General features: G+C 39.8%; 23 protein-coding genes and 2 long non-coding RNA genes across 83 annotated transcripts in view; 13 read left to right on the top strand and 12 right to left on the bottom strand.

Annotated features, from left to right (window-relative positions):
• Positions 1–1,578: 1,578 nt before the first annotated feature.
• LOC126911573 (tRNA pseudouridine synthase Pus10) lies at positions 1,579–4,705 on the bottom strand (the record flags this gene model as incomplete). The annotated part of the gene is given in 8 exon segments (XM_050699366.1): positions 1,579–1,779; positions 1,781–1,950; positions 2,024–2,123; positions 2,191–2,297; positions 2,395–2,975; positions 3,061–3,170; positions 3,745–3,965; positions 4,440–4,705. Coding segments are annotated over 8 exon segments (1,616 nt in total), but the record flags the coding sequence as incomplete, so codon positions are not given.
• A 7,232-nt stretch (positions 4,706–11,937) lies between these two features.
• LOC126911566 (Na(+)/H(+) exchange regulatory cofactor NHE-RF1) lies at positions 11,938–12,994 on the bottom strand. The gene has a single exon (XM_050699282.1). The coding sequence runs from the start codon at positions 12,905–12,907 to the stop codon at positions 12,410–12,412; it is 498 nt and encodes a 165-aa protein (XP_050555239.1). The 5' UTR covers positions 12,908–12,994; the 3' UTR covers positions 11,938–12,409.
• A 58-nt stretch (positions 12,995–13,052) lies between these two features.
• On the top strand, positions 13,053–29,514 carry LOC126911560 (epidermal growth factor receptor kinase substrate 8-like protein 1). Of its 8 annotated transcripts, none has more exons than XM_050699240.1 (18): positions 13,053–13,214; positions 21,141–21,413; positions 21,498–21,568; positions 21,670–21,902; positions 22,373–22,475; positions 24,459–24,681; positions 24,926–25,268; positions 25,769–25,861; positions 26,124–26,371; positions 26,522–26,546; positions 26,819–26,904; positions 26,976–27,100; positions 27,177–27,320; positions 27,537–27,588; positions 28,462–28,578; positions 28,675–28,799; positions 28,882–29,070; positions 29,172–29,514. In XM_050699240.1, exons 2-18 carry the CDS (start codon positions 21,182–21,184, stop codon positions 29,241–29,243), a joined length of 2,481 nt encoding a protein of 826 aa, XP_050555197.1. In that variant the 5' UTR covers positions 13,053–13,214; positions 21,141–21,181; the 3' UTR covers positions 29,244–29,514. The 8 variants fall into 8 exon arrangements, with proteins under 8 accessions (XP_050555197.1, XP_050555196.1, XP_050555195.1 ...); XM_050699239.1 differs by lacking the exon at positions 26,522–26,546 and adding an exon at positions 26,497–26,521; XM_050699238.1 differs by lacking the exon at positions 26,522–26,546 and adding an exon at positions 26,472–26,496.
• A 173-nt stretch (positions 29,515–29,687) lies between these two features.
• On the bottom strand, positions 29,688–44,852 carry LOC126911562 (hexokinase-1-like). 2 transcript variants are annotated; one of them, XM_050699259.1, is made up of 11 exons: positions 44,654–44,852; positions 35,546–35,686; positions 33,725–33,878; positions 33,539–33,650; positions 33,364–33,470; positions 32,992–33,212; positions 32,688–32,896; positions 32,463–32,600; positions 32,133–32,278; positions 31,685–31,818; positions 29,688–31,364 (listed from the first exon to the last, which is right to left on the bottom strand). In XM_050699259.1, exons 2-11 carry the CDS (start codon positions 35,675–35,677, stop codon positions 31,275–31,277), a joined length of 1,443 nt encoding a protein of 480 aa, XP_050555216.1. In that variant the 5' UTR covers positions 35,678–35,686; positions 44,654–44,852; the 3' UTR covers positions 29,688–31,274. The 2 variants fall into 2 exon arrangements, with proteins under 2 accessions (XP_050555216.1, XP_050555217.1); XM_050699260.1 differs by lacking the exons at positions 35,546–35,686; positions 44,654–44,852 and adding an exon at positions 34,333–34,353.
• A 1,891-nt stretch (positions 44,853–46,743) lies between these two features.
• On the bottom strand, positions 46,744–60,636 carry LOC126911561 (zinc finger protein ZFP2-like). Of its 9 annotated transcripts, XM_050699247.1 has the most exons (10): positions 60,450–60,634; positions 60,265–60,368; positions 59,429–59,965; positions 58,613–58,703; positions 58,148–58,268; positions 57,788–57,881; positions 53,871–54,107; positions 51,455–51,589; positions 51,274–51,387; positions 46,744–48,744 (listed from the first exon to the last, which is right to left on the bottom strand). In XM_050699247.1, the coding sequence occupies exons 1-9, from the start codon at positions 60,561–60,563 to the stop codon at positions 51,288–51,290; spliced, it is 1,533 nt and encodes a 510-aa protein (XP_050555204.1). In that variant the 5' UTR covers positions 60,564–60,634; the 3' UTR covers positions 46,744–48,744; positions 51,274–51,287. The 9 variants fall into 9 exon arrangements, 8 of the variants coding, with proteins under 8 accessions (XP_050555204.1, XP_050555211.1, XP_050555210.1 ...); XR_007706105.1 differs by lacking the exon at positions 46,744–48,744 and having other exon boundaries at positions 53,871–54,199; XM_050699254.1 differs by lacking the exons at positions 46,744–48,744; positions 51,274–51,387; positions 51,455–51,589 and having other exon boundaries at positions 53,995–54,291.
• A 4,980-nt stretch (positions 60,637–65,616) lies between these two features.
• LOC126911569 (uncharacterized) lies at positions 65,617–69,042 on the top strand. The gene is made up of 2 exons (XR_007706112.1): positions 65,617–68,013; positions 68,516–69,042. It is a non-coding gene; the product is annotated as an uncharacterized LOC126911569 (long non-coding RNA).
• Positions 69,043–69,288: 246 nt separating this feature from the next.
• LOC126911559 (AT-rich interactive domain-containing protein 1A) lies at positions 69,289–95,299 on the top strand. 8 transcript variants are annotated; one of them, XM_050699231.1, is made up of 17 exons: positions 69,673–70,107; positions 71,195–71,384; positions 82,027–82,605; positions 84,727–84,883; positions 85,180–85,311; positions 85,397–85,627; positions 85,704–85,897; positions 87,675–88,099; positions 88,217–88,410; positions 88,585–88,758; positions 88,835–88,915; positions 89,014–89,653; positions 89,738–89,816; positions 89,964–90,064; positions 90,136–90,397; positions 90,621–90,810; positions 90,882–95,299. In XM_050699231.1, the coding sequence occupies exons 2-17, from the start codon at positions 71,320–71,322 to the stop codon at positions 91,002–91,004; spliced, it is 3,627 nt and encodes a 1,208-aa protein (XP_050555188.1). In that variant the 5' UTR covers positions 69,673–70,107; positions 71,195–71,319; the 3' UTR covers positions 91,005–95,299. The 8 variants fall into 8 exon arrangements, with proteins under 8 accessions (XP_050555190.1, XP_050555188.1, XP_050555191.1 ...); XM_050699230.1 differs by lacking the exon at positions 69,673–70,107 and adding an exon at positions 70,132–70,311; XM_050699235.1 differs by lacking the exon at positions 69,673–70,107 and having other exon boundaries at positions 70,446–71,384; positions 89,014–89,448; positions 89,512–89,653.
• Positions 95,300–98,070: 2,771 nt separating this feature from the next.
• On the top strand, positions 98,071–122,444 carry LOC126911564 (transcriptional activator protein Pur-alpha). Of its 5 annotated transcripts, none has more exons than XM_050699262.1 (9): positions 98,071–98,227; positions 106,460–106,507; positions 109,598–109,716; positions 113,295–113,459; positions 113,828–114,006; positions 115,705–115,810; positions 116,335–116,457; positions 116,586–116,699; positions 117,104–122,444. In XM_050699262.1, exons 1-9 carry the CDS (start codon positions 98,185–98,187, stop codon positions 117,131–117,133), a joined length of 927 nt encoding a protein of 308 aa, XP_050555219.1. In that variant the 5' UTR covers positions 98,071–98,184; the 3' UTR covers positions 117,134–122,444. The 5 variants fall into 5 exon arrangements, with proteins under 5 accessions (XP_050555219.1, XP_050555220.1, XP_050555223.1 ...); XM_050699263.1 differs by having other exon boundaries at positions 98,072–98,227; positions 109,598–109,710; XM_050699265.1 differs by lacking the exon at positions 98,071–98,227 and adding an exon at positions 98,260–98,331.
• A 17,319-nt stretch (positions 122,445–139,763) lies between these two features.
• On the bottom strand, positions 139,764–155,861 carry LOC126911563 (fez family zinc finger protein erm-like). Its single transcript, XM_050699261.1, has 2 exons — positions 155,600–155,861; positions 139,764–141,633 (listed from the first exon to the last, which is right to left on the bottom strand). Exon 2 carries the CDS (start codon positions 141,601–141,603, stop codon positions 140,479–140,481), a length of 1,125 nt encoding a protein of 374 aa, XP_050555218.1. The 5' UTR covers positions 141,604–141,633; positions 155,600–155,861; the 3' UTR covers positions 139,764–140,478.
• Positions 155,862–159,292: 3,431 nt separating this feature from the next.
• Positions 159,293–321,409, bottom strand: LOC118280741 (calsyntenin-1). Its single transcript, XM_050699237.1, has 20 exons — positions 321,179–321,409; positions 179,744–179,904; positions 172,609–172,730; positions 172,051–172,262; positions 171,254–171,400; positions 169,397–169,597; positions 168,982–169,062; positions 168,491–168,673; positions 167,979–168,106; positions 167,327–167,507; positions 166,788–166,925; positions 166,342–166,474; positions 165,654–165,850; positions 165,019–165,197; positions 164,413–164,529; positions 163,425–163,535; positions 163,086–163,215; positions 162,597–162,811; positions 162,052–162,157; positions 159,293–161,763 (listed from the first exon to the last, which is right to left on the bottom strand). The coding sequence occupies exons 1-20, from the start codon at positions 321,261–321,263 to the stop codon at positions 161,696–161,698; spliced, it is 2,895 nt and encodes a 964-aa protein (XP_050555194.1). The 5' UTR covers positions 321,264–321,409; the 3' UTR covers positions 159,293–161,695.
• LOC126911567 (eukaryotic translation initiation factor eIF1-like) lies at positions 196,405–197,578 on the top strand. The gene has a single exon (XM_050699284.1). The coding sequence runs from the start codon at positions 197,159–197,161 to the stop codon at positions 197,525–197,527; it is 369 nt and encodes a 122-aa protein (XP_050555241.1). The 5' UTR covers positions 196,405–197,158; the 3' UTR covers positions 197,528–197,578.
• On the top strand, positions 252,522–266,875 carry LOC126911565 (uncharacterized). Of its 10 annotated transcripts, none has more exons than XM_050699275.1 (5): positions 252,523–253,179; positions 256,139–256,283; positions 260,363–260,374; positions 266,021–266,244; positions 266,675–266,875. In XM_050699275.1, exons 1-5 carry the CDS (start codon positions 253,168–253,170, stop codon positions 266,822–266,824), a joined length of 543 nt encoding a protein of 180 aa, XP_050555232.1. In that variant the 5' UTR covers positions 252,523–253,167; the 3' UTR covers positions 266,825–266,875. The 10 variants fall into 10 exon arrangements, with proteins under 10 accessions (XP_050555238.1, XP_050555232.1, XP_050555233.1 ...); XM_050699276.1 differs by lacking the exons at positions 256,139–256,283; positions 260,363–260,374 and adding exons at positions 263,722–263,796; positions 263,906–264,062 and having other exon boundaries at positions 252,525–253,103; XM_050699274.1 differs by lacking the exons at positions 256,139–256,283; positions 260,363–260,374 and adding exons at positions 260,034–260,108; positions 263,906–264,062 and having other exon boundaries at positions 252,526–253,103.
• LOC126911568 (uncharacterized) lies at positions 253,186–253,819 on the top strand. The gene is made up of 2 exons (XR_007706111.1): positions 253,186–253,445; positions 253,711–253,819. It is a non-coding gene; the product is annotated as an uncharacterized LOC126911568 (long non-coding RNA).
• On the bottom strand, positions 273,491–295,231 carry LOC118280763 (uncharacterized). 7 transcript variants are annotated; one of them, XM_050699268.1, is made up of 5 exons: positions 287,100–295,231; positions 286,969–287,026; positions 286,675–286,900; positions 286,372–286,590; positions 275,899–278,428 (listed from the first exon to the last, which is right to left on the bottom strand). In XM_050699268.1, exons 1-5 carry the CDS (start codon positions 287,163–287,165, stop codon positions 278,350–278,352), a joined length of 648 nt encoding a protein of 215 aa, XP_050555225.1. In that variant the 5' UTR covers positions 287,166–295,231; the 3' UTR covers positions 275,899–278,349. The 7 variants fall into 7 exon arrangements, 4 of the variants coding, with proteins under 4 accessions (XP_050555226.1, XP_050555227.1, XP_050555225.1 ...); XR_007706107.1 differs by having other exon boundaries at positions 275,901–276,886; positions 276,920–278,428; positions 286,969–295,231; XR_007706106.1 differs by lacking the exon at positions 275,899–278,428 and adding an exon at positions 273,491–274,336 and having other exon boundaries at positions 283,423–286,590; positions 286,969–295,231.
• On the top strand, positions 279,396–283,321 carry LOC118280693 (uncharacterized). Its single transcript, XM_035600999.2, has 4 exons — positions 279,396–279,534; positions 279,608–279,728; positions 279,978–280,215; positions 281,356–283,321. Exons 1-4 carry the CDS (start codon positions 279,469–279,471, stop codon positions 281,660–281,662), a joined length of 732 nt encoding a protein of 243 aa, XP_035456892.2. The 5' UTR covers positions 279,396–279,468; the 3' UTR covers positions 281,663–283,321.
• A 1,056-nt stretch (positions 321,410–322,465) lies between the features above and the next one.
• Positions 322,466–351,698, top strand: LOC118280611 (lysine-specific demethylase lid). Of its 2 annotated transcripts, XM_050699227.1 has the most exons (31): positions 322,466–322,896; positions 326,062–326,139; positions 328,042–328,180; positions 328,635–328,801; positions 329,017–329,248; positions 329,526–329,683; positions 330,531–330,692; positions 331,020–331,136; positions 331,307–331,418; positions 331,621–331,757; positions 331,853–331,959; positions 332,181–332,333; positions 332,542–332,653; positions 332,904–333,098; positions 333,465–333,643; positions 334,083–334,254; positions 334,445–334,643; positions 335,043–335,158; positions 335,425–335,644; positions 335,877–336,079; positions 336,638–336,808; positions 337,194–337,426; positions 337,670–337,791; positions 342,770–342,915; positions 343,424–343,647; positions 344,305–344,422; positions 344,777–344,939; positions 345,121–345,191; positions 345,549–345,666; positions 346,011–346,148; positions 346,506–351,698. In XM_050699227.1, exons 1-31 carry the CDS (start codon positions 322,687–322,689, stop codon positions 346,640–346,642), a joined length of 4,809 nt encoding a protein of 1,602 aa, XP_050555184.1. In that variant the 5' UTR covers positions 322,466–322,686; the 3' UTR covers positions 346,643–351,698. The 2 variants fall into 2 exon arrangements, with proteins under 2 accessions (XP_050555184.1, XP_050555185.1); XM_050699228.1 differs by lacking the exon at positions 330,531–330,692.
• A 1,679-nt stretch (positions 351,699–353,377) lies between these two features.
• LOC118280785 (facilitated trehalose transporter Tret1) lies at positions 353,378–356,335 on the bottom strand. Its single transcript, XM_035601161.2, has 4 exons — positions 355,938–356,335; positions 355,355–355,490; positions 354,869–355,014; positions 353,378–354,755 (listed from the first exon to the last, which is right to left on the bottom strand). The coding sequence occupies exons 1-4, from the start codon at positions 355,971–355,973 to the stop codon at positions 353,568–353,570; spliced, it is 1,506 nt and encodes a 501-aa protein (XP_035457054.2). The 5' UTR covers positions 355,974–356,335; the 3' UTR covers positions 353,378–353,567.
• A 2,822-nt stretch (positions 356,336–359,157) lies between these two features.
• Positions 359,158–363,651, bottom strand: LOC118280788 (facilitated trehalose transporter Tret1-like). Of its 4 annotated transcripts, XM_050699257.1 has the most exons (6): positions 363,475–363,650; positions 363,216–363,269; positions 362,845–363,030; positions 361,637–361,772; positions 360,490–360,635; positions 359,158–360,356 (listed from the first exon to the last, which is right to left on the bottom strand). In XM_050699257.1, exons 3-6 carry the CDS (start codon positions 362,884–362,886, stop codon positions 359,211–359,213), a joined length of 1,470 nt encoding a protein of 489 aa, XP_050555214.1. In that variant the 5' UTR covers positions 362,887–363,030; positions 363,216–363,269; positions 363,475–363,650; the 3' UTR covers positions 359,158–359,210. The 4 variants fall into 4 exon arrangements, with proteins under 4 accessions (XP_050555214.1, XP_050555215.1, XP_035457056.2 ...); XM_050699258.1 differs by lacking the exon at positions 363,216–363,269 and having other exon boundaries at positions 361,637–361,753; positions 363,475–363,651; XM_035601163.2 differs by lacking the exon at positions 363,216–363,269 and having other exon boundaries at positions 363,464–363,650.
• A 355-nt stretch (positions 363,652–364,006) lies between these two features.
• LOC118280744 (facilitated trehalose transporter Tret1) lies at positions 364,007–375,740 on the bottom strand. Its single transcript, XM_035601101.2, has 4 exons — positions 375,267–375,740; positions 367,489–367,624; positions 365,470–365,615; positions 364,007–365,379 (listed from the first exon to the last, which is right to left on the bottom strand). The coding sequence occupies exons 1-4, from the start codon at positions 375,300–375,302 to the stop codon at positions 364,246–364,248; spliced, it is 1,452 nt and encodes a 483-aa protein (XP_035456994.1). The 5' UTR covers positions 375,303–375,740; the 3' UTR covers positions 364,007–364,245.
• A 10,508-nt stretch (positions 375,741–386,248) lies between these two features.
• LOC118280672 (uncharacterized) lies at positions 386,249–391,772 on the top strand. 4 transcript variants are annotated; one of them, XM_035600962.2, is made up of 5 exons: positions 386,249–386,434; positions 389,405–389,704; positions 390,006–390,183; positions 390,678–390,915; positions 391,182–391,772. In XM_035600962.2, the coding sequence occupies exons 1-5, from the start codon at positions 386,321–386,323 to the stop codon at positions 391,312–391,314; spliced, it is 963 nt and encodes a 320-aa protein (XP_035456855.2). In that variant the 5' UTR covers positions 386,249–386,320; the 3' UTR covers positions 391,315–391,772. The 4 variants fall into 4 exon arrangements, with proteins under 4 accessions (XP_035456855.2, XP_035456856.2, XP_035456857.2 ...); XM_035600963.2 differs by having other exon boundaries at positions 386,252–386,434; positions 391,197–391,772; XM_035600964.2 differs by having other exon boundaries at positions 386,254–386,434; positions 390,006–390,168.
• LOC118280671 (facilitated trehalose transporter Tret1) lies at positions 391,548–415,100 on the bottom strand. Of its 2 annotated transcripts, none has more exons than XM_035600961.2 (4): positions 414,889–415,100; positions 399,351–399,810; positions 398,840–398,975; positions 391,548–393,659 (listed from the first exon to the last, which is right to left on the bottom strand). In XM_035600961.2, exons 2-4 carry the CDS (start codon positions 399,801–399,803, stop codon positions 392,443–392,445), a joined length of 1,806 nt encoding a protein of 601 aa, XP_035456854.2. In that variant the 5' UTR covers positions 399,804–399,810; positions 414,889–415,100; the 3' UTR covers positions 391,548–392,442. The 2 variants fall into 2 exon arrangements, with proteins under 2 accessions (XP_035456854.2, XP_050555203.1); XM_050699246.1 differs by having other exon boundaries at positions 414,784–415,052.
• Positions 415,101–438,418: 23,318 nt separating this feature from the next.
• Positions 438,419–440,702, top strand: LOC118268274 (uncharacterized). 3 transcript variants are annotated; one of them, XR_007706109.1, is made up of 3 exons: positions 438,419–438,677; positions 438,892–439,099; positions 439,249–440,702. XR_007706109.1 is itself a non-coding variant. In XM_050699283.1 (3 exons), the coding sequence occupies exons 1-3, from the start codon at positions 438,558–438,560 to the stop codon at positions 439,856–439,858; spliced, it is 408 nt and encodes a 135-aa protein (XP_050555240.1). In that variant the 5' UTR covers positions 438,419–438,557; the 3' UTR covers positions 439,859–440,702. The 3 variants fall into 3 exon arrangements, 1 of the variants encoding a protein (XP_050555240.1); XM_050699283.1 differs by lacking the exon at positions 438,892–439,099 and having other exon boundaries at positions 439,249–439,437; positions 439,760–440,702; XR_007706110.1 differs by having other exon boundaries at positions 438,419–439,099.
• Positions 440,703–460,150: 19,448 nt separating this feature from the next.
• LOC118280807 (facilitated trehalose transporter Tret1-like) lies at positions 460,151–466,769 on the top strand. Of its 5 annotated transcripts, none has more exons than XM_050699367.1 (5): positions 460,151–460,276; positions 463,370–463,535; positions 463,929–464,064; positions 464,647–464,792; positions 465,339–466,769. In XM_050699367.1, the coding sequence occupies exons 2-5, from the start codon at positions 463,491–463,493 to the stop codon at positions 466,518–466,520; spliced, it is 1,509 nt and encodes a 502-aa protein (XP_050555324.1). In that variant the 5' UTR covers positions 460,151–460,276; positions 463,370–463,490; the 3' UTR covers positions 466,521–466,769. The 5 variants fall into 5 exon arrangements, with proteins under 5 accessions (XP_050555324.1, XP_050555326.1, XP_050555327.1 ...); XM_050699369.1 differs by having other exon boundaries at positions 460,169–460,276; positions 463,380–463,535; XM_050699370.1 differs by having other exon boundaries at positions 460,206–460,263.
• A 3,251-nt stretch (positions 466,770–470,020) lies between these two features.
• Positions 470,021–487,725, bottom strand: LOC118280724 (facilitated trehalose transporter Tret1). Of its 2 annotated transcripts, none has more exons than XM_050699299.1 (4): positions 487,427–487,725; positions 483,056–483,227; positions 472,023–472,158; positions 470,021–471,586 (listed from the first exon to the last, which is right to left on the bottom strand). In XM_050699299.1, the coding sequence occupies exons 2-4, from the start codon at positions 483,098–483,100 to the stop codon at positions 470,250–470,252; spliced, it is 1,518 nt and encodes a 505-aa protein (XP_050555256.1). In that variant the 5' UTR covers positions 483,101–483,227; positions 487,427–487,725; the 3' UTR covers positions 470,021–470,249. The 2 variants fall into 2 exon arrangements, with proteins under 2 accessions (XP_050555256.1, XP_050555255.1); XM_050699298.1 differs by having other exon boundaries at positions 483,056–483,284; positions 487,427–487,715.
• An 8,262-nt stretch (positions 487,726–495,987) lies between these two features.
• Positions 495,988–499,980, top strand: part of LOC118280795 (facilitated trehalose transporter Tret1) — a 22,649-nt gene continuing 18,656 nt past the window's right edge. The window contains exon 1 of one of the 2 annotated variants that reach the window (XM_035601169.2): positions 495,988–496,131. The gene's annotated coding sequence lies outside the window, so the exon portion shown is untranslated. Of the gene's footprint in view, positions 496,136–499,980 lie in introns of both variants that reach the window. The other variant, XM_035601170.2, reaches the window with a different exon arrangement.

The raw sequence follows: 499,980 nt of genomic DNA, 5'->3' as shown, positions 1-499,980 counted from the left end.
GATTACTTCGGTAATTAACAGTCGTTAATTGTAATATTGTTGTTCAATAATAACAACTATATCTATTAAAATCGCATCAAAATCCGCTACGTAGTCTTAGGCCTCGGCCTCGAATTTTGCGGGCAGCGGGGCGGCAGCGGCGGCGGCGCGGCAGCGGCAGGATCTTTTGCGTATAATCAAATGGACCGGTTTTCGAAAACAGCGGCGCGGGAGCGGCGCGGGAGCGGGTAACGAGCGGTGCACTCCAGTCAAGCGGTGACCGCCCGCGTTGCGCGTCTGCATTGTAGTATAGTGTTGTGTACCTACATTTTTTTTTGTGACGTATCAAAATGTCCTCGGACGTGCAAGAGCAAATGATTTCGGCAATCTTTGAGAGGACACCCATACGGAACAGCAAAGATGTGAACCATAAAAATAGAAGAAAAATTAACCAATTATGGGAAGAAATAAAAAACGAACTGAATATGGAAGACTAAAGCAAAAACTGAAATCACTCTTGATAGTTTCAAGAATATAGTCAAAAGTTTCTACACTCATTCTAGTGTAGTCGTAGAATTTGTCGGAATTTTGTCTTTGTTCTTCATAATTTCGATAAAACTCGCCATTTATTTTCCTTGCCCTATAGTAGGTCTTCTTCTTTTGCCCACAGTAAATCGAGCGTTAGGAATAAATTTGAATCAAAAGATTTCGTTCGCTAATAAAAACAAATATCTCGACAACACAACGACGAACACAACACTACACCGCTGTAGTGCCGCGCGATCTGCCCGCTAGTTTCGAGAACGGGTCCGCCGCCGCCGCCCCGCTCCCGCTCCCGCGCCGCCGCCGCCCCGCTGCCCGCAAAATTCGAGGCTGAGGCCTTAAAGATTGTATTGATCAACCCCTCGTGTGCCGGAACGCAGATCCGCGCGAAAATCCACGTTTCTACTGTTGTCTTATACACCGACATACAAGAGGTTAATCTTACCAAGGGAAATAGGGACAGAAAAGGCGATTTTGTGTCCAACTACGTAGTGATATGTTGCTGTGTACTACTCTTTATTGCTGTAACCGTACTGACATGTGCGCGGCAACAGAATGTAACGTGCACGTGCGGGTGTGGCGGACGAAATAACAGAATAAAAATCTATAACTAGGTTTCAATTTAAGAAAGAGACTGCCATGTTGATTGTATCCTCGCTAGCGCGGCTGCCGAGCAACCAGTAGAGAGTTGGATCCCCGAGTCAAGCAGAGAATTATTGAGGTTTTTCAATAATTTACAGCAGTAAAGGAGCCGGGAAATGTATTTGGTAAGGTAATAGGCTCACCTTCTGTTAAATGAGACGTACGTCTCAAGTATTTATTTGGTTTATTTTATTCAGGAAATTGTCAATTCATATAAATATATTTTGACACTGCTCTTTGAAGTTTAGATAGATACAGTACAGCGAGTGTGTACGACGGCTGTATACTGCAGAGGTGGGAGCTGGCAGTGTCTGTGGCCGGCCCGGGGCAGGGTGTAACTACAGGGGACGAAATAATAGACGTGCTTGCAGGTGATTGGTTTATTTGTCGTCGACGCACGGCGCGGGGGGCGCGGGGGGCGCGGGGGGCGCGGCGGGCGGCCACGGCAGCTCCACGGCGGCCACGTCCAGCGCCAGGATGTCGACGCGCGCGCCCAGCGCGTCCGCCAGCGACGGCCGCGTGCGGCCCAGCTCGCCGTGCGCCCACTCCTTGACGTAGGTGCCCGCCTCCGTGCGCAGGCGCAGCGCCAGCAGCGCGGGGTGCGCGGGCACGGCGCGCGCGCAGCTCCAGGATGCGGCGCGCGCGCGCCAGCAGCGGCCGGCGGTGCAGCACGCGGATGGGCGTGCGCTGCGTCAGCTGCACGCGCGCGCTGTCGCCCGGCGCCGTGTTGCGGTAGGCGTTGAGCGCGGCGATGTCGCGCGGCGTCACGCGCACGTCGCCGCCGCCCTGCAACACACGGGCGCTCACTGCCTGCCGCCGGGGCCGGGCGGGGCTGGCGGCCGCGGCGTGTCTCGCTCACCTCGGCCAGGTCGTCGCGGGAGTGCGACAGTTTGATGCACAACGCTTCGTACGTCTTGCACTTGGTCTCCTCGCCCTTCTTGAGCAGCGCTAGTTGTTCCCTGTAACAAGGCCGGTGTGGGTGGTGGCTGTGACGGGCTGGGTCCCAGCGGAGGCTAGCTCGGCTACCTGTGTATGGGCACGAGGCTGCGGACCACGACCTGTCCTCCCGCTGAGATCTGCTCACACAGTTCCTTCAGCTCCGCCTCGCTCGGCTGCCGTGTTGGATCCGTAACCTACAATGTAACATTCAATAATTGACTCAAAATCTTCACATTATTCCACACATGTATTACAGTAATAAATACCAAACAAGCGAGCGAGACTGCGCACCTCGACTGCGAAGGGCCGGCCGTCGCCGAGACATCGCACGTCCACGTCCTCACGGCCCGCCGACATGAACTTCAGCCGGTGCTCCGCGGCCTCCGGGCTCAGGCGGTACAACGCCGCGATGGGCTCGAAGATGATCTCCTGCACCGACGAGTGCATCATGCGGCGCCCGTTCACCAGCCACGGTGTCTGCGGGAGCGCGCGGCTCAGCTTCACGTAGCGGCCCGCCAGGTACAGCGGCGCGTGCGCACACGCCACGCTGACGCAGCGCGCGCGCCCCGGCGGCGGCCCGCCCGCCACGCCGGCGCCCGCCAGCGCCGCGCGCGTGGCGCCCGCCAGCGCCTGCTCCGCGGCGCGCCGCGTGAACTCCACCCCGAAGCGACGGCCGGCGGCGCGCCGAGCCTCGAACAGCGCCGGCGCCAGCGCCTTCAGCGCCTCCAGCTCCTGCAGTTCGTCCGGATACTCCATGTGCAGTGTGATCAGCAGCGGAGACACGGCGCCAGAGTCCAGCGTCTTGCCGATGTGCTCTGCCAGCCGGACACCGAATGACCACTTCCACGCCTCTTTCAGGGGAGTCACCGACGCTATAAGAGAGAATGGTGATCCGAGTGAGACTCAGCCAGCAGATGGGTGGCGGGCGGTACAATAGGCCACCAGGCCGTCACTCACAGTCGTCGTACTCGGGCAAGTCGTGCTTCAGCTGCAGCGCCACGAGTCGCTCGCGTACGAGCGCGGCGATGGGCGCGGACAGCGCGCACGCGAATGTCTCGCACTCGTACCTGTGGAATTATGAACTTCTGTACGTGTCCGTGGGACACTGCACATGATAATATTGTTGTTTGTTTTTATGCGAGCAGTGACACAAACTGCTGTGTGGCAATGTATAAACGTTCAATATGCATGTACCCAATGTTATAACGCGCCTAACACATTTGCTCATAGTCGGTGACTGATCGCAAATGAACACAGAGGAAAAATTACCCAATGCACTATCAGAAAAGCAGATATTAAACACTAGCTACTTCCGCGCGGTTTCACTCGCTCTGCTTGGCTTCTATCGGTCATAGTGTGATGTTTTATAGCCTATAGCCTTCCTCGATACATGCACTACTCAACACAAAATAATTATTCAAATCGGACCAATAGTTCCGGAGATTAGCGCGTTCAAACAAACAAACAATCAAACAAACAAACTCTTCAGCTTTATAATATTAGTATAGATTAGTATAGATTATTTAAATTCTCCTTTTCATTACAAAAAGCTCGTAAAAATTGCCACAACTGGTTTTCAGATGAGACATATTCAAACACAAATCAGCCTCAGCCTGCAGTGGTGCAAAATAATGTACTGACCCTTTCTTGTCTAACACTTGTTTGACCATGTCACAACACGGTTGCCAGTTTTCCTCCTGAAGCACTCCCAAGCAGCTCACGCAGATACCACCAACTTTGATTCGCTTAGTGGGTGGCTCCAAACATTGATCTGTTGAGTTCTGCTCAGCCATTGGTTCACTCAGCGGTGCAGGCGGGTCTCTTGTCTCCGTGTCTTGCGTCCGTCTGCCACTTTCTTCACACTTACAAAATTAAACAAAATTGTTATTCTGCCAACCACCACGGCACAGTTAGTATGTACAAGTGTAGGGACATGGTGGGTCCGTCAGTAGCAGTACTGAAGTTAACTGACATCCACAGATTATGAATTCTATCGCACAATAACTTAACTCTACATTCCACTTCTGCAAGTTACTTGAAAAACGAATATTTTATTTATTTATGAGATTAAATCGCTAGTTACTATGGACAGCTGCATAACTATTATGTAACAAATTAATACGAAAGCAGAGAGAGACGTAATTAAAGCAGAATTAATAATCAAAACATCAGCAGAATAAGAGCATGCGACCATTTTAAGGTTACCTAGTTCATAGTTATATGGAACCACTGTTAAACAGTTACCAGGAAGTAAGTTAGGGACGCCTGGTTGTTTATCCACTGGAAATGTTTCTATTGAGTAATGTTATTAGTGGAATAATTTAAACAAAACTTACGATTTTGTGTACAAATTGTTCAACATTTTCATATGCTGTTGGATTCTTCAGTCCTAAATACCTAAGACAGCACGCGTCACAGCATCCTAAATCTTTACACAACTTTATAATAGCTTTTTGGTTCATTTTACTGAGTGTTTGTCTCTTAATACTATAATAATAACATGACACAGGAGTCAGGTTTACACTAAACACACGCTTGTTTTGAATTTGTTTGATAGTTTGGTAGAACTTTTGTTTGACAGAATTCAAGTTCAGAATTGACAATGACATTGACAGCTGACAGTTCATTCGTTTTTGTGCTGGACCCATAGATTTAGCATTGATACCATGTCTTTCTAAAACATTAAAATATTATTTCATTATAAATGCTGTTGTTTCTCTTCGTCTAAGCGTGGACCCAATAACAACGTGACATAGCTCGAAAGAATGATAAAAAAGTGGCATATTTCCTAACTTTATTTTTTACACCTCAAAAAACTACTATGAACATTGTTCAGGCGCTATTAACAAAATATCGTTCGTATGAGTATAATATGAATCGATTTAAAAATCCTTTTTTACTTGAAAGGTTACCTCTAAGATAATTCCATGGCCGTAAAGTCAAGTTTCCGGTCTTAAGGTAAAACATAAGCCGATTTTTTTTGGGTTCCGTAGCCAAATGGCAAAAGTGTCTGTCTGTCTGTCCGTCCGCCCGTATGTCACAGCCATTTATTGACGAAACTATTGGGCTTACATAATTGAAACTTTGTAGGTTCATGTATTCTGGTAACCGCTATTCGAATTAAAAATTTTTTTTTTTAATTATTAAAGGTGCGACGCGTCGCGTTCTGCGCCTCAAAGAGCCATCAGACCACCACAGATGAGACCCAGTAGGGCTGATGTCCGGAGCTGCGGACTACCTAGCAGGTTTATCAGGGCTCCGGCTTGAAAAGCAGGAGTAGGAACGGGGTAGTTTTTAGTCAGTAAGAGTCTGACGCTCCCTCTCGCCTCGCCTAGGACGGGAGAAGCGATGGGATGATTTTCACCCAAAAAAAATATGTAAGTATATAATAATAATCCAAAAAAAGTGTTTTTTTATTTAACTGATGACATTCAATGTTATTAACGTAGTGTATTCATAGTTAGTACTGAATATTATTAGTTGTTCAAACATTATTTACATGAATGAATAGACAAGCTGTAAATCGTATGTCCATACAACTATATTGTAAGCTGCTTGGCAAAATAGATTATGATGCGGTGACGGCTGGTACTAAAAATCAGTGACTGTGATAACAATGCTTCATGCATGTACTAGCATGTTGTGTCCACTGTACGTTACCTAGGCGTTTCTCCGAAGCGGTGGACTGTCTAACGCGTTACAGTACCGGGGCACACCGGGGTTCTGGCTCAATGCAGGAGTAGGAACGATGTGATTTTTAGTCAGTCTTTTCGAGTCTGACACCCCCTAAGGCGGGAGAAGCCAATACATGATGTTCGTCCCTTACAAAAAAAAATCGAAGCCGTTTTTCACAGATGGAATAATTTAGTAAACATTAACAACTTGAGTTCGTGCTATACTAGCGACCTCAATTATTCCATATACAATATACTCTTTTAGCCAAGTTGTAACTGTAGTTAAACTGTGCATTAAATCGTAAGGTGTGTCGCATACTATTTATAATATTTATGTGATATGTAACTCGCATTATATGTACAAATACTAAGATGTATTTAAATAAATACTAAGAGTTTTTGACGAAACCTTAAATTGATCCAGAGATTTAAAGTAAGTATATACCTAGTGTTGCATAATAACAAGTAATATAATTCATCATCTAACTATATCATCCTCCTAACTAACTGACTGGCCAAGCATGTAGCGTGTACAGTTTATCTAGAACAAAATACAAATTCAATGTTCCAATCTGGTGAAACGTTTGTGAAGCTACACCTGATACCACTGCTAATTGCAATGCAGAATAAATAAAGTACCTCTAGGTACATTAAATTAAAAAAAAGACTTTAAAACACAATTACTTCCTCCTTTAGAGATAATCAGATAAAGGTCAAACGTCGACCCATCGAATATATAAAAAAATACTTTTATTCATTCGTACAGGTCCTACACTCTTCCTTTTTTTAAGTCGGTTAACATAATATGCAAGTAAGATACATTATGAACCACGTAGGAAGCGTGAGAGGCGACGCGTCGCATCGGTGCGATTTTCCCAGCGTCAGGCTGCGGGCGGCGCGCGCGGCCTAGTGTGTCAAGGTGATGATGATTCAATGTGCTCGTGCTGGCGCTGACAATGACGCCGTCCGTGCGACCCGCGCTCGTGACGCGGACACAACCGTGCCACTACTCACTGTGTAATGGCAATTAACATCGGCGCACATACACTTACATACAACATTGTCAGTCATCTATCACAGTCCTTACAGATAAGTGGCCGACTCTGATTGCCATAGTAACTATGACTTTAAAACAAAAAAAAAAAAAATAATTGCAAAGGGGTAATAGGATGCCGTCATCTCCTGCTGCGAAGCAGTCATGATAGCTAAGGAGGAGACCAAGGGTAGCTCGCCCCCCGACTAGAACGAGACCCGCAGATGGGGCCTAGTAGGGCTGATGCCCAATCCGGAGCTACGGACTATCAAACGCTCACCCGCCTTAGACTGGAACCCCACGTTCCAGCTTAAGGCGAGAGAAGACATTGGATGACATGCGCCCCAAAAAAAAAGGTCGCCAAGGCCGGTCCAATCAAGTGTAACCAGTATACACTGCTGCCATAATTACTGTCGACTCACCATCTACCTACCTACTAATATTTACCTTCAAGCCTAACCAAACCAAGTTAATCACCGGGGTTGGCGCTTAAGGGTTGAACTTCGGGTGTGTGTATACTATGAAATGACGGTATACTAATTTAAGTTTGGACTATACTGAACTGTAGGTGGAGCTAGTAGTAGTAGTTCCACTGAAGGCGTCGGTTTTGTAGTTATATTGGCATGTAAATTGGCGGACCCTAACTTAATCGATGAAACCGTAGCGCGATCTATCTCGACTCCAACGCCATCTATCGAGCGTGAGGGGTTTTTAATTTTCATAAGGTTTCGTGCATTCCTTAATGCATCACTACTCCAACAGCTCGTCCCATCCGACAAGAGCTACACAAAGAAGGAGGTACTTATATGATGAAGTGGTTTGCGAGTACGCGAGTGGTCCCAGATCTCGAATCGCTGCCTCATGTATGTAGGTAGAGGTAGAGGGGTACAGCAAAACGCTTCATGCGAATAGATGGAATATCAGCCATATACGGGTGGCGCCTTGTACTGAGCGCAATCAGATTGTTGTTGGTACCTGCACTATCTAATAAAATCTCGCTGCTGCGTTGTGAGTTGTTCAAAGGTCATAAAAATCAATGTAAGCATATCGCGGTTATCTCTGTGATACCTACCGCCCGTATCATATTATTGTTAATTGTTCATATTTTATTATTATAAATTGAAGGCGACTTTTTATCGTCCTAAATACGTACCTATTGTATATATTTGTCTTTCAATGGCATACGTCACCAACAGTCACCACAATGCTGTTCTCACTCTCAGTGTGTTACTCGCTACTAGCTTTCTTTTAAGGGGGTGAAATCATCCATTGACTTGGGCGAGGCTAGAAGGAGTGCCAGACTCTTACTGACTAAAAAACCTCCCGTCCCTAGTTCCCTACTCTTGCTTTTCGAGCCGGACGGAGCCCCGGTAACCTGCAAAGCAGTCCGCAGCATGTCATCAGCCCTACTGGGCCCCATCTGTGGTAGTCTGATGGCTCTTTGAGGCGCGCGCGGAACGAGCTACTAGCCGGGGTAAGATATAAAGGTCACCGTTGTATTCGTAAAAATCTAAACTGTAAATATTACATTTGTAAGTGTGGGAGAGCCAAGCTTTAACACGAATGGACCGAACACGCATCCCCATTAATTCTCAAATACCTCAAAAGACCGGAAGCGCAGAGAGAGAACATGGTTGGAGGATCACTGTTGTCCAATTTCTGATCATGCCAACTTTAAAAGCAAAATTTTCTCATTTAAACTTGTTGATTCACCATGGGGATGAATAGATACAGGAACGGGGTGAACAGAATTATTATAAATAATTTCCCAATATCTACTCACCCACCTTCTGCAATTATTCACCCATCGGATTCTTTTCACCCCGTTTAACGCTTTGTAGATAATGTACCCCTTTCTATCACATTTACAGCGTTTTCCATTTGTTATGAAATCCATTGAGCCGGTTTTTTCTTGTGGCCCGTCTTCTATGATATTACTGAAAAACCTTAGTTTCCTACATTGATTACTGTAATCTTTTCTAACTGTGCCGTAATAAGGCCTTCACATTTTTTTTGTAAGCTGTATTAGGGCATGGCGCATGGGAAAGCAAAACAACGACTATAAGAAATACGCCGATATTACAACTATTTCACTAATGTGAGGAGATGACTAAATGTACAATTGTCCTATAGACAAAACACGGCACATCGGACCACACATAGGACCCATTTAGTTTAAGTTTAATTTCCGTGCTTGGCGACTGGGCTTCTCCCAGTTGTGCAGTCTCTTTTGTGCCTTTATCTCTTGTATTAAATTCACCGAGGGAAGTGGAAATTATCGTTTTCTTTAATAAATAATATCATCTCATTTATTGCGTTGCGGGATCCAGACAGTCATTCATGTCCCTGGGACGCGCCGGACTTCAAGGTTCCGGTGTTTTCATGTTTGTATCTACTGTAGATCCTGGCTTACAGGAGTTGCAGCGGTATGGGAGGTTGTGGCGGGCTTGTCCCAATAAAAAAGTTCGGGAACACACTTATAACGCCTCTGGTGTTTCGGGTGTCTGCCGTCTGTGTCTGCGTCTGTCATCCCATAAAAAATAAATGTATCTTTTCTCTCTGTTATGTTGGTTTTATGGAAAGAAGAAATCGTAACACTCGTTTGGAAAATAAAGCAAGACATGCAACCAGTGCTGTATCGTCGCAGCAACCATTAGGCTCTCCTACAGCAGTAAGTAGCAGTGTGGTGGCGGCGCGGGCGCAGCACATGAATGAGTTTGCAGATGCAGAGACCTTACAGAGTGTTACTGATGTTTTGTGCCAGTGGAGCAATCAAAATTAACTCCAGTTTAATACAAACCTACATAAAGTCCAATGAGATGACTCTAGTCGAGGACCTGGCTGTAGTATAGTTATTCCATTCATTGAGGTTACTTCCAACTGACTCCTGTCGCAGGTTAGGTTTAGTCATCCGTTTTGTAGACACGGAATGTGATAACCATCAACTAGTGCACACGGCAGCACACTGCGCGGACAATCTGACTGTCCCGAGCTGGTGGCGCGGGTGGAGCGGTTGTGTGTGCCTGCTGCACTAAAGCATCAGCCCAGGCCGCGCCAGCACCCATTACTGGCAGTCCCGGCAGCCCCGACAGTTGCGGATGGGAAATCACTGACGCTCTCCTGACGTCCGCACCAGAGTGTGATTTGTTCGCAGCGAGATGGAAGGATGTATGTCGTGAATGTTTAAGGTTTTGTGTTAGTTTTAATGATTAAAATTATTGAACTTTTTTCTAAAATAGATAATTACAGAATGTGAAGTAGTCTAGTCTCACTTGACTGTATTGGCTATAATGAAGCATGTTTTTTACTAATAAATAAGAGATAGCGGCGCGAAGACATTTAACGTTAATTAGATTCCTGGCCAGATTGTCGATAGTGCCGCACTATCTGCGGGCGAGGTGATAATGATATCAGCGTCACCGCCTCACCGACTGACCAGTTACTGGCTCCAATAATAATAATATGTAGTTGACTGACTAGCGGAGCGGTAAACAACGTCGTCCAGAATACGTGTGACGGTGTGAATCAGCGGCCGGCGCTGCAGCAACAATGGCCGCCGCGGTGACTTCACGTTGCCAACTGCTTACCTCAACTATCTACAAGTACATGACGTCTAGTAAAATGATTAAAATATGATTCTCTTTCGGTTTACTTCGTGTCAAATTGAAACCTCGCACTCTCCAGCTGTGTGCACCGCCAGCCGCGCGCCGTCTCCTCGCGAACCAGTCGCCCACACGCCACACGCATTATATAATAAACTGTATACTGACTGGTATCTACAATGTAAGATTTACAATTTTTAAACTCTTCAATGGCTCTTCAAATACTTATCGTTAAAGTGAAGTACCGGAGTGCCTCGGAGGACAGCCGCGAGGGTGCCGGGCGCACCGGGCGATGTGACACGCTGAGGTCACGCAGCATTGTGCGGAGAACAATGCCATACACCGCTACTGAGGGTCGCCCTCGCCTCTTCTAATGTCCGTAATATTATATCATTACACTCCCGCCGTACTCAGAGTTATTTAATGGTTACTTAACAAAATTGTTACTAAGGAATTGTTTAAGTTATCATTAAATGTCTCTGAGTGCGGCAGTTAGTCTCATTGAGCGACTGCAGGCACTACTTACCTACCATCAAGCAAATGGGTTTTGGTTCAATTCCCGTCAAAATTATTATTAGCTTTATTTTCAGTGTTCCCGCGCAGTACCCAGTAATACATGTTTGGGAATAATGACGGACAGAAGTGGTACCTGGCAGCGTGCACTCCCTGGCTGGCGACGTCCAGGTCGCAGTACCCGCCACAAGCTGCATGCGTCCCTAGTTCACTACTCCATTCATATTCCCCGGACATAACTTTGTGTGATCTCCGGGATTGGCTCATATTTCCATAACCGTAATTAGTCTGATCTGGGCATCGAACCCAAGATCTCACATAGTATCTATATAGTTTAAAGTAAGTTCTAGTCCTATCTAGATATGTCAACAGCGAGTTAGTGGTGCGACGCCGGAGTCCCGGAGCGCCGAGCGCAGGCGCGGGCTGCGAGTGTCATGGAGGTTCTAACGCGAACTAATTCGTGGCCACAGATAAGATAACGCAGTACACGTCAGCGCGAGTGCGGCCACTGATTGCTGGCACCGACTCACCTGTAGGACGAGCGCCGCCTCGCGACTCCGCGCGCGGCTGGTTCATTACCTACTCGATGTACTCGGCGGAGGGAGACGGCCTTCATTTACGAATTTGTCATCGTTTGTAAATTGAATCATAAACTTCTTTATATCAGTCACAGCGTGCAATATGTGGGGACACAATATGAATGTTTGTCTTTCAGATATGTCTGATTATCTCGTCGGGGAGCAGCAGGCGAGCTGTTATTGCTGTAACAAAATATATCAGAATATTGCGGACGGCGGCCGTATCTAGCACATCACAATAACGAGGTGAGCAAACACGCCGCGCACACCGTGCCTGGCAGTGGCCAGTCACCGGCAGGTTAAATACTTTAAATAGGACCTCTGCGGTTTGTTTGGTCGCTTCGCGCGGAATGTACAATGAGCAAACAGTGAGCAGAGCACTGTGGGAGGCAGGCAGCGCCGCGTGGCGACACTGAGGCAGGATGACACATCGGTTTGCTTTCAATTCATTTATTGATAATAAAATTAAACAATATTCACACTCGAGTACGTGAGTAACTCTGGCTACACATTTAGATAATCAATTACTAAAAATCAAAATAGTTTGGATTCATAAAATAAATTACACGCTGTGGTTCATTCCTATGTACTATAAACGTATGTATAGCAGCTAGGCAACTAGGCTAGTATATATATACAACAACTCTTTATTCAATTCAATGGCAATTTTTATAGAACGCTATAAATTATATAACATAATTTACTGGTAAATAAATTTACATTAATTGTACAACACGGGGTGGTGGCCGGTGCACGAACAACCTGCGCTTGCGTCGCCATCGATGTCATTGTTCCAATTCATGCGCTCGCGGGCGCGGGCTGGCAACAGCGCGCCGCGGAGCGGCAGCGGCGCCGCGCCCTCCGCACTGCACCACAACACCGGCACGCGACCTCACAACACACACATCACAGTTTCTTGACGATGTCAAACTTGGACTTGAGGTCCATGGGCACTTTCTTAGGGTCAAACTTCTTCTTGGCAGCGAGGTGCGCGCGCATCTCCGCCGCCGTCATCTGCAGGTTCAGCCGCGGGGGCTCGGCGGGCTGCGCGCCGTCCGCGGCCGCGGCCTCGGGCGCCTCGGGCGCGGGCGCGTCCAGGTCGGGCACGGGGTCGCCCGGCGCGGGCGCCACCACCAGCAGCTCGGCGTCGTCGGGCCGCTCCTTGATGCGCGCCACCACCTGCTTGTGGCTCTCGCCGGCGATGCTGTGCCCGTTCACCTCGAGGATGCGGTCGCCCCGCTTCAGGCCCGCGTGCTCCGCCGGCGAGCCCTCGTCCACCTTGCCGATGAACTGGCCGGGCTTGCCCTTCTCGGCGTGCAGGTTGAACCCATAGCCGTCAAAGTCAGGCGTCTTCCGCACGTGGCAGAGTCGCGGCTCTGTGGCCGCCGACCCGTTCGCGGACATGTTGCACAATTCGAGCGACGCGCGGACCGCGTCGCGCCCAGGCAGAGACTGGCGCCCGCACCGCGCGCTCCCCGCGCTCCGTCCGCGAAGGCTCTCAGCACCCCGCGCCCCCGCGCCCCCGCGCCCCCGCACACTCGCGAAGCCTCGGCTCAGGTGTGACGGCGGAGTGGGGGAGGCGGGCGACCGCAGCGCCGCACTCTCCAGTACACACCGAATCGCCGCTGAGTCGCCAAGTACCGCCGCGAGTGATAAGCACGGACTCACGTTGTTTGTGGACTGTGTCTGGTTCCGAGTGCCGCAGACTGAGGTGAGTACCGGCTGCCACCGGGTGGATGCTACCCCCCGGCACGGGAGGCGCGGGTCGGCGAGGTGCTCGCGACACGTCACGACCGGCGCCCGCGCACGTAGCTCGGGAACGAGGCCGAGTCGCTTTCCCGCAGCCGTCGGTGTGTGTGTGAGTGTGTGTCGCCGCGACCAGTACAGCTAATGTGGCGGTGGCTGGCTCGCCGTGTCAATGGATCCGGTGCTCGGCAGATTATTTATACTTAGCATACATTCCTGCGATAGGGACGCTACGTAGACAATTAGTGCCGCGAGTGCAGGCGCTGCGCAGTAGTGACTCGGAGGCAGCTGCCACCCTGGCCGGAGTACGGCACGAGTAGTACGCGAGGTACAGTGGGAGGTGGTCCGGTCCCGCGACCCGGGGAGGAACATCACAAGTTGTGTGAACCATTGTTGGATTGCGGTGTCGAGAGTATCCGATAGATGGCGGTGCGCGGGAGCATCTGGCGGTGCGCGGTCGTTGCTCCGCGGGCGCTCGGCCGCTGGCGCGGCGCTGATAACGGCTGGAGACGAGCTGCAGTGGCCACAGGAAGCGAGGGCGCGCTGTACAAGGAGACACTACAGTTACCTGTGTCGGTCTGTCTGGGACTTCCTGTGTGTCTGCACGTCCACGCAATACGCGCCGCGCACTGCATACTCGATACGATAGGGACCTGGGGCGGTAGTTGGTGATTATTTACGAACATAGTCAGCAATCATCGACGTACCGTAGTAATTACATCAAAAATATAGTTTATGTACGAAACGAATGTGCATTATATGAATGACGTGCAGAAGTGAGCAATACCCGCCGATGCGGATTATATTGTGTTATGGCGGAGAATTAATACAAAATATGCATTGCAAATAAGTTTTGTTTCCTAAAAGTTGGTCCACCTAGAAAGGGTTTGCACCCGGAGTAGGCCGTGGGGTCCCGGATTGTATGTGCTCCATAGTAAAACAATATCTACTGAATAGCTGGATGTATATTTTTATAAATTGTGTTTACGTGTTCTAGAATATTGTCACGCTCACGTTTACATGAGACATGTCTCTAATACGGCCAAAGTGACTTCCTGGATATAACCAATGTCAAATGGACTTCAGTCCAAAATCGTTGGTTATGCGGATAGTGAGTAACGGTCAATAGCTGGCGACACATTGCCCTGACAGTGCGACACAGACAATGAGCCTGGCACCAGCCACAGCTGCACACAAGTATTAGCACGCAGCTCCCTGGCGCCTCGTACTGTGTCCTGTCCGTGGAGGTACGAGGTGCACGTGCAGCACTGTACTACTGCCAGGAGTATACTTCACTTTGTCTGATAACGTGCACATGTACGTCATGTCTGTGTGTGTGTGTGCAATTGTACACGAGTGCTCGTATGTGACATGTGTTGCACTGAGCTCTGTGTGAGTGTCACAGTACAGTGCAGCAGGCCCAGCTGTCGGTGCCTGTGTGTCTGTGTACCTGTGTACGCACTGCCAGACACTCCACATGGGCTTGTTGCCACAAACCAATCCTCAGGATGAACACGAAACTATTAATTTATTAGTTACGTGTATGAGTATTGTTTCACATCTATAACTACTTATATTTTAAGCTGAAGTGTTTTTGTATGTTTGTTTGCACATACTAATCTCCGAAACTACTGGTCCGATTTGAACAAGTCTTTTTATGTTGGATAGTACATTTATCGAGGAAGGGTATAAGCTATAGAACATGCTATGACCAATAGCGAAATTATCTATATTTACGCCTACACCACTACACTACACCGATTTGAATAATTATTTTTGTGTTGAATATTCTATTTGTTGATTCCTCAACCAATTAAACCATTTGGTTGGAAAAAGAGAGTGTTTCAATCCCACAATAAAGAATACTGAAGTATCTACTATACTACTGCATGGTTCTGATGTAACTTGATACAGCTGTAACTAGATGTTGGAGAAGGCAATATGTCATAAATCCCAAATTCTGCCTGAAGTCATTTTATACGCAGACGAAGTTGCGGGTAGAAGCTACACTAGTAATCTCCATATATGTACATACAGGGAATGTTTACGTTTCTGTTAGTTTAGCTGACACATGTATGTGGATAAGATAAGATGCCCCATATACAGTAGGTAGCTACGTGCAGACGCGGCGTGCTATCACCCGGCGCCGGCGCAGGTGGACACAACTTTACATAACATCGCAGGCCCGTGTCCACTCGGGCCATTCTGTAACTCTCAAGTCGAAACATCGCAGGCCCGTGTCCACTCGGGCCATTCTGTAACTCTCAAGTCGAAACATCGAAGGGAACTCGATCGCGGTGCACTATGTGATAATCTCAATCAAAGTCGGGCGGGAATGCGATCGAGCTCATTTCGATTGATTGGAATTGACGCTTACAGAATAGCCTACCTGCCGTGGACGTCTTCATTTAAGACAGCGATGTATAAACAGCTGCGTGTGTGTGTGTGTGTGTGGCGGCAGCTGTCGGCCATTCGTCGCTGCAGTGCAACAGTTGCAGTAACTACACCGACGTACGGGACACAGTCCTGCCGCTACACGTCGCCGGCGCACGGTGTGATGGTATTCAACCATTCCGCTTGCGTCACTGTCCGGGTCTGCCTCAGTACTGGTGTAGTACATACGTTGGTACAATGCCTGAGGGTTCTGGCGCTGCATGTACATGTGGTGAGGCTGCCGGGCTGCTGCAGCGTACTCCGAGCGACTGCGCTGTTATATTGTGCGCTGCACCGGCTGCACGGCGCACGGAGAGGCACACACACATATGTACATTACATATGTATATATGTATGCAGACGTAGGTAGTTTGTGACCCGATATCGTGCTATCGCTGCACAATGTGCAATGAATGGCGCGTCGAACAAATGTTCCGGTAGATGTCTGATGTCACAGCCGCCACACACGGTCCCTGCACGCGCTGGGTCCGCGTGACGTCACGCGCCCGCACGTGCTCGCAGCGCGCCGCGTCCCCAAATGTATTAGCTTTCTCTTCACAATGAGGTGCCGGTGAGAGTGCCACACGGCAGTACTGCGCCAGTGATACTAGGCGCGGCCCCCGGCACTGCCCGCCACACGTCACGCGGGTCACGCTGCACGCTGTGCATGGCGTCACGTTATGCTTCCGGAAGTACGTGACGCGTGACTCGTGTCTCGAGGCTTATACTTGCACAGCTTACAGGAATGCACCATAAAGTACACGAATACATGGCATATGCACTATGAAAGCAGTCCACATGTTTATGAGGTTGGCTGTAGAGGTCTAGGTGACCCAGACATGTAACTCCCAATATCTAACACGCACCGCCCGTGCACAGCGCGCACGACGTAGTAGCTCACTACGTGCACATGTACATACACGGTGCCTACTGCAGTCTCATTCAGTTTACAGTTGCACAGTGCACACAACTACACCACTGTGTATGTGTGCGTGTTGCGAATTGAGCTGATGGTTAGACGGCAGGCGACTACAGCACATGTAGCGAGCGACCACTGGGCGATGCCGCGACGCCAGGCGACATTCCGGAGGCGACACGGAGCGCGTGACGTAATTACCACAGTGCATGCTCATCGTATAGGACCAGTAGCGATGCAGCGCCTGGACTGCATTCGCGAACATGCATTCAGACTCGAGTACAGGACATAACAAATAAATAAATATATATCTGTATATACATGACTGATTGAGTAGTACAGTACGGAATGCGACATTGGCGCGACTCGAAGATTTAGTTTCGTACAAAACATTTGATTACGTAAGCAGCCAAGTATGCGAGGACCGCGCGCCGCCAGCTGTACGTACATACACACACACACATACAGCTGTACGTACATACTTACACACACACTCACACACACATACACACCGATGCCTTCCGGACAAAAGAGGGTAAGCGACGGTTTTTGCGATATTAAGTTATCACATACATTCGATGGGAAAAATCAGCTGATTCCGAATATGTATCGAGAACTCAAAATCGCAAAAATAATTTCATTTTATCCTCTTTTGGCCCAAAGGCTTCGATACACACGTACATACATACACACACATGCACACGGCTGTATCTGAGGAACAACCTCTGTATGTTGCCTTCGAGAGCAGAACAGGAACCGGAAACGAGTCAACACTCGATGCATATGATAGGCACGTGAGATCAGAGTAGAAGCAGGCAGAGACTAGACTAGCCGCGCGCCGCGGCGAGCCCTGCGGCGCGCGGCATGTCGCGCTCGTCTCCGCATTACTCTCTCACGCGGAATTCCTATTAGTGTGGAACGAGTTATGGCCGCGCCCCGCGCCCCCGCCCGCGCCCCGCCCCGCCCCGGCCCTCGGCTCGGGCCACATACTCATTAATATTCACCTGAACGTGTTTACCACGAGCGCCTCACCGAGACTGCTACTCCCGACCTCCTCCGCCAGCACTCCACGCTTATCACACCGTACGGAGCTCTCGACCTGTCACCCTCGGAATGTTTCACTTTGTACGGTGCGTGGCCATACAGGAGCAAGTCCTAGCGCCGCCCACGGCTGCAGCAGCTCCTCCACAGGCTGCACACACGTAGCCGCGGCTACGCCTCGAGCGTCCCTACTAAAGACATCAACGCGCGGCGCCCTGCGCTGCTCCTGATCTGATACTATACGTGCGCCCCCACACACGAACACTGCTATGACGCGAAGTTCGCAGTAATCTTTATTGTAAAATGATATCTATTGATTTAGCACAAGGTTATCGCAAAGTAAATTACGCAATTATTCAAAAAAGCTATTTACGCGATAAGATGTCAATAAATATTTTAGAAGATACATACATAATAAACCGACCCCACCTGCCTCCGCTTGCTACCCCCGTGGCCCCAGTGGTCCACAATAGTCAACAACTGTATCTAGTCGAACTAAAAGTGATCAGACTGTAGTGACTAGAAGTATTAAGTTTCAAATGAATTTTGTAAAAATGTTGATTATAATATGTGTTGTAGGTTAGTCGACGTACAACGTACTATAAAACTTGTTTGAAAAGTAAAAGTGGAATAAAATAACGCCTCGGTGTTTATTCACGGACAGTGGGTAGGCAGGCATGTGTATAAATATTGAAGGTACCAACAACGAGCACATGTGCCCAGCCTCGGGTCCCACGTTACAGGCAGAGAGCTACCTCTACTACCTCTTTGTTTTGTTGGAGAAATCGCAAAAATTACCCATTTACTGTCTCGGGAATCGTACCGGAGACACCACGCTCGGTATCTCCACTTGCTATTACTCAACAGACGAGCACTCACATAAGCCAGATTCAAACTCGCTTACCTTTGCAGTAGGATGCAAGTTATTGGTACAGTATAAAAATTACTATAAATAATTTTTATCTGTAAGTCTGTACCAAATTTCATCCAAATCCGTCAAGTAGTTTTATCATGAAAGAGTAACAAACATACATACATAGACCAACATACATACATTCTCACAAACTTTCGCGATTATAATAATTAATAGTAGGAAGTAGGATTATTGATAGGATTAGTAGGATCAGTAGGATAATGACAATAATTAATGGAAAAATAATTTAATTTTATTAAAATCAAAAAAACATTTTGAACTATACATATTGTATTCCTAGTTCAATGGGTTCCCAGACTTATGTATTGAATACACTTGTAGTTGTACCGTCGTAGAGGGCATTGCAACCGTCACAGGTCTGGAGCAAACATATGTATACGTAAGTAATATATGTATATGTAAGTAAGTAATTAATATTCTGCTGCGAGTAGTTCCAGTGTACACCATTTTAGAATCATTACTGAATATCTGTTCATGGCATTTGTATATGTATAGGTACCGGCAGGCAGGCACTGATTCGTGAATAGAGTAGATGACTAATTTTAATATCCGTCTTGTAGATTATTTTAAAATATTAGATTCGTATTTTTTATTTTCTTACGGAAACAAATACTTTCGGAAATATATCGATCGATTCGAAATATCGCGTGACTTCACTTCTAGGTACATTTTACACATAGAAATGACGTATTTGCTCCCACTCCTAAACTTTGATTCGTTTTATCTAAGTATTATTATCTTATATGACAAAATAAAAAAAAAAACGTGTCTAATATTTATTTGCTAATTTATTGCCTAACTGGCGGACCAAATAGATGTTTAATATGAAAGTAACTTTTATTAGGACATTTAACAGTGTACAAGTAGAAACTTTGACTCGTACGTACTTATTTACAAGTGCGGAGTGTGTGTACGTAGCACACGTGTATGCAAAACGTTGTGCCTTCGGTGAAACTGAGCAGTTTCCCGCGCCGCGCGCCGCGTACTAATGTAGCTCGGGACTTAGAAACGTTGCTACGGCTACAGAGGATCTGTAAATGGAAAAGCAATACAATTTTATATTTCCCTAAACCGAGTGCCGCATTCTTTATTGTTATGTAGTGTGTGACAATGTCTCGCAGTCTGTGCGTGTTGTTGTTGCGCAGCGGTGGCCGCGGGGCGAGCTAGTGTTGCTAGTGTTGCGCTGGATTACTGCGCGCTGTCCGCGGCTTATCGCCGCGCCGCGATACAGCGCGCGTCCGCATACCTGCCGCGATTACGATATCGCACGCACACACGCGCACCGTGTCGCAGTGTGGGTGCAAACATTCGCGAAGCTCGCGTCACATACTCCGCTCAGCTCGATAATCAATTATTTGTTGTTCACATTCTTAACAATAAGACGCTAATACAAACCTTCGACAAAAGTAAAGTGGACTGTCCAAAAACGTTTGGAGGTCTCGTGTGATTATAAATATCTACAGGACAGGCAGCATAACACGGTGCAGTGCAGGGTTAGAATTGTAATAGTAAAAGTGTAGCAGTGCCTCCACTTGTTCAACACAAGGAGATTCGTCGCTCCGATACAATAAGTACAGTAAGTACGCGCGCTGGCTGCGGTGTGTGGAGTGTTCCAGTACGATGTGTCCAGTGCCTACACTACACTGTGTCGTTGTGGTCGTTCTAGTCCCAATGCAGTTTCAAACTAAAATCTAACGGAATCTCTAACCAAGAAGTATCAACTCGCAAACCAAAACAATACTTTCCGACACGGGCATCGAACGTGGGAACCCCTCCCCGCACTTTATGTGATATTAATACAATCATTGGATGTACGAACCGTGTGCCGGCGGAGTAGTACAACAACAACTTCAACAGTCTATAACTGCTGAGCAAAGGCCTTTTCTCACACGCAGAAGGTTTGAGCATTAATCACCACACTTGCTTAATGCGGGTTGGCGATTTCAAACTTATAATTAGAAATTATAATCCCAGGTTTCCTGGCGATGTCTTCCTTCACCGTTTGTCGGTGGTGTCTAAATTATCTTAACATAACTCGGAAAATGTCGTATTGGTCCTTACCGTTGTTAGGTTTCGATCCCACACTCTCATGTATAAGAAGCGGGCGTCTGAAACCTCCGGGCCACCTCGACATCAGAGCAGATACATCTGTCACCAACCCTACTCTTCCCGCGGGTGTCGCAAGGGACTACTTACATGTATTGTAACCGAGACCTGGCAGCAGCGTCCTTTGATAAACCTGATCCTTTATCACTGCGATCTCCAACCGTGGAGATGGAGATTATGGCTCCTCTTTTGTCGACCCGTCCATTTTTTTTGTCCAATTCTTACGGGTTGTTGATTTGATAATGATGTATAAGTATAAATAAGTAACTATAGTACTAAGTTATGGCCATAGTACCACTCCTGGCTGTGCTAACCCTGGCAGTGCGCGCTGCGAGGTGGTCACTATTGGCCGAGCGACGCAGCTCGTTAACATGCTGAGCGCGTGCGCATGCGCGGTGCGCTCGTGCTCTCTCTCGGAGAAATGCTGACCCGGCGAGCAATACAAGTGTGACGTGTTGCAGGTGCCGGGTATAGAGCGGAGTGGCGTGATGTGCGCCTGAGCATGGGGTCGCGAGGCGGAGGCACGGCGCGGTCGCGCGGCGACACGCAGCGCGCGCTCGACGAGTTCGACGAGCTGGCGGGGCTGCGCGGCGCGGCCGGCGACAGCGGCAGCCAGGCGGAGCGCAGCGTGTACGTGCTGGAGCACCTGGCCACCTTCACCGTCACGCGGGAGACCGGCATCGTGTACCCCGCCGACGGCATGCGGAGGCTGCTGCAGCTAGAGAAAACCAACGGTGAGTACTTATATACTGCTGACTGCCCGCGGGGGCTGCCTGGCAGTGCCTGGCCTCACACTGACGCTAGTACTTTGCTTACAGGAATATGGAGCCAAAAAATGCAATTGTGTCTGGAGGGTTCGTGGGTACTGGTCATGGACTACGAAACCGGAGTAAGTTCTATCTGTTTGTTTGGCTCATTCATTGACTCCATTGCCGTTACTAACTTCCACGGAATGTATACTGAGCGGTCCCGTGTCTTCTACCATTCCAGTCGATAATGGAGCGCTTCCCCGCGTCGTGGGTGCACTCCCCGACCGCGTTCACGTCGCCGGAGCCCGCCGAGCTGTACAACAACGTGCTCGCGTTCGTGGTGGGCGCGGCGGAGGGCGCGGGCGGGGCGGGCACGCCGGGCGGGGCGGGGGGCGCGCCGCGTCGCGAGCTGCACATCTTCCAGTGCCACGACGTGAGCGCGCAGGCGCTCGTGGAGGAGCTGAACGCGCTCAAGTAAGTGTCGGCCCTGACACTGGCTGCTTACTCTCCGACACAAGCAGCTGCCGCGGAGATAACGCGCGTTATCTCCGCGCGCCGGTATCTCGAGCGGCGGAGAGCGCAGCCTCCGCTCAGTCCGCGCCGCTCCTCGAATGATCTACATCAAGCACAAGATCGCGCTGCCTGTGGCCGCCTACTCCTGGTAGTGTGTGTGTGTGTGTGTGTAGTGCCGTCTGTGTGTGTTACTGTCACTACACTCACCACTCATCACCTACTGTCCCTACCACTCGACCTTGACATAAGGTCACGCTGCAGGTTTCAGTGCAGATGTGTCTAGTGTTGTGAATAATTCCGAGTAATATGACCCCCACGTGCTGGGTCTTCTAGTGGACCTAGTATTGCGGCGGGCCGACAGCGGGCAGCGTGCCCTATGTCGGCGTATGTAAACTGATGGAGTATTAACGTGTGTGTGTGTGTGTGTGCAGGGGCGTGACGGGAGGAGGGCCCGGCGACGGCGGGCGAGACTTCATCATCGAGAGGGAGCGCGAGCGGGAGCGGGAGAATGATGGCGAGCGGCCGCGGAGACAGGTTGGTACCGCCAGGCACTACGCGAGACAGGTTGGTACTGCCAGGCACTACGCGAGACAGGTTGGTACTGCCAGACACTACGCGAGACAGGTTGGTACCGCCAGACACTACGCGGACGCAGCTGGCGCAGAGTGACACTTCTTAATATACGAAGCAGTAGTTGGCTCCGTCTAGCTGATCCACGACATCATCCCAGCAACCAGTACAGGAGGCGGTGCGATGTTGCTGCCGTTACGTTTCGACTTTCGCCCGACGTAATCATCGCTCAGCCTCTTACTACTATCGATCTTATGTATTTTATTTGCCAGCGTGTATTGCGTTACATGTGTGCACCGCTAACATTCCATCGGCACGCACCCTCGTACATGTGTGAGTGGCAAACTATAGCAGCCAGTAAGCCTGGCGACACTGCCGGGGCCGGGGCCGGGGCTGATGCCTCCCCATAGTCGTGCTGCCCTCGTGTCGGGAACCGACGGTGGAGGGCGCGAGGGAAAGGGATTAGTTTTTGATTTCGATACACAGTTGTCCGCGTAGTGTGTTGTGATGCGTGTATGCTGGAGTGACATGACAGTCCGGTGTGTGTGTGTGTGTGTGCGTCACCGGGTAACAATGCCGGTTCTAGAAATAGTCGGCGATTACATCGGCAGCGCGTATCGCGCGGGCTATCGCATCGATCCGAGATAACCAAGCCGATAGCTGGAGCTGGCCGTGCACTGCGCAAGCGCACGGTGACGTCACGCTCACTGCCTGCCATGTAAGCAGGACACGTTCCTCCTAAGATTGGACACCAGCCATTATGGAGTCAGCTTCAGTAAAAAAATCTTAAAACACGAACCGTAACACATTTTATAAAGTGTTCATTGCAAGTTGCAATATGGAGTGCAGTCAATGTAAATGTTATGCATTCCACGTGGACGGCCGCACGCTCACACACTCACAGTGTCGCACGGTGCCGGCAGTAGTACTCCGAGTTTAACAAGTTGAATAGTGGAATATATAAGTACCACACAGTGTACATATGTACACGATAGGTATCTATTGGAGGGATGAGAAGCAACGAAGTGCCTGTATAATGTTACTGCACGGCTGGCGCGTGGGCTGGACAACCGGCATTCAACGCGTAGCGGGTTCGGTACCCACGACACAGGAGAAAGTCCTAGAGTAGTTAACGTTTAAAAAAATATGTGGCGACGGTGGCGACACCTGCCACCTGGATTCGGTGCGACAGCTCCACTCTCTACAACATGTCGTGCTTTCATGTCATGCCCCAGCAGGCGCCGGGGCATGCAGCTTGTATGTAGGTGTCGCCACTCGCTGGTATCTCGGCCTTGTTACGTTTCAATAATTCAACATTTCCAGATATTACCATTCCAATATTCACAATATGCTTCCGATAAGTATTGCCTGACGCTACAGTTTGGCAAGCTACACAATATGTTGTCGCCTACACCTGTGTGTGTCCACGTTGTATGTTGTATGTTATATGTTGAGTCACACGAACCTCCACATCGGCATGTTTATCTTATCACAGCTCATTACGACATTACAGCGGTACAGGTACAAGCTGAAAATATTTATTTCAATGATAAACATTTCAATATGATGCCGGTTTCTAATTTAACTGAAAGTGGCCACAGGCGAGATTTACCTGTAACTTTCTTCTTCTTAAACAGGCAGTGTATATGTATAAAGAGAGGAGTGAGTGAGTGTGAGTGTCGCGCAGAAGGCACAGGTTGTTGTTGTTGTGGCCGAATGTTGATTAGCGGATTAGTAGTGAGCGAGTTATCAGCGCGATAAGTCGGAGTGGCGCGGGGCGCATTCGGCGCGCGGCGGCCGCGACGGCAGCATGGAGCCACGTCTGTACACCACGTACACGCAGCAGCAGTGGGAGGCCGTGCTGACCGTGAGTACCGCCGCCAGCTGTCTGCTGCAGCAAGCTGGTCACGGTACTGTAACGTGTGACGTGGACTGGTTGTGTTGCAGCAAATGTCGGCGCAGCTCGGGCGCGGCGAGCGCGGCGGCAGCGGCGGCGAGCGCGACGACGCGTCGTCCACGGGCTCGGAGCGGCTGTACGAGCAGGACATCGCCATCCTCAACCGCTGCTTCGACGACATCGAGAAGTTCATCGCGCGGCTGCAGCACGCGGCGGCGGCGCAGCGCGAGCTGGAGCGGCGGCGGCGGTCGCGCGGCGGCCGCCGGGGCACAGGTGCGTGCTACTGTAACATATACACATGCGGGGCTTACAGGCACTGTTTGAAATGTAACGTAGTATTGTATATCTGTAAGACTGTCAGTATGTCAGTGAAGTTGCTTTTTCTTGAGTCGTATGGAGAGAAACCTAAAGTTTTATACAAAAACATGTGTTTAGCAACCTCGTAAAAAAATGTTTATCATATCAAGCTTGCTTGATGCTTGCAATGCATTGAATACGAGCGCCGCTCGGTCCGCAGGCAGCGGCGCCAACGCGGGCGAGGGCATGCTGGCGCTGCGCACGCGGCCGCCGCCGGAGCGCGACTTCGTGGACGTGCTGCAGAAGTTCAAGCTGTCGTTCAACCTGCTGGCGCGGCTGCGCGCGCACATCCACGACCCCAACGCGCCGGAGCTGGTGCACTTCCTGTTCACGCCGCTGGCGCTGATCGTGGACGCGGCGCAGGACACGGCGGACGGCCGCCTGCCGGCGCGCGTCGTGCAGCCGCTGCTCACGCGCGACGCGCTCAACCTGCTCGCCAACTGCGTCACCAGCAAGGAGACGGAGCTGTGGCACTCGCTGGGCGACGCCTGGCTCATCCCCAGGTACCACAGCGTTGTACGATGTTATTGAGGCGAGCTGTAATCCGTGGCCGTCGTTATTATTAGCCAGCAGATAATCCGCGCGGTGTACAATTCCGGTGAGCGCCGATAAAGAGGCTCTGTACGTAAAATAACCAGATAACATATCAGTATCATTTAAATTATTGTGATATTATGCAAATTATGAACCACAAAAAAGCAACACCTGGTTGCAATCCACGCGGTTGTGCAGGTGGTCCAGTACATGCACATGCACAGCCTGCACAGATACAGCCAGTGCAGTTAGGAAGGGTTTCATAGTTACCTATCGGCCAGCATATGTCGAAGGAGACATATTTATTGATGAACTAGGAATGTTAATCTTTACTAATCTCTAGTTAGGTAGCCGTATCTTATCTCTGAGTTAAAGCATTAGTAGGGACTGTGTTCAACAGTGGAGTGGCGCACCACCACAACCACTCGGTGTCGTCCCACTCCCTGTACCGTACTCTGTCTGCCTCCAGGGAACAGTGGAAGACCACCATCCCGCCGTACCAGCCCGTGTTCATGGACGGCTGGAGCCCCGACTACCAGGTGGACGACCAGCCGCTGCGCAGGTACGTCACGTCACTGTACAATCTGTACATTAGTATACATGTTCATGTTGTCTGTGTGTGAGTACACATCTATGTACACATGGTGTGTCGGCGCAATCCCCGACTGTATTCCCATCGGTGTGTGTTACCAGTTGGATCATAACCAGCAGCAGCCAACATAAGCGTCGCGGTGGCGGTTTTGTGTTACCTGGTACATTACCATGTAGACAATAGTTTTGTGTTGTCGCTTTGTGTCGTGACGTGTCGTGTCGTGTCGTGGCAGGTCGTCCCCGCGCCGCAGCTCGGGCGGGCGCGCCGAGCTGGCCGCCGCCGAGCCCGCCGCGTACGAGCGCTACGAGCGCGACGAGCCCGACATGTACGCCGAGCAATACGCACCCTACCCCAGGTATGCAATACGCACCCTACCCCAGGTATGCAATACGCACCCTACCCCAGGTATGCAATACGCACCCTACCCCAGGTATGCAATACGCACCCTACCCCAGGTATGCAATACGCACCCTACCCCAGGTATGCAATACGCACCCTACCCCAGGTATGCAATACGCTCCCTACCCCAGGTATGCAATACGCACCCTACCCCAGGTATGCAATACGCACCCTACCCCAGGTATGCAATACGCACCCTACCCCAGGTATGCAATACGCACCCTACCCCAGGTATGCAATACGCACCCTACCCCAGGTATGCAATACGCACCCTACCCCAGGTATGCAATACGCACCCTACCCCAGGTATGCAATACGCACCCTGCCCCAGGTATGCAATACGCACCCTACCCCAGATGCTCCCTACCTCCTCAGATCTGCAGTCCACCCAGGGTAGTATACAATAAAATAATATCACTGCCGATTTACATTTACTATTTAACTTTTAATTGTTTAGGAAACAATTTCATACACTAAGACTTGTCTACCAAGTGTGAGAGTAAACACCGTCCCGTGATATGTGTACAGGAACATGCGCGGCGTGGGGCGCGACGACTCGGGCAGCGCGGCCTCCTCGCCCGACCGGGAGCCCTACCGCGGAGACAGGGACGACGGTAAGTGCAGGCCGTGCTGTTGCAGTGCTGCAGCAGGTCGGGCGGGGGCTCATAGTAGTGCGTGCTTGCAGATGACCTGGGCGAGGCGTGGGCGCGCGGCGTGATGGCGCGCGGCGGCCGCGTCGTGCGCGTCACGTACCCGCGCACCGCCAACAACGACAAGGAGCTCACCGTCGTGCGCGGCGAGTACCTCGAGGTGAGTACCACACACACACACTGACATCTCGCTCGCTCCGAGTGCAGTGTACTGTACTGTACGTGGTGGTCCACAGGTGCTGGACGACTCCCGCAAGTGGTGGAAGGCCCGCAACCGGCGCGGCGTGACGGCGCACGTGCCGCACACCATCGTGGCGCCGGCGAGCTCGCCGCCCGCCTCGCCGCACCTCTACCCCAACCCCATCTACACACACTACCAGGTCAGTCTCGCTCGGCCCCATCTAACCAATACTCAGTCAATACAGAGAATATTGGAGAGTTATCAGACGTATCGTGTAACTGCTCGGAAGTTGACTGGTTGTTGGTACATGTATTGTGTACATTGTTGGTTTTTATATCCACGTACGACAAATTATAAAGTCCGTATAATAATTGACCGAACCGGAGTTGTTCATCGACACATGTTCGTGTTGCAGGAGAACGCAGGCGGGCGCGGCTCCGGCGGCAGCAGTCCCACAGGGCCCACGGGTAGGGGCGCAGGGGGGCAGGCCGGGGGCGCAGGGGGCGCAGGCGCGGGGGGCGCGGGCGCCGCCGACTGGGTGCGCCGCGAAAGGCTCGGCAAGAAGGGCGAGTTCCGCTACTTCTAGCGCGCGCCGCTAGAGGGAGCCGGCGGCGCCCAGTCGGCCGCGTGCTTGAGTGTGTGCGCTTACCTCGTGTTGTCGCGTCCGAGTGACTGTGTCGTGTGTGTACATGTGTCATAAAGTCTGATTTAAATTATTAACTTTGTCAATGTATACGTAGTACAGCGCCGCTCCGCTCGTACCGAGCGCCGAGCGAGCGACAGCGCGCGACGCGCAGTGTCCGATACTTATTATTATAATGGTTTAAATTATTACATTGTGATTAATCACGAATATATACAAAAGAATAATATATCTGTAGCTAGACGTTATGTAAATGAAACAAATAATATGGGTATATTTTCATACAATTAATATATTGTGAGCGGAGGGGGCCGGAGTGGCAGGAGTGGCCCTCTCCGCCGTCATCTAAGTAATGCTCCCTATATGTACCTACTTTATAATTAAATACATTTCTATCAAAGTCGGTGTTGGTCTGTCTGTGTGTGTCACTCCCCCCCTCCACCCCGTCCCCCGTCCCCCATGATACAGTTCCCAGCTGGGCTACTTCTGCCTCGTCTGTCACACAAGCTGTTTGTGTGTGTTTGTGCTTCGCTTACATAAATGTTGTTTTCGTGTGTGTCTGTGTGTGCAACCATGTCACGGTAAGTCAGCTTATTATTTGTTTTGAAGTTAAACTTGGATCGGTTTGATTACTGCAGCTGATATATGATGCAGTTTGTAAGTTGACGCGACGAGTACAAGTGACGCCACGTTACAGAGCGAGCGATGCCGCCGCCCCCGCCGCCCCCGCCGCCGCCGCCTCCCGGGCCCGCCGCCCCCGCCGCGGTGTTCGCCGCGCCACCACCGCCCCGCACCACCTCCGACACCATCAAGTGTAAGTTCCACTCCATCATCACGTCACCTTAGAGTTACGCCCGTAAGTACTCGAGTCCAGGCAGGGGAACTAACCAAACTCTGGAACTGTTTGCAGCGACCAAGTCGATGATGAGCCAGAACGACGGGCTGCAGGAGGAACTGAAGCTGGTGCTGCCAGCCATCCAGCAGCGGAAGAACAAACTGGACATCAAGAAGACGCCAGACATCTTCATCGACCAGGTACATACGTCACACACCCGGCGGCGCCAGTGAGGTCACATACTGCTGAACATCCGTCGTCACAACCATTTCTCATCCGCAGAAATCAAACCCCGACGAGGTGGCAGAATGGCTGGAAGCGAAGGGTTTCAACGCGGCCACACAGCGCGCACTGCGCATGCCCGGCCACCAGCTGTTCGCGCTGACGCGTGCGCAGCTGGAGAAGGCGCTGGGCGCGGACGAGGGCAAGCGGCTCTACAGCCAGATCCTCGTGCAGCGCAACATCTCGGGGGTGAGTCGCCGGCTCTACGGTGAGGCACCGGCACTCACACGTACACACACACACACAGTCACGCACTGCAGTTGCTATACAGCGCTGACTCCCTGTTGCAGTACAAGACGACCTCCGCGTCGGAGCTGCAGAGCATCCTCCGCAAGGTGCGCGAGAAGGTGGAGGTCTCGTGAGCAGAGCGCGCAGGGTGGGCGGAGCGAGCAGAGTGGGCGGGGCGAGCACGCCGCGCGCGCTGCACGTGCTGCCCGCGCGCGCGCTGCACCCAGAGGACGACGACGCGTCCGTATGCTGACACGTTATAGGTTTATAGTCTACGATGTAAGATGATTTTTTAAACATTTTGTAAGGTAAGGTAAGTGATAACTTGTTTAGGATAAATCTTCAATGTTTTGTATTAATTATTTGTAAATTATCATTAAATTAAATTATCTTTTATTTTTTAAATGTTTTTTTCATTTATAACCGGCACTTTAAAATATAGCTAATTAGCCTCATTTTACCTCAGAGTTGCATTGCGCCGTCAACATATTCATGTGTCAATTTGCCGTTTGAGAGAATCGCAAATTGTTTACAATTATAATATCATTGCATAGCAAGGTGTGAAAATAAAAGCAACATTATACAGAAATTGAGTTTATTTCATTCTTAACATAAAATGTAGAAACAAGACAACAAGTGTACACAGTATACAGCATGTCCCACGGGGCGGCCCGGGCAGCGGAACACACGACGTAACATATAATATATAATAATATAAAACAACCTGTCCGCCCCCGCGCCGGTACTAAGCAGTATTTTCGAAAACAAAGTAACATTATCGGATGCACCTCGAGTATGGCACGATATGTTTCCCGAGTGCCCGCAGCCGCCACGCAACCGCCCCGCAGCCATCAATATTGTTAACAATTTAACCAACGTCATCTACTGCATTGAACTAATCAAAAGGAAATAGTTTCAATTCAAATAAAATTGTAATATATTATGGATACAGAGGGTGAAACTAAACGAGCCACCTACTAAAGCTGACAATTTGATTAAAGTAAGGCATTCGACTCTAGTCCATATAGCAGTGTAGCGTGTAGCGTGTAGCATGTAGCGTGTAGCGGGTCACTGCAGCGGACGTGGCGGCCCTGGCTGCCTACTGCCTATCTAACGTTTATATATTAAATATCTCTCAGTCCTTGTCACAACTAACATACACACTAACCTAGGCGCTCTCTCTCTCTCTCTCTCACACACACACACACACGCACGGGCATGCATGTCTTTCTATACCATTATTTATTTTATAATTTTGCTCACAATCTCAGCACTGAATATCACCTGATTGCTATTGGAAGTAATCAGAGCTGCCGCGTCAAACGTGAGTCATCGTTATAAGAATATATTAATTATAATTAATATGAAATTATATCATGAAACTAATATAAAACATTGCACAAACTGTGTCTACTTGTACTCGACCAGCGAGTATCACACAATCAAGCACCGGGTAGGCTGCAGCGTACTACACGCGAATCGTAACCGTGTAGCTGACAGCACGTAGTCCGTAGCGCATAGTCTACGAGTATGTAGACCGTAGCGCGTAGTCTAGAGTTCGTAGACCGTAGCGCGTAGTCTACGAGGATGTAGACCGTAGCGCGTAGTCTAGAGTTCGTAGTCCGTAGCGCGTAGTCTACGAGCATGTAGTCCGTAGCGCGTAGTCTAGATTTCGTAGTCCGTAGCGCGTAGTCTACGAGCATGTAGTCCGTAGCGCGTAGTCTAGATTTCGTAGACCATAGCCCGTAGTCTACGAGCATGTAGTCCGTAGCGCGTAGTCTAGATTTCGTAGACCATAGCCCGTAGCCTAGAGCTTGCTACGCGTAGTCTATCGGTCGTAAGCTCGTAGCCTACTACGCATGGTCTGTAGTACACGCGCGTAGTACACTCGTTTCTACCGGGCTCACACACACATATTCATACTCACACACAGTCACACAGTCTATAACTACTTAAACGTCTAAAATGAGCGTAACAACATCACATATTAGGTAACAACATTATTATAGTGACGTCACTCGGCACGGGACGCCGTCGGCGCGAGTATTGAGTACAGCGCTCTACGCACTTTTGTGGCATTCTAGTACATACAACTACTATTGAGAAATGAACGCAGCTAATATGTTGGAGTGTGTGTCGGAATGGGTCCGCGGGGTGGCCGGGGACTAGGAGTCGCGCGTCGCCAGGCGGGCCGCGATGGCCGCCGTCAGCGCCGAGCCCTTGCCGCTGCCGTCCTCGGCGCCCAGCAACGAGAACTGCAACCAATATACATGTGATGTGTCTACTTTTATACATTCCGACGTTTTACAAACAGAATATTAGCTCCATGAATTACATGAGGCTGTTTAAGCTGCTTGTCCCTCTTTGTAGGATATCATGTTACTGAGAGCTAACTAATCGGTTAAAATGTAATTACTTATCCCACATTTAATGTACGTGGCTATAACTGAGACTGGGTGACTCCCGGTTAGTCCAGAGTCCAGAAGAGGTTTAATCTCTCGTAATGTTGTTGTATGTTTGTGTGTGTGTGTGTCTGTGCACTGAGTAAGTAACGGAGTAAGGGAGCGAGGGTTACCGAGTGGTGCGGCGCCAGTAGCGCGATGTAGGTGCGCATGAGTCGCGCGATGCGCGGGTGGTGCTTGAACACGGAGCCGTCCACCGCCACCGCCACGTGCGGCCGCGCCATGCGACGCACCAACGTCGAGATACCTGCACATAACACACGCTCGTACATACATACATATACTATACACACTGTTACACAACTGTAAAAGAGTATGGTAAAGTTTTAAACATCAGATTGTACTGCATCTAAGTTATGTAAATTACTGCAAATAAATACAAAAAAAAATCTAATCGACAGCTGAAAATCAAAAGCTCCGTATTCCATAATCGAAAATAATTCTGAATACAGATACACTATGTACTCTATGGGGTTCGATGGAAGTAGTGAGTAACAAGATGAACTTTGTGCAACAAGTGTAAATAAATATTCAGTCGATGCACTGGCACTGGCTACTCACACACTGACACAAGCTGCGCGGCGCGGTTGGAGATGACGTGCGCGACATGTTGCGCGACGCGCGCGTCCTCCGCCGTGATCGTTGCGCCGGCGCACACCTCGCGCAGCGCCGTCATAGTGCGGGACACCTCTCCTGCGCAGTTCTCTCTGGAGAGGGAAACAACGTGTTTATAACATACGTACAATATACTTCTGAAATTCTTTATTAAAATAAAAAAACTAACTCGGGTGTGTTATAATAATAATAATTTGTGAGATAAATCTAGCTACTTAAACCAAATCCCACTACATAAACTGAGCTAAACGATAAGAAGATCAATATTATACTAACTCTTCAAAGAGGCTGAGGTGAGCAGTCTGCAGCGCGTCGGGCGCGGGCTCGGCCGGGAACAGTCCCGCCCGCGCCAGCGCGCTCAGCACACACGACAGAATCGAACCCAGGTACTTGCCACCGATGTACTTCTCGAACCTGCAACACGCAGCGACCATCCTATATAGCAGTGACAGCCACCACCACGCCAGTACTGAGCACACTGCCGCCGGCTCCGGGACTCACGTGAAGGAGGTGGCGAGCAGCGAGGCGGCGTCCACCTCGCGGTCGAAGTCCGTCTTGATGAAGTCGAGGCAGCCGTTGTCCCCGAAGGCCCCCCACTCGATGTCGACGCACACGTCCTGCACGCGCTCGTGCGCCGCCTCCCAGTGCTGCACGCGCGACGCGCGCTCCATGTAGCAGCCGTTGGAGCCCGTGCCCAGGATCACGCCGATCTGTGGCCGACAGAGCACACACTCACATATACCGCGACACACACACACACACATGGAGTAGCCCGACCTCCTGTTATGTCTACACATGTACGTACCCCTACGTTCTTGTGCATGTGTGCGCCAGCGATGAGTGTGCCGGTGGTGTCGTTGAGCAAGACGCGCACTGTGATCTGTAGGTTGCGCGCGCGCAGACAGCGCTCCAGCAGCGCTGCGACATCCACGCCCTCTAGTCCCGAGCACTTGAAGCTCTTGGTCCACGTGATGAGCTCGCCGGACGAGATCGAGTGCTGCTTCATCGGGAAGGAGAATGTGAACCCTGCACACATACACGGACATAATTATAATGCTGAACTAACTGACAGTGATACTTGTGCCATACTGTTATCTACTTACTAAACACAAGCACAATATACAACAAGCGACATTGTCCAATGTGTAGTATTTCACCAACGACAGCCAGCACTCACCGAGCGAGAAGGTCTGGTCCTCCATGCCCAGCTGCTGCACGAAGTCCAGCACGCAGTCCGCCAGGAAGTTGAACAGCTCCTCGCCGGTGCCGAGCCGCAGCGCGTTGCTGTAAGCACACACCATGAGCTACCGCACGGAACGAACTATTGACTAGTGACACAGTGCACGCCGTACCTGATGTGGTAGTGCTTGACCTGCTGGCGCACCAGCTGGCCGGCCGCCAGCTCCAGCAGCAGCACGCGGAAGTTGGTGCCGCCCAGGTCCAGCGCCAGGAACACGCCCTCCTCTGTACCAAGTAACGTCTATTAGCAACGCTAGCGCGGGGCCGCGTACCTATTACCGAGGAGTTGCGGTTCGTACCGGTCCCGTCAGGCAGCTCCGGCACGTAGGTGTTCTCCATCTGCAGGCTGGAGGGCTGCTCGCTGAGCCCGCGCTCCAGCTCCTGCTCGAACACGTCGGCCACGCGCCGCAGCACCTCCCCGCCCAGCACCAGCTCCTTCAGCCGCGCCTCCACCTGCAACACCACGCGCACCATTGGTTAACTAAATGAAAGGCTTTGCAAGTAGTTAAAAGGTTATTCCTGGTCTCTGTTAAACATGTAATCCCTTAGCCAGACGAATAAGGGTACAAAAGAAATTCTCCCTCCCCGTGACCACGCGCCACTCGACGGATGCACTGAAACCAATTACAAGTACATCATCGCTCATACTTGTTCGCAAGTATTAAGTGAGTGTGAAGTTTAAACAGACAACGATACAGGAGGCGCTCATCGATCACATCCACTTTGACAGTTGTGCAGACCCACACCCGGGGAGGGGTGGGGGGAGACATCAGCGTTCATTAGGAGTGATAGTGTGTGGGACACGGTGTGCTGCCTCCGAACAATGCCGTTATCGAACATAATCTTAAGACAAGATTACATTAAGACGCGCAGTCGCCATGAATTAGCACGTGCGATAACTAATTACCTCATTACAGCTTTACTCGGAGAGCCACGAGCTGTGGACGCCAGCCCTGGCGGATACTGACTTCATCTTCAGCACTACAGTGCAGCGCGGTAGCTCTTGTATTATTTTATTGTTTTTCCAGACATTTCAGAGCCTCCACCATAATTAGAACTAGTACTGAAAGGCTGCGTGTCCGCAGTCGTACATGATAATACAATAATGCGACTGATAGACACATCAGCTGTAGGCTCAGTATCTAAATACATGCGACCGCCTACTGTTATAATTAACTAATTATCAGATAAGACCCTCACATCGCCAGCCAAAGCAATGTTTGTGCCTCACATGTGTCTACAAATATTCGGTAGTCATTCTCTATGCGATGAACTCGGTACTATAACAGTTCTTTAACAAAAGGAACTTCTTTTTCTTTTTTTACAAACGTTCAAACTTCAAGCAAGCCCCTTTTAATACGAACACTAGATCCAAGTAGCCGCGAGTGTCGGCACAGTGCACACTGCGCGTTAGACCCGCTTCAGTTTAAGGAATAAGTTTTTAATCGGTTTTATTTAGCTTGCCTTTGGCAAACAAACATGTTTGTTTGTGTCAAATCTAGTAATTGAAATAACGCCTTCTTCGAGTCATTTTATTTTCTTTTGTTTTGTAAAACGTTGCCCCACGCTAGGATTTTCTCCTGTGTCGTGGGTGCGTTTACAAACATACAATTTCACATGATATCCAAACCCAAAACAACAATTTGTGGATCACACAAAGAGTTGCTCCGGGCGGGAATCGAACCCACTACACGTTGCACGGCAGCCAGTTGCCCAGCCATCTGTCTGATATTTGGCACACACTTACTCTCGATGACAATTCAATATAAACTCATTCAAACCGTTAACTTAAAAAAAAAAACATTTTTCAACTACATATAAATCTGTATAATGTACGCAGGCTGTAATAACCAGAATATTGGAAAAGTAGACACTAGACATACTCATGGAATGCAACGGGAAAGTTGTTCTCCTAATCTACCCAAGTACAATAGTATTACATGCAAGGAGTGAGGCAGGCGGCAGACGGCGGTGGGTGGCACAGTGTGGCACAGCCGCCTGCTGTGTCGGTATCATCACCAACTGCGAGGTCGCGGTAGCTGACACCAGGGTCGATGCTGTCCACACCGGCCGAGAGGATGTATTGCGTCGCATGTACAAATAATATTATTATAATGTACCTTCTGTGCGCGCGCGCTGTCCTCGAGGTGCAGCGGCGTGGGCAGGAACTGCTGGCTCCAGGGCCGCGGGTCGTGGTGCCCGTTGGTGGCCGGCTCCGCGCAGTGCACGCGCCCGTTCAGCGCCGCCGACATCGTGGGGACCTGCCGACAACCACACTATCACACGACGAACCAGTACTTGCGTAACGCCACTACAAGATTGTTATCCAAACTAAATATTATTTACGTTGCGTCGCCGATAACCTGACGGACGTACTTGACATCTTGACACAAACAATAAAACGATTGCCGTGACCTACGCTTCGCTAATCGCAAACTGTTCCGTCCATCCAGTAGATAAAGTGTCAATGTTACCTAATGTCGGGGGCTGGTGGCGCGCTGGCTGCGAGACTGTGGCAATCATAACGATTACTGCGGGTCGCGGCGCGAGGAGAGAGAGAGCCCTATTATGTGTATCGTAAGTAACAGTGACGCTGGAGAGGCCCTTTTTTGAGGGGAGAATATCATCCAATGACTTCTCCCGCCTTGGGTGAGGTGAGAGGGAGGAGGTTCGATGACTCGCTTGTAACAAGGTGACTAAGGTTGTAGCATGTACCAGTAGCTTCACTGTCACTCGTGTACATTTTATCATTTATGTAAACCAATTGGCTGATAGAAAGCGTAACTTCTTAGCTTAATGGGGAGTATAGCACAGGGACGCACGCTCTACAATGCACTCTGCGGTAGCAAGCAGCAGTATGGCGGCGGCGGGCAGTGGCCTTTGTGTGGGGTGTGAATCTTCTACTTACCCGACTGCGCCAGAAGGAGGGTTATGTTTTTCGAGAGTATGTATGTATGTATGTATGTAGGTATGTATGTATGTATGTATGTATGTATGTATAATTGTTTGGCACGCTCTGTAGCCTAAACGGCTTGATGGATTTTGGCTTGAGAGGTGTCGTTAGATTCGTATTTACTGTGAGAGTGACACTGGATATATCAAAATAATAAAAAAAAACAAAATGGTGGATTTTTGGCGCCAAATTCAAATATTGCTCACTCTCTAGCCTGAACAATTCGATGGATTTCAGTTTGATAGGGGTCATTTGATTCGTATAGTGACACTAGATACATCAAAATATAAAAATAATAAAACTAAAAGAAAATAAAATAAAAAAATGTAATTTAAAAAACTAAAAAACCCGACTGCGTTTCTTTAAAATATGAAAATGAAAAATCCCTAAAACAAGAAAGTCATCGTAAAATTGAAGCAGTCGGGACCCACTAAAAAGCCAGCCGTATGTGTGCCCTCACTAAGTCTTCATATTTAAAATGGGTCCCGCCTGCTTCAATTTTACGATGACTTTCTTGTTTTAGGGATTTTTCATTTTCATATTTTAAAGAAACGCAGTCGGGTTTTTTAGTTTTTTAAATTACATTTTTTTATTTTAATTTGTGTAACCTTTATTTGAAACGTATTATGTTAAGAACCTTGCAACGATAACGAACACTGAAAAATAAATTCGATGTACGATGCAATTTGATGCAGTCGTTTTAATACGTGCAGACATATTCAACTTTTGATAAGAGATTAACATTTTTATAATTTCCAACAATTTGCATATTGACGTGTGAAGTATATCGTTATCGCGGCCCGCGCCGACTCCAACCGGTTCTGATTACACATCATCATATCATTCACAAAAACAATAATCTCGGCTGCTATCATCGTCTGCACTATTACATTGCAGATATGTACAGCTTACAGACAATTGTAGATCTTAACGTAATCGCTGTAAGGACGACTTTATCTTTCCAAGTCCGGGCAGATTATGCTAAATTCCGATGGATGCAGAAGAGCGATATCTCCGCCGCCCGGCAGGCTGCGAGGCCGCACGGTGCACTCGCTGCACGTGATGCCGTGGCCAGCATCTATTGTCGCGGCAGCACAACAATGGCGCTCGCGTAGTGTTTATCTTATTTCATACACGGCTTCATTACTCTTCATCATTAGACGCAGTAAACACCGACGTGTTGCTGACACACGTGCGCGTGTAGGAACACTCCTGTCTCTGCCCGCGCAGCGTGCAGCGTGCAGCGTGAGGCGTGCAGTGTGGCGGGACCGACGTGACGTGACGTGACGCGGCGCCGCGCCTCCCGCCTCCCGGCGTCAACATAGTCTGGCGCCGTCCTTCACGAGCTGGCAGTACTTTACTCCCGAAATGCTAACATCGGCAGGATCCAATGTCTGGCTAATTGTTTAATACTTCTCCCAAACGCTCTGATCGCTTACAGTAGTCAACAGGGTGGTTATATGTGTACCTACACAACATACAGCACGTTAAATATATGTTCGCTCTCGTAATGTATGGCTCTAAAGCGATTATATTCAATACATTGCATGGATTGTAATCAAGCATAATGACCCACCTGATGGCAGTCTAATGAAACTATGGATGTGACACCTCAAGTTTTAATGCCATACTGCTGACCACAATGTAGTCCGTTATTTTTATTCTATCTTCCACGGTTCATGTCCAGGGTAGACGCCTTAAGGTATAAATCTAAACTTATGGTTCTATGAAAAACTGGGGAAGTCAAGTAACTCGACACACTTGGGCCAGTTTCCGTTTGTTAAGTAAATCAAACAAGTGATCGATAATGAGATGTCCTAAATACGGACCGTGTAGTCACATTCAGTAACGGCACAGACATCAACAGGTGTTTACTCAGCCCGCCCTGGTGTGGGGCGCAGACACTAGTGTTGATATTAATGATTCAGGTAAATATAATAAATGTGAGTATATACACATTGGCTGTCCTGTACAGTAGGCAGTGTGGACAGTCGCCGCCACGTCATGTTATGGTGCGTAGCGCGCTGTCAAACTTTGTTGACAATAAATCACTGTCACGGCACCAGACACGTGTGTGTATGTTTCTATTGATCTAGTCTTTTTGTTTTTTTTTTTTGAGGGGGGAAGAGGGACGGTATATCATCCAGTGACTTCTCCCGCCTTGGGCGAGGCGAGAGGGAGTGTCAGACTCTTACTGACTAAAAACCACCCCGTTCCTTCTCCTGCTTTTCGAGCCGGAGCCCCGGTAAACCCGCTAGGTAGTCCGCAGCTCCGGATTCAGCAGGCTATTAAACGATGTATGATGTATGAGTATGTATATGAGTTTGGTTCTATTGATCTAGTCTGGAGCAACGAAGGCTTTCCGTGCATGCAGGACAGACGTAGTGTCGTGCTAACCAGATTGCTTTAGTTAGTTCTGTAGTTAGAAAAACTAATATCGGATGAGGTAGCTAAGCAGGCGGGAGCCACCGCAGCTTCGAGCTGCGGAGTGGTGCGGAATTGTGCCGCGTGCCGGTGGATTGCCGCGAAGTGGTGCCGCGTGCCGGAATGCTGCGTGCTGCGATAAGGAGCGCCGTCCTTCAGCGGTATCTGTCCGCAGGCAACGCTCGATAAGTGCGAGGTGGGCCGCGGATTAACCACATTAGCCGAACGGCGATAGCAGTAATTAGCGGAGCGATAGTTGCCTGACGGTACTGACTGCTGACTGCTGGCAGTACACACGTTGCTGTGAACACTACCCTCAGCCCTTGCTGTGGCCTGGTCTCTTCTAGTGACGCCGGTACAGCAAGCAATGAGTAAGGGAGAGCTATGCTTCGGCACGAACGGGCCGACTCGATTGGAGTAAAACCACGGCCTTGCAGAAAACCAACGTGAAACAACGTCTGCGTTGTATTTCATTATGTGTGAGGTTACCGAAGGCCCAATTACTCCCTCTCCAATCTTCCCTATCCCCGATTCCCCAAAAACACACAAAAGGCCGGCAACACACTTGTAACGCCTCTGGTGTTTCGGGTGTTCATGAGCAGAGGCGATTGCTTACCATCAGGATCCGTCTGCTCGTTTACCGGCTATATGATAAAAACACGACTAGTCGTTAACAGAAATTACATCATTTTCGTAAATAAATACAACACGTGTTATTGGATTTCTAATTCGCATTCAATATAAAGTACTACGTGTATGTATGTATATGTATGTTGTAGACGTGTATACAGCGCGACAGATACAAACAGTAATTGCGTACGACATTGTTGTTTGATGGAAATAAAGTTTCATTCAAGAAACGTGGCAGCGAGCAGCGAGGAGCAGGGCGGCCGCGTGCCGTCCTTACTACTTACATGCTACATAGGTAGTGTGTGTAATTAACATGTATATTGTACTACGGTGCACCACATATACAATACATGTAGCTCACGCCGCCGGCTACACAGACAGAGCCGTCAATTGCTTTTTAATAAGTAATCATGTGCTGCACGTACGTCACGGTATCCGTGTGAGTGCAACAATTGACCACAAAACACACACACACTGACACAGTACACACGTAGGACATACAGACCACGTGTGCGGTGTATTAGAGAATAAGCACCAGTACACAACAACAGTATACCTTCGTTTAAGACTAAACAAGGTAATTACTACGTACGGACATTTCACAAGAAACTAATTAATTGTTTTCTGAATCATTACTATTTTAAGAAACGTTTGAAAACGTTGTATGTAATCATCATCTTTGATAATATAATGAACAATTATTTGAGGCTTCCCTCGACTAGCGCCTCCCCCCCCCCCCCTCCACCCTCAGCACGGGCTACTAGCTTGGGATGGCGATGTCTGTCGCGACGGAGAGTTGGAGCGTGGAGGAGATCGCGCTCGGCCGCGTGTCGCTGCAACAATTGGGCACTTGGACGTTGGACCAACGCTAACTGAACCAAGTCCCGATGAATACACCACACAGCCACACAGACACAAATTGCTCCCAATACATTGCTCTCACGTGAGGACGGGATTGTCCCACTGACTGCCAGTGCGCCTAATGACTAGCGTCTTATAGCTGCCTGCCTCGACTCCCCGTGTCCAACGAATGTCTAAAAATATACTCGACTGAGTATTATGTTAAGAACCTTGGAATAATAGAGATCGAATTGAGTCACAAAAGCCTTCACTTGTGTAGCGGCTGTAAGGAGTCTGCATGAGGTCGGTAGTCAATGGTGTCCTGAGGTGTTGTGACACGATACGGTATATGGTCAGTATGGTCTTCACGTAGAGGGTAGACAACTGAGCAATACTGATCATTGCAGGCATTTTGCAAAGCGAAAGAAGGTCAATTTCTTCTTCCATTTTCTTCTAATATTTTAGGAGAAGCAAGAAGAAGTCAATGAGTAGATAGTATACACGACACTCGTCTAGCCCGCCTGCATCGTTGGCTCGTTGTGCAATATATGCAAGTGTGCAGTGCACGGAGCGACCGCGCGCCGCGCCGGTCGGTGGCCCTCAATCTATGAGCGAAGACTCCCACAGCGCCATACTGATTTATTGGCTTAAATGGGTAATTTGCGACGGCGCCGCTCTCACACTCATCGAATGATCTGGAGCAGTTGTATCTATCAATGTCTGACCTGCCGGTCACTCGGCATCTTACCAAGTAGTCGCCTACTTGGTAAGTTTCACTGTGGGAGTATCTATGCATAGTTAAGTCAATGTCGAAGGAACCTATAAAAATGGCAAAAACGTAGCACCCATACTTCGAGAGTAATTTATTGAACTAATAATTAATCTATGGGGCGTGATTGTTGTCACATGCTAGCGGGTTCTGGTCGTTCTCTGTAAACAGTGAATCCTGCCTCCTGTAGAGTTGCAGTGGACAAGAGTGACGGGAAAACACTGATGGCAAATGAAATAATATTTTTACGGCCCAGATTTGATTTGACTATCCAACTTCAAACACGTTAACCTCAATCTAGCAGAAAGCAAACTCATCCATCATAAAGTAAATTACTTGTTTATGAGACGGAGATCTAGCGCTACTGTGATGGCGGCAAACGAAGCTGTGCCTGAATGTTAATAAACCAGAAGACAAACCAAAGCCGACAGATACAACATGTCGATGTAATACGCGTGATTGTCTGCCGGAGGTCGCGCACTACGGCGGAGTAGTCAACTAGGGAATAATTGAACGAGTGTAACAAGTGGCTCTCTAATTAATCAAGTAGTCTATGGTTCCCGGTGCGCGCGGCCAGCGGCGAGCGGCGAGCTGCGAGCGGCGAGCAGGCGAGCATGCCTGCGTGTAGGCGAGCAGGAGGTTTGGGCGCGCCTTCCGAGTGTTTTCATTACAACCAGTGACGCACATTGTCAACCTCTAACAAGTTAGACGCGGGCGCGCGACGCCTCGACATCGCAGATTTTGTTAATCACGGATCACACTTGACTGAGCTTTAATTACGGAACACTGATAGCTCCTCGCACCAGTCGCACCTACCTATAAGTATACAAAGTATACATTCTTAGACTGGCCGAGTGACGTCACGACGGGGCGCAACTAATTGACCAACACTTCGTAGTACCGAATACAAACATGTATAATGTACAGCGCGGCACAATACAGGCACTTACTGGCCAACTCTTGGTCAATTAGGTAGAGGTTTTATTCGTTCATTAGTTACGTTACTAGATGTGTACAGACTCCTGGAGGAACGCAAACGCGACTAGCGAGGAAAACATATAGAGGGCTAAATGTTATTGAATATTTTTTGAATTTAAGAAATTCTTAGTAATAAAAAGCTGTGCGTCTATAACTGTGCTAAGTGCATCGCAATCTGGACTTACCCCAATCAGGTTTATATGACACTTGACATGTTCGTGCACGGACTCCTATTGTAATAAATTGTAAATAAATGAAGTTGTAGAAACCCGCGCGGGCGCTAGTCTGTAGTAAATAAAGAAATCATCAATCATAACATATCATTGAGTTATTTCTAAGATCCGGTCATATTATACGTACTTTGGTTTTATAGAGCAATTATTGGATATTTAATGTATCCCAACATTTCTGCGGGGATTAGAGTGAACCGTTGTTCATGTGTTTCCGTGTTCGAGACGGTTGCGAGTATTCTGACCAACTGACGTGCACTGGGTAATGCTAGCCCCGCAGAGACGGCAGCGCGCCCTGGTGGTGGCCCCGGGAAGTGGCCGCGGTCTGCTGTCTCCAATGAATATTTAGTGCAGGACGCGGCCGCGGTCCTCCGCCAGTTCCCGGCCGCTGCAGTTAGTGTGATGTATCCGGTTATTTATAAATTGTTACACAATCGCCCCCTGTCCCGCGGACAATGCGCGGATACTGTGCACCACCACTACACTGTCACACTATCTCTCGACAATAGACATCACCACGCCATCATCGCGACTTCTAGATGGTAAGTTGTTATAGTGTCCTACTTTGAAATTATTGGACTTACGAACTAAAACATTAAAGCGTGTTACAGTTACTAGTATTTGTTTCTTCCTTTCTGATTAAGCGCGACGTTTTGGTTCAGTATTAATCTACTGAAGTAGGTATGTAATGTGTGTTATCGATAATAAATTTATTAATAAATTTAATTATCTATCTCAAAGATTAACTGTGACTTTTTGTTAAGTTACCAACTGGAGTCTTCCTCAGGGGACACACATGGGACCGACGTGTTTAAAAACATAGATTCTTCAAATATTCCAATATGTAGTAAGGTGTGCAGTTGGTAAACTATACCTGCGTGTATACATCGGGGACGCGGGTGTTTCATAATTACGACTATTTTCAGTCAACTGGCAGTATTAACCTTCCATCAAAATTTACTTCTGACACAATATGATTATAATTAATTTTGGAAAATATCTACGCTGTACCAAATGAAAATATTTATTGGTTTGACAAAGTACTAACCAATGAATGAAATTCCTGCTCGTAACTCATACTCAGCTTGAAACAAACCATGCATCCTAGCCGGTGCAGCATCTCTATTTATGTTCCAGTAATGTTTGATGTATGGACATGTCATGTATCTACCCTTTGTACTAGCTGGAGGACGACAATGTCAAGTGCAGTTCAGTGCAGTATGAGAGCTACGTCGTAGAAGGTGTGTCCCGACCTGCAGTCACGAGTGTGGGATGGTGCGCGGCGCGGAGCGCGTGTAGTTCAAGAGCGCGCATCAATGGTTTGGGTAAACAAAGCGTGCTGGCGAGCGCACCGCCGCGCGCCGGTCGCTAACATTACAGTATTTTGTATCTATTTACGCAATCAGCTAAGCTAGGCCGCGCGCGTATCGCGAATTCCTTCAGATAAACTTTATTGTAACGCAATTCGGCAGCAGACGTAGCAGCCGCCATGTTCCGCGCGAGATGGCGGCGAGTCAACAAATTAGCAACCAACAACATGGCCACGCAGCCAGAGCTGCCTTACTCCCCGAGGAGCTGGTGACTCCAGCTCCGATCCTAGTCGTTGCAATCTGTTTTCAGTGCGTGAGATGTGTTCAGTAGACTTCAGTGGCAAGTGTAGATAACACTATCGTGTTTACGAGTCGCGGGTTCCTTCTCCGCAGAGGTCGCGAGGGGGTCACGCGGGGGTCAGCGGCAGGGGCCTGCACGTTTCAGCGCGGACTGAGATTGAGACCCCGTGTATCTAATAGAGCGTGTGTTTGAACGCAGATAACGTTTATCAACACATGCTAATGAAATATAGAGTGGGCCCGGCAGGAGGCGCCGGCGGAGACGCGGCACCACTACTTGTTGCTGCGAGCTTGTTTGTCACTCAAACTGACTGATGAATATTCATTGAATACTTTGCTAATAGCGCCGCTTCGGTAGTACACACCGATTCGCACATTTATGAATATCAATGAAATACGACGTGCGGCGCGCGCGCATCAATGGCAGCATGTTGACGTGTAGCCACACACCGCGGCACCGGCCCCACCACCCACCTGTTGTTGTACACAGGTGGTGGTGGTGGTGGTGGTGGTGTGCTGGTGCTACTCCAGCCCTCCCTAGTGGCAAGTGTACACATGTGTAGTAGTACGGCAGGTGCCTGCGTCCGTGCGACCTGTCCGTGTTTACATTGGAGTCTTGATCACCTTGATTGATCGTGTTGTCACAAAATGCGTACATTGAATATTTACCTAAACACTTTTTGTTAATGTACTTACTTCATTCTTATAGAGTTTCATTTTCCGCTTTTCATAATGAACTTTGGCTGAAACATGTAATAGTGTAGGAGTATTGTAGTAAATCGAGAGATACTCACGAATGGATCCGGAGATTGGTCGTGCGTATACCGGCGTCAAAATAGCGCCAAGGTCGACTGATATAATTGTAGAAAAATACGATGGCGTGGTGCGTGCGACGCGACGTGCACTCGGCGCGACACTGTCGGCGACTGATGGCGGCTGGCGACTGGCGAGTGTTCCTGGCCGCGCGCGGTCGCTCACTGAGCACTCCGCCGTACTTCGCGGCAGCTACACGACAACAGCACGCGACCAAATGTAGAGGTCGCGCGCTGTACTAGCACTCCACGGCCGAGCCGACCTCCCGGCCGCGGTCGGGTAACACAGGCGCCACGCCGCCAGTGCCGCCACACACCACGCTGGCCGACCAACTCTCCCAACTTTGCAGAATTACTAGTGGTGACATAAGTCTTGTGCTGGGTGGGTAACATCTAAGTGTCGCTTGATCTGTTATAACTTATGAGTCCCGTGTATAGGAACACGTCTGTTGCCATACCTAGGAATGAACTCCAAACTAGTATTCTGTGTCCAAACTCCGTGCTGTTATTGATAAAAAATAAAATCTAAACTCTCGCTACTTATCACCTTACTCGAAAGCTGAAGACGAAAGAGCACAATACATTTGTGGCCACGGCCACCACTTCTCTTCCCGTGGGTGTCGTACGAGTCGACCAAGAGAGCGCTCTCTAATAAACCGACCTGTCCAGCGTGAATATAGCACACTACTTTTCGTAGAGGAGGCCCACAGTTCAGCAGTGGACTCTCATGTCATGGAATGATATGATCGAAGTATTTGAGTGAGTAGATAAAGAAGAGAAGAACAGTGGAGTTACATAGCTCCACTAATTACACGCTCGTAATGTCTCGTACCTACATGTTGTACAACGACCAGGCGACCGATGCTTGAGCCGCGGCGCGCGACATTTATTGATCATTTCTAATGTTTCCTTATTTTGGAATCCCTTCGCGATATCAGTGCGGTTGTTATTTTGTAGATCTGATAGCCGCTTCACAATTATAATGATGTTGATAACGGCTACGGTTCATTACGGCCGGCTAACGACTGCCCCGACCTCGGGTCTGTCACACCCCGCGCACACGTGACGAGCCCTCAACCCCAACACATGACACAGCACTATTAGGATGCGCTATCAGAGATGTGCTATGTAATATGAAGATGTAATAGTCAAGCTGTGAATAGCTGTGAAATGCTGTGCGAGGAAGATGCGCAGCTCTAGTATGTATCGATAGTAAGGAAGCCATCCATAGCATGCATCTTTCCATGTAAAAAACATACTTTAGCTGAGTCCGTTTCCACCAGTGCTAAGCTATGTGTACCAATGAATATAATTGGTGGAAGCTGAACGCATCCACAGCAACGAAGCATAGCATATCTCTGGTACAAAAGCACCCTTAGGGGAATCTCATAGTACAGAGTGGCATAACATAACATCACGCCTTATCTCCGGACAGAGGTGCAATAATTTGAATGTAACACTAATTAATTATTTGCCGGTTATGTCACCCGTGTATTAACGGGCACCCGCCTTTTACCAAGTAGAGGGCGGAAATTCAGTTTCTGAATTGAAAGTTCTCAAAAAATTAACAAAAGACAAACGAATCCAAGCCTTTCGGGCAGCAGTATCTAGCGGTTGCAATCACTCAACCAATTAGTCGCAGTAATTACGCAGAGAACCTACAATGCTACAATGCTACATATATTTACTATACGTTATCGAGCGTATATTTATATCAGCCGGCAGCTAACTCGTCGGATTACTGAAGATCCCGATGTTAGGTATCCAACGTACCTACTGATTAGTTATTACCACCAGACCGGTATTATCTGTAAGGCAAACGAGTCGAGTGCCTACAGAGCGCTAAGTTACATAGGGTGCTTGCCTAGTGCGCTCTCTCGATTAAAGCCGCCCCTGATTACTAACATTAGCTTCTATAACTACCTGCTAGTCCCAACATGGAGCAGGGTACATGGTTTCTGTTCAAGAACTCCATAGGTATCACATGTCACGTACTTACGTATGAAATAGAAGTTCATAAAATGATCGCGAGTAGTCTGCCGGTGAAGGGAGGGTGTGAAATGAAAAGCCCATTAGTTAATAACTCCATGTTCTGTTATCTTAACATCAACACATAGTTTGTCGAGTCATCGAGTCACAAACAATACATTTTATTATTTATTACGTTATTGTGTTGCGCTAACATTTCCATTCGATGCTGAGCATAATTACAAGGAATTAATTGATAACAGGAGCTGCGCCGCAATCCGCCCGACTCTGAGCTGTGTGAACAACTAACCAAATACTACAAGACACAAGTGAGCGACCAGCGACATCTAGCGACCCGTCGCTGCACATCTTATGCACAAACATGTACAAATTTTTAACTATTTTATTTTGGTTTTAAAGCATAATCCAATCAGAAAATATGTTTCCCTACAGGCTGTCCACAATACAACGCCGGACAGTGGCCGCAGCTCCAGCACCAGAGAACAAACACAACATCTCAACAAACTATATTAAATGCAGTTTATTATCAATAATTACAAAAATATAACATTGGAAGTCATTCTGTTAATACTAAGTAAAGTAATATTTAGTACTTTGTGTGGACATAAATTAGGAATAATTGGTTATCTCCTGAAGTGTATATTATCTTACGTTGGAACTAGAGACTGGCCCTGCAGAGAGCGCCGCGTCCCTCACTCCGCTACATATCACAAGGGCAGGCACTTGTCGCTACTCCATACTCCGTACTCCGCACTCCCAGCCTAGGCGGGGACTACACTGTACACTGTACACTACGGTACATAGTTATTGTTACAGCATTAGTTCCCAACCGGTGGTCCGTGGAGCACCATTGGTCCGCAGAACACAAAACACTACATATGGTCCGTGAAAATAAAAAAAGAATTCATTAGACAACACCTTTGTCGAATAAATAGCACGGATAAAGCAAGAATTAAACATATGTCGAAGGAGACAACTGAGAGGAGCAGTAGTTTCAAAAGTTACTATTTTATGAGAACGAATCCTATGAGTCTGGATAAAATCTTAGTGTGAGACCAAAATAATAATAATGGTCTTTGACCAATGAAAAGGTTGGGAACCCCTGATGTAGTCAGTGTAGTCCCCGCGATACACCGCGCCGGCCGTACTGTAGCAGCCGGGACCGGACGGCGCGGACTCGAGGAACAACACCCATATATTTATCTATTAGTTTATACTATTAGTAACTACTACCCAGTAGAATTGACTCGCCAAAGGTCGCCGGTTGCTACAGTAAGACGTTACATAGATACATATATACCTAGGCGCGTTGTATTGCACCGGTAAGTAGGTACGTCTCAACCGAGTCGTTATCAAAATATAATTACACTACTTATCATTAGTGAGGACTGTTGAGTCTTAAAATTATGCAAATTACATTTATACACAAGTGATAATATTTGATGATCCTTGCTATCGCGCCCACGGTCCCCCGTCCCACCCAGTGGGTGTCTGTAGTACTAGGCCATTATTTGTCGCATAGAACATTGCTTTTACCTGTAGTAAGTTAGTAACTGCGAGTTGATCCGCATCGCATGCATTAACTAAACATGTTTCCGTGAAGATAACAAAATATATTTGTGTGATGAAAATATTTACAGTCGCAGTTATCGCCTTCATTGTTTCTATCGTCATTAAGTACGGCTTCGTAAACACGTAGTAAACAAACACAAACCATTACTTTACACTAACTATATGTATAATGGTATATCACCATGCCCACCACGGGAGTGGGGTGTCAGCTTGTGCGACAGTGGCGCCGCCGGTGGCGGAGTCCCGGCGGTGAGTGGAACATTCCGCGCGTTATGGCGACCCCGCGCCCCCAGCGATGACATCTCGCGAATTACTGATACACATCCATACTGATACAGTACTTATCTCACAAACTCCCAGTGAATAAAAACAATTTGCTCAAATATAGACAACCCGATACAAAATAATTTGCGCTTGTAGAGTAAAGTATAAGTAATGTGGTGGAGATCACGCGACGCGGGGCGGTGGCTGTAATACTGGGCGCTCAGTACACTGGCGGGCGGGGGGCCGACCTGCAACAGGACATGTATATTAACACCAAAAATACAAGCACACATTATTACAGGAGAACCTTACTTACAAACTTTGTAATAACTAATGTTGTGTAAATAAACTCGTCATGAGTTTTATTTGCTGTTGTTTTGATCTAACCCAAGGAGCAGCGGACGGCGGGGCAGAGGGTATGGGTCGGGCAAACATTAAGGTACTACGTCTAATGGGTCGGCTAACAATTAGTGTTAAGGAGACGACAGGTCTCTCAATAAATGCGGTATACAGTGTACCTACTGACTACTATCCAATATCGGTCCTATGAATGACTTGCCCGAGCGGTACACGAGCACGCCCTCTGGTGTCTAAGTTGATCTAAATAGAAACTCCTACAATCACCTATTTCGATTCAGTTAAAGAGTTCCCCTCGTGCCGCCAACAGCGCGAGTCCCGCTATCGGCGCTAAAGTAACTATTCTCCCAAATTATGAGGCGTTATAATAATCAGTTGTAATCGTTATCGCAGTAGTTGGATTTGTAGATAACGGAGACTCAGTCTGTACCTACGCGGAGTGAACTTGGCCCGAGCTGGTGTTACATCACGCGGCGCTGAAATATTTGCCCGCGTTAGGTACAGTACTACAACTCCGCATTATCGGACACTATCGCTGGATACTGAATCTGCTCGTTCTGGATATTTCTCGTTTCCTCGCAGATATTTACATAATACTTATGTTGTGAATTTGATAACTAATATGTTTTTTTCCGCCAATCAAGACAAAATGGATAAACAAATTTGGAGCGAATGAGATTCAAAAAACTCAAGTTAATCACTTTGTATGTAAAAAACCAAAATAAACATTGTGCCGCGCCTACATATACCGGCACTACTCCTGAGTCCGTGCTACTATTCAGATATTTTCAAAAGATGTAAATATGCACCAAAAACGGTGCATGTAGCAAGAAACATGTGCAGAAGACTGTAGTTGCACTAAAATATTCACAATATGCTTTTTGACTGCAGAAGAACTTTATGAATGAACGCACAACTATTTGACAGTATGGAACATTAAGTATTGGTAGTATGAAACATTATAAAAATAAATGAACTTATTAATTTAAATTATGGATAAAAATACGCTATGGACCAAAATAATTTGTACTTAAAGTAATTTATTGTTAACTCCGTAAATAAAAATTGTTGTTTTTAGACATCAGTCACCTGACCTCAGATCATGCAGATCTTGCAATGTCTTGTGACATTGCAAGATCTGCTGATAATCCAGCATACTTGTAATAAAATAGCTTACCGCTTTACATTTTCTTTAACACCTTTTTAAGTCAGGTAATATCCCAAAAACCTTCTCCTAAATCTGAAAAATACTGTTTGAAAGCCGCATCAAAATCGGTTCAGCCAAACGCAAGTTAATCGCGCCCAAACAAAAAAACATACACACATAAGATGATAAAGAGAATCTCCTATTTTTTAAATCACTTAAAAAAACGTCTTCGCCTCTCATAATCTTCCTACCGTGTTGGTGTTTATTTTGATGGGAGACTGGTTAATGGCGTTATTTGTATAGATATCAATGATAATTTGTAAAGATAACTATAATTAGTTGATTCAAATTGCAGAATGATATATTGTGCTTAGAAAACTTGACGTTTGTTTACTTAGCGATAAGGTCGTGACGTCACCAACTACTGCGACATCTTCTCAAATGAACAAGCAATCAATCATCAATGTAATAATGTAATAAATACTTTGATTTAAGTCCATTTTTGCATTAAAATGATTTGATTACCCGACTGCGCCAGAAGGAGGGTTATGTTTTTCAAGCTATGTATGTATGTATGTATGTATGTATGTATAATTATTTGGCACTGTCTGCAGCCTAAACGGCTTGATAGATTTTGGCTTGAGAGGTGTCGTTAGATTCGTATATATCACAGATGTGAAAGTGACACTGGATATATCAAAGACTAATCTGTAGTCAAAAAATTAATGGCAAGATTTTTGGCGCGATTAATTCAATATATTGCTCAATCTAATAGCCTGTAAAACGACTGCGTCTAATAGGCATGTTTCAGCTTGAGTAGGGGTCGTTTGACTATTCAATACTTTTTCGAAACGTGAGAAACGATATTTTCTATGAATTTACTATGAAATACTCTATAATCACGTCATAAGTTTAAAACGTCAAATAGCAGACTTAAAAGAAAAGCTAAAATAAAAAATTTACTGTAATTCTATAAAGTCTCTGTAGTATCTAAATCTAAATTACTCTAAGTACTCGTCTAACTTAATTAATATACCGTACTTATCGTAATAGAAAACGAGTGCGTCTAATTATGTGGCCGGACTATAGCTGTATATTAGAGAATGTCTTAGCAGTTACTTTACATCATAACATTTATGTTTTCAGACCATAATGCACCCCTGTTCCAAATGTCATCCCGATCCCTTCGACCGTTTTGACATGAATGAGTGACAAAAATATACACGTGCATACAAAGTTCCGCATTTACAATATGAGTGGATGTGTGACGTACCAGGCGTGCAGGCGCTATATGCAGGTGGTCTTGAGATGCATGGACAGCAGCCCCTTGGCCACGAACCCGCGCCCGCACAGCGCGCACACGTACGGCCGCGCGCCGCTGTGGTACCTGCGCATACACACTCGTCAGTCGGACATCGGGAGGTGGGTGTATGGTGCCCAGGTGCAGTACTGACCGCTCGTGTATGACGAGGGTAGAGCGCTGGCTGAAGGCCTTCCCGCAGTGCGAGCACACGTGCGGCTTCTCCCCGGAGTGCACGCGCTCGTGCAGCGTCAGGTTGCACTTCTTCACGAACCCCTTCCCGCACGTCCTGGAACACGGACATGCTGCTGTTACAACCTAGATCTGACTAGATGTCCTGACTTATTAAAGTCGACTTCCATAAAAGTGTATTTGCTCAGGACCTCAGCGAAAATACAAGCAAACACCTAAATCAAATCTCCCTAAAACTTACGAAGTTGGGGATTTTAACGTTCTTTAGTCACCTGAGGGCTTAGTACGAGTTTGTTTTACGCTAAACCAACCGATCAGAGCGCGATCTCGTTAAACGAAAACAAATTCGTACTAAGCCCCTGGCTGCTACCGATTAACAGGTAATACTCGTCACGCCGTTGATATCAATAACGCAAGTTTTATGAATCATCAAAGAGGTCAGTCGACAGTACACACTGAAGCGCTTTAGTTTAAGCAAACTGAACAAATGACTTGACATGACTTTGACTTTGACAAACTCAAGCTAAGTTCAGATGGCAAGCAGTCATCGCGCGTTGAATTTTTGTATAGTGTTCACATGGTGCGTACCTATCAGGTATTGGACCCGGGTTGTCGCAGCCGCTTTTTTCAGTTTCGTTCTACATTTATTGGTAGTCGTAGAAACAATTTTTCGGAGATTTTATACTGAGGATATGTTAATTCCGAAATAAAAGCTTCGATTTCCATTTCAAACGAACTTGATGGACATTTAATGCTGGGGCCACACTAACGGGAAATGCCATTATACCCTTTGCGCCGTAACAAGGTGCGGCTGACAGATTCAGCAACGTTTCGTATCACTCTTGAAAGTTGCTGCGATTTAAAAATTATGCCTTAGTATTTTAACTGTATCACATTCGTATTATGTTAAATCATTCGAAAGTGTAGTTAATTAAATTAAAACCAACCGGAATGTTCTAGTCTTTAAATAAAATCTAATGAAATGAAAAATAAAGTAAAGTGTTATGCGTATAACGTAAAGCCATAGTCGTGTTTAGTGATGGGATGTACTGCTACGATGGATAGGCAGTCGATGTTTTTTTAGAATAAAAAACGTCGTTCAATTATCACTCTTAAAAAACCTTTAATTATGTGGGTAAATCTACTGTAGACGCGGCTCTCTCTGCCCGAACCACAGTGACTTTATCTGAGCACAAATATGTGGTAGACATTTCCGGCGCCTTTGATAATGCGTGGTGGTACTTAATCTGAAAGATCGTGGTTGCTTTAGTAACATATACAAACTAATATATACTTATATTCTTCATGGTTCTGTAAAACTGAAACCCTGAAACACCTCAGGGCTCGGTCATAAAATATTTATTTTGACAAGTATATACACGTAGTTACACTGCACAACTAAATAACACACACATTTAATAAAAAAATTAAAGAGAATTAAATGTATGCTGCGAGTATCGATAGCGATAAAAAAAGATTTTTCTAATGTCCATCCCTAAAGAGAGACGTCAACGTCATACTGGCATCTGTCAGCCGCACCTTGTTACAGCGCATTAGGTATAATTACCGCGATAATGGAAGTTAACCCTAGGTGTAGCCACCACTTAACGGGATAATTTGACAATGGCATTAACAATGGCGTTCGGCGTTAGGCGAGAGCTCAAGTGGCGGTACATCAAAGAGATTATCGCGAGAATAGGCATGTTTCCTACTAGTCAAATTCAATACTTTTTTCGAAACGTCAAAAACGATATTTTCTATGAACTTTGTATGAAATACTCTATTATGACGTCATAAGTTTTTGACGTCAAATAGCAGACTTATTTCTAGAAATTTAGCTAGAAAAAATTTATGAATGAGAGTGTGATTATTTTTTAATATTTTATTGTATTGAAAAGTTGTAATAATTTATTTTTGACCCAGTCATCATCCCTATTGATGCGATAAAGTGGTACATACTGACAGTGTGCGTCGAGAACGCAACGGGAGCAGACGTGTTTCTTTTTTATAGGATGGATTCCAATGTACGATTCCTGTGTTTTTATCGCCAATAATGAGCATTCATGTTGATCGTTGAAGTGTAGCCACCTAGTTTAATGTGGTTAAAAATATTGCAATATATCGCGATATTGGGCATAGACGTTAAACGTTAGTGTGGCCCCAGCATAATATGTCTATTTTGTTTGTTGTTAGCGCGGATTCAATTGTGTTCAGTTAAACACGCGCTTTCAAAGCTGATATACAGGAAGTTAATGATCTCAAAAAGCGTGTTGACGGGCGCTGTATGTAGCTGTAGACGCGTGTTATCAAAGCGTGCGCTTAACGCTTGCCATCTGAATTAAGCGTTGACCGATGTATTCAGTTAGGCAGTGACTTACTTGCAGACGTTGGGCTTGTAGCCGGTGTGTATGCGGATGTGGAACTTGAGGTGCTCGCGCGAGGACAGCGCCTTGCCGCAGACGTTGCAGAGGAAGTTGCGCTCCCCCGAGTGGGAGCGCAGGTGGCGCCGCAGCGAGTTGATGTGCGCGAAGTGGCGCGCGCACACACTGCAGCGCAGCGCCACCGCGCGCCCCGCCGCCTCGGGGTGCGCGCGGGTACGGTGCGACAGTAGGTAGCTGCGGGTACGTTTATATACACACTGCAGCGCAGCGCCACCGCGCGCCCCGCCGCCTCGGGGTGCGCGCGGGTACGGTGCGACAGTAGGTAGCTGCGGGTACGTTTATATACACACTGCAGCGCAGCGCCACCGCGCGCCCCGCCGCCTCGGGGTGCGCGCGGGTACGGTGCGACAGTAGGTAGCTGCGGGTACGTTTATATACACACTGCAGCGCAGCGCCACCGCGCGCCCCGCCGCCTCGGGGTGCGCGCGGGTACGGTGCGACAGTAGGTAGCTGCGGGTACGTTTATATACACACTGCAGCGCAGCGCCACCGCGCGCCCCGCCGCCTCGGGGTGCGCGCGGGTACGGTGCGACAGTAGGTAGCTGCGGGTACGTTTATATACACACTGCAGCGCAGCGCCACCGCGCGCCCCGCCGCCTCGGGGTGCGCGCGGGTACGGTGCGACAGTAGGTAGCTGCGGGTACGTTTATATACACACTGCAGCGCAGCGCCACCGCGCGCCCCGCCGCCTCGGGGTGCGCGCGGGTACGGTGCGACAGTAGGTAGCTGCGGGTACGTTTATATACACACTGCAGCGCAGCGCCACCGCGCGCCCCGCCGCCTCGGGGTGCGCGCGGGTACGGTGCGACAGTAGGTAGCTGCGGGTACGTTTATATACACACTGCAGCGCAGCGCCACCGCGCGCCCCGCCGTCTCGGGGTGCGCGCGGGTACGGTGCGACAGTAGGTAGCTACGGGTACGTTTATATACACACTGCAGCGCAGCGCCACCGCGCGCCCCGCCGCCTCGGGGTGCGCGCGGGTACGGTGCGACAGTAGGTAGCTGCGGGTACGTTTATATACACACTGCAGCGCAGCGCCACCGCGCGCCCCGCCGCCTCGGGGTGCGCGCGGGTACGGTGCGACAGTAGGTAGCTGCGGGGGACGTTTATATACACACTGATAGTTAGGACCCTGAGGAACCCAGGCGTTCATACCGAATTGATCGAACGAGCAGCCATCGAGGTCTACTCGAATTGTCCGGTCACTCAGGAAGTTTAAAGCTACCAGATGAAGCTGTAGTATGAGACCCTTAGATTAGTACAAATTACTATCAAAGGCGTTAGGCCCGTATTAATAAACGTAACTCAAGTCAAGATACCTCACTTGATACCAATACTGAGTTGCCCACCGTATTAATTAACATGATTCTTTATGCTCTAAGTTACGGATTAGGTTTATGTCATCAGCCGGAGCCGAGTAACGGACTGTTAATAAACGTAACTCAACTCATGAATAGACGGTAGGTGCGTACTCAACATGCTTTAGCTCGAGTGTAGTCGGTTCGTGACTTGAGATGTCAAATTATCGTGTCGCGAAACATGGTGTTTCAAAGCATTGTAAGTGAAATTAATAATGATGATATATGATTTTATTGTAACTTTCGTGAGACATACTAAATTAATTATTATGTTATCGGCTTACTCACGTAATGTTTTGACTAGCAGCGCGACAATCGCCGCGTCGTGTGTCGCGGAATGCTGCTCATGAATATGAGCCTCTAGCATGGCTTGAAACTAGTCGAGTTCCTCGTCAAAACATTACGTGAGTAAGCCGATAATATTGTGTTCGCCTCGTTTTTGTTTCGAACCGCGCGCACCGTCGGTCTTCTTATTCTCCACTACAGACGCAACCTCGTCAAAACATTCGCGGAATGAAGGAACGGCACCCGGGTTCACAACGAGGTCCTCTAGCTAGAGGGAACTAAGTCTATGGGAGCTAAGCTCTCTTCTCTATATAGTTAACTTTTGACTAATGTCAATATAGATTGACTTGAGTGTGGAAGTTTGTTGTGTTGTACATACTAGTGATTGGTTGAATGATTTGCATATGCATAGTAGAGTCCTAGTGAGATTCATTTTTTTTTAACTATGCCCCATGCTAGGATTTTCTCCTGTGTCGTGGGTGCGTTTACAAACATACCTATAATTTCACATGCACATGACACCCAGACCCAAAACAACAAATGATGGATCACACAAAGAGTTGCTCCGTGCGGGAATCGAATCCGCGACACGTTGCACGGCAGCCAGTTGCCCAGCCACCGCGCCAACCGTGTAGTCATTTCATCAGCACAGATTCCGGTGTATAGGTGCTTCGAAAATATAATGTGAGACTACATTAGTAAAACTATTTTTCAAAGTTTTAGAGAAAATAACCCTGAGGACAACAAAAGGCAGCCTGGAGCTTTTTGAGGAGAAAGACTAGGGAGTGTCACGGGACACGTTTTACCTTAATAAAACCACCCCGGTGGTCACGGGAATCAGCACCGATAAGGTGGCATTGAGACCTCTAACTGAGTGACTTGCTCCCAAGCTGACACAAGTGCATTCTATAGTCTAATAACGCTTGTTACGGCACATCCCTAGGGAACATTAGCACTATCTACGGAACATAATCACAAATAACCCTGCTGTTTATCTAGTGAATTACTTTATTTTTGGTTAGCCTATGGAGACAACGAGCCTGCACTCCAAGTGTTACTCTAAACGCAATCAGTTCACAATTATGTCGTGAGTGCGTCAATCTACAAGCTATGTAGTATAATTTAGTATGGCTGGACTCACCGCATGTTTTATTTCACTGAATGCCTCCGGACAGAGGTCGCACATGAACGACTTACCGCTTGTCGGCGGGCTCGGCCGATCCGCCCGCCTCGTAGTTGTGCGTCACTCCTGCAACAAGTGCGCCGACCGGTTGACATGTACATAATGTTGTATCATTTATAAATTGACATTGGTGCAGTAGTACTTGGCGACTAGGGAGAACTACCAGGTCGCCGATTTTCCGGGAAGGTAAATTGTAGATAGCTACTGACGGCGCGATTTAAAAAAAAAAAAATACCAATGTTTAGCCCTGAGCAAGAATATTCAGTGGTGGTACAGCACAGTTCAACTACACCTGAGCTTAAGTAGGTATATAAGATTGTCGGTTCAGTGCTTAACCCCTCTCTGATTGTGGTGAAGCAGGCGGACTGAATGTACCATAGCATCAGATTTAGAGAGAGTGCCCCATTGCAATTTGTCGTCTACGGTGATTCCCAGGAAAGTAGTCTCTTTTACAAATTCTAATTTGTTACACTACATTAGCACTATCTACTGAACACTACAACGAGAACCCTGCTTGTTCCTCTAGTGACAGTTTTGGAGCTAGGTACATATATTGGACCTAAACATATTAAGTTTCCAGGATGGAAGAGTCAGTTCAGTCGTCACGCAAGTTATATTTCATTAGTGTCCGACCGATGCTCGGCTTCGGCTTCGGCCACCTTCGGCCAAAAAATGCACCTTCGGCCAAACCTTCGGCTTCAGCCAAAGATTAGCCGAAGCTTTGGCCGAAGCCGAAGGTTTGCAAGTTGTCAAAATTTGAATTTTACTGAACGATGCTAGAGTGAGACGGAGAGTGCGCAGAGCAGCACAGCGTTTCGTCGCACCACCGCACCGGCCCGAACGCATCGCAGTTAGTCAACAAAACAAGTCACGACTGAAATTAAAATAACTATCACATTTCTCACGGTCATCCATTACCTTCGGCTTCGGCCGAAGTTTTTGGTGAATACCGATTAATCGGCTTCGGTTTCGGCCAGAATTGCACCTTCGGTCGGACACAAATTTTATGTAATGTGGTTGGACTCACCGCATGTGCACGAATGCCTCCGGACAGAGGTCGCACAGGAACCGCTTGTCGGCGGGCTCGGCCGACGCGCCCGCCTCGTAGTTGTGCGTCTCTCCTGTAACAGTACACCGTCCGGTTGAGTATATATTTATAAATGTTGGTGCAGTAGTACTTGGCGACTAGGGAGAACACTACCAGGTCGTTGATTTCCCGGGAAGGTAAAAAGAGCTAATAGATTTTTTTTGTTTGTGCACACGATAATATCTCTTATGTAGTAGCACAGTGGACCTAGTCTAGACAAGTTAAACCATGATCGAATCGATCGGGAGAGAGTATACATATTTGTAGACGTTGTTAGAATGCAGAGTGTGGAGTACTGACCGTGTTTGAGTATCTGGTGCGGGTCGCGGAACGTCTTCTCGCAGAGCTTGCAGCGGTAGGGGCGGCGGTCGCGCTCCCAGTGCCGCTGCCAGTGCTTGCCCCACTCCGCGCGGACCACCACCTGCAACACCAACGTAAATTATTTATTATTTGGTGGTCAAACGGCCAATTACGTAGATCATCACGATCAAAGTAAGGTTTGTCGTTGTCGTGATATCCACTAACGATTAAACCCGTTTGCGCAAAAAAAAATTAAGTACAAAAATTGCTGCATCTTTCCTTTTCCAATAAATCAATAACGAGGGCAGATGAGAACAGTATATTATACAGTGTACGATGTACTAGAAGAGGTGTTTTAAAGTATACCTTATTAATTAGCCCATCAGAAACAAAGTAAAAGTATACTTGTTCATGTTCAACAAGATTTATTTCCAATATTTAGAAGTACATAGTGTGGGTACAGACCTTCCTGCAGCGGGTGCAGCGCAGCGGCTCGAGCTCGGGCGCGGGCGGCGGCTGCGGCGCCTCCACCGCCGACACCTCCGCGCCGTGCTGTCTGCAACACACACACATACTCTAATGCCACTACTTATTATAAAACACTCACAAGAATAGTTGTCACTACAAGATCTTTATCCCATTCAGTCAAAAGAGACAGATTGTAGTAACAAAACAGAACAAAAATAAAATCCATTCTTTATTCCAAATATCATAGAGTGATATTTAATGTTACAACTTAAAATTGGCTAGCATTTCAGTATTGGGGTGTAAGTCCAGTACCAGGTCTCACTTAAACATTCAACATTTATCTATTACTGGTTGTTGTATTTTATACAGATATATTGTTCTCTGTAATTATACATTATACCTAAAACAGTACTATCATATTACAGCGACTAGTAGGTTATGTTATTATGTATAATGTAATATTATTTTTGTTATTTGGCCACTATACCACCTGGTGGTAAGCAACAATGCAGCTTATGATGGAGCATGCCTGCCCATAAGCAACCTATTCACTTGAGACTTGAAGACACCCAGGTTGTCCCCATCAGAAAGACTCAGGCAAAGCATTCTATTAATATTTGTTATACATATACCTATTTCATATAAATTACAGATATATACATCACCCAATTGTGACTAACTATGGCGTGCTAAACACATTTTGATTTCTTATTTATACAGACAATCCAATGTTCATTAGTCAATAGAGTGGATTAGTACAACAAGTACTACACTGAGTGAATGTGTGGCAGTTGGCCTGCTGCAGCAAGTTACCTGTAGTGCTTCATCATCTCCGACCTACTGAAACACTGAGCAAAACAAATGCAGCAGTTGTACAGATCCATCTCCTTCCCCTGCCGGTCCTTGTCCAGCACCTCCTCCTTGATGGTGGCCAGTGGCATGTCCACCTCCTCCTTACTGACTACTGCTAGCGCACCATCAGGCAGGTAGTTCATCAGTTCCCCCCAATCTTTGATATCATTTGTCTTCTTTTTTCTACCTCTTTTCTGGGTAGTCTTTTTTGTTTTTAATTTAATTAATGAGATATCCTCACTCCCGGAGGAGCCTCCCCCGTATGGATCCGACTCTATGTTATAATAATCATCTTCTTCTTGTTTGACAGGTGATAGTGGCTTTGGTTCATCTTTGACCTGAACAGCAACATTGCAGTCAGAGCTTGCATCTGTGTTGTCTGTCTGGGTACTTCTCTCACAATGCTCTGCTGCGGCAGGAGGCGGCGGCGATCTGCTGTCTTTTACTAGTGTGAGGTCCACAGAACCTGCTTCAGACGGCAAAAATAAACTCCGCAACCTGAAATCAGCATCACATCTAGCGTTATATCATAAACATGACTGTCGATTGTTTATATATAATGTTAACAGCTCCAGTATTTAATTCGAATTTGTTTGTTTACTCATAAGTAGGTGGCAGAAACAAAACAATGTAGTTTTTATTTACTGAGCAAAACTTCTCCTCTTACTCTGAATTGCACATACAAAACTATAATATAAACTTATTCTCTCTTTTTTAATGAACACAAGAATTAAATATAAGCACCGGTGTAGCTTCCATCAATGATATTATTAACATTTATCAAACACAACACTCACCTGTTTTGTACTTCAATGGTTTCGTTACAAAACTGATAAAAGTCGTTCACTTTGCAGCTACATTTATCGCAGACCTTCTGAGGAAGCTTGTCGTTTCTGAAAACCTATCAATAAACATTAATATCATTAATCATACAGGTTAAAACATTACACAAAAAACGTAACATCACAATAACTAATTTTACCTTTATTGGCAAGTATAGTGATAATTTTATATATAACGCATTTTCTTCATCAAAAATATCATTGTTGACAAACTTCGTTGAACAACATAACCGACAAATTTCATCAATGTCCATTATTATTTAAAACAAAATAAATAAGCGATCCGTCCGTACTGTTTATTCCGCAGGAAAGTGACAGATGGCAGCCATTTGTCAAATATTGACCTTTCTCAGGAATGGGTTGCCAATTATTTAATGAAGCGAGTATTATGTGAGACCCAAACTGAAAATATTGCTGTACGTAGATAGATAGTTATGTATAGAAGCAGGGGTGGGCGGTGGCGGAGATGGAGGATGTGAGGCGCTGCGCCAAACTTTTGATTAATGAACACAATGTTTGTAAAGTTAACTTACTTCAGTTAAATTGCTAATATTCACAACATTGAAAACTTTCGTAATGTGCTGCTAACTTTGTGTTGGACATTTTCGATGTCCGTATGTTTAAATCTATGTTAGTAGAAAGAATTAAAAATTATAATTATGTATACCTATGTAATGGATGCATCATGAAATTAAAGTACGAATCATAGCTTTTCATCAATGTTAAATAGTAGGTAGCTAGGTACCTACAGTGGGTAGGTACCTAAAAATATTAACTCAAATAAATGTGTATGTATTCGAGGAATATATTCGATATAAACTAAGTACAAAACAAAATAAAAACAAAGACAAGTATATTAAATGTGTATGTAGTTATTTACATTATCCATTTGGGTACCTTCATAGTACAAACACTTGTTTAGGTACTACTTGTTCAAAAGGTAGGAAAATCGACAGTCTGTTCATGTAAGTAAGTACCTACTTATTATTATGAACAAATAAAAATATAAATAAAAGAAAATAATATTATAATATGTGTGATTGAATAGTCGTCAGTAAGAACACAGGGCCACAGAATAAGAAATGTCTTGGTAACTTAACTAGAGTAGGCATAGTACAGGTAAACACTTATTTCAAAATTGATAATCTTGTGCTCTGCAGGTTAATGGACAAGCAGACACACGTGGATTACTTGTATTTGCTGCTTTTACTATTGTTCAGCTCATCAATAATAGAAGGCACGGATTGCAAGACTTGCATATAGATACCTACCTAGAGGGAGGTATTGTAATAATAGAGAGCAATGATGTCGTCACATAATAATATATGTTGTAGTAATTACATTAGCATGAGCAAGGTATAACTTCCTGAAGCGAGTAGTTTTCGCGCGATAGCTCGCGATAAAAGCGTTGACTGCCACTTATCTTTATCTTTATCGTGCGCCTTCAGCAAATAAAGTGTAAAAAACGAGATAAAGCCGAGGTACCATTGTGGCTCAAGTAACGGCGCATGCTCGTGTATACCTACGTTCTCTCACTACTCCACAGCCACACGCTCTCAGCCAGGAACACGCTCAATGTTTCCCAAAACCTACTTAACCTAACCAACGGTTTAAAGTAACAATGTGCTCTTCATTACTTAAGCATAAATGTAATGAAAGCCCATTTTCCTAAATATTATTTGCCTGACAACACAATGTGAATAGTTTGCTTGAATTATTACAACTTTCTTTATCATAGTTACGTATATTTTATATTATGGGAACGTGCCAAAAACATGTTCATGATAAATGCCACACGAGCAATCTCCACAGCACCCCTGCCTACCCCTTCGGGAAATATCCCGCGTGCTTAGTGCTCAATGACAAAACATAGTTAGCCAGACTTGCTTTCCAGTGCGGCACACGAACACAAACACATTCATTTGTAATTCAAAGTCCACCGATTACATATCAGCACATCTTTCCTGAAACTCAGCCATACTTTACCCTGTAGTGTGCAGTGAACAGTCAGGATCACCATCTCGTTGCAGTCCCAATCCAACCAAATTGATTACTACTTACTTGTAATAACATGTAGGTAATGTACATGACATGTGGTCATCAATCATCGCCGAGTTATTTTCGTCGATGTAAGAGTAATTAGCTGCTGGTCGTATAAACTATAAAGTACAGAGTGTACCTTCATTGTCCATATAAAGAACTCCAATTATACTTTGCCAGATCCAGGAATCGAATCTGAACCTTTTCATCAGCAATTGCAGTTCTATTACGATCACTCATGTAACGAAACAGTTTGAATTTGTGCTGTATGTGTAAGTATACCGCGAACTCAAACTTAAGTATGACACTTATTTTGATTTCATGGCTGGATGCAGTTTGATAAAAGTGAATAAACTTACTTAAAATTTTTATGCTACCCAACCTTGAGGCCTAATTAAATCTACAACGCCTGCAAAGACACCTAGGGTAACTTGAATTGGTTGCCAAAATAATTTGTATATTAATTTTATTGAAGAACCTCACAGTGCTGCAGGTTGTGAAACTGAACGGGTACCAGTTTTTATATAGTATATATTTATATGGTGGCAAACGCGCAGACAGTTTCCCTAATGGTCAGTAATTTGCGCTGTCTATTAATTGACATTGGATACCCGTAACACCAGAGAAATCACGACTGCATTGTCGGACTTTTGGAGAGTACGAAATAGGGATTTGAGGATGAGAAGTGGTAATCTGATTTCCCGATCACTGTCATTGATCAAATAGTCACGAATGTAACTTTTGAATCTTTCTTGAGTTCGATTCTTGGCCGAACAAACTGATATTGAAATTTTAATTTTGTAATAGATTGCGAGGCGAAGGAGAGAACGTGGTTTTAAGAGTCCACAGTAATAAGCGCAGATAAGTTTATGACATAGAGTCGTCCGTTATACTGCACATTCCTCAGTCTACCCCTTCGGAGAATAAGAAGTATTATATTAAATTAATAAGTTGTTAAGCCTCATCTAGTTATTTGAAAGATTGACGTGTAAAAGTGTTATTTTGTAACCTACTTGCAGAAATAAATATCATTTATCATTTGTCGTTAGTTAGCAGTTTACCAGAGCAGTAGTCCCAATAGAGCTCAGCCTCAGCACACAGGCCCAGCAGTGTAGCAGTTCAGCCACTGCCAGCAGAGCCCAGTCACTACAGTCACTGCTGTCCCTTATCGTATTGTTAACTTACCTCGTGAATACATATATATCTTTTACACAACACAACTTAAAACCACTGTAATTGTTTCCCGAGTATACTACTACTACTTACTACTCCCTACTCCTAAAGTATACCTATAGATCTGATAAAACTCCTTATTCTCAAGTTTTGGCGAACCTAAATGAGTTTCGACCATTTCGAATTCTGAAAAACACATAAAAGGTTAAGAACCCGTTAGCAGCCGCGTCTGTGTCTAACGATACGACGCAGCCTGTTGACTGAGCTCAGCGTGAGCGTTTTAATTATTGTGAATTCTACATTATTAGGTTATTGAAGTCCATTATCCTCGGCAAAAAGTAATTTAGAGAAAGTTTATCTGGAACCTGTGGAATGATAACGAAAAATAGGTTCAGGTGTGGCTGTTATCAGATAAGGCGGCGGGCGGCGACCGAGCGCACACCCGCGCCCTAATCTCATGCGTGTTCCATTCCCAGGGACTCGGCGACAAACACTTCTTGTAGATACGAATGTATGTGCTTATCACTTGTTTTGCAATCCTATTTGAAGTAATATGTGAGGAGTAAGAAAACGAGGAAATATCAGTTGTCTGGATGTGACAGCAACCGCGACTAGATAGGTAGTACCTATATTACTTAAAGATGCACTTCTTGCATGTCACAATGATCAGTGATGTCAAACTTAATTAGATCTTTTTTAGTTGCAACAGTAGATACTTTGCAGAAAATGTGGTATCTGCTTATCCCTTTGGGAATTTCGTAACATGCGGTACAGGAAACCTGGAGTTGTAATTTCAGTCTACAAGTTCTAAAATTCCTTTCCAACGTTGGGTAATAAGGTAATTAATGCTCATAATTCACCATGTGTAAAGAAGCAGCAGTTGGACAATTAGAGGCTGATGATTGATACCTTTTTTACTCTTACACGTCATTATTTATACTGTGTTTTGACATACTTACGTAATTAAAATAGTCATGAGCCCATGATTACTACAACACCTTCAATCGAAAGTGATCAGTAGACTCTGGACAAGCATAAATTAACCAGTTGTGCAGACTTTCCTCATCTAATGAATGAATTTCCGGTTCTGGTAAACTTTAATAAAAATATGGAACAGTGAAGCATCATTTTACTTTATACACGTGATTTCTACGACGAACTTAGTCTTAATCCTAATGTTCTTGGAGACGCTGTGCAGCACAGAGTATGTTAGTGTAGGTACCCGCGTGACTGTCACCAACGTAGGAGATGTCACGCAGCGTGTCGTCGCATTGAATCCCTTCATATATCGTGTCATATATCTATCAGAATATGTCTGCAACCTTGAAACATTTGGTAAACACGAGATGAAAATCGATACGACAAACTTGAGAGTGAACTTTGCAATCGAGTAAAGCGGGCGGCACACACGTTGTGAACTCTGGCTTAACTTTAACCCACATAACAAAGTTCAATGTAAACACAATACGACAGAAGTTTCCAAAGTTCCAGTTCACGGCCGCCGCCAGCGGGGCGCGCCCCACCCCCACGCGCCGCTTTCACTGGGCCCCCGCCGGCGCCAGCCGCGGCCGGAGGGCGGGCGGCCCGCGATATTCATGCTGCTCGCGATTTTATTTCTTATTTTGTATAGGTTTGATTCATCGGCTGCACTCGGACGTTTCACCGATTGATTTTACCTCGTAACATAGTTGTTTTGTTTATGTCGCGCCCGCGTCCGTGTCATCAGTCGCGCACTCGCGCCCATTCAGTAAGAGTGCCACGTGTGCCAATACAAAATTTGAAACCTGATCAAACTGTCCTACGTTATTTTAAGTTAATGAATACATTATTTATTAGTGACAATACTTCACATAATAAAAAATCTGTAAAACAATTGGGCATAATGTTTCTGGATCTTGATTCGATTAGTTTGTTTCCTGATTCGTGCAAAGTCTCTCTGCTTATACAAACAAATGAAATGGCATACATTACTTCTATAGCTAATATGGTCAATTGTCAGGTAGGGTTAGGACAGGACTACTTACTTACATTGTAGCTGCTACATGCGTTTTGTTAAGGAATCGTTATCTCAGCGTGCACTGGCTGAAGTATTATCTGTCAATTCACACTGAGTACTTTATTCGTTTACAAGGAAAAGACACTTGACACCCGAATACAGCTTCTAGTACTTTCTTAACCATGTTCTTAACCTTTCAGGTTTTCTTTGCTAAACAAATGTAGGGATTTGCAGTGGTTGCGACTTAGTGTGTGGTAGTGACTGGGCTAATTTCACTACTAAAACCAACTAGCTGGATCTTAGTAAGCAACCGCTGCTGGCCTCTTTGAAAATAATTATTTATCATCACCACAATCAACTGAAGGGCACCCTACAGGGTTACAGCCAACGTCTGCCAAGGAATTGTCCACTGTAGCAGCAATTGATTACTTTCTATAACCCAAACACAATACAAAAGAACTCATGTTAAACATAGTCCCTCCGAGGGCTGGTGTTCTTGTTTTCTTCCTTTTAGTTTTTCCCCGCTATAGCTTGGGGTCAGTACAAGTTATAAGCATTTAGGAACGATTTTTAGTTTATTTTGTTGTAATATTTCCACAGGCAATAGAAATCACATATTATGTTATTAGAAACCTAATATTTGGACGGTAGAGTAAGAATTACAGCACCTTACGGGTACAGATATTACTGAAATAGAATCTTATCAATTCCACTAGCAAAGCCACTTATCTAACAAAATTTAATAAATACAAGCTTTGAACAGGCATGTACTCGTAGAAAACAAGATAGTGCTACTAAAGTTATTATTATTATTTACGTATTTTAAACACATAGCATGGATACTTCCTATGCCTAATGTAATCCAAAATAGAAGAAGTCTGCACCTAAAGACTCATAGTGCTGTAGTTGTTACTTTGTATGAGTAATTTTTATCCCGTCAAAGTATAAAGAATAAGCTGATCTGTTAGAAATGAAACTGAAACTGAAAGTAATGGCAGGACACCTGCAGGTAGAGATACCTTGGAACATAACATACTATTGCAGCAAATGACAAATTATAACATCACCTCGCTACACGTAATGCCGTAAAAAATGTCTGAGTCACATTTATCGAGGATAAAATTGAAAAATATATTCCTAATCACAGAGCGGTGCGCATTGGACGGCCAGGTAATCTAGAGGCAGATAATTCCAATAACAGCACTTCGGATGACCTCGCACACGCTGATAGTTGTAACATGCTTGTTACGTGTGTCCAACTCACACGATTACATCGCTACATCGCCCCGGCCAACTGCTACTTTATTACTACACGTCATGATATCAGAACACTCAATCGTTACTCATTCAGGTCCAAAACAGGCACACGTGGGACCTTCCAACTACAATCCCACAGGGTAGTCTTCAACAACGGTGTAGAATCTATAGATGTGTGCGCAGTGACATGATTATAATTATTTGAAACAGTAAAATATATACGATGGAGATCTCTCACCGACACTCGTACAGATATCCAGATTACTTCATATCTACAGGTACCTGCGTGTAGGTACCTATTTACAAAATACCTACGAATTCGTGTGATAGTTGTGTATGTACTCGCACAGGTGTATGATATGCTCCAGAAAGCACACACCTTGGCTGTTATCAAATGACACCGTTTGATATGCGCCTTTACCAGCTTATCTATCATGTCGAAATTCTTCCACGTACCTATCACATATCCTAGTAAAGTAAGTCCGTATCGACCATGTTTTATTCGCCAATATTATTTAGTTGAATTATTCCACCACTACTTAATATTATGCTATTGAGGCAAGTATGAAGAAGATTCTTTGTCTTACTTCTATGACTTATTTCTGTGTTCCCGTTGTAGCGACGCGCCTGTCTATACTGTTATCATAATGAATCATTAAGTCAAGCTCCAGCAGCAGTCGCATCCGCTACCGGAATTGTCTATTTTGAAATAATGAGAAAGTAATGAAATTATCAGAGAGCAGCAGCTAGATAATTATAATGTAATAAAGGTGTATCTCAACTGTAAACAAGGCAGCTAGTCGAGGTGGTGGCGTCGTCGCCAGCAGATGCCGGCGCGCGGGCGCGCGGGCGCGTGGGGCGCCGGAGCACCGGCCGCAGCGCTGCGCACCGCCACCGCTGCTTATCACCGATACCTTGCCGATTGGCTGAGTGGAGTGTTTGCGCGCCTGATATGGCTGACGGGGGCCAATCGATTCCCCGTTCCGTCGAATCTTATCACGATCATGGTGGACGTTTGTGCCTCGTGTCGGTTCACCGATATCATATCTGAAGATATCGACGAAAGTATAAATATGAGCCCATCGATCGATCGGGTCTCTATCCGAGTGTGAGCTGTGATTACGATTGACTGTGCAGCGAGCTGCGCGTGTTATACTAGTGCCGGAGCTGCTGTCTCAGGGACCTGGGACTCCTCCCCTGTTCACGGTTGATGGTGTCGTTCCTTTTCATGGATCTTGGTGATTCTAACCCTTTATATTATCTTACTCTTGTGCTGCAACCAGAACTGTCGACGTGGCGGTCGCGCTTGCTTATCGACCTGTTGCGAAATAGTTAGATCGGTATTGTGCTCACCCGGCAGTCATCTGCCGTGCCGACAGTTCTGCGGTGTAGTTAGAGTCGCTGCTAGTACAAAACAACGGCGATTACGTAATAACATATGGTGGTCCAATGGCACATGTGTGAGCTCGCTTCAAACTGATTACTCGCTCGGAGTATTTTAAATTCGTCTTTTTAATTTGATAATAATTTAGTTGCGGCTACATTCGCTATATAGCTCTGCAGGGTCGCTGACGCGACGGGGAAAAGCGTTGCTCTTATCAGAAAACATTAGCCGCACCTTTTCAAGCGGTGATAGCGAGTCGGCCGACTGTATATCGAGCGCGCGCGCTACGATTGTCACACTGAACAAACAAGCACCAGACAACGTTCATGTCGTATAAATATTCGTTTTGGTTTCAGACTCGACACCAGCGCCACCACGTGCTAGACCTCACGTCTGAGTTGGACAGGGGATCTTGACAGTTTGAGCTATGTGCTGCCAGATCTATCTTTCCAGCTCACGCGTGAAGTCGCTACTTCTGGACGGTGCTACCTTCCGCTACGGGAGTCCGAGCCAGCATGGAAGCATCACTAACTCACCCAGATGAACGACCTGATTAGCGACGCGTGAAGGATCAAGTGGAGGTGTGATCTCTTCACTTTTTATGTTTAAAGTGAGATTCAACTCCTCCAACTTAATTCCGAAACGCTTTTTCTACGCTCAAAAACCATGAACAAGAAGACAATGGAAATTTTAGAACATACAGCTTAATATTTTTATATGTAAATTATTTAATTTATCAAACTAATCATGAAAACATCTGTGTACACTTGAATCTCTAATCAAATGAACTCTGTAAATAGGTATAATCTTAATTTAATAATAATTAAATAGGATCATAACTTAGTTATATTAAACATTGGTAAATAAAAATTAATTTCATTTATTTGCTTGTCATAATTTCAAAACTTACTCCTTGAACATGAACACGAATACAAAATCATGTATACCAAACAATTTCAAACACTGGCGCCACTGTACACGGTACGCGAGCATTATGGAAGACCCAACGCTACGCGACTGCTCTGAAGTACGCTGCAAATCAGTAGAAAAAAATCACAACACCCAAAACAAAAAATGGGCAAAAAAATGTTGGTAACACCGGTGCGCTAAAAAAGCTTGCAAACTTCACGCACCTAACCTGCGCTGGACATCGACTCGTCCGTATCTCTAAACTCTGGGAAAATGTATATTGATTTTTCAAAGAAAAGTCAACCGATGTAACAAAACACCATTCGCGGAGTGTTTATACGCGTAGTAAAGTGCCGCGGTCGATGTGCTGTGTCGTCAAGATGATGCGACGGTGTTCGTCGTCGCGTTCCGAGTGAGATCGGAGAGAGTGTTGCGTCGCTCGGCCGTCGGCCCGGAGCCCGGCCGCGGCCAGGGCCTGGGCGCGCCATGGACGCCGGCGCTGCTGACCCGCTGCGAGTGGCCAGGCCGTGAGTATCATGTCTCGTTGCCCGCACCCATCGCTTACAGCGTGCTGTGGACGTTCCGCCCGCGTTCTTACGTCGTGGATTATTTCGGTCCCCGCGAGCCCATCCGAGGTTGCGAAACGGCCCGTCCGCGCTCGTTTCTCGCTCGCGCCGAGCGGACATTCTCTCGCTCGTGCGGTCGCGGCGTCACGGCCTCCGCGTTGCGCCATTTCGAAACGGTCGCATCGTCCGCTCGCGCTAGTGCTGCAAGGCGAGGACACCGCGGCCAGCGCTGATAGCGATCGAGCTGCGAGCGCGGCGACCGAGCGTGACCGCCTCCGCCCGCTCAGCCTCGGTGCCACCCGTATGAATGACTCGGCCAGCCGGGATCGTAAATCAGAATCGTGTTTACAGTTTTTGCGGGGCGCACGAAACCTGTCGCGCCGCCCCCGAGACAAAGGGCGGCGCGAGAGGCGCTCGGCCTCGGCGCGGCTCGACCGTGGCGCTCACCAAACGCCCGAGTGAATTATGGCTAGGTGCATATAACCCGTGTACTACACATACCTAACATACGCGCCTACCTATCTATAGCTATATGCAGCGAAGGCTGCGAGTATGTACCTACCTACTCAAACAAAGCATTTTGCCCACAAATCCATACTGCTAGCCTCGTACGGGCTGCGTTCGCGTTCTTTGTAAAATTTCGTGCGAGTCCGCGACTGGGGTGATGTCATGTGTGTGTATGTCGTCTTAGCTAACATCTGGGCGTTTGTCAATTGTTAATATTAGTGTGCATTTTGAGGTTAGGTTGTGACTGTGTCTCTGAGTGCAGCACTGCTGGTGCAGGCTGTGTGTCTGTGAGTGTGTATTTATCTCTGTGGACATTGATAGTGTGGCATTGTGAGAGCTGGCTGGATGTTGTGTGTTGTCTCAGCTTTAAATGCAGCAATTACAGTTAATGGCTCATTAAACAGTTCCAATTAGTGTTTGATGTGATTGTGATAGTGAGTGTGAGGACATAGCTCAGCATGTGTGCTCAGTGCACCTGGGCAGTAGCGGGCCCGAGCTCAGGTGATGAGCACTAGTGTGTTGGCATTGTGTTCCATGTGTACCTACTCTCAGGTCATTTACCTGCTTAGCAAACTATTAACAAACTGGTAGGAGTGATAAAACTAGAAGGACTACAGGTTTTCAAGTGACTGAGTTACATCATGCTCATGATTGCACACAAAGTTGTTTTATCTCTGCATTCTTTGTTGAACAGCGTTCAAACTGGATAGTTGTATCTGCCAGGCTAGTTTTTAAATTATTTGAATTTGCCTTTAAATTTAATGGTTCCTGTGTCACAGTCACTTTGCATATTTTACACATTTGGAACATGTTTGTTTCCACTCACCTGCAGCCTTAGAATCTATCAGTTTTATGAACAACTTCAACTAGACTGGTTCTCAGCAAGAGTACAATAAGTGTGGCCTTTGTTTATATGCTGATAAACAAATAATGTGCAAGTAATTCATAACTTACAGTGATGTTTATTAGAAGCTTTGATTTATAGATACTGTGAATTAATGTAATGATGTAATAAACATCAATCTGTAGTTCATTTTGATTTACAATTTGTAGCACAGCTGATAAATTAATGGCTGAATGAGGCACATATTGACAATATAAACAAACAGTGGTGGAGTGAGTGACTCTCAGTGTTAATGATGCTCAGACATTCCCCGCGGTGAGTGACTAGTGTAGTGATGCTGTGTCTCAGTGGATATGACTTCATGTCAGACATCCCAGCCAGTGGCGCACCCAGTGCTGGGTAAGTGATGCACTGCTTTGTGTACTCATTACTATAAACATTGTTTACTTTCAGCTTATTTAGCTCACTGTATATTACACAAAAGCTTATCTTTTGTGTTGACATAATATTTTAATATAATTTGAATTTTATTTGCAGATGATTAGCTTAAATACAACATAAACAGTGTAAATCATTGGTACACATAACTTTTCACAAATAATTAACAATATTTATGTTATAGTCAAATTAATGTGTGTTATTGAGGATTAATGGAAGTCACCAATAAATAATTATTTAATGTGGTAGTACTTATGCCTGTGCTCTTATTCAGATACTATATTTATATATCTGTGAAGCACAGCAGGGCATTGTTAGTAACACAAGAATTAATATTTGAAGTGTTGTTGCTAAGTGTTGACTCTGTAGCCACCTAATCTAGTGGAGTATGACACACAAAGTACCTTCCCATATAAATATAGCTTGGTGCACAGTGTACCTACAGCTAGTGGCCGTACAATACATTGGACACTTGTACAGGAGGATGTGATGTTTCACCTCTTGATAACTTGACCTCAAAAATAACATTAAACATGATTTTCCTTCATGAATTCTTACTGTCCTGGGAATATTTCTCTTTACCTTGTATCAATTAAATACATAATTGCTTATTTTATTGTAGTATATCAATCAATATTTGTTTCTCTTGTGTAATATTTAAGTGGGTATTATACCTAATAAAATATAATGTCATTGTTTTTCTATTAATAAATAAATAAATTATATTACCTAGTAATGTAACAATTAAATCAACTATTTAGGTATGTACTTAGGTGTCTTATAATAATGGAATAAAGTTTAATTTTTTCTAATTGTTGTTCTTGTCTCAAAATCTACCATTTATTTTTTTTCTTTTCAACATAATAGATAGTTCTGTCAGTCAGTGAAGTTTCGAGCTTCCTTCAAAGTATGTTTTCCTATAACTAGTCTTTTTGGAAAGAGTGTAGAGCAAGGAACATAACTCTTAGTAGTATTTTATTAAACCTAGAATAAATTATTATAATGTAGTTAGTACTATGTTGTATTACCTGTCCAGTATAATAAGACTTAAGCAAATCATTGATTGCATTGGCCATGCAGTCTTGACATTCAATATATGCATGCTTACAACGGGTAATATAACAGTTGCATATATTTGTTAACAGAAAGTTGTGTTTGTTACAAAGTGTTATGAAGCAGTTAGAGCTAGCTCCTTTGTTTGGGCTAGTTCTAGTGCCTAGTTCTACTATTACATAATACAACTAAGTAAAAGAAAAATGCTTGAAACTTGTAACTTACATAAGTATTGCACAGTTATGAACTCTCACCTGGGTTTGTTCAGCACTGGTCAGTTTCACTCCACGAGACACCACTTGTGTACACCTCACAGAATTATGATGCTACACAGAGTTATATTATATGCGGGATATACAGGAAAGGTTGGACATACACTCAATTGTCTCCCATTCAAATTATAATTGTTTACACCATGTTGCCTTTTATCTGTGAAGCGATATATAGAGGTGCACATTATGACACAATGCTACTGTACAAGGTACACCCATTTTTCACTATTTATGTTTTGTGTCCCATGTAAAACTGTTCATTGAAGAAATGTAAATAAATGTAAGCATTAAAGTTTTAACTGCAATTAGGTGCTTAGTTAAAAACTATAGAAATTGTTTCGTGGAGTAAGTTACTCTTGAAGTAATTTTGGTTTATGTTGTTCATAGAAAACATTATTGTAAGCATTACTTGCCACCCAGTCTCTGTGATGACATTTTCGTTAAGTATAGCCAGTGCTATGCACAACAAAAATACTTTTTGTACAGTATTTGGTACTCACTTGTACCTCTGGTATTGCGAGTCTTCATAGGCGGCGCTAATCACTTACCACTAGGCGATTCGTATGCTTGTTAGCTCCCTGTACGGTAAAATGGAAACATCAATAGGTATTTGGGAATTAGGTAGGAGAGATTCACGCACAAAAGAAACAGAAATACAGTTTGCAACTTCAGTTATTGAACTAACAAGTGTTTCACGTGAGTAGAACTATACCTACAACGTACATGCAAAACATAAATATATGGATATACATTTGTACGCGGCCACAGCTGTGATTGTTAATTAATGTTATTTTGTCAATAAGAAGGCATTGTATTACAGACATTTTGTCATTGCCCTCGTCTAGGTACCTACAACATCGCACCTTGGTTTTATCACATTGGAGATACATAACCAATCCTGAAAGTGTATTGCTAAAAGCGTGTAAACAGCAGTAGACAAAACTGTTGTGAAACTGGTCCCCGTCACCGGGGCATGTAAAAAATCTATTGTATTGCTAAATATAAGTAGATATAGATAGGTATAAAGTAACACGGTTGAAGACTGTCCTCTGGGAAATAATATAATAATTATACAAAAGTCTCAGCGTACATAATATAGTAATTATACTTAATTAGATATATTCAAGATCACAGTTGTGCGCGCGTGATAGCGCTCTGAAGACTGTTGCTACTCGATCATAAACAACGAGCGAGAGGAAGTCCTGAGATAAACTGCCGCGTTATCAGATAAAGCAGAAACAAAATATTAACCAAAACTAGTGTTTGGCCATGTTTACTATTTGCACGAGCGTGAGCGAGCTTATCTTAGCAGGGAGTTAACACACAGACCTCGAACCTCTGCCTTGACCGACATACGTATTGTCCGGGATGTCGTCTACCACCCAAGACAGTGCAAGTAGCCCTATACCAAACTATTTCGCGTTTGGTAGGTACCTATGACAGATGCTGACAAGTTGCACCAAGACATAGTTACCTAGCCTCCTTCAGTTCAATGACTAGAGAACTTCAGTCGGCCTTTGTGGAATGCAGTAATTATGCAATATTATTTCAAACAAGTGATTGAGCTCAGCTATTGTGTGAGAATAACTAGCGATATGTTCCGTGGATGTTCTACCTCTACCTAGGCTCAAGGGCTACAACATGCAACCGTTAATGTGAGTTAAAATTAATCTGAGTAGTTAGCACGCTAAGGTACAAACACAGGACAAAATCCCATGTACAAAGTCGAGTGCCGACCCAGACCACGTCATCTAGTTCTTTAGTTAGAACCACAAAAAGAACAAGTATTACTTTTAGGAGTCACGTAATATAGGAAGCAGGTCTGCTAAGCTTTGCGTTTTACTAAGGAATTGAAAAAAAAAAGACAGGCTATTGTGACGACGGAGCGTGCAACTCGCTACTCAATATTAATGTGAAATTAAACGAATAATTATGTAAATAGCAATTTTGTATAACATTGACATGGCGCTGAAAACATCTGAGCGTAGCGTCAAGGCTGCAAGCAATCATATCGGATGACTTGGGTAGTTAGCCACCGACTTGACAGTGCACGGGTCTGCGAAGAATTCATCGACGTAAAGTATCGCCAATTTATATAAACTTTGTGCTGTATACTATGAATGAGCAAGAAATAGTAACATTTTGGCCGGGTCGACAAAGCGTTTGGAAACTGATACTTGGTCGTACAGAGAGCGACGTCGCTCCCTCCGCGCGCCTCACCCGGCCTGCAACGCAGACGCACTGCCCATTCGGTGCACCTGCGCTTTGTTCGGCTGTCTTTACGGCAGCCACATACACGTAAATGTATATACGTGTGCTATGTAAGCACATAACAACACCAGCCGGTACCACGTCATTTGCTTTGGGCTATTGAGGACTCTAATTTCGCAGGCTATCCTATTTTATCATCAGTGTATGCAATTATTACGTGAATGGCTTGACTGAAATGTCAATTGTTTCAATGCTCCCGATAATGCCGTGTGAAGAACGTCAGCTCAAAGCCCTATCATAAAAAGCTTGACTTAAATATAAAAAGTGAAATCGAAATCTATGCCCACCATTAGGTACTTTAGAGCTGCTGAAATTAGTTTACAAAGTAACAATAACATATAGTTCTCCATTAAATCTTCAAAAAAACATAATTGTACTTAATTATACCGTGAAACATGGATAGTTTTCCACGCGAGAAGAATGCTACGAGCGTGCGTGGAATGTGTGTAACCACATAACCTAAGCAGAGCCTGGCTGCTGCCTGCGAACCACTACAGGCGTCGCTGAAATACCTGAATGTTGTTTCAATGCTCAAATTGGTCCTAGTTAAATATATACCTATAGTAGTCGCCTATTACTGTGAATAAAAATCTACCTCGACCGTGTTTATAATACTTAAGACCGATCACAGCACATTCAATAGTATTTTTTGTTCCGTAACTCTGAAAGAAAGATCACTTCGATGTTCATCCGTCTATTACCAGTTACCTTAGAATGCATGGAGGTATTGAGTTGAAATTACACCATACACTCGGGTCTCTATGGTCCCTTGCAGCTGCGAAAGATTCAAAATGTAGGTAGGTAAGTTAAAGCAAAAAAAAAAAAATGCGGTCGTTTGCCACAAAAGACTCAATACGTATTATGGTGCTTCTCATTGATCGGCAACTACTTATATTGAACTAGTAATTTTCGGGATATGTGCCAATTATTACTCTTAGGCCCTAGTTACTGCCACTTCTAATGAAATCACCAAAAATACTAACTTTGTACTAGAAGTAGTTACTGGGTTCATAGTTATTTTGTCCATAGTTCATGTCATGTGGCATGAATTGCCACAAGTTAAAACAGATTTTATAATGAGTATCAAATGTTTGAAGTTTCTATTTATGACGAAGAATGTGAAAAATAAAAAAAAAAAATCCTTTTACGGACTACGGACCTCTCGTTTGGGAGTTTGACCACAGGTTTGACTCGCCATTTTCAGTATTTGTTGTGTTAGTTGACAGGTTTTTAAATGAGAAAAATGAATAAGAATGTATTTTCGGGAACTGGCAGTTACATACAATTACACCTAGGTTATTAGTTATGCTACGCTTTCCAATTCATCTGTAATCTATAGCTATAATGCATTCCTACAAATCCTTATGTTACTTAACAGTCCTGAATCTAGTTTTTGGAACTAAAACGTAGTGTAAGACTGGCTCGTTCTGGCTATAAGCAATCGGGCTGACACCGTTCAGTTCATCCCATGATGGGTAAAGAGAAAGAAGATGTAACTCGACAGTTAGATGACGCAATTATTGAGCGTCGTAACCTCTGTACTCCGTTGCATCAAATTCAGTAAGTCATGACGTAGCAAACACGTTACGTGATTAATCTGTATAAAAAAATCTCGCGTTGATAGTAACCGCTTGCTATGATTAGCCCATAACCAAGACTTGCTTTACGCAGAGTATGAGTCAAATAATTTGATGAACTGCAATACGTACATGTTGTAACGTGAATACAAGCAGAGGCGGATTAAACCCAGAGAGCGCCCTGGGCAAGAACCTCATAGGCGCTCTTAATTTTTTTGGGCGCCACCGCCTACTATGGGCAGTTGGGGCTCTCTGCAATCTGTGCCCAGTTTGCTGTAGGGACTAGGGATAATACGACTCTGAATACAACGAGTTAAGAACTCGTGACTGTTTTTAATGCACCCACCGCAGATATTATGTATTCGTTGATAATAATTTCTTCTACTTTCTGCCATGAACATAATAATATTTAACTGATGCGACAAATGAATTAAAAACGCTGTTCTTGATTGCGCTCTGTAGCGCGTGTTCATACATACCCTGGCGCGGTTGCCGCTTTTCAAATCCCATTCGCTTTGCTGTGCGAACTTGCCTGTCTCTCAGAGCCCCGTCTCGGAACGCAATTACCTAAGTATTTAAGCGTCTACACGAGGTAGGCAAGGATAGATAAAAAACGCATAATTCCGCAGCGCGCTCTCGACGCAAATTCGTATTAGACATTGGCCTATGACCCAGGGTTGCTAGACGAAAATGCAAATTTAAAACGTTTGCGGCAGCAATTGGCATTGAAAGCAAGAACTAGGAATAGAGGAGAAATGGGGAACTTGCACTAAGCTAGTAGTTTTGCGCAATATTTGGCTGGTTGTTTCTTTTGGCAACTTTTTATTGATTGACAAAACCTGGGATCGTACTACAAGGCGCAGAGCCGTGTCGTGTTCTCAGACAGACGAATACACTTAACAAGTACTCCAGAGGCAAAAACCTGTGACCTCGATCCTTTTTGGGGCGGAAAAATAAATTTGTCTGTTTGTCCAAATGGTATTAGTATACAGTGTAAATGAAAGGGAGCTAGTGCTAAGGCAATTAGATACCTAGGTTTGCAATTGCGCCGCTCGTACATCCTGCACGGGGCTACAGTGAATTAGGGCAGTGTGTGTGACTCCAAGAGTCATGGAAGATAAATGACAATAAGGAAAGACCGCAAGCTACGCACTAATGCCAGCCCTACCCTTGACACTTGACATTACTCTATCAAGCACGATTGTGCCAAACACGCTCAACTCACTTATAAAAACTTTTTCCGTTGTGAACGGAAACCGTACAGTCGCGCAAATTTATTCGTCCGTACTCGGATCTCGTGGGCAGGCGTCTGTCTACCTACGTGCTGTAGTACGGCCGACTTGAAGACTTGTTACTTCGGCCACCTGATGTACTGTATATGTATATGAAACGTATACTTACCGCCAACTACAAGTGTTTATAACTTGCTAATGAGCTCAAAACGAGTTTTTGAAGCAAAACTAAGCGGAGCTTGGCAATCTGTCTCCTTAGCTTACTGCAGTCCAAAGGTCCAAGGCTGGTTACGGAACACACCGCTCTCGGTTAAAAAAGCATCATCGTCCCTGTGACGTTTAATTACTTAGATATCAAATAATTTTATGATATCAAGAAAAGTTTGTCAATCTCACCAAACAAAGTAATATAGCAAAAAAAAATAAGAATACATTTCGAAAAATAGTCGATATAACTAAATGAACTAAATACATCTTTTAGAGTAAAATAATAATTTGTACTGAAGCCAATTTACTAACTATAGTTTGTTTGTCTGTTTATCATCATCATACTTACGTCTATCATTACAGGTTTAACCTAATACGATAGTGAAGTTGTAATGTAAGAGGAGCATTACCGCACGTATTGTAGCTGGTACCAAGCTATCGAAACATAGCAGGAGCTCAGCTGTAGCTGTAGGCTGTAGCATTGTTCGGTACAAAGTGTTGGCCACGCATGCCTCGTTGACAAGCTCTAATTTATAAGTAAGGAGGGACAGGACAGCGTTTATCGCATACAATATTCAGTAGCAAGGTATAAAGATACTGAGTACTTAATAAGTGTGTGCCGTCAGATCGGGCGACCGCCATCGATCCGAACCATAGCAACGGCAGCGTCGAAACAAGACACATTGCCTCTCCCAGCCTGCTCGCCTGCTCGCTGTACTACATACTACATAGCTACCCACTTAGTTACTTACATAACTACTCTTTGCAAAAACTCATTTATGAAACGCAGTATCGTTTCGAATACTTGCTTAATTAACTATTCAGAGATAGGTACGTGTACGTACCGTATGCTCTTTCCTTTTGTTGCCAACCCGACGTTTTGAATTTGTTTAATCCGATAAGTGTTCGCTTAGGTGTGCGATCGTGGGATCATTTGTATATCGGCAGCTGGGTTCGAGGTTCGAGTTGTTAAACTCTTTCATTTTTAAACAGTATTCGGTGTCTATAGCTGTACTACAGTACAGTAGAATTGATGAAATGCATAAAATATGCTAGCAAATGATGTTGAGACGTCCTCACGTGGCGGCAGCGAATCGATGGAACCCAGGGGGCTAGGCTTGTATATCGCGTCCGGCCGCAGAGCTCACTCCCACACTCCCAGTTGTGTGCGGGCTGTGAGCACATAGCGCTGTACGCTGTACATACATACGTAGGTAGCTGTGTATAGTGTCGGTTGGCGTGACGCGGCCGGGTTCGTTTTTACGGGCGGCCGGTCACCTCCCAGTGCGTCTCCCTGTCACTTGTAGGACGAAACCTTTTCATAGCATCGCCCGACTCCACTCAATGACATCCACGCATCCGCCCGAGCTCGCACTCCGGCCACTAATTCGTGGTGGACTCCTGAGCTGAGCCTGCTTCGTATTTGCTCGGCAAACACATCGCTTGTGTGCGTTCTTAGGTAACGACGAATATCATTTTGTGCCGAGAGGCTAACTTCGGACATGTGCATACGAATTCTTGATGAACTAAAGAGGTTAACGGTACTTAGGCATAACGTTAACTTGACTTTACAGCAACGTTCAGAAAAATACTTAATACTGTGGAATCTATGTGAACGACTCGGTCGGCCTGTGTACAAGTACATGAGCGCGGTACAATAGAGCGCGCAGCAGTATAGCACACATAAATATGTATTCGTTATATCTACAGGAGGAAGTGTCCTCCCTCGGTGACGGTGACGTGTCGCGCGGACGACACAACTGCGTTGCAATTTAATTGTACACCATTTCTACTTCTAAATACCTACACCGTTTTCAAAGCGGGTCAATAAGAGTTTGGAAACGAAGCTCAACTACACCTAGTCCCTCATTTGCACTGTGTGATAACCAGCCGTAGTTGAGCTGCTAGCAACGAGCGTCGAGATAAAGAGCTCGTTCGTCAAGCGCCGACGCCTCGGTAGGAAATATATCCATAGTATGTATAGATGTAGTGTACTCGGCTCGTACATAGGTCGTAGCTGTACGTAGTATAAGTAATGTTGTAGGAGAGCACTGCACGCCTTTCGAGTTATCAGAACGCGCGGCATGTGGCTTAATCATCGAGTCAATATCTGCCGCGTTATCTGCACAGAAGTGGGTCGTTGACTGCGTCGCCTGGTCTCCCGGGCTGCAGCGCTGCCCGCGGCCGCGGCCGACACGTACTGCCTCCACTATTGGAACGCTGCGCCGAGGTTCACACGTTACACGGCGCATTGTGTCTTGACCTTGTAGGTCACAGCACATTGAAGTAAACAAATTTAAAACCTAAATGAAGTATTTTTCAGATGTCTATATTTCATACAACTAAGAGGAAACTGGAAATTGTAATGGAATGGCGAAACACTAACATCTGCTTACCTAAGCTTGTTGAAACACGGGTTGGTGGCCAACACGTGAGATATTCACACTTACAACTGCGAAGGTTACTTTGCTTTACTATCTCATGACATTCGGTCGTGGTCACTATTCGTTAAAAGCGTAGATCACCTAATTTGTTAACCATTTTTATATTGATAGTTAATATGCCCAGTGTTCGTGTTATGGGTAACAGACATTGATGGTGATCCCATCCTATAGAGATGGAGAGAACTAAGGCGGTAGGGATCTTCAGAGTTGTGAACTTGCTCACTGGTAAGTAGTGTGCGATGTGCCACGAGCCCGTCTGCTGGGCCGGGATCACGGCGGGCTGCCATCGCGCCGAGGTATTCGAAGCGCTCCTGCCTCGTCTCTCGCGTAACATGTATAAATACATTACCGACGCACCCCACCTGCCGCCACATTCTCAGATTCCACCCCTCTGCCGACACTGACAACCTAACAACCGCAATCACATTTTATACGTGTACGTATAAGTAAAGGAGGCACGTCTGTTTTGTTTATACCCGTGTGCAGTGCACGCTACACGCTACAGCTGTTGATATCGCCATAAATATACTTTTAATAACATGATTATACAATGAATTAGCTTTAACATTTCAATAATCAATTCATTTTAGTAAATAGCGGTCATAAATAGTAACGTAGCGCAATACTAACATCGGCTACTATATGTTTACTACATCAATTCCAATAATAAGTAAGTAGCGAGCTGGTAATAATTCAAGAGAACACTTTTATGAATGGAGCTCGCAGCGAGTGCGCCGGTTATGTTTATTACATGTGGCATAATGTCCGCCGCGACATGATCAGCTGATCTCAATATTCCAGTGGGCTTTGTGAATCACTCGCGAGACTTTATACTGACTGTAGTTGCACAGAGTCGCGACCGTCGCGAGCGTGCACGGGGCTGGGGCCTGGCAGGAATTTGCGTGAGAGTGATGTGAAAAATGTGCGTGACGAAAGACGTTAGGCCGCCGCTGCGCTGGCCGGCACGGCGCTCGTACATTTATCAAAGGAACGATGATCCGTCGCCACAAATCAGCTGAACAGCCAGCACGGCCGCCTGCTTGATGCTTTACTACGATATAATAATACAGTGTGTTTTGTTTGAGTCCCTCATACCTATCCAACCTTCCATGCGCCCTACTGCGTTGGATGGACTTAAGTGTGTCTAGACAAAGTCAGGTACCTAAGTTATGAATGGTATGAATGAGTATCAGAGCCCTTTGTTGTATGAATGAAATCTTGCAGATTGTATTTAATAACAATTGCTGCATAGTAGTAGGGTATCGGATTCGGTTTCGAGGTCAAGCAAAAGAATGTTATTTGGAAGAGTTGTTCGATTATAGGAATTTTCGTTAAATAATATAAATTGATATTTATTATGAAATATGTATTTGTTATTGAGTGATTACTGACTATAATTCAACATTTTATTTTTTCTGCAATATGCGAAAGTTTTTTTTCTTAACCATTATAGTAAGCAATGCATCAATCTGACTGGTTGATCGAACAAGCATATTTGTTTCTAGAAGTAGGTGGATTGAAGGTAACGGGTAACTGTTGTGTTTCAGGGAGGAGGGCGAAGAGAAGCCGAAGCCGACAGAGAACCAAGACGACGGGTACGAGACGAGTAACAGCGGCGAGGCGGCGCGTCGCAAGCCCTCCAGCGCTGAGGGCTCGCCGGCGCCGCCTGCCGAACCCTCGCCCCCGCCAGACCCGCCCTACGAGCCGCTCATGCGGCACTACGAGCCCGAGCCGGAGCCCTACCGGCACTTCGAGCCGCCCGCGCCGCCTCCCCCGCAGCCCGAGCCGCAGTACCAGCACTTCCCCTTCCCCAAGTATGGCGGAGACCCGTACGCGTTCAAGCGCGAGCCCGAGGTGCCGTACGACATGAGCCAGCACCACCAGTACGCGGCGGCGGGCAAGCGCGACGAGGACATGTACAACGGCATCAAGCGCGAGTGCGAGGACCCGTACTCGTTCGTGGAGGAGGAGGCCATGTGTGCCATGCTGGCGCAGCCGCAGCACCACGCCGTGCCGCCGCACCTGCAGCACCACGACCACCACGCGCACATGATGCACCCGCAGCAGATGATGCTCAACCAGCCCAAGAAGCGCGGCCGCAAGAAAAAGATCAAGGACGAGAACGGGTCAGTACTTGTATCTGTTCGCCGTAGCCGCTCTGTTCCTAGCACCAACCACTACTTTGTTCCCTGTACTGAAGTCACAGGTAGTGGCTGCCGGAGGAGACAGCGCCGTAGTATAGGTGTAGCAGCGCGCAGCGGTCGTAGCGTGGGGGCGCATGGCGGTGCAGCATGGTGACACAATTAGTGCGCGCGGCCGCTGACCCCGCCCGAATTAGCGATCCGCGCGCGTCCTACTTCCACAGCGGCGGAACCCGCGGTTGCGACCCACGCCTGAGCCCACCATGATACACACTAATTCATAGCTAGCCTAGTTTATGTACAGTATGTATGGTTACACATATTCGGGGTTCCCATGCAAATGCGCTATTGACAATTACACTCTGCTAAAACTTTGATAACGTCGCGAGTAGCCTCTGATAACATTCGAAAAAAAAAAAGCCCGGAGCAGGCCGGCGTGTTAGTTTCTTTGAAGGCAGTACCGCTAGTTCATCGCAAAAATAATACAAACATATCATCTTCGTTAATTCTGTGTAAAATTAGTGCCGCGGCTGAATGAGGCCACAACTGCTATCAAATAGATTTTTATAGCTCAAAATGAAACTAGCTGTGCAAATGACAAGTAAGTCGTGCGCACGCATCTTGAAATGTTGATGTGAAGCGCGCGGCCGGCGGGGGGCCGGTACCGGCGGCGTCGGCACCGCGCGGTAATTAGCGGCGTGTTGTGTTGTGGAGCTGCGCGGGCAGGACACGGAGCCGCGCGCGTGCGCGCACGCCGCGATGTGTTTACGTCGCGGGGGTATTTCGGTACCGGAACCGATGCCGCACTATCGCTAGCCAAAAATCCGAGCGAAATAATCAGATCAAGGTAGAATCGTTGAAACGGAAAGCTGACGAATCTCGCTTTCTATCCGAATTTATTTGTTTAGGGGCGCGGGCCGAGCAACCGATTGTTCACGGAGATACCGCGTCATTGATTCGATATGAAACAATATCACATCAGTAGCCATCACCTCGGAGTCGGAAGTAGTGCAGTAACGTTATGTACACTCGACTAAATAGCAGCTGTACGCTGGAAAAATCCGTTCCAATAGCCGATAGCAAAAGGGGGCCACGCCACTGCAGCAAAGCTCCTAGAAAGTAAAATACGATAGAAAAACGAAAGAAAAACATGAATGGGCCAGACAGTGAGGCAATACTTTCACGGCACAATATAATGTAAATGTGTCGCGCTGTTGTTGCACTCCGTTGTGCGCACAATGGTGTGTTGTCCGCGGCGCGGTGCTGCCCGCTGCAGCTACTGTTTACATCTAGCCACGGCCTCTACCAGTCACGAGGAGTTAATTACTTAATTAGTTAATCATTAAAGCACTGCACGTGACGTTATTCTATATGACAGAACATGTCGGTGTTCACCGTCCCCAGTAGTGGTTATGAGTCCTATCGAAATGTAGACGAACCTGGTGATCAATCCCATGCATTTAAGCCTAAGAATTTTGAAATCGAAAATCCCAGTAATAGTTTTGTACCAGCTGGTGGTGACAATTGCACTGGTTTCCAGTACTCAGGGAACAGGACATTCGTTATTCTAAAGAGTATTGAAATATAAAATATGCTGTTGTTTTCCGGAAACACGGTATTAGCAATAACATTATTATTTTACTTGCGTCTCACTGTAGAATGGGTCGTTAAATTTTTCGAGGTAAAAGGAAAATTACCTTCCTTAATCTACCGCTAATCACCAGCAGGCAACCTGCCGCTACATAGTCGCAGTCAATAAATAATATGGAAGTCATTGTTATTTAATGTTGCTACAATCTCATGGTGGTCCTCGTCGGAGGAGCCCTCAGCTCTTGGTACACTTACGTTACTTACCAGTGACCATAATATCTCAGTGAAATGATATTTTTATCTATGGAACTGAATGATCGTCATTTGAATTATAATCCCTGCCTAACATTGCAAGCCCGCCTAGCGGAGTCAACTTCATGTGGTGAGTGGCAACTCTTACAACTTGTCTCACACGTCAATATGTTGAACATGAAAGATTAATTAATGAATTTGTGATATTGTGTCGCGGCGAGTGTGGTGGCGAGTAGTGACGGACGTTGTGTGCTTGTGTGGCAGCATGGAGCTGAAGGCGGAGCCCGGCATGGAGGGCGCGCTGGTGCCGCGGCCCGTCAAGGAGCGCAAGAAGCACGACCGGTTCAACGGCATGAGCGAGGAGGAGGTCTCGCGCCGCACTCTGCCGGACCACCTCGCGGAGAACCTCGACATCATCATTGTGAGTATGATCGCCGTTTACATCTCTCGTATCTTAGTAGTTTAGTAGAGCGCTATTTTGTCTTGCAAACATTACTTAGACTTACTGCCCTTTACGACTAGACAAAATATTGTGATCTAACGGATCTAATCCTCAATAACTAGTAGATTTGTGACGATACGATTGAATGTGGAAAGTCAATGAGAACAAAAATCATGCATGTATTTATTCTAACAATATAATATATGGTGCCACATTAGTTAGTAGAATATACTAGCGTAATGAGCATAATATCTACAAATGCGTGTGTATGACAGATCGGCATCAACCCGGGACTGTTCGCGGCGTACAAGGGACACCACTACGCGGGCCCCGGGAACCACTTCTGGAAGTGTCTGTACCTGTCCGGCCTCACGCGGGAACAAATGAGCGCCGACGAAGACTACAAGGTTAGTACCGACGTACCAACGACCGGAGTACCCGCACTCTGCCGGAGCGAGCAGTGGCCACTGCGACGTATACACTGTGTTGCAGCTGCTGAACTTTGGCATCGGCTTCACGAACATGGTGGCGCGGCCGACGAAGGGCAGCGCGGACCTCACGCGGCGCGAGATCAAGGAGGGCTCCGCCATCCTGCTGGAGAAGCTGCAGACGTTCCGGCCCAAGGTGGCGGTCTTCAACGGCAAGCTCATCTACGAGGTGTTCTCCGGGAAGAAGGACTTCTGCTTCGGCAAGCAGCCCGACACCATCGCCGGGACTAACACCGTGAGTGACCTAGTAGTGAGGCGGCGGCCCGGCGGCGACGCTGCGGGGCCGCCGCGTGACCGCTGGCTTGTCGCAGTACATGTGGGTGATGCCGTCGTCGTCGGCGCGCTGCGCGCAGCTGCCGCGCGCGGCCGACAAGGTGCCGTTCTACGCGGCGCTGAAGAAGTTCCGCGACTACCTCAACGGCCTGGTGGCGCACGTGGACGAGGCCGAGCTCGTGTTCCCCGACAACACCAGCCGCCGGCCGCAGGAGGAGATGGAGATCCGACGGTATGTCCCCCCCACTCCCCCACTTACCGCGGCGCTAGTTCGGACGCCGGCTCTCTGCGTGTGTTCGTCCATATGTGATCCGCTTCTGTCCGAGTCACTTATCCTCGCTCGCAAACTGCAGAGCTACGGTAATGTATTTACCTTGAATCATGTTCTCTTCTCTTTGCTGCTCTTCATCATGATATTGATGCCAATGGGTGTAACATACATTATGTGGAAGTTTGCTTCTGTTTCTTTCATATGCTTTACTTCTCATTGTTTTGCTTTCTTAACTCTATCAGGTAAGCCTGCAAACTCTGTATCTTATAAAATGAGAGGACACGAGCTGTCACTCTGCCCGACGCGACATTTGTCGTTGAAAGCTGTTTAAGTGATATTGCAGTGGCTACTCACGCGGAGACATCAGGGCACATGCTTTGTTGCAATATATTGATGCACTCGTGTCTTACTAGATTACTAGAGTCCAATATGAACGGCAAGCGAGCTAGTTGACTAGTTAGGAACAATTCCGTAAGAAAACCGTTCGAAATAGAATTATTCTTACGAAGTACCCTTTCTTCTTGAAAAAGTTGTCCAGTTGTCCAGTCCAGTGTAGTGTATCTTTGTGTTATTCGAGCGCTAGCGTATGTTCGTCTGGTATAGTGAAACTAGATTCGCTTTTTTGTCGATATCGTCGTCACAAAGTAGCGAAAGTTTGATTGTTTACTTCTTTGTCGGTAGCCTCAAGTCGACCGCCGTGATAATTCTTCTACTGTTTATTGGTATAATATCATTCTATTGATACTTTGGTTTCTAGGAAGTCAGGCACGCGTCGTTAACGTTTTTCTCAGTTTTCATTAATAAAATACAACATAGATAGTATTCAGGTAGTACGACAAAAAATTGTCTGTGCGCTGCATTCATCTTGTTCTTCGTGGATACTGTTTGTATCCAGATCCCTCTGTTCTGTGGGGTGCAGGGTGTTTGTGTGTGCTCGTACGTACATGTTTGATATCGTCACGTCCGCCATAGTGAGTGTCCGCCATCGCCTCAACAATGTAATCAATTTGTCACCAAACTGGATCAAACGTGTGTCTGTTGTTGTCCTACTGTGCTTCGTTTACTATGAGTTGATGATATAGTACCGTCTAGTGATACATGTGCGCTGTAGCGCTGACGTACCGGCAGCAGTAGACGTCCCGTAGTACAATGTGCAGCTGAGTGAGTCAGTATGCGCGTCCCTTTGTTACTGACCTGTAGCTGTCGCCACCTCTCGATTGTTACAAGATGTGTAGTTTGTACTCATTGAACTTAGCCCATTTATTTCAAATTCTTCGATTGTTTCAGCCAAGCCAGCAGGTAATATAACTCGCTGCCAAAGCATAACTTTTGATAGATTTACGTAGAGAGATCGACCGGTAGACGTTTAGACACGACACGCGTAACGTGCGAGGCGAGTCTAGCTGTACGAGCCACAGTGGTAACTAGGCAGGATGGGAGGCGGGGAACTATTGGCGCCCCGCGCGCGTCCGCTACGCCCTGTCGTAGTGCGCCGCCGCCGCGCTGCTGTCTGCTGGCGCTGGCATATTACTGACCGTATAGGCCGAGCCTGGTCTGATTCTAACCTTTCGTAACTGCTCGTAATTTATTCTGACATCAAGTTTTGTGACAAATGTATTCACAATACAGCGTCAGGCCACCGCCGTAGACAGTAGCGCGGAGGCGAGGGTAGGACGTAGGGCCGTAGGGCAGTAGAGTAAGGCACGACAGACGTCGCAGTGAGCGCGCCACGTTGCAGACTGACGATGGAGCCGGAGCCGGGGGACACCATCATCCTGGAGGACGGGACCGAGGTGCCGCTGAAGAAGAAGCGAGGCCGGCCCAAGAAGGTGAAGCTGGAGAACGGCGAGGTGGCGCCCGCCGCGCCCCGCCAGCCGCGCGCCCCGCGCCCCCCGCCCTCGCTGGAGCCGCACGACCAGCCGCCCAAGAAGAAGCGCGGCCGGCCCAAGAAGATCCGGCCCGACGACCAGCAGTTCCTGCTGCAGCACCCCGCGCCGCCGCTGCAGGCGCTGCACTCGCACGACGCGCCCTACATGGCGGCCGGCGACTTCCCCGCGCAGCTCCCGTCGCCGGGCCTGCTGTACCCGCACCAGCACCACCAGCACCACCAGCAGCTCGCGCCCGACTCCAACAACTACTTCCAGCAACAGCCGCCCAACTCAGGTCTGTACCTCTCCCGTTACTGACACCGCTACAGTCTTAATATTGGTTCTTTGTGTAAATATTCGGAATATTGTGAGCTATGAACGGTGTCCTGACCAAATGTTGCCCCCTTGACAGAGGGCGGTCTGGGCGGCATGGAGTCGTCCGGGCTGGACGTGAGCGGCGGCGGCGGCGGCATGCTGGGCGGCATGGCGCGCGGGTACGGGTCGCCGGGCGGGTACGCGGCGTCCCCGCGCGGCGTGTACGCCAGCCCGCGCTCGCAGGGCTACTCGCCCAGCCCCGCGCGCCCCGCCGGCACGCCGCAACCACAGGTACGCCGCGCTACCACTCTTACTTCTTTTCACTTTAACTCTAGTAAGGGTTTCCCGATGACTTTGAAATTATATTATATTGTTTCTCCTTCGAATTCTATTTATTTATGATTAACATTCCAAACCTGTAATATACATAGAATTCTAAAGCATGAACATGTGCACGGTCCGCAGGAGTCTGGCGTGATGCACGGGTTCCCCGCGAGCCCCGCGTTCTCGGCGGTGTCCCCGCCGCGCGCGGGGTCTGGCGGCGGGTACTCGTCCCCCGCGGCGCGCGCCGCGCCCTTCTCCGCGCGCTCCCCGCTGTACGCGCACAGCCCCGCGCCCTACGCGCACCAACAGGCACAGGTACGCACTGCCCACTACTACAGCTCGCAGCTAGCGGCCCATGTGACGCATTTAGTAACACGCTGTCCCCCCGCAGAGCCCGGCCCCGCAGGCGCGGTTCTCGCAGTCCCCGCACCCGCACCACCCGCACCCCTACTCACACTCGCCCGCGCCACAGGTCAGTACCGACTACGTGTACATTTTTGTTTCATCAAATGACTAATTTAGGACTACGAAATAATAATATATTTTATTCTATGTAACATGTGTGTTCAGTCGCAGGGTCGTCCGTTCTCGCGGTCGCCGGCGCCGGTGGGCGGGGTGGGCGGAGTGGGAGGGGTGGGCACGACCCCGTTCCCGCAGGCGTCCCCCGCGGGCGCGCTGCACAGCTACACGCCCAGCCCGGCGCACACGCCGTACTCGCAGCACTCGTCGCCCGCGCCCTCGCGCACCCCCACCTACACCGAGTCGCACCACTACCCGGCCGGGGGCGCGGGGGGCGCGGGCGGCGCGGGCCCGGCCGGCTTCGGCGGCGAGCTGTCGCACGAGATCGGCGCCGCCATCTCGTCGCCGGCGCCCGTGTCGCCCGGCATGGCGGCGCTCGACTTCGAGCCGCCGCGCGACGAGCCCGAGCGCGACCACAGCCCCATGGGCAGCACCGACATGCACCCCGGGTCCAACTCCAACTCGTCGCTGTCCGACTACAACAAGGTGAGTGGCGCGGTGGGCGGCGGGAGCCCCGCGCCGCCGCGCTACAGCGCCGTGTGCCCGCAGGCGTCGGCGGGCAGCGACATGTCGCCGGCCGGCGCCGGCTTCGCCGGCCTCTACGACGACTCGCGCCTGCAGTACGCGCATCTGCAGCACACGCACAGCCCCGCGCCCGACAAGCAGGACCACTACTACCGCCAGGACCAGGGTACGTACCGCTCCCCCCGCTCCCCCCGCCCCGTCCCCCACTGCTACCCCCCCGCACTAACCAGCCTCGTGTGCTGCTGTACAGGTGGAGGCGTCGGAGACAGCCCGCGGTTAGACCAGTTACATCAGCATCCTTCGTCCATGTATCCCAGTAATTACAATAGGTAAGGGGACAAATTAAATAATCACTTCTTAGTTTCATACACTTTGTTCTGATTTGTGAAAAAGTATCGAAACTTAACTGAAATAATGTAACATGACTACCAGTATAGCAACGTGAGACCATTACCATTCGTACTGTACGTGTCCAGGTCGAGTCCCCCGGGCGGTGAGGGTGCGTTCTCCCCGCTGGGCGCGGCCTTCCGCCCCCCCTCGCACCCCCACCCCGCGCACACGCCGCACGACGCGCCAGGTGACTATACTATACACTGATCGAAGGTTTAACAAATGCATATATTGTTACTGATAATAATGTCATGTCAGGTTCTCCAGGCGAGTACGCGGGCGCGGTGAAGCCAAAGGCGCAGGACGTGGCGTCCAAGTCGCTGTCGGGGCTGGAGTCGCTGGTGGACCAGATCCCCAGCATCGCCGAGGGGCCCGGCGGCGCGGGCGCGGGCGGTGCGGGCCCCGCGGCCCCGGCGCCCCCGGACCAGGCCCCGGCCGCCGTGGCCGCGCTGCCCGACTACGCGCCCGCGCTGTACCCGCCCTACGGCGCCTACGGCGGGGCTGCCTACGGGAACAACGGGTTAGTTTACTCCTTACGTCTCTCTTCAAATCGACACTGACAGACACAATTAATGTCACTTCAATTTAGAAATAATGACACTGACTTTTGTACGACGAAGGTTATACCTTCATTATAGCAACTATGACCAAATATAACCAATGCATCAAATGCATTGAGCCTCGTTTTTATCGTGATCGTGAAGTTGCGACTGTAGGGTGAGCAGTACGAATGAATGTTCCAGGTACGGCGGTCCGTTCGTGGGCTACGGCGGCGGGTGGGGCACGGCCGTGATGCGGCCCACGCCCGGGTACCTGTCGGAGTGGCAGTACGGGTACCCGGCGGGGGTGGCGGGCGTGGCGGCGGGGTACGCGCCCTACAACGCGCCCTACTACAACGGGTACGCCGGGCCGCCGCCCGCGCACCACCAGCAGGTGGGTGTCGAGTACCCGAGGGTCCATGGCCCGGTATGACAGGTTGTGTATAACCCGTGGGTCGGTTGCAGGCGCACTACCTGTCGGCGCCGCCGCTGATCGACCTGCACAAGAACGGCGAGCACTCGGGCGGCGTGCCGGCCGTGCCGTCCGTGCCGTCCGTGCCGTCCGTCGGCTTCGGCGGCTTCTGTTAGTGTACATAGACTATCTCACTGCGGGGAACGAGTACTTCCTAGAGTAAGTAGTAAATTGGACTGAGTATCGAGGCGAGGGAAATGTTTTGTAAAGCAATCGTTAGTGATGTAATTTAATCTTTTTCAACTGAGGAGCTTAATTTGTAGGATTTATTTGTAAATATTGTATGTATTTTTATTTCGGTCCATCACATGTTACTTTACCGATCGCTAGTTGATGACAGTGCCGTTGTGTTGGTTCTGTTGGTCGTCGTTTAGTTTAGTAGGGCACGTCTGTGATGTGACTGGGAGGCGGGGGCGTGCGACAATATCGTACTTAATGTATTCGGAATGTCTGTGATCTTTAGTGATGTCTAACTAATAATTATGGCCATCGTTATTGCCATACTGAAAAGTAACTAGTGTTCGGAATTAGCGGCCGCGTGCTCGTAATACGAAGTCTTGCCAATGATGTGTTTCGCGTTCTAGTCACTTACTAATTCGTGTCGGCTAGTCAAATTGATGTCATGTACCCTCGCCGCACTCTCTCGCTCCCAACCGATTGCTCCAACAAATATTGTATCTAAGTCACAACAACGGCCTATGAGATAAATAATGTATACCTTTATTTAGATTTTAATTTACTCTATTTATAATTCAAGTTTAGCATTTGATAACTATATTTTTATAGTCGCAGGAGGCGGCCATTTATTGTAAGCGGTCATTGACCTTTACCAGTGCACAATGGGGGCGCGGGGAGGGGTGCCCCGGACGCCGTGCATTTTACATAACGTTACCCGAACAGTTACATTAGCTTCGGATCGCTAGTGAATAGCATAATTTTACATAATGTTGTAACTTATATTTTATTACGCGCGCCCCGTGGCCGGTGGGGCCGGCCCGGTCCGCGGTAGGATTACTTTAACGTTAACGCGATGCATAATGTCTACTAGGTGCTGATGGGTTCGATGGTTTCCTTACGTGACGCGAGTACTTGCGTCCGAGTCTTATACTATGTTGTTGAAGTTTTACTTTGTTTCTCGGTGTATTTGGTATCGGGTCGTGTAGAGAGTAGGTGTAGGCCCTACAAGTCCCGCCACAGTCCGCGGGGCCGCAGGCGAGTCGTCCGTGCACTGTACATACGAGGGGAGGGTACGTCGGGAAGTAAACAATCTTGTACAAAATTTTAAATTAGTAAAACTCTTTCCTTTGCACAAAATGATAAAGTGTTAAATATAAGCTAAAAACGAAATAACATACGTAACAAAGACATATACGTTAATGATAGGTTTACTCGGAAGAATTTATATGATAGTTAGTGGATGGATAGTTGGACAGTCACCGGAGGCAGTCTCGTGGAGTCCCGCGACAGCGCGGCTCGACATGTGACGTCACTATGCACATGATCTCCATTATGTTCTGGTCTGGCTTAGGTTAGGTTACGTACGACCTCGTACACCACCACTATTGCAATGCGTTTTTTTATATTATTATTTTTCGTATTTCAAAAGGGGAAACATGATTATTTAAAAATGAAATCAACAGGGTATTTAAGATTGCTTAAGATATATTATTTTACATATATTTATTGTGACTTATGGGCGATGCGCGGTTGCGGCGCATCGCGTTAGTGTAACTGATGTTTGTTTCGTTGTGTCGGCGCGCCGCGCGGGGAACTGTTCACAATAACAACGCCTTGTACATAATGAGTGCTTTATTACGCTTTTTTGATATTATTATATTTTTATTTAAAAAATAATTATTACAATAACACTATTTCTATATTTTTGCTTTTATTTTGTACATTAACGATCATGTATGTGATTGGGAGGTTCTGTTAGCGCCCCGTGCCGGGTACCGTGGACACTAATGCGGGGCGCACGTCCCGGCATTACTGGCGCGGCCCCCGGCGGGGCGGGTGCGGCGGCGCCGCGGCGGGCGCCCGCGGTGGCGCGACGTTAGCGCACAGCTCGCGGCGCCGAGCTGTGCTCCAACGCGACTGACACTCGGATACGATCTGTGATCTGTTTAAGCGATAATCTAGTACTTAAATCAGTTTTTATAAATCTCATTTTTTCACAATCGCTAGTACTCGGTATAGATTTTATCTAAACGTCGCCAGTCGTGGCGCCTCCGCTGTGAACGAAATAAAGGCCTACACTCGCTGCCACCAGTGGCGGCCGCCGGCGGACCGGCGCGGGCCGGTACTAGACAGTGGCTCGGCCGAGGGCTGGTCCGCCGGCCTGCGCGCCACTTGTATTTCTAAGTTTTCTTGTCTCGAATAAGACTTATCGGCCAATATTCCTTCCTGCAACAGAGTGCAATGTCGGGAGATACATGTTCTGTCTCGTAATCATTATCTGTATTGTTATTATTATATTTTCATTTACATTGTAGTTGTCGTGTATTATAGTGTCGTTAAGGGCCGCTTGCACTTAACCGTTCGGCTGACACGAGTGACTTTCGACTTTCCTATCAGGTGCATAAAGATTAGATTTGTACGATAGCATAGAGGCGAGCGGTGAGGTCGGTCGTGCTGGACTAAACTGTAGCTTAATATAATAAGTCTCTATCAACGAGTTAGTGTTAGTGTTGTACCAGCGCGGCGGCGCGGCGGGCCGGCCCGGGCGCGGCCTGCCTGCATGGCCTGCCTGCCCGGGCGCGGCCTGCCTGCATGGACTGCCTGCCCGGGCGCGGCCTGCCTGCATGGCCTGCCTGCCCGGGCACGCGCGGACTGCCCGGGCCGGCCCGCGGCGCCGCGCTCGCTGCCTCTTATCTGAGTAGTGGTTAGGGTTGACCAGTGTATGCATTGAGTCGCTCAACTATTTGTACAATATGTATATTTTTGTAAAATTCACTCTAACTCGAGGCAATATTTTAAAATTTATCTACATATAATATTAAAAATTAGTACAATTCATTGTTATACAGTAACGTGTTTCCTTGGGTTCGCTCAGCACGTACTGTAGCATCCTGCCAGTGGGCGCCTATAGTTGCACGACTCACGAGCTCGCACTGCCGTCGCCTGGGTAGTAGGTTCGCGCCCCGGCGCCGCTTGGTTGTGAATAGAATCGCTTACCCACTCCGTCTGCTGTCGTCGCGTTCATCCGTTGCTTCACTCAGTATTGTCGTGCCAAAACATACGTAAATGCAGGAGTAACAAAGCAATATCGTAACTAGATAGTCTCGAACGAAAGCAATAATATCTGGGCGAGTGGACACTGCACTTGACTCTGTACTTCGCCTCTGTATCGAAATATATTTTGGAACGTCTCGTCACTTGCAGTAGTTTGGTACAAATAGCATTTATCGTTGGTGGCACAGCCCCCGCAGCACCCACCGCCAGCTGAATGAACTTTATTTATTTGGTATCAGTGAGGTCGGTCGCGTATTGCGGCCGCTCGTGGCTGCTGCGGGGGCTCGGCTCCGGCCAGAAGGCGGAGGTCTTATCCTAGCTCAATTTTATTAATTATTATATTATACTTGCTTGTTATTCATCGTTGAAATATAGTTATTTTGAACCTTGGCTGCCTCGTGGCTCCATTTTACTAAACCGTTGAAAATTATAAGTACATAGAAATAAATGTTATCGCATATCATAGTGGTCTCGTAATCCCAGTGTGAAGACAGCCAAGGGTTTGTTCCAGAAGCCTGCATTACTCAAACAACTCGCATTTGATTACGGTGCTTGTTTATCATAGTCGTGCGAGCGAGGCGGCGCGCCCGACGTTTGGTTGCACTCGTTTCGTCAATTATTTACTGTGAGAGGCGCGCGCCGCCTCGCCTCGCATTATAAAGTACAATTTACCTTAACCTGTGTCGTATGACGTATATTGACGAATGTTTCCAGTATCGTGACTGTTGAGCGATGTCGCATGTTCACATCTGATCGTGATTGGTTCGTGTGTCCGTTTATAATATTTACGCTAGCGGTAACACTAAAGTTGATATGTTTGTACAGTTTTTAACGATAAAACTACTTCTCGTAGTGACTAAGCAAGAAATATTTTTAGTATATTAAGATCTAATCGAATTACATGATAGTGTAACATAATAAATATTCGAGGTGGATTTTTCAAAATTTCGTTAAACTTTGTATGGTCCTTCGGAATATTTGGTTCAATTGCATTATGGATAACTCTCATCTGAAACTGACTCCGTGGAATGTAATTAGAGTTTAAACTGGAAGAATTTTAAATATTGAAATACAACATTTAATAAATAAGTAATGTATTATAAATAGTTTTAAGGTAAAAAGTTATTATTAACATTGTATGGAAAAATTGTGACAAAAATTATAGTCATTTGTAATATTACAGTGTTGTTTTATTGCCTTCTTTCCAGTGCTGCAGCCTTCTCGATGAATAAAATAAATGAGGTGCTTTGAAATTTTTTGGCCTTCCTAACTCCTTGAGATTTCGTGATTCAATTCCCTCGCCATCTCCCAATCCCAATAAAGTATGATTAAAATGTAAGTTTATAAGTAGTATTGTACTACCACCTGCATAGTGCATTTGTTTTGTAATTGTTTCATCAAACACGCAAAATAAATGTTGACATGTTTGAGCTGGCTAGTTTATTCTACTTATTACGGGTTATGGGGCAAACTAACAGACGAATCACCTGATGGTAAGCGATCAGCGTAACCCATGGACACCCGTAACACCAGAGTTACGGCTGTGTTAGCTATGATTGCACGGTTGGCGCGATGGCTGGAAACTGGCTGCCGTGCAACGTGTCGCAGGTTCGATTTCCCCACGGAACAACTCTGTGACATATTGTTGTTTCGGGTCTGGGTGTCATGTGTATGTTAACTTGTTTGTTTGTAAACGCACCCACGACACAGGAGAAAATCCTAACGTAAGGCAACGTTTTTCTTTTCACATATTCAGTATTTCAAGTTTCCAAGTTCTGTCGCTCTAGAATTTTCTGAGATTACTTGCATCTGTCGGGGACGTAGCAAGTAGTGTGATGTGAAAACTGAAAAGTAATGAAGTGGCTCTGTGGAGGGGATACGTATTTCTTAGCATTAGTGTAGTTTATGAATCTGCAGTAGGTAAGTATATCTTTTCCTTTTTTATTATATTATTCTACTATAATTACTTTTGGACGTTATTTGAAACAATTTTCTACTACTACTACTACTACTGTGACACTATCTCATTTATAAAACTTAACGATTCGATTGACAGCATAGGTAGTGTACTCTCCTTTTTATTGCCTTACTCTCCACATTTCTGTGCCTATCAATATATCGGGATGAAAATATACCAAGAGTGTTATTTACTCCAAAGAACATAATTTATGAAAGTTTAGAGAACAATGAGTAAAGTTCCCTAAGAAAAGAGTATCTTCCGACTAGGCAAGGTGATCGTATTTGGCGGGCTTTCTGCCCAACTACAGTTCGTACCAGAGCGCTACAGTCGCAAAACACAGTACGCCAGGACGTAGATAAGTTTTTCATTGTATAAAAATCAATTGCCAAAGGCTCGTGTTTCAAACTTCTAAGGAAAATAAATGTCATTGACCTTTAGATGTTACCAAGGGAATAAAGATAATTTTTCAGTGGATGTTACCATACCAAAAATCCCCGTATTGTCTCGGTAAGGTCTCGGTCATGGAGTACACCAAAGAGTAGAATAAGTATAAGGAAATCAGTATAGTATACCGTATTATTCTTATCACGTGTATGGAATTATGTAAAACGTGTAGGTACATAAAAATAAACAAAACAATTTATATAATATTCACGTTGAACTATTGTAGTACAGTGGCGCCATCTTTGTTAAGTGCATTTTGAATCGTTGACACTTTCGACGTTGAAGTTCTATTGGAGCTGTCAATTTTACTACTGTACAAAGATAACAAAGTTCTATATGTACTAGTAGACACTGGATGGAACAAAAATGCATAGAGCCACTCTATGCAAAAATGTTTACATCGATGTTACTGGAGGGAATAGATTATTGCGATCTCTAGCGCCTACTTCCATACCCTTTCTCCGGCTTAATTGACTGGCTGGAGTGAAAGACGAGGAGGTCTCCCACCTCTGACTTGCCTTCATTGGCCGTCTAGAGTGGAATCACAAGAGCAGTGATCCTACTCGGTGGATGAAAATTATTTTAAAGCGGCGAGTGGGCCAGTGATGCAGGATGCTTTGACATATGCAAATGATCTGAGTTGAAAACTGGTGGTAGCTTCAGCCACTCACATATCCGTTGTACCTCTGTTGCTTTTACTAGCCTCTCTCCGCCTACCATTTTACGCGTAATATTATTTCGGCAGATGCCATAGTCATAATTCCCATTTTACCAGTCTACAGAAACCCATCCTATTTTCCACTAACTTCAATAGTTTTACTCTAAGCGGGCTTCTGTACTTAGGTGCATTTCCATAGTGCATACAGGTATAGTCGCCGATTAGTGTCCCATTGCATTCAGATTAAAGTTGTCTAAAAGGCATCGGCACAGTTGACTTCGGCCCCTCGTAAGTCGCCCAAATGATTGGGACACTGTGATCCCGTGATTGGTAAAAACTAAGTTATTTTAATGTTTAAAAGTATGTCTCAAACATGAAGTTACAGGTAAACTATAAGTTCACGGTTTAGAAGTATTTGTATACAGGCAGGTACATTCCTACAAAAACTTTATATACGTTATTCTTTGTTCTACGTTAGACAGCGCACGCGCACTTCATTCTGTCACAGATAAAACTCCATAAAGCATTTTTTGCTACTCTAGCGCCATTGTGAAAGGATTTGGAACTGTTATTTATTGCTTACGGCTAGACAGGTCAGCTCATGTAGGTACCTACTATGTATGTATACAAGCTATACACCAACTATATACAAGCCAGTAGGTATCGTAGCGATTTGACAATATATGTCAAAACCATAGACACATACAACTGCGTCAAATTTGCAAAAGGCTGTTTAGATGTCTTGATCGATGATTTGCTGTTTATTAATTTGAATATGTACGAATTAAAAGATGAGATGAACTCTAATGCTTAGAATAACGTGATTTTTAATTATTTTTACAAAAAATTACGATAAATTTTACAAGTTTTTTCATAAGTTATGGAAGATGACATCATAAAAACTAAATTTTGATGGCTTCGAAACCATAGACAATTTGTACTGTCCGAGAGTCTCCGAAAAGAAAGATCGGTGGATCGCCTGTAGATATCGGTGTGGATTGCGATGTCGGATATTGGCAGCGGTGACGAAGGGATTTCTAGTCAGAGTACGTATTTATTTACAGCGGTGTAGCGTCTGGTATATCTCGCGTTTCGCGCCGCGTCTGTTAACCGTCACTGACGTCGTCCCCGACCGTCCTAACGATCAAAAGTAAATATCTCATTGTTCCCGTTTCAAAATGGCGAATTTAGGTCTGTTATATCTCGAACGTTAAGGCTTCTGAGGGATCTTCGCGCGTGACAGTCCCTAGGCTAACGGGTAGCGGCGCGACGGCCCGCCCGGGACCGGCTCCTGCCGACCGCCGGCGGAGGTTGACGACCTATCGATTTTTTTGTCTGCGACCTCTCGTCGTCGGGCGGGCCGGTGTCGGCGGCCGAGGTGGCCGAGACGCTCCGGGCTCGGCGGAGGCGGGCTGGTGTCGGGAGCCGCACGTCGCCGCGCCGCTCTGCGCCGCATCGTGCCGCGCTTTGTCTCGGCCGTAGTCAGCTGAGCGGCGCGCCACCATGGCAGGTCAGTGGCCGCGCCTCCCCTGGCCCTTGCCTCTCCATGCTTACCCACTGACCTCGCTAATTTTATTAGAACCGGTGTGCTGGAACCGCTGTCGCCAAGCAGATGCGGCATTGCGATACTCGTCGTCGGCAAGTTCTTTGTTCTCGTACGGTTCGGCCGCGGTGTTGATGAGTGCTCCACTCGCGAACTTCTCTCGTTCTCCAGTGCAGTAGTGGAAGTGTGATATGTGTGCTCTGTGGACTACTTTTATTCAAGAAGTTACATGAACAAAGACTTGCTTCTTTGTTACACTGAACAACTGAACAAAGAAAACTGCTAAGAAGATTGGATTTGACATTGTGTTCCACTGGAAGAGTGTACCCTGGGTGGCAGCCAGCTCAGCAAACATCAATTTGTGCAGTGACAGGAGTGTGGTGTGTGGTGAGGTCTCAGACTGTGTAAGTCGTTGTTGTTCTTTATGGCAGAGCATGCGTAAGCTCTGTCAGTACCCACAGAGTGATTTCATCATCAATTGAGCTAGCACCAGGAGTAGTACCAGTGCGTAGTGATGATGTAGTATCTGCAGAATGTTCCAAGTTGTACCAAATGTAATTTGTGCTTAATTTGCACCTGTACTAAACACCACTTGAAAGATGCTCCAATAAGAATAGTCTTATAAGAACTTAACATTATTGAAAATGGCAATATATGGGCAAATTATATTATATTGTTCATGTAGTACATTAGCTTCAGCACAATTATTGTGTGTGTATGACATAATCAGCTGTTCTTACACAATCTGATAACATTGATTACAAATCATTGGGACTATCTTTGCCTGAAGTAATTGTTGTATTTCATAGAATTAACTACAGTGATTGCATGTTGCACTTTTTTAAGTTTGCAGTGAAATTGTCTGGCAATGTGCATAAAGAGGAAATTTAGGATTCATACATGAGTGCAGTCATGCGAGAATAAACTGCATAATGTTTGACGCAACCTTCAGTGTATTCCACAATAGCAAGTTTGTATAACATTTACCTAAATGCTAAAGCATACATCAATAAATTGCTCCTGTACTGTATGTAAGCTGTGGTCCAATTAGATGTTCCATATTATGAGGCACAGGATTGTAGATACAGTTTGCAAATTGAAATAGTGAAGTTTTGTGTGGTCTATCCTACATAATGCCATAAGGCGGGAACGCAATAAGTAGTCTGCTACATGCACTGATATCACGGAACATAATATTGTTTTAACAAATCATGATTTGAAAGTGTAAGGCATGTTGGGAATCTGTTTAAACGGGCTAGTTAAGTTTACATTGGAAATTGGCATCCTTTCAATTTGCTTTGACACACATTTCTTTAATACTAAATGTTTTCTGTTGTTAAGGTAATACTTTACTACTAGCTCCACATCCCTAGCCTGAAAAGAAATGTGAATATAATCAGGAGTCATTGTACCACTTCAGCTCCGTGTTTGACTTTTATCTGATGATATGTTGAAATTTCATTCTCGCTACTGTCTTCCAACATTGCAGCGTTGAATCTTGCTTACTTAGTGACTATTAACCTCTCATATGCCGTAAATAAGACAACAATAGAAAATACATTGTGTCTCATGTGGATCTGCGGATATGGCACACAACAGTTTAAAGGACAAGCAGGTGTTATACTGATGTAACAGTTCCTCGTGCCATGGCTTTACAGCTTACTAAATTAGGTATTGAATCAATACTATGCTATTACTTTTTGTTTCCATCGCCCATCAGCATCCTATGGCCAGTGATTTGAAAAATAAGTTTTACAAAATGCGGTGACTGCGAACATCTACAAGAGTAGAGGTGTCGCAGCAAATCTGTCATCCATCGGAAGCCTATTTGCACAACAAGCAGAAAGACAATGTTCTGTGATCCACTGGTTCAGTATTGCCATTGTAGTTAACACATTAGAAGCCATGTCGGACAATGTTGTCCGATACTAGTGGAGGAATAGGCTTTAACAGTTTTTTGTTGGCAGTGAAAGGCTTAAACTACTAAAGTCAAAGCATTTATTTTAATTTGATTAATCCATTATGAAATGCACTACACACTACACACTTTGAAAAAACATAACATTTATTGTTACCTCTATCTTTTGTAACATACTCGTGGTACAGTGGGGTAGTTCCGTTTGCATGAACTCAGATTGACTGGCAAATGGCTTTCTACACTATACATAAATCAGTGATGCGTGTTCATTTTGATTTTTCTCCTCTTTCTCATTTTACTGTAGTTACTAAATGATGAGATGAACTCTGCTTGTATTGTGCGTTAAACAAGCAAGAAGAGAATAAATTGTTTGAATGTATTTTCATTGATTTATTTGTTGTAACTCGTTTAGCTTATTACTGAAATTGAGCCAATCCAATGGATATCAATTCCATAAATATACAAACAAACCAATATTATTGAATAACAACAAATGATGACTAGTTTAGTCTGACCCGTTGTAGTATGTAAATGAGCATTAGTTCTATTTTTGAGACCTTTCATTGTTCAAATATACACAAAAATAAAAGCTTGTAAATATATGTATTCGGAGTACTACCTGCTACTCTTTTATACTTTGTATTGATTGTAAGTTGTGACACAATTTCCTGACAGTACCTTTGAATGACTAGATACCAACTCTGTTTTGCATTAGTTTCATGGGGTACAAAGTGTCACACCCAAGACAGACAGTGGGCACCCTGGTAGTCCAGATCTCCTCTTATGCTTGTAAACTAAAAAAGCTCAAATAGTTATTTGACATTAAGACGAAAATACAAATATGATGAAATTCTCCAGAGAATACTTATGCTGCTTAGCATAAGCAAATTACCGCAAAGTATAGTTCAACCGACGAATCCACTAGGTACCTATATTCAGTTAGGCCACGCCTGCAACTCGCGAGTGGCGGTACTGAAGTGAAATCTATGAAGCCGAATACAAAACGGGCGACATTGTTGTTTGAATATCGAATAGGTAGATGAGATTTTCAAAATTACAATTTGATAATACCGACATAGAGCATGTGAAGCAGACCACAATTCTCAGGGATTTCGCCTGAAGTTGCCAAAATGCTAGCGATTACGTCAGCCAATTCTCAAGCAACATGATTATGTGAACAGGACGAGTCTGTCTCTGTTTCTCTAATATTATTATTTTATTCATTGACAAAGTCGTATGTTGCTTGTGCTCCAATAAACGTGATTGCCAAATGAGCCGCACAACAATTACACGACTTTTGATCAAAGTCGGTGGCAGATACGTTGTGTATGACACAGCTCCTATAGGTACCACAAACTTCGCTCACAACGTGTCAGCCATTTCGTTTCTTCATTCATTACCAACCGTGCCGCGGCTGTGGTTTTTTTTTTATGAAAAACACAGGTTTCACTTTTTTGCCCGTCTGGCTTATGTCTGCAACAATATCGTCTGCTGCCAATGACCCGCCTTGAACTACTTACATAACTACTTTAAGTGTCTCTTGGCACACACTCTTACACCTTATTGGTTGTTTAACTTTGTGATAGACACCCTAGATCGGGCCCCGCGGTGCCGCTCGAATTGTTTAACCGACTTTTAAAATGGAAGAGTTATCTTTTTATTAGAGCTTTTACGACTTTGCAATTAATTGTCTGTTGATTTTTATAGTGCGCGTACGTTGCCGGCGACATGTCGGAACGTTGGAACACTGCGTCACTGTTTGCTATTATTCAGGTCATGCGCAACGCTTAGAAGATTTGCAAAAAATGAGTAAATATGACGCCTGGTGCGAACATGGCGGTGCGGTGTCTGCGTAAAGAGGTCATTAGTATGTTGTACCGAATGAGCTTCGCGAAATCGCGCAAAAGAACGTATTGGGCACTAATAAAGGACAAAATTCAATGCAAAAAAATCGCTATCGCGGCGCCGGCGGTACACTCTCAGTTTTATGACGGTGGCCTAGATTCTGATCCTCAATTCTTTTAAACATATCTAAGTTTAGCCGTCACATTATCACGCCAGAATATGGGACGAATGCGAAATGATAAAGTTGCTTGACATCACAAGCTTAACAAACGATTTCATTGTTAGCTAATACGTAATTGGACAGCAACTACTGGATCACAAAGCGTATGTATCTTGATATGTCTCGACTCAGAGAGTGGTCAGAAAACGATTTTCAGTCATTTGTAATACTGAAAGACAGTAGTTAGTCGAATCACCCTCAACCTTGCCAAAAAACGGTTTTTGGGGACATTGTCAAAGACAATCATTGAAATTGAAAATTCAAGAAAACATTTTTGTCAAATAAATGGATTTTTGAAAAGTAGCAAGTGCATTGAATTTGTATTTATTAACAAACTTTTATACAGTGCGTCAGATCTTCTTAAGGAGCTTTCAAATGAAGCCTGACTGAGAGCATTGATATACAAATATTTTCGCAACAACAGCAACATACATGAAGATAAGTCTGCCCATGTTTGTATTGCCGATATCAGTGTTACACCATCTAATCATACACGATTACTTATGCAACTTGGAAAATATGATGGGTACAACATTTCGAAAATTTAGCGTAGTACGAATGGATTTGAAGGTTACAAGACTTATTTTATGTTCGTGTGAACTCGGATAAATTAACTTTGTGTTTGATTTGAAATGATTCGGTTCTTGACCAACTGCTTTTGTGACAGTCAGTGGTTTCAAAATACATTTTTTTTTATATAACTGTCTACAGTATGCAGCAGTTAGACTCTGTAGAGCAGGAATTGAATTAGGTACAAAAATTTTTTCGTTTTTAGTATTTTAACTATTGAATGTCTAATTTTACTATGAATCGTAACTATTAAGGAGGTCATATAAGGCATAGTTTAGAGGTCTGAACAGTTCAATTCTCACTTGAATCTGTTTGAACCGAAGTGAAGTTGCGGACGCCACTCTATTTCAATAACAAGATGTTTTGTTTTGTTACTACTAGGTATTGTATTGTTTAGAAGATCTTTGAATAAACATAGAGTGTATTTAGATGATTGGTGAAAGAAACAGTAAATAGTACTTTAATGTACAATAAGTATTGCAGTACAGTTGAGTTGAATATGTCTCGAGATTTATCAGATACATTAAGAGCCAGGTATGTAAAGTGAGGCACAATCGGTGCGGGTGTCAGTGGGTGCAGCACCACGTCGGCGTGTTATGTTGGTGTACAGCACGCAGTCGCAGTCTTCATTGATCGCTTTCATTGCATCGCCCAAGGTTACGCGCTGACGTATCACTCAGCTTCGCCCTAATACTGCACTCCTGTACTACGACACAATAATATTGTCTTCCCGAGCCGAACATTTCACACATTGATAGTTTTGCTGCTAATCAGTGCATATTTAGCACTTGCTGGTCGAGTGCGGCTTGACTAACACCGTCGTGGTGTCGGCGGTGGGAAACTCTATACGGCGACCTCTACCCATTCGGCTGTGACTGGCACGGATACTTTGCTTTCTGTAATATATTTACACTGATATCTCCGGTTTGCCTAGCGGAGGGTAATATCAATATTTCATCGAGAAGCTTCATGATAACGTAGCGATTTTCGCATCTGTCCCGAAGAAGTTGATCTCATCGGTAACTGCTCCAAATAGTGATGTAATTCAGGATGGTGTAGTATAGTGATACTGCTGCTGAACTGTTTCATGCATCGAGCTCTACTTTGGGTACATTTCGTAGCGGATTTCTAAAGAACGAAGTTGGTTCTTTCGTGTAGGTCGCTTCCCGGACACGTTTTGTGCAGATGTCCGGTGATCATTTACCAGTTACAAGTGGGAGAAATACATCGTTACATTAATATGTCGGATATGTCAGCATTATCTAGACTAGATATATTACGTAAAAATATGTTCACGTATGAATGATTAGTGCACGAACTTTTTATGTTGATTATTTATAGCAGGGCTTGTCGTACGGCAGCTGAGCTAGTAGACATTGATGTAGACGTTGATGTGAACCATTTTCACATGAATACATGAATCCTCCTACTATATCGTCGTTTATTGTCTAGAATTTAATTATCATAGACGTAGGCTTCTTGGAATATATCGTTCGTTACAGTAACAAGACGAGACAGGTCATGTCATACATCAGGCGGGGAGATGCTACACGTTGAACGTGTCTGTTGATCTGTCTGTACCGTTGTGCCGAGCAGGTACACATTAATGAAACCTGATCATTTTAGAGTTAAATCATGGATAACAGTAGTGTAATCTTTGCCAATAAAAATACCATGTTCTAAGTTTCTAATGCTTGCGTGCTGTAGAATTTGTAGTTTTCTCGAATTTTCTCGTCAGTTTGACATACAGCTACACCGCGGCTGCATTCAAGCTGCACGTATACTACATAAATAACGTAGAATGTCATGCTTTTTTACCAGGAGAGACTGCATAAATACTGATACACGATAATTCTTCAGTATTCTAGTCAGGTGGCTTTACATGCTTAGCTACATTTGGTCTTTTCTTACTTTCTCCAAACATCGCATAGGCTCAAAGATGTTACGCAATTCAGTATCCAATAAGTAGGTGCCTTAACGCGTCAGAAAGTACATTATTATGCAAAGCCAAAATCGTTTGTAAGGATGTTTCGGACAGCACCTGCAATTATTATATCAACTAATGGAGCGGTGTAATTAAACGGCGCGTGCGTTGCGTGTTGCCCCGGGCTCCGGCCGGGTAGCTGCAACAGCGGTAATTGCTTCACGAATTTATTAGGCGAACATAACTCGTCCTAGTTTCCTGACCTCTCCTGAAATTCGCTTGAATTTCGAACCGAGAGCACATACATCGAAACTAGGTACCTACTCTTATATTATGCTTCAACAACACTCTCATTATCATTTAGTACTCATGCGTATTTTTACAAGCTTTTATTGACTGAAGTAGGGACAGTTTTATTATAATTCTCATAGAAACTTAAATACTTTTACATTCTTATAAGGACTGCCCTTACATCAAATATAGAAAAGTACAGTATCCATGCTATGCACCGGCTCTTAGTACCCACGTATTGAGATCGTCTCGCCACTGCTTTTGGCGTTGGCCTCGGCGTCGCCGCCCGTCCTAAGCTTGCATTGTGTAAACTTGTAAAGAGTTAGACCTTCGCCCAGCGGCCTTCATGCATGCGTCTAGCGTGACCTGGCCAGCCCTAGTCTGCCACTTTTTTGCAATAAAACTACATCATTATCCTAATTTTTGATCACATTTCTGTTAATGCGTGGTGATTGCTCTATTATCATGACACACAGTTTGTGAAATATGTTTCATGTTTGTAGACTTCTTAAAATATTTGTCATTTGCAATATGACACGTTTTAATTAGCTTATTTTGTTATGTAAGACACATTATACCTTACTTTATAGTCCCCCTTTAATCATCGTGCACATGCCTTACCTTGTGATGTAGAAGGTATTGTAAAATATTGTAAACTTTGCAAATAAATTGTTTGAGAACATAATCCGTGTTTAATTTATTGATGAATCCTGTTTGAAGTATGAGGAGGTCACTGAGGTGTCAACTTGATGCAATATTTGAAGTTCTGCCGATGGATTCGATTGGAATCTCTCCTGTTCTTGGTCGAGAGTTAATTGTTGTCAATCTTTGTTATAAAGGTGTATACTACCTGGTGACGTCCTCGGTTAGAAGAATTTTAAAGATAATATGAATAAATATGAATTTTCTTTGATTTTGTTGTAAATAGGTATAAGATTATTAACGTGTTTCTGTGAACATGTTACAGAATATCATGGGCAAAGTATGGACGCTGGCGGGAATAATTTTGACTCCGGTAAGTTGATTCAACTTCTTATTTCCGTATAATAGGTACAGTATAAACTTTCCCTTTGAAAAGAAAAACGTAAATAGGTATTTGGACTAAACTTACGAAGACTGAGCGAACTGACATTGTATCGACAGTGTAGGCAAGCGAGGCTGGAATTCGTATTCTATAATGTATATGTCCAAGAAATTATTAGTTTATTAACCTCATCGTCATTTCTTTATGTCCGTTGTTGAACAAAGGCTTAACACGTAACGGGATTTGCCATAAAACCATACTTTTACAACAAGATAAATTAAAGAAATGTTAGAATCGTCCAATAAGTTGGCGAATGTAGGAAAAGCTGTAGTATCACAAGTTGGTCGTGTCGGCGGGAACTGCACGCACATGACTGCAGTCTGACGTCACGCGGCACACCGACACCGCGGCCGCGGTTACTCCCGCACTACTTCAACGACTTTATTTTCAAAAACGACAAAAAAATATTATAATGCAGAGTTTGTCGCCAAATGAATATAATTTATTAAGTTATATTAATCCATGCGGTCATGAATGTATGCATTGTGCATTCGGTGATGAAGGTGTTATTTTCAACAGTCATTGAGCTGTTTCAGCTAATTGGGCTAAATGAGTCTAAAATCCTTTGTAGGAATGTAATTTCTACCGTTTCCCAGGATAAAACAAGACTATGTCTCTGAGACAACGTTTAATAAAGCTATATTTATCGTGTTTTGTTAAGAATGTCTGCACAAGTTGGGGCGAGTTACAACCCCTGCAGACAAGTCTTTTATGTAATAATATTTCACAATGGGTGTCTCGCCGGCTGGCTGCGAGCGCTGAGCACCCAAACCCGGTCCGGATTATACTCGGCTTGGGATTGTAACGGACTGCTTATGACTTGAGACTTGGGCTGTATAATATAGGGTCGTTATCGCCATGTACTTGTATTAAATCTGTATGGCGCAACTCCTCGGTAACGACCAATTGCTTGTCCCGATCGTGACACGGTCTACCAGTTTATGCAAATGAAACTAAAACTTCTTTATTATCTCACACATGTTTGTGAACATTCCGAAATAAAAGTAACCGGGTTACAGTGGTATTGTATGGCAGCTCGCGGCGTACAAAGGAGGCGCACGTTGCGCGGCGTCTAGACACGGGCACACCACTGAACATTGAACAAACCGGTTGGCAGGCCTTCCTAGTTTCCCGACTGCGAGTGTCCTGAAAGGCGCCGTATCTGCAAGCCCATTAATCACACGGTTGCTATGCAACCAAACGAACGGTTTTTTTTTGCGAAGGTTGCCGAAGGGCAGACGGTCGCCCGCGGGCGCCTCGCTTTACACAATATTCTCGATTAATTAATCTGTTGTTTGTTATTCTGGACATCCGAATATATGGCCAGTGCGGCCACCTGGACCACGAGGAATAATTCTCAGAAAAAATATCTTTTTTGTGACCTCAAATATGATACTACTCATTAATTAGAAACAACAAACGCTGTGTTACTATTGTTCTCAATATTAATTAATGGGTGTGTCGATTATGTCGGGTAGCGAAATTCCAGACTATGCGTTTTCCAAAAAAGTTATATTATATTATTATTTTTGTACAAGTAAGCATCATTGTGACGTCATCAGTAACTTGAAGATCCTTTATTAAACGTTATCAAACTAATTAACGTAATTAAAGCTACATTAGTAGCATGTAATAGGTGAAATGATAACGCCGCTGAATGCTGGGCACGGTCTGTGTCTGACTAGAGTGGTTAGTAATTAGCCGCCGAAATGTTGGGCGTAGTCGATGCTCGGCAGAGTCGGGCCCTGTGCACGGGCCGGAACGAGTCGCGTGCACCGGAATCGATCACACGTCGATTTCTACCGAGCAAGCAGTTTTGTTTCATTACGCCGCGCCGCTGTTTCGCTTCAGTGTTCACTTGTGTTCAGATAATGCAACGTATTTCTGCTGCCTATATGTTGCTATGCGCCCAAGGACGTATCTACCTTGATTTGATTCGATACATGTAATAAGCTGTAATGAACTTTTTATTACCTTCGTTAACTTGAAATCATTGATACTTGAATGTGTAGTTTCTTTTAATTATTATGACCGGTTCTTTTAATTAGAATTATATTTTGCCACTTATACCACTGAGAGGTAGACTGGTAGAAGTGCACATATATTGTGCAGGAAGGTGGTCAGTCGTCTTCTTTCGTCGTTGATGAGGATATGATTTTGATGAAAAGACTGGCATATACAATGTAACACACATTTCTCGGCAATAGATACATCGGATACAATCCCAGCCTTCGCTCTGTCACTGAGAACTTCGAAAATACAATGTGATAGGCGTGGGACTTCTAACCCGTTAAGGCTGAGTACTACATCTAATTTTATCGACAAAAATAATAATATGGGGGGTTGAACCCCCAATTGAAAATATTGAAAAATAGTGATTTTTTTCGGTAAAAATAATTGACAAATGATTTTTTTTCTCACCAAAACATTATCAAACATAATATGAAAGAAGTAATGAATTAGTTAGCCAAGGTTATTAGCTACCGTTTGTCGTTTTTTTTTGTTTCTACGACGCATACAACCTTTGATATCAAAAAAAGTAAAAAAAATATTAAAATAGCCATAACTTTTAGGGGGAGGGGATTCGACCACTTCGACCCCCGACTTTTGTCGATAAAATTAGGTGTAGAACTCAGCCTTAACGGGTTAGAAGTCTCGCCCCTATCACATTGTATAAAATCCAATAACACTGTCCGCATCGGGAATAGAACACGAGACTTCTTGCTATAGATGATGCAGGTCCAAATGTATTAAGTAAGACGTCTCCTTGTCGTTGAATGTTATCTGGTATTGGACAATATGAATATACAAGTCTATGCACAAATTAACCGTAATCGATATTTGGCGCTAGTTATGCCACATTATTTACGATCTAAGTAAAAAGGTTATAATGGATTCCCATTTGCTGAACTTCCTGTTTTCATAACTTCAATTCTTTACTTACACTTATACTGCAACTAGCGATTGCAATATGACGGACAGAATAATAATTGGTGCTGATCCTCGGCTCCCCACATGCAGGTCAGCAGCCACAGGAGCAGGAGTTGGCGACGAAAATGCTGCAGATCCAGTCGAAGCGGTTCTACCTGGACGTGAAGCAGAACCGGCGCGGCAGGTTCATCAAAGTGGCAGAGGTGAGCGTACGTCATCACTTGTCCATACTCCGTGTTGTGCCGTGTGCTGCATGCCTTGTGTAGTCAGCATGTCCTGTCCCGCACCGCCTGGCGAGGCTTGTGCCGTCCAGTGTCTTCATGGAGGAATTGTTCCCTTGGCCTATTAAAGCATCACTAGTATTAAATCCTCTTATGGTCGTATTTTATCCAGAAGCCAGTTGCCAGAACATCCACAATGGCTAACTTTAGAAACATGTTATTTTAAACGTAAACTTATTTTAAAGTATAAAGCACCGAAGTTTATTTAAAACTTGTTCTATATGGAGCTAGCTCCGCTGGCGCGACGTAAGGGTTTGATGACGTAATGTTGCCACACAATACCTGATTATGTGGAGGGGTTGCCATAAATTCCCCTGACCTTTGCCGCCCACGGTCGCGGCCGGCAGCCGCAGCCGACGGTCGCCACGTCTGCTGCGTATAAGTTCCTTGTATGAAGCGAAACATGCTTAGGATCTTCGTCATGGTGGATCTAAGTAACATACTGATAAACTCAGTTGATTATTTTATCCAGTAGTGTTGGTCGATGGAGTATTCAAGTAGGATATAGGTATGGCTCAAAGCTTTGTTCCTTGTTTCTGAATTCTATTTGTAACTAACATGTCGACATAGGTACCAACTGGCATGACATATTAACTTCACAAAAGTCAGAACGACAAGGATTTAGGTTCCTAGCTGTTATAACCTCTTAATAAGGACAACTCTAGCACAACAAATCATGCAACCACCAATAGCCAGTCCATTTTCTATTCAAGAAGGAAGTGCTCGCCTAGTGTTAATGAAGTTACGCCGATGGAAGCAGTGTTGATATAGGAAGAGTCATATATTTGCGTTGCGTAAGCGCAGCCTGTGTGTACGATAATGCATTGCGTAACTGATAGCGTCAGCTGATGATACTGCGCTGATAATGTGGCACTGTACTCAAACTCTCTCCGAAATCATTATCATTTACTGATTACATCAATATTCTGAGGTGCTTTGGGGGTGGGGGGGGGGGTTAGCTGGGAATAATCCTCCTTATGTTGCTGTTCGTTCCTCTCCATACGAATTTAACTTCGTTTTGTTACGTGCAGCTACTTTCACCAATGGATTAACAGACAATTTCTGTTTGATTCAATATTTTGACTTTGACAATCGCTTATCTAAGATCGTTAAGATTATCCCACCCAAAACATAAATGTGAAAGGCTGCCAAGTTCGATAATATTGGAATGCTTCGCCTATAAAAGAAGTGAGATCTAAATATACCAAGTTCCATACACAGACCTCAGTTAAAAATGATATAACAAGTTGGCAAGTTTTCACACACTTTGTTATAAACCTACTAAACGCAATGAGTCAAGTATATAATTTCCTATTAAAACTTGCCAAGTTATATCATTTTTAACTGAGGTCTGTGTATGGAACTTGTTACTCATTCCAATATTATCGAACTTGGCAGCCTTTCACATTTATGTTTTGGGTGGGATTTCATTTATTTTTGTAAGGTTTATTTTCTTTTTTTCTTATTTTACTTTACTTTGACTAAATACAAACCTTCGTAACGAATTTTAGGTCGGTACGACCATTGGAAGATATAGATAATTTTTTTGTTTTAGTTCCTTAGGGGTATGAATTTACACCTTCATTATTTTTAAAACCGACTCACACTTGGCCATTTTCAGATTTTTTCCTTTACCTTGACCTAAAGACCTACCTCCATGCCAAATTTCAAGTCAATACGACCATTGGAAGTGGTCTAGGTTTTTGATGAGTGAGTGAGTCAGTCAGTCAGTGAGTGTATAGTAAAAATAGCGATTTTCTGACGTCAATATCTCAAGACCTACAATAGGTACATTAATGAAATTTTGTATTTTAGATAAGTAAGTAGATCTCTACAGATACTAGAAATTTCATATGCGTAGATAAAATAGATTTTGAGTTATAGGTGGGTCGAACTTGGCCCGAAATGGTTCGTGTAATATAACCCACGGCCGGTGTGTCGGTTTTTTTGCTCGAACTTGGCGGACACACTGCCGTGTGTCTAGATACAGGGCTGTGTAGTTTTGTCATGTGGTGATCCTTATTTTGAGAGCTGTAGGGGTTATATTATGTTGTGGTAGGACTCTAAGTTAGCAAATTCTTGTAAGTATTCCATTCGTGAACTTAAAAACTTAATTTTGTAGACAAGACAACATTTCTTTCGAAATGTTCAGTAGGGTTATTGCGATATGTTGGTTCTATACTGAGATAACTGCAACCATCGCGCATTATATCATTAAGTTTGGTAGTGATTTATCTTCAAAATAAAAGAGAAAATAACTTTGTCCGTGCTATCTTTCCAAATGAGTTAATTTTGAAGAATGACCGAGTGCTGTAGATTTCCTCAACAAGATAACATTTCGTATTACACTTGGGAAATTTATTTCCATGTTCTGGCAACATCATTGTAATATTTTAGTCTGCTTCGTCGCTTTAGTAGCCGTAGTGATAGAATATATTAGAGTCATAGGACTTGACTTCCTAGTTTCAATTCTCAATTAGTGTAAAATATCGATTAAAAAGTAATTCTCTACAGTGTTACTTTTGTTGTTGATTTGATGCTTGATGTCAGGTAATAGGTTCACTTCCAGATCACTACCTGGTCTGGAGGAAAGAAGGAACGTTATATTTTGGAGTTTTGGATGGTTTGTCAATGACTAAACATGATCTATATATGAAAATGCGTAGTGTGTATGTGTGTGTGTGTGTGTGTACAATAATTATACATCGCTCTGCAGTCGTCATGTAAATACGATTACGATTGCGTTCTGATGAACATTACAACTTTACAAGTGTTGATCGTCCTTCGCGCGTGAGAAGCGACAGCGAGCCTCCGTTCACTGCCATATTGCCATATTGATTACTGCCTCCCTAACACTTGCGACACACACTACACTTACACACCTATTCGTACTAGCTGCGCATTCATCTTTAGCCGACATGTTATTGTTCCTGACCTCATAATTCAGGCCTTCACTGAGCATGTTCGAGAGAACCGCATAAAATTCCCAGTATAATATTAATGTTCATGATTTTACAGACATGCAACCAATAATATAAGAATCACATTAAATGCCACGAACAGCAATACTGGTAATAAAGCGTGCCTTCATGAGAACTACACGGTTACTGTAGCTGCATGTAGCTTACATAGTAACTGATTGTGTACATACAGTCCTATTTTACTTACTTATTTATTTATGTTTGATCTCTGATTCCATCCCCGATGAACCTTTCGATAGTTAGCATTTTGAAGTTAAACTCGAAAGCTGTTTTGCAATATGTAATAATTACAGACTTTGAAAGTATGTGTACTGGAAAGAAAGCACAGTTCTGTTGATTCCTTTAGGGAATAACGGGCTTGGTATTGCGGTATTTTAAAACTTTCACTTTCTACTTACCCAGTACCAAAACCACAAATTGACTCCTACTGCCTGTAGCTATCGTTGTCCCTGAATGACGGGGCATACAAAGACTGACGCTTGTTCATTAGTACAGTAGACTAACAGTTGGCATATTGTGGCTCAGATCGGCGCGGACGGGCGGCGCAGTCAAATCTTCCTGGCGATGTCGACGGCGGCGGAGTTCCGCGACCACCTGTCCAGCTTCAGCGACTTCTACTCGTCGCTGGGCCCGCCCAACCCCGACAACGTGCCCGACGACGGCAAGCTCAAGTCAGAGATGATGCTGAAGGTGAGCCATACGAACACATAATATGTTACCATATGCCATTACATGCCATACCATAAGCCATATGAACAATTAATGGTCATGTTATTGAGTTTTACCTTTCCGTACTTTATTCAGCTCATATTGAGAACTATGCATTCTATGTACAAAAGATATCTTAAAGTTCAAAAGAAATATCAGAAGTTAAAGAATTTGCATAATATGTTACACTATAACTTGTTTGATGGTCTGAACGAGGATCGCGCTGCTACTGCTAATGCACGGTCTTCGTTCATTCTGTTACACCTTATTGACAACGTTTACGTTAAGAAAGGTGGAACTAAGCTAGCTGGCGATGGTTGCGAGTTACGCCATGTGTGTGTGTGTGGCAGGACAACCGGCGGTACTACCTGGACCTGAAGGAGAACTCGCGCGGGCGCTTCCTGCGCGTGTCGCAGACCATCACGCGCGGCGGCCCGCGCTCGCAGGTGGCGCTGCCGGCGCAGGGCATGATCGAGTTCCGCGACGCGCTCACCGACCTACTCGACGACTTCGGCATCGATGACGGAGGGTACGTACCACCCACCGCTACCACGCCACCTTCCACCTACTACATCAGCCGCGTAGTATCCTAGCTGTCGTATTGTTAGCGTCGGTTGGCCCAACAATAGGACCCTACTACAGTTGATTGTGTTCCAACAAACTTCAGTTTTATAATGAGTCAGTTGTATAAGTTAGAAACGTTGGTGCTCCAGATACATGTAATGTGACGCGTGGGTTCGATGACCCGCGACTGCAATTTAGTTTGAACACATTTTGTACAATCGCGGAATTAAATATACTACCGGCCGGTAACGCGCCACGATTATAGATATAGATATAGGTCACCGGCAATCTTATCCAGGCGACTGCGATACATTGCCAAACTATTCCTCTTTGCCGCGACGTACTGCTGGGAAACTTACTTCGCACAATTATTTGTCCATTGTATGAAAATAATAATTTGAAACAGTTTGCCATATCATGATGGAAACCCAATCCGTTCCTTATGTGTGCGGTCGAAATGTCAACATTAATAGTTAACAATTTCCTTTAGTCAAGGCTAGTCGTAGTTGTGTTACTTTATAAATACAGAAACGCAAGAAAGTAATAGTTGTAGCATTATATGACATCAGTACAGGTTGGTCACGGGGCTGCTCTTGAAACAGTTTACATAATTAAATTTGCCTGAGAACAAACTGCTGGGAGTATCGATCGCGCAGCGGTTGTAACGCTCGATAGTCGATACACTCCTCGCTGATGCACTTATTATGTATTTATGTGGCCTTATTATAGCTGTCTTTGTGGCCGGCTAAATATATTGCAGGTCGATACACCTGCTCGTTCTACACATGACACCATTTTAATTTATTTCATTATAAATGTACATATTCAGTATTCGTTTTTAATTACGTTATGTTCAGCAACTAAAGCCTCCCTATTTCTGCGTCTCCAAACGAAATAACGCCTCAAAAAGTCCCACCCAGTGGTGTTACCGTAGTGCGGCAGTGAGGCGAGCGCGGTGTAAGATGATAGGTTGGCGGCCGTTATCGCACGCGTTCGATTAAATCGCGTAAAGCAGGCGACCTAGTTCCTGCTATCGGGCGACTGATTGCAGAAATCATTAATGGAGCTGTTCGTTCAACTTATTGATTGTTATCAAGTGTTGCTCCCATCTCTGTTTACTAGCGGTTATCTCTTGTAAACTGCACGTTACCGGGCAGCGGGCGCGCCTTGTGCGAGTGCTCGCGTCCTGCCGCGCTGTTGTAAAGATCGTCTACGATGGCTAAATAATAGTAAGCTCATGGCAAAAGGAGGTTATCGAACACATCCGCTCCGTCGCAGGAGCTAGGGCAAGCTCGGGGCCCGGGCCCACACTCACATTGGATAGGCTCAGTGTCGCCCCCTATATGTGACTATTATTATAATTTGTTTATGTTGTATGTTATGTACCAGTTTTATGTTTAACGGGGTCTTTTCTTTTTCTGATTCTTGCCACTGTCGCCGTTAGCGATCACCCGGCTGAGGCTTGGTTTGAACCGGAATGGTATGATTTTCATTATTGGGGAATGGTGGCCTAGTTAATATTGTTGTTGTACCGACGTTGAGTCCGTTTGATGCTTAAAGTACTAGATTGTGCTGCAAGTGTAGTAGGTCCGGCACCGCGGTATGCCTCGTAGTGCATGCGTGGCTCGTGCCGCGGGTACCCTGTGACGCGCTGTGCTTGCAGGTTCAAGGGCGAGCTGCCCGAGGGCCGCCACCTGCGCGTCGACAACAAGAACTTCTACTTCGACATCGGCCAGAACAACCGCGGCATCTACATGAAAGTCAGCGAGGTGAACCCCCCCTCTACTCAACTCATTCGCCACCCCTACCCCGACTCAGTAACCACTCACTGCATGCTGTACCCGTCCTGTTGTCTCACCTATTTGATATTTTGATCACGAAATGTTTTAATGTCAATATTCGATTGTCAAACTTGCAATTTGAAAACCAATCCCAGCTGTTATATTGATGTAACTCTTTGTACCAACACGTAAACTAAGGGAAGTAATGGCCGGCGCAGAGCTGGCGCAGTGCGGGGCGCAGTGCGGCCTCCACCGGCACTGTACCGGGCTGTAGTGTCGCGTAGTGTTCTGTACTGTACTGTAGTGGGCTGTAGTACCGGTAGTCTGTGCCAGTGGGGACCGCACGCAGTCGCCAGCTCGGCGCCGGCCAACAAATAAAATCAGTTTTAATTTTCCCCCAAAGCAATCAGGAGGCAGAAAAGAAGTTAGTAATAATTAACATCATACATAGCATCTGTTAGGTTAGCGCGTGGCGGGTGAGTGAATAACGCGCGGTGTGCACTGCATTGCAGGTGAAAAGCAACTTCCGCACCGCCATCACAGTGCCGGAGAAGTGTTGGACGCGGTTCCGCGACATCCTGGCCGACTACTGCGACAAGATGTGCCGGGCGCACCAACCCGCCGACTCGCATCAGGTAACTATACACCCACACTGTACACTGTACACTGTACACTGTACACTAGTACACAGTACACGGTACCGGCACTAGTACAGGCACGCTCTGGCACACAGTGTACTGAGGTCGGCTTGTGGCACACACAGGGCGGGCCCAGCGCACCGGCCGGCGGGAGCGCGGGCGGGGGCGCGGCCGCGGGGGCGGGCGCCGGGGGCGCGGGGGCGGGGGGCGCGCACCCGCCCGCGCCGCTGGCCAGCACAGTACGTAGCCAACTCCTCACGCTCCACCGCCTCAACTTGCCTGCTCTCTCACTCTTGTAGCCGCCTGTACTTTCTACAACAAACATTATTATACCGCCTTTATTACTAACTAACTGCATTTACTTCGCTGGGTTGCCGTGGATATCTCAACAAACTCGCTGTGTGGCTCCTACACAATAAGCTATTTGACAGCCTGTAAAAAATATTGTCATGTACGTCAAATAGCGTTACGAGTATTCAACTTGACTTGACAGCTGTCAACCGTGACAGCTGTCACATCTGTCAAATGGCTCATGACGTTTCATGTGGTTGTGTACACTGTCAAATGGCTTGTTGTAACAACATTGCTTTCTGCTAGTACTAGTGATGTAGTGTGAGCGTACTGACGAGTGTTGTGGTTGCAGGAGACGGTGGGAGCGCCGCACCGGATTTGATGCGCGCGGCAGTGAGGGGCCGGGGGGCGCGGGGGACGGACGGGGGGGGGGAGCGGGGGCGGGCGCGCGGTCAGTGACCGGCCGGGCCGCCGCCACACAAACTGATGCTTTATTATTATGTGTATATAGTATTGATATGATTATGTAGTATGTTATATATTTGGCGCTACGAGACCACCCGGGCCTCGGCCCGGCCGCGGCGCGAGCTCGGCTCCGCCATCACAAGGTACTAATGTTGCTACTGTTGCACTCCGACGGTTCATTTGTTGTTGACATTGTAGGAGGCGCTCGTTCGTGGCCTTTTAATCTAAATTATTACTTGCGCCGCTCGCCGAGGGCGGCCTTATTTTATTATTTCTCTGAAAGGAACTAACTTTAGACGGCTTTGAGCTTTATTTTTAAATTATCACTTTATTTTATTCTCTTTTTTAATTTGTGTAAATAGTTTTCGGCACATGATATCGAGAATATGAAGTGGAACGAATGTTGATACACTGTAGCGAGCGGAGATGTATTCCGAGATGTAAGTCATATTATTTCGTTAAGTTATATGATATTAGGGCCGGTCCCGGCCCGGCACGTGACAACATAATAAGATTCGATAACATTGCGATGCCCACTTGTCTAGTTTGTAGGTGTATGTGTTTTCTTTCTATGATTATTGAATGATAGTGTTTATGTCTGTTACACTGGCAGCGCGGAGTAGGCAGGGCTCGTGCCGGCCGCGGTGTACTCGAATCATTAGATTTACGACGCACTGCTGTGATATACATAGGCGTACGATCCGACGGATTTAAAATGTTATTACGTATGGGACGGACGCGGCCGCGGTCACGTCCTTGTTATTTGGTAGGTTTGTACTCTATTCTAAATTGAACGAAAATATTGGCTTCGATTCAAAACGTTTGGTGTCAAAATTATGGGTAATTGGCGATTCATTAATGTTAGGACGGATCCCCCACTACATCCGTACATCGCAGTGGGGGCAGTGCGGCGCTACAAGGCGGCGGCGGGGCCTTGGAACTTACTCTACTCATATTTACGCATTTTGTTTCATTATTATGTTTTATTATGACTACATCACTCCGATTCACCCTTTATTGGTAGCTTTAGGCGTATCGCAACGCGGTCGCAACATCCGCAGTACACTAGTGTACCAGTGTACCAGTGCCGCGACGCCGGGTATCAAATACCCGGCGCCCGGCGCGGCTCCATGTGAATAATGCAATAACGAGATCGTTGTGTATCTATTATGGCCTGATATCATTTGTTTGTGTGTGTGTAAGTGCATTAGTTTTACTTAGTTTTGTTTCACACGCACCAGAGTGCGCCACTGGTATCGCTCAGTATTGTTTGTGTTCTCTCAGGGCGCCCTCGGACTCTCTCAGCTGTTGAATACGTTACATTTTGTGTGAAACGAATTTAAGTATACATTTATCTGTGAAATATTCATAAAGTTAATTGACTGCGAAATTATTGTAAATTGGACTGCGAGATCTATTATATTATAAATATTGTATCTTTCGATATATGCGACGGGCGGCGCACGCGCCGTCCGTGTGTGTATGTATGTAACGTGCTCTATACGTAACTACTCGCGGGAGCGACTCTGTAGTTATGTGCTGTTATGTTGTTCCATGGACTTATGAAGTAAATACAAGCAAGTATGTGGTTAGTGCTAGACACATAGACTACTTCACCGTAAGGTTACATAGACATAGGCCCGCGCGGCTACGTAGGTTAATTTACAGTACATTTTCCTCTGGAGACCATTCTATATAGAGTGACATAAGTTGGTGACGTCCGATAAAGTGTTACATAATATAGAAAAAATATAAAATACCTATATAAAACATTTCTCTATACGAATAAATAAAAGATAGAAATATATACAAAGCGGGGGCGGGCGAGCGCGTCGCCGTAAGTAAGTTAGGATAGTTCGCGACCCGCGGGGCGAGCGGGGGCCCGGCGCGCCCGACGCCAGGCGCGGGGCCCCGCAGTACGTCGTACTCCACCGGGCCCCGCCTCGCGACTTGGGCTTCATTTTAAACTAAACTATTTATGGTACAAAAGTAATTTTACTTCCATAGACGTTTAAGATCTACAGAGTTTATATTTAGACTTGAAATAAAAGAGGTTATATTCGCTCGGTCGTGGGCCGGCCTGGCACTCGGTCGATAAAGTATAAATAAATTAAAGCTATATGTATAATGAGATGTATAATAGTCTATACGTGGAGCTAGGTCCGCGTGGGCCCAGCGCCCGCGCGGCCATACCGCGGCCAGTCAGTGCTGCCCCTGTGATAGCGCGCCCCGCCCCGCCCCGCCCCGCCACCCCGCCCCGCCCTCACCCGCTTGCCGACTTCGCGTTCCTTCACTTAGGTTTATGATGCCCACTGGGCCATACGTTCGCGTTGCACTGTCCACTGTATCCCACCTCCCTCTCTTCCACCCTCTCCTCGCTCGCTATAGGCCAGCGAGCCGCTCTGTCCGTAACGCATGCCCCACTACTCCACTTGTCTCCCTCGTTCAACGACTCCTACTGACCAAATGTGTTCAACACTTGGGTTGTGACTCTCACTGTGATGTTTGGTCAGCTATTGCCTGCAGCAGCCCCTGCAACTCCACCGTCCTCCTCTCGCAGGAAGAGTCCCCGTAGTAGACAGCGACGAACGTATGTCACTAGTGCAGCGCTGTGTTTGTCTAGTTGGTGTGCAGTCTGATGCCTGGTGGTGATAGTCAATTATTATAATATTCATTATCCGCGACGCATCGCCGCTGTGACTGCGGCCCAGCGCGCCCGGGGCCCGGCCGGCCCGGCGCGGGGCCCGGGCGGCAGTAGTCAGGCAGCCAGTGACAGCGGCGAGGCAGCCGCACGCCGCCCCCGCTTCCTAAGTGTTAAATAGGTCACTATAGTTACGAATCGAATCAACTGCTAAAATAAAAAGTAAAAAAAAATCAGAGTTATAATAGTACGTTAGTTTTAATTATATTTCTGATATTAATTGATGTTTTGCTAAAAGATAATTTATCTGTACGTTAGGCGCGAGGCCGCGGCCCGCCACATTGTTTCTGTGAGGGCCGAGTGCCACCATTCATTGTTAGACTTGCTACTCGCCGTCGACAGGTACTATATATACCAGTCGACGCTCACACTCGTCCAGTATGGCGCGGTTTTATTTTTCTGGTCAGCTTGTAAATTCATACCGCCCTTGTACAAAATATAAACTTGTGAAAAATCATTTTATAATTACATGTAAGCAATACCACAGTACCTGAGATTGAAATAAAAATTATTAAAATGTAATAGTATGAAAATAGCGGTTGGACACAATACAAGACAAGTACTCGGCGGTTTTCGATGAGCAGTAACTAAACAGGATAGGTTTGCAACTCTACTTTGTGGATTTAGTTAGGTTTGTGTTTTATTTAGTACGTGTGCGGCCGATCGTCGGCTGAGGGTCGAGAGGTCGGAAGGTCGGAGGGCTGCAGCTCGAGGGAGGGCAGGCGAGCGACACGAGGAGCTGCGGCCCCTAGGGTATAAACGGTTGAAGGGATCACATGCGAGGTGATAGGAGTTGTTCTTAGCCATAGGGAGTACGCGGGCCCGCCCGCCGCCCGGGCCCCGAGCGGCCGGCGGGCCCCTTAAGGTATGCTTAGGACGTGCCATAACACGTTGCGATCATGTCATCACATCTATGTATAGGTACCTTTGTATTTACGTCCACGAGGAGGAGGAGATGGCTTCAGTTTCACGCCGGCGTCTATATGCGCCGGCCGCGTTTGTTTTGATTTCAGTTTCTCGTACGATAAGTGAGGCCCGGCTCCGGCGCGGGCCGGCGCCCGGCGCCGACCCGGTCCGGCTGCGGGACGGTATGATAAGTGCTAACGTTTCGTTCGTGGGTATTAGTGAAGGTCTCGTGTGGCCTCATGCCGCGAGTCACGTCACGATGATATCATGAGTCAGACGGAGGTGAATAAATGATACTGCCAATCGATTGTAGTTTATATTTAATAATGGTAAATGATTTGTAGACTTAAAACTAACAATTTCGAGATATTGTGTCCTAAATATTTATGTATAGTATCGATACATTTGGAGGCCCGGCACCGGCCGCGCGTGCACTCGGCGGGACGCGCGGCCGGGGCCGGGCTGTGTGTAAATGTTTTCCTTAGGGTGAGGACGATGGATACAAACTGTGTTCTGTAGAGTACCGACCGACAGGGCGTTGTCTAGATAGGATTGCACGCATCGCGGGCGCGGGCACAGCTCAGCAGGGCTGCGCCCGCGCACGCGGTGTTATTAAACGTGGACTACGTTCGCGAATGATGCTAAGGTGTAAAAAAAAAAAATAGATTGCAATATAAATGTGGTTGTTAGGTATAATGGTGACGGCATATTGGGTGTTGTGTATGGAGAGGAGGCGACTGGGGGAGGGATACGAAGGGAACGTTTTGATAAATATGCGTCGGCAAGGACGGTCGAAGTTTTTATAATTTAATTTGCGTATTAGTATTCATTTCTAAACACATAGAGCATCCAATGCGCGAAGTGGATTACGAGTCAGTTTTCTGAATAAAAGACACCCAATATGCAACGGATTAGTTGGTAATGCGATATCGTAATGTTTGGAACTCTGGGACTGACATGGCTCATGTGATGAGGATAAATTTTTTTTGAATATTTTTTTTGTCTAAATTGTCTAAATTTCTCAATTCGTGTATGACACGGCTCGCTAGTATTGAGACTGGTTCGGTGTGGGCGCGCGGTGCCGCGCCCGGCCGCGCGTCGCCGCCGCGCGCGGCACTCGTGCGCCAGTGAGATTTTGTATCCAAAGATTGTATAGTGTGATGTATAACTTCCTATAGGTTTATTATTATACTAGTATTTTATATACTTGTTGTTTTCTATTGTTTGACACTTGGTGGTGTTTGGAACATTGTCAGATCTCCCGATCGAATTTTATTGAATAAAATTTGCTTGTAATGTTTTGTAAGTCAGTTACTGACGCCCTTAGTGGTCTGTCTTAGAATTATATTCAAAATTCGATGGATTATAGCAGTGTCTGTAACTTTTTTGTATGTATAATATGTATTAACTGAGGGAAAGGAATGGAACTCTGCGCTACGACCGGGCCCGAGATAAGTTGTGTAGGATCGATCTCGAGAGGTGCGGGCCGCGGTGGTAGCGCGGGGCGGTCGTGTGAGGGGGCAGTCAAACTGCAAGTAGATGGTGCTTGAGTGTACTTACGATGGATATCATATTATTTCTATTTTATAACTGAAATTAAACGCCTATTTATTTTGTGTAAGTTGAAGTGAAATTGTTATTTTTAATCAAAATTAATTTGGTCAAACTGTCCATGTCTTAGTTCTTTGTAAGCGCAACACGTTCATGTATAGAATATTGTAATTGGCGCCATCTATCGGTCGCCACCGAGTACTAATAAGTAGCGGTTAGTTAGAGAGGACGTGTTGCGTACGACCGAACGTCGTGACGTGAGTGGCATGCGCACGCGGCGACGCGGCTTGCGCGCGGGCCCCGACTGTGGGCCCCTTCCGGGCCCCGGACCTGTTACAGGGCCCCGAGTGCGGCCCGCGCGCACGCCGCGCCTCCGCGCGTTGGTGGATCGCTCGACATACACAAGGCGGAATATTGGTGCGCGACTGCGACGCGCGGTGTGCCGTAGGAAAGTTTTACGATAAATGGTGAAAAAATAAAGAAATTACAAAAAAATCTACTTTTTATTTTGGCCTTCCCTTCCTTCACAGATTCAAGCTGATGTTGTACCTGGTCACTGTTAGTAAATAATGTATCTCTATGACTTTCCAAGATACAATCTCACTGGCCTAGTAGTAGTGTAAACGATTGCTAAGTACGAAGTTTTAGGTTCGATCCCTATTGTGGAAGGCCGACGATAGAAAAGATATATTGTCTGTAAGTATGTGACGGGCTGTATCGTTTTACACACGTTCTGTTGTGAAACTTCATTCAAATATCAATTGCAATCAAAATCTTTTCTGGGCAAGTGCCTACGCCTAGGGCGGCAGGTTAGAATGGCAGTGCGTCGCGAGATGCACATAGGCAGTAGGCCCAACTGTACATCGCTTCTGACTACAACTGCATAGAGTCGTAGTTAGGAGTAGGTTGATGTGCTGCACCACTGCACTTTATTGCTGCACCATAAAGTTGTAGCTACTAACGCCATCTGTACCTACTCGTATTATATTGAAGAGGAAGTTACGTCGGTAGTGTAGGGTTGATCCAACTGAGTGAACTCAGGTACGTTACCTTGCGTAGGTACAGCAGCGCCCTTTTGTACGTCATGGCAGCTTTATGAAGCTAGATGGCGTTAGTGTTGTGTGCGAGAGTTAGGTGGCTTGTGGATTGTGGAGAACAGATGGCATTAGTATCTAGTTTATGAAAATGAAACTGCTAGTGCTAAGTGCTACGGGTATGAAACTGGAACCTTTTGACATTATGCCTTATGCTAAGAAGAATTTTCCAGTGAGACATGAGTAAACCGTATTGAGAATTTCCATTGGTTATATGTTACATATTTACAAGCCGACGGATCACCTGATGGTAAGTAATCACCGCTACACATGTACACCCGAAACACCAGAGGCGTTACAAGTGCGTTGCCGGTCTTTTGGGGGTTAGGAATTTAAGGGTTGTTGGGGAAACGAGGATTGGAAAGGGGGATAATTATAGGTTTCTAGGGTAGGGAACTTCTCTCACGCAACTAAACAAACCGTTGTTTCATGTCGGTTTTCTGTGAGGCCGTGAAATCACTCCGAGTCCGGTCAAGCCAGCCCATTCGTGCCGAAGCATGGCTCTCCCATACCTACTCACCTACTTGTTAGCTTAGTAACTGAAGGATTTTGTCTGGAAAATTTCTTGTAGATTGTCCGAGTGACTAACAGCATCTTTATGAGACTTTTTTGTATGGTACAAGTTCACTAAAATCTCTGGTACCCAGCCACTGCTACTACTGCACCTGCAAGTCAGGATCTGCAATAAATATAAATATCAGACATTGTGAAACAGCCCCTAAATCCTCTAGTTTATGAATATTATTACAAGATGTTACGTAAATCACAGTGCTTACAGCGAGCACCCTGAGTGCCGCCTCCCCGTGCAGTCACAGGTACCTCTCTATTAAAACAATATAATCGAGGGCTCGCATTAGCATGTCAAAGCGGCCGCTAACTGCAGCGCCCGACTGCGGCCCGCCGTTGTAATGCAATGCATTATGTATGCACAGGCCCGCGCTCTCTATGTAGCGCGTCGAGTAAACGGTGGTTATGTGCTCATTGACAGATAATCATTGTCTTTCTCCATATGTCACATTAGGTAGGCACCTGAAACTCACAAAAATAGGTGTGTAATCTCTAAAGTGAAGTTGAAGAGTTCTATTCTATAGAGTTCAAGAAACTACACGCAGCCCTTATATTAAATACCATTATTGACCCCTACATACGTCTATATGTTGTATGTAAGTATGCCCAGAGAACAATAAGAAACTGTAATCTAAAAGGGTATTTTATGTGTTTAACTACTTATTGATTCGCGAAGCCAATATACCAATACCCAGCTACATGTTTACTACCAAAGGATCTGTTCCCCTCAGCTTCAGTCCTCCAGCTAGGTGAGTAATTAGAGTAGATATAGAAAGTCCTAGCACCGTAGCACTCACAAAGAAATCACAGAGATGAAGGGTGACAGGCGCGCGGCGGCTCTTGCAATCTGTCCGACACTCGTCGCGGCAATAAAATAAAAATAATGGCTTCCTGTCCGCCGAGGAGGATTCAATTAAGTAAATCCTTTAATAAGCAAATAAGCAGAAGTCGATGGCGGAGATCAAAGCCCTCTCGATGCCACTCCGCCGACCCTCGCGACACCGCCCGCGTGTAATTCGACGACACAGGACAGGGCGCGTCTACGTTGTACCTATATGTTCAACAACACATTTTATTAAGGAAATACAATTTGAAAACTGTAACCTATACGTTTGTTACTTAATATAATTAATGCAGTCTGGTCACAGGTACAAGCACGCAATGCCGGGTGAAATGGTTCTTTCATTTGTTTATTGTTGATCTTTGGCTAGAGGCTCCGATTAGGTCAGCTGATCCGCATAATATTTCTTCGTAGGGGACTCTTAAACACTAATAGCGTTACCATCCACGACCTTTTTTTGTAAATATCTTTAATATAGACTATACGACCAAAGCGGAATAATAAAAAAAAAGTAAAATGTGTCGAGATCGCGAGTGTCCATTTCCTCCTAGTCGAGTTACAGCGCGAGTAGAGGGCGCGGTATCTCCGTCAGATGTCTTGCTATCAGCTTCTAGACCCCCTCCCTCCTCCTATGATGCAGCGCCCCCTACCCGTCCCCCGCTCGGCGTAGTTTCAAGTAATGACGATCTGATCGCACCTTCAAAGCGATATGTCGACTAATGGGAATGGTGTTAAATAACGGGAATCGTAAGCAATTATTCGATATTGATTGCAATGTTTTTAATTTTTGGAGATGCGTAATGCACTTATATTGTTTACTTCTTGTTAGTTATAATATTAAAAGTTTCATTACAGTACCAATTCATTAAGAATCTCTCTAGAGTTTCTTTTACAGCAGTTGCAGTTGGTTCATGTTTTGAGGTTTAAGTAAAGCTTAACAGATTAATATTCATCTTGTATATCTTGTATGAGCCATAAACCTATGCATAGGATAGGAAGCTCTTGTGAGTCCTGTCCATATTCAGTGCACACACGGCACGTGACGTCTGCAGATTGCTCCCACCATCGACGACTCATATGAATTGTGATCGATTTGCACAACTAACGCCCGATGCACTATGAACCTAACTCGAAGCATGTAGTGCTTCTCTACCTCGTGAATATTAACACAACTAACATATCTACTACGGAACTACAGACTGATTCCATTTTTCCATTAACTACATCGATAGACAAGTAAGAAGCTACTGTTGGGACTACTTTTCTTTGCTGCTAACTCTTTTATGTTCGTTAACAAGCTGTTGAGAGAGATGTCTTTCTGAAGTTTCTTTACTGAATAGTAGATAGGTAAGTATCTATAGGTACCTAACAATATTTCGCAATACATACAACATATTAATAGATTCCGCTTAAACATTTCTTATATTCATCAATATTATACAATAGGTAAGAAATATTTCAACAACAACATCAATGTAACGCAGTACTAATGACATACAATAATTTGAATGCAGCGCTTTCCGTACAAAACGCTGTTTATTCATATGTTCACGACGCGGCTGCGAGGGGGAGGTGAGCACTCTCGAAGCCCTCGTTACCAGCCACTCGCTTTGACATCCTACTATTTTTATATCGAGTGCTCAAGTACCGGCGTTGCGTCTAGCCTCGACGGCGGCGAGCTCAAAGCCTGGCCGGCCGGGCCCCGGCGAGGGCCCCGCGAGGGCCCCGCCCGACATATTTAGCAATTGCTTTGATTGATGATATAACAATCATGTCGGCAAACACTTTCATAATAATAAATGTTTACTATAATGTAAGTACGGTTGTGTGTGTGTATGTTAGCCTTTTATATCGATATGCGTATTATGTGTAAGTAGAATTTGGTTTTAATTTGTCTAGAAGTCTAGTATCAATTTGATCTGGATGTCCTGATGGTATGGGTATTATGGATATTACATACAGACTTAGGTACAATATGAACATTGTTGATCACTGAAGAGATTAAAAAAATTACCAAACGTTGATTTAAAAGGATTTATTACATTTTTATTAATAAATTAGAATTAATTTGTATAAAAACCAAATACATATGATATGCACTAATTGATTTATTTACTAAAACATACCTAACTCTCGATTCGTAACCCTACGCTCGTAGCCAGCCGTAGCATTCGAATATGTTGACGACTTTGTAGTCAGTTGCAAAGCTTCTATAAGCTGTCAAAATACAAATACTTATTGCTAATAGTAAGAACTCGATATCGTCATCATTATAATATCAGGTGGAAAACGTCTACTACTGAACGTAGCTCGGCGATTAGTTTACCCGATTGAAAGGACATTAATTCACGTTCACAACAGAATATTACCTGAACGTGACCTCAACATACTGAAAGTATTGAAAAGGATAACTTTGTCTAAGCTTACGGACATACAACATATAATTAGGTAACTACAATGGATGCTCCATCCGTATAGTCCACAGCACAGTCTCTGGTCCCTCGCCTACTCTGTGCAGCGCCGTACAAAGTGCGACTGGCAAGCGTCGAGCAAACATCTGGCAGACTAACCTAATGAGAGCGAACGAGACAGACAGACGCGCCCACCCTATGTTAGACAGAGACGATTGTATGTGGCGGCCGAAAGCGCAATACCTACTATACAAAGCGAGAGCAAGACAGCGATTCACAGATAGCATGAGATAGAGTGAGAAAGGTAGAGATGCTCAGTGTTGCTTGGTTAGTGAATAATTTAGCCGCGACCGCCCTTTCGTGCGCGCTGAAGCCTCCGTACAGCGTACACATCGATTTGAAACAAGTTTGCTCTTTATGTAGCCGCTCTATGTACGAGTACATAGTACATACATCAAGTATATATTGAACTCCAGTCTATAGCTATGTGTAGAAACATATACATAGCTCTATGTACATATAACTAGATACCAGTCTTCAATATAATATGTTAAAGAATATTTAGTAACATAGGTATTAAGTTTATTGTTAAAAATAGTAATACTTGACGAGGGTTTCTATCGAATTTACTTAGGCCTGATGTAGTAATTTTGTATTTTTTTCATTGTGAGTGTAAACTGAATTGATTAAATTGTATTCTTTTTGGTCCTTATGAAGTCCATATTTTACCTATTGTTTTAATTAACACCTAATGTCTATTTATAGTTATGCCTTTCCATTCAATAGATAGGGTATGAACAGTATGAATATTAGACACGTGTTTTTTTATTTTGTCATATAAGGTAACAATACAATTAAAATGCAACAAAGTTTAGGAGTGGGAGCAAATACGACATTTCTACATATAAGATGTGCCTAGAAGTGACGTCACGCGAAATTTCAAATCGATATATCTTCGGAAGTATTTCTTTCCATAAGAAAATAAAAAATACGTGTCTAATGTTTTAAAATAATCTTTTAGTCATCTTCCCTATTGGTAATACTTGTCCTACCGTTACAAAGTAACATTCAGTAGAAACGCTCGAAGCATTGCATTACATCTCGGCATTACTCTAGAGACTGGATGTCGCGGGTTTGATTCCCGGGCTCCCAAACCGATTACTGCGTGTAAATATTGACTAGCCGACTTGTTGACACTGGGCTGGGGTGCTGCCGGTACCCCTGGGGTCGGGGATTGATTGATACGCACTCATTATAACTATTTATATTTCATAATATACATTTAAACATAATTTTGTACTTGAGTTGTACCATCTGTTCGTATTTTAAGATATAGAGATGGACAGGAGGTAACAGAACCGAGAAGCGTAGCGGAATAAGTTTATACCTAAGTATATTCAGCAGTAAGTGACCTAGGGCTAAAGTAGATAATGATCATTGCGTATATCTACGCATATTATGCAAATCATTTATCTTCGCTTCCAAAAGGTATAAAATTAAAAGTCATATCGACGGCGAAGTACCAATATCTCCTTATTGACAAAAGTCCATATTTTACAGAAATTAAAAAAAAAAACAGTTTAATTTCTTGGGCTTTTACACATTAGTTACTATTCCAAATAATTTCTAAAAACGTTTACTTAGGAGGTATTGGTACTTCACCGTTGATATACGAAATACATAGTGAATTTCTTAAAATGTCTCATTATTGGTATACTCACCTTTGGGACGGCTCGGCTAAATGCCAGCTAGATGCGCTCGAACACATTGAAAGGCGTGCCAAGAAGCTCATCAACGATGATGCGCTTGTGGAGGCCCGGCTTCAAAGCCTTGAACACAGGCGCAAGGTCGCAAGCCTTTCCGTTTTTTACCGGATACATTTCGGAGAGTGTGCGGGGGAATTGCACAACTTGATTCCCCCTAGTCCTTTTCATCATCGAACCACAAGACAATCGCGCTATCGCTTTATGGTAGATATCCCACCAACTCGCACGAAGCGCTTCGCTTCAAGCTTCCTTGTGCGAACTGCTAGGGAGTGGAGCTCCTTGCCGGAGTCTGTGTTTCCTGATGGGTATAACCTGGGTGTCTTCAAGGCCCGAGTGAATAGGTTGCTTATGGGCAGACGTGCTCCACCGTAGGCCGCATCATCACTTACCATCAGGTGAGATAGCGGTCAAACGTCGACCCATAAAATGTAAAAAAAAAAAAAAATACAAGTTCTTTAAAACGATTTATTTTAAAAATGGAAAATAAACCGATTCATTAAGTACCTCCGTGCTCTCGTAATAACTGCTAGAGTGAGCGTGTCCGGGGTATAAAGTAGTAATAAACAGTAATAACCGTTTAACGCACCCTCGCGAACTCCAACACGAGGTAATCACGGACAGGTACAATATCATGCTTCCGATCAGGAGCCGCACACGTCGCCGGTCCGGGCCGGAACGTCCAAATTAAATACGTTCCGAGTAATATCGCCACGTAATTAGTTGATCCGTGGCGGACGCGTGCCGGACACGTGCCGGACGCGCCCCGGATGCGCTAACGTGGCGAGAGCTACATATTTATCTTTATTGACTTCGATTTAGATTTGTTTGTTTTGTATCTGCTCATGGTTGATACAATTATTGGTGAAGGCAGCGTTTTTATACATTTTGTGATAAAATACGTCATATGAAATCCAAAGTAAGGCGTACTTTGGTTTAGCATGATGTAGCAAGGCGTAGTCAGCTGTAACTTGTTGTAGCAACACGTAGCACTTGATAACAAGGTGTAGTCAGGCGTAGCTTTATGTGGTTTCACGTAGCACTCCGTAGCATGGCGTAGTCAGGCGTAGCTTCGTGTAGTATGACGTAGCCCTCCGTAGCATGGCGTAGTTAGGCATAGCATGGTGTAGCAACACGTAGCACTCCGTAGCATGGCGTAGACAGGTGTAGCATGGTGTAGCAATACGTAGCACTCCGTAGCATGGTGTAGCAATACGTAGCACTCCGTAGCATGGCGTAGTCAGGCGTAGCATGGTGTAGCAACACGTAGCACTCCGTAGCATGGCGTAGTCAGGTGTAGCATGGTGTAGCAACATGTAGCACTCCGTAGCATGGCGTAGTCAGGTGTAGCATGGTGTAGCAACACGTAGCACTCCGTAGCATGGCGGAGTTAGACGTAGCATGGTGTAGCAATAAGCACGTAGCATGGCGTAGTCAGGCGCCCGTAGCAACACGTAGTGCAGCGTACTAAGTTGTAACTGGGTTTAGCATTACGTAGGACTCGCAAAAATCATGTGATCTAATATTTTTTATTGTTGGCTGACTGACAGAATAAGCAGTGTTTTTTCATAGCTCTGTCGTCATACGTATTGCATTAAATTTAGGATTTGTGAGATTCCCATTTAGTAAGTTTCATCATAATTCTAGAGAAATATACCTAATTATTTCATTATTCATATTTTGTGAAATTTATTAAATATTATAATGACTACTTTTAATAAATCACTGTGCTTGTGCGTCTATTAAGTGCTGTACCACAGTACAATAATAATATAATTGTTTAAGTGATGTGGAAATTGTATTCAATGTTAACAAGTGTTATTACTCGTTATTTAATTGAGAGACATCAACAACCGCCACTTGTGCAGACTGTGTGTAACTAGATCAGTGAGTAATGAAACTATAACTCGCGGCTCACTGCACACCAGACGCGGGCACTCAATCACCAAACAATCAATTGATTCCGTGCACAGGGCTGTGCCCGCGCACCATACACTCACAACATATTTTTTTTAAATCAAGGAATCAAGATATAAGCCTCCATTAGATTCTTAGCTGAGAATTAAAATTAGATTTGTTTTTTTAACAAAATCGTCACATGCGATGTGCAATTGAAATACTTAAAATTTTGCAAATAACTAGTGAACGACTAGTTGCGACCTAAGCGAATAAACGATTGTAAACAATCGTTTATTACTACAGTACTGCATATACCACATATACTAATTACTACATATAAACGGCGTCAGGGAAACTATTTACATAATGTGTAAATAACAAGGACTTATGTTTGCAATTTTAAGTCACATAATATCATGCGCGTACGCAGTGTTTACAATCTTGGTACCAACGACTGCGTGTGAGTGCGCGATGCGGGCGCGGGCGGCTGCATCAAATGGAGACAATTGCAACAAGTGCACTCCACAGCCGTGGAGGTGCTGCGGCCGAACTACTGCATCCTGCTTCACTGATCATGGTCATTGGAGATAAGCACCGACTCGTCTACCTACTGATGCAACTCGAATTACACTGTAAAGTTACATACACAACCGCACTGAGGTTACAACAAATTTCGCAGATTCTTAATTTTAAATCGTAAATTCAATTTTTTTTTGATTTAAGTTCCTATAGTAGTTCTGTTTCGTGGTTGAGTGAGAAATAAGGAAACCAGATCTTGAATACAAATAGTGATGGAAATATCGACGCAGTACTAAATTATAAGAGACCCGATAAAAGGTTGAGTTTAAAACAACGTACCTACACTACACTAAAGTCCTTTAGTTGCTACCTGTTTTACACGATTTCAAAGTATTGGCATCAATAAGTTATTAAAAGTCAACAATAATCATAATCCATCCTTATATATAATATTTTCTCACAGTAATTTATATGAGAGCTTGTACGGTAATGTTCCGGGTGAGTGCCGCCCGCCGCCAAGCAGGCAGCGCGGCGCGCGGCGTGTGGCGGGAAATTACTTTCCTATCTCGTTACCTGAACTATATTGTGAGACTGTTGTTTTATATTTATAATCTAAGTATTTATATCTATATCACTTAATATGCACAACTGAAGAGTTCGTTTGTTTATTTATTTGAACGCGCTATCTCAGGAACTACTGATTGGACTTGAAACAATATTTTTGTTTGGAATACTTTATTTATCGAGAAAGGCTATAAAACATCACGCTTCGTTCAATAGGAGCCGAGTATTGGATGAAGCCGCGTGAGAGAAACTAGTGAAGCTATAACCTTCCCTTTTCGTGGTCAGATTCCAGCTTGAGGTCAGCGTAACCTTACTTACATTAATTTATGTATAAAAAAATTAAAACTACTGTATGCGGTGATTTAATTAAACGGACTTACATAAAAAATAGTGAACGCTCGACTACAAAACTACAAATAAATAAATAAATAATCGGTTGCGCCGAGAATGGGAAAGCTACTTCATTAAATAAAGTGTAATTTTCCTTTATTTTCGCGTAGAGCACGTGTTTATCTCCCCCATAGTTCAGTGGATGCTAATCTCCGAGTGTAGTGAGTTAGGGAAGGCGCAGAGAATCAATATATTAGCATGTGTTAGTAGACTGCCTCGTTAGTCGAGTGGTCGCAAGTGCGACAATGGGTCTCGGGTTAGATTCTCAGGCAGGGCAAAGTATTACTGGACTTTTTTCGGATTTTCGTCTCAGTAGTAGCACGGAGTTTGGAATTGTACCCAGTACTAGGCTCACCCCCTATTACACGGGACTTACAACAAACATTGTAAAAAGTGGGTCTACATTATATAGCAGCACGGTAATGTGCACCTCTGCCAACCCCTTCGGAGATAAAAGACTTTGCAATGTTAATAGATGTCACTATAATCTCATCTTTTTCAGTTAGTTCAAAGTTATTCCAGAATTCCTGGCGGCGGCAATTGCTTACCATCAGGTGATCCGTCTGCTCGTTCACCGGCTTATATCGTTAAATTGAAAATTATATATAATAGAAGAATTATATTTTTTCATAATTCATCATTATCATTATAGATAATAATCTATTTTAGTATGTATGTTACAAATGAAATCGCTCGGTGTAACAGCTGCGGTGCCGGCGGCTGTGTGCGCATCATGTCGGGTTGTATCAATACACATTTATGATCTGATACATCATACATGATTGCTTACTGAAGGGTTAACTAGGTAGTTAGCTATTAATATCGTCGTAACATTACGTTGTTACTTCGGCAGATTACAGGTATCTCTTTACATATCTATGTTCTTTAGGTTATTTTATATAGAAATTCTGTAGATATCTTCGCTTCTAGGATTTTTTTTGTGGGTCGAAAGGGAGGGAGTGTCAGACTCTTACTGAGTAATAAACAAAAAAAAAACAAACATCCGAATTGAGTAGGTCCTCCTCCTGCTCTCGTTCTCGTTGCTACTTGAAGAGCAGGAGCTTTTTGCAAGCAGGTATCCTGCTAGGTAGTCCGAGGTAGTCCGTAGCTCCGGATCGGTCATCTGTGGTGGTATAGATGGTGTGGACTATCAAACTATAACAAAGTCATAATATCAATCTGTATGTTCAGTTTCGAGAAGTAGGTACCTATTGTAGGCATATTGTACTTATCGTTCATCAGTAGCATTGATTTAATTCAACATATAAAAAAATACTCTCGCCTTTCTTCGATACTGTCTCCATTCCCCACAAAAAATATTCAAAGGCAACACGGAACTACACGTACCGGGCACACTATACACTCGACAACAATAACCCTACTTCCACGTCCAGCGCATTCACACCGCCATCAATGAGGTGAAGCAACAACGTGGTGCAGTCGAACGCGTCGCCCAATTCACCGATAGATTTGTGCCGACACCCACAAACATTGTCCTGTTATAGGGGGACAATGGCTGCGTTGCCGGCAATGCGGCGTAATGCTTCCATTACCCAACGCTTGACCGCAGACGGATCTTAATCCTCGTTGATGCGGAATTAGGTTCCGACGCAGCACGGTAGAAGCTTCCGTGGCTATTGTGTACGAAATATAATAAAATTTGTGCAATAATAAATACTTACGTGGAACTGAAGTGTGACATAATGGAGTTATTGATGTATTCTCTGCGGATTTATGTTAGATAGTCGCCATTGAATCGTTTTTGCTTCGCGTGCAGGATTGCGTGCGAGAATTAGTTGGAAGTATAAGAGTTTAGTTCCGTCCGCCGCGGGGTTGTGATTGTTGTTCGTCAACTATAGGTAGATAGCAAATGTGGAAGGATGTCAATGAATCGAACAATAACGATAGAAATATAAGTAAGTATGTACTTACGTAAACTCCGTTTAATTATTTAATAAAAAGAAGCAATTGTTAAACACTTCATTATTAAGATATACGTTGGGTGAACTAACATATTATTATACCTATATAGGTTCCTATTTGATTAGTAGGTTCAGACAAAAATATTTCTAGTTCAATTGTAAATTGAATCTAGACAACTCTAGAGTCTAGAATTTTTCTTTGTAAAGACAGTTTTGTGTTAAAACCTTTTTTTATTCTATGAGAATTCTAGTTTCTGTACCAATACATTTTGCTGTGATTTAGAAAAGAAGTAACACGTGTGTGATGCCGTGTGAAGTTGTACACATGTTGCTGTAGTCGGGAGACTCGTGGACCTATTCTGGACACTTGTTTATTGATAGGCTTTTAGAATTTAAACAAATTTCTTACTAATCTAATTCTTATCAAGCTGATGACAATGTTTATAATTTATTGCACCTAGTTAGATAATCGTGCTTACTGAAACAAAACACAAAAATTATAATTAAGCTTCAAATAAAATAAATTTTCGCACATAACGTATATGCTTTGTCTCATGATGATCACGTACATACTATTGCCACATACTCCGGAACTGCTCTCTAGTGCAACATAACAGAACAATGCAAAACACGAATAATTCCCATCCGAACAGAATACGTCGCGTAATCTCCTCAAAATTGTACAAAATATACGTTTTCTGAGTAAAGCGATACAATGGGAGTAATCCGCGATTTGTTGGGACAATGCGGGGCTATGTGAGATGGCGGGCGAGGTCGGGTAAGCCTATTAGTGAATGGATGATAACAGGATGATTTGGATGTGGGTGGATGATTCCGTAATGTCTTTGGACGTGTTTATTGGGCGTGGGGTGTGGGAGTAGGGGGGTGTGACAGGGTGTACTGAATGTGTAAACTAACAGTTGACGCGAATGTCACGTTGCATTGATGCTAAGAATGTAAGATGTGGTGAATGGGATTTGTAATGATTCAATGATTCCACAATCATTGTTTAAATCATTATGTAAACGTTTTGTTTTTTAAATTTTGCATCATAGTTTGTGACATATAAATCTTTAGCAAAGCTCTAAGTGTGCTCGTTTTGACAAACGTGTTAAATTTTACGCAACCCTTAAGCTAAGATAGGTGACACTTAACGACATCTTGGTTTTTATTAACATGTATATATGTTGTTTTTATGGAATAGGAGGCAAACGAGTTGCCGGGTCACGCGACTACCTGTAAGTGACACCTAACAGTTTCAGTAAGTTTATTTGCTCGCTCACGATAAGAACTTACTTCTTAGGTAAGGGATGGTAGTTCGTGAAAACAGCCACAAGTATCTCAATGTTGTGCTGCTGTAACACGGTACGGTACCAAAATTGGTCTTGTTTTTTTTTTCCGAACATAAACATTGCACTCATCAATGATTAATAGCTTTTAATATTCAGATACTTATTACAACATAATATTACAATGCCTCTCTTATAAACCCTTGCTCAATCTTCCAAAATATCAATAACCCGGCCCTCACAACTAAATAGTTCCCGTTTGTACCTAACTAGTTTGTGTAGCGTTTGACCCTCGGAACAGTAAAGTTAATAAACATTAGTTAATGAACCGACGTACCAATAAACTCGCGGTAACTGCACTCCAGTGAACAAATCGTAAACAACTCGAGAGCCCGGGAACAATCGTAATCATGGACATACATAGAGTATGTAGCGAGGGAGTGGCGCAGAGAGGGCGTCGAGTAGATGCGTTGTGTAATGTCCTCACAGAGGAAAAAATGCAGCTATTAAACTATTTGCGTGTGTATTATTTTTCATTTATTCGGTCGTTAAGAAAGGTTTTCTAGATGGGTGTGTGGCTAGTTTTATAGTATCGTGGCACATACTGAAGTAACCGAAAGTCACGGTTTCCTAACGAACATTAATGGAGAAAAGCACTTCTAGTTTCGAGTTACAGAGGGACTCTTCATCGTGAGCAACGTGCGCAGACGCGGCGACATCGCGCTGGCTATTCTGTTGCATTCTGCGTACTTATTATTTGGTACTGAGAGCTATAAAATCTGTCTGTTTGATAGTAGATATATTCCTAGTTCAAAAACTAGAACCTTAATTTATTTTACCTTCAAAAAGTCCAGTCTGCGTCCCAATCTATGTGCTGCCCGCGGCATCGTCAAGATTCGTTTTCATTGTGGGCCCCCGCGCGGCGCAATAAAAAATCAGCGCAATATGCTCCTCATAAGCGGGAGTGAGGGGCCCGGGGACTGGGGCCCGGGGCCCCGTGCTCGCTGCGTCACCTCGGATCAGTGTCGTCGCCTGATCTCCGCGATATTGTTTAGACAACTCACTCAGCGAGGGGATGTGGCGCTGTTTGATATTTTAAATGTGTTTTATCTGTTTTGGGGTTGCATAGTTTAATGTATCTCTGTTTGTAACGAGGTCTATGGTACGTCGATGTAATTGAACAATCCCATTAAGAAATGTACTTACTAATAGATTCCTAAACTTATGATGATCGGTAGATTATTTCACAAACAGAATTGGACATTTTCAAAGAAACCTTAGACTATCTAACAAATAGACACAATCATATATTATGTACATCGATGACAAAACATCACCCGCTACTATAATCATTCCCGTGTTCTTATTGAAAATGAGTATATTGTTCTAATTACTAGTAATTAATAAAGGCTAGCCTTTATAAGAATATTGATAATTCGAAGATTGATTTACAATAGCTCAGCAGCTCTTCAACGACTAGATCGATACTGATGACATCTCACCTCTCCTTGAAGTCAAACCACCTACTTAGCTGTCTTACGTCGCTTCAGGAAGGCGAGGTAATAATGTAGCTACTCCACGCCCTATAGAACATTATTTACTGAGATTGTCATTTGTCACGTAGCTAATATAACGCGTGGAGTGCCACGGTGACGTCACGCCCGCCCCCGGCCGCCCGCTAACAAGCCTCGTTACCCGCTGTCACGCGCCGCGCTGGGGATGTCGCACTTTTGGATATTAGCTGTCGTTCGCAGCTTGCACTCCACGCCGACATATTCCGTGATACATACCTCTGCTTATACATAGATGTTACATCCCCATTTGGTCGCCAATAGTACGGTTGTACGGTTGCGTTTTATTTATTGTCAATCTTTTACATTTAGCTTATAAGAGGACACATTTTTTAAGAAAAGAATGTACTCCATTTTTAAAATCGCCAACTTTTTATTTACTTTTCAGGTGGTGCGGAGTTCCATGGGTAGAATTATCGCTTACCATCAATCAGGAGCTTCGTGTACTCGTTTGGCCCTTAACCCTTATTCCATAACAACACACATAACACATGTAGGTGCGTCTACGTTCAGCCGGATGAAACGCTTTGCATACGTGAAGACGGTGGTATAGTTAGAAGGTTTTACCATTTTTCGTTAGGTTTGTTATTATTTTAACTTTCGATGACAGTGAATCACTAAATCTTCATGTGTGTTGGAGTGTTGTGATTGCTATGAAAATGGCAATGTTCATTCAATTATGTTATCAACCGACTTATTTGTGTACCACGCAGTTTGTGGTTCGAAAATATTGTTGAGAATTTGCACTTATCTAGAAATCAATCCTAAGGCCCACTTGCTCAGCAGTCTCTCTAGCAGTCACTCGACCAACGCAGCAGCTTGACATTAAAGTTCCAAATAATTAGATTGCCCAGTAAAATCTCAACCGCAATCAGCATCAGCAGAGAACAAACAACGATTACAAAGCGAAGACCGTTTTAATTAATATCTCGGCTGAGTATTGTGGCGAGAACAATATGGCGCGGGGCGGTTGCGCGCGCACCCGCCACGGCACTTCCGGCCGCGACAATGCGCGTGCGCACAAAAGCGCAGCGCGATATTGTTCCAAGTATTATTATAGTAAATAACACGCGATTATGGCGGACTGCCTGGTACCCGGCGAGGTCGGGTTACTCCTGTAACTGCACGGCCTCACCTTGACTTCGCAATCATTGCCGTTAACTATACAGCGGCTCTCAAAGTTTACAATTGTGTCCGATTTTCTAGATATTCTTCGAATGCCGAAATGCGTTTGCATTCGATGTTCCACTCCGTTGAAGTTTGGTTTTAAGTTTTAGAATTCCATAGATTGTCGTTCGGTTTAATTTTAGCAATCACGCACATGACAATTACTACGACTACACTGAGTGTGTACACACACACTAACACTAAGTGTGTGTGTGTGTAACATGCACTACCCATTTCCAGATGTTGATATGATAAATTCCATCCAAAGGTTGTCTGGAAGAAATCGCCGTGTGTGATAAGACCGCCCATTGTACTATAATTACTATTAATTACAATGTAAATGTGTTTAATGTATGTGTGCAATAAAGTATAAATAAATAAATATGCAGTGCAGTAAGGTTATATGACCCCGTTCTGTGAAAATATATTTCATATTCTGTGAAAATATATTTCTATATTTTCACAGAACGCATACTTGTAGATTAAAAATTCACTTCCAGAACTTGTAAGTTGACACTCTTCAACATACAGAAGTAACACTGAAGACAGTGAAAACCTAAGCATATTCAGAGAATTATTTAAAACAATTTTAACTAAGTTTTACAATGTTGGTCGATCACATGTCCACAAGTTTGAGAACCTCTGTCCCAGTCCAAGGTCTGTAATTTGGCTTGTAGTGCGCGGAGCCCGCCTTCAACTGTTCACTTACAATAATTGAGACTGAACACTATTGTTAGAGCTCTGCTTACCCCACGAGCCGCGGCGTGAAGCGGCAGCTGCCGTACTTCCTACGTGAGACATTTCTCTTTACTCATTTTGTTAGTAATTTTAAGTAAGGGTCATAATAATTTAAAGTTTTAAGCTTTGACGTAAGTTAAGTGAGATCCAATGATTCGTCAACAGAATCTAAATAAATCTCATATAGAAAGAAAGAAAGTGATTACGGACGTGATATTAAGTTATCATAATTGAACAAATAAGAGATTTGTTTCTGCTTTCAATCTCAAAAATCTACACATGATTTGTCTTGATAGGCAGACAAATCGCTACCTACAGATTATGTTTCAAAAATGCAATTACTAAGTAATCAATAAATTATTGGTTCCATTAATTCAATTTAAACAAATGATGTGACTCTGACCACTCATTATTTAATGTTAGGTTGGCGGACGCGAGATCATTTTAAAGTTCTCGAAATCAGCGTAGCTGTAACCGTCGGGACGGGTGCCGTCGGACCCGGTTATCATACGGTTTACCTGATTTCAGTGAAGTTTGAATTAGTTTCTTAAGTGTACAATAAGTCCTGATAAACAGTTTTCAAGATATAATTATTACAGAATTATTATATTTTACATTTATTTCCATTATGAAATTTAAAATGAAACCACCGCGTAATATTTCACAGCGCATATATTTATTAAATTATAGTTTACACTCAATATTGCATTTGGTAAATTGTCTATACTTTATGATTCACTACATAACACTATTATTTACAGCTAATATCATCACTCCATATATTCATAAATCGACTATACATTTATCATTATATCTAAACAATTTTATTATCGCCATATTTAATGCCTAAATATTCCGAGGTTCAAATAACGTAAGTACATGATGCCAGGATAATTTTAAGACAAATTTTGTTTTTTTTTTTACCTACCTCTATATTATTTAGACTTAGAGATTTCATTATTATTTTTTACCCATTACTCGCGAGAGTAGACGCAAACTTGTGCAATTGTACATTGGCATAAAAACCATATTTCACGGAATCTATTTACAATATCAATATTTACACAACAATTCCCTATTTAATTACAAATTCCACATTTGCTAAATATTATAATATCTTTTTTTTCGGAATGTAATCATAAAATACACATTGATGAAATGGAAAGCGTACAGAACTTGTCTATAAACTGGTGCCGAAGAGCGCCAGGCAGCGGCGCGAACCAAGGGACGGCTGAACACGACAACTAGATATAACTTGGATAGTATAACTCTACTTGTTCACAAACATCACGAGTAGCAGTGGCTAATCAAATCCTTCATCAATTCACTCCTTGTTGTCTCCGTAAGTATTGAAGTACGCAGCCCCGGGTCACAACAGCTTCGAGAAGAAAGTGTTCGGCGCAGTCATCCGGGACGGGTCCAGGATACGAGGGTACGAGGCGCCCAGGAACGGCCTGAAGGCCACGCGGCTGGCGTCCTCCACGGGGCTGCTGGTGGCCTCCTGCGTGGACTCGTCCTGCGTGTCCAGCGAGGAGTCTCCGTTGTTGGAGCTGCCGGCGCCCAGGTGCAACTTGCGAGTGTGCTTCTTCAGGTCGAAGTTCCTGCAGAACCCTTTGGCGCAGATGCTGCAGGTGAAGGGCTTGCGCTCGTTGTGCGTGTGCATGTGGAAGGTGAGGTTGTAGATCTGGTGGAAGGCCTTGTTGCAGATGCTGCACTTGTACGCCTTCTCCCCGCTGTGCGTCAGGCGGTGGTTCTTGTAGTTGCCTTTCTGGTGGAAGCCCTTGCCACAGAACTCGCAGACGAAGGGCTTGTACCCCGCGTGGATCCTGGCGTGGGTGTTCAGGGTCGAGGACCTGTTGAACGCTTTGCCGCAAGTCAGGCACTTGTGTGGCTTCTCCGAGGTGTGTATGATCTTGTGTCGGCACAGTGTGGACGCCTGCCGGAACCCCTTCCCACATATTTTACACACGAAGGGCCTGGCGCCCGTGTGTACTGGCATGTGTCTGGTGAGGTTGTAGTGCGCGTTGAACACTTTGCCGCAGTCTCCGCAGGCGAAGCTCTTGTTCTTCGCGGGGGAAGGTGTAGGGCCTGTGGTGGATGACACGGCATGGTCTGCTGCAGGAGGACGGGGGCTGGGCGGGCGCTGGACTGGCGACGTCGGTGGAGGTGGCCGGGGTAGCTGCAGTTGATGAGCGTATGTGAGAGAAACCAAGTCAGGACCATAGTATAGGAGAGGGTAGTGCGACACCAGCTGTCTCCTCGCTGCCGGGATATATTGCTTGAACGCTGAATCCAGCAGTTGCGCCCCGTATGACAGGAACCCTGGCGGTGGTGGTGGTGGTTCAGGGGATACTGACTTCTTTCTATCAGGTTCCATCAACCGTGCGATGGAGAAATTGAGAACAGGAGCAATCGGCGTGTCCGGAGACTTGGCACGTTCCGGAGATGACTCCCGGGGACCCTCGGGCCGCGCAGTGGATTGGAACGGCTGCATCTTGGTAGCTTGGAGACAGGTTTGTTATATCTGTAACAAAGAGAAATAGAAACGTTAATTATACGGAATGTAATGGTTCAAGGTGTGTTATCCATCCCTCATCAATGATAAGGAAAGTGAAATGATCAGATTGGATGTAGTCGTTTCGTTAATATGGTATTTATTTGGTATTCAAGATATGTCACCCTAGCGCCAATTCAACAAATCGAGCTCGATTGTCGCACTGAGACATTTGTGCGTGGGTGTGTCGCCGCCTGCACCGCCTGCACAGCGGTCGCGACAAAGCACCATCCACCATTGTGCTTGTTTTAAGTAAATTGGAAAGCGTCGCGCGGGGGCCGGGCCCTGTGTCTGCCGCCCTCATTCAGCCAGAACCTCGGGCATTGTGTGGGAATCGCTCTCGTCTCGCGATACAAATTGTAATGACGAGTGCTTCTCAGTCGCGTGATTGTGCGCCGCTCGCGATATTTTGAGGATACTCACACTTTTATAAATCAAAGTAATATTGACACTTGTTCATCTCTGATAGCTCTGTCTTGTGGTAGGATTCTAATTTTGTAACAATGAGTGGGATTAAATAAAATACAGGACTATATTTTAAGCAATTGTGAACAGTAATACGATGCAGTTTACGAAGTAGGTACTTTATCTAAATAGGAGAAAACCATTTAATAATCATATTAACGTTGTAATTCCAATGACGGACTGAAGTAGAAACGATAAATTAAAGTAGATTTGGTAAACAAATATAAAACAAGGGGTCGGAGGAGCCCCTGAAACAAAGTCGTGTGGGAGGTTGAGTCTATATCGCGGCAATTAGAGGGACAATAGTTGGAGCGACTAACCCGCGGAATATGCTCGTGTGGTCTGCAATACCCCGCGTAATTGTCGGTCGCAAGGACCCCCGCCGTGAAGTGTTTGTCTAAAGAATTAATTGCCGGCGGGGGCGGGTTATTGTGTGTGAATGTGAGAGATCGATCACGTTTTAAGATATTTTTAATTTCGTGCGAATGCTGAAGTTTTTATTTTGTATGATTTTTTACTTATAAATAACGACTTTATTTTCTAATGAAGTCGACTAAATAACACATCAATCACAAAATACTTCGCGTATACAAATGAATAATATATGTTAAGTCCAATTCATCACGTTTATTTATCACCATTAGGTACTAAATTCATTATAGTTGATTGAAGACTTAATTCTTCGACTAACAAATCGACTAGCCGCAGTCCCCATTTGCCGCCGTCGGTAAAAATATACTGTAAGTCGGTACTAGCCTTCGGGTGTGACTTCATACAATGACAATGTTACATCTTGATTATTTTCCTGATGGAATTTAATAGAATGCTAAATCTCAGCTTCGTACGAATTGTCATTTTAGGCTTTCAGTAAATACGTAGTCTATAGACCAGTCTAAGTAATTACTAACTAAAAATGACACCTTTCCTACTCCTGCTTTGTTACAGTCGTAGTAGTCGTCAGGTTGTCCGCAGCACCGGGTCCTATACTTACTTAAGTCATTTATTTATGATACTTATAAATACCTTAATCAAAACAGAAGCCATGTTTCAAAGTTGCAAGAGCTATTTAATAAAAATTCCAATATTTTACAATTCATTAATAATAGTGCGTCAAGTACGAACAACCTACTCAAATACATATTTGTAAAAATACGAGTAGTAACGAGTTGTTTACCCACAATGAGTCGCGGAGCATATTGTGTGTGTACTCTATTGTTCTGTACTCTGTACTCCACTTGAAGAACTGCATTGTTTCTGGTCTTGTTGCGTACCGCCGCCATATTGCCGAACACTACCTCCGTATAATATATTTTTTAAGTAATTGTTGATTGAAGTGCGAGGGTTACTTTCAATGTTAAGATTTGTTGGAATTAGTTTTGATTGTGAAACAATGAATCCCACCCAAAACATAAATGTGAAAGTCTGCCAAGTTCGATAATATTGTATGCTTCGCCTATAAAAGAAGTGAGATCTAAATAAGTACCAAGTTCCATAAACAGACCTCAGTTAAAAATGATATAACTTGGCAAGTTTTAATAGAAAATTATATTAGTATAACAAAATGTGTAAAACTCAAAGTTTGTTTTACTTTCTATGTACAAGTTTTCACACACTTTGTTATACAAAGTAAACGCAATGAGTCAAGTATATAATTTTCTATTAAAACTTGCCAAGTTATATCATTTTTAACTTGATAACTTGGTATTCACTTCTACGAATTCAATATTAAACTTGGCAGACTTTCACATTTATGCATTTATTTTTGTCAAGGTTTATTTTCTTTTTTTCTTATTTTACCTACTCAAATACATATTTGTAAAAATACGAGTAGTAACGAGTTGTTTACCCACAATGAGTCGCGGAGCATATTGTGTGTGTACTCTATTGTTCTGTACTCTGTACTCCACTTGAAGAACTGCATTGTTTCTCGTCTTGTTGCGTACCGCCGCCATATTGCCGAAGTACGGCTTTGGTATAAAATATTTTTAAAGTTATTGTTGAATGAAGTGCGAGGGTTACTTTCAATGTTAAGTTTTGTTGGAATTAGTTTTGATTGTGAAACAATGAATTTGTTGTAGTGCATGTTGTTAGGATGTTTGTTTGCGTATCTGGACAAAGGATTGCAATAAAACAATGTTTGCAATATACAAGAAAATACTTTGATAAGTATCTCAAAATGTTGTTCTGGTAGGATCATTTCATATTTTCATTAATCTCTTAAAACTTTTAATCAGATTCTCTATCAATCTCCAGCAAAATAATTATATGTAGTAAATATCAATTATGTACTTCAAATACACTATTCTTGCACTAACTAAATTATCGATAATTATGTAAACACAACGAAATGAAATGTTGTCGTGTTAATAACAAACAGCAATGGGAATCGTTGCACTTCTGAAACTTCGCGTAATAGAGACCGTGTGAAGTGCATAGTGCGTGGTAGAAATAAAGGGCAAGGTTTGGTTGACATTCTCATTATATTCATTTATTCACTTTTCTTGTGAGGTGCAAACATGCAGGATTACCACGAGTGTATAAGTGATGCGACGTTATTTTTACATAACAAGCTCACACACGAATTATTTATTTATGAGATTTACCTAACAGTTTTAATTTTAAATGATAATCCGACTAAATGAAAGATATGGATTATATTGTATACCTACTTTAAAATAGGTATTCAGTCTATAGAGATTAAAAATGATAATCTTTTCGTTATAAAATCTTACGTAAATCCATTCGTTAGTGTTTAAACTTTAACCTACATAGGTTTTTAATTTCTTTTTAAAGGGTATTTTTATGTTGTTAATATTTTAGTCATATGTATTGTTATTTTTTATTAATATAAACTAACACATTATTTACAACTTAAAAATACCAAAAAAATAAGAAATAAAAACTAACTTAAAACTAAAATAAAGGCAATAGGTGTGGTTAGGCGTCGAAGTACTCGTCCGCATCGCTGTCATTGGGGAACGTTCCCAGAAGACTGGCCGCATTGCCACGTTGTATGGCAATGCTTATCTTTTGACCGAAGAAATAGCCAGCCTTCTGGTCACGCGTAGAGTCGAATAGCTTAATTAATACAGTTTAATATAATTTATAATCGTAATATTTTAACTATTAAAGACTAAGTGTCCAGTACGTCTACTGGTGTCTCGCTCGAAAGCACGGCATGGACGTTAATAAACTTTGGTGGAAAGAGACTCTCACCCAACCCAAAGTAGTTGAAAACGAAACAGGCAAAATAATGTGGGAAATCCCAATTCACACAGACGTCACAGTAGCACACAATAGACCGGACATAGTATACACAAATAAAACAACCAACACCACATACCTCATTGACATAACAGTACCAACCTACTACAACATAGGAGCAAAAGAAATAGAGAAATTGAGTAAATACCACCTCTTAAAGACAGAGATTAGACGCCTTTGGAATACGGAAACGCACGTTATTCCCATAGTTATTGGAGCCACAGGGGTAGTAGCCAAAAGTCTCAGCAGATACACAGACAAACTAGAATCATCAATAGACACTACAATACTACAAAAACAAGCCGCCATTCACACAACAATCATTCTTAGCAAAGTACTAGGAGACACAGTCTTCGTCACAAACATTCCAGAATCCGATCAACTACAGTCATCCCAAACACAGACACCACACACCACTCAATCAACCATCACACAAAGCTTACAATCCACAACTGGTATTCAATCTGCATTCACACAAAATTCAGAATAACACACAAATGTCAGTACCAATACTCAAGAAATCAGCAGAAGAGGAAGGAGGAGAGCTATAAATTAATAATTAGTAGGGGGCAATGAGCACCGTTTTTCCTGCGGGTCGCGGGACGCGATGCTCATTTTCACCGGGTGGGGAAAACCCGAGACGGAGAGTTTTTGACGAGAAAACCTTTTTTAACTATAATAAAAATATCGGTGAAAATTGTTGTGTAAGATTTTCACTCTTCACCTGAATGCTCTGCCCATCACTGGGGGGAGACTTAAACCAAAGATAACACGATGAAAGCAGATCAGATAACTTGACAGACAAGCTTCAATTACTGTAAAACGTGTTAATCAGGCAGGTTTGTGCCAGATAGCGACCTCTCAACCACTTGACAACTCCTGACGCGGCGGAGTATACTGTTATCGGAGATCACCCTTCCATCCAATGCCATCCATCAGATATCTTCAGTAATCAGAGTCAATAGCATTATAGGGATGACGACCAAAGTAATTATGAAAATTAAAAATGTACATAGTCAGTTAGGTGTTAAAAAATGTAGACACTTAGTTTTTTTAATTAAACCTATGACTACTACCTACAACTGATTATTGTAAGAAATTAATACTTAGATAAAACTAAGTACTATTAGCACCAACCATTCTTAACTATAAGTTACTTGGGGTGAAGGAACATCTAAAGTAACACCGTACTTGTACCTACATTAGCCGTAGGTGTCACTTTTAGATTGGTGAAAACCTTAAATCACTTTAAATGTCACCTATCTTAGCTTAAGGGTTCCTTAAAATTTTACAGACCTCGGTGGTAACAGGCATTTGGAGTGGCAGCTGGCTACGACATTTCTAAGTATAAAACGTACTTAGAAGTGACGTTACACAATATTTTAAATCGATAATTATATTACCTATCGAAAGTTACTGTTGTTTCCGTAAGAAAATGAAAAATACACATGAAATGCTTTAAAATAATATATACCCGACAGACATAGTACAATAATGTTGGTCGTCACCCCTATTACCCTTGTTCTCCTATCTCTGCCTACCCCAATCTGATAACAAGCGCTACAGCTCATCTCTTTAGATATTACACTGATAAAGCAGGATCACTCGATTTTGTTTTTAGGGGAAATTATGATTTAAGGTGAAGAGTTTTAGAGTTTAAAATTGCTTGTCTATCAGTAGGTGGGTGATGATAATGATTGATTGAGTAAAAGGACTAATAGATAATAGGGTAAGTAATTGGTTCGGTTGGGTTACCGAATCAATGTAGGTAACACTACTGGTAGGTACTACATTTTTATAGAATAGGGAGCAAACGAGCAGACGGGTCACCTGATGGTAAGTGGAGACCCGCAACACCAGAAGAGATTTAGGTGTGTTGCCTTTTAAAAAGGAGTACGCTCTTTTCTTGAAGTTTTCATACAAATAACCATTGAAAATAGAGCTGTAACATTTTCTTTCTTCCTTCAACTCTACTAAATGGACCCGAACAGGCGCATTGACCCTACATTAAAGCCCAATAAGAATTTACTCTCATTCGTCACTAGATGTGGACTTCAACGTCAGTGTTAATGTTGCTGGTCTGTCTCAGATAGCCAAAGCCTAGGTTAAGGCACGTACCGTATATAAATAAATAGTAATAGATAATATCTTAAATAAACAGACTACCTGAACCGCACTGAACCCCGTTGTCACCAACCTCTTTGGTTTTTAGTCAGCAAGAGTCTGACAGTCCCTCTCGCCAAGTCATTGGATGATTCCCCCCCCCAAAAAAGGTTTCATTAACCTATAATTAATACTTAACGTTAGTTGAGGAGCTACCTACGTCTCGTTAAGTATCTAAGTTAAGAGATCGTTTAGGGGTGGTTGACTGGCTCAAAAAAAATAAAAACAATTTAAATCATAACGTCTCACTAACTCATATTTTCTACACTTTATTCCCATAAATCCGCCTCCCACTCACTCCATCTAACTGCGGTAAGTAGGTTCGACTCCTCGCCGTCATCCCCGGTGACATCTGTCAAATAAACAAGTCATTACCGTCCCATTTGGAACGGGAATCAAACCCGAATCAAAGCATTACTGTTCCCGACATTCGTCACCTCTAATCCCTAAATGCGTTTAATCGTTCTGTCTGTCTCTTTCTAACATATACTAAAGCATATGTCTGTCTCGCTCGCAATTCTATGATATTTCTATTCGACAGAAATTATTAGAACGACCAGTTTAACTTGGCCCCTCGTGATTGGTTGTCTTGAAGCAATTTGTGTGGAGCGAGGGGTGTGTCGGGGGTCTGGTTACGATGGGCTGTTTATGTCGTAGGCAGAAGTGTGGGGATTTATAATTGAAATGCTACGATTGTGCGGAAATTGCTTATTTTCGTGTTAATAAAGTGTTTCGCTGTATTACGTGTTGATGTTAGTTTATTACTGGTTTAATCATAATATTTTGTGAGGTACTTTAGCTCCTGTTAATGTACTGAGCCCCAACATTAGTCGAAGATGATTTAGGTATAAGTTTCTTTAAGTTAGGAACTCTATATGTAAGTTGCTACCAACCGGCTACGGTTACCGTACCGATGGGCATTGTACAACGTACTGAGGTTGCAGCTTCAATTCCCGTTCGAAATAAATTGTTTGTGTGACTAACATAGTTATTTCTGAGCATGAAACGCCTATTTTTTCATTGGTAAAAAACCCAACTGCAGAATAAATCTATTAATATTATAAATGTGAAATTTTGTATGTTTGTTTGATTGTTACTCCTTCACGTTAAAACGGTGGAAGAGATCGGGATGAAATTTGGTCTGGGATTATACGACTTTTTATTCCACGAAAACGCGAGCGAAACAGCTGGCAGAAGTTAAAAAATATTATAATAATTTGATGTGAGTATATTATGTATGTATATCTTGGTAATTACGTGAATCTTAACCAGCTCTTTTATATCGTTCCCTGCAGCTCAATAAACCTCCAAGTAAACCCGACGGTGCCCACTAAAGTACTCCAACAACAAAAATAAAATCCTTATAGAAATCAAATCACATTGAAGTCATGTCAAGTTAGAATCGCGGGCGGTTCACACTTGACCGGCGGCGTGACGACTCCGACACGACACCGACGCGACAGCGACACGACAGCGGGGCGACATCGAGTGGCCGGCGTTCACGACATCTTTACATTTTTCTAAAGATCTCCATTGTTGTGCGATATAAAGAGCATTTGAGATGAAATTATAAATTGTCATTAGGTTCACGGTGAAGCGGGTTATTTGAGGATTTTTTGCGCAAAAAGAATTAAGTACGGTAAAGATTGAACCATATTTTTTTTTTGTAATTTTATAAATAAATTGCTGTTGGTTCATTGATTTTCGGGTTATTGAAGTTGTCATTCGGTTCAAAATGTTTTAAGTGGTTAAATATCTATCAAATAAACCTGTCAAAAGAAGTTTTTTTATTACGCGCATATACCCGGTAGGGTATAATCGGGTTTCAATTTATGCTAGTAGTAATTCTGTATTTATTACTTATACTCCAATGCTTGGATTTGGAGTTTGTAATTGGGGAGTTTGTGTAGGTATGTTTGTATTTGTAACTCAATGACATCAAAACGGATAAAGTGATCGGAATGATTTTTGAAACAGGGGTAGATTATTGTCTGGAATAACACATCTATAGACCATTTTTTATCTGTTGAAGCTAGTTTTCAATAAACGGTTTTATTTAGCGTCACCTGTTTGTTTCAGTAATTGGAATTACTCCCCCTTCCTGACGATAGATCGATCTTATATTTAGTACACACTCTTATTTTTGATGACTATATCCATTAAAATCGTTTAATATAAAACATGTTTATGAATTACTTGTTGAACTTTTTAACTTTTTTGATAAAATACTTTTGAAATTCACAAAATGTTGTCTAACATTCTCGTAGCACTTCGTAGTATCTCGTAGCGCGACGGCTACGGACGCTACACTTGACAAGTGACAAATTAATGAAGTTATCGCATGGTTACCGACATCATGTATTGTGTAGTTCCTTAGACTCAGCTCTCGTGACTTTACTCTCTATTCCTTAAACTAGTATTTTTCCGTTCTTTCATCATTATCATATCACAAATTCCATTATCCTTAATATCATTCGTCACACATACACACACGCACACACATAATCCACGTATTCTTTGGTCGTTCTCTTACTTTCTATCTTTCAATTTCTTTAGCACTTGTTCCGTCCGAACCCGACAAATACGATATTTATAAATAGTTACTAGTTACCGTATAATTGAACATTCCTAGTAAAACTCCTTTCGGTGATAGTGATACAAACATTGGGACAAAAGTTGGCCACAAACTTGGCACTATACGTCACTTCCGTCGGAAGTACGTCACAATGCGAAGGATTATGGCGGATCAGTAGTCGTTTAGCGTAATAGTTTCATTGTAATCGGTGCGGGTTTGATGCCCCGGCAGATCAATACGTCCGTGTTGATAATACTCGGTTGAATGACTAAAGATTTCGCCGACGGCTTTGAATTGGATTTTTTTGTTGGTCAATAGTAATTTGTTGGCAACTCAATTGATTTGTGATTAACACTAAGTTATTTAATAATTTTTCAATGCATGTTGTGAACTTAGGTAAGAGCTTTTCTTAGTAATTTACGTGAAAGCCCATTATTTTTTAATTAGATAATAGTCATTACACTTTATGACTGTCTAACTGCCATACTCAAAGACGTTTAATGATTACTTATACTATTCCTTAGGAATGATTATGTTCAAAACAATGGCTAAGGACTGAGCTAAATATCCGGAGCTACGGACAACGTAACAGGTAACCGAGGCTCCGGCTTAAAGCAATCGAAGGAACGGGGAGGTTTTTAGTCAGTAAGAGTCTGACAAGTTCCTCCCGCCTCACCCAAGGCGGGATAATGGATGATTTTCCCCCGTCAAAAAAAGGACTGGGCATTGAGTAACAATTCAATGAGTACGGCGGTAAATGACTCTGCCTTTCTAGTTATTGTTTAGGCTATAAACCTAATGTATAGCAATCTACTTCCTATCAATATATTTAGAAGTAAACACGAGTATAATTACAATAGTCCATTCAACACGAGAAGCGGTACGGCCGCTACCAGTAGCCGGCAGACTGCGCGGCGTCGGCGGAGGATTACTGCGGATTACCAGAAATTTGTCGACAATGCACATAATCTGCTGTTTGTTGTGTCATCTGTCCTTACTTGTTAATGGTATACTCTTCTCAATAATACTAGACAGTAGACAGTGTGTCTGCCGTGTTCAATTATTTATTACAAGATTCAAGAATTCTTTATTTGCATGACCATGTGTGTCTGTGTAGCTTCATACGTAAGAATATACGGGATATAAACAATAATAAATTAAGAAAAATAAAAAAGAATAAAACATATTGACAAAATATTTATCGCAACTTATCATATTTTTGTTATTTATCGTTATAGTAGGTATTTGACTACCTAGTAATTCTAAACGTTGGTATTTATTTGGTTATTAGGTTAACTTTTGTTTAATGTTATCAGCATGAGAGTTCCATGCGGAGTAATTCCATTAGCGATGGCGTTTTTGTCTGTACTAAGAAATGTCTCCTATTCCGATATTGCATATTTTTATTTCTGCTGAAACCATATGAAACCTTGTCTTTTTGATATCTGAAATGTTAACTAACGCAAAAATAAAATAAAATATAGATATCTACCCGAAAAAATCCATCAAAGTGTTTTAATATCCTACTAAATATCTTAAATTATCGGCACAGATTCAATGAGCCAGAGATCTGGTAATCCGGTATAATCTTCGCCTTTGTCGGCAGAACACACTACACAGCCAGCTTCCGTCGGAAGTGTGTCTGTCTGTGTGTCTGCTATTGTGTATGGCAAGTATTTGTGTCTGGTCTGTTTACACCTTAAGTGATAGCTTCGCCACTTTCTCTGGACAAACAGAAAGGGATAGATTTCGTTGAAAAAAAATTGTGAGGAATTTTATTGATGTTTTTTTTTGCTTTGGATAGTTTACCGACGCTCCGACTCGAAAAGCAGGAGTAGGAACCACCCCGGTTATTAGTCAGTAAGAGTCTGACACTCCGCGTCGCCCCAGGTAGGAATCTTTGGATGATTTTCCCCCTCAAAAAAGCCTACCTAAAACTGAACCATCTAACATTAGCACACTTTGTAAGTGTGCTGCTAGAGTTACATGTAACTGCAATTACTGAGAACAATAGGTTTTTAGAATTATTGTTTGTATAAACGTATTTGCATTTCAGAATTTTATAAATAGTAAGTAACATTTCCACGGATCTAAGTAAAGGTAACTTAGACTACTACATAGTTACGAATCCCAGTTGCTTGTATTTTATAAATCTGTCCCCTGTATGTTTACTGCATACAAATATTAGCTAAGCCGCGGGATTAAAATAAAACAATTCATAAAACCACATTCCAATTATTTGGAGTAATGACATGTTTCGAGGAGCGTGACGCTGACACCCTCCGTGTCAACATCGCTCGGGAGTCGAACCCGGGCCCATGGCAATTATTACCCGCAAATATTTGCGCCACACTCGCAGCGATCTATGTAGACAAGGGATTGTTGGGATTTATTATACCTACTGCAATATATTTATGTATGTGAATAATAAATAAGTAAGTAGTATTCATTATTATTTTGAGTTACTTATTAGCAAGTAGCAAGCTGGTACTCCGAAATCCTGACCAAATATACATACTTAAATCCTTAGTCAATCACTACAAGACTTTTTTTAAGTCGAGAAAATCATCCAATGACTTCTCCCGTCTTGGGCGAGGCGAGAGGGATTGTTAGACTCTTACTGACTAAAAACCACCCCGCAGGAGTAGGACTCCTGCTTTTCGTGTCGGAGCCGGTGGTTCGCAGCTCCAGATTTGGCATCAGCCTTACTGAATCTGAATCAATATAAGCCTACGATAATAATTGTAGCTTTGCCTAATAATCAGTCAATAATTAATACATTACATAAAATCATATTAACGATTTAAATTAATGAACGCGTGTAACGCGGAATGTGAGGAGGTTTGGTTTGTCACTAATTTTGATTTAAGGTTGAAGAGAAGTAAGTCTACGAGAACAATAAACTGGTGATAGGTATAAACATTATATTGGAAAATTACTATTAAGTGATACCTATAAGTATGTGAGGAAATACTATGAACCTTTATAAAATTACTATAGAGCTTTATCATTGAGGTTTTTTGTATAAAAAATGCCATTAATTATAATTACATAGAGCTTGATTGAACTTATTATTATAACTTACTAAGTATATATGTATATATCTTCCATGTAAGAACTTATTCTTACATAGGTCATACATAGCTTAGCACAGTACAATTAACTATATTAATATCGATAACAATGCACCATCTTCCCTCGCTCATCAGCCCAATCAAAGGGGTGTCATAATACAAGGTGATATCGCCCGGCGCCGCTCATTTACAATGGCTAATTTGTCACCCTCACCTGATCCTCACGTGCACCCTCCCGGGAAGGAGGGCAGTTATTAGATTATACCTCACAGGCCACCGGAGGTATACAGGTTCAATGATTGTCACAGATTGTCGCAGGGGCGGTAGTGTGGGGTGCGTAGTTTAAAATATTTCATTCACGGGTTAACGCGTCCGCATAATCTGGGAGTGAGTTTCAAATTGAATTACTTTGGCTTCAGTTATGTTGATTGGGTGGTTGCGTTTTGCATAATATCTTTTAGGTACACTTATGTTTAAGGTACACTAAATGCATCACAAAATTAGCTATATCATAACTTTACTTTTTTTAAACTTTAGTCCGAGGCATTCTCTCAGGGAACTATTTAAAGAAATTAATATAATGACTGTTGCCTCTCAATATATCTATGAAAATATAGTGTATGCTCATAAAAACATAAAGTTATTTAAAAGAGTACAGTGATATACACAATATCAACACTAGAAATAAAAATAAATATGTTGTTCCTACTACTAGACTTAAGAAAATAAGCGGTTCGTTTAGATGTCAATGTATACGCTTTTACAATAAAGTTCCCAGCCATATTCAAAGTTTAAACCTAGGTAAATTTAAAAATGTTATTAAAGAAAAACTTTGTAGTAAAGCTTTTTATAAAATAAAAGACTACTTGGAGGATAGTCAGGCTTGGGAATGAACTGCTATAATGTCTACACAGGTCTTGCTGACATGTTTGTAACATATAGTTACATTTTTTATACAATTTGACATTAACTTAATTTGACATTGTTTTATATTTTTTTTCCTTTTATATTTTTATATTTCCTTTTAAAATTGTTAGTTTGAGGACCGTGTGAGACTTTTGCTAGTCATTTTATTTTTAGTAAATTATATTCTGACAGTTTGAGCATTTGTGTGGCCTACCCAAATGTTCTTTTGGTTGGTGTTGTTCGTCGGATCATTCAGCAACAGCCGTCAGCTGAGCTGATTGTAAACTGACACATGCGTGCTGCCATCTGAACAGGTCCGCTCAAACTGCTGTGGTTCTTTCCTCAAAAGACCACTACAGAATCAACTTGCACGGTTCTCCGACATCTTTAATTGATTTTGTCTGGACTTTAAAAGAGACTATGACCTCTGAGTTTGTTTCGGCATTTCTTCTCAGAGTAGTCGGATAGGAAATGCCGGCCTCATCTAGTTATTTAAGAGATTGACGTGTAAAAGTGTTATTTTATAACCTATTTGCAAAATAAATATCATTTATCATTTATCATTTACTACTTAAGTATGTAGGTACATATACTTATAGAGTCTACATATCCCTCCTTCAAACACGAATATCGTAATTTAAGTTAGTATAACCTATAATAAGTGCATATGCCCTTATTTTGATGCACTTCTTTTAAACGAAAAATAAAACAAGATCCCTAAAGTTTTTAACTATGTATTTAGGTGCGTATGACAAAGTTTTTCAAAAAGAGTCTGAGGAACATTGAGGAGTAGATAGGAGGACTGTTTGAAACCGTGTTAAATGAAGTTTTATGTAAAAATTGTGTATTGTATGTCATAAATAAACTTATTTTTCACTACATTTCATGTGCTTTGGGATTTGTGTATCGTAATAGGAAAATCAGGGAGATAACTACCTAATCAATTTAAAAATGTAATTTATCAGTTTGTGGATGATACTTAAATGAATAAAGATAATAATTTAATACCTAAGTACACTGTATTTGTTCGTTTATTCAAGTACCTACTGGTATAGTCCAGAATCCAAGTTAGTTTTGCATTACACATAAAAAGGTTATTTACTAACCCTAGTGACTGACACACAATGATTAGCCGATTCTATTATAACTACTGGTAGATGGTAAAAAGTTGAAAGGTGGTTGGAAAAGAGACCTATACGAGAATTTTCTGAAATTCGTATAGCGCTCTTATACGAATTTCAGAAATAAAAATAGAAGACATGATTTGATGATGTTGAAACACGTAAATCTTGTCTTCTATTCTCAATCTTCTACAATTTTCGTTCTTTATGAATCTGTAACTGTTTAAAATATTCTGTAGTGTGCTGTAGCACAGTCTGCTTATTTTAATTTTCTTAGACAATGTTCTTTTAATTCTGGTAGCCTAGACCTAGCATACAATTATGGAGATGATGTAGGTAAACACTGAAGTAGAGTAAAATGGACAAACCTGCAATCGTACTGTGGTACTCCAAGATCAGCAGCAGCTCGCGCTATCCATAGCAGCCGTGGCAACTTGGCAAGGAACAAGTGAGAGTCTAGCACTGAACAGCTGGAAGCGGACAGTCCATCACTAAGTGAGCAGCGGCACGGCGGTCATTGCACTCCACGGAAACCAAAAAACTGGCCAAAGATGGCGGTTGCAAATTCAAAATTGGTGTGACGTCGGAAAGGCGCGCGGCAAGTGGCCGCGGCAAACACCCGCAGCCAGCCGCGCCCCCGCGCCCCCGCGCCCCACCCGCGCCCCGCGCGGCGCCGCACGCGCCGGCACTCGCTGCCAAAGGGCGGTCGCTGGCTTCAATAATTCAGCCGGCGACCAACTGCGCCGCGCCTCGCGCCTCCCTCTCAGCTCGCCGCGCCCCACATCGCGCCCTCTCACTCGCGCTGTTGCGCATTTACTACATTTTCTCTCCCCTCTCTTTCTCTCCCCGTGTATCTGTGTATCTGCGTCTCGGTCGCACTCATTAGGCGGGTCTCGTGTCGTGTATTATGCAGTGTTTGGCGAACGTTTTATAAGGTTTGCGCAACGATACACAGAGTAGCTCGCGGGACAGAGACTACAGAATTACTTTCAGAATATGAAAACAATAAAAGCTTGTTATATTTATTATGAAAGATACCTCAAGTAATTCTTTTTATTAAGGTAAAAATAATATAAAGTCGGTTTACAAAAATATCTTTAATTCAATAAAATTGGCAAAGTGATTACGAGAAGGGAAAGAAAGAAATTGGGACTTAAAGAAAAAATATACTCACAGTAGAAATAGTTATAATTTTATTGTGACGACGACTGAATATGACACTAGCAGGAAGAGTAAGGGAACACCCCTTACTCTTCACGCGGGTGTCATAAGAAGAGCCGACCAGAGGACTGTGTATTCAATGGAGACATGGGCAGCGCTCTCTGATAAACCTGGTCCTTTAAAACTGTGATCTCCAATCCAAGCCAAACGTGAAGATTATGGTATAAGTATTCTCCTCCTTTATAAAAGAGTCCAGTCAGCGGTGGTCTCTCATGAATAGGTTGATGATAAAGAAATATTACCTAGGATCTACACATGCCATATTCTAGGTTTCTGAACTACAAACTAGTATACCTAGTAACATTTTTAGTATGATTGTATTACAATCAAGATTGATGCTAATTAAACTTTCTATAGCAGAGTTAAGAGATGTAAGGGTATGGTTTAAAAACTATCTTATTTATTTATTTCATTTAATACAAACAACTTGTATGGGCGAACATAATGCCTTGGAAATTGTCTCTCAGTCAACCTAAATGTAGTGCAGAAAGTAGCAGGTGATTTAATACACATTATAACTTAAAATGGTAATTTCTGTTGTTCCTTCCTGGCCTACAAACCTACTTAAATAATAAACCTTGTTATTAATTGGTATATTACAAGTATTTTAATTAAGTGTCTTTACTAAATCAATGAAAAAGCAGTTTCTTATTTAGACATGGGCAATTCATATTTCCTACTAAGTAAATATTAAAAATATAATGATTGTGTTGGTGCTCTTTTACTTCAAATATTATGCATTTTATATGAATAAACCGTTGTCTCAATTGTGAGTACTCAAGTAAAGTAGTTTTAACCTTTTGACCGCCAGAGCATAAACGCTTCGCTGTGCCCTCCACGCCAAGCCACAAATTCAACGAAATAACCTTGAAAATATTAGGGATTCCAAAATGTTATCGATAAACCAAAGTGAGTAATAATTTTCGTCTGAATTTTTTTTTGAATAAACTGCTTATAACATAAAAAGAATATTTATTTAACCTAATCTCCCACTGTAATAAACTTAAGACCACATTAATAGCAACTATCAATAAAATATCAGCCTTTTGAGACACAAAAATACATATAAAATTGCAGCAAGTTACAGCACTATTATCTATCAGTTACGCGCCATTGGCATGTATACATGCCAATGGCGCGGGCAACTATCCATTTTTTTTAAATCTCTCGTTTATGATTAGGGATGTAGCTGAATAATGTAACTTATCGAGTTCATTTATGTATTAGGTAATCAAATTTGAAAACTGCTAAATAGGTACAGATTTTAGTGATATTATTTATACACTTTCATATTCTTAAAATAGTTGCCTTGTATTTGTAAAATGTCACATGAAACTTAAAAATATAAAAAATCAACAATCGTATTTATTTATTATGCTCATTAACAGCCTTGTAATTGAAACCGTCACGTGAAACTTAAAAATATATAAAAAATCAACAATTGTGTATAATTATTATGCTCAATATCAGCCTTGTATTTGTAAAATGTCACATGAAACTTAAAAATATAAAAAATCAACAATCGTATTTATTTATTATGCTCATTAACAGCCTTGTAATTGAAAAAGGTTACGTGAAACTTAAAAATATATAAAAATCAACAATTGTACCTATAAAACATTATGCTCACTAACAGTCTTGGAATTGTAAAATTTAAAACTAAATTGTATATTATCTATAATTATTATCAATAACAAAAATTTAATAAATAAATAGCAATTATAATGTAGGTACTCGATAAAATATTTTTTGCAACTTCCCCGCATTTAAAAACACGGCACGCGCTTACGACGTCACGAGTCCGACATCTATACATGTCAATGGCGCAGAAGGGATTGCATATCGGTAGTATGCTAGGGATGCGCATGATTGGCGAAAAGGGAATGTCGATAATATTGAAAATATAGTAAATATGCTATTATACCCAAGAATTTTTCAGTTTAAAATATAGTATATTTACCTTTTTTCTCAGAGACTAAGGTTATATATATACTTTTTAATAGTTATTACAAAAAATTACCGAGTCATTTAGCTGAAGTTTTAATATTACTTGAATTACACTACATCACTAGTAGGCATGTATACATGCCATTGGCGCGAGAGAACATTCTTTTTTAGCCGATATTTAAGTTGTTTTTATCAATCAAATATTAGAATAACTATATTGCAATTTTGTTCACTGTGTACAATTATGTAATAACTGGGTATTCAGTTCTTAAGATACATCAATAAAACACGTGAAAGTAATGATTTAATGTGTTTATTTTGTTTTTCTCTGTGATCTGTTTCTTGGCATCTATAGATGTCGGTGGCGCACAGGGCACGCTTGCGCATGACATCTATACATGCCATTGGCGTTCAAAAGGTTAAAGTAATTGAAACCAGCAGGATTGTAGCATTCATTTCTAAATTGTGCCGACCAGTAACGACATCTGTTGGCAGACAGTGATTGTAACTGTGACGCTATGTCACTTTATATTTGCGTATTACGGGAGCTGGCATGATAGAGATATCTACTCACACGCCGTCAACTGAAACTAGATGGCGCTGTGTTAAATCTCAAATCAAGAATGTGACCTATCTTTCTTAGTTCCACATCACACCTAAATTATGGGAATTGAACCCGCAATAAGTTGCGCAGCAGCCAGTTGCCCAGCCATTGCGCTATCTGTGTAGTCGAAGTGCTAACTTAGTACTACTACTTCTTACTTCTGTCTTCTTCTTCCGCACTCGGTAGTAAGTGTTAATTTGGATAAAGTACTTCAATATTTTAATTCCATGAATCCAAGGTAAGAATTTACAAGCATAGGAATGTAAACATGAAATAAAACACCAGTAAATATTTTAAACCAACTTTATTTTTAGCTAAAATATAATAATTCATACATCAAAGAAGTTCCCTAATTATATAGTAATAATACCGAGATAATACAAAAAGAAAAAATAAAAACTGTATTACAATAAAATAGTAAAAAGTTAAAACGAAAGAAAATAATGTAGCTACCTCAGGTATAGTTCGGGACACACGGCGTGTGGGGGACGATGGGGGGATGGAGGGGGAACTGGGGGGATTGCTTTGTGCGGATTTACGAGTCAACACTCGAACTGTTCAGATCTTACTAGTAGGGGGAGGGGGGGGGGGGGACTGGACGGTTGTCAGGTGGACATCAACAAACTATACAGGGGGCAGCGAGCAACTGTCCGGCGAAACAAATCGTTGTACGAAATAAAAAATGGCACTAAAATTGTTCATCTACTAACGAAATAATTTAGAAAGTCAACAAGTGCCGGCCAGGCGGCCGCTGCCCCGGCGGCGGGTCCGGGACCCACGCGCCAACACAAGGAAGAGAAACAGCACGTGACGTCACTACAGTTACACCGATGATTATGTCCACAACATTGCTTACAGTCCTTCTTACACACATCTATGCTAATATGGCAAACGGTCCTTGATATGCAACGTCCGAGAGAGACAGAGCGAGGCGGGCGCCGCGCGTGCGAGCAGGACAGAACATAGAACAGATCCTACCTATACTTAGGTCTACACGACGTCTTCGTTTGCCATCCGCCAGAGGTCGCGAGCGTCACTAACACATAGCCACTTAGTACCTAATTGTTAGTAAAAATCCCTTAACGCATTCAAAATATATATATAATTAATATAGTTCATTATATAGTAGCTGATCCTAACTCGATACCATCTGTATAATGTGTATAATATCGTACATCTATTTATTTCTCAAATAACTCTGTGCCTAATATACATTTAAGCCGATTTTGTCGAGAAGCTCGTAAAGGGTTAAGTGTTGGACATTTTTTGTCGAAAGACAAATATTTTAAAACCTACACACATGGGTAATCACGAAGCGTTTGTACCGTAAAATAAATGCGACTTTTTCCCTTGTACTAAACTAAATGCGGACGACGGCGGGGACACGAGGGGGAGCCCCGTGTCCCCCCTGCAACTGAAACGTTGGACCAGAGAAGCGCACGTTACCTTATGTATCCAATAATATACAATCATAGTATCTGACGCTTACATACTAATTATCCTCTTATGACCGATTCCATACGAAATTACAACGACTACGATTTAATACATACAGTTTTTTTTTTCATTTGTCTTAAGTGTAGAAACGAATAGAAAAAGTGTAAGAGCTCTATATTTAGAACAACGACATATTTCCTTCTACGAAAGCAAGCGAGGAGTCAAAATAATATTTCGTTTTACGTATAAATTTGATATGATCATTTTTTAAAGACCTTAGAATAGACTACAAATAAAATGTATGTTGTCGCGAGCGATGTCAGGGAGCGACGCACGCGCAGTGTCGTCACGGTACATCTGTTGACAGTAGATTGACAGCTGGGGAAAATCTGTGGTTGCCAAATTGTATATTCGAGTCGTTCAACTAGATTTTCGTGTTCCAATAATCTCAATAAATGTAAAAAATAATCTCAAAGTGCAGCTGTCAGTCCCCCGGCAACAAATGTCGTGTCGTGTCGTCCCGCGCACGGCTCGCGACGACATACGAAGTCTTGTGCCACGCGTGTGTTTGTGCCGAAAGCTTCCATATTATAACTACGTAGGTACGATAACCGACTGACGCGGGTTCAAATCAATTCCGTTTCCGAAATGTACTGAATATCTCGCTTTGTTTCGAGTTGCGATGTTCCTATACACGGAGAAATAACAAAGAATATAGACAGTGTCCCAGACTGGGCTATACATTAATACATTAAGTACGTCCGGCGTACCTCGACTACGACTTCCTTAGAATATTCGTTAGAATATATCGTAGAAGAAAGCTGCCATCTTATATCTTACTTTAGAAATACGACCACAAAAACAATTTGATTGAAGACTCGGGTCTGTTTAGTTGCCAATTTCATTATCCATCTTTATTTTCACTTTCCGTTTCTTCAGAAAAATTGATTTCGTTCATCATAGAATACACCTTAGCGATAGAAAAAGAAACTTCACAATCCATTGCGCTGTATACAAGACATTGCTGTTGATATGACGGTTGGACGAGCGCAATGGATTGCAAACGAAACAAAAAGTCCTAGTACAAATACACTTCTAAACATTTATGTTCTTTCACTGTAAAATCGACTCTATTTAGATATCTCTAGAGTTATTTATTGTGTAGTTGAGAAGTATGTTTGTACCGAGTGTCGTGTATGGAAACATCGCAGATGACGTAGCGTGTATGTGTGTGTATGGGGGCTGCGCGTGCGCATTACATCGTGCTATTGTCCCACTCCAGTTGGCTGATGTTTCTGTATTTGTGCTCCTTGCCTGGCATCACTGTACAAAGGAAATAAGAACATTATTAATATGTATAAAATAATTTTGGACAAAATTTAACCAAAAGTTTAACATTGGACATCTTATTGTTGACCTCTTTACAATTTCTATTTTAGAATACATGACTCTGACCATGAAAATATTATTTTTTTACAGAGACGTGGGTCATATGTAACTATGGTCCTATGTCAGTACGTATCGAGATAGAGATTTTCGACTGTACACCATTGTCATAGAGTAGAATTTCAATCAATAGTATATAGTACATGTAGTGGTGCAGTGGTTTACCTTCGTCGTCGTCGTCGGAGGAGTCGTGGTGTTCGGAGTCTGTGTCGGAGCACGACTCGCCGTCCGAGCTGTCCGCGCCCGCGTGCGTCGCGCACGACGGGACCGACTGCGGGGCACGTGTATCGGGTTATTATCAAACTTATACATATGAGGAATTACATACTTCCTACTTTACAGATAGTCGGCGTGAAACTACGAGTGCGTAGTATTTTGTCGTATGAGTGACGTAACCGGGTACTCAATCCTGTTAATTCATCCCAAATTCGGAATCCCTAAAAGACTGGCAAGGTTTTGTCCATCCTATAGTGTTGCAGATGTCTATGGGCGGCGCTGTTTGCTTACTATCAGGTAGCTTATCGTATGTTACCCTACACCATAAAAAATGCCGTGGCTGGTATTTGGAATATTCAATGCTGATCCAAAAAATATATGAAAATAACCAAGAGATTCAATATTATTCGACTAAAATGTAAATTATATCTAGACAAGTGACCCGACCGTTTTGGTAAGTTTAATTCAGTAATACAGTGAATTATGTGCTTTACCTCTTCCATGGGGTTGACAGTGATGGTGAGGGCGGAGTCATCCCAGGCCATCTCCGTGTCCCCGCGGGGGCGCAGTGCATGGAGGGCAGGCGGGGCGCGGGGGGTGCGCGGGGCGCGGGGGCGCGCGCGAGAGGCGCGGGCGCGGGCGAGGGCCACGCCCCCCACTACCACCAGCACGCCCATCGACACCACGCCTATCAGCAGCGCCACGTGGTCTACGGAAACGGAACATAATTGTATTTATTTATGATATTAATAATTATTTTGTAGAGAATAATGACAAATCCGTCTTGTATTTCAGACAATAAAAATCAAAATAAATATAATAACAGTGTAAACAACAATTACTTCAAAAATTAAAAAGTTCAATTTAACTTCTAAAAAAGAAACATTAAAGTAAAATAACAATTCCAAGGTGAGAGCTTACTGACCAATTAATTAGAGTATAAACAGTGAGACAATACAATAGTAGTGTAACACAATACGCACTGGTGGGCTGATGGTCCCGCAGGTCGATGAGCCGGGGCGTGGGTACCTCCGCGGAGTGTCCGTCGCGCTGCGCGTGCGCCGCGTACACGCGCGGGGACACCACGTGCGACCCGTGGTGCAAGTGCTCCCACTGGGGGACAGTCAACATTAAATAATATACACAACACTTCTACTGGTACCAGATGAAAACATGATATTTTATTTAAACACTTTTAGATTTTTTTTCATTTAAATTGGAACCGGATGATCGTTGAACACAAATGTTCCTAAGTAACTTTTGGAAATTAGGCAAGAGGTTTGACCTGATGGTTGAAACTAGATTACATTAGTAAGACGAACCTGTTTGTCCCGTGCGACGGCGTCCATCTTGTCTGCCATGCCACTGGGGTGCATCTCCCGCGCCAGCCCCGCCTCGCTGGCACCAGACATGTGCGGGTGCACTACTGTCAACTGAAACATTTACATGGAAACAATATTGTAATTAGTAAAAATATCATTTTTATTATAAGACAGAAGACATTCAATACTGAATAAAGGTGTTCCTTTTCTCTTTATGAAAGTAAAGCGTCTGCCCTCATCTCCACGCTTGGTAACAAACTTGAGGATCACAGACAGGTGATTGGAAAATGAGGATGCCAGAATTTCTATGAAATCTGGAAAAGACTACACATCTAGAACTCTGAACGGACTTAGATTTGGAACTTGACGCCATAGTAACTATTATTCAGCTCAAAATTGCCTATGCAATGATGTAACACTCATGGCTATTGGAAGGTGGGACCAAAATTTGCATTCTCCTTCAGAGGATGATACTACTATATGCATCCTTTTTTTTGTTTTTTTTTTTGCTGAAACACGCCGGTAATCGAGCAGACGTATTACCTGATGGTAAGCAATCGCCGCCGCCCATGGACCGTCCGTTGACTTGAAACACCAGAGGCGTTACAAGAGCGTTGCCGGATTTTTGGGAGTTAGGAATTTAAGGGTAGTTGTTCGGGAATCAGGGATTGGGAAGATTGGGAAGGGGGAATTGGGCCTTTTATGGTAGCTTGCCATTATGGGGGACCAGACTTTTTAGAGTCTCAGGAAACTTTGGTATTCTGTAGCCATGATTCATAGCATAGTATTATCGCCTTTATTGCTTAAATAATAAGATGTATAATGCAGTGTACGTACCGTCTGCACGTACTCGTTGCTGGTGAACCGTCCGTTGAGCTCGGAGCAGGTGAGCTTGAACACGCGGTTGAGGTAGTAGGCCGGCTTCTGTTGCTGTAGTATTATCGCTCCTATTGCTTAGATAATAAGATGTATAATGCAGTGTACGTACCGTCTGCACGTACTCGTTGCTGGTGAACCGTCCGTTGAGCTCGGAGCAGGTGAGCTTGAACACGCGGTTGAGGTAGTAGGCCGGCTTCTTGTTGCTGTAGATTATGTCGCGGAGGACCTGGGCATGGTAATACGTTGGTTATTTATACTAAATACTAAAATAAATCTGTACTAATATATACTTAAAGCTTAAGAGTTTATTTGTTCAATCGCGCTGATCTCCAGAAGTATTGGTCAGATTTGAATAATCCATGTACATTTATGTACGATATTATGACGGTGGAGAAGTTTTCTAGAAGACATTTTTCTTAAAAAGTCCAATTTACAAATTGTACAGTACTTTTTCTCCAGTCTTTAAAGATGAGTCGTAATTGAAATATTGATTTACGACGAGTATTTTGTCTCTACAACTTTATCAACAACTTTCATCCTTCTCTCTATATCAGGGAATAATCTCCACGCTTAACAGACGGGTTGGACATCGAGATTTATCAAACATGAGAGTGTGCATTGCCCAGATCCTTTTAAATAATTATGTAGTACAGTCCTTTAGGCCCTACGGAAAGAGCAGAGGTAGCAAATAATGTCCAAGTCCCTAGTAGTATACCTTCTGGTAGTTGTGCACAGTATCGGCCCCGGTGAGTATGACGCCGTCCCTTGTGACGGCGGCGCGGATGTCGTACCGCAGCGGCAGCTCGGCCACGTCGCGCAGCGCCAGCGCCTCGTGGTCCGGGTTCAGCGCCGGGTACACCGACACCACGCACGAGTCCAACTTCTGGCTCGCCTCTGGGGGAGGGGGGGGGGGCATACAGGTCAGTAACACATTGAGATTCTTTTGTTTTGTATATTGAATGTTTCAGTATTTACCCCTTCAATGAAATACGATGAACATCATACGTAATTAAAAATTATTTGATTGAAGTAGTAGTGTATTTTTTATTATTATATTGCACTAGATACAAGAAGTCTACGGTCATTATACTTAATGACCTTCGTACTATCTCAATCCAAATCCTTATATCTCTCAAAAACGGAGATCGATCCAGTGATTTAGGGTTAAGGTCAGTTACTAATTTTAATTTTTTAGACGGAAGAAAGAATCTCATTTCAGAAACTATGATAGATTGATAAGATAGACCATTTATTGACCTTCTTATTGTTATACATTCACGCACGAACGCACTATCGTACTTATTATAAATAACATAACACAGTTTAAATTAATCAGAAAGCAATACGCACCAGCCATGGGATGTCCGTTCCCCCCCGAGAGCACCCTGACGGCGAGGTCGGGGAAGACAGTGAGTCCGGTGCGGAAGTGCGTGTAGTCCCGCGCCAGGTCCTCGCTGCCGTTCAGCAGGATGGACGGCGTCTGCGGCGCCAGCACCATGATGTACGACTCCGCGGGACGGGCCTTGATCATGCGCCCGTTGTCGCAGCTGTACACGGACACAAGTACGTTAGGGATAATGATTTGTATAATATATAAATAATGTTCATACCTTCTTTAACGTTTATATTGGAAGATCACTTTATGAATTTACCCACTATTGAATTGCATAATGAATGTAATCTATACTAATACTAATACTAATACTAATACTTTATAAAGCTAAAGAGTTTGTTTGTTTGAACGCGCTAATCTCCGGAACTACTGGTCCGATTTGAATAATTCTTTTTGTGTTGAATAGTGCATTTATCGAGGAAGGCTATAGACTAAAAAACATCACGCTATGACCAATAGGAGCTAAGCAGAGCGGGTGAAACCGCGCGGAAGTAGCTAGTGTTTTATATTTCTTTGCACCAAAAATATAAAATTTTCAAGAATCATTTAGATTAAAAAAAAAAAAATAATGTATTCGTTTCACTGTTTATTTTATCCTAAATTAGTTGATATCATGAAAACATAACGTGGTAAGTAAGTACGTACGTGATGGTGGTGGCGACGTGTACGTTCCTGCGGCCGGGCGTGGGGAATGCGCGCGCGTCCCCGTACGCCACGCGCCGCAGCAGCGTCTCCACGTCCGCCACGCCGTCGCCCTCCACCGACACTGACTTCAGGTCTACAACACAACAATAACAATAAACTTACATACATTGTGTGGTAAATAATGTGACAAGATTTATGAAGAGTTTTACAGGTATATATAGTCTGACTAGTTCTAGATGTAATCCTACCACAGACTCTCAGAATGGAAGGAAATGGAACGAAAAGTCGTCTTTAGTTTTACTTGATGCTCATGATTATGACGCTCGACTAGTTTCAAGCTAGCCTGGGAAGTTGGGCTTGAAACTAGTTGAGTATTCTCGAAAAATGTATACTGTATGTAATTGAAACATAGTTAGTGTAACGGCAGTGTAGTAGTGCATACGTACATAGGTCGGGTGCGAGGCTGAGTCCCTCCCGGCAGTGCGCGAGGCAGGCGAGGGCCCGCGGGGGCTGCACGGCGCCGCGCGCCACGCCCAGCCCCGCCAGCCACCCGCGCAGGTGGTGCTTCATGTCGCTCTCCGTGCCTGGGTCAAATAATTATCAAATTGTATAAAGGGAAATCAATGGATCTTATGGTTAAGTTACAATCACTCTTAGGACTCATTTACAGCGGTTCGTGGTATATTGTTTCCGCAAATCGCGACATCAGTTGCGCAAACACAAACATTACGAGCAATGTAAGATGGACGCGCGACGCGCCGTGTCTACGTAAACAGAGCCTTAGGAGTAAACTGTAAGGACATAGCCTCACAAAGAAATTCACAAACTTTGATGCAATCGTGCTAAGTTAGAAGGATGACCTTCATTGAATCACACACAAAAAAAGAAGTAATTTTATTATTGTATGACATTGCGATTCGTACAATAATCCTTTTGTGATACATATATGATAATGATACATATCTACAAGGTATCCAGTGTATACCTTGCCAGCAGGCCCCGATGACGAGCGTGGTGTTGACCCCGTGCGCGGGGTGCAGGGGCCAGTCGTCGATGACCTCGGGCCCCTTGGCGTCGGGCGCGCGGTACGGCTCCCCGTCCACGAACAGCTCCACGTTCGGGAAGCGCACGTTCACCGCGTAGTGGTGCCACTCGTTGTCGCATACCTACGACATGCAGACATGGAGCCATCTTATTTTATCCTTATGTAAGGTTATTTGGGGTCTGCGCATTATGCTTTCTGTCAGTCCTCACCACAGATATTGTCATATCATACATTTCTGTTTTCATATCATTTCCCCAACAGTACATATAAAATAGTTTCCTAGAAGAGTAAATAATTTCCTTACAAGTTTATTTTACGAGAGCTAATCAGCTTTAGGGGTTATATGCTTAGATATTGTGTCGAATTAATTACTTTAAACATTTTCCAAGGAGAACTTTGGACCAGTGATGATAGTTTTATTTAGAACAATGCGATAAATACTGAGATTCAAAACTATGACATGCTGAACCTACAGGTAAACACCTAAACACTGTCATTACCGAAGGTAATCGGTGTAGCTATAGTATCAGTACATTACAGAGTTTTACATGACGACATACAATAGTACTTCAAACTATCATAATATCAGTACCTCAGGCAGCTTCCACCTCCACTCGGCGGGTCTGAAGATGTTGAGGTCTCCCTCGCCGAAGTCGCGGCGCAGCAGCAGGATCAGCCGACAGTTGCGGACGAACAGCGCGTAGTGGTGGCGGTTCATTTCTGGACGGAACAACATCATTTGTAATCGGTGCGAAATAAGAGGTCAATTCAGACAGCTACCTTTATTTGTGTAGTGAGAGATATTATGTAAATAAGATCGGTTGCTGTTATATATGATCAATTCCCATACATATGGAAAGAATAACAAGTATACCTACAATACTAGCGACCCGCCAGCTTCGCATGGGTTTCAATGGCGATATATTATGCATGTATTATACATATAAACCTTCCTCTTGAATCACTCTATCAATTAAAAAATACTTTTTTTATTTCATCAAAATCCGTTGCGTGATTTTAAAGATTGAAGCATACAAAGGGACATAGGGATAGATAAAGCGACTTTGCTTTGTACTATGTAGTGATCACCAAAGAGATACTAACTGTGGTCATCAGCGAGACAGAGCACGTGTTCCTTGCGGTGCTTGTCGTTGTCGGGGGGTGGCGCGTGGCGCATCCACGTGGAGATGCTGAAGGTGCTGGCCAGCCCGTGCGGGAGTACTGACTCCGGCACGATGGCCGCCGTCGTCTCGCCGTCGAACTCGAACATCTGCTCGCCGTCGCGTCCTGCAACGGTAACATGAGGAGTTAGAAAAATGTATGATATATTTTGACTAGAGTAAATTATTTGGCAGGCCTTTGCCCTGCAGTGGGACGATCATGGTTAAAATCTATATCTAAATTATTTGAGTTCATCCGTGATCATGGCGCTTGCAACAATGCCGAAATATCGGAAACTCATAGACATAAATAAACATAGTAAATATCCAGTCTTAAGTTCTGATATTAGAGGAAATTATTGTCTAGTATATTAAATTAGATATCCAATAGAATAAAGTGTCCTAGATTGCAAGTGTAATAAAAGAGCTACTAACCTGAGTCTGGTTTCAGGGATTTCGCCCATTCGTTTCCTACTCCGGGGCTGGGCAGGAGGTCGATCGTTTTCGGGTCAAGTCCTGGAAACATAAAAGTACACAACGTATTAGTTCTCGCATCAAAAGATGATCATTATTGTTTTACGGAGACAATTCAACAAAATCAACATCAACAGTCTGTGCTAGTCCACAAGTGGACGCTTTCACATAAGAGGAGCTTATCACAATCTCCAGGTTTGAAAACCGCAGAGTGCTTCTACACAATAAAGACCCTGGTCTTTATTAACTGTGGAGTCTATCAGTTTTCTCATCACAACCTCCTCCTCATATTCTGTGAACTTTATCCTCCCAATAATAGAGACACTAGGTAGTAGTGAGAACCCTCCAATGCACTTGATATCAAGAAGCCACAGACCGCAAATGGTCCGCTGCGAGTGCAGCGAGTAGGTGTCCCGGTCGCAGCCGCTGCCGGCGCGCGAGGCCTGCAGCGAGACGGCGGCCTGGATGCGCGTGACGCCGGGGCAGCGCTCGTCCGACTGGCACGTGTCCAGCCGCGCCGCCGGGAACAGCGCCAGCGGGCCCGACCCCGGCGCGTAGTCCACGCGCTCCGCCACCCCTGGAACACATACATTACAAATAAAGTACGGCTGTGTGATACATTTAACACGTTAACTGCCACGGGGGTCATCGGTGACCTACGTTAGTGGAGTGGAGGATTTGCCTTCATCAGTTTTTTAATGGCAGTTAAAGGCTTAAAAGAGTTGATGATACCTGCCTTCTAGCCTACTGGCAAACCAAGAGTCAGTGACGAATTCGACAAAGTATTTACGTTAGTTATCATAGTGTAGTACGTTAGTAGTTGGTTATCATTGTGATATTTTACATGTTTCAGTCAGTTTACTTGTGTCACTAGTCAGCGGCAATCAGTCAAGAAAAAAAGGTTCAAAAAAACAAATGACAATACAATAAAGAAGTATCTGCAATTCTGCATCAAGGGTCATAAAACGTTAACAAAAATCGTCCTAACAGAATTAGATCTGACGATTGTGTTTAAAAACGTAAAAAACATTTTCCATTCAGTTCCTGAATGACATTACCATTAGATACCCATTCTATCAGATAATAAAAGCGTTGTCCTACGCCGTAATTGAACCCGCAATGATCCGCAACGACCGATCGGTTAACGGCTAGTATAATTCTAAACTTCAGCTGTTTATCGCAGTGTGGCCAAAATAATTTCTTTTGTCCACACAAATATTACTTTATAAACTATACAAAGTGCGATTGAAACACAATTATACATTTCTATTCATTTAAATAAACTGTTTCTTTGACAAAACTTTCAATTAAATATACAAAGGAAAATATAAATACAAGTTGTGAATAATTTCTGTGCAGATGACAGCACATCAACGTACACGCTTATTTAATTTCTTTAATAGATTTACGACTTTATAACAATGAGTATAAAGTTGTAAATCAATTTGTACGATTACTTTTGCAGTATACAAATAGATTTTAAACTGTATACTAATAAAAATAGAGTTGTAAATCAGTCCGCAGTCTGCACGTTTTCTTGTCCTATCAATATGGCGGCGTCTTGGTAATGAATAAATATCGCAATGCCCCGGCCGTCCGATTACAGTTCATTATAATAATCCCGCAGTAATCCCGCCGCGGGCCGGGCGGGCCGGCGGGACATCAATTATTTAACTAGGTTTACTTAATGTATAGTTTGTCGGTCTGTCGTGTTGTCATGTTGTTGTTGAATAGAGTGGCCGGGTTCCGGGTGAAATTCTGTAGTGCCGCGGTAAGGAGGCATTTGTTACTATTTTGTTGTTGTTGTCAATGTGAATAACATTTGTTTGTCAAACTAATTGTAGTTTTATTGCTCTAAATGTAATTTAGAAAGTAACGTATAAAGTTAATCATTATTCCAAAAATGTCTGCTTGTTCCAGTAAAAACAAAAATCCTTAATTCCCTTCTTAATAGTACCGAGCGAATCGATTGCTCATGGGCAGACATGCTCCGTAGGCCGCTTCATCATTTACCACCAGACGAGATAGTGGTCAAACGTCGACCCATCTAATATAAACTACATTAAAACCAGTATGCGAGCAAACCGGTGTGACATGAATGCGGAAAATAACTACATATTTGTATGTAGAGTACCTAAGAACCTCGGAACGAATAACTCTAGGTATTCACACATAATTAACGCCTACCATCACTCCTTATAAAATAAGTAGGTAAGTATGGTGGTGTACTCACCCTTCCATCCAGCCCTGCAGGGCTTGTTGACCTTGATGGTGACCATGACGGGCGCGGACTGCATCATGCCGCAGTCGTACGCCACCACCGACAGAATGTGGTTGTGCGACTTCTCGTAGTCCAGGGCTTCGGTGTTGCGGATCACACCTGGACACACAGAGTTACGTGTAATAATCAATTAAGATCTATTCGCATAAAGATCAGATCTTAGACCAATAATTCATCAATTATTGCCAACCACTATAACTCCTGCAAGTGAGACATAAATGATATTTATTTTTCCAAATAGGTTACAATGTAACTCTTTTACATGTCAAATCTCTTAAATAACTAGATGAGACAAGATCGATGGTAATATGTAGAGAGTAGCGACCAAATAAAAAGAGCAGTAACACCATGGAACGCGATGTATTCCAAGAGTCCAGGCACATGAGCAACGAGGCATCAATTTAAAAGGGAGACAAAGAAAGGAATATTACTTTGTTTCTATTTCACTTTTAACAGATGACAAATTAAGCTTAAAAAGATAGCGTTACGCTCATTTTATACATATTGTGTTCCTCTAAAGACCACTGCACAATCAACTTGCACGGTTCTCTCACATTATTCTCTATTTGATTTGTCTGGACTTTAAAAGAGACTATGAACCTCTGAATTTGTTTCGGCATTTCTTTTAGTAGGCCGATAGGAAATGCCTGCCTCATCTAGTTCTTTTAGATATTGACATGTGAAAGTGTTATTTTGTTCATGGTATCGGTTGGAAAACACCAAGAAACACTCCCAAGTCTCGTACTGACCTTCATTGTCAATAGTGAAGGGCTGGCTGCGGTCGGTGAGGATCTCGTACTTGCAGACGTCCCCGTAGCGCGGCGTGCAGTCCCGGTCGACGGCCTCGACGCGCAGAATCTCGTCGTAGACGCGGCCCTCGTCCACCGCCTTCACGTAGGCGGCCTGGCTGAACACCGGCGCGAACTCGTTCACGTCCGTCACCGTTATGTGGACTGGTACCCTGTGGGGGAAGGAATTGGTTAGGGGATGGTATTTAGACAGGTGTTGTGGGGGTGTTGGAAGATGCCTTCGGAGCTGGTCTAATTAGAGGATCCTGTATCCCCTTATAGTTGCTGATGGTGACTGTTTTAGTGAGGTGAGAATTAACGTCTTAATCTCATAAACCATCCAAGAAAAACAATAGTTTCTGGATGATGTTCCTCCCCTTAAAAAAAAGTCATGATACTGCAGACTACTCCTGAGTAGACCCGGCCGTGGTGTTGCTTGAAACTAGTAGAGATCTTCTGGAATGGTTCACAAGAGTAGGCCGTATTTTGAAATCAACATATTGTATCGATGTTACATACGTGTTTGAGTAAGAACCGTCGCACCCGACGGCTGCGATGTCAAACTTGTAGTTGCGGCGCTTCTCGCAGTTGAGCGGGTAGCGCACGCGCAGCCGAGCCTCGTTCTCATCTATCACCATTATCTGGAACAAGCATAAGACATATTTAAAAGCTTTTCTATGAACTAAAACTATCTGCTAACGTAAACCGTATGAAAATCCATTTTTGAGTTTATTGGATTCATTCAAACACTCCAGGTTATTTTCTTTTTCTTTCGCTTTGACTGAATATTAGTTTTACATTGTTCTCACATAATTGAAACAATCGAAACAATGTAACCAAGAATTGTATTGTAAATCTGATTGAAAAAGAGTAACCTGTGGAGTTTCTTGCTCGTTCTTCTCCATAGGAATCTACACTTTGGAACGAGCAAATAGCTTCACTAGAGGACTGACCGACAGACAGACGTTATTAATATTATTATATTTGCTTTGACGTTCAAAAGTGCCTTCCTGGTCTATTTGAAATAAATGATTTTGACTTTTTGACTTTTGACCAATGGGGACATCTTTTTATAGTATATGGGTAATAAACTTAATATTCGTATATTCTATAAAGAATTGAGTCTACATCGGCATAAATACTGTAAACAGCAACTACGACTGCTGATCTGCAGTCACTCCGACCCCTTTTTTTTTTTTTTTTTTTTTTTTTGAGGGTGGAAAATCATCCAATGACTTCTCCCGCCTTGGGCGAGGCGAGAGGGAGTGTCAGACTCTTACTGACTAAAAACCACCCCGTTCCTACTCCTGCCCGTCGAGCCGGAGCCCCGGTAAACCCGCTAAGTTGTCCGCAGCTCCGGATTAGGCATCAGCCCTACTGGGCCCCATCTGTGGTGGTCTGATGGCTCTTTGAGGCGCGCGCAGAACGCGACGCGCCGCACGCACGGGTCTGGTTCTGGTCGGGCGGCGAGCTACCCTTGCTCACCGTCCGCAGACCCGCACTTACGGTGGCCGGAGATCGTCGCGCGATCCCCGACGCCCGGAGTGTCTCTCGCGACGGCTGGGGCGTGAGGTTCGTTCTCTCACGCGCCCCGCCTCCTCCTTAGCTAGCATGACTGCTTCGCAGAAGGAGGAGACGGCATCCCAGTCCCCCTCGCTCCGCACCATGGCTTGTATCAGTGCCGGACGCGAGAGGGCGCCGTCGCCGACCACATCCCTGAGGACACGGCGGTGCTCAGCCCACGCAGGGCAGACCGCAAGCGTATGTTCTACCGTGTCCTCCGGGCGGTCTTCGCAGTGATGACACCCGGGCGTTTCCTCCCGCCCAATCAGAAACAGGAACCTACCGAAGCTTCCATGTCCGGTAAGCACCTGCGTCAGGCGGTAGGTGAGGACGCCGTGGCGCCTCTCTAGCCACTCCTCAAAGAGGGGCACTTCGACCCCTGGGCCGGATAAATTACCATTACAACCACATAACCGTCTATGGTATTACTAATAAAAATATTACGCTGCATGGCTATCGTGTCCACCATTACAGGGGACCCTCGCGACATAAATATGGCGAAATGTGCCACTAACTGTTTAGGTGCACCTCTCGCTATCACCGCGGGTGTGAAGGCGCAATAATACCTATGTAATATCGTGCTTATACGTTAACTACAAATGTTAGACCTTTATCTAAGATCTAATGCTGGAGCCACACTAATGGAATATGCCATTTGATTATAGCGATAATTGATGTTTGTACGAACATTTAAAGTTCATAATCGTTCATTTGTTTTCAAAATCAATGGCATATTCCATTAGTGTGGCCCCAGCATAAGAAATTCTCGTTGGCTTGGAACAAATGAATCATGGTATTTCAAACTTAAAAATCATATTGCAAAAACAGTTTTCTAACTATAATTGATATTGTCTGAAAGTTTAATAAAATTAGTTTGAAATTGGATATCTTTGCAGATTTATTAGTTTGGATCATAAAAGGTTGCATATAAATATTTGTTATTGACTGTACACGAGCATTAAAAAACGGTCGGCTTACGATCATCGACCTGTAACACACTGGCACCACTTCCCTGATCTTATTGAATACACATCAACATCCTGAGGGAAATGGAAAACATCATCTCGCCTCCATAGGCACAATCTTCACAAACAAATCGTACTAAATAAATCAAGCTTAACGAAATAAAAGCGAACAATACAATACAGTAGTATCGATACAACAATCTATCCAATACCGTCCCATCCGGGACAATCCGTGTACCGCCGACCAATCAACTCCACCGGACCGGACAAAGTAGAAAACTTATCCGACCCGGCCATAATTCCCATAAAATATTTGTACCTCCTTTAATGAAAATGATTCCGGTCAGTAATGGACAATGGCATTGTTATGTGTTGCCATGGTTACGGTGCGGTACGGGACACAATTGGGTTTTATATAACTTAGAGATTAATGTATGGAATAAATTATGTGTTGTTTGCGGGCTAAGAACGGTGTGAATGTGGGTCGCAGGTACGTCCGGCGACGTTGAGACAGATTTATAGAGCCTGGCCACAAAAATAATCCGGAAACTGGGCCAAAGTTAAGTTAAAGAAAGATGTTAAATGGCACTGTGAATGTGACATCGTCTGCTGTTTTAAGTTTGGATTCGATTTCCGACACGAATATAAGGGATCTGCAGGTTGTTCTAATTTAATAACGATGAACAAACTAGGCAGAAATTCTTAGTAAATTATTGGCAATCATCGATCCCCTCATAAGAAAATAAAGTCAACTACTAAATTGAAAAAGAACTAATCCTAAAGAGGAAGTCTTGCTGACCCCAGTGACATTAAAACAACCAAAATATTGAACTAAAACGAACAAACTTTACTCAGATACGACGAAGATCTTTACTAAGAAACCCTTTTACCCACATCTCGAGTAAATCGTTCCGATAATTGAATGGTATGGAGAAAATACCGAGAATCGGTAATTACGGTCAATAATCGACTTTCGATTAAACGAGGTAAGGAGACCTCTTGTCGTAAAACGTCATACTTATTATTTCTTACGGAGGCACGCAATGAGAGGCACAATACAATAGCTATGTTATTAGTCCCATGTAAGCTGTATACACACAACCACAGACTTATGTCAGTGAGGGTCCATGGTTATATACAAATGGTTTAACTTTAAATGCTATGAAGGAGTATTAAAGATTTCTAACTCGTTCATGATAATTTTTATCTAGTTTCACTGACCAACAAACTGACGGAATTCTAAATTTAGACATTTTATAAGTGGAATTATTACCTATGTGGAATTATTGAAATAAATCCTTACTCCATGTTTTTTTTTACATTTAATGGGTCAACGTTTGGCCGCTATCTCGCCTGATGGTAAGTGATGATGCAACCTATTCACTCGGGCTTTGAAGACACCCAGGTTATACCCATTATGAAACACAGACTCAACTGAGAGTAAATAATGACCTCGCCCAAAAATAAACCTGAATTAATCAAGACCCAGGTGAAAACCCACTACTCACTCACTCACTTATGTAACACATTCCTCACCTCCGCACCTAACAAGGCAGTGAAGTAGGACACATAGGTAACATGGGTTCGATGCCGTGCAGTGCATCGATTGCCTGTCAGCCTCGCGGTTACCGGGGCTGCAGTAAATCACTGAACTTACAAGTCTCGAAGTTAGTGCTTAAAATAGATTCGCTAATACTTTGATATATTACTGTTTTATAGTACTTTGTTGGTGTTGTAGTATGAGTGGGTTTATTAACTTATCGTGAATTTGGGGATAAAATATTGTGCTAAAGAATGACTTGTTTGTCGAATGGTCATTAGAATTACTGCCAAGCAAAGAATGTCAACTTGTCGATTCTTGGGTTTATGCGTTGCCAGCCTTTTTTTAAGGATTCCGTACATTGTCTGTTTTTACTTCTCCCACCTTAGGTGAGACGAGAGAAAGAGAGTGTCAAACTAAAAACCACCCTGTTCTTACTTCTGCTTCGAACTGGAGCCCTGGTAACGTGCTAGGTATTGATACTGTAAATTGTCTGGATAACAATACGCTACTACAGTCTAACATAACTAGTGAATATTATATTCTATGTATATTCGTACCTCTGTGTATCCCTGCGAGGATTACAAGCAATCATTTAATGTTACCTACGCCATGTTTAGATACAAAATATGATAAAGTGGTGAACTGACCCTACGGCCAACCCTTCCAATCACAAATTAATTACCGTTTAGACAATATTGACGAAGCTCTTTAATCATTTATTGGTAAACAAGCAGCTTGTAATTACAATTACTGGAGGTATCGAGGTACGAGGTGGTATTCAGTTTAATTAATGTTTCATATGCTTTTAAGTAATTAATTACTATAGTTCGGTTACTATCTTCCTTGATATCGGGTCGAAGCATTAAGTAAGTACGCGATACGTGGTGATGGAAATTCATAGTACATTATACCTAGTAAATATTTACCTATTTTGTATCACAACCAACCTAATCACTATTAAATCATATTAATATCTTAAGTTATAATTAGAATCTCTAAACTATTACAAGGTTCTCGAAAATGTGGAATGAGGAAAATTGAAGAGGACTATCAGACACTTAGGTTCAAAATAGATATGCGGCAAGCTGAAATTCAAACTTCAAATACTAACAGCAGGGTATTATTTAGCGATTTTACTTTTTCTAACACAAAACGGCAACACGTTGCAGAGTTTATTACGACACACAAAGCCTAACAAACAACAATAGACTCGCCCACTTCCTTATCCCATCAAAGAAAATCCTCGAGATTGCGCAATAACAGTTGGACCTTCGCTCATTTCATCTAAATCAAGAACATTACGGATCCGGATCCTGAAACCAAACACCGCGCTCAAACATGGCGGACAATAAGGTTGTATTAGCACGACGTTGATATATCGTGGCGTCCTCTCGTGGTCACATACAGTACGTACACTGCTGTCTGTCTGTACCTTCAGTGCAATAGCATAAACACTTAGATTTAGATATTGTTCTAACATCATATTACATGTTAGTCCATAATTGTGACTAAATACTGTATTTTCCAACACCTGTGTACATTATGGATGCAATAAATACTTGAATACATATAGCTATACATATACTCACGTATAATGCGACTGTTTAATATAGTAATTTACGGATTTCTAATCTATTTTGGGAGTAATTTGTACCTTATAGCCTTATTTATAATGAAAACTTTATAATGAGATGTGATATGAAACTGGACAAAAATAACTTTAAACATAATAAACAATGGTTGTATTTAATTACAGTTTCAAATATAACTTATTAAAAAAATAACAGATTACATTTTACAAAGACTATAATCCTAAAAGGACACTACAAAATTGTCATCAGTGAGATCTAAACACGAAACACTACAAGACATAAAACTTGCTGACTTTGTAACCACACTACAATACACGGTAGCATTGTAGGAGTGCTCGAAAGCCGAAACTGTAAGGTCTACACAATGTAAAGTTGCAGGTATTGGCTCTTGAAACGTTCGAGAAAGTTCCGCCGCCGCCATACTGCGGTGCAATCTGCAGCAGCTTGCAACTTGTGTAACCGACGTCTACGGACGTTGGAAGTGGCACTCCATGTCATTTCATATGATGTTACGTTTGCCGGATTGTGTTCGCTGGACCTTATTTTTATTGTAGTTTGTTTATCTAGCTATATTCTCAGTACTGTTGTTAAACTGACTACATGTTCAACAGAGACCTAGTCGCATTGCTCTCTGGTATATCTGATCCTAAACTATGATCTCCTAAGCATCTGCCAGAAGTGAGATTATGTGGAGAAAGTCCAGAGTCCACTGCTAGTCCTCATTATCAACAACCCATAAAAAAGATATGATTGACAGTTTATAAAGTACAAAATACAACAACATTAAACAACTCGACGTACGAAAAACTACTCGTAACTAACTTTATTTCACGAAAAATAAAACAATTTGATGACACAAAGATTTACAAGCGATCATGTAAAGACTGGCGGCGTATACGCTCACAAATACTCCGTTCCTTTATTTAGAATTTTAGAAACATCGCGGTGGATGAGAAATGTCATTTATAAACATTTATAAATATGTAACTGTTCAGACTAGGTTAAATAAAGCGCGCTCCTGAAATACTGAACAACAGTACAGGGTGTATAAAATTGTGTGTCTGTGAGTGGCACGCCTGACACCTGCCAGCTAAACCTCACCGAAATTACATTTAAAATGGACTTTGTTTTTTCAGGTTTTGTTTCCTGCCACAGGGGTTAATTGCAAATGAATTTTGTTTTATTTTTGATGATGATAACGTCACCCCTAGGCAGGGGCACATACAAGAATAAGTAACAATTTCCTCATTTTTTGTCAAAAAATTTTTATTATTCCAGTTATTATTCAGGGTTTTGTTGACGAAAATAATAGGTAGATACGTCCATTTTTAACAGTGTTGCAATACTTCGCACGAAAATATAAAAATTGCACGAGACTTTTATTTGTTTATTAAAAAGTTGTTTTAAAGCTTCGAACAGAATGGCAAACATTCTCGACCGCTCGGCATACAATCAACAATGTTGTTTGTTCGCAACAGTTCGCCGCGAGCCGAGCGCCGAGCGCCGCGCTGCTACCGTCGCGTCGCACCTTTAAAAAAGCCGAGGCCAGCTTTTAAACAATTTGCGATTGCAAACTACCTGCATTGATGCACTTTATTGCTTGCAATCCCAACTTTTTCCATTTCTAGTTATCGTGTGCACAATAAAACTACATACAGAGGACGACATTTATTACTACGGAGAGTTTATATGGCGTGGCGCGCGTTACATTGCTGCGCCGGTACGTTGCAAATGGGTCTTGTTTACGAGCAGAGCGCGCAATGTTTCCGTTGATTTAGTGTGGGCTCGTGTCGTCGCATAGTGCGGGATTATCCTTCATTGGGATGCGTTAATGAGTTTACTGGTGTCGCGGTACAGAGGTTAATGCGATGTGGCCGCTGTGTACTTGCTACATCCACATTAGCTCGGCTACTTTGACTTGCGACTAAGTACGTACTAAAACTACTTCACCGTAGAACTCAGGTTATTTTGATAGCTGTCGAAGTACTCACCTCGAATGGAGCTTCCCCATGGTGCTTGTTGTTCAGTATGAGGAAGGAGCAGAGCGGCCCTCTCGCTCGGATGGCAGGAGTCACCTCTACCAGGGTCTCGTTCTCCTTGATCAGTCCATGGTAGCCCTCCTCCGGCTCTGCCAGCTCCAAGTATGGAATGTCTGCAAACAATAAAGAAACGTTAGTTAAACAAGGAATTTCCGTCATCTACACAGGAGGTAATCTTGGAAAAAGCTTCAACGTACGTTAAATTATAATTTGTGAGAAGCCATGACAGTTCCTTTGTTCACCGGCAGTCTATAATCCGAAGCTAGACGTCAGACGTGTAAAAGTTTGGAATGAAAAACTAATTTCGTTACAATCGAGAGAACGTCGGCCATTAAATATTCAGTAGTAAAATTTAATAATTTGCTCGGAGGACCAGGGCCTGTCTCCGGAACAGGCTATAACCGTTAAAGAGGCTATTAGCCTCTCCGTCGGAGAGGGCTATCCGCTGATTTTAATGAAATGGCCTTCGCCTCACAATCCGATGCAGTGTAAGGGCCCATTTTGGGGACACTGAAAGCCCATTTTTGGGACGATCTTGTGTAATGCCCGCTCGTGTGGGCGGGGGCTAAATTATATTCATGACGCGACTGAGTAGCGGCGCGGCAGTGCTTTCGTTGATATTTTATAACATTCACTCGGTGGCACATTCACGGAGCAGATTTACTAAGTAACGTGGAAACCGAGCGATAAGATGAATAGAGTGCCACATAAAAACTGCGCTCGTAAACCGTTGACCCGGACCTGTGTACTAGTGCCTGGCTTTATACTACGCAACGGTTTAAATCGCACGAGATCGTAGCAGATTGTTCAGGAATACGAGTTGGTATACTACGAGGCGGGGCGCAATATCAGCTGGTTTGTTTCTAGTAAAGGATAAAGATTTGCCCACAGCACGCACATGAGTCGGAGGACTCACACTAGCTCCATCGATCCCGATCAATCGCCACTGTTCGTAGTTTTCCTGTTATTGTTGTCTTGTTTGAATAATGGAATATTTCCCGATTTACGAGGTGAAGGGTTGAGCCGCGGCGCCGATTGTTTGTGCTACAGAAATGTGACTCACATTCGGGGTTCTGTGCAAATATGTGCTCGGTGAGCAAAAATGTGGGGCCAAACGGTCGTGATTTCTTTTGTGACTTTTTAAAGCAGGTTTTGAGCCAGTTTTGTTTGTTTTTCAAACGGAATGAATAAACAACAAAGCGTAGAGCCCACATCGTAAAGTTTTAAAGTTGTTCTCTCAGCAACATAAAGTACAGCTGAATTTCAGATATCGTGAGCTTCCAGTCAGCTCGTCGTATCGGGAATCTTCTGGCATAAAATGTGTTTACATCAACAAAACTGAAATTTGATTCAGCGAGATATTGTGCCTGAAACCTGAACACACTCAAGTTGTGCCAAGACGAAGTTTGACCCGGCAACAATTACAGCGATACATTTTATTCAGAACATGAAATACTTTTCATAAAGTATGCGAGGCTTCTTTCTTATGTTGTATCGGAACATTTTGATCGGAAATGTTTGTGAATGTATACAAACTTGGAGATGGAAACTTGATCGTGTTGGCCCATTGTTGAGTCGGAAATCTTTACCATTAAGTGATTATAGAACGGACAATAATGTAACACACACATGACAAATTAACCATGTAATTTTTTTCTGTAAAGTCTTTAAAAGTATACCACCAGGATTTATGGTCGAAACAAAAGTTTGATGTTTATCATAGTAATTTTCCTTGCATAAACTTTCCCTCGAGTTATTTAATAAGCAGCGCGAGGTGCAAAGAATGCCTGCATTGCACCGTGTTGCTGCAGACCATAAATACCCTCAGCACTCTCGCTAACTTACAACTGCGCAACAAGATAGCCATTTCCATTCATTCTGGATTTTTCTTTTAAATCTAGATTACCAGGAAACTGTACTAGCATTAAACATTACTAGTGTTTCCCCGCAAAACGGTTTTAAATAACAACTTGCAAAACAGCAAAGAGGAAAAGGTTAAAGCGATCCTCATTCGGAATACAGAAACATTCGGAATCGACATCGGGACTCGGGCACTTAGCATGTAAACTGCGCACTCTTGAACACAAAAGGGCTCAAAATTTTCTACTACATTAATTAAAAAAGAGGTCATTATGCGAGACGAGAGGTAATTTTACTTTGCAAAAAAGGGTTGAAAAAATATTTTTTTATTTTGCTTTTGCGGGTAGTCCGTCATACAAGGCGCTTTGTTTAGTATTCACAGGCGGTGTCGTTGCGGTGACGCTGCGGTCTCGGAGTTGGTGCGAACGCGGCGCTGCCTACACCCTGGCGATGAATTATTGCGTACAAGTTACAGTTGTATTTAGACTTGCTACCGGTTACATCGTCATTGTTTGTTTGTTTGCGATTTTTTTGTTTGGGTTTGAACTACGTCTGAATCCATCATTTCTAAATGTAGATAGTTAAGAAGGGTTGGATAAAGAATGATCCCATTTTCCAAACACACATACCTAAGCCAGCAAAGTTATGAACAGTTATATCTTTCACAACTAAATGGTACAACAAAAACAAACTTTAGTGCCAATGGGAACAGTCCATTCGAATAAATACTGAATAAAACATTAAGAATTATTTATCGGTTTGTTGATTCCGGTAGAGAAAAACATAAATACAGCCAATTCGAACAAAACGACAGTTTATAATAACAATATCCAGTAGACATAACCATACGTTCTATGTATCGCGTGAGTAAATAAAGTCACTGAAAATACAGCTTACAATAGAAATTGTCGTAAAAAGAAATGGTACATGTAGTTTTCGCGTCAAATGGACTCGCTAAATACCGGACTGACATACATTTACGGTGGCAGTTGTCGCGTGGCAACGACCAGCCTTTGTCGCGATGACGTGTAGCGTCAGCAGCGCGGCGGCGCGAGCAAAAAGTTTAGATTTGTTGGTCCCACGCTGGGCGCCAATAACAGGCACTGCGGGTATTGTGAAATGTTTACACTTTCTGCATTCGAGTTGGCGTTGTTTTAAACAATTTATATTAAATTGCTTTCTGTCGATTGATTACTTGTTATTTACAACATGTTTATTTAAACCCTTCACAACAATGATGAAATACAGTTTGTATGTCTGTAAATGCTCTGTCCCCACAATAAGTACGATATTACGAGGTATGTTGGTACAATATAGACCACATTCGATTTCCATCTATTAGTCAAGACTTACCACTAAATGGAATCGCTAAACAGGCAACGCTCGGATGCAGTAATTTACTCACACTGACGGACGGACAAAGCGTGTAAACACAGGCTCGACTCTAAACAAGGAAGTACAGCACTGTGTCAGTGTAAAACATGCGAGTGAGTCGACATACTCGTACACACATATATTATGCATGTATACACCACGTGTACAGCACGCAGTGTTCCAATATCATAAAACATTTCTTTACTTAAGCCCTGGGAGGGCTCCACAATAAACACAATATCTTGAATCGTACACACAATTTCCAAAGTAAACACATAAAAATATTGAAAATAAATCCAAATCATACGAACAATTTATCACAAACGTTGACTTCCAGCAACATCCAACGGAGTGAGCCGATCATTTATTTCAATTACTCATTCACGTGAAGGCAGTATAAAAAACCCTTTCTGGCTTACCCTGCGATCGGAACCCTCCACCATTAATCTTAGCGCCATGTGTCAGTCAGAGAGCGCACATAATGTGACAATTACGGCGTCTGGATTTGAATAACAACCTCGAAGAGCCTCGCAAGCCCAACCGAAGGATCGGACCGATCCGGGACGATCCGCCGAGAATTGGTCATAAATGCTGATACCCCGCAAAGGACGATAAAATCGGCGCTAAATTATTTAAAAGCCTGAAAAGTGGGTAGTACTGTAGTACCGTAGTACGCTGCTCATATGGGTGCTAAGCGGTTTTGTCGGTTTGGAAGTTTGCGGCAAACTGGTGAGATTTTTATTGTTATGCGTGGCTGTTAAGTTTTATAGACTTTAAACTCAGATATAACGAAAGTAGAAGTATCTTATCTGTCTCTCTATTGGGTTATGTTGACAAAATAAAATAAGCTTTAAACAGAAAATCTTGACTACATGCCATAAACATCAGGATTGAAGTTCTTAGTACTGAAAATCCCGGGACAAGTAAAATATGTCCATTTATAAGACATAATGGATTTACGACACTATCCGATCATTTGGCAGAGCTGTGCCGAAGTTAGTGACAAAAGTTCCGTATTTTATGGTGTCACGATATGGCTGGACTCATCAGTTTCACTTAGTTTGTCGAAACAGAGACCCTAAAGTTGTGAGCGGTGGGACTTAGGGGATTATTAACTATGATCCCTGCTGGTGGCGCAATTGATGTCCTTTGTTGGATGACACTTTCAGGAAAAATTAGAATTTATATTTCATGAGGGTAACTTCAAAGGACCAGGAGAATGACGCCATGTCGTGACTTAAACATTGTGTTTATGCTAGCAGAATTATAAGGTAATGAATGAGTTGGTATGACGAAACATAGTTCATATAGTGATAAAAACCAAATAAGCCAAAGAACGGAAATTTAACCTGAGCATCCAATCTGACATACTGCAATAATTGTACAATGTTGTGAGAAATAAAGCCAGTGAAGCAAAAAGACGTAAAATTCGCACCGGATCTACTACAAACAGCAACAAAATTCCACAAACACGAATTGTTTGGTTAGAGCAAAAACTTTCGCACGTAAAGTCACTCCCAAACGCTGTAACAGTTTAAATCAAAATCCTACAACTTCTACTGTACGCCCGTAATGGCCGTGACATACATTATGCATGGGTGTAAGCAGTCTGTTCCTCGCTTTATACCATGTAGTATCGATTCCAATCCTGACACGAACACCACGAGACTTAAAAAGTTCTAAGACTTGGTGCGAGACATGCGACTGTCTCTTTCTTTCACTTCAATTTTGAAACGAGTGACAAAGATAAGAATGAGGGAATAGGGTTGTTTGATGATTTCATGGAATGGCAGAGAAACGGTGGTAACGTCGAAATGACCGTGTAACAGTACTGTCACTGGCAGTGTCAAGTACTTGCAAGTAGTGTGCGTCACTTTGAAGTCAGTCCTGTGAGTACTTCGAGAGCTACTTAAAAAACGTTCAGCGAGCATTGAGAGCTGGATCCCCTTTGTCTTTGATGGAGCGTTTGGAAAATAGATTTACTCTTCAGATATAAAGACTCCCATTATAACAGCATTACCTTTCAGCTCGATTATAAGGAAACCAATAATTACACGTGACATCTACACAAAAGGGCCCCACGGGTTCAACCCACTCAACTTAGGAAAAGGTTAAGGAGAATTTATAGGTATTTCCAAGAAACTCGCCCTGTGCAAACCCCCAAAGTAGACGGATTTGTGTACAGTAATGAACTAATTAATAGAACATAATTGTGATAACATTATTCATTGAATTCCCGACGTGCTTGAGATGGGAACTTGTCACTTAATGCTATACATTTCAAACGTCTGATATCTTTGTCCTTGACAGGTGACACTGCCGCATACATAATTATTACGCAAGCCACATGAATCCTTTATGTAGTACCCAATATAGACCCAAGTAAATAACCAAAGCAACTGTTAAATATTAGGAAGCTCAAGTGTTTCTATAACATAAAAGCTAGACAACACATTGTTATAGCTAGCGACAGTCAACAATTTCTGAAATCGGATTACTGGAAACGACCTCTCCGGGGCTCAGCAGTAGTGAGACAAGGCGTATTGAGGCAGGTACACAATTTGTAGCGGCAAGCTATTCTGGCCGAGATACTGATTGGTGCTCAGCTCCCGAGGTGGAGGCGCGAGGCACAGCTCACAGCTCAATAACGACGGACGTACTAAGGACCAATTCACTGCACCTTCACTTCTCTCCGCAGTGAATTTTTAAAACGACTCAGCTCACACGGCATTTGAAATAGCACAGCCAGAGGCTAGACTGCTATTTACAAAGAATTTTCTCCGCTATTCCGTTTGACGTAAAGTTCCGTTTCAATCGCAAGGTATTTCGAGATTTTAAGCGAAAGATCTCGAATTGTTGTTGGATATAACGTCCTCGTAAGTTTTATAGTTTATTGTGAGGATCGCGTTGTCTACGATATTATGAAATTGGAGGGCGTGAAACTGCTTCTAATAAATATCTTGAAACCCACGGTTCTAGAGATGAGACAATTTTAGAGTGTAACATCAAATGCGAACAGAGAAGCTCATTCGTTTACAAACTTATATTACTTGGACATTGTGTGTAAAGACTAACTCAGACAGCAGTAATAAAATTGACCTAAAACTAGTGGCTTAACAGTATTTAGACGACGTCGTAAACCCGTGTGGCCCTAAATACAAACGTAGGACATGTAATTACAAACGATTAACTGAATTACACGAGTCATTTTGCCGGACACTTTAATCCAAGAGTCGTATAAGCTGCTTGTTTACTGCCCTGCGGCACTGGCCGTCGCACACTGGGGCAGTATATATGACGGCCGTACCCAAAACTCAAAATATTAAATGAAGGTAGTTGGGTATGATTTTTATTATGTATGTAGGTTAGGTATTCCCACAACTGTTAGCAATATTGAGATTAATGAGAAGTTAGTCATTTACGAGTTTGACATACGTCAAGTGTAGTCTGTTGTCAGTTTATTACAATTTCTTTAATTTATTGAGCGCAATCAATATCGTTTCATATATTCTTTGTGATATTTACATTAAAACATTATTATGTCGAGTATAGATCAGGGTAAGTCGTATTTAAAATCTACTTTCATTTTTACAAACGTTGAATAATAATCGGAGATATGATAGTTTTAGCAAGCAGATAATAAGTAATACTTTACGCTCTAGTATTTCAAAAAGGCGCAAGAGGCTTTTGAAACTAAATTAACAGTAAGGTAGTCTGAACCATCTATTACATTAATCTAAACTCAAAAGTGAAAGCCCGTTGCGCTAAATCGAGATATATTTATTTTTGTTTTTCGTGGCGCTTAATATTTTTTCCAGATTTATGTTCCAAATTAAAAATAAAACGAAGAATTATGTTTGACGTATTTTACAACAGTAGTTATAAGCCATTTGATAGAAAATTTAAAGATTTGATTGATTATGTTGCAAATAAAACCAACTGTACATCAGAAAACCAGCATAATTTATCGAAAGAGTTACGTAATTTTAAAAATCAGTTAAAGTCTAAATGGCTCGGGCAAAATAGACACAAAGAAAAATTTTTGAATGCTGAGAAGTCGTGGCTTAACGATTATTGCAATTTTACTTTATACTCGGGCAATAAGGGTGGTAGGCCAACGCTAACATTTGAGGAGAGTAGTGAAAATACGAAGCGCAGGAAGACAGCACATTTGCGTTCAGAGGCAGGGCCTTATGAATTATCATATGCAGCTCAAATGCAGTTTAGAGCAACAGGTAAATCTACAGAAGCCAGTGTCATTGCACAAGTTGCCGGTAGCCCCCAGTATGCGATGGATTGCTTTAATATAGCTTCTACTGTGAAAGCAAAAAAAGTTTCGCCACGCGATGCTCTATCATTAATTATTGAAGCACAATTGTCGCGTAAACAATATGAAGTTATTAGAACGTATGCCAAGGAAGTTTTCCCAAGTTATAAGGAAGTACAGGCTGAAAAAGTAAATTGCTATCCAAAAGACCTAAAAGTTACTGAGACTGATGCTGAAGTTCCTCTCCAATGCTTATTAGATCATACAGGAACTCGTTTACTGCAGACTCAAAAATCTGTTTTGGAGGCTGATTCTGAACATTCTTTTGATAAAATTTTATTGTATTCGAAATGGGGATTTGATGGCAGCTCTAGTCATACCCAATATAAACAGAAGTTTATGTCTGAAACATCTGATGATAAATATATGTTCTTAACATGTTTGGTTCCGTTACGACTCATAGGTGAAAAAAATGGAAAATCAATTACATTATGGCAAAACCCGAGTCCTTCATCGCCTAGATTCTGTAGACCCATAAGCCTTGAGTATAAAAAAGAGACTGAAGAATTAGTAAAGTCTAAAAAAGAACATATAAACAAACAAATCAAAGATTTAGTTCCTACAGAAGTTAATTTAGACGGTAAAAAATACTTGATTGAACACCATACTTTATTTACAATGGTAGATGGCAAGTTGTGTAACTGTCTATCGGATACAAAATCTACGATGCGTTGTTACCTATGTGATGCTACATCTAAGGAATTTAATGACCTTGATATGATTAAGAACAGACCTATCAAAACTGAATATGTATCTTTTGGCATGTCAGTACTACATGCCTGGATCAGGTCGTTTGAATCGCTTTTACACTTAAGTTATAAATTACCCGTTCGTAATTGGCGTGTATCTAAAACTAATAAGGAGCTTATAGATGAAACAAAGAAGGATATTCAGACAAGATTCAAAAATAAGTTGTCTCTTATTGTAGACAAACCTAAACCTGGTTTTGGAAATTCGAATGATGGTAATGTGGCGCGTAAATTTTTCCAAAATTTCAAAGTTTCTTCAAGTATTACTAACATTGATGAAGAACTTATAAGACGTATTTATATGATATTGCAGACTATTTCCAGTGGTTTCCAAATTAATACAGAGAAGTTTCAGCAATATTGTTTGGATACAGCTCAATTATATGTTGATCTTTACCCTTGGATGCCTATGACACCGACACTTCACAAACTATTGATCCATAGTGCTGAAATTGTTAACCATGCATTACTGCCTATAGGAATGCTGAGTGAGGAGGCTCAAGAAGCCCGCAATAAAGACTTTAAGTCCTATCGAGAAAATTTTGCAAGGAAAACATCAAGAACTGACAACCTTACCGATATAGTTAATCGTTTGTTCATTTCTTCCGATCCAATTATCAGTCTTAATCGAACATTACCTAATTATGAAAAAAAAACTTTGATTCTGATGTACTGAATATGCTGGAACAAGAATTATAAACATTACGATCACTCAAAAGTAGTTTTTATTATGTTTTGCGCGTGAACACTTATTTTCTGATAAAATTTGAGTTTTGGGTACGGCCGTCATATATACTGCCCCTGTCGTTCGAGTACTAGTAAATCAAGGGTCCTTGTCTTCAAGGCCCGTTTACCTAGAAAAGCCGTCACGTTCCAGTGTAAAAAGGTTCCCGTAGAAGCCGTAAAGGTGTCTCTGTGACGGACAGTGTGATTTTATCGCCGCGATAATGCAGTGGGATAACGGCGGCGACGTGCCCCGCTTGGCAAACAAGCGGCTTCACACGTGCCCAGTAGGTACTAGTCTACTAAGCAAGCACACTAGTGCCGCTACTGGCTTGCTTTATCGCAGCAAAGTGCGAAGTGCACTAACGCTGCATATGCCGTCAATATCTGGTTCATAGTTCAGTTTCATACCTGTAGCAGAACTCAATGAATATTGATTATTATCATTTTAAGAATTAAGATAAAGAAAATCAGTTTAATTGCATACATTCCGAAACATTTGTCAGCAGTCTCAGTGATCAGATTTGGGAACAAACAGAAACACATTCGCGCCACTTACTCCATCAAATATTAGCTCGTGTGAACGCGGCGCACTGCGCTAAGAGCCTCATTTGCCAAATGGTCGCAGTAGTACCCGCACACACACATACACACAAACACACACACAGCCTACATTTCAATGTCGCGACGCTTCGGATTACTTTCCGTAATAATTCATATTCCAAGTTTTGTTCAAATTTTGCCGACACTCCTAATGTGTTTTAGGAGAAATTTCCTTATAGATATATGTACATAGCTACATATATACTTATATATACGTAGATATCAACGTTGGTATGTATGTAGAGGTGTGCTTAAGGGGATGTTTGACAATTTTCCTTGTTTATGCCATTTTCCTTAAAAAGCACTTTGTTGAAATGTTTTAACTTAATTAAGAGAAAATAGGAAATCCTTTATAATTGTTTGGTAAATAACGCTAAGGTCATCATAAAACAAATGTAGGAACCGCCGCCACCCAGCGCACTGCGAATTATTAGTAAACATGTTTTGGTCGACATAACGCTCGCCTGCACAAACTGACCTTTCCAGCCAAGCATCGTAAACAAACGTCTTAACAAACAACTTCAATATTTATAAACACCCATTTCTGCTGAAATACTAAAAGCTGATGTTGGACATTACTTAGACAAACGCTGACTGTGGTCTAGTATTTAGTTTCGTAAAAGCTTTTTAGTAGACATACACAGGGCGATTAATTTTCTCAAATAATTCAGAGGTGAAAGAACCACACGGGTCAACATCATTATTGTTTCTCAGTTTGCCAAAAATCTCAGCAAGCAATAAATCCCTCAATCCGTGGTCCAGACCATCTTCTAATGTATTTTTTTATTTATGGAATAGGGGACAAATGAGCGCCGCCCATGGACACCCGTAAAACCAAAGGAGTCACAGGTGCGTTGCCGACCTTTTAAAAAGGAGTACGCTCTGTTATTGAAGGTTAATATTATTTATTTCGACTTTTAAATTACCACAAAGTTGTTGTTCCCATAAAACAAGACATTTTGGTGAACTTACACCATTATCATGTCCTCACAAGGTTTATCTAAGATTCCCAACTAACATCTTTGCCGACAAGTCTGTTATCAGTCCCCACAAGTGTCCAACTTCCTGGTGATAGGCAGAGATTGTAATGTAATGGGTGTTGCAAACTCGGTGAGTATCGGGATAAATAGGCGACATTACGTAGGCACGCCACGTCGACGTAGGCTAGGCAAACTTATAGGCATTGCTATTTGAGATGCCGGGCACATACACACACTGCTGCCTTTGTACACGTCACTAGGCAGGGAATGGTGTACCTACACGTTTATTATATGTATTTAGTCATGTTATTAGTTCCATGTAATAACAGGCGATAATCACCGAATAACTACTGATGGTTACAAATGTATATGAAGATATTGCCATATTAACATCGATGGCAAAAATTACATTCAGAAAAAAGCAACAGCAAGTCTAATTATGAATATGTGATATACCTAACTATAGTTTATTAAGGTCATATATTCATGGTGGTGGTGAATCTGGGTAAGACGTAGTGCTGACCTCAAGTTACTTAAAAGAGAAAGAGAGAGAAAGTTTATAACAGAAAGAAAGAGTAGAAAATTTAGGTGGAAACCATTCGACACGACTTCTCAATACAATGAAAGATACCCAAACCGATTTAAACATGGAAATAATAATTCCATGTAGGAACTTGGTACAAATCAATCAGAATTCAATTTACCACAAACTGATTTAGGGTTCAAGAGACGAAGTTCCTGGTGGGTATGGACCTAGGCAACTAGTCAGTGCCCAACTTTGTATCTAGTTAGTGCTCAAGTGATGCTGTTAGTGCCGCCCTGCGTCGCTCGGCGGTATTTCAACAATATTTACTAGTTCAGCTTGAGTTCACTGCAAACTATTCATAGTGTAACGAGTTTATGAGATTATTTGTTTTAGCTAATAACTGTGTGTAGTGTTTGATCAGTATTTTACATGATAAAAAGTTCCGTTAGAGATTTGCTTGCTAAGTTTTGTTAAGGCATAAACGAGCAGACGAATCACCTGACGGAAATCTTTTGACGTCGTTTATTGATACCTGCAGCACCAAAGGAGTAACAAGATTGATAGTGTTATCAGGTTTTTGGTGGTTAAGTGTGGTGTGGTGGTTTGAGAGTTGTGGATTGAGAAATTGGCGAAAGAAGGATTTAGGCCGCCTCTGGACATATATGATATATGGTCATAGACACATGTACGTTATAGTGCTCATGTGTACATAATCGTAGTATCTTAGAATTGACATACGTTGTTTGCTTTCAACCATTTCCAATATTGATGCCATTTGATGACCAGCGACATATTCTTGGAAATCGACGCAAAGTGGCTTCAGAGAGCATTGAGTAATTGAATTCCGAATAGTTTACAAACGCTGGCAAGTGGCCATTCGTAAGTCTACTTACAAACAAAACTAGGAACTTAGTACTAATTAGTACCTCTACATACAGAGTTTTTATAATAATCCCCACACTTGGCGAATTATTTGGTGATCTGTTTAAGGATCGGGATACCTATACATATGTATATAGTATAATTCTATCTTGTAAAATATACTTTAACTTGGATTAATTAACACGAAATTTATCTCCAGTCTTAATGCTAAGTACCAGGGCTCCATATGTCTAGAGAGCTAAGACATTACTTTCGACAGCACTTGAAACCAAAACTGTGTGAAGTAACGTAAAGGGGTGCTCAGAACAGACATTAATATCAATTAACAATGCGAACCAGCTTTTTGCTTAATTACTTTTTACTAGGAAGCCTACAGACTCACTCTGTTCGATTAAAACACTGATATCTGTTCCATTTACTTTTAGTGAAGTTTTTTTTTTGTAGCTTTATATATTAGACCAATGATAAAGTATGCCTGTATATAAGCTATCCAGCAGCATCCTCTACTTATACGGTTCGTTGGTCTCGCCAAAACTCGAAAACGGCTGGATCGATTTGGCTAATTTTACTAAAGGGAGATTACGGCAAATTTTCGGGTCAGCTAGCTTTACAAAATTTTTCTTTAAGATCAAAGCATTAAGGTACACGTCTGTTAGGTATAACGATTAGTTAAGACTTAAGACTAACTTCAGACGTAATTTGTCGACTAAATCAATTTAGACAATTATTCGCTTTGATATGACGTCAATTAGTTTAGGAAACAAGACGTAAATAGTATTCCAGGTACTCGAAGTGATCAAACAATTAGTATTACGCAGAGATAGACATTAACTAGGATATTTCAAGTATTCGCTCAACTGTCGCCATGATTGAAACAGTTTCTGTGTTAGTACCAAACAATTAACGCAATTATTACACTACATTACTACATCAAACATACAAGTTTCATTAAGATTAAACAAATTCAAACCTATTTTTCGGTTACTTTATGTTTAAATTACAGCAGCAAAAAATGTGAATGTTAATTACAAACCATTTCATATAAGAGTTAATTCACAATGAAATAACAGACGTTGTAAAAACAATACGACGCACAGGTTGTTTAATAAACGGTTTAAATTTAAATGGATGTACGTATAATATGTTTCGGCGAACCCATCTCAAATGCAAACTTTTAAAATTAACATTTGCTGTGGGGTATATATAAATAATCCGGGCCGGAGAGGCGGGGACGGGCCGGAGCACGGTGTCCGATCAAACATTAAAGATATCGGGTGTCGGTGGGAAGTGTACCCTGCACCGCAGATCTATTGATAAACGGCCGTATGTTGGCCGGCTGCACGGCTGCACGGTTCGTCTCCGGTCTCATGCCGAGGGTGCTCCAGTTTCGTACGTCGAGTGTCCGGATTAGAGCCGGGACACAATACTGAGACACGTACATATTGATCTTTGTCTGTGCGGCGACAATGTACGGGCTCGCTAATTAAACAATGTGGATTGTGGAGTGATCTAATGTACGCACGTCTATCCGTATGTAAGTGAATTCTGAACTCACAGCACATACATATTATAGGTACATATATACTTAGACTTATCCCTTTATTTAAAGAGGAAGGCAGCAATTTATAATATTAGACTTACATTGAAGCCTAGACACATAGGTCAATAACACCTACCCTTGTCAGGTTTTCAGCATTAGGTATTCGTTTTATTAAGGAAAAGCTCTTCAAAGTAACACCTCTGTCTCTACAGGGACGTTGTTTACAAAGAGAATGGCATTACGGCGAATCCTTTACTTAGAAAAAGTAGTCAGAAAGCAGCCGGTAGGTACGTAGTCTTATTCCAGCGCTTGTTTTTGTCTAGTTTCAGCCTAATTGTAGGCAACTAGGAATAGCATCTGCTCGGATAGGATGCCGGAGTTTGGAACAGGGCAATTAGGGCGTTTCTTTAGAGAAGTGTCGTTCGAACGAGTGGTATAGCTGCCTTTATAGGCACTCGGAGGGGCGAGGCCTTAGACTCCCGAGGGAGTAATGAGAAAGAGTAATTAATTGGCTTTTATTAAAATAATAAATTCCTTTAACACGATTTTTATTAAAACGGCACAAAGACGAAATGCCTAATACCTTTGTAATATAATTAATTTAGTTTAATTATCTAGGTGACGTGTCAAAGACCTATACGACTATCTCCATCTTTAATTAAATCGACACAAATGAATTTAGCAGCCATTACAGGAGACAATGGGGTGACACTAGCTATTGTATGGCGCTCGGTTCCACGCCACGTTTGACAAATTACTCTATGATTGTTTGAGCACTGATTACACGCCATGCCACGCACGTTGTACTCTATACGGCGAAATAGGTTAACGATAAATTGTTTCACGAAGCCTACATTTTAATACTGGGTTTAGCAAACAATTTTAGACGACAACACATCGCTCGTATGCCACACACAATATTGGGACGCGCACATGAAGCGTATATAAGTCAGGGACGTCTCAGAAACGATCGAAGATTCTAAGAACTATAAATGTTGAATGCAAAACTTTTTATAAAACCGACGTAGTTTATGAGCATTTGTCTTCGAGCATAATTGTATGTGCACGTTCTGTGCATCGCATACTTATTGTGAATACATCGATAATATAATTCCAGCAGTCTGCCATTGTCTGGCGGAATCTATCAGATTACAGAAATAGCTGGCAGCGAGCCGCCATGCTGATTGGGAACAAATTACCACTAAGTAATTGTAATCGGAAATCAGTCAGTCATTGTTATCGAGTGCGCAAGATCTGATTGAGGGTTATTGATTAATCTACTGTTTAGTGTAAGCTAGCGGCTCGCCCCGGCTTCGCTTGGGAGCTATTGTACTAGTGACACATAAACATTGTGCTAACAAACACCAACGACAATAAAAGCCTGTGACTGTATTGTTGTTGTATAAGTATTAAATTAAACGATGTAACAGTGACATGACTGTGGACTATCCTAGAACGCCCATAGAGAAATATAACACAGAAGAGTGATCAAATTCGATAGAAATTATTAGACATTTCTATATATTTTAGGTATAGATATGCATTTTCAGATGGCTTAAATAAAAAAATCTTCTCTACCATGCTATTCACTTCAGAGTAAAAAATTGCCACAAAAATACAAGTATCCTAGATTAGCATTTAAAAACATCACAAAATGGACTAGTATTTTCCTTTGTGCAGTGTTCGCATCGCAATTTGAACAAATTTGCATCCGCACGAGCGACCGCCGCCACCGTCAGCTCAGATAAGCACTAATATCTGGCGAATGGACGCAGCGCACACAACAAAAAATACAGAAGGCTAACTGGAAACTAGAACATGGCCATTACTCATTTGGACGGTAATAAAGAGTTAACGACATGGCTGTTAAAATCTGCAAGTTTAAGTGGCAATGAGCATGTGATTATGTTCGTAGAATGACCAATGGAGCAAGAAAGTTGTCGAATAGCGAAAATTGGAAGCCAGCGTGGGCAGGCTCACTGGTCTACCTACGCCATGTTTTCCAATTTCCGTGCGCCAATGATTACGTCATCAGTTAGGAAACTAAACTCGTTGCGAAAAGGTAGTGAGAAGGAAGTTTGTATAGAAATCTATCAAGACCAACAATTGTTGGACAAAAATTGATTAGGTTTGTACCTTCTCCATGTTCCTTTGTAGTGTCGGTCTGTCAGGTATAAGTACTTATAGCTATTACACATCTAGCGAGATGCAGGACGTGTGCGAACAGAGAGGACACGGGCAAATCACTAATGTATTGCGTGTGGTTTAATGGCGGCAGCTCTGGCTACAATTCACTGTTTAGAGTTAATGGAAGCGCTTTGTGCGAGCCCTGACCACGGCCAGACACGGGAGGATTAAGCCACATTTTGTACAATGGATCAATCTCTCTTAAACCATTTCTAGGAAACTGTGATTGTCAAATGAACATGTTGCTTTGAAAGCAAAACCTGTCTGTGTATACGAGTTAGATACGTCTATATACCTAACTATAAGTTTATTGTTGTATACGTTTTACACTTTGATCGTTTGTTGTTCTGTACTTAATGTCCTAAGTTTTTTCTAATATTGTAGAAACTTCACGAATAAATAACTTCGATGATACACAAGTCTATGCTACGAGTAGTATACATAACACAATATGAGTGTTACTAAGAAGTTATTTAATGAAATGAATCCAGGTAAACTAAAGTTGTACACAACTGAGTACTAAGTACGGGCTTAGAAATAAGATATTGATTACTTATGCTCAGAAACTACAGATTTTCTCCTCTTTAAGTGAAGTGTTCATGAATGTAGATACCACAAGAAGTTGAGGATTTATTTTTATAACATTATCAAACGATACACGTTAGCACCGATTCCCGCGGGCGTTTTTATAGTTATCTCCTTCGGCAACGAGCTGTGATACTGAATCTTAGATTACACTAGATGCGCTAACGAATCTTACATTATATTTGATATCTTATAATGTACCTACGTATAGTGGGACTAAATAATATAATCTGATAACTGCAACAAATTGATGAGATTTCATAACTGAGATCGAAGAGACCGTTTAGTCAAACAATCTATGACACAAGTTTGGAACAACAATATACATGTTTAATGCAAAATCTCCAGTACACAACACACACCAGTGGAATCGAGCTAACTGGCAACAAATTTAAAGTTAGCCCAACTTGGCCATTGAAGTCATAAAGTTATGACGCGAGTGCCTGCAACAGGAAAAACTTGGGCAAGTTGGCAAGTTTCGGTGCATGCTAGTTAGGGAACTTGGCAGCCCCTGCGCTTGACGTGTCGCTACACTATGCACTATGTACAGGCCTCGCGACTGCATTTTTGGGAAACTTTACATATTCCTTGAAAGTATTTCACGAGACTCGCTCGCCGGAGCCAGCAGAGTAATCTACTTTTGATTTTAGGAACATATTTTTCACGGTACAAGTATTTTGTGAAACTACCACGTCGAAACTTATGGTACACAGATGAGACGGATATGTTTTCGTTGTAGAAAATATTACAGTAATAAGATAATAACATCTATTTACAAACGACATTTTAATAATCATGTAGTAATGTTAATCATTAAGATGAATCTTTAAGCTTTGTGTACTTAAAAGATCACTTTACTTACGACAATTTAAGTAGGTGATTGGATAATTATGTGCAATTGTTAATGGAAAATAAATGATAGGTATAGTTTGCTATAAATATCCATTTCTCGGCTGTGGTCACCATTATCACTTGGAAGTTTGCGAGAAATTGCTAGCGACAGTTTATCCGTCAAAGTGCGTAGTACTGCAATGTTTTGTGGCCCCAAGAGTATTTACGAATCTATGTCCATCCAGAATTTGATCAACACATATGACCCATTCGCGGATGTCGTCAAGAGCTTGGAGGATGAGGTCCAAGATGGACTGGTGCACGTGCGGATCCAGCAGAGGAATGGACGAAAGACTCTAACAACTGTCCAAGGGCTGTCGGTGGAATATGATTTGAAGAAGATAGTGAAGGCGTGCAAGAAGGAGTTCGCTTGTAACGGAACAGTTGTGGAGCACCCAGAGTATGGCAAGGTGCTGCAGCTTCAGGGAGACCAACGCCAGAACATCTGCCAATGGCTGACGAGGATGGAACTCGTCAAGCCAGAACAACTGAAGGTGCACGGCTTCTAAGTCTGCGCTGATACTCATGTATCCAGTACACATATTTAATTTTTCTTGTGCTTAAATAATATGCTATTTATTGAATGCTCTATGTTTATTTATCCATAAATCCTAATCGTTTTGTCACAGAATATGTTTCAATTAATATTCACTTCAATGCACCATATTACAATCTTCGATCAGTTGTTGAATAAATTAACGATAAAATCATTGTCTAGCCGTAACAGTTATACCGAAAATTTTCAAAATTCGCCGTCCGAGAGAATTCTCCTTTTTTGATTAAGTTATAGTATACCCTCATCTAAACGGATGACGTATTAAACTTCTGTCACTCCTCAGGGAACTAGCTTAAAGAATTATTTACATAAGTTTACCGGGAACAGTGACGCGCGATAATATTACAGAAATCCTGAGGGAACACGGCGACTGGTCCGAAGACTTCCGACATATAAAGTGGGGTTCAATGACCGCTAGTACATAAACCGTACACGCTGTGTACTGTAGCGGCAATAAAAGTAAATAAACGACCACTTCACACTTGCCCACATTTTACGAACGAACAATAAAACTAAATAAAACACTACACAACATAATATTGGCATTACAACATCATCTATTGGAATATTTTAAACGATCGTTAGAGATCATCTGATGGAAGAGATACATGGAATCTTCTTAACACCAGGAGAAGATCTTACCCCTAGGTGCGTAAACCGATTTACTTTTAAGAGGAAGAGGGTAGAACAGATGTCCGATCTTCAGTGTAACGTGGCAATATTCCAGTTACAAACCACAGTCGGGTAACGAACACCAAACCTGTCGGATGCGGGAGATTATTTACAATACAGGTAGAATGTGAGCTATCACATAAATAGGTCAAAACATACATTTTAAAGATTACATAGAGCAATAACGAGCAGATTATGGTCAAACATTAGGTTGGCACAATTTCAAATCGATGCCATTTCTAAATAACAATAAAATCTAAAGAGCATTGTTTTGAACCTGGAGCTAGGAACCGTCACAAGCACGGTATTGGGACTTGCGACCAAACTACAAAAGAGGTTTACCTAATTAAACTTGGTTTACAAGCAACCGTTGCACTAGTAAACTGGTACAGTTACCGTCACCTGGTCAGATCCCTAAAGTTTCAAGTAAACGTGAGGTTTTTTACTGTTATCACCGGGTTTCCGGTTATGTGGGTAGGATTGAGGTCCGGGCGAAATGTGGGACGATGGCGGTTAAGAGCAATCCCTTGTTCGCTAACCGCATTGTTTACGAACTGTCACTTACACGAGGCGATCAAAGAAACGACATCTGTTGATAAACCCATGGAGGACTGGTATTGGAACTAGTACCGCAGCCTCCGGTAACACAGCCGTAATGAATGCCTCACTTTTTACTACATTTTACCTGTCATAAAGGTATAGTTTTCCCCCGCTGCGAAACGATAAACTAATTAACTTTTCTCTCTGTATGAAGTCCCCAAGCTCCCAGGGCGCAGACGTAGTAGTGTCTGTCGTATAAAATCAGTGTGAACATATTCTTCGAAGCAGTAGTGAAGGGCTCACAGCAGAAATTATTTACAGCACTATTACATGTGCCATTACGCCACCATTATGGTCCCAGCGCCGCCATTTTGATGCCGAATTACATTTAGTCGATTTAATTTAATAGCACGCGCAGTCGCTTTCTCCACTTTGACTTGTAATGGTTGACTTAAGGTTCTCAGGCTAAACCGTGCAATTACCTAAATTGCTAGCTATTTTAATGAGTCCCACGCTGGGCGCCAAAATAGACTTGTGCCTTTTGCCCTTAACTTTTTTTTAAAGTAAACATCGACGAACTAAAGAAAAAATTATATGATACGTGAAGTTTCGTAGAACCTACTAGGGTATTCAAGTCACTAAGTAAAACATGTTGTCATCTAGTTTTTATTGTGGCCAACTGCTTTCAACAAGAACTCGTGTAGCCCGGTAGCCCAGATTGCGGCAAAAGGGAATCTTACGCAACATTATACGTACACATTTTCCTGCGAATAAAAAGTCTTATTCATAACAATTTTCATGAAAGGCTCGCGCGGAATACTAAGCTGGATGAGACGGAGAGCGGCGGCTGCGGCTCGTTATTTTGGAACAAACGCGGCACAAGTGTTTCACGGGCTAATGTGAATGTGTGGATGTCACAGACTACGTGCTGCTGCCGAGACTCTCTAACACATTGTCTACACAGATGACTCAACTTAGTACTTACTTTAACATAAGCATAACACGCGAACACGAGCTCATACATTTTTTTACGTAAACTAACCTAATATAAACTCGGCTGGCTGGTGAAGCACTCTGAAAGCCACCTGAATGCAGGCAGCGTGGCTACGAGCTAGTAACGTATAAAGTGTAGTGAACTTTCACATAATTAATATGCGGAGAGCGTCACTGAAATAAGTTCAGCATTCCCAGCGTCGAGTGACGTCATAACGTAGACAGCTTAGATTTAGTTAGATCAAACTAGATTTACATGTCGTTGCTACAATTTTGTTTTATTAAAGGTAACAAGTATTAAAAGTGACGCAGGTTAGTTCTAGAAATGCTTTACAATTACAAATAAAAGTATTTTTTTTTCTAAATCCACATCTTTGTGTCTTTCATTGGAACATGCTGATATTGGTTAATGGTTTGTGGCATGAAAACAGTAGGTTGGTTATACTTTCCCAAAATGTATTAAATTTTACCAAGAGAATTTCCTATCCCAATAATTATTGACTTATTCAAACATGTACAAGTTCTATTAGTAGTAAGTAGTGTAGGCGACACTCGCACTATTCACAACAAATAAACTTCGTAATAAGTGTCTGGTCTGTATGACGTCACTGTAGAAAAGTTTAATCACCCGACATCAGACACTGTATACGTGTATACTGTTGGTTTCACCTTGTCTCCTCGCTCTGTTGTCCTCGGAGCACAATAGCTGTCGGGCGGTGACAGAGTTAAGCAGGATTATAATATGTTTGTCCTCATTTCACCAACTTTTGACTTTCAAAACTGGTTAGTTTGTAGCGTATCAGTGCCACACAGCTACTAATTAATCCACAAAATGGTTTTCAGTTTTATGTTTGAAGTACAATAAATGTGTTTTGTATAGTTCAGCCATGTGTATGGGCTAGATTGTATAAAAAGTGAGAAACAATAACAACTGGAAGATCTCAACTATTACAGACACAAATGAAGGACATAATGAAATGTTTCTCTATACGCAAAGATATAAAGCAGTGTTTTGTCTGACGAAGCATTACACAAACACCTACACATGTGCTAGCAAAACTAGACCAAAACAAAAATTATAATTTCCCACCCCAGGTAAAACTGGCAAAAAAAGCCCGGCGTAGTTTCACCGGCCTAATTACTACAACTATCTAGTTGTCCAAAACGGTAGTCTGGCAGAAATCCCAACTTTTTGCGGGTAGTCGTTGAAAGTTGTTCTCATTAGTGGGCACTGAGCTAATGTCCACGTGTGACGGACATGTTTAGTAAGTAACCTCTGGTGCGGATGTGCCGAGGTCGAAACCATCAAGTTAAATATGTATTAGATGGAGAGGAAGAAATTGGTTGATTAATTATTCTATTTGATACGAGGCCGCTGCGGCATTTGTTACAGTACAGGTAATTTGTTTTCGGATATCTTATTTATCTGCCGAAGAAGTCTCTTTAATTAAAGGATATCTTCTGTGCCAATGACATTACTTAATTTCCTCAGGCCCAATACTAAATGTCCACGAAATTAAGCGACTTGTTCCACACTCAATCCCGTAAAAGAGAACAAGAGACGTTCAGTTTCCTCCAGATGAATAATCTGTTACATTACATGTTTTAAATATTAACATGCACTTCAGATATTGCCGTGAATATATTGCACGATACAGGAAACGTTGTGTACCTGAAACAAAAAATAAAGCAATCGTTAGAATTGGGACAGGAATACAATGAGCAAACAATATTTCTTAAAACGTTAGGATTTTCTCCTGGTCGTGGGTAAGTTTACAAACATTCAAGTTTACATTTACATGAAACCCAGACCCGAAGCAACAATTAGTAGATCACACTTCTACTTAGAATTGCTCCGTGTGGGAATCGAACCCGCTACTCGGTGCACGGTAGCCAGTTGCCCAGTAACCGCGCCAACCATGCAGTCAAACCGCGTCGATCATTAAATTGAGACCGAAAGGGACAGTAGCGAAGGACATAATGATGGAATTAGTCTGCGATATTAAACCCAAATAGTAATACAAGTAGTCACACAACAACTTCCAAGGATCGAAGACAACCGCACAAATTTGAAAACCTTATCGCTTATTGTAGCGAGACAATAAACTTTACGACCTATTTGTATAACATCAAAGTTGAAGTTCCCAACATAACGCTCGGGACCCGTTGGCTCCAATATACCATATTTAATAATCATACAAGAGGTAATATCGCCGGCGAGTAATGAAACACACATCAAACGGGTCCCGGGTTATTGCCGCGTTTACTGTCAGACCCCGGTCTGAGTGGCAATCACATCTTAAACACCTTTCTTCTGAGATGCTTACGACTTCGCCTTAACTTATTGCTTTTCTTCATATTCAGATTGTATGTCTTTGAAAAGCTGTCAAATATATCGATTCTTTTTATTTTATGATATGATTTCGATTATGTGCGAATAAAACCGACATGTTTATGAAATTGTTTGCTTCCATCAAAATTCGACGAAAGGTGTATTTAAATGGGAGAAGGGGTCCAGATTACGACATTCAAATGGGTTGTGTACTGCCATTATCTTTATTTGCATCAGTTCCTACAATGTAAATAGAGAAGAAAGAATTTCTATTCGTTTGTATTTCCCCGAGGTTTGTTCAAACCGACACAGAATACAGAATAACTGACTGCTCGAAGATTTCCATAAAAATAAAGGCGCGACAGAAAAAACATGAAATGTGAGAAAATCACAAACTACAATTTTATGAATAGAGCGAAATACGAGGTACTTTATTTCAATACAATATTGTAGGTGACATGTTTTAGTTTCAGCTTCATAAAGCTAAAGCCATTTAGTTTATAGTGTACAGTTTATATCAAAGTTACGGCGGCACATACATTTACATGACTAGCTTTAGTGGGGGCTTAAGCGAATCAAATCAGTCTGGAATTGAGATCTGCGACAATCCTAGTATAATGGCTTTTTATAGTGCGAATGTTGTAAGTGTTCTTCATTAATGTGATCATTTTAAAACCTGGTATCAGTTTCTATATTGGACGAAGAGCAAACTAAAACTATTTAGAATTAGTTTATGTAACATCATTTAGATGGAAATTGATGAAAAGGGGCAAGTCATTACGTTATTAATCCCCCGCAACAGGGGCAGCACCACTAATAAATACAAATATTCCTCCGCTTTTATTGCTTAAAGGCTCTCTTTCCAAATTGTTTTTTCCATGGAATACACCCTTAAATTAACCGTAGCCCATTATTTCATGGAAGTTATAAGCAAATTGCCTGCTATCGAGGGTACTTGGTAAAGTTAGCAACACCAAGTTTCAAGCTTTTGTGTGTATTCAATAAATTCCAATTTAAACTTGTCGGCTTATTTAATGTTATTAAGTCTTACAAGGCTCGGCCAAGTCAATTACAGCAATGGCCGAAACTTGGCGAGTCCGTCACTCGGCCCGAACGGTACCCGGGATAATAATTTGTCACGGCCGCGGCCGGCTTACTGAATCATTGTTTATACAGCCAGCAGGTAATTGGGTTTGTGGTCGCCGAGATCGCGGCAGGCGCATGTTGACTGACCAACTTCGGCCAACTCCGGCAAAGTTCGGCGACAATACGGGCGTATTGTGGCCTTTGTCAACACACACTAGTTCAGGAAATTGGGATTTTATTGGAGGAAACTAAGACGAGGAAACCGGGATACAATTAGGGTTAGAGCAGGAATTATTGGCTCTAGTTTTTGTTCTAAAGGCGGAATTGATTACCTTGCGGTTAGAGCTCACGTTAATGGAAAGATACGACGTCCATAAAACTTTGGAGACGTTTCATTCGCATTTGATTTCATGATCACGACTTTTCCCGATTGTCTTGTTGGAGACAGTATAGAGGATACAATAATCGATGCACATAAACAGCAACACATCTGGTTCGAGTGGCGATAATGTCGGCATACAAATAGATGTCGTTAAGCTGCCGATGCAATCAAGGACGGTACCTCTACACTTTTACGGCGCCTGGGATCGAACTAAGCACTTATTGCAATACTATTTTACTTTGCATATAACACTGGGGAAATAGAAATAAAGGAAATATTTGAGCAAGAGGAGAAAGACAATGTGTTTATTCGTCATAAACTTTTAAATTTTAAGGCGCACTTAAACCAGCATAGGTGACACTTATCGACATTTTGGTTTTCATCACCTAACGATAAAGGTAAGGGGGTGCTCCCTTATACTTAGTAACTCTTAGTTAAGAGATGTTATAGGGGTGGTTGGTGAAAAAGGGCATAAGACAATGATTTAATTTAGTAAAAATACAGCGACAACTGCTTAACAACACGGACGTGATTTACGTGTGTAAACAAGAATCAGGAAACGGTGGCAAGTGACAGAGGATGGAACAATACGAGGATGTGACGGTGACGACAGTCAAACACAGCAAGACGCAGGGGGGAGCGGGGTAGAGGAGGGGGGGGGGTGTCATGAGCAGCCACTAACAAGTGATCGGATATGTGACGGGTGTCAAGTGAACAAGGCGATACGAGAAGCTATTTCTATTTAAGGAGCTCATTTATTTCCCATCTTATTTAAACTCGTACGTTTGTATCTATCACTAACACAAATTAAACATGATACTTCAATTCAACAACATCAACAGCCTAAGCATAAGTGGCCATTGCTGACCAAAGGCCTCTTCTCTCACGAAGAAGGTTTGAGCAATAATCACCATGCTTGCTCAATACGGTTTGGCAATTTTAAACTTATAATTTCAGGTTTCCTTACGATGTGTCCCTTCATCGTTTGTCAGTGGTGTCTAAATATTTTTTAGGAAGTACATATGACTCAGAAGAAGTCACATTGGTACTTGCCGTTGGTAGGTTTCGAATCCGTGCTTTCATGTATGAGAAGCGGACGTTTTAAGTCTCCGGGCCACAACGACATTTTGGACCACCACTTTAATTCGATCACTTTGATTTGTACAAATATATTTCCGAACTCTTATTTATCAAGCAATTACAAAACTGGATCAAATATTTGTATTTTTATTCTAAAGGGTTCCGAGTATTTTCCATCTCGATTTATTACAGTTTCCCGTAACTCATCTCTATGTAGAATACAATTTGTGACTATTTATACAGGGGACGTTTCCAATCAAACGATCTAACATACACTAACAAGTAATATGGAGTTCTTTGAAAAAAAAAGAAACTACCGAACGATATTTCTACTCTATTAACTAGAACGACAATATTTGTTTATAATAAAGTCTCCCTGACATTCAAAGATGGCCCTACAATAAAGGACCGAGACGAATATTATTCTCCATCTAAAAACATAACTGGTTGCTATCGTTATTTCTTTGTCATGTCTCTGCCAATTTAATTATCCTTTCAAATTACCTAGAGCGGAAGAACGTTGAGCAAACACAATAAAAACATAAACACACGCCATTTGCCCAAGTTATTAAACCTACGCTAAGTTGGGACGGAGCACCGACAACACCGTGCTCCTCAAGAATGAACCGTTTCAAGTGAAATTATTGCCGCCATAAAATTCCGCAGCTACACACGCTACAACATAAATGTACACACATACAGGTGTATAACACAATATTGCTGCTGTACACTAAAATTTTAACGCGTTAAAAACAATAAACCTTTTTTGTTGCTTCACCCGTAGTGGCGCCCACGTGGGACTCATTTCAATTATAACGGATGAGAAGAGAAAACAACGCTGAACAGAATTTGAATTGTTTCAACCAAATATTTATTTATAGAATCAAAATTTACTACCAACTCGTACATGTTAACAAAGTTTATTCCCATAATTAAATGGGTTTCACAAAGTACAATAGTGTCTCACCAGGCAGCGGTTTAATATGTTATAAATGTCCGTATTAAGGCACCGCAGCGAAAGCAATTACAGACAAGAATCATATTTAAACATATTTGCCGAGACCCACTTCAAGTACTAAATCAAACTTGATATGTGCACACTCTCCCACTTTAATTACTTTCCTCGATTCAAATACACGAAGAATTCCAAATACCCTCATATCTTGGTGGAGTTCATACGTGTTCAGACAAGTTGGAAGTTTGAAGAAGAGGGTTTAAGCCGAGATCCAGTTGCACCCGCGTCAGAAGGGCAGTGAGGGATTGAAAACAGCATTAATTGAAATAGCGAGATAAGAGTTTGAGAGCCGTCTACTGGCATGACTGTCAGTCGTAATCCAGCCGCTTACACGGATAATCCGACGAGTTTGAGTGGACCGTTCACTGCTACCCCGTTCAAGGAACACGCGATGTTCTGAATCTAGTCGGCTTCCAGTTTTTGCGAGTGGGATTTAAAATGTTGACGCGTTCCGGTGTTTGAGTGAAACAGCTCCCATTTATAAGGTAAGAGGTTAATTTATTTAGGTAGTCTGTTTTTGTAAGGCTTTGAGGCTTATGTGGGATAGCTGGAGAACGATTGTCAAATGACTGCGCGATTATGTCATCACTTTTTGTTATTGTGAACAAAGCAACCACTAAGTGGCTGCTTATTGTTGTGTCCAACTCTAGACAGTTTGAGTGCATATTTGGCAACCACCTAAAGCAGTTAGTGGCGATTACCATAACATTGTTTGTAACGTCATTCAAAGTAGTCTTGACGAAAATGTAATTCTATGGAATAGTTAGTAGACTAAGTTCCACGATAATCTTAAACCTAAAAAAGCAAAATAATCTATAAAATCCAATTCTTCAAAAGTAAAAGATATCAAGAATATCGGACTACATTTTCATATTAAGCCGTCTCATAATTTATCTTTTTTTGTTACGTAAAATGAATCGGAAGGATCCAATTTCCTAGAATTATTTATGTACAGTAATACAGATTTACTGTTCTGGGAGTAGGCCGCTTGATTGACAAGTCAATTCGTTTGGTTTAGCCGGGGAAGCCGCGCCTTATCGCAAATATGACAGAATAACTTCTGGAAACGCTTTCTTGATAAGTACATACTTTTATATTTGGTGAATATTTCGCCTCTAGGCTAATGGAACTGAATATACTATACAACGTTTGTTACTTTGTTGTGTGTATATTATATACTTTTATCCAATAAACCTATTTAGCTCTATGTACTTCCTAAAAAGTGGATGAATGAGCTCAAACGTGTGTAAACGACATTGTCCTACACAATAAATCTACGTAACCCTTTGGGAGTCTCAGGTGACAGCTATGAATGAATCATGAACATAAAAATGTATTGGCGCCCAACGCGGGACTACTTCAACCTGAATCTGACCATCAGAATTCATCTTATCCAATTTTTATGACGGTCTGCGGTGCGGTATCCGTATTTTTGTAAAGGATTGTTGAGTTCCCAAACAAAGCAATGTAAGGGAAACAAAAGTTGTCGATATATCGTATTTTCCGCAGGGCCATTAAGTTGCGCCCGTAAAACGTGGACAATAGCCGTTGTTTTTCTTTATTCTAAACGTTTTGTCCTTGTGATGGCTTTCATCTTTTATCTTTGATTTTATCTAATTTGGACAAATGGGGGAGAGAAGTCGCTAAGTAGACGTTTCGTTCACTCTTTGTAAATAATAAATAATTTAGTGACGATGTCCTCTCTGCGAAAAAGAAAATGTTTTTGAAATGGATTTTGCATTATGAAATCTGGGATTAGGAAGGAGCCTTTAGTCATGTTTTCAAATGTTTGCTTAATCTATGTTCTGATTTGAATCCGACGTATTATACAGAAGTACGAAAAAGTTAACATGAATGTCGCAGCGATTTCTTTAATTTCACAAACGGACTATAAAACCGGAGCGTCATGCTACAGTGGCAGGGAATCATTTCCACCACATTTATCGTTCTTTAGTTACCGGACACACCACAATTTTAATGTTTAGTATTCTTGTTTGTAGTTAGTATCTAAACAACATGAAACTCCCAGGCTCTGCCGGCCTCTACGAAAATTTCAGGATTTCAAAATGTATTGTTTCAATTTAGCAACCTTCCAACCCTTTCAAAGAATAAAAATACAACAGTAATGTGTACCAAAATAGTCAGGTACCTCTCAAGGCACTCAGGACCTATCAATCCTTCAATTAGTAAAATACAAACCCTTCAGAAAAATATAATTGAAATGTTTCTGCAAATTGAGGGCCTTATACTATTTTTGATGGACAACGCTTTATAAGCCTGAAGCAATTAAATCATCGATCAATATGTCAATATAGCCTTGCTAAAGCGTTAGCATTGACTGGGCAGCCAACAAAGCCTAGGCGGAGATTCAGTGAACGATACAAATAAATCAGAAGTTGCCTCGTCTCCTCTACTCCTCGTAATCCAGGATTTATCCCACGGCTTATCAGCGCAGGGCACGCGACGCGTTCGCCTCGGCCGGCTTCCGCGCGATAAATAACAAACTTCATCCGAAATAAATAACTTGTGCTTATTAAATTTGGATTTTAAATGCAAAACGTGAAACTAAAATAATTTAGCCTCGTTGATTTATGTGTTCTCGTTCCTATCTTTCTTCGTTTTGTAATTAAGTTGTACCTACTTTATATTTACTGTAGCTGTAGATGGTCATATTTATACATTCAACGTAGCAACATGGTATCAGTAGTTGGTTTGACAAATAATTAAGCTACATACGTGAAATAGCAGCAAGGTCCATTGGTCTCACAATGAACCCGGCGCGGGGTCCTTTGACAATGGCGGGTAAACGTAGTTCAATTTCCGAGTCAGTAACTAGCAGCCACTAACATAGTTAGCTATTCACTACTTGTTTAATGAAAATTTTGGCCAATGACCCAACACAAAATCGCACGAGCACCGAGTTTCTTGGGAAGGACCAACTGGAATCAATTTAACATTACCCAAGTTATTCCATTTTAAGTGAGGAGCGGCGCGTGCTTGTGACTATACTAAACGAGTAAATGCCACACGATGGTTTAGCTAAATACTATAGCGTGTGTTCATTACTGATTAATAATACAGGCTCTAAACCAAAGGATCTATTTCCAGCTCCGTTCAAATTATATTTGCAAAACGTTCAACAAGAAACCCTTTTACAGGGAACAAAAGGACGATTTCTTCTGTAAAGGCCTCAACAATACAATACTGATCACGATATACGTATTTCACGGGCACTTTAAGCAACCTTGGGGCTGCGATAAAATCGATAGGAACCGTTTAACCCTCTGCCCGACCCTTTGTTGGCAAGTCGTGAATCACATGTAACGATGCGTGCGAGCTGTTCACCACTGATGCAGACCATTACGGAGCGACACAGACACTAGGCAGTGCTTTCCAATTACGCTTGCGATAACTAAGTGGCTAAAGTGACACTAGACAGTAGTTATGGTTTAGTAATAACAGATTTGGGACAATGTAGTCAGTGGTGTATATTAGATTTTTGTATTTTATTGGAACTTATTAGTCTTGTTGTTTCGATCACTAATATTGTTTTACTAACATTTCTGTATCTACCACACTAATATTAGAAATGTGAAAGTTTGTTTTGACGTTTGTCCGTCAATCACGCTGAAACTACTGAACTGATTTTGATGAAATTTTGTAAATACAGATACAGATGAGCTGACTTGGGAGATAAGATTCTTTTATCCCACGGGAACGTTGGTGAAGTCGCTGGGAGAAGCTATAATTTCCTAATTACAAAAATAACTGAAAGTTATGACGGATACAAATAGTAAAATTAACTTCTATTTTAAGTAACAAAGTTTCAATCTCATTTCCTCCACCCTCCAGATCAAAAAGTCGCATGAAATATAAAGTGGCGCGCGTGACACGTCCTCCTCCTATGACGTTAAAGTGACAACTGACAGAAACATACGTCGCTGCCATATTACCGCGACACTTTGTTTTTGTTTCGGAAATATATTGAGTATGGTAATCCCGATGGGGCTCGCAGCCGTTTATTTTGACTTTTTATTTGACTCGTTTTCCGAGAAGTTCGAAAGCAATTTATTATTTCCTGTATACAATAATATAGATAGTTTTAGTAAGTTACTTTCGCCAAAAATTACCAGCGATGAAGGTTTACAAAGAGTAGATCTCCAGCCAGATGGTAGTGTCAGTCAGTTGGACATTAATATTTCAGCAATGTGTTAGTTCGCGTTTTTATAGGGCCCTCAAGGGAAACTTTATTTATTTATAGGACGCGTATAAGTTAAACCTTTGATCCTCGTGTATGAGCGCAGAATACTAATCTGATACATTTCAAAGTGGAGATATGTTACGAGAGAATTTTTTGCTGAAGATTTAGAAACAAACAATATGACGTGGCCCACTTTACTTATAAATATGAAAATGATGAATGATTATTTTCCTTTATCTTTATATGTCAATGGTCCCGAAATAAACTGACGGAGTAAACTCTTCGCAGCGTAAAATGTGTAACGACGAGCATTATAATATTCTCAATACCAAAAGGCTTGACCTAATAAAAAAATAAGATTAAAAAAATACCAAAAGACAATCCACTTTCTAGATTCCAGTGTAAAAGGAAGCATTTAAAAAGTACTATGAATATTGTTTAAATTACGGAAAATAACAGGAAATATTTTTTAAGAAATATTATAAATTTTACAAAAATAATACGTTACGAATATTCCTGTATATATCTTGAATAAAAGCTCTCATAATTTCAGAGAACAAGGACTTATTGGAAAATGTTCATAAAAGCACACAATGTACGTTTAATTAACAATCTCAAATTACTTTTTTGTGAGATATGAACAATGTGCTTTCAAAAGTATTGGACGCTGAAATGTTTCACTTCTTTAGGGGACGCGCCCATTCTACTCGTAACGAGTTTTTAACAAACACTTGAATCGTAAAACTCGATGAACCAGTAACAAATATTTAAAAAGCCGTTGAGTTTAAACTTGCAAGCTGACGTTTTACAGCGATATTACTTCAAGATGACGTCGTAAAGGTAACAGCCCTCGATTTCCCGAAGGCAGGCAGAGGGGGAGGGGGGTAACAAAATGCGTTCTTATTAAACTCCTTAAACAAGTTTTTTAATAATATTTTATGTGACGAATAGCTGTTACGTGTCTAACGTACCAAGTAAACACTAAGTTGGTCATTTAAACCTTCGCCCACGCCAACACCGAAAATACCCACATTTTTAGACACATTTTCTAGGTTTCGCTCCAAATTACAGCTGAGTACTAAGCGACGTTACTTCAGTATTTCTGACAGTAATGCGCATTGACTGAAACATTTTCCCCGCGGTGAAGTAGCGTAGGCCAGCACTAACCACCTAAATAACATTTTTAAGAAAATACTCGCTAGTGATGTAGGTATTCTCAACGGGCGGAAGTCGTGTGGCGCGCGTCATCCGCCACTAATGGCGGCCCGTCATGGCCGCCAGCGCTTCCGGCGGAAAGACCGCAACTATTTGATATGTCGCTTAAATTGCAAGGGTATTATTTTGCAAAACCTGACTATTGACATACATAAAATAGAGAATCGAATAAGCAGCGATTGCAAACAAATCAAATAAGCATTGTATAAGAATACAGCGATATAAAGTTAATTTGATCACATTTTAAAATCCTAAATATTTTCTGAACAAACTTCGTTTTACTTGACGATTATAAATGAATGTATAAACCTAATCTAAACTACATAACAACTGGCACAATAGATACACCCAGCACAATAGGTACAACAGAAGGTATACAGCAAACGGTACACACTACAGAGCAATTCAATCATCTCGCACTACATGGAACTAATGGCGGGTAATATTAAGTGTCGGCCGCGCCATCCGTCTCCGTCCGACTGTTTGTCCGAGCGACGTCATCACTCACCCGTGGTGGGGGTACAACTTGGCAGATGGCTTTCGGCGGCCTAACGAAGCGGACGTCAATACATAAAATTAAGTTGCTACGTACTATGGTTAAAGGGTTAATTGGAAAACTTAATATGTCAATTTTAGGTATGAGGTAATATGCTTCAGAATTATAAAAATATGAACTGACAACTGTAATAAAATGAAGGGAAAATTACTTAATAGGTCCCCCGAGCGATAAGAGAGCCGTCATTATTTGAACATTACCATAATCTCTAGAACCATTATGTTAATACTAAAAGGCGTATGTTGATGTTGTCTAAAGCACTAATGCCTAAAGGTTAACAAAACGCATATTTGGTTAAACCTTCGACTTTAAAGGGGTTAAAATAGAAGCTGTAAACGTTTACTTAATGATGTATTGATAGGACCAGATTCACAAAATAATATTCAGCGTCTTTCGAAACTAAAATACTTTATCGTTGTGTCAAGACGGCTTATCTTGTTAGGATTTATGAAAAGTTTTTGTTGATAAGCAGTTTCGAAATTACTCAATTTGGATTTCTATCACAATAATCCAAATGATTATTTTGGAAGTTTGCGCAAATAAGGTCTTTAACTGGAGGAGTATAGCAGACGAAATTGCTTGCACGCTATCCATCGCCGGCTCAGTACGAAGCGCATTGTGCTTAATGAGCTAATTACAGCACGGAGCGGTGATGGATCGCTGTCTCGCGAGAGTACGTTGATGAGTTTTTGCTGTATCAGCGTCGGATTGAGCGTTACGTTCGACGCTGCCGGAGTAGGGCACTAAGCTCTCGGCTCATATTGTGCACAATGAGGAAAATATTGCTCCGCTTTCCACCGTATCGTAGCTCATTAATAGTTGGCGAAGGATATTTGATATTGAAAGTAGGACGCCGAAATGAAAGATACTCCTTTTTCCTGTATGTGAGGTGGATATGAAATTTGTCGTTTTCTCCTACGCACACATATTGGCTGTAATAACATGAACTATAACCAGATATCAGAATAAATTACTAATGTTCATTTAACTTGCAAAAATAAGCACAAAGGAAGTGAACTAAACAAGGAGATGTGATCAAAATAATAGAATCAGATTGAAGCATTGTGTCTACCACGGTTCATTACATGTTCAGGGAGCCGAGACAAGTTTAAAACGAGCACTACAACGTGGCGTGTTCAGGTTTTCAGGAGCATTACCAGCGATGCGTGTAAACAAAGACATTACGAAGTAAGTAATGATAGCAGTCGCCGAGATAATAAGCTTGCAAGATTAAAACCGAGTCAAGAATGTTCTCATTATGCAGCGCCAACTCTCACGGAATTAATATACTTAAATGAGAAAAGATTACATTTTTCACTTGTCTGTTATCGTACTGAAATGGGATAAGTTTCTTTTGAAAAGAACACTGAAAATATGCTGAAAACGAAACTAATTTTACTTGATTTAAAATTAAAACGACTTACCTAAGTTATAATTTGACAATAATGAATGATGACATAACGAAATTGAAGCTACCTAAATAAGATCAGAGAGTCTCGTACAAAATTAATAATATCCGTTACTTGAATAACAAAATCTCAGCAAGCAATAAAATACAGAATCCCACACAAAAATATTACCGTTATTAAGATCTAGATGAGATTACAGGCAAATATCAATTTAAGAGTCCCACGGTGGGCGCCAACAACAAAGTTTGGAAGAGTCCCGAGTTTAATAGATTATATTACATCACTAAATTATAGGTTTAACGTTGTTATGCGGCATTTCGCAGTATCGAATTATATCGGACGAGTTTGAGCTCGTAAATCAACTGCTTAGGGGATAATGCTTAATAGGCCATTCGTTATTGAGGCGAGCACTTGAAATGTTTGTTTTTTAATAAAGTTACTTCTTTAAAACGAAACACAACCTCGTTTCGAAGTTATAACGAAATATACGTACAAAGGCAAAGCTCTCGATTTGAATAGCAATTTGTATTGTTTAGTTTATTGAACATGAATCCCCCCTCCATTCGAGTATGATTGCAGGCCACAAATCCGATCTGATTGCGGTAAATGGCTTTTAGTTCTGCTTTGGTCACAGTTATCGAAACCGCTCTACGTGTTAAACGTAGATAATTTACAACTACCCACCTTGCTAAACGTATTATGGTCGGCGGGTAGTTCGAAATGATCACTATAGCAACTTGTTATGTTAGGTAATGTTACGTTAAGCGAGTATGTAGCTACTGAAACGGCAATAATTTTCAAAATGTAACTGTAGGTAATATTCTGTTATTTCGTATATCTAAATGTGTTTTTGATGTGTACAGGCTCAGTGAGCGTGCTGTATTTCAGTTACTATCTCAATTTCATTCGCCACCTGGTACATGCGGGCACATTGTGTTACATTTCACTGAAACACTCGTTTCCTGAAATTGGATTTTACTTTTAGTGAAGCGGACCGAAGTTCCTCTTAAATCGGAGTGGACTAAACTAATTACACAGACTCAACTATTTGTTATCGATTAGGGATTGTGAACATCGGCAGGGCGGCCAGTCATGCTCGCTCAATCAAGGGACGTTAGAGGGCATTCTATGGGGCAGCCCTAAACTGCGGAAAGGCCAAATCATGGCAGTTAACTGATTTCGTTCTTAGTTTAAAAGCCTGCCCTTGCATTACGCAATCTCGTTTAAAGGAACAAAATTTAACCAAGCCGACTGTTTGGTTATTGATCGACGTGATTGTTAATTGATGGATGGTGTGTGTCCACTAATTAGGACAATACTAATTACTTACAGTACCTAAGTAGAGGTTTATATCAATATCCAATATGTCACTAACATGGCCGTACTATAGTATATTAGAATGTACGAAAGTAATTAAGTTGAACATAGTTTTTAGATAAATCCTTTCATGTTAAGTATACTAAAAGCCCCCGAGAGCCCCCATTAGATGACCGGAAGCTCTGGCTCACGGCTTGTTAGAGGCTCCGCTAAAACACTTCCGCTAAACAGGTGACCTGGGTATATTAGATTTGCTTCGTCCACTCCCTCCTAATGTAGTTTCTTTTGAAGTTTTCTTGTGTGTGTACCTGCAACAAATTAAGGTCAATTAAATATTGTGCACTCCAGAGTTAATTACAAATAAGTACATGTGTATGCGTGTTTGTGTGTGCTCGGGCTCTGTAAATAGTTTTTTCATTAAGCAGCAAGCTTGTGGCTAGAAAATATTCTATTCACAGAAGAGCTTCTTCAACTAATGTAATGAAATTTCAAGAGAATTTGTGGTTAATCCTAAACTAAACCGCTTTAAAATAAAATACAATTTGTTTTAAAGTTTACATAAATAGCCTTTGTGACGGTTTGTAGGTTAATAAATAATTCAAGGCGTAAGAACTTGCACTAAACTTGGCTATATGAAAATATGATAAATTGAAATTAATAAACTTCCAGTCAAGTTGTTTTGAATATAATTAGATCGCGGAGCACCACCCAGTGTCTTTAGTGGAACGACTCCGCAGAACATGACACAGCTTTTAGACAACTTAGCTTTAACAAAAAGGTGCTTGACATACTTATTTAGAAGTTAGAATGACGTATAAAAGTTTATATGGCCATGGATATGACTTTGCTACACTGCTCAACATGTACATGTGTATAGTGCTTGCAATCAAATGGTGTTGAAGACACATTAGGGCGTGGCTTTGGGACGGAGAATCGTTTTTCCCTTCCATGTTTCTTCATTCGATGAAGCAGGCTCAATAAGTTACATACTTAGATAAAGGTGTGCACAAGGTGGGCTTTCAGAAAATATTACCAGTTTTATTGGGTGCTATGCGAAGGGAATGTTAATGGCGACATCCAATAGTTATAATTAAATAATATAAATAGACGTATAGTTAGGTAGTAAGTAAAGGTCATCCCAATCACCTGACGTATTCTCTTAGACAAATTCTTGGTAATACTGAAGTCATAAAATTATATGGTACTTTGCAATCGAGCTTAAATGTCAAAATTATGTTTTATAGTCTTGTTTGACAGGACTATAAGAATCCGCTCAATTTTCCGCTCACCGCTGCTTCCCCTTTTGTAACCGCACCCAAATCTATCGTTTAAGGCACACATTACGGTAAAAAGCTTCATTTGCACTGAAGAAACAATCAAGCCGAGCTATTAAGTTAAAGCGGAGCCATCATTGGCGGGATCCAGCTGAGATCGCTTCCAGCGCTTTATCGAGCCTCGTATCGCTTCAAAGCGCTTTATCGCTTGCCTGTAATGAGCACTAAGTAATTTTATTTTTATTACGCGTTGTCTCGGCGGCATTGTTTAGCCTGTAACGCGCGACAGCCGGCAATAAACCTCGTATGAAGGAGTATTCAATTGTGTTACATTGACAGGTGGGTAACGACACCGTTATGGGTGTTACACAAAATTACCCCCCTTTTAAGGGTCTTCAACTTCGTAATTGTATGAGATGATGTTGCTTTACCGTCTACACTCTGTTCACATTACAAATTACGTGTTTTTATTGTGCTGTCGACAATAAGTGGCTCGTTACTAACGCGAATATGAAAGAACACTGGTGTTTGTGCTCTGTGAGTTTCTAGAAGCTACGATAACAGCCAACTTGTTCGTTCTGACCTCAAGCCGATGTCGGAATACTTAGGAAACCAGGTTTTAGTTTATCTTAATTGCTTACTTACTAACTTCAAGTAGAGAAAGGTAGACTGGTCCTATGTACTCGCCGAGCCGCTGTTTTCTTTGCTAAGTAATTTGTAAAGTAACCGATAGATGGCGCCGGCGCTGGTGAAGTTATGTTTAAGTTGCGTTGCGAACTATTAGTAAGAGAAACTGAAGTTAGATCGTGAGGAGGAATAAATTATAGTTGCCAACGGAAACATATCGGGCGCGGCGTTGCTAGGACATAATTACTTTACCTGAAGAAATATACGACATGTGAACTTGAAATTTATTTATTTACTAGCGACTCCTGCTTGGCTCCTATTGATCATAGCGTGATGTTTTACATAACCTTCCTCGATAAATGGACTATCCAACACGAAAATAATGATTCAAATGAACTACTTAAGCTTATATGTACTTAAAATAACATTATATAATTATAACTCATCTACAGTTCAGACTCATACATAAATATACCTACTATATAAAGCTACAATATACCTGTATATTACTATATACATATACACTGGAGAAACCTCCTTGCTTTGATGAGGATTCCCGATCTGTCTACAGGGATTACAAACTGGTCCAACATTTCAACACGTAATAACTCTCTGATAGTGGGGCTTGGCTGGAAGCTGCAGTTATTAAAGATCGGCTAGTTAGCTTTGTGGGTGGGGGTATTATGTGATGTCTGGGAATCTAAGGAGGTCTAGGCATATAGTATCTTTTTATGTCAATAATGGGAAGATGGTAACTTATTTTTCTTTTCATCACATTAAAAAAGAGAAATAGAAGAAATTAGACATTCATCAAATTAAAGTAACATAACTGAAAAGGTTTTTTGAACGACCGGCTGCCGCGCAACGTGTAGCGGATTCGATTCCCGCACGGAGCAATTCTTGGAGTGATCCACAAATTGTTGTTTCGTGTCAGGATGTCACATGTATGTGAACTTGTATTTTTGTAAACGACACAGTAGAAAATCCTAGTATGGGACAACCTTTAAAATATGAAACTAGATAATTTATAATATATAAGCTACAAAACATCAACTACAACAAAAACAGCACCACAACTCGAATACAAATTAACAAAAAACGTACGAACTAAGCCACAACTACATTTGTTCGAGTAAACTTCCAATTGTGGCGGTCCTATGACGGAGCACCACCAACTATGCCCATTACTCAAACCCATTTCTTCAGCACCGAACTAGCTGGAGTTCCATACATTCCTGTATACCCTTTAACATTGTTGCTTTAAAATATATCTCGCATTATTTACACCCAAATAAAGTAGCTGGAGAAATGGTGGCCTGTGCACACAATTTATATGTTAATCGTCCGGGACTCGAACCCGTTCCGTTCTTTATTTAAGTTACGGATTGGGCAGTTAAACAGAGGCTTTTGTGCCAGCTTCCGGGTCCGGTGGTGGAAAAGTGAGATTTCTTGTTTGTTGAGGTTTGCTTTGTGGGACAAGTACCTTCAGGTACTTGAAGAAAATACGTAATAGTATCATATTGTGAGCCTACAATGCCATTCAGACATCGCTCTGTATGTGCTCCATTCAATTTCGAAAATATTCCCTTGAACTATACACCGATGTAAGTCTAATATACATCTTATCACTATAATAGCTGTCAGTTGCTCAGAATGAAGTGGAATCTTCCATTCATTGACCACACATAAAAACTCCGTCCTACAAATAAACACTATACAAACAAAATACCAATAAACCCATTTGATATCACCTTCAAACAAACACTTCAAAAAAAAAAAACAAATAGTCAAAAACCGTATAAATAACGTCAGGTAGTTTCCAGTCTTTTACACTTAAGAACCTTTTTTTTAAAGGTACGGTTCCCATAAAGTGGTGTCGTCATGTGTCCCATAGACCCGTGTCACGATGTGGTGGAAGATTGCCACTGGGCTATCGACGCTATTCCCGGCGTTCATAGGACCGTTCATTACGGCCCGGGCGCGACCCGCGGGCCGCTGCCGCATGGGACCAACCCTTAATTACGCCATATTTTATTCAATGGTATTCATTCCCACATAATTCTTATACATTTTGGAATTCCGGGAAACTGTTTAAGGTGGGTGGGAGAAATTAAATTAATATCATTTTAGACGTTTAAAATTAAATTGAAACAGTGAAGTGTTTTGTATATTACTTTATCATAAAAGCAGGTTGTAATGTTCGAGTCGAATATTGATCGGAATTGCGTAGAAAACAGCTTTTATAATCAATGTATGAGCACTACCTGGCAACTAATAAGCGGAATTAATTAATTACTCTCCTAAAATTTCATTACATCCTACTAACTAGTACTATAAACGAGAACATTTGTGAGTATGTTTGTTACTATTTCACGCAAAAACTACTGAAGCGATCGATATGAAATTTGGAATAGGGATAGATTATAGTCTGAAATAACACATAGGCTACTATTTATCCCACGGGAACGCGGACGAAGCCGCTGGCAGAAGCTAGTAATATTTTCAGAAACTTAACTGGCTACAATAAAATCCATATAATACAGGAGCCAAACAAAAATATGATACAATACAATATATAATATGAAATCCCTCGATTAACCAAACCAACCGTTGCCAACGTATTTCGGGAACCGATTATGATGATAGAGCTGCGCTACACTATCCGATGGCGGATACTCATGCACACCACTAGCCAGGGCTGCCACACACTTACACACTCATGACATCACTCCAACTAATAACAATGCATTAGCAAGCTAAATACACTCCTTACTTGGACATTTTACGAAGCAAATGACGCAATTGTTTAGCATTTAAAAGGAATAGTTAAGCGTTTATGCACTGTTTTATAAGCATTTGAGTACATTAAACTAGTATTTACCATACTTGTTAACTGGGTCAATTAAAGTAACTATTTAAGCCTTGTTTATTGTTGTAAAACCTGCCATAGTACTGTGAAAATTTGTAAAACTCTCGAAAATTCGTTGTAGCAAACTTTGTTTAACCTGTATTTTGGCATATTTTCATTGAAATATAGAAAAACACAGGTGTATCAACCCTACAGGGCAGTAGCACCGCTTCACTGGCGCGAATGAAATCCGTCAATTTGGTTGGCGGAGCGCTCGAAATTAATAAAACGTTACATCCAATGAGCGAGCTGCATTCCATTTTTAAACAGTCGCCCGGGACTGAATAAGTAACTGGCTGTCCTGGTATTTCTTTATTAATATTAATTCATTAAAGAATGACTTTGTTCATTAAAATTTTATTGTTTCACATCAAATTATGAAATTTCGGTCCAATTTCCAAGAGGAAGGTATTATACTGAGCCAACTAAGGTGAACAGAGAACGCTTAAAAATATTTACGACTTTTGAGGATCTATTCTTGTCAATTTTACACTCATTAAAAATGTTATTAAATATTATAAAAACTTTACTTACTACATCATTGAACTTTAAAAAGCATTATCGAGGAAATATACCAATTTCATTTCATTTCATTATACACTGTACTGTACAGTTCTACCAACAAACACATCCGTGTACACATAATTTTGTGCTGAATGCAGAGTCCATATTACGTTTTGTCTCGCGCAACATAAATCTATCGTTCTCGCGACTCGTAAAACTTTTACGAGCGAATCCGTTTGTGCTCGTAAGTCATATTACGCTCATAACTGTCAGTAGTTAGGTCACATTCCGTCTGCGGAACCTGACATATTTTATTCTTTTCATTTGACTTTCACACTGAATCTAAGTTTGCTATACTATTGCATATCTTTAGTTTTATGTTTAGAATATAATATATTTTCTAGTATTAGACTACACGGTTGTCGCGGTGACAGGGCAACTTGTAGCGGGTTCGATGGCAGCACGGAGCATCTCTTTGTGTGATCCACAAATTGTTGTTTCGAGTCTGAGTGTCATGTGTATATGAACTTGTATGTTTGTAAACGCATCCACGATACAGGAGAAATGGCTAGTATGGGGCAACGTTTAAAAAAAAGAGAAAATAGGTATTATAGTGAAACACAAATGATAACTTTATATAGAAAGCTGGTACAATTGTATTTCGAAGCTAAACGTCAGCATTATGCTAGCGGATTGCTGAGCGTGACGCGTTGGTTTCCAGCTTAAACTCTTGATTCCTTGTTTACATTGAGATTTAGTGCCTTTAAATACTATTTCATTGTGTGACTACTAGGAGCATGGAATAAGGCTCTAGATATACACTTTACACAGCTAATAATAGTGCATCTCGACTTCAGAAATGGTCATTTGCTGCACGAGTAAGACATGGAAATAAATAAGTTTTCTAAGCCCTAATTTAACAAATTATCGACCAGATCACATATCAGTTATCACAAATGTATACTCAATACATCCAAACACATCACATACATACATAAAACCCAGTCAAAACGCAACACCTCGAGCTGCGGCCGCCGCCACGCCGGCACACCGCACACGGCACGCCGCACGCCGCAAACTCCAAACTTTTTACAGCCGCGTGACCACAACCCTCGGGAGCAACAAACCGGCAGGTTACGAGCAACAACTGTTGTTGTTGTTGTCGACAACAGCAATAAGTGCGAGCGGTCAGTAACGTTCCGGTAGTACGCTATAAAGATGATGTTGCAGGGAATCGGGAACGTATAGGTGAGGTGCTTGAATGTCAAGTAACGAGGTCGATAAATAGGATTCTATTTGATATTTCTATTAAACTTTACATATCGGCCTTTTATCCCCGAAGGGGTAGGCAGAGGTGCACATTCCGACACGTAAGACCACTGTACAATGTAGGTACATCCAATTTTCATTTCCATTTGTGTTATAAGTCTCATGTTGTCAAATACTGGGTACAATTCCAGGCTGCGTACTGAGATATTTTCTAAAAACCGAAAAAAGCCCAGTAATTATTTGCCCGATCCAGGAATCGAACCCGAGACCCCTAGACCAGTAGGTTTTGTTAAACTTGTTTATAGACAAATCAAATAGTATAAGGTGGTCTACAAGTATTGTGTTCGTTCAGTATGTCTGTGAACAAGTCAGGGTCCCGTTATATTATTTGAAACTACAGCTTTCTTCTGTTGATTTTGGTTTTAATCTTCAAAAACTGATGACAACTTCATAAAACAATGAGATCAAACTCCCTACTCTACAGTAGAACGGTTTACCTCCACCCAAACGAATCCATGGACAATCGAATCCTTCCAATTGAAGCGAATAATTATTATAATTAGCCATTATATGCGCCATCCTTACAAATACCCCTTAATTAGCGATCCCCATTCATTAGCGAGCCATCGGAGACGAGCCCTCGTAGTGTTACTAATTGATGTCCTGTGTCTAGTGCTCAAAGCTGTACTAATTAGTCCAACGGCCAATATTAATCTGTTACTACGACTACTACGAGTATCTCCGTGGACATACAGACACTACACAGTTGTCGCTGTATGTAAACTGTCAAACATTGTATTATGTACTTTCTTTGACATACAAGTATTTTTTTGATTATGGTATAAGCCGGTTAACGAGCAGACGGATCACCTGATGATAAGCAATTGCCGCCAACCATGGACATCCGAAACACCAGAGGCGTTACAAGTGCGTTGCCGGCCTGTAGGGGGAATCGATAAATTCCTATGCCTCCGATAACCTAACTGACACAACGAAACACAACGCAAGTTGTTTCACGTCGATTTTCTGTGAGGCCGTGTTATCACTCCGGTCGACATTACATAATATTAAGGTAAGCATAACCAGATGAGTAATTTTCTCCACACATACAGTCTTATAACCTTCTTAAAACTTTATAATACATACTTCATAATTCTCCAAAGACATGACAAGTAGGTACGGAAAGAACTTCTAAGTTTTTACTGCAATTCCCTATTAACAATCTAATGCAACTTTAATGAAAACGTTAATAACCTCGGGAACTCGCCAATCAATTTTGCAAAACTAACAAGAAGAGAATTGATGCCGTGCACTCCCCTGGCGCGGAGTGATGGCGGCATCATATAAGCTCACACAATTACCCTGGTGGGGCAACAGGCACGTTCCGCCAGACATGTTTCACAAACGACAGACAAAATACTATGTACTGTTGTGTGACAACTCATGTTATTCGCTGGCTAAAGGTGGCCATATTGACAACGAATAGTGATATTTTATCTTGAAGAATAATTTCTAACACGTTAAACGCTATGGGGGTCACCATTGACCGACATAAACGGAGGATTAATACCTTCAACAGATTCTGTTCACTTAACACATTAAACGCCACTGAGGCAAAAGTGACCGGCGCTAGCGGAAGATTTGCCTTCAATAGATTTTTCTTAGCAGTCAAAGTCATAAAGGAGTTCCTGTGCATTTTGGAAAAGTGAAAGGAGAAAGCTTAATTCTGATTGTGCACCTCTATAAATATAAGTAATCTATTAACATAAATTGCTAAAACATCATAATCCCTTAAACACATAACTTTACAACTACTTTTCCAAATTGGATCACGTTATTACGAGTACAAAGCGAGTTTGTAAAGTCAAAAGGTGGAAAAACAATAGTGTAATTTTCCAGACATGTCGCGTTCCGAATTTCTTTTTTCCTAAAGTACAGCCTTTTTATACACAAGTGACATTAGTTCTTGTGTCGACTGCGTTTGTCACAAGAGTGTCAAATTTAGTTCGTCATTGTCATACAAATTCGTTAGTAACAGCGTCACACACATGCAAATTCTCTCTTGGCTTGTGAATCCAGAGCTGATGGAAGCTACTGGAGCTGTATTTGAAGAGAGGATACGATTAGTAATAACTCTTGATGCTTGTTAGAATATTGCCTGAGGCGAAGAACGATGCTTGTTTAGACAAGCGAGTCAAGAACATAAGATAAAGAGGAACGTGACTTAGTGACTAAAAATTCCAAATTCAATATGTATGTACAAATTTCTTTACCCCCGCTTGTAGCCGCCGCTCGACAAGACGCGTGCCGACACGTCTCGTCACCGAATTAATTTCCTTCCCTCTAATTGGTTCGCGGCGTGCAACTCCTACAAACTTTACACGCGTAACGCTTAGTAATTGAAACTCGAACATTTTAGGGTTAAGTTAGTTTTGTTGTCTAATGATTTATGTTGTTTACGAGCCCTTTCTTCGGCTTACTGTACTTAGCTCGCCAAGTTATGTGCCGCAGTTACGGATACTGAACAAATAGCCGAGATGTCAACTTGTGGAATTACAACTGGTTACAAGATCGTTTTGCATAAATTCCCAGCCAGTGGAGATGTTACATCGAGTTATTGTTAGCTTAGCATCATGTAGACAGGTGCTAAAGTTAAAATTTCTTGGAGTTAACACGAATAGAAATATCTTAACGTGAGAGTACACGTGTCAGTTTCCACGGATCGCATTCTCTGTCATCGCCGCCATTTTGAAGCGTCGCACGTATCGCACGTGTCTTGCTGATTAAACCAACACGTGAACTGAAGCCGTTGTTAAGTCAACTGGAACTCTTTTAAAGGGCATTCGAAGATGACATATTTGTATATCATTTGGTGTACAAATAAGAAGGTAAACGGCCACAGTATTGCGTTTCAGGGGCTGATATTAACAAATAACACTTTTTGATGTCGGTTAGAATACAATGACGATATTTGAAGGGATGGCACGGATGAGGGCTCTCCTTGTAATGTTATATTTATAAGTATGTTGCCGATACAAATACTGGTAACAAGATAAGGTGTATTGGAGGTAGAATATTTTATTATGACCGAGTATCGGGAGGAGCTTTAGTCTAGTACAAGAAAAGCGATTTGTGAGAGCAGCAACGTTTATAAAATATTGTAGTAACAATGGCTCAGCCGGTACAATTCTTAAATGTCGTCAAATAATAAATGTCCGCCAACAAATACTAAGGTTGATAGCGTTTGATAAATGAGCCCTGTTTGATTTATGACGCCAGCGCTTGCCCAGCCCTGCCGCGGACAACCTTGAAGGTATCGTGATTTTACACGACAACAATAATTACAAAAGTTAAATATTCCTTCATTCCGAGAATAATTTCACACACACAAAAGTTATTACATACACAATCATATTCGTGTTTAGTACTTATTACTTATTTAATGTAATTACGGTTGAAAAGCCATCTTTAATAAACTTCCATAATGCCAAGTAATGGGGGAGTAAAATGACTTAATACACCATAGAGCTATGGTATTACGTCCGTTTAATGGTGTCGCATAAACAATGCGGTAGAAATATTCATGGTAAACAGTTGTTCGAGTTATATAGTCGTAATTTAAAAGGCGCAGGTATTGGGTGGGCGACCGGCCCTGAACCCTGGTCGATGCAGAATGCGGTCGAATACATTAGGAGCTCGGCAGCGAGGTCACAGGACCATCTAAGCGTGTTCTAAACATTCATATACTTTTGTCTGTTTATTTAATAATATTACATTAATAATATAGTACATGTCGTGAGAGATGGGTGTAGTATAGGAAAATATTATTACTGGTAAAAATTTTTAGCTCGGTTGAAAACGCTCGGGAAAACATATAGGTACTCGTATCCTTTTCAAGTCGACATTTCAGTAAAAAAAAGCCAAAAGACGTGTACATCAAAACTAAAGAGGTCAAAGTTGTTGGCAGAACAAACGGACAGGCAGTACGGTTAATGTTGGCTCTACTCCTAAGTGCGGTCAGTGGAGCAGCTTTTTGCAAATAAATGTCTCGTGTGATCTATACGATCATTATGTCCTCCTTTTATTAAAATACCAGCGGGTCATTCACTGGACATTTTTTTCTGGAAAATCCGACAATACCAGTCTGGACGGGGTCGCGGGAAAATTATTTATAGCTTCGGGCATTTGATATGAAATCCCGGACGATGCCGGATGCGGGCGCAGGGTTGGACAACAAATCAATCGCGGATAACGTTGCGGTCCGGATACGGTGCAATTAGACCGAGTATCCGCTGCCGCATTATTTATGATTGGCTCCCGAATGTGTTTGCATTTGCCAACTCGCGAATCCCTTTTTAGGATCGTTATTTAAGTGTTAATGGGAATTACAGTTAGTTTAATAACTTTGATTGATGGATAATAAACCCCTATCACGTGAAAAGATATGTTTACCTACTACACAAGTTTACCTACTATATACATACCGATATATGTACATTTACCTAATTGTATCGATCTGATTCGTTGTCGATGTAGGCATGGAAACATCCACTATCACATTCTTGTTAGGTTCGTCAACTAAATAAAGTAACATGGCAACAAGTCACAGTATTTATTATAAATTCCTTCGCCCCATGCCGCATAGACTTGTCCTAGTTTTCTTTCCGCAGCAGAAAAAAGAAAATGGAAACCTAAAATAATAACTAAAGTAAAGAAATATTGATACATAATGAAGTTATGTGAATCCCAGAGACCCGCGGGACCGACTTATGTACTCGACTTACTTTAAATAAATACAGAATTTCGTTGAAACGTTACTAAATAACACAGGCTACACAATTTAAGTAATACGATGAGACCATTTCAATTGGCCGCCATTTAATTCTAAACGCGGTTTCAATTAAAATAATGATTCTCCCAACTAAATAGTGGCGAGGGTTTCATTATGTGGAATATTTATTTGCTTGTCCGTCTGTCCTCACTAACTAACTAACTAACTAACTACAAACCTAGTTCATGACACGTTATTGTGTACCTAGAGGTAGTAAGATGTAATAATTAAGTGTTCCACCGAGGATATCCTAACACGCGTACCTACCATTCAGGTTCTTGTGTATTCTTCTGCGTTAGAATCTATACTTCGGAATTATATTTATACCGTATGGGGGAACCTGTTACGACTTTGTTATCATCTTAGCTAACGATATACAAAAAATAAGCGAAGTAGGCCCACTAGTTAAGCCAAAAAGTGCATTATCCTCTTTGAGCTAATTTAAACACTCTTCGCAAATACAGCATTATAACAGCCGCGCCACATGCCCGTAAAATTCCTAGACAACCTACGACATTACAGCTCTTTTTTGATCAAGGAACATGAAGCTGTTTAGACATACTTAATTAGACAGATTAGACACGATTCGATTAGGCCCTTTAACCTGTATCGTGGGTGCGTTTTCACAACATTACCTAGACGTCGGTTAACATTTGTAGCTGCCCAACCACTGCACTTAGGTATCGTGTAATCAATAAATACTTTGCCTTTGTAGACGCGCTAAGGCGCGGTCCTCGACAATGGTGGCGCGTCTAAAGGCACCAGACACGCGGTAATTATCTCATCTCGTTGAGAAGACGGTGCTCAGTACGCGTCTCATTTCAATAGGTAATTGGTTTTAAACTTGTAGGTATTCACGTGTTGCCATCCTCGCTGCCTACCCCCGCTACACTGTATTGTGAGATAATTACCAACACATTATAATTACACACATCGCGTGTTCTTCACATTATAATGTGTTCATTATATCGCTATTGTTTTACTTAACTACTGAATAACGTAGGGCGTAGGGCTATTTCATTGAAAACTGTGTGAAAGGACAAAATGTTGGTACCTATAAAACGTAAGTAACCAACATTTTGAACACGACAGTAACATTATATGTAATTGTGAAAGTTTGTTTGTTTGGATGTTTGTCCGTCAATCACGCTGAAACTACTGAACGGATTTTGACGATATTTGGTATACAGACAGGGTATGAACTGACTTGAGTGATAGGATACTTTTATCCCACGGGAACACAGACGAAGCCGCTGATAGAAGTTAGTTTAGTAATATCACGAAGTCTGGAATCGAGCCCTGTGTATGACACAAGCCCTGTTCCTTACACAACATAACTACCAAGAAGTATATGCTTATATCCTACCTTCGAGGAATAAAGTACTGAAACACACATTACTCCTTTACCCACTCACCCAGAAACTCACCACATCTGTATGTCAGTCTGTTTGTCAACAATGTGTGCAGTGCAGCGTAAAATACACTAATTTGTGTAATCATGTAATTAGCCCAAACATGTTGCGTGGAAACGGATTCGCCACAATGTCGTGTGTCGTATGATATTGGTGGGGGTGGGGGGGGGGACAAGGGAACATGTGTCAGACACACCGCTGTGTGAGAATGTAATTATAATTTTGTACAAAGATACATTACTGTTTGACTGGCAGTTCGCTGTTTTATTACCATTTCTTTCTAAAGGAATTTATATTTGCGAATAGTGGTTTTCTTGTTTCATAGTCATGTGTGATGTACGATTTTCGACTTTGTTATAAGACAATAAGATATACTAACGCCCAAAGGTACCAAGCGTAACATCACGCTTCCTATCTAGCTAATAGACACGTACAGATTACAGTTATCAAATACCATTTATCTATTGGTCTATGTGCACTGATGCAAAAAGACAACTTATTGATTCTCAGCTATTCCTTTTAAAACTAATACACTTACTTTTACACCTTAATTTGTCAACTGTATAGTTCAAATTCAAACAACCCGTATTTCCAGTTCCAACTTGTATGTACCTACCGGTGCACTTCAATATAAATCCTGTGCAGTTTGTGTAAAATGTGAACAAGTCACTGTGAATTTTTCCATTACTTACATTTCCTTGAAAAGAAATTTCAGCCAAAGGTAAAACGCGTCGTATTACCAAGGCGAAAGAGTTCATATTTCCTGGAAATGCGACAAGCTTTTAAAAATGTAAGATAAAGTTGCAGTCCTACCAGTAATTCTGGGATACTATCAATGCATAATCCATTCGAAATATGAGCTCTAAGTAGATGCAAGTAGATATGTATTTTCAGTAAGAAAAAATAAATAAGACATGAGTAAAAACTAAATACCACAAGCAAAAAAAAATATACATCGACAATTCTGCGTCTATAAAATTCATCCATCCCATTTGAGTTATGACATAGTAAAGGTGACATACCAATGGAAAAATACCTTTTTTCCAGACACATCGCGAGGTTAGGCAGTATGTTGACTGTACATTTTATTCATAGTGGACAGCTCGCCAGGCAGGCAGGCAGTGTCAACAGTACATTAGTGTCAGTCGACCGAGCGGGATAACGAGTGATATCGATTCCGTTCACAAAACTCGACTAGAATACACCCCCCTCCCCCCACTTCCAGTCCAGTGAGCCGGCGACCGCCACTAATTATAGACATCAAAACCGAAATAATTGTCAAACTAACATTATTGTGGCCAACACACATATACATAGGTAACACTAATTTATTTACATTCGACTAAACAGTAAAATGTACCTTATTGTTATAGCTATAGAGTCGTCTATTAAAGTTCTGACACAATGTGTGGCTTTATTGTATACTGGGAACTAAACTGAATACTTTTTTGATGACCGTAAAAACGGTTCCACGTAAACATAAAGCGGTCAGTTGGATGTGTTTGTTCTAAAATACAATTTAATAGTTCCCAACCGTTTGTTTTCAAATTAATATGCATTTTAGGCATTCAAACAAAACTGTATGTTTTTATACACATTTTTTCAAAACTAGATTAGCATACGCGTTTTCATTTCATACGTTTTTATAACCTTTAACGAAAAGTGATATCTATTAATAACGCGAAGCCTCAGAAAGCCTCTACAAAGTGGTTTATTTCGACCTCAAAACAATAATATTGTAACCTTTGAGCGAAACAAACCACAACAAGTAAATATAGAAAAATAGCTGCGAAAATAAATACCACACGGGGCTGCGGACAAATGGCGGAGTGTCCCCCCCTCCTCCCGCATTGTGAGGACTTATATTGCCAAGGGCATTGTTTCCCGCCACCGACAATGGTGGCAGGATGAAAGGGAAGGCATTGTGCTGCCCACTGCCCACTGCCCACTGCCCACTGGCCACACGTCCACGTTCTTTGATCGAAGCTCTCATACCAACGAGCTTTACTTCTACCAATTTATTTTATTCCAACCAAAGCGAAATGTATTCAGAAAATGTTTTACTATTCAAATAAATAATCTTCAAGTGAATTCAAATGCGACGACAAGCAAGAGAAAGTTTTGTTACGTAGCGAGTCTAGCTACGGCGTAGCGACGCGTAGCATCGAGCTACGAGTGCTTTTTTTTTTCAGTGAAATACTTTTCGTAGCACAACTTTCCGTCTAAGTAATTATATGTTACTGAAAGAAGTATTCTGTATTATCGAACTTTATTTGTCATTTAAGGTTTGCTTAAGTCGGTCATTTCAAGAAGGAGGTGCTTTAAAGGCGCGGTCCACTTCCCACTCGGTTATTGCACCATCCATATCTTGGCCAGCGCGCACGGAATACCAAGCAGATTATGATCATCCCCTACTCTTGAAGAATGGGTAATGGCGGTGTGCACTTGGCTGGGCAGTGGCTTATTTTAAGGCACTATAATGTACTTCTAAATTGACTGCACCAATACATTACTTACGTATTTGCATGGACGCAACTCTTTCATTCTGCTCTACAAATTGATAGATCGCTTCAATTTGGAAAGTTCTCTGCGATGCATCGTCCGCAGTAATTTACGAGTACGTCCGTAAAACAAGTTAAATTAACTTAATCAAAATGAATGACTATTATTTCACATTTAGAGTAAAAATTCTCATCATTTCTGTATGCATCAAACAAAAATGTTTTAATATTTTACTATTCGAGTAAAACAATTCTGCCTCCAGCAATTTATTTTAATGAAACTGAAAGGCTCTTCAGTGTTGAAACCACTTTCCATGTATTTGTAAGTGTTTGACAAAGAGTCATCAAACGTCCATTACATTGAGAGAGACTGCCAGACACTCAGACTATCGATTCTCGTTAATATATGTGTAGTGTTTGTATCAGACAGCATTGCGTACAAAATATTAGAAGCAAGTCAACAACTCTATTGTTCCCGAACAAATAATGCAACAGCAACAAAAAGTCATTAAACCACAAAATAACATTTCTATATAAATACACCGCACCGAACAATGTGAGCGAATAAAATAATGTACAGAAAAAATACACCGCAGAAATCGCAACAAAGCAAAAAAAGTATAATTGGGACAAAAAAGCATTGCTCATCATTCCCGCTGAATATTTCATTGTATCCACGATTCCCACGTTTATGCCCACTGACCCAGATTGGCCACATTTTCCCAATAATGGGCAACGTCAGGGGATGTTGTAATGGTAACGTGGGGGTATTAGTTACCCGTGTTCTTGTTAATTACATTAGTTTCCAATGTCCAATAATTAATGATGGAATAACAAATGACCGTGCGGGAACCAATTACCCGCTGCCGGTGAATTTCAATAAATTAGGGAACGATTCCATTGATTGTTTTAACATTGTGTACCGAACAACAGAACGACAGAGTCGGAGTTATTATTTAATTTGTCCGGCGATTTTGTCTATTGATCATTTCAAAAGCCCATTTTAAATTATTGTAAATCGCTTTTAACCTGGTACGTCCCATTTTGTACGTCAAATGTTTGCAAAACGTAAATCAGTGCAATAAACCGTTCAATATTGACAACGTATCGTCTCCGATATTACTAGGATATCTATCGAGGACCTATGTAAACAGCACCGCGCCGGGCGCTCGTTCCAGTCGCGACTTATTTTCATTGCACTTCTCGTCCTGAGTCGACATTTGATGTTTCTCCAGAGAACATAATCTTGGTACTCGAGTCCTGTTTCTGCTATGAATAGAAAAGGATATTGTTTATTGGAAAGGTACCAATAATTTCTGCACTTTCGTAATACAAATATAATATGTTATGTTATCAGAGATTTTTCGTCCGTGCTAAAAGTGCACTTAACAACGGATATTGAAACTACAAATCAAGATCTAGCTTTAAAACGCAATGAATGCATAAATCTAAAGCCGTGGACGCCGCCCCTCTCCGCACTAACGAAATATTACTGCATGGAATGAAAACGTGTAGTGTAGTGCGAGCCCCATACGACGCGCGCAGACATACGTCACTCGATGATTTATTACAATGCAAGCTATCCGCACCACACGGAGTGATATTGCAATCCGATACATCGAACCTGCCAATACTATTGAAGGGCCCTAAAATATTAAAAAGGTCTAATAAAGAAACTGCGCGAATTCAATTACTGTTAATGCCCGCCTAATATGTTACAAGGAAAATCCATCAGTTGAATAAATGAATTTTGTTTTCAGTTACTTTGCGAATTATTTTATATACAGCAGCGACAGAACTAATGCGGGGTAAAGTTCTGGATATTTATGAGTTGGTACTTACATTCCTGTGACAACATTAGTGGATAATAGGTTCACGAGTCAGAGGAGTCAACTACCTACCTGAATATTTGCCTACCTACATTGGACTAGAGAGAGAACAAGAATATCAAAGTAAACGAAAATTATTCGCGGCGCCATTTTACTTACAACGACTCTCTTCCTCGTTATATATTCTTCAAAACTTATAGCTTTGGCGAGATGAAAATTTCCATGGCAGGACCATAATTATTTTAAGGCTTCGCTAGTAAACTGAAAACGTGAACAATTTACTGATTTTATGAAGTTTTGGACCTTTATTAAATGGTTATTACGAGCAGGTGATTTAAATACCGCGCAGACAGTCACAAAATGGCGGCCGTATTAGTGGACAAGATGGCGACGGCTGGCGCGCGCGCTGTCGTAACGTTACAGGGCCGGTCATTATTGTTGATGAGCTGGACATGTCTGGACTTTATAATAACTCATTATGGTAATTACGGTTGTGTTTTAATTAAATATAAAGGACGAGTTGTTCTTAACTGAGCGTTGCGAATTTACAGCGATACTTTCTGTTGTTTGTGTATAATTCAAAATTTAGATATAACTTCTTATTAAGCTTTTATTCAATTTACATACTACACAAACACATGGAATATGAAAGCTTACGGTGAAAAATTCCAAAACATATTCAGAATGTCTCAATAAACCGAAAGTTGTAACAAAAGGCGACAGTTTCGGTCCCCGAGCGGCTGGTGACGCCATCCTTATAGCAAACTGCGATCTGTATTGCACCATCGCACGGCCCTTATTGCCCGGGCCGCGGATTATGGCGTCACTTCTGTATCGCTCGCTCCATAAGTTCCACAGTTCCGGCGAATTGGCGCGGCGGCCCAGCAATGGATGCCGCATATATGGCTCCGTATACGACCAATGTATTGGAAATTGGTATTAGGGATCAGGGGAGAAGATGACTTGATAATCGAAAACAGATCGGAAAAGTTTGGAATTATGTGTTCGCGCTGTGTTTTACCTACAGACTGCTGTTTATAAAATTCCTCGTGTCTCTCTTGGCAAGTCCGAAAGAGACAAAATATGTTGTGTTCCCAATTCCCAATTAAAAATGTTGTATGTTTTCGATAAGACAAATACTTTGTTCCGTTGTAAACAAATGTTTCCATGTAAATTATTACATGGCGGATAGGATTTGATCAATTTTATTTACGCTCGCCCCTACCAAATAAACTGAATCCATGGATGTTCCGATAAAATAAACTGAATATTCGTATAAAGTACGGGTAAACAGAGTTTGGTGTCACGTCACAGAATAAATACAGAATTTTAACTACCGATACGTAATAACGACATCAGTTTAAAAATTTTACTCAAAATTTAAAAGACAATCACATACAAAGATTATTCCTACAGAATTAACCTGATTTAGTTTCGACTGCTACACTAAACTAACAGTACCTACTATGTATAATGTATTGATTTCTATTTCTTTACAAAAACGACACCAACATACAAAACATATACATCACACCGAGACAAGTGGATCACACCAAGAGCAAAAAGAGATCTGAAAATACAGTCAAAATATGATTACCATCCAATTCAATATTCCAGCTAACAAAATGGCTTCAACCTACTTCTTTATTTAAGTACACATCTTCACAGTATCGGTACTTCTGACCATATTTTCACATTGTGTCCTAGTTACACAAGCGTCGACCCAGGTGACCACACGCACGCGATAAAGGTCGGACTCCTGAACGTACCGATTTAATTAAAAGAGAGTTTATTTACAGCCCGACTGATATTGATACTCGCATGTTTATTACTGTTCACCACCAATGTGGTGATCTCCAACTCGCTTGGCAAATGTGGAGATTTCTGACTGCATGGTTGGCGCGGTGGCTGGGCAACTGGCTACCGTGCAACGTGAAGCAGGTTCGATTCCCGCACGCTTGCTCTTTGTGTCTACAAATTATTGTTTTGAGCCTGGTTGTAATGTGTATGTGAACTTATATGTTTGTAAACGCACCTACGACACAGGAGAAAATCCTAGTGTGGGGCAATGTTTTTTAAACTCTTATGTAGAGGAGGACCATAGTCCAGTAGCGGACTGTCAAGGTTTTTGATAATACTAATACTCTTTGGTGGTTATAGTGACCGGGTAACTCACGATATCTCCATTCTCATAACGTTCAATCTTGTAGTTCAATTATTACCTGTAAATAAAAAAGAAATCCATTAGATACCGGATCAAAAGTAACCAGCTACTAATTACCTAGAAGCTCATAATACAAATACACGAAAATTAAGAAAGAAAAGAGTGACTAAAAGAAAAAAAAATAGTAAGCGCAATAATGGATGCCGAGATCTATTACTCTGCAGACGCATTTGCGACTTTTACCAAACAAGCCTCGATATTGGTAGAATTAACAAAGTTTTGTCCCAAAGTTGAAGACAAGACATTTGTCTAACCAGATCCGTTGTAGGTGTGATTACCAATAAATCTATTAAACAATGCGGCGAGGCTTATTGAACATCGCCAGCTTAGCAGTCGCAGGCTGCGGTCCGCGGGCCGCCGCAAATTGTGGTCACCCCAATAACCCTACTAACGGGACTGTCCTACTCCATTGTAAAGGAGCAAGTTATTTCGGGAATAATTCATCAAACCGACTTCGGAACAACCTCCAATTACAATATTAGGCAATAGCTGGAGTACCAGTAACAAGAGTTATTTTCGTCTCATTACGTGCGTCAGACAGGACTAAAAACAGTGTAGAGCACCTGATTAGTTAGGGCTATGAATGGGATCTGAAGAAATATAAGTATAGGTAATGCTATACCTATTGGCAACAAACATTTGTGAACTTCTGCATTTTAACCATGAAGCAAATACAAAGAGGGTTACCATAACTGTATTTCCCTTTAACATAATGCCTGACACTGCACGGAGAGCGAGACGTTAGTAACCACGCCCCTCTATTATCCATCTAACGAGCCTATACAACAAAAACATTGTTAAAAAAATCTCAACAACGCATAAAAAACAATATATGTATTATAACTGCAGAAATCTGGCAGCCATATCTTTTACCAGTTTGTAACCCTGGCACTGCGGCTAGTGGTCCCGCCGACCCCGTGATCCAACCCCCCGTCCTCCACTTAGCTAATGAAACCGCCACTCCGGATTATCGGGGGTAAGACCAGCCCCGCTCTCATTTAGTGCACGTAGCAATTAATACAGGTATCTAGGAATGTGCGGCCTACGCGTTTTATTTATAGATTTATCCTAGCTTGGTAGAGAAGTGCCTATTGTGTGTTCATTTGCCAATTTATGCCCAGTTTCAGTACATTATTTATCTGTAGATTTATTTACTAAAGACTCTTAAGTGCGGAATATCATTCTAATTACTTTTCATGCCTTAGGTGAGGCGAAGGAAGTATCAGTCTCTTATTAACTAAAAACTACCCCGTTCCTAGTCCTCCTTTTCGAGCCACAGTCCCGGGCCGATTAACAAAGTGGATCACAAGGTTTCGCTACCGATTCCGAGAGGAAAGTACACCCTATAGATACATGACAATTATGAAAACAAAGATTGCACTTGCAATAGGTATATTTTTCACAATTATTGACGAATCGTACATAAATAGATGAGACTGATCCTGAACTATTACTATCACATTACACCCACAAGCTAAGTTCATTTAAACTATATTTCGCAGATTGATGTAAAATAATTTAATTATAAAACAGTTACTGCCCAAGGCTCGGGAACATGGTCCCTACCGAGAGACCTGTGCCGGAGCCCACACGAACTTGTAGGGACTTGGGCAACAACTGGAAAGTAATTAATTTGTTACAACATAACACGGCGTTAGGAAGCCCACTACATGATGGGAACACATCCTGCTAATTATCGGAAACTTTGCGCCTGACGACAGATGCCGAGTAAAGGTCCAATGTTACTTTTTGGAAATACCACGAGGGGCTTCAAGTGATTAGTAAATATGTTACGCAATCATTCATTAAAACCGCTAAACGATCAATCAACGACATTACGTAGCAATGTAGTTATCTAACATTAGTACTAATGTCTCAACTACCGTTACAAACGGTGAAATCTCCTGCGCAATACAAAATCCCGTAAATTTCAGTTAGGTACAATAAACAATTGAATTCATAAACAAAGAGACGTGCCGTAATAAAATGAGCGCTTTGTAAAAATATGAAATGCCTAATGCCGGCATTGTGGAGGACCGCTCCGGCGGCCGCGCGCCGTCCCCGAGCCGTCCCCGCGCCGGCCCCGCGCCGCTCCGGGCGACGAGCTGTTACGATTCCACACCAAAAGATTTGAGGACCTCGTAAAAACTAATATTCAGTCAAAATGGCGGATGGTTTACTTTTTAATTCGACTTCCCCGTGCCCCAGAGAGTACGGACGTTTGTAATGTAATACAATATTGTAGGACTTAGCTAAATGCGCTCGTATATTTACGCGGCGAGAGGGAAATTTGTGAAAATCTGCCTTTATTTTTATTGTTAGCGCAGTTATTTCATGACTAAGTAGACCGCGACAACTTGTGTCGTGTTTACAGTTACAAGTACCGTTACAGTTTGTTTTATGTCTCTTCTATAATTACTTACTCCAATAGTACAAAATCGTAAAGCTATCATGAAACCTTTATTTAATACTAGCTCCGCTATAAGCTTAGCCAGAGCTCCCGTGGGATAAAAAGTGTCTTATCACGCAAGTCAGCCCTGTCTGTATATTTAATCAAAATCCGTTTATTACAAAACAAACTTTCACATTTTATCAAATGAGAGGTGTGATACGAGCACCACCAATTTGATGTCTCAAAAGTGCCTAATTAAGGATTCATTGAAATAAATGCTTTGACTTTAGACAAACTAAAACATCTTAGCCTAACTTATTAACCCTTCAGCAGCAAACGTGTCACATTTTTTTGTCACAAACACGGAGCGTTATTTTTATCAAAAATGTATTTAGCTCCAGGGTTGGTGGGTGAAGTTGATTCGTTTATTTATTCATTGGCGCTGGGCTTGCATAATGGATGACAATTAATCCTTCTACCATTAGAAGTGAGTAGCGTCGGAGGTGACAGGCGGGGCGGATGACACAGACATTGCTTTACCGTGCATCAATAATTCACTCGATGTGGAATTCCTTTCAAGCGGGACACTGGATTAGCCCGAACCTGCATTAACGCATTTTAGATATTTTTTGTTTGAGTGTGATTTAGGTTTGAAATTAACCAATATACTGACATGAGATCAGTAACGAGAGCGCGTTCGGTACTTTGATTGGTTTGTTTATTCGTGCCGACCAATTGATTTCGTTAAACTTAAAGCAAACCTATACTAAGGGTACTGAATATGTTTAGTTTATTTATTATATCTTTTAAAGTTATTTATTGATCAATGGTTTTAGTTTAGGCAGTAGAGCTTTCTGCTCCAACAATCACCATCCTAATTCATTAAACTTCTATCTCGAAACGTGTCCATAGAGAAGATTATGGCAGAACCTTGTTCCTATGTGGAGGCGACCTGTAGTCCAGCGATGGACTGTCACGGGCTGAGCATATCTTTTGACCATCACTTTTACAATAAGTATGACATATAAAAACCGTAAAGTTAAGCGAAAATATTGTCTCCGCAAACAGCTGTCAAGATATCAAATTTCCGTCCACATTAGAAATTTAAATGTAATATTAATACGGACACTACATAATATACTTTATTGACTCTCTTATTAAACCTCGCTCTACGTAACAATATCTCGAAATTGTTTAAGTAATTGATTCCTCCCTGAATTTCAATGGATCGGTTCAAGAGAGATGGTGAAATATCTTTGAATAGATTCTCAAGTTATTTAAACTAATTTCAAGTTAAATCGATGATTACAGTTTAGCTTTGAACTTTAATCACGTAATGTATTCAGTTTGTAAATTAATCTTACCAAAGACATGATGGATCATGTAAAATGTTGGAAAGATGAGATCAAACATGTCTGTCAAAAAGATCTCCTGTCTCCAACTCTTCAAGCTCTCTTGGAGAGTTTGATATACATATTCTGGCTTTATGCATTTCTCAAGTTAGAGTGTTTTAGAAACTCTACATCTTAATCAAAATGTATATTTTAGCATACTGTGCCATTAATTATATTTATGTTCTTAAGTATTCAAAAAAATACTTAAAAACATAAAGCAATACCCCCACTGTTACGAAACGCGCCCAAGCCACCTGTGATCGGTGCTCCAGAGAAAGAGGAATTTCCGGACAATGTGCGCCTTGTCCAGAAGTGCAACCATCTGGCCCTTAACTTTACACACAATTTTATTCATATCAAAATATTTCTTTCATACATAACAAAAGTGAAATACCCTATAACTTCCAAGTAAAAAATCGACTTTAAGTTAAATACAATAAGGTAGAGTCAGGCCTACAATATAAATAGCACAAATTAATGACACAAACATTTATGAGTTTTATATTAAGTTACAGAAAATTGCATGTTTTAATTTATGCTAAATCATAAAACTAGAGGTCCAACAAGGTTACAGACCAACGTTGCTACAACGACACGAATATTAACTACACAACTTGCAACTTTAATTGGAAATCCATGCAGCGCTCGTAAAATATTCCCATTTAACCCTACCACCGCGCACTACGGGTCAATGTGATCAAACATTATTCAGTACAACCTTCTAATACAGTTATTACTGTGACATTAATTAAACAAACATATCCTGTGAACATGTACTTAAAGAATGACTATGAAAATTTATAACATTATTAAATAAACTATTAAGTATGAGACTAAATGAGATTTTATAGTTTAAAAAAAGAGAAAAAGATACAAAAATTGAATTGAATACTAGCAATCAATTAGAACTGCGCAACTTCCAAAAATGTTGGAAGTGTACACAGACCCAACCTTCGAAGATGTCGGTTGATCAAATTAAGCTTCCGTACTTATTTCGCATGGAGTTGCAGATGAGTTGACTATCAAATAGTCGACTATCTATGCGTCATGCTTGCCGCGAGGTTCGAACTCACGGCCTCGAAAACACGAAGCGCACGGCTTGGGTGATGGACTGAGCGACGACTCGAGTCATACATCCAATTTTATCAACACTAGCTAAGTGGGTGACGTCATCGAACCGAGCCGCCCGCGCCGCCTCGCCTGCCGCCGCCCGTCGCCGCCGACGCACCTTTTTTGTTTACGCTGCGCAACGAGCAACGATTATACATTTGTGCCTTGTGCATCGCACAATGCATTGTATTTTTTTGCTAAAACGTTAGATTTTAACATATCGGGACACTTTTAAAAAGGATTAAACCTCTACTACGTTCGACCAAAATCAATTATAAAATATTGTAGAGTACTTATTAAATATTTATCAAATTTTAATAGATTTCGCCAAAACCGTCGGGTTAATGTTACCATTACAATAACGAAATGAGATTTCACGTTTTACTGATTTACGCAGAAATAGAAACCCTGTGAAATCTTTAAAATTCTTTAAAAGTTTAGTCAGTTTTCAGACTGGCGGGGAGAAGTTTTCAAATTGAAAAAATCTCAGAAACTGGCAGCCCCTTCTCTTGGACGGCTTCACAAGTTTGAGGGTCGCACTTTGAAAGGTTCGTGGAAACAGGCTTTGTTCAAGTGAACCAGAGTATTTGACTTGACTTGATCCGTGAATTGGTTACACTCGAGGTAGAGAAACTCTGACTTAGATAATAATAGAGCTTGCTTTAAAAATATTTGCTCAAAGTATTTTAAGAATCAGAAGTTGAATGAAATCGGTATATTTTGTGGGGCTTTCATTTCATTGTCTATTATTATTTTTTCTTGTACAAATAATCAATTAAATTATAATTTACGATGGTATTTTATAGGCTTTCTTACGTACAAGAATGAATATTAAGATATTAAACAATTCAAAACTCTACAGCTCTACATTTTTATCCCTTCCATTATACAGTTCAGAGGATATTACAACCATGTCGTAATAAACTTCAATGACAGCCTCAAAATGGCGTATTTTTGGGCAAACCGAAGATAATAAATACCCTTTGATCCCTTCCGTATGAGGGTCGCGATGGTACTTCAGCTAGTGTTTTGAATGTATTAGAATGCGAATTATTCTATAACAGGGAATTTATTTTATTGAGTTTAACCTTCGTAATAGAAATAATCGAATAATATTTTATGACACTGCGAGTCACGATAATAGCTACTTATTATCAACTCACACTTAAATACGGATGACATAAGTGATAATTTAACACTTCTGAAGGCTCTATTCAATAAATATTAGTGAAGCTTCTAAACCCGAGCTCTGTCGCCGAGAACACGCCCAAAATGGAGGCTCACGTCACGCCATCGGAGCGAACTAAAGTAATAGTGCACTATCAAAATAAATTACTAGTTTACCTCAATGTAGTGAAATATCATAAAAACCAACATCCCACGCGTGTCCGTAGACAGTAATATTACAGGGCACGCGACGCGATCGTTACGATATTTGTACAACCGTACGTTACGTCGACGTGACGGCGGCGCGCCGGTGACGTGCGGACGTGAAATATTATTATTTTGCGTTACCTTATTATCGCGCGGCGGGCGGAGGGTTAACGTCAAACTTTGCACCAACACCGCCTAACGTTTCGTGCGACGGAATGTTGTAATAGATAATGTTGTTTTATTATTTTAACATTTTGCAGGCTCGTGCTTAACCTGGATCAAACAGCTTTGCAGGATTTTCATTATTACTCGTATAAAGTATATTAAATATTGTAATCAAGAGGGAGCTGATATCTATTAACAAACAAGACGTATAAAGAAATTATTATCAACGTTTTCGTGCTGGTCTGATCATTCCAAGTAACTCGGGATTCATTTCATCTTCGAATCGTCAAGATTAAAGTTTTTGAGAGTCTTCGACAATCGATTGGAGATGAGTAAAACTTGCTTGTTCAAAATATTAAACGGGTACATTTACTTATAGGTGTCGTGGTGGCCCAAAGGTTAAAGACTTCTACTTACCAATGGCAAATACCAATGTGACTTTTTCCGAGAGGCACTACTAACAAACGGTGAAGGAAAACATCGTGAGGACTTATAATTTTGAAATCGCCATCCCGCATTGAGTAAGCGTGGTGAATAAATGGTCAAACTTTCACCGTATGAGAAGAGACCTTTGGTCAGCAGTGGCTACTTTATAGACTGTTGATGTATATACTTACTTATTATTATACTTTATAGTTGATACATCGTATCACACTTACAGAACGCAGTACTGATCATCAAAGAGTACTTTATGTTTACAGAATAAATTCAGCATCAGCCACAATATATTCGTGGTCGAATTGTACTGAATAAAACATTGCAGTGTTCGTATTTTTCTTCGCGTACGAGTATTGCTCTCAAAAAACATGTTGCTCGAATAAAATTTACGAACATGTTTTAATAACAACATGTGTGAACATGTACATGGCGTGTTGTGTGTGTACAATGTACATGTTGACGCAATTTGATAGACACATATATGTATGTATACTACGTACTGTGTATGATCGAACCGGACCACATGAAATATTGAACCACCATAGTTATTTCGATTTTTTATTTATTTAGAGTTGGTTTCTGTTCATTCGAAAACGCCATACCTTTGGAACATTAGTTTGCAGGCACACGCAAATACAGTACGTTTTTTTTTTATAGTAGGTACTGTCCGTAGTTTTGGGGAGGTATTCCTCGAAGCGCAACTGTTTTGAAGCGCACCTCTCCAAGCGCACCTATTTTATTCCTCGAAGCGCACCCGTTAGTTGCGCTTCAAGGAACTATTAAAAATATTAATTTTTATTTCCTCGAAGCGCACCTATGTTTTATTTTCGACTAGAGAGGGGATGCTAACTGAAACTATCGATAATCTAATACACGTAGCGCTATCTATGAGCAAATAAGGTTAAACCTTTAAAAATAGTTTCTTGTCGATGTATGACATCGCAAAATGAAATGTTCCACTTGAAACCGCCAATCAACGACTTTTTTTATATTTTGATATATCTAGTGTCACTCTCACAGTAAATACGAATCAAACGACTCCTATCAAGCTGAAATCCATCGAGTCGTTCAGGCTAGAGAGTGAGCAATATTCGATTTTGGCGCCAAAAATCCACCATTTTGTTTTTTTTATTATTTTGATATATACAAAAAAAAACTCTCACAGTAAATACGAATCTAACGAGACCTCTTAAGCCAAAATCCATCAAGCCGTTTAGTTTACATAATGTGATTACACAATTTTATACAGAAACTCATTATAACTTTGATTTGTCAACAGAGGGAGCAAACTTCACTACCCTTGCCCTATTCGCGGAAGGGAAAATTTATTTTTTATTTAAATAACAGATCTTCTAAGTTTTTCATAAATTGTGAAACATTTTGACCTAAGTTGGAGGAATGCCAGAATCATTTAATCTAAAGCTCCAATGTCACCTGACCTTAACGGGGAACCCACGTGACCCGAAACAACAATTTGAATGATGATCAAAAAATATTTCTCCGTTCAGATTACCCGTTGCACGTGTTTTATATAACAATACAAAGCTGACTGCCATCTTGATTCCCCTATAGAGAGCGAGCGTGCAGTGCAACTAGTGACAATTCCCGGATAATAGTATTAGGTTCGTCCCCTGTGGCTTCGGACGCAGCACTTCTTGTAGGTATATAAAAATTTCTAGTGCTTAAAGCTATTGTCCTAAACCCCAGCTCATGTTCCATGTATGACCCACACGCTATGGGTACATGATTAAAATCCTATTCAAGATAGCCTATGCCGAGTCCAGTAGCCGTAAACACGATTTCTGAGTAAGGGACTCTAGCCTCGAACACAATTGGGATTTTAGGAAATACTCGCAGTCTAGATTGTGCCTGGCATATAACAATAGGCTTAGCTCTTATTCGTATGCAAACTCATAATATTATAACGATGAAAGTTTGTATAAAGAGTCATTTAATTTCGAACCACAATGAAGCACTTCATGCGTCAAAGTTCCGTTATTCGCCTATCCATCATCATAACAAGTTTAGGGTTAAAAGCAGACTATTGGGGGCAAGACAGCGACCTGTTGCCGATATTTTCAGTACTTACTTACATAAGTTTAATACCAATGTCCTTGTTTAAATAGAGGGAGGGCCGCAGGGAAAGAGGCCAAGGTCCTCCGGCGATCGATAATGTGAAGAAACAAACGACCACTCGTTCCGAACGCTTTCTAACACGGCCATAAAAGAAATATGATGATGAATTTAAAACGTTTCTGTTTGGAATTCATTATACTTAATGGTACGATTTTAGATAATGGTCTGTTGCAACAACTCTGCCTACTGATAGTAAAGTCAAAAAATATTTCTCGATTCAAACTTGTTATACAAAGCTGACTGCCATCTTGATTCCCCTATAGAGAGCGAGCGTGCAGTGCAACTAGTGACAATTCCCGGATAATAGTATTAGGTTCGTCCCCTGTGGCTTCGGACGCAGCACTTCTTGTCCTGTATATATACTGCCTTCTAGTGCTTAAAGCTATTGTCCTAAACCCCAGCTCATGTTCCATGTATGACCCACACGCTATGGGTACATGATTAAAATCCTATTCAAGATAGCCTATGCCGAGTCCAGTAGCCCGACTTCCGAGTAAGGGATTCTTGGAAACACAATTGGGATTTTAGGAAATACTCGCAGTCTAGATTGTGCCTGGCATATAACAATAGGCTTAGCTCTTATTACACGAGACTCATAATAAGTATAACAAATGAAAGTTGTGTGTTAAAGGAACGACATTTAATTTCAGCCAATAAGCCACAATGAAGCACTTCAACACGTCAAAGGTTCCGTTTCCTATCCATCATCATAACAAGTTTAGGGTTAAAAGCAGACTATTGGGGGCAAGACAGCGACCTGTTCAATATTTTCAGTACTTACTTACATAAGTTTAATACCAATGTCCTTGTTTAAATAGAGGGAGGGCCGCAGGGAAAGAGGCCAAGGTCCTCCCGCGATCGATAATGTGAAGAAACAAACGACCACTCGTTCCGAACGCTTTCTAACACGGCCATAAAAGAAATATGATGATGAATTTAAAACGTTCTGTTTGGAATTCATTATACTTAATGGTACGATTTTGATAATGGTCTGTGTAGAACAATACATGGGGGTTACTATTATCCAACATTTTGTCATTAATTACTACTTATTCACAAAAGGAGTAAAGAAACTTAAAGATACACTAAATTGGTAAAAACAAGTGCAAGGGATTATTCTTTACTCACTTTTCCTCTGTAATGTGATAAGTCCCATGTAATAGGGGGAACCTATAACCATAGTAGTGGTATATTGGACTCAAAGTGAATACTAAACTTCCACGAGCAAGTAAAACTTACGTGAGCCTATACAGCCGCTAATACCGCGTATGAATCACGAATACCAATTACCTGAAAATAAAGACAAAAATTATGAATAAAAATGTTTACTTATGGCATCGCTAGTCAAGTATCAAAGATTAGAAAGTGGATTTGCTTTCGGGACGTATTTATACAGGGCCTTTATAGCCCGAGGATGACCTGTAGTGGTCGTAATGGCGTATTGAGGTACACCTACTTAATATACGTTTACCAACCAGTTTTCACTGGTAATAGCAGGAGCAACTCTACCTATCATTAGAGAAAATAAATTAATTTTCTCTTTTTAAAATTTCTTTTTAAAACTAAGATTTTATGAAGTTTCGCGACCGGTGCGTCACTTTCCGCACGCGCCTCAAATATCACCACAGATGGCGATGCCAGTAGGGCTGACGCCAGATCCGGAGCTGCGGACTACCTAGTATACCGGGGCCCCGACTAGAAAAGCAGTAGTAGGAACGGGGTGGATTTTAGTCAATAACAGTCTGCGCTGCTGTGTCAGTCACACTTTCCCTCGCCTCGCCTAAGGAGGAAGAAGTCATTGGATGATTTTCCCCCTTAAAAACAAGCTTTTATAGTCATGCGACTAAATGTGTATTTAAAATTTCAGCTTAATTATTGGAAAATATCTGGTTCAAAATTTACGTACAAGATTTCACTCCACACACATACATATATATCTTGTAAATAGCGAATCAAGGATCACAGTACAGTCACGAACAGATGGCACTTGAAACAGAAATAACATACAAATCCTGTGTAGTTATTTAAAGCTTGTTTGTATACTATGTGATATAAATCATAGCTCGGTCTGTTCATATAACTATGCGCTATGAAATACCGCTCTTTCTTTATGAGCTACAAATTTATGTCCCGTTGACGAGTCGGTTTCGAACCGTTAACTACAAGGCAAAGCCGTGATATCCACTGGATGTGTTATTTTTAAGCAAAATTATAAATAATGGTACGTATATGTCATTGTATATATAGGTTTATATATGTCATTGTATCATAGCTTTCGTGAGATTATAAGTAAATTAATTATTATTATTTGGTGTGACGCGGCGATCCGTGTCGTGTATCGCGGAATGCTGGTCATGAATATAAGCCTCCTTTATACATTGTGCCGGGCCTTACACTGGGTTTATATCAACTATCAACCAAAGCAACTTAATTAACTGATGATTTAAATAACCTATCTTAATTCCAAATAGATCTTAATAAAATCTTTGGATTAATCTTAATTTTTGACAGAAATTCTATAAAACTAATGTCAAGAATCAACCTTAATCTAAAGATTTTGCGTTCGGCTATAGAAATCGGCCGTCAGTTATAAATGATTAGTACATATTTCAAAATCACCTAGGTAATAAACGCCCATCATCATTTATATTAAATGGGAATTTAATCATTATTACAGGTACTTATATGACAAAAATATTTAGACTACTTTTAGGTAATGGTATTTTTATAACTGATGTAATCCATAAATAATTAGATAAGTATATTTCAACAATACTACGGACACACGGTAAGGTATCGCAAGAAAACCGATGCCAAACATGATGCAGGATGGATCTGAAATCTCCAAACCATTCGATCCTGGTTATCAAAGCATTAGTTTTGCTTTGTCTCGCAATGGGACTGTTAGATATTAGTTTACCATTAGATAGCCCCTTTATATGACACGGGTCAATATTTTCCAACAAACCCCTACACAGCTATACCCCAATCGAACCCATTGTAGTAACTATGAAAGCCCACAGCCGACAGTACCCGCCATTCAAGTTCAGGTTGCAAATACAAACAAACAGACTTCCCTTCGATTCGACCCTTCATTAACCTTCAACCTCGCATTACCTTCCCCTCGGCCGCTAGTTAAGCTTCTGCCTACACTAGTTTAATAAATAGCGTGCAGTTTATTCAGTGCCTCTCCCAATGAGCCCTCAGATTGTGCCCGCACGAAGTGGGTGAGCGATCAACGGAACTCGCTGTACTTTGTCATGAGTTATCTGATTAAGCGGGTGGACCCTGCGGCCGCGGCCCGAGGAAAATATAGTAATTGATAACGTTACAATATTTTCGTAAGCTTTTCTATTTAATGTATGATTATACTAACTACTGCCAGTGGCTTCGCCCGCGTTCCTGTGGGATAAATAGTAGCCTATTTGTTATTCCAGACTCCCAACCATGATGTTCCAAATTTAATCTCGATTCCTTCAGCCGTTTTGACGTGATCGAGTAACAAACATGCGCAGAAACTTTTGCATTTATTAGTAAGATACGTAGCTACCTAAACATCAGTTGATTACTACAAAAAACAAAAAAAAGAAACATTCAGATATAATCCTTTCCCTTACATAACAGGATAATATAATCTAATTGACGCGAGCATAACCGAATGGAGAATATTCTAAAGATAGCAGCACGGAGGTAACTAAGCATTTTGATTCCTAATCCAAGTCTGAAATTCCTTTAATTAAACGAGCTTCGACTACGTAGTAGTACAACCTGTCGGATTTATGAGCGCCTGCGGTTACCGCGCTCTCTATTCGACGTTCACTCATTACTTGCTATGAAAATTTTGACAGGCGTTCATTATATCTTGGTTTTATTAAGTAGTACATTAACGAATTTTGTTTAACAAGTAATTTTAATAATAAGGCATAACGTATAAAGGACATATATAATAAATAATCAAGTATGTATAGGTAAGGTACTCTAACATATAGACAATCGGCCGATATTGGCATTGATAGATATGAACATAAACAAAAGATAAAATTGTATCAACAGGCAGTCAATAGAAGCAGTAGCTCGTAAAATATTCTCGCTACATACTGGTAAATTCAGCAGTCACAGATGGAATTCAAATATTGTAAAGACTTCGTACGACGTACAGACGTACGTCGATTATATACCTATTGCTTAGGGGAAGAAGGTTCATATTATTATATAAAAGGTAAGCAGTATTATTTTATACCTGTCTCCCACCGGGGTAGGCAGAGACCATGAAACGCCAATTGCTACGGATCTTACATATGTATATACATTTCGCTTGATCAACAGTCATCAGTCTTATCATGCATGTATTACATAGATACATTAAATAAGTGTACCTGAACTGAAAATAGCTTTAATTCAAGCACAATAGAGCACATTTTCCAGTACATTCTCTTCGTCCAACAAAGTAGATTAGAAGAGTGTCTCGAATAAAAATATTGTCGTAATAAATTTGAGGTGAAATTACAGCACTCCAGTGTAAAATGAAACTTGATAATCAGCGCAGTCGCTTTAAAAACTCGTGGTCACACTGCTAGCGGATCGGGCATTTCTGGAGCTGTTCTATCAAAGACATGTTTGTTGAATTAATCGGAAGTTTTAAGTATAATAATAGAAATACAGAAACGTTACGTTTCTATTCTATGCACACACATTTATGTCATTAACGCTCTACTCGGCTCCTATTAATGGTAGCGGGAGGTATATTATAATCTTCCTCAACAAATGGACTATCCAGCAGACTATACACAAAAATAATTATTCAAATCGAATTCGTAGTTTTGGAGTTTAGCGCGTTTAAACTAACAAACAACTCTTTAGCTTTATTAGATTAGAATAGAGTATAGATATCCAATTATATTCAACTTACTTAGGAAAAAAATAGCAAAGTATTGTTTACGAAAATCGTGGGATTTCGCGTGAACAGCGAATTAAAGCAGACAAGTTAAACTTGTGTTAAATAAAATAAACGTTTATGTGACGCTTATAGTAATTACGTAAGAGCTACACACAGACACGCACACACACATACGCCTATAGTTTTAATGAATATTAATAATAACAAAGTGCCACGAACAAGATTCTCGTGGCAAAACTATGTTTTAACCCGAAAAGTGGCGAGTACCGGTTGACACGCAATTTTCTTATTAAGACCCATTGTTCGCAATCTGCGGGGACCTCGAGTGTTATGGAACGAGTTTATATATAGTTACTATTAACTGACAATAATTTTATACAGTCCAAATGACCCTACTTTTAATTATTATATAACTGTGTATAAATGATTCGGATTTCGTAGACCTTAACTAAGTACCCACAAGTTCGATTCTCTGACGTCTACTCTGTCAAGAAAAATATTGTTGATTTACGATTTTGGTGAGAGCATCGTGGGCACTAGAAGACTGATCAATTTTAATCCCGTTTTAAATGAAAGAGTGCTATTTTGATTCATGGTAGCAGTGGCGTAGCGTAGTGGGGGCGGCAGGGGCGGCCCGCCCCGGGCGGCACTTTTTAGGGGGCGGCAAAATTAAACAATAAATAATAAAAATATTTTGTAAATATTTCAACCATTTTATATTTTTTTCGCAACTAGAGATCGGAGAAAGTAGTGATAGTGGGGATGAACGTTTAACGAGTGGTCCTGCCCCGAGAGGGAACCTTTAGACAGAGTGGACTGTACAAATTTGGACCGATTAATATGAGCTTACTCTTTAGGCGTAGTCCCGAAATCATGGAAGACGGCCTTGGTACAACCGATCCCTAAAAAAGCGATAGAACAAATCCGTCCAACTACAGACCGATAGCCATAACTTCCGTCTTCTCGAAAATTATGGAATCCATTATTAACTGCCCGCTCTTGCGGTACCTTGAGGATCACCAGCTACTCAGTGACCGACAATACGGTTTTCGTAAAGGTCGGTCGGCTGGGGATCTTCTGGTTTACCTGAAACCCCGTTGGGCACAGGCGATCGAATCTAAGGGGAAAGCGTTGGTAGTTAGCTAGGACGTGGCGAAAGCCTTCGACCGGGTTTGGCATAAAGTGTTTCTTTCGAAGGTTTCTTCCTATGGGCTTCCCAAGAAATTGTGCGAATGGGTCTACTGATTCCTTGCAGACAGAAGCATTAAGGTCGTTGTCGACGGGGAATGCTCTGACTCTCTGTCTGTAAACGCAGGTGTCCCTCAAGGCTGCGTGCTATCACCTACCTTGTTCATCCTCCATATCAATGATATGTTGCAAATCAGTGGCATTCATTGTTATGCGGATGACGGTACAGGTGATGCCTATTATACCGGCCGCGCTAATTCTCGGGAAAACGTCAACGCGAACCGAAACCGACTTGTGTCTGAAATCGAGACTTCTTTGCGGAGAATCTCAGATTGGGGTGAACTTAATTTGTTCCAGTTTAACCCTACTAAGACACAGGTCTGCGTGTTTACTATTAAGAAACTGCCGTTGGTCGTCTCACCTCAGTTTCAAAGTACCCCTCTGACTGCCTCAGCCGGTATTGGAAATCATCCTATGACTTTTCCCGCCTTTGGCGAGGCGAGAGGGAGTGTCAGACTCTTACCTACTGACTAAAAACCACCCCGTTTCTACTCCTGCTTTTCGAGCCGGAGCCCCGGTATTGGAATTGGGATACTTGGCATCAACATTTCGAGCGACGTCTAGTTCCGTGGCCATCTAGAGGATAAGGCTAAATTAGCCTCGAAAAAGCTTGGTGTGCTCAACAGATCAAGGCAGTATTTCACTCCAGCCCATCGCCTGCTTCTATATAAGGCGCAGGTTCGGCCCCATATGGAATATTACTCTCATCTGTGGGCGGGGGCACCCCAGTACCAGCTTCATCCTCTGGACCGCGTTCAGCGGCGTGCGAATCGGATTGTTGAGTGTCAGGAAATTTAAAACCGACTTGACACTTTGGCAATGCGTAGAGATGTAGCTTCGTTGTGCATTTTCTATCGCCTATACCACGGGGAGTGCTCTGATTCATGACTGTTCTTGCCGAAAAGTTCTCTATTATGAATGTATGTAATGTATAGTATACATTAAATTAAAATACCTAAATAAGGGGGCGGCAAAATTGTCTTCCGCCCCGGGCGGCCGACACTCACGCTACGCCACTGCATGGTAGAGGCGTTTTTCTGTGGTACGAGGCCAATGGCGTAGCAAAAATCAATACATAGAGGTTGACGCTGACATTCAATGTCAAGAATTTTCTATTCATTCGATCAGATTAGTGTTGATGTCATTTGTCTAATCTAAATGGGCTTCCGCTCATCGCCGACACTGGCACCGCACCTCAAGTAAAACAATAGCTTGGATCGATCCTGCTAATGGATGCGGTGCTCAGCAGAACCGCAGCCCTGTTATTATACTCTTACCAAATGTAACACTAGCAATGCAGTCTAATGTTATCACAACAGCGCATAATGGAAAGAAAACATATCATCATAATTAAAAAGAACCATTTCATTTCTTCACTTGTTTTTCTAACTTTAATCGTAATTGACTCTTCAGTCTTGTGGCGTAGAGTCGAAATTGAAAAGGAAACATACGCATTGTCAGCATCGTCGCCAACAGTCCGTGACAAGCCACTACAGGAATATAAGCCCTAAATAAGGGATTTCTCCGATGCTTGTCAGGCCTGGGAAAAGCTCGCTAAAACCGCTGCAACTCCAATGACACAGGGTCGACTTTAGATACAACCATGAAAACAATGAAGTCCAACGAGTCCAAGAGACACGAAACAAAAGTTAGATTCGGACGAGGTTTTTTTATGGAATAGGTGGTAAACGAGCAAACGTGTTGACTCCAGCAACGAAAGAAATCAGAAGATATTATTAGATGATAAGAAAACAAACTTACTTTTCAATAAGCCTTAAGTACAGAGAGCACCACACTAAAAACATAGTGGGCCCTATGTGTGGGCTTTTAAATTGTAATGATACGAGCGATAAATCCCCTAAAGATAACAAAATGAAGTAAGTCAACATAATTATAAATAATGAAATATAAGCACCTAAAGTGGTAAACAAAGTAGGCCCGGAACAGTATGGGGGTGTTTGACAGAAGGCCGCAAGTTTACCAATAATAATGAGTTCCTGAACTAAGCGATAATGGCGCTAATGTCCCGAACGCCAGTTAATTAGGTGCCGCTTTGTAAAGCGTTTGGCGTGACTTTAGTTTTAGCCCACGGATAATATTTATGAATGATTGCTTTAAGTACCTATAGGGTGCTAACAGCCTTGAAAGTGTTAGGATCTGAATATAATATGAGAAATAGTAATGTAAGCATCAGTTAGATACGAACGATGTCCAGATGTTTTCGACACTGGATTTATATGCAGCATAAGCATGAACAAGTATTGAGACATTACGCTAGGACTTTCCAGTTACACTAACACCATCTTTTTAAAGGTGGAAAATCATCCTATGGCTTCTCCCGTTTTGGGCGAGGCGAGAGGGAGTGTCAGACTCTTACTGACTAAAAACCACCACGTTCCTACTCCTGCTTTTCGAGCCGGAGCCCCGGCAACCCGCTAATCCGCAGCTCCGGACACTAACACCATAAGCGATCAATCGTACACCCTTGCCTGACAAACAGAATGGTAACACATAAACAATTGAAACACCTGTTCCCCATGAGTAATAAAATCCCGCGACAAATGAAAACACTGGATAATGGCGTGCCCAGTACAGGGTTACCAGCAAAAGGGCCAATTAAAAACGTTCGTTATTTAAGGGGCGAAGCGAGCCGTCCGTCGGTGTTGTGAGAAAAAGCTTTGCCCTTAAACTGTGTAAAAATCAGAGTATCGTCAAAAATGCTCTTAGTAGTTTATCTAGTGTCAACAACAGTCTGGTACTTCATGTATTCTGTCATAGTGCAGCTAAGACTGCTTTGTAGATGAAGCGTAAGCTCTGTTTTGTATTGTAGCCTTTATGCGAAATGCATTAGGTATGCACAAAATACTACCAAACTAGTATTTTGTTCATGCCTATAAAAATCTTTAATTGTTAGTTTCCCGACTGTATGGAAATTTCAGATTAAAAATTATAGGCACACATACATACATTGATTGTAATAAATGGTATTACATACAGACTTGAAATGTGAGGGTATAAATAGACAAGGTTTTTCTATACCATACCTGATGCGGTGCCAATACATCTGATCGGTACCTCATCGGGTATGGTACTGGAGCCCGAGCAGCAGCAGTGTCAGACCCAGTACAAGAAAGGGGCGCGGGGGCGGCGGGGGTGCACAACCCGCGCCCCCGTCCCGACCGAGGGCGGATTTATCAGAGAAGCCAGACAATTAAAACATTTTAGAAAACAATTGACTAAACAATTGATTTTTTTCGTATCGCTGAGATAATTTTTAAATGATAAATTTTTAGTAGCAATAGGGAAAATTAATTCCTCCAATATTCTATTATTCATCAATGAGTTCATTCGATACCGGAAAATTGGATGGTTCTTTTTATAAACAGTATAAATTAACGTCTTAACTGGGGTTACAAATATATAAAACAGAACGGGTGGAATAACCCGCTGTTCTGACAGAGTATTGCGAAACAACAAATAATAGGTGGTGACGTCTGGAGCGTACCTCCTATTATTTGTTACTGACGCGTGGGACGCGCTCGAGCGGCGTCGAGCTGTACTACCGCCGGACCGAGCTAGGGGTGGGGGTGAGAGAGCGCGCGCACTACCCGTCTCTCTCGCACAACACACACTCACAGATCAAATGTCGTTATAGCGAAACAGAGCTAATTGGCTGGATACTTCAGAACTTCAAAGCTGGAAAAGTGGCATTGTACATATTCAGGCCAGATTTTATTATTATACCAACTCCCGCTATGGAACGTAAATATACAATAACACATATTCTAATTGAATAGGGTTGAATTTCAAAGGCAATTAGAACGTGTAGAATGAACGTGTACTTTAGATATAGCTTTTTCAGCTACAATTCGTATGAAAGAAAGGTTTCAAACGGTTCATTTGCACACAGCGAACAAACCAAACATACATGAATGAAAAGAAAACAATAACAAGCATCGGAGGTAATCACAGTGCAAATACGGCAATGTTCGGCTAAATGCTGTGGCCAGAGCACGGCGGCGAGTCAAATAGTCGAGTCTCTTTATGCAGGTGAAGTGAAACTCACACTTCTCATTTGCATACACACTAATTTAAGTATTATTTCCAAAGACCACGATACCAACACAATAGCCAAAAGACAAGCACTGGTCAGGCCAGGTCATTAGTTACAAATTACTAAGTAACTGTTACAGTAGAGGTATATAAGCCGGGCGCGGTGTAGCGGCGGACATTGTGTGCACAGCTCCGATACAACTCCAACAATGAAGTCCATGGTAAGCAGTCTCCCCCAGTATCCTCCACATCCGAACGTATCCTGATCCACTGCGCTCGACTGTTGGCTCCAGGCTCTATTGTCTAATTCTGCATTGTTTCCTTCACCAGGTTATTGTCGCAGTGTTGGCCTTCCTGGCGGTCGCCAGCGCCAAGCCTTTCCTCGGCGAGTTGGGAGCTGGTCTTGGCGAAGTAGGAGCTGGCCTCGGAGCCGGCCTTGGTAACATCGGGGCTGGACTTGGTGCCGGGATCGGAGCCGGACTTGAAGGTACATACCCACATTTTAGTAATTTATTATCATCATTGACTGCACAGGTTGACGCAGTGGCTGGCCAACTGGCTACAGCGTGATGTGCCGCGAGCTTTTTTTAAATAAAGAACGTAATTATCTATTCCCCCGCCAGCCCTCTGGGATTGGTCCAATCCACATCCTTATCCACATTGGGTTAGGCGCAGAGTTAATTCTCAACTAATGAAATATTCTATGAGAACATTCCAGGGACTAAAATGTTTAATATTATGTTCTGTTTCAGGTCTCGGAGCTGGTCTCGGGCTCCGTGGACATGGCGGTCGGGGCGGCCTGGGTCTAGGAGGTTTACTATAGAGATCGCCAGACTTCCACAAATAAATATTTTGACTGAACTACTATTTTTACATCATTTCTTACCCTGACGAATATTCCTAATACATCCACAGTTCTGCTAAAGTAGAAAGTACTAGTTTTATTTTTTGTTCCCATAGTTAACCTGTTTAACTTATTCTACAGTTATATCTAAAACACTTTACTGCGTGAACAACATTTGAAATCATTTGACATTATTCCGCATATTCTTTAAAGTAGCAGTTCAAACTTTTGACCACATTTTTTTTTGAAAGAACAATATTTTTCTATAAATTTAAAGATGCAACATGTAAATGTCAGAGAAAATAGGTACTTTCTAAGTCTGTGTGCCCCATCTTCAGCCACATCTTCGCTTCGCCATCCCGACAGTAAGCGCGTTAATGGCCAAACGCAGAATTATCAACGTTATAAAAAGAAGTCATATGCTTAAACTGCGACGACTGATAGACACAAACTGTATACCATTCATTAGACTAAAGGGTATTTTAGTCGGACCTATTGCTAATAATGTTAAAATAAAAATAAATAAGGTAGGCCACGAAACAGAAGAAAATGACACACACATTGATAACATAAATATGCTTGATCACTATCACTACAGAAATACAGTCACTTTCCACTGTCTGTCTTTATATATGACTAGATCTTTAAAACTGCGCAACAGATTTTGATGCGTTTTTTTTTCGTATAGATTGAGGGGTTTAGGAGAGAAGTTAAGTAGGTATCACTACATCACATTCTACACCAGGCGTTTGAAACCGCAGGCAGAAAGTCAGACACAAAGAAATAATGCTGGAAACCTCAAGTGAGGTAAGTAATAACATAGTAGGTACAACGCTTTCCCTCCATGGAGTAAGGTGCTGTGTGATGAAATATTTGCACCCACTTCCACTAGTATGTTAGATCTCATGTTATAGAGAGATGGTGATTACATTTTGAATTGTTATATGTGAAATTATCTAGAGGTAGAACTGCATCGGTAAGCCACGCAATTAAAACGGGTAATATATGGGTATTATGGTAATATTGTAAGCCGAATATCCCCAAGTCCATGGCAAGAGATGTGATTGGTAAAACGAAACTCAATCAGTCAGACGGTAGATATAAAATAATTTAAATTCACGGCCTGGCGTCTAATACCTAATGACTTTGATAGAAAATATGTAACAGAACGCCATGGAGTGTCCATGGTCAACGACAATTTCTAAAGATTAAAAATGAGATACATGATTTTTATTGCAATTACATATATTATACGAAATTTCTTCAAGATTGGAAGTGATTTCTATCGGAGGCTTAAGAATAAATTACCTAAGATTTTGGCAAATATAACAAGTTTTGCAGTAAGCCCTGTGCGTTGCTAACAGACCAGGGAAATAATTAACCCAAAATTAACAGAACTGTTAGGGAATGTAACCGGGAAACGAAAGTGCATTTGGCAAAATCAATAAATCTGCATGCTACAAACCCTGTACAGTCTATAAAGAACAAGGAGAGAAAGAAGTAGGACCATAAAAATATTAATAACTGCTAAAATAGACGTAATTTTGCAGGAAGATTCTGGACATATATCTTCTTATGGGACTGTTATGAGATCCTTGATCAATATAGCTTAAAAACGAGACGGTCAATTACTTTACTTCTAAGGACTCTCGGATGGTTTGCAAAATTGCTTGTAATTAGTCGGATAACTTTGGCAGGTTAGTTGTATGGTTGTAGTACACAGAGATCAATGTAAAGGATGTGGGGTCAGATGACATTCGATCTACTGGTTTTACAAAGTGACTACTGGTTGGTTCTCCTGTAGCAATCGCGAAAAGACTGAAAGTATCATGAGAAGTAAAGAAATTTCATAAAAGACCAATAAGAGTAGGAGAGCTATACTTCGGCACTTCGAATAGTCCAGCTCGATCGGAGTGCTAACTTTTAAAGCAAATGGAGACTCGGCGAGAGAGCGTCAGCGCCACTCATGGACACCCGTGCGATAACAAAGTCTAATAACATCAAATTAACAATGAAATATCTTGAAATCACCTAAGTATCATTAAATGTAATGAATATTCAAACACGTTTCTTTAACAGGACTTTTAAAAAGTTGAGTACATTAGGTGTTGCTAGATCGTTAATAACAAATTACTAACTGTTACAGTAGAGGTATATAAGCCGGGCGCGGTGTAGCGGCGGACATTGTGTGCACAGCTCCGATACAACTCCAACAATGAAGTCCATGGTAAGCAGTCTCCCCCAGTATCCTCCACATCCGAACGTATCCTGATCCACTGCGCTCGACTGTTGGCTACAGGCTCTATTGTCTAATTCTGCATTGTTTCCTTCACCAGGTTATTGTCGCAGTGCTGGCCTTCCTGGCGGTCGCCAGCGCCAAGCCTTTCCTCGGCGAGTTGGGAGCTGGTCTTGGCGAAGTAGGAGCTGGCCTTGGAGCCGGCCTTGGTAACATCGGAGCTGGACTTGGTGTCGGGATCGGAGGTAATTACCATAAGTTATCTACGTATTTCCCATCTATCCATCCAATCTCTTGGAATGATAGTTGAATCTTAAGCTACACTTACATTTTAAGATACTAGATCTAGAGCTTCTTGGCGTAACTCTATCGCCAACGCTAAACTTCGGCTCTTATATAGAGTCGAAGGCGCATCTGGCTGGTAGGAAGTTGGGTATCCTCTCGAAGGTGAGACGGTACTTCACACCAAAACAACTGCTGAGCCTGTACCAAGCGCAGGTTCGGTCATGTATGGAGTACTGTTCTCACCTTTGGGACGGCTCGGCTGAATACCAGCTGGATGCGCTCGAACACATTGAAAGGCGTGCCAAGAAGCTCATCAACGATGATGCGCTTGTGGAGGCCCGGCTTCAAAGCCTTGAACACAGGCGCAAGGTCGCAAGCCTTTCCGTTTTTTACCGGATACATTTCGGAGAGTGTGCGGGGGAATTGCACAACTTGATTCCCCCTAGTCCTTTTCATCATCGAACCACAAGACAATCGGCGAGGCGTCACCGCTTCATGGTAGATATCCCACCCACTCGCACGAAGCGCTTCGCTTCAAGCTTCCTTGTGCGAACTGCTAGGGAGTGGAACTCCTTGCCGGAGTCTGTGTTTCCTGATGGGTATAACCTGGGTGTCTTCAAGGCCCGAGTGAATAGGTTGCTTATGGGCAGACGTGCTCCACCGTAGGCCGCATCATCACTTACCATCAGGTGAGATAGCGGTCAAACGTCGACCCATTAAATGTAAAAAAAAAAAAAAAAAAAAGCTACAACTTAGGTGTTTACGGTAATATGAGACATTTGGTTCAATTCAGGGGTCTGGGATATTTGATCCAATATACGATTCTTCAAGAATTTTCCGCGAACCAAAATATGTAACATAATGTTGTGTTTCAGAAATCGGAGCTGGTCTTGGCCTCGGAGGGCTTGGCGGAGGTATCGGAGGCGGTATCGGCGGTATTGGCGGCCGGGGTGGATTGGGCCTAGGAGGGTTACTGTAACAACTTCATCAACAGATCCCAGTCTTTACAAATAAATGATTTGGCGTGCCTATTACTTTCGTACTTTTTTCTTGATTCCGAGTTTCCGACTAATATTACAGAACACAAAAATATGCCTACAAAAAATAACAAGGAGCAGTTACCACTACACTTACTCTCTAGATATCTTGTAAGATTAACTTGTTCCATTTCCATCTACACCTAATATATTTTGCCTCATAAACAGCTTCGTTTACGATCACTTAAATTATTCTGCATATTTTTCAATTTATATTCCCAGCTCATGGTTAATCTTTAATTTTTCTTCCTTGTTTACAAACATTTATGTCTTCTTTTTAATAATTTTCTACAAATTAGTCTTGTTGAAAGAACCCCGATTCAACATTAAAGCTGAGTTTAACAGCTGAGCTATTATGTTCGAATGCATTAGTTTAAAACTCTCTGGCAGTTGTATCATCATCATGTGTTGGAACTTCTTACACATTCCCATCGTGCTTTCCATGGATAATCATATTAAAATACGTCAATAAATCTGTAAAAAATCTAACGCCAAGCTTTTATTTAACCTGCAATTGCACAATACACCTGTAAAGTGCAATATTACAAAAATTTTTTTAAGGTACAGATTATGTTCAATTGCTTGAGCTATTTGTATACACTTTAAAATTTTCATATATGCTAAACTGCATACAATATTGGTTTTCAAAAGACTTAAATTTATATAACATGTAACTCCACTTCGTTCATTGGTTAATACACACTGACATTAATCCTACAATAAGTAATGGATTCAATCAATACCTACAAGTTCGAAGATCAAGAGCTGGGCAAGCAAGCTCCAGCAATGGAAATAGCCACAAAACGGAGACTGTTTTCAGACTAGACGGAACATCTTATACAGAATGTTTCAGAAGTCGATGTTCAACCGAAACCAGGTAATCGAAAAGTTACAACAGCTACCAGAAAACTATAAAACACCCAAGTCACTTTTGAAATTACAGTGATTTATGTGTTGTACACGAAAAACTACATGCTGTAACTATCTTTAACTCCTATTTCCAAATCAATCAAAAATCTAATACGTACTATAGGAATTATAAGTACCTTACTTACTTACTTAGCCTTCGAGGGACGAGGGTTAGGTCTCCGGTGATCTGACTCATACATCGAAACAATGCAAGTGTCAACGCCAGTTTCAAATGAACGAGTCAGCCTATTCATGCCAAAGCGTAGCTCTCCCACGTGTTAAATCTTAGGGAAGATCATGAAGAAGAATGGATGAAGAGATTGATGAAACCGAATAAAGAGAAGACAAAAGACATAGATATACCCGATTTGTAAGCCCATTGGCGATCTATTGTCTCTGCCTACACCAATGGGAGACAAGCATGACGATTTGTATGAATGTATATAAGGGCCAGTGACAGTGATTACTAAGATCGTAAATTAAATAAAAAATATTTGACTTTACTAATCGTTTTATTTAAAATCGATTCAAGTCAGTTTAGTTACTACAACTTCGTAGTCGTTTTTACGTTACAACATTAAAACTGTCATTTTACTGAAAGCTGTTAAGATGGGTATATGAGCCTCTAGCATGGCTTGAAACTAGTCGAGTTCCTCGTCAAAACAGTACGTGAGTAAGCCGATAACATAATAATTAATTTAGTATGTCTCACGAAAGTTACAATAAAATAAAAGATGGGTATAGTTCTAGATGCTGGCCGATCTGACGGAGGCCTCAGACGACTTTAAGACAATCGTCACTTTTAAAAGAGATATTGCTAGCTCCGAATGTGAAATAAACAGAATTAATGTCTTACGAGTATTGAATAAACTGAGTTGAGAATTTTATTTTATTTTAAATGCGAGATTTGTTATATTTTATGTTCTGACTTATTGTATAAGATTTTATTTTGATTTCATGTCATTTTAAAAACATGTAGATGATTTGGTACTGTTGCTAGTAAGTCTATATTTTTATTGAATTATGAATAAATAAATGTATAAACTGCCCAACCTTCGATCATTATACAAAAGGAGAATGCCCAAAAATGTATGGAGCTATACCCAGAATCGATTAAAATATTTTATACGTCGCTAGGTATAGTATACATAGTATATATCAGTCCTAGTTTCCGATGAGACCATCACTAAGTAATAAAAAATACCCTAGTTTATCATGGTCTCGTTTTGTATGATCTTTCCTCAGATTTGGCTCCTTTGGATATGATTTTGGCTAAAACTACAGCGAATTTGTGACCTGTTACTTAGGTACAGCCTATTATATCGTTCATGAACGATTCATCAATTATTTTAATCGACGCTAGTTTTTTTCTTGGGCATTCGTTTTTAAAACCGATAGTAAAATGACAAGATAATTTCTTTTAAGGAGAGGTGCAGAAGGGACAGATGTCCATCGGTCATTTAAAGCATAAGACGCAATAAAAGAAAGAAAAAGATGGCACGAAACGTATTGTGCGTGAGTTAGACTCGTCCTTGATTTTCAGAATGAAGATAAACGTATTGTTATCTAATTTGGCAAATGTATGGGACTGTCTTTTGAAACCACAGTATTTCACAAAACCTACTAAACTACTAAACTAAGTACGCAAACGCGTCACGAACAGGATTGCCTAATTCAAGTTCATTACGTCCTGAGGTGGTCAGACCAGGTTCTAAAGATCTCATTAATTATTAATGACTGAAATTACTAACTGTTACAGTAGAGGTATATAAGCCGGGCGCGGTGTAGCGGCGGACATTGTGTGCCCAGCTCCGATACAACTCCAACATGAAGTCCATGGTAAGCAGTCTCCCCCAGTATCCTCCACATCCGAACGTATCCTGATCCACTGCGCTCGACTGTTGGCTCCAGGCTCTATTGTCTAATTCTGCATTGTTTCCTTCACCAGGTTATTGTCGCAGTGTTGGCCTTCCTGGCGGTCGCCAGCGCCAAGCCTTTCCTCGGCGAGTTGGGAGCTGGTCTTGGCGAAGTAGGAGCTGGCCTCGGAGCCGGCCTTGGTAACATCGGAGCTGGACTTGGTGCCGGGATTGGAGCCGGACTTGAAGGTACATACACACATTTGCGTAATTTATTATCATCATCGACTGCGCAGGTTGACGCAGTGGCTGGCCAACGGGCTCCTGCGTAATGTGGTGCGAGTTTTTTTAATTTATCCAGGGACTAAAATGTGTAATATTATGTGCTGTTTCAGGTCTCGGAGCTGGTCTCGGGCTCCGTGGACATGGCGGTCGGGGCGGCCTGGGTCTAGGAGGTTTACTGTAGAGATCGCAGTCTTCGACCAATAAATGTTTTGACTGTATAACTATTTTCACATCATTTCTTATCCCCAACAAGTATTTAACCGAAAACTAACGTTATTATTTGTCCCCATAGTTATTTGACATTATGCTGAACTGAGGCCCTATTGACACAATACCATACTGTTTGTTTCTTTTTTTTTTCACGAGTTCACACACTGGATTAATGTGATTAACAATTTGTTAAAATCTCACGATTAAAAAATACTAGGTACATCAAATATAATTTTCTATTTAAAACCTTTATTGCCACTTTAAGTTCATTTTAATGTTGTTGCCTTCTAACAACACATCATGCAAACAAATGAAAACCGTAATATACTCAATTTAAAGTATACTATCAATTGACGAGAATATTTTGGTCATGTGTTGAGCGGATTCCTACGAAAGATAATAATAGGTGAGACACATATACATATAGCATCGTGTCAACGATCCCATGACTGTATCAACACAAGTAAAATAAACAAATCCTTTACTTTAGGGGCACATGTCTTCTGTTAGTGCTAACTTGTAGCTAGTTGACGAAAGATGATTGTAAGTACACACGTAAATCTAGGTGTAATTGGATGATCTACTCGCTATACTATATGTAAACTTGAAGGCAGATTTATACAGGTACAATAACTGCCTCTAAAATCAAGTCCGCGCTGACCCAAACAAACCAAAAAAATATTTCATTATTACTCGCTGCTCAGGAACAACGTAACGGCTGCGGACTACCTAGCGGGTTTACCGGGGCTCCGGCTCGAAAAGCAGGAGTAGGAACGGGGTGGCCTCTCGCCCAAGGCGGAAGAAGTCATTGGATGATTATCCCCTATAAAAATAAAAGGGCGAAACAAAAACCTATGGTTGTTTCACGTCAGTATTCTGTAAGGCCGTGGTATCACTCCGGTCAAGAAACATGGCTGATACACAATTCGGTGTAAATTAATAACATAGGCATACATAGGCTGTTGTACATAATATACAACAGTTACTACATATTTCCATGCGCGAGCCATCCCAGTGAGCAGATCAGCCCTTAATGGTGTCCGACACGACGCGAGATAGATTTAACACACACGCACTGACAGCCAAGGTCGCCACAGTTAATTTAACCAACTGTTAACTAATATATAGCCCTCACATGTTTACAGAGCGATCAACAAACGGGATCGTCCTACTGGCCGGTAATGGCTTGTAGCACGCAGCTCCGTCCGCAGTGGCTAATGTACTATGCATTAAGTAGCCCAGAATAAGTCAATATAATTACTACAAAAGAAACAAAAACAACGTCACGCCTTTTATCCCCGAAGGGGTGGGCAGAGGTGCTCATTACGACACGTAATGCCGCTATACAATGTACACCCACTTTTCACCATTTGTGTTAGAAGTCCCATGTAATAGGGGGTGAGCCTATTGCCATATACTGGACACAATTCCAGACTCCGTGCTACTACTGAGAAATTTTCGGAAAACCGAAAAAGGTCCAGTAATACTTTGCCCGACCCGGGAATCGAACCCGAGACCCCTTGTACGGCAGTCGCACTTGCGACCACTCGACCAACGAGGCTCTTGCAATTACAACAACTACGTATTAATTCATAGATACATATCGTGACGCCTTTTATCCCCGAAGGGGTAGGCAGAGGTGCACATTACGGCACGTAATGCCGCTATACAATGTACACCCACTTTTCACCATTTGTATTATAAGTCCCATGTAATAGGGGGTATTAATTCATCTTTCAAGTTAAGTATATTTTAACCCAACGGTGAATTACTAAGTGTGAAACATACATACCATGATATATTTTATTGTCAAACATTGAAAACAGTTACTTAAGAGATCTATATTAAGTGCTTTAAAATAAATATTTGTTACAATGGAGTTTTTCTTGCTCGTTTTTTTTTTCATTCAAATGTACACTTTGGTACGAGCACCTATTTTCACTGACGGACAAACAGACGTACCTGTGTTTCATTTAGTTGAAATAAATACTTTGACTTGAACGAGTAAAACTAATAAAGTGCACTGTTGCGAATGCACACAACACGCATATACAATTATTACAAGTTGAAGATCGGAGTATATCCAGCAATGTACGGGAACGGAATGATGATTACACTGTTCTGTAGGTGGGATCCTTTCTGCCTGCCTCTTACATAAAGCACATTCAATAAATATTGCGCCAATAAATATCAGTTAGATATATCTTGCCTAATTTATGGACTGAGAGCAGGAACAATACTAAAGTGTTGCATAAAGACTGAATCAGAAAACCTTTAAAGAAGTTAAATGCATGGTTTGTAACACTTTATGGTAAAATAGTTTCAACATAGGAGAGCCGAGCCGAGCTAGGGACATTTTCAATAAAATACCAGGATAATTTATCCAGTAAATTAACCCCTTGGCCACAGCGGGGCAGGCAGCCTTGTTAACTATTCATTAGACAGGAATTCAATGATAGCGGCTTGTCCCAGCTTTAATTAATATCAGCAAAGAAATCCGCTGTGTTCCTCGTACAATACGAGTAGAGGCTGGATGTCGAGCTATTAATATTTCTTGGTTATTTAAGATTTTTGTAAAGGCTCGACATGAATAGGTCAATAGATGCCTTATTACTAACGGATCTTCATACTCTGTTCAAATGAACTCTTGATGTGGTTTACCTCGCTTACATGCAATAGAATACAAAATACAATACACGACATGGGCATAATACAATCCTTAAAGTATGTACTAGACATACACACCAGTTTTTTATATACATGCAATTGTTTGTAGTGAATTTTTCGAAGAATATACGCCAAATATGTATTCCTGGTGTTTGTAAAATACAAAGACAATTTAGACACTGTGACAGCACATTTGAACCTATTTATGTACTCCCAACTACAATCAAATATTGGACAAACAACTCAGTCAAGTCAGGTCAGCGTCGGTAATGTTGCACTATTTGTAAAACCGCATCTATTAGGAATAAGAAATTTACTAAACATCACATTTCAAACAGGATTCCCAAAAGTCGGGTACATTATGTAATACACTAGTTAACCAGGTCGTTAAGATGTCGTTAATTACAAATTACTAAGTAACTGTTACAGTAGAGGTATAAAAGGTTGGCGCGGTGTAGCGGCGGACATTGTGTGCCCAGCTCCGATACAACTCCAACATGAAGTCCATGGTAAGCAGTCTCCCCCAGTATCCTCCACATCCGAACGTATCCTGATCCACTGCGCTCGACTGTTGGCTACAGGCTCTATTGTCTAATTCTGCATTGTTTCCTTCACCAGGTTATTGTCGCAGTGTTGGCCTTCCTGGCGGTCGCCAGCGCCAAGCCTTTCCTCGGCGAGTTGGGAGCTGGTCTTGGCGAAGTAGGAGCTGGCCTCGGAGCCGGCCTTGGTAACATCGGAGCTGGACTTGGTGCCGGGATTGGAGCCGGACTTGAAGGTACATACACCCACATCACATCTCATCAACAGCCTATAAGTGGGCACAGCTGGGTATAGGTTACTTCTCGCACGGAGAAGATTTGAGCATTAATCACCACGCTTGCTCAATGCGGGTTAACGATTTCAAACTTATAATCAGAAATTATAAGTCCAGGATTCCTCACGATGTTTTCCTTCACCGTGTGTCAGTGGTGTCTAAATCTAAGAACGTACATATAACTCAGAAATAAAGTTTTACATAGCTTGCCGTTGGTAGGTGTCGACCCTGTCGAAGGCCAGTGGCCCCGACGGAATCCCGGCCGTGGTTTTAAAAACCTGTGCGCCTGAGTTGTCTCCAATCCTGACACGCCTGTTTCGACTTTCCTTGGAGACTGGTCAAGTGCCGGTTGCATGGAAGCTGGCCAACGTGCAGCCTGTGCCCAAAAAAGGTAGTCGTGCCGACCCTAACAATTACCGACCAATCTCGGTCACGTCCATACTCTGTAAGAGTATGGAACGTGTACTCAACAACAGGCTCCTGGCATACCTTGAAGGTAACGACCTCCTCAGCGATCAGCAGTATGGGTTTCGCCGCAACCGATCCACTGGGGACCTTCTTGCGTATGCCACCCACATTTGGAGCGAGGCCATCGAGAAGCACGGGGAGGCAATAGCGGTCTCTCTCGATATATCGAAGGCCTTTGACAGGGTTTGGCACGACAGCCTTATCGGCAAGCTTCCTGCATATGGACTTCCCGCTGATCTGTGCAGATGGATTGCAGACTTCCTGAGGGATCGGTCAATTCGAGTAGTCATCGATGGCTGCTCGTCTGACCAATTTGGTATCAACGCCGGAGTCCCTCAGGGGTCAGTACTTTCAGCAACGCTCTTTTTGCTGCACATCAACGACCTGCTTAAGCCCGGTATCTTTGGGTATGCAGATGACAGCACAGTTGTTGAAAGGTATGTGTCCGATGCGCGGACTAGCGGAACACAGATCCAGTCTCTAAGAGAATCCATGGTCGAACGGTTGAACTCGTCCTTGAAGGCGGTCTCCGATTGGGGTGACGCCAACTTGGTCAAGTTCAACGCTACCAAAACCCAGGCGTGTCTATTCTCTGCCAAACGGAGTCAATTTCCGCTGGCTCCTACTTTCCGAAATGTATCCGTTCCAATATCGGATCATCTAGAGCTTCTTGGCGTAACTCTATCGCCAACGCTAAACTTCGGCTCTTATATAGAGTCGAAGGCGCATCTGGCTGGTAGGAAGTTGGGTATCCTCTCGAAGGTGAGACGGTACTTCACACCGAAACAACTGCTGAGCCTGTACCAAGCGCAGGTTCGGTCATGTATGGAGTACTGTTCTCACCTTTGGGACGGCTCGGCTAAATGCCAGCTAGATGCGCTCGAACACATTGAAAGGCGTGCCAAGAAGCTCATCAACGATGATGCGCTTGTGGAGGCCCGGCTTCAAAGCCTTGAACACAGGCGCAAGGTCGCAAGCCTTTCCGTTTTTTACCGGATACATTTCGGAGAGTGTGCAATTGCACAACTTGATTTCCCCTAGTCCTTTTCATCATCGAACCACAAGACAATCGGCGAGGCGTCACCGCTTCATGGTAGATATCCCACCAACTCGCACGAAGCGCTTCGCTTCAAGCTTCCTTGTGCGAACTGCTAGGGAGTGGAACTCCTTGCCGGAGTCTGTGTTTCCTGATGGGTATAACCTGGGTGTCTTCAAGGCCCGAGTGAATAGGTTGCTTATGGGCAGACGTGCTCCACCGTAGGCCGCATCATCACTTACCATCAGGTGAGATAGCGGTCAAACGTCGACCCATTAAATGTAAAAAAAAAAAAAAAAAACCCCGTGCACACAATATCCACATTTACGTACATATTTTATTATGATAAAAACAAACTTCCATTTCTACTATAATTACCAATATTCTTTCTAAACGTTTTGCGAATTTATTGCAGGGCTCGGTCTGGGAGGTGGCCTTGGTGGGCTCGGCGGGGGTATTGGACTGGGCGGGCTCGGCGGCGGCCTAGGCCTAGGGGTGGGTGAAAGCTACGGATCAGGCGGCGGTTACGGCCAATCCGGCTACGCTGGTGGTAGCAACGGCTACGGCAACAGCGGTTACGGTGGAGGTGCTGTGAACGTGGGCCATGACATCGGTCACCAGGAGAGCGACTTCAGTCAGGTAATGTTTTGAGAGAAACTCTTATCCTGACGGTCCCGATTAGAAATGTCAGTTTTTGACATTGAGTCTATCACTGACTGCCTCGTTGGACGAGTGGTTGCAAGTGCGACTGCCGGGCAAGGGGTCTCGGGTTCGATTCCCGGGTCGGGCGAAGTATTACTGGGCTTTTTTCGGTTTTTCGAAAATTTCTCAGTAGTAGCACGGAGTCTGGAAATGTGCCCGGTATATGGCAATAGGCTCACCACCTATTACATGGGACTTACAACATAAATTGTGAAAAGTGGGTGTAAACAGTGGCATTACGTGCCATAATGTGCACCTCTGCCTACCCCTTCGGGGATTAAAGGCGTGACGATATGTATGTATGTAGTTAAAATATTCATAGTACAACAAATAGGATTTTGTATTAATTGGTAAATTTTGCAATCAGGAGGTTCACCACCACGAGTCGTCTGGTCACGATGTCGGAGGAGCCATGGAGGTCGGCCAAGGAGGACACAACCTGTATGGACACAACAACTACGGCGCTGGACAATCAGGTTACGGCCAGAACTACAACCAAGGCGGATTTTTAGCGTAAATATGTACATTTTAATAGGTACTATACCAATAAACATTTTGCATCACTTCATGTTTTTCTTTTCCGTGGATAAAGGTTTTATTCCGACAGCTCTGGACCTGTGATATTTCGAATATCTACAATGTGATAGGGGTGGCACTTCTAATCCGTTAAGGCTGAATACTACATCAGATTTTATCGACAAAAAAAATAATATGGGTGTATTAAAAAAAAATCGTAACTCTATCTAGATTTCCTGACATACAAAGATTACCTCCAATGACTTCCAGATTAGGTGTTTAGATTGTGATCATCTGATTCTGTCCACTCCTAGCTTACCTGAAACAAATAAAATAATAATGGAATAAATATTCGATACGTTTACATTACCAATATCTTGTCTATTCATTAATGTGTAAGCCAAATACGGCGCTTTTTGTGCAGTCATCAAACTGCTGCAAATCCCAATCTGTCAATAGACACCCACGCTTAGTACACATTGTGCTAGCTAAGCAGGAGGCGGGGCGCGTTAGGAAACGTTCCAGCCGGCACGGGGGACGAAATTAAATGATTATTCCCTCTTAAAAAAACCATGTGTACAAATAATAATAGGTGGAAACTAAACGGAGGACCAATTACCCCCCTTACCAATCTCAATCCTCAATCCCCCAACAACCCTTAAATACCTAAACGTCGAAGGCCGGCAATGCACTTATAACGCCACTTGTTGGTGTTTACGGGCGTATACCATAAAAAAGCATCCACAGCAACGTAGCATAGCACATATCTGGTGGAAAAGCACCCTAAGACAGGTACCTACAAATTTTTGGCGAAGTTTAAACTCATTTGACCAAATTGAAAAGAGTTTATTTTTCTTATCGGAAAACAATAATGGCAGACCATTATACCACGTTTAGCATTGTGGCAGTCAATTATTAAAGTCCTGAAAAAAAAAAAGTATTTGACCAGTTCTTCCATAGATATATTTTATTTATTAGGCTTATTTTTGTCACATTAGACCTCAATGAAAAGGTCTAAATATAAAGGCGGATTATGGTCTGCCATTGTTGTTCTGGTTCTGGTCGAGTGCAAGGCAACCCGTGCTTGCCGTGAGCACACGTCCTTTCCAACTCCCAAGCTATCACTACTTAGCTATAGATAGGTAGGATATATGTCTCTCAAACAGAAAAAAACTAAAAATGACTAAGAATATTAATTAACAAAAATGTATTGTAATGAATCTCGGGCGTGCGTCATTTGCGATTCAAGCATTCCCAGCAATGAGTGAGCGCGTCACTGTGCTTCCTGTGCGTGCGACCTCTCATCTCGTGCGCGTGTGCTGGCGGCCAGTGCTCGTCCCGCCGCAGCCGCCGCACCATGGCCGCGGCCCTCTCCAGCTCCGTGTGCGTGCTGCTGGCCGTGCTGCTGGCCGTGCTGCCGCTGCCGCCGGTCGAGGTGAGTAGACAGTCACACCCACCGCTACACTCACACACGAGCGCTCGAACTAAACCGGGGGCGTTTGTTGCAGGCGGCAGAACCAGGAACATTCTTCTGGAGTCGGCGACAAATAGGACCAGTAACCTTACCTCCTGATCCTTTCGGTCCCCAAGATTATACTGCTAGAAATGACATGGCTAATATAGGACCAAGTGCGTACATTGTTAATACTTTATTTATATTAAGTTATACTAGCTGATGCCCGCAGCTTCGCTCGCGTGGATTTCGGACTTTGTGATTTCATTTTCTAAAATAAAAAGAACGGAAAGTGATAGTTTTTCACCCACTACTCGAGTGGGTGAAAACCTATATAAATGCGAAAGAAACTCCTAAACCACTGCACCGATTTGAATAAATTTTATTCCACAACTTTTTATGGTCCGAAACCGGGGGTGAAGCCGCTGGCGGAAGCTACTATACCTACCACAAATCATTTTATTTGACCAATAACGGTTTATTTTAACAATTACTTCCTATCTTTATTTAACACTAGCTTCCGTCTTCGCGTGGATGTTTTATTTCTTCATTTTGAGTAACTCTGACAATGATATCTAATATCTATCGGATCCAAATACGGCTAGGCCCATAATAATTGAGGAGATCCCTCTATTCAGCTACTGCTATTGAGTTCGCGTTCTGTAGTAATTCCGACCTTGATAAGTAGCATGTAGCAGTAAATTACTGACAGTGACGAAAATGACAATGCCAGAAACTTTATAGAGCTTTGCCCCACCAAAAAAATATAGTTTACAGGCATGCCAAATGTAGCATTCTATTGCTGCTCTATTAGTGATAACTAAAAACATGTTTAAAAGCCTTTAGAACTTGCGGTTTCTATCTAAATCTAAGAACAAAATATTACATTTAGGTTAGGTACCAGTTTAAGTTAATTGCACTTATAATGGTAGAAATAATTAAATTAAGTGTTTTATATTATTACAATGCTATCATAGGGTGTTTAGTTATGAAAGGAAAGAATGTCAACGCCAATATCAACTTTAATAATCCTACTTTTAATTTAGGTCATAACGAAACAAACAACAATGTAAACATAATAGAGCGAATGTCAAAGAAATAAGAATGACTTTTTGACATATTAGCACACCAATGACGTGTCGTTACATCTGATCACTAACGTTCAAACACGAAATAATAATTAAGATATGCATTCATTATAATATATATTATAAAAACCATTTTTTTTTAATTATCCGTATGTATTAAAACCAAATACATATTTAAACCTTTACACATTACATTAATAAATCTTTTTTTATTGAATGACTCGTTTTGTTCCTCGTGTGTGTTTAAGAAACGCAGATGGTCGCGATAACAACAGGAAATAGGCTTTGAGATTTTTCAATTCTTTTTATCCTCTAATTTTTATCTGCAAGTTAATCTGAATAATAGTCAAGTAACCAAGGGTCCTATTTTCATTGCATAATTTTGATTAGTTTACATTTCTTGTACATTGATGAAATTGAGTGGGGCAGGATCTGGCATTTTCATTTGCAAAAATAAAAAAGTGATCGTGACAATACGGTTCAAGCCAAATCCAACTTTCAGCGCTACAGGATACGGCGCTGAATCCACTGCGGGTAACGCAACGTGTGTTCGCGGTTCTACAGAACAACGTCTATGGATAAATCTGAAAAATTAAGATTTTTTTTGCTGCATCATTGCATCTAACATATCGTGATCCACTCCACGCCTGTGTGTGTTATCTTCAGGTGCTAAGCAGCGCGGCGGCCAAGTAACAGTGGTCAGCCGGAAAGTGAAGAAGTGTCCAACTAGGAAGAACATTAAAGACGGTTATGTGGTCATCATCGACGGGTGGAGACTTACTACTACGGTTATGGCGCTTGTGACGTACAGTAAGGTAATGAATGAAGCCTACCCACACCTGCATCCCTGCTACTCGGACTTCTGGACCACCGCGTACCGCTGGTTTTACCGCTACTATAAATCGTGAGTAAACACATCTCACATTATACATCTGCCAAGCCCCACGACATACTTATACTGTTCAAAACATACCCCATTGTCGCGCAGGTGCAGCACACTGTGCTTTCCAGAATTTATATATTCTAGTTCTACAGTATCCGAAGGACTACCGTTCAATAACAATTTTATTGATCTTTGTTTCAAAAGTCAATAGACTGGGCTTAATAAAATTACCGACTTGATATGGACATGGATGTCAAAACTTTTTACTGGTGTAATTATTTTCTAAATTAAATATACAGATATGTCGGTGCTTTCTAGCCATCTTGCTCATAATACGCAGGCCCATCTAGCTCGTACTTTACTATACTTGCTCACACTACTTTATTATACATATTAGATTAAATAGTAAATAAACCATGCTCAAAAACTACTGCTGTAGATTTTTAACAATGAATGTCCAGTATATGGCCCTGTAAAGTCGTAATTTAATATTTAATCGATTTTATGATATTACTAGCTGACCTGGCAACTTCGTACCGCCCTAAACATTTTTTGCCTTTTAAACCTTCACTGGACATCCACTAATAATTCAAGACCAAAATTAGCCAAATCGGTCCAGCCGTTCTCGAGTTTTAGCGCGACTGAAGACCCGTCTGCTTCTCTACTGAAGACCCGTCAGCTTGTGCGGATGCCATAACAGGGGTGTTGCGTCAGGGCATGGAATACTACATTCCATTCTCGGACGCGACATCTTTCGGTGGGACTCGTCCATGGTTCGATGCCGACTGCAGACGTGCTGAAGCGCGAAAGCATGCGGCATACTTGGCATGGGCGGATGCCAGGCGTCGTAGGGCTGACGACACTCTTCAGAGGAAGAGAGCCTATAACCGGGCTGCCAAGTCATGCAAAAAGGCATTACGGATGGCCCGGTTCAACCACATTGGCCGAATAGGGAACAAACTGGCTTCTTACCCAGCGGGTAGTAAAGCATTCTGGTCCCTGGCCAAGGCGGTTGAATCGAACTTCTGCCGCCCTTCACTCCCACCTCTCCTGAGGCCTAACGGGACGCTGGCACACACCGCGGTAGAGAAGGCAAACCTGTTTGCTTCTCTATTTGCGGAATCTTCACGTCTTGATACTGGTGGCGCTATACCTCCTTCTCTAAATAACGTATGCGAGACGAAAATGTCGAAAATTCGCATCCGACAGAAGGAGGTGTATAAGACGTTGCGTAATCTCGACGTGAACAAGGCCAGTGGCCCCGACGGAATCCCGGCCGTGGTTTTAAAAACCTGTGCGCCTGAGTTGTCTCCAATCCTGACACGCCTGTTTCGACTTTCCTTGGAGACTGGTCAAGTGCCGGTTGCATGGAAGCTGGCCAACGTGCAGCCTGTGCCCAAAAAAGGTAGTCGTGCCGACCCTAACAATTACCGACCAATCTCAGTCACGTCCATACTCTGTAAGAGTATGGAACGTGTACTTAACAACAGGCTCCTGGCATACCTTGAAGGTAACGACCTCCTCAGCGATCAGCAGTATGGGTTTCGCCACAACCGATCCACTGGGGACCTTCTTGCGTATGCCACCCACATTTGGAGCGAGGCCATAGAGAAGCACGGGGAGGCAATAGCGGTCTCACTCGATATATCGAAGGCCTTTGACAGGGTTTGGCACGACAGCCTTATCGGCAAGCTTCCTGCATATGGACTTCCCGCTGATCTGTGCAGATGGATTGCAGACTTCCTGAGGGATCGGTCAATTCGAGTAGTCATCGATGGCTGCTCGTCTGACCAATTTGGTATCAACGCCGGAGTCCCTCAGGGGTCAGTACTTTCAGCAACGCTCTTTTTGCTGCACATCAACGACCTGCTTAAGCCCGGTATCTTTGGGTATGCAGATGACAGCACAGTTGTTGAAAGGTATGTGTCCGATGCGCGGACTAGCGGAACACAGATCCGGTCTCTAAGAGAATCCATGGTCGAACGGTTGAACTCGTCCTTGAAGGCGGTCTCCGATTGGGGTGACGCCAACTTGGTCAAGTTCAACGCTACCAAAACCCAGGCGTGTCTATTCTCTGCCAAACGGAGTCAATTTCCGCTGGCTCCTACTTTCCGAAATGTATCCGTTCCAATATCGGATCATCTAGAGCTTCTGGGCGTAACTCTATCGCCAACGCTAAACTTCGGCTCTTATATAGAGTCGAAGGCGCATCTGGCTGGTAGGAAGTTGGGTATCCTCTCGAAGGTGAGACGGTACTTCACACCGAAACAACTGCTGAGCCTGTACCAAGCGCAGGTTCGGTCATGTATGGAGTACTGTTCTCACCTTTGGGACGGCTCGGCTAAATGCCAGCTAGATGCGCTCGAACACATTGAAAGGCGTGCCAAGAAGCTCATCAACGATGATGCGCTTGTGGAGGCCCGGCTTCAAAGCCTTGAACACAGGCGCAAGGTCGCAAGCCTTTCCGTTTTTTACCGGATACATTTCGGAGAGTGTGCGGGGGAATTGCACAACTTGATTCCCCCTAGTCCTTTTCATCATCGAACCACAAGACAATCGGCGAGGCGTCACCGCTTCATGGTAGATATCCCACCCACTCGCACAAAGCGCTTCGCTTCAAGCTTCCTTGTGCGAACTGCTAGGGAGTGGAACTCCTTGCCGGAGTCTGTGTTCCCTGATGGGTATAACCTGGGTGTCTTCAAGGCCCGAGTGAATAGGTTGCTTATGGGCAGACGTGCTCCACCGTAGGCCGCATCATCACTTACCATCAGGTGAGATAGCGGTCAAACGTCGACCCATTAAATGTAAAAAAAAAAAAAAAAAAAACTAACGAATAGCAATTCATTTTTGTGTAGAGATTTTGCCAGTCCCTAATCAAGATTCGATTTAAAATAATCAAAATCATGCATCGACCTCTGTCAATAGTTTACAATTTTAATAGCAAAATATAAAGCGAAATTCAATTTGAGTTAATTATTTCTGTTATTTATTTTACATTATATTTTTTACAAAATAAAACTAGCGTAGAATGGATTAAAGTGTATGTGACACTCTGTCACAGAACCACTACACAAATACTTAGGTAAAGAAGGAACAAAGAGCATCAACTTGGCATTAGGACACGAAAATGAAACAATTGAGATCAGTAATCTTATACTCGAATAATATTTTTACACTTCAATTACTGTACCTTTAATACCAGTTTTGGAAGACAAAGGTACCAACCTATCACACTTTCAGACTTCCAGATTGGGCGTTCGGCAGGGGTACCTTCATAGACACGCACAAGGTGTGGAGGAAGCGCTACTGGTACATGGACAGAATGGTGCCTCAAGTTTTACGACCCTTTTTAATTAAGTTATGCGTAGATCCTGCTACCTTCAAGAAAGAAGAGTGGGTTTGGAGAAAGTTCGTCAGATACACCCAGCCACAGTGGGGTAAATTCTTTATATACCCTTCGAAGGTCTTCAATAATTACAAATCTATGAGGCCAGACGAAACATGGGAATACGTTGATGATAGCACGAGGTCTAAAAGTTTAAGCTAAAATGGAAGTTTAAATATTTGGATTATACGGTTGGCGCAGTGTGGGGGCAACCGACCAGTCGTCCACACCCCGTCATCTCACGTCTAGTCTAAGAGTTCATAAAGAAAACATGATAATAGTATTTCTTTAAAGTATTATGTACTTAGCTTTATTACTTTAAAAGTAGGTACATACCTAGTAAATCTGAAGTTTTTTTTGCGTATTTTGTACTAAATGTAGGAACACTGGATGTACACTTACACTTAATAATAGTTATAAGGTTACATAAGCTGTAAAGTCATGTGTGTAAATTTCAAAATAAATATTTTTTGACAACAGAAGTGCAATCAATGGGCGGTTTCGCCTAAAGACTTGTAACATCTTCCTATTAACCATCTACTATGTAAAACATCTCAAAACTTGTTGTTTTTCAAAATTTCCACTATAATATCCATTTACTGAAGAAGGCGATCAAACATCACGATGCTTTCAATAGGAACCTAGCGTCGGGTGAAACCGGGCGGAAGTAGCTAGTTTTTTACAGATCATCCACGCTGGTAGACCTGGGTAGACCGGGGCTGGTTGCCCATAGGGTGTAGGCAAACCAACAATAATACTGACTGCGTGCAAGGATTGCGTCCTCTGGTCGCACAGACAACACTCCGGCCGCGCGCCCAGGGGAACGAGTGGCGTCGACATTTGCAAAATCGTACCAATCGCGTAAGTAAATATTTAATTTCAAATAGTTTTCATCCCCACAAGTTAATACAACAACACATTTAATTTTAGCGTCAAAAATTGTAGGTATAATGCTTTTACATGGTGTTGACAAGTTGGGCATCCAACTCCGATAATTTCAGTTTCAAGTAAAAGCAAGTGTTATCTATCTAGTAATTCTTGTATTGTTTTATTTTTTTTTATTCAGAAACACGATGGCATACGGACGGAAGATGATCACCAAATGAACGAAAGAACTGATTAAAAGATTGATGTTGAAGATTTATTCTACAGAATAACTTAAATCGAACCAAGGAACATGTTTTTGTTACAGAGGTTTTGCTTTATAACATAATAAATATTTAAATTAAAACGTCGTGTATAATTTATAATTCTTTTTATTTACATAATATAATACACAATTAAGACATTAACTTGTCAATAACTGGACGGGTCAGCCAGGTCCTGGGTGTCGTCAAGTTACCAAGGAAGAGCTGTAGTTAAATTCTTGATAAAATCGTGTAGGTAAAATATCCTCAACCTGCACATTCACACATAAGCAGTATAAAGTGTTCACAACAATGAACACTGACAAACTTTATGTATTAAACCAAATTAACAGTATCATCAGCAGCCAAACATTAGTCAACAAGCCTTCCAAGGGGTTCCTAACCACTCAGAAAACCGACGTGAAACAACGCTTGCGTTGTGTTTCGTTGTGTGAGTGAGGTTATCGGAGGCCCAATTCCCCCTTCCCAATCTTCCCCACCCCATTCTCGAACAACAACCCTTAAACTCCTAACTTCCAAAAACCGGCAACGCACTTGTAACGCCTCTGGTGTTTCAAGTGTCCATGGGCATCGGCGATTGCTTACCATCAGGTAAAACGTCCGCTCGATTACCGGCATGTCTCATAAAAAAAAACTAGTCCGCAGAAGACGGATTATTATATAAAATAAACATAAGAATCACCTCTGCGCAATAAATCCCACGTTCAAAGCTAGAATTAAAGTTATGTCAAAGGCGATCACTGAAAGGAGCAGCTACCTTCAATAATCCAAAAGTTACTATTTTCCATGATAACGAATCCCATGGCTCTGGGGAATACCAGTCATAAAAAAATTATAGTAATACTTGTCCCTAGCCAAACAAGAATGGTATAAAAATGTTCCTTGATCAAGAAAACTTTGGGCCCCCTGGTACCTGGCACTCTACAAATGCTACTACTTACCTACATACACAATTAAGTTTCATCTTCTACATTTTCTTCGATAGAGTATAAATGGATAGTAACTGCAATGACAACTGTGCCTACCTACGTTGAAATTGGTAAAAATATGTTCGACAGAAGACCAGTTGATGTTGATGCGTTGTGTACACACGCATACTTTGTGTTTCATGGTCTGAGTGAAGATACCAATACCAAAGTAATAGTAAAGCGTAAGTGGCTTTGTAACAAAGCCATACATTCTAGGTTACGCACTAAAATGAAAATCAAAAGTAAAATTCAAAGCATTTAATTCGATTACACAACATACAGGCTCACTTTTAAATATTCAAAAAAAGTATAAAAAAAAATCCTACCCTTAAAATAAATTCATGAGCTTTCTTTAAAAAGAATTTTTTTTCGTTGGAGAACCGCTCCAAAGCAACTTGCTACACAATTAAGGAGCTTCTTTATATTTTTTTATTTTATACTTTTTGTAGGTACATACACATTATATTAATATTAGGTAATATCTTCGATCAATTATAACACTAGATACACAATCTGCTCACAAAAAGAGCAACCAGATATTCGATCGCCGCGACAAAATCATGCCTCAGTGCTGGATCAAACATCACACTTCTACGACGCTAGAAAAGGTATCATAAGGTACTTAGTATTTCGACAAGGAATCTTTTTTTTTACATTTGAGGGGTCGACGTTTGGCCGCTATCTCGCCTGATGGTAATTGATGATGCGGCCCACGATGGAACACGTCTGCCCATAAGCAACCTATTCATCGCCGTAAAAACATTAAATCTCAGTAATTATTTATATAAATATATGATACTAATTATCAGAAAAACATGCTCGACTTTATAATTGTAACGTATCATTTATTTATTTATTTATCCTAACATTACATCTATCATTACAGGCACACCTAATGCGATAAATGCAGTATAAACTTAAAAAATAAAATAAACCAAAACCAAATATCTCTATGAACATAAAATAACTTAACATTAACTTTATCCTAATACTTACTTACTAACATTTACAAATTATAGGAACTTTTTACCACAACCTCATATGTTACCCTAGTGAACTCGTTGAGTGTACATGAAAATAGGTCCATCCTATCCGCTATTGTATTTAATGTGCGCAACGCCCGCGTCAGTGGTGCCTTCTGCAAGAGGTTCGTGCGTGCGCACGGTACCACCATACTAACGCATCACTACTTGTTCATATGGAACAACATTTGATGGAGTCGGCAATTATATAAAAATAACAACGTTTATTTTGTTAGTTGGATTGTTTAAAAATATGATTGTTTGTTTTGTTATTAGGAATATATCTGAATAAATTAGATTAAGTGGTCTGAAATTCATCCAATGTCTTCTCCCGCTTTGGGTGAGGCGAGAGGGAGTGTCAGACTCTTACTGTCTAAAAACCACCCCCGTTTCTACTCCTGCTTTTCGAGGCGGAGTCCCGTGACGTGAGATTAGCAGAGCTTTTCTCAGTATATTTACGTGTGTAAACAGTTATTTTTAGTTAGATTATACCATTTAGGTTGCTAAAAAAATGTTTAGCTCTTTATGCCTCATGCCCTAAGAGTCATTTTAGAATATTTTTTCATTAGGTGCAACAATAATTTTGTGTGACAATTCTTTATACCTATTTCAACGCGACGAACATGGTCGTAATCGACACCAAGTCTGGATTATAATCCGTATCTGATAATTACAGAGAAGGTTTATGATAACAAAAAGACAGACACGTCAAACTTATAACACCCCACTTTTTGCGTCGATGGTGAAAAATAGAACAGTCTGTCAGTATGTCCGTCAGAAAAGCTAAGTACTCGTTCTCAAATGTAATTTCGTTTCGTTCACTCTTTTTATAAAATATAGGTTTTACAATCTCATTGATAGATTATTTGATCCATTATTGTACACAAATGTATGCACAATGCAGTGGCAAAGGAGCGCACAACTGCATAAGTAATAAATAAACGGGGGAGGTATTACGGTACCAAAGTCCTAGTCCAAGTCCTCTATCGTTTCTAACATGGCGTTCACATTTAATATGTATACTGTACTGTATACTGACAATTCCAACTAATCTATTATATAAAAATAAGTCGGGTTTTCCTTCCTGACGCTATAACTCCAGAACGCACGAACCGATTTCCACGGTTTTGCATTCGTTGGAAAGGTCTCAGGCTCCGTAAGGTTTATAGCAAAGAAAATTCAGGTTTTTTTTTTAATTTACAGGGGAAAATTATTGGTGGCGGAACGCAGTTTGCCAGGTTTGCTAGTACATCATATAAAAATAAACTCATTAAACGTTTGGGAAGCCAAAGATACATTTAGATGTTTTCTCGTTGCGAGTTGAATGAATAATTGAACAACTGTCTTGGATAGAGAGACATATAGAAATAAATCGGAAATATTTGCCCAACCCACCGTACAGTTGTGAGTAATGTTTACTCTGCTGGTCGCAAGGAGACAAGCTCCAGGCTCCTTAGAAGCCAGCAAAGTGTAGGACAATAAAGGTCGCGGTGGCGGCATCTGTATACGCCCTTACGTATTATTTGAAAAGCTGACATGTAAGAACAAATACGTACAAATGAAGGTCCGTACACCCACACTACTGCAAGGAGGCAGAGCTCATATCCAAGTTTTCGACGGTTGATCCCATCTGCATAGACTTCCAGTCTGTAAACCACCTCGTAGGGTATTTGTAGTACTTTCCAAATTGCGGCTCAACGTATCTGAGCCATCTTCTAAATGTGAATTTCTCCCAAGCCCAGGATTCGGGGGGGACACAGAAAAAAAATGGGCGTGCCCACTTTGGCATCCACCAATCCATATAGTGGAAGCGCTTCCTCCATACTTTGTGCGTGTCCACGAAGTTGTTTGATCTGCCATGTATCCAATCTGGTAAACTGAAAACAGCGCGTTGCTTAGCTTTAAAAGAATATAAAATAAATAAGTTTATATAAAGAGAGAGGAGAGGCAGTGTCACTCACAGACTCATGTAGCGGATCAACCAGCGGTACGAGTTGGTCCAGAACTCCGCGTAGCAGGGATGCAGCGCCGGGTAAGCTTCGTTCATGTAATCAAAATAGACGTATAACGCCATAAAGGAGGTCGTTAATCTGTAACCGTCGATAATTACAACCATTTGCTTGTTATACTCAACATTGGTCTGGGTTGGTTTGTAAATCCATGGTACCTTATACGCAGGGTTTATTTCTGTAAAAAACGCACAATTTAACAATCAATATAATTTTAAACATTTTTTTATTATTTATTGTTTATGAACTCACGTTTTCGAAGGTCAAGATCCATTGCTGACTTCCAAAAGAACGTGCCTGGTACTGCCGCCTGCAACAAACGCCCCCGGTTTAGTTCGAGCGCTCGTGTGTGAGTGTAGCGGTGGGTGTGACTGTGTACTCACCTCGACCGGCGGCAGCGGCAGCACGGCCAGCAGCACGCACACGGAGCTGGAGAGGGCGGCGGCCATGGTGTGGCGGCTGCGGCGGGACGAGCACTGACACACTGGCCGCCAGCACACGCACACGAGTTGAGAGGTCGCACGCACAGGAAGCACAGTGACGCGCTTACTCACTCGGGCGTGCGTCATTTGCGATTCATGCATTCCCAGCAGTGAGTGAGTGCGTCACTGTGCTTCCTGTGCGTGTGACCTCTCATCTCGTGCGCGTGTGCTGGCGGCCAGTGCTCGTCCCGCCGCAGCCGCCGCACCATGGCCGCCGCCCTCTCCAGCTCCGTGTGCGTGCTGCTGGCCGTGCTGCCGCTGCCGCCGGTCGAGGTGAGTACACAGTCACACCCACCGCTACACTCACACACGAGCGCTCGAACTAAACCGGGGGCGTTTGTTGCAGGCGGCAGAACCAGGAACATTCTTCTGGAGTCGGCGACAAATAGGACCAGTAACCTTACCTCCTGATCCTTTCGGTCCCCAAGATTATACTCCTAAAAATGACATGGCTAATATAGGACCAAGTACGTACATTATTAATACTTTATTTATATTATGTTATACTAACTGATGCCCGCAGCTTCGCTCGCGTGGATTTCGGACTTTGTGATTTCATTTTCTAAAATAAAAAGAACGGAAAGTGATAGTTTTTCACCCACTACTCGAGTGGGGGAAAACCTATATAAATGCGAAAGAAACTCCTAAACCTTTTTGCTGCATCACTGCATCTAACATATCGTGATCCACTTCACGCCTGTATGTGTTATCTTCAGGTGCTAAGCAGCGCGGCGGCCAAGTAGAAGTAATCGACCGCCGGAAAGTGAGCAAACCAACTAGGAAGAACTTTAAAGACGGTTATGTGGTCATCATCGACGGGTGGAGACTTACTACTTCGGTTATGGCGCTTGTGACGTACAGTAAGGTAATGAATGAAGCCTACCCACACCTGCATCCCTGCTACTCGGACTTCTGGACCACCGCGTACCGCTGGTTTTACCGCTACTATAAATCGTGAGTAAACACATCTCACATTATACATCTGCCAAGCCCCACGACATACTTATACTGTTTAAAACATACCCCATTGTCGCGCAGGTGCAGCACACTGTGCTTTCCAGAATTTACTATGTTCTAGTTCTACAGTATCCGAAGTACTTTGGACCGTTCAATAACAATTTTATTGATCTTTTTTTTAGATGAAAAAATTTATTTGAAGAGATGAGTGGGCTTATAAAAAAAAATTTATACATAGAGAATTATTAAATGCAAATACGGACTTGATATTTTTTGGACATGGATGAATCAAAACTTTAAATTAAGAGTACCATGGTGTTGAATTAGGGGGTTTTACAAGTATATACAAAATTACAGCTGGGTATCTCGCATTCCGAGATTCTTACCTAATTTAACCTTATTTGACTGGACTAGCAGGCCCATCTAGCTCATACTTTACTATGCACTACTTTATTATATATATTAGATTAAATAGTAAATAAACCATGCTCAAAAACTACTGCTGTAGATTTTTAACAATGAATGTCCAGTATATGGCCCTGTAAAGTCGTAATTTAATATTTAATCGATTTTATGATATTACTAGCTGACCTGGCAACTTCGTACCGCCCTAAACATTTTTTGCCTTTTAAACCTTCACTGGACATCCACTAATAATTCAAGACCAAAATTAGCCAAATCGGTCCAGCCGTTCTCGAGTTTTAGCGAGACTAACGAATAGCAATTCATTTTTGTGTAGAGATTTTGCCAGTCCCTAATCAAGATTCGATTTAAAATAATCAAAATCATGCATCGACCTCTGTCAATAGTTTACAATTTTAATAGCAAAATATAAAGCGAAATTCAATTTGAGTTAATTATTTCTATTATTTATTTTATATTATATTTTTTACAAAATAAGACTAGCGTAGAATGGATTAAAGTGTATGTGACACTCTGTCACATGAAGAGACCACAGAACCACTACACAAATACTTAGGTAAAGAAGGAACAAAGAGCATCAACTTGGCATTAGGACACGAAAATGAAACCATTGAGATCAGTAATCTTATACTCGAATAATATTTTTACACTTCAATTACTGTACCTTTAATACCAGTTTTGGAAGACAAAGGTAACAACCTATCACACTTTCAGACTTCCAGATTGGGCGTTCGGCAGGGGTACCTTCATAGACACGCACAAGGTGTGGAGGAAGCGCTACTGGTACATGGACAGAATGGTGCCTCAAGTTTTACGACCCTTTTTAATTGAGTTATGCGTAGATCCTGCTACCTTCAAGAAAGAAGAGTGGGTTTGGAGAAAGTTCGTCAGATACACCCAGCCACAGTGGGGTAAATTCTTTATATACCCTTCGAAGGTCTTCAATAATTACAAATCTATGAGGCCAGACGAAACATGGGAATACGTTGATGATAGCACGAGGTCTAAAAGTTTAAGCTAAAATGGAAGTTTAAATATTTGGATTATACGGTTGGCGCAGTGCGGGGGCAACCGACTGCCACGCAACGTGTCACGGGTCCGATTATTATCGGGAGGATCGTCCGTTTCAGATCTTAGACAACTTTACTGTCTGATCCTTAAATACACATCTTATGTACTACTAGCTGATGCCCGCAGCTTCGCTCGCGTTGATTACAGACTTTGTGACTTTGTTTTCTAAAATAAAAGTTGCCTATAAAATCCCCGTCGAAATCAGCTCGTCCACACTGCGGACGACTGGGAATGTGAGGTCTACTCTTATTCAACTAAAAACGAAGTTTCGTCCGAAACTACGCAAATTTCATACTACAATTCCATTTAATGCGAACTTTTGTGAACAAAAATAAACGAATGCAATGAAGATAAATAAATAGGTTTAGATTTGAATTTAAAAATAAACAGTTATTTTAAGTAATTTTATTAGTAAAAATATGAAAGCTACTAACGCTTGCGGCCGAAGATTAAACGAAACTTGGCATTCGAGAACCGGAGTAGAGCTACAGTTCGTCTACACTGTGGAGTGTGGACGAACAGAACGCATTGTTCCCAGTCGTCCACACCCCGTCATCTCACGTCTAGTCTAAGAGTTCATAAAGAAAACATGATAATAGTATTTCTTTAAAGTATTATGTACTTAGCTTTATTACTTTAAAAGTAGGTACATACCCAGTAAATCTAAAGTTTTTTTTTGCGTATTTTGTACTAAATGTTGGAACACTGGATGTTGTATCAATATCAGATTAAATGTAATTAAATATTATATACAACGTGTAACAAAAAGGGGGTATACATATCAATTGCACGGCTTCTAGATAACATAACAAACGATACGGGAAGGGTTTTTTAAACTCATGTTTTCATGGTACCAAGTTATGAATTTTTCAAATCGCGCTGCCGCGTGATTCAAAATTAGGTAGACAGGTACTAGGCGATCAGATTGACAGAAGAAATGTTTCGTAATACTCGCGAGTGATCCCTGTAGTGTTGTGACATGATTATATGATTTAAAACGAAGAAACATGCGATACCAAGTATTTGGTACAAATTTTTTTAATCGTATTTTCAGCTGAAACTTCGTGTAGAGATTCTATTCAACCTGTATTCATCAGCGCTTCTTGATGTATATGGGCATTTTGTTACACGTTGTATACATATAATATTATTATAATATTATACATTTAATCTGTGTATTAAAAAAAAAATATTATGAAATATAAAAACTTTAAAACTTTTTGAATCTTAATGTAAAAAGTTTTAAAGTTACAATCGCCTGGGTGTACTGCTATACATTTAACGTAAATACAGAAACGTGGTAAGTGCGCTGCCAGCACGCTTGCAACCTTTTTGTGTAGTTTCCAAAACAGAAAAACGCCGTGCCGGAACCGTGCTTGTTACGTGAGTTCGATCCTTAATAATAGCTATAAGGTAATAACATACGCTGTAAAGTTATGTGTGTAAATTTCAAAATAAATATTTTTTGACAACAGAAGTGCAATCAATGGGCGGTTTCGCCTAAAGACTTGTAACATCTTCCTATTAACCATCTACTATGTAAAACATCTCAAAACATGTTGTTTTTCAAAATTTCCACTATAATATCCATTTACTGAAGAAGGCTATCAAACATATTGAAAGCATCGTGATGCTTTCAATAGGAACCTAGCGTCAGGTGAAACCAGGCGGAAATAGCTAGTTTTTTACAGATCACCCACGCTGGTAGACCTGGGTAGACCGGGGCTGGTTGCCCATAGGGTGTAGGCTAACCAACAATAATACTGACTGCGTGCAAGGATTGCGTCCTCTGGTCGCACAGACAACACTCCGGCCGCGCGCCCAGGGGAACGAGTGGCGTCGACATTTGCAAAATCGTACCAATCACGTAAGTAAATATTTAATTTCAAATATTTTTCATCCCCACAAGTTAATACAACTACACATTTAATTTTAGCGTCAAAAACTGTAGGTGTAATGTTTTTACTTGGTGTTGACAAGTTGGGCATTCAACTCCGATAATTTCAGTTTCAAGTAAAAGCAAGTGTTATCTATCTAGTAATTCTTGTACTGTTTTTTTTTTTTTATTCAGAAACACGATGGCATACGGAAGGAAGATGATCACCAAATGAAAGAAAGAACTGATAAAAAGATTGATGTTGAAGATACACAATTAGGACATTAACTTGTCAATAACTGGACGGGTCAGCCAGGTCCTAGGGTGTCGTCAAGTTACCAAGGAAGAGCTGTAGTTAAATTCTTGATAAAATCGTGTAGGTAAAATATCCTCAAACTGCACATTCACACATAAGCAGTATAAAGTGTTCACAACAATGAACACTGACAAACTTTATGTATTAAACCAAATTAACAGTGTCATCAACAGCCAAACATTAGTCAACAAGCAGGGGTTCCTAACCACTCACAGAAAACCGACGTGAAACAACGCTTGCGTTGTGTTTCGTTGTATGAGGTTACCGGAGGCCCAATTCCCCCCTTCCCAATCTTCCCCATCCCCATTCTCGAACAACAACCCTTAAATTCCTAACTTCCAAAAAGCCGGCAAAGCACTTGTAACGCCCCTGGTGTTTCAAGTGTCCATGGGCAGCGGCGATTGCTTACCATCAGGTAAAACGTCTGCTCGATTACCGGCATGTCTCATAAAAAAAAAAAACTAGTCCGCAGAAGACGGATTATGATTCGAGAAATTAAAAAATTAACATAATAATCACCGCTGCCCAATAAATACCACGTTCAAAGCTAGAATTAAACTTATGTCAAAGGCGATCACTGAAAGGAGCAGCTACCTTCAATAATCCAAAAGTTACTATTTTCCATAATAACGAATCCCATGGCTCTGGGGAATACCAGTCATTAAAATATTATAGTAATACTTGTCCCTAGCCAAACTAGAATGATATAAAAATGGCCCTTGACCATGAAAACTTTGGGCCTGGTACCTGGTACTCTACAAATGCTACGTACTTAGTTGAGGTCCCTAATCTACTTACCTACATACACAATTAAGTTCTATCTTCTACATTTTCTTCGATAGAGTATAAATGGATAGTAACTGCAATGACAATTGTGCCTACCTACGTTGAAATTGGAGCTCACAGAAGACCAGTGTACACAACGCATACTTTGTGTTTCATCGTCTGAGTGAAGATACCAAAGTAACAAAGCCATACATTCTAGGTTACGCACTAAAATGAAAATCAAAAGTAAAATTCAAAGCATTTAATTCGATTACACAACATACAGGCTCACTTTGCAAAAAAAGTATAAAATAAAAGATCCTACCCTTAAAATAATTTCTTGAGCTTCCTTTAAAAAAGGAAAATTTTTCGTTGGAGAACCGCTCCAAAGCAACTTGCTACACAATTAAGGAGCTTCGGGGATTCTTTATATGTGTTTTTATTTTATACTTTTTGTAGGTACATACACATTATATTAATATTAGGTAATATCTTCGATCAATTATAACACTAGATACACAATCTGCTCACAAAAAGAGCAACCAGATATTCGATCGCCGCGACAAAATCATGCCTCAGTGCCGATTCAAAACTGCAATAATCACACTTCTACGAAGCTAGAAGAGGTATCATAGGGTATTGTAAGTACTTAGTATTTCGACAAGGAATCTTTTTTTTTACATTTGAGGGGTCGACGTTTGGCTGCTATCTTGCCTGATGGTAATTGATGATGCGGCCCACGATCGAGCACGTCTGCCCATAAGCAACCTATTCATCGCCGTAAAAACATTAAATCTCGGAGTAGCAGCGCGACAATCGCCGCATCGTGTGTCGGGGAATGCTGCTCATGAATATGAGCCTCTAGCATGGGTAACATAATAATTAATTTAGTATGTCTCACGAAAGTTACAATAAAATTACGTGAAATCTCAGTAATTATATAAATATATGATACTAATTATCAGAAAACGTCAAACTTATAACACCCCACTTTTTGCGTCGAGGGTGAAAAATAGAAGAGTCTGTCAGTATGTTCGTCAGTGTGTAGCCAAATACTCGTTCTCAAATGTAATTTCGTTTCGTTCACTCTTTTATAAAATATATGTTTTACAATCTCATTGATAGATTATTTGATCCATTATTGTACGCAAATGTATGCACATAGCAGTGGCAAAGGGGCGCACAACGGTATAATAAGTAATAAATAAATGGGAGAGGTACTACGGTAGAAAAGTCCTCTATCGTTTCTAACATAGCGTTCACATTTAATATGTATACTGTACTGTATACTGACAATTCCAACTAATACATCATATAAAAATAAACTCATTAAACGTTTGGGAAGCCAAAGATACATTTACATGTTTTCTCTTTGCGAGTTGAATGAATAATTGAACAACTGTCTTGGATAGAGAGACATAGAAATAAATCAGAAATATTTGCCCAACCCACCGTACAGTTGTGAGTAATATTTACTTTGCTGGTGGCAAGGAGACAAGCTCCAGGCTCCTTAGAAGCCAGCAAAGTGAAGGACAATAAAGGTCGCGGTGGCGGCATCTGTATACGCCCTTACGTATTATTTGTAAGAACAAATATGCACAAATGAAGGTCCGTACACCCACACTACTGCAAGGAGGCAGAGCTCATATCCAAGTTTTCGACGGTTGATCCCATCTGCATAGACTTCCAGTCTGTAAACCACTTCGAAGGGTATTTGTAGTACTTTCCAAATTGCGGCTCAACGTATCTGAGCCATCTTCTAAATGTGAATTTCTCCCAAGCCCAGGATTCGGGGGGGACACAGAAAAAGAATGGGCGTGCCCACTTTGGCATCCACCAATCCATATAGTAGAAGCGCTTCCTCCATACTTTGTGCGTGTCCACGAAGTTGTTTGATCTGCCATGTATCCAATCTGGTAACCTGGAAGCAGCGCGTTGCTTAGCTTTAAAAGAATATAAAATAAATAAGTTTATATAAAGAGAGAGGAGAGGCAGTGTCACTCACAGACTCATGTAGCGGATCAACCAGCGGTACGAGTTGGTCCAGAACTCCGCGTAGCAGGGATGCAGCGCCGGGTAAGCTTCGTTCATGTAATCAACATAGATGTATAACGCCATAAAGGTGGTCGTTAATCTGTAACCGTCGACAATTACAACCATTTGCTTGTTATACTCAACATTGGTCTGGGTGGGTTTGTAAATCCATGGTACCTTATACGCAGGGTTTATTTCTGTAAAAAAACAATCAATCAATATAATTTTAAACTTTTTTTGTATTATTTATTGTTTATGAACTCACGTTTTCGAAGGTCAAGATCCATTGCTGGCTTCCAAAAGAACGTGCCTGGTACTGCCGCCTGCAACAAACGCCCCCGGTTTAGTTCGAGCGCTCGTGTGTGAGTGTAGCGGTGGGTGTGACTGTGTACTCACCTCGACCGGCGGCAGCGGCAGCACGGCCAGCAGCACGCACACGGAGCTGGAGAGGGCGGCGGCCATGGTGCGGCGGCTGCGGCGGGACGAGCACTGACACACTGGCCACCGCCCGCCGGGCGCGGGATGTCAGGTCGCGCGCCGGCCGCCCGGGAATGTGTGAATCGCCGGAGGCGCGCGCCCAAGATTCATAACAATACATTTCGTTTTATCAGTCATTTTGGAATTCCGTCATCGTGCTGTGCATCCTTTAATTGCGTTGTAAGTGCATCCTTTAATTCTATTATTGGCGTTCGCTAAATGTTAACTGCCACGCTAACGTTAGCGAAGGATTTGCCTTTAACAGTAGTCTATCGGCAGTCAAAGGCATAATTAGGTAGTAAGGAGGTGTCCATAAATTACGTGAGGTTTTTTTTAAATTTTCTATTAAATTTGCCTAGACTTTGGAGATGGGGATCTCTCCAAAGTAAGATTAGGTGCGATTTGATTCGAAAATATAAAAATAGGAGCCCACCAGTAGCGGGAGCGTGGTCCAAGCTACCGGTGGTTAGGACTCCAGAGAGCTATTTACTTTATTATTATTTTATATTACATATGTATAATGTTTAGTGCAAGTGCCCATGTGTATTGTAATTTGAGTAATTTCATAAAATTGTGTCTAGATATAAACACTACCTTTTAATACCAGACTGAAGGTGTTTTTCCACCAGGGATGTGCTATGCTACGTTGCTTTGGATGCGTTTAGCTTCCACCAATCATATTCATTGGTACACATAGCTTAGCAAGGGTGGAAACGGACTCAGCTAAGCTATTTTTTCTATATGGAAAGATGCGTGATATGGATGACTTCCTTACTATCGATACATCGCATACTCGAGCTGTTTTGTTGTCCACTGCGATGACGCCACACCTCGTTAAGTCTTTTGACTTGTAACACGTTGTGGTTTTGGTAATTTGATATTGTGAATTTGATTACCGTTTACATAAATTAATTAAGTTGATATCAACCTCATTAAGAGTTTGCCAAATCCAAGATTTAAATTAAAACGAAGCACCAGGTGTGTCACACCTGGCCTTCAAAGCCTTACTGTTGGTTTGCAAACACGAGTCACTTTGAAATAATAATCAATCACGTTTTATTTGAAATATTTGTTATATCTTAAAAATACCTAAAAAAAGGAATAAAAACTTACTTAAAACTAAAATAAAGAAAAAATAAAATAAAAATTCTCGTTATGTGTCGTACTTGTCCGCATCGCTGTCACTGGGGAATGTTCCCAGAAGACTGGCCGCATTGCCACGTTGAATGGCAATGCTTATATTCTGACCGAAGAAATAGTTGTATGTAAATAATGTGTAAGAAATCATCATCATTGTATCTATTTTGTTATATTATATCTAAGTATTCGTCCAGGGCTGCAATCTGCAGCCTCCCAGTCCCTAACGGGTTACCGGGGCTACGGTTAAAAAGCAGGAGTAGGATCGGGGTGGTTCTTAGTCAGTAAGAGTCTGACACTCTCTCTCGCCTCGCCCAAGGCGGGAGAGGGATGGATGAGTCATTGGATGCTTTTGCCCCTTCACAAAGAAAAAATCGAAGTATTTAGCATCAGCTCTGTGTTCAACCACAACCATCGTGATTCAGTGGAACCGGTTGTAAAACGCAAATGCCTATTAAAACAGATTAATTACAAATTCTTGCTTTAATGAAACCGCGGATGGAAAGTTTGCCGGGTTTTTAATTTGCTTTTTGTTCATATATTCAGCTTTTGTCTTTGAATACAAGACAGTGCTTGTGGCAACGCGCTTTCTTTAAGAAAATATTTAACTTATAACGCCAATACTGAATATACCTTAGGATCTTTAAAGCACATAGCAGTCGATGGGTTCTGACCCTCTTTTGATATCTTTTTGACCCTCCTCTAAGTACCTTCATTTGCTAAATCTGAATTTTAGTGCTAGCGCTCACCGCCGCGCCGGTACGGCATGGCATGGCAAGACAAGGTGTTTGCAAGGCAAGATTAGTTATCAAGCTATTTTAAATCATATTTTTAATTTAGTAGTTTAGACTTTATGTTACTTTATTTCGATACCATATAGGCCAATGCCTAACGAGGAATAATGATTGCTAATCTAGTTGAAATAAGATTTAGTCTTGTACAGTGGTCATGGCACAGTGGCTGGGCTGTCGGCAGATTTAAGTTAATATTTCTTCATCAGAATTTCGTATTATCGAAATTGAACTAAGCGTGGGCGTTAATCAGGAAAGTAACTATACTTTCCTGGCATATTCGTGGCTTTCTGCGGACACCAGTGACGGTGTTGGCTCATTCGGGCGCGAGTCGCTCCGTACAGGATTACTCAGGAATTTTCAGTCAGTGACTAAAGTAATAAGTTAGAGCGGCCTAGCACGGGGCAGGAATTGGAAAGGGATGGTTTTCCAGAGTCTGACACTTCTTCACGCCTCACGCATGGCGAGAAGAGCCATTTTATGATTTGTCCCTCCTCAAAAATAATGTCATAAAGGTAACACAACAAACAGAGGTAGACAGAGATGTCAAAAATGTTGAAGCTAAGTTTGAGAACAAAATAGCGCAGACAGAAATAAACCATATAAAAATGTGTCGTCAGTATTAGCTGTGGTATTAGTGGCCCAGTCGCTTGTCAGTGGAACTCGCGCCTGCTTGTCTCCTGAGCCCCGAGCTCCGTGGTATGCAGCCTGATAGTCAATTATCCGTCCCGACTAAAAGACAGAACCATTAAAATAAATATAAATGGTGCGAATTAATCGAAATTCGGTGCTGGGTACGTTTTAATTAATGTTTCTCGAAATAACAGATCAAATGTATTGGACAATTTGTAAGTTGATGCATTGGCTTTCGCTAATAACTTCTTCAGCCATCTACCAGATTATGTGCACAAAAGATAATTACATTAATAACTATACTATACACTATAGATATCTAACACTACGTGTAAGTGTTTTATAGAGTTTATTAACTCGAGATTTTATCCAAGTATGAAGTATTTCTTTTTACATTGAACAAACCTCGAAAGCACCTATCAACATGAAAATACAATCAAAAAGTTTTAAGGAAATGCAAATGTATTGACAAAATTTTCAACATTTCAAAACTAAAATAGTCCGCCTAACGATCCGAAACGGTTGTATCTAAATAAGTTTAATGCCATCATCGAATTAGGAAATACAATTTGATCGCAAGTTTGGTCACGGACTAATCAGATTATGGTCTATGAATAGAAATATGTGGAACTCCATCAGGGTATTAATAGCTGGTAGACTGCAGCCATATTATATTAACTTCAGTAATCATAAACACAGTCGGTAGGGATAAAATATTACATTGACATTAGGTGAAGGTGCTACTCAGCTGTTTACTACCGACACTGTCGTGGAATGTCCATGAGGGGCAACGAATGAGGCAGGCAAAGTGCCAAGTGGTGGTTCTGGTAACACCTGCGTAACATCTGTCACTAAGCACTGGTTACTGTCAGATTGTATACGTTTAAGGACGGGGGGAGATTTCGGGACAGCCTGTGTATTTGTCAACATTGAGATTAGATGCCACGTGGCGCACATTAAAATGGTATAAACGATAACTTGTATTATGACCGATTTTTTTTTATAACGTCACGCCTCTAATCCCCGAAGGGGTAGGCATAGGTGCACATTATGACACGTAATGCCAATATACACCCACATTTCTCCTATTGTGTTTTAAGTCCCATGTAATAGGTGGTGAGCCCTTTTGTCATATACCGGGCACGTTTTCAGACTCCGTGCTACCACTGAGAAAGTTTCGAAAAACCGAAAAAAATCCAGTAATACTCCGCCCGACCCGGCAATCGAACCCGCTACCCCTCACCCGGCAGTCGCACTTGCAACCACTCGGCCAACGAGGCAGTCTTATTACCCGACTGCGCCAGGAGGGTTAGGAATTATTATGAATGATATTATGCATGATATGTTATAAATAATCAAACCATGGTTTCATAAATATCTATTTAATACATTTTTTTCCAAACCTTAATAACCCTTCATACCAACACAACGTTTCTCATTTATGTTGGCCAGTGGGTCAGTTTATACGGGTGCAGATTCGAAGTGCATCGAAGTTCAAATTAGTTATTAACATAAAAACAACTTTATCTCGTAATGCACACATTACTTCGGAGATTTAAAAAGCACGCGGGTGTATTTGTGCAAATGCGTTCGCACCAACGAGTCGGACCTGATTTGTATGGATTTTCCTTTCAACAAACTTCAACTCTGCGTCCGAATAAATTAACCCTTTATAAAACATGTCGCGAAACAGGTAAAGGAGATATAAGCACAGAGAATACGAATCCCCTAATCACCGCAAGAGATTCATCTCGACTTGATGAGCTGCCTGGGGGTTACAGGGGGCGATTGGCAGCAGAGCCTCAATAATATACTCGAGATACGTTGTATAAGACAGCTAATTGTGTTTTATATATTTTGTATGATATTGTGTATATTTTGTGTAGAAGATAGAAATAAGAAATAAACTATTTTAGTCAGACAGAATCAAGTCTAAAAAATATCTTTAGGTAAGTAAAACAAGTGAGAGCCCGTCGCTCTGGGTTTTCCAATGGTACTCGTATTTCAAATGCACAACACACAAGCAATATTGTTCTATGAACTATAATATATATAATACCGAGATTGAGACATGTTGCGCTGCAGCCGTGCAGTATAATTTAATCCCATCAAAAACATCCTGTAAAAAACCCAAGTCTCGCAGCTCAGTCTTTCTACCGTCAAAAGTTGTGAGATCCATGTAATACCAAGTCGGTTAATCTATTTAGTGTCTACTTGAAGGACCTTCTGTCTTAAGTTATTACATAAGTTATTATCATGCCAATATTAAAAATATTTAACGTTTTAAACAAATAGATCGACTTGGACATCGCTTGATTTGATTATTAGTATGTATCACACTACACAGCACGACGGGCCAGCGACCAACAGGAACGAGAGTTTCAATCGCGTGAGGCGCGAGAGACTAAAGAATCTAATATAATATTGTAATATTCATTTTGTTTTCATGCGATGTCCAAGTCGATCTATTTGTTTAAAACGTTAAATATTTTTAATATTGGCATGATAATAACTTATGTAATAACTTAAGACAGAAGGTCCTTCAAGTAGACACTAAATAGATTAACCGACTTGGTATTACATGGATCTCACAACTTTTGACGGTAGAAAGACTGAGCTGCGAGACTTGGGTTTTTTACAGGATGTTTTTGATGGGATCTCACTTCTTTTTGTAGAGCCTTTCTTTTTGATACCATCTACTTCTAACGAATTTTGTTAAAGGTCTTATGATATTTTCTTATTTTTATATGTAGTCTTCCTCTTTTTCTTTTCCGGTACTACTTCTTGAGCTTCAGCCACAGTTTTTCTCAAAGCCCACTCCCTGTCTCTATGGGCTTTTCTCGGAGGCTTTGATGTCTCAATTTTAGTTTAGCCATAATTATGGTATGGTAATATATGCCTTTTATTATGGTATGGTAGGTACCTATCTACACCTATTAAATTTATAACCACCACCAACCACCAACTGCATAAATAACTTTGTAATCCCATATATTTATATGGGATTACAAAGTTATTGATGCAGTTGGTGTATTTGGAAAACTGGACCGAAATTACAAAATATTTAAGTTTTCCCATGATTAAGACACTAAACTCTATATGTATTCCAAATATGAAGCTTCTAAGTCTGCTAGAAGTGCCTTGGACTTTTGATGATCGGTGAGTCAGTGAGTGACAAAATTTAGAAACTTTAACAAGTTGTCATTCTTAAACTACTGGTTCAAATTGACTGAAATTTTAAATATTCCGTGTTTATACAATGCCGGATTAGTTACTGAAGATTCAGGTTTCTTGCTTTATCCACAACCAAATTATAGGGGGTCGAAAAAGGCCCGAATTGCTTCGAGAAAAGAATGGTACGGCCGTGCCGCTTTTTTTTTGCTCGACTTGGCGGGGGCACTGCCGTGCCCCCAGATATTATTTTGATAGCAGATCAAATTATCGCAAAGCTTCTTTCGTCCAACAACCAAAATGTCGGCAGACAACCATTACACTGAACAATTTACACGGGAGTACGAAGATGGCGTCGACTGTAATTGTCTGCACATGTCTCCACTGGGCTACTGGACATGTCACGAGAGAAGTAGTTCACACGTTGTCCTCTACCACTTAATCACCCGTGTCTAAAAACACGGTTACCGCGCAGACCACAAACAATATTGTTACGTTTTACAACGACTGCCTTACACTCACACCTCTTTAACTATACTTACGCTAATTCTACTAATATTATAAATGCGAAATTTTCTATGTTTGTTTTACCTTGCCGCCAAAATTTGGAACACACACATAGCTAATTTTTATCCCAACGGAACGCGGACGAAGCCGCTGGCATAAGCTAGTATTAAATATTGACATGTTGGTTTTTGTTTTACATTAAAAGTAATCAACTAGATACTTAGACAAACATGTACTTACCACTGGTCCATAGCACTTCCCCAATAATTCTTGAAATAGGTTTATTGCCACAACAGTATATTATAATAAAACATTACAAACATTTTAACACACTAGTCAGAAAATATCAAATATTCTATTCACTTAACTATTCCTAGCTTTTGTGAGAGTCCCAGAATTCCGAAGTAAAATAATGCTTCTCATTCGTTATCACAGCTTGGCAGCGCGCTCCCGAGCAAATGAAATCAACTTCTTTGTCCAAACTTCCAACACTCATAAATACGTAGAAAATAGTTGGAAAACTCGATTTGAACACGCAAAATGGCACAAAGCGTTCAGAATGTCAAGCACGGTGCGGTACAGTGCTTTGTTAAGTGTTAAGTCAACAAAAAATGGGAGGTGAACTTGGAAAAACTGTCACACCGAAAGTGCTCCGTTTTTTGAGCAAATAACGAGGTTTTCAGATCTACATATTCGAGACTTTACACAGCTTTTTCAGATTTTTCAGCCATTAGTGTTTATTTGGGTGTCTTAAGAGTACTTACGCGGCCCGAGTTTTAGCAAACGGTATTAGCAAATAAAATAATATATTTGTAATACATTACCGACCCGTTAAGATGTGAACTCTTACAACGTCGCAACAAAATATTCAAAGATAGGTATCTACCTACATTTTCGCTATCAACATGGTACTTTTTAATTACCTTATTTCAAACTTATTTTCGAGTAATTCCGTTGAGTTTAATGTTAAAACTTTTCAAAAGAATTTTTATCTCGAAAGTTTCAAATAGAACCAACTTTACACGATTTTTGTATAACAAAACCCTCAAAAAGGAAGAAGAGGAACGGCCGAGCTGGTATTTTCTTTGTAAAAATTAGCTTAGTGAAACAGACTGCGACAATACACTGGAAAAGTTAGCCATTTCCAACTTTGGAGTTTGGACAAGAGTAACTTTTTTACTTAGATTTATTTTAAAACAACCTTACCTATATGTTTTATTTATTTGCACACCGTCCACCATTTCTCGGCATAACACTATGGTAATTAAGCACAGCAAAACAAACGGGGTCCTCATAAAAAGAACCCTTTAACTCGAGTAGACATTTATAAATTGACAAATTCAGTGGAATGGGTCTCGCGGGCGCCGCGCGATCGTAGCTCGGAACAATTTTCGTGATCAACTGAGTGGATGATTGTTTAAATTGTTCGCCTTGTCTTGATACGTAACAACATTGCTTTAGGCAATTTATGTAGCATTTATAGTCTTTTTCTTTTATGCTAAGTACGTTAAATATGAGACGCTATTACATTTCCAGAGCTTCGCGGGTAAAACTGCTATTCTGGATATTATATGAATAAATTACTTGTGAACGGTTTGTAGTGGCAATTGAAATGTTTCATTACAATTTATAGCTCTGTAGTATTAATTGCCGGTACGTTTTGGCTGAGTTCACCCGAAATAATGTAATAAAATTAAATGTGCTATTGCATTGCGCAGTAACGTTAATTAGATCAAAAAGTTATGGCCGCTCAACTATTTATTTAGTATTAATTATTACGAGGTACGCTCCATCAGTTCTAAGTTGACATAAAAATAACGTTGGATTTAGGGCTAACGCACAAAAATTAAATCAAATCACCTTAATCCATTACCGTTTAAGGACCAACTATGGGGCCTGTTAGGTGAACAACCACTTATTTTGTAATTTCATAAGTTTATAGCACTAAATACTATCAACTCGATAATATATCTATTAATTAACGAATTCACGGGAAAAATGATGTATTGATAAATTCGCTAGCGTTTAAAAATGTGTAGATGCATGGATTAATCCACGATTAGTCTGTTTTTTCTTTTGTAGAAAATGTGCATTCTGTACAACACCAGTTTAGATTCCACGGTCTGAGCTGTGGAACAAATAGTTCCCGAGTGCAGATTATGCAAAACGGTTTATTTAAATAGTAGATACGCGCGGCCGCCATTACGGTGACACTTTACTGGTACCCTCCAAATATCCGATATTTGCCGACGACGACATTATTTGCGGTGACGTCACGCTTTGCATTCCGTTATTTACCTGTAACAAATACAAATTACATGTTAAAACCATCAGATTATGTAAATGAACATTGGCTTTGCAAGCCAAGCTGTTTATTTTTTGCAGTCGTTTCGCAATTACTGTCATTATAATGATAGAATAGTGAATATTTCAGTGTTTACGTAATGAATAATTATTATTCTTTTGTACCGAAGACAAAATATCTAAATATAGGTTTAAGCATCCATTAATCCATACTATAACTGTATAATATTATAAATGAGAAAGTGTGTTTGTTTGTTCTTTCTTCGCGTGGCAACGGAGTAAATTTGTGACATGATTTTGTGTATGAAGTTAGTTGGGCGGATAGAGAGTGACATACGACTACTTAGTGTCTCTTTCTAAACTGCCAATTTCCTAAAATGGGGGGGGTGTATGTTTGTATGGAACATATCGCAGTTTTCAAGGTAAAGCTAAAAACATATTTTTTTTTTAATCTGCGCACATTAGAATACGCGGGCGAAAAGCTAATAGAAAGTTTAGTTTGGATCTTTAAGAAATGAGTTGAGAAACAGTTGTAAGTTGTTAGTTCTCACATGGATAAATCCAGTATTATTATTTTGTATAATCGAGTTACGAACCTATCCTTAGCCTCAAAGACGAGCATTAAGTACGCATAATCCGCTTAGCTGTCTAAATTGTAAATCGTAATCTTCTGAAATGACTAAATGGTCCTTTGTAAATATTCTCGAGGTAAACCTTACGAACGCTTCAAAAGGACAAATTAGTCTCTCGAATTATAGGCCTCCGCTTCACTTGGAACATTTATGTATATTTAGCTATTTTAGTATTTAAAATACTCATTCACGACATTCTTAAGTATGTACAGACTAACTTCTGCCAGCGATTTTGCATGCTTTACTGGATAAAAATGGCCTCATGTGTTATTTCAGATTCTATATCTGTACGAAACCAGTCCAAAAGTTTTTTCATGAAAGAGTAACATACACATATACATACATCGATACATCCTTCCACACTTTCACATTTATAACAATAGTAAGACTTTGCAGTCGAAAGTTTCAGTAAGAATAAAGCTTAAAAAAGTGATGAATTGAGATTTTTGTATTACCTATACTTCTCATGAGACATACTAAATTAGTAATTGCTTTTACCTATTGAATATGAACCCCTGGGGTGGCGTGAAAGTCGAGTTCCTCGTCAAACAGTTGCATGAGTAAGCCGGTAAACGTAAGTGTTAATTATTGAGATAAATTATAACTTTGTTTAAAGAAAAGTAGTAGGTAGCCAGGCAAACAGAGGAAATTAAATCCTTTACTTAACAGTATAGGGTTTACATTGGCCTGTGTCTCTCTTCAAAGTGTTACTGTTTTCTGATACCTTTGTTTCACCGGGATTATACCCAACTGCGACTGTATGCTGCCCATACGCTACGGCACTGGATCGACTTTATGCCCCATTGTACTTCGATGTCTTAACAGGGATCACTGACAATTTGTAACAGGCAATCGAGAGAAAAAAGGGATTTTGTAGCTGGAGTTCAAAATATTCCACTTTAAAATTAATTGTAATAAGTACATGAAAAAAAACTAAATTAAATAAAAATAAGACATTTAAAAAAGGAACCGCCTTAAATTTTCTTTACCGCCTCCATTTTTTAAGAAAGCTAATATCCTTAAAAGCTCTTAAACTGCACTAAAATTGGTTCAGCCAAACGCGAGATAATCGCGCACAAACATACATAACAAAAATGACGATTAAATATTGGTGTGGCATTGACGAGCGGATCACAATATGATAGCCCAGACAAATATGGTTTTAGAATGTAAAGAATTTTGATTCTTATCTGCAATTTAGAAATGTGAATTGCAAGAGCTTTTATCGTTTGTAGGTTATAGTCATTTGTAGGTTGCATGCATTCGTTAAATGACGCGCGGTGTACATTAAACCAAAGTTATAACTTGCAAGTGTAGGTACTGTAGATACCTGCAGGTGTGTGTTTGTATAGCAGTGTAAGGCGTGGAAGTGGGGCGACTCGAACTAGGCTATCACGACATCTGATACCGAAGGAATGTCACTTGCAGCCAGGGTTATCGCACCAACGATGTTTTAATTTTATAATTGTAATGGCCTATATTGAATGGCGACGGAAAGTATTTATTACACTGCATTTTTCTTTATAGCAGACGATATAATATTTTGTATAGGATGTTATAGATATTTCAATAAACCACTTTAGATTTTACTTTAAGAAAAATCTTAACAAAAGTTAATAGAGACTTTTTTTTATCCTTGTACTTCACAATCAGACCCTACAATTCCGAATCAAACACAGAGACAGACTTACAGCACACCAGGAGATATGGACATCTTATCTAAATAAAACTGCCAAGTGTCATGATGATATAACAATTAGAAGTTTATGTAATTTAAGAATTGTAGTAGTATAAGTTGACGTAATAGATGTGTGGTTATAACAAAATCATACACAAAGTCAAGAATTTCTAATGTTGGCAGCCCTGTTGCATTTACTACGACAAGGTACCAAGTAGTACCAACACTTTATGTGTATGCGTCGGCGCAGCAGTCCTTATACTGCTCAATCCTACGTGAGGAGGAATATTTTACTCTTAATTACGTCGCATTTTCTAGTTTGCTCATAAAATATGACTATTTTATGGAATGCTAGAGAGTAGTTCTAGTTGTAACATTTAATAGTAGTAACATTCCAGTAGGTTGGGAACTATTTATGTCTGGTTTGTTTTCCTGTTGTTACTTATTTATAAAAAGGTACAGCATACAATAATTATATTAGGTTAATTTTTTTTTTGTTAAAGTTTCATGTAGGTAACTTTGGTTTAAAGCTCAAACCAACTGGTATACAAATAAGCAATTATATAATTAATGCACTAGTAGAAACCGTTGTTGTAGACAAGAACCACGTAGAGTTATGACAGCCTCGGGACGAATCTAGTTAAGTGCAATGCATGTAAAACAACAACACAACCGATTCCATATTATTATTAGGCAAATGGCTATTTTTCTATTATATAAAGCAATAACTAAACAAGAAGAGACGGCGACTACAAACCTAATAAGCCAGATTTGGCATAAACGGCTACTTGCCATCATATGATCATACAAATACGAAATTCAGAAGCACACCGAATTTAAAAAATGCTCTTTTCATGTTTATTTATCAGAAATATTTTAAATATAATTTGCAACGGTAACTGAGTTGGTTTTAATACATAAACATCAAACTGTAATCTGATGGCAACGTGTAATAATCCATTAATTTCATAAAATCATTATGGCGGACACGCCAAACGCGAAATGGCGGGAAATGTTTTTCGCTAATGAGTTGCTTTCCACGTTAATATGCTTGTAATTTGGGTATCCGATGTTGCAATATTGCTAAGTTAATCTGCGGGATAAACATTTTTATTTTGTTTACGCTAGATTTATTTCCCAATCAAAACATTAAAAATGTTTATAGGTAGGTATTCAAATTATAGTCGACTGCAAATTGACTAGATTTGATAAGGTTTCATATTGTCATGTTAAAAACGAAGCTTACTTAAAGAGAAATTATGAAATAGTTATCTTCTACCTTTTATTTAGAAAGAGATGCACATACCTAATCGTTACAGTTTATGAGATTTTTTTGTCAGGACACAAACTACCTAGTACTTTCTGCTTGATTCATATAAGTGTAAATGTCACCCGAATATATATTTTGGCCACGGAGCTATTTTAGAATTGTTAAAACGTATTCTAAAATGAGTGAAATAAACAAAAATAATAATTTATAAATGCTAACAACGTTCGTTCTACGAAACTCCGTACTAGGTACACGACATGACGACAGTTCTAATTCAATCGTCCGTTTTTCAGAAAACGACAGAGTTTCACGAAATATGTCCACTCTTATCTGTCACCTTGATTAAAAACTGATTCATGAATAATTATTACAAGTTACAAAGAAATGAGCTAAACCACTCGATAATATTTTTATAAATAAATTCGACGCGTAAGTGACACAATTCTCACAACCAGTTTATTCTTGGTATGGCAATGTTACGGTAAGAGTGAATAATTGAAAATTATTAATAATTATCTATGATTATTAATAATTACCGAAACTCGAGGTAAAAGTGATAAATTAATCACATTTGTCGGTTATTATTAATAATTTTACCCTAGTAGTGATAAATGTAATAAGTAGCCAAGATGTTATTTTTATTTCAATTTAAATGGCAATATATTGTACTTGCACAAGAAATATTTGTTGAATTCTATGATAACACTTTTAAAATTTTAATTTGTTATATTTATAGGTGCTACAGAAGATTTACAGGCAAACCAAATATGATTGTTGATGATTTAAGATTTGTGTTGATTTTGTTAATGAAACAATAATTGTTTAATTTTATTTTTGTTAGGTATAATTTTATGTACCACGAAAGACTTTCTTGCATACGTTTGATGGTAGATTAAATTTTTAAAATAATTTTATCTTTAATTTTGTGATAAATGTGCCCTTTTTGGCGAGGCGAGAGGGTGTGTCAGAATTTTACTGACTAAAAACCATCCCGTTCCTACTCCTACTTTTCGAGCCGGAGCCCCGGTAAATCCGCTAGGTAGTCCGCATTCCGCAACTTTTCGATTTAAGCTACTTATTATTTTCTAATTTTAGCACTATTTGTGTACCTAGGTACTCATGCTGAAATCTTTAAATTACAAAACTTAAGGGTATAGTTTTCATAGTTCAGAATGAGTGAATTTGTTGTCCTTTCGTTTTAAAGCAAGTACAAGTAACCTTGTTTGTGTGATTTCTAATTAATATAATCGTAAGACTGTGTTTAATATTATAAATAATAAATACCGGCTGATCAAAAAACAGTGGGTTTATATTTATTTTATTACTTTCACCAATATGTGTCGAGAATTATTAATAATTACTACTAAAAGTAATAAATTTCGATCGATTATTCACATTTACCAAAACGTGCGATTATTATTAATAATTTCGTAAAATTATTAATAATTTTCAATTAATCAGATTTACCGTAACAGCAACACATTAAAAGTGTCATGGCGCCATTTTTAATTAAAAGGACGTCTCGTCTGAGTAATGAAAACTGAGGTAAAACCTCAATTTAATAAGTGGAACTAGTAGGGTTTTATGCATTGTTCAGTAAACGGTTCGTTTCATCGTGCTACGGTCTGATCTTCCGTTCACAACAATCAAAGGAGAGATGGTGTCCCTTCAGGATGTCACACAGAATTTTCTGGTCCTTTGAAGTTTTAGGTGCGATCACAGTGAGGAATCTCATTTAAATTCTTAGTCTCTACATGCATACGTGTGCAATGTAATTGAGAACGGGAAAATGAATTAAGTTCTACTATGTCGTTACAAAGATGATATATTTTAAATACGTTTTAGTGTATGTAACTTAAAGAGGTACCTATATTTTTCTTGACTGCTAGTCATTTCTCAATGGTTATCTAGATATAGGAACAAGCTTCAGCTGCGACACAGCATCCGGTATCCGACTAAGCCTACTATTATTTCTCTCTAATACCAGTTACGCCTAACTATGGCCCAGATCGGTTTCACCCACAGCCAGACATAACAAAGCTAAGCCAAATCGGCGGGTGGTCCACTTCGTGAGGCTTAAAACATAATCTTGCTTGTTCAACAATAGTTTTGGGTTCTGCAGCCAATCAGTAATCTATATCAAAGCTTTTACCTATAAAGAAATACCGAGAAAACACATACCAAAAAGCAAGCGTTATATTTTGTCTTCCGTCTAAATTTTTTTTACTAAGTAACTATTAGACTGTATCGGCAAAACTCTATTGAAAAACTAATTAACTAAACTGAATCCGTTTCTAAGATTATAGAAATCTAGACATCAAGCCTTAGGTTCTCTCGGAACCCTAAGAACTAGTTTTCTTTGTCATGGCAATTCGCATAGCTAAATCGATAAGTCAATGAACTCCTAAAACGCGCCAGACCGAAAAGAACTAGTTTCGTACCTTGACTTTGAACCAAAATTGGCAAAGTTTGGGCGTAGAACAATACACGGAGTGTTAGTCGATAGCTTCGTAAACAACCGAGAGTTCTGTAAAGTGCTCTCCAGTAATTACAGAATATCTGAGTTTTTAGTAATATTGATCATACAATATAGCGTTCAATACTATCTGGGTTACGTATACAGCAGCATAACCAATTGTGTCAACAGTTTTATTCAATAAGAAGGTTAAATTTACCAGGTACTTTATATGGGAGCCATCCATTTAATTGCAAGTACAGTGACTCAGTGAGCACTTATAGCATTATCGAACGAAGTTCAAACGAACATCGTGTTACTAAACAATAAAATCTATTTTCTCAAACAGCCACGGCGTATCAATGTACCGTTGCTAATAATGGCGCTGCACTATGATTCAATGCGCTAAGGCGATACAATAGCAGCTCTAATTCCTATTGTTAGCCGCTACCTAAACTAATCATCCTGCTGTCAAAACTAATCACCGAACGATATCCGTTTGACATTTGACAGATTGCAATGATAGGCCACACAGGCTGATGTTTATTGTAGGCTGGCAACATAACCTAATGAGACCTCGTGGGCAGAGGATTTAGAAAGAATACTCCTACTTGTTGACACACATTCTCATTTAGTTCAACAATGAAATATTTAAAACATTGAAGATTTATCGAGACGTTTTAAACCCAATTAGATAGATTTGTTTGTTTCTCTAATCTCTTTGTTCAATCTGTACCTATATGTAGATTACAGTTGTGTTTAAACTTCTGTTAAATATGCTTAACCTTTTCGCAGTGTATATTCAACATTAGTTGAATGTGAAAAAAAATCATCTATTCTATTTCAATAAAAACTATTCATTGTTTTAAAGCAATGTATACCTACAGTATTTACTTGCTTGCAGCTTCGTCGAAAGAAGTAAACCATATCAAATCCGGAGGTCACATGTTTTTACATTGTCATTCCGCAAATGTCAACTATTTCTAAGATGGCGGCTTTGCCTCTCGTTCCACGTTCGAACAAATGCTTCAATTCAATTTACCTTACAGACACAATTTAAGTAATCATTCTTTAATTCGATGGAACTAAAGATTATTTATGAAATAAATAATATTCAAGCCAGACAGGTTTTGTACTTTCCAATTGGAACGCAGATGTTGTTCAGTCCTTATATGTAAGCATAAGGCTCATTGTAAAACGTCTTAAGACTCATAAAAGATTTTTATATGGTAACTCTTCTAGTCTGCATACCAAATTTTTATCGTTTTTCTTTTTAAATATGACTGATCCTCAACCCAAAGTATCACAAATTGGGAGCACATTATTAGATACTCGAGAGGAATAATCTGAATACCAAAGAGATTCTCGACCGCCAACTCCAGCGGTCTAGCGGTATTTAATCCAATATTCAGGAAAATGTTCAATATTCTATAATATTTTTCCAAGTATTTAAGGAACTATGTGCTGAGCAGGATTGTGAGGTCGTTCATAGTTGGAAGAATTTGTCGTTCAGATTTGATAACATTTTAAAACATTCTGAAGCTAAACGGTGCTGAAGGTATAAAATCCATCGTAGAAAATCTTCATTTCCATTTCAGGTAAGCAGCTCACATAAAACATCATGATATATTCGCTTAAATTACACAAATATGCTATATTTTACATATCCCATTTGTCGTGAAAGCTTAGAGCGAGCACAAAAGTACTATTATAAATAATATTCAGCAAAACAAAGGTCCGTTGTGTACGCCATGTTTTTGACACTTTGTTGGAATCAAATTAGTTTCGTGGGGAAATTTAGTAACCTTACACAAAGTCATGCCGTTTTTTACCTTTGTTATTGTCGAGGGACCAGACCAGGGTATTCTGTAGCCGAAAGCTGTACCTAATGGTGAATATCATGTTTGTATGATAAAGAATAAGCTCAACTGTAACTACCAACCACACAGAATCACGTTTGACGCTTCTCATGAATAAGAGTCCCGCTATGACTTGAAACTAGTAGATATTTTCTCAATTAACTACTACGCATGAGTCAGCACTTCTTTTCAATTCATTTAGCATGTTTCACAAGAGTTATTAAAAAAAAGTTTGACTATCATCTGAGATGATGTAATCGACAAGGAAATTCTTGTGTAGGTATTTCGACAAATGACATCAGTCAAGATAATATGTATTTAAGATGTTACATCTTATATACCTACGTAATTTACCACAAAAACGACATAAAGATGAAGGAATATTGGCAATACAATTACCTCCAGAAAATAATTATTTTAATTGAATCCAGATGCCGAATGTCTGGTCCAGTCCACAATGAAGCCGTTAACTCGGTAAAGTAAAGTCTTGTAACAAACTTGTGCTCGTGCCGAAACAGGCTAACTAAATAAATGGCAGGTACCTGCACGACCCCAGCTAGAGGTGAACTTCTTTTCATTCCGGGTACATTTATTCAGAAACACCTGAATAGTGGACTTAGAATTAATAAGATTCAGGGCTGACCCACAACTTTATAGTTTGCATTCCATTTACTTAATATAAAATGTTTACGGCATAACATAGTTTCAATATAGTTATTGGCAAAGTTTAGAACGTATTATGTGAAATTACCAAGTTGTGCATGATGTATATTTAGCACGCAGAAACTGATTGGGTAGGTAACTTGTTATTATTCAGTCTAGGTTTATGTCCTAAGATTGAGGGCAAAAACATGACACGGCCTCCGGATCATTTATCATCGGACCCAACTCGGGCTCCAGACACGACCACTGTCAACCCTGGGTGCGAGTCCCGAGTCCCGAGCCGCGCCGTATTAACATTTCCTTTGCCCAAACAAAACCCATTTTACTTCGGAACACCTGTAAAAACTCGGAACTCGATTTCGTTATCAACGCTCCAGGGATGAGAATTGCCTTAACAATTTTCTCCTTAAAATTAAGGCCGTCCGCGCGTTGGTCGCAGATGCTTCGCAACTAGCGAATTCCAGAAAATTTCCGCAGTAATGCTCCTCGTTATACCTGTATAATCTAACAGAATTAAAATTTTCTGGGACACTAAAATTGGAACTTTATCAGATCAGACTGGGACTTGTGCTCCAAATCTTGATAAATTAGCTAAGTACTTAGACCGCGCCAATTCAAACTAATTCAAGGTGACTAACTAGGTTTTATTAGTCAAATTAATCGTTATCCATCTAGTTTTAAAACAGTGGTAAAAACTGTGAATTTTAAGTAATTTGTTTTATTAAGTACTTAGTATTAGTACCTACATTAACTTCAGAATAGAACTAGATAATTCTACAAAAAAAAAAGGAATTATTACACAAACTAACTTCAGTAATATACCTAAGTACATAACTTAATCTAAGATATTTTTATTAATGGTCATTAACTTAGTTGGCAGTGGTCCAGGTTTATCATTCAAAGTGAATTTACTCCCTAGAGCAATTATTACAATTAAGGTTTGCTTTAAATTAGCTATAATTTCATAATAAAAGGTATTATATATATAGCTTTAATAAAAGTATTCTTCTAATTCAGTTTTTGTTAGGAAAAATGTCGCGTACATGCATAACATTTTACAGTGCCTAAGATATTGGTCTTAATACCTATCTATAAAAAATAATACATTAATTTGAATAAGGCAGACAATATCTATAACTGCCCAATTAAAATAAAACAAAACAAGCTTTCAATATTCTCCAAACATAAAGTTTACAATAATAATGACCGTAATTTGAACGAGAGGCAGACATTTTGTTTCTTCACGACTTAATAAAATGGCTGAACATTTCGACGCAATAGTAATTAGACACAGGGTTTATTTGAGGCCTCAAGGGTCAGTAATCAGAGTTGAATTCAGCCAGACGTACCCTCATTCCCATTGAGGCTCAGTGGTAGTCACAAAACCTGTATCTCTATTGCGTTTGTGCCCAATTTAGATTATTTCTTACAAAATTAGACCTGTAAAATATTTGAATTATCAATAATACACAATAGCCCGTGACAATCAACTGCTGGACTATGGGTCTCCTCCACATGTCCTAAGCTCTACAGGCAGGTTGGCAATCGTAATAACCAATAAATAGTTACTTAAAGTTAACTATGGCATTACGATACATACAATCGAGAATAATTTCAATGCATTTTAGTCCCTGTTAGAATGGAAATAAAATTCTATTTACACTGAAACTTTTATTAATTTTACCAATAGCTTACCGACGGCCCACAAACAAGTGCTGCGCATATTGATACCTCATACACAGTTGAAGATCAATAAGTCAACGGGTTTTGCCGTTGCTATGACAACTAACCGCAGAAACACGTTTTCCTAATCTGATTAACAGTGAAGGCAATTGTTTCTGAACACCACACTGTCGAACACCATACACAAATCAACGAATTAAGAAAAGTGGTCATCAAATTGCGTCACACTTTCTACCAACAAATAAGATTACAGAGACAGTGCCACTTCTACTCAGTTAACATACTTACTTCCAAAGGCGAATCAAATCAACCTCTTTAGACAAACAAGAGAGCATTCTATTCCATGATATTTGCCCGCAAAACAGCGTGAAATTATGAATGCATACCACATAAATCAACAGTATCTACATACCCTGATCGCTGGTTCAATAACAGGCAATTTATTTAGATATATAATAGACTAGACAAAGGCTTGTTTTTGTAATAAATGATGTTATTGTAATAACATTTGAACTTGTACTGAGAAAGGTATAATATTAAGTCTAGGTTTATTTTCATTGTGATATACAACTTTTTTTAAAAAAAGTTTAATTTATTGTAGTATCACGCCACGCTTTTCATGTCCATTTTGACAAGTGATTTTTCTGCATTCTTTATATTCTGCTACTGACAAAGTTTTTAATTGGAATTATTTACAAGAGTCTTCAACATAGAGACTGGTGAGAGGTGATCTTAGAATACCTCAAACTTAAATCGATATCCATACTTAACAAGAAATTACTAAACCATCTAATTTCCCTATTATCGGAAGACAACCGTGAAATAACCTCTCAACGTCGTCATAATTTCCAACGCAATAATATACAGACACTTATTTATTTTTGTAGCGTTATAACATAAATATTCATGATACAAACTCTGAAGCTATTTATAACAACGGCATCCCGGGGCGATGGTGTTTGCTTCCTCATTTCACCATGATACACCATAAGCAGCGGCGACTTTACGGAAATTGGCTCCACGTTTGCCATTTTCCAAATTTTGATTTCGTAATCGATTCCCGAATTTCGAATTAAGTCATTTCGGATGTTGTATTAATGGAATATTTTATTAAGTAGGTATGTTCAAATATAGAACAACAATATAGTGTAGTAAAAAAGAGTAGAACTAGGAACTCCTTTCTATTATATGCATGCATGTTGCCTTCTAGTGGTCTAGGTGGTATTTGGCAGAGCCGTCCCAAAGATGAGAGCCGTATTCCTACAGGACTAAACTTGCGAATGGTAAAATTCAGTGACAACATACTCTTACGTAAAAAAAGAGGGACTTTATAAGGGGTACGAGTTACGTATGCAATAAACATAAGCTTTTATGTACATAAATAACAACAGAGTAGGCGGAAAAGGGAGGTTTACGTACCTACAGATATTCCACTTGATAGGTTACGTAGTAAGTACTTCAATAATCGTACGTTCACCATATTTCACTAACACGTTCCCGAAGAATTTAATAAACAGTTTGAACTTACATCAAATCTTTTTTCTCCACTATAATGTGGACAATGGATCATATTGTATTCTATGCCTTTAATAAATTACGTTTAATCGCATAATATGTCATCAAAGCGACCAAAACGCTTTACTATAAAATATTGTGATAAAATCTCGATAAAAAGTAACGGCGAAGAAAAAGCAGAATGATTTATCTAACTTGGCAGCCATTTTGGTCCCAACCTCATCGGCATACCGCCTCCTTGATCAAATATTAAAATGTGTGAGTATGGTCAGATGACTTTTTAAGGCAAATACGTAAGTAGGTACTTATACCTACTTACTTACCAGCCAAGTAGTTAAGTATATTTTTATACCTTATGCGATTAAATAGACATTCACTAACATTTTATTAGCAGAATAGTTATAAAGTATATAGGATCCTAATAGCCGAATAGATACCACTAGGTACTAGGTACAATAGGTTTAATTTAACTAAGTACAAAATTCGCCCTTTTACTCAAAGTGCGACGTGCGCTAAATATTTTGCATGTGGAATTATAAGGTCTTTAAACTTTACTTTTTATCTGAACATCAAAAGCAAATTAGTTTCCACTCAATTAAGTCTGTGAGCATTATTTTTTATCCAGATCCATCACTTAGTAACGAAGCCATGATGCTTTATTTTCTCCCGCCATCCACGACAACATCGCGCCATCGCCAGCCGCCATTTTTAAAGCATCGCATTGGACAGGAAATATTTTCGACAAAAATTACCTTGTAGAGTAGCTACTTGCAAATTAAGCGTTTAATATAAAGCCTGTTTAATTAGCATACATTTTAAATGGCTTCAGTTGGGAACGATGTTTTCAGCGTAAATGATAATTGTACAAAAGATCCTCGGAATAATTTTATTACCTTTACATCTTGATGGAGAATATTTTCCTAAGAACTTTACACAAATTACACACAAAACATTATGTCTAATACATAAGAAACAACACCGATAAACATGTTTGTAAATATAAAATTTTTTAAAGTAAAATTGGTACCTAATTAAATGCATTTTACGTGACGCGTTCCAATTTCAATCATTTGAACGAGATTTTTTCGATATCTTCCAAGATTTTTTTCCCGGCATGTCAATACGGACCTCCATAACAAACGGTCCAAATCACTTTGATATCATAATTCTAACGTGCCCAAAGTTTCTGAACCTTGAAGTAGCACTCGATCCCAATCAACGTCTCTCAAGTTTTCGATAAAATCCATCGTTTGGAGTTGTCACATCGAATGAGAATCTAAGGAAAGTCAAGTGTATTAAAGTGCTGAGTGAGAATCTTCACAAACGTTATGAATTGGATTCGTTATGAATATTTTCTTTGGCACTGATGAGATCCACTTTTCGCTTGTTAGAGAGCGCGTATTAACTTTAATACGGAGCTCACAAGATTGAGCTTTTAGGATTGAATATATCGACCATGAATATGCTCGGAGTATAACAGACGATTTTATTGAGAAATCAAATAATGATATTAGGTACAATGGCAGCATGTCTCATATTCAAACCACATTAGCGGTTGAATGTCGTCAAAGTTTGTACCTGCATAGGTATTACATAACTGAATGTAGTACCTATCATATTAATATACTTACATTAAGGTGTATTTACAACCTGTTGGTTAAGAGTGTCGCAAACCGTGGCCTGACCGCAAGTATTCCGGACTGGTCTTAAGCCACTAGTTGCGCCGCCGACCTAGGTTATCTAAAACGGATTATTGTGCAGTAATATTTGCTTGATCAAACTGCTATAGTTCATGTTTTCTCATCTGCTTGTCTTGAGTTTACTGTCCGTGTTACGTAAGGTTTGCAGAGACAGATTGTGTGGAGACGTTGCATTTATGGCTTGGCTTACAAGATAAGCGGTATTTCAAGCGCTCTCGGGTATTCAGCGTGATTAACGTGTTCGTCTGTAGTATATTTAGCGTTGTAACTTCATTAGCAAGTTCTGTCTCGCTCGGCTAGCAGCTATATGTTCTGTGCATATTTAATTAATTTAGTTCTACAATGTAAAAAGTGCTTTGCAGTTTGAACATGGCAATTTTCTACAGCGAACAACTTTTCTAATGGTTGGTACTGCAATTAAGATTTCAATAATTGACCAAAGAATCGGTTCAAGTAACGACACAAAGGAATGAGAAAAGTAAATTTCTAAATATGATTCGGTTCGTTCGTTTACTCGCTCATTCATTCATTCGATGCTGCGTTGAATTGAAAATAACCATGTAATTCCATTTCATCGGTCTCAAAGGGAACACCAGTTTGAACAAAAATTTGTATCAATATTTCAGAGGGAACATTTTAACTTACTCAAACAATTTTAATTGCTTAAAGTTATGAGTAACAACCTTGTCTCAATTATAAAACAAGACATCTAGACGAAATAAATTATATGAATAGTAGCTTTAATTTGCTTGAGATTTTTACTAGAGATAATAGCACAGTCATAGCAGCTCGTGCCATCAAAGTATACCCAAAATGTTTATTTTACACAAAGCATTTTCGCTGTCGACCTGGATCGTTCGTCCTATTAATGCGTCGAGTTTATATTTATAAGGTATTTAGACAAGATAACTTAATTGGGTCCTATTTATTTCCAGGCAGACGGATAAAATTACCATATTTCGTGCTAATATCACGCCAGTTGGGTCAGGGAACTGATTATACAGTCCGCCCACGTTTCTGCTATTTTTTACGTTTGCACTCATCTTCCTATAAATTATACGTCCCATACCTGAAGAGCTTATTAAGCAGAATTTATAAGGGCCCGGATCAAAGGTAGAATCGTTTTTGAACTCCATTGATGTTAGCGACTGAATCTAATGACCTGTTTGGGTATAAATTGGATAAAATACCGATATGCTTCCCGCAGTCAAATTTATTTCAATTCAGATTGGAATAATATCGCAAAATCTCAATTCAGGGTCGAAATATGTTAACCGATTTGTCTGTCAAGGTGCGGGCATTTTAGTCATCTTAGTGGCGCGGTTTATACATTACTGAGTCATCTTTGATTTCCATTAAATCCATACGAGTTACAGACATGAGACAACGGTTTAAAGCAAAAATGGCGAGCAAACTTTCACAGACTCAGTTTGGGGTGATATCACTTTCCATGTCACATGTAGCAGCTACATCTCAAACTTGGATTTCAGAACATTCTTCTTTTGCCTTTGTTACTCTAAGAGTCAATTATTTCATCATCATATCAAATCCACAGATCAATAGGAGCCTCAAACTTACAGATACGTTTTTTACATACCCAAATGATTAATTTATTGTCCATAACCACTAAATGATTTATCTTGATTTTGAATTCAAGTCTTTTCATTTGATGGATTAATGTTTCTATAATTATAAGGTAGAATTAAACTCAACAGAGTGTGGGTGTATAAATGTATATTGGTTATGTTTATTTAAGATCTATATTTAGGTTCCTTAGTTTTATTGAGTCTATAGGTATTGCGAAGACAACTGGATCTTCTCTTCTTTATATCATCCAGTTCTTTGTAGCAATGATAAGAATTTCCCCCAAAATGAATAACTGTAAAAAGGAAAATAACTATAGGTAAAACATAAAGATGTCAGTTACAGAAAAAAAAACTAAAAGCAGTAAATCATGACTCAGTCTCAATGGCAGATTAACCGTGCGACCCATAAATCCATAAACGAACACACAAAGAAATAAATCAGTCAAACAAATCTATACACAAATCAACTTATTTATGAGCTAGGCCAGACCAAAACCTCGAAAGCCTTTGTCAACGCAATCAGATTACTCGAGCTATATTTTACTTAAACACCCACAATATTTTGTACAAGTCTAGTAGTTAACAAAAGCTATTAAAAACATCAATTAAATTAATGAAATACATGGAACCATTTTCAGAACACTTTAAAGCTAAGCTGAGTCCTGAATACGTAATGATATCGTGGAAACTTGGAGAAAACTAAAAGGTAAGGTCTTCGCCAATTACGAATTTAAAATACTGTCGTATATTGTGCCTAATGAATTCGTTGAATACCGACGTTTCTTCGAACATATATCTGTAGTTCAGCATTAAATACAGGCTTATGACGTCATGAATTTGCTGTCGTTACAACAAGTAAAAAGATGTTTAATAATTTGTAGTTTGTTATAACATAAATAACCAAGTCTATTGTATTTCTTCTCATTATCATTCCTAATTCTAGGAAGGACAGGCAAAGTTTTTTTATCAAGTTATAATTACTTAAACAGTTACTGCCAGGAGCCCAATAAAAGAAACAAAGTATCCAAATAAGGCCACGCTCACTGGCAGCACGCACACAAGCCCATACAACACACAGCACACAAGAACGAGGTATGACCAGCATTTCGGCACGGAACCTCAATTCCAATCGTGATCGAGCAGGAATTTATTCAGTGAACTCGAAAACACCTCGTTTTGTACTAAATATTACCACAATACGTTCATCGGGATGGTGAACTCGTCGAGGCATTCGAAGCCACATTCTTTCCACTGATAATTAAAGTAAACATTGGACAATGTGATGTAAAAGGGCCTCGAGTGTTTGAATACGCTGCGTCATAGCACGTACACATTGGTACATGTAGGACTTTCATTACACCGCTTGTATTCTTTTACAATCATTAAGATTGAACATTTAAAAATAACGATTAATTAGTAGTAAATGTAATTAAAGAAATTGGAATAATACTATCTACGATCCATATTAAATTTCACCCAGCTTGATATTTACTAGAAAGCTTATCTTACAAAACTCCACTCATTATTCATGCAAAAGCGCGGTTGGTTCGATCAAAATTCATTGCTTTTGTAACTAGAATCAGTGACCTACAAGCGCAGCACAAGTGTTAATTTTTCAAACTATGCAGCGGGCAGCCATTGAACCAAGCCGTTGTTTGATCAATACTCAACTGTTTGGTCGTCATAGAACAACCGAAAAAACCGTTCCCACAAGATCTATTAGCAAAAAACAAACGTAACACAAATAAGAGTCAGCATGCTCGGTAAAATATATCAAACACAAAAGATGAAAGAAAAAATAACTTCAACAAATAAAAAGCACAGCTTCGGAGACTCGTTAATTCTAGGTCTCGTTTAATATACGGAAATGATTTATGTGACTTTAAGTTCTAAAGCACAGGAAATAAAGTCCAATTTCTAGTGCTAGCAAAAGGAAAGAATTTAGATTTAAAAGCTACTCTTAGAAACTTTTACGAACTGTTCCTTTTAGCCAAAGAGTAAAAAACTCATTGGCATCGGAGGGTTGAATACGATATTAGTTCTAAATAGAGAAACTAAAAAGACAAAACCAAGTGGAATATCAGCAAAGCAAAAGAGAATATAATGAAATGGTAACAGAACCAAGATTTTTTTTTTTGTTTTTAAACTTCACACGTCTGGTGTTTTCTCTTTTATAGAATATAATGAAGATTTAATGCACTTAGGTAAAAATCAACAATACATTAAGCGAAAATGAGTCCGCCAACAAACAGAAATATTGCATCTTCATGTATCCTAATAAATAGGTATGCAGGCGACAGGATCATTTACATTCCCCGGCCACGGCAGCCGGCAGTCTGCCACAGGACGGAGCCAATCAAAGTTACCAAATGAAAAAGTTGCGCTCAACCGATTCTTTGCACGGTTTGTTTGTTTTCTTATTTTGTTTCGTTTGCTTTTTCTCTTATTATTTTTTATTGGATTGTGTCTTCCATTTTCCACGAGGCTCGACTGTCGTGCATTTCCAGAGGGTGAATTTATCGCCGAATATGTAACCGGAGCTGGGTGTATGGGTATCCGGAAACCAAACTGTTTCATGTGACAAAGGAGATTTATTACATCTACTCCGGCTGCATTTGGAAGTAACTCTCGTTCCGCATTTGTCAAAAAATCATTACATTGGCTTGTATTGAAGACAAATGGCGGGCATGTAAAGCGGAAGAAAAATGTACAGTTATTGACTTCTCTCAACCAAACCTTTCAGTAAAAAGAGCTCTTCAGGCAAAAAGAGGATTTTGGCGAGCACCGGAGGTTTCCTTTGATTTATAACTTTGGTTAAGGTTTTTATTGAACTAAAAAGAAATGGCCGGCGTACTTATCTCGGTTAACTAAGTTTCTTTGCTCTCAGCAATAAGTTTCTGCGTCCAATTCCCATTATCTTTTTATAAAAATGAGAGATTTGAGTTATTATACTTATTACCATTTATTTGATGATATTACCAGTGAGATGTTTGTATTAGTTATACGACAGCAATAAAGATTTCCAAAATTAGAGAAAGTCCATAATACTCATGGTTCGACCGAGTAGGCTTGTAATTGGCCGCCCACGACACCATAACAGGAAGTATTCTGTATCTGCCCACTATAATAAAATCTATTTAGATGTAAAATCGAATGAAAACAAAGCTCTGTTGGATACTGTAACCACGCTATAGAAAGTCAAGTATAAAAGCACTCATATAAATTGAAATAGTTAGTGCAGTCACCATTAATTAACTATTTAGTTAAATATGGATATTTAGCTTAAAATCATCTCTGTGCAATAATATTCTGATAATTTAGTGGTTTCTAATATATAAAACTAACATTGGAGGGTATAGTTCCTTCAATGTTATTTATTAGAAATCGGATATCAAGACACTCCTGCTGAGTCTGTTCACTGGAACTTTATCGGAATGTAAGCCAAAAGTATTTAGTTAGTTCTTTTCCGTGCAGTAATTCTTGGTAGTATTGGTTAAGTGGGTTGGGTGGACAATAAGGCTAAATCACCGTAAAGTCGCTGGTAACTGGGTCACGAACCGACCTACGCTTCTTCAATCTCTCTACTAATCAATAGATGATCTGTAAGATTGTCTGCGGCTGTGGCATGGTGAATCTTTTCGAGCAAATCGTAATTACTACCCTTGCAGGGCCTGCAGTCAATTACGACTTTTCCTATTACCATATTTTTTTCTACCGTTCGAAAAAGGTGAGCAATTTTTCCGCCATTCAAAATGTTCGGTTGACTTCTCTTTGCTATAAAAACTCAATGAAAGGAATAATCTTTCTCGTTCGTTTCTTGACCGTGACGTGGAGTTTTTAAAGATTCCCGAAGCATCAAAGACCAGTCTGTAAGTTAGATATCGGTTTCTTAGGGTATTGAAAGGATCTTTTATTTTGAGGTCGGCAAACTTTTTTTACATCATATTTTGCATAATATATTATGTTCCGGTCGGATGGTTCTAATTATTTCGTGAACGTCAAAGCAATCACAGTTTGAATATAGTTTCAAAGCACTTCGAGCTTGTAATATGTACATTTGACAATTAGCAGTGCAGTTCCAAACAGCTTCAAATGTTTCAGTTTGCTTTGAGCACTATTATACTGCATACGGGCCACTTGCACCAACTTTGTAGAGTACTTCGCTACACAGTACTCTACCAAATCGTAACTCAGTTTAATTTCCAAGAAGTTCAAGCAAACAAAGCATATTATGTGCGGTGGACAAAATGTTAAACATTTAGCGTAAGTTGTTTGCCAAATACGAAGAGCACCCTTCAAGTATTTGCAACTAATCATACATAAAGTCCGTTACGCAACTCTTGTTTTTCGTATTTTATTTAAAATACTACAACAGAACCAGATAAAGGAAAATCGATCTGACATTTCGCTTATTAAAATTAATAAACGAGGCAGTTAAGACAAACATAAAATGTAAGCGCTAACATAAAATCATACTAAACCGTTCATAGACTCCCAAGGATTATCTAGAACTTTCATTATAAATAAGATTATATTAGAACATTTAGGAACAACCTTTTGGCTTAAACTTAATCAAAGTATCAAATAGAACCCTATCTGTTTACCCACTAAACAAAGCACCCAAAATACGAGTTATTTTCTAAAGGTACCTCTTAGATGGTAATTACTGGGCTGATAGCTATAATGAAAGGTTTGTCCTACTTTAAGTAGCGATAACGTTTTACGGGAGAACCCGTTGTTTCCGAGCCAAACATTCGTTTAGACAGATTTCGATTGTTATTATTTAGAAAAAAAAAATACAAAGGGCGGTCCATTTTACATTTAAACGACTACTTAACAATTATTTAACTTTCAGAAAGAGAAAAGTCTTCATTCTTTTTAATCAAACTAATTATGACAAATGTCCGCACCCAGTGCTCATAAATCAAATTCAAGTCCTAATCTTTGTCCAGAAAAACGTGTTTTATTTTTATTTGAAATAGATGACAACATTACAAAGAATTACTCAAATAAGCCCAGACATGCACGCCTACACAAATGGTCCACCTTACTGTGACCACCTGCCATCCTGTCGCATGAAAAAAATACAAAGTACGAATAATGTAATACAATACGCTGCGAGCAGATGCGGAACTATAAAAAAAATATGCCACCTGCTTGTTTGGCACTCGACAGGACGTAAAAATCTGGGCCAGGCAAAGGTGCTGAACGATCGTTCGAGTAACGTCAAAAGCTTTCCGATAAAACGACACTGTAGATAAATTTTGAAGCAAACTGATCGATTCTAAATTGTTTTGGAGATTGACAACAAGAGCTCGTCAAACCCTTATTGTGAAAATTGGATCGAGCAGCAATTTCGTTCAGCTAGGAATAAAACTTACAGCTGAAAATCGGTGTGTATTGCGAAGGCCGATGACCACAGTATGGTAAAATTATACAAAGAATAAAAAGTAAATACAAATGTTCAAATATTCAAATGTAGGTATTTCTCAGAATTCTGAATTCGCAATCGTGCCAAACCAACACTAGAGATCGTGACCTAGCATGGTTTGTTGGGGCAACATGCCTAATACATTCAATGAAATAGCAAAATTTATTGCGCAGCGAACGAACTATAGATTTAGTCAAATTCAACCAACATATCAACGTGAGCCAAATATCAAAGGAAAAATGTTTACGCTATGAATCGGATAAAAAACGAGTTTCTTTCACACAACCAAACAGTTGAAAATCGAGAGCCGAATTTGGCTCTCTTTTTCAATCCTATTTTTGCAAAGCATGCAGCTGAATCCATTTCAATCGAACACGCCAAATAGATCATCCGGACGCTATCAGTCTCTATTGACAGTTACAGATTTTAGGTAACTAGTAAGTGTTCGAAAATATCGGCTAACTATAGTAGTAGACTTACATTTATAACATCAATGAAATGACAAGTCTGAGCAGAGCGAATGATAAATCAGTGAAGCCTATCAAGAACCGGATCGAACTATTTCACGAGATCATTATCTTCATGAGGTCTTAATAAAAGTTTGCCACAATGTCTGACACCTCTTGGAATGAATTCAATTACAGATACGTAGGTACACGAATTTAGGTAGAATTGTCGAGAAGACTCCATTACAGTTTGTCTGAATGAACACTTTGTAGGAACCGTTATCAGGGACCCTTTGGAAAGGAAAATACTTTCTGTACACTCCGTGGCCTCTTCTTTATATAAATGCTCAGGTTATCAAAGAACTCAGTGAAACGCTTTTGTATTGTGTCCCCAGGGCCCTAGAATGTGCCAGGAACCAGTAAATGATTACTTTTCATGCAAATTTTATACCAAGTATGGATATATTATGTTTCAACCTTAGTATCGCTTGAACACGTAGGTACTTAATCTACTTATCATTTGTATAAGATTAATTATACAAAAGTTATCAAAGAGGTTGTTTAACATATATAAGTCTTGTTACTGTTTTATTTCGGGATGAAAACGTTAAATAATTTAAGTGTTAACGCGGTAATCATGTTCGACACGCTCCACCTATTCACAGACAAGCTCGACAACTTTTTAGCATTCATCTACCAGCACTATGACAAATTGTTAAACGCGAACAATGACAAGATTGCCAATTATAGTTGGACCACACCCAGTACTGTGACTAGGTAATCCTAACTATGATCTAATGCTAACTTCGTGAGTTTGGTGTAAACTAAGTACGACGTAGTTACCAACATAGTGTATTTTTAACTTTAGCATTACAACTAGTATTTTCCAGCCATTCTAAATTTAGTGATGCAGCTAGATTATGACTCCGACAATGGAACAGTCGACAATGTAGAAACGTAATACAAGCGTTGTATCGTCTGCACCATTGTCTGACGGATGGTTATGTAACGTGAATATTAAATAGCGTAGTTTATATTTTAATTATTTGCATGGTCAGTTATTTCAACTAAAGCTTTGTTTCTTTTGCGCGACCACCATTTTTCGAGTTTACTCGACGAGTTCGTGTCCTTTTACCGTAAACTATTATGCCATCACAGTTGTTTCCCTGGCCGACGTAGCCCATTTTACATTAAGCAACTTTTCCCTAGATTCCAAGTACAAAACATTGTTAAGAATACAAAATTCAGTTGCGACTTTCAAAGAGTTCATTTATTTGATTCCCTTTAAGATTTTTATCTCCCACGGACTTCGTTTACTCGGAGCAGATAGAATCTTTTCCTCATAAATTTTCTTATCTTACGGTACTTTGTCCACAATTGAGCAACAGTATTGAGGACGCCAGGGCTCCGTGAAATTGATTCTGAGACAGTCTGAGATTGCGACGCTGCGCGGTGCACCAGGCGCGAGTCACGACCATGGCGGAACACATCAATGTGTAGAACGTGCCTTCGACTCCGTGCTTATTAAAACTACAGAAACGTTTCTTGAATATCATAAAGTGTCTTTTCATACATAAGCCATAGAAATCTCCACATTGCTTGGTCATAAAATTATCAAGTCGTTCTAAACTTAGCTAGGTAGCTCTCTAGAGCTAGATTATTACCTCATCGCAGGTTGGCATAACATCTTCAAGTTAGTTGGGATTAGTATTCAGGAGCTCAAGTCAGTTACGTGCTAATAGCTTAACCACGGATCATTGTCCCTTACTCGGTTTAAAACTGACTCTTCAATTTCCTTTTTTTAACGATTTCCAGTCTAATCTAATTATTACAATTGTTGTTTCGCTTTTATCTGTCGATCATGTTGTTTTCTACAGACAAGAATCTTTGTAAGTCCGCATTACTACAATACCGTGTTCTGGCCTTCAAATGTCTAAGTATAGATGATGTTCATGTGTAATCAGTATTAGTGGCATCAACAACTCGATCTAAAACCGAATATCGATGAAGCTACATTATAAGCGAGTGACATTGTGGATCGAATTCGTATTAGTCACCGACGCGACGTGTAGACATTCAAAATTATGCAAATATCAAATTAACTCGCGGTTAATGCTTGCCATTCGTGATTTTCGACCACCTATTCAGCAGGGGAGGAAGTCTAGAATCGAAATGTTGCCTAAATAATAGGACGATGACTTTGTATGATATAAGTATTTGCGGTTTGAATACAGAGTTGCTGATCAATGAAACATTGAATGTGTCTGCTTTGTTTTATAATGTGCATGTAAATTGAATACTTATAAATATGAACGTATGCACCTATGTTTGTACCTATATCGTTTTTCTGCAGCGCAGCGGTATCGCTTCCTGTCGATACTGCAGCTCTATAAGGTACGCTTGAGGTTTATCTGTACATGTAGGGTGGATAATAAACATCGTGTAGGTCATTCAGATGCTAATGAATAAATATTTCTATTTTTAATGAACTGATTCTTGTTTATATGAACGTCACTCCGATCATTCAATTCTTATTAGAATATTTTCGCGGTCAAAATGGTTCGTCCATTTACTGCAAGCAAGGTCCTTAGGTCTTCTTCTTTATGTGTACCTAGTTATTTGGAATTGTCAACATTTTTTTCTATGCTAGATAAAATAAGTAGACAAAAGGATCCTAGTAACACGGGCGTCGCGTCATATAGTTTTTGATAAATTAATCTTTTCATACTGACAATACCTATTAATTATTATGTTTTAGAGAAAGAAAAACCTCACAGCATATTTTGATACTTTATTTATTAGGTGGGTACATAATCTGTGGTCCAAAAACTGTAATGCTGTATAATCTGGGTTGATTGATTGATGGTCCTTTTTGAGACTCGAGACAGACACTCATTACTTACCAAGTTATTTACGAAGGTTCCCTGTTTGTGTATTACTGAAGGTAATTAGTATATACAGCCTTCAACTTTGTACATAAATCAACCAGAGCCAATCACAGGACATAGTACTTTCGTAATTTATATCGGAAATTGATCAATTCGGTCCCAGATGCTTCATTTTCCAATACAATCAATGCTTATTATTTTAGTTTAGGAGTTAGTCTAGTTTTTATCAGATTAAAATTGTATCATGAAACTTTGATGTCTATCATACATTCATGTTTGACTTGACTTAATATTTAACACAAGTAATGTTTGGTGTATGGTAACCATGGCGATGTGAGTCCATGTAAGCAAGTACTGTAATATTCAGTACCAGCCTTGAACCCAAAGAAAAGTTGTAGACATGTCTGCTTGATATTACCTAGTTTATTTATTACTGTGGTTAGTCATACTTTATGGTAACAGAAAGTATATTTTCATTAAGGGTTATTTGAAGTGAAACCACCCATAAGACAATGGATATAAGGCTGTATTTGCTTTTACCTTGTAATTTAGAGCTTAAAAGAATTTTTAGAAACCATTCTTGTGTAAGGGCACAAGATTTTACTTTTCCTAGGATAAGAAAAGGGTTTTAATGTTCATGTTTTACAGCCATATAAATTAGGAAGCAGCCAGTATTGTGTGTTCAAACGGAAATGCAGTTCTAATCAAAAAGATTTTATGCATCTCACGATAATTAAAATGGAACCGTGTCTTGCTAATTGGGTTTACAAACATTCAAACATTGCTGTTTTGTTATGAAATGGTGAATCATATCTCATATGCTGAAAACTTTTTACCTGTCAAAAAAAATGAGCAAATAAGATATCCTTCATTATGTACCTTGTAAACACACAAGAACAAGAAAAGCCAATTAGGCTGGATGATTTTTTTTTATTAAATATTTGGATAAGACCGATAAGGACCTAAACTAAATTCAGATTTTACTTTGAATGTTTATTCTAATTCTAATACAGAGTTTCCTAATAGCTTCACAAGCCAGACTAAACACAGAGAGAGAGAACAGTTATTTTCATAGTTTATCTGTAGAGCTTTAAATATATCTTATACTTTTGAACAGAGTGATGAAATAATGAGGTCATTGATGACCCTAGGAACCAGGAATAGCTGTGTGAGTACAGCTACTTGATCAAAACATTGAGTAACATTCATCAAGCCAATGAATCAACTGCAAAAACGAAGCCAGCGGTCGCCAGCGGTCGCCCACGGCACGAGAGGTGGCGCGGAGCCGCGCAGCGAGCCTGCCAGTGTGTGTGTATGCATTGTGCATGGCAAGAAGTCGTCAAGCCGGTCTCACTATCTAACACCCACTCAACACTCAAGCCACACGGTACCGCATACACCTCTGACCAATCCCATCGACGCTTCACACACGAGTTTCAACCATTTTCATTTTAAAATAAATGCATAACACAAGAAAAAAGGCACAAACTTCATCTCGTATTTAGATCACACCGTTATGTTATTTCTGAATGAAAAATGACTCAGATGACCAATATAAATAATTTTGACCCAAATTACTCTGCTACACACACCGGTGAAATTGGGTAAATGATAACAAAATAAATAAAACACACGTAAAAATTACGTACCTTCATTGTCGTTGTTTCCCTCAGCGCCGTACACCGAAGTCACCAAAACTCCGAGGCACAAAACGCTCAAAAACCTCACAATCATTTTAACTGATTATAATCTCGCACTGAGTTCACAGTTTAATCGAAAATAACAATTTATACACTCGACATAGTCAAACCGATGACACTCGCGCTGCCGAGCAGCGATCAGCCTTTCGCAAATGGCGGCGGATGACGGATGTGTTCATCGATTGCACTCAGGTTGGGGCGTTTACGAAGAGGCTTATAGAACTAAAGAATATTCTTGCAACACCAACCACGTGGGAAAGCGGAAAACACTACTCAAATATTTTAAAACGAAAATTATATTGTAGGAAATATACATTTTTATGTCTAAATCACATTTCTCAAATACTATCAGAATAGAGTGTTTTAATAAACAAACGACGTAGATTGTAAATGTGATGTTTGATAATGGCAACTCCAAAGTATATAAATTCACTTCATCTCTTTTACTCGCTCTAAGTATACCCTTGTTAAAAAGAGATACATCAACATTGAAACATCATGTTCGAACTTGACTTCAATGTCACTTTCTAAAAAATAGGGAAATCTGCAGGAGTAAGATATGCAACATTGAAAATTATGGTATTTTGTACGTAAATTATATTGTTTCAATTTATTTCAGTTTTTATATAATTGCAATTATATTGTGTGATATTTAAAATTGTTTAAATTTGAAGCTTGATGGTCACTGATAGAAGCAGATTATTAATTCAAAAAGGCGTTTTTATGTCACTTTTATTACTCACGAATTACATACAAACAATATAAATGTCTTGTATGATGCAACATGTTCAAAACTTTTATCTTTGTGTCATTCCCTCGTATTGTGCTTAGACCTTATATTCTTTTGAATATGTAGGTACTTATTATCAGTAGTAACAGATAAATAGAAATACACCTCAAATTTTTGATACATATTTTATAATTGAAAAAATGTTTTAAGTAAATTCGAATTTGTTACTTTGTATATATCATTAAAAATGTTTTCAACGTTTTGTTGTTTACTATTTATTTTTTCGTATTTAGTATGTAGATGCTTATTCCGTTAGTCTTGACATTATAAATTAAACTAATAATGAAAAATAACGCTACATGAAATAAAACAATGAAACAATTCTATAAAATACATTTTAAAACTAAAATATTTACAAAATTTATTTTAAGGGAAAGCAACTTCGTAAATGCACAAGGAAAAGAAAAGTTGAGTGCGCAATGAATTATTTTTTCGCTTGGCAACACCGCAGTTTCGAAAGTTCAATTTCGCATGGCGGACGTGCAAGTGAACTCTGTTATTTGTTGGTGATAATTTCATTTATTATCTCGTTGTGATTCCCTATGGAAAGACAAATTCTGATGCTTCTATTTCTTTGTGGTCGTGCTTTATTCATTCCTTAACATCAGATGATGCTAAAGTTTTATTTATAGTTGCATTTGTGTGAACTGCATAGTGTTTCTCAAAAATGGGAAAATGTGACGAAGCTAACGTCGAAGTTAGCATGGGGGACTCGGCGTCCCCTACTATGAAACCTGATAATTTCTCGTTCACCCCGCCTCCAGAGGCTCCGGTGTTTGAGCCTACGCCAGAGGAATTCTTGGACCCCCTGGCATACATCAGCAAAATACGACCAATCGCCGAGAAGTCGGGCATTTGCAAGATAAAACCTCCAGCGGTGAGTAAATTTCTTTGTTTCCACGAGTAGGGAGTGTGTAAATAGGCGTTTAAAGAGCATTATTCTCGCTAAAACACGAATATTGAGTAGTTTTCTAACCATAAAACCACTCGCGAATTACGTGTGATGCAACCATATTACCTCGACTTATTATGCTGCTCGTTATCTAAATTTAATTTTTACCTTCTAATCCCGTGTATTACGTGTCAAGTGTCGTCTGAATTAGGTTTGCAGCTCAATATTTTGTTTATTTGGCCATAAATGCAGTTGCATATTGTGTTGTGGAGACTGGTTGCCATTTTGTGTCATGCCCTCCTGCCTACGATAGTTTAGATAAAAAAAGAACTATTGCGAGTTTTTGTCGTGACTAACTGTAATTTCCTCAGAAGTTGTCAAATATAGACAAAAATTTGACAATGAGGAGTACTGTGGCAGGATTATTAGCATTTGAAATGGTGGCCAAGGCACTAAGAGAATGAATGTGCACTTTGCTATACAATATCCAACCAAATTATTGGTATGCAAGACCTACTTTCTGAATATTGCTCTGTGGATTTGTTTAAAACACACACAGGGACAAGATTGCTTTGTCATCCACAAGTTTTAAATAAAAAAAGAATAAAAATTGTAGTGTAGTCAGTAAAGATAATTAGGAGACACAATTAGGAAATACCATAAAGTAGTGGGTTGAAGTTAAATGTTTAGATGTTGCATAACATTTGTGATAAATCAATAATTTACAAGTTTATCTTTAATATTTTGTATACTTTTAGATAAAATGGGCAACTAAACCATGTAAAAAATTGTAAAACAATAATTTGTCTGTCAATCACTTCTTGGTTGCTTTAATTAAAATTTTCATTATTGTTATAAGCTAGGTAGGTACTTTCTGCATGAAATAGTTAGATAATTAAATGTTCTAAGTGTGGCCAAGACCATCTAGAAGCTTTTTATCAGGAACACTATACTAGAGATAAATCTGTCTATTGTATTATTTGCTCCTTGACTGCCCTGATAATTTACTACTTGACAATATATGGAAGTGACAGTGGTATATTTTAATATACAAAGACTTGCTTTTTTCCACTAAAAACTAATTAATGACACTTATATCCCTAATAAACTGGTGTGGGTGATAAAATACAAATTAAAAAATAAAACTACACTTCCCATGTTTTTGAGTGCCAATTATTTAAAGAGCTTTCTACTATGTGTGCCAAAGTCTTCTAATTTAATAACCACTGGGCTGCCATATTAATTTTTAGATCCGGAAGTAACGTTATTGAACATTTACCCTTATAATAATTAAAGTGTCAGTCAATCTTAAGCAACCATTTTATTTATCCTAGCACATACTATTATGTGTATGGTTTTGTCAAATGTATTCCTGACCATAATGCCAGATACAAAAGGGCAGATAATACCATGCCAGAAAATACCATGTGTCAATTTCTGCTGCTTGTAGTTAGTAATTGTCAAGTGTTTAGGTGTCATTAAATAATAACCTTGCCATCATTATAGTTTTACTCAAATTGGTTAGTGTATAGTGTGAAATATAAGTTCCAAAAAACAATATATTTAGGTATTGTTCCTCAACACTTATTTGAAGTGTGGTGATTTCTTCTTACACTACATTCCTTTAGTAACTTACAATGTGTCACTAAAATTGAGAAAATATGTATCAGTAGTAATATAGGGTATTTAACAAAATAATATGTCGTTTGGTGTAAGAAATAGTAAAAAAAAACAGTATGTACCTACTTAAGTATTTTGAGTACATTTGTTCCGAACACAATACAAAAAAATACCTACCTGTCTTTGTGTTTTTATCGTTTTACAACAACAGCTTACAGAGGGATATCCCCATGTTGATTTCAGTATCTTTAATATAAATAGTGAATTTAATAACATTGTGTGAATTTAATAATTTTTAGTGACTTTACTTGTATACAAAATGTTGACATCAAATTATGATAATACTGCTAAAAGGCTATATTATTTTGTACTGTTATATTCATAAAAACAGTAGAGTAATATAGTGTTCTACACTCTGTTTGTTTACTTACTTGATTGATTTCCTTTGTGAATGATTCATCTTTTTGTACTTAACCTAATTTTGAGGTTTCCTTATAAGGAGTTTTCAGAAATGTAAAGTTTTGCTACCAGTTTTGTTTAACCTACTTTGTAAATACCAGTGTGACTGACCCAATAGCTGTAAAAAATAGTATGAAGGTTAGATATTTAATTGACCTACTGACTGAATCGTGGTCAGCCTGACAACTCCCTAATATCTAATTTATGTTGCACAAGTGATCATTAAATGAAGTTACATTTAAAAAGGAATTTGTTACTGTTTCATGATGGTGTCTATTTGTGAAAGTGCCACTGGATACAAATTACAATAAAATAAAAGAAATCAGTTGTTCTGTGAGCTACAGTTACTTTCATACAGATTTCAATGAAAATTAACTTTCTCATAACAATGCAACATTAATGTTCCTAGATAGGGAATCAGTAATGTGCTTATAATGTTTGTGATAGGATTTGCTCTTTGAAACTATAAACTTGGAGTGGATTTTTGTCATTAAGTGTCAAAACAATACATAATTGTAAGTAGCAGGAACCTAATCCTACTAGTTCTGCTTAATGATTAAAAGTATGCAGTTACCTTAACTAGCATCTAAACCATCTTTATTTTACAGTTTCATAGACATTTTAGTGGTAATTCAAGAAATAATATTTATTGACAGGTTTTGAGTGGAATGTATATTATTATGAAATAATATTGTGATCCTCTCAAAGTAATTATAAATTATTATTAATAAACATTTAGTATTACGAAGTATGTACTTTAGTTGTATGCCATATAATCTAAATACTCCAATACATCTAAGTAGTGACAGTTAATATCACCAAGCCCTTGGTTCCTTTTCAAGGAACAATGTTATCATTGGCAAAGATAAAAGCTTACGAAAAATGTAGATTGGGTATGTTATTATGCAATTACATCCTTGAACTACATAATTTCAAAGTTATTTTAACTTTTCTTTTGTGATGTTGCTGATATAATTGATTTTTGTTCTTTTTTCCAAGTTTCAGATTCAGATTTCCTTATAACTACATGTGTGTGAAATGTTAAAAATTAAAACAAATGTTTGTTTACAGCACTGGCAGCCTCCATTTGCAGTTGATGTGGATCGGTTACGATTCACACCGAGGATACAGAGGCTCAATGAGCTGGAGGTAAGCAGCACTATAAGTTTCTTTTATTCTTTGTTTACAAAATATTTAAGTTGGTAGCTATTTCTGAATTTGAAGTAGAACATGTTATTAGTCAATAGTTTATGTTTATGTGGTGTTCTTACATGACAGTTTACATAAGTGTGATGAAAGCTTAAAGGGTCCTAGTACATATGTAGGTAGTTTTTGTCTACCCTCATAAGATGTTTATTACTAATTAATGTGTGGGTTCATGATAAACAAAAGTGATTTTCTTAAATCAAACAGTTTAACTGATTATTATACCCACTTTACAGCAAGATTGTGTAGAATTAATTAATTATCGGCCTGTAGCCAAATGCCACTTAGTGCTTGTCTACCGAAGAAGTAGAATACTCAATATATGATACTGACAGGTGTCAAAATTTACGTCGATCCCATATAATTTAGCTTTCTACTCTTAAAGTCAGGAAAGAAAATTATTTTCTATTTTTTTGGAACAGGTGTAATGGTAAAACATGTATGTAAAGACATTCAACTTGTGTAAACAGTGGCTGTTTGCACAACAAACTATACATTATTGAGTACAGTTAGGAATCAAAGTTGATCAATATTTATTATCTACCTGGTTTAAACTTAAGTTTGTTGCCCTTGACACAAAAAAACAATAAAATAATAATAAGGAGTTTTATGTAAACTGGGTGTTTAAAGTTGTAAGAAGTATCAATTTTTCTGCACTATGGTTTCTATGTAACCCTGTGGAGTATTCTAGTTGCTATATACCCTCATAGTGACCTCATAAAGGCGTGAGTGACTATGTGAGAGATGTTTCTTTTATTTGTTAAAAAAAAAAACTAGGTGTATATTTAGTACACAAAGATGTTTCCTACTTCAATTTTATCAGATTCAAAATAATAATTTTGTATATAAATGTTTTCGTTTTAAATCTTTAAATATTTGTACCTAAGAAACATGTCTTGAACCCTTAATATGAGTTTGGTAAACGAGTGTGCTTCGGCGCTCTGATTGGTTGGTTTACTCGTGCTGGCCAATCAATCGCCAAACACGCACTCGCTTCGATATAAAGCAAACTCGTACTAGAGGCAAACTCCTACTAATTATGATCAAACGCAGCAATATTAGTCCTTACAACACATTAGTAGTTTCAGTCACCTAGTGTTTAATTATCATGCCCTTGAAGTTAACCGGCTAACTTGGTGCTAGTTTAATTTAGCGCTAGGCCCATTATAATTATTACTTTACTCTAAGGTTATTGTCATTAATACTTGAGTAACTGGACAGTGACAAATATAGCATTAACTTGAATTAAAACTTTAGTCAAACAAATATTTTAAACAGTTATTTATTGAATATACTAGTTTACTTTTATTTTGTCAGCACAGCTATGTTTAATTACATTTGTCAAAAACTTAATTACTAATTATCACCAATATTAGCTCCATGGCCCTGACCTTCTTTAATATGTTACATACATTTAATTACATTGGTTTCTCCAAAATTAGTCATTAAAATACAAAAGAATAGTTCAAATGTTTAGCCTCATTTGATAAGTGTTTGTAGTAATTTGGTTTACATCCCAATATACACATTAACAATATGAAAATATGACAGATTTCATATCCACATGATAAGAGGTGTTTTTTCCCAGTAGTGGGTCAATTACATAGGTACTGTTTATGACTTGGTGACAGAATTAGTGATGACTTGGTCTTAAATACCTTATGTCTAAGGTCCGTAATTCTGTAGATACACCAGGATAAACAGGACATATGTTACTCACTAATGATAATTTAGCTTAGAGCAGGTGAAAACTTTATTTTTAATGACAAACAAACCAATAATAGTTTTTACACTTGTTTACATTACTTACTTACTTAACATAATTATGAATTTCCTTTCCCTCAGGCGATTACACGAGTGAAGTTAAACTTCCTCGACCAGATTATAAAGTTTTGGGAGCTGCAGGGCTCCGTGCTGAAGATCCCAACCGTTGAAAGGAAACCGTTGGATCTCTATGCTCTTCACAAGATTGTCAAAGAAGCAGGTATGTTCATAGTTTACATATTTATATTTTTTATTATATGTTGAACTGCTTGATTAAAAAATATTTAAATGTCAATGACATATTCATCTTAAACCTAAATTTAATAAAACTTGTTTGCCATTTATCAAATCTTGTTACCACTAATTTGCTTATGTTGAAGTCTTAAAAGTTTAGTAACTATGTGTAGGCGTGATTCACGTTATTCATATAATTTCTCAATTAAATGCTTTAGCTCCATTCATGAGAGTTGTGATGTGACTTAGGAATTGTTGAATGAACAAGGAAAGAGTAATTTGCTCATAGACCATCAAGTAACCAAACTCCTGTTTTCTAGCAATATGACCAATGTGTTATATTAGACTGACTCAAACAGATACCTATAATTTGCAAAGCAATTTGAACTTAAGATATTCATGTCTTTTTAACATGTTTTCTATTTCTTATTGTCCAACAGGTGGTTTTGAAGTATGTTCAGCAGAGCGCAAGTGGTCGAAGGTGGCCCGTCGTATGGGCTTCCCCCAGGGCAAGGGCATCGGCTCCATACTGAAGAGCCACTACGAGAAGATCCTCTACAGATACGATATCTTCAAGAACAATGGGGCGGTGGATAATAAGGACACAGTGAGTTTCCACTATTTTTCTCCCTAAAATGACCATTAGCAGTGTCAATTTTGAGTAACTTAACTACAATCTCCCAAAGTGTGTGGAATACGCCTTTCTCCTATAAGGCGTTCTTTCTCCCTCATGTTTTGGCTGTTATTAGGACAAAATATATCTTCTTAAGTTTGTTTTTTAAGCAATTTTCAGAGCGCCATTAACAATATTTCTGTCTCCAGAAAATTGAAGTGAAAGGCGAACAAACGCCAGAGAAGGCGAGCGGCACGCGGAGTCGGTCGACAAGTAAATGCACGACGGCCGCGACACCGCCTCCGGCCCGTCGGTTCAAGCCGGACCCGGACGGACCGACCCCCACGGAGACCGTACCGGCCGACAAGACCCCTCAACAACTGCAGGAGGAAGCAATGAAGACTCCAGTCAAAGAGGAGAACCCCTCAGAAACTAGGCGAAGTGAGTCATAAAGTGTAATTGAGCTATAACATTATTTCTAGTCATAAACATTATAAATAGAATATATTTCAGGATAGCTTATATTACTTTACTTTTAACTTTGGTTTAATAAGAAACCGAAACCACATGAAAGAAGTTGCGAGTTAGTAAATATTCCTGTACCGTTAGAAAAATTATTTAAAATGTATGACACATCTACACTCAAGATACAACTGATAATAATTTTAACCTAAAATCACTTACGCCATATTCCAACCCTTCAATTTGTCTTGCCCAGGTCCTCGTGAAAACAAATGGATGTCAGCAGCCGGCAGCTGCGGCGCCAGATCCCGCGTGACTCGGTCGACCCGGCTGCGGGAACATCGCATGTCCAACATGACCGTGTCGGTCACCCCAGCGCCACCTACCAGCCACACGCTGCATCCTGACGACCCGGTAACATTATATTTGATTATTTTACTATTTCACACTTACAGGTATGTATGAAGATTCGAGAAAATTAAATATTGATGGGTTAATCCGGTTAGGTTGTCAATATTATTAGTTCAATTAAGTTCTAAAGGGGCTAAATGTCCTGTTGGTCCTGTGTCGCCTAGTTGGGGCAGAAGGCGTCCACAGAAGCCCTCTATCGCGATTTGTCTTGAGTTCTCTGAATGGAAGGTTCTAGAAAAATGATGCGTACAAGATTCAAGATTTGCAAGACAGTGATCATATCTTATGTCTTTCCGTACAATCTAGTAAATATATTTTGGAATAAATGTCGTGTATAGTTGTTTATGTACAAGTTACGGACCTGACTGTGCTCGCAGCGAACGCGTGAGTATTCTTATAAACTTTAGATAAAGCTCAAAAGAAAACAATACAGCACGACACAGCCAAGAGTAGATTATTTTAACTATTATTTATGTTATAATTATCTATCTTTAATCTAAATGGTAGTAGTGCATGATAATATGTAATATTTTATTTAATACATTTTGCATCCATTTCCTTATTAGTAGCTTTATTCCAACATCCAGAGTAAGAGTTGTCCGGTATAGGTCAGAAAATCATCACTTAAGCAAATTCTAAAATCATATTTCGTCACATTGGCCATCATATCAGTCATTACTAACTTTAAAAAACCGTATAAATTATGTAAGGATACGAATCACCATTCATTCATAAAAGCTACGTCTACCCGCTAGACCTTATAACCTAATCAGTAGAGTTGAACCCATCACCGGTGATTATGGAACAAACGTAAAAAGAACAAAAAACAAAGAGTTTGTTTTTGCTCCAGCTGGCGAAGTACATGTGCCATGTGTGCGGGCGCGGTGATGTGGAGGAGCAGATGTTGCTCTGTGACGGTTGCGACGACTCTTACCATACCTTCTGCCTGCTCCCCCCGCTCGCCGACGTGCCTAAAGGAGACTGGCGATGCCCTGTATGCTTGGCTGAGGAGGTTCGTAGTACACACGCTGTAGAACTTCTTTGCGCAACCACTTATAACTTTGCGCAAGTCTTAGTGATTTAGCGCAAGTGTTAGTAATATTGCGCAAATATTATTTAGTTTATTTATATTGGTGTTTAAAAATTAAATTAGTAGGTTGTTTGTAGTTACTTTAATGCTGCTTTAATGTTAGTTACGCTGCCGATGTAAAATGTCTAATCGTAGTAACAAAGTAAAGGTTGTCATGTCATTCATTATTGTATTGTCTTTAAGATGCACCTCATTAATAAAAACTTGAATAATAATAATTTATTTCTAAAATGTTCTCCTCATGTTCAGGTGTCGAAGCCGACGGAAGCGTTTGGTTTTGAGCAAGCAACCCGGGAGTATACTCTACAACAATTCGGAGAGATGGCGGATCAATTCAAATCAGATTACTTTAATATGCCAGTTCATGTAAGTATAATAAGTAACCACCACAACTTTACATTTACTTTAAATTTCGGTTAAATCAATAACATTAATAGATTTCCTTTATTTTAATTTGATTTATAATATCATCCGAGAGAATAGTGTAGCTATATAGCAAAACACCTTTAGAATAAACCTTTGTTTTTCCCCATCAGATGGTACCCACATCAACAGTGGAGAAGGAGTTCTGGCGCGTCGTCTCCTCGTTGGATGAAGATGTTACAGTGGAATATGGCGCCGACTTACATTCTATGGACCATGGTTCCGGTAAGTTCTTTGATATCTTCGAAAATCAATAATCTAGTTTTTAGCACCTTTGCTCCGGTATGGAGCAGGAGTTCGAACAGGGTGGATTTTAGTCAGTCTGAAACTTCCCCTTGTTTCACAAAGAACGGGAGGACCCCTAAAAATGCCTATTTGTGATAATTTAAAGCGTATATTAAAATATTTGTTATTGTTGTTTCCCCAGGTTTCCCCACAAAGACCCACGCGCACCTGTACCCTGGCGAGCAGCAGTATGCGGAGTCGAGCTGGAACCTGAACAACCTGCCCGTGCTAGAAGGTTCCGTACTAGGACATATCAACGCAGATATCTCTGGGATGAAGGTACAGACATACATCATATTATTTACAGTTTTAACTTGTTAAAATGATGAAAGATGTGATATATTGATTGATACCTATATTGTTGATTTTTGCAGATCCCTTGGTTATACGTGGGCATGTGCTTCGCTACCTTCTGTTGGCATAACGAGGACCACTGGAGCTACTCCATCAACTACCTGCACTGGGGAGAACCTAAAACTTGGTGAGTGCAATTATTATTCCACACAACGTTACATCCTGATTCTAGAAGGGTGTAAAGAAACCCTATATAATGGAGAATGAGTCCAATATTGTAATCATAATTTTAATTTTTACTCTATTACAAGACTTGCTTATTAAAATGTGTCCAACACTAGTAAAAAAATAATATGTTTTATGTTTCCTCATGCCCTTTTACTTTACACATCTTCCATTATTCTCCAGGTACGGAGTACCAAGTTCAAAAGCTGAACAGTTCGAAGCCGCGATGAAGGCGGAGGCTCCTGAACTGTTCCAGCTGCAACCAGACCTACTGCATCAGCTGGTCACCATCATGAACCCTAACATCTTGATGAAGGCTGGGGTTCCTGTTTATAGGTAAATATCATACTTACATGATAATGGAAATTGTTATTCTTTAACATGTCAAAATGTACAATTAGCGCAAACTTTGCGCAGTGATATTTGACTTATGTTTTATTTCCATACTTGCGCTAAACGATTTAATTTTTGCGCGCCTATAAAACTTTTAGTGTCTTACGTCTAAGAATGTTTAGTGCTTAAAATATGTTGTCTTGTGTTGTAGAATGGACCAACACGCCGGCGAGTTCGTGATAACATTCCCTCGCGCGTACCACGCCGGCTTCAACCAAGGATACAACTTTGCTGAGGCTGTCAATTTCACACCTGCCGACTGGGTAAGTAATAATAATATTACAAAACTTGATTTGAATATTTTTATTGAAATAACCTTCTTCATGTGAGAAGAGATCTTTGGTCAACAGTAGCCACTTATAGGCTGTTGATGTGATGTGATGATTACAATAAAAAAGTTCACCATTTCTAATCAAAATTGAACTCTAAATCTTTTACTAGTTAGTCACTCACATTTGCGCCCATTTGGCTAATAAAATAATTCAATAATGTTAAACATTTATTTTTCTACAGCTAAAGATGGGTCGTGAATGCATAGCCCACTACTCCACACTGCGCCGGAACTGCGTGTTCTCTCATGACGAGCTGGTCTGCAAGATGGCCCTGGAGGCGGACTCACTGAGCCTCACCGTGGCCCTGGCCGCCTACAGGGACATGCGCACCATGCTGCATGATGAGAGGAAACTCAGGAAGGGCCTGCTCGACTGGGTGAGTTCACCATACTGGTTTATGAGATTTATCCGTCCTTGGATGGAATATCACTTATTACGCTTTTTTCTATGAGAATCTGCGCTTTGGAAGTATCCAATTGCTTCACTAGAGACTTGATCGAGAGACTAGCACTTTTTATTTTGTTAAACATTTAGATTTAGTCTTCAGATTAAGATATGCATGAATGAAAGTGCCATTCTTCCTTCACAACCTATTCAAATCTGTTTGGAAGAAAAATACATTGAGTTTTGTGGTCTTTGTCTTATATTTAACACTGATCTGATTTCCCTTTTAAATCAAATATTTACTATATAAACCCAAGTTTATACCCTAAATACCCAAATAACACACATTTCCTCCCAGGGAGTGACGGAGGCGGAGCGCGAGGCGTTCGAGCTGCTATCGGACGACGAGCGGCAGTGCACGCTGTGCAAGACCACGTGCTTCCTGTCGTGCGTGGCCTGCGCCTGCACCCCTAGTGTCGCCTGTCTCAGGCACTACACGCAGCTCTGCCACTGCCCGCCGCATATGCATAAACTCAGGTATGAAATATTATGTCTATGAAAAAGAAACCTAAATCCTCCGTGCTCTTAGTGTCCATGGCAATATTAGAGTAAGAATGATACCTATAATTTTTTCTCTAATATTGCTATGCCAAGTAAAGCTATAGCTAAAAAACAGTCTTACGTTATTGGTTGGAATTCGGAAATGTAGCTCATTGTGACCTAATAGAACACTCAAATCTAAATTAATTAAAATATACTGCATAGTCTTGTAAGCTTTTCAAGCAAGCTCAATTAATTTCAATCCATGATGAGGACCTATAATTATTCGTAGTTGACATTGCAACTGATGACCAAGCCATGGCATTAATTTTAGTATATCTATCTTTACATATAATATGAAACCAAACCAAAATCTCTTGACATATCATATCCCATTAATTTAAAACAATATTAAATGCCCTCCATCCACTTCTAGATACCGCTACACCCTGGACGAGTTGCCAGCAATGCTGGAAAAGTTGAAGAAGAAATCTGAACAGTTCCGGGAGTGGGCCGAGGCTGTACAGAACGCCCTGGACCCTGATACACCCAAGACTTGTGACCTCGACGGACTCAGGGCACATCTCAAGAGGGCGCATGATCTCAAGGTATGTCGCTAGTTAAGCAAATTTTATTGGTTTTTGTTAAAAATGGGTGCTAATGTAACTTTAAGTATGAATGCTAGATTGACTACACACTTGGCTTTACGTGGGTCCAGAAGTAATTTTTTGTTTGTAAACACACCCGTTCAAATACTTATTGATAGCCAAACTTATTGACTTTTTCAATTTTCCACAGATGCACAAAACAGAGCTAGTCCGTGCGTTGGAAACGGCAATAGAGGACGCGGAGAAATGCGCGTCCGTGATCCAACAGCTGGACCTGAACAAGATGCGCACGCGCACGCGCCACCACGACCCCAAGTACCGCCTCACCATACACGAACTTACACTCTTCGCCGCAGAGATCGACGGACTCGCCTGTGTCTTGCCTGAAGGTATGGATAGGATTGCTTCTTTAATATTTAAAATGGACATCCCTGTATTAATTGTATCCCAATGTTTGGAAAAACTATAGTAGTACTTAAAGTGTAAAAATGACATATTAAGGAGTTGTGACAAATTAAACTGTTATTAAAATATCAATACATTATTCAACGTAAAAAAATTAGGTTAAAACAGTTTGCCTAATATTAGTCCGGTCAAGTTAGCATCAAAAATAGGGAATATTATAGGGTAAGGTTACATAAATTTGCACCTTCCTAAAAATTGGCATGGTTGTTGGGAACCCTATTATACACAATTTGACAATTATCCACATCAATCCGGAGTGTCACATTTTCTGACATGTTATCCACACAATAATCTAATTAAACTGTATTTGTTTCTTCCATCAGGCTCAGCAGTAAAAGAAGTATTACGACAGACATCGGAGTTCGAGACCCGTGCCACCGAGCTCCTCAACAAGGACCTGGAGAAAACTGACCAAGCATATGTCAGAGAATTGGAAGAGGTGAGACTTTCTTTCTAATTTATTTGTTATTGTAAGTATCAGCATGATTCAGTCCACAGCTGAGCTTAGTCTTTGCAATAATACATTATTGGGTAGTGATTATTCAGCTCTTCATAGTATTTTACCTACCTAGTAGATGATGATTTGACTCTTATTAACCCCTTCTAGACGCATGCAATCGGGCATATAAATATAAGGAAGTTTTGCTCTTAACAACACATGTGGCGAATAAAGGATATATCTGAGTAAATGATTGTATCCCGCAGACATCGGAGCTCGGGTCCCGTCTGTGCATCGTGCTGCCGGCGCTGCCGGCGCTGGTGTCCCGGCTGTCGCAGGCGCGGTTCCTGGAGTGCGTGCGCGCCTACCGCGAGGACTGCTCCACGCTCACGCCGGAGGTCATCCAACGTCTGCTGCAGCAGGCAGACTCCGTACTGCCGCACCACCGGGTCGAGGCCGAGAGGGCTCAGCTGCATGCGCTTAAAGGTATTACTTTTTTTATTTATTACAGGCTCTTACTGAATACAAACCATTCTGTTACAACTCTTTCTCATAATAAGAACCTCGGTAGATTATGACGATCTCCCCGGAAACCTTCTTCTCTTTTCTGCTACTCAGATTTCTTGATCCATCTTCATTTAAAGCCACGCGACTTTCATCCTTGATTGCGTAATTAAGTAAACTTACCATTCATACTGTAATAATTCTCTCTTTACAGCTCAAGTAGACGAATGGGAGAACCGTGCCCGTGCAGTGTTAGTGGACACGTCAAAGAACCCCCCGTCGGAGACCGAGCCCCAGTACACCACGCTAGCCGAGCTGGAAGCCTTGCTGACTGATGGGGAGGAGATCGAGGCGTCGCTACCTTCCTACCACGCCCTGCAGACTGCTGTCTCACATGCTAGGGACTGGTTGAGTAAGGTGGGTACATTTTACAGAAATTTACACGCAAAAATTGAATCACCACACCCACTTTACAATAGCTTTATGAAATATTTGTTTGTTTAGAAATGTGATATAGGTATTTGACGGTTTATAGATTTGTTCTATACCTGTCATAAAAGAAATGAAAAAATAATTCGAGACTTGTGAGACATATCATGTTAATGATGCTGTACAGCTTAGTCAAGTAACTGTTTAATGTTGGTAATTCGAGTCGTTTCAAATTACAGTAGGGACCCATATTATGAGTACCTACATAATAAGCATTTAATGACAGTTGACATTTGCTGTGTCGCTTGGACTAATTAAGGGATCTTCTACACTTTGGAACGAGCATATAGCTTCACTAGAGGACTGACCGACAAACAAACGTTATTAATATTATTATATTTGCTTTGACATTCGAAGTGCCTTCCTCGTCTATTAGAAATAAATATTTTTTGACTTTTTTTACATGATACATAATATTATATAGAGATATTATTTTGATGACATATTTTCCTTGCTTTTGTATCATATAACTGTCTTTATCTCCAGGTGGAAGAGATGCAGTCCAAGGAGCTGTACCCGTACATGCACAGCGTGGAGAGCGTGGTGCGGCGCGGCGCCAGCATCCCGCTGCAGCTCTACGAGAAGGACCAGCTGGCGCAGGCGCTGCAGTCCGCCAGGAACTGGAAGCGAGGCGCTGCTGATATGTTCCTCAAGAAGGTAAGTTGTCAGCTCCTATTGAACATAGGGTGATGTTTTATAGCCTTTAGTCTTCCTAGATAAATGTACTATTCAACTAAGATAGAATTTTGAAGATTATTTGGGAGTTTACGAGATTGGGCGGGTCACTAACACAACAGGATTTTTTCACACTGGTCGGTTTTCTGTGAGGCTGTGTGGTATGGCTCTGGTCGAGCCGACCCATTCGTTTCGAAGTATGGCTCTCCTACATATAGAGATTGATCACATCAACAGCCATCACATCCATAAGTGCCCAATACTGAGAAAATCTTTTCCCACGAAGAAGCATTAATCATTACGCTTGCTCAAGTCAGATCGGAAAGTTAGATATAATCCTAATGTGTATTAACTTTTCCATTTCCAGAACTGGCCATACTCTCTACTAGAAGCCCTATCCCCCCGCGTGGAGGTGGGGGAGACAGTAAGCAAACGACGCGCGCGTACAGGGGGAGCTGGGGTAGCTGGAGGGGAACCGGCCTCCTCGCTGGAAGCGGGGCTGTTCCTCAAGAACTTCAGCGAGGACTCCACACCGACTGACATCGTCGCTGCCTTCAAAAATGCTGAGCAGAAAGAGCTGCAAGCCATTAAGGAATTAAGGTACTGTATATTATTCGTCGATAAATAAATCAATTGTTTCAATTAGACCTCATACGGGTACTTTTGAAATGTCAGAATAATATTATAACAGTCCATTTATCTGTCCGTCAGCGATAGCTAAGGATCGGCACTGACACAAAGTGCCTTTGAATAAGAGCAAACATTTATAAACACATTTTTATCTATATATTATATATTTTTGAGTAAAATACTTGAAATTAACTGTATGATTACGTATTCCAGAGCGCGCAACATGCGCAAGGAGGTCCGTGCGCCGGTGTCCGCGGGCGTGACGTTCTGCACGTGCCAGAAGCGACAGTATGGCGTCATGACGCAGTGCGAGCTCTGCAAGGACTGGTTCCATGGTACGTTATATAATTTATGTTATTGTAAGGTTCATATATTCTTACTGTAATGAAATGATTAAAGATAAAGATAAAGATAAAGATAAATTTATTTGTATAAACATGTGTAGGTAACATTATACATATAAATGTAAATGCAGATAGTACAGTTAAAATTGTAAGTCTCAACATATTTTGCCATAATTGGCGTACAAAATAATAATAAAATTTATAAAACTATTAAAAAGAACAACTAAACTTAAAATATTTTAGACAACTAACTTATAAATCTTCATTTAAAAAATCTTTAACATGGTAATAACAATGCTTAGTAAGTAAATTTTTCAGTTCTTTTTTGAATAAATTATTGTTATTTATATTTTTCAACTTTTCCGGAATTTTATTATATATTATAGGTGCCATACAAAACACACTTTTATGGAGAAGTGCTGTTTTTGCAGAGTGAGGCTGTAAATAATTCTTATATTTCTTACGTCTATTTCTAACTAAATTATCTGCCAAAAGCGGAAACCAATGAGGGTTATTTCTAACAAATAAAGCTACTTCTAATATGTATAATGACGGAAGTGTCAGTATATGGTACTCTTTAAACAGTGGTTGACAACTATCAGTAGTTTTAATCTTGAACATAGCCCGGATACAGCGTTTTTGCATTTTAAATACCATGTCGGTGTTAGTCGAGTTTCCCCAGAATATTAGACCGTATCTAAGCACCGATTCTGTCAGTCCATGATATGCCGTCAACAACGCGTCTTTGCTCACTGTTGACGACAGTTTGTACATCGCATATGATAAACTGCTTATTTTTGTACAAAGGTCTTCAGTATGACATTTCCAATTTATTCTATTGTCAATTTTTAATCCAAGAAATTTGGCTGTTTCTACTTCTTTAATTACATTATTGTTATATATTACTTTAAATTGAATTGAATTTTGAGGTCTTTGACTGTAATTCATTGCAATTGTTTTATTCATATTTATTTTTAAATTATTATTGTCTAACCATGCTATTACTGAATTTAGGGATTCATTTATATCGGTTTCAAATAACTTTTTATCATTACATATAATATTAATTGTGCTATCGTCTGCAAATAATATCATAGGTTGCGCAGTTGCACGAGGGAGATCATTAATATAAGTAATAAAGAGCGTGGGTCCCAGTACGCTACCTTGGGGAACACCATATCTAACATATCTTACTTGGGATTGGTATTGTTCTTCTTTTTTAGTATTAACGTTAAATTTTGTAATTTGTGTAATTTGTTGCCGATCAGATAGATAAGATTTAAATAGTTCTAAGACATTTCCTCTTATGCCATATGCCTCTAGTTTACTAGCTAATATTGTATGATCAACATAATCGAAGGCTTGTGTCATGTCGCAAAAGATCGAGCACGCAGGGGTGGTTTTATCAATCGCAGACATTATATTTTTCAGAAACTCAAAGATAGCCATATTTATATTTTTATGTTTTCGAAAGCCCTTTTGTTCGTTGCATAAGATATTGTTATTTTCTAAATAATTGTTTAATTCTATATTGTAATAGGTTTCAAAGATTTTTGAAAAAACAGATAGAAAGGCAACCGGTCGGTAGTTTTCAACTAATTCTTTGTCATCTTTTTTGAATAACGGATTAATAATTGCAATTTTAAGGTCTTTTGGAAATATGCCGTTTGTTATAGACAGATTAATAATGTAGCTTAAGTGATGACATATATAACCATTTACATCCTTAACAATTTTTGTTGAGATCCCATCTTGACCAACACTTTTTGTGTTTTTTAAGCCATTTATTATTTTAAATACGTGAATAGGTGTACAAGGAGCTAAATACATTGAATTAGGTCTAGGATTAATTAGTGATGTTACTTTATTACCGGCACCCGGGATTGGTTTAACTTTATCTACGAAATAATTATTGAATGTGCCAGCTATTTCGGTAGGATTTGTAATATTTTTATTTTGCATTTTAATTTTTTCTATGGGTTCTCTCGGTAAATTTGGCCGTGCTTTATTTATAATTTGCCATGTTGTTTTTGATTTGTTATCCGATGTTTTAATTTTGTAATTATTTTGGGAACACTTTGTTAGAGATATAATTTTTTTTAGTAATTTGGAATATTTGATATAATTGTTTTTATTCGTCTTAGTTGGTTCTTGTCTAAATTTCCATAACAATAACCTTTTTTTCCTGCAACAAATTTTAATTCCGCGCGATATCCATTTACATTTATAATTAACTTGTATCTTTGATGCTTTTTGCGGAAAGCACATATTGTAGAATAATTTAAAATTGTCTATGAAATATGAATATGCACTATCTGTGTCGTTAATGGTATACAGTTCTGAGAAAGAAAAATTCTTTACGCACGTTTTAAATTTATCCATGTTTTCTTTACAATAATTTCGTTCAGTTTTATACCAGTATTTAAATTTGAAAACTTTTTTTATCGGGAGTTTTATTAGTTGGGCTGTATGATCTGATAAACCAAATTCCAACACTTCAGTCTTACATTGTTTTTTAAAATCATGGGCAAAGTTATCTATACAAGTCAGGCTAATTAGTCTAGTCGGCTGTTTTATAGCAAGCTTTAAGTTGAAGTTTAATAACAAGCACTCGAAGTCTAGTGATACATTATTACTTTTTAAAGTATTAATATTAAAATCTCCAGCCATTAAGATACCATTACATCTTATTTTCGTGATGAGCAAGAGAACTTTTTCAAGCTTACAAAGAAATGTAACTAGATTATTCGCATTCGGCACTCGATAGACACAGACTATAATTACTTTGTAATCAATCAATTCAATAGCACAACATTCAAATAAATTAACTACGGAAAGCGTTTTAACCTCTGTAATTTCTCTCCATTTATGGTCTTTATGAACTATAATACAGGCTCCGCCTCTTTTGCTGTTACTTCTACTAAAACAACTTGCTAATACATAATTATTTATATGGAGATATGTTTCAGTTCCTGCCATCATAAAATGTTCCGTAATACAAAGTACATCAATGTTTTTGTTTTTTTCTGCAAGTTCTTCCATATTTATCATCAAAATATCACTTTTGTTAAATAAGCCAGCTATATTTTGGTGTAATACATATAGGTGTTTAGTTTCGAAAAAACAAAGAGTCAGCGGTGATGTCAGATGTCAGCTGATTTGAGGACGAAGGACTATCCACTGTGTGTAAGTCGTATTGGATTATTCCATTAATAAAGTCTCGGATGTCTTCGAAGATAGTTTTCACGCCGACGTTATTCACGGTGCCACTCTTTATGTTAAACATCTCATAACTACATTTAAGATTTCTATTTGAATCCAAGAAGTAAGCGTGCTCATGTTCTAATATATCGAAATATAAAAGGTTGTTAAAGTTCGCCACTCGCCAGTTGAACATATTTGTGTGATGTCCATACTTAAAGGTGGGTGCACAGATAATTATGTTAGTGTGATTTAGTTTTTGCAAGACTTCTCTTATATAGAGTATAAGACTAAAGTAGTCATGAGTGCTTTTAAAATCTTCTTCGCCTATTAAAATGACACAGAAGTCGTTCATCGTAAAATCTTGTATTTTGGTTTCCAAATTATTGATAAGTTGTTCTGTATTGCAGTTTGGCTTAAGATAATGGCAAATTTCGTATTTTTCGGGGAACGTTTTTTGAGAAATAGATAGTATTTTATGTCTGGTATTAGTGCTTAATATATGAATTTTATTTATAGGTTTCTTTTTCTTGGTTTCTGTCTGACGTTGCATAGTCTTGGTACCGGTACTAGATAATGGCTGGTCCGGAGTATTAGTAATATCTATTGTTGGTGATGACTGTAGTTGACATGATGTGTGTATTTGTTTATTTCCTCTTACTTTTTCCTTTCTGAGAGGTGTTTTTGTTTTAATTTTCTTTATGGGGCTTTGGGTAATAGTTTTGTATACGTTATTTTGTTCTAGTAATTCGAGATTCGCGCACTTGAGGTTTGTATTTTCTATAGAAAGAGTTTCAATTTCTTGATGGGCACTGCTAAGTTCAGATTCCAGTTTCTTAATTTGTTGTTTTAATTTATCGATCAGTTCGTTTTGTGACTCATCGTTTGACAAGTCGGGCATACTGGATACACTTTCATCATGGACGGTATGAGTAGAAACTTCGCTCACATTACTTTTATTTGGGTCCGAATATGTTCGGGGGCGTCGTAACGTATTATTTAAGAAGTTCATTGTAGTTTTAGTTGAATAAACATAAACCGAACAAATAAATCACAAAAAGAGCATGCGTTCGGCGGGGATCGATCCAGGTGTCACGTGAACGCCAGTCTTCTAGTTGCCGCATCGACTATTTGGTTCGATAAGTGCAATGTCGAAATTAAGGTATAGTTGTTTGTTTTGTTCGGACGTTATTATTATAGCAGTATTAGAGATTTAAATTTCAACGGTTTTCACTTTTTTGCACTTTTTTCTTCTTTTTTCGATGATTTTGTCACACACACTTATTGTTAGATAATAACTAGTATGTTCATGTATAAAACAGTACAAATATCACTTAATTAATTGTTTTTAATCACTTATAACTGTTCACATGAAAGCACTAAATAACTTTGTCCAGGGCTAAGTTAGCACGAAGATAACAATAAAGATTGAAAACTAAGTTTTGGGGATCGAATATTTTGGAAGTTACAAGTGTGAAAGAAACTGTTTTGGGGTGACTCGTTGATTAAGTAATGGCTAGGCTTCGATACCTTTGCCTGGTAAATAATTATTGAAATTTGAACTTATAAACACAAAGATGAAAATTATAAAAAAAGTACTCATCTACTTAAACCTGAAAAATGAAAATCATTTATTTGCTTGAAGACACGGTTACAAAGGTCATACAGTACAGCATGTTTTACCTGTTCGACGAATAAAAGCCAAGCCATAATTTTCATAACAAGTTTGAGATTTTACCTAAACTAATTGTCTCGTTTTCATCTCCAGCCTCTTGCATAGCCGCGAACAAGGAGGAGCGCGAAGAGTCTCCCGAGCGCGCGGAGTCCAGCTTCCCAACGACGGAGCCCAAGTTCCTGTGCTCCGACTGTGTCAGGACGAAGAGGCCGCGACTCGACCGTATACTGGCGCTATTGGTGAGTTGACTGTAGTTTTTATTGTTTTTATACTTTTCAGGTTGGTAAGACTTAAAATTAAGACTAAACATCGAGTGATAGGTAGCAATATAATCAAAATTTTCAATGACTGGACTATAAACTCCTAATCTGGCAGTCATATGCGGAAATTATGGTCAATACTACGTCACAAAAATTGTGATTTTTATTTATTTTTATTTATTTATTTATTACACTATGGAAGACTTACAGCTATATAAAAACTTAACAAAGGAGATATTCCATAGACAACAGAAAGCCAATTACAAGTCCTCACTTATAGATATAGAATAGAAATTAAGTAGATTTTGATTGACAAAAGTAGTATCTTTCAGCTAATGATGAAGTTGGTATTCAACTACTACTGAAATAAGTTTATCTAAAACTAGAAGTGGAACACTGTTAAGATAGATGCAATATGAAAAAAGTCATATCATTGTCATGTCTATAATGTGATGGTGGTAATACTAACCCTATATTGCGTCCCCAGGTATGGCTGCAGAAGCTACCCGTCCGCCTAGCGGAGGGCGAGGCCCTGCAGTGCGTGACGGAGCGCGCCATGGCGTGGCAGGACGCGGCGCGCGCGCTGCTGGCCAGCCCGGCGCTGCAGCGGGACAGCGCCGCCGTGCCGCCGCCCGCCAACACCGACAAGCTGCACCAGGACCTCAAGAAGGCCACCGGACGGGCACATCTCGCAGCGCAGCAAAATGCCAGGTAAATATTCAATATTGTTGTACGACTTATTTGCGAGGATGGGCTAAGAGCTTCGGTCGGATTCGAAACTAATTGAGCTTTCCGTAACACAGTAATGTCAAAACATTTATTTAAAAATCAGTTTTAAATAATATGTTTTATAATATACAAGTTAATGTCGACTGGTCGTATACTAATGCAATGCATATCTTTATATATATAATTCTTCTGTAAGTGTGTATGTCACTGAACTTCTCTTAAACGACTGAACTGATTTTGATGAAATTTTTTGTGTGTGTTCAAGGGGATCTGAGAATGGTTTAGATTCACAATTTTGTCCGCTGGACAATGTTTTTTTAATTAATTTTTAATTTATTAGTAGTTGTTGATTTTGGAATGTTTTACATCGGATCCGACAGACGGCGCTACCATCGCAGTGTCAAATATTAATGACGTTAGATATTGTCATAACATTTGAATAATAATTTTCATCAAAAAGGTCCAGAATGTTTTAGCTTATTAAAAAAGTTTAAAATTTTCAAATTAACGTGTAGACAGGACAACGTCTGTCGGGTCCGCTAGTAGGATCTATAAATGTGTATTTTTAAGTTAATTGCGTAAACTTTTTTACGCAACCTGAATTTAGAAATGTTATAATGAATACTTCTTTTCCGACAGATCTTCAGCGAGTGTGGAACATGCATACAGTGCGACGCCGAGATCTCCTAGTGCACGAGCCGCACCCGGACTGTTACAGAAATTGGAAGACTTGATGCTCGAGGGAGACTTGTTAGAGGTAAAGAACTTGTTAGAATTTTGTTATTGTGGCAATATTTATTAATTACTTTATTATAATAAAATGTAGGGACGAACTCAACATCTATGACAAGGATTGGTCGCAAAAAGCTTTAAACAGAGAGGAATGGAAGGAAGGTAGGGAGGTCTTTGCCCTGCAGTGGGACGATCATGGCTGAAATCTAAATCGAATTATAATAACCATCAATATTGAGATGGCGTCGAGAGTCGGCGATTTGTCACTTGTCGCCCAATGTTACTCATGAATATGAGCCCCTATTGTGGTTTGGCATTAGTCGAGTATCTCGTGAAACAAATAATAAGATATAATATAACCGTGTACGTTCCCTCCCAGGTGAAGCTGGAGGAGCAGTCGGCGGTGTGGGGCGCGGTGGTGTGGTGGCGCGGCGCGGCGGGGGCGCGGGCGGCGCGGCACGACGCCGGCCGCCGCAAGCGACACACGCGGCCCCCGCGACACCACCACCCCATGAAGCGGACACGGACAAGACACCACCACGGTACGTATTATTCCACTACGAGCTTTTGCCGGCCACTTTGACTGTGTTTACGTGGGTTAATAGAATACCCTATGTGACACTCCAGACAGTAATCTACCCCTGTTTCATATTTAACCTTTCAATCGTTATGACTTTGAATATAAAAATAATCTATGTAATATTTGTTTTTGTTCATTTACAGTTGCACCAGCTGCGAAACCTACCCTCAAACGAGGCACAGCTACTACTACGAATTATCTCAATAGAAAACAGGTAAGTTAATAATAACATACTTATACAATACTAGCTACTTCCACGCGGTTTCACCCGCTCTGCTCGGCTCCTATTGGTCATAGCGTGATATTTTATAGTCTATAACCTTCCTCGATAAATGGACTATCCAACACAAAAAGAATTATTCAAATCGGACCAGTAGTTCCGGAGATTAGCGCGTTCAAACAAACAAACAAACTCTTCAGTTTTATAATATTAGTATAAATAACACTTAGTTTATTGCATCACAGAATAAATATTTAAACTTGCTCTACAGAGAATTTTGAATATTGTTTGTTTTACACAACAATCAAATCTAAAAACCTTTTGCTCAAACTGAATTCTTTACTTCCCCAGGGCATGTCATCAGGCTCCGGTCTGATGATGCGCAAGCACTACATGGCGCGCCAGGAGCGTCGCAAGCGGGGACTGGCGCCCCCTACGAGGGGGAAACATGTGCGGCAAACTAGGATGGGTGAGTCTCATACTTACTATTGTTATTGAATTATATTAACTTGTTTTCCATTTCCCTTTATGTTCTAAAATAGTTACAAAATTCACTCAATAATTTTATTACTGATCTATCATGAACGTCATCAATTCTACCAATCTGGAGGCTTATGTGATATTATCTAAACGAAAACTGCTTTTTAGAGCCCAGTCTTACAGAATGCAAAAGTTCTTAAAACATTTCTCTGTTTGAAGTAATTATTTGTTGGCGGATTTGGTTACAATTTTAGCATATGTTGTGAAAGATAAGCGATTCAAATTAATTGATATTATAGTACATATCTAACATTTGTTTTTCTATGTGTGCAGGCCAGCGTGCGGCGGCGTCGGGTTCGGGCACGGGTCGCGGCGGCGGCGCGGCCAGCGCGCGGCGGAGTAGCTCGTCGTCGGCTTCCTCAGCAGAGGACGATGAGGACTGCGCTGCGCAGAACTGTCTTCGCCCTACTGGTCAGTATCACGCCATCATGTAGTACCATGACAATATAACTTTCTTATGGAGCAAATGAGTAGCGGAAGCACCTGATGGTAAGCAATTAGCGACACTAGGGGAGTCACAAACGCATTGCGTGGAGTAATACGTCTCTATGGGATACGATGGCCAAAATAAGCAGCTTGGTGGTAAGGCAACACTAGACAAGTTACAAAACCAAAAGCAATGACCGTCTCGTAACTTGTCTCACACGGCTGTCGTTATTTCATATTAGATTTTTGTGGGATCTTCGAAAGATGGCTCTCTTACGTACGAAAAGGATTTAAGTTTAGCCTGGTATGGTAACTAACAGCATAATGTGGTTTCCCCCGCAGGTAAGGAGGTGGACTGGGTGCAGTGCGACGGGGGCTGCGACCAGTGGTTCCACATGCACTGCGTGGGGCTGTCCCGCGCCGCGCTGCGCGAGGACGACGACTACGTCTGCGGCACCTGCGCGCACCAGCGCCGCTAGTGCACCGGGCACGACGCACCCACACTCGGGGCCTTGCACCTGCCTTCTACTAGTGATACGGTTTGCTCTGTTTTCTTATCTAGTGTACTGCCACTCATACGAACTGGTTCAATTCTAACTCGGATTTTATAACAATATTGTGTATTCACTTTGACACAAGTGTTCTTAGATGCAGTTTTATGATACTGTCCAATCGAATAGAGAGTAATATAAAATTGTAACTTTACAATATAAGCGAACATGTCTACAACAAATAAACTATGACGTTAATTGTATTTCTATGAAATATCAAACACTGGAATTACAATACATACTTGGTTTGAGCATTTTGGCCTAAACAAGGAGTTCTGAGCGAACACATCCAATAGAATAGTGAAATACAGGTCTTTTTAGTTATTACAAACATGATTACTCGAACAAAGCAATATAAACCTTATTTGGTTCAATGTTAAAACCATGTTCGCTCGACTTCTCCCATTTCACTGAAGGGTAGAGAGACAAACATAGAAGCAAGTGATTAGAGAAACAAAACATAATGAAACTTATCGCCAAGATATATGATTGATTTCACAACGGACACGTTTCCGAGATTAAATAATACAGATCAAATAAATTAATGACTGAGCGTGATAGAATGATTCAGATTATATTATGATGAAAAGAGAGGGAACATTAGTTGCAAAATAAAGTAGCATAATTAAACGTTTTTGAAATTATCTCAATGTGGTTCAATGGATTTTTAGATCAAATTAACGAGTCTGATTTGTTATGACACAAGTGTTTTGAAAAGTTGTTATAAAATAACTTGTTGATTGTGTAATAAAATTTCAACTTTACAGTTAGTAAAATAACATTCAATTTTGACATCTAATGTCTAAAACTTAATATTGAATTTCCAATAATGTGTCATAACAAACAAACTCCATAATATAGTAGCAATCGTTCAATGTTTTAATAGAAAATTTTCAAGTAAATAAATAAAATTACTGTTATCAAGTGTTTTTGCCATAGCGGGGCTCTAGTCCCAAGCATGTTTAGATCAGTGTTAGTAGAATCCCCAATCTGAAGTTTTTGGAGGTTATAATTTACTGTAGACGTATTTCGAGGAAATTAGTAGACATGGTGTCGTGAGCCTATAAATGGGACACTGATCACCAAAGGTCTCTTAATAAATGGTCCAATGTAGTGTAGGCAATTACTTGAACAATATCAAATTATCAAGACCTACAAATAATTGCGTTTTCCTCTATTGGACACAAATAACTATAAACTTATTCCACGATTTACCTCTACAGTGAATAATACCGCCATGTTTTCAATATAGATGTTCATGTTAATCCAATGTTATTGTTAAAATATTAGCAAAATATACACGTCTCTCTCTCTCTTTGCCTCTCTTTCTCTCACAAAAGTTGGTATCTTCAGAGTGCGACGAGTGGGATAGGTAGAGTTATTATTTTTTATTAAAAATAAAACTGACAAGTAATTAAGGTATCGGGACTGGGAAATATGTAATTTATGTATAATATATATTATGTATAATTGGTAATGAAGGACTAGGTGTATGTATTGTGGACCGGCGCACGCGCGGCCACTTGTAAAGTAGTGAGTTTTGTAAGTTGTCTAGTCCTTAACGTGTCGTTTGGTGTAACACTTAATGGGCAACACCTTATTTTTATATTGTTAATGGCAACATTAATATGTTTGCAATGCCAAAATGTAATTTTCGTGAAAGAGTCAAAGAAAAGTGATTGTAATGTGGATGGTATTGCTCGTAAGTTTTATACCAAGCAGGTTCCTACGTCACAGTAACAAATATATTTATATTTGAAACGTTTTCCAGTCCTGTCGATGTTAATATTGAATGTAGCCAAATATTTGAGATTTATTTTTACTAATTTTGTACTTTATTTACTTGTTATACGGTTGGAAATTAGTAAATATTATTTCTTTTTTTATATAATTAGCGATTAGTTGTGGCCCTAGTGTAATTGTAGCGGATATTTTGAATTTTGTATTTTTGAGTTGTATTAAAGAGTAGTTTGTTCAGTTTGGCCACATTCATGTTAATGTTGGGCGACAGACGCGATGACAAGGTCTTCGGATGGACGAGAAACTTTTTTGTAAATATTTTTTTAAAAAACTTAGCGAGAAAATTAAAAAGTTTTTAATGTAATGGAATTTTTGCAAGAAACTGATAGCGTAAGTAGTAGATACATATGTGTGCGAGGTGTGTCTGTGTGGAGCGTGAGCCACTGATTGTCTAATTACTTTCAATTACTAAACCTAGATTACTGCGACTAGTAGCATGTCGACATTTTCTATAAAACCTGTACAGACATCATTATAAACTAAAGAATTTAAAACATTACCGAGCTCATAGTTGAACACTTTTCTACAACATTTTACACTGTTACGTGACATTAAGTTTATGTAAAGTAATCGTGGTTATTGTTCTATATATATTACATCTATCAACTTATATAATCACTTGTCTGTAAAGTACACACACGACACGAGACAGCCTAGTACAAGTTTGATTTACATTTACTGAGATCGCTCTCTGATTGGTTGGTTAATTTCAGCCGGCCAATCTGAGGGCTAAACGCGGTAACGTGTCAATCTCATTAAACGTAAAACAAAGTCGTACTAAGACCTCTAGTAAACAATGCGAAGAGTTCATTGAACGCGATATCCTATATATTATGTTGATACGATAGGACGGAGTAATATGTACCATACAACCCTGTAAGCTTGAGTTCCAAGACCAATTAGTGAACTATATTGTGTATCTGCTTTGTATTGGTCGGGAGCGTTTATCTTATTGTAAATATTGTTTAAATGTAGTTCGATGTATATGTAATGTTAGAATAATGTTGTAAGAGCTTGATACCTTTGTAAGTAAATAAAAGCACCCATGTGACAGAGCCACGCGAGTATTCTCTGTCACATGTGTCCTTTACAACATATTTTTACAGATATTAAAATGTCTTTGAAAATTTTGAAGTATTTTATGTAGTTTTGACTGAATTAGTATCTGTTTTAATATGTTTTGTCGAAATATTTATGCACTGGCCTTTAATTTGTGAATCAATGATTATATCATAGTTTATAATAAATAAGACGATTAAATAAAGCTAATACCTTACCAGATTTTCTTTTCTATTCCAGTTTTTTAAGAGTTAATTTAATTTAACTTGTTTTTAATGTCCTTTAATGTTAACTTACCTGGGTTTTTCGACAACTAATATTAAATAAAGTATTGAACAAAATTTTTAAGCACTCTATATGAATTGCACAAAGATATAATATATATATTAGTCACAAATACAGATAAACGTGATATATAAAACTATATGTTATATATTTTAACCGTCTTCCAATTTTATTTGTTACCAAACTGCAATACCCGAGACCTTACAAAGGCGAAAAAAACTATAATCTTCCTACAATATATTTATTTTATATCTAACATATCTAAAAAAAAACATTCAGATCTAAATTAAAATAATATTGCTATTACTTACTTCTAACGAAGCAAAGAAAGAGACAGGAATATAATCACTATCCTTTAAATACATTTATCACTAAGTTACTACACAAAATCTGTTAATTTGGACAGTGGTCGTTCTTCTGTCTCATTCTAATCGTACTAAATAGAAAAGGATAGCAATAGCTGAAATATTCGACTTGGCACAACTGAAAACATGTCTATATATTGCTGTATCACAAATACTAAGGCTTGGTAAGGTTCAATTGATTCGATTAGTTACAGCCATTGTATTTACATTGAAAATATAATATATTACATTATTACATTATTTCTTACGCTTATTGTACTGGCACAACTCTACATTGCGATATATAAAAAAAAAAAAACTAAATATAAATCTAATTTATTAAAAACACAGTGCAATTGTATTACTTATATGCCTTTTATTAGTTACTATTGGTTAATTCTATATCTATACAAGATTTTCTTAATATATAATAATCACAATGTAAAGTTGTATACAAAATGTACCGCTAAATGACAAATGATAAGCCAATATGAACTCTATCGCTTGTAGACAAGTTCTGTATTTGTTCGCCAGCCATCTAGCGCTAAGTCTCAACTGTTAGATATTTGCGATTGTTTTATTAAATAAGTGTTATTGGTTTGACAGTTACATAAGTTCTACAGTAATTTAACTAATTTAGTTTAACATTGCATGTTATACGATCGTAGTGTTCCTCTACTTAGTAGAATTAATTCAAAATTTATTTTAAATTATAGTGTGTAATTTATTTGGTATATAATTTATTTTTCTCTTGAGCTTATACTTAATTTGAATCTAGGATTCGAGCTAAAATCTCTATTTGTAGCCACTAGTCCGATTTCCAGATGATTTGTTAAAAAATATAAATATAATATATGTCAAACCAAGTGCACATGCATGGCTGATTCACAAAATTATGTTGATCTCTGGCAGCCCTCGTCTGACCTAATGTTTAATTATATTTATATGTATGTATGGACTCGATACCTGCGCACACGCCGGCTCGACGAATTACAGTCCCCCACAATACTTGTAGGACGTTACTATATATTTTAATATAAAATGAAATATTTATATTATATATAATTACTATTTTTGATAATTATGATAAAATGTAGTGAAAAATATATGTAGTTCCTATGAGTATTTTTATCCTGATTATGCATTTTAAATGAACAATTAATTAGTACTGGAATTTGGCACGTTGATCCAAGGCTTTGTTTAGTATATTGTGCCAAATTGTGTAATTATTAGCCATTTTGCAGTTTTGACATTAAGTTATAGTACAACACTACCCCGCTGCTATTCGTCCGCGCTCGGTCTGTGCGCGCATATTGTACAGTATATATAGTTAAGTGCAGTCGTATGTCCAACAATACCGGAGTGTGTCTGCCTGTATCGTGTAAAGCCTTCACTGTATTGTTTAATGTTTGTAAATGAATGGATGTCGTCCCGTATCGTTGGACAGATTGACATTATTGTGTACCAAATAAATATAGAAAATTATAGAAAAATAATGCTTGGCTTTTTATTTCGTTTATATAATATACTAACTCATATTTATAAAACAAGATTGAGACTAAAATCGAACCCAAGACCTCGTGATGAGCATGTAATGTGTGCGACCACTTTACTCTGTAAAAGGAGTCATTGTATTTGGTATTTTCCTTAATCACGAGTCATTAATTTTGAATACATATAATTAAAAAATACCTGTGAGTTATTTCATATTTTTGGGCATATTTTGCTGGTGACATAAATTTTTTACTTGAAAGTAATTACATAATTTCTTTTTTCATTTAATGGTGGGCGTTAATAAACATGGGTAACATTAATTGGTATAAATTTTTAAAATACAATCTTGTCGTTTCACAGGTGATATGTTAAAGAATCTTGCTTATTCCATTTAAAGAGAAGTTCTACATAATTATAACAACCTAATTATGAGAATTATCAAAGTAGGTTTCTTTAAATATCTCAATTTAAAGGGAATAAACATAAGTATCTATGTTCACGCAAATTGTTTCGAAGATACGGATCTATTTTGAAAACAAGTAAGTATTTAGTAGTACTTACAGATGTCGATAGATTGCGAATAGCTTATCAGATAGATAGTGGTCGTCGTTATCTCTGATAGTCCGTCCTTTCGTATCGTGGACTTTGGTGATAATATGCTAAATAAGTTGTAAGAAGGTAAGTGGTCGCGTGGGCTTTAAAATAGTATCTCTTTTTGTGACTAGGTAATCTAGGTATGCCATTGAAGACAATATAGATTTTATTAGAACGTGACTAATCAGTAGGATTTTCTCCTATGTCATTGATACATTACTTCCAGACTCGAAACAACGATTTCTGGATCATATAGTTATATCGTGCGGGGGCCGAATCTGCAACGCTTTACTCAGTTGATTACCAAATCACTGTGAAAGCTGCTTCAATCTGCAATCATCCCCCTTCCCAACCATTCCAATCCCCGATTATCCAACAACCCTTTTTCTAACCTCCAAAAAGCCGGCAACGCACTTGTAACGCCGCTGGAGTGGAGTTTCGGGTGTCTATGGGCGGCATTACCGGCTTATACAATGAAAAAATAGAAAAAAAATTTATCTGATCGAACATCAGAAAATATATAATTGTTTTGAAACCCTTCCTAGTACCTAGATTATGGTGTTAATTGCATTTAAAACATGTATTTAAAGACAATGTAAACAATTTGTTATTTACATTATCAAGTGTTTGGTCCACAAGTGTTCCTTTGCCGTGACCTTGTTATTATTGTTTCCCACTCAAAATTGCAACAATAATTACTTTATCGTAATTAATAAGGGCTTACCTGAACAATATCCGCGGTACTGGCACTTGAGGTGTTTTAACAATATAAGTTACGTGCATTTCCTCACATACTTAATTACATAATTGTAAGGATAATATCCTTCATCATATTATGATGTCGTCAGACCAGTGGTTCTCGTTTAACGTAATTACTGTATATGAACGATACCTGCATAAACATATTGCATACCTAAAACTTGCATTACGTAGGTAGATAGATAGGAATTCGATAATTCGTATCACGCTACAAGATTGTGAACATTCTAATTGATTGCATTCAGGCAACGTCTCTCCTCGGGGATAATCACCGAATGACTTGCACCATTCATCAATTATTAACTCTGGTACAAATAAAAATCCAGCAATCGTTTAAAGTCTTATATTGTCAAACATGACGCACGGACATCACGCCGCAGCGTGCACAACGTTACGTATTTACTTATTTATCACAATAATAAAAATTGTTCTAGTGCAGATAGCTTATCTCTATAATATCACTCCAAATCTTTACAAAAACGTAAAACAATTGGCGATTATCTGGAAAGTACCACTAGCTAATGTAGCAGCGGAGTGCTGAGCCTCCGCGCGGACATGTTCCTCTTGTACGTGAGCACCGGGCAGGACTGGAACACCATCCTCTCCTCCACCTCCCGAGGAGCCAGCGGCCTGCCTCGGAACTCATCCTCAATCTGCTGCAAAGTCTTCCCCTTAGTTTCAGGCAGGAATATTGAGATCACCAGTAAACAGTATGTGAGAAGACCCGCGTATATGCAGTACGTACCGTGTATGCCTACACTCTCAACTAAACCTAAGAAAGTCTTTAACACTAAGAAGAAGGAAGCAGACATGGTGGCCAAGCTTATGCTTCCTCCAATACTTCGGTACTCCAGAGGGAATACTTCTCCACCGATCACGTTCGGTAGCGGCAGCATGCCAGTGGCGACGGTGAAGAACTGCAGGTTGATCAGCAGCGCCGGAATCCACACTGCATCGTATGTCAGTAGGCCTTCCTGCTTCAAATAAGTATAGGCAGCTATCGCGAGCTGACTGAGCACACACAGCCCTCCCGTTAGGAACATCATGGTTCGTCTTTTTATCTTATTAATGAGAAATACTGCTATAGTATTGGAGATAAATCTCTGAGTGTCTAGGAAGATCATCCAGAAGTGGGGGTTCACGTTAGGTCCCATGATCAGAGTAATGATAGTGGTAGAGTAGGCTGCCATGGTGGTGCCTCCTGCGAACTGCACCATCACGTATGCGTGAATCATAATTATTATAGGTTTGTAGAACTCCCTCTTCTGAATCGTGGCTATTGCGGTCTTCACGCGGTTTGGTTTCCTGCCAAGCTTCTGTTCTTGCTTTGCCTTCTCGAACACCATCCTGGCGTGTATCATTTCTTCTAACTCTGCGTCTTCATCTTCGCCTCGTAACCAATGGAAGACTTCACGACACTCGTCGTACCTTCCTCTGGCGACGAGCCAGCTGGGAGACTCGGGGGAGTAGATGGTCATGATGAGACTAAAGAATGAAAAGAAGACGCAGACGAGGGCGGTCTTCTGCCAGGTCAGGATGGACCCGAGCACGTGCACGAACAGTATACCGAAGGCTTGTGTCAAGGAGACAGTGGTGAGGAAGGCGCCCCTGTTCTTCGGACTGGCGTACTCCCCGATGAGGATCGATCGCAGAGGGGAGAGCATACCGATAGAGAGACCTTGGAGTATTCTTCCGACAAGTAAGGGCTGGAAAGAAAATTCAAGATTATTGTATGTAATTGAAATTTAGACAACATACAATTTTTTGGATTTTTGCCATCAATGTTTATTGCTGTCTAATTGTTATTGGCTAAACTCACCTCGTAACTAGTGGCCATCATTGTGATGAACCATCCGATGAGGACTGGCATGGTGACGGCCAAGTGGGCGATCCTTCTGCCAAACCGCTCCATTATAGGTGGCGTGATGAAACTCCCCAGTAACTGGGTCACTCCTAATACTGATGCTGTAAAATAAGAGGATATTGTAAACCACTGGATGTTGGGCCTTTTTGAGGGCCCCGTTTGTGGGGCTTGTAGTTAAACTTGTTTAATTTGATTGCCGTCTTAATTTATGTTGAGAGAAAAACCTTGTAATTTTATGATTTAAATCTCCGACAAATCAGGTAAGACTTCTATCATAGTGGGCACAATATTTTGGCAGTTCCTCAAGTAACTTGGGCTTAAAATTGAATAAGAAGTTTTTCTTTCAGCCTTGACACCATAACTGCCACATTATTCTTTTCAAAATGGAAAAAATGTACCTCTGAAAATAAATTATTTTCATTATGTTGAGGTTTTACTAACCTAGCCATGATGCTGCAGTCTTGTTCATGGGTATCTCGGAGTTGGGTACAAGCAGCTGAGGCAGCAGGATGGCGGGGTAGCCGATGACACAGCCGTGCCCAATGATGTTGCTGCCCACCGCTGCCGTCACGAAACACTTGAAACCAGATCTTTGTTAGAAAGGTTCTTTGAGTTGCTGTTGTTTTTCTACATCTTCATAATTTCACAATAAATACCGGTTAACAATATATACCGGAATGTCGAATTGAGTCTTTTCTCATATTATGATATCTTTTTGTCGATGAAATTACGATATTAAAATGACATTTTGATATTTATTACACAGATCGACAGGTGTAATGTAAGTATTCAGAATATTAAATTTTTATTCATAAATAAATATGTAAATAAAATGTTTCTAATATTTAGTCGATTGGCCTCGATTTACTAATTGGCGTTTATTGATGCAGAATTATAACACAAACAAGTCGATTGTGTAAATATTTTTATTGAACACACAATGGTATAGCTAGTTTATTTTTATTTCGTTAATAAGGGACAGGCACTCATTTAATGGTATTTTTAAAATTTTTTGGATACTTACTTGTCTCAAGAACGGTGACATTATTCCCTTTCCCATTTTTCTAAGTTCACTAACACATTACAGTTTAAATATAAAAAAAAAAAACAATAAAAATTCTTCTAGTTTCACTATTAATATCACAAATTGTAAATATCAGTTCATTTTCGTCGCTATTTTGTTACAATTAGCGCGCAGACCCTGTATTATCCGATAGCTAGTTCCATATTTATGACAGTGACAATAAAATGTAAAATAATGTGTGTTTATCATTTTAACTGCACTCAATGGATTATATGGAAATATCGGTATCTAAGGGCAGATCCGCACTGACGCACCGTCACTCGTCCGCCGTCACACTGTCCAATAAATAAAGAAATTGTTATATTATGCTACGGGATTACGATAATGGTTTCTTTAAATTGTGATAGTAATACTAATTATGATAACCACTCTATATCATTACACCGTGTTGCCGAGTTGTTGTACCTAGTTCCCTATAGTAGCGACAACTTGAGAGCGTGCCAAGATGCCTTAAACATGAATATATTTTGTTCTACACTTTAATTAGTTTCAGTCTAGGCAAGACGAATAAAAAAACTCGCTTGGATACAACTATTTATCTAATCGTTTGTTTTGTGATTGGTAAGTAATTAATTTAATCAATCAAAACACATGTCAGCTATTATCTTAATTTGTGTTTGATCTAATGAAACGATCAGGGGAATAGATTCTGTGTTGTGATAGATCGTGATATTGGAAGGTGTGCCACTACTGCCACTGGGTTTTGCACAGAATGCTGATTAGAATGTTAATAGCATTCCTACCTTAACTACTCTCTTTCTTTCTTCGCAATCCCTGAATAAAAGATACAAAATGCAATGGAAGGAAGGTAGGTAGGGCTTCAGATAGTCCATTTCATACGTGGGACTTGGGAGATTTTGGGAGATAGTGCTTCAGCACGAATAGATCTTACAGAAAACCTGTATGAACTAACGTTTGCGTTGTGCATCGACGTGTGAGTAAGGTTACCGGAGGCTCAATTCTCCAACTCATCTCCAAATCACCAAAAGATCGACAATGCAAGCCTTGTAAGTCTTCAGGTATTGCGGGTGTCCTAGATTTGCGCCGATTGCTTACCATATGATCTGTCTTCTTGTTGACCGCCTTACTCCAAAAAAGTTTATCTAAAGTACCCGCTGTTGAATCCCCAGCCTTAGCTTAAAGATATCTTTTACAACAGCGGCAATACTTACCGATACAATTGCCGTTTATCTGGTAGATAGCGTCGCAAGCGATGCGTTGTGGTCCACGCGCCACACGGGTGCTGTGTGCCTGTGTCTCGTGACGTCATCGTGGTACACTTTTCGAAAATAGGTGATCCTTCAACCTTCATGTCATTCAGACACTTCTATTTATATATCTCTTTACCGGTAGCTACCAGTTTAAAAAATCATCATGTCCTAATGGACAAAAGCTCACAAGGACAGATAATCTGTCCTTGTGAGCTGGAGAAGTTTGGCCGTGATTCGTATTTTTGCAGCTTGATTGGTAGGTGTGTTCTGGGGTTCGAAAAATTCATAAACTTCTTTAGTTTCCTTCGTATCCATACTATTTATCTGATCATACAGGTATATTGTTTAAAAGTCTCTCCAGAAGAGATTAGGTATTGTATAAATTTTAACTGCGAAATAGTTACTATTACACTCATCTCAACTTAATTCAAGTGTTGGAGAGCCATGCTTCGGCACGAATGGGCCGGCTCGACCGGAGTGATACCACGGCCTCACAGAAAACTGCCGTGAAACAACGCCTGTGTTGTGTTCGTTGTGCGAGTGAGGTTACTGGAGGCCTAATTAGCCCCTTCCCAAACCCCAACAACCCTTTCATTCTTACTTATAATGCCTGGTGTTTCGATGTCTATGGGCGGCGCCGATTGCTAACCATCAGGTGATCCGTCTGCTCGTTTACCGGCTAATACCATAAAAAAATTGCCTCAAAAAGTATATTTATTTTAATTGCAAACAAATTCAAACCTTGAATCAATCAACCTTCGATTAACAAAATCTAAATCAACAGCTCATTGTATAACAGTTATAAAACTTTTATTATTTTAATCTTCTCGTCCGGCCATACATACCCAGGCATTGCAGGCAATAAAAGTGTCTGTTGCATATTTACAACTTTGTCTTACAATTTTATTGTGAATGTTTATTGCACTTCACATCTTTATCTAAGTAGTTCACGGATACACGCGTCAGAAAAAAATAAAAATATTTTTTTTCTGATGTTGGTTTATTGTAGTTATTAAGTAACAACAATATTGTACACGATGGGTGATATTTTGTAGCCACTGAATTGGTAAACAAGCTTATAGTTCACCTGTTGGACAGCAGTGAGATAGCGTTGCCTGCTACTCCTGAAGTTTTTTCGTATTACAAATCCTGCCAAAATATTTCGATTTCTTTTTTTTGAAATTCCAATGCTGCATTTGTTTGAAAAAAACTGTTGCTCTGGATTGTTTAAAAAAACTATCGTGTTTATTATCGTTAAGAACCTATGTACTTATTTATGTTTAAAATCTTGATATTTAGAAATGTCCTGAAAATCATACCATATCTCGAGACAGGCTTAATATGTTTTCAGTCTACAATATGACAATAGTCGTCTGCCCTCTAGCCGAGAATGTCAAAGAGTAGTATCGCCATACTGTGACCGATAAACTGAACAAAAACAAAACAATCGACAATTTCTAGGATATAGGAGATTATGTAGAGGTAGGACAGTCACACGTTATCATACGACTTTTACCTGTTATCTGTAGTTTGTAAGTACACAACTAGGTTTTAAGTCATAAAAATAGACATAGATAAATTTCACGTCGTAGAATTACAAATACGTTATGAGGCTATACAATTATTGTATCATGATGTGAAAAATATGTTGCTTTTTATTAGTGTATTATAATCAGCTAGGAAACCAGGCGAACTCCGTTTCGCCACCAATGATTTTCCGATCTCCTGCTTTTCTCTTGATTTTTTTCCTGAATTGTCTTTGCTATAAACTTCACGGAGCCCAAAACCTTTCCAGCGAATGCAAAACCGTGAAAATCGATTCGTGCGTTCTGAAGTTACAGCGTCAAAAAGGAAAACCCGACTTTTTTTATACAATAAATGAATCGCTGAGTTGGTTGTCAAGCGTCTGAAAGTCATATCTACAGAAAAGGACATTAAAACCCAACAGCTCACCTTAAAAAAACTTTATTACAATTAAGTGCATTTCTTAAATTAGATTTAATTAAGCCTTGGCTTCTGCAGACACTATCACTCCATTCTCCCCATTACTCTTTAATGATCCACTTTCTTCCGCAACCACGACTCCTCCTGGTACTGCAGTGTACCCATCTTCAATCTCCTGTAGAGTCCTCCCTTTCGTTTCTGGCATCAAATACATTATCACAGAGAGGCAGTAAGTCAGTAAGACTGCATACACTAAGTAGGTGCCACTTATTCCAATACTATCCACAAGACCTGGGAAGGTTTTGAGCACTAAAAACATAGTACCAGCTACAGAGGCCTGGCTAATACTACCAGCTAAACTCCTGTACTCCAGAGGAAAGACTTCACCACCTATTACACTAGGCAGAGGCACCATACCTATAGAAACTGAGAAGAACTGAATGTTTAGAAGTATACCGGGGATCCAAATAGCTTCGGAGCTCAAAACACCCTGGCCTTTCAAATATACGTAAGTGGCTAACGCCGTATGACTAGCCACGCAAAGCACTCCCGTTGAGAACAACATGACTCTTCTCTTAAACCAGTTTATAACAAAAATAGCTAATGTATTTACAACGACCCTCTGACTATCCAGACCTATCATCCAAGCACTAGAGTTGACACTAGGGTTCATGACAAGCTCCATCACAGTAGTGCCGTAAGCAGTAATGAGAGCTGCTCCTGATAGCTGTCCCATAGCATACACATGCACCATCAGGATAATTGGCTTATAAAACTCCGGCTTCTGAACAATCGCTTTGATGTCCAATTTCTTTTGATGCCTCCTGGTCTTTTCGAAGTTTGTTCTCGCTCCAATCATGGCTTCTAATTCTGTGTTCTCTTCATCACCTCGAAGCCAATGAAATACTTCTCTGCACTCGTCGTATCTCCCTTTGGAGACAAGCCAGCTTGGTGATTCCGGAGTGAACAATATCATGACGAGGCTGATGAAGGGCAGAAAGAGACAGACTAGAGCTGTTCGTCTCCAGCTGAGGAGAGATCCGATAAGGTGCACGAAGAATATGCCGAAACCTTGGGTTAAAGATATTGTGGTGAGGAAAGCTCCTCTGTACTTCGGGCTGGTGTACTCTCCGATGAGGATAGATCGAAGTGGCAGCATCAGGCCGAACGATAACCCGCCGATGATTCTTCCAATTAGAACCACCTGAAATGTAATGATTATCAAATTTAGGTGACTTGGACTGGCTGGTAATGGCATCAATTGTTTTCTGATGAACCAAGGCCGCCCTTTTTATTGATCATCAGAACTTTAAAGTATAATCTAGAAAGAACTGTACCTCGACACTATTAGCCAGCAGCGTGGTCAACCAGCTCGCCAGTGCTGTCACACTGATGGTGTAGTGAGCCGCCTTCCGCCCGAACCGGCCCATTATAGGAGACGCTAGGAAGCTGCCTATCAGCAGGGTTAGGCAGATTACCGATGCTGGAACATACAATAACATCTGCATTAATAATATGTTCATAGAAATTCTAGAAAATTAAATGCATAATTTTCTAGAATTCATACTAAATGAACTTAAAAAAAGAGAAAAGCTCTTAGAGGGCTCTTCAGCGTACAGTAGGCTGCGTGATGTCGCCGCGTCTGCGCCCGCTGCTCATGGTGAAGTCTCCCTCTGTGACTTGATACTAGGAGAGCGTTTCTCCATTAATGTATGTCAGATTTTTTGATTGCTTTTTGTCTAGAAAGTTTATAGTAAAAAAATGATAGCAATCAATGATTTTATATAAACTAATCCTTTGTTACTTTATCCACTGATAAAGAACATCAATTAATATAAGCTAAAACAATTAAGTGATTTCAGGAAATTAACGTTTAAAGTCCTTGCTCCATTAATCGCCACCAATCAGTCTGCTCGACCTGTGTGGTGATTAGGCTTTAATTATTGCAATTAATCTTATCTCTTGCGCCGATAACGTGCGGATGTGAATTGTGTTTAAGCCTCGATTAGCTTTTAGGCAGGTGTCATGTAAACATGACCACTTAATAGCCTGAGGCTATTAAAATACTAGAAGTCAATGGAGCACAGCCTAAGACACCTTTTTCCAATTTGAACAATATACAGAGTATATTTATAGTGATATGCTCGCCCTGTTTTACATGACTCGCATAATATAACTAATGGAAGTAGCACTTCAAAATTTATTCCCTTAAAACTACTAAATAAAGCTTACATTTTTCTCGACTTTACCTCAGACCTACGACCTTACCTACTTTCAAAAAGCACTCCGGAGCTGCGGACTACCTAGTGGGTTTACCGGGGCTCCAGCTCGAAAAGCAGGAGTAGGAACGGGGTGGTTTTAGGCAGTAAGAGTCTGACACTCCCTTCCGCCTCGCCTAAGGCGGGAGAAGACATTGGATGATTTTTCCCCCTCAAAAAAAAAAAACTCTCAAGAAGCATGTGCGGTTTTGCGTCTAAACCTTACCAATCCAAGAGTCAGCACTTTTGTTAGTGCGTATGTCGGAGAGAGGCTGGTGCAGCTGCGGCAGCAGGATTGCAGCGAAGCCCAGCACAGCGCCATGGCCGATCAGGTTGATGCTCACTGCTGACGTCACGAAACACTGTCAGTGGGAATAACAGGAACGATTCGTTGAGTCTTTAAGGATAAAGGGATTCTTAGAATGCCAAATGATTGGAATGATTGGGGACATGTATTAAAGATTGCTTGAGAAATAAAAAGACGACTGGTCAAACAAAACACGCCATTATGTAGGTAAGTAAATGACAGTCTCACTGAAAATTTGTCACAAGCGACATTGCTTACAATATACTGGACTTCAATACGGCATGGAATTTCTATAGAACAAGTTTCTCAGGGGACTATTTAAGTAGGTACTCAAAAGAATTCTCAGAATCTCGACAAGTTTTTGCAAATACCAAGTGATGGTTACAATGTGAGGTACATAGTAGGTTTGTATCCTATTTATGTCCTTTTATACCATCTTATTATGTTTCGAGTGTCTGAAGAACTTCTCTTTTCAATTCCAGAAAAGAAACTGACCAGATTTATCCACCCAGCAACAAAAATGGGCGGTAATGACTGCAACCACCGCCCTCTACCGCCGCTGTTATCATTTGTCAAATGACACGACTGCACGTCATGATATTATTGATTGATAAAATCAAAAACGATAATACGAGGCACACTGGCACAATGTGATAATTACCTTATCTAAATTACATGGTAATATTTAAAAATTAAGCCACTTTATATTGGCAGTAAAATACAAAAAACTATCTAAATCTATTAATACTATAAATAGGCCTGTTAAGCACTGGGGTTGGCGCTTCAGGGTTGAACTTTACGTGTGTGATTTAGGGGGTTCTTAGATAGAATGGATCCAGTATGTACTGGACTAAGTTTGATCTATTTTGAACTATAGGTGGAGCTAGTATTGGTAATGATATCTACCTATAATCCTCTCTATACATATTTGAATGTAAATTGGCGGACTAAATCGATGTAACGAAACCATAGCGCGACCTAACTCGATCCCAACGCCATCTATCGAGCGTGAGGGCAACGACATGATTTTTATAAATATTTTGTGCTATGGTTTGTTACATCGATCTTCGTCATGAGTTCATGAGTTCATAGGCCTAAAGCCTCAACAATCCTATATGACTACTAACCTGATTCAAAAATGGTGGAAATCTACTTCGTTTCCTCGACATGTTCACGTGACAAAGAAGAATGCACTCTCGAAACACACTCTTGCTATCTCGATACAAAATATTTGCAATTATCTGATCCACATTTCGTATCAGTCATGATAAAAATTAAGACTAACGCACGCTTCTATTGAATGCAAACACAAACTGAAAACAGAACGTGTTATATAGGTGTGTAGAAACAATTAGAAGTTACAATATAATATGTAGATACAGCTAGTGACATAACACATATTTTTACAGTAGCCAAATATAACAGCACATCAAAATCTTTTAATAGATTTTCAACTTTATGTCAACAGTTTAAGATTTGAAATATCTTCTTTACTAACGTTTGACAGCGAAATGGATTTTGCAGCGACGTATGAGCACGACGTCCATCGACACTGCACGAGCGCCGCCGTACCATAAAATAGACATAAATACTTTGTTTTGGTACAAAGTATAAATGAAAAATCATAAAAAATATTTCTACTAAATTTATAATTCCTGATATTAAATAAATCATTATCACCAACTGAAAATGTCTTCTACGTCATGATTGATTTAGCCTTCTTAGGTATGGAAAATAATAACTCACTATGCCCTCACCTTTCTGGCTTGATATTTCAAAGCGACATTTTTGCAATACTCTACGTAACGTCTCGCGGTCTAGTGTGAACACTTTAATAAAAGAAAACTGGTATACTAGCAAGTTTACAATTTAATTTTAGTTTCAGCAAACACCGAGCTTCCATTTTGACGTCAGATGTCACTGACGTCATTAATTCATATGTTTCTGCGGAAAACTAGTTGACCTGGTGAACTTGAATTAATTTCCTAACGCTTAAATAAATAATGACATATATTTTGTTTTTTGCTAAAATTTTTTCACCTTGCCTTAACTTCTACAAATATTTCAAGATCGATTAGCAAAATTGGTCAAGCCATTCGCGAGACTATCACCCAGCAACTCAATTTTATTGTAGTAGGTAGTTATTACAACAGGAAATCTAAACAAAAATACCTACTTAATAATTGATCTAGTTGCATATTCTTAGTAACGTTGTAGAGCCACTTTCCACGTAGTCTACAGTTGAAAAAACTAATAAAAATAATAATGTAGGTGCAATAAAACCATTGATACAAACAATATCACATTTATTATCTTCGACAATTATAAAAGTATCCACTACAAGTAGATAATCATTGAGCTACCTATTACTGCAATTGCATACTATGTGTATTTAATTTAATACCTATAGTCTATAGCTTATTGGATAAGTACATTATATTAATGCATTAACAAATCTCATTATTATTCATAAGGTGGAAAATGTCTGTGTACTTGATGTTTTTGTTCCTATGGCCACTTTTCGCTCATCAGCTCTCAGCTTTGGCTTTCTCCACATCTGGTTTATCTCTGAGCTGCTGCCTAACTTCCACTTCCTCGGGACTTGATGTCTTCCCTTTGAAGTGGTCTTCAATCTGCTGCAAGGTCTTTCCCTTGGTCTCCGGCAGTAGAGACCAGACCACGCACAGGTTATACGACATGGCTGCTGCGTACACCGCGTACGATCCGTGCAGACCTATACTCTCCACCATGGCCGGGAAGGTTTTGGTGACGAGGAAGTATCCACAGGCAATAGACACAATGCTGATGCTACCTCCTACACTCCTGTACTCCAGAGGGAAAATCTCCCCGGCAATGACGTAAGGTAAGCACACCATGCCCACTGCTACAGTGAAGAATTGTATGTTGATCAGCAATATTGGCACCCATATCGCTGTGTATGTTAACACTCCAAGGATTTTGGCGTAAACATAGCCAGCGATGGCAATGTTACTGAGGATGCAGAGACCTCCCGTTGCCATGAACATCGTCCTCCTCTTTACCTTGTGCACCACGTACACTGCTATGATGTTCGATATGTTTCTCTGTATATCCAGCTCTACCATCCACAAGTGGGCGTCAGCATCAGGACCAGCTATCAAAGTAATGACTGTCGTGGAGTAGCACGACATGAGGGCGCCGCCAGAGAACTCTCCCATCATGTAGCTGTGGATCATTATCACAATAGGCTTGTAGAACTCCTTCTTCTTCATCAGCACCATGAGATCTCTGCAGTTAGTTATGGCAGCTCTGTTAGATTCACATCTCGCTCTGATCATTTCTTCCAGTTCTGCTTCTTCCTCGTCGCCTCGGAGCCAGTGGAAGACTCTTCTGCAGTCGTCATATCTTCCTCTTGCAGCTAGCCAGCTGGGAGATTCAGGGGTAAAGAATGTCATGAGTAAACTGGCTAGGGGGAATGCAATGACGATCAGGATAGTCTTCTGCCATGTCACTAAGGATCCTATGAGATGGACCAGCAGGATACCGAAGGCTTGTGCAACGGAAACAGTGGTGAGGAACGCTCCTCTGTTCTTCGGGCTCGTGTATTCTCCGAGGAGGGCTGAGCGGAGAGGCAACATCAGCCCGAAGGACATGCCGTGGATTATTCTGCCTACTACCATTACCTGCAAATAAGATTGAGATTTCATTTAGTTTCAGCGTCAAGGAAAGTGTTTATTATTTCCACCGTTTTCTGAGGATATACTATAACTCACTTCTAAACTTGTAGCCAGGATTATGACTACCCAGCCCAGGAGTATGAGGGCGATGACCACGAAGTGCGCGACCTTGCGGCCCAGCCGGCCCATGATGGGCGGCGCCATGAAGCTGCCCAGCAGCAGCGTGATAGCAGTCACTGACGCTGGAATGTAAAACGAAGATATTATAAAAAATAGAGTTTTAAAAATAGTGTGATGTTAGAAAAATTGTGTTTGTCCTATTTTATTCTTACTTATAAACTAATCTTGGTCTAAAATGAATCTAGGTAAACTAAGATTACGATTGGAAAATATTATGTTACTTGTGAGTAAGTTATTTTGGTTATTTATCAAAGTTTGTTCAGTCGTTCTAATATTCTATCTTAGGTGGTACCTAGAGTATTTGGGCCTATAAATTAGACACGGTAGGTCGCCACTGTGTTCATTTGCATTCTGGTAATACGTTTATCAATTATCTAAATCTATTTCCAAATTAGGTCTACTGTTAGCTCATTAATTAAGTAACTTTCCAAACCCGAGTCTGTATAATTAGTACTTGCATAGGTATCATTACTAAAAATCAGACACTAATGCGTTTCAGTATTTTGTAGTTGCTTTTTTTAAGGGGGGAAATTATCCAATGACTTCCCTAGCCTTGGGCGAGGCGAGAGGGAATATCAGACTTTTACTGAATAAAAACCACCCCGTTCCTACTCCTGCTTTACGAGCTGGAGCCCCGTTAAACCCGCTAGGTAGTCCGCAGCTACCGGATTAGGCATCAGACCTATTGGGCCCTATCTGTGGTGGTATGATGGCTGGTGGTTTGAGCACGCACGTTATTTTGTAGTTACTTATTAGCATCGAGGTTTTTGTAGTACCGCAGTGTAACGCGGTGTTGGGTCATTGTTTTTAGACAACGAGTTTAGCCGAGAGTAATTCGACCAGACTGGGTCAACGGTCTAGACATTAGACAGAACTGGTTAGGTCTACTATATCTATACTTACCTTATTAATCAACTTAAAAAAGGAGGTTCTCAGTGTATGTTTGTGCGCGCTTATCTCGCGTTTGGCTAAATCGATTGTGATGTGAGTTTTAGCATAATATTTTTCAGACTTTGCAGAAGGTTTTAGGTATATTACCCGACTTAAAAAAATGAGGTTCGCACTTTAAATTTTGAAGGAGGTTTCCTTTTCCTTGTGTGTCTGTTGAGTACATGATTTATTAATTGATATTGAAGTAGGTCTAAAGTATCCTTGCTGCGACAGCTAATTTATTTACTGCGAGCTAAGATGAATTAGGCTGTTTAGAATTGTCTGCCCAGGTTCTTCAGAAACTACAGTAAACTACTGCTATTATAAATGGAAAGATATATATTCTTTTAATATTACAGTACTGCTTAAGGTCAAACGGTATTAAGTTTTTAATTAAGAAAAAATAACCTTTATAAAATAGTAATTTCTTCACTCGAACAATGGACATTTAAAGGGCATTAAAATTTATGTTTGGTAATTAAATGTCCGCAACCAGATTGTGGGTAGTTATTAGTTACTTACCTCAAATTAAATACTAAATAACTAGGTATTTAAATATAATATAAATATTTATATTTAACAATTAAATGAAGTAATATAAACCGTGATTTAGACTAAGTACATTTAGTTTAGTTGTGTTATAATTTTTAAAAAACGTTGCCCCACTCTTGTTTTTTTGATGCCATTTCAAATATATAACAATTTGTAGATCGATCGCACAGAAAGTTACTCCGTGCGTTGCGTGGCAGCCACCGCACCAACAGAGTATTCTGTGTCAATAGTGCCAGCAATTCGAGGTTCGATTCCCATTTTTAATATCTCTATAATTCGATCTTCAGCCCTACTACGTACTATTTAACACACCTATAACTATGTGTAAAAACAATATTATCCATCCTACAGTTGGACAAAAATTATCACAGTTTTAATACAGAAGAAAGCACCACAAATATACATATAATAGCATAATATGCAAGACCCTTAAATGATATTCAAGAAGCTCACCTATCCATGATCCTTCCTCTCTGGTGAGCTGGATGTGGGAGTTAGGGTCCTTGACCTGCGGCAGCAGGATGGCGGGGAACCCCACCACGGAGCCGTGGCCGATGGTGGTGAAGCAGACTGTTGCTGACACGAAGCACTAGAAGTTAGGAAATTGGTGGTGAAAAATTGAGGTTTTGGGTCAGATGCTTTTAATCTACAAGGGTTTGAAATACTGAACATCTTTGATTGTAGATAACGGGTGACTCTTCGAAAAAATAATCAAATAAAGTTTACGGTGTCATTAACTACGACCAAAAGTTAACAATTCTGCCGATTGAAACACAAAATTTGGTTTCAATAAATTGAGCTGTGCTCTCAACACGATGCTTAATAAAGCGGGAGAATAATGATTTGTTTTTGAAGAAACACCCTAACAAGTAAGTGGAAATCTATTTCAAACTGCTTAACAAAAGTCAAAAATATAGTAACAAAAACCATCCTGTTGGTCTTTTAACACAAAAAATGAAACTAGTTTTCGTTCTAAAATATGTAAGACAGGCACCAAGTTTGTTGACTTTTGTCAAAAGCTATACAGCTACATTAAATACATAGTTACTTTAACCATGAATATTTAGGTTAGTTACAATCATTAGTTTAGTGACGATGAACTCGTAAACGGCTGCACAGATTTCGATAAAGATGGTTTTTTATTCAAACCTATCTATTTAAATATGGTTTAGGTATACGAATCCGAATCGAATCGTTTTTAATTTCCTCATAAATGTAATTAGGTAGAGCTTTTATGTAACTTGTAAGTTATTTTCAAAACTTCACTAAAAACAGAGCCTTCATGTGTATTTTACATTGAGAATCTGTCTGTGTGTAAGGAAACTATAAACGCAAGAAATAACCATTACATTATTATTTATGTTAGATATTCAAATTTAATTTTTATTATTTCGCTAATCGAATTTTATTATTTATTTCACACATCAAGATGATTAATTATTAATTGCCAGCCAGTGTTAAATAAATGATTGTGGCTATATAACAGTAACAAATAATTATATTATTAAATCAGCATGAAATTATATTCTAGGCAAGATTCGATAAGAGTTATCGAATCTCGACAAATGAGTTCCACTGTAACAAGTGATGATTCTTTCAACCAGGCTTAGTTTTAACTTTTAACATCAGGCCCATTCCACCCTACACCTTCGGAGCTGCGGACTGCCTAGCGGGTTTACCGGGGCTCCGGCTCGAAAAGTAGGAGTAGGAACAGGGTGGTTTTTAGTCAGTAAGAGTCTGACACTCCCTCTCGCCTCACCCAAGGTGGGAAAAGTAATTGGATGACCATCCTCCTCAAAAAAAAAAAAAATGTGTTCCGTTTAAGCGTTTCCCACTTATTACTCTTTTGCGGTGGACGCCGAGTTTTATGGTGGGAAAAATCACCTAAAGTGTCCTCCCGCCTTAGGAGAAGCGAGAGGGAGTGTCAGACTGACTGACAAAAACCACCCCGAGCCTACTCTTGCTTCGAACCAGAGCCCCGGCAACCCATTAGGCCTCAAACCCTGTACCTTAACACCATGTACCGTATGATTGCACAGACTCGGCGAGATTACTCCACGCGCCCCAGCTCACCTTGACACAGCCAGGCCTTATGTAATAACTACGCAGGTCGGTATTGTACAATTATCTACAGGATTTGAAACTGCTTCTCAATTTAATACTGGTTTTTGGAGCACTTATTTTAATTTGCTTAGCTAAATAGGTATGATTGCCACGTTGGTCAATGAATGTAAGCACAACAATTACAATTTGATTGTAGAACAATAATAAATATCGTCACGCCTTTTATTCTTAAAAGGCACAGAGGTGCACATTTTGGCACGTAATGCCTCTGCACAATGTAGGTATACTCACGTTTCATAGTGGGTGAGCCTATTGCCATATACTAACCACATTTCTAGAATCCGTGCTACTGAGAAATTCGAAAGACTGAAAAAAAAATCCAGCATTACTTTACCCGACGTGGTAATAGAACTCAAGATGCCTCGTCCGGCATGACGTTAATAATAACATAAAGACTAGTTTAAAAAGTTTCCGTAATACAATATGTAACAAGTCTTGAATGTCGTCTACGTATTGCGCGTCTGGCTCAAGCCGTTAGTATCTATCTAATAAGAATAATAAATTGAAAGTTTATGAGTTATGTAGTACTTTTTTTATTGTAAAAAAAGCTTTACACTAAAAAACATTTCTGTTTTTGAAAAAAAATTAGCAGTACCTAGATATGTTTGTATATTTTCCACTAATTTTGTTTATTTGTTTATTTAACTTTTTGCAACTTTGTTGTACAACGGTGGGCTTAATGCCATAGGCATTCTTGCTAGCCAAACTTTAGATGATGCAGTGAGAATTGATTTCTATTTACTAATTTTGTTTCTATCTAATAACAACAAAACAAAGTTATGATTTAATGACTTCAATTAATTTACTCGAAACTACATGACATTTGATAAACAAAAATAAAATGAAAAATTGTTATAAAGGGCGATCGCACAAAAAATTGCACGTGATGTGAGTGACTCAAACTTGACCAGTTATTACAATAAAAAAACAAATGGCTGACCAATATGATAGCTTGGATTTTCCAAATCCCATGTCTAATTGACTTATGTGATGGGTAGCATAACCAGTTTGAAATAAATTGTTTTGAGTACTTTTTAAACCACAACCACAACCTTTTTGCCTTATCCGGCAGTTTATATTTTGTGAAAAAAGTAACACTACATTTTTAAATTATAAAAACTATTTGCAAAAATCAAAATCGCCTATAATTTTCTGTAGCATTTTCATTTTTATGTCAGGTAAAGTAAAGTGAAGTTTTTTAAGTAGGTTTTGAAAAATACTATAAGAAAACCGTACCAAAATTGGTTCAGTCAAACGCGATATTATTTTAAGTAAAAACATACAGTTATAAATGACAAGAACTTTTTTTGCCGGTATAAGTCCAATAGAAAACACATTGGATTTGTTTATTAGGCAGGCATACCAGACGTATTGTCTAATGGTATGCAATTAGTGTCTTTATAGTAGAATGTGATTACATTAACGCAGTAGGTTGAGGAAAACTGCAGTCAGATTACATTGATAGGTAATTACATAGGTAATAACTAGATTCTGACTGGATGCAAAAACCAAATGCAATCACCTTGGTCGGGTACTAGGCTATAATCTTTCACGTTGCATAGATAGAGGTAATTAAGGTGATTACTTGAGCTATGGTATACTGCAATTATGGCTAATATGGTACCTTTACTACAACCGAGTTAGAAGTCATTATATGTAGGTAAAAAGGTATGTCCTAAAATCTCGATCAGTACCCTTAGTATGAGTTTAGTAATGGAAACGAGAACGCGTTCGGCGCTCTGATTGGCCGGCTCGTATAAACCAACCAATCAGAACGCTGAATGCGGTGGACGACTAAGGCTTTTGTTCAATAGTGGACATCTTCCGGCTGATGATGATGATGATAAAACGCGAAACAAACTCGTACTAAGCTCTCATTTTCGTTTACAAACTTATGTATCTAATATAACGACACAAGACAGATGCGCAATAAGCAGCCGGCATTCATTCAAGGTGATACACTTGTTACATATTGTATTACGGAAGCTTTTTATAATATAACCAGTTTTTTATTTATTATTTACGTTATATAATATACCTAATATCACAATCATTATTTTACAATAAACAGATATAAATATTATGTAGACGTGACACACCCACTGTTGTGTTCGTTGCACTTATTTTTTAAACTTTGCCCTACACTAGAATTTTCTCCTGTCGTGGGTGCGTTTACAAACATACAAGTTCACACACACACCCAGACTCGAAACAACAATTTTTGGATCAGACAAAGAGTTGCTCCGTGCGGGAATCGAATCTAACCGTGCAGCCGATACTAATTAGTTTTCTAACAACAATAGGCGAACGACATACAACGATATCAATTCAATGAGAATTTTAAACCGTGTCAAAAAATGTCGATAATATTTTAGTAACTAGGTGAAAACTTAGAATTTAAAAAAGATAAATTTTATACAATGGCAAACTTTTTAATATGTAATTAGAACGTCTATATAGATAATTGTGACAAAATTATTGGTGACCATAAATTAACAAACTATCAACTAAAGAAATAACTAAAGTAAAAAAAAGTCAAAATTATTTATTTCAAGTAGACCTAGGCTACTTTTGAACGTCAAAATAATAATACAATATTAAAATGAATGCACTTTTTAAAGTCAAAGCAAATATTACAATATTTAAAATATAATCTGTCTGTCGGTCAGTGACGTTTGCCAAGACGTACTTTTAACTATGCAGTCCGCCTGTACAGTTAAATCATAAGGCATGTAGCGTGCATTACAGTTTAGTAAACTTGACCTGAGCTAACAAATGACGATACGTATTTCGGCATAATTTAGCCATAATCGTATGTACAGCTAATTGCTCAGTAAATGCGCAACCATTATTATGTAATACATAATCAATATTGTTTGTATTGTCTGTCTACTTCATATATTTGAACAATAGATTGCTACATTACTGGCCTTAGACAATTTTTTAAAGATAATATTCTTTTTAAAGGCATTTTAAATAAAATAATCCTATTATAAGTACTTTATTGCACAGCGCAAAGCTGCTTATGAATATGAGCTCCTAGCGTGCCTTGAAACTAGTCGAGGTCCTTGACAAACAGTCGTATCTGTATGTGTAAGCGTTCATAATAATTAATTTAGTTTGTGTCACTATAATTATAATTTATAGGCGTAGATTTTTTTATGGAATAAGCCGGTAAACGAGCAGACGGATCACTTGATGACAAGCAATCGCCGCCGCCTATGGACACTTGAAATACCAGAGACGTTATTTGTGCTTTGCCGGTAATTAAGAATTTAAGGGTTGTTGGGGAATGGGGATTGGTAAGGAGGGTAATTGAGATTCTGGTAACGTCACTCACTCAAACACAACACAAGCGTTGTTTCACGTCGGTTTTGTGTAAGGCCGTGGTATCATTCCGGTCGAGCCGGACCAATCGTGCAGAAGCATGGCTCTCCCACACTTCACAGACATAAGGTATATCACAGACATAATCACATAATGATATAAATTAGTTTTTTGAATACCAATCATGAGATAATGTGTTTCAATCTAATATCAATTTTCAAAATGTCAATGTCGATCGCATGACCTTGCAGTGAGCAGTGGAAGTTGCGGCTTCTCAGCCAATGGGTAATAAAAATTGATTGGTCGAAATATCCTTAACGATCCACAATTGGGTGCGAGCAGAGTTCGGACCGAAATAGATTGTAGATTGGTATGATTCTATTTAATTGATGCTGTGCTCGCCTCTTCATCTATTATGACAATAGTGTGAATTGGGATGGTCAAATTCAATATACTTTTTTTAACCGACTTAAAAAAAAGGAGGTTTTCAGTTTGACCTGTATGTATGTATGTTTGTGCGCGATTATCCCGCGTTTGGCTGAAGCGATTTTTATGCGGTTTTCAGCATAGTATTTTTCAGACTAAGAAGAAGGTTTTAGGGATATTACCTGACTTAAAAAATGGAGGCGGTAGAGAAAATAGAAGGCGGTTCTCTTTGTTTAAAAAGTTTAAACATTAATTAAACGTAAGTTGTTATTTTTATATGGACATTACTATTACTGGTCTCGGACGTCATACTTAGATTGTTTTGCATCAACTAGCATAATAATTATTAGTTTGGCTAGATATTATGCGAAAAATAAGCTTTAAATTAAATTACCTAATCCATGAGAGGTCAGTATTCTTTTTACACATAAAGTTATTTTATTAATTGAAAAAACAATCTGAGTAAACATTCTTAGTAAAATATAGGCAATAACTAGCTATCCACCCGGTTTTACTTGTCTAGGTACATTCAAGATGCTTTTCCTCATATTTTCTTTTTTAAAAACCTTGCTCTACTGCTCTAGAAATAGTTATCGCAATAAAACGAGACCCGTGCAGTCGTTTTACATATTAAAAAGTATTTATATTTGAATTGATTGTATTTATATTTCAAGTTATTTTAGTTTTAATTTAATTTTGATAGATATATTTAAGTTTTTAAACTGACATGGTCACTAACACTAAAATTAGAACCTTATGTTAGTTGATTATACATATTTGTTTGTAATTTAGGTTTTGATTTTAATTTTGATTTTAGTTTTGACATTGATATCTATTAGTATTGATTTTATTCGATTATTTGATTTCAATCTTGACATTAGTTTTTAACATTTTAACATTACAACGGAATTGGATTTGTTTATTCACTACTTGATCACTACTTAATCGCACTATATAATATTGTGTAATAACAATATTGTAACAGCTGTGATTCCTTGTAATGCAATAAAACATAAACCTACTTGACTGTGTTTATCATTGTATATAATTCCTATGTGTGTTCTCTACTATACCTATGTATAAAATAACTAACAGAAAACAGTACATTTTCCTCAAATAAATAGCCTACCTATTCACCAATACACAAATTGTTCTGGATCTGGGTATCATGTGAATGTGAAATTGTGTGTTTGCAAACGCACCCACGACGCAGGAGGAAATCTAGTGTGGGGAAACGTTTTTTTTAAAGATAGTACTAGTCTCTTAGTGTCAATAGTTTCTGCGTACATATAAACAGAAACGCAGACAAATAGATATGTTGTTGTTATATTTTTTTACCTGAATGTTCAAATTCTGGCACCAGATCTAGTTTATTATAACATTTTGTTGCAGACGATAAAAATTATGAGTCCTGTTATACAAACAACTCATTAATTAAATGTCTACTCATTAATTTTATCAAAAAATATACCGTTTTCCTGATTAGGTAAATAGATCACATTTTTTTATTTTAATATCCGTCTTGTAGATTATTTTAAAATATTAGACACGTATTTTTTATTTTCTTATGGAAACAAATACTTTCGAAGTTATATCGATTTGAAATATCGCGTGACGTCACTTCTAGGTACATTTTACAGGTAGAAATGACGTATTTGCACCCACTCCTAAACTTTGATTCGTTTTATAAAAAAATACGTGTCTAATATTTTTCATTACCCAACTGATAGAAATAGGATTATAATTTTCATACCCCTTCGCCATCCCTATTATATTGATTTCACCTATCGAGAAAATAATGTAACAGTATAATATTAGGACTACTATTTAACCAAGTGACCATATAAAGAAAATGTCGCAACTAAGTTTCAATTGAAAATCAATAATAATATCCAATATGTAAATTATTGTGCCCGGGCATCGAACCCACGACCACGCGTTTTAACGTAGCGATAACATGACTGTTTCGTGATTCATAAAAACGTTGATTGTAACTTTATATAAATGAATTTATATTTCCTTTAATAACTTAAAATCGAAAAAAGTTGCTTCACATATTTTTAATCTTATTTTTCATATAACTTTTGATAGTTTACGCCCAATTACTATAGTACACAATCACTCTTCAAAAAACTATAGATATAGATAAATCAAAACCAAATATCACCAAAAATACTTGACAACTATTTCACATCACACAAAAAAACAAAAAAACCTTACTTAAAAAAAAATACAGTATAACATTGTTCACGTGTTAAAATGTTCACCACATTCAATGTATAACTTTTGTAGTATGATTAGAAAATAATAAAAATTATATTTTAACCATAGCTACATAGAAGGCAGGTACTTACTTGTTTCAAAAATGGCGTAATCCGTGCTTTTGACATCTAAACAGGAACCTCACTCACACCACAACGGCCAACAACACACTGACACGGAATACTTATACAATAATTATAATTTATAATAATTATATATAAGTTATTTTTTCTCCTACAACCCACATCTCACTCAATGACGATTGTTGAACTACTGGACATAAACATCACAAGATTTGTTCTTAGAAAGATACTTAATTATATTACCACTTTCACTGCTCACCTAATAACCGATCTTACACCACGGTATTAAAGTTTATTTTGCTCTACCAACACGCTATGGAGTCGCGTACAGCATATTAATTCGACCGGTTTTGTAAAAACCACATGTATATGAGACTAGCAGTGTTTTTGTGCCCGGATATGCTTACAAAAACCTGTTAAATCTTTGATTAGATTTAATTATGTTAAAAATACGGGTAAGAGCGAATTGTGCGCGCGCGTGACGTTCCGCGCTTACTTACGCTTTAAAATGCGCACAGTGAGGTGCAGTACATACATATAATAAGAATAAAACTTTCACCAATATACATATACATATATATACACATACACACACTCCTTACTGCCTTAAACTGGCCATTTTATTTAATCTGAGAACAATACGGCATTTATTTCATTAACATTAATTCAATCAATTTTACACGCTTCTTGTTACAATACTCCCAATATAGTTTAATCTAAATAACGCATCTAATTGTTTCTGAATATAATTTCAGTATACTTAATTATTTCTTGCATCAGAACATTAATTATGTACCTATTTACCTAGATAATTAAATTATAATTCAAAACCTTACCTAATTTATGTAGTCCTTGGTTTTTTGAAATAAGACCATCATCTAGGCAACTACTAAACTAAGCTTAATTACCATTAGGTATGTATGTATAATATAATAAAATATTATATTACAAATCGTGTTTAAAGAAAGTTAGAGTTACACCTGTGTATAACTCAAGAACGGATGAATCGATTTGGCTGAAAATTGGTAGGGATATAGCTTAGAGCCAGAAAATGGACATAGCATACTTTTTATGCGAGGATTTCCCAAAAAATCTTACGGAAACGAGTTATCTGTGTTGCGTGTATAAAGTTGCGGACTGAAGCCAGTAATTATCTACATGATATATATTTTCTGTATATACTTGTACAAAAAAAAAAAAAGTAGTTGCATAAAGAACAGATAAAAAATAACTTAAACAATATGGTTCCAATTAGCAGCGAGTATCTAACATATACACTACTGGCCAAAGACCAACCATTTAAGTGTTCGTTATCATCATCAACAGTCTAGAAGTGGCCACTGCTGACCAAATCCCTCTTTTCCCAAGGAGAAGTTATGGGCCCAGGTTTCCTCGTGTTGTTTTCCTTACATGTTGGTCAGTGGGTTTTTTTAGGGGGTAGAAAAATCATCCTATGGCTTCTCCCGCTTTAGGCGAGGCGAGAGGGAGTCTGACTCTAACTGACTAAAAACCACCTCGTTCCTACTCCTGCTCTTCGAGCCGGAGCCCCGATAACCCGCTAGGTAGTCCACAACTCTGGGTCGGGCATCAGCCCTACTGGGCCTCATCAGTGGTAATGGGTACGCACGGTTCAGAACCTTGCTCGCCGTCCACAAACCCGATAATCTCCATATTTAGGAAATGACTGGAAAAGGCAGAAATATGTCTCCAAAAATTGTTTTGTCTGGTCTGCCCACCAGGGCAGAGCAAGGTTCTGCACCGTTGCGACTAACTCGGGAATTAGTCGCAATTTCAAGTCATACTTATCATGGACCTCTTTCAATTTGCTATTTATATTTTTATTACTTAGCTGATCCCTAAAATGTAATTACCATTACATAACGTTATATTTGAGACAATAATGTTACGATACAGTGTTCCGCTTCTCGTTTGTGTAATTAAAAAACTAATTTATAAAAAATAAATTGATTAAAAATCTTGATTAGAACGGAAGGAGGTTGTAAATAAAAGCAAATAAACTAATGACATTGTTTGACACCTAGTGTAATTAAAAAACAAATTAATAAGAAGTTACATACTTAGTTCTTGTTTTATAGTGCTTTGGTAGTCATTTTAATTTTAATTTTGTGCATATATTAGTCAAAATGGTTAGAGACTTAAATATTATCTGAGCATTTTGAATTATCTAGCTAAAAATCCGTTACTAACTTTTTTAAATTTATTACCGGATCTTGTTTAATTATAACGGTTAGTTTAAATCAAGATTTAATCTATATTTTTAAAATCTGGATCTATTAAGGCTTGCTTTAGGTAGTAAACTAGGTAACTCTAGCATGAGTTTAAAACAATAGTATTTGACGATAGTCGACGTAAATTGTATGGTAAATTTTACAACGCCTCTACCGGTCACATGTGGAACTAAAATTTGCCATACAAAAAGTTTACGTTGACTGTCGTCAAATACTATTACTTCAGGTAGAGGTACATGTTAGTTACTGAGAATAATAAAGAAAATTTGAACAGATAGTTTGAGACTTCCACTTATATGACTATAATTTATGTAGTTGACTACCTAAAGAAAGCTTTAATAGATCCAGATTTTATTTGTACTGTACGAGGCCTTAATGTTTCGATACGTTACTATTAGAAAATATCCGATTTAATTTGGCTGATTATAAAATAAAACGAAAAGATAATAAATAAAAAAGCCGCCATGTTAACGAAATAGGAACAGACAGACATTCTGATACATAATTTTATATGTAAGTAGACATTGTAACTACACATTACGTAATAGGTAAATAAGTACGTAAATTTGTTACGTTTTCACGCATAAATTCGTAAATCCGCCTATTGTTCCAATGGCAATACAATTTTAATCAATTCATTACGGGTATACCTAAGCATCTAAGAAATAAATTGTATCTACTGAAAGACCTTCAAATAAGACGTTACTCCTTTTTAAAATCAGCTACACACTTGTAATTCCTCTGTTGCAGCGGGGACGCTGATTGCTTACCATCAGGTGAACAATCTGATCCTTAAAAAATGTTATTTTATTTTAATGTCCGTCTTGTAGATTATTTTAAAATATTAGACACGTATTTTTTATTTTCTTACAGAAATAAATACTTTCGGAAATATATCGATTTGAAATATCGCTTGACGTCACTTCTAGGTACGTTTTATACACAGAAATGACGTATTTGCTCCTACTCGTTTTATCTAAGTGTTGTTATCTTATATGACAAAATAAAAATATACATGTGTAATATTTCTCCATTACCTAACAGGCGGACTAATTAGATTTTTACTTTTCATACCCCGTCATCATCCCTATTAGTTATTAAAAACATACAGACATACAATCCCAAAATAAATGACATTATATTCGAAGCAGGTAAAGTATGCGACAGTGTATAACAAAACGACCACAGCGTAGCAAATTAGCCGGTAAGTCTATGTTATTTGCATGAATAATTTATTTAGGCTGTGCTCTGGGTTCCAAGTAGTGACTTATGGTCCAGTAACTGTGTCATACTATCAAGGTATTATAAGCAAGGTAAGGGCATTCTTACTGCCTCATATCAATGAGCACGAATAAATAAATTATTATGGTTATTTTTTGATAAAAAATTAAATTAAAAATTTAAAAAACCCCCGACAAAAAACTTAATTTCCCTTTAAAAAGTAAAAAAATAATAAAAGAAACTTAATCTTAAAGTACCTAAGAATGTACTAATAATTCTAAAAAAATACGTCGCGTTGGGGGACCGCTCCTAATTATTTCTTAGAATTATTCTATTATATTCTAAAATAGAAATATAGCGGCGTGGGCGGCGGTCAGGTACAGTCCATATGATTGCGGTCCCCCAACGAGACGTATTTTTTTAGAATTAATAGTACATTCTTAGGTACTTTAAGATTAAGTTTCTTTTATTTTTTTACTTTTTAAAGGGCAATTAAGTTTTTTGTCGGGGGTTTTTTAAATTTTTAATTTAATTTTTTATTTTATACTTTTTATAGGTAGGTTAGGTTAAGTTAGGCTTAGTATATAACATACTTACTATAATTTCGATTCTTGTTAAGGTAAAGATTACATTCGAGGTCAAGCTCGTTCGTTTTTATTTTTATTTTGTTGACTTATTAATTACTAATTTTTGTTTCTACATATAAGTAGGCTAAAGATTACATTGGTGCAAGATTTTTTGTTTATAATAAAACGTTAAATTATTTTTTTTTTATATTTTTGTTATTAAATTTTTAATTTAATTATTATTATTTTTTTAATTTTTATTTAATTTTTTATTTCTGTTAATAAGAAAAAATAATATCTTTCAATATCTTCTTTCATTGCGGTTTAATTTGAGACCCCATCCCAGTATATTTGCAGACCTTCGGCTAATCTCCCCACTTTCACCGCCCATAACTTTAAAACGGCTTAACCGATTTTCCTCAAACATGTCTAAGAACACTCGCACGTAAGTCCCCTTTCATACGAAAAAAACTAAATTGAAATCACTGCATCCGTTTGGGAGTTATGATGCCACAGACAGACAGACAGACAGACAGACACGTCAAACTTATAACACCCCTCTTTTTGCGTCGGGGGTTAAAAATTGGGTAAATTCCTCTGTCAAAAACTAACTACTTTTTATCCCATGGGGACGCGGGCGAAGCAACGTGCAACGGCCAGAAGTTAGTTTAAAATATTTTGGTCTATTTGTCCCATCGATCTATCGTCCTCCCGTCGGGAGACGAGAGGGATATGTAGCAGGATATGATAGCAGAAGCCCGTTATACCCACCAAAAAAGCCATGGGTACACCTGCATCGCCATAAGTTAAGGGGGTCTGGGAGACTGGTTAAACCTTTACGACCAGCACAAGAAATAAATAACCTAACGGCCAATTTCAATAATCTATCCATCTGTACTACTAGAGATAGAATTTTGACACATTTTGTATGGGGCTTATGTCAAAACGCTGTCTTTAGTAGGCAAATCTACAGATAGATAAGTTATTGAAATTGGCCGTAAATCAACAATGGCTGATACAAAAACCTATCCTATTATCAAAGTATATTATCAAATGACTAGAGCAAGTATTTACCCAGTATATGCGTACTTAATGTACTTTTACGGAGTTAGGCAATCATGGCCGGTATGGTAATGGGGTCAGTGACCTCTCGCCGCATGCGCAGCCCGGTAATGCTACTATTTTGTATCGAATTAAAAGTATTACAGTTTCATATTTAAATTATATGAAACTTTACAGTAAAATCAGAATAATTCAAGACTTTTTTAATAGTGAAAATCTACCAACAATAAAACGTAAGTAGTTAATGTGGATCCGGAGTTGCGGACTACCTAGCAGGTTACCGGGGTTGCGGGTCGAAGAGCAGGAGAAGGAACGGGGTGGTTTAGTCAGTAAGAATCTGACACTCCCTCTCGCCTCGCCCAAGGCGGGAGAAGACATTGGATGATTTTCCCCACTTAAAAACAAAGGCCTAAAAACAAAACTATGAGAATTATGTTACTTTACCTAATTATACATATATGCGTCTTTAAACAAATAACTATCAAAGATCACTATCATAAAACAAATATATGTAAAAGCACTATAATGTGTATGAAGATTTTAGTGTGGGAAGATAATCGGCTATACAGTACCTGCATAATGTCTGTTATTAAAATATATCTTCTTTATCAATCACTCTGTACCATCTAGGATGCCGTATGGCTCTCGACCTTGGCGTAATAGGTTCGATGTCGGGCTGATACGATCAACAATTGTAGCGGGACAGCTGTTCTTTTAAGTGTTGTTTTATTAATTGCTTGTCAACATTGCTGTAGTTGCTTAGATTGGACAGTATTAGTATTATTTCCGCCTTGTTTTGTTATATCACATTTCAATAGCCTATAGGTGGACACTGCTGACCACAGGCCTCGTCTCAGGAGAAGGTTTGGTCATAAATCACCACGCTTGCTCATTGCGGGTTGTGGATTTCAATCTCATAATTAGAAATTATGAGACCAAGTTTCCTTACGATGTTTTTCTTCACTAAATAATTTTTGAAAGTAGATATAACTCGGCAAAAGTTACATTTGTATTTGCTGGTCTCGAACGGTACGAACTTCATGCATGAGAAGTGGGCGTCTTAAGCCCCCGGGCCGCCACGACATGTTTTGTTAAGAAATCAGCAAAAGTTTTAGATTTCAAGGTAATCTATACATATAATAAAACTGTAGGAGTGTTAATTCTGTACACTGAATACAAAACACAACAAAAAAATTGATAATAGAGGTTGTGACAAGAAAGATACTAAAGCCAAAAATGTGATATCTGTTTGTATGTTCACGCATCATGCAAAACTGGTCGGATTAGGGCATCCAAATGCTGTTAGAAGTCATTATTCAACGCGGACGAAGACGCGGACAAAAGCTAGTACGATCAAAAGATGATAGTTATAAATCTATACATATAATAAAATCGTAGAAAAGTGCTGTCTGTACATTGAAAATAAAAATAAAAAAAATAGCAGGGGTTATTGTTATGTCGATGTCGAACCCAAAAATGTAATTAACTTTTTTTTGTCTGTTTGTCTGTTTGTCTGTTTGTCTGTTTGTCTGTTCGTCTGTGCGCGCTAATCTCAGAAACGGCTGATCCGAGTTGGATGCGGTTTTCACGAATATATTGTGGGATGCTTAAATTTACATTTAGTGTTTGTTTCATGTCAATCGGTTCATAAATAAAAAAGTTATGTCAAATTAAAGAATCACGTCGAACATTCTATGCTTATACCATTAATCTCCGCAACTATTTGACGGATTTGGTTGAAATTTGGTACAGATATAGTTTAGAACCTTAGAAAGGACATAGATATATTTTTATTTCAAAAATCAAAAAATAAAAATAAGAAATAAATTATTTAAAAATAATTCTATGTCGATCGTTACACGACTTCGGTTCATGTTATTGTTTTAATTCATCGAAAAAAAGTAAATATATAGTAAAAAGGTATGAAAAAAATAATATCAATATAATAAAACATTTAGTACAAAGAAAATGCTCTAACGGAGTATAGATAATTCTATGTCGATCGTTACACGACTTCGGTTCATGTTATTGTTTTAATTCATCGAAAAAAGTAAATAAATAGTAAAAAGGTATGAAAAAAATAATATCAATATAATTAAACTTTTAGTACAAAGAAAATGCCCGAACGGAGTATAAATAAATAATCCAAGTTGTCTTTATCCTCGATAAATGGCGTTGGGATCGAAATAGATCGCGCTATGGTTGCGTTACATTCATTTGGTTGGGTATCGGCCGAGCGCTTCGGTACTATCGTAGAAAAAGTGTATTATCAGTCGTATGATTATTTGTCTGTAGTGGTCCTGCTGTTTCGTATATTCTAAATTGGTTTCGTTGTATTTGTCAATTAATAAGTTTATTTGTTGGGTTTTCCTGGTTTTTTGGTTAAACTATTTAACGTAGGTTTAGTTTGATATCGATTATTAGTAGTTACTGTAGTTAGTTTTTTTAATAAAATTGTAAGTCTAATTTATAAATTAATTAGATTAGATTTAAGTCGTTTCTTTTAAATTATTTAGTTTAAGCTTGGTTATTATAGCATAGAGGATAGGTTGTAATATAGTTTCTTTTTTAATTGTTATAAATTCGTAATTCGTAGCTTTCTTTAGTTTTAAGTTAGTTTAAGTCCGTTTTTAAACTATTTTTTCAATGCCCTAAGTGAGTATACATCTATTAAATTCAAACGCAGAGCTCATTATGTTGATTTTTGAAGAGTTCCCTGGAATATCTTCCACATCTCATTTTTGAAGAGATCCCGCGAGATCGGGAACTATGTGGTTAAAACTAAAAATTTGCCGGAAGTCACTATTCCACGCGAACGAAGTCGCGGGCAAAAGCTAGTTTATAATATGTATGATTGATATAATGATTATACAGCATCAACTGCCTGCAACGGTCCATTGTTGAATTATGGGTGTAAGCCTCTTACATAAGAGGATTTGCCTTACATGAGTGATGGCCTATATTTCATATTGTATAACAAATATGGTTACCTAGTTTTCTGTATTCCATGGTCAGAGGTCATGGCCAGTAGGTAATAAGTCGAGGTATGTATCATTACATCTCATATTCTTAAGTATGTAAATCTTCTTAGCCGTTCTCTTAATCTCTTCATTACTGAAGGTTGTGTCTAGTCTGGTGCACGCGTCTCTTGATGTACGATCCTCCTCCAATCGCCCCTGTCCGCTGCGGTCTTTATGTCTTGTGGAACTGACAGACCTGTGAGGTTTTTTACACCATCTAGCCATCGGGTAGATGAACGACTGCGAGGTCTTTTCCCGTTAAGCTGTCCAACAACTTCTTCAGATTTTCAGGGTTTTAATCGGAATATGGCCAAAATAGGTCAATGTTCGTTGCAGGTATATAGTGAACAGCCTCGTGCTAATTCCGATCTCCTTGAAAATAGAGACGTTGGTACGAAGAGCGGTCCAAAAAATACGTATGTAATAGGGTGCAAGAAATATGCCATAGACTGCCTCGTCGGTCCAGCGACTGCCGGGTTCTCGGGTTCGATTCCCGGGCTAAGTATTACTGGACTTTTTACGAAGTTTTTTGTTTATCGAATAATTTCTCCGTAATAGCATGGAGTCTGGAATTGTGCCTAGTATATATTGTACCTAGCACCCGTACGAAGACACCCCAAGTAATCGATTCATTAAAATTCTTTCAGATGTTTCAGCGTGATTGACAACAAACTTTCATATTAATGTTATTAGAGTGATAAACAAACTATAGTTTTAACTAAAATGTAATTTTATTATAACAACAGAACCAATAGGCCACATTTAGCGAGGGGAACCCAAAAAATTGGCACAGTTCATTAACATTGTAACGTATATCGATCACCGGCAGTCCTTCAAGTTGGGGGCTCGGCAGAACGAGCGGGTATACCACCGTCATACATCATTGGCAAACTATGGGCATTTCATCAAAACACTTCTCTTAGGAACCCTGCAGGCTTACCAGCACTTTAGGAACTAGTTTATTGAGATCAAGAATAGATTATACAGATAAATTTTAGGATTAAAAATTGATATAAATGTTGTAAATATTTGTTTGTATATTTGTCAGTCAATCACGCTGAAACTACTGTACGAATTTTGTTGAAATTTCGTATATATAGACAGAGTATGAGCTGACAAATTCGCAGTTTCCTCAGTTGGCTTTTACGACGTCCTACGGCAAGCAAGGGTAGTTCGCCGCCCGACCAGAATCAGACCCGTGCGTACACGGCTCAAAGAGCCATCAGACCACCACAGATAGGGCCCAGTAGGGCTGATGCCTGATCCGGAGCTGCTGATTATCTAGTTGGTTTACCGGGGATCCGGCTCAAAAAGTAGGAGTTGAAACGGTGTGGTTTTTAGTCAGCAAGAGTCTGATACTCCCTCTCACCTCGCCCAAGGCGGGAAAAAGTAATTGAATGATTAATCCCCCCTCAAAAAATAAAAAAACTTACGGAAAGTTACTGTTCTTGTTACAGCGAAAGAAGAACTCAACACCTTTTAAGATAAGCTTTTAATAATCCTAGAATATCTAGACCATGGACATAATCATAGTAATTCTATCAATTATTTAGTTAAAACAATACCTAGCTGAGTCAGTCAGTCAGTACTTCAGTAGTCAGTGGATTTTAGTATACAATTTACAATTATAGCCAATTAGTAATTACAACCAATTGTGTAACAGATCGCTTTGTGTTACATCGAGTAGTTTAACATATATAGGTGGTAGTGGGCGGTTTGTCTTAATAGGTACATAGGTAGTTAGGTAGTTAGGTACTTACCGTATTCAATTGTTTGTTGCTAATATGGATATAAGAAAAAATCCAATAAATGTATTTAATTGTATTGTATAATATTGAAAATGTAATGCGATTGTCAAGGAAGTGGTGTTGGGTTCGATTCCTGGGTTAATTCATTAGATTTTCTTAGCAATAGTTTTAAATGTGTTATATTGCTCAGTGTATCGTAATAGGTTAGACTGCTATAACATATGAAACTAAAGATAAATCGTCTACTTAGCGAGTTACTTTAAGCGGGGCTTCAGTTTGAAAAGCAGGAGTAGGAACAGGGTGATATTTAGTCAGTAAGAGTCTGACACTCCTTCTCGCCTCATTCATCGTCATTTGATGATTTTCATCCTTAAAAAAAAAAATCGGCTATTTGTGTTACACACTGTTTAATAACACACTGAATTAGTGATTGATTTAAAAAATCAGTATATTTTTAAAATCACGGATCTATATTGTTCACATGTGTAGTCCCCCTTAAAACAAAGCTATCTTGGTTACAACAACGGTATGGCACATACTGCCTACATACTGTAGGATGCTTACGGCAGTTCCTGTAATAAAAATTAATACAAATCCATGGAGACGACTGTGCTATACATTTATTTTTTGTTAAATAAATTAGGTAAGGAATTGATAATTACAATATTTCTGTGGAAGACATACTCACGTATGGATTAACATATAGTGTTTTGAAATTGCGTATCGATAATAATAGTGTGTTGGGAAGGAGATGTATAAACGCCTTTTATATAATACATAGCAATTACTTGCAGGAAAACTACTTATAATTTGTTTGTATGATAATTAATCAGAGCACACTCGTCTCATACGAGTAGTACTTTATTATTAGTCGTCAGTTAAAGACATTAAATTGTTTAATTCTCAATTACCAATATCTCCATAAAAAATCCCGGGAAAGATACACTACGTAAATCAATGAATAATATTTGAGTGATACTATCTGCACTATGAATAATACTATCAACACTAAAAAACCCTCCACAATTATTCCCCCACCAACCACCAAAAAAAAAACACACCAACTACAAAAATTCCAAACCAAACACAACTCTACACCTTTTGCTCGGTACCTAAGCTAGGAGTGGTCTTCCACGCGCCGCTGGTTCACTCTCAAACGAAAACAGCTTGCCACCGACCGTCCCTGTCAGACACAATATGTCCTTAGCAGAAGGCACTTCAGACAACGAGCATACAAGGAGCACTCAGGAGGAAGATCAGAACTCACAGACCACTCCTACTGGTACCAAGAAGAAGAACGATAAAAGACAGGTTAGTGGGATTTTTGGGATATTTTTTGCAATTTTTTTGGTGGGTTTTGGAAGTAAGGTTGTGTGTGGATGGTTGTTTTTGGGTGTCTGTGTGTTGGGTTGGTAAAGAAAATTATACTTTATTTGATATTTGTTGTTTTGTGATATATATATTTAGAATTTTTCTAAATAATTTGAGCTTAAAAGTTTCCTTAAAAGTATTAAACTTTTGACTTACAGACGCTTTTAAATAAATATTTACCCTTGTCATAGTACAGATACACATATTTTTAATACATGTATTTATTTTTCCACCATATTTATACAGAATTTCGTCTTAAAACTAAGCTCTAAGCTTATATTATTAATATAATAAATTCTGTAGTACGTTACATGACCAGATAAAATAAATACATTAAAAAATTTAGATATAGAAATAAATGTAGGATTATATCTATATAGATTCATCCCTTATTTAATAACAACACTGGTGAATACATAACTGTCATAATTCTGACTGCCTCCTAAGATGTGCGGTGTTACGGTTATCACGGTGGCTAGGCAAACGGCTGCCATGGCACGTGTTGCGGGTTCGCTTCCCGTACAAAACAACTGTTTGTGTGATCCACAAATTGTTGTTTTGGGTTTGGGTATAGTGTGTATGTGAACTTTTATGTTTGTAAATGCACCCACGACACAGAAGGAAATCCTAATGTGTGACACGTTAAAAAAAACACGTTTCATAAATGTGAAATGAGATTAATCAACATGATTTTCCATTTAAACTATTTTCATAAATGCTCGTAATTTGGAATAGGTTCAGAAGGTCAAGATAACAAGTAAAAGTGATAGATTTTTTACTGAGCATCATAAACCATTAAGATCATGTAACTTCATAAAACTAACGACACAATAGTTATTTTTCGTCCCGTCCTTTATCCCAGAGGTGGTAGACAGAGGTCCACATTACGGCACGTCTTGTCACTGCACATTGTACACTTTTTTATTGTATATTGTACACCTACTTTTTACCATTTATGTTATAAGTCCCATGTAATAGAGTGTGAACATATTGCCATGTACTAGATCTAATTCCAGACTCCGTCTGGTCGGCTACTACTGAGAAATTTTTTAAAAGCTGAAAATATCTGAAAATCTTTGCTCGAGCTGGGAAAATAGATTTTCCAGTTATATTTCTATTGATGTATATTTTTTGCTTTCACATAATGGGGAATGAATGTACATTGAGGTACACCTCTGCCTATACATAATATTTCTTACAAATAAAGTATTGAGATATATTATTAACTCGCGTAAACAGAAAAGTCTATTAATTTCAAACTCTTCTTGAACAAGTAGAGCTTTACTCCGTTACCTATGTGATTTAGCTTTGTATTTCGATTATTCAATTGTTTATTACATTTTAGATACTAACTTAGTATAGCACATCACCTAACATTAAAAAAAGTGTTAGCAGAAAGACAAATTGGATAATCTCCTCATATAAAACTATTATTTGTATTACAAAAGAATATATTACCACCCGTTAACAAACTTAAACCATATTAGGAATTATTTTATCAAAACTAATATCAATAACAGCCCAACATAAAATCCTTATGATTTAATAAAAAACTAATCATTCCTCATCTATTTTTGTAGAAACCAATTTTCAAAGAAATCGTTAAACAATTGTCCCAATAAACTAATAGTGACCTCAAAGAATTAACCAATTAATGAGTATCACCAATTAATACCATATCAGGATCTGTAGCGTCGTGGGACAAAATGGCAATTGATGGCAATTTGAACCATCTCTGCCCACCCACTTTTGGAACGACGTAATTATACAAGTTCGGTTTTGTACGTAACGTCTCTAGTAATTGGGTTTGCGCCCACGCAATGTATTGCTAACTAAACCATCAACTTTTATTGTTGTGGCTTCTAGATTTATTATTGTATTGCTTATTTTTAATTAGGTTTTTTAAATTGGTGTTTGGGTTTCAATGGTGTTGTAAAGTTTTTTATAAAAGCACTCGTTGGACATACTAAATTATCTAAAAATTTACGGTTAACTCACGTACATTAATGGATAAAAGCTCTACTAGTTTCGAGTCACAGAAGGACTCTTAATTATGAACAGCGTGCGCAGACCAACTAGTAGAGCTTTTCTCCATTAATGTAAGTGAGTTAACTGTGATTTATAAACTGCTAAATTACTGATCTGATTAGGAGTAAACAATGGTTTAAGTTTAAAGTCTCTCATATTAAATGTAGGTAATATTCACATTTCATCAGCTATGAAGTCTCTAGGGTGCAAAGATGGTGCGAACGTATGTTTCGAGAATAATGTAAAGTTCAGGTCTAATACCATATTTAATACTGAGAATTCTGAAATTCCGAGACCGACATTTTTTTCATCCGTGGCAGAGATTGAATCGAAGATCTTCTCTTGGGCATACGTGATTAATGGACCAGTACTAACTACATTAGGCATAAACGTCCTTAGTCTTAAACAGGAGTGGGCTTCGAATCCAATACCATACATCCGACGATAAATCTTACTGAAACTTTTGACAGCCGGAAACTAAAAGAACAATGCTACAATTAAACTGGCAACATTTCTTGCGCGTACGCACCCTAGCCCCAGTGAAGCGGATCGCAATTATAGATCATTACTGTCGCAACACTATTCATGACATCTATTGTATTCTTATTAGTATTTTTCTTGATCGATTCATAAATCGATTTGAAATTGATGGGTCTACTCGAATTATAATCGAGTTAGAGTAACAAGTATGTTGTGGATAATGATATGTTGCTAGCTACATATTATATGTTTAGTTTGATGAAATAATATAATTCAAATTCAGGAATATATTTCATTAAATATGCGTAGGACCCAAATCAGAGCCTTGAGGAACTCCCCATACACAATTTATTTATTCAGCAATGTAACAATGTGTAGTAAAAATAACAAACTCCTTGCCAGATGTCAGACTCTTACATGTGGAAGGAACAGATCCATACTCTGATGAAGGGCGGAGAGAGTGAGTCCGATATCTCGGACTCCGAACACTTCCTCACTAAGGGTGCATTCCTCCTCACTCCCTCTCACGGCCTCAGCATGGAGAAAGCCTCGGCCATCTGCGAGAAAATGGAGTTCAAAGGGTGCTTCTCCCTCACGAAGACAGCCACTGGCATACTATTTAAATTCTCCAGCGTTGATGACTACCAGATGGTCTTCAAGAAAGGTTTCCATAAAGTTACTGGATCCAGGTTTTATAGGAAGGTAATTGGTTTGATATTTCTAAAATGTTTGCTTTTGAAAACGCTTTCGTCTGCAACTTGGCTTTCAACGCTTCCTTTCTTACTTTCTCTTTGTTTATCTCTTTTAATTTTGATTCTCCTCTTCGCCCTTCTATTGTGCCTTTATTTTACGAAACAGAAGCTTACTCTTCCTTAAAAAGCAAACTTATGTAGGATCTTTCGTTCTAACTTTAGTCAAGTACTCTGTACTAAATTCTTGAAATAAAATCTGGTATGATTTCTTTTGATCTATTAAAATTTTGTTCATTTCCTTGTAATTTCAGATTGCAATCCCATGCAGGCCTCAGAAGACCTTTACTATCTACGTTTACGACATTCCTGATGAGGTCCCAGAGGAGGACGTTCGCCACGCCCTCTACAAGTTCACCTCGGTCGTGGAAGTGGTGCGCCTCCACTTCTCCGGCTCCCCCAAGGATGGAAACACTGGTTGGTACAGCATAGGTATCAGTATCGCACCTTCCTTTATTAACTTTCCCAAGACGTGTTGCTATGGTGGTTTAGTCAGGCGCTGCGAAACGAAGTGAGTTACTTATACTCACTTTGTGACTGGTATCTTTAGTTAACCAAAAACTAGATAGGAAGATTTTGAATTAGTTATCCGCTAATGAATTTATCATAACATAGATAAACTTAATTTTTGTAGTAAATCTATACTAGAACTTATAATGTGCATGCCCCTTTCAAAATTTAATATCACTCATGCGCATGATATCTACTTCTACACTGACTGCATTAGTAGGTTACCAGTAGCGAGACAGGCAGCTAAAGTCTTTAGATTATTCGTAGGCATATCACACTAGACACTAGTAGGTAAAGCATGAAGATTGGCATCAAATTTGTCTGTTTAATAAAAATGAATTTTGTTCTCACTCTTATAATGAAACTCCGTAATATATAAAGACCAGTTTCCTAAAACACTTTCCCACTCCTTCCAGGAACCTCAACTCCTAAGCCCTTGGAGAAGACGAGCTCTCGTGCCCTCACGACCATTGATGGCGAGCTGGTCAGTAGCATGATCCCCAAGGAGGCTACCAGTGTGATCCGTGTCACCCTCGCCAACATCGAGGAAGCTAACATCCTGCTGCAGAACGGGCTGGACTTCTACGGAGCCACGTTCTTTCCTACTGAGCTCGCGACGCCAGGCCAGGCTGCTAAGCTCATCAAGCCCAGCAGGTAATTGTTCAATATCTTTGTTTTTAAGTTTTGCTTACACGTTTTTGTGGGGAATGTATGTAATTTTGAGATTTGGACTGTATGCACTGGAGACGAGAATTGAAAATCGATTGTGATTGTGACTTTGAGTTGTGCTTGGGATAATATGTATTTTAATAATGATAATGTTTTAGTTCTCTGTGCACGTGTAAGCAAAATCTTTCTTTAAATCCATACCCTTCACAGTACTACTGCGCACAAGCACATATTTTAACAGAATGTTAAAGTTTGGTTGTCCCCAGGGTCACGGGCGGCACCGTCTCAGCCAGGGTCCGTGATCTTCTGCCAGTGTTCGACCAGCAAGGCTTCACCAAGTTCGCCCCACCAGCATCACGCCTGGTCAAACCAAGATCCAAGTAGACGACCAGTACCTCGCCTGTCATTGCATGATATCCTACGAATCACTGCGAACTGCGCTTTCGTCAGAGTTCGCTTGCCAAGAACATTCTCAGAGCGCTCGCGACAGAATTTAAGCGAAGATTATCATTTTTACAGTAATTAATGTGTCTGACAAATAACATGCAATACAGGAGCTACGATGGAAGAACGCATTGGACAAGGAAATCGAAACGAAATAAATAACAACATTAATATTTCATATTTAGGATGATTGTTTAATACCTACTAATAATGTACATAAACATGTTTCAATATACAATGTATGATTCATTAGAAACCATGTACTTAATCATATGGCAGAAAGTACCGAAATGCATTTAATATTATATTTAACTTAACTAAATAATGTGCCATCACATAGACACTATTTTTATAATCTGTTTTGTTACCAGTTCGTAATAATAATGTTATTTTCTACAGTTTGTTGTTTATTTCAAATATTCCCAAACTCTTTGGTGGTTCACCCATAAATGTTCATTGTGTTACCGATTACATTACAATTATTTAGTTTTTAACTTAAATAAATAATGGCTTTACATAAGTAGCCAAACACTGGCGTCATCTAGCATCTATAGCTTTATAAAGAGTTAAATACTAATTCTAACATTTAAATATTTATTAATAACGTAGATTACAAGAATAATATAAAAATATTTTTGGAAAAGCACCATCGAAACTTTAATACAGATAAACTAGATATAAAAATATTTCAAACATTTTGTGGAATGTTATAAAATCTCTCAAAATATCTCAATCATCCTTACATTCAGGTAAATAAAGTTTATGATAATAATAAAATATGGATTATAATTTTAACTATTCAGAAATCACTTTATGTCTTTTGAAAATATCAAGATGTATGACCATTAATTCATATAATAATTCACTATCTTACTTTCTTAAAGTAGTAATTGTTTAGATACGATAGCAAAGATATTTTATTTGTTAATTACATTGACTACCTAAATATCACAGTCTTTAGCACATCGCTTACAGCGAGCAGCACATTATATTTGTACATTGTTCGTCGTCCTATTTTAATGGCGTGGTCTTATACATTACTAAGGCAAAATACATTCCAAATGTTATCTATACTTTTGGTCCTACAGCTGTCTTCCCGTTCTTGAATCTCTCCTCAATTTCTTGCAAACTCTTTCCTTTAGTTTCTGGCAGTATGAAGTACATTACAGCCGTGCCAATCAGAGCTATAACTCCATAACCGAGGAAAGTTATCACTTCACCAAACGTGCTCATCAATCCTGGCGCAGTTTTGACAACAATGAAAAATGCTACAAATGTCGTCGATGAACTTATACCAGACCCCAAACCTCGGACCTTCGTTGGGAACACTTCTCCGCACATGATCCAAGGCAACGGAACCAATCCTATAGATATAGCACAAATGTAGAACATTAGGAACATTAATGGCATCCATGACATATTTGCAGGCTTCCAATAAAGGAACATTGATAGGCCGACCATCGAGATCGAAGTCCAAATCCCGCTTATGAAACACAGAGGTCGCCTTCCATATTGTTTACATATTACACAAGCGACCACACTCATGACGACTCTCAATGAGTCAATAATTAACATGGCAAGGTAATGGTCGATACCCTTCCCGACGGCCTTCTCAACAATCTCGATGGAATAAAATGCGACCGCGTTCACTCCGGAGAACTGGCACGTGCAGAAGAACAGAATCATAATAACCAAAGGTTTGATCAGTTCAGGGTTCTTGAGGCTCACCAGTTTTTCCTTCCATGTCATTATCGGTGCATTGTCTAAAGCTTTCTTACTGTCAATGAGTCCTTTTAATTCCTTCTTTGCTTCCTCACCGTATCCTCTCAACCAGTAGAAGGCTTTAGCTCCATCTTCTATTCTTCCTTGTGAAATTAACCAGGTTGGACTTTCAGGTACCAAGAATAGAAGTCCAGCGGTGATTACTGGGAATACGGCGCAGATTGAAGCAGTCATTTGCCAACTGAGGAATGTTCCTATGATGTGGGCAACTAATATTCCTAGGGCTATAGCTAATGATACTCCTGCGAGGAAAAATCCTCTGTATTTTGGTTCAGTAGTTTCACCGATGTAGACAGGGATGAGAGGGCCAGATAGACCAGCGCATAGACCGGAGAAGAATCTGCCGATGAGCATGAGGCCGAGGTTGGAGGAGGTGGCGATGAGGATCCACCCGAGTAGGAGAGGGACGCAGGTGATGAAGTGAGACGTCTTTCTTCCAAATTTTTCCATCATCCAGCCGGAGACGAGACACCCTGGAGCCATCGGTAATGCTGCCATAGCCGCTGGAATTAGAAAAACGAGATTGTGAATTTTCAGAAATGTATTTTGATAAAATAAATAGGAAAATTCTTAATAGGTATTTTAAACAATAAAGTTATGTTAATTTCATTAATGTGTTTGAATTATCTATCAGTCGCGCGCGCACCGTCAACCGTGTTGTGTGTCTCTCAGTGGCGGTAGAAAATAATATTCCGCGATGTCGTCTACACTTAAGTGTAATAATTGTAATTTAGTTGTTGATGAAATGTTATCGTACATTCAGAATAAATTATCGTTGATTGATGAAGAAAGTTTAACTAAAATTTGTTTGTCAACATTTACGAGTGTGCAAATTGAAAAATCGAAGTCGTTGTTATTTGAATCTTTGCCTGCGGATCAACGAAAAAAAGCAAGAAAGGGACAAGGCAAAGATAATCGAGTTTTGAACGATATTATCAGTGTGTTCAAAGTGACCGAGCCTGATGTGATGCCTGTGTTTGTGGCTCGTGACTTGGAAAAGCTGCCACCCATAACTTTTGATCATCTTGACGTGTCGAAGTTGCTTAAAGATCTTACGGTTGTTCAGGCCGAAATCAAAAATATCAAGGCATCTTACGTTACCACGGATCAGCTAGAGGAGCTTAAAAAAGACATAAAAAACATTTCCGTGTCTGTTTCACCCCACAATATAAACCGGAAGAGAGGAGCTTGTCGAGATAATGAATCAATATTATTGTCACAACATAGTAGCTCGACGGCGGAGTGTTTAAACAGTCATAATAATAATCAATCGTTAGCGCTAAATAAAAACGAAAGTGAAAGCATAAATAAGGTGGAGGGTATTCAATGCAAAATTATAACAGCTGAGAATATACCCCCGTTGTCAGCGCTTAACTCGTCGCCGCGACCGGCAAACGTTGCGGCGAATGAGTCACTGCAGTTAACTGATAACGGTACATTAGTCGATCAGCTGGGCGACTCGATGGAAGTACAATATAAACAATCGTTTGCGAACTTTGTTACACTGAATCGGCACATGGAAAATGCGGATAATAATAATGAATGGATTGTTGTACGAAATAGAAAACAAAGAATAAAGGAACGTTTTATGGGTAAAATGGGTAATAGTGTTATTGATGCTGGCGAAAAATTCAAACCGGCGGACCGAAAAGTACCTATTTTTATTACGAATGTGCATAAAGATACTGCAGATTTCGACATAGAGAATTATATCTTTAGAAAATCAGCAATCAGCGTTAAGTTGGAGAAAATTAACTTAAGAAAACAAACGGACTATAACGCGTACAAGTTTTTTGTATCGCAATCTGACGTGCATATGTTTTTGAACTCTGAAATGTGGCCAAAGGGGATTATTTTCAGACGTTTCGTGCATTTTCGACCAAGAATTACGAATGTAACTGCTAGCTGCGGTCAGGACGGTCAGATTACATCTAATTAATGGATAGTAACATACACAGATTTGCAACCTTTAACTGTAAGAACATAAAACGATCTGTGAATAATGTTCGAGATATGTGTAAAAGTGTAGACATTATAGCACTACAAGAAACCTGGCTTTTCTCACACGAGTTAACTTACTTAAATTCAATAAGTGATGAATTTAACTGTACGGGAACAACAGCGATGGATACTTCGACTGGTATGTTACAAGGAAGGCCTTATGGTGGCGTAGCTTTACTGTGGAGGCGCAGTATGTATCCCAACGTCACAGTGATACCGTGTGACAACCCGCGTATTAGTGCAATTAAAATAGTGTTGCAAGATAAGAGTTTTTTAGTGTTTAGTGTTTATATGCCTAATGATAAGGCAGTGAATATAGTGGATTTCACGGATGTTCTCAGCTCGGTGAGTGCTATTATAGATATGTACAGTATAGAATGTGTTTATATATTGGGAGATTTTAATGCTCACCCAACAAAACGGTTTTACAGTGAACTGTTAGGTTTTTGTAATGAACAAGAATGGACTTGTATTGACACTGAACTTTTAAGTGTATCATCTAGCACCTATACATTTACCTGTCCAGCTTCTGGTTCAAAAACTTGGCTTGACCACTGTGTGGTCACCAAAGTGGCGGCACAAACTGTTAGTAGGATATATGTTCAATATGATGTGCTATGGTCTGATCACTTCCCTTTGATAATAGAGTGTAAGCTAGATGTAGTTGTACCAAAAAGATGTGTCTCTAGTTTGCCTATAAAAACCAAGGTAATGTGGGGGGACCGAGACGCGGCTCAAATTGAATTATATCATAAGGAATGTAACGAACGATTGAAACTCATAGATTTTCCAAATGAGTTCCAAGATTGTTGTGATAGTAAGTGTACAGATCTTAATCATAGACATATTATAGATCGATTGTATGTACAAATAGTTAATGCTTTGTGTGAGTCTTCAGTTGTCGGACAAGAGGTTAGTAAGCACACTCGAAAGAAAAAAGTTGTTGGATGGAATAAATACGTAGCCGAGGCGCACAGACAGGCCAGAAGTCACTTTGATATGTGGACGTGGTACGGTAGGCCTTCGAGTGGCTATTATTATGACGAAATGTGTAGAACGAGAAGAATTTTCAAATCTCGCTTAAAATGGTGCCAAGATAGACAAGACCAGATAAAAATGGATATTTTGGCATCAAATCACTCGAAAAAGGATTTTCGTGCATTTTGGAAAAACACCAACAATATCAACCACAAATCTGGCCTGCCTGTGTGCATCGAAGGTGTGAGTGATGTTCAGGCGATAGCGGAAATTTTTAAATCTAGATTTGAAGTAAAGTCACCGTTAGGTCCCTCGCGGATGGTGATCAATATTGAGCCTAAAAGTGCTCTGGGAACTAGAATCGTTGCTAAAGACATCAAACAAATCATACAATCTATGTCAAGAGGAAAGTCTCCGGGTCACGATGGGCTTAGTATTGAGCATCTAAGGTTTGCGGGTCCTCACTTGCCGCGTGTGCTTGCTTTATTCTATAACGTGTGTATGAGTCATGCGTATCTACCCCATGACATGTTAAAAACAATAGTTGTGCCAGTAGTTAAGAACAAGACCGGTGACTTAACGGACAAGAATAACTACAGGCCTATTTCTCTGGCCACGGTCGTCTCGAAGGTGCTTGACAGCGTGCTTAATGTACAATTAAATAAGCATATAAAACTGCATGACAATCAGTTCGGATTTAGACCAGGCCTGTCTACAGAAAGTGCTATAATGGGAGTTAAGCACGCTGTGAAGTACTACACAGACCGCAGAACAGCTGTTTACGCATGTTTCCTTGACCTTTCGGGTGCTTTTGATCTGGTTTCCTACGATATTCTCTGGAAAAAACTTAATGACACCCAGTTGCCAACAGAAGTCATTAATATTATTAAATACTGGTATGGAAACCAGATCAACTGCGTCAGATGGGCGGGGTCATATTCTAGTCCTTATGGACTGGAGTGTGGAGTCAGACAGGGGGGACTGAGTTCTCCTACACTGTTCAATTTATATGTTGATCAGCTGATTGTGGAGCTGAGCAGCACCAGAGTTGGATGCTATATAGATGGAATATGTGTAAACAACCTAAGTTATGCTGATGACATGGTGCTGCTCAGTGCTTCAATATGTGGTCTAAGGAGGCTGGTTAGCATTTGTGAGGCCTTTGCCGAGGCACACGGTCTTTTATATAATGTCAAAAAGAGTGTCGTTATGGTGTTTGTGGGTAGAGGAAAAATCTTAGAAACGATACCTCCAGTCAGACTAAGGGGTGTGTGCTTAACTAGGGTACACCAATTTAAGTACCTTGGGCATATATTGACATCTAACATGGCAGATGATGACGATATTGAACGGGAGCGAAGGGCGCTGTCGGTGAGGGCTAATATGATAGTCCGCAGGTTCGCGAGGGCCTCTAGGGATGTCAAAATTACACTTTTTAGAGCCTACTGCACCTCATTTTACACCTGTAGCCTGTGGGTACATTTTACCCAAAAGTCGTACAGCGCCCTTCGCGTCCAGTATAATAATGCGTTCAGGTTGTTGTTGGGGCTGCCTCGCTACTGTAGCGCATCGGGGATGTTCGCTGAAATGAGGGTGGATTGTTTCTATACCATAATGAGAAAAAGATGTGCATCCCTGGTGCGCCGGGTGCGGGCCAGCTCCAATAGCATCCTGGGTATGATTGCTGATAGGCTGGATAGCCATGTACTGAATCGTTGCTCCAGAATCTCATCAGGAATTATTAAGTAATGATTCAGTAATAAAAACTGTCATTATATTATTACCTTTAAACTGTGCTTTACTAACATAGATTTAAGTAAATATTGTTACTAACCCATTGAGTCTTGTTACTTTAAATAAAGATTTATTATTATTATTATGTCTGTTCTTTACATAATCTCGGGACCACAGGGTCCCGGACCTTTGGAAGGCGTACGAGGGGCCGAAGCCAACTCGCAGAGGCCCGTTGAACAATTTTGATCTAAATGTAATGGGACATCAGCCGGCGATTATCCCTGTATGCACTATGGAAGTACACCAAAGGACAATCCCCGGTTGATGCAGGACTATTGTGAGATATGGTAAAAGGAAATTATAGGGATATGGGTGTGGGTGGCTGTGGAATAGTTAACCGGTTAACTATGGGGACTATGGCCCCTGCCCCTGACCAATATTGAAAAATACGGATAAACAGGCAGGGGGTGACTCGCAAACTCAATAGTGGGCCCCCGGAAACGGCCGCTAGCATGTAGCGACAAGGGAAGCAACATCCGTTGAGCTGCTTGAGGAAGGGAGGGCATCCCACGGCTATCAGAGGCAATCCCGGAAGTACGGTCAAGACCCCTACCAGCATCTTACTGGGATACGTCCTTCCCCCAAGTGGAGCTGAAGGCAACTCCACTCTTGCGAATCTCCACTCAAACCAGCCGGTTAAGGCAAGAGTGAGGTAGGAGAGGCCACTCCGGATAGTCACGAGTACCAACCGGAGTTAAAAAGTAGGGCCTCTCCCGGGAGTCAGGTCCGTGGGGTCGCCACTGCCCAACAGCTCGCCACAAGCTGCCTTGCGGACTTATTATTATTATTATTATTATTATACGCTATAAATAACCAATTCGTATGGAACATTCATGAAAAATTTCACAGAAAAATAAAATACAATTATAATTTTTCATCTTTTAAGGCAACAGGAACATTGGATGCTTACCTATCCATGAAGTGGTGTCTTCATCAGAAGGTATGGGTCCAGGGTTGCTTTTCAGCTGAGGTAGCAGAATTGCGGAGTAACCTGATGTCAAGCCACTGACGAAGGTCATGAGGATTGGAGCTGTTGCTGCCAAAGTCTGGAACGGACATTTACTTCTTAGAATAGACGATGAAGATGACGAGGAGTAAATACTTGTCATTACAAGAAAATGGCAGAATTTGTCAAAGGAATCTAGAGTCTATGTTCTATGTTCTAGCCTAAATAAAAAATTTGAAGAGGTTCGTTTACTTGTTGATGGTAATAAAATAACATCAATGAATCGTGACGAGCACAATTCCAGACTCCGTGCCACTACTGAGAAATTTTCGAAAAACCGGAAAACGCCCAGTAATATTTTGGCCGAATCGGGAATCGAACCCGAGAGCCCTTGTTCGGCAGTCGCACTTGCGACCACTCGAACGACGAGGCAGTCAGTCAGTTATAAGGTAGAATAATTAAAAAATAAAATTACCTGTTTCCATAAAGGTGAGAAGCGTGCTACGGTTTGTGTCTCCGCCAGAAGGGTGGCTTCCTTCTTTTCAGATCCAAGAGTTAATCCTAATGAGGAATTAGTCATCTGAATATTCTGCAGGTAGTGAGAACTTCTCCTAGAAAATCTCTTCTCTTCTTTTTTCTCATCTTCATTTTTATTCTCATAAGTATCTTTGCCTAAATTTTCGTTGCCTAGTTTAGTTCCATCGTTTGTTTCTTTATAATCATTCTTATCATTTGTGGTACCATCAGCTGGCTTGCCTACATTAGTTTCAAATTCTTTATTTACCTTGTTATCATTCTGAGTAGCATTTTTATTGCCTATGTCATTTTGCGCGCTATTTTCTTCAAAACTGCTTGATGTGTCACTGAGCAAATCTTGTTCGTCAATTGTTTTACCTTGTGAATCTTTATCGCTTGCTCCTACCGCCATACTCGTTCTGCAAACATTAATAGTTATCAATATACTTGCTTGTCGAATGCATTGCCTATCAAGAAGTTTTTATCTGTCATTGTAAACGTATATATTTGTTTAATGTCTGTTATCTGAAGTGGTTGTCGTCTGCCGCATCTACTGTTACATTTTACAAAGTAACACTTGTTCTCTTATTCAATCTGTTTTGCAATAATAATGATGCCTTTGATTTCGATTGGCGACCAATCTGTTTTGGACTTGCTAACTGCGCAGATGATATTATCTTTGTATCTGTATGTTGCATAAAAGTTATAGGTTTGGCTGTTTTAAAATATAATTGCACTTTTAATTCTATTTATATTAGTTATGCTTTACCCGGGGAAAGAACGTCCTGTTGTTTTTTTATGGATTAGGGGGCAAAGACGGGTCACCTGATGGTAAGCGATCAGTATCGCCAATGGATACCCGCAACACCAGAGGAGTAATGAAACCCAAATGGGTTTGCAGCTATCATATACGTCATCGATAACGCATTAGTAAATCAATTTCATAAATATTGAAACCATTTCATACATCATTTATTTGTTTATTTTGCGGTAGAAACACGAGACTTGGTTTTTTTACGGGAAATTCCACAGCGGTAGCTGTTTTTTTGGACTTAAATCGTTTAGCATCATGCAGATCTATATTTTCCACTAGTATCGGAATATTTATGATAGTAAACACGATTAATGTGAGAATTTGCACGTGGTAAGCAATTACTTGCGTGAAAACAATGAAGTGACGAGTCGTATGCACTGGACGAACGTGGTTTGGTTTTTTATTGATAGGTGTTAAGTCGTTAATGGAGCGATTGTATCTATTTACTGCGTTTACAATGTAATACTTCTTTTCTTTTTTCAATATTTATTTTCTGTATCGTTCTCTGTATTTATGCATTTTTAATGAGGGTTAAATAGACTAAACATTTTTTTAATCCAGTTATAATGTCACTTGGACTTTGATATTGATGAGAATTTACTTTGTTTAGGACTATGATTTATTCCAGACATCGCCACGCCTGGTCTCTTTCCTGTTTTAGCTGACGACCACCCGACAAATTGAGTGCTACTTTTTTGAGGTGGGAAAATCATTGGCTTCTTCCACCTTGGGCGAGGCGAGCGGGAGTGTCGGTCTCTTACTGAATAAAAACAACTCCGTTCCTACTCCTGCTTTATACGAGCCGAAGCCCAGGTAAACCCACTAAAACCAAAATAAATTTAGTACCTACTATTGTCGTATGTAATCGAATACGGTTAGTTACTTACATAATGTGCCCAAAACAAATCTAGTTAAATCAAAAGCACACCAATTAAGACACACCCGTCCAAACCTCAGTGTTACATGTCACATTAATTAACTTTGGCTACACACATGGCTAAAAACAAAACCAGCATATCTTGACCTCGCTTTATATGACCGCTCCGTATATTAACAGGTCAGGTTACACTGGTTGTATAGTTTGATGTGTAGTTTGTATCAGATAACTCAGGTCAAAGAGGTTATATGACGTTTTCTTTATATGTTTACAATATTATCAATAAACATTAATTGTTTTAGGATCCCGTGACTTTTATCTCTGAACTGATTAGTTAATTGACGCAGTCGTTACAGTGATTGATGCACGGCACGCGTTCGATTATCGGATCATCAAGTGTTTGTGAGAAAAAGTTGGCTATTGACACCTTTTTTTTGCTTTGCACGAGGAAGGTAGTTTTTGTACATAGTTGCAAGTTGTTTATTTATTATAGAAGTAGATAGAGTAGCACATTTTTTGACGAATTGTATGCTTAATGTGTTTTATGTGAGCTATAGGAGGTTAAGTGGTCGTCATCAAACATAATTTTGATTGTATAAACTCCGTAATTTAAAACAAAATTTCAGAAATCAATACTGCCTCTTTCATCTAGTTATTGCAAGTACGACTGCTGGGTCGGGTGTCGTGGGTTCGATTTCCTGGTCGGGCTAATAATATTGGGTTTTTTCGGTTTTTCAAAAATTTCTCAGTAGTAGCACGGAGTCTGGGATTTTTATAACGCAAGAAATGCAGTTCAATAAAGATAAAAAATGCATATCTTATCTTATTAAAATTGACGTTTGAGAGTGCGGTCTTACCCGAGGCCTTGACATAGAGTGTATGTCGTCGTGCCTTCGATCACAAATCTTATCGAACGAAGATTTAATTTACCTTGACAGTAAAGTTGGGAATTAGTTTTCTAATAGCTAAAAATATCATTATTTTATATCCTTTTGTGACATAATCTAGATGTGATGAGAACATAGGTTTATTATTAGATCGAATTGTAACTGTTTAGGTGCTCATAAAGTAATACAATACCAGTTTACCATGAACTCGCTTTATATCATCTTTTCGTTCATTCAAAGGTCAATTTATACTGGTGATTGTAGCTTGATTATACATTCAAAAGAGTTGTTTTTTTCCTTAACAACAGCAGCAAACAATTGGAAATCTTGATCTGTGATAAACAGAATCGAACATAGAATACTAAATTGTATCTATTTTCGTATACTTGGCTAGATTTACGCGGTGACATATTGTGGGAACTAAAATGTACGGAACAGCATATCAATGTATATCAATCCATTTTGTAAGTAAAAGGATTTTCAACCTTACGACTCTTGTTATACAGTTGAGAATTGCCTGATGATATTTGGCAATTGAGTATAGCTTGTTGTGCTTGTGTTATACCTATGTTTGCAGTTAAAATATTCTGTACCAGCGGTGTAATGGTACCAACTACAAATGGTAGCTGGAACTAACTGTACGTTAAAAGTTCGATCAATAAGCTTAACAATATTTAGTGTTTTGGCAAGTGCTTTCTAGTTACATCATCAGTATTTATCCCCTTATGCGATTGGTTACGCGAAGCTGCAACTTCAGTTACCGGTCTCCCCAATCCCCAGACCCCTCAATGGCGACGCAGGTGTGCTCCTGGGTGTTTTAGTGAGTATGCCTTCTCCCGGAGGGTCACACGGGAGGATGATACATAAGGTATTTTTCCCAGGGCCAACAAAAAAGGTTGGAACAGGAGCAGGAACAGGGTGGCTACAGTCAATAAGACACTCTCGCCGCAGCCAAAGCAGGAGAAGCATCTGGATGATTTTGCCCCCTCAAAAAAATATAAATAATATTTTGAGAAGATGAATTATTGTACGGCAAATTGCAGTAGATAGCAAATGTATTTCCGCGGCAATACATTTATTGCCGTAAACCATAGTTTATTCAAAAAGACCGTCTAATTACCGTAGAATATGGCAATTGCTGTAGCAATAGCAATTCTGGTTAAGAACGAGGTTCTCATTTCAGTTGACATATTTAAAGTTTAAATAAATTATTGAGAGCACGTTTACAAGAGATACGATAGAAATTGTTAAACATATAGGTAACGGATCGGATGTGAGTCATAAAGTAGGCGTATCACCAGAACTGTACCATATGTGGTCCAAAGTCCCAATGCTTCGTGGAAATGAGGTAAAGTCATCTGTAGCGCATTGATAATTGGGATGATTTTGTCATTTATAAAATAATTAATAATATCTTTCGATGTATTTAATCAGGTTATCCACACTGAATTTTCTATCTTGAAAATCTACCTATGAAGACTTAAATGGAACTTGTTTTCTTAAGGAGGAAAAAACATCCGATCTCTTCTGCCGCATTGGGTGAGGGGAGAGGTAGTGTCTCCTGCTTTGAGCCAGAGCCCCAGTAATCTGCTATGTTGTCCGCAGCTTCGGACTTGAATGTAACTTAACATTTGTTTTCAAATGGGATAGAGAACTGGTATTTGCAGAAGACTAGGTGTTCCTTATTGTTCATTATGGTGGTGTGGTTTTATTGAGTTAAGAATACGTTTAAAATCCTAATCTCCGCAAAAAACCTAGGCGTTTTGCGAAAGTTAGGCCTCAAAAAAAAAGGTATAGGGTCTGCCCATCCTTTAGAAAATTTCATTTAAGTAAGCGATGCCACATACCTATTGGTTACTTATTTAGTAACCCATTTACCTATTTGAAGTGTACAATGTACATGTCTGACTGACACCAATACAGTTCACTGATATGCCTACTCCGTGTTTGTATTCGATAATTACTAGTTTGTCGTACATTACATATACATATATGTAGGTACATAATAGACTTATAATTACTATACTTTTTACGTTACTTTGCTCATTTAAATTTTAAATTAAGATTTCAGTAACATATTATTATAAGAGAGGGCCTTGTTACCAAGATCGGTTAAACTATAAAGGATTTCTATATTAACAGCCTTCTGTTAATTTGGAAATCCATAATAACCTCGAATTTTGGAACATTTTGTAGATTGTCATATACTCATCACTAGCCCCTAACATAGATTCAAAATTCAAATTCCAAACTTGGATCACTGTGACCACACTGTGGCGACACATGACAAGTGACAGATAACAGAAGCAAATCAACGGATGACGTCATAAATCCTACACCTCACATGTGTAATTACATCACATCGGGGCTACCAGTTAAGGGAACAGAGAGTTTCCTAAGAAAAGGAGGACCCTCTTAACTAAATGTCAATCATTTAGTTATGTTGTCAAAATGATAAGTATCTGAAGTAAGGGTGTGGCGTTTAGGCTGTTACTTGGTACTTTCTCTCCGATTACTTGTTTCGTAACACATCAATTAATGAATGTTAATAATACTCACTGATCTTGTGAATGAACTTCCTGCGATAGTATATACTATGAAGGTAATATAAAAGATGGCGGTTAGAGAAACCAGTTTGTCAATCAAAGTGAGCGTATTTTACGATTGAGATATGCTGATACCTATTTGACAAGAAAACAGGAACTCATAAATTGTAGAAGATTTTTTTACCGCACTGGATTTCACTGTTCATGGTTATATGTTCTGTAGATGTCTCATAAAAAAATTAAGAACTTTTGATGGGAGTATTTTGTACTGTTTTGTAAAACTACTAAAATACACATAGATACTGTTTAAATGCATATTTGAATGATTTTATAACAACAACTTTAAATAACCCTTCCTTGGCAGTCGGGTAATGATTTTATTAAAACAAGATACATACATTAAAATGAAAGTCATATCAAAATTAGACATACGGCCGCACTCAGAGTCATTTAATAAACTTAACCCAGTCCTCAGCAATTTATTTTCGGAACAAAATCGTTACTGAGGAATAGTCAAAAGTCTATAATGATTCATCACTCTTCAACTATCAAATAGCAACAATGATCTTAATAAAACAGTTTCATCACAGAACGATCGAGATTTATACCAATCGACAAGAGATGAATTGATAGAATTTGTGATAAAAATGATTTATTTGCATTATCTCTGAACGCAATCGGTTGCGTCAAAATAGGTAATAGCGAAGTGTAACACATTTCCTAACATTGTAACACTGTTGTAACAATATTGAGTAAACGAAGTAACTAAGTATATTCAGCATTTACTTAGGAAACCATTTGCCTTTTATTTAGTGAAAGGGTAGCCGATTTAATAGACCACGGAAATTGTACAATATGTCATGAGGTAGTATTCGGAGATTATATTTATAACGTGTCATTAACGACAATATAATTATAAGCCCCAGGTGTGGCTTGAAACTAGTCGAGATATTTTTTTTTTAAATAAAGCTTTTTTTTTTAATAAAACCTTGCTCCACACTAGGATTTTCTACTGTGTAGTGGGTGCGTTTACAAACATACAAGTTCACATATACATGACACCCAGACCAGAAACAACAATTTGTGGATCACACAAAGAGTTGTTCCGTGCGGGAATCGGACCCGCTACCCGTTACGCGGCAGCCACCGCACCAACCATATAGTCAATTTTATAGATGGACCCTATCTCTAATGTTATGTTAATATTATTTATTTTCCATTAACTCTGCTTAAGTATTTTCTATGACGAAGCATTTAGGAGACCCGTATGAAGGTCTTAACCTTTACAAATGGTTGCCAAGCGAGAATAAAAAAAAAAACATACCGAAAGAAATGAGTTCATTGACTTCATATCTACGTACCTATTTAAAATATCTACGATTATGTGTCTACCTTGATTCTTTTACGTGAATTTATTACGTGATTCCTGATGTGTTTAGTCGTAGGTAGGTAGGTAGGTAGGTGCTATTTATTTATTTATTATGAAAGATACTGAAAAAAATATTAGCAGGCAAATACCGAGGTTTTCTCTTCTCTTGAAACTGAATATCAGTATTTAATTTTCAAGAAATCTTGTTAATTCTTCAAAATAACTCGGTTTCATACAATTATATGTATAACTCAAAACTATTTAGCATATTGTATCTTTTAAATATTTTCATAATTTACATAGTCACATAAAAACAACCCGGAAATATTGTACAAACAAAAGATTTTATTTGGGAATCGAATCAGAGTTCTTTTCTGACACTAATAGTTCAGTCACAAGTTTATATGTTTTAGCACTTTTAGCATTAATTTGGTTAGTATACAGATCTGGCCTAAATATTTTGGAAAATGATCTCAATAGGTCTGGCTTAAGTATTACCTAAGTATCATGAACGTAACATCGTGCGTTATTAATCTCCGAAGGGGTAAGCAGAGGCGTATATAATTACAATTGTAACACCCACTTTTCTCCAGTCATTATCCTATTGTTTCACACCGGACTTTGTAATACATATTACGAAGAAATTATCGATAATACTCCAATAACACTTTGTGCCCGTCCCGCTAATTCGAACCTGCGACTTCTCGACAATAAAGCTTCGAGCTAAACTACTCATTGTTTTATGCGAAAGTTTATGAGTTTGTTTGTTACTCAATCACGTCAAAACGGCTAAAGGGATCGGGATGAAATTTGGAACAGGGGTACATTATAGTCTGGAATAACACATGCTTTTTATCCTACGATACCGGTGGCTAAGTCGCTGCCATAAGCTAGTATGTATTCTAATATTTTTTTTATGGTATAAACTGGTAAACGAGCACACGAATCATCTGATGGCCAGCAATCGGTACCGCCCATGGACACTTGCCTTTTGCGGGTTAGGAATTTAGGGGTTGTCGGGGAAACGGGGTTTGGGAAGATTGAGGGTAATTGGGACTCCAGCAACCTCACTGACACAACGAAACACAACGCAAGCGTTGTTTCACGTTGGTTTTCTGCTCGGCCGTGGTATCACTCCGGTCGAGCCGGCCCATTAAAGCCGAAGCATGGCTCTCCCACATAAATTATAACAACAACTAACATACTTTCGCATTTAAAAATAAAGTAAAGGGATATCGTTTCAATGAACCGCGTAACCTTGGGGGGATGGCAGATTGCCAAAGTTTACGACTTACGAGTCACTATACGGATGAACACGGCACACCGATGTATGTATGTATGTACGTAGACGTCAAAACAGCTGTTCCGATACTTTCTTAAAGTAATTCCTTACTGCTTGAATGAGTATTGAGTATACGTTATTGTTTTGTTTTGTAATATTACGCCTGTAGTTTGATGCAGGGGTAGACAGAGATGCACATATCAAACTTATAATATTATAAATGTGAAAGTTTGTTTGTTTGAATTTTTGTCTGTCAATCACGCTGAAACTACTACTCTTCTAGCCGAAGCCCCTTTAGTTGGTTAGGTAAGCCGGAGCCTCCGGATCAGGCATCAGCCCTACTGGGCCCCATCTGTGGTGGTCTGATGGCCATTTGAGTCGCGTGCGGGACGCGACGCGCTGTACCACCAGGTTCAGTTCTAGTCGGGCGGCGAGCTACCCATGCTAACTGTCCGCAGGCCCGTGCTTACAGTGGTCGGAGCTCCCTTAGAGCCGGGGATCTCATCCCTTAGCTAAGATATGTTACACTTAACGACATTTAGGTTTCGCCAACCTATATTATGACACTTAACACTTTGGGCGCCGTGGTGGTCACCGGTGACCGACGTTAATGGGAGATTTGCCTTCAACAATTTTCTATTGGCTGTCAAAGACTTAACAGAACAAGTAAGGGGTTAGTTAAGCTACTTCCTAAACAACTCTTACTTAAGATAGGTATAGTTTAGGTTATAAAAATGGCCATAAGAATAAATTACTAAAGTTAATTCACAAAACGTGTGTACACACGTGTTTAAAGGAATTTGATTGAGTTAACGTAGTAACAGTTGAGTTTCTGGCCGGTCCCTTGGCAACGGCTGCCAACGTCCGCCTTCCGTCTCCAACTGGTACAACTGGTCCAAATTGGCAAATAAATACTACGGTACCAACTACTATTACTACAATACTTTAACATGATTCACTAATAAATACCTAAGAGGAAAATGCGTTGTTTACATTTTTTTTGATGTGTGATGGCAGGTTAATTTTATTTAGTTTGTTTACTTAATTAAGAAATATAAATACTAGGTATTTAGATATATCTACATTAATTATGGTATTTGTATTATATTATTCCAATATGCATTAATATTGTCATTATTAACCGAACTCAATGAAACATCTACCAACCCGCATTGAGCAAGCGTGGTTATTAATGCTCAAACCTTCTCCGTGTGAGAAGAGCCTTTTCAGCAGTGGCTACTTGTAAACAGGCTGTTGATATTTGTACAGAATAAAAATATTTAGTGATTGTCAAAAACAAAGATCGATCCGTAAATTTCAGATCAAGAACAGTTCTATTTACGATCGTAAGAGGTTTTTGTATAATTTGTAGATTATGGAAAAGCTATAAAAATAAATAAAAATGTTTGACAAATATTAGTTTTTATGAATTCCTACCTCCTCGGCACTTTTCAAAAAATGCCAACAAATGAGTGATTGCATAAATGACATAATGTCTTCAAAAACAAAACTATCTCAGACATTAGCTCGCTAATAATACTGAAACTGTAAGCTGTAAGCTTTCAGTGCTGTCATGGTCGGGGTCACACAGAAATAACGTCAGCAGGGAACAAACTGCCAGTATTGTGATAAAACAGCTGTTTTGAAGAAAATTGAGTAATGTTTGAGTAAATTACTATGTGTACACTGTAATTGAGTACTTGATTTGACCGTAGATTCTGAAGTGGTTGTAGGTGGCAGTGGGATATTTTTGGTTTTTTGGTAATGTGTTTCCGTAATAACACGGAGTTTGGAAAGATGCAATATGGCAATACTATTACCCCTTGTTCTTGCAGTGGGTTTAACTGGGCTTCGGCTCGAAAAGCAGGAATAGGAACGGGAATGGTTTTGTAGTCAGCAAGAGTCGGGAGAAGTCATTGGATGATTTTCTCCCTCGAAAAAATTACGATTAGGTTATGATCAATGAACGCTGTGAGAAGATCAGTACAAAATTTAATTTAAAATATATTTTACCATCTTGTCACCTACCTGTCTAATATTACACATCCATATATGTTGAGGAAAGACACAAAAAATAAAACATTACGATCTTTTAATTATTATGTTATCGGCTTGCTCATGCAACTTTTTGTCGAGTAACTCGATTAGTTTCAAGCCATGCTAGAGGCTCATATTCATGAGCATGTTGCGTAATGCTGCTCATGAATATGAGCCTCTAGCATGGCTTGAAACTAGTCGAGTTCCTCGTCAAAACGTTGCGTGACTACCCCTGATAACATAATAATTAATTTAGTATGTCTCACGAAAGTTACAATAAAATTATTATGATCTTTTTATACTACTTCATTATGACCCCGATACCAACCGGGTTTTGATGGAAGACTTATATTAAACACATTTCTTCTTTAATGATTGAACGTTTGACCGCGCTGTCTTGGATCCGTGCCATACTCCTACTGAACTAAAGGTCCCCTTTGCTAGAAATTTCTTGTTTGTTGTGGATGCAAGATGGTTAAAAATAAATTATTTTGACTTTGATTTGGCTCGTGTGTTTATTTATAGTAATTTGTCGGACAAAAGATAATGATATAAGGCATAAATAAACAGAGTATTGTTCAAAAATCCTAATCGGTGAGTTGCCTTTGTGACTCCTTTTTAACACCCAATCGGATTATACAAGTCATAAATTATTAATGCCAGTTTGGGGTCATGTAGAAAAGAGGAAAATTTTGTTGTTTACACTCGTCTATAAAATATTATGTCCATAAAAAAGTAAAATGAAAAAAACGCATGCGTAAAGAATATTCGCGAAGATAATGATTGACGATTCCAATATTTAAATAATTACATTATAAAAATAATGTGTTTAAATATTTACCTTCACTAATATTTTACTTGGACACGCGTGACGAGGCGTACGCGCAAATTTTTACGCGAATTACATCACAAATGACGCGTAGCTACGAGGTTTTGGTATGTTACGGAGAAAAAAATAATAATGTAAGCGTGTTAAAAATCGTATAATTCTTGTTTTTATCATTCCCTAGAAATTAAAAATAATTTCTTTGGGCCTATACTTCCGAAGTTGCAGACTGCCTAGTGGGTAACTGGGGCTCCGGCTCGAAGCACGAGTAGGAATGGGTTGGTTTTTAGTCAGTAAGAGTCTGACACTCACTCTCACCTCACCCAAGGCGGGAGAAGAAAAAAAAGTGAAAGTAGCTATCGCTCAAAGCACAAGTAACATACATACAGATATTATTGTATATCTATTTGTATATTATATTAGATGTCTACCGACCCAATTTTAGCCCGCGAACAAAATATGTTAACTCTAACTACAATTTTAAGAATCAGGTAAGGTCACAGACCTTAAGTAATAAACTAATGATATAAACAAACCAGATAATGATGTAAGGATTTCTACAATTTCGCTATAAAACATCTGCCTTATCTCATTTAACACAAACTACACTTGGGAGCAAAGAAACGGAGCCACTAGTGTTTTATTTTCATTTTAAAGAAACCTATAAAAGCATTATTCGTTTGTTTTACAACAAAATACTCTTATTGTAAAGGTAATCAAAGAAAACCGATGTGAAACAACGCTTGCGTTGTGTGAGTGAAGTGCCGGAGGCCCAATTACCCTTCTTCTTAATTCCCCAATCTCAAATTCCCTAACAACGCTTAAATTCCTAACCCCGAAAGGCCTAGCAACGCATTTGTAACGCCTTTGGTGTTTCAGGTGTCCATGGGTGGTGGTGATTGCTTACCATCAGGTGATTTGTAGGCTCATTTACCATTTATACCATAAAAAAAATCAAATTGCTCTTTCTACTACGACGTACGTTACCAAATTAAAAGATATTTTTCAGAAAATATTTATAAAGAAAAGATAAAACGCTAGTGGCTCCGTTTCTTTGCTCCCAAATGTATTAAGTCTTATCTCAAATAAAACATAGTATAATAATACAATGACAGTTACTAGTAATATTTATCACATTTTTAATTTGAATTGGGTCAACATGTAACACGCAATTATGATCACATTAAACTCGTGTGATATTCAATTTGTTAGTGCTTATCATCATAATATAATTAAGTAAATTGTTACAGGTTAGTAGTAAATATCTAAGAAAAAAAAACGAGGTCAGTAGAAGCCAAAACATTAAAAAAAATGTTTGTTTGTAAATTTGTAAGTGCAATGCGCAAAAAGTGCTGTATAAAATAGGATGCGACTTGCTAACTTTAATTTAAATTATTGTCTATATTTTTTTTTTGTATTTATCGAAGTCAAGGGCAACAATTAGGAGAGATATGTAAAACCTAATTGATTTTCAGTAAATTACGTATTTATTATGTAAATTCGGACCCAAATTACATATATATGTATATAGGTTTATAGGTATGTAGTGTATTATGTAGAAATGTTGTGAAAATTTATTGAATTTTTATTTTTTATCGCAACTATTGCAATTATTATCGTTTGTAACAGTTTACTTAAAAATTACGTTATCTAGTACATAATTTTGTTTAAAAAATTAACCCATTTTTTGTACATCGAGTTTAAATTGACACACTTGTACATTGTTTCTAGTTCTCATCCAGGGTCAGGCAAAGTATTATTGTATTTTTGCATTTCGAAATTTTTATTGCAGTAAGTTCGAAGTCTGAAGTCTAATGTTCAATGTCATTAAGTGCGTGCGAATCTCGAAAACGGCTGGGCCAAATTGGATAATCTTTTTCATTGTATCGATACTACTGTCCTATAGAATAAATACATATTTAGATATTTTTTCTTGGATACTTGCATAGGAAAATAGTTAAAATCATCCGATCTAAACCAGTTACATTTCTTTGTCTCTCAGACTTTTGATTTTCAACTTTCTCCTCAAACAATTAAGGTTGATTTTCGATTACATCATACAGTTTGACCCTTTGCTATACATACTGGTCATTGTTTGTTTAACTTTGTATGTATGTTAGTTTGTCACATAATTAAGTAAAGTGTAACTTGACCTGCATCTTGCTACTATGTAGTTACTGATAGTAAGGGCAGTCAACTCGAGTGGCCGGCTCGTACTGTTCGCCTTTTGTTTTTGTCAGTTCAAACTTGGTTTTAGTTCGGTCACAGCTTAGTTTATTGAAAGCAAATTTTGTGTTTCAATCGGCAGAATTGTTAACTTTTGGTTGAGGATAATGACGCCGTTAACATTTTGTGTTTTTTTCGGAAAATCACCCTCAAACTTGTTGTTAGGCCAACTACATATATTATGAGTATTCTCGAAAAACCCGTAACAATACGGTAGTTAACAACTAGTCAAATTCAATACTTTTATCGAAATGTCAAAAACGATGCTTTTGTAAGAGATCGCTAAGTACTTGTGACGTCATCAAATTTTTGCGTCAAATAGCATAATTTTCTTACAAATGTACTTTGTGTAAGAAAATGTACTTATATCGTCAAACTAATATATGAAAGTTCGATTATTTTGGAATATTTTATTGTATTGAATAAACATAGAAAGTACTTATAACTTGAAAAAGTCATATTGTTACTTGCCGGTGCGGGTTTCGAACCCGCACTCTCATGGATGAGAAGCGGGTGTCTTAAGCCTTCGGCCTCCGGGCCACCACGACTTCCTACGCATTAATAACACATTGCAAAATATTTATGTGATAAATAATTAATTTTCGAGGGTAGAACAAATAAATCACAAAAATAATATTGTAGCATTTAACTACAGATTTCACATGACCTTACAGGTTTGGAAATAATACTATTTACCTACTTATATCTTTTATAATTTCAGTTAAACAGTTTAAAAACAATAATTATACATATACCTTAATTTACTTGGAAATAAATTGGATACTCGTACGATCATACAAATTGCATTATTGCAACAGAGCACGCAATTATGATGGCGAAATGTGCATCAATCAAGACTCGAATGATAGTTCAGGTGAATATGAATTTAAATTTAAATAATTTATATGTACACTACTCATATACAAGTACTTATATATTAAGTTTTTCGAAAGAGATCTATGGTCATTCATATTAATATTGATTATTTATATTTTATATATTTTTATTTTCTCTATTTTAATTTTATAAGGTATTGAGTAGTGCAATTTGTTTGTAGTTACCATTTCAATTAAATAAATAAATAAACTTTATAAAATATGTTCTTAACTTCAGTTAACAGTCGATACTAGCTTCTGTCAGCGACTTCGCTCATATTCCCTCGGGATAAAAAGTATCCTATCACCTCATACCCTGTCTGTATACTAAATTTCATCAAAATCCGTTCAGTAGTTTCAGCGTGATTGAAGGACAAAATCCCAACAAACTTTCACATTTATACTATTTGTGTGATTATGCTAATAACTGAAGATCGAATATTAAATAGCAATACGGTGGACAATTTTGAAATGCATTTAGATTTAATGCAACATTCATTATAGGATAAATCCCAATACTTTATAAATTAACTTTACAAAAGTAAGATTGTTTGTTAACTCTTTACGCTTTATTTACCTGACCCATTGTATTGAACTGCACACAATCGATCTACCACGTTAAACGCCACGTGGTTCACCAGTGACCGATGTTCAAAGAAGGAATTCCCTTCAAAAATTTTATATCGGCAATCAACAGCAGCAGTTCGAAAAGCAAGAGAAAGAACGGGGGTGGTTTTTAATGAGTAAAAGTCTGACCTGTCTCGTCTCGACCAAGGCGGAAGAAGTCATTTGATGGCTTTCCCCTCTCAAAAAAACAAAAATATCACCGGGTTTATAACCGATCGAAATCTAAAATCTGTGAATCGATCTCGATTTTTCACCGAAACACCATACAACTACACAGTAATATCAAAAAAATCGATCTTAACGCACAATATTAAGATTGGTACTATGATTGTTGTTTTTTTTTTTGGAAATTTCAACCATTAGTTAGTTGTTAATATGGAAAAAGACATGCATAGGTTAAAAGTTCTATCATATAAAAGAGAAATCTTTATAATCTATACAATGTCTTAGAACGGACGCTACAGAGATGTTAGTTTCTAGAAATTACAGTATAAGCAGAGAGATACGCGTTTAGTATTCAAGTGCAGCTTACTTTGAAGCTTAAGAGTCTAGAATTCTCTTTAAGATTGTACCTAGGTTATATAAATGGTTTTGCTGAATTAAGCTGACTTGCTAACGTTGTAAAGAGATAGATTTTCGTTTTTTTTTTCGTTGATGTGTGAAGAAATTAATTTTGTTATAAGTTTCTATCGGCTTACTCACGTAACTGTTTGTCAAACAGAGAAGAAAATATTTAAATGTAATTCTCGGATTTAATAATAAATCATTTAAAGTCATGATCAATAATTTGATGATAAATGAAAATTATTTATTTTGATGAGTATAAAATTTTCAAGACTTTTTATACGGTGTATGAAAGGTTTAACGCATAATCCACATTGATAACAAGGTGCAAAGCTTTTCAGCAAATAATGGGTTACTAAAATTCAAGTACTGTACTACAGAACAATATTAAAAGTATTATTCCCACGCACATTTATTTAAAAAAATTCAATAATAAATTCACAATAACAACACAAGACTTACAAGTCATCGGGACGTCACAATGAAACGAAACGAAACGAAACACACTTCCAGAAAAAAAAGAAAACAAATTAAAAAAAAACAAGAAAAATTAAAAATTAAACCTACCAGTATTATAAACACTGCACTTGGAATAGAAAAACAATAAAATTTTCTTTCAAAAAGAGAACACTATGCGTTCGCGTAGTAATTCGGGAGTGCGTATAGTTGCGACGTACGATTGCGACGCGACTGGTGCGGTGGCGGTACGACATATAACTGGCGCTTAGAACGCGCGTACTCGCTAGATAGCCCTAGCGGTGCAGCGAACGGCTGGCGCTAGAGATGGGAAACGATGATGGGACAATTTATCGATGTTTGTATCTGTTTATTTTTGTCTTCTTTGTTTTGTGTTGTTGATGTGAGGATGGGACTGTGACTCTTGTTTATTATTTTCTGATGCCATATAAAAATTAATTGTAATAATATGTCACATATACTGAAATCATATTTGGTTATTAAAATTGATGAAAACTGAATTAAAATTGGTAAAAATTGAGCTTTTCTTGTCCGTTTAATTATTGTCATAATAATAACCAACGAGTAAGTTCGTATAGCGGGTTCGATTCCCGCACGGAGCAAATCTTTGTGTGATCCACAAATTGTTGTTTCGGGTCTAGGTGTCATGTGTATGTGAACTTGTATGACACTCACGACACAGGAGAAAATCTTAGTGTAGGTCAAAGCATTTAAAAAAATAAACGTGTCGTACTAAAATATATTATTAAAAATAACAGAATTTTACAATAGTTAAAAAAGCATTTCATATTTAACTGTGTACCTACTCACTAACCCGCATGCAGTAACTGGTGAAGCTATTATAATAACTGATCAATCAGAGGGCAGTTATGTTCAGGTTTAACTAGCAGCGGGTCTAATAGCCAGGGGGAGGTCGGAGGTAATTAGTGAAGAGGGCCTCACCTTACTTTGTAGGACTGGCCAGAAGGTTCTTATGTAAGAGGTTACTTGATGGTTATCATTACACTGGTATCTGTTACCTGATATTGGCTAATACTTATTTTACTTTCAGTTATAATCTGTACCATTATATAAATCTGAAGAATTTGTTGTTTGAACGCGCTAATCTCCAGAACTACTGGTTCAATTTGAATAATAATTTTTGTGTTGGATATTACATTCATCGAGGAAGGCTATGGGCTATAAAACATCACGCTATGATTAATAGGAGCTGAGTAGAGTGGGTGACCCAACCTATTGCTGAGATTATTGAGTATAGTTTTCGTTATACATACTATTATTTACACCGCACGGAAGTAGTTAGCAATAATATTATGTATGAAGTCTCTGAAGCTAGGGCTTAAGGCAACCATTTTCCACCTTCTGATTTTTTGGATATCTGACCTGTAGCCTCACTTGTGAATATTCGATGAATTGATCAATCAGGAAACAATATATTAATGACTTTTTTTTTAGAGGGAAAAGGTTAATGCAGCAAGCTGCAACTAATCAAAAACAGTCGGGTAATGAGGTAATTACTGAATTACATAATATTCGTTAGTAGTAACGGCTGAATTACTTCCTTTTGATTTACTCGTTGGATCAGGTTCTGTCTTGGATGATTGGGCTCTGATGACTTACTATTAAATTTTACAAATACCAGCACATGTAGGAATCTGAAATTGTTATTTTATGTGCTTGGATTTTCAATCATAATTCACAAGTGTTAAAGTTGAAAATAGGTTAATGAGATATCATCTGTACCCGATGAAATTATAATAAGGTCAGATCATATAAATAAAAAAAAAGTAACATCATGATTTTTTTTTTAGTTTTCTTAGGAAAATTCATTGCTTTATGCCATGTATTTTTAAAAGTAAATTATGTACAAAATTTTAATAATTAATTTAAATTATCGATAAAATTGTTATTTACAACGACAATAATTCAGCATGACTAATTAAATAACTTTCAACGTAATTAATTATAATTATCTAACGACCTAGGTTCAAGGTCATATCAATTATCATTAACATTACCAAAATCAAAAGGACAGATTAAAAAATATAAACAAAGAATTAATCTCAATTTCAAAACATTCGATATATCGATAGTATTTTATCGATAACTCGTGTTATATCGAGTTCAAAGTCCGAGCACTGTCCGATAACTACGCTGAGCTTTGGGTCACGTGTTCCGTGCTTTTAAAGTTAATTTACGGGTTAAGTTATATATTTAAGTTAAGTTTTAAACTGACATGGTCACTAGTACTATAATTAGAACTTAAAACGGGATATTTACCATGTTTATTAGAAATATCGGAAACTTGCAAAAACTAAAAATACGTAGTAAATATTCCGTTTTAAGTTTTCTTGAAAGTAAGTTATAGATATTTTAAGTTAGGGTTAAGTTAGTGTTAAGTTTAAATAACTAACTTCAAGATGTACCTAGGAATTCTCAGTTAACACAAGATTAAATGTGAACAACTTTTCAAATTTCGGTGGTATAAAAAAAATAGGTAAAGTTTCAAATTCAAACTCAAAATCTTTATTTTATTTTTGTTTTGTTACGCTAAACGTTGGAAGATTCCACCTTTTTTCAACATTATCTGACATTAGCATTTTCTCCTGGGTCGTGGTGGGTTTTACAAACACAAATTTTCACATTTACATACACATCACAACCAAACTTCGAACAATAATTTATGGGTCCTACCATTTTTCGTGCAGGGGTACCTTAGTTTACAGTACCACTGAAAATATTTTTGATGATAGTGACAGTCATTGATCAGTTAGATAGTCGGTCATACATCGGATAGTTATACATATTATTATTTCTTACCGCATCCTAACTTACTTTATATAAATAAGTATTCCAGTATTTATTGCATATGGATACAATAATTTTTAACATAATAAAAATATTAAAAATAATGGATAGTCACAACCATGATCCTTGTCGAGCACAGCAGATTATAAAATTCGTAGGAGAGAGGAAGGGCGTTACTTGTCTCTTCTCTTCTATCTAGGTATATATTCTTTATTTTCTCTTTTATGTAATTTTTTATAATGGATAAGGACATTACTATAAAGTTGTTACATTGTATGTATTTATAGATTTATTTACAGCATTTCGAAAATAAAAGTATTTCTTATAATCTACCACAATTTATCTTACGTAGGGGTCTCCACTTAAGTATATGAGATACCTGTGCTAGGACTATCCGCTCTCCACACAGAAAAGTTTTTTATCGATGAGCTACACCGATTGCTTACCATCAGGTAATCAGCCTGCTCGTTTACCGGCCTATTACATAAAAAAGCGGCATAAGTGTTATATTTCATTTAATAATGTTAGTGTATTACTGTATTGGGTTATTTCTAGACAAATTCGGCCTAGCAACAAGTATGTAGCTGCCTACCTGCCCAACCAGTTTACTAGTGGTAGCTGCAGGTCTAAACAACTTTACAAATAAGCCGGTTCCAACCATGTCAGTTAAATATCGGCTAACTACATACCTGTTGGTTAAATTTAACTTTACGTTGTTATTTAACTTTTGTCCATTAATGGTAGGTTAAGATTTTTTCTATATTTAAACCTATTTTTATATTAAAACCCTACACTAGATTTTTTCCTGTGTCGTGGGTGCGGTTAAAAACATACAAGTTCACATACACGTGATACCCAGACTCGGAAAAACAATTTGTGAACCCGCGTGAACCCATGACACGTTACACGGCAGCCAGTTGCCCAGTCACCGTGCCAACCGTGCAGTATAAGATGGGTTTCTTTCAGTTAACTATTGGAATTAACAAAAAAAGCGATTTGTGTTAATTTTTTTAAGGTCACGAATCTAGTTTACCAGAATATAGATATTAAATATTACTATAGTTTTCAAAATTTTTTGGCAGTACTTGAAGATTGGACATCGGTAATCGGCAGTCGCGTTCACGACCTCTCGATAATCGAGACAGTTAATATTGCAAATTATAAATAAAGCATTTCGAAATTTATTAATCCATCTTTGAATCTTGTATTTATTTATTTAAAAAGTATCATCATCTCAGATGGGATAAGCAGAGGTGCACATTACGGCACGTAATGCTACTGTACAATGTACACACACTTTTCAGTGTTTGTGTTATAAGTTTCACGCAATAGGGACTGAGCCTATTGCCATCCACTGGACACGATTCCAGACTCCATGCTTTTACTGAGAATTTTTCGAAAATCTGAAATACTTTCCCCGACTTGGGAATTGAACCTGAGACCCCTGAGGTAGTTAAACTTGCGACCACTCAACCAACGAGGCATTAATTTATAAACTCAATAGAAATATCTATTCTAACAAAGTAATTAAGATAAATAATTATTTAGTTTAGACTAAACAGTTGCAGTAACATTGTTGTCTAGTCTATCAGTCAATCAGTAAACTGCATACCCAATCGTTACTAAATATTATGCAATTCAACTAGTTGGGAACTCGTGACTGACTAACTGAGAGGTTGCTGGACAAAGACAGGTTAAACTAGCTGCGATCACTTATTGGGTGGATGATCTGTAACTTACTTTATTGATGACTAGCTTTAATCGGACTTCTTTCTATAAGTTATTTATTTATTTAGTAGAAAAAACATACAAAATTTCACAACTTAAGCCAATAGCCCGCCTCATCTAGTTATTTAAGAGATTGACGTGTCAAAGAGTTACATTGTAACCTATTTGCAAAATAAATAACATTTATCAATACATTATACAGTTAAAGTGATTAATTGACAACAAAAAAAACAATAATTTTAATTATTTAAAACTAATTCATGAGCCATCCATCTACTCACAAAATCTTAAATATTCACGACATACATAAAATTCAGGAAAAAAATCAAGAGAAAAGCAGGAAAACAGGGAAAATCATTGGTGGCGAAACGGAGTTCGTCGGGTTTGCTAGTTATACATATAAACCTTCCTCTTGAATCATTATCTATTAAAAGTAAACATCAAAATCTGTTCATTATTTTATAGATCAGGCTGCGAACTACATAGCGGGTTTACCGCGGCTTTGGATCGAAAGCAGAAGTAGGAACGGGGTGGTTTTAAGTCAGTAAGAGTCTGACACTCCCTCACGCCTTGCTCAAGGCGGTTCTCCCGCCCGCGTATTTGGATGGTTGTCCTCCCGTTATAAAAAAGTATACGGACACATAGACGGTGGAAAGCAAACTTTATTATATCTAGTGATGATGTGGTTATTGTAAACTTGTGGTTTTTAAATGTCGTTCACATTTAAAATATTCATCTTATATACGCAGACAAAATAAAAATAAGAAACAAGATTAAAATATTTATTTATACTTAACTTAAAAATTAAAATTATAGGTATATACCGTGGAATTTTAGTTGTATTCCCACGGCAGAATGACTGCCATCAGGAGTACTATCCAAAGTAGAGAGTTAAACTTAGCAAATACAAATTTATTTTTAAAAATGGTTAAACTTGTCTTGGTTTCGGTTTGGTAATTTGATTTTTCTTTAAAGTCTGGCGAGTGCTGCTATTGCTCGTTACAGATAGTTTTAAACACAAAATTTCCACTAATTTATGAAGGAAAATTCCACTAAAAGGACTGGAAGGACAAAATATTAAAGCGTCAAGCTTTAACCAGAGGAGTACTTTGCCGGCCTTTAAACCTCCGCTCCGGTAACCTCACCCATTCGATGAAATACAACGCAAGCCGGTTTTCTGTATCAAGATTCATCATAATCGACACAGCAGTTTAGTAATATTTACGCACAAATATGCTTAAATATTATTAGATTCCTTTAAACGAAGTTTATCGTAAATCAGATAGTCACGTCTCGTCATAGTTTTAAGTGTGGGAGAGCCATGCTTCGGCACGAACGGCCTCACCGAAAACGGACGTGAAACAACGCTTGCGTTGTGTTAGTGAGGTTACAGGAGGCCCAATCTCTGATTCCCCAAAAGAACTTATATTCCTAAACCCCGGCAAAAACCTAAAGGTCGGCAAGGCACTGGTAACGCCTCTGGTGTTTCTAGTGTCCATGGGCGGCGGCGATTGCTTACCATTAGGTGATCCGTCTGCTCGTTTACCGGCGTGTTCCATAAAAAAAGTCACATACATATTAAAGGAAAATTACTACGATTTATTTACCATAGGAAGTTTTTTTGTTTAATATTTAATTCAGCCACTATCGTAACGCTACTGTGGGTTTTTTTCTACTCGTACAATATTTGCCAAGCGGATCTCGATCTTAAGGCAAAGTAAATAGAAATTGTGTCAAAAATAGCATAATTTTCTTGGTACCCACGATATGACAGATTAAGTAGTAACTACACATGGTGTATTTTTATCTTGTCACTGTGTTATTTTCAGGTATTTTCAGCTGTAGACATGTGGGGCTTTGTAAATATGTGTTAAAGATTATTGTTGTGTTTTAGTAAATACTTGGTAATTTTAGAGTAGTATGGCCTAGTGATGTTAGTGTGGAATGGGTGTTCGGTTCGATTCTTGAGTGAGGTACTATATTCACAATTGTATGAGGAACTTTTAAACGTGTAGGTAATGCATTATAAGTCTTTTAAGAAATGTATTTTTGTTATGTGGCCAATCTTCAGAAGTTATTATTGGTAATTTGTTGAACCCAAATCGTCATGTGACTGATAAGAGACGAGAGAAACAATAACATCCATTTTTATTTTGTTTTCGTTCCAAAACCTAGAATTGTATTCGGTCACTAATGGCCAACAGCTAGGCTATTCTGTAATTGTCAATTCGAAACATTTGAAGTGAGCTCGATTGCATTCTCGCCCGTCATTGGTCGAGATTATTCTCACAACCAATGACGTGGCTTCCATAGGCATGGATCACATTACTGTTGAAAGTAGCATTAATTAACACTGCACTTCTCTCTCCGGAATGGTAGAAAAAGATGTAAAAGTTAAAAGGCATGATGGTACCCAAAACAGAAAATGTAACATCCCTAAAACTACTTAGATAGACAACCCTATCAAATTTTGCCAAAAGACAAACACAAATTAGATAAAACCGAAGACCAAGGCACGCCCCCTGCAGCGTGCTACTGATAAAAATACTCGGCCGGGAACCGAACCCAGCATAGTGACAGTGACGTCAATGACATGTCATAATTCCAGTGACATTTACGTCGACCAAGGGTTATCAGAGTCATACAAACAGCTGTTACATTTGTTTTCTCAATACATATTGTTATCTGTAACTGCTAAAATGTTAAACCCATTTTTAACTAACAATGTACCATTTTTAATCTATGGTTTTAATTTTGACAGGTGACAGGTTAAGTCTTTTGACATTTGTATTGCTGAAGGTGTTTTTTTTTATCTGTGACATAATAGGTATACATAGATAATGAAATGAATTTGTTACTTTTTATCTTTTTTTATTTTTATTTGTTTAGCTTGGGTATTTTTAATGTGAAGTTTAAGATATTGCGTACTTAGATAAAGTAATACTAGATAATTAAATTAATATCTATTTTATGGAACTTCTTCTAGTCGTGTATCAACCTCAGTGTTGCTAGGAGAGGTCATTAACACTATGAATGCTGATAGAAATTGTCAATGGAAAACCTAAGCCAACACAGCTGGGTCCTAGTAGGGCCGATGCCTGGAGCTGCGGACTACCTAGCGGGTTTACCGGGGATCCAGCTCTAAAAGCAGGAGTAGGAACGGGGTAGTTTTTAGTCAGTAAGAGTCTAAAACTCCTTCTCGCCACGCCCAAGGCGGCGAACTCATTGGATGATTTTCTCCCCTCAAAAAAAGGCAACATTCAGTGATCAGGTTTATCAGAGACAGAGAGCACTCTTGTTTGGTTTCTGTCAAATGAAGAGTCCATTACCATACCCGCGGGAAGAGTAGAGGTGGAAAACTATATTTTGCTCTATAGCCAGACGGCTCAGGAAGCTCATCATCAACATTACAAGTTTGGCACTAAAGCATGTTAGGTTCGACTCTCCCCGTTGTAGGAATGTAAACGATTACATCACAGAATTTGCATAACACGTGAATATATGATTATTTAAAACGGAACTTGTAGATAAATGACTTGCAAGTTTTTAATGGAAATCGGAACTAGTTATATGACCCGCTTTTATTTTATTGGCTACGAGTTGTCTTACTGCGTAAATTCTGTGAAGTCGTGTTCTCTGCAAACCCTAATATGTCCTTATTTCTGCTCTGGATTATGGCAAACTCCTTCTAAATCCCCCCACCTAAACCACCTCTTAGGTAAAACTTACTTAGGGTGACGAAGCACCTAAACAATAACCCCTTACTTGTACCACATTTTTTGAGGGGGAAAATCATCCAACGGCTTCCCCGCCTTGGGTGTGACAAGAGGGGGTGTCAGACTCTTACTGACTAAAAACCACGCCGTCCATACTCCTGTTTTTCGAGCCGGAGCCCCGGTAACCCGTTAGATAGTCCGCAGCTCCGGATTAGGCATCAGCCCTACCCATAGATAAGTCCAGATTTCTTCGACTTAACACTAACTATGAAAAGTTCAGAAACCTCTCTCAGGATTAAGAACCTAGACAACTTAACCTCCAACCTTTGCAACCCGCTGAGCAAGCGTGGTGATTAATGCTCAAACCTTCTCTGTGCGAGAAGAGGCTTTTGGTCAGCAGTGGCCACGTATATGCTACTCTATGATGATGAACTTAATCTCCTGGCCACCCCGTCTTGCTCACGACTCAGATATGCCAGGATCCCATGCGGTAGGTAAAGGTACTCCCAAAACAGGGTGATTACAATGCTGGTCAACTCCAGTATAATCTGCAGTTACTATGTGAATAATCAGATATTTCTAGTCTGACATTGAATTTAGTAACGGTTGAATCATTACGTGACCTGCAAATATTGTATTGTTCTCACAAACTCACGAGTCGCCTGTGATTGAACTTTAATCTGTTTAACATTAAAGTGAAAGTTGGTCTTAAAATAAAATTGTAATCAGCTCTGCAGGTAGATGTACGAGTATTTTGTAATGGTTCATTTGATGTGTTTTATTGGATTGACGGTCTCGGGATTAAGACAATGTTACTGAGTTATTGGATTTCTTAAAAAACATAAATCAATTATTGAGTGTCCTCCTTTGCGAAGCAGTCATAGCAGATGAGGCCCATTAGGGCTGTAGTTGCGAACTGCCTACCAGGTTACCGGGGCTTCGGCTCGAAGAGCAAGAGTTGGAACGGCTTGGTTTTTAGTCAGTAAGAGTCTAACACTCCCTCTCGCCTAGCGTAAGGCTCCCGCCTTGCTCCTTGAAGTTATTGGATAATTTTCCCGAAAAAAACATAGGGTGACTGAGTCATTTGATGATTGGACTAACAGATAAAACAGCGAGAACTATTGAGAGTAGGTATTCAGTTGTAAGTTGAATAAGGTGTAAGGTGAACATTTTCCAAAATACATAGAATGTAAAAACACTTTATACACGCTACTCTCTTCTAGGCATATGCTTAATCAGAATTCCGGCTCCCGACATTGCAGTCACCCTGGTTGATGACGTCACAGCTACTGGTTTCGAACATTAAACAATATTATGTATGATAAGGGAAACAATGTGATTGTCGAGTCATCTCTGAGTAAATATCAACTGAGTTATGTTGAGTTTTATACATATTATTATATCTGATCTTTATAGTACTATATAGTATATTTGTACCATATTAGATAGATCAAGAGCTACCACAATTACTCTAAAACCTAAACCTTCAAAACTACAATCTCTATCGCGTCTGCCAAGCGTGGGGATAACGTTAACCCCCTTTTAGAGGAGGTCCATAGCCCAGTAGTCCATTTCACACTGGCCTAACTAGAGACCATTGAAGGAGGCCTTTTATTTGTCAAATCATCACGACTTCTCCTGCCTTGAGTGAGGCGAAAGAGAGTGTCAGACTCTTACTGACTAAAAACCACCCCGTTCCTCTCCTCCTCCTCCTGCTCTTCGAGACGGAGCCTCGGTAACTCGCTAGGAAGTCCGCAGTTCAGGTTATTGAAGGAGGTTATGTGTTCAGCAGTATACAGGGTGTCCCTGAAGTCGACGTCCAACAGGCACCAGATGATCGGCAAGGTTCCAAATGTTATCAGAAAAATATAAAAAAAAATCTAAGTCCTACAGTTTTTAAATTACAGTAACTTATGTGCTACCCACGAAAAAGTACACCCTGTGCCAGTCTTTTGACTCTTGTTGCTACAAATCTTTATTTTTTCGTCTGCAGTCTTCCTTACATTATCCTGAATAGTGCTCCAGTAATATGGAATCATAAATTCTTAGCCAACTGCTTTAGATTGGAAAATATTGTTAGTTTTAGAGGAACCAAATACTCTGAATAAAATTTTCACCTTACTTTAAGTGACTGTACTGAATAAATTATGTATGGCGCTAGTAGTGGCAAATTTCACCAAAGTTGGCGCATTTAATAAGGATTATAAAATGGTATAGCACTTTGCAAATTATTTCTTAAATTCGACACAAAAAAAGATTTTTCAACGAAACTCCGTTTCGATGAATTTATTTGAACTTGCTAAAAATTCTTCTAGTGTACTCAAATCATACGTTACAACCTCGTATGCACTAGACAACACTTTGCACGCGATTTGTTATCATCATGTTGAAAATCAGCGAGGATCTCTTGTCAAACAATATTGTCTGTTTACCCGTGATTTCGCTTGCAGCATTCGTCGGCAATATTATCGCTAGACGAACTGGTGTTGTGCATCTCGAGCCATCGTACTCGGGCTTCGGCATTTTAGCTGAGCACTGGCTTTTTTGCGCCGTGTTGATTCTTTATTTTTTAAATTATTTTTTGCTTTACCTGCAATTCCTTGTAACGGTGCAAATAACTCTTTCTCGACAAACTAAAGAATATTTGATGCTTCATCCCGCATTTGATCACAAGGCATGAACACGTAACACACACTTTAATCGGAGGATACACCAATTTTTTTTTTTTTTTTTTTGATAGGGATATGACGAGTAATTGTGCGTAAGGGCTCATGTACACCATACCACTACCGCGTCGATATGCTGTGTACACGAATCTGCCGCGTCCGTTCCTTTTGATTTTACTACACATTCGATAATGTGTTTGATGCACTATGAACATCATATTGCAATCATTCAATATTATTTAGTGAAACATGATACACAACATCAGTTCCTCTAGTAAGTCTAGAAATATTGCCGACGAATGCTGCAAGCGAAATCACGGGTAAACAGACAATATTGTTTGACAAGAGATCCTCGCTGATTTTCAACATGATGATAACAAATCGCGTGCAAAGTGTTGTCTAGTGCATACGAGGTTGTAACGTATGATTTGAGTACACTAGAAGAATTTTTAGTAAGTTCAAATAAATTCAACGAAACGGAGTTTCGTTGAAAAATCTTTTTTTGTGTCGAATTTAAGAAATAATTTGCAAAGTGCTATACCATTTTATAATCCTTATTAAATGCGCCAACTTTGGTGAAATTTGCCACTACTAGCGCCATACATAATTTATTCAGTACAGTCACTTAAAGTAAGGTGAAAATTTTATTCAGAGTATTTGGTTCCTCTAAAACTAACAATATTTTCCAATCTAAAGCAGTTGGCTAAGAATTTATGATTCCATATTACTGGAGCACTATTCAGGGTAATGTAAGGAAGACTGCAGACGAAAAAATAAAGATTTGTACCAACAAGAGTCAAAAGACTTACGCAGGTGTACTTTTTCGTGGATAACACATAAGTCACTGTAATTTAAAAACTATAGGACTTAGAATTTTTTTATATTTTTCTGATAACATTTGGAACCTTGCCGATCATCTGGTGCCTGTTGGACGTCGACTTCAGGGACACCCTGTATGTAAGAAAATGCCTACGGCATTAAGCCCACCTTTGTACACATTGATGTGCATAAAGCTTCGATCAACAATTGTTGATCGAAGGCATAAAGTAAAATAAATAAATAAATAAATATGTATATGTGACATGGTTGATATATTATGTTGTTCATGGTGTCATTCTGTATATTTGTACACAGATATAGTAATTTCCACTTTCTCTCTAGAAGTGCCATAAATAAATGATAATGCTTTTAATGATAGCATTGTCATTATTTATTATAATACGAGTAAGTATTTGCTTAGTATCAGTTAAGTAAATATCTAATTCAAGGGTAGTGCTACCTTTAGATGTAGACATAAATATAACCTTTAGATAGACTGGTAAAGATGCGTAATAGTAATTAAATGTAGGCCATAATAATATTATATCAGATGTTCAATATTGTTGAAAAATGGTTGGGGTTGGACTTGGTGTTTAGAAATGACCTTTATAAATAAAACCTGAGTATATGAATAATATGATTTTATAATTTTCATCGTTTTTGTTTTCGTGTTATTCTTTAAACAACATCGGCCACAATTACAATTATTATTACATAAAATAAACATTGAATTCATTCATTTATTTTTTTAAATAGGCCTAGTTTATTACTGTCTGTCTGTTTGTATCGTTTGGGAGCGCTCCGTGTACACTCTGTAAATATATTTGAGTATATTATAAAGGTTAATTTAAAATTACAGTTTTTTTATAGAATAAGCCGGTAAACCAGCAGATGGATCACCTGATGGTAAGCAATCGCCACCCATGGACACCCGAAACACCAGGCGTAACAAGTGCGTTGCCGGCCTTTGGAGTTTAGGAATTTAAAGGTTGTTGAGGCATCGAGAATTAGGAAAAATTGAGAAGGGGGTAATTGGGCCTCCGATAACCTCACTCACATAACCCAAGATTTCGCAAATTACATAAACATCTACAAAGATACGACAAAATTAAAACAAATCACATCGCAAATTATTGACAAATATCTGCAAGTATCAATACTTAACATTGTCAACTAAATTACCTACTGCCATGATAAGTAATGCAAATGCAGTGCCTTGCAAATATAGCAATATTTACATATAAAGTAAGTCCCGGCCTCTGCTGCAACTAGGTTGGGGTCGCCACTGAGTATAACCAGTTTCCACTGAGTAGTGTTTGAAGTTACTGCCATCTGACCTTTGTGATCCCGGTGATGTTTTAGGTGCGCTCAGCATTTTGTTGTGTCTCTTCCAGACCGACTTTGTATTACGGTTTTTAATCCTTTATTTGGAAATTAATACCTAACTATTTTAATACGAAATTACTGGATCGATCTTTTTTCTTTTAAACAACTTTTCCCTACGCTAGGATTTTCTTCTGTGTCATGGGTGCGTTTACAAACATACAAGATCAAATATACATGACACCCAGACCCAAAACAACAATTTGTGGATCACACAAAGATTTGCTCCGTGCGGGAATCGAACACACTACATGCTCATTACTTCTTCATATGAGAAGAGTTTTGGCCAACAGTCGCTAATTATGATGATGGTGTTCGTTCGTGTCATCGCGCCTTTTATAGGGGGAGGCAGAGGTGCACAATACCATTGTACAGTGTACACCTACTTTTCACTGTTATGAGTCTTATGTAATAGGAGGTAAACCTATTGCCATATACTAGGCACAATTCCAGACTCCGGGCTACTAATGAGAAATTTTCTAAAAACCTAAATTACCCAGTAATATTTTGCCCAACTAGGAAATCGAACCGGATGCCCCTTGCCTGGAACTTACGACCAATCGACCAACGAAGCAGATGTATGTTTGTATGATACCAAAATAAGTTTTGGTTTCAATTCAATGCCACGGTTGAGAAAAACTTTTAAACATTCATTTTTCCTACAAAAAAATAGTTGTCATGGCGATACGCTTACTTCCAATTATTTATTTTTTTAATATCGGCAGCAGATCTGATCCGTATGAGTCATAAGGTCAGGGTCACGGACTGACGTTGGATTTTATCAAGAAATAATTTTGCTATCGATTCTGATTACTGGTTAAGAGGTCCAAGTTCAAAGGAGATATAGTTTTGTGGGATTTTTGAATCGATTTGGGTTACTAAGGCATGTTTGGAATAAGTGCATCAGGTTTAAGTGTGGGAGAGCCATGCTTCGGCTCGACCGGAGTTATACCACGGCTTCATAGAAAACATTGTGTTTCGTTGTGTGAGTGAGGTTACTGGAAGCCCAATTACTCCCCTTACCCATCCCCGATTCCCCAACAACCCTTAAATTTCGAACCCCCAAGAGGCTAGCAATGCACTTGTAATGACTCTGGTATTTCGGGTATCCATGGGCAGCGGCGATTGCTTACCATCGATCCGTTACTCTCGCTACTCGCAGCTCGTTTATCGGATTATGTAATAAAAAAAGTCTATATTATTTGCAAACACTAATTTTCAATATAGCTGAAACTAGGTATTTTAGAACATAAACAACGATAAGTAAGTATAATTTTATTGTAACTTTCGTGAGACATACTAAATTAATAATTATGTAATCGGCTTACTCACGTGAGCTCAATATGAGCCTCTAGCATGGCTTGAAACTAGTCGAGTTCCTCGTCAAACAAATACGTGAGTAAGCCGATAACATAATAATTAAGATAAGTTCGGCCGATTACGTGCCTACCGACAATTTATAAACTCCTAACATCCATTTTGAGAGAAAAACTTAATAAGCATATTGAAGATAATAATATCATGTCTACCTCTCAAAATGGATGTAGGAATAGGTCCCGTGGTACTAAGGAGCTTCTCCTCATTGACATGTCCATTTGCCAACAGGTTCGTAGATCTCACAAGAATTTGTCCACATGCTGGATAGATTATAAGAAGGCCTATGACTCCGTGCCACATACATGGCTCATGAGGGTACTGGAGCTGTACAAAGTCGATACAGCTCTGCGTGCTTTCCTGATGTCATGTATGAGACAATGGAGAACAGTTCTTCGCTATCCAGGATGTCGACAAATTTGTGAGAACGATGAACCCATTAGGATAGAGCGTGGTATATTCCAGGGTGATAGTTTGAGTCCATTATGGTTTTGCTTAGCTCTGAATCCTCTAAGCACTTTGCTTGAGGATTCCGGGTTAGGTTACAGGTTGAGAAGAGGGGAGTAATTATATCCCACCTACTTTACATGGATGATTTAAAGCTATTTGCTCCAAACAACTCGCATCTAATGAAATTACTAAATGTCACTGAAACGTTCAGTAATGCCATTAGGATGAAATTTGGTGTGGACAAATGTGCAATCATGCATGTAAAGAGGGGAAATTGTGGAATCAGATGAAACACGAAACTCTGATACCACAAACTTTAGACTTCTCTCTTCAACCGAAACCTATAAATATTTGGGTATGTCAGAAGCGTTAGGCATTGATGTAGCTGTCATGAAGCAATCGTTGCGGGAGCGCTTCTTTGGCCGCCTGAAGAAAGTTCTCAATAGTCTTTTATCAGGTGGTAACAAGGTGCGCGCTTACAACGGTTGGGTCATGCCAGTACTGATGTACTCTTTTGGCATACTCAAGTGGACTCAAACGGAACTGGACGCCCTGGACAGAAAAGTCCGTTCATTGTTGACTGAGCATCGGATGCATCACCCACGATCATCAGTAATGAGACTGTACATACCACGTAAATGTGGCGAGGCTTTTTAAATGCCAAAACCCTACACAATAGTGAAGTGTGCAGTCTCCGAAAATATTTTTTCAAAATGGAGGTGGGGATGCATCGAGATGTTGTCTCAGTGGACAAAGGACTTACTCCGCTCTCCTTGGCTAATAAGGACTGGAGAGAACCTATAATACTAAGCACTAAGGATCGCAAGAATGTATGGCAAAGTAAGGAGTTGCACGGACGCTACTATCGGGCCCTACATGGACCAGATACAGATTTCTTAGCGTCCGTATCCTGGCTACGTTTTGGTAACTTATTTGGAGAAACGGAAGGTTTTGTCTGTGCAATTATGGACGAAGTTATGTTGACGAACAACTACCGAAAGTATATTATAAAGGATGGAACGGCTGACATTTGTCGGGCATGTCATCGCCCAGGGGAATCCATTCGACATATAATTTCGGGTTGTTCTCATTTAGCTAACGGAGAGTACTTGCACAGACACAATCTTGTAGCCAGGATTATTCATCAACAACTTGCTTTAAAATACAAACTTGTTGAATCTGAAGTGCCGTATTATAAGTATCTGCCTGACCCAGTTCTTGAAAATGGAGATGTCACACTGTATTGGGATCGAACTATCATCACAGACAGGACAATTGTTGCTAACAAACCTGACATTGTGGTGATAGATCGACCAAGCCGTCGCACAATGATAATTGATATAACAATCCCACATGACGAGAATCTTGTGAAAGCTGAAAAAGATAAAGCCAGTAAATATCTTGATTTAGCTCATGAGGTTGTCGACATGTGGGATGTAGATTCAGCAATCATTGTGCCGATAGTCGTATCTGCCAATGGCCTTATAGCCAAAAGCCTCGACCAACACCTGAGTAGGCTAACGTTAGATGGTTGGATCAAGAGCCTGATGCAGAAGGCAGTACTTCTGGACACGGCGCGTATTGTCCGGAAATTCCTCTCTCTTGAGCCCTGACCACCGGTAGCTTGGATTTATCCCGTTACTGGTGGGCTACTGCTTTTTATATTTTTAAATGTTTTATTTATTTATTTTTTCTTTTTAATTTAATATTTAAAAATGTAACAACCAAGTAAAAGAAATAAATGAATGATCGAAAAAGATAAGTGTATGTTTGACTTAAAATTAAGCAACAACGAACTGCTCAATTACTATTATAGAAGTGCATGCAGTTTAGTAAGCAAAGCATCTTTGCCAAGCCAACCCTTTTCCTAAGAAACAAGTAAGTATGATCTTTTGGCTGTATAACGTATTGGCGTAAGTTGTAATGTTGTGTATGTAAATTTATAAATAAATAAATATTTCCGTCACAAAGAAAGACATCACAAAGTAAAGAAAAAAAAAACACAGGAACAGGAAGTGAATCACGTGGAACCATAAACCATATAACTATTGTTATTTTTTAACAATACGACACGTAGTTACTGCGTACTGCGTTTACGTGACAAATATCTCCAATGTAAATATTTACTGAGGTTTATTTATTTATTTTTTTACTTATAAGAAAATGAATGAATGAACGTGGTTGACCGATAGGAACAAAGCGTGATGAATGGACTTAAGATATCTATTAGGAAGTGCGTGTCATAGAGAATTACTGTTTTTTTATTTAAATGTATTTACTAGGATCTATTGCTTGTATTTACCTATACAACGTGTAACAAATAGGGGGTGTACATATTATTATCAATTGCACGGTTTCTAGATAATATAACAAACGATACGGGAAGGGTTTTTTAAACTCATGTTTTTATAAAACCAAATTATGTTTTTTTCCAATATTTTATTTGTATTTTTCATACGAATTAAAAATTTCAAGCGAGTGACCCCTGTAGTGTTGTGATACGTTTGTATAATTTATAAAATCAAGAACCATGCGACACCAAGTATGTGGGACCAATTTTTTTAAACGTATTTTAAGCTGAAACTTTATGTAGAGATACTATTCAACCTGTATTCTTCAGTGCTTCTTGATGTATATGGGTTTTTTGTTACACGCTGTATATTTATGGGGGCTTTGTTCAACAGTGGATTTGGGCCATACTGCTGTTGATGATGATGATGATAAACAAGAAATACAAAGTTTCTAAAACTGAGAAATTTACTAACCATGCAATCGAACCCGAAACACCGAAACCCATTACTCAGTAGTCTCACTTGTAACTCTAATCAATGAGACAGAAAAAAAATAAATTATGAACGATCTTTAGCAATAACAATAAAATTCAATAATATTTATTAGCAACTTACATAATATATAATTATAATAAAACAATAAATACATAGCTAATTAACAGATAAATCAGTATACATATATATTACCGTCGGCACGTGTACTAACATATAATCTTAATTATATAAAACAACACTATTGTACCGATCAATATATTTATGACTAACATTATATATTATACTCCCGGAGCTGCGGACTACCAAACGGGCTTACAGGGCCCTGGCTCGAAAAGCAGGAATAGGAACGGGGTGGTTTTTAGTCAGTAAGAGTCTGATACTCCCTCTAGTCTCGCCCAAGGCGAGAGAAGACATTGGATGATACCCCCTTAAAAAACACATCATGTATTGTAATTATTTTTATTTAATACCTACATATACATATATACAAGTGGACCCCGCTAAGCTTGTTCCACCTTGAAAGTTTATCTGCGTACCTTTGTTTTTTTACGTAAAAACCTTTTCCTAATTATAACGATTACATGAAAAAAATATTTACCGAAATCGGTTCGGTTGTTCTCGAGATTTACGCTTAAAAACACGATCAGTGATTATTTTTTATATTATGGACTAGTTATCCGCTTGCGGTTTCTTCAGTAAATAATTTATAAGGTTTATCTGAGAATTTCCTTGAGTATTGGGATAAATACAGCCTATTCTTTTCTGAATAACGATTTATTTCAATGTTGAATTTGAAGCCTATTCAAGGCTGAAAAACAAACAGTCAGACAATGCATTTTTTTTTTTATAATATTAATAATACTAGCTTTCCGCCCGCGGCTTCGCCCACGTGTAATTCGGTTATATATAGCGTTTTTTAATGATCTCGACAGGGCTTTTTCTTCCACAGGCTGAAATCTTGTTACAACTGGAATTAAATATAGCCTGTGTTACTCAGGGATGCATTTGTGCTTACCGATTACGTCGAGATTTATGGACCGACGATTTACGTGATTCTTTTTTTGTTCGGTAGAGTATACTTTCAAGTTGGTCCCGTTGTTACCTAGTCAGGATCTGATGATGGTATTCCAGGGAAATCAAGGGCAAACCTCAAATTTACAGGCAATTACGTTTTTGACAATTTCATAGATCTGTTTAAGTATTTGCGTCTGATAGTCATCATCCCATGTGAATGAGCTTATGATGGAAGGTACAACTCCTCAACGGTTAGGAGTTGAAAGAAAATTCTTACGAAGTTATACGTACATGTGAGGCTATTAGGTTGACCTGATAATAAAAAGTAAATCTCATTAACCTTAAGAATTTAGGTGAAAATGGATGCGGACAAATTTCGTCTTGTTTGTATGGGTAGTGTTAACACAAAATAGGGATTTAAAGGCGTGATGTTATTAATGTTATGCATGTATGTACATAATTATGTATGTTATTATGTATGTTAAAGAGACGACTGAAAGTTGTCATACAAAGTCTTTTTTTTTAAGGATGGGAAATCATCAAATGACCTCTCCCGCTCTGGGTGGAACGGAAGGGAGTGTCAGACTTTTACTGACTAAAACCCACCTCGTTCCTTCAGTTGCCCTTTGCGTTCCGGGGCCACGGTATCTCGTTAGAACTTTCCCGCAGCCCCGGCTCAGTTTATCCCGTTTCCCCCCTTGGGGGTTGACATTTCAAAAATCCCTTCTTAGTGCTCACTTATGTTACTAAAGGAACCTCTGTTCAAAATCTCAGACTCCTATACCGAGCGGTTTCGGCTGTGCGTTAATAAATCAGTCACCCAATCGCACCCCTAAATCACGATTGGAGGGTAGTTTGAAAAAACTTATAATGTCAAACATATTTACTTGCCTATGTACGTGTTCATGCCAAGTTTCAAGTTTATAAACCCAAGGAATAAGATTTTTCATAGAAACGTTTTTACCCCTTTTCCCCCCTTGGGGGTTGAATTTCCAAAAATCCTTTCTTAGTGCTCCCCTACATATCCCAAGGAACCTACATTCCAAATTTCAGCTGTCTACGACTAGTAGTTTCGACTGTGCGTTGTCTGTCAGTCAGTCAGTCAGTCAGTCAGTCACTCAGTAACGGAAGAGTTTTATATATATAGATTATTGAACTATTTTTTGAAACATACTTTGTGACTCATAGATTAACATTACTATTTTTCTTCTATGAAGGCGTAGTCAGAGATGATTATAAAGCCTACTTTATCTAGAAAATAAATCGTATAGGTAGTAGTAGGTACTACGTTACAGCTTTTCATTCGCTTACTGTAATTTAGTAAAGACCGAAGAGACCAATCTCTTTGACAAAAAAATGAGCGTGGACTTACGTAATTGACGATCGGTAATTGATTTGTTTACAAAACACACAATGTACTCCGTGATAAATAACCGATTTATGAATAAAACAATATTCATAATTGAATAATAAGTTTTACGTATTGGAATAACATAAAAATTACCTACAACTATGTTAGGTTGACGCTACATTTATGAATTTATTTATTTCCATATAGGTACAATGTATCTAGTCAGACTTAATAACTCCCGACCTCCCGAGCGGCGTCAGCGTGGTTTGCTACGCTGACGATACGCTGGTACTAGCACACGGGAGGTCGCACCAGGCGGCGGCCGACCTGATGATGAGAGCGGTTGCGATAGTCGTTGAAAGGATCCGGCAGCTGGGACTCGAGGTGGCGCTTCATAAGTCCGAGGCCATGTGCTTTTATGGCCGCGGGAATGCGCCACCTCCGGGTGGGTTCCAGATCATGGCAGGAGGGGTTTCCATCGGCGTCGAGGTGACGATGAAGTACCTGGGACTCGTCCTCGACAGTCGGTGGAAATTCGAGGAACATTTCCGACGTTTGGCTCCCAAGTTGGAACGGACGGGGGCTGCCCTAAAGCGGCTCCTACCCAACCTTGGGGGACCAAACGCCTCCTGCCGGAGGTTGTACGCGGGGATTGTGCGGTCCATGGCCCTCTATGGGGCCCCGGTGTGGGCGCCAAATCTACGGCGACGACCAGCTCGTGCGCTGGTTTCATCCCAGAGGGTCATGGCCATTCGGATGATCCGTGGATACCGCACGATCTCCGGGGAGGCGGCTAACCTCCTTGCGGGATCACCGCCGTGGGATCTGGAGGCGAAAGTGCTCGCGCACGTATATAGCTTACGTGCGGAGGCGCATCGCCGGGGCGAAAGTCCACTGCCGCGCCAGATTAGTGCGTGGCGGGATGAGCTCCGGCGCGATCTCATGGCGGAATGGAAGCAACGACTATCGCAACCGAGGGCTGGGCTCGCTGTTATAGCAGCGGTAAGTCCCCTCTTTGAGGAGTGGCTAGAGAGGCGTCACGGCGTCCTCACCTACCGCCTGACGCAGGTGCTTACCGGACACGGAATTTTCGGTAGGTTCCTGTTTCGGATTCGGCGGGAGGAAACGCCCGGGTGTCGGCATTGCGTGGATCACCCGGAGGACACGGTGGAGCATACAGTAGCGGTGTGCCCTGCATGGGCTGAGCACCGCCGTGTCCTTAGGGATGTGATCGGCGACGGTGACCTCTCGCGTCCGGCTTTGGTTCAGGCCATGATGCGGAGCGAGAGGGAATGGGACGCTGTCTCCTCCTTCTGTTAAGCAGTCATGCTAGCTAAGGAGGAGGCGGATTGCGTGAGGGAACGATCCTCCTCACGCCCCAGCCGCCGCAGAAGACACTCCGGGCGTCGGGGATCGCGTGACGATCTCCGGCCACCGTAAGTGCGGGTCTGCGGACGGCAAGCAAGGGTAGCTCGCCGCCCGACCAGAACCAGACCCGTGCGTACGGCGCGTCGCGTTCCGCGCGCGCCTCAAAGAGCCAGACCACCACAGATGGGGCCCAGTAGGGCTGATGCCTGATCCGGAGCTGCGGACAACGTAAAAGGTTACCGGGGCTCCGGCTCAAAGCAGGAGAAGGAACGGGGTGGTTTTTAGTCAGTAAGAGTCTGACACTCCCTCCCGCCTCGCCCAAGGCGGGAGAAGTCATTGGATGATTTTCCCTCCTCAAAAAAAAAAAAAAAAAAAAAGACTTAATAACTCAGGGTTGTATGAGTATTTTCAAACGAAAATTTCGCCTTTAAAGAGAACAGACGATTTATTTTTGCTAAGTAAATATTTTATGAGACTAAAGCCGAAATCCGCAGAATTTTAAAATTTTTAAATGATATAAAGATGTTTGTTTGTCTAGTATTGACGTCTCAACTAGTTTTTGACGCACATAAAATGTTAACTTTATAGTACCTATCTATTTGTTGACAAATTGAAATACGTAACATGAATTCCAGATTTTTAAGCAAAACTTACGAAATATAAAGTTTCGTTAACTAATTTTAGCTTACATAAGCCGATAAACGAACATACGGATCATCTGATGGTAAGTAATTGGCGCCCAAGGACACCCGAAACACTAGAGGCCTTACAAGTGAGTTGCATTGCGTCCTTTTTTATACTTGATAGGTCGGGGTTTGGGTACTTTTCCGGAGCTGCGGACAACGTAACAGGTCACCGGGGCTCCGGCTCAAAGCAGGAGAAGGGACGGTAACGAGGGGTTTTAGCCAATAAGAGTCTGACACTCCCTATACTCATCCAAGGCGAGAGAAGTCATGGGATGATTGTCGCCCCTCAAAAAAAGGGTTTGATAAAATCTCGCCTTTTGTAAAATGAATGGTCAAACTTTTACAGTTAGTACCTAATACACTTTAGTACATAAGTGTTTTCTTAATTTTCTTAACCACATGACTCACTGTGTCACATCATTATAATCATTATTTATTTACTACAAACTAATCAAGTTATCCAACCCGATCATTATAGACATCATTGAATATTTTTTATTGACTACAAAGTAAAGCAATCATATTTGAGTAGATTTTCCTGTATTGTAAGTAGTTATGTGACGATATTGTTGTTTGTACGTTTCCGTATCGATGGGTAAATAAATTAAAGGTATTTTTGTTACATAATGTATATAAGATCATGCCATATAGGAACCTTATACACCATATTAAAGTATGTTTGGCATTCCATACATACATTAGATGTCAACTTTTATGTTATACCTAAGCTTATAGGTACTTTTATGATATAAAAAGATATGTTATGAGCTCCGTGTTACAGTAAAGGATGAGTGTCAGCTATTACCATGCACCATAATATATTATATTACCTCGCTATTTACCAGAATTAAAAGTATCTTTAACCGACGAGCATGGGTGAAAAGACTGATGACTGTTGATAATGCGAAAGAAGTGTGTAAGAACCGTGGCAATTGGCGTTCCCTAGTTCCCTAGTCCCATGGGAGACAGGCATGAGGTTATGTATGTATGTATTTCAAAGGAGAATGGCAGAATTCGTACAGCATACTTTTTTTGGTGTTCCCTGATAAAATTTGTACCACTTATTGAGGCAACTAAACCATTCATTTTTCTGTAAAAATAATATTTTTAGAAGCTGGGGTTTAGCAAATATATCAATTAAAAGATTTTAGTAACGAAACGTAATATAATGAAACGAAACGTAAAAGACATGTTTAGTTAGTTGCCATCAATAAAATATCAGAAGGCTCGAAATGATAAATAAATATTTTGAAATAGAAATAATAGTAAATATAATTAACCAATTACAGGTTATACCTTAGAATATATAATTAATGCATATATATGCATAGAATCTTTATATTTATAGGAATTATTTTTGCCATCAATATTTTTTTTTGTAATGGCAATCATTTATTGACAGGTTTGTAAAATCCCTAATCTTTCAAAGTCGATTTTTTGACGTTGTTTTGTTTTGAATTGTAGTTTTTAACTTCATCTCAACAATTTAGCAATTATCTGGCCATTTTTACGTTGAGTTGAGCAACTGCTTCTCCATTCTCTATCTGTTGATACTACTTTCGCGAAAGGACGCTTTATTAACTGTGTTGTGTGTACGTGTTTTATTGAAAATGACGAGTTTGCAATGCATCAATTGCTATGTTCGCTTGTCCCGAAGAAGAAGACACGCTTTATCCAATGACGGTGAAGATATCGTCAACACTATTCGTCTGTGGACATATCTTAGAGATGTAAGTAGTTTCCACATAACATTGTGTGTACGAATGGGCCATAGTTACGAACTTCAATAACTTTTACGTGTGATATCACACTAAATAAACACATAAGTAATCGGTAACATGTATTATTTACTTGCCTTGGTTTGCATAACACTGTTATAATTTATTAGTACCTATTATTTTGTTTAATGGTGAGCCATACTCAAAATCATTTAATTATTTCTAGATTACACCAGATGACCATGTTTACCATGAATGCTGGCAGCTAGCTAGTCATTCATGTTCTTCTGATAATATGCCGAGAAGACACATAGGCCATCAGTGTTTGTGTTGTATGTGGACAATCCATACTAAGAATCAGGCAATGCAGAATTTTGATTGAAGAAGAACAAAGAACGGCTTACACAATGACTACTTGGATCTAACCACAACAGGTATAAATAAGAACATGTATTATAACTTTTATCAATTCAGTATTTTATTTATTTGAAATAAACTAAGAAATAAAACAATGTAAATATTTTCCACAAATAGCATGTATGTTTAAATGAAAGCTTTTCTTTATTTATATTATTTATTTTAGCTTCATCCTGAAGATAAAGCTTGTGTGCGGTGTTGGTTAAGAGTGAGAACTAAGGATACTTCACTAAATGAAGATATTCAATCCGTTGAACCTAATCAGCAGGAAAGTGATAATTCTGAACTGATGTGTGCTGCATGTGGTCAAAGTGTTACTCCCAACAACACTGCTTGTTTGTTGGAGCACCAGCAGGTATATAATAATATGAAATAATATATTTATAGTAATTAGCTTCTAAAAACGCAATGCAAAGAGCAATTACAATTTTATGTTGCTAAATGTAAGACACTAATGATGTTGGCTCTACTAACAACAAAAGGATACTGGTCTTTCCATTCTCTACTCCAGTGAACAATAAATATATTCAGTATTTTTGGAAAGGTCTTCGGTAAAAACCAATCATTGTGTGTCGAGATTTATTCTCTAGCCTGGTCATGTTTTGCGCAATTTATATCTATCATATGTAAATGCTTAATTTTGAATTACATGAATTATTTATATTATTTATTTACAGACACCTTCGATGAATGAAGTTTGTGAAGTTTGCTGGGGCCAAGTATGCAATTTGAGCTTCTATGTTCCAGATGGTCTATGTTGCTTCAAGTTAAAATAAAGCCTCTTCTCCTAGAACTTATTTTGTTTTCATAGTTGCAGAAACAAATATAAATAGCCGGGACACAATCAAAAGTGATTGCTGTAATTGTATTGTAGGTTTAAGAACAGTGGGATGCTGCTCACATATTATGAGCATTCTTTGGTATTTGAGTTATGCTTGCTATGAGGGTATGACCCGACCTGCCCCTTTCTTGGATGAAGTAATATTAAGAAACAATCAAGTAATTATAAGAAAATAAAGTAAATGTATTCCTACAAAAACTAAGTTGCTTTATTTACCTACACTCAAAACTTCGTCAGCACTTAATCATTATCAAACTATTGTAGACTGCTGCTGGACATAGGTCACTCCTTAAGCACCCTACTGAATGGGTAAATTCTCATGTCAATTTATCAACTTCCTACATTCTTTTTCACTTAAACAATGTTTATGTGCTTAGTGCTTACCTATACGTGATAAAGAACAAAGAGTAATGTTGGGACCACCTCTCAATAGTAATGAGACACCCTTATATAGATAAATATTCTCAAACTGAATAAACTTACTAAAGTACTACAATTAAGGTCAAAAGTCGGGTTTCGGAGTTATACTAGGTAAGTATCTTTTTTATGCAATAAGTTGGTAAACGAGCAGACGGATCATCTGATGGTAAGCAATCGCCGCCGCCCATGTACACCTGAGGCGTTAGAAGTGCGTTGCCGGCCTTTTGGGGGTTCGGAATTTAAGGGTTGTTAGGGAAGGGGTAATTGCGCCTCCGGTAACCTCACTCACTCAACGAAATACAACGCCAATGCGAAACAAACTCTAGACAATGATGATAGTAGCTTACTTTATTATAAGATAAATGTAAAGAAAAAGTCATTTCTTATCTTCCTACTCTTTCTCCTTCCGAAACACGAAGGAGACTTGCTATGATGGTCACCCATCCACACACCAAAGTCGGCAAGGGTTGCTTAACCTTGGCGATTGACCTGTGCTTTTGATATTATTAACAACAAGCTTCTCTACTAGCCCATACCTACTATATGTATATTCTACCTTATAAATAATATGAAAATCTTGTAAAATATCCATATTTACAGAATATTTCCATTGACCATAGACAAACATAACCTCAAACATAAAACTGGTGATATCTCTTATCTCCCAACTTTTAAAAATCTGAGAATTTTTATAGGGCTTTCCAATCATTTTTACTCCCAATTAAACCCAAAAATATTCGGGAACACGAAAATTTTTTGCTGTACGAAACTCCCATACAACCCTGCCATTCGCCTTTAAAAGAAAAGTTGATATAAAATATCTCGTTTTATTAATCCTTTGGTGCGACCTGGAAATTATGGAAATTGTCTATTTAAGGTTTATTTTGATGTTTGGATATTTGTCAATCACGCTGAAACTACTGAACGGGTTTTGATGAAATTTGGTATGCAGGCAGGGTATGAACTGACTTGGGTGACGGGATAGGACTTTTTATCCTACAGGAACGTGGGCCCAGCTGCTGGTAGAAGCTAGTTGATAATATTAAGCAATTAAAAAGTAACGTTTAAACCTTGACTCTATTCAAAAAAGAAAGTGGAACATACAACTATTGTATTTAAAACAGATACTGATTAATAAATTGTTCATTAGAATAACACACACAGACAGACAGACTAGAAATTACAAAACAATAAGCTAGATAGATTTATAGATAGTGGTTATGGAATATGACCTTGACTGACACAGGTCATGGTCTATAATTATGAATTTCACATTTCATCAATATATGTCTAGTGGTTTTTGTGATACAATGATAAAGATAAAGCTAAATGACTCAATTTCAAGAAAACTGCTTTAAATTTATTGAACCTAAACTTCCTATTTGGAAAATTGAAACTGTATAACGTCACACATACATACATAGATAAGCCCGATGTGAATAGGATACTCGTAAATATATTTATGGGTATAGACCCATAAATATAGTTTTTTTTTTGAGGCGTAAAATCATCTAAAGAACAAGTCCTTGGTCCTGCCTTGGGCGAAGCGCGAGGTGGTGTCATACTCTTACTGACTAAAAATCACCCCGTTCCTACTCTTGTCCTTTGAACCGAAGCCCCGGCAACGCGGTTCGCAGCTCCAGATCCAAATTAACTACTTACGTTAGTTACGTTTTAATTCAAACTTCTACATTGTTGGTAGATTTTCACTATTAAAAAGGTCAAGAATTATTATACCTGCTTCGAGCCGTAGCTCTAGCAACCAGTTAAATTCTGTGTGACTCAGTATAAATCTATGAAACTCTTTGCTGAATGAAAAAAAAAACGATCAAAATCTAACGCTAACGCTTTATACATATACCTACCACCGAAAATCAGTTTAAACACGTAGATCTTTTAGCATCATAGGTATTTAAAATCGGTAATAAATTAATGTAACTGTATTATAATCATCTTCAAATCCCTTTACCGGTTGTGTATTAACATTTAACTAACTGGTTAAACCAGTACTTTGTTAAATATGTGTGTAACTGTGATAACGTGATCACTTGTCACGTGGTTTAACATGATGTAGATAAGATGAGGTTTTATTACCTTAATAAATAATTATAATTGACTGCCTCGTTGGTCGAGTGGTCGCAAGTGCGACGGCCGAACAAGGGGTCTCGGGTTCGATTCCCGGGTCGGGCAAAGTACTGCTGGGCTTTTTTCGGTTTTTCGATAATTTCTCAGTAGTAGCACGGAGTCTGGAATTGTGTCCAGGATATGGCAATAGGCTCACACCCTATTACATGGGACTTATAACAAAAAAAAAAAAAATGGTGAAAAGTGGGTGTAGATTGTATAGCGGCATTACGTGTCGTAATGTGCACCTCTGCCTACCCCTTCGGGGATAAAAGGCGTGAAGTTGTGTGTGTAAATAATTATAATTACTTTTATTACTTCTAAAGTGGATTTTACATGGTAAACTAAAAGACGCGCGGCTAAAACTAACTGTCTAACCGCCGTACTCAGAGACATTTAATGATTACTTAACCCAGTCCTCAACAATTGTTTTCAATACAAAATCATTACTAAGGAATAGTTTAAGTAATCATTAAATGACTCTGAGTGCGGCAGTGAATAGCATTTCGGTGAGGTCGTAACTTTGCGAGTGAGTAAAGCCTTGATGACTTGATGATTAAAATCGATTGTGTAAACGATGAATTTCAATGCTTCCAATCGGCCTATCTGGAAGTCATTGGGGAAGCTTATGTTCAGCAGTGGACGTCTTATGACTTAATATGATGATGATGAAACGATCAATTGCAGTTGATAGCGTGAAAGGGTGTTCTGAGGGAAAGGAAATGACCGAACTGCAAGTGATTTAATTACACACCCGTGTAAATACTCATGCGATAAGATTTGTTGAGGCGACTAGGGAAGCGACTCGCCGCATGGTGAAAATTGACTAGTGTAAATGCGTCATAATGTGAGCAAAGGTTTACAAAAATATTGATTTAGTCAGGTACATTTTGGGTACGAATTCCTAGTTGGATAAAATAATATGAGCAGATCACCTATCCCCCCGAGGTCAAGTGTGGGAGAGCTATGCTTCAGCATGAATGAGCCGGCTAGACTGGAGTTATACTACGATCTCACAGAAAACCGACGTGAAACAACGCTTGCGTTGTGTTTCGTTGTGTGAGTGAGGTTACCGAAGGCCCAATTAACCCCCTTTCCAAACCCCAATAACCTTCAAATCTCTAACCCCCAAAAGGCCGGCAATGCACTTGTAACGCCTCTGGTGTTTCGGGTGTCCATGGGCGGCGGCGATTGCTTACTATCAGGTGATCTGTCTACTGGTTTACCGGCTTATACCATAAAAAGTTATGAATTAAACTATTAAAAAATTGTATGTTAGAATCGTAAGTAGGTACTAATAGAAATAATTACTTTGTTTGTTTGTTCATGGATTCATTAAACTACAAAGTATGTAGTTCGATGTTCGATGATTTCTCATTCATCATGGGTTTATCCAACAACATAACTAGTTGGTAACAACAATTTTTTGTTGAAAGAAATATTATAGTTTACAACTTTATTTATAGTTCCCAATTAGTAAATTTTATTTATGGATGAACATATTAATTTAATATAACTTGTATCAAAGAAAATAATGTATCAAAGATAATTTCACAAGATATTAATAAAGTCTAGACTACGTGCTATGAAAATTACAAAATCAATGAATTATCAATATTAGTCGAAGACTAATTTACTGTCAAATATACACTCTTCACAGTTCTGTAACTGTATAGCCTCCGCAGTGCCATCTCATCATCATCACATCAGCAAGCTATAAGTGGCCACTGCTAATCTAAGCCCTGTTCTCACACGGTAAAAGTTTAAGCATTAATTACCACATTTCATTAATGCGGATTGGCGATTTCAAACTTATAATTAGAAATTATAAGTCCAGGTTTCATCACGATGTTTGTCAGTGGTGTATAAATAATGTTAAGAAATAACTCGGAAAATGACACATTGCTATTTGCTGTTTGCAGGTTTCGAACCTCGTGCATGAGAAGCGGGCGTCTTAAACCCCTAAGACTCACAAATCACAAATATATCCACTTCACAGTTACACTAAAAGGATTTAAACCGCCGGTGGCGCCATCTACTAACCGCAAATTTCTATGCTTCTAACGTCATATTCACTTGTGACGTCATAAAAACAAGTGTTTGCCGATTGCTCTTGTATTTAGATCAGTCCATATCATTGGGAAATGCTAGCGATTGGCCAGTCATGTGATTACTACCTACACTCCACTGGTCTGCTGACCCTAATATCTATTGCTACTTATAATTGGGTAATACGTATATTGCAAGAATGTGATGGGAGGTAATCTCTAATAATGTATAATGAAACTGTTAATCCAAGTATTAGATTTAAAGTTACTATACCGAATGAATATAAGTAGAAATGTGTTTAGCATAACTTTGATATTATTTGTCAAATGTCAGTGATAATCTTGAATTTATTTATTGAGGCTTTTTTATTGTATAGGTACATTGGTAAACGAGCGAACGGATCACCTGATGGTAAACAATCGCCGCCGCACATGTTCACCCGAAACACCAGAGGCATTACAAGTGCGTCGCCTGCCTTTTGGGGGTTACAAATTGATGATTATTTGGGAATCGGGGATTAGGAAGATTGGGGAGAGGAGGGGTGTAATTGGCCTTCCAGTAACCTGCTCGATGAAACACAACGTAAACGTTATTTCACGCCGTTTTCTGTGAGGTTGTGGTATCACTCCGGTCGAGCCGGCCATAATTTCATGTGTTATTGTCGATACTGTATTTTTTGCGAACTGAGGGAGAAAATTCATCGAAAGATCATATTACTTGGGTTTATGCGCTAAGTAGTCATTAGGACCCGGTGTCTCTTTTACGTGCAGATGGACAAGGGAGGTTTTAGTCTCATTTCACACTCCCTAGTTCTTTACCCAAAAACCTAGACGCCGTTTGATGGTTTCCATCTGTCAATAAATCGCACGTTTATTTGTATTTTATATACAATCCGTGCCCGAAAGTACATACTTAGTTGAAAGATAACCTTTGTAACAAATACATAAGTACCTAGACGTAAAGTGGCTACGATTGATTAGTCCTTGCGGACGAGATGCAGTTGCTGATATGTTATCAGTTTAACTAGAGATCACACGGGTGTAAACAATTCAATGCCGTGTGATTAGTTTCATAGTGGGAATCATATTGATGTGTCTGAAAATTATGTTAATGTATCAGTTTGAATATTTTTTTATGGGTACAATACATAAAATCATGCTTTCATGTCCTCAAAGTTGATAGGTGTTGTCATGCACACCCACTTTTTATCATATTATATGTCCCATACAATACAACTAAAACTAAAGTAGCTTCTACTAGAAGCTTCGCCCTCGTTCAGGGGAAAAAAGTATAGTGTTATTCCAGACCATAATCTACCCGTGTTCCAAATTTCATTCCGACCCCTTCAGCCGTTTTGACGTGAAGGAGTAAAAAACATGCAAACAAACTCTCGCATGTATAATAGTAGGATGGGGAGCCTACTGCTTATTGCCATATACCGAAACAATTTCAGACTCTGAACTATAAGCTGTTAATAAGAGTTCTCGAAAAATCTAAGCGTCTTCGTATAAAATCGATTTTCGTGGGAAAGTTATGGATACAATGCTGATAGCACAAGTTTAAGGAGTTTTTAATCTAATCTCCTGTAGAACCTTGTTTGGCTATTTCCGCAAAGATCGGGCGATTTTAAAGATTATGTCATTGAGATAAAGATCAATTCACAATAATTCTGCAGTCTCTCAATGTTTATGGTACTTGACTTTTGTTTGTGTTTTAGCAACATGAAGGAAGCCGAGTAAGCCGATAACATAATAATTAATTTAGTATGTCTCACGAAAGTTACAATAACATGAAGGAAGATATTTTATAATCGTCATACGTAACAAACAGAAACATTAGGATACCGTAATCCACGATTAATACTGAATTATTATTGATTAACTGCCACACTCAGAGTCATTTAATGCTTACTTAAACTATTCTTTAGTAACGATTTTGTATGGAAAACAATTGCTAAGAACTGAGTTAAGTAACCATTAAATGACTCTGAGTGCGCGAGTAAGTCTTTGACTGCCAATAGAAAACTGTTGAAGGCAAATCCTCCGCTAACGTCGGTCACCGGTGACCACCACGGCGTTCAATGTGTTAATAGTGTGTTTCGAATGTTGTAGCTGTTTTTGAACCCGTGTAGGTTAACTGATTATGTGGCAAACATTATCTCAATCTCTCTCTCAAGAGGGAAGCATTTCTTCAATAATGAATTTCGAGTGATGACCATTTTCTTTGGAAAAGGCCGGTAAACGAGCAGACGGATCATCTGTTGGTAAGAAATCGCCTCCGCACATGGATACTTAAAAGACCAGAGGCGTTACAAGTACGTTGCCAGCCTTTTGGGACTAGGAATTTATGGGGTGTTAGGGAACGGGGGATTGGAAAGATTGGAAAAGGGGTAATGTGCCTCCAGTAACTTCACTGCCACAACGCAAGCGTTGTTTCAATTCGGTTTTCTGTGGGGCCGACTCTGGTCGAGCCGGCCCATTCGTGCCGAAGCATGGCTCTCTCACATTTACATAATGATCATGAAATATCATGAAAGATTAGTAGGTTTGGAACTCACACCCTCATAAATGAGAAGCAGCCGTCTTGAACCTTCGGGCCACGACGACTCATAAATCTTTACTAATATTATAAAGCTGAAGAGTTGTTTGTTTGATTGTTTGTTTGTTTGAACGCGCTAATCTCCAGAACTACTGGTCCGATTTGAATGATTATTTTTGTGTTGAATAGTGCATTTATCGAGGAAAGCTATAAGCTAAGAAAATCACGCTATGACCAATAGCAGCCAAGCAGAGCGGGTGAAACTGTGCGGAAGTAAACCGCCGGTGGCGCCATCTACTAGCCGCAATTTTCTATACTTGTAACGTCATATTTACTTGTGACGTCATAAAGCGTGACAGTTTAAACCAAAGTCCCTTAACTATCTCCGCCAAATTGTTTCTGAGGAAAATTCACACAATACTGATTATTATTATAGCTTTGTTTTACAAAGATTTGGAACAACGCACTTCTTGTTATTGGCATACTATTGATAATATGAACAATTTGGATCAACCGTTCAGTAAACAATGGACGTAAATGGTCAAAATATGACATCATGTCAGATCACAGTTCATGTGCTGTTACTGGACCACTGTTATGGTTCTTCGCAAATGGGTCAGTTGATAATACAATTTTTTTGAAATTATGTGTTTGATAAAATCACTACAAAAGCTTATAAGCGGCTAGTTCTGCCTATACGCGATAAGATTAACTAGTATAGTCTAGTTCAAACTAATTTGTCCTAAGCCTGATAGGATAAAAAAGTTTAGGCTAGGACAAACTAGTTGATCATGATTTTAATACGCACACTCTTTTTTTAAGGGGTAAAAATCATCCAATGACTTCTCCCGCCTTGGGTGAGGCGAGCGGGAATGTCAGATTCTTACTGACTAAAAACCAACCCGTTCCTACTCCTGCTTTTCAAGCTGGAGCCCGTTAAACCTACTAGGTAGTCCGCAGCTCCGGATCATGATACTGGTACTAAAGATGCCTAATGTGCCAATTTACTATAATATAACGCAACATCACGCCTTTTATCCCCGAAGGGGTAGGCAGAGGTGCTCATTACGACAAGTAATGCCGCTATACAATGTACACCCACTTTTTACCATTTCTGTTATAAGTCCCATGTAATAGGGGGTGAACCTATTGCCATATACTGGACACAATTCCAGACTTCGTGCTACTACTGAGAAATTTTCGAAAAAGTCCAGTAATGCTTTACTGTAATATACTATTGTTATATGTATAACTGGAGGCGTGGCGCTGTTACCACGTAATAATATCATATCTACGCGCACGGCAGAAGATGTTACTACCGAATCATCTCGAGCATGAAAGCTGCGCTGGTAACCGTACCATCCTTTCTCGAAGCGGGTTATGTCGTCTTATGTTTCTCGACTGAAAAGTCAGAGATGATATAGCAGAGTCATAATGGAGGTGAAAGTAAAGGTGCACATTAAAATAAACCAAGTCTTTGTACAGTTTAAGATACTCTTGGGTACCGGAAATACAAGCTAAGATTGTCAGGTCATTTCATATGATTATATGAAAGCATGATTGATTATAAAATATTGCAATCTATTGCTAGTCATCAACCTCATATAAATAAACCTGATCAGGGAGTACTTATAAGTAATCTAGCGGCTCGTGTGGACCGTCTAATTTCTGCCTGGACCAAAGAGCCAAAATTCTCACAACCGACTTTATCAGCTGATAAAAAACTAAAACAACGCATTCTACGCATCTCATATCAATTCGCAGTATCGTGTGTAACGCAAACAATTTTATTACAATTTTATTCTTGACAAATAACACAATTGATCAGTGACGTCACACGCTGGCGGCCAAGATGGCGGCCGGCGCGTGCGCGTTATCAACCCAAGGCGATGCGTCTTATTTGTTTCAATTTTTAAACCACTTCACATCGGACAGTTTATCTGCGAAATTGCGTCATGATTCATATTAATAACTGTATTGACAGATACTTGGTACTATGGAGATAGACTAGTAATAATAATAAATCATAGTTCGCAGAAATCCGAGAAAGAAAATATAAAAGGGTTGGACTAGATTTCCCTAGTAGCAACACAATTTTAAAGACTTTGTGCTTAGTCGACATTGAGAATAGGAAAATTATTACTATGTCTAGAAATACGCATTGCGTGGGACGAGAGGGAGTGTCAGACTCTTACTGACTAAAAATCACCCCGTTCCTACTCCTGCTTTTTGAGCCGGAGCCCCGGTAAACCCGCTAAGTAGACCGCTCTGGAAAGATTCATTCATACAGCTACATGTCGCCGATATTCGATTCCCGCCCAAGGCTCAACTCAGGAAAAGAACTAGTTAAATTCTAGTAAAGAAAGGAGGTCATCCAAGCTCATGACTTTTGGGAATTTCAAAATTTCAATAATATTTGCACAATCTTGGAAGATGAATTGAGGAAAAATCCTTGATCTTAACTAAGTAATATCTAGAAATGTAATTAGTTATGCATGTATCAGTATTGTAAACTGTATTAAAATTTACTAAGTCAGCGATTTTAAGATTTCTTAGTATAGGGCGGTAAACGAGCAGACGTATCACTTTATGGTAAGCAATTGCTGAAGCCTATAGACACCCGCAACACCAGAGGAGATATCAGTGCGGTACTGGCCTTTGGGGGTTACAGATTTGAAGATTTGGGGACCTGGGGATTGCGGAAAAGAGGGAAAGGGTGGTTTGAGCGTCTGGTAACTCACACGGTAAAACGCAATGCTAGCTAGCGTTATTTCACGTCTGTTTTTGCCCTCGATTTCGCCCGATAGTAAGCGATGATGCGGTCAACGATGGAGCACGCTTGCCCATAATCAACCTATTGACTCGAGGTTTGAAGACACACAGGTTGTATCTCTCAGGAAGCACAGACTCAGCAAAACGTTTTCCGTAAGGATCACTCTGGTTACACCAACCAGCCAAGTTCTACTTCAAAAAGCTGCAGCTCATCCTAGAATTATTATAGTAGTTTAATGATACACAAAACTTAGTTAATTAAGATGGATAACCGATTAAAACTAGTTTGCATCCTAGATGGGATTCCCAAACTAGTAGCCATGACCGAATCTTCTGGGAAACTGGCATGTGTCGTAGTAATTATAATTATATTTGCAGAAGTAGAAGCTGCCGGCTTGGTGTAAGATTTGCTGAACAATTATTACATGTTTCTAGATCATTGTTGCATTTGTGATTAAGAAGTAGTAATTTTTATTACGTAGTATAGTAGAGTTATGGTTTTGTTAACGTTATGAAATGCTACATTTTTCTTTAATGGAGTGATTGTAGTTATATAGACAAGATATACAATAGTTCCGGAGCTGCGGACTACCTAGCGGGTTTACCGGGGCTCCGGCTCGAAAAGCAAGAGAAGGAACGGGGTGGTTTTTAGTCAGTAAGAGTCTGACACTCCCTCTCGCCTCGCCCAAGGCGGGAGAAGCCATTGGATGATTTTCTCCCCTCAAAAAAAAAAGTTATCCGACAAGTAGATACTTATCGCTATTATTGATATTAGTTTTATTAATATTAATTTGTACTAACTGCACTGAGATTGCACGGTTGCTGCGGCTGGAGAAATTATCTGACTTAACTTTAAAATTTCAAAACTTGAAACAGAATGCTATCAATATTATTACAGTAGTTCTCTAATAAATACGACACAGTATTAGCTTTGAATTTTGATTCGTCAAAACTAAATCACGCCCCTACATAGATAAGAGCGATGATGAAACCAACTCATGCGCAGAATCATGTCAGGTGATCATTATTTATATAAAATTATTATTTGTCTCGGTTAAAAATAAAGTTTTATCAACTTGCGTCATTATACTATAGTTATTTACTGTTAACTAAAATACGGTTTTTTTGTTAACTCTTGAGTTAATCGAAGCATTAAATGGTTGGATAAAAACTGTAGGCAAGCGGTGCCTTTTGTTTTTGCTTGATTACACATTGTACGCACATTTCTAATTAATTGACGTGTTGTCAGTTTCATGATAATTGTTGCGTACACGTGAGTGTACATATGTATGGTTTTTTATATGTACATAAATATGTAGCTATCATCTTACTAGTATTATAAACTAACTTCTGCCAGCGGCGCCACTGTTTCCGTTGGGTAAAAAGCTGGGATAACACATAGCCTATGTGTTATTCCAAACCATAATCTAGCCCTGTTCCAAATTTTAAAGTATTGCTAGGATGTTTAATGTTTCGAAAATTTCTCAGTAGTAGCACGGAGTCTGGAATTGTGCCCAGTAGGCTCACCCCCAATTACATGGGACTTATAACACAAATAGTGAAAAGTGGGTGTATATTGTATAGCGGCATTACGAGCCTTAATGTGCATCTCATCGGGAATAAAAAGGCGTGACATTGTCCAATTTTTATTCCGGTCCCTTCAACCGTTTACTACAAACGAGTAACAAACAAACTAACATACAAAATTCATTTATGATATTAGTAGGATGAAAAGTTTTGTTTGTTACTCAGTCACATGACTTGTGTGTCCAAGCGATCATTCGTTCATACTACGAGTACCAGTTGACTAGCTACGAATGAACTTGTAGATTTATTTGCTAACTAGAGATAAGTTATTTGAAACTGACCGACAGTAACTCCGGGTCACTTAAAGTTGTGTTGTTGACATTTTTAATTTCATCAGCATTGCATCGAGAGTATGAAAATATAGTATAACTAGTTTTGTCTGGTTTAACATAGTATCATGAACTGGTTAATTGTGTATCTTTTGGAGGTAACAGCCACAGCCATATTCCTTAGTTTAATGTTTTTTTTTTATAGATTACTATTGAACATTTATGTTTACAGATTGTAGCCATTACGAGGAGCTGATGAGTATGACCACTGTTTTTGCAGACATGCATAAGAATTTATCAGAGATTGGGCAGCAGTGTAATGTTATAGCAAATCCCACAAGCTCACGTGTTCCAGAGCTGCGGACTGCCCCGAAAAGCAGGAGTAGGAACGGGCTAGTTTTTAGTTAATAAGAGTCTGACACTGCCTCTCGCCAAGCCCAGAGCGGGAGAAATCATTAGATGATCCACTAAAAAAAAAAAACGCGTCACGTGCTGCAGTCTCAAGGGCTATTGATGATGATGATGATGATTACTGTCTTTACAACAGCAGGTTCTACAAAATTGTAATTAGTTAGTTCAAAGTTCCTCAAACAGTACATTTTATGATGTAATCACCAAGTTACATTGTTGAGATAGTCAGGTCAGTCGATAATGACTTTTATGACAGTAGATAATGGGCCCATTATATTCTGTTATCAATCTCCGCTTGCCCTTATAGACTGATATTAAAAGAGATTCACATACTTTCACTTTTATTTAAATAAAAGATGATCACCCTGACAGTTTTGAAGCGAAATATCTTCTGCGCAGTTGGTTAGAGTTGGATTAATCTTTAGGTTAAAAATGATAATTTTTGAGGACGGTATCGATATTCATAATATTATTAACATTTTATCAGCGCCTTTTGTTATTTATTTCTTAGAATTGAAGTATTTTGTCTGTATTTTAAAAGGTGAGCATATAGCCATTATTATTAGTAGCCCGATTTTGTCTAGTGTTGGACATTTTTTGGTCTCTCTAATAGAATGCCACTGATATTTTGGAAAAGCCAAGGTTGTCCAAAAAGAGAAGTTTTGTTTTGCGTGTGTTGAGTCTTTTTCTGGACTGACATATACCTACTCATGATAAAAGTGACCTAAGGCTCTTTACAGCCATTAATGTATAGTCACATGTATTTTATATCAGACTAATATTGTAAATGTGAAAGTTTGTTTATTTATGTTTTTCCATCAATCACGTTACAATTACTGAATGGATTTTGATGAAAATTGATATACAGACAGGGTATGAGCTGACTTGGATGATAGGATACTTTTTATCCCACGGGAATGCGGGTAAAGCGGCTGATAGAAGCTACTTAATTAATGTTTCTTCTAAAATGTTCAAGATTAAAGAGTTTAACTAGTACAAGAGACCGCCATTGCGGCCAATAGACCTATGAACCTAGATAAAAAATATAACTTGCTAGATCATGTGATCTTCATTAGTGGATGATGTAAGATATATATTAACCATGACTGAGCACTTTATGATATTCGTGAGAACCTAGCTCTTTTGTAGTTTTATTTGTATGTTTTTTTGTTGGTAGGTTTTTAGCCCCATAAGTGGCCACTGGTGACCAAAGGCCTATTCTTGCACGGACAAGGTTTGAGCGTTAATCACCACCCTTTCTCAATGCGGGTTGGCGATTTCAAACTTGTAATTAGGTTTCCTCACGATGTTGTCATTCACCGTTTGTCAGTGGTGTTTTAATAGTCTTAGAAAGTACATACATAAAAGTCAATTTGGTACTTAGGTACTGCTAGTAGGTATACTTGCTCTTTCGTGCATTAGAAGCGGGCGTCTCAAACCTCCTAATAAAATTTTATCACTAGCCAAAACATCTAAACAAAACATTTGAAGCTATCATACCTCGATTGACTTGATAGATCAGAGGGTCAGTCTTATTAAAGGGATTATAAATGTAATAGCTTTTCATTCTTAAAATTTAGTAAGTATGATTTTTTTACATTTAATGGATCGACGTTTGGCCGCTAGGTATAAACGACTAGACTAAAGAGAGTTAAGAAAAGTACCTCGTACATAAAAAAGACAGTTAACTTATCTCGTGCTAACTATTACGGTTAATCACTTGTAATTTGTTGATGTAACAGTTAATTGTAACATGTTATGTAATGATAACTAATATAAATAATCGTGGGAATGTTTACAATGTACTTTTTTATAGATGTGCTTTTGTTTTGCAATTAGATTTACGAGGATTACTAGAGGAGTAATCACCATCATTGTCAACTGGAAAAATACCTATCTACTACTAAAAAGAAATATTTTCCTAGCAAAATGGTTGGGTTTGCACCAGATTTGTCGGCTCCTCGGGCTTGACTGCAGGCAGCAGAGTCTTCGTCCTCTTCGGGTGACTAGTTGCAGTTTTAGGACATTCTTAGGTCTGGAACACGGTCAGGCTATTGATTAATAAGATATTTTTTATTATCAAACTTCTTACGAACGCGCTTCTTACGAAACTTTCTGCCTTGCACAACAAAAATGTAGAATGAGCCCCTACTCCTTTTTTAAAGCTGGCAACGCAGTTGTGACTCATTTCGTGAGTCGTCCATGTTATTTCGATGTGTTCTGTACGTTATACAATTATTGTAAATGTGAGAGCCCTGTAATTAACTGAAATCAAATTAGACTAGTAGAATGCATTTATGTCAGCTTGGAGTTGTCATGCTCACTCAAAGGTCTCATTGGCGGTGGCACGGGCATTGGATCGCTCGATTCCCTGCAACATGGTTGAGTTGGGCGGTGCTAGTGTACATCTCATAGGTCGTGGAACTAGGTCAAGATTTTGATTAACTAAGACTACGGCCTCACAGAAAACCGGACGTGCATTAATTTTTTATTGTCCTTGCGTTGTGTTTCGTTGTGTGAGTGAGGTTACCGGAGGCCCAATTCCCCCCTTCCCAATCTTCCCCACCCCCGATTCCCGAACAACAACCCTTAAATTCCTAACTCCCAAAAAGCCGGCAACGCACTTGTAACGCCTCTGGTGTTTCAAGTGACCATGGGCGGCGGCGATTGCTTACCATCAGGTAATACGTCTGCTCAATTACCGGCTTGTTTCATAGAAAAAAGAAAAAAAAATTATCAAACTACATAGTGTGCGCTGCTTACGAAACTTTCTGGCTTGCATAAAAAAGCTGTGGAATGAGCCCCTTTACTATACTCATTTTTAAAAGGCTGGCAACGCACTTGTGGTATTGTGGATGTCCATGGGTGGCGCTGATCACTTACCATCAGGTGACCTGCTTGCTCGTTTGGCCCCTATTCCATAAAAAAATAGCTGTGCTAAGTTAACATAATAGGCATCAAAGCTTCGCTGATGGAGAAATAAGCTGAAAACTTTGATTATACTTATGCAAACTGTTTTTTGTTGACAACCGAGAAGCTTCGAGTTTGGTTCTCTTTTTAGAATATAATTTAGCAATTAATCAATAAGATTAATTTCCCAGTAACTTAATAACAAGCAAATAAATAAATGCCACAAAAACAACCGTTTGACATTTAATTTGACGTTCGAGCCGCCATATTGGCTCGCCGCCATTATGCTTTAACCCGACTTCAAAAAAAAAGAGGTTCTATGTTCGACTGACATAAAAAATACGTTCTTCGTTTAACGACACTATGTTTAGAAATGCGTAACCTTGTCTGTATAAATAAAGAGAGGCTGAGTTTAACTTTTCTTGGTTCTACGAATTCACTTTTACGATTGGTTCCGGGTTCAGTCTATGTAGTTACAAGTGGATAAGTAATACTTTACTGAGTGTTGATCAGTCACTTTCCATAAGCAGTGGTAACTGTCAGTTGTCGGTCGAATGATGATTGAGCAATCATCTACTTTCACTGTAATGCATGGTGTTTACATCTACACTTGGGTGCAAAGAAACGGAGACATTAGCGTTTTTGTTTTTCATTTTAAAGAACTCTCTATATCTTTCAAGGATTTTTTGTTTTACAACAGAATACGGGTCGAGTGGTTGCAAGTGCGACTGCCGAGCTAGTAGTCTTGGGTTCGATTGCTGGGTCAGGCAAATTATTACTGGGCGTTTTTCGAAAATTTCGCAGTAGTAGCACGGATATGTGCCTAGTATATGGCAATAGGTTCAACTCCTATTACACGAGACTCATAATACAAATTGTGAAAAGTAGGTATACTTTGTACAGTGGCTTTTCGTGCCATAATGTGCACTTCTGCCTACCCTTCGGGGATAAACAGCGTGACGATATAACAACTCCCATTTAAAAGACAATTAAATTCCCTTTCATACGACATACGTTTCAGAAAAGATTCACCAAAATAATAAAAATCACTAGTGGCTCCGTTTTTTTGCTCCCAAGTGTATTTGTGAGATGTAGATAGGTTTATACATATTTGTTTATAACGTTTTTATATAGATATTGAATGAGCGTAATGGAATAGGTGGCAAACAAGCAGACGAGTCTCCTGATGGTAAGCGATCAGCGTCGCTCATGAACACCCGCAACACCCAAGGAGTCACAGGTGCATTGCCGCCTTTTAAAAAGAAAAATGCTCTTTTCTTGAAGGTTTAAGAAAATTTGTGTTAGTATTTAGTACAGAGTCTGTACTAAATACTAACGTTACGTGTAGTACTGCATGAGTTTAATTATTAAATTGAGTAAATAATGTAACATGCTTACTTGATTATATTTTATGATTATACCATAATGATTCCCAAATAACCAAAAAGCTCTGGTATAACATTCTTTATACTGAAATCTAAAGACATTTCAGACATTTCTTAAAGTTACATTTTTTTTTTCAATTAGACTTCATAAGGGTACTTTAGGAAGTTCTTAAGTGAAGAGCTAAGTACTAACTAAGTGAAGAATTAATACTGGTAACATAAAAATGTTGTTAATGTTGACAAAACTATAATATTATTAATTTCATTTAAACCTACCTAATAGATTATTTTTTCCTGTTACTCATAGGTATTTTGATGTGTAAATTCTCAGAATTTATTCGAGAGCGTTGTATTTTAGGATTATACAATTTATTATAATAATTATTTAGTTGTTTATCCTTTTACGCTAATATTTCAACAAATAGGAGACAAAAGTCACGTAGACACATATACTATACCTAAATAAACAAGTAAGTAGCCATAGAGAGAAAATATATCGTTTTATTTTTTCACGGGCGTAAGTAATTTATGTGTATATGGCAGCGGGGCGATGGTCAAACGCAGACTTATCAACATTGAAAAAATATACAAATTATAATTACAACTTCATAAAATACTAGCCTCTTCCAGCGGCTTCGCCCGTATTCCCCGTGGGATGAAAAGTCATCATATCACCTAAGTCACCACATACACAGCCTGTTTACAAATTAAATCAATATCCGTTCAGTAGTTTAAGCGTGATTGATTGGCCAAACATCTAAACAAACAAAGTTCCACATTTATTGTGTGATTGAATGGTGTGGTCATTGAACAGCTCTCAATATAGGAGAATAAAATAGGGAAAGGTAAAGTGATATAGGCTAAACCATTTAGTATTGGGGGTGCTCTTAAGCAGCTGGTTATTGCTTCTAAACTCCACTTCTAACTGAAACTTTATCACAATTTCCATGACCCTCGTTGGAAGACACAAGGACACTAGATATGACTAGTCATATAATATCGGTAGACCTTGACCATACCAGAATATATGACCAGACCGACGGCAGATGGAACACGGAACTGTTATAAAATTGATCGACTACGTTACCATGTGATAAGACGAAAATCTTGATCTTGGTCATTTATTTATTGTTGTTTACTATTTTGTCTGTTTTACGGAGAATTTGTTTACATAATAATATTTATGTGATTAGTAAATCATTTTTAGGGGTCTTTGTAAATAGCTATTATTCAGTAACAGTCTGCTTGATTTGATAGTTAACCATGGAGTTTCCTGCGCGGTTTTCTTTAGAAAAATCTACATTTTGGAACGAGCACTTATATTTACTGACTGACAGATTAATGGAAAATTCTTTATTTTGACGTTTTAAAAGTACCTTTGAAAGTAATTGGGTTAATCGAATGTGGATCAGTTGAAATTTTTAATGCTTTTAATGTTAGCATTTTTATTTGATTCAGTAGTTTAATTGTTTTGTTGTTAGTCGGTTGGGAGTCTATTATAGTTTTATAATAACTATCGTGGGATACACTAAATTAACTAAAACTCATGGTTTACATGCCCGGCGATGTCGCGCAGCTTACCTCGCGTCTGCGCACGCTACTCATGATGAAAAGTGTCTCTGTGACTCAAAACTAGTAGTGCTTTTATTCCATTAACTTACATGCGTAAACCGTAATTTTTAGTTAGTCTATATAGTTTACTACTTTAATACATAACTTCCAAAAAACCCCAAAACTACAATATTAACACAAGCCACTTCCTCCAGAGTAACCTCTTTCCCAAAAATGGCCGCCACACAAAACCCGAAAAACCCTGAACCAATTAGATTCGCGAAATAAAACAGACGCGATATTGCCTTGTATTTGTAATTAGGCGTATCCTATTACATAAGCTATAGTTTGGCCTAATTCCAGCCCCATATGCGAGTAGTCTAGATTGTTCTTGAGAGTAGTGTTGTGTTACCGATGTGTCAGTCCGTTATGTACCTACTGACTCAGAATACATGATTTATTTTTGTTTAATTGGAATTGGGGCAATGGTTAGGACTTTAGTAATGTATTTAATAAAGAATGTTAATAGAGTGATAGGCAATTGTTTTTTTTTTAAGCGTTGCCCCACACACTAGTCTTTCCTCCTGTGTGGGGCAACGCTTAAAAAAAAACAATAGCCTATAATCACTCCATTAACATTCTTTATTAAATAAATTGCTCAAATCCCCAAAAAGTTAGGCGTCTTTTGAAGGTTTCGCCCCGTCACCAAAAAAGGCTTTTCTGCTGTAACATTGTTTTGTTTACAGACACATTATTTAATATTTTTTCCAATGGTAGATTGTTCCTCCTTCGTCAATAGTGTGCGTAGGTTGCATTTCCATTCCCGACCCATAAACAGGTTGTAACATGGTTTAATTTCGATTCTCAGTTATAACACACTATTTGAATTTAGGACTAATTCATACATAATTATATAGCATCAGACTCACCCACTTTACATGAACACACTGCGCCTATAACTGAAAGATAAGCTAAGAGTAGGAGAAAGCTTGAAAATGATGAACCTCAGATCAGGAGCCACAATACCAACCAACTGTTTTTGCCAGTTAGAGATTTTTTATACCTACACAGAGGATCCTAAAGTGTGTTAATGAAGTGGATTACTAATGAACTCTACCTGAGAAATTAACTAAAGAAATCGCCGTCATAGTTGCAGAGACCATGCAAAACCTAGCTACACAAGCACAGATATGGCTGAACGGGTACCTGACGGGTAAATCTATATCTATGATGAAAAAAAAAAACACAAATGTGTTTGTTTGACCTAAATAAAATGTTGGATGTGGTACCCATTCAGGCAAAACGGCCGGGCATATCTGTGCGTCTACTCATATAGCTAGTATGCTTAACGCCTTTTATAAAATTTATAGCATTGTTTATATATGCGGAACATCGCAGTGTACTTAGCAATTAATTGTAGCATTGCAGATTATTACAGGACTTACTTCAGGGGCTTGCAAGTCGCACGTTATTTATTTAATGCTTCATCACCAACATCAATAACACCTGAAAGTCCACTGCTGCACTTTTTTTTTAAAGGCGGTCGGCGAAATCATCCATTGACTTCTCCCACCCCAGGTGAGGGAGAGCGAGTGTCAAACACAACAACAACATGCTATTCCATTCGTTTAAGTGTGGGAGAGCCATGCTTCGGCACGAATGGGCCGGCTCGACCGGAGTGATACCACGGCCTCACAGAAAATAGACGTGAAACAACGCTTGTGTTGTGTTTCGTTGTGTGAGTGAGGTTACTGGAGGCCCAATTACCCAACTTCCCAATCTTCCCCATCCCCATTCCCGAACAACAACCCTTAAATTCCTAACTCCTAAAAAGCCGGTAACGCACTTGTAAAGCCTCTGGTGTTTCAAGTGTCCATGGGCGGCGGCGATTGCTTACCATCAGGTAATACGTCTGCTCGATTACCGGCATGTCTCATAAAAAACTCCGCCTACTCCTGTTTTTCGAGCCGGAGTCCCGGTAGGCCGCTAGGCAGTTCGCAGCTCCAGGACCCAATAACCATAACATTGTATCAATTCAAAGATACCATGCTTGCTCTGGCTGCATACCTTAAAACCACCTAACAGTTTGTCAGGCAAGTCGTTATTATTTAATACCATTTTTAATGTAAAAACGTGACCAAATCATATGACTTGTATCAACACAAGTGCAGCCTGAAGGCTAAGTTTAGTCAATCTGTTTACCCCCCGTAATTTGCGAGTCACGACCTATTGCACGGATCAGCTAAGGATCCCCAGAATGTGTTGAACATTTATAAGATCTGGAGATCTATGTGGTGTGCTACTAAAAGTGGTGATTTGTGAATGTAGTTGGATCTGGTTTGTTTGTTTCGTTGTGAAGTGATACGGTGGTTTTTTTTTGTTTGAATGTGCATATAAATCTACTTATTAAGGATCTTTTCATTTAGGAATTGTTGTGAATAGTTATATACGTCGGTTGTTTGTTTGTCCTTTATACTTTGAACTTGATTAGTTAGGAACGTGTTGGTTTTTTTGAAGTTATGTAGATATTGGGGCGGCTTAAAACTAATCGAGTAACTAAGTGTGTGGGAGAGCCATGCTTTGGCACGAATTGGCCGGCTCGACTAGAGTAATACCACAGCCTCACAGAAAACTGACGTGAAACAACGTTTGCGTTGTGTGAGTGAGGTTACCGGAGGCCCAATTATCCCTCCTTCCCAATCCCCAAAACCCTTAAAATCCTAGCCCCCAAAAGGCCGGCGATGCACTTGTAACGCCTCTGGTGTTTCAAGTGTATATTGGGGGCGGGGATTGCTTACCAACAGGTGATCCAATGTTTGCTCGTTTACCGGCTTATATAATAAAAAACCAATAGTTACAGTAATTAATATAAGCCATATTTGAATTAAAGCTTTATGATTGTCTGGAGGTAATATCAAAGTTATTTAGAAGAGTCAAAAGAAGTTATCAGACAGATATAATACAGAAATTACTACTTTATTATAAGTTATCATAAAACAACCTTTAATATCTAGTATTATTCCGTTTTCTTTCAATTACTCGTATTATGTTAATCGCAATGAACAGATGAATTAATTTAAATAAATTCTTGTCTTTATGAAGTAATCACGATTAAATTATATCAATTACCTATGAGTGCTTTATTTATTGTTATCATTTATGAGTTTAAAGAAGAATTTCGCAATTTTCTAAGCATTTATTCTTATTATACCAACTACTTATCTTATATAATACTAATTACACATGAAGCAAGTACAAAGAGGAGATGTTATAAAGTGATTACGTTATAATGTGATTAGATATTTTGATGTGACACAGTGACAAAACAAATTCGCCCTGCCCAAGGACATTATAAGTAAAAAAGTGTAGATATAAGTTATAAGCGCTCAGAAAGTGGCATATTAAAATGTGGACAATTGGTAGTAACATGTTTGTAGTACATGTTGGAAAATAGATATAAGTAAGTAAGGTCTCGTGCTCCTCGTAAAGTGTCATGCAATTATGTTAAAAAGAAATCCAGTTTTGACATATCCTCTTAGTATTTGCTTCAAGGAACTACGAGTAGCAAATTGAACTAATGATGAAGTAAAATCATCATCAGATCAGAAACAAGGTGTTAGACGTCTATTACTGAACATGAGTATTCCTAAATCAGGGAGGAATATGTAATTTAATAGTGACTTAAGCCATAGGGTACCACGTATATTAACAAATTCATGGATTTAAATAAACATACATACTTACTTAGGTACATTCATTTATATTATCAATCTAGCTTCGACAATCAAAAAGGTATTTTTTGACATTGACATTTTTACAATAAGGGATTGACCTAAACCCAATGTCAGCCTAACCCTTTTCGCGGCAGTAAAACAATATAAAATACTAAAACAAAGTAATTGACTGATTAAACAACGAACGAGTTTGTTTATCGTGGACACGAGACTGCCATAAACGTTTATAATTCAGATACAGTATCTAAGGTGATGTATATAACGAATTATATGTTATATATATATACTGGTACGTATATACAATATAATTGGATGGTTACTGTATGAACAATATTTATTATTGATAAATAAACGACTTTTTACGAGTACTGTACCCTTAGTATAAGTTTGTTTTACGTTTAAAGTAATCGAAACGAGAATGCGTTCGGCACTTTGATTGGTCGACTCGAATAAAACAACCAATCAGTACGCCTTGTGCGGGTTGTTGTTTTACGTTCAACGAGATCGAAATGAGAGTCCGTTCGGCGATCTTATTGGTTGGTTTATTTGAGCCGGTCAATCGGAGCTCCGAACCGCAATAATACCGCGTAAAGCAAACTAGTACTAAGGTTCTACTGATTTTGATGATACCAAATTATAAGTCATTATCTATGAGGGATTTTACTTGTTTTAGCAAATGTCGTCAGCTGTGTTTGGGTTGGGCAGAGAATTGGTTTTATCAGAGATGTAATAAAAGTTTCTAAAATCCTAAGCACCTTGATTACATAGGAATCATAACATTATCTAATTGTTGTATAGTGGGTGTTACATTGTAAAGGTGTTGATAAGCAGCTCTGTCTTTGAAAATTAAAATTCAGCACCTTATTATTAGTTGTTATTTAAATTCAAAGTTAGGGTTTGTATTAAGATGCAGTAATGGAGATTTTTGTTTCGTTTTCTGCATTATGAAGCTACATTATACAGATCAACTGACTAACGTTCTGTTTTTGTTTTTAGAATTAGTACTCAAGTTTTTGTTGTTTTGACTTTGACCCAAGAAAACATATTATTATCTAACTGATAAAATTATATTGCATTTCTCTACCATATCTTCTTATTACATAATAATGAAACATTTTAATAACAAAATTAGAATAAAATAGGTATTAATACTGTCTTATTATAATCTCTTAATGAACGTTGAGAATAGCTACCCATTACTTATAGGTATTGTAGAACAATGACTCACCGTCATACTGAGAGTCATTTAATGGTTACGTAACCCAGTCCTCAGCAATGATTTTTAGAATAAAATCGTTACTAAGGAACAGTTGAAGTAATCGTTAAATGTCTCTGAGAGCGGTTGTAAGTATTTAACATACACATGAAACAATTATGAGAACAAGCACTATATAAAAAACGTGTCTAAGCCTTCGACATTGAGAAAACAAGGCCTTGTATTAAAATAAACTATTACTTATAAGACTGAATGACTATTTAAAAGAAAATAAAAAGGTACAAGGAAGATACTCGTGTAATAAATAACTTACATAGTTAAAGTCAAATAAAATTTACTGTAAACATAAACGATTAGATTTCCTCGTGAATTACGGCTTGATAACTTTTTCAGTTTCTGCGAGTCGCTAGATTAAACCGCCCCATGTCTACTTATCTTATTTTATTGTTTTATTTACACCTGTAAACTTACTGTGTTCAGCATTTTATAGTGAACAGTAGCATACAAGGACTGATATAAGTGATGGTTCTATAAATTATTTAAGAAAATAGATGAATAGTTAAAGTATATGTGAATGTAGAAAAGTTGTTGAGAGATAAAAATGTCTACAAAAAGAAAAAGCAGATTTTCGCCGTTTTGGAAACAGGTAAGTTTAGCTTTAATTACAAAATTATGAAATACCTAATTATGTAAATTAATTCAATAATTATAAAAAAGTAGTTAAACATTTTTATACATATCTATCTGATAATTTATATTTTATGGTTGCGTCATTCTGGCAAAAAATAAATTCAAATAAAATATTGCCTGTTTTAGACAAAATTTTGCGTTGCAACCAACATATTATTTCGTTTTCTTTTTGCTTGGTGGTCTACAATTACTCATTCGTAGTGCAAATAATAACAATACCGTAAAACGGGGTGAATAGATGTTAGAAAATTTTCCCAACACTTATTCACCCCGTTTGACCATAGTTATTGTATCAACTTAAGCTAAATAAACTTGCAAAAATCATTCATATCGACTGTCCATATTGCAGTGTTTCGTGACAGCATCAGTGGGCAGCAACATCATCGGCCACGGCGCCGTGATCGGCTACCCTGCGATCCTGCTGCCCCAGCTCCATCTGGTGGACTCCGCCTTCAAACTGGATGCCGCCTCCGCATCATGGATTGGTGAGTACATCTCTGTGACTACCATCAATTTATAGGAGTAGGAAAAATCTTGATTTTGTGAAATTCATGTGAGTGAGAAATTGTTGTATAATGGTAAATTTCATGGCATTGCAATCTCCAACTGGTCTGCCGAGAGCCTGGAGATTATAGCAAACACCTCTTAAGTATAATAAATAAAATTAAATAAATAAAATAGAGGAGGCCAAGTCTGGTTGTTGGTTACGGAATTTTAATGATGATACTTTATAGAGAACTTGTTCCTACTTCGTCAGTCATTTTTCATAAAGATCTATGTGTGTAAGTTGCTTTAATTGGTTGTACTGTTGTAACATTTGAATTAAATAAATAAATAAAACTCCAGAGTAAAAGTAAAGAAAATCACTTTGTGCCAATATTACGTACGAGGTTAAAAAATTATAACATACCGAGGTTAATTTATTATGGAGTCACATTAAGCGCCAATGGAGGCAAAAGTGACTAGCGCTAGCGGAGGATTTTCAGATTGTTAGTGGCAGTCAAAGTCTTAAATACAAAAGCTATTGTGACCATAAAATGTAATTCATATCCTCAATCCTTTTCCAGCATCAATTCTGGGCATCACACAGTTGGTCGGGAGCTTCATCTCCCCCCCTATAATGGAGAAGTTCGGCAGGAGGGCAGCTCACTTCACCGCGACGGTGCCAAACTTGATCGGCTGGTTTGTCATCACTATGGCTACTAATTTTGAGGTAAATATATGTTAGTTCCAATTATCACTATGTACAAAGTTCAGTATATTAAGGTACCTGAAACTGTTGGATTTTCAATTTATTTAAATAGCCTGGTAAACATACACATGTTGGTATAAGTATGCATTTAAATCTGTGTCTAAAGTCTTAGCAAAAATCTGTTCTATGTATTTTCTGTCCCGGAGCTACAGACTGCTTAGCAGGTTACCGGGGCTCGGAGCAAAAAGCAAGAGTAGGGAACGGGATGGTTTTTATTCAGTAAGAGTCTGACACTCCCTCTTGCCTCGTCCAAGGCGAGAGAAGACATTGGACGATTTTCCCACTTAAAAAAGCCGTCAGAACTATGAGAATTTTGTTATGATACAATTTACACCATAAAAAAAAAACAATTTTCTATGACGTATCCCGACGCAATGAAATCAAAATGATTACCAGTAATTGATGGTCACGAAATATATCAGTTAGCGCACTGTGATCACACAATTATCACAGGCGTGTGAATGATCATCATTCAATTAATATAGAGGTTCAATATTTATTTCACAGGTTCTCTTCGCTGGTCGGATACTTCAAGGTCTATCAATTGGCATGCTATCGCCTCTTCGATCAGTCCTTATTGGAGAGTACTCCAGTCCGAAGAACAGAGGAGCTTTCCTCACCACCGTCTCCTTGTCACAATCCTTTGGAATATTCTTCGTGCATCTAGTTGGATCCCTCCTGAGTTGGCAGCAGGCCGCATTAATATGTTCCTTCTTTCCATTCATAAGCATCATCATGACCATTTACTCACCAGAATCTCCCAGTTGGCTCGTCACAAAGGGCCGGCATGACGAATGCAGGCGGGTCTTCCGCTGGCTCCGAGGTGATGATGAAGAAGACGAACTAGAAGAAATGATTGAAGGCCGCCTGCTCTATGAAAAAGCGATGATCTCTGCAAGTTTCAACAAAAGGAACAATCGTATAAGAAAGATTATTTCTACGATAAAGAAGAAAGAGTTTTACAAGCCTATTATCCTAATGATGCATGCTCATGTGTTGGTAAACTTCGCTGGTGGAACCACCATGTCTGCGTATTCAACTATGATTATAGGTGTTGTTGTGGGACCTCAAGTCAATGCTCATTTCTGGATGATATTCCTAGGAGCTCAGCGATTCATCTCGAATACTCTAGCAGTGTTTGCTATAAACAAATTCAAGAGACGCACGATGATGTTTGCTACTGGAGGTCTTGCGATCTTCGCTCAGTTCGCTTTGGCTGCTTACGTATACTTCAAGCAGCAAGGAACTTTGCCGTACGACGCCGTATGGATACCACTATTACTGATCAACTTGAAATTCTTCGCAGTAGCTACAGGCATGTTACCCTTGCCTAATGTTATTGGAGGAGAAGTGTTCCCTCTGGAGTACCGAAGTATAGGAGGGACCATCAGTTTAGCATCTTTTTCAGCTACATTCTTCTTAGTGCTTAAGACTTTCACAGGTCTAGTCGAATCTGTGGGTATGTATGGGGCCTATGTGGTGTATGGTTGTATCATCACTTACTGCATGGTAGTCATCTGGTTCCTTCTACCAGAAACCAAGGATAGAACTCTACAGCAGATAGAAGATGAGTTCAGAGGCAGGCCGTTGGCTCCTGAGGAGATTGAAGTGAGGAAGTCTTTGCAAGCTGATCCAATTGTAGCGTACAAGAGGAAGATGTCTGCTAGAAGATGTAGCAGTCTTATATGATTTCATTTATTCATGAATATTGGTTTAAACTTAAATTTATCCAGAGTTCTTGAGGACCTGGTTTAAATTGATCGGAGGATTTGTTTTGAAAAGTATTATTGTAAATAAAATTCGTAGTGTATATAGTTTTATTGTGTAGAATAAATACTTCATATTGTTACTTGATATCTCTAAAAATAAGTGTTGAAATAATTTTAAAATGTGGCGACGAACAATGGAAATAGGAATAAAATATACAATTTTGGTCTTTTTCTTTCTTTATTTATTTACTGAAAACAAAAAATGGATGATGCATTATAAAAAACGGGCCAGTGTCCATGAGAATCTTCGAGATATTATAATTTCACAATACCTAATGTTATTCAATTTATATTTTTAATCACAATAGTCTGATAATACATGCAAATGAATTTACGGAAACCAAGGTAACAACTTCTTTTTTACTTTTTGGAAGACAGAGAGAAGAATAACTAAAAAGTAGATAGATTTTAAATAACCATTGAAGAAATATCGTCTTTAGTCGAAGTCCACGGTCTGGACAATCTTGGGTCTCCTGCTGGATATGCGGCTGCTGTTCCTGAAGGCCATGGCGCTGAACCAGCACATCATCAGCACTAGAAGAGTGAGCATCCTCGTGGCGTTACGGGCGACTGGATTCATTGTGGATTTTTGTTATGAGGAACTGGAAAGTTTACATTTTGGCAGATGTTAGTTATGCTTCTGTTTAAAATAAAATTAGAAATGAAAGAAGGATGCAAATTTTGGTCCCACCTTTCAATAGCTATGTGTGTTACATCATTGGATAGGTAATTTTGAGCTGAATAAAAGTTACTATGGCGTCAAGTTCCAAATCTTAGTCCGTTCAGAGTTATTCTGTATTAAACATGGTAGATAACACATAGCTATTGGAAGTGGGACCAGATTTCATAGAAACTCTGACATCCTCATTTATTTTTATTGTGACTTCTGATGATTATGTATGAAGGGGTGATACGTCGTAATTTTAGGTGTACTTAACTATTTATATTATATACATACATGACTTAAATACAGCTGCCGCCAAATATTGCGAAAAAAACTTGATTCAAAATTGATTACAAAATTTCTGGGGAATATTACAAATGCTCGATTAACCATTTCAGATGTAACAGATAGTAATTATCAGCTTAAGTAACACTAAACCGCTTGTTTTTTTTATAGAATGCATTCTAACGCCACTCAGGATATTGCTCAAAATCTGTCTAGCCATTTCAGAGTCACACCAATTTCTTTTAATGTTATATATTAAACTGCACTCTACTTACTTCGAACACAAGTTACTGGAAACTGAACCCTGTAGCCACTGTACCGGCACCAAGGGGTCTCTTCGCCTTATAAACGAATGCCGTAAAGTCGATTTTATTTTAATTACATCCGTCTTCTGACGTCATGCGTTGCAGTAATGTATTGAATGTAGGTTAATTTAAATAAATGTATAGCTTCTTGTAATTCCATGTTTGTTGTATAATTCCTTTGTTGTAATATGATCTGTAGTCTAAATTATAGTTGTGGGTACTGTGATGAATAGTATCACGTGGAATTAATGAGGATAAAGTGTCAGGTTTGTGTCGATCCGGAGCTGCGGACTATTGCAATGGTTACTGGGAATCCGGCTTGAAGCATCAGGAGAAACTGGAAGGTTTTCAGTTAGTAAGAGTCTGACACTCCCTCTCGCCTCACACAGGACGGAAGGATTTATTTGACAATCCTTCTTCCCCTCAAAATACAAAAAAAGGTTTGCATCTGTATGTTGTTGTGTTCTTTGATCCTGAAATTCCTATCACGTAATTTTGGAAAAATAATGTCCGGTACGTATTTGGGTACAGTGTATGAAACAGGGCTAATGAATGAATCACAAAAAATACCCAGATACGACAGAGGCTTACAAAACCTTTACGTAATTACATTACGTTGGGTTTTATTCTTGACAATATGAAAGTACAACAATATGGAACTTTGCGGTTTATATTCTTACAGGCGGTTTATTATTTTAGATTTGGTTCATATATTATATATATTTCTTTTTTGATGAATATAATGATGGTACAAAATGGGGAGTATGTTTATATTTTTATCGTTATGCCTGTTATTCCCTTTTATATATTTTTACCTCACAAATCCTTGGTCGCCAATATCAGCACCTATAAGGAGTTACCCTGACTAATCTTTAGTGACTAATATTGAGATTTGCACCTCAGTACTGTTCTGTAATACGCTGCTTTCTGAATGATACCTACCACCTTCTGCAAAGGGCTTCGCTTGCATATCCGGGATGAAAATTCTTTGTGCTAAATTTTATCCAAATCGGTCCTGTAGTTTCGTAAAAAAGTAACTTACATAATTTACTTTTTTTACGAAATACGAAATATGAAACATCCTCCGAAAGTTTCACATTTATAATTTTAGTAGGATTTTCGGATAGTAGTAGTATTTAGGATTTTAGTTAGTTTAAATTACCAAAAACAAGAAAGTCTAGCTCGGGTCCCAAGATCTTTCTATATAAGTTAAAAATACCTTTGGCTTTAAATAATAATATTTATTTCCATACTTAGTATTTAGCCCACCACTTGAACTACAACAGTACGTTATAGTTGATTCTAACCAGGTTATCAGTGGGGACTGAGAGCTATTACTTTTACAGTCCGGATGCTCACTAGTCACATTAAAACAACCAGTTTTGTGAACACATTACCGTTGTTACGAATTTCATTAATTTTCAGTTGAGTAGAGGATGCGCCAAGTGTAGCTTCAACGAAAAAATGTATTTAAGTACCGTACGTAATTAGTAATACAAGTATGGGAGCGCCATGCTTCGGCACGAATGGTCCGGCTCGACCGGAGTGATACCACGGCTTCATAGAAAACCGATGTGAAACAACGCTTACGTTGTGTTTCGTTGTGTGATGAGGTACCGGAGGCCCAATTCCTTTCCCAAATTCCCAATCCCCGATTCCCGAACAACAACCCTAAAATTCCTAACCCCACTTGAAAAACAATACGCCGGCAACGCACTAGTAACGCCTCTGGTGTTTCAAGTGTCCATGGGCGGCGGCGGTTATTTACCATCAGGATACGAATCTTCGTTTACCGTGTTTCATAAAAAAAATTAAATTATTCTAAACTCTAAAGATTAATGTTTCAGAATGCCTCATGGTCGTCTGATCGCAAATGGTTGCCGGACAAGGGTTCTCGGGTTTGATTTCCAGGTCAAAGTGTTACAGGGCTTATTTCGGATTTTCGAATATTTCTCAGTAGTAGCACGGAATCTGGAATTGTGGTCAGTATATGGCAATAGGCTCATCCCCTATTACTTGGGACTTATAGCACAAATGGTGAAAAGTGGGTGTACATTGTATAGTGGTATTTCGTGCTGTTATGTGTATCTCTGTCTACCACTTCGAGGATAAAAAGTGTGATGTTACAGTAAATAATTATTAAAGAAAGAATAAAACGCCATATAATATTATTACAACATATTTTATTATAGTGTATACTTAACTATAATATCTTTTCAATAAATTAGTTAAAAACTATCTCATCGAACGCTATTTACAAAACCATTTCATATTTAACATTAATTTGTTCGCATATCTTACTCAAGAAGAATTATATGCTAACAATACTGTAGTCAATATCCTTCTTTGATGAATTTCTATGTATCACATAACGTATCACTTAATATATAATGTATCAAACAACAGGACTACTACATCTCCTGTCCTGCTTATGTAACTGCCACGACGTCAAAGATTGAGTGGATTTCAGCTCCTCAGGAGACAAAGGTCTACCTCTGAACTCGTCTTCAATATCCTGAAGAGTTCTGTCTTTAGTTTCAGGTAGGAAGAAGTAAGCTATCACTAGACAGTAACCTACGACAGCTGCGTAGATGCAGTAAGCTCCATGGATGCCCAACGTACCAAAGAAGAAAGGCACTGTCTTCACAGTGATGAAGAGGTTTGTGGAAAGGAATAATACACTGATACCACCAGCCAAGCTTCTGTACTCTAGAGGGAACACTTCACCAGCTATGATGAAAGGCAATGGAACAGTTCCAGTTGCGATGGTGAACATGTGAAGGTGGACCAACGCCACACCCACCAGAGGATTATTGAGGTACTCAGGCAACATCCCCTGGCCTTTGAAGTAAGTGTATGCTGCAGTCAACAAGAAAGCAATCAAGTTAATAGTCACAGTACCGAACAACATCGTTCGCCTATTAATCTTCTTTATAACTAATACTGCTATGGCATTCGAGAATATTCTTTGAGCATCTAGAGTGATGACTAAGAGAGCTATGTTCACATCAGTGCCAATAACGTGATTGAAAATGTCTATAGTGTACGCAGCTAATATGTTAGCTCCCGCCCATTGTCCTAAAGTATAAATATGCATCATGATAAATATAGGTTTGTAGAATTCTTTCTTCTTGATCGTCGCGTTGAAGTAAACCACTCCACTTTTGATTTTTTTGCCCAACGACTGAGATATGTTGGCGTCTGCCTTAGATTCCCTGACTATGATGCTGGCTTCAATCATCTTCTGTAATTCCTCTTCTTCATCTTCATTTCTTAACCAGCGGAAGACTTTCTTGCACTCATCATATCTTCCTTGGTCAGCGAGCCAGCTCGGGGACTCGGGAGAGTAAAGGATAATTATGAGATCAGCAAACGCAATACATGCGCACACTAGGGCAGTTGTCTGCCAGTGCAGGTAGGAACCCATGGTATGCACAGTCAGCACTCCCGTTGCTATGCAGAGGGATATCATGGTGAGGAAAGCTCCTCTGTTGTGAGGACTTGTGTACTCTCCGATCAGGACAGGGCCTAGTGAAGCGCTCATGCCCATGGAGGTGCCTTGGAGGAATCTGGCGACTAGAAGGACAGGAATGCTCTTGGCCAAGATGATGGAGAACCAGCCGATGATGAGGGGAGCTACGCTGAGGAGATTAGCGGTGCGGCGGCCATAGTTGGCCATGACTGGGGGCACGATGAAGTTACCAGCTACCAGGGCGAAGCCGATGATTGAAGCTGGAAATTGAAAATGGTGATATTAGGTAATGGTGATAACAAACATTGGCTCTTTAGTGAGATTGGGCTTATACGTTAGTAAAAAAATGGAGTAGTAGAAGTTTAAACTTAATTAGCCTTTACATTGCTTTTCACTCTTTGATTACAAGAATTTGACTGCACAGTTGGTGCGGTGGCTGGGAAACTGGCTGCCGCGCATCGGGTAGCGGGTTCGATCCTCCCATCATAGCAACTATTTGTGTGATCCACTAATTGTTGATTCAAGATCCTGAGGAGTCATCTGTAGGTGAACTTGTATGTTTGTAAACGCACCCACTACACAGGACAAAATCCTAGTGTGGGGCAGCGTTTTTAAAAAAGGCGTAAGAAAAAAAAAACCAGATCGTGTTTGTTTGTTTCGAAACTCCCATCACATTATATCTATACTTATACTAACCTATCCAAGACCCTGAGGAGTCATCTATAGGTATGATGGAGTCTGGTTTCCTGAGCTGCGGCAGCAGGATGGCGTTGAACCCCATGACCAGCCCGTGGGCAGCCATGTTGAGGCATACTCCTATCGTCACGAAACACTGGAACATTATAACAATAGGGTTTATTATAAAAAATAAAAAAGTTAAACAAAAATGTGTTGCTAAACTCCTCTATTTGAATAGCTAGGTTGGGCAAAATATTGATTAATTTTTATTCCACGTCAATGATATAAGTGATGCAATTAGTTTCTCAAGTCCAATTTATTTCAATTAGGTAAAATACCTTATTAAGACTTAAATACGTAACAAAATTTAGTTCTTTTAAATGAAATAACTTCAAAACCTACATTGTAAATTGACCAAAAAGAAAAATATAGGAGTCGTTAATAATATAATGTGACTAGGTAGGAGGTTAAATAGTTTTTACTAAAACAAAAATAGCGTTTATGTAACTAAATACAGAATCCAATTTCCAAGAACATTGATAACTGAAAACTAGTTGGATCCAGTTATCTGCTATCTTCTATCTTAATCTAGCCAGATGATTGACAATGGCAGCTTGATAAACCTCTTCAAAGATCAGAGGAGATCCTACAGTATACGATAAAGTACCGATGTATGGCGAATTGTCCATGAGGATATTCAAGTGCGAAGAAACCTTGTTTCCATCATATTGATAAAATGAGATGAGAACGATGAGATTATTAAAGACTACACTTTGCCCATAAGTCCATTTGAGGACATTTGTTTGGACGCTGACATAGGTACTCTTGGATTTACAGTAAACAAAAGAGTTTGGTATGTAGGTAAGAAAAGAGAGGCTGATTCAGTAGCCAAAGCTTTTGCCAAAACTTGGTCAGTGATATAAAAGGCGGTGTTTATAAGTTTGGTGCCTAAAAATGTTGACTATCTCTGTATTGAATCAAACTTTAGCATCTAATTTAAACAAAATCATAGGCTGTACTGGAATGGCGCCGCAAAGGGACATCAGACCACAATAGATGGGCCCAGTAAGGTTGGTGCCTGATACAGAGCCGCGGAAAACCTGACGGATTACCGTGGCTTTGGCTGGAATGACAGGAGTAGGAAGGGGGTAATTTTTAGAGTCTGGCACTCCCTCTCGCCGCACCCAAAGCTGGAAAAGTCTTTGGATGATTTTTCGCCCTTAAAAAGAGCCTGCACAGAAAACTCTTTTTCCGAATAAATCCTAATTTGAAGTGAACAATGCGTTTCAGTTTTCAGTTTCAATTGAATTAGTCACCCAATCACCCGGTCAGCAGTATTGTAAGTTCAACCTTAACACATTGAACGCCGTGGTGGTCACCGAAGGATTTGCCTTCAACAGTTTTCTATTGACAGTCAAAGACTTAAGTATATTACATTGATCGACAGCTTATCAAGTTATCACCAAGTTGTTCATTGAAGGCGACGGTGATAACATAAAGGAAAATGCCTTATTTATCTTTTACCTTCGTTCTGAAGAGCTGCTTCTGTTTTTCTGAATTAGTTTCCTCCTAGATAGTATTTTTTTTTGGTTTAACATGCATTTAAGTGTGTTGGCACTATGTTGGTCAATGTGCTTTGGGGCTCGAAGATAAGAAGAAATGGATTATCTGTTTTACGGCCAATTTCAATAACCCATATTTTTATGTTATAAGCCGATAAATCCTAGTGTGTGGCAACGTTTCTTTTATTTTAAAAAAGAAAAATATTAATTATTATGTTATCAGCTTACTCACGTATTAAAATATATTATTAGTATGAGTGTGTGATTAGTATGAGATAGTTATAATTATTAGTATGTCTCACGAAAGTTACAATAATAGAAAAATATTATCCAATAAACCGATAAAATTGCGTATCATATCTATTGGTTTATCTTGCAGAATTACTCACTATGTCATAATAGGCTAATAACTTGAAGGTTTCTACTGAGCCTTATTGATAAATGTCTTGATAGTTTCAATACAACAATATGGAGTTTCTTACTCATTCTTCTCCACACGAATGTATATTTTGGAACTAGAACCTAGCTTCACTGACGGACAGACTGACGGACAAATCTATTGTGACGTCTCAAAAGTGCCTACACGTGAATCAATTATTCAGTACACAGCATACCACTGAAGGAAATTTCATGCAGCTGAAATAGGAATTCACGTAATCGGATAAAATTAGAATTCAGTTTGGTAGATGGAAACTGTAAATAGACTGAAAATTGTGTCGATTGTAGTAGAACTGTAGGCAATTGGTGAAAGTCGGATATTTGTCCTATTTGATTGTATTCAGACCTCCTACTAGGTGGACCGATGATATCGTCAGAGTCGCGGGTAACTAGTGGAAGCAGGTGGCGGCTTGTCGTTCTACGTGGAAGACTAAGGGGGAGGCTTTTGTTCAGCAGTGGAAATCCTCCGGCTGATGATAATTATGATGACGACTGCATGCTATGTGTGGCTACCTAACATTGATTCTTAGATGGATATAAATAGAGTTGCATTTGTTACTTTTTGTTTCGAAATTAAATGGTTTCTAGTCTTCGTCTTGGGTCGATAGCAGTCTGGATTTTCGCACTTGGTGATAACTTCATTTAAGGTGAGTTGATGATAATTCTCTATAAAATTATTATTTATAAAACGGCTACAGTTCGTGCAATTTCCTCAACAAATTGCCGTGAAATTAGAATCAGATAACATTTTTAATTATCGTACGGATGGAGTGAAATCTTCTAGATATAGGTACAGAGTTTGTGCATTTGATTGTATAGGATCAAATCATTTATTTATAGGAAGAGGAGGAGGAGGGATTACTAAGGAGAATTTCGAATTGAATGAATGAATATTTTGGTTTATGTTTTATGGTATAAGCCGCTAAACGAGCGGACGGATCACCGGATGGTAAGCAATAGCCGCCGCCCATGGACACCGAAAATATTAGAGGCGTTATTTGTACAATAATGTTGCCGGCCTCTTGGGGGTTAGGAATTTAAGAGATGTTAAGGAATCGGGAATTGGGAAGATTGGGATTAAAAGACTAAGGGGGGTAATTGGGCTTCCGGTAACCTCATTTATACAGGGTGTCCCTGAAGTCGACGTCCAACAGGCACCAGATGATTGGCAAAGTTCTAACTGTTATCAGAAAAATATAAAAAAAAATCTATGTCCTACAGTTTTTAAATTACAGTGACTTATGTGTTATCCACGAAAAAGTACACCCTGTGCCAGTCTTTTGACTCTTGTTGCTACAAATCTTTATTTTTTCGTCTGTAGTCTTCGTTACATTATCCTGAATAGTGCTTCAGTAATATGGAATCATACATTCTTAGCCAACTGCTTTAGATTGGAAAACATTATCAGTTTTAGACGAACCAAATACTCTGAATAAATTTTTCACCTTACTTTAAGTGACTGTCCTGAATAAATTATGTACGGCGCTAGTAGTGGCAAATTTCACCAAAGTTGGCGCATTTAATAAGGATTCTAAAATGGTATAGCACTTAGCACATTACTTCTTAAATTCGGCACAAAAAATGATTTTTCAACGAAACGGAGTTTCGATGAATTTATTTGAACTTACTAAAAATTCTTCTAGTGTACTTAAAGCAAACTTTATAACCTCATATGCACTAGACAACACTTTGCACGCGATTTGTTATCATCATGTTGAAAGTCAGCGAGGATCTGTTGTCAAACAACACTACTCATGATTTCGCTTGCAGCATTCGTCGGCAATATTATCGCTAGAGGAACTGATGTTGTACATCTCGAGCCATCGTACTCGGGATACGGCATTTTAGCTAAACACTGGCTTTTTTGCATCGTGACGAATTTTTTTAAATTTTTTTTTTTTGTTTTGCCTGCAATTTCTTGTAACGGTGCAAATTAATTATTTATTTCTTTCTCGTCAAACTAAATAACATTCGATGCTTTATACCCCACTTGATCACAAGGCATGATCACGTAAGTTAATCGGAGGATCCATCTAAGTTTTTTTTTTTTGATGTGGATATGACTAGTAATCGTGCGTAAGGGCTAATGTTCGCCATACCACTACCGCTTCTCCCTCGCACTGCCTCCGCGTCGATATGCTGTGTACATGACGGTGCTGCGTCCGTTCCTTCTAATTTTACTACACAGTTGATAATGTGTTTGATGCACTTTTAACATCATATTGCAATCATTCAATATTATTTAGTGAGACATGATGCACAACATCAGTTTCTCTAGCGATAATATTGCCGACGAATGCTGCAAGCGAAATCATGAGTAGAGTAGTGTTGTTTGACAAGAGATCCTCGCTGACTTTCAACATGATGATAACAAATCGCGTGCAAAGTGTTGTCTAGTGCATATGAGGTTGTAAAGTATGCTTTGAGTACACTAGAAGAATTTTTAGTAAGTTCAAATAAATTCATCGAAACTCCGTTTCGTTGAAAAAATTTTTTTTGTGCCGAATTTAAGAAGTAATGTGCTAAGTGCTATACCATTTTAGAATCCTTATTAAATGCGCCAACTTTGGTGAAATTTGCCACTACTAGCGCCATACATAATTTTTTCAGGACAGTCACTTAAAGTAAGGTGAAAAAATTATTCAGAGTATTTGGTTCTTCTAAAACTAATAATGTTTTCCAATTTAAAGCAGTTGGCTAAGAATGTATGATTCCATATTACTGAAACACTATTCAGGATAATGTAACGAAGACTGCAGACGAAAAAATAAAGATTTGTAACAACAAGAGTCAAAAGACTGGCACAGGGTGTACTTTTTCGTGGATAACACATAAGTGACTGTAATTTAAAAATTGTAGGACATAGATTTTTTTTTATATTTTTCTGATAACAGTTGGAACCTTGCCGATCATCTGGTACAACGCAGTCGTTGTTTCACGACGGTTTTCTGGGAGGCCGTGGTATTACTCCGGTCGAGCCGGCCCATTCGTGCTGAAGCATGGCTCTCCCACACTATATTTCAAACCAATGGTGGTATTTTTTTTTTTTTTTAAAAACGTTGCCCCACATTAGGATTTTCTCCTGTGTCGTGGGTGCGTTTACAAACATACAAGTTCACATGCACATAACACCCAGACCCGAAATAACAATTTGTGAATCACACAAAGAGTTGCTCCGTGCGGGAATCGAACCCGCTACCCGTTGCGCGGCAGCCAGTTGCCCAGCCACCGCACCAACCGTGCAGTCATAAGACATATGTCCTTGTAGTAACTTTACTCGTATATGGACAAAGGACAAACAAACAAATCTCCAGAGAATGACCATAATACTGGACTAGGAAGTCGTTTGTACATATTTAATGGAGGTTTCCTTGCAAAACAATGACAGGTATATACCTGGTATTTATGTATAATTATATGCAATATGATGCTAGTGATATAAGGCGAGTACAAAGTGCATTAATGCGCTGTTGCATATAATGAGTTAAGGTACGAAGATATTTAGTTATTTTATAAACCATTGGGTTATTTTATACTAGCTCATGCCCACTACTTCGCTCACGTGGATTACAGACGTTTTGACTTATAAAAGTAGCCTAAGTTACTCCTTAGTACATCAGCTATCTGCCAATAACAGTCCTTTCATCAAAATCGACCTAGCCGTTTTAGAGATTAGCCAGAACAAACAGACACACAGAAAAATTAAAATTACAAAAAATCAATCTATCTGCTGATCAGAAAGGGGATGAATTTGTATTTACTAAAGACCTAAAGAAACAATCTGAATAAAACAGTTTAAAAATAGAGGAAAGACACACAATACCTAAGTCAGCTGTTGCAACAATACCAAGGAAGGCAGACAAGTAAAGAAAATTATGACACCATTTAGAATGCGTGACCTAAGCAGAGGTGATAGCTACGAGTCTAGCTGATTTCCTGGTTATTGTAAGCCAAGTATAACTGGTTTGTATAAGGACCATAATTATTACTGCCCGTCAAGGCACCTTGGAACTAGAAATAGACATTACCATTATATTCTTTATGTAGGTGCTTACTTTTTCCTTAATTATGGTTAATTTATTATCTATTATAAATGCGAAAGTTTGTATGTGATTGTTAGTCAATCACGTTAAATAGCTGAAGGGATTGGAATGTTTTGGAATAGACATAGGTTATTTAATAATAATCTTTATTTATTTAATAATGACATAAAAGAGTAAGACGACACGTTATAAATATATTTTAATAAGTGATCTAGACCTTATAAAGTTAGATGCCTGTGCTAGGAAAGCCCTGTATAAAAGACGATTCTGTATTATGGTCTAGAATTAAACATTTAATCCCAACCAGAACAGTGAGCGCTGGCAGAAGCTAGTACTTCATAATAATATTTTCATTAGTTTCGTAATAAACGAATGATAAATTATTTGTAAGCCGTGACGTGTAAAAACATGTTAAGAAGACATTTTAAGTCGTCTTTTCATAAATTATGTTATTAATTCCGTAGTTTTTCAAATTTTCTTATGGTATTGTGGCGACACATTGACAAGTAACAAGTGACAGATGACAGAAGTCGCACATAGACTATCGACGAGCAAATCAACGGATGACGTCACAAATATCCTGCATCGCACATACGAAGTTTACATGCGAATTAACACGGATAGAAAATCCCAACGAACAACAGTTGGGCAGAAAGCCCGCCAGGCTGATCACCTCGCCTGGTCGGAGGATCCTCCTTTTCTTAGGGAACTTTACTCGCTGTTCCCTAAAGTATAAGCCAGTAAACGAGCAGACGGATCACTGCCCATGGACATCCAAAACACCAGAGGCATTACAAGTGCGTTGCCGGCCTTTTGGGGTTTAGGAATTAAGGGTTATTGGGGAATAGAGATTAGTCCTTTTGGGGGATAGGAAGGGGATAATTGGGCCTCCGGTTCAAGTATAACCAATATAATATCTTTCATAACAATACTGACATTGATGGATTACCGAAACTTGGGTCTACTATCACTACTTAAACTACTCTTACAATCAATTGTAATCTTATCTCGATTGTACCGAGTGTACGCAACAATGAGATTATACATCATACATTGCAAATTCACGGCTTATTTACGCATGTATTTATGTAATATATGTTTTATCTAACCAAACTCATAATGTTAGGAATTACGTTGAAGGTCAAACGTTTTAATTTTTTCCACAGTAAACTTATTAAAATCTCTCTATATATAAAAATCAATTGATGTTCGTAAGTCTCGCCAAAACTCGAACGGACCTATTTGGACGGAACTAATCTTGGACCTATTTGGTGGTTTAATTTTGTTCATGAATTTAGTGTTTGTAGAAGTCCAGGAAAGGTTTAAAAGGTGAGAGAAAAATGTTTGAGGCGGTACGAAGTTTGCCGGGTTTGCTAGTTCATTATAAAAATACTCCATGTAGGCATTGTAATTATGATGTGTGTTCAACTTATCTAGAAGTTAAATATAACCAGAATAAAGTGCTAAAATAAGAAAGCGAGATTAAAAGTACTTCCTAGTTTATTTTCATGTAAATTAAGAAGCCACCAATGTAACTTTTCCGTGTTACACGTACTATCTAAAATTATTTAGACACTGACAAACAGTAAAGGAAAATATTGTAAGGAAACCTAGGCTTAATCGTGGTGATTAATGCTCATTCAACAATATAACGATAATGCTAATTATAATGCTTATAACAATATTATTGATTGGTAGAAAAAGCTATCAATACTCAAACCATAGATAAATATAATAAGTAAACGTGGGTTAACATAATCTCTAATGAATAATATCAGATAACCAAAGCACCAGTGCCTATAGCTTTATCTTAATTGTATAATTAGTATACTTATTCATAGAACAATTCAGGATATTTTGGACCAAGAGTGAAAACTCCACGCGACTGTGAATTATTTCTTTACCTAGGTACGTATCTATCAGAAGCAATAGGAATTGTACGTAAGTTAAGCCAAGATTTGCGATACCGTACTGTCTTTGATAAAATGTTTTTCCTGCCTAGCTTAGAAGCGCAAATAGTTTCATAGATTGTCAGCTAAATCACAGCTAGGCATTTGTGGGTTTTTTTTGAATCGGGAAATTCATACTGTGATATCTCCCGCCTTAGATGAGGCGAGCGGGAGTGTTAGACTCTTACTGATTAAAAACCACCCAGTTCCTACTCCTGGTTTAGGCCAGAGCCTATGTTATGTTGTCTGCAGCTCCAACTATGCACTTGTGATTTTATTGTAACTTTCGTGAGACACTAAATTAATTATTATGTTATCGGCTTACTCACGTATTTGTTTGACAAGGAACTCGAGGAACTGTACTGTAACAGTAGCAGCGCGACAATCGCCGCGTCGTGTGTCGCGGAATGCTGCTCATGAATATGAGCCTCTTGCATGGCTTGAAACTAGTCGAGTTCCTTGTCAAACAAATACGTAAGTAAGCCGATAACATAATAATTAATTATGCACTTGTGTTATAAGGTTTTGCAGTGTACTTAGGCTACGACGATCGCTCACTATAAGCCTTACACCTACAATACCTATAGGTAATTGTTATTAATAAAAGAAACCGTTGACTTGACCCTATGCATACCTGACCTTACTTTGTTCGTGACAAATAGCCTGTACTGTACTAAGTCAAGGTTACTATGTGTAATGCAGCCTGCACACTTTCCGTTTAAACTGTTTACTCTATACATCTTACGATATAACTGTACAAAAATTTTACTGACTGCACAGTTCTCCTGTAGGTACTGGCTGAACAGTCCAACTATACTGTTCGACTGTTGGTCCCGACTGAACAGTCCAACTGTACAGTTAAAATGGAACGTGTGTAACCTACATAAGTAATATTGTTATAGAAAATATTGAATCTCAGATTATGAACTAGAATAGAAATCTTTAAAAGACTAAACAGTATTTTTTTTATTCCTAACAAAGATAAATCTCAGTTAAATAAAAGTAACCGTTAAAATTATCAAATAATAAAAATACCCCGTGACTGATTAATATAAAACGTACCTCTGGTCTGGTACAAAGAACATTATTGAGAAATACACTTTTTATACAATAAAACGGCCCGGATAAAAAATGTACCTATAATAAAATCTCACTCATGTACCTAATAATAAATATCAGTTATGTAATATATTTGACAAGGCCATACCATATTGTGCCAGTTTGTTACATGGCCGTATTCAATACAATATTAGGTTTTTTGATACAGGTATACAAAAACATCGATATTTAGAAACTTGTGACTTCACATGACCATTTAATTGGCCAAATTCAGTAGTGTTAACAAAATAATATTCGATTCCAGAACGGAGCAACACTTTGTGTGATCCACAAATTGTTGTTTTGTGTCTGAGTGTCATATGTATGTGAACTTGTATGTTTGTAAAGACCCACGATACAGGAAAAAACACTAGATTGGGGGGTTTTTTTTTGAGAAGGGAAAATCATCTAATCACTTCTCTCGCCTTAACTGGGGGCTACGTTTAAAAAATAGTATTGAGAAGAAACCCAAACCCTTTTATGCTGATTATGCCGCTGCTTTTTTTTGCAACCTTATGTTTTTAAGTATTTTAGTTTTTCAAAGACCATGAACACACTTGAAAGTCAAGATCAATATAAAATGCTCATGTTTTTTGTCTATGCAAATAATTACTCTTCCTATTTTAACATTTTTAAAGTAGCCAATAACATGAGCATTATACAGAATTACCTATCATTTCAATACTAATATTTCATAATTTTCAATAATTTCAGCGCAATAGATTGACGTACGTACAGACAAACAACAAGATCCTTCGACACTTGACTATTAAACATAATTTTAGAGAAACATTCTGACTATAGATTTAGGGTTCTATTTGCTTTGATCAATGTAAACAACTATAATTTACAAATATTCATTTTAGATCTTATTACTTAGTATCTAAGAATACCTATGTCTGTTTGTTATTTTCCAAGAGTAGGTTTTGTGATCCGGAGCTGCGGACTACCTAGCGGGTTTACCGGGGCTCCGGTTCGAAAAGCAGGAGTAGGAACTGGGTGGTTTTTAGTCAGTAAGAGTCTGATATTATTCTATAAGTCATTGGATGATTTTCCCCCTCAAAGAAAAAAGGGTAAGTTGTGTGTAGATTTTATATGTGATATTATTATGTGTTTTGTACGTTATTTAACTGCCTCGTTCGTCGAGTGCGACTGCCGGACAAAGGGTTTTGGGTTCGATTTCCGGGTTGGGTTTAAACAATAATGATGTACAACAACTATAACTTACTTAATCGTTAATAATATTTTGCCAAACCTAAATCATACCTAACGTTAAGTACCGTACAGAGTAGCAACTCTTTGTATGATCCACAAATTGTTGTTTCGGGTCTGAGTGTCATGTGCATGTGAACTTGTATGTTTGTAAACGCACCCACGACACAGGAGAAAATGATAGTGTGGGGCAACTTTAAAAAAAAAAAAAAAAGTGAACATACAAAGTATATACTGCAAACGTAATTAACACAGTACGAGTACCTAGTTACCTACTATTCAATTCAATGACCCAGAAAATAACTTGAATGTGTGTGGAAATAGGAAAAATTATTAATCTAAACTAACACATTATTTACAACTTAAAAATACCAAAAAAATTAGGAATAAAAACTAACTTAAAACTAAAATAAAGGCAATAGGCGTGGTTAGGTGTGGTTAGGCGTCGAAGTACTCGTCCGCAACGCTGTCATTGGGGAACGTAAAAATATAATAATAAAAATATCTTTAAAAAAATATTATTAGACTGCATTTTCCAATACTATTAAAATACTGACCGACAGACAGACGTTATTAATATTATTATATTTGCTTTGACGTTCAAAAGTGCCTTTCTAGTCTATTTGAAATAAATAATTTTGACTTTGACTATATGTACTGTATGACGAATATGTATATAACACAGTTTCAATTTCCCATTTTTTAACTATACCGTATATTAAAATAAATAAATAAAAAACACCACTAACCTGCTTTTTGAACGGTGTAATCCATGTCGATGATTTCCGTGCCATTTTGGTCTAGGTTTTTTTTAAAGTCACTTTAACACTCGCACACGTATTCACTAGAAGACACCATAACTGATTCTGTTCACTCCTCACACTATCAGTGCGGTATCAGTGATAAAACATACGAAGACAACTTTTCACATCATAATTTTTATTATAAAAAAGTTGTATTATAATCTGTATTGAGTAACTTTGAGTAGAAGTTTGATTAGAATGGGTTAATGCAGTTTGAATTGACGTGACGTGATTGGTCGACAAAATCGGAGCACAGACTGCTGCCTGGTTTCGATTTACTGATGTTTAGTACATTACGGCTTATTCGGAAAGTTATTTGTTAGTGTAGTTTTGTTTTGTTGTGATTTTTTATGAGTGGGATGGTGTTATGAATGAATTTACGCTGCATTTAGAAATTATAAACCATGTTTCTTCATTGAAATTTCTTATTATAGATGTATTGAGGAAGCGTGGTGATTAATGTTGAAACCTTCTCCGTTCGAGAAAAGGTATTTGGTCAACAGTTATAGGCTATTGATGTACCTACTAACATGCCTCACACTTTACTTAGATATAACTATTTGCAATATGCAATGGTTGAAATAAATAACTATTTATTTATTTATTTAATTCATGCTTTATGTAGAAACATCGTATACACATAATTGACTTGAAAGTCAAATCATTTAGATTTTAGGTCTTGCAGAGACAAAAATCGTTAAGTATCAAAATTTTTACTAATAAATAAAATTAGATTGGAGTGTCTGCTTGTAATATTGAAATAACAGCCTTTTACTACATACATATTAATATAGACACAGATATAGATAGCGTCTTTTTACAACAATTACAACTTGATATCTTCATGAAACGCAATTAATGCATTACGTGCTTACTCAGCTCTATAATTTTATAATTTTAATGTTTGCATGCAGAATGGTGAAATATGGCAGAACTATGATATTGTATACCTACCACTAAAGGTATTATAATTCTATTCTATTCTATTTCTATATTTCTCAGTATTGTATATACCACGTATATACCACAGAACAGAAAAATACCATACCATACCATAGAAAGCACATTTGTATACCAATGGGCTTACCTCCCACAATAAAGTACACAAATAACTTGAAAATAGAGTTACAGTACATTAAGTAGTACTTTTTATGAAATAGGGGGGGACACTAGCAGTCGTATCACCTGATATTAAGCGATCAGCGCCACTCATGGACACCAGCAACGCCAGAGGAGTAACAGGTGCATTGTCGGCCCTTAAAAAGGAATACGCTCTTTTCTTGAAGGTTTGAAGGTTCTATCGGTTCGGAAATACCGCCGACGACTGCTCAAAATTGCCAGGTTTTGAACCCGCACCCTCATGCATGAGAATCACGATGAATGTAGATGTTTAACTTAAAGTATCCTTTGTACTATTGATAATGATTTATTTGAGGTCCAATTTAGTTGACTGTTCTCATTACCTAATTAAACGAAATTATTAATTACTAGCTGATGCCTGTGGCTTTACTTGCGTGGACTACGGACTTTGTGATTAATAAAAGTAGCCTAACACATACATTCCACTTTAAGTTATTAGTCTAGATCTATCTATGATATACCTAAGTACCTATGCACTAGGTAAGCACAATAAACGTCAAGTGCTAGCAGTTCATAACATGTTATTAAACTTGGAGCACTTCAAGTGTTAATAACATAACATTATCGTTGTTTTTATAACTTCCTACAGTTACCTAGATCAACCGTTTTTATACATAGTGCATATATATATATAATATATCTATTTGATGGGTCGAAGTTTGGCCGCTATCTCGCCTGATGGTAAGTGATGATGCGGCCTACGATGGAACACGTCTGCTCATAAGCAACCTATTCACTCGGGTCTTGAAGACACCCAGGTTTCAGAAAACATAGACTCTGGTAAAGGACTCCACTCCTTAGCAGTTCGCACAAGGAAATTCGAAGCGAAACGTTTCATGCGAGTGGGTGGGATATCTACCATGTAGTGGTGGAGCCTCGCCGATTGTCTTGTGGTTCGATGATGGGCTATTAGGGGGATCAATTGGTGCAATTACATAATGAATGAGTAAAAAATACACTTAAATATTTGTCACTTAAAAAAAAATGTAGAATAATTTTCTCGAGTCGGAGATCGGACCAATAAAGATCTCATTCGCAACACTTATTAGTTGTAAGTAGATTGTAGACACGCGGTAGACTATAATTTAAAACGACTTGATTATCAACACCAGAACAATTGATCAATTAAAGTAAATTAAAATATTAGTCCACCGAGAATGTGTGGGAAAACTACAAAACTTACAACTTTCAGCTCTATTCAATGAACATTTAAGAGTTATTTTCGTAAACGTCTCACAGCTGAGCTGCCACAAAATCACATGATGGTGTAATGAGTAAGATATGAGTGGAAATGTACTAACACTCAATTACCGGACCGAATTAGACAGAGCTGTAGATATCTTCTCATCTATACACTATGACACATGGCTTATCTTCAGTGTAGATACTGACTATTATATTATTATAGGTATGTTTTAATGAACTACAAAAAGGGGGAAAGATTTGATTGTTTGTCTAAGTGGTATTGGTTACCAAACTATTGGACCGATCTGAAAATATCTTCTCTTCAAAATGATGTCCTCCTAATGAATTTAATGCTAATGCTATGCATTTTTATCTTTTAAAAATGTTACACTAGGATTTAGATCCTGTGTTGTGGGTGCGTTTACAAACATACAATTCACATACATAATGATACCCGAAACAACAATTTGTAGATCACACAAGAGTTGCTCCGTACGGGAATCGAACCCGCTACACGTTGCGCGGCAGCCATTTACCCAGCCACCGCGCTAAACGTACAGTCATAGTCAAAATAATTCAAACCTTCAAGAAAAGAGCGTAAGTAGTACTTTTTAAAAGGCCGGCAACGCACCTGTGACTCTTCTGGTGTTGCAGGTGTCCATTGGCGTCGCTGATCGCTTACCATTAGGTGATGAGTCTATTCGTTTGCCACTTATTCCATAAAAAAATCTACATGTTAACTAGTAGAAAAACTTTTACTTTATAGGGAGTACCATGAAATAGAATTTAAAATTTTTAATCAACACAATGTATACAACGGCTGAATTAATTGCGATAATGTTTTATCGGCAGAAGAAAGTGTCTAGTTCAAGTTGCTAGAATTTTCCAAAGGAAAATTTACGAGTATGTAACAGCATTTGTACCTACCAAATTGGATTATGGTAATAAGTAGTTGTAATAAATATGTAAAGAAAATAGTAGGTATGGTTATAAATGCATAAAAACTGAATAGCATATTAGAGTGGATGGATATGCACTACTAAAGTACTAACTTAGAGTGAAGAGTTTCTTGCTCCTCTACAGGAATCTACATTTTGGAACTAGCACCTGGCTTCACTGATAGTCAGATAGGCGTTGTTTTGACTTTGACTTTGATGTCTTAATGTAAGCGTCCACAGGCCCGCATCGTACGCATTGCACGTATCGTACGCATTCCGTATGACGTCATCAGTACGCATCGCATGTAGGTATTGCCGATGATGCGGTCCGTACGATGCGGATCAGTGGACGCAGTTGTATGAGTTTCTATACAAGACAAACTAAAATCCGTTGCGTGCGATGCGCACGATGCGGGCCTGTGGACGCTTATCTTTAATGAGTGTGCCTGCACTTGCTTGCCCGGAGGCACATTGTCTAATAAACGGTGAATTGTTTCAACATATACCTATATATTTATGTATCTGTTGTTGCTTATTGTAAACCATAGTTAATTACTGTCTCGTTACAGAGAGTTGTCAAGTCTTATAATAAGAGAGAATTAAAATAAAGTTTTATTGTAATAAGAATAAATTATTTACAGCTTTTCTGCCGTACTCAGAGACATTTAATGATTATTTAAACAATTCCTTATTAACGATTTTTTTCCGAAAATAATTGCTAGGGACTGGGTTAAGTAACAATTAAACGACTCTGAGTACGGCAGTTAGTGTTGATTATCTTTTACTGCCTATGCCGTACTCAGAGACATTAAATGATTATTTAAACTATTCCTTAGGAACGATTTTGTTCCGAAAACAGTTGCCAAGAACTGGGTTAAGTAACCATTCAATGTCTTTGAGTACGGTGGTAAGTAACAATTACTTAAGAGATGGTTTATGTGGTTGGTGAAATCAGCCATTAGTGCACTTTAAGTAAATCGGTTATTGCGTTTAATAATTACTTAAGATAAGTATGTAATGAATAAAATAACTTTCCTTATATAAAATGCCTTACTTATTCCAACAAAAATATACCACAGAGTGTAAACAGTCACATAAATGCCACACCACACAACTTCCTATACACTGACATTGCACCTACTGACATTGACAAAGTTTACACGCACATATCTCGAAAACCACTGCACAGATATTGACGAAATTTACACCATTTTATAGGAAAACTTTTCACAAACACTGTAATGTTTTAATCATCACGCTAGCGTTGATAGGAGCGGAGTAGTGAGAGGAAATGTAAAGTAAGGGAGTTTTATTTATAGGCAGGGTGATGGCAGTATGCCAGGGCCTGCCTGAAAGACACTGAAACTAGTTTCAGTACTGAAGCTGTTTGCAGAGCATGTTACAATACTGTAACACGTTTTGTAAACAATCGGTTTGTGTATCATTACGACACTGTAAACTATTGGGATTTATCTCTCGAGAGGAGTTTTCTTTAGTTTATTGATCTTTTATGAATGAGTTAATGTTTCTATGCGATGTTTTGTTGCTATTTGTACAAACTAATGAGTATTGTGATTGGTTTTTCACTCTTTATTTTTTTCAAAGGAGATTAGAAAATCAAGACCTGAATTAGCCAAATCGGTCCAGCCGTTTTTGAGTTTTGGCAAAACTAACGAACAATTAACATCAATTCATATCGATACCACTTCAAGAAACTACTGAAAACTAGGTGTTACTTATGCATAGATAGATAAGTCCATGGTAATTTATTAAGTAAAGTGGAAATACTACTATGTCTTCCTTATCTACACAAACACACACATAAGACCCAAGTATTTATGTATTTTTAAAATACTTAATTTGACATTCTATGACGGTTTCAGTCACGTTTACTAATATACGCATACTAGCAATTACTAGCGACTTCGCCCGTGTTCCTATTCTAAAGAGTAGCCTATGTGTTATTCTAGTTCATAATCTACCCCTGTTCCAAATTTCATCCTGGGGCCTTAGTACGAGTTTACTTTTCGTTTAACGAGATCGAAAGTCGATCGAGACAAGGAAACTCGTACTAAGGGTACTAATACCTTCAGCCGTTTTGATGTGATTGAGTAACAAACATACACATTAAACTTTCATTATATTAAGTAAGATTACCTAGATATTGTCGTTCTTTTGACTAGGTTTTTTATAAGTATTTATAATGTAATGCGTGTTTAAACATTCAATATTTTCATAATCATTCAATATATTCAACACTTTACACAAAGGAACAATAATAAACTCAACATCAAGGCTTGTAGCTCTATTACCCAACCTCAACCCGAAACCTTGTGTTCCATAACCGTGATTATGACTACTCAACGTAGTGTACGCTCGACTCGAGGAATGAACATATTGAACGAACGAACGAAATTGTTCGACCGTTTCGAAGCCTCAAGTCCACTCATTCACTTCACTCACTACTCGGCTCCTATTAATCGCAGCGTGATGATTGATAGTAGTGTCCGACCGAAATTTCGGTTTCGGTTTCGGTTTCGGCCGAGTTTCGGCCAAAAATCAAGTTTCGGCGACAATTTCGGTTTCGGCCAAAATTGGCCGAAATTTTTGCCGAAACCGAAACTGATTTCGGAAGTTGTCGTGCACGCTCGCCTAACGTCGTTTCTCGCAGCAACGCTTTGGCGGCCGTTGTTGTTCGGGAATTGTCGTGCGCCGTAATTTAATTATTCATAACTAATAATTTTTTTTATGTTAAATGGGCCGACGTTTGGCCGCTATCTCGCCTGATGGTAAGTGATGATGCGGCCTACGATGGAGCACGTCTGCCCATAAGCAACCTATTCACTCGGGCTTTGAAGACACCCAGGTTATACCCATCAGGAAACACAGACTCCGGCAAGGAGTTCCACTCCCTAGCCGTTCGCACAAGGAAGCTTGAAGCGAAGCGTTTCGTGCGTGTGGGTGGGATATCCACCATGAAACGGTGACGCCTCGCCGATTGTCTTGTGGTTCGATAATGGAAAGGACTAGGAGGAATCAAGTTGTGCAATTCCCCCGCACACTCTCCGAAATGTATCCGGTAAAAAACGGAAAGGCTTGCGACCTTGCGCCTGTGTTCAAGGCTTTGAAGCCGGGCCTCCACAAGCGCATCATCATTGATGAGCTTCTTGGCACGCCTTTCAATGTGTTCGAGCGCATCCAGCTGGTATTTAGCCGAGCCGTCCCAAAGGTGAGAACAGTACTCCACACATGACCGAACCTGCGCTTGGTACAGGCTTAGCAGTTGTTTCGGTGTGAAGTACCGTCTCACCTTCGAGAGGATACCCAACTTCCTACCAGCCAGATGCGCCTTCGACTCTATATAAGAGCCGAAGTTTAGCGTTGGCGATAGAGTTACGCCCAGAAGCTCTAGATGATCCGATATTGGAACGGATACATTTCGGAAAGTAGGAGCCAGCGGAAATTGACTCTGTTTGGCTGAGAATAGACACGCCTGGGTTTTGGTAGCGTTGAACCTGACCAAGTTGGTGTCACCCCAATCGGAGACCGCCTTCAAGGACGTGTTCAACCGTTCGACCATGGATTCTCTTAGAGACTGGATCTGTGTTCCGCTAGTCCGCGCATCGGACACATACCTTTCAACAACTGTGCTGTCATCTGCATACCCAAAGATACCGGGCTTAAGCAGGTCGTTGATGTGCAGCAAAAAGAGCGTTGCTGAAAGTACTGACCCCTGAGGGACTCCGGCGTTGATGCCAAATTGGTCTGACGAGCAGCCATCGATGACTACTCGAATTGACCGATCCCTCAGGAAGTCTGCAATCCATCTGCACAGATCAGCGGGAAGTCCATATGCAGGAAGCTTGCCGATAAGGCTGTCGTGCCACACCCTGTCAAAGGCCTTAGATATATCGAGCGAGACCGCTAATGCCTCCCCGTGCTTCTCGATGGCCTCGCTCCAAATGTGAGTGGCATACGCAAGAAGGTCCCCAGTGGATCGGTTGCGGCGAAACCCATACTGCCGATCGCTGAGGAGGTCGTTACCTTCAAGGTATGCCAGGAGCCTGTTGTTAAGCACACGTTCCATACTCTTGCAGAGAAACATTTTGCTATGACAACTTTATTTGAAAAAATAATAAAAATATTATTAATATTTTTCTATATTATATTAAATAATAAATCATTACAAGAAAATTAATCTACTGTGTTTTCCATTTCATGTCCTAATTAATAATTAATGCAGAATAATCGATAAAATGTACCAAATTTCAGTATTCCACTTAATTTTATACATGACCACGTGAGTTTCGGTTTCGGTTTCGGTTTCGGCCGAAACTAAAGCCACGGCCGAATATTCGGTTTCGGTTTCGGTTTCGGCTGGAAAACCAGTTTCGGTCGGACCCTAATTGATAGATAATAGTATCGTTTATTGAGGAACCCTATAATAAGTTTTCTTCAATGACTATCTATCCATCCATTTTTACGAATTAATTTAATTTCATAACACACAAGAATTTTGAAATTCGAACCAGTAGTTCCCCAGGTTATAGCGTTCAACCCATCAGTTCTATAAAAATTAAGTACACAATGAATAAAAAAAAAAACATTAATATTATTGTTTTGAATAAAGCCACGAACGCAACAATTTGAATTGTATATAATCTGTGACATTTGAGCGCCATTTTTTATCTGTGCCACATGATTGTTTACATGTCAAAATGTGACTACAAAATAAATCACACAACATATTTTTTCACATAAATAATTCTTGTACATCCTGAAATACAGTATTATTAGTTATTATTTACTCTAGAAAACACATTTTTCAGTCCACTCACTGAATATTTTTACTTAAAACTCGTTCCTTCAGCTTTGTATCACAAAAATCAATACCTCACCGCACTACACCGGTTTCATACTGAAAACAGGGTCTTAAGCGAACAAGAAACTCTTTAGCAACCGCTTTGTTTCAATTACAACTCTATTACTTAGCTACTAGAGTGGATTTTTGTAAATTAAGCTATCATTGTCATAGTACAAATTGTGAGTGGTTTAATTAAATAAAGACTCTATTTTCTAAGTGTGAGAGTTCAATATTGATTTAATTTGTACTTGGTGTTTGTGTTGCGGGGACTGTCAACCCCTACTGGACAAAAATGTAATTTTGTGTGTACAGTGAGTACACACAAAATTAGTTAGTTAGTACTCCGACCCGTACAGTGAGGCTAGTTACTATTGTAATAAGGTCGGTTATTGCTTGCATTGTGTTTGATAGACTCAAGGTATATCGAACTTTGTAGGTTTTAAGGGCAAAGGGTATTTTAGACTGAAGTTACTTTTTTATAGTTTAAAATATGGGTAGGCGGTGGTACACGTATTCAGTGTAGTTTTAAAAATTGACAGTTATGTTATGAGTGTCATGTTAGGAAGGATTATTGGTAGTCTCTAAAACTACGGGCCCGAATTGAATAACTTTTTGTTAGATAGTCCATCTATAGAGGAAGTTTATAGGCTAGAAAACATCACGCTACGATCAATAGGAGCCGAGCAACGAGTGAAACCGCGCCGGAGTATAGTTAACGTAACAACGTACGTTCTGAGATGCTACTTATGACTCCAAAAACTTTTTTCTTTAGTATTTCTTCATGCTGAACTGGAGTCATTTGTATAATTTTTTAGACATGCCCAAAATATTGTGCTGTGTGTCATCAATGTGCCTTAGACCGATGAGAACATCTGTATCTGCATATCACCAGAATTGTAATGAGAATAACCCACCTAAATAGTAAAGGAAGTAATTTTTAAACACTACAGTAATGTCCTATCAATCACTGCGGCCGAAGCAATTACACCTTTTGATGTTTCACAAAAACCTTTAATCCAAGTTTAGAAATCGTAATTTTACTGCAAATATGTACGCTATTAAACTGATCCGAACTGATGAATCCTATTTGTATGGACGGACAACTGCATGTCATGATACACCCTTTTTAATGGGGGAAAATTATTGCCATTCGCACGCCTTGGACAAGGCAAGACAGAGTGTCAGATTCTTATTGACTAAAAACCACCCCGTTCCTATTCCTGCTTTTTGAGCCGGAGCCCCGGTAAGCCTCTAGGTAGTCCGCAGCTCCGGATCAGGCATCAACCCTACTGGGCCCCATCTGTGGTAGACTGATGGCTGTGGTGTCATGCTAAACCTAGGAACTAAACTTCTTTAGTTGATTATCGACCTAAAGTACAGTGACAAAGTTAAAAAAATAATAAAATAAAATTGAAAAATTGGCAGTTACGTTGGTGAGCAGTTTAAGTGTAAATAGATTGTGGTTAATAAATACATCAATGTAAGTAAATAAATATAAACACATTTCAGTTTTCTAGCTAGACCAAGAGTTACTGTGTTTAAACTATATTTTAAGATAATTTACAAATATTTTCGTCTGTTCTCCACGTAATATTTATTGCCTAATTCTCAGTAATGACACAGTTTGAAATTGTGTCTGGTATTGGGTAATAAATGATTCTGTTTATTTTGTAATTATATACTACTTTAAATAACGGCTTACATTAGAGCTGATTTGCCGAAGCATGAATAAAATTCTTCTTATTAGGAATTTCTAGGCTTATTATAATCAGACACACTTTTGCTTTTATAATACCTTAAAGTACGGAAAGTAACATTGCTAATAAAATTAAACTAGTCGCCTATAATAAAAATGATTTCGCAAATAAGTAGGATTGCTATAAATAAACTACAAGGCACTCTTATTTTTAGAAATAGAAATAGAAATATATTTATTTGCTCCAAAACATGGTATGTATATAAAGATCTTACAATTTAAATGGGATTCACATGTTTTGCTTAAATTATAAGCATGCAAATATTTAAAATTATCACAGAAATGTGAGTTTGTATCTACGGTAATACAACATGCAAAATACTGCCTAATTAAAAAACTAAAACCTAAATATTCCTTAAGACTATAAAAATTATGTTGGTTGTATAGTTTTTTCTTAAATAGACTAGCATTAAGGCACTTAAGCTCTGTGGGTAGTTTGTTATATACGCGTGTACACATGGCCACACAGTTTTTGCTATATTTGGTACTATTAGGTCGGTTTATAACGAGTTTATAGGGATCGCGGCGGTTTCTTGGGATAACTTGCTCTAATGCTTGGAAGAAGTGCTTATGTTTCGAGACAAAAACGAAGTTTCGTTCGAAACATACAAGTTTCATAAATATACAAACACGGCAAAGGCAGCAGACCAAGTCTTTTAAAATGAGGTTGGCATGAATCGTCGGGTTTTAGTCCACATATTGCTTTTATACATTTTTTTTTTGTAAGAAAACAATTTCGTTTAAAAACACACCTAGCTTATCTAAATCTATCTTATATTGATGTGTTTTCTATAAACCCAATTATATTTCTAGACACTGTTTAGGTGGTGTTTAGTAAGTATTGAATTAGAATATTTTATTTAGTAATCTCACCTCTTGTGTGAAGCCTTAAAATAAATGAAAAAATAAAACGATACCAAAACAATAGAATTCCCAATCTTCCTAATCCCTGATTCCTTAACAAGCCTTAAATTCCCAACCCCCAAAAGGCAACGCACTTTGTAACGCCTCTGGTGTTTTGGGTGTCCATGGACGGCGGCGATTGCTTACCATCAGGTGATCCGTCTGCCCGTAAACAATACCAGCTTATACCATAGAAATCTGGTCCAACCTTGTATTTTGTACCTATATATTTTTTGACAATTGTGTCTGGCAGGCACATCGAAACAAAAAAAAACCAGATACAAGGAAATGCCAGACATTTAACAAATAACAAGATCAACTTTATAATAAGACAAGTGAATTCATTTCTGGTACGCAATAAGAAAATTCGAGATTCATAACTGGTATGTATAAATTGATTCAAGTTAATTTTAAAGCTATTAACGAGTTAAATTATCTTTTATTAATATTAAAAAGAAACAACTGTAACATGGTTGTGAGAAGTAGTTATTCCAAGAATTAAATATGAATAATAACATACATTTTTTACCTTATTTTTTATAAATATCTGTACCTTTTTATTTTCCGTGGCGACAGGTTTTATTATTAATATGAAAATAATCATTCTTGGACCTAACTGGTCTGGGCTGAACAGAGCGATCATTGACCTTTTCGAGCCAGACACCAAAAAACCTAAACAATGGTAGTTGCATGTTAGGTTATGTACATGCATTGCAAACTTATGTAATACATAACTGTTGAGATTACGGTTGTTGTGATCTCTGTATATGTTGTGTGATATAATTGTATTGTTTAGAAAGGTATCGTTTAAATATTTCTACGTATAATCTAATATCGCTCTTAAGTTTCAGTCAACTCTTTGCGTGATCCACAAATTGTTATTGTATGTGAAGCTGTATGTTTGTAAACGCACCAACGACACAGGAGAAAATAGCAGCAAAGGGCAACGTTTAATTTTTTTTTAATATATCACTCACGAATTTTATTTTAACCCCTTTCAAGCATAGTTATACTTAGAATCTAGCCAGGATATTGAGTGCAACAGGTACTTATTATACATAATTGTCTACTGCTATTTATAGTAGCATTTCACAAATCAAAAGTAAGGTTAAAGAAATGATCAGAGACAGCATTTTTATAACAATATTAAAGAGGCAAACCAGTTTTATACTACTAGCAAAATCCTTGGCACAATTTTTAAATATTTCACATGACTATAGGGCTGGCCATTTTTTTGCTCAGAAATATTTTAAAAGCTATTGAGAAGACTGACACTGCTACCACTTTGTATAGCAACCCTACCAATCTTCTGGAAACGTATTCTAATGACAGTAGAGGATAAATTATTCTTTGATGCAACTTAAACTTTACTGATCTTAGTTTTTTTTATTCGCTGATTAATTCAATAAAGTAACAAAACTATGGCAACCCTAGCAGCAAGTTTCATATATCTCCGTCTAGTTAATTAATTTTTATTATAAATGTATTTTATGAATAGAGCGAAGCTGCTCCGGCATGGCATGGCATCACATTCGCCAACTTTCACATCCATAATTAAGATTAATAGAAAACATTTCGCAGTAAGTATTTCGTTTGGTGTTTTTAAACAAAATACCAACATATTTTCCTTCAAGATAGCAGAAATAAGTGCTTAAAGATACTTTTTATAGTGCACGGTTGGCTTGGTGGCTGGGCAACCGGCTGCCGTGCAACGTGTAGCGGGTTCGATTTCCGCACGGAGCAACTCTTTGTGTAATCCACAAATTGTTGTTTCGGGTCTGGGTGTTATGTGTATGTGAACTTGTATGTTTGTAAACGCACCCACAACACAGAAGAAAATTTTAGTGTGGGGTAACGTTTTTAAAAAAGAGAAAGGGTCAAGAGTCTGACACTCCCTCTCGCCTCACCGAGGCGGGAGAAGTCATTGGATGATCTTCCCCCCTTAATAAAAACCTGTTATGATTTATTTATGTATACAGGACTTCTATATTCCAATAGAGCACTATTGATGTCATTTGATGATCTGATATACATATCCACAAGCGTGATACACCAATGATATGACATGAGTGGGGATGTGATACCCCACGAGGTATAATGTATGGAACTGTGAAAGTTCAGTTATTATTTCGATCAGTTTTGAAGAGCAGTGCAGTGTGGGCAGTGTATGCAGTGCATTTTGAAAATAAACAGTGATTGCATTTTGTGCATGGATTGAAGTGCAGTGGCTATACAAGTGGGTAATGTTTGGCAGTTATTTTTACGTTTTAGTTATGAGTATGTTATTAGTTTTAAATTATTCAGATGTTTTTTCTAAAGGTAGCATAGACCTTTTTAATATATAACTGAAGAGTTTGTGTGTCTGGACGCGTTAATCTCAAGAACTACTAGTTCAATTTGAAATATTTTTATGTTGGGTAATCAATTTATAGAGGAAGGCTATAGGTTATAGAAAATCACGCTGCGATCAATAGGAGCCGAGCAGAGCTAGTGAAAGCGCAAAAATAGGAGGTGTTCCCATAAATTGACGTAAAAAATATTTATCTTATAATCATCATCATCATTTGATGATCATCATAGATTTATCTAAAGGAGAACGAGACACTTGTATCATAGACTACCTACTTTTCATTAGAATACGTCATAGATGTGTTTCGCGAACGCATAGCACCATGTAACACACTTGCATAATTTCGCCAAATTAAAAAGTGAAATCGTCTCTCTCTCTCTCTCTCTCCATTATGCATCTTTTGATTTTGTTTTTAATAGCATACAAACAGTGACTGTTTATAATATCAGATTATGTGCTGTTCATAAATCTTGATGTTCTTTCCTTTTGATTATATAACTGTCTGCCTCGTTGTTTCGTCGGTCGAGTGACCGCAAGCGCGAATGCTGAGTAGAAGGTATCGGGTTCGATTCTCGGGTCACAATTCCGGTCTGACAAGTTTACTGGCACGGTGATTAACTGCCGGAATAATTAAGTGTTGGCGAAAACAGTATTTATAGAATTCAGCTATATTTATATTTAAAAATGCGTGCTATCTGTCGAACTGGAATGGGGAGTAATGGGCTGTCCAATGATTTGACTCTAGCTAATTATTTTTTGCATAAACTGGACCTCACATTTTATTATCTGCTGAGTGGGAATAACGGTGGCCTTATTGTCTCAGACTCAGATATTCACATCATCAGTATCATCAGCCTATAAGTGGCCACTGCTGACCAAAGCCTCTTCTCACACGGAGAAGGTTTGAGCATTAATCACCACGCTTGCTCAATACAGGTTAGCGATTTAAAACTTATAATTAGAAATTATAAGCCCAGGTTTCCTCCATCGTTTGTCAATGTTGTCTAAATAATATAAGAAAGTACCTACATATATTTCGCATTCCTTCACATAACATAAGAAGCGGCCTTTTAAACCACTTAGCCACCACGATATATTGATATATAGTGTCTCATATGAATACCAATTTATCCATAAATTAATTATAGAAATCTTTTAAGGTAAATATTTCTTTGTCCTGACTCCTGACCAAGTGACTACTGACATTACCCAACCAGGTCGAGGTGAGTCAAGTATTGAGTGTTGAAGTAAAGACCGGTCAATAATTTAGTTTACAATATAAGGCGTCAGCTCACCATCAACTAAAACTCGATCTCGGTCAAGTTTGCAGTGACATAGTACACATAAGTAGTTATACATATACAAACAAACAAACATATATAATCTTGTTATAAATACCATTAAAATAAAACCCATCGTACACCTACCTACCACCTAAATCAACTTTTACATTTTTACGTTCACATTAATTACGAGCTAGTTACAAAAACTCGTGTCGATCTCATAAAAATTAAGAGGCTGTTCACGGCGCCACTAACAGTCACATAAAATACTTATAGCGTAGGGTCCACCCACAAGGTGGACAAACGACCTGATTAACTTGATGATTAACCTGATTAACCGGAGCTATCGGTCTACCTAGCGGGTTTACCGGGGCTCCGGCTCGAAAAGCAGCAGTAGGAACGGGGTGGTTTTTAGTCCGTAAGAGTCCAACACTCCCCTCTCACCTCACCCATGGCGGGAGAAGTCATTGGATGATATTCCCCCTAAAAAAAAAGGGAGCGCTAGATGCAAGTCGCGTTCAACCGGCTTATCTGGAAGTCATTGGGGAGGCCAATAAGCGGCACTGAACGTCTTATGGCTGATGTGACGATGATGATGAAATGACTTACAAAATATATAAACTTCGCTAGTTCCACCCCTGCTTCTCCTGTGTACGACTTTACGATGCTCCCAGTAGATGTGTCGATTTTTCCTGCATACAAAACTTGTCCTAACAATATCAAATAAGACAAACATATAATTCATTTCATTAAATAATTAATTCGTTTCAGTAATTCATTATAATAAACTAAGCCGGTAAACGAGCAGACGGATCACCTGATGGTAAGCAATGGCAGCATAGACACTCAAAACACCGGAGGCGTTACAAACGCGTTGCCGGCCTTTTGGGGGTTTGGAATTTAAGGGTTGTTGTTGGGGAATCGGAGATTGGTAAGATTGGAAAGGGGGCAATTAGGCCTCCGGTAACCTCACTCACACAACGAAACAGTTGTTTCACGTCGGTTTTCTGTGAAGCCGTGGTATCGCGTGGAAGCATTCTCCCACAGTTAAAAAACCTCGGTTAATCTTACATTACCATCTTAAAGGTATTCTAATGTGTATTTTACGACAGGGAACTAAAACACACGTGTGAATCACGCGGCTGGAATTAAGTATGTTTATTGTCATTCACATTTTTTTTAATTATAATAAATAACATACTATGTACTTAACTTAAACAAAAACCAGAAATTAAATAATATTGTAATTAGGAGATGAATATCATCGCATTGCGCACTGTGCAAATGAACAGTGTGTAAATATTCTAATTCAACATCATCATGACATCATGCGGTTTACGGAAAGACAAAGGTTTCTTTATGTATATCAGGTAAAATTCTCAAATTAGTGTAATAACAATAATCCCAACAATATTGTTATTTTTGGGTCTGGGTGTCAGGTGTATACAGTGTAAACTCAAACTCAATTCATTTATTGCTGTAAAATTGTATGTTTGTAAACAACGATACAGCTTTTCTGAAAAATGCTGTATTTAAGAAATAATTGGTCAATCATTATTTTGTTAACTAAATACTAATTAATAATTTGGCTGAGTGTACATAATTACCTACATGTAGTAGAAAAACCTTCCGCCTACACTTTTTAAAATCGTCTACTTTTGGTCTAGATATAAATAAACTGGTATTTGCATTCATTCTAACTCGATGCAATTATTTCATAAGACGACTTGCACACATCCTTTCAAAACATCAAACTATTTATAGCAGTCCTTTCTAAATATTTCATCGTTGACCAAAATGATTTATTTTTATCATTAACACAGTATAATTTATAGTTGATTAATATAAAAAAAAATAGGATAATTTATGCAAACACTTGAAACAACGTGTTTATCTATACATATAATAAAATCGTAGAAAAGTGCTGTCTGTACATTGAAAATAAAAATAAAAAAAATAGCAGGGGTTATTGTTATGTCGATGTCGAACCCAAAAATGTAATTAACTTTTTTTTTGTCTGTTTGTCTGTTTGTCTGTTTGTCTGTTTGTCTGTTTGTCTGTTCGTCTGTGCGCGCTAATCTCAGAAACGGCTGATCCGAGTTGGATGCGGTTTTCACGAATATATTGTGGGATGCTTAAATTTACATTTAGTGTTTGTTTCATGTCAATCGGTTCATAAATAAAAAAGTTATGTCAAATTAAAGAATCACGTCGAACATTCTATGCTTATACCATTAATCTCCGCAACTATTTGACGGATTTGGTTGAAATTTGGTACAGATATAGTTTAGAACCTTAGAAAGGACATAGATATATTTTTATTTCAAAAATCAAAAAATAAAACAAAAATAAAATAAAAATAAAATAAAAATAAAATAAAAATAAAATAAAAATAAAATAAAAATAAAATAAAAATAAAATAAAAATAAAATAAAAATAAAAATAAAATAAA

Source organism: Spodoptera frugiperda, chromosome 16 (assembly GCF_023101765.2).
Source record: "Spodoptera frugiperda isolate SF20-4 chromosome 16, AGI-APGP_CSIRO_Sfru_2.0, whole genome shotgun sequence".
Lineage (NCBI taxonomy): Eukaryota > Metazoa > Arthropoda > Insecta > Lepidoptera > Noctuidae > Spodoptera > Spodoptera frugiperda.
The sequence above is the reverse complement of the archived record's forward strand: the minus strand, read 5'-3'. Positions and strand labels throughout refer to the sequence as shown.

Excerpts from the sequence above, each read along its gene's own strand:
- LOC126911566 (XM_050699282.1), bottom strand. The coding sequence starts at position 12,907 with ATGTCCGCGAACGGGTCGGCGGCCACAGAGCCGCGACTCTGCCACGTG.
- LOC126911560 (XM_050699240.1), top strand. The coding sequence starts at position 21,182 with ATGGGGTCGCGAGGCGGAGGCACGGCGCGGTCGCGCGGCGACACGCAG. Across the intron at positions 21,903-22,372 it reads GAGGAGCTGAACGCGCTCAA|GGGCGTGACGGGAGGAGGGC; the intron begins GTAAGTGTCGGC and ends GTGTGTGTGCAG. Across the intron at positions 25,269-25,768 it reads GACGCCTGGCTCATCCCCAG|GGAACAGTGGAAGACCACCA; the intron begins GTACCACAGCGT and ends GTCTGCCTCCAG.
- LOC126911562 (XM_050699259.1), bottom strand. The coding sequence starts at position 35,677 with ATGTCGGCGGCGCTGAACGGGCGCGTGCACTGCGCGGAGCCGGCCACC. Across the intron at positions 33,879-35,545 it reads ACAGCGCGCGCGCACAGAAG|GTGGAGGCGCGGCTGAAGGA; the intron begins GTACATTATAAT and ends GTGGTGTTGCAG. Across the intron at positions 33,213-33,363 it reads GGACCAGACCTTCTCGCTCG|GGTTCACATTCTCCTTCCCG; the intron begins GTGAGTGCTGGC and ends GTATGTGTGCAG.
- LOC126911561 (XM_050699247.1), bottom strand. The coding sequence starts at position 60,563 with ATGGACATTGATGAAATTTGTCGGTTATGTTGTTCAACGAAGTTTGTC. Across the intron at positions 59,966-60,264 it reads ACCATTGAAGTACAAAACAG|GTTGCGGAGTTTATTTTTGC; the intron begins GTGAGTGTTGTG and ends TGCTGATTTCAG. Across the intron at positions 54,108-57,787 it reads GAGGCATTCGTGCACATGCG|CTACCTACTGTCGCACCGTA; the intron begins GTGAGTCCAACC and ends ACGTACCCGCAG.
- LOC126911559 (XM_050699231.1), top strand. The coding sequence starts at position 71,320 with ATGCTGTGTCTCAGTGGATATGACTTCATGTCAGACATCCCAGCCAGT. Across the intron at positions 85,898-87,674 it reads GAGGAGATGGAGATCCGACG|ACTGACGATGGAGCCGGAGC; the intron begins GTATGTCCCCCC and ends GCCACGTTGCAG. Across the intron at positions 88,100-88,216 it reads GCAACAGCCGCCCAACTCAG|AGGGCGGTCTGGGCGGCATG; the intron begins GTCTGTACCTCT and ends CCCCCTTGACAG.
- LOC126911564 (XM_050699262.1), top strand. The coding sequence starts at position 98,185 with ATGTCGGATATTGGCAGCGGTGACGAAGGGATTTCTAGTCAGA. Across the intron at positions 114,007-115,704 it reads TTCGGCATCGATGACGGAGG|GTTCAAGGGCGAGCTGCCCG; the intron begins GTACGTACCACC and ends CTGTGCTTGCAG. Across the intron at positions 116,700-117,103 it reads CCGCGCCGCTGGCCAGCACA|GAGACGGTGGGAGCGCCGCA; the intron begins GTACGTAGCCAA and ends TTGTGGTTGCAG.
- LOC126911563 (XM_050699261.1), bottom strand. The coding sequence starts at position 141,603 with ATGCAGCCGTTCCAATCCACTGCGCGGCCCGAGGGTCCCCGGGAGTCA.
- LOC126911567 (XM_050699284.1), top strand. The coding sequence starts at position 197,159 with ATGTTTTGTGGCCCCAAGAGTATTTACGAATCTATGTCCATCCAGAAT.
- LOC126911565 (XM_050699275.1), top strand. Across the intron at positions 266,245-266,674 it reads AGGAGAGCGACTTCAGTCAG|GAGGTTCACCACCACGAGTC; the intron begins GTAATGTTTTGA and ends TTTTGCAATCAG.
- LOC118280693 (XM_035600999.2), top strand. The coding sequence starts at position 279,469 with ATGGCCGCCGCCCTCTCCAGCTCCGTGTGCGTGCTGCTGGCCGTGCTG. Across the intron at positions 279,729-279,977 it reads CATGGCTAATATAGGACCAA|GTGCTAAGCAGCGCGGCGGC; the intron begins GTACGTACATTA and ends TGTTATCTTCAG. Across the intron at positions 280,216-281,355 it reads TTTTACCGCTACTATAAATC|ACTTCCAGATTGGGCGTTCG; the intron begins GTGAGTAAACAC and ends TCACACTTTCAG.
- LOC118280763 (XM_050699270.1), bottom strand. The coding sequence starts at position 287,165 with ATGGCCGCCGCCCTCTCCAGCTCCGTGTGCGTGCTGCTGGCCGTGCTG. Across the intron at positions 287,027-287,099 it reads TGCCGCTGCCGCCGGTCGAG|GCGGCAGTACCAGGCACGTT; the intron begins GTGAGTACACAG and ends CGTTTGTTGCAG. Across the intron at positions 286,901-286,968 it reads GGATCTTGACCTTCGAAAAC|AAATAAACCCTGCGTATAAG; the intron begins GTGAGTTCATAA and ends GTTTTTTTACAG.
- LOC118280741 (XM_050699237.1), bottom strand. The coding sequence starts at position 321,263 with ATGATTGTGAGGTTTTTGAGCGTTTTGTGCCTCGGAGTTTTGGTGACT. Across the intron at positions 168,107-168,490 it reads CTGTCTCGCTGATGACCACA|AAATGAACCGCCACCACTAC; the intron begins GTTAGTATCTCT and ends TGTTCCGTCCAG. Across the intron at positions 166,475-166,787 it reads CAGCCTCGCACCCGACCTAT|ACCTGAAGTCAGTGTCGGTG; the intron begins GTACGTATGCAC and ends GTTGTGTTGTAG.
- LOC118280611 (XM_050699227.1), top strand. The coding sequence starts at position 322,687 with ATGGGAAAATGTGACGAAGCTAACGTCGAAGTTAGCATGGGGGACTCG. Across the intron at positions 328,181-328,634 it reads CAAGATTGTCAAAGAAGCAG|GTGGTTTTGAAGTATGTTCA; the intron begins GTATGTTCATAG and ends ATTGTCCAACAG. Across the intron at positions 333,644-334,082 it reads CCGCATATGCATAAACTCAG|ATACCGCTACACCCTGGACG; the intron begins GTATGAAATATT and ends ATCCACTTCTAG.
- LOC118280785 (XM_035601161.2), bottom strand. The coding sequence starts at position 355,973 with ATGGGAAAGGGAATAATGTCACCGTTCTTGAGACAA. Across the intron at positions 355,491-355,937 it reads TGTCACCGTTCTTGAGACAA|TGTTTCGTGACGGCAGCGGT; the intron begins GTAAGTATCCAA and ends TCTGGTTTCAAG. Across the intron at positions 355,015-355,354 it reads GACTGCAGCATCATGGCTAG|CATCAGTATTAGGAGTGACC; the intron begins GTTAGTAAAACC and ends CTTATTTTACAG.
- LOC118280788 (XM_035601163.2), bottom strand. The coding sequence starts at position 362,886 with ATGTCGAGGAAACGAAGTAGATTTCCACCATTTTTGAATCAG. Across the intron at positions 360,636-361,636 it reads AAGTGCTGACTCTTGGATTG|CATCGGTAATCTGCCTAACC; the intron begins GTAAGGTTTAGA and ends TGTATGTTCCAG. Across the intron at positions 360,357-360,489 it reads TGCTGGCTAATAGTGTCGAG|GTGGTTCTAATTGGAAGAAT; the intron begins GTACAGTTCTTT and ends ATTACATTTCAG.
- LOC118280744 (XM_035601101.2), bottom strand. The coding sequence starts at position 375,302 with ATGTCAAAAGCACGGATTACGCCATTTTTGAAACAA. Across the intron at positions 367,625-375,266 it reads TTACGCCATTTTTGAAACAA|TGCTTCGTGTCAGCAACAGT; the intron begins GTAAGTACCTGC and ends CCTAACTTCTAG. Across the intron at positions 365,380-365,469 it reads TCCTGGCTACAAGTTTAGAA|GTAATGGTAGTAGGCAGAAT; the intron begins GTGAGTTATAGT and ends TCTTATTTGCAG.
- LOC118280672 (XM_035600962.2), top strand. The coding sequence starts at position 386,321 with ATGTCCTTAGCAGAAGGCACTTCAGACAACGAGCATACAAGGAGCACT. Across the intron at positions 390,184-390,677 it reads CACTGGTTGGTACAGCATAG|GAACCTCAACTCCTAAGCCC; the intron begins GTATCAGTATCG and ends CACTCCTTCCAG. Across the intron at positions 390,916-391,181 it reads AAGCTCATCAAGCCCAGCAG|TTTGGTTGTCCCCAGGGTCA; the intron begins GTAATTGTTCAA and ends AGAATGTTAAAG.
- LOC118280671 (XM_035600961.2), bottom strand. The coding sequence starts at position 399,803 with ATGGCGGTAGGAGCAAGCGATAAAGATTCACAAGGTAAAACAATTGAC. Across the intron at positions 398,976-399,350 it reads TCTCACCTTTATGGAAACAG|ACTTTGGCAGCAACAGCTCC; the intron begins GTAATTTTATTT and ends TGTCCGTTCCAG. Across the intron at positions 393,660-398,839 it reads AGACACCACTTCATGGATAG|CGGCTATGGCAGCATTACCG; the intron begins GTAAGCATCCAA and ends TTCTAATTCCAG.
- LOC118268274 (XM_050699283.1), top strand. The coding sequence starts at position 438,558 with ATGACGAGTTTGCAATGCATCAATTGCTATGTTCGCTTGTCCCGAAGA. Across the intron at positions 438,678-439,248 it reads TGTGGACATATCTTAGAGAT|CTTCATCCTGAAGATAAAGC; the intron begins GTAAGTAGTTTC and ends TATTTATTTTAG. Across the intron at positions 439,438-439,759 it reads GTTTGTTGGAGCACCAGCAG|ACACCTTCGATGAATGAAGT; the intron begins GTATATAATAAT and ends ATTTATTTACAG.
- LOC118280807 (XM_050699367.1), top strand. The coding sequence starts at position 463,491 with ATGTCTACAAAAAGAAAAAGCAGATTTTCGCCGTTTTGGAAACAG. Across the intron at positions 463,536-463,928 it reads TTTCGCCGTTTTGGAAACAG|TGTTTCGTGACAGCATCAGT; the intron begins GTAAGTTTAGCT and ends TCCATATTGCAG. Across the intron at positions 464,065-464,646 it reads CGCCTCCGCATCATGGATTG|CATCAATTCTGGGCATCACA; the intron begins GTGAGTACATCT and ends ATCCTTTTCCAG.
- LOC118280724 (XM_050699299.1), bottom strand. The coding sequence starts at position 483,100 with ATGGCACGGAAATCATCGACATGGATTACACCGTTCAAAAAGCAG. Across the intron at positions 472,159-483,055 it reads TTACACCGTTCAAAAAGCAG|TGTTTCGTGACGATAGGAGT; the intron begins GTTAGTGGTGTT and ends ATAATGTTCCAG. Across the intron at positions 471,587-472,022 it reads CTCCTCAGGGTCTTGGATAG|CTTCAATCATCGGCTTCGCC; the intron begins GTTAGTATAAGT and ends TTCAATTTCCAG.